This window comes from Anabrus simplex, chromosome 2, assembly GCF_040414725.1.
Source record: "Anabrus simplex isolate iqAnaSimp1 chromosome 2, ASM4041472v1, whole genome shotgun sequence".
In the NCBI taxonomy this organism is placed as follows: domain Eukaryota; kingdom Metazoa; phylum Arthropoda; class Insecta; order Orthoptera; family Tettigoniidae; genus Anabrus; species Anabrus simplex.
This window is the reverse complement of record NC_090266.1, coordinates 960,406,451-960,975,983: the sequence shown is the minus strand read 5'-3', so window position 1 is coordinate 960,975,983 and position 569,533 is coordinate 960,406,451. Positions and strand designations below refer to the sequence as shown.

General features: G+C 39.3%; 2 protein-coding genes across 2 annotated transcripts; both read left to right on the top strand.

Moving 5' to 3' along the window:
- The first annotated feature begins 131,728 nt into the window (after positions 1–131,728).
- Positions 131,729–536,764, top strand: LOC136863220 (methionine aminopeptidase 1). The gene is made up of 9 exons (XM_067139589.2): positions 131,729–131,999; positions 227,461–227,512; positions 262,625–262,681; positions 331,709–331,884; positions 361,225–361,447; positions 439,118–439,249; positions 458,174–458,317; positions 506,786–506,851; positions 536,513–536,764. The coding sequence occupies exons 1-9, from the start codon at positions 131,859–131,861 to the stop codon at positions 536,677–536,679; spliced, it is 1,158 nt and encodes a 385-aa protein (XP_066995690.1). The 5' UTR covers positions 131,729–131,858; the 3' UTR covers positions 536,680–536,764.
- On the top strand, positions 363,170–367,126 carry LOC137498404 (myb/SANT-like DNA-binding domain-containing protein 3). Its single transcript, XM_068225882.1, has 5 exons — positions 363,170–363,373; positions 365,936–366,166; positions 366,313–366,383; positions 366,535–366,684; positions 366,889–367,126. Exons 1-5 carry the CDS (start codon positions 363,190–363,192, stop codon positions 367,105–367,107), a joined length of 855 nt encoding a protein of 284 aa, XP_068081983.1. The 5' UTR covers positions 363,170–363,189; the 3' UTR covers positions 367,108–367,126.
- Positions 536,765–569,533: the final 32,769 nt, after the last annotated feature.

Below are 569,533 nucleotides of genomic sequence, written 5' to 3'. Positions count from 1 at the left end.
AAGCTAAAAAAGTCATGCATAAATGAAAGATCAAGCCATTTCACTTCTTGTTTATATGTCAATTTCAGTCTTTGAATAATAACCTTTTAAATATTTCTTCATTCATTTATCCAGAATTGCTTTAGCAACTTCGAAGTTAATATCTCAATAACACTTTCTTTCTAGACTAAAATCAAAATCAAAAATCAAAAATCAAAATCTCTTTATTTACAAATGAGGTGTCTACCTCGGTGGCAAATGGTACACTAAAATACATTATTGTCAAGCACTAAATATTAAATTAACAAGAGAATAAAATTTTCCCATAATAAAATATTATATAATTTACGCTAACAATTTTTTCTATTAAACACACAGCTCGTCCTTAATAAATTTACATTGTTTACAAAATTCTACTTATAATATCTCCTGTACTACTTACAAATATAGTCAACTGATATAGAGTATGTGCAGGGGCGTATTCTCCTTGAATGCAAAGCATTCATTACATGCGTTATGATAACACAAAGAACTGTCTGATGTACGATTTTAGGTTGTTTCAAGTCAAATATTAACGATTTCATCTCTCAGAAGTTCAAAAGGTCCGCGCAACTGTACTGGTTCTGTTGCTTGACTACGTGTGGTGCTGGTGTAGTCTCGCCGTCTACTCCACTCTAGGAAGAAAGAAACAGCGATTGGAGGAGTTAAGGATGTAAGGCATTCAATCTTAAAATTGCATTCGGTGGCAGACGTAGTTCTGAAACCCTCCGAACGATGTCGCTGCAATTGAAACTTGGTCAGAATTTGTCACCCCATACCCGTGCTACCCTCTGCCATCTGTTAGCAATTTGGAGAAAGTCGGCATCTTTACAGCGAACGGGACCAACAGATTACCCCCGCAGCGAGAACCCAACGTGACGAAACTGACCAATGCCACTGGGGTGACTTACCTCCAGTGCTTGAGTTGTAGCTAACTAGTGAGTTACGGTAATTCATTGTGTTTTCGGTGTTTTATTTTATTGTGGTATTAACGATGGATGAGTCTAAAACGGATATAATTGTAAATCAGTTTACTGACCGTTCGTTTGATGAAAAGACTCAAAAAGTTAAAGCCGGGAGACCTCTACCTAAACTCGTAAATTTCTTCTTCTTCTTTTTCTTCTTAATCTGCTTACCCTCCAGGGTTGGCTTTTCCCTCGGACTCAGCGAGGGATCCCTCCTCTACCGCCTCTAGGGCAGTGTGCGTGAGCTTCAGACTCTGGGTCGGGGGATACAACTGGGGAGGATGACCAGTACCTCGCCCAGGCTGCCTCACCTGCTATGCTGAACAGGGGCCTTGCGGGGGATGGGAAGATTGGAAGGGATAGACAAGTAAGAGGGAAGGAAGCGGCCGTGACCTGAAGTTAGGTACCATCCCGGCATTTGCCTGGAAGAGAAGTGGGAAACCACGGAAAACCACTTCGAGGATGGCTGAGGTGGGAATCGAACCCACCTCTACTCAGTTGACCTCCCGAGGCTGAGTGGACCCCGTTCCAGTCCTCGTACCACTTTTCAAATTTCGTGGCAGAGCCGGGAATCGAACCCGGGCCTCCGGGGGTGGCAGCTAATCACACAAGAAGTGTGTACGCACGTTCAATCAAGAAACTTACAGTAAAACTGTTTGGCTCGAGTTCACCTACATGTAATTAGGGTGAGTAGAATTGAAATTTACTTAATACATTGTGTTAACTGCATGGTTACTAGTTGCATGCCTCAGTTTAGATTCCAGAATACGCCACTGAGTATGTGGAATTACTTCAAATGATACTGTACAACTGGTATAAGATTAAAATTTACATTGCATTTATTTACTTTTTCTTTTCTTTACTCATTCTGGAACCTAAGTAGCATAACGACCTGCTGCGTCTTAACCAGAGCCCCTTTTGCCACCACTTTTCAGAGTTCCTGAAGGGCCTTCACAGCTAACGTAGCGGTCCCAGGGCCCTCGAAGTCCCCACTGTACTTCACCCTTACAGGCAGTCCCCTACTTTGGCTGTCCAAACTTCTTAGCGCGACCGTCGAATTGTCTCCCATTTTAGCAAAGCGAAATCCGTAAGTGTCGGGTATTATCTCTACTGTATTTGGAGTTATAAAACACCGTATAGACATGTGTATAAATATTAATAAATAAACAAATGGGAGCACTGCATTATACACAAAACAGAAAACACTGGAGGTTTGGAAAAAGAGGTGCGCATTATGGACTTGATTAACTCATGGAACGGTAACGGTATCATATGCCATACAGTTAGTAAATAATACCACGGCCGACTGAATCCCTCGCTATGCTCCTTATACCGGCCAGCATAAAGCTGTAATTGGAAAGTTTCACCGTAATGGCGCTGGAGCGCTGGCCTCCTACCTACTGACAGGAAGCTGATTACCGCAAGTTGCCGCATTAACAGTTTTATTTGTATGGTTTTGCTGTCGTAAATATTGGCAATGTGTTCGCAATGAGGTGCTTGATGGCTTGATATAGAGATCTGATAGTTATGCGCTAGTGAGTTTATTTTTTTATTATGTAGTGCGGTGATTATATTTTTAAAACTGAGTTTACAAATCTTGGAATTTGTGACATTCTTGTGCACCTTTTCGTACTACGAGCAGAAATGTTATGAAAACAAGAACAAAATGATTTCTCGCTGTAACTTCGTCCTAAACCAGAATTTTAATTTGTGCTCTAATTCGTCTTTTAATAGTGTTGTGATTTGCTTTTCGTTAACTGTGTTTGGAAATATTCGAATATGTATTGCTGTGTGCCTTTTTTATTCCGAACAGGAAAAAAAGAGCAAAGGGACACTATTATTTCACGAATTCTCTGTAGACCAGCACAACACAACGGAATGGCAAAAAGCAGTTAGCACTCTCACCTTAGTTTTCCGTTTCTATTTCGGGTATTTACCTTCGTCCTTTCTTTCTTTCTTTCTTTCTTTCTTTCTTTCTTTCTTTCTTTCTTTCTTTCTTTCTTTCTTTCTTTCTTTCTTACTCTGTTTACCCCTCCAGGGTTGGCTTTTCTCTTCGACTCAGTGAGGTATCCCACCTCTACCACCTCAAGGGAAGTGTCCTGGAGCGTGACTCTGCAGGTCGGGGGATACAACAGGGAAGGATGACCAGAACCTCGCCCAGCTGGCCGCAGCTGTTATGTTGAACAGGGGCCTTGTGTTGGGGATGGGAAGATTGGAAGGCATAGACAAGGAAGAGGGAAGGAAGCAGCCGTGGCCTTAAGTTAGATACCATCCCAGCTTTTGCTTGGAGGAGGAGTTAGAAACAATGGAAAACCACTGCGAGGATGTCTGAGGTGGGAATTGATCCACCCCCTCTACTCAGTTGACATCCCAAGGCAGAGTGGACCCCACTCCAGCCCTCGTACCACTTTTGAAATTTCGTGGCAGGGCCAGGAGTCGAATCCGGCCTTCGGGAGTGGCAGCTAATCAGGTATTTTTACCCATGTTTTTTCTTTTCATAAAATAATCCTTTATGAGGTGTTATTTTTCATATGACAGCAACACAACACATTTTTTCCAAGATAATCCGAACTTTAACATTTAAACATTGACAAGTAAGAATCACTACTGCTATGACGGTAAGGCTGACGTATGAAGTGTTATTACCTGAGCAATGGGGCCGATGACCTAGATGTTAGGCCCCTTTAGACAACAAGCATCATCATCACGAGCAGAGAACAGTTTACGCAAAATAGTTTTCTCTCACAGAAATGTATTTAAAATTATTCTTCTTCTTTTTTCGCTATTTGTTTTACGTTGCAGCGACACAGAGAGGTCTTATGACGCCGGTGGAATAGGAAAGGGCTAGCAGTGGGAAGGAACCGGCCGTGGCCTTAATAAAGGTACAGCCTGATGTGAAAATAGGAAACCACGGAAAACCATCTTCCAGGCTGAGGATAGTGGGGTTCGAACCCATTATCTCCCGCATGCAAGCTCACAACTGCACGCCGCGCGGCTAAATGTTCCGCCCTACTGCATTTCAAGTAAAAATTATTGTCTGAATTTAGCTCGGCCAACTTGCCCGGCATTTAATATTCCAGTGAAAGATATGAATGAAATGTAATCTGAAACTATATACAGTAGAACCTTGGATTGCGAGCATAATTCGTTCCGGCTACATGCTTGTAATCCAAAGCGCTCGTATATCAAACCAAGTTTTCCCATAAGAAACAATTGAAAAGCGGATGATTCGTCCACAACACAAAAATATTTATTCGCATACCATTTCTAAAACAAAATATTACGTAAAACAAATTAAAGTGCACTTTTCCTTACAATAGAATCATTGTTGGTGTGAGGGAGACGAGAGATGACATGAGAAGACTTATTGTGCAGCACGAATTTCATTAACGGAATCACTGCTATCTGTTAGCTCACTGGAATTGTTTTCTTTTCGTGCATCTTTAACGAGGAACCTGTCCAATGACTGTTGTTTTTGCCTCTTTCTGAGGATTTCACGAAAATGTGACATTGCATTGTCATTGAATTGATTCACCGCTCGCACTGCTACAGCCTTATTCGGGTGGTGTTTTTCTAAAAAATTTGCACCGTTCCCCACATTTTGCACTCCTCCCAAATCTCAGTTGAATTGAGTGATTCCATTGACTTTTCCTCCTCCTCTTCCCCGGACGAGATCTTCTTAACTTCCTCCTATTGTTCGCGATGCAGGTCCATCTGTTCGTTGCTGGTCAGTTCCTGGCTATGTTCTTCCACCAGCTCTTGAATGTCCACGTCATTCACCTCCAGCCCAGTAGTCTTCCCTAAGGACACAATTTCATCGACAGGTGGCGGCTCTTTGTCACCAACAATCCCCTCATAGTCACGTCCGAGAAAACAGTCATTCCACAGCTTTCCCCAAGCGGAAGTGAGTGTTCTCTTGGCGGCTGCATCACAGGTTTCATCGATGATCTTCAGGCAGTTCACGATGGGAAAGTAATTCCTCCCAAACTCTCGGAGGGTAAGTTTTGTATCTTCGGTCACTTCGAAGCATCGCTGAAATAGTGCTTTGGTGTATAGCTTCTTGAAGTTCGAAATGACCTGCTGATCCATAGGCTGGAGTAGTGGAGTAGTGTTGGGACGAAGGAACTTAACCTTAACGAACTTGAATTCCTCCAGTAAGTCGTCCTCAAGGCCACAAGACCTGGAGGATGAGCAGGAGCATTGTCCATAACCAACAGGACTCTAAGCGGCAGATTATATTCTGAAAGGTATTTCTTCACTACAAGACCAAAGATCTCGTTCATCCATTCCAAATACAGTAGAGACAATACGCGACACTGAGCGAGATATCGAGGGACAGCTATTGGAGCTCTCTCTAGCGACTAGACCTGAAAACTACTGATTCTGTCATAAGAGCACTTGTATTTTTGTGTGAAGTTTTTGGTGTTATTTATGCGTTTTCAGTGAATGTACATAATTAAATAGTAGCGTGTGTCATTCCTTGATATCTTCTCTCAACATGAGGTGAAAGGCATGTGCTGTGTTTGGCTGCAGTAACTATGAAGTAGAGAAGAATGCGCGGTCGTTCTTCAGGTTCCCTTGTGACAAGAAAATGTAAGTAATATTGTGTTTGCATATATATTCTTCCGGTGACAGAGATTTTTATTGTACTTCATAATCTTCTGACCTGCTCGACCCATATTTTAAGTGGCTTAAAATATAATACGCATATTTTATTGTATAGTGCAGCAGTTAACCTTCAATACCGATGTGTTGTTGTAGGTGTGATCCGTGGGATTTGAAGTGTCACAGAAGTGATTTGGATAAGGTGTGCAAGAAAGAAGGGACGTTACGCTTATATAATAATTATAAGATCTGTTCAGATCATTTCCAGGCCAGCGACTTTAAAAATCCTCGACTATACAGCCAAGGGTATGTTACATTTTTACTCTAATTGTACGGTACGTAAATATTCCTCAAAGCATCACTATCGACAACATTTTCATACTTTTCTTTCTTTTATCCCCCTTCTCAGCTTAAAGCCGGGGTTTTTATACATTATCTTTCTGTTAGTAGGCTTCATGTTAAGAGGAAAATTGTCCAGCTATTGAATGTCAATTCGCCGGGATGAGTGGCTCAGACAGTTAAGGCGCTGACCTTCTGACCCCAACTTGGCAGGTTCGATCCTGGCTCAGTCCGGTGGTATTTGAAGGTGCTCAAATACGTTAGCCTCGTGTCGGTAGATTTATTGGCACGTAAAAGAACTCCTGCGGGACTAAATTCCGGCAGCTCCGCGTCTCCGAAAACCGTAAAGGAGTAGTTAGTGGGACGTAAAACAAATATTATTATTATTATTATTATTATTATTATTATTATTATTATTATTATTATTATTATTATTATTATTATTATTATTATTATTATTATTATTAAATGTTAATTCATTGCATCATATGTGTAAGGAATATCTTTCTGTTAGTAGGCTTCATGTTAAGAGGAAAATTGTCCAGCTATTAAATGTTTAATTCATTGCATCATATGTGTAAGGAATGTGCCGATATTTTTATTGACAAGTGTCTTAATGTGATGATGCAATGTTTTTAAATGAGAAAAAAACAAATCCAACCGTAAGAGTTCAGGCAGGAAGGCTAAAGCTAAAAAAAATAATGCATAAATGAAAGATCAAGCCATGTCACAGCAGTCCATTTCACTCCTTGTTTATATGTCTAATTTCAGTCTTTGAATAATAACCTTTTAAACAATTCTTCATTCATTTATCCAGAATTGCTTTAGCAACTTCGAAGTTAATATCTCAATAACACTTTCTTTCTAGACGTAATTTATTTATCCATTTCCGTATATACATTTCCATTGATTTTTTAATTAAGCGCGATTTTTTCAGGTCAAGTCACTAGGAGCGCCACCGTCGAATTGTCTCCCATTTTAGCAAGGATAAATCCGTAAGTGTCGCGTATTATCTCTACTGTATTTGTCCATTCTACAAACGAAGAGGGGAAGGGAAAACGTAGGCACACGTGACGCTCGTATTGCGGAACCTCACACGCTTATCAAGTTACAATTTATTTAAAATGTTTGCTCGTCTTGCAAAACATTCTTAGACCAAGTTACTCGCATTCCGAGGTATCACTGTATATTGAAATTAAAATTTAAACATGTTTGAGTCAAAATATTTATGTTATGTATACAACGAATATGGAAAAGTAAGACTTTTATGTTTTGTCCAGCCCCCTTCCTGAGAGCAGCGCTCGAAAAATTTTAAAACTCAAATTGAACAGTGGATCATAATCTCAAGATTAACATCAGAAAACAAAAGTGTTGTGGTAAATTCTGCTATGTATCTAAATGCCATGATAATAAAAACGACTACAATTATTCCTCACAGATAAAGAACATGGTTGGACTACTCCATCCTCCGCAGTTTCATTTCACGACGTTATTTTGGCACATATCAATGAAAGTAGCCTTTAGGATTAATCATTTTGGCAATATTAGTCAATGAAAATACTCCTTTATTCCCTGAATTATGATACATCGGCAATCAGAGTCATATCAGAACGTTAGCTAGACTACTCCATCTCCCCGCAGTTTCATTTCACGACATCATTTTGGCAAATATCAACGAAAGTAACCTTTAGGATTAATCATTTTAACAGTATTAACCTATGTAACATTCTCCGTAACTCTAAATTACGATAAATCGACAATCAAAGTCAATATATTTTCCATAAAGAAGTATGCATTTCTACCACAAATAGTAGGTCGCCAGTGCCACGTGTCGAGCTGTGTAACTACCCCGATTACAGTGCGTGGACCCGAGTGTCAAGGTCGGTAAAGAGCTAGCTAGAGCGACGCATCAAGTCGACGGTGATAATACATAGAGGTAGTATTGGCGCCACCATCTACGAGAGAATCACTGTAGCAAGCGGAGCCTGTTGAAATCGCAGCTGTTTGGCAAAAAGCTCGCTCCGCTACCCTCACCAATGTAAATATGGGACTTTTAAAACTGTGTGGATATAGATAAGGTTTATAATTCTTACATGTAAACATTCTCAGGCACTACAATATACTTGTGATGCTTCTCTCCAGTAAAAAAGAAAGTCCTAAGAACATAAATACAGGAGAAATGCGTGATAAAAGAGGACGGTGTTCAGGTCCAGTTAAGTAACAAAAAATAAATTTACTGTTCATATTTAGTCTTCTAATAACATACGTTTAGAAGGAGGGCACATATATTTTTCGCTATATAAACAAAATATTGTCATCCCTGGTTTAGACGCTAACTTTTTGAGCCCAAGTTGGCAGATTCGAGCCTGGCTCAGTCCGGCGATACTTGAAGGTGCTCAGATCCGTCAGCCTCTTGTAGATAGATTTACCGGCACATGAATGAACTCCCATGGGAAAAAATATCCGATACCTCAGCGTCTCTAAAAACCTTGTAAGTAGTTAGTGGGACGTAATCCAATATTATTATTATGATCGATGTTTTCTAAACGCGATTACAATTGGAAATATGACACTCGGTTGTGGTTTCAGCACATTATGCAGGTTTTATTTAGCCTTTCCTGAAATGTATGATTTGCTTAAAGATGTTAACTTGTAAAATGATTTCCGTTAATGGAGAGGGAAGTGGTAAATTATATGATTGAAGAGAACTGAACAAATACAATAATTTGTAAGCTTGCTTTCGGGAAATAGTGAGTTCAAACCCCACTGTCAGCAGCCCAGAAGATGGTTTCCCGTGGTTTCTCATTTTCACACGAGGAAAATGCTGGGGATGTACCTTAATTAAGCACCCGGGCGCTTCCTACTTTACATCGCACCGACACAGATAGGCCTAGGCCTTATGGCGACGATATGATAGGAAATGCCTAGAATTAGGAAGCGCCCATGCACTTAATTAAGGTACACCCCCAGCATTTTCCTCGTGTGAAAATGAGAAACAACGGAAAACCATCTTCTGGGCTGCTGACAGTGGGGCTTGAACTCACTAATTCCCGAAAACAAGCTTACAGCTGCGTGGCCCTAACCGCACGGCCAACTTGCTCCGTCAGTAATTTATTTTGCTTGTATACAGCCGTATATGGCATTTAAGGGAATAATATTGACGAAAGTAAAAGACTCAGATGTCCACACGTTGTTGCACATCTAGTCGCTAAATTTTAAAATCTGGTAAGGTGTGACTGGGGACTGCTACACGTTTTGTACGAAGGGAAAGTAACAAACTATATAAACAGAAAATGTATTCAGTAGATTTTAATAATACAAATACACACAGAAAATGAAAAAAAGGCCGAGTTCCAGGCTATCATGCACATGATTTCTTGTTTTCCCTTTTGTACCAATTTGCTTTACGTCGCACTGACTCACATAGGTCTTAAGGTGACTATGGGACAGGAAAGAGCTGGGAGTGGGAAGGAAACGACTGTGGCCTTAATTAAGGTACAGCCCCCGAAGTTGCCTGGTGTAAAAATTGGAAACCATCTTCAGGGCTGCTGACAGCGTGGTTCAAATCCACTACCTCCTGAATGCATGCTGACAGCTACCTGACCTAAAGCATGCAGCCACTCGCTCAGTATCATGCACATGATATTTCAGGATATTCGCTTTCAAAGGCATGCCCATTCAGTGAAAGGAAAATTTCATCCCTTATATTTCCTAAAACATTAATTTCAGTCTTCAAGGAAAGATCCAAATAATATCATTCACGCCGAAAGGTGTATCAGTCGTGAAGACAGCACAAGTAGGCCAATTCACATGACAATAAGCGATACGCAAAGTATTATTTTATAAGCACGGAAATGAATTTCAAGGAAAATACCTGTGAAATGATATACCATTGCTCTTTATGAACCTCTCTCTGCAGCCATAAGCTGCACAGGAGACGGGCGTTTTCCTTCAGAGAAGTATATACTTCAATTTATCGGGAAGCTCCAGCAGTGACAGTGCTAAACAATCCACCTTTTGCCAAACAGCGCGCTCGTTCAACTTCGCACGCGACTGCAGCGCCAGTGCTACCTCTAATGTATTATTTACCATCTCTATATCGTATGCAAGGGGTAAGCTTCATAGAGAAGGTAGTAAGCAGCTTCAGTAACAAAACAAACTGAGAATGAAGAAATAGTCAGCACAAAAATAAACGATCAGGTTATATACACAAAGGGGGCCGATGACCTAGATTTTAGGCCCCTTTAAACAACAAGCAAGCTATATACACAAAGGAAGCCAGGAGCATACCAACAAAAGACAAATGAAAGAGAAATATGATATCAAATTATAAAGTGAGGTTGGAGTCATCAAGAAAAGTGGTAATTAGTGAAATTGCAGTGGGTGTCAGATTATAGAGTAAACAAGAAATACTGGTAGGCAATGACAATTAGTGCTGGACAAGGGGGCGTAAAAAAACGTCGGCGGGTTGAACGATATAAAGGACATTGGAAAAATATATGATTAGCATCTCCGTCGGCGTAACCACATTCACAAAAGGGGTGAGTTGTCAGATAAAATCGATATTTATAGAGCGGAGTAAGGACATGATTAAACCTTAGATGGATGATAGTAGTAATATGTCGTCTAGAGTACTGGCCTGTTATGAACCACGGTTGTAGGGGAATAAGATGTTGCAGTTGGCAGTACGATCTCCCTTTGTACTTGGCAGTATCATGCCATTCTGATTGTCATTCAGAGTGAGCCTTGTTTTTGACATGTATAAAATAATCAGTGGGGGAATGACTGTAGTAGAGGCCGGAAGCGGAAGACGTGCTGCTTGCTTTGCATAAGTATTGGCTAGTTCTTTTCCATAAATTCCAACATGCGCTGGCACCCAGACGAAAGTGAGGTAGACGTTTGAGTGTTCGAGGGTATAGAGTGAATGTAATGCGCTCATAGAATCAGTGTAGATGGTTGCTTTTGCATAATTGTGTTGTGTAACATAAAGGAGAGCTTGGCGTACGACAAAAAGTTCAGCAGAATAAATGGAGATGTGATTAGGTAATGTAAATTGTTGGGCAAACTGAGGTTGAACAGAAAAAAAAGGCCGCTCCAACGCCAGTCGATGACTTAGAGCCATCTGTGTATATATCGACAGTACTTGTAAAGAGGGAGACACGTAATTGTTTGTGAAGCTGTGCCTGTATACAGTGCTGATTGGCATTGTGGCAATAGTTAGAAGCAGTAGGGAGAATAATATAAGGGCGATGAATTAAACATTCATAAGAAAAAGAGTAATATGGCAGTGTAGGCATGCGCAAAAGAGCAACGCGGTATCCATGTAAATAACTACACTGACTGACAGAGCAAATGCAACACCAAGAAGGAGTGGTCAGAACTTTATGCCAATTGCAGGGTAGACTGACGTCACTGAGGTATGCTCATGATGTGAAATGCGCCGCTGTGCTGCGCACGTAGCGAACGATAAATGGGACACGGCGTTGGCGAATGGCCCAATTCGTACCGTGATTTCTCAGCCGACAGTCATTGTAGAACGTGTTGTCGTGTGCCACATGACACGTGTATAGCTAAGAATGCCAGGCCGCCGTCAACGGAGGCATTTCCAGCAGACAGACGACTTTACGAGGGGTATGGTGATCGGGCTGAGAAGGGCAGGTTGGTCGCTTCGTCAAATCGCAGCCGATACCCATAGGGATGTGTCCACGGTGCAGCGCCTGTGGCGAAGATGGTTGGCGCAGGGACATGTGGCACGTGCGAGGGGTCCAGGCGCAACCCGAGTGACGTCAGCACGCGAGGATCGGCGCATCCGCCGCCAAGCGGTGGCAGCCCCGCACGCCACGTCAATCGCCATTCTTCAGCATGTGCAAGACACCCTGGCTGTTCCAATATCGACCAGAACAATTTCCCGTCGATTGGTTGAAGGAGGCCTGCACTCCCGTCGTCCGCTTAGAAGACTACCATTGACTCCACAGCATAGACGCGCACGCCTGGCATGGTGCTGGGCTAGAGCGACTTGGATGAGGGAATGGCGGAACGTCGTGTTCTCCGATGAGTCACGCTTCTGTTCTGTCAGTGATAGTCACCGCAGACGAGTGTGGCGTCGGCGTGGAGAAAGGTCAAATCCGGCAGTAACTGTGGAGCGCCCTACCGCTAGACAACGCGGCATCATGGTTTGGGGCGCTATTGCGTGTGATTCCACGTCACCTCTAGTGCGTATTCAAGGCACGTTAAATGCCCACCGCTACGTGCAGCATGTGCTGCGGCCGGTGGCACTCCCGTACCTTCAGGGGCTGCCCAATGCTCTTTTTCAGAAGGATAATGCCCGCCCACACACTGCTCGCATCTCCCAACAGGTTCTACGAGGTGTACAGATGCTTCCGTGGCCAGCGTACTCTCCGGATCTCTCACCAATCGAACACGTGTGGGATCTCATTGGACGCCGTTTGCAAACTCTGCCCCAGCCTCGTACGGACGACCAACTGTGGCAAATGGTTGACAGAGAATGGAGAACCATCCCTCAGGACACCATCCGCACTCTTATTGACTCTGCACCTCGACGTGTTTCTGCGTGCATCGCCGCTCGCGGTGGTCCTACATCCTACTGAGTCGATGCCGTGCGCATTGTGTAACCTGCATATCGGTTTGAAATAAACATCAATTATTCGTCCGTGCCGTCTCTGTTTTTTCCCCAACTTTCATCCCTTTCGAACCACTCCTTCTTGGTGTTGCATTTGCTCTGTCAGTCAGTGTATATGCGTGAAATAGTGCCGGCATTTTTTGAAGACGGTGACGGGGAGGAGCGGAAAGTTCGAACAATAGTTGTAATTTTGGTATGAGGGGAGTAGCGATGATGGCAAATTCCTTGAAGAGGTATTTTGTTGTTAACATAAGTCGTCGTACTTTGGGAGGGGGATCGCCAGCTTCCACAAGTAATGCGTTAGTAGGCGTTGTGTGGAGAGCGCCGAGACAAATGCGGAGAGCGCTGAATTGTATCGTATTTAGAAGTGATAAAGTACAGTAGTGTTAGAAGCCATATCTTGGACATGGGTACCATAGTCCATATAGGAACGGAGGGTGGCCTTATATAAAGAAAGAGCGGTGGCCGGGTCTGCTTCCCAATTTCTGCGTGTAACTGTTCAGAGGACATTTAAATAAGAAGTAGCTTTATTACGTAAATTTTTAATATGGTGAGTCCAGGTTAGTTTATGGTCTAAATGTAGTCCAAGTTATTTGTAATGGATACAGATAGGCATAGAATACGTATCGAACAGAAGAGGGCTCCAGTCATATTTACGGCGATGGGTGAAGGTCATCGTTGAGCATTTGGATATTGCAAGCTGAAGGCCATGGGAATCCAACCACGAGGTAGCCTCACTCATAACTTGCGACATTCACTCGCGGCATGTATCTATGTTGATGTGAGACAGGTAAAGAACGATATCGTCAGCGTACGCTATTATGCGGGCGGAGCGCCTTATTAACCTGTCAAAATCGCTCATATAAAGAGCAAAAAGTGTTCCGCTGAAAATATCTCCCTGCGGTAAGCCATTTGACATGTGCCGACTAGAAATAGGATGTTGAGACGATTTTATTACAAGATTACGATATGTAAATAATTGCAGTAAAAGGGAAATAAAACCAGGAGGGAAATTCTTAGCAGAAAGACAATCCCATAACATATGTAACGGAATAGAGTCATATGCGCCTTGAATGTCAAGAAACGTAGATATGGTACTGTGGCGAAGTGCCTTGGCCAATATTAGGTCGAGCACAAAGGTGTTTATAGCATCTTGAGTGCTACGGCCCTTAAGAAACGCATTTGATTTTTGGGACCAGGTTGTAATATTCGAGCACCCAAAGAAATCTCTGGGGTAGCATTTTTAGAAATGTTTTCATCGTACACGAACTGAGAACAATCCCACGGAAACTGTGAAAATCAGATTCTATCTTATTCGGTTTAAGGATTGGCACAAGAAAGAAGCCATTCCATTGACAGGGCACTTTAAGTGCAGTATGTGTATGTTCAGTCATCAGCCCTAAGGATGGTGGGATCCTCAGCAGCTCCGCCATCAGCCGTCATAGATGGTCTAGGCATCACTGAAGAGGTGTACTAGGGAAATGAGGAGTGATGTAGTTTCCCGTTGCTTTCCTCACTGAGCCAGAAGTTGCTATTACATATCAGTCTTGCCAAGCCCACTGAAATGCATGCACCAACCGACCCTATGAGCAACATTTTCACACCATTCACAGGGCCAGGTGCTGACTGCGAGGATGTAGGGAGTACTGCTCCTAATTCATATAGTGTAATAGGTTGTAATAAAACGGAAGAATAACGACTGGAATCGGCTTGTGAAAATGATTTGGCAGGGACGACATAGTCCGGAGTAAGGGAATGAAGAAACTGCTCAAGCACATCAGTTGGGATTATCGCACTTGCGGCATGTTGAGAAACACGAGTTAGTGTTCGAACAGCATTCCAGAGTTGCGTAACACTTGTGGATGTTGTAAGTGATGAAATAAAGCTCCCCCAAGCTTCCCGGCGCTTGGCATTAAAAACTCGGCGGGAGTAAGCAATATGGTGTTTTAAAGAGAAATATTTGTGATGCGTTACGTTTTTTCGATAAAGGCGAAATAATCTTTTACGTTTTTGTATAATATTGTCGCACTCATCATACCACCAACGCAAACGACAAGGTTGCCGTGATTGAGGAGTTTGAACGACTTTAAAAGGGTGATAGCTATTTATGTAGCGAAAAACGATCTGCAAGAGTGAGTCATATGTTAGCATATGAGAAGGCATAAGAGAAAGTTGAGTCGCGATAAAATGTCGGAAGGTGTTCGCGTCAAAGTTCTTAAGTGATCGTATGGTAGGAATATGCCTGTTGTCAAACCGAGATGGGTTCGGTCTACTGAGGCCGTACGTAATAATGATGGGAAAGTAAAGGTACCCACCAAAGTATGCCAGGCTGTGAGTGGTGCCGTAGTATTACGGCATAGAGTAAGATCTACCGAGCTGGGTGGGGAGCTTCGGGGAGTCAATCTTGTAGGAGCGCCATCGTTAAGTATTGTGAGATCATGTTGATATGAAGCATCTAAGAGATGGGTACCTTTTGACGAGTCAGAGTCACTACCCCATACTGTATGGTGACAATTCATATATCCGAAGATGAAGATCTTTGAGGCATGATTAGTTCGACCATTGTTCTTCTGAAAGATAAATGTGCAGGGGCAATAGATATTGTTAATATATATATCACGATAAAGTATACCGATACTAAAGGTAGAAGGAAGTTGAGTAGTAATGTGTAATGATTAATATGACATATAATTTTGAACGTGGAGTGCCACGCCACCAAATCCTCGCCCATCATATTGTTCAATATTATAACCTGGAACAGAAAAAAATGACTCGGCATAAAACATTTTTCTTGCAAAGCTACAATCTGAGGGTGTGTTTGTTGGATAAGTAATTTTAGTTCATGTTGTTTAGTTAGGATGCTCCTAGTGTTCCATTGCGTGAGAGTGATCATAAAAAAAACATATGGCTGGTTTCACCAAGCTTCGTTTATCAATTTGACTACTGGTTAACTTTAACAATTCATTTATCATCCGTTTTTTCGCTTCTTCAATGCCTGTTCCCTTTGACGATCGTCAAACGCACCGTCAATTTTGACGCGCCGATTATCGACCTTCAAACATGACGAATCGTTTAAAATGGTGTCTGTGTGTTGTAAATACTGCAGTGTTCAGTAGTAGTTGGAAATTGCATATCTCTTTTAAAGTGTTTTGAGTGTTTTGGCATTTTACACGAAGTGTTAAAGCATTTCACAGAAAGTTATTTAGAAAATCATGAATGTGGGAGACAACTTGGGTGCTGAATTACTGTATATAGAATTATTGGAAAATCTGAGACCTGAATGTGCAATTCCTGACCGTAATGATCATTTCTTCTCAATGGATGACTTCAATTTGGTAACTAGGTACAGACTTTCCAAGAGAGTAGCACTGAAACTTTTAGAGCAAATTGAAAATAGACTGGATTATCCTTCTAACAGAAACAGTCCGTTAACACCCATACAACTATTTTTAACTCTACGTTTTTATGCTACTGGTTCTTTTCAATTGGTACTAGCAGATGTGAATAGTGTATCTAAATCAACAATTTGTCACTATATTACGAAAGTTTCTGAAGCAATTGATTCCTTGGGGCCCCTGTATGTAAGTTTTCCTGAAGGTGATGAAACTCGTTCAGTTATTCGCGATTTTTATGTGATAAGCAACATCCCTGGAGTAGTAGGTGCCATCGACTGTACACATATACATATACTGTCTCCTGAAGGACATAACGCAGAAGTTTTCCGCAACAGAAAGTCCTATTTCTGAATTAATGTACAGACTATTTGTGATGCTAATTTACCAATAAGAAATATTGTTGCTAGATGGCCTGAATCGGTTCATGACAGTTTTATTTTGATAATTCTGAAATAAGAATGAAATTTGAGACGGGAAGAATCCAAGAAGGACATTTCCTAGGGGATAATGGATATCGACTTACACATGTTCTTCTTACGCCATTCTTAAATACACGAATTCAAGGCGAGGAAAACTACAACAAAGCCCATATTAAGACAAGAAACGCTGTTGAACGACAATATAGAGTATGGAAAAGGAGATTTCCGGCCTAAACACTGGGGTTAAAAACAACAGTAACAACATCTTAGTCTGTCATAGTGGCTTTCGCTGTGCTACATAATATTGCTATGTAAACAAAGGAAGATGACCCCCCCCCCCCCGTAAGATGAAGAAATCCATCACTACCTAGAACAAAAAGACGACTTAACATGAATTATTTAGTCTTCGAGGAAATTAATGTAGGCCTACCTGGGTTAGCTGATCAAGATGGTCGTCCAGTTGTTAATCGGAACAGAATCGTTGAAAGCCATTTCCATTAAGACAGTGATTTAAAAGTGGAATAAATTTAAAACACACGAATTCTCTATCACTAATATTATATAAACAAGCATACACTTTATTGTTTTCTATGGCGCACAATAGGCAATATTTAATATGACTATGTTTGTTACTAATAGGTCAAAGGTTAATGTTACCGGTACTTAAGTTTATAGGTTAATAAATTAGCAGAAGTGTTTGCATAGCAATATTATGTAGCACAGCGGTAGCCACTATGACACTATATTGTTACTGTTTTTAACCCCAGTGATGAGGCCGGAAATCTCTTTTTCCATTCTCCATATAGTCGTTCAACAGTGTTTCTTGTCTTAATATGTGCTTTGCTGTAGTTTTCCTCGCCTTGAATTCGTGTATTTAAGAATGGCGTAAGAAGAAACTGTGTAAGTCGATATCCATTATCCACTGGGAGATGTCATATTTCAAAACGAACCTTGGGACTGCATTAAATTTAGTCTGTTGTTTCTTCAAATAAAAGGGAAGTTTTGCCTCTAGTACTGCACTTCTCAGTTTTTCATTTTCTTGCTTAATTTTTTAATATTCTTTTTTCATGTGTATTAAGGCTAGTTCTTCGTTATGCCTTAATTACAGCATGTCTACTTCTTGCTTGCGAAGATCCCTTCTTGCTTCTGACAATTCAATAACTTTTTCACGGTCTTTCAATGCTTCTGTTTTCTTTGTCTTCTTAAAAGAAGACCGGTTTCTTGATGCCCACGATATCTTGCTACCGCTAGTTGATGGTGGAAAGTCATTGATTGTATTTGAGACGGTTTATTCACTGGTAGGGACAAGGATCTCTGTACTTGGTGCTTCTTCAAACGTCACCAGTACATTGCATGGATCAATAGTGTTGCTACTGGATGCGGTTAGACCTTTGTAGACAGAATAGCTATCCAGAGGCTCTACTTGGTCCCTCATTATTTCTAGCAATTATGATGATATTTGGTCTAATGAAAGTGTTACAGCAACTCCACCTCCAGTTATAAACATATTCACATTATCCTGGCATCTTTTTTGCTTAGCCCTGCTTTTGAAGTTGTCATAAAACATTTTCTATTGTTTCACTGAATTTTTACAAACAAATTCATGAGAATTAATACAATTTGCAAGTTCTACCCATGCTTTCTCTTTATCACGCAACGTAGTGCCATCGGTTTTCTTGTTTTCGACTGCCTCTTTCCTTTCGGCAACAAGACTCACGAACAAACTCTTCTCGTCTTCAGAAAATTTGGATCCTCTCTTCTTTGACGAATTATTATTATTATTATTATTATTATTATTATTATTATTATTATTATTATTATTATTATTATTATTATTATTATTATTATTATCTTCCATTTTTGAGACCACACTTATAACAGAAAATTAAATTACAAACCAAGTCTGTTTCAACCACGACTCAGTCCTTCAACTATTAATCGAGAAATGGCAATCAGAACGAAAGATAAAACTCGATATATCGCGATATAACGTTGTTTCGAAATGCGAGATCGTGTCAAAATAAACGGAGCGTCAATTCCAGCTCACTAGTGATGATGAAATGTAAAATGTTTTGACGAAGCGTCAAAAAGAAACGGGCCGTCATTTTTGACAGGCGTCAAGCATACTAGGACGAAGCTTGGTGAAATCGGCAGATAGAGAATACACTGTCTTTTTACATGTGAAGAGCATGAGATACTTGATGATTATCATCCAGAAGTTGGATTAATTGTGAAAGATTATTGGTAATAGCATGTCGTAGATGTAGACGTTGGCGTTAGATATTGTCTACCAACGGTGGTTGTGACACGCTTCCGGACACAGGACGAGCTCCGAAAGCGGGGAGTACATATGGGGCGGTTGAATGGGAAGTGGATGGCAATGAAAGGGGTTGAGAAACTTGTGCCGGAGGAGCACGGATGAGATTTAGATAGCCATCTCGGTCATATCCTGGTACATGATGAGTAATAATTTGGGTGAATTTGCGTTTTCTTGGTTGTTCGGCAGGCAGGGGGGGGGGTGAAATAGTTGCTGATGCCGATCAGGAGAATAACTTGGGGGATGAAGCTTAGACAAGGCATCATTAAAGGAGAAATTTTCAGTGCTCATGATTTTCTTAATTTGGAGTTGGTGATGTTGTTGTTCGGGACAGGAGGCAGGTCCTTGGCAGTGAACACATTTAAAGAATGATTCTAGACAGTCTTCAGTAGAATGGGAAAGGGAACAGAGACTACATCTGGTCGTATTTGCCCTACAATTCTTGTCTCTGTGGCCATACATTTGGCGCTTGCGGCAAAGAATAGGAAAAAATAAACGGTTTAACCTCCATATAAACCCTGTATAGGGAAACATGTTGAGGTAACGCCTGACCACGAAATACTAGTTTGTGCTTAGTAGTGACATACGGTAACGGTATTGTAATTAGAATAGTCTGAACGTAGTTTAAACTTATTGTAGTGTACTGTACAATAGTATACGAGTATTTGTGCAGTATTTGTGCAGGATGGCAACCGAGTAAGAGAGCATTAGTGGTTAGTCTGAAGATTTATTGTGTTCGTATGGATATTAGTGATTCTTGGTGACTAAGTTATATGTAACAACGACCGGTGTGTGTGAAAATTGTCACGGGTGAATAAGAAATATCATTTATTTTACGTGAACTAAGTGTGAAGCAGTGTTTGAGATCGGAATTTTTGTTTGAGGTTATGTCCAAGAACAAACAAAAGAATCGCGGTAGCAAGGAGATGGCAAGCTTGGAGCAGCAACAGCCACAGCAGCGCAGTGCAGCGGATGGGAATGTGAGGACTCCACCTAACGTAAACAGTCGCTCAGAGGATCTGTCGGCCGCGGTGAATAAAATACTTCGTGAGTCAACATTTTTAGACTTAATTATGGATCGATTAGTAGACAGAGTTATTGACAGGTTGAAGGAAAGTATTGATTTCAATACTAAAGTAATTGAAGACTTAAAACTGGAAATTAATAAACGGGATGAAAGGATCAAGGAACTTCAACAGGAACTTCACAAGATGAAGGCCGATTCCCATGACGAAGTGGAGAATGTTAACCAATACCTAAGGAGAAACAATATTGAAATCCATGGCGCACCAGAACTTCCGAATGAAGACGTTTATAGTGTCGTGACAAATATTGGTAAAGCTATTGGATTTGAATTACATAAGTGTGATGTAGACATTGCTCATAGAATTCCCTCGGCAAACAAGACACTACCCAGACCCATCATTGTCAAATTTGTGAACAGATGGAAAAAACAGGAATTTATGGCAGCAAAGAAGAATGTCCGGCAGATATCATCTGTAGCAGTGGGCTTCAATGCTTCAGATCATATGATTTACATCAATGATCATCTTACACCCAGAGCAAAAGGTCTTCTTAAGAGGGCCAAGGATTTAAGAATGAAAGGTTATAAGTATGTGTGGACACGGGAAGGTAAGATTTTTGTTAGGAAGGATGATAACTCTAATGTGATAAGCATACGAAATATCGAAGATGTTCTTAATCTTGAATCAGCTTGAATTATGACATGGAAATTGTAGAGGCTCAGTTAACAAACTTAAGAAAACTTAAGACCAGAGATTGCCATCTGAGAATTTTTTATGCTAACTCGCAAAGTATCCGTAAATGGCTAAACTTAACTAGTTTAATTGTAGATGTACAGATGCCAGAAATCATTATTATAGTAGAAACATGGTTATTCCCACAAGATGAGAAATATTATAATCTGAAAGGTTATGAATGTTATTTTTGTTCCAGAACAAAAGATAGAGGGGGAGGGATTGCTATATACATTAAAGAACCCCATAAAGCTAAAATATTAGTTTCGATTAACACTCCTGGTACTCCGTACAATTTTTTATTGGTTAAAGTCAGCGGTCTGGAGAGGGATATTCTTATTTTGGGATGTTATAATCCCCATTTGTAATTTTCCAAAGAGTTTCTTAATGTACTTGAGGATATATGGAATAAATATAGTAATTATATGTGTTTTACTGTAGGAGATTTCAATATTGACAAACTTCAGCCGAGTCTACTAGCGTCTGAACTTAAGAGGTTATGTGAATGCTATAACCAAAATCCATGTAACAGCAGATTTCCCACCAGGATTACTAACAGTACAGCTAGTCTGTTAGATCATGTTTATGTCAATAAGCTGTACAGGTGCAAACTGTATAATATAATTAATGATTATAGTGATCATAATTTATTAGTCTGCGATATAAATTTGTTATCGAAAGTGAGAACAGAAATTTCATACTTGAAACCAAAAACATGTAATGTGAAGAACATGAATGCTTATATGTCTACCAATCCTCTGATCATCAGTGAAGGTGATAGTTGTGATGTGATAGTAAATAAACTTAACAATTATCTGCAGGAAGCCAATAGTAGCAGTAGGCCTATAAATCAGAATTATAAAGCAAATAATAAGACATTCAAACGTAGGCAATATTGCCCATGGATGAATGATACACTTTCCAGCCTCATTGATCAAAAGAATATACTTTACGGTAAAATAAAAAGACAACAACTTAGAGTAAAAATGGGCTGTGATTATGCATCACAGCAATTGATAAATGACTATAAACTATTATGTAATCAGGTAACAAAGCTTAAAAGACAGTTGGAAAATGCATATTTTATAAATAGATTAAGTAATGCCAAAAACAATCCTTGGAAAATTGTCAATGAAATCTTAACATCAAATTTTAACAAAAACAGGAATTTCCAACTCAAAGTTCAGGATAATATTGTGACTTGTCCAGTAGAAATATCAAAATTATTCAATGACCACTTTATTAATATAGGAAAAAAGTTAGCTACCAATACTCCTACCCACAAATCACCTAATATTGGAAATGGGCCAAGTAATTCATTGTTTTTGAAACCTACTAATGACCTTGAAGTTGCGGAAATAATAAAAAAAATTAAAAAATAGCAGCTGTAGTGATGTGTATGGTGTTAGTAATAACCTACTTAAGAGTCTAGCTGTGCATTTAATTCCATGCATTACAAAGTTAATCAACAAATCGTTAAGTGAAGGTATTGTTCCATGTGAGTTAAAAATTGCCAAGGTCATTCCTGTGTATAAAGGGTCTGATAAATTCGATCTTAATAACTACAGACCTATATCAGTCCTTCCCATTGTGTCAAAAATCCTAGAGATAGTGGTCAAAGATAGGCTCTTAAAATACCTACAATGCAATGACTATTTTTATCCATACCAGTACGGATTTTTGCCTAACTCTAGTACCTACAATGCTGTGGAAGACATTATTATTAAGTTACAGGAGTCCTTAGACTCATGTATGGTAGCATCAGGCCTTTTTATAGATCTTCAGAAAGCATTTGACACAGTTGACCATAACATTTTATTACTGAAGTTGGAAGCAGCAGGGGTTAGAGGTTTAGCACTTAACTGGTTTACAGATTATCTCAGAGACAGGGTACAGTTCGTTAGTTGTATGGGAGCAGAAAGCACGTTACAGACTATAACAACTGGTGTGCCTCAAGGTTCTGTTCTAGCACCAATATTATTTCTTGTATTTGTCAATGATATTGGTAACTTGCCGCTGTTCGGCAAGTTGTCATTATTTGCTGATGACACAAATATTTTCTACACAGGGAATTGTACATATAATCTTGAAGAAAAGATGCAACATGACATATATTTAATTCAGACCTGGCTTACTACCAACCGACTAAGAATTAATCATAATAAAACTAACTGTATCATATTTCACAAACCATTATGTACTTTTACTCTGGACATCAACTTGAGTTTCTATGACCAAGTGGTACCTCGTGTTCAATCAACCAAATTTCTAGGACTTAGCATAGATGAGTCGCTAACTTGGGAGAATCACATCACAATGCTGTGTGATAGAATAACTCCTGCTATTGGTGTACTCAGCCGATTAAAATACAAAGTTTCTCGTGGACTGTTGAAGAGTATTTATCATGCACTAATTGAAAGCCACCTGAATTATATGATTCATATCTGGGCATATTGCAGTAAAGAACAATTTGAAAAGATCAGTATCTTACAGAAAAGAGCACTGAAAATACTTTTCAACTTACCCACCTTAACACCAACCATACAGGTCTACCAGTATTGTAATGTGCTGTCACTAGATGGTCTTCGTAAAAAAGCTTCAGCTATTATGTTGTATAAATTGAAAAATGGACAAACTCATTCGAACACACTTTGCAACTTGAATTCTGACATACATTCATACAGTACAAGAGGATCTACTAAAATTCACTGTAAATCATTGAAGTCTACTAAGTATGGCACTAATTCTTTATGGCATTTTTCTGTAAAGTTTTTCAATAGCCTTCCTGAGCATATTCGAGAAGCCGCTAACTTACCCATCTTTAAAACCAAGCTTGTTAATTTTCTAAAAGTAAAAATGCCAAGAGTACTGATTTAGTATACTATATCACTGCTGTTCATATTTGGTTTCTATCACTAGGATACCTTAATATTATTTTTATTATTCTTCATTGTACAGTATATTATACTTTTGTCCTAGAAGCTGATGTTCTAAAATCTCATCTTTGTTGCCAAATGTAATTAATATTATAATTATTAATTGTACAGTATATTATATTTTTGTCCTAGAAGCTGATGTTCTCAAATCTCATCTTTGTTGCCAAATGTAATTATTTGTACTGCACCATTATGAGCCTTGGCTCAGGTGCCTCTTTTGAAATAAATAAAATAAAATAAAAAATATCTTATTAGAATTTAGTGTGCTTATTTTATTATTGTAAAATATTTGTGTAGTACCGGTATAGTGGAGGTATCCGTAGAAACTCTCTTACTAAAGTATATTTAGATAGTGCCTATCTTGCCTGCTATATTCGTGTGTTATCTTTCGTGTGTATCTATTAGAGCATAGTACTAATAATAATCTGTCTAATCATTTAGCTTTGTTGGTGATCTTTGAGTACAGTAGTTCATGCAAATTTAATTTATGTTTGTGCTTAGTAGTGACATACGGTACCGGAATTGTAATTAGGATACGTCTGAACGTAGTTTAAAAATTATTGTAGTGTGTTGTACAGTAGTATACGAGTAATATCCTATTAAAATTTAGTGTGCTTATTTTATTCCTGTAAAATATTTGTGTAGTACTGGTGTAGTAGAGGTATCCGTAGAAACTCTTACTAAAATTCTGTTGTTGTAATTAGGATAGGCTTAATTGCAGTTTGGAATTGTGTAGTTCTTGTGTTTTCCTTTCGGTATTCAGTAATTAACAACAGTTTTTATCCTGTTAGGTTTTGTAGGATAAAAATAGGGTACGACTAAGTAGTATTGTAGTGTAGTCGTATATTAATTACCTTATTGTCGTGTGAACTTTGAGTACTATCCCTGGCAACGTATCCCTCCGTTCATTTATGTTTTGCATATAAGTTTTTTATTTTTCCTATTATTTTCATTTATCCGCAAAGAATGGCTAAGGAGTGCAAGTGTGCGAACTGTGGGTGTGACGAGGCATTGATGGGTATGAGGGATTAGTTGGAGAGTTTGAGGGAGATAATTAGGATTCTCACAGAAGACGGGAAGGAAGACAGGACTCCCTTAAACAATGTACAGGTTACAGTAGGTTAACAAGAGGGAGGGAAAGGAAAGGGGGAGTTGTAGAAGATAGGTGGTCTAATGTTCTATGGTGAAGTAGATTGCAGGCTAAGGGCTCTATTCAGGATCAGAATTCAGGAGAGCTGTCTGTGCGAAAACGGTATGAGTCACTCCAGGTAGAACAACAGAGGGAAGATGAGAGACAGGGTACTCTTGCCGAGATGTGTGGAAGTAGGAGGAAGGGAAAAGATAGGAAAGGGAAATGTAGAGAAGAGGATAGGAAAAGACAGGTGGAACAGGGTCATAGGAAGGAGAAAAGGGAGGAGGAAGTAGCTTCTGTAGCTATCAGGAAAGATAGGGCTGACCAGGAGGAGAGGGGATCAAATGAGGTGGGTAGGGTTGAGTCTCTGGTCATGTGGGATTCCATCGTTAGACACGTGGGAAAAGTGTGTGGAGGAAAGGGAACCAGGGTAAAGTGTTATCCAGGAAATAGGTTGAGGCAGATGTTGAGGAAAGTAGAAGAGAGGGAGTAGGGGAAGGAGAAGGTGGTAGTGTTTCACGTTGGGACCAACAACGTAAGGCAAGCTGATATAGGTACCAACATAGTTGGAGATGTGTGGGATCTGGTAAATGCAGCAAGGTTGAAGGTTAAGTAAGCGGAGATTGTTATTAGTGGAATACTGTGTAGGAGGGATACTGATTGGAGGGTGATTGGGGATTTAAATGAGACTATGGAGTGGGTATGTGGGAAACTGGGAGTGAAATTTCTAGATTCTAAGGGGTGGGTAGGAGATATGGATCTGCGCTTAGATGGCCTTCACTTAGACCGCAGTGGTACGTATAAGTTAGGAAATTTGTTTGGAAGGGTAATAGGGAGGTACATTCAGGGAAACAGGGTGGCCTAGGGAGCGGTGGTAATGGAACAGGGAACTATAAATCAAGTAGGGATTACATAAAAATGTTAGTGTTGAACTGTAGAAGTATTGTAAAGAAAGGAATAGAATTAAATAATTTAATAGATATATATTTACCAGATATTGTAATAGGAGTTGAATCATGGCTGAGAAATGATATAATAGATGCAGAAATTTTCTCACGGAACTGGAGTGTGTATCGTAGTGATAGGGCAGGAATGGTGGGAGGGGAATTATTCATTCTGGTGAAAGACGAATTTGTAAGCTACGAAAAAGTTAAAGATGAATAACATGAAATTCTAGGTGTAAGGCTCATTTCTAAAGATAACAGGCAACGTGATATATTTGGAGTGTACAGACCGGGAAAGGGTAGCGCTAACACGGATTCAGAATTATTTGATAAGATAATCAGCTATGTGGGAAACGACATGGAAAGGAATGTGATTGTAGCGGGAGATCTGATTTTTTTCCAGATGTAAATTGGGAAGGAAATGCGAACGACAGGAAGCTTAACCAACAATGGCAAATAAGTTAATATGGGAAGGACAGCTGATTCAGAAAGTGATGGAACCAACGAGAGGGGAATATATCCTGGATGTGGTGCTAGTAAAACCAGATGAGCTCTATAGAGAAATCGAAGTAATAGATGGTATTAGTGATCACGAAGCGGTTTTTGTCGTAGTTAAAAATAAATGTGATAGAAAGGAAGGTCTTAAAATTAGGACTATTAGGCAGTACCATATGGCTGATAAAGCAGGCATGAGGCAGTTTCTAAAAAGTAACTATGATAGGTGGAAAACGGTAAAACAGAATCTGGGATGAGTTTAAAGCAATTGTTGAGGAATGTGAAAACAGGTTTGTACCTTTAAGGGTGGTAAGGAATGGTAAAGACCCACCTTATTATAATAGAGAAATAAAGAGACGAAGAAGGAGGTGCAGACTGGAAAGAAATAGAGTTAGAAATGGCTGTGGAAGTAAGGAGAAATTGAAGGAACTTACTAGAAAATTGAATCTAGCATAGAAGGCAGCTAAGGATAACATGATGGCAAGCATAATTGGCAGTCATACAAATTTTAGTGAAAAATGGAAGTGTATGTATAGGTATTTTAAGGCAGAAACAGGTTCCAAGAAGGACATACCAGGAATAATTAATGAACAAGGGGAGTGTTGTGATAGTACATATATCACACCCCCGAATTATATGTAGAAGTTAGAGATATTACTGTCAGTATTCGATTTATTATTATTATTATTATTATTATTATTATTATTATTATTATTATTATTATTATTATTATTATTATTATTATTATTATTATTATTATATTTCATTTGTATATTTTGCCATTTATATTGGTAAGCTGGAAGATATCCACATATGTAGGTATGAGTAATTTGTTTTGCATGAGTGGGAAAACATTGCTTTAATAACTCTGGTAATTTGAATGAGTCATATGGCTACCCCAGTGTCTGTTGTGATGTACTTGTGTCGGGAAATTCATGAGTCATGTATATATCCCAGCCTGATGAGATGAGCTTGTTGTTGTACCAGGGAAATTTGATGATTCATGTAAATCTCCCGAGAGTTTGTTATTGTCTTGGGAGGAAGAAGTAGTTCAGGGCTTGGGCTTGAGAAGAGGACCACCCATGATTGGCTGGCAAGCACCAATCCAGACGTATCATCTGAGAGGAGGGGGATGTTGATATCTATAAAGGTTGATCATACGGCGGCAACCAGGAGATTATGAAAAAAACATTGTGAGAGTGATTGTAAAGGAACGAGAAGGAACTACTACAACTACAAGCAGTAACACGGTATGAAGGAACGACAACTGACGCACTGTACGGGAAGGAAGTGGTGCTGATACACGGTACTGGAGTGACACGGCTGCAATGGACTGGACTTCAAACGTTCGTGGAGCGTAGTCTTGTTATGTTTGTGGAAAGTGGCTGATTGTGGAGAGTGCTTGCGCATTAAGTATTGTAGCACTTGTGGCGGCCTAGCATTATATGTTGGTGAAAGCTATCTCAGACTTTCCATAAATTTATGTTGAGGATCGACAGACGTGTGTATATATCTTTACAAGTGTTAAAATATGTGAACACAGTAGTACAAGGTACAGTATCTGTGTGATGTGATAACTGCCGATTATGAGAATCGGTAAGTCGAATTGATATAGAGACAGTGAAGGGTTTTTATCTTCATACATGTACGTTGTTCATCGGACTATCTACAAATGGTAGCTTAGTTCTCGCTTTCGTTTTCCCACGATTTTCATTATTATTGTTTTTGTTGTAAATATGGAGTCTTCCAGCAATATTTTATGTGTGTATTATATGTATAATGTTGTATGTTGATGAGGTGCTCATGCACGGAATTTGTTAGGAATATAGTTAGCTATTTTAGAATCAGTGTTATTGATGAACCTAGGTGCAGTTCCTACCTACTTAGTCGTTTTCAGGAGGTTAGGTAAGGCCTGCAGCAGATGTACCAGTACGCAGCATTATGTACACGCCCTGGGATATAAAGTTTATCATGCTCTTATCTAAATTCGAGGGATCCATTCTGGTGAACTCTGGCGCCCATACTACGGACATTTCGGTTAATTATGCTTATTAATTTTATTAAGTTTTTGAGTAATTTTATTTATATATTTTTATTCGTGATGTTATTTATTATTATCATAAAAAAGTTACAATTGGCTTCCCAACGTGTGGCTGAATGATTGGTACATCTGTTAGGCGTATAAGCGTAGGTGCACTTGTCAGGTGTGGTTGGAATTCTGCAAACTATATCAGTGAAGTGTTTTACATGTACGTGATATGTATGTTGGAGTATGAAGAAATGTTGTAGCGAGTCGAGTATTATAAAATTGAGAAGTAGAGAGGTTGTTAAAGTTGCTGGTACTAAGAATCAGGAAAAGAGAATTCAAAAGAATTCCACCACATTGAGTTTATCTAATTTAAGTGAGAATAGCGAAATGGCTGATAGTAGGAAAGATCAATTTGCAACGATCGGTGAGGAATCTAGTAACCCGTCTCAAACTCAGAATGTAGGGGTTGTTAAGGAAACGGTTCAAGGGGAGGTTTTAACTTTTAGTATGATTAAATCACTATTTAATGAAATGTCCAGTAAGATTGATAGTAAGAATGAAGAGCTGAAGGTTGAACTGTCTAGTAAAATCGATAATCAGAGTGTTGAATTAAATTCAGTGAGTGTTGAGCTGTCTAGTAAAATCGATAATCAGAGTGTTGAATTAAATTCAGTGAGTGTTGAGCTGTCCAGTAAAATAGACAATAATAATGTTGAATTGTCCAATAAGATTGATAGTCAGAGTAAAGAGTTGAAGAGTGAATTGAGTTTTTTAAGCAATGAAATATACAGTATTAATAGTGAATTAAATTCAGTTAGTACGGAACTGTCTAGTAAGATTGAGAATCAGAGTAAGGAATTAAATTCAGTGAGTGTTGATTTGTCTAGTAAAATTGATAGTTTAAGCAGTGCTGTGAATGGCAGAATAGATGAATTGAACCAGAAGTTTGACCATCAAAGCAGGGAAATTCAGGAAGTCAATAATAAGGTTGAATCTCAACGCTTGGAATTGACTGAGAAAATCGAATGCCGATTTAATGTTGTTAGGAAGGAATTTGTTGAAAACAGCAAGGAATGTGATAAGAGAATAAAAATAGTGGAAGATAAAGTCGAAGAAATAGATAGAATTAAAACCAGCCAGAGTGTTTCAGCGAAGCGAATAGATGAAAAGACTGAGAAATTGGAGAAAGACCTCAAGTCAGTAGAAGGAAATGCCAGAATGGTAGTTGAAGAAGAATTAAAGCATGCCATGTAAAGTTAAGGCAGGAGATCAGTCAAATCCAAGTAGGTAGCAGCATATGTAATAGGTACGTATCTTGTACGAAGGACTCTGAATTACCCAAGTTTAATGGTCGGCAGTTTAATCCGATGGAATTCTTGAAAACGGTGGAGAAACGGTTTTCCAAGAATCTTGACGATGGTTTGATCGAGTGGAGTATGGTTGATGAGATGTTGGATATTGCATTTGTTGGAGAAGCGAGATCCTGGTTTCAAGTTTACAGACAGGGTATTTCGAGTTTGGAGGAATTTAGGGAGAAATTTAGTTCTAAATTTTGGAGTGAAGCTATTCAGGGAAGGGAAAGAGATCGCGTGCTATTTGGCAGGTATAAACCTCAGGAAGGTGTATCTATGACGGAGTATTTCTTGGCGAATGTTCTGATCAGCCAGAATATTGAAGGTCTAGCATCGGAGAGAGATACAGTCCGCCAGATGTTGAGGCATTTTCCTGAGAAGGTCGGATTAGCTGCATGTATGCAGAATATTGTTACGATTAAGGAATTAGAGCAGCTGTTAGAGAGGTTTGATGCTTTGGAAGGGCAGGGGAGGACTAGGCAAAGTGAAGGTAGAAATTACGGGGATAATGGGAGACAAGGTAATCAGGTAGCGGGAGATAGGAATAATCAGAATTTCAGTCATTCTAGGCAAGGGAATCAGGGTGGTAATTCCGGAAGGGGAAACAGACACTCTAATCAAGGAGGTAATCACCAGGAATATTATGGCAGAAGACCTAATCAAGGGGAATCAGAAAGTAGGGGGCGTACGGATCAAAGACCTCCAGATCAAGTGCCGAGACATGATAATAGTGAACAGTCCACGTCAAGTAATTTAAACCGGAATCGGACTTCTTAGTTGGGTCAGATAGGCAGTCCGATACCGAAATTCCTATTCACGCGATGAAACAGGTAAGTTACGAGGTAGACGTGAAAGAGGAATTATTGTATGACCATGTATTTTGTGTTCAGGGAGATTTTGAGAATAGGGGGCGTGATGAAAGTAAGAAAGCTGTGTCGGATGACTTACTTTGTGTTAGTGGTGATGGTAATAGCGGTGTTGCGATCGATAATCTTGTGGAAGTTTCTGAAATTGAAAGTGAAGTTTTTTGTGAAGTTGAGGAAGGTTGTTTTGTGAGTGAAGAGTGTTCACGGAGTATACATCATGAGGATGTTTTTGTTGATTTAAGTGTAAGTGAGGAGAGTAAAGTTAGGACCATTATGTGTGAAAATGGTGACTTTGAGATTAATGAAACTTCTGATAAGAGAGTCGAAAGTAGCAGTGTTGTTGGCATGAAAGTGGTGCAAGTAGGAGCTGATATGGAAGGTGGTGAATATGGATTAATTGTTGGGTCATTAAGTAGTAATGACAGGAAGTTCAAAGTGTATTATGGTAAGAATTTCTGTGATAGAGTGAGCGTGTGTGAGAATGGAAGTGTGCGTGAGATGAAGGAAAGTCTACCCAAGCGAGTGTGTAATGTTTTATTTAAGGCTGAGAATTGTGTGAATTATTTTAATGACATGTTGTATGATATCGAGGTGGAATGTGTGAAAAAGTATGTGATCTGTTTGCTTGCATTAATTATGGTTTTGTGGAAGAGTAAACGTAGTGAGATTCCCGCGCATTTCAGAAAGAGGGATTTCTTGGTCATGATTGTTCCGAATGAAAGTTTGTATAATTCTTGTGTGACCGAATGGGATGAATGTTTGTGTGTGAGATAGAGTGGATTCTAGACGTAGTTAGATTTCATTGCGGTACGCATTCCTCGTCTATCGATGCCAATGTTAAGTTATATATAGTTTTTTCAATTGTATCAGGGTCCGTATACTGTGGACAGTAGAATAGGCAAGTGTGCTTATAGGCTCCTAACCGCTGAAAATAAGGTCCTTGGGACATTTAATATCTATAGCCTTCGCAGATATAAGAGATAGGATCTGCACCTTGGATGTATATATTATCAATTATGAGTTATGTGTACAGTAGCAAGAAGGGATTGTGTTCAATGGTATATGAAACAATCAGAGTTTTGTGTTTGGACAAATTGTATTTCGTGTGTGCGAATACAATGCAGTAGACGCAATGTATATATCATCATTACAGTAAATTATGTGTTCAGTTATGCCATTATAAGGTTATGTACGAAGTTCTGTTTTATGGTGAATCATAATATGTGATATCATCGATTCACCAAGGGGGCGTTATGTGATAGTACATATATCACACCCCCGAATTATATGTAGAAGTTAGAGATATTATTGTCAGTATTCGATTTATTATTATTATTATCATTATTATTATATTTCATTGGTATATTTTGCCATTTATATTGGTAAGCTGGAAGATATCCACATATGTAGGTATGAGTAATTTGTTTTGCATGAGTGGGAAAACATTGCGTTAATAACTCTGGTAATTTGAATGAGTCATATGGCTACCCCAGTGTCTGTTGTGATGTACATGTGTCGGGAAATTCATGAGTCATGTATATATCCCAGCCTGATGAGATGAGCTTGTTGTTGTACCAGAGAAATTTGATGATTCATGTAAAACTCCCGAGAGTTTGTTATTGTCTTGGGAGGAAGAAGTAGTTCAGGGCTTGGGCTTGAGAAGAGGACCACCCATGATTGGCTGGCAAGCACCAATCCAGACGTATCATCTGAGAGGAGGGGGATGTTGATGTCTATAAAGGTTGATCATACGGCGGCAACCAGGAGATTATGAAAAAACATTGTGAGAGTGATTGTAAAGGAACGAGAAGGAACTACTACAACTACAAGCAGTAACACGGTATGAAGGAACGACAACTGACGCACTGTACGGGAAGGAAGTGGTGCTGATACACAGTACTGGAGTGACACGGCTGCAATGGACTGGACTTCAAACGTTCGTGGAGCGTAGTCTTGTTATGTTTGTGGAAAGTGGCTGATTGTGGAGAGTGCTTGCGCATTAAGTATTGTAGCACTTGTGGCGGCCTAGCATTATATGTTGGTGAAAGCTATCTCAGACTTTCCATAAATTTATGTTGAGGATCGACAGACGTGTGTATATATCTTTACAAGTGTTAAAATATGTGAACACAGTAGTACAAGGTACAGTATCTGTGTGATGTGATAACTGCCGATTATGAGAATCGGTAAGTCGAATTGATATAGAGACAGTGAAGGGTTTTTATCTTCATACATGTACGTTGTTCATCGGACTATCTACAAATGGTAGCTTAGTTCTCGCTTTCGTTTTCCCACGATTTTCATTATTATTGTTGTTGTTGTAAATATGGAGTCTTCCAGCAATATTTTATGTGTGTATTATATGTATAATGTTGTATGTTGATGAGGTGCTCATGCACGGAATTTGTTAAGAATATAGTTAGCTATTTTAAAATCAGTGTTATTGATGAACCTAGGTGCAGTTCCTACCTACTTAGTCGTTTTCAGGAGGTTAGGTAAGGCCTGCAGCAGATGTACCAGTACGCAGCATTATGTACACGCCCTGGGATATAAAGTTTATCATGCTCTTATCTAAATTCGAGGGATCCATTCTGGTGAACTCTGGCGCCCATACTACGGACATTTCGGTTAATTATGCTTATTAATTTTATTAAGTTTTTGAGTAATTTTATTTATATATTTTTATTCGTGATGTTATTTATTATTACCATAAAAAAGTTACAGTGTGTATGTGAGGATCTTAAAAAGGCAGAAATATTCAGTCAGCAGTATGTAAAGATTGTTGGTTACAAGGATAATGTCCAGATAGAGGAGGAGACTAATGCTAAAGATGTATTGAAATTTACATATGATAACAATGACATTTACAATAAGATACAAAAGTTGAAAACTAGAAAAGCAGCTGGAAATGATAAGATTTCTGGGGATATACTAAAGACAATAGGTTGGGATATAGTACCATACCTGAAGTACTTATTTGATTATTGTTTGGTCGAAGGAGCTATACCAGATGAATGGAGAGTTGCTATAGTAACCCCTGTGTATAAAGGAAAGGGTGATAGACATAAAGCTAAAAATTACAGGCCAGTAAGTTTGACGTGCGTTGTATGTGAGCTTTGGGAAGGCATTCCTTCTGATTATATTAGACATGTCTGCGAAATTAATAACTGGTTCGATAGAAGGCAATTCGGTTTTAGGAAAGGTAATTCCACTGAAGCTCAACTTGTAGTATTCCAGCAAGATATAGCAGATTGAGTTGCACTGCATATGAAAATTCAATCTGAAGGCGACTACACCCTCTGCGAGTAATGGATTCCGCACTTAAATTATTCTCATGAAATTTTTGCCCCAAAGCCATCGGGTGCAAATGACTGATATTTTGTGGATTGGTGGATTCCACATATACAATATATGGTCCATAGTGAAAACTAGGATACGTTTCACTTACAACAGGCGGAGTAGAATCAGAGTGGGGTGGATTATTAGATCCTTCCATATTTTGAGAAGTAGAATTGGGTAATTGAACCGAACCAAGTAGTGAGTTATCATCTTTCATACGGAGTTCTATTACCCGTTCAACCTGTAGCTGTGACAGATCAGGTGATACCTCACTCCCACTATGCTCTCCCATATCACAAACACTGCACTACACTACACTCGACCGTACGTTATTCGCAACCGCACACACTATACAAGGCATCCGTTCAGGTCCGCTGCCAGGCAGCAACTCGATTTAAATGGCCTTCGCTAATAGCGGTTTACCCAGTCACTGGCCCTAGAATCTTCTAATTCTTCTTCTCTATATAATTTAATGGGATTCGCTGAAAAGGCCCTAGAATGATCACCAAATTATGAAGGAGACAAAAACACTTCTCCTCCTCCTTTTTCTTCTTCTACTTGTGGTTATAGGCTCCTATATTTCATCCAGCAAAAATCCAGATTTATAGGAAAAAACACTCGCGATGTGTTTATACAACGGACTGCACAACACGTATTAATTCTGGTAGTCACTCACGTGTAGCACTTCAATGAGTACGTGGAAATAAACAAAATTTGATACAGAATACACCAGTGGAAGCAGGAGTGTATGGCCTTAGGCAACAGTTAAGACGGTACTGTGTATTGTAAATCAAGTTTGGTACCGTCAAGAAACTTATTTAGTAAGTTTACATGAGGATTGAAATCGATTTGAGTACACTTACCGTATTGAATACGATCCCCGTTTACATGTAGTCTTTGAGTATCGTATTGAATCCGCCAGTCAACATCGACGTACCCAGACGATGCAGATTTGTAGTAAAATCGATATCACCTCTTAGAATTTAAAACACCAAATGATGTAGAAGCCCAGGAGGTAACGTTCAGTTTTGAAAGTATGTGTGGTATTCCAAATGTAATTGGTGCAATATATAGAACGCACATTCCAATTTCACACCCAACACAAGGTTATCGTGATTTTCTTAATCGCCAGGGCTGGCTGTTTTATAATATAATTGCAGTTGCTGATCATTTATACAGGTAAATATATTTACTGGCTTATTATATTTGTTATTTCGACAGAACTTTAACGATGATGGTTTTGTCAGAACGAACATGGAGTGTGTGCGCAGTCGTTTTCAAAACGATCTCATTACGATCCGCGTTTACGTGGAACTCAAGTCGAACCGAGTACGATACGATCCCAGATTTTACTGCATGGAACGTGAGACTCAATCCGAACTGAGTCCCCTTTTTCATGGCGTTTCCAATACGGAAAGTGTACTCAGATCGATCTGCTTCCTGCATGCAAACGTACTAATTGATAGCAGCAATCATATCTGGGGTAGGGTTATGTAACAAACATGAAACATGAGTTAGAAAAGGGTGTTTAACCCGCGAGTGGTCGCTAGCCAAATTGTAACACGAGTGGTCGCACGTGAGACTTTCTCTCATATTAAACTTCATTTAAAATAAATATATCTTCTTAAATGTTGCGGGGAGGAAGAAGAAACGAATTGCGGAAATGAGACGTAAAGACTGCGTTATACAGTTTAGATAAATGAAAATGATTATCCGTATATTACAGAAACAAATTACTCCTTAATGGAAATTAGTCATTATTTCAGCGACGTGTAAGTACGTAATATTCAAGAGATTGCTGGCCTGAATGGCTCAGACGGTTAAGGCTCTGGCCCTCTGAGGCCAAGTTGGCAGGTTCGATCCTGCTTGATGTTGTTTTAAGGGGCCTAACGGTTCGATCCTGTCCCAGTCCGGTGGTATTCGAAGGTGCTCAGATACGTCAGCCGTAGCTTTACAGGCATGTAAAAGAACTCCTGTGAGACAAAATTTCGGCATCTCGGCTTCGGTGAAAACCGTAAAAAGTAGTTATTGGGATGTAAATAGTAGAGCTATGGGGGTACCAAACCATGGCTTCAGCATTTTTCTGCTGAGTCAGCACCCGAGGTCGTTGACCCGGCCAAGGTTATTGACACCATGACGTCATGACCACGTGGCCGTGACATCAGGACCACGTCCTCTTATTTGTAAACAAAGTCACGTGCGTTTTACAGCTGTCAACGTGACAGTTGTCATCTTGACGGACCCTAACCTCACTTTTGAGGATAACAGGACATCGCTAACCTCAGTGCTACAATCTTGACGGAACTAAACCTCAATTGCTACCAGCTTAATCACAAAGGGGCGCGGAATTTGAAATACACTAGCTTTTTTGACAGCTGTCAAGATGGCAGCTGCAATCTTTAACCTCTTGGGCGCTGATTTTAAAATCCATGTGCTTTTTGACAGCTGTCACGCCGTAACCACGTGCACTTGTTTTACCGCGGAGTTTAAACAAGTCAACGTGGCTAACCTCAGTGCTGCCATCTTGACAGACTCTAATATCACTGCTACCATCGTAACGATATAGGGAGCGCGGAATTTAAAATCCATGTGCTTTTTAACAACTGGCAGGTCCTTTGAGCACGTGGACGCGGAATTTAAACAAATGAACGTAGCTAACCACAGAGCTATACAATCTTGACAGCGCCAAACCTCACTGCTACCATCTGAACTATGTGTGGAGCGCGGAATTTAAAAGATCTTGACGGGACTTAGCCACGCCGCGGAATTTTTTGAACGATCGTAAATCAAGGGGGCCTAACCACAGTGGATTCAGGCAAGCTGCCCTTCTCGACATGACACCATCTTGCAGGGGGCCTAAGGATTACAGATTAAGGTAAGCGGCCCTTCTCGACAAGCCCCTTTCTCTTATAGTTTTCGTGCAAATTGCCCTTCTCGTTATGGCCCTTCCCGAGCTGCCCTTCTCGACATACCACCATTTTAGACGAGATAGATTTTAGGCAAGCTGCCCTTCTCGACAAGGCCCCTTCCCGACAGCATTTTAGAGAGAGGATTTTAGTTTTAAAACAAGTCGCCCTTCCCGACACCATATTTTTCGAACCCGACTGTCGACAGTCCTGAACATGGTTCTCCGTGGTTTCTCATTTATACATTAGGCAAATGCTGGGGCTGTACCTTAATTAAGACCACGGTCACTTCTACTGTGCGGTTTAGGTTACGTAGCTGTTAGCTTGTAGCGGGTTCGAACCCCACTGTCAGCAGCCCAAAAGATAGGTTTCCGTGGTTTCTCATTTTCACACCAGTCAAATGCTGCGGCTGTACCTTCATTTAGACTACGGTCGCTTCCACTGCGCGGTTTGGATCACGTTATTTATGCTGTGTGGCTTTGCTAAATTTCTAGACACTGTCGGGAATCAAATAACTAGCGTATGCTAATATCGAATGCGGTGCAAGTCCCAGGGGTCGATTCGAATTAGCATGCATTCGGAGATAGCGGGGGTCGAACCCCACTGTCGGCAGCCCAAAGACGGGTTTTCGTGGTTTCTCATTATCACACCAGACAAATGCTGAGGCTGTACCTTAATTAAGAGCACGGTCGCTTCTACTGCGCAGTTTGGGTTACAATACAATACAATACAATAGATTTATTTTGTCTGGCAAGATTAAGGCCATTAGGCCCTCTCTTCCATCTAACCAGAAAAGACAGTTTTTAGATGTGCAAAATTGAAATAAGTACACTTACATTTGAAACATCTTGCAACTACTAAACAATACAATATTATGATTAAAAAAGGAAAAAATAGGAGAATGATGAAGATGATGATGATGATGATTATTTACACAATTATGACATGATTAGCTAATTTTTATTATCCTTGGTAATAACAGTGGGATTATATAAAGTCTCTAGTTTGAGGGAGGCTAAATCTACAATATCTCCATAGCATTACTTAGTAGGTAGCGGTGACAAAGTTGCCTAAAACTAGCAGGCGAAGCTCCTCTGACAGAGACGGGCAGTGCATTCCATTGTCGTGCCGAAGAAATAACAAATGAGTTTGTGTATCGTGCGGTGCGGTGAGGTGGAATAGATAAGAGTGTATCAGATTTTGACCGTGTTCCAAAACTGTGATTGGATGAGAGGTGGTGAAACTGACTGTACAAGTAGGGAGGTGAGCATGAGGAGAGTATTCGACGAAGAAGGCATAAAGCATGAAGATTACGGCGCTGTTTGAGTTTTAGCCAACCGAGTTCATCGTAGGCAGGTGTAACATGGTCAAAGTAACGTAGGTCACATATATAGCGAACACAGGCGTTTTGCGCGCGTTGTAGTTTGTCGTTAAGAGTAGTAGTCAGGTCGTTGTACACGGCGTCACAGTAATCGAAGTGAGGCAATACCAGAGTGCAAATAAGGCGTTCTTTTAATATTCGAGAAAATATGTTGCGGAATCTTCTAAGTGAGTTGAGTGTCGCAAATACTTTCCTGGAGATGCTGGTAACCTGCTGCTTCCAAGAAAGATGTTCGTCTATCATAACGCCGAGATCTTTGACAGATTCACTGAAATTAATGGGTGAATTTTGTAGGTAAAGTTTTGGTAAAGTGAATTTGCTTATAGTTTTTGAACAAAGCCGAGGATGTGAAATTATTATAGCTTGAGATTTTACGTTATTTCATCTAAGTCCATGCATGTCAGTCCAGTTACAGATTTCTTGTAAGTCTCTATTGACATTTTTAATTTCGTCGGTTAGTCTTTCCGGTTCACAGTGCAAGTATAATTGTATATCGTCAGCGTACATGTGGTGTCTGCAGCTGTTTACCGACGACGTAATATCATTTATATAGACAGAAAATAAAAGCGGTCCTAGGACAGTCCCCTGTGGAACACCAACCTCTACGGATCGCCAGGATGAATATTCATTGTTGTTGTTTCTTACACACTGCAGACGACCACGGAGGTATGAATTCATCCACTGAAGACTGTTTGTCGAGAACTGGAGTTTAAATAGTTTGGAAAGTAGTATGTCTATGTCAACAGAGTCGAAAGCTTTAGAGAAATCAAGAAGAGCTAGTATGGTAACTTGTCTTTTGTCCACCGCATTGCGAATGTCGTCTGTAACCTTAAGTAGTGCAGTAGTAGTGCTGTGGTTACGTCGAAAACCAGACTGGTGTTCGTCAAGAATATCGTGTATTTGCAAGTAGTTGGAGACTTGTTGGTGTACAATGAATTCTAGGGCTTTTGAAAGGACCGATAATATGCTCACAGGTCTATAGTCAGTTACGTCTTCAGGCGGTGATTTTTTAGCGAGCGGGACGACAACGGCAGATTTCCATAAGGAGGGATACGTGCCAGTCATTTGTGAGTGGTTAAATATGTGAGTTATAGTAGGTAAAATTATGTCAATTATTGTCTTAATAAGTTCTATTTCTATGTTGTCTATCCCTTTGGACTTCGATTTTATTGTAAATATGGCTTGTTTAACTTGCGAGGGTGTCACATGTGAAAAGTAGAATTTTTCTCTGTCAGGTGCAGGGGAGTTGTAATTGCTGTATAGTGTTCTATGTTTCCTTTCTCTGTCAATGGTATGTCCGGGAGTGGTAAAATATGTATTGAGGGAGTCGAGGGATACGTCAATAGGATGGTCGTCTCTTTGTTTACCTATTCCCATGTGTCTTAGTTCTTTCCAAGCCATAGCATGTCTAGTATTTTTATTTAGCAGGGTATGTGCATGTCTAATTCTAGCGTTGCGTACTGACTGCGATGTTTTATTTCGTAGCCGTTTAAATGCGTCAAAATTGTCTTGTGTCGGTTGTCGCTTAAACTTTCTATGTGCGGCATCTCGTCTTGCCATTAACTCCTTTAGCTCTAAGTTTAGCCACGGTGCTGGGGCTCGCGTTACCCGTACTGTTTTCGGCGGGGCGTGTCGATCATAGAGCGCTGTCAGATATTCGTTAAATATGTTTACTTTAACGTCAATGTCGTCAACTGTTAGTATATGGTGCCATGGAACATCTAGTGCGCCTTCAGTGAACATACTGTAGTCAATTTTAGAGAGATCTCTGAATGTAATAGTCCTTGGTTTTGTCTTTCGGGTCTTTAAGGAGTAGGATATGTCGCTTCCACTGCTCGGTTTGGGTTACGTTTTTTATTCTGTGTAGCTTTGTTAAAATTCTAGACTGTCGCGAATCGAAAAACTAGCGTATGATGTTATCGAATGCGTTGCAGGTCCCGGGGTTCGATTCGCCTGGAGTAAAAGTGTAAAACGACGGGTAGCATTATGTGGTAATGCCAATTCAACACACCTTTACCGAGCGAATTAGCCGCACGGTTAGTGATGTGTAGCTAAAAATGTGTATATTTTTCCGTTTATATCTTCAGGTGCCTTAGCCTACAAAGCGACCGCTGATTAGCGTATTAAGACAGAACAATATTGTTGGGTGCTCTAAGGTACAGTTCTAGCATTTGATTGAGATGATAAATGTAATTACTGCCTTGAGTTGGTGTTGTGGTGTGTGCGTGTCAAATGCATACGTGTGTCTGCGTCCTACTTAGCGTGCGTGACACACTGCGGTCTACAGCAGGAAACACAGTATCTACTAGTTTCTGCTGTAACAGCGTGCGACAGTCCTGCCGGTTGTTAACATTCTGTAATTTTCAGTGGATGCGAATTATAAAAAATAATCGGATATGGTTTTTAAAAATGTTGACTTCTTAGCTCTTATCTAGAGGTCTCGAAGTCGATTCCCAACTAGGATAGAGAATTTTCACCTGCATCTACATTCGTAGCATTTACTATAGGCTAGTTTGAGATCTTCGGGTTCGATTTTTCTAGAAGGCCAGCATCTAAGCCACACAGCCTAGCAGGACAAATTCTGGGGGCTATACCTTAATTGTAATTCTCTTAGCTCGGGGACTGGATATTTTTAATCTCACCCTGAAGATAGTTTTCATATTTTCACCATTATCACACCAGGCAAATGCTGGGAATGTACCTTAACTATGGCTACGGCCACTACTTTCCTAGTCTAACTCCTTTCCTATCCTTCTATAGCTAAAAATTTTCCATCGGTTACTGCGACGTTAAACTACTTTCAAAAAAGAGATTAGTTTTATTTACGGCTATACCAGTATAGAGGCTGCTTTGCATGAATGGTAAGCGCACTAGTCTGCAATTTAGAGTTGACACTGCAGTGTAGTAGTCTCCGGGTTCGATTCCTCTAGAAGGTCAGCGTCTGAGCCACACAGCCTTGCAGCGCAAATGGCTGGGGCTATACCTTAATTGTAATTCTCTTAGCTCGGGGACTGGATATTTTATCTCATCCTGAAGATAGTTGTCGTAGTTTCCCATTATCACACCTCACACCAGACAAAAGCTGGGAATGTACCTAAACTAGGGTTACGGTCGCTACCTTCCTAGTCTAACCCCTTTCCTATCCGTCCATCGCTGAAAATTTTCCATCTGTTAATGCGACGTCATTTACCAAGGTAATGCGCCAGTAAGCAAGTATCCGAGAGATGCAGCCCCCGGGATATCGATCTTTAAGTTTAAAAGCATATCCTACTAAAATCACGGATTTTGTCACGTCGGAAAAAGTAATAGTAATAATAATAATAATAATAATAATAATAATAATAATAATAATAATAATAATAATGGTTTATGTCGCATAGCCTGAACTAATGTTGCATCGACAAAGGAAGGTTTTATAATAGTAAACGCAGACATTGTGTACAAGATAGAGAAACTGTATCATTTTATTACATTAGAAATCCAAATACTAAATCGGTTAGCTGTGTGGTTATATGCGTGCACTGTAACTTTCCATCCGGGGAGATGGTATGTGGGATGTCTGCAGAAAATTAATACCTTTCTTTCTGTTGAACATTGGAGAGAGGACTAGCAGTGTGCAACCCAGGGTTATACAAAATCTTGATTCAACGCACTACTTTGTTAAGAATGAAGCCGTGTTTTCCAGTGTTGACTGTCAAGCACACAGAAAACACAATGTAAATTATAACACTATAAACATACCTGTATAAAACACACTATATACAAAGAATGACATGTTTCGTTCTACAAGAACATCCTCAGATTCTATCAAATCACTTTAAAAACAATCTTATATATGTACAGTATTGTTTATGTAGCGTAAACTTGTCAATGATAGAGAGTTCAGTGATAACATGAAACAGTAATGACAAAAATAAAAATATATACAAGTATTAATATAATGAAAACATACGTATTTATCTAGACTGCCGATGTGAAGTCCGTTGTCACCAAAAACTATTTCAGGACTGTGGTCATGGAAAATTTTTGGTGAGGCACGCTGCGCGTGGAGAGGGGAGGGCAAGAATGGGAGTGGCCTTGTAGAGCGATGTGTATCCCTCCTATTGGATGATTGAATCGAGTATACTGTACAGTGGAGAGGGGAGGGAGAAGTGGCGCGGAGCGGCTGGAGCGCTGTGGAACCTTCCATCAACATTGGAGAGGGGTGAGAGATTATTGACCTACTCCATGTTAAATGTACTTTTATGTAATATGGATGAATGCAAAATTAATAATTTAAGCGAATAATGTAAGGAACGGTATTATTATTATTATTATTATTATTATTATTATTATTATTATTATTATTATTATTATTATTAAAGCAATTTAATGAGTAGGTGTTGTCAGATATTATGTGAGTAGAGCGAATAGTTGGGAATTATTTTAATGTGTATGCTCATTCATTTAGATCAGTGTTGATGTCTGTGAAATGGTGTGAACAGTCGTATATGTGTTCCCCGAAGGCTGAATGCCGATTATATCTGATCGCGTTTTTGTGTTCTTTGTATCTTGGATGGAAATTACGTTTTGTTTGGCCTATGTATGTGGCGTTGCAGTTAGGTTCTTGGCACTTGAGTTCATATATTCCTGACTTTGAGAAAGGGTCCTTTTTGTTTAGGTTGCATCTGCTGATGTGTCTCTGTAGTGTGTTATTCGTTCGAAAAGCTACTTTTAAACCTTATTTCTTGAAAATGTTAGCTACTTTATAAGTGTTATTGTTAACATAGTTGAGAACCACGTAGTTTTCTTTGTCATGTGTGGTGCTTTCCCGGCGACTTTTCTTATGTTTATTTAACAGTTTTTCTACTGTGCCTGGAGGATGGCTGTTTTCTTTCGCGATTTGTTTAATGATTTGCATCTCTTCATTGAAATCCGTTGCGCTCATTGGTATGGAAATAGCTCTATGTATCATTGTATTCAGTCCTGCTCTTTTGTGTGTGTATGGGTGGTTCGAGTTGTTGTCAATAGTGTGCGGCGTCTGATAGGGCTTTCCGTATACTTTGTAAGATAGGTTGTCATTATTCCTGTTGATTGTGATGTCTAAATCGTTTATTTTCTTCTTAATTTCTGGCTCCATTGTTAAGCTGATGGATTTGTGTAATGAATTTAGAGTGTTTAATAACTGGTGTGCTTTAGTGATGTCATTATCATATATGCATATGACGTCATCCATTAACCTGCTCCAATGTAAGATTCCTTTTGACAGCTGGCCCGTTAAGAAGATGTTTTCGAAGTTATTCAGAAAAACGTTTGCTAATATACCTGATAACGGTGAGCCCATGGCTAATCCTTCTTTTTGGCAATAGATTTTGTCGTTGAATGCAAAGCAATTTTGGTGTAGTGTTGTTTTAAGAAGGTTAATAATTTCTTTGGTTTCTTGTAGAGAGGTGTTTTCTTTAAGAAGGTTTTCGATAATATTAATGGATTCATCTATTGGTATGTTGGTGTACATGTTAGTTATGTCAAAGGATATCATACGTGTCCTCTCTGTTATTTTAAGTTTATTTAGTTCTTTAATTAGCTCTAGGCTGTTCTTAATTGATCTGTCTTCTTTAAGTGAAATTTTCTGTTTTAGAATTAGGTTCAGTTGTTTGCTTAAATTGTAACTTGGCGCATCTTTAAAATTTACTATTGGTCTAATGGGACATGTCTCTTTGTGTATTTTGGGCAGGGCTCTTAGTGTTGGGAGTTTAGGATTTTTGATGGTGAGGCTTTCTTTTTCTTGTTTTGTGAAAATGAAATCTGTTTCCTTGATAGCTTGCTTTATTTGGCTTTGAAATTTATTTGTAGGGTCGCGTTGCAATTCTTGAATACCGTAGTTGTTGAAAAATTCTATTGTTTTTTCTATGTATTCGTCTTTCTACATTATGACTGTTGTGTTACCTTTATCCGCTTTCATGATGATAAGGTTATCGTTTTTAATTTTGTTCTTAATTGTTTTCAATGCCGAGTATTGAGTGGCATAATTCGGTTGTTTGGTGGAATTTTCTTGTGCGATTATTTTTAGGGCTTCATTGGTGGCTACGTTTTTTATTATTTCCCTTTGTGGAGATGGTATTTTTGTCGCAAGCAATTTCTACGTCAGTGATGAGCTGTTTTATGTTGTTTTCGTTATGACGGTCCTGGCAGTTGAATTTATTTCATTTTTTGAAAAGGTAGTGTCTGATCTGTTAATTAATCTAGGGTGAAAATTCGCGAGTTTGTTGTGCTTAAACAGAAACAGAAAAATACAGAAAACGCTAAGTCAGGGGATGTACTCAGGCCTCTGCTGCCAAAGTCCGAGCGATTCACGGCTAAAGAGAAAACATCGTGCTTGCTGGACAGCAGCCACGGTCTGAAAGCCTTTGCTATTTTCTTGGAAATAGAAGAGCAAAATATTTACATTGTAGAACTGAATATCACACCATGTAAGTTCGACTCCGCTACATTGGCCATCTCTTTATGTAATCAATTTCAGAGTGAAATAAAGTTAAATATTTTTGAAAAGGCGGTGGGATGGCGTCAAAAAGCCCTGCATGCACGAACCGCCACTGACCCTTAACGTGTATGTATTGGTGAGGAGGAAACCATGTTTCCCGTAGCGCGACTATGTGCGGTGTATTTAAAGCGAGAATTAAATTTAGTTCATGTTGTTTATTGAGGATGCTCCTGGAACTCCACTGTGTTATTCTGATCATGGAAAGATATAATATGATATACACTGTCACGTAGTTGACAGATTACATTAGACACCTGGGTGTTGTCACCCAATAGAAGTATGAGTTGTAAGAGGATTTGTTGAATTTTATTGTGTGAATCGTCTTACCCGGAGGCCGGGGTTCGATTCCCGGCCAGTTCAGGGATTTTTACATGGACATGAGGGCTAGTTCGAGGTCCACTCAGCCTACGTGATTAGAATTGAGGGGCTATCTGACGGTGAGATCGCGGCCCGGTCTAGAAAGCCAGGAATAACGGTCGAGAGAATTCGTCGTGCTGACCACACGATACCTCGTAATCTGCAGGTCTTCAGGCTGAGCAGCGGACACTTCGTAGTCCAAGGCCCTTCAAGGGCTGTAGTGCCATGGGGTTTGTTTGTTCATTGTGTATATGAACGCGTTGGCGTTGGGTGTTGCTAGCTGCTGGAGTAAGATGAATGCCATCGCACATAATTCGTGCTCCCGACGTTGAAGGAGGGATTGGGCAGATATAGTTGAAGGGGGCTGAGTAGAATGCGGTTGAATTGCAGGCATTTTTGGTACCCTGAGTAAGTTAACATAACCTTCTCTGTCATAACCTGGGGGAGGAGTAGGCCGTGGTCCCTGCACTACCACCTGTGTACATTTACGCTTTCGTGGGTTTTCCTTTGGTGTGTGAGACGTTTCACAAGCAAGTGGTGGAAATTTTTGAGGGTGCAGCTCGGGATGAAATTGTGGGGAATGCAGTTTAGAATTAGCGTCTTGGAACGTGACATTGTCTGTACTCAATATTTTCTTTATGAGGGTCTAGTGCTGTTGCGTCGTGCGCAGTAGCGGCGTTTAGGGTGGACGAGGGGGCAGTTGCTCCCCCCACTTTATGGAGAAAACATTATTTTTATTCCATTTTATCCCGATAAAACTAGGAGTTATTAAAAATAGGCGATTTGTAGAATCCCTTTTGTAAAATCAGCTGATTGTCTTCTTTATTTTCTTTAATTATCAACAAAATTATTAGCGGAAATACGCACAAAATGTCGTTCGTCCCGGCTAATCCATGCGTATAGCGCCACAACAAGTTGTGGATAGGGGCCGATGACCTTCGATGTTAGGCCCCTTTAAACAACAAGCATCATCATCATCATCATCAGTTGTGGATACTTTGCATGTGCTGTGAGGAAGGGTAGCAGGTATACATATTGCCAACGTCATGGGCGCCGAGGTATGATTCACCCGCTTGCCGCGCACAATAGTCAGTCTGGCAGTCACTTTAATGTCTGTTAGTTTCTTAGAGTATAGTCAAACACTAAATTATTGTAATTGTATAATCACGCCCTACTTCTATTTAATTTTAATAAATGTGCAATATTTTTCCATTGCTGAAAGTTTTATTGTATAGTAATGAATCAAAATCTTTAAAAAATATTATCACCGCACTTAAGTTGGTAGATTGTCAACCTTTACCTCTCTGTCAAATTTCACTCTGAGAGCATCAAACACCTTATCATTTTGTAGGTTTTTTCAGTTTTACTGTATATACGTTCCCCGCCCCCCCCCCAACCGCTGTATCCCACAAACCCGGGTACTGTTTGTTGTCTGTACATTTATTGCCCCCGCATAATAATTCCCAATCACCGCTACTGCGTGCAAGCCTGACAACCAGTTAAATGGGGACCGCGACAATGTACACATTGGTAGAGGTTTTCAGTGCAGTCCGCTGTCGAATGTTGCAATGAAGAGCGCCCGCACCTTGGAGCTATAGCTCGAACATTTTTATCGGTATGCCCATACTGTTGACACTTCTCACAAATGAAGGGGAAATTTTGAACGGTTGGACTTCCAAATATACTCCGAATTTTGCAATGAAGAGCGCCCGCACCTTGGAGCCGTAGCTCGACAATTTTTATCGGTATGCCCATACTGTTGACACTTCTTACAAATGAAGGGGAAATTTTGAACGGTTGGACTTCCAAATATACTCGATATGAGGGTACTTGTTGTGGTAAACTTTGCGCTCTGTAAACAAATTTTATGGAGCCCGTGGGCACATAGTCGATACGTTCTTGTTTAATGACTTAACGGATTAAGCGCTGTACTGATTTAATAGACACAGGAGATTTGATATTATTGAGAATTTCAGAGTCTGAGAAAGTCTTGTCCACACCACGAATGATACCTACTCGCAGCACGTTTGAGCTAGGTTTGAAAGCTTTAGCATGGAGGTTTTTTAAATGGGATGCCGTAAACATAGTTTGTTTGGATGGCATACTTAAATTCTACTTGTATGCGATTGCGCCCCTTCAGGACAACAGATTTAAACCCTGCAATGTTTTGTTCATAAAAAATGCGTCCCAATGCCATTGGATGAATATGACCGATGATTTGATTAGTGTTAGATTCAACATAGACGATACAGGGTCCATAATGGGCTCTGGGATACGTTTCCTGCTCGACAGAGGTTTGAGGGGGAAGACGATTGACATCAAACGAGCCACCAGGTATTTGCAACGCATAATTAGACGTTTGATTTATGTTAGAATGCACATCGTCCTCCATAGGCTCTTCTCTCAGGACTGGAAGTTGTAAAGGGTCGGGCACTTTCTCGCCCCCATTATTTGCCTCCATTCTATGGACTTCACACCACCAGTATATGTAGATAAGCACACGGACTTACGCGCACCATCCCACACACGACATGCAGATACCGAGAACACTGCGCACTATACTACGCGACCAGCTTGCACCGGTGTCAAGCAGGAACTAAGCACTGATAAGGAACATCGGCAATGGTTAAGACTCCGATCGCGATGAAACTTGGAAAACATATTGAGGTACGCGTAAAACAAAGATGTCTGCATCAATTTTGGGAGCCGACATTCATTAGGGCGTTAACTACTTGGCCTAAAATTTGCGACATTTCAAGTTCCGCGCGAACAGCGATGAATACCTGCTGGCCAATGCTAACCCGGAGTATTGTCTGCCTAGTGCCACACCTCCTCACCTCCTCCCTACCCCCTCCATCACCCCGCACCTTGTCGTCTGCTTGGCTGTTGAACGGGACCGGCGCTATACTTTGTGAAGGTACTCTATCAGCTCTCCTCATAGCTCTCCTTTGTAATTACCACATTGTATTTGGCAGTTTATTTTTTTCTGAAAGGTTTATAGAAACGTCTGTGACGATTCCTTAAGCGTAATATCGTTGAGCGTGTCAAAAATAATATTTCATTTTCAAGCAGATCACGGAAGGTGCGGTGAAGAAGGTCCGCTTAACCTTTACGAGCTGCAGTTTATAACGCGTTTGAGGGTGAGTGTTAAGCAATCTACTGTTTTAAAGCAGGTGTTAATGCTCACGGAGTGATGTCACACTGCGTAACATAGGCTGTAATAACGTAGATTGAAGCGTGGTCTTTTGCGCTCCATGTGAAAATTTAGGTTTTAGTTTTCAGTAAACTCGTGTCCTCATCCCGAGGTGGTGCAGCTTTTTTCAGGCACACCCCCAATGGAGGTGAGCTGCATGTACCATTTCAACAACAGACCAGCCCTCCTGCCATTTGTAAATTTCTGGTAGTATCGGGAATCGAACCCGTGCCCCCAAGGACGGCAGCTAACAACACTAACCGTTACGATACGGAGGCGGATACCGTCTGATATGTTGACACCGATAATTCTCTCGTTACATATTTAAAGAAACATTTGTGTTTCCCGTTATTTCTGTCAATAAGTTTACGTATATCAACATGTATTTTAATAATTTTTAAATTATTTTTCATAGCTATTTTAAAGACATGAAAAGAAGGTATGGACATGTAGCCAGGTTTTGGTATCTCGGGGTACCGAATCTCATTTCATTCATTGTGATCCTGTTTTTGGGAACGTAATTTCTTTAAATAAAAGGGTATTTAAGGTTGTTTAAAAGGTGGGTGATTTAATTTATTTAATTTCATATGTGTGTCCATTCTAAAGGACACTACTGACAGATTTAAGGTGGTTGTAGAAATAAATAATAACTTAAGCGTAGGTCAGACGCGGTACCCAATTCCACGTTTGACCACACATGATGGTGCTTAACTCGGGGTTTTATCCATGAATGTGACAACTCACTGGAATTAGCAGGAATGAAAGTATAACATTTGAATGAAATATGAGTATATTAGTTTAGGTTATTTATTGTCATTATGTGTGAATAGGAACGTTAAAGGATTTCAATAATATATTATACTACGAGAAGAAGCAAAGTATAGCGCCGGTCCCGTTCAACAGCTAAGCAGACGACGAAGCGCGGGGAGAAGGGAAACGTGCGGCGGCGAACCAGATGGAGGGGGTAAGGGATGAGGTGCAGAGGTGTGGCACTAGGCAGGCACCGTGCCGGCTTAGCATTGGCATGCGGGTATTCATCGCTGTTCGAGCGGAACTTGAAATGTCGCAAATTTAGGCCCCTTAGTTAACGCTCTAATGAATGTCGTCACCCAAAATTAATGCTGACATCTTTCTTACGTGTACCACAATGTATTTTCCAAGTTTCATCGTGATCGGTGACGTAACCATTGCCGAAGTTCCCTTGTGAGACGAGACCACAAGGGATAAAGTTAGGCAAAGCGTATAATAAATCTACCACGAATATACAACACACAGGAATTGCACAAGTACACAAGGTACTAAGCTTCACGCCAGAGCGAACGTTCTCGGCGACTTTCTACCACACGTGCAAGAATGGATCAACATATAAGGGAACTGCAAGGGGAAATGATTAAATTAAAATGTTGGTTTCTAAAGGAAGTTTGATAGATCCACCCACGTATTGGGTGTGGGATTTATTATCTAAAAATATAGTTGATTGGGTAAGGCGAATTGTTGCCTAAAAAGAGGCTGCAACCATTTTATTCTGCTAACTTCGAGCAGCGGACATTGAAACAAAATATGGTTAATTGCACCGACCGAAGTGTGACATTTAAATAGGTTAGACTCTACCATTTTCATACTATATAACTGATCGGGAGTGCACGTGTGATTGAGACGCAAACGAATAATATTTGTAATATGATGTCTAGAATAATAATTTTGTTTAACCCACGGGGATTTATGTATAATCGGGAGAAGCATAAACAAACTTCAACCCGTCCCACTCGAGGGGGTGACTCCAATCATCTTGCCATAATTGTCTGATCTACAACTGCTCCAAATATCAATAAAGGGTAATGCCAAATGGTATGCTACACCTTCTCCTTTGGCCGCAAAATTAGCCAAGGCATTGTCCTGTTCATTCCCTTTAATATTAGAATGACCAGGAATCCAAAGTAAGGTAACCATTTTTTCCTAATCGATGTATATCAAATAAAAATTTACTAAGATTTTGAATGTATCAATTTTCCTGAAACTGGGATTGTTCAAAGCTTGGAGGACACTCAGGGAATCAGATGCAATGTAGGCACTGGTGAGATGAGAATAGTTTACGCATAGTAAGGCTTGTCTTACCGCAAAAGCCTCCGTCGTAAAAATAGATGTCTCCGGCGGGAGTGTATACCGTTTTAAAATGTAGAGATCTTGTGATAAAACAGCAGCCCTTACACGTTTTTATGTTTGGATTTATTTGTATATAAGATTGGGCAAAGGTAATGAACATCCTCTGACAGTGCTACTCGTACGTACTTATTAGAACAGATTCGAAATATTTGACCAAATTATTTAGAATCACCGAATGAGAGAAGGATAATTTTGGGGACGTAGTCATTTTCTTGAAAGGCAAGAAGATAATTAGATGTAGACGGGGTACGTATGATAGAATTTCGAAGGGAAGAAAGGAAATTATATGCCCAGGCACGAGCTTCGTAGCGGCGTAGGCAAGAACCTCGTTCCTGATAGTAGCATACTAGTAGGAATAATTTTGAAGAAGGGGATGGGAAGTAACCGAGAGATTCCTGAGAATAAATTTGGAAGCAAGCAATGTTCTCCTTAAATTTAACGTGGATTCCGCAGCCTCAACCCAAGTCGCATTATTGGGGAAAGATTTCAGAGCTCCGATTCAGAGTTTAATAAATTGTACCTGAATCGAGTCCAATTTAGAAAGCTTCTTAACAGACGCCGTATCAATGAACCCCGTGCCATAATAAAAAGTCGAAGGAATGATGTTTTGATATTACAGTAGCATTGTACACGAATCGGATGCCCAAGACCGCTTCATAAAGGCAGAAAATAATGTTTTCTCCGCCAGAGAACTCCCTGCAAGTTATTGAATGTGAGAGTGCCATAATAATTTCCTATCGAAGTAAATACCTAAGTATTTATTCGGCGGGACAATCGGGATCGAAAAACCTCGAAAGGGGACAGGCGGGTGATCAGTACGACGTGACAAAGAGAAAATTACCGCTTTATATTTTTCGTAGGCCACTTCTAATCGATGATCTTGAAGCCATAGGGCAAAATCCTGGAGAGTCGTATGCAAGGATCTGTAGAGTAGTATAAGTGGGGGATTCGGGCGCCTCCTCCTCCTCCGGCTCCCAGGGGCCCGATCCACCTCCCGCGGAAAATTTGAATCGGTAAACAAAGCCACGTGCTTTTTTGACAGCTGTCATCCGCTATCTTTAATCAACAGAGCACCGTACTGCTATCTTGCGGGCAATTTCGTCAGATGTCATCCGGCATGCTTAATCTACAGAGCACCGTGCTGCCCTCTTTATAGCACGTAGTAGCGGGCAATTTGAAAAGTTCCGTTAGCTGTCATCCGCCGTCTTTTATCAAGAGAGCACCGTGCTGCACTCTTTAGTTAAAATGTGGTGGTGGACAATTTGACAAGCTGCCATTTTTAATCAAGAGAGCACCGTACTCCCCTCTTTATAGCTACATACCTTTGAGGCGGACAATTTAAAAAATCTACAGCAGCCATCTTTAATCAAGAGAGCACCGTGCTGCACTCATTAGCTAAAATGTGGTGGTGAACAATTTTACAAGTTGCTATCTTTAATCGTGCTGTCATCTTTGTAACACTACACTTTATTCTTTGACATGTGGTAGTAGGTAATGTGCTTTTTTTCGACAGCTGTTATCTGTCATCTTTAATACCTTTGGCATGTAGTAGTAGTTAATTTTACAGCGACCATCAACGATGTGTTAGCTAAATCTACATGTTTGCAACTTTACGCAGGTAATTTGTTAGGTGCTTGGACGGTCCCACATCTAACGGATCTGTTTTAGGATTCGAGTTAAAGCTAATGCTGCTTAGCATGACTTGCACCGTACATGCTTTCGTAACTTAGCAAAAAATAAATCCCGATCATCTTATGTCAGGAAGTGCAACTGGCTAAATCCCGGTCCTTTGGCGTCAGGAAGTGCATCTACCCGTAAAACAATAGTTCATGATGTGAGACACTGGATACTATGATTTAAAATCCTAAAAGGGTATCCGAGCGTAAAACAGATTCTTGCGATTTAAAATCATGCGTCAGGAGGGGCATCCAATCGTAAAACAGATTCTTGCGACTTAAAATCTTGCGTCAGGTAGGGCATCCGGCTGTAAAACAGGACTAGGAGTAGGGAGAGCAGCAGCTGGCTGCTTCTTAGTGTAGTTCATGCGTCATGCTTTGCGAGTAGGTATGTACTAGCACCGGGTTTCGAATAAGCAGACTCTGGAGTTCCTAAACAAGAAAGGATAGCGGGGATGTTTTTTTAAAGTAAGCATGAAGCAAGCCTACACATACAAGCTACATCAGGCCGGAGAGCTGCTGTTGGAATGTGATGCTTCAGCGAAGTACGAAGTTCACTGTACACGTACAGTTCGCATCAAAATTATCAGCAACAGCAGCTTGTCAGGCTGAGCTCAGAGATGTAGGCCTTCTAGTTTAATCGCGGTACAAATACGTATGCTTGCAGAACTTCTATATTTCGGCACCTCAGCGCCTCGTGTTGTTCTTACCCTAGCTCAAAGGTCGCTAACAGGTAGGGGATACCGTAGATGCGGTCTTAGCTTAATGCCCTTGAAAATCGCTTCTTAGTCTAGCGCTCTCTATCTACCTACAGGCAAGAGTCACCGTAGATGTAGACTTTTTGCTTAGCTTAGCACGCTGCTAAGTACATGTAGGGGATACCGTAGATGCGATCATAGCTCAATGCCCTTGAAGATCGCTTCTTAGTCTAGCGCTCTCTATCTACCTACAGGCAAGGGACACCGTAGATGTAGGCTTTTGCTTAGCTTAGCACGCTGCTAATTACAGGTAGGGGATACCGTAGATGCGGTCTTAGCTCAATGTCTTTGAGGATCGCTTCTTAGCCTAGCGCTCTCTACCTACTTACAGGCAAGGGACACCGTAGATGTTAGCTTTCTGCTTAGCTTAGCACGCTGCTTAGTGGAGGTAGGGGATACCGTAAATGCGGTCTTAGCTCAATGTCCTCGAGGATCGCTTCTTAGCCTAGCGCCCTCTATCTACTTACAGGCAAGGGACACCGTAGATGTAGGCTTTTTGCTTAGCTAAGCACCCTGCTAAGTACACTTAGGAGATACCGTAGATGCGGACTTAGCTCAATACTCTTGAGGATCGCTTATTAGCCTAGCGCTCTCTATCTACCTACATGCAAGGGATGCCGTAGATGTGGGCTTTTTGCTTAGCTCAGCACCTTGCTAAGTACAGGTAGAGGATACCGTAGATGTGATCTTACCTCAGTACTTTTGAAGATCGCTTCTTACCCCAGCGCCCTTGTCTACTTACAGGCGAGGGATACCGTAGATGATGGCTTTTTGCTTAGCTTAGTGCCCCGTTTAAGTTCAGAGGTCGAGAATCGCGCACTGGCCTTCCTGGGTTCAATCCGCATCAGCCTGAAGAACTCCTAAATTCCGACACCTCGGCATCTTCGAAAACAGCAGGTTCGATCCTGACTTAGTCCGATAGTGCTTAAATACGTCAGCCTGCAGAACTCAGCATCTCTTCTAAAGGCACTCGGAGAACTCTTGTTGCATAAACATTTTTTTACAACTGTAGTGCACACGTTTGCAACTTACACATCCGCATAGTAACAAGCTGCATATTTACTCGGTGCAGCCTGTGTCAAGCGTTCACAGTCCTCTGTGTGCGTTAATTGTGTGCACATCCTCTACTGTCTCACCTACTGTCTAGTAGTAAAAAAACAAAAGGTAAGTTTAATTCCTTGAATATTATTATTATTATTATTATTATTATTATTATTATTATTATTATTATTATTATTATTATTATTATTATTAACGATTATTTCTTTGTTTTTAGAAAATCACTGTCTGCTGTGAATATTATTCTTCAGGGTGCAGTCTTAAACTTAAAGTAAGCCTAAACTATTGGTTTGTGTTTGCATTTTTTGTTCGAAAGCAACTTCTACCCTAGCTTACGCTTTCATGTCCTATCATCACAAGTGCTTTTACGCTAGTAAAGGAGGCTAGGCTAGCTGACTTGCCCTTTCATATCCTATCATCACAAGTGCTTCTACACTACGTTAATATATTTTTGTTCTTTTTTTAGGTACAACAAGAATATTATCGTTCCAGTTACAGGCTTGAACGTACACATTTTATTCATCCGAGTAACAGTTTGCAGTCTGCAGCGCGTACATTTTAAGGTATGTTTCGAACTTTTTTATCGATCTTATATGTTTACATTGTTTTTAAAAAATAGCATTCTAGGATAGGAGAATTAGAAAGCATAGACATAGAAGAGGTTAATCTTGTGAATTCAAACTCACAACAATGTCTGACCTCTATAGATTGAAACTTGGTTTCTTCCGAACATTGCAACTTTAGTCTAATCTCGATTGACAAATAGTTGTTCTCTTCAATCCTCATGCTGGTTGACCGTTATTAATTGAATTTTCGTTTTTTCTTTGCGACTCGAGGGAAGGACATTGAATTACTATATTTTAACAACAAGAGTGCTTCAACTTGGTTAGGTATAGAACATTCATCTCTCTCTGTCTGCTTTTTGAATTTACGACAATGTCTGACCTCTATAGGTTGAAACTTGGTTTCTTCCGAACATTGCAACTTTAGTCTAATCTCTATTGATAAATAGTTTTCTCTTCAATCCTCATGCTGGTTGACCGTTATTAACGGAATTTTTGTTTTTCCTTTGCGACTCGAGGGAAGGACATTGAGTTACTATATATTAACAACAAGAGTGCTTCAACTTTGTTAGGTATAGAACATTCATCTCTTCTGTCTGCTTTTTAATTTTACGATAGTATCTAACATCTATAGGTTGAAACATGGTTTCTTCCGAACATTGCAACTTTATACTAATCTCTATTGATAAATGGTTGTTCTCTTTTCAGAACTTGAAGATACGATGTTCCCTGTTCGCAGTGTGACATAACATTCGGAAGACGGGATAACCTTACACGTCACTTAAAAACTAAACATCAACAGGTATCCGATACGTTACACTGCGAGCAGTGTAAGGTGACGTTTACGAGAGATAATAACCTTTCGCGCCACATAAAATAAAAACACCCTAGCATAACATCTGCATTATCTGAAGTTTGTGGGGTGTATTTCGCTAATGCGGAGCAATACCAGGCTCACTTAATAAGGTACATCAGGTATCTACTTAGAACTATAACCCTCAGGTAGTAGGAGAAAAGCGTGTAAATGCGGATGCAGCTGTAGAAAGTTGCAGTAAAAAACCAAGGAAAAATGAAGAACTTCAAACTATACACTGAGAGCACTGTAACATTGATGTACCATCTTCGCATTTTCAGGAACATTTACGGAGTAATGCGCATAAAAATAATCCCTGTAGAAGTGCTAGTAATACAAACATCGAGCAAATACTGCATTTAAAAGTAGGATTTTTAGTTGCAGAATTCGTACAAGTCAGAAGTTTCAAAGCACTGAAAACTTTTTAAATTGCGTTCAACCGGATGTACAACAGCTTCTTGACAAAACTTTGTCCAATCATAATTTATTTAAAGTTAATTTCGAACATTTTGCGTTGTATATTAAGAGCAAAGATGATTCCGAAATAACTGACATTAAATCATTTAATACGAAGAATTTTGTAGTAAGTGAGTCGACAAATTTCGGTGATGTATTCAGGGATATCTCGAACATTATTTCAACTACGGGCGAGGAATTTCAGGAAAAGGAATCAGGGTGGGTTTTAGTTGAAATTTTGTGTCTAGAAGCTAACATCAATAAGTACAATCCCATGCGAGGCTCATCGTACATCCAGCTGCCGACATGGATTCAGCGAAAAGAAGCTGTTGTAAAATCCAAAACTATGACGAGGCGTGTTTTGCATGGGCTGAGGTGTCGGCTTTAAATCCTGTGAAACGGAATGTAGCGAATAGAACATCATCGTATCTTCACTATTCAACACAACTAAGTTCAGATAGTATAGAATTTCCTAGGCAGTTAAAGGACATTAAGCGCTTTGAACAACTAAATAATATTAGCATTAACGTGTATGGTGTAGACAAAAAGTCTGTAGTAGGTCCTCTGTATTATACATGTAATAAGAAGAGTACTCATGTTAACTTACTCTATATCGAAAACAGTGAGGATAGCCACTTTCACTGGATTAAAAATTTGAATAGACTTGTGGGTAGTCAGTTGTCAAAAAAAGGTGTAAAAAGTGGTTATGTGATGGATGCTTGCAGTATTTTAGAACTGAAGATCAGTTAACGAACCATTGTAAGAATGACTGCAATCATGTATGTACAGAGATACCTACTACCGGCAATAATGTTTTAAAATTTACGAATTATGGCAAGCAGATGTGGATGCCTTTCGTGATTTACGCAGACTATGAAGCCATCCTTAAACCATGCAGCACATGTACGCCAAATCCTGACAACTCTTTCACTAATACTACACACATGCAAGTCCCGTGTAGCTTCGCGTATTACATCAAGTGTAGTTATGATAGTACGCTTAACAAGTTAGAGTTGTATCGAGGACCTGATGCTGCTAAAGTATTTTTAGAAAGACTTGAAGGAGATGCAGTAAGTTTGACAGTACGCTAAATACTAATATTCCTATGAAACCGGTCACCGAAATTTAGTTACATGAACATGAAAGTGCTACAAAATGTAGTATTTGTGATGGGGAATTTTCCGAAAATGACTCTAAAGTTTTCGATCATGATCATTTAACTGGCTTGTACAGATGTCCCGCTCATAATAGCCGTAATCTTAAGTACAGAGTTCCAAAATTTAGTCCCGTAAGTTTTCATAACTTATCTGGTTACGACTCACATTTCACCGTTTCACAATTTGGAGCTTCAGATGAAAAAGTAGATATAATCCCTCAGAACAAAGAGCGGTACATTGCATTTACAAAGTGTGTAAAAGTAGATGAGGAGCACACTATAAAACTGAGATTTCTTGACTCGTTTCGCTTTATGGCGAGTAGCCTCGATAAACGTTCTAGTAATTTGCAGTCAGAACAATTTACAAAAAATCGACGCGTTTTTCCTGAAGAAGCGCAGTTTAATTTACTTCGGCGTAAGTGTGTCGTTTGTTATGATTATCTTGACTGCTTAGAACGCCTCGAAGAACGTGCTTTACCATCAAAATAATCATTATACAGCTCGCTGAATTCAGCGGATATTAGCGGTAATGACTATTTACATGCGCAACATGTCTGGAAGTAGTTCCACATTCAAACGCTAGGTGAATACTCTGACTTATATTTAAAGACGGATGCACTTTTGTTAGCTGATGTTTTCGAAAATCTTCGCTGTGTTTGCAAGAAAACCTACAGCCTTGATCCATGTCAGTATTTTACAGTACCTGGGTTAAGTTGGGATGCCATATTAAAATACACGCAGGTGAATTTGGACCTGCTAACCGATATTGATATGGTGCACTTTAAAAAATCGTCTATTCGATGTGGTCTAAGTCAGTGTAGTGGGCGGTATTCTAAGGCAAATAATAAGTACATGCCGAGTTTTGACTCTAGTCAGGAATCTCAGTATTGTACCGGTTACGACCTGTACATGAGTATTTTTTGAGTATAAATGACATTTAATTATCACGCGTGATGTTCTGAGCACGCCTGGTTTGTTTACCGTCAGCGGGGCAAGCAAGGGAGTGAAGGACAGCTGTGAGCTGTGACTTAGCCATAGGGGCTAGCTAGACCGCCCGGCCGTCACACCACGTGTTCCCAGCCTGGACTCGTATATTCTAGATTCCACGTCACATCTTCCAGATTGTTCGACGGGGAAAATGTTGTAACTCCCGTAATAATTACGCTAGCGGCTTGAGCGATATGTCATCTTATTTGGGATCACCTGAACGTCGCAATGCTCGAGTTTGAAGTAAATCTATCGATGGATTTACGAGATATTCAGTCAAGCCGTATTGTGACATAGACGTCCCGGATCGAATAAAAGAAAGGCCCACTGTAGCCTGTTCACTCAGTTACAGCTGAGTAGTCAGCGTGGACACTCTCGCTGCTACTATCGTCGTGTAGTGACAGTCCCGACGAGGAACTCTGTAAGTTTCTGAGCATTCATAAAGTGAACTTATATTTTCTTCGAGTGTGGGAGAACGAATTCTTCCAAGTATTCTCGAGTGGACTTGCAATATTTCGAGTGTTAAAGAACATTTTCTAAGTCTTCATAATTGAACTTACAATATTTACGGGTGTTCAAGACTGGAATTTTTCCAATTGTTCATGAAATGGACTTGTACTATTTACGTGTGTTAAATTCATAAATGGACTTGTATTATTTACGTGTGTTAAAGAACGAATTCTTCATAAATTGAACCTGCAATACTTGCGAGTGTTAAGAGACTCATTCCTCTAATAAACAGTGATTTATAAACTTTGCTAGTGATGATCTCTGAATGTGCTCAAAGTTCCCGTAAGCATAAATTTGTGATTTTGCCGGTACTGGTTCAAAGATTTACAAACTTTGCCGGTGATGAACTCTAACTTCATTCAACGTCTTTAAAACATAAATTTAGGATTTCACCTGTGTTTATTCAAAGACTTATAAATTTCGCCAATGATAGACTATAAATTTATTCATGTGGATGGACTTGTGTTTTTCGCCCGTGTTCATTCAATGACTTGTACCTTCGCCAGTGATGAACTTTAAATTTGGTCATAGTTTCATGAGAAGGGACTTGTGTTTTTTTCCAATATTTATTCAGAGATGAGGTCTTTGCTAGTGATGAACTTTGAAAGGATTCATAATCCTCGTATACAGAGACATATCATTTTATGAGTGTTAAATTTTGAAAGTCTTGACGAATAATAACCAGTGACTTCACTAGTAGGTTAATCACCCAAGGTTTCTATGAACTCAGATTTATCAGTACTGCGAGTGACCTTGGAGACATAAACCCTTTCAGTCACATTGGACTGAGGTAGCAAATGATTATCTGCAACATCACCAGGATCATCAGGGTTCAACCTGGGCTTCGAAAGTTCGAGTCATCTCTACCTTCTACCAACCCAGACAGTCCAGCCGTTTCTGTACGGAGTCCCTGGAATCTTCTGGAACGTGTTCCAACCTGCTCGGCTTGGTGAACTGGAGAATCCGAGCCATATTATAGGACTATGTGGAAGACAACTTATATCTACCTGGAGGTGATGTGCAATTTCATGTCTTATATGAATAAACTCATGTTCAGTCAAAGTCAAAGTTTTCTTGTAGATAGGACCCTACCTTCTGTACCGAGCCCTAGCTACTAGTCACCCAGTTTTTGCCCTGAGAACTATATACTTGCTTACTTTAAAATATAATCTGAGAGTCGGGCTCTTTGATCGGTACAGTATATTGTTTATCTCGATGCTAACAATCAGTAACAATCAGTATGGGTGGGCGATGAGTCAGCATCTACCGGTAAGTGGTTTCCGCTGGCTAACGCAGTGTGAAATTGATGATTTACAGCTGCATGCCCTAGACGATGAAGCTAATAAAGGCTATTTCCTCGAAGTTGACTTACAGTATCCTAAAGAGTTACACACTCCTCATAATGACTTATCGTTCTGCCCTGAAAATATGAAGTCCCCGTACATCACATCAACAACAAAAATGCTAATTGCTAATTTGTGTGATAAATCTAAGTATGTCATCCATTATCGGAATTTAAAACAGTGTTTGCAGCATGGTTTGAAGTTAACCAAAATTCATCGCATACTAGAATTTAATCAGTCATCGTGGCTAATGCCATATATCGATCTCAACAATAATTTAAGAACAAATGCAGTTAACGAGATTGAGAAAGATTTCTACAATCTCATGAATAACAGTGTGTTTGGTAAGACTATGGAAAATGTTGACAAACGCGTTAATGTAAAATCGATTACAACCTGGGAAAATATTAAGCAAAGATATGGTGCAAACTATTTAATAAGAAACCGAATTTCCATAGCTGTACTATCATACATGAAAATTTAGTTATTATACAGATGAATCGTGTTAAGGTTAAGTACGACAAACCTACCTACGTCGGCTTTGCAGTTCTTGAATCAGCTAAAACACTCATGTATGAATTCCATTACGATTATATGATAAATAAGTACGCTCATTATGCGCAAATGCTCCACACAGATACCGAATCGTTTATTTACCAAATGAAAACTAATGACTATTACAATGATATAAAGCCAGACTTGGGTAGGTTTGATACTAGTAATTATCCTGAAAATAATCAATATCATCTACCGCTAGTAAACAGAAAGTTTCTAGGTAAAATGAAAAAATAATCAATATCATCTACCGCTAGTAAACAGAAAGTTTCTAGGTAAAATGAAAAATGAATGTGCTGGAAATATTTTAGATTCATTTGTAGGTACTAAATCCAAGTCATATTGCATAAAAATCTTAAGTGAACTACAAATAAAGAGATTAAAAGGTATTAAAAAGAATGTAGTTCAGAATCAGCTAAGTTTTGAAAATTAAAAGAATTGTATTAAAAGTAATCCACCTATTTTACGTAAGCAAATATCTGTTATTAGAAGCAAGAAGCATCAGTTGTTCACTCATTTAATTAGTAAGGCAGCCCTTAATAATGATGATTGTAAACGGTTTGTCATTCCAAATTCTACCAACATTCTAGCCTGGGGGCATAGTAGTATTGATAGGTACTACTTCACATAAAGCCGGTGTGTGTGTGTGAACATTATGCTAGAGGTGTGTACTTTGTAATATATACGTTAAGCTGTCTTACATCACAATTCACTGTACATATTGTATATAGTAAGAGGTACGCTGAGAGCGTAGTACATCAAATGATTCAAGTTTAAACTTGTAAGATAAAGCATGTACGTACTAGAATTGCGTAGAGAATAGGAGAAGTACGCAAACATCACTACGGTAAAATGATTCGATATAAAACTTGTACATACGAGATGTAAATAAATAATGTAGAATTAGTATATTCTTTTATTTTAGATTAGGTATTACCTTCTCCTGTTCCTCCCGCTCCTTATTTGCAAGATAGAGTTTTGTTCAATACTATTTCACTCAAGGAAGAAGAGTAAGTATGTCAAGAAGGAAGGTGTTGAGCAGATTCGTAAGTATGTTATCGTCTAGCTCAGTAAGTATGTTGAGAAGAGATTTTTTTCTAAACAGTGTTCGATTCTAGTTTTGCAATGCAGTGTTCTACTCCATCGAACTATAGTATGCGATTCTAGTTGTAATATGTTTTAAACAGCAGTGTGTGTTCAAGTCTAAACATGCATCGCTGCAGCTACGGGATATGTGCACTGCCCTATGCATAAAATCGCGTTATATGTTCGATTGAGCTATGCCTTAGCAGAGTAAGTAAAGATGAAGGAAATTATAAGAGTTGCTATCTTGCGCAAGCTATTCAGAATTCTAGTCTTAATTTTCTCTTAGAACAAAGGAATACCCTAGATATGTTTTAAACCCATCAACCGATGTTCAGATAATATGTTGTATCGAGTACAGTGTTCGATTATATTCTTAATAACTTTTTGTGGTATGATCTTCTTAGAACAAAGGTATTCCTTGACATGTTCTTTTAAATTGTCCGCTACTCCGATAAAGATAGCAGCACGGTGCTCTCGTGATTAAAGATGGCTGCTAAGCATATTACCTACTACCATATGTCAAAGAATAATGTTTAGTTTTATAAAGATGGTATCACGATGCTCTCTTGATTAAAGATAGCTGCTTGTCAAGTTGTCCACCTCAAAGGTAAGTAGCTAAAGAGGGCAGCACTGAGGTTAACGATGCGAGATGGCGGATGACAGCTGTGGCGTAGAAATTGCCCGCAAGATAGCAGCACGATGCTCTGTTGAATAAAGATGGATGCTTGTCAAAGTGTCCGCTACCGCATTTCAATTATAGAGGGCAGCACGGTGCTCCCTTGATTAAAGATGGCGGATGACAGCTGTCACGTAGAAATTGTCCGCCACCACATGTTAAAGGTGTGTAGCTAAAGAGGGTAGCATGGTGCTCTCTTGATTAAAGATGGCAGCTTGTCAAATTGTCCGTCACCATATTTTAGCTAAAGAGTGCAGCATGGTGCTCTTTTGATTAAAGATGGCGGATGACAGCTGTCACGTAGAAATTGTCCGCCTCAAAGGTATGTAGCTATAAAGAGGGCAGTACGGTGCTCTCTTGATTAAAGATGGCAGGTTGTCAAATAATCCGCCACCACATTTCAACTAAAGAGTGCAGCACGGTGCTCTCTTGATTAAAAATGGCGGATGAGAGGTAACGGAACTTTTCAAATTGCCCACTACTACGTGCTATAAAGAGGGGAGCACGGTGCTCTGTAGATTAAACATGCCGGATGACAGCTGATGAAATTGCCCGCAAGATAGCAGCACGGTGCTCTGTTGATTAAAGATGGCGGATGACAGCTGTCAAAAAAGCACGTGGCTTTGTTTACCGATTCAAATCTCGCGCTAGTAAGGTTAAGCTGGCTTCACTGAGGTTTAGGCCCGTCAAGATGGCAGCAGTGATGTTAGCGATACGTTGTTGTCTGTCAAAAAGCACGTGGCTGTCAAAACAGCACGTGAATTTGTTTACCGATTCAAATCTCGCGCTAGTGAGGTTAGGTTGGCAGCATTGAGGTTTAGGCCCGTCAAGATAGCAGCAGTGAGGTTAGCGATGCGTTGTTGTCGATGATAGCTGTCAAGAAGCACGTGGCATTGTTTACCAATTCAAATTTCCCGCGGGAGGAGGAGCGGGCCCCTGGGAAGGCCTCCCGGTAGGAGGAGGAGGAGGATGAGTGGGCCCCTGGGAAGGCCAATCGGGAGGAGGAGGAGGAGGAGCGGGCACCTGGGAGCCGGAGGAGGATCAGGCGCCCGAATCCCCCACTTATACTACTGTGTAGATTGCTTAAAGGGAAGAGAGACTATGATATATAACCAGGTAACCGGCAAATCGCAACATACGAGCCTTGCGTGTTATAACTTTTTTAAAGGGCATCGAAAATAGGGTAAGCAATATAGGACTGAGAATATCGCCGCTCGATCTGTATTATAATGCCTATCCTGTGCGTTGCCTACGAAATTTCTTCTTCTTTTCTTCTTCTTCTTGAAGTTTATGGGCTCCAATATTTCGCCCAGTAATAACTCTTGGGTTATACGAAAAATACACACGAAATGTATATACTAGTCTTCTCTACACTTGTTGATCGTGTTGGCCACTCATATAGCACCACAAACTGTGTATCGGAAAAATATATTGTTCAGAAACTACTAGTGGAAGCAGGAGTGTACCTGCATGGGAGAAGGTTATAACGGTACAACTTGTCATATCTCAAGGTTCGAATCATCAAGATACTTATTGATCACAGCAATCGTATCCGGGGTAGAATTATATAACAAACAACAAAATCGGGTAGGAAAAGGGTGTTTTAGATGTACGAGATGTTATAAAAGCTTCACACTAGAGGAATGAGTCAATGGACATTGAAAAAATAAATGATCGGTGTCTCCGTCACTCTCACCAAAGGTGCAGTTGGACAAGTTAGTAATGTGAAACCTTGATGGGGGTGTGAGGGCATGATTGAAGCGTAAAGTATGATATTAATGATATAACGGTGGGGAATAAGATCCCTTCATGAACAGGGAATTTTGTGGGATAAAAAATGAATTGGCATATGGCTTTTAGTGCCGGGAGTGTCCAAGGACAAGTTCGGCTCGTCCAGATGCAGGTCTGTTTGATTTGACTCCCGTAGGCGACCTGCGCGTCGTAATGAGGATGAAATGATGACGAAGACGACACATGCGCCCAGCCCCGTGCCAGCGAAATTAACGAATGATGATGGATAAAATTCCCGACCCTGTCGGGAATCGAACCCGGGATCCCTGTGACCAAAGGCCAGCACGCTAACCATTTAGCCATGGAGCCGGACTGTTGTGGGATACGAGGTTGTAAATTAAAATAATGTCGTCCTTTGGTTTTGGTTGTATTTTGCCACACTTCTTGCCAATCATGATATGCTGCATCTTTTACGATTGGAATATAATCCATTGGCGGATTTGCAATGAGAATGGGAGATGTAGAAATTCGAGAAGCATTCGTTGCTAAAAAGTCTGCCATTTCATTGCAGGGTATTTCATCATGCTCAGTCACCCAGACTAAGGTAAGATGAGCCTCCGATCGTTCCAACGTATAAATAAGGTGTTTAACATTACAGATGTACCAGTTTGGTGAAAGAGTCAGAGAGAGAATAGAGGCTGTAAGACACTCAGTGAGTCTGTATAAATGGTAACCTTAGAGAAAGCATTTCATTTAGCAAATAAGAAGGCTTGCCCTATGGCAAATAATTCAGCATTTAAAATGGAAAACGTATTGGGTAACCTGTATTGCTCAGTGACTTGGATGTTTGACACAAAGAATGCCGCTCCAACACCATGCTTGGTCTTGGAGCCATCCTTATATATACCTATACTGCGCTCCGTATGTATGAACCGCATTTTTTGTAACAATCGCTGTATGTTCCGTAGCACCTCTACCTCTGCTGTAATTAGTAGTGAAATGAATAATGATGTGGGGAGTGTAGGATAGTATGGCAAAAGGAAAGGTATAAGACGGTAATGTGAGACTTCTCACTGAAGCTCCAATATGAATGTAGCGAATCATACGCGAAGTATAATGCTGGCATTCGGCGGGATCTATATTGGCGTGCTAAATGGCATTCAGGAAGTAGCTGCAACTTGGGCACAAGTGTGTTCGAAGTAAGGGCTAGTATTTTAAGAAGATATTTTAAGGCCAGATTTTTCATCTTATAGCTAACGGAGGTTCTCCCGATTCTACCAACAGGGCATTTGAAGGGGTGGATTTCAGCGCTCCCATACAGATACGCAGGGCTTGATACAGTATAGCATTGAGTTGAGCCAAACTGGATACAGAAGCTGTGTCAAATTCATACGCCCCATAATCTAAGTATGAGCGAATTGTTGTTGTGTACAGTGATTTGAACACAACTAGATCCGCGCACCAGTATCAGCGAATAACGGTTTTTAATACATTGTTATATACGTCGCCTTTTTAAAGTATGTGTTGGAAATGTTTTTCCAGTTCAGTTTATTATCCAGAATTAAACCGAGATATTTATGTTGGATACAAATCGATACTTCGAAGCCATCAAATTGAATAGGAGAATTATTATAATATCTATGAAGGATAAAAATAATTACAGAGCATTTCTGGATCTAAAGTTGTAGGTCATGTGGATTTGACCACGCATATGTCTCGCTTATTATTTTTGAAAAATGTTGTCGACAGGTATCTAGGGAATCATGAGAATAATAGATAACAAAATCATCTGCGTAAACAAGTGAACAAGCTAATCGATGAATTAAATGTTCGAAATCATGCATATAGTGGGCAAATAAATCTCCACAGAGAATATAACTGTGTGGTAAACCGTGAGATGTCTGCCTACTTGATATGTGGTATCCTGTCGTTTTTACTAACAAGGTGCTATGCGAAGTAATTGATTTAGAATATTTGTAAATCCTTCGGGGAGCTGTTTTAAAGGGAGCTTTTCCCAAAGTAAATGTAGTGGGACGGAATCATACGCGCTTTTGATGTCCAGGAAAATAGCGGCGTTACTTGGTTTACGGTATTTCGCCAATAAGAAACCAATAATGAAAAACCTAAAACTTGTTTTCCAGTCATTGACCGGGTCAGGGATGGAATGAATGAAGCAGACATAGGCTATTAGTACGATGGGGACGCCACTCCCAAAGTGATTTATTAATGCCTGATAGATGCTATGAAATGAGAATGGAGAGTGTTGCTGGAATGAAAAATGACAGGGAAAACCGGAGCACCCGGAGAAAAACCTGTCCCGCCTCCGTTTTGTCCAGCACAAATCTCACATGGAAGGACCGGGATTTGAACCACGGTCTCTAGCGGTGAGGTCCCGACGCGCTGCCGTCTGAGCCACGGAGGCTCCAAGACACCAATAATAAAAATATTAAATGCGTCATGTGAGCTTCGCTCTTCAATGAACGCATATTGATGTTTAGGTACCAGATGATCAAATTCCAAACGTTGTAAAAGAAGTTCAAGAAAGGTTTTTCAAAGACAGGAGTCTAATATTATTCCACGATAGCTGTTTGGATCTCCAGGTATACTGCAGACCTTTAAAATAGGAATAAGAAAAAAGTCGTTCTACTGAGGAGGCATTTTCAAGGTTGTCAAGATACTATTGTAGTAATCTATTAGTATATTTTTGTCACGATCTGGTAAAAGCATGATCATTGGTTACGTAATATAGTCCGGTCCCGGCGCGGAATTTGTAATTAATGCTGCTTCCAATTCCTTGGTCTTAAAGTGTTGTACTAAGAAAGAAAATTGTGAATTAGAAGGTCCCTATGTAGAAGTTAAATTGGGTAGAATATAACCCGGCGTTATTAAGTTGAGAAAGATAGACAGGACTGTACGGGGTATGACTGGAGGTACTGCATGTTGAGAACTCCTAGTTAATGCCCGTATGACGTTCCAAATATCTTTGGCCGGTGTGTGGGAGATGAGGGATGTAACAATCTCCTTCCAAGCTGTCCTCATTCTTGTAATTGAATACTTGGCTGGAGTAGGCGTTATGTTTTTTGAGTCGGAAGTAATTGTGTGAAGTAAGATTCAGTCCATAAATTTGGAACAGCCGTTTTCGCTTTTGAATTAACAGGTGACATTCGCTGCCCCATCAATGTATTTTTGTGATTGGCCAGATGGAAGGAAAACGGATTCTTTAACGGAATGGTACGTGTTGAGGTAATCTTGAAGGATCATGAGTAGGGAGGGGTATGTTATTTTGTTTACGGGTATTACGCTCAGATGTGTGGTGATATAACTGCTATAAATTTGAGCATCATAGTTTCGAAGCCAACGAACCTTACTCGGACACGTCGAGGCTGTTTTAGACGAGTTAAGCCTACCCACACCAAATGTAATTATTATGGGGAAATGATCACTTAAATAAATGTCCGATAATGTATGCCAAGTAGTAAAGTGTACCATGTTTCTCCTGCAAACGGTTAGGTCTACAGCACTAAGGGGTGCAACGGGCGAAGTTGATCTGATAGGTGATCCATCATTAAGTATGATTAAAACATGATCGTTTACTGCGTTAAGGAGATGCGAGCCTTTATTCATGTAAGAACTACTTCCCCAAGTAGTATGATGGGCATTATAATCTCCTAGTATAAGTAAACACTGCTCGGAATCAAACTGGTGGAAAACAGTGACCATTGGCGTTGAGTGATAAATACGTCTGGTGGGCAATAAATATTAAAAATGAGGATTACGTTATAAGAAATAGCGATTGCAAAGAGATCAGATATCTTATTACTAAGATTTAGCGTTTTGTGCAGAATCTTGTGATGGACTAAGAAGACGACCCCTCCATGTCCTTAGCCATGTCATCTCTCCACATTAAACCCTTTGACTTTAATGTAGTGATGTGGATGAAACCGTGTTTCTTGTAAGGCTACTAAATGCGGAGTAGTTTCATTAATTAGTAAAGTTAATTCATGTTTTTTATTTATATAATACAGTCCTAGCGTTCCACTGGGTGATCCTGATTATATAAGGATAGAATATTGTAGACACTATCTCGTAATTGGTAAATTGCGTTGCATAGTTGGGTATTATCACTCAAGATTTGAATAAGGTTCACTAAGATTTGCTGGATTTTACCTTTTAGGTGAGCCCGTTGTCGTTGTATGTTACCGGCTGCTGGTGTGGATAATGAAGTCGGGGTGTAATTACAGGTATCTGCGGTGCCCTCAATAGATTGAGGTAGCCGTCCCTATCATTGCCGGAAGGAGAGACAGGTCGTGGTCCCTGCATACTAATTTGTGCGAATTTTCGTCTGTGAGGATTTTCACTTGGAGTATGGGACGTCTCCCGAACAAGTGGGGTAAATTGGTGTGGTTGCAAATCCGGGCGGAATTTAGGGGGATTCAGTTTACTGGTTGCTTCTTGATACGTCACATTATAGTACTCATGATTTTCTTGACTAGAGTTTGGTGTTGTCGTACACGGCCCTTGGCAATGCACACATTTATGATAGTTTTCGGAACACTCCGACGTTAAATGTTGCAACGAACAACGCCCAGAGCGGGGAGCTTTGGCGCGCCATTTCTTGTCTTTATGTCCATATCGTTGGCATTCTTTGCATATGATAGGGGAAATACAAATTGTTGCACATCCAAAAACACCCGACATCATGATACTTGCTGGGGTTGAGCTCGAAACTCCACCTTAATGGAACCCGTGGGCAATACTCTACACGATCTTGAAGATATACTTTTCGATTTAACCGCTGAATAGATTTGACCGGAACGGGTAGTTTAAGGTTATTGATAATTTCAGTATGCGTCAGAGACCTTTCAGCTCCTCGAATAATATCCACTCGAAGCACATGAGTTGTTACGTTTTCGGAATAGGGTGTTGCAAAAATTCATTAGCTTGCACCGCGTAATTGAACTCCACCTGGACTCTATTTCACCCCCTACGTGCAACAGATTTGTCACCGGCAATTTGCTGTTCGTAGAAGATTCGACCCAAGGCCATGGGATGGAGGTTACCAATATTTTTTAAATTATTTGATTCTATATACTTTACATAGGGCCCATAATTTGTACGGGGATATGTCTCCTGTTCAACTGGGGTATTAGTACGAGACATATTAACTTCGCATGTGTCACCAGGACGTTGAATCCCAAGATAAATCGTTAACTGTAAGTTAGCACATGCGTCTTCCCCCATTTGAACAATCTTCGCCCGTATAACGGGATGGTGTTGAGGGCCAGGCACCTTCTCGCCTCCGCTATTAGCCTGTTACCGGCTGCTGGTGCATGTGTAACACCACCGGATATAACAGGTTCTCCAGGGGGTGAAGGAGAAATATTGACAGAAGTAGATGAGTGTGGATGATGATAAGCCGGGGTGTAATTACAGGTATCTGCGGTGCCTCAATAGATTGATGTAGTCGTCCCTATCATAGCCAGAAGGCTCACAAACACTATAGTTACAGTTATAAGGATAGTTATAAGAATAGAGTAACACAATCCTTCGTATTCTACACCAATTACATGATACCGAGACACTGGTATAATTCCACGCACTAGTGAATATGACCTCTGTCAAGCAGGAACTTTCCGACGAGATATTAAAGGCAGGGAAATACAGCACACTAGACTCAGCCTCGTGTTAGTTCCGACAACCGCCACTAGAGGTCCCTTTACTGAGCTGTCTCGCCCGCTCATTACAACACGTTGGTTTACGATATACTATAAAAGTTATTTAAAACTAGTCATTTCAAAAGGCACCAAACAGATGCAAGGTAAAAAAATAGACCAAGAGGAATTGTATGACTTACTTTCTAGAACGTAGGCCTATGTCTTACACTACGCTAAGACGAAATAAGTAATTCACGAAAACTTCGTGATGAATTAAGACAAGTATATCACCAGCATTATTGTTCAAATGCTCACAAGGACCACTACATTTCATTTCATAGAATATTATCTATATTGTAAAACGTACCGATACATGAGATTAGCTTACCTGATATGCCGGTAGTTATCACAATTTAAACAATTTGTGGTTCAAGGGTTTCCTTCTGAAATTCTTGAACGCATCATCCTGATCGGAAAATTCCTTAGCTTGATGGTCCAAAGTTGGTTTTAGAAACGTTGTCAGTGTTACTTTACCAAGTCTATCCTGGTCACAACAACTAACACAGTTAAAGCGTTTCTGGACTTTTGGCACAACATACACAACCGAGCTCGATAGCTGCAGTCGCTTAAGTGCGGCCAGTATCCAGTATTCGGGAGATAGTAGGTTCGAACCCCACTGTCGGCAGCCCTGAAAAGGTTTTCCGTGGTTTCCCATTTTCACACCAGGCAAATGCTGGGGCTGTACCTTAATTCAGGCCACGGCGCTTCCTTCCCACTCCTAGCCCTTTCCTGTCCCATCGTCGCCGTAAGACCTATCTGTGTCAGTGCGACGTAAAACAACTAGCAAAAAAACAACATACACAATTGATTTCTCTACGAGACTTGTTTTTCCCAAATAACATAAAGCAGAGCACGTGAACTTCAAAATATTTCCTAGGAAATACACGAACTTTCTTGATGGATACTGTAGGGAACCCAGAACTTGCATTATTATAAAGTGTGTTAGAGGACTATCACTGGTAGCTGATGCTATTCCTTGTAGGCATGTTTCACAGTGTGTATGCTCCTCAGCCATTCTCACCAAATAGCCAGCTATCATTGCCAGGGAGAAAATTTCCATGGTAACGGACAGTTCTGAAAATGTAAGGAAACTAGCAAATACCCGCGGCTTCGCTCGCGTAGATTTCGTAATTTGATCAAAGTAATCGTTCTTCGGCATTGTACTAAGACATTATCTGAAAATTCCTAAAGTATAAAAACTCACCCAAAAATTGAGACACATTTACCCCAGAAATTCTTTGTAAACCATGCTTGTGGCATTACCTTTTGTGGCTAAGACGACCATACGACATAGAACTGTACATGTGAGAAACAGCCTTCTCACAAGTCGACGTCTTCAGTTTTGAGATATGCATAAGTATTCCCATAAAAAGAATTCAACCCCTCGATCAGTACTTCCCCCACCCTCACCCCCATCTAAGTGTGTTTTCCAAAAACAAAAATACATGTTTCTTTATCTTGAAAGGATATTCCAAATACCAATTTTCACGTCTGTAACCTCTTCAGTTTTTAAGATATATGTATCTTCATAAAAATAATTCAACTAATTTTCACTTATTTTCACATCCTGTTAAGTGCCTTCTCCGAAAACAAAAAGGTACAGGTTCCTGTATTTTTAAAGGACTTTACAAATAGCAAGTTTGTTGTCTCTAACATGTTAAGTATTTGACATATATTATAGATATCCCGGTATTCATTTTAAACATCCACCCGCTTTTCCAATTCTTTCAGACCCTTAAATGGATTTTCCGAAAACAAAAAAATATGTGTTTCATTATTTTTCAAGGACATTCCAAATACCAGTTTCCATGCCTGTACGTCTGTAACACCTTCAGTAAGAAGAATAAGAATAATTCAACTTTTCTTCTTCTTCACTTCATTCCAACACTCGCCCGCCTTAAATGGACTTTCCGAAAACAAAAAATACGTGCTTATTTATTTTGAAAGGAAATTCAAAGTACCAACTTTCACGTCTGTAACAGCTTCAGTTTGTAAGATAAAGTATCCTCGTAAACATATTTCAACTCGTTATTTACTTATTTTCAACCCCACAACCCTTACGTCCATTTTCCGAAAAAAAACGAATGCGTGTTTCTTAATTTTCAAAGGAGATTCCAAATAATAATTTTCACGTCTGTAACATCTTCCGTTTTTGAGATATAAGTGTATTCATAAACGTCATTCGACTCTTTTTCACCCAGCTTCCTACCCGTTAGGTTAATCCCCCTCCCCAAAAGTGCGTGTTTCTTTATTTTTAAGGAGATTCCAAAAACCAATTTTCACGTCTTTAACATGTTTAGTTTTTGAGATATAAGTATCCTCACACAAAAAATTCAACTAATTTTTCAATTCATTCACCCCGTTAAGTGGATTTTCCGAAGACAAAATAACACGTGTCTCTTTACTTCGAAAGAATATTCTAAATACAAACGTTCATGCCTCTAACATCTTCAGTTTTGTGATATAAGTATCCTCATAAAAATAATTAAACTCTTTTTCACCCCAGCCCGTTAAGATGATTCCCCACCACTCCAAAATGCGTGTTTCATTATTTTTAAGGTTATTTCAAATAAAAATTTTCACGTGTGCAACCTTAAACTTTTGAGATATAAGTTTCTCCATAAAAATAATAATTTTTTTTCACTTCCCTTCACCTTCCCCCTCAAGTGAATTTTCCGAAAACCAAAAATCTTGATTCTTTATTTATGAAGAAGCTTCCAAACGCCAATTATCACGACTGTAACATCTTCAGCTTCGAGATATATGTATCCTCACAAAAAGAAATTAAGCTCCCTTTTCACCGCCCCCGTCCCCAAGTTGATTTCCCCCAAATGGGTGTTTCTTTATTTTTAAAGGAGATTCCAAATCCTAATCTTCACGTCTGTAACATCTTTTGATTTTGAGATATAAGTACGTTCATACAAGGTATTCAACTAATTTTTCAATTAATTCTCCCCGCTTAAGTGGATTTTCCAAAGACAAAAATTACGTGTTTCTTTACTTCGAAAGAAAATTCCAAATACAAATTTTCATATCTGTAACATCTTCAGTTTTGAGATATAAGTATCCTCATGAAAATAATTCCAACTCCTTTTTCACTCCACCACCACCCGCTAAGTTAGTTTCCCCCATCCAAAAATGCGCGTTTTTTATTTTTAAAGGAGATTCCCATTTACCAATTTCCACGTCTGTAACCTTAAGTTTTGAGATAAAAGTTTCTCCAGAAAAATAATTCAATTTTTTACTTCCATTCACAATCCTCACTCGAGTGAATTTTCCAAAAACCAACAGTACTCTTTTATTTAAAAGAACTTCCAAATACCAATTATCATGACTGTATCATCTTCAGTTTTTGAGATATATGTATCCTCGTAAAATAAATTCATCTCCGTTTTCTTCCCCCCCCCCCCGACCAATTTGATTCCCCCACCAAATGCGTGTTTCTTTATTTTAAAACAGATTCGAAATTCCAGTTTTCATGTTTGTAACATCTTTAGATTTTTGGTATATATATATATATATGTTCATGCCTCTAACATCTTCAGTTTTTTTGATATAAGTATCCTCATCAAAATAATTAAACTCTTTTTCACCCCAGCCCGTTATATATATATATACATTCTCATAAAAATAATTCAACTAAGTTTTCATTTCTTTCACCCCCCCGCTCCGTTAAGGGTTTTTCCAGAAAATCAAAGAATATGTGTTTCCTTATTTTTAAAGGAGATTCCAAATACCAATTTTCACATCTAAAGCATGTTAAGTTTTGAGATACACAGTCTTGTAGATATACTAATTTTAAAAAGCACCCATTTTTCTGTTCTCCTTAAGTGGAATTTCCGAAAAAAGGTATTTATATTTCTTTACATTTACAGGAAATTCCAAACACCAATTTTCAAATCTGCAATATGTTACGTGTGTGAGATAATTTGCAGATGTAGTCTTTTTAAAAGTTCACCACGTATGTCACTCCTTATTCATCGGATTATCCAAAAACACACAAATACGAGTTTCTTTTTTTCAAGGGACATAACAGATACCAATTTTCATGTCTGAAACAACTTCAGTTTTTGAGATGTCTCTTCATAAAAGTTGCTCAACCACGTTTCCCCCTTTTTCACCCCCTAAATGGGATTATCCGAAAACAAAAATTACGTGTTTCTTTATTTTTAAAGGGGATTACAAATGTCAATTTTTACGCCTGGAAACTTTTGAGTTTCTGAGATATTGATATCTTCATTCCCTTTCCACCCTGAAGGATTTTCTTCCCGATTTTTAAAAGTAGGTGCCTTACGTTAGACTAGACAAGCCTCCTGAAGTTGGGAAAAATTGTTAAAAAAGTATTGTGTACACGGTTTTGAAGAAAATGGACCCCAAGATGTTGGGGGTTAGGCCTTTACTGATACTTTTTTTTCCACATTTTACTAGTTTACATTCATATACACCTTAATGATAACATTCATTTACTTTGTCTCTCTTTTACATATTTTTCTAAACACATACATTTACACACATTCTCTCTCTCTCTCTCTCTCTCTCTCTCTCTCTCTCTCTCTCTCTCTCTCGATAATACAAAAATTGACAGGCATAATGTTTGAAATATCTATGATCTAGGCTTGACATGAAACAACTTGAAACAACATTTATCCTTACATAAGCACAAATATACATCACATTTCTCACAGCGTAATTTTGTGCGCTTACAACAACTTTCTAGGCGACAAATTCTCGATGAATGGATGTCATCTACAACAGGCCAGTGGTCATATCCGTCGTATCGCTTGTCAACCCCAGGTATCGGAGAAGGTGTGTAAATCTTCTTAGGGGGTTCGGGCATACCATTTTCAACTTCTTCAATTCCTCTATTTCCATCATCCTCAGTTCTTCTTTTCCTAGCAGGGGTGGCCAACCTCGCTTCAGCTATCGACATTCTAAATTTCAGGAGAACTTTGATCTCTCTGTTGCTTCTCTTGTTAGCCAGAGCATCTTCCCGATATAGCATCCAACTATTTACCGTTGATAGATCTAGAAAGTGAAGAATTACTTTCACAGTCCATTTTCTGGTTCTGAACCATGTTCGATAACACTCCATCTGTTGGTTGCAAATATCAACCCCACCCATACACTGGTTGTATTTACAGACAACAGATGGACAATCCACTTCAACATGTCATTTTTCAGCCTTGGACCATCTTCTCACATGCAGCTCTGGATGCTTCCCAGCACACGTGGTAGCCATTACCAATTTTTGGTTGTCCATCCACTCTGTTACAACAATCTTCTCATCGCTTCTGACATATTCATTGCTTTCACCCCTATTCATCTTGTTCTGTGACACTTCTAGTAGATAGACTAGGCCGCTCTGCGGCCAAGTACCGTTATCTCATTAATATTCATAAGGCCAAGGTCGACCCCGGAAGTTCCGTTAAGGTCATTGACCATGACGTCATCGATGACGCTATTAGGTCAAAGACCTTTAATGACGTCATCAATGACGTCGTTGAGCCAACACCCTCTAGGTCATTGTGACTTAGAGGTTGTTGACACAACCCTTGGTCGGGGGAGAGGTGTTGGATGAGTCTAAGCCCTCCTCACCCCCCCTCCCCTAAGACCAGTTTGGTCGACAGTCTGCTTAGAAGCAGACTGCAACGAACTGCCCGTGCGTGCTCCTTTTATAGACTACGGATGGAGGGTGGAGAGGGAGTGAGCAGAGAAGAGGGGACGCGGTGTAGAGGGGATACGATGAGATCAGAGGGAGTGAGCAGAGAGGAGGGAATGTGGTGGAAAGGATGTGGAGAGGGGAGAGAGCGGCATTGAAATTAAAACTCTAGGAAGAGTGTGCAAAATATTTATTGTACATCGTACTAGACTTGGACATACTTTGACAGCTTACTTTACAGATTCATCATAAGACTTGGACAAACTCTGGATTACAAAGACTTGGACATACATTGACAGCTTACTTGGACATTTACAGCTTGAAAGTGTACAGACTTGAACAAACTGTAGAGGAATACAGCTTAGAAAGACTTGGTTATTAGGAATACAGCTAACTTGGACATTAAAACAAGTGTACATCAAAGATTTGGACAAACTCTGAATGAATACAGAATACAAAAACATTTCCAAAATTGCGAATACCTATTGGTAACTATAATGACCAATAGGCAGACTATGTATACCATTCCATAATCGTTTGTCATCACGCATCACCAAAGATCTTTTGTTTTGCCGAACAGTGAATACAGTATGATTTTTGGAGCGAATGCGTACCTCTGGATGCAAGCAAGAGGTGTTGGTGTATAGTACACTGCGATAGTCATTGACATTCAGAAATTGGGTGACACTTTTTAGAACACCTTTTGCTTTGCAATGACCATTGGCATTTTCCGTAGAAAAAGCGTACATTTTAGGCGACAAACCTACAAATTCTGTCATCACATCACCAGCACATTCATCCTTCATTAGACCTGTACACTTCTTGTTCATAGGAGTAATTCCAAATATGTTGTCCGAATCGTAATTAGAAGTGTCAAAATAGTTAGGATGCTTTTTCATTACAGAGTAAACATTAATCTCATGTATTAAATAGATCAAACTATCCGTGTCCATATACAAAAGTCTTACATCAGCAAAATTGAGTTTGGCAAACTCGTAGTGAAATTGGTACATAACTAATTTTGAAAAATCAAGTATAACCATTCCTAGGTAGATAGGCTTGTTGTAAAGAATCTCTGTCTTATTTAACTCGAGAGTGAGTAGATCCCCGTCAATAACCTTTGCAGAATGAAAATTGGGCATTACAATATACTTTCGGGCACCATAGCGCCCTTCCCAGCTGTTGACTAGGAGAATGCGCCGGTGTTTCCGAATATCCTCCATGGATTTACCATAACAACAATTGTTCATCAACTTGAAAAATTTTACCTCAAAGTCAGTTGTAGCACGCTGTCTGTGTTCCGTATTCAATTGCATGTATGGCTGTAGCCATGGTTTTTGATCAAATGAAATAGCGCGATGGATGTATTGGAGCTGTAAACCGTGTCGTAAACATTGCACTAAATTTTCTACGTGCAACACGTAGCGTTTCTTCGGACTTAATGTTGCCAGTAATTTTTTATTCCCTGACTGTGAATGTGGAGGCGTTAATTGTTCTACACAAAATGGAAGGTCTGAATGGTAATCGTGAATCTCCTGAGGATATACCAAATCAACCTCCAAAACGAAAGAGCGATCAACTTCAGCTGCAGCTTGTTCTAAATTAAAATTTGATATTTCATTTTGCGTCAACCAGCGAAAGTTTCTATAAGGAAGTGATTTTTCCATGGCATAGCCGTATAAGTTATTGCAGTCAAAATATGCCAAATAAGATGTGGGTCGATGCGGTTTAAATGCACTCATGTAGGGATTATTAGCCTTTGCATGTTTTTGCACGAGTGTGACAAGACCACCTCGTATACCGCGTTCGAAAAATAATAGCATGTCAATGTCAGTGAGCAATTGCAGTTCAATTTGGGTGTATAGTAACATCGCGTCCCAAGTAAGGCCAGCAGACGTGTAGTAGTGTACGGGGTCCAACCGATAGATATTTTGACACAGTTTTCGAATTTTTTCAAACGTGTCAGTAAGTAAGAGTGTGTCAATCTTTAAATAGAGGTCTGAATATTCACCTAAAGTATTTACTCCGAACGCGTTCCAGACTTGCTGAGCATGTGAGTAGTCTTCGTCAGAAATGTGACAATTTTTTAATTTATTGAAAAACATTTCTTTTGGCGGTAATGCAGTCTCATGCAAACGTGACCAGTCATGCAGATAATCGTACGGCAGGACTCCTTTCCGAATAGATAATCTAAAATGTTCACTATCTGGAAAGTGTTGACGAATAAAATGCAGATCTTGAGGAAGAAGACCCGCAACTAGTTCATCTAACGAAAATGGCATAAACCGGAATGAATCCAAAAATCGAATGCACACATTACCCCTCCATTTTGCGAAGGCAATGAACTTCTCGTGGTTTTGAGCAATTAGCGAAAATTTACATTTACCTAGTTTTGCAAATTCCTGAACCAGATAATGCGAGTCGTAGCCAGAAAGGTTGTGGAAAAAGCAGCTAATATAGTTTACGTTTTTGAAACCCAAGTTACAGGATTGATGAGCAGCACCTCGAAACTGACCTGTAAAATGATTGTGATCTCGTACCTTGATATCTGTCGGTGAAAAAACTTTTTGACAAATGTGACAGATGGTAGATGTGTTAAAATGTAGAATATCTGCATCTGACATTTGAAGTGGAACTGGCTCGATTAAAAGTTCACCTAGACGGTCGGCTAGAACGTCTAGCTCCTTTAAGAACCAAGCTGTACACTCTTCGCCACGATACGATTTAAAATAGGATAATGTGGAATTATAGGAGCATACGACATTAAATGCACAACTATACGGTATATGCCGTTGAGTTTCTTGAGTGTATGGTTTCAAGTTACTCGGCTCGCATGTGTCAATGGGAACTGTAAAACATTCAAAATCAGCGTACACAGTGAAAGGCAGAGGGTCCTGCCGATGAAAATTTCGAAATTTCATAATACTATTTTCACCTTCAGGGAAGACAATTTTTACAGCAGGTTGTGTTGAACAGTCGGTGTAATGACAATTCAATTTTGTCTGACTAGGAAAATATTGTAAGCAACGGTCACAGGTATACACCCGATGTTTATGACGACTGAGCTGTGAGCTAACTAGCCTAGACAGATCTTTGATGAAGCAGTAATGGTTGCAAGACTCACCAGAAATGTAGAGCAAGTGAATGTGATTTTGTTTCTTTACTTTAGTAATATACAGAGGTCCTACAATTTTACTGTTTTCCACGCCATATACATTTACAGAATACAGAGCATTTTGCCGTTCAAATCGTTTCAGGTTACAAAGATCAAGTGGAAAATCTATATCACTTAAATTGAGAGAGCACATCAATTCAAAAAAATTTCTCTGATAATGAGAAGGTCTAGTAACATGATGTTGAGCCGGATGGAGGGCTGCTGCTAACGCCCAGATAAAGCAGTAGTCATCATTATTTTCGACATTGATAACTGCACGACGATTCTGTATCTCTGTAGGAAGTGTTACATGCTTAGATCCAGAATTTATAGGATCGAAACGACAAACAATTACCTGTAGGTGCGAAATCATTTCAAGTGATTTCCCACTATCCCGTTCTTGAAATTCAACAAATCTCGTTAAAAGTTTTTGTACAACATTAGTTTGATACCAGTCATATAAATTGTCACTACGAGACAATGCTTGCATTTTCGTGACCAAATGTATATCGTCTGTAATTTCTTGACCTTCTTTTAAAATCACAAAAGTACAAAGTAATTCTGTATTTACCTTAAGTAATACATGTTGGTGCAAACACTGAAGAATTTTACTTTTAAAAATAGGGAAACATGACTCGAGAAATAAATCAGGATGTAGAATTTTAGAACTATTGTGAATTTTTCCAGAACATACTCTACTCTGGAAACATTGAGCGGCATATTGCCAAGAAAGATCTTGAGCCATACTTTAAAAATATACACACAATTCTCAAGACAGTAAAGTCTTAGCCAGAAAAATCACTTTCAACAAGAAAGATCGTGGACCATACAGTACTTAGACATACAATGTACAGTTTATTCTGAAGACAGTGAAGGAAAACCTTGAGTTTATTAACAATCGTTGGAACACAATTCTCAAGAGAGTAAAGTCTTACCTATGAAGATCACGTTCAACAAGAAAGATCTTGCACCATAATTAGACATACAATGCACACTTTATTCTTAAGATAGACCTTAAACCATTAATAAATACTATAGAGGGGACACAATTTTTTTCACTCAAAGTAAGTTGCCTTCGACAAACTCTACCAGGCATCGCTTGTTTGAAATGCCCATATATTTCAAGTATAATTGTCTTTCTAGCAGTGCTGAAAGTGTAGTTTCCGGTATCGCATTGAAACGATTAGGAAGGAAAACTACAAAATCTTCAAGCGTGCACAGTACTCTGGAACCATATTTTGTCTCAATTTTTTCTATGTTTGTCACTCGATAGGGAGTATTTACTGCTAAATCTTGAAGCCGTCGCGTCTCCGGACCGGCAGATAGGCCGATGCTGTTTACTGCAGAGACAGGGTCCATTGTTTAGAAATCTAGGAGTAGAAACGTAAAACAATAAATGCTGAGCAATATTTCACAAGAAATATGCTCTAGGTCAAAATATACTCACCAGAAAAGTAGATGTACACTGCAGGAATAGTAGATGCACACTGATTCCCGGTCAAATCTTTACCCCGTATTTATAGTACGACAATTGGGTGTGGTCATCTTTTACTGACCTAAATAATGCATATATAAGACGTACAAGTCAGGGTGCAAGTCAATCAGAAGCAAATCGTCATGGAACGGTGTAATCTCTTCCGAGAATGGTAAGGTAGCTATCATGGCATTACTTTTTAGAAACAAATTAAAATAAGTACTTATATAGTACTTTTGCACATAGGCTGACAGCTGAGGAGGTAGAGCAGCTGATTCGGCTCGTTGAAGGGATGCTGTGGGGTAGAGAAGACCCCCTACTCTTGTAAGTGTGCTTAAAGCTCTTTATTTTAACGTTACTAGTGTGTTGTGACTTATTGGGATCGAGTGGCTCACACGGTAGAATTACTGGTCTTCTAACCGAACATAGCGGGTTCGATCCTGTTCCAGTCCAGTAGTACAGCCTCATGTCGACAGATTTAGTAGGATGTTGCGTGAGCAAGACTTACGAATAGCACAGCCTTATTTATGTCCAACACACATCCGTCTGCTGAGTCTCAAGCAATGAAGAGTAATTTGCATATGGATGAGCTTTCTCAGCCCGCTAACTTTCGGTAGAGAAGACTCTGGCTTCGAATTCTGTGAGGCCGGGAATTTTAACTGGGTTACATATCTATTTGGCCGGCCCCGTGGTGTAGGGGTAGCGTGCCTGCCTCTCACCCGGTGGCCCCGGGTTCGATTCCCGGCCAGGTCAGGGATTTTTACCTGTACCTGAGGGCCGGTTCGAGGTCCACTCAGCTTACGTGATTAGAATTGAGGAGCTATCTGACGATGAGATAGCGTCACCGGTCCCGAAAGCCAAGAATAACGGCCGAGAGGATTCGGCGTGCTGACCACACGACACCTCGTAATCTGCAGGCCTTCGGGCTGAGCAGCGGTCGCTTGGTAGGCCAAGGCCCTTCAAGGGCTGTAGTGCCATGGGGTTTGGTTTTTTACATATCTAGTTGAAGCATGTTAGCGCGCTTCTGCTGATAGTAGGATTCGAACTTACCATCTCTCGAATGCAAGCTTGGTTTGTTGAAAGGTATTTTAGAATTGTACTGCACAGAAGATGGTAAATATACGAGAGAGAGAATGAAATAATTTGGCCAACTAATGCTCGGCTCGTAAAAACGTTATGGTCTACACTTAACTCTCGCCTGACATAATTACGCAAATTTTTTTACGAGCGGAGAACCGAACACAGTCCTAAACCTGACAGCGATAATTTATGATACCACACTTGAGCAACAATATCATCCTAATTGCACATACTCCAGGAGACATGACACATTCACCTTCTTAGTTGAATAAATCAGCGTTAAGGCTTAGGTCAGGAAACTTTTACTTAGTTTTAAGAGCTGGTCCGTGTTCCACTCAGCTTACGTAATTTAACGAGCTATTTACCTCAGAGCTTCCGTGGCTCAGGCGGACAGCGCACTCGGCTCCTTGTTGTGGGCTTCCGTGGTTGAAATCCCGGTCAGAGCCTCCGTAGCTCAGGCAGTAATGCGCATGGCCTGTTGTTACAGGGTTCCGTGGTTTAAATTCCGCTCAGCTGGACAAAGCGGAAGCGAGACAGATTTATTTTTCACCTCAACTTCGCGGTAGGAAATACTATTTACCTCCGAGCTTTCGTAACTCAGTCAGCAGGTTGCTCGACCTCTTGTCATGAGATTCCGTGGTTTCATTCCCGGACACAGCGGAGACAGAGCAGGTTTTTCTCTGCTCGTTTGTAAGGGTTCTTAAAGCTCTAGAATATGTTGCAACTTCGTATTTTATCATTGCCTGTGGACAAAGACGAGATGTGCAGAGAAGCGGCTATGTATGGGAAAGAACAAGATGTGCTCGGTACAAGTATGGTCTCTTGAAAGCATTTGAATGAAATAATTTGGCTCATAAAATATTTATGGCTCTCACTAGCATTCATAAAAAATGGTTACGACCCAGGAATCGAAACCGGTGAGCAACAATTTACGACACCAAACTTTTACTTAGACTAATATATCTTACGGATTTTTTGGGCTGGTTCAATAAACAGTTCCGAGTTCTATTTGCGGGTAGGAATGTTTTAGTCTAGAGAATCGTAGTCGCGCCCGACACCTCGTAATCTTCAGGTGTCCGAGCTGAGCAGCGGTTACCAAGGCCCTTCCGAGCTGTAGCTAAAAATAAGATAGTATTTCCTCAGATGAGACCACACCTTTTAACAGACGAAAGTGGATGTAACGAAATTCAACCAGTTACACGGACTTCGTTCAAGTCCTCTTAAATGTTATGGCTGAGATGAGAAGTGAACCCGAGACGTGTGGCGCCTGGAGTACTCTGTACCCCAGGCAGCCGAGACGACACTCTTCGCCTGGCTTCATTCATTCTATTCTTGACCCGGTCTCTCCGTGGCTCAGGTAGCCTAGGTCTCGTAGCTCAAATCTCGGACAAAGCCGAGACGGGAGAGATTTTTCCCTGAACACTCTGCGTCAGATGAGTGTAACAGGCTTCGTCAGGGATACAACTAGGGAGGAGGAGCAGGTAATTCAAATCCCAAACAAAGCGGAGGCGGGACAGGTATTTCTCCGCATACTCTGGTTTTCCTCCAACACTCTCTAGAGGAGTGCAACAGGCTTTAAGTCGGGGATACAACTGGGAAGGAGGAGCAGGTCTCTTACCTTTTGCTTCACCTGTGTGTCTAACGTTTCTATACCTATACAGCACAACAGACCACGCCAACTTTTATTTATGCTTGGGTATATACTCTCTTTGGGTTTAGCAAGAAGACATTTTGTAGCAAAATCCTTTCTGCAGATTGACCTGAGCTATCAACTCTTGAAATACAATTTGCCTCAGAGCCTCCGTGGCCCAGGCGGCAGCGTAATACTAGAATCTGTAGTTTAAATCCCGGTCACTAGACAAAGTGGAGGCGGGACAGGTTTTCTCCCCTACATAGTTGGTCAAGTACTTACGGCTTCTAGCAGCTAACCAGAGAGCTCAATGTAGCAGAGTCTGCTTAATGTTACTGTTTCTTTTTCTGGAGACGTCGAGATGGGGGCACTATCTCAACGTTTCTGAAAAAAGAAGCGGTTGTGGCCTTAAATCGAACTCAAAAAGTAGTAGCTTACTAGAGAGGCCGTTTTTTGAGCGGTCTAGATAATGTTATAGAGACATAGAGGTTCTGTAAGCTTCTTTCTCACGTTATAGTCCTACCCGAGAACTTCTACAGACGGCTCTGAATGTAACAGGTCAACAGAGAATTTAAATACTAATACTAAATTGTTTTACAGGCCAATGATGGAGGAGGAGGAAGAGGTGGTGGAGGAGGAGGAGGAGGAGGACCTTGAATGGTTGGAGGAGTTAGAAGAATTGAGATTTGTGGAAGAAATAGAGGAGGAGGAAATGAATTTTTTTTAAAAATAAGAAATTTATTTCTACATGTGTGTGTTACACCTTACAAAGCACTGTTACATTTACATTCTTCTCCTCACTGTACCCGTCACCTCCACACCTTTCGTCCTTGCATTCCACTACCACTTAAAAACAGTTTTGATTTCATTGCACCTGCCACAACCAGAGCAGCTAGTTTTTCTCCTACGGAAGCGTCTGGTGCCGTGACACGTTGCAGAGCTTTCTTCAACAGAATTTTATCAGCTATTCGGCGGAGTTCAGGATTATTATCCAGTTTACTCTGACGATAGGCGAGATCGTGCTCCTTGCAAAATGAGTCTAGTGGATTAATGCCTTTATCCCCTCGAGCTAAGCGAATGCTGAGATTGGTTCCAGGGCCGCAGAACTGATAGGCTGGAATGTGCATTTCAAAAGGTAGATTGTCAATCACTTTATCGATGAGCCCACGACCAGAGAGCATTTTCATCGTCGTCCTCTTCTTTCGTCTTGATGCTACTGCACCCTTCTTTCTTCTCGACGTCACACCCATGATAGGAAGAGAAAAAGTCCTTACACGAGCTTTTATTGCCTCTGTGGTAGAGTTTTATGAGTTGACAGGTACGACACTGTTTAACGGAAGGTATCCTTGCAATGGACACTTCGTTGTGATGCTCAAATTGACTGCACGGTTGGAGTTCCGAAAGCACGGGGTCTTGAGTCCACTCCCTGGGAACGTCTTGCCAGATTTCTTTTACCGCATTTGCCGCCACGTAGAGAAGAAACGCTTTCGGTAACGCTTTCAACTCTTCTGTCGTAAAACTATAGAGTTTCTTCTTGCAGGCGAAAAACTTGACTATAGCACGCTCAGTGGGATTAGCGTCTAGTCCTTCAATATCACTCCACTGAGATGAAACAGACATGATTACAGCACAGTATTCGCTTCCTCACTAACGTCACTTACAACAGTGTTATTTGTTTTACAGCAAACGTTCTCGACTTCCCGGCATGCATTGCAACACAGCCAATCAAACAGCTTCCAGACATGTAGAAGGCAGTTATTTTTTTCTTTCCAAGAAGAGTAGACAGTGATGGACAGCCTAACTCGTGAAGGTCTACGAGTTGGCAGCTCGGCGAGACAAATTCGCGTAACCAAACACTTTTCTCCAAGCCTTTTACGAAGATAAGATCGGCGCCTGAGAGATGTGCATTCATAACCAGTGAGAGGTAGTGGTATGGAATCTCCCCTTCTTCCCACTTCAGACCCAAATGTCGTCTTAACCATGCAGTTTGCTTCCGATCTTCCTCTACTTGCCAGTGAAGGGGATAGGGTGGTTTAAAACTAAAACTAGTTACTTTTGGCCTCCACAGTCTAGTACATTCGAGGATAGCAACGTCTTTGTAGACAAACTTGTTTCCGTCTACCTTAAAACCCTGCACGTCCACAATCAAGGTCTTCGGCATAATAGAAACAGGTTACAACACGTTCACACCGCTTTAGCGACTGATCGCTATCACGACTATGGCGAACACTTAAAGATCTTCCCCCTCCACCTCCTCCTCCTTACTTGTACGCCACTGACAAAATGAACATTTTCTGGAGCTATAGTCTTCTATTTCGAGCGGAAATTTCGGAAGTCTGTGTCCAAGCTGGCGGGCAGCGTGGTGCAGGAGAAACTCTTTAGGTAGGCAGAATAGTTCATCGTCTGTTAGTTGCCGTAGTACTCCGGTCTTGTAGAACTTGTCAATAGCCCGACCAATGATTTTGCGAGCTTGAGGAAATAAATCAGGATCTACTAGTACATCCTCTTGTTTTTTTCCATGCAGAGGGGGTAACAACATGGCTCTATAGGACCATTCCAGTCGCGGCAGGTTACAACTCGAGGTGACGAGATGAGGGGGTAATCGTTCCCATGCTGGTGCTATAGCACAGAATGCATAGTGCACTACGTATTCCGCTGGTAAACACTCCAACTGGTGATCGGATAATGCCAAGAGAGAATGATGATTCAAATAAGCATTTATAGCTTGACCAACGGCGTCTAGATAGCGGAGAAATGTATGCTGAGACATGATGCTCTCGAGATTATAGACTTAAATTACAATAAACACAACTTTTTATCATGGGCGTTGGCCCGTCAAAGTCTGTTTGATTATCACCTCTATTCTTGTAGTGGCTTTGACATTGGCGACAGGCAACAACCTCAGGTAATAGCTTTAGATGGAGTGGTAGATGCTTCCAGGTATATTCGACGTCGTGTGCTGCATATTCAGTCACATATGAAGCAGGTAAGTAGTTTAGTAATTGTCTTGGCATACTTAACAAGGAGCCATGCTTCTTGTGGCTAGCAATAGCTTTACTCACGAGATGCCTGTATAGTGTAAATAAATCGTCGACATTTTCTATACACTGTACACTTTGTTCTTCCCAAGTAGATTCCATAGCGTAGACTGATGTTCTCGATGTAACAGCACGTCTTTTTACATTCTTGTTACCATGTTTGAAAGAGGGTAATAGGTCACGTTAGACTCGTGAATTATAAGACAATAGGCGGTAGTATTTGGTGGAATATTTTCAGCCGTTTCAAATTCGAGACGAATGTCTACAGGTGAGTCTTTTACCGATTCTTCATGGTGTGAGCAGTCGATGATCACAAGAGGTGCAGTGTCCTTGAAATCTGTTGGTGTGAAGAGAGGCGATCCTTCCTTCTGATAGTACGAAGACTGGAACTTGCAGAACATCTCGTACAATGTGCTGAATTTATTTTTTGTAAAGTCCAGTTCCATGTTTTCGTACGGATACGTTATACTATTAAGATAGGCACGAAAATTTCTCAGTTGACAGTGATCGAATTTCGAAGCATCTTCAGCATGTTGAAATTTTTTATTAGTTTGGAAGCCAAAGATTATGTAGAGAGGCTTTTCAGTGAATCGTGAGGTTTTTACTGCCCAGCTGTGTCTATCTGTTGTCGGCAGTGTTGGATACTCGTGCAGCTCCCAACTGCGAAAATGGATAGGAAGTGGTGTGTCATTTTCTACAATTTTCAGTAGACGAAGTTTCATCTGATCGGAAGTTGTTACTTGAGGCACTCGCCACAGTACACGATTGAGCAAAATCTTACAATCTTCGGGCGTTACTGCCGCCTTCAGTGCATTGTAGTCGCTACGGTCGCGTACTAGAATAAGTTCTTGTTTTACGTTCGCCATAATTCTCCTGTGATCCTCGGCAAAGCCGAGAATTTTCTTTAATTTCAACATGCCTGTAAATGATCCATCCGTTTGCACCATCCAGTCGTTGTTGGAACCTGGACACCAGGCACCCGTTCTAAATGGTTTACATTCTTCACTCCCGTACGATGCATACATTTTCATGGCACTCGTAATACCAACATTCTTTGTAGAATCTACCTCAACACCGTTAACTTCATAACGCGCTTCCGAAAACAAGAAAGCGAGTGCATTATTGTTAAGTTTGGATGTGCCTGCCGATGTTCCATCTGAAACTTTTACTACTTTTCCCTCGATGTAGAGGTGACTCAAGTAAGGGAGTGTATAGACATCTTGTTGATTGATTACTAGTCGTATTTCGTCGTTGTTACCGATCCCATAGGTGAAGGGTTGGTATGAATGGTACTCAACTCTGACGACTCCCTCCTGCGTCTCCGCTGTGTCCACGATTTCTAGCATATCTTCCATGATGTAGCGTATATCCTAGTTTCTTCAGTATCTCTCTGTTAACACGTGTGAGTGTAAGCGCTTGCCGAGCACAAGTGAGACGATCGGTAGACGGTCGCATTCTTTTGTACACTACTTTCATGATGGCTTCAGATGTAGTGTGTAGGCCACGTCCGTCTGCGGGTCGAGGTTAATAAGATTGTTTGCTCTGTTTTCTAGCCGAAGTGTAATGTCGCTGACACTCGTCACACTCACTGGATGGTAGAGTACAACGTTAGGTCTCTCTCGAATAGTAAAGCCGCCGGGCTCGGTAATGATGAACTGATATAGCGTGTGACTCGGCTGATGATTAGTAAAGACGTCAGTGATGATGTTACACGAAACAGTCACGTGATGGTCTTCTAACAGTTTTATAGGCTGATCCGACTCGTGCACCGTACCGCCCTCTAGCGTTCGCTTAGAAAATCCCAGCAGAGGACCGATAGAATCTTCCTGTGTTTCGAAATCAATTTTTAAATGAAGATCGTATACTACACTTGTGAGTAACGTTGCTCGCCGTAAGATCAAAGTATCGCTTCTTAGTAACAAAATCGTCGATTTTAAATTGCCGGACCAGTACCGCTTGAATTCTGTCGTTAATATCTTCTACGGAGTAGGTTCCTGGAGGAAACGTTAACACATATTCGTCATAGTAGAATTTATTTTTTCCCTCGTAAATGTTGTAAATCTTGTTGTGTGCTTCGAATGCAATAAGGCCTAGTTCGTAGGGTTGACGTCCCAGTTGAATAGGTGGATTAAAGTATACTGTTGTTTCCGCTCCTTTTCCTCTTACCGTGAATGTTCTAGCCGCACCTGACATCCCGCGTACACTAACAGTCCTATTGTCGGCGCTGGGCTTCATATAGAAACCTAAGACAGAGACGGCCACATTCAGAGGAGTTGAAGCGTTGCAAACGATCCACGTTGTACTCTATCTTTGCACTGCTCCCAAAATAGCGGACGAGTTCAGCAGGAGGAGGCAGGTTTCCATAACTGTCAAAATAGCGCACTCTATGTCCCCGCTTAACATAGGCTACATAATGCGTTCCTGGTCCTGAACTTTTGTCCAGGTTGACGATACCACTTTCGTTTTTATGCACACGTTTCGGTAGAGCATCACGCATGAATACACCCCGAAAGAAACGTATTTTTAAACGTTTTGCAAACTTTTCCACCTCCTCGTGGCTTAGTGCCCTACGGGGCAGTGCGCTTATTAGTTTTTTGGTGTCATGTAAATACCTAAACCTTTTTTGTAGGGCGCTAGACGCATGTTCACCCCTTTACCTCTTAGTGCGATTGCTTCCATCGTCTTGTTATGCCTTTCACTTTCCTTTAATTGCTGTTTAGCCTCTTCAACGGCTTTTACTGTTCTTGCTACAGCACTCGCTCCTCCCAGTAGTGAGCCTAGAGCGGCGAGTCCGGCAAAAAGAGCGGGTAGAAATCCTCCTCGTTTTGGTACCGGAATAATTCGAGCACGTTTTCGGAAAAGTAATTTTCTCTTTGGACTTACGCGAGCTTTTGCCGCACGAAGAGCTTTTCTTAGCGCTACTTGTTGATTTTTTTCACCTTGGTAGGCGATACGTGCTGCATGCACAATATCGCGAAGTCCTCCTCTCTTCTTCTTCGTAAAGCGTTGCTTCACCATAATGCACTGTACACGTTGACTCTACACTATCAACTGATGCTACACACTCTAGCATACATCTATTTATCTAAATTGTTTCCTCCAGCGTTAGCCTACAGGAATAACCGCTGAATATTCCATCATAATGTACAAGGGAAAATCGTTAATAGTTTTTCCTTCACTTACCTCCTCCTCCGTCAGCTTAAGGAGAAATGTAAATTTATCTTCTCCTTTAACAGCTCCATCGATGAAGTTATAAAACTCTTCCCCATTCTGCCTAATTATCAGATGTTTGTCGTCCGGTTTATATGTTAAAATGCGAATAGATCCATCGTACGGCATTATAAATTCGCTAAGTCCACTTGCCAGCACATACTTTCTTGCAGTCTTATCTTCTACTTGTCTACTCATTAGTTGTACGAGAAAAATAGACGGCAAGGATTTAATGTAAAGAGATAATCTGCTATCTACAAATCGTTTCGTTGCAACGTCATGGGAATTGACAGGGTCTCCAACATTAGTCAACCTTCTTCTTTTTGTCATTTCAACTACTTCTTCCGTAATTGTACACACTTTATCGATCTCACTCGTAAGAAAATGTTTTGTGCACACATCCTGGGCATCAACCGGATCTGCTACATCCGCTAATCTTAACGCATTCATATAAAGGGCTTTGTCTCTAAGGTTCCCAATCTTGCTTATTTCTCGAGAAACAAAGTGTTTTGTGCAAGCGTCTTGATCATTCACGGGATCGGCCACGTTGATGATGCGTTTCCTTTTTATATCATATCCTTCACTATCTAACTGTGGAAGCAGCTGAAGATTTCTGTCTACATAGCTTTTATTAGCAGCATCATTACTATTCGCAGGTATTCCCACACCTTTTATGCGACGATTCTTTGCATCGTAGTGTCCATCGTTACTTTGGAATAGAGTCTTTTGTTCTACATAAGCTTTTGTACACACATCTTGTTCATCAACAGGGTTAGCCACATTGACTAGACGTTTAGATTGAGCATCATAGTTTCCCTTTATTCGTTTCAATCGGAACCAGTCAACATATTTTTTGTACACGCGTCGCTAGGTAGTTGCGGATCTTCTACATTCATTAAACGCTTTTTATTAACATTATAATGACCGTCCGAAGTACGTTGGATTGTTTGCCTATCGACATACCTCTTATTCGCCGGATCGGTTTCATTTACAGGGTCTTCAACAGTTTTCTTATAGCAATATGTTCTTCCGAAAGCGTCCATCGCGGCACTGCTCAATAGTGTGTCTATTACGTGAGTATTTAACTAGATTCATTCCTCTCCCACCGTCAGTCGTTATGAAGATTATAAAACAGAAAGATACACTTCCCGTTACGAATGTCGTCTCACAACTAGTCCCGTGTGCATCAGTGCAGCTGCATCGTCATGGTACACTATTACCATCCTCTATTCGATGTATCGTAGCGGGTCCATCTGGCTGCGGAAAGAGCAACCTCTTAATCACACTCATTACTTCACGTCAGGGATTACGCTTCCAGAATATTTACATCTTCGCGAAGTCCCTTTATCAACCACTCTATCAATATCTGAAACAGGTTATGGATGGATTAAGTGACATTGGTATACAATATTTTTCTTTCTCCGCCAACCAGGATGTAATACCTACAGATGAAGTACTACCATATTCTCTCATGATTTTCGACGATGTTATAACAGAGCAGCAAAACGTAATTCAATCCTACTTTTGCATGGGACGACATAAAAACGTTGACTGCTTTTATTTGTGTCAGACCTATTCACGTGTATCGAAGCAGCTTATCCGTGATAATAGTAACCTCATAGTGTTATTCAAAATGGATGAGTGTAATATGCGTCACGTCTACGATGATCATGTGAATACTGACATGACCTTCCAAGACTTTAAGAAGATCTGTGCTATGTGCTGGGATAACAGTCGCCACGGGTTCATTGTTATCGATAAAGATCGTCCCCGGAACGAAGGACGGTATCGTATGGGGTTTGATCACTTTATCACTATTTAATTGACTCCTTCACAGGGCGAGCGTTTACTTGTATCCCTGCCGACGTCATGAGCAGACATTTAACGCAGGAGATTATCCGGGCACGAAACAATATTCGTCAAAATTATCGAGAACTTAAACGCTATCGTGCAGATAGTGATCTACTCTTGCAAAAACATATTGCCGAACCACTTCAAGCTATACTTAGGACACCTTCAAAGAAGAGTCTCCAGTCGATTGGAACGCAGACGACACCTTTAAAGAAGAGTCTCCAGCCCGTTAGAACGCAGACCGTTGAAGAAGAAGAAGAAGAAGAAGAAAAAGAGAAAGAGAAAGATGATCAGGTGTTTACTCCAGCCAAGTCAAAAACACCTCAGTTTCTACGTACGACAGTTCTCGCAGAAACGCCAACGCGGCAGTCTGATTTGTCTGCTGTTACCTCTACACCAGAGTTCAAGAGCTACCTGAAAGAGACGTACGGTGAACTCGCAGCCAAGTATGTTAAGAGATTATTTATGGGAAGAACGGATCGAACGTATGGCGTTCGTTACGAAAATGATCGGTTCTACATTGGCAACACTGAAGTAACACTGGACAGCAAAACAATAGTTGTAAAAAGAGTTCGTTATGCAGTAAGTGAAGGTCTTCTCGAACTACTTTTTTCCTACATTCCTAATTCTGAGGTGTATACAGAGAGTGATCTTGAGAAGTATAAATCCATCCTACGAGCGACAAATGCGTACAGACGAAATTACGATTCTTCGGCGGCAGTAAATGCTAACAAGAGTTACAAGTACCGAGAAGTTATTTCTAAATTGTTCCCAACCCAGCAAAATATTCGTCACCTTTCGGCTAGTGGGTTGCGCACAAAGATGTGGATGCCTCGTGTAGACTATACCTACTGGAACGATCCTAACAAGTTAGTTGAGCGATTGCTCTTGCTCGATGCATCTCGAAGCGCAGGACATACGGGACACGAAGGTGAGATTCGTGAAATAGAAGAAGAACTACGCCGTGCTAACTTTATCGTGTAATGTCTCCGCGGAAGAAGAAAAAAACATCTTCTCATGTAAAAGAAGGGATTGCTCGTGAGTTGCACAAGACAGCCCGTCGACACTATCGTCGTAGACGAGTCATCACACGGGGAAAGGATGATCTTTGGCAAGCAGATCTCGTAGAAATGATTCCCTACGCAACCAGTAACAGCGGTATCAAATATCTCCTGACTGTCATCGATGTCTATTCCAAGTTTGCCTTTGCAGAGCCCGTACGTGCTAAAACAGCAAGCGTTGTCACAGCTGCGTTCAAGGCCATTATCAAGCGAGCGGGACGCTACCCACGTCTTCTTCAGACAGATCAAGGCAGAGAGTTTTATAATAAGGAATTTTCTACTTACCTGAATTCGCTTAACATCCATCATTATTCTACGTACAGCAACCTTAAAGCGAGTGTTGTAGAGAGGTTCAACAGAACGCTTAAGACCATCATGTGGCGTGAATTTACTGCACGTGGTTCCTATCGCTGGTTAGATATTCTTCAAAACATTGTCGACCGGTACAATAACACCGTTCATCGAACAACTGAGATGAAACCTCGCGATGTTCGTGACAACCGCCTGCTCAAGACTGTGTACAGTAGAGTAAAAATAGCAGACCCGAAACGTCATCGATTCAAAACAGATGATTTTGTACGCATTAGCAAACATAAATCGCTTTTTGATAAGGGTTACACTCCAAACTGGAGTACCGAAATCTTCCAGATTGATAAAGTGCAACTTACAAATCCAGCTACATACGTACTCCGCGATCTTGCAGGACAGCCCATCAAAGGAGGTTTCTATGCTGAAGAACTTCAAAAAACACAGTATCCCAATAGTTACCTAGTGGAAAAGGTTCTGCGTAAACGTGGAAATAAACTGTATGTGAAATGGCTAGGGTTCAATAACACGTTTAATTCTTGGATTAATAAATCAGATGTGTTGTAACTCTCAGCTCAGTGCTGCTCTCTGATCACCCGATTCTCCTCTCGGCATCGTTCCCACGCCTCTACCCGTAAAAGGAAGCACACACGTTCAGTCTGGCTATTTGCTCTTTAGACGTCCTAATGGCCGCTTCGCTGACGTATTACTGTCAAAACGGAGGCTTGCTTGTTAATGTCGTAACTGAAAATAAAATTGACATAGTTGCTGTCGGTATATTAGTAGAATTATGTAGAAGAAACAAGAACATGTATTATATGAAGAAGAAAAAATTATATTTTATGAATTATAAATCCGACTGTAATGTATTTGATACTACTTTAAATTTTCTCTCCTTGTTACGATTTATTATCAGGGAAAACAAGACTGATGATATGGACGTTTTTGTAAAATGTGAGAGGACTGAATTAAATAGTTTAGAACTTAATTATCATATATCCTATCTATTTAAATTAAGAGAACATGTGCCAGAAGTTAGCTAAACTAGCTCAAGGCAACGTCTTTCTGATTGTTCTCAGAATAAATAGTTTGCACACTCCCCTCGAGTTTTTTTATTTCACTAGCGCGCTCTCCCCTCTCCACATCGTCATCCCCTCTTCCACATCGTTCCCCACCGTATCCCTACCATCCGTAGTCTATAAAAGGAGCACGCACGGGCAGTTCGTTGCAGTCTGCTTCTAAGCAGACTGTCGACCAAACTGGTCTTAGGGGAGGGGGGTGAGGAGGGCTTAGACTCATCCAACACCTCTCCCCCGACCAAGGGTTGTGTCAACAACCTCTAAGTCACAATGACCTAGAGGGTGTTGGCTCAACGACGTCATTGATGACGTCATTAAAGGTCTTTGACCTAATAGCGTCATCGATGACGTCATGGTCAATGACCTTAACGGGACTTCCGGGGTCAATGACCTTGACCTTATGAATATTAATGAGATAACGGTACTTGGCCGCAGAGCGGCCTAGTCTATCTACTACTTCTATATCTCGAATCCTGTTTTTCATGACCGTTCCTGTTCCCTCAATCCACTTTTCTGAAAGTACCTGTAGCAGTGGAATAGTTGTAAAGTACCTGTCAAAATAGACAAAACTTCCTTGAGGTAGAGAAGAAACAAGCCTCATAATAACTGCTGGACCAAGACCAAGTTCCCTATTAACTAGAGGAGTTGACTGACTCTGATATACCTCAAAATCTAGCACTAGACCTTTGGAAGTAGTCAAAACAAAGTACTTTAGACCAACTGGGCGTGGCTTATTTTTCACATACTGCTTAAGTTTACACCTCCCTATGAAAGGAATCATTTGTTCATCAATTGAATAACTACCGTTTCCCCGAGGAAGTTGTAAGCACACATCACGCAATTTTTGAAACACAGGTTGCACTTTCCAAAGTGCATTCGAGTCAGCATCTTTGGATTTATTTACAGTATCGACTACATGTAGATGTTTACGCAGTAATAAAAACCTGTCTCGCGACATGCATTCTGAAATGAGATTCAGCAGAATACCTTTCTGCCAGTACATGGACAACCTGGGATAGCGAATGCAACCCATGAGTAAATTAATACCAAAAAATTTCTTTAATTCCTGTGGGTTTGTATTGATGGACTTCCCCGTTTTTACCACGGAATACATGTTAGTCTTCTCTGCAGCCAAACTGAAGAAGTCGTCATCAAAATAATCTTCATGGTACTGAAAAGGCGTTCTTTCACTAGGCGGATTCTAAAAATGAAGGTAGAAAATTCAGCATATAATAAAAGTGATTGTAATTGTATTTGCCTTCACCTGAGGACATTTTTATAAAATAGTCAGTCGATAATGCAAATAATCTTACGTAAATATTGGTGTAATCAATAGGCACCGGATGTGGCTTTTCCTGGAAATACTTTTTCTTCCAAAACAGCCGCCTTGGTGTAGTATCAGTCCTTGGCCCTGGGGAGGGTGTCTCTATTGCAGTACAATTTGCTTCTTCTTCTTGTACATCTGCTTCACTTTCTAAGGGTTCCACTTCTACAGGATGTTCGTAAGTACTTATCATTGGATCATCATCGTCATCATCACTAAATTGTTCCTCAATGTCGGAATTATTTAAAAATTCGAAGATCAAATCATCATTGAGAAAACCTGGAAATAATACGAGAAATGAAGAAAATGTCAAAACAACACATGGTATGTGGTTTTACAGGAGGTAAGAGAATGTGTAAACATAAATAAAAAGTTGAGTTAAAACCTAACCCCCAAAATCTTGGTGGTGCACATTAATGTGGACATGGTGAACAAGATAGCAAATATACTCGTATTACACTATTGAAATATTATTCCATATGCTTTTCTGATTGAAACTAATGTAGAAAATTTGCAGGAACAGCATTTTAAAAGAATAAAATATATATTTACCTTCGGTGTGTCCAACACGAGGTGGCAAGTCCATGTTTACAAGCTTCAGACTCCATCTGTTGGCGTAGCAGAGAAATAAAAACAGTTGAAAGAGGACGGCCGTACCCCCAAGAATGCTGCAGTCCGGTTTGACGCACTAAAATAACACTGTTTGGATACTATTAATTTTTAAAGCCAACCCCCAATATTATGGGGGTGGGTTGTTTAAGGGTTAAAAATTCACCGAACTTTTCACCCCGTTTGAGACGGAATATCCAAAAATCCTCACTTAGTAAGCGCCTATACACTAATATAAACGTATCCCCAAATTTCATTTATTTATGTCCAGTTGTTTTGGCTCGGCGATGATAAATCAGTCAGTCAGTCAGTCAGTCAGTCAGTCAGTCAGTCAGTCAGTCAGTCAGTCAGTCAGTCAGTCAGTCAGTCAGTCAGTCAGTCAGTCAGTCAGTCAGTCAGTCAGTCAGTCAGGACAAGTTAATGTATATATATAAACATAGATTACCATTCTAGGTGTATTTCGACAAACCAGTTAAAAATGATACTAACAAGAGAGGCTTACTATCCGAGGGTTCATCCAGCAGCAATAAAACTTCATTGGGGAGTGGTGTGCAGATTATTTTCCAACAACCTATTTTATTGAATGTTGCCAAAGGGAACTCAAACAATGAAACGTCTGCCTTTTCACGTTCGTAGAGCCCGAAGGGCTTATCATGCCTGCATTTACAGTAGTTTAAATTGCGTACATAGTCGATCTCACGTCCATCATATCACTGAAACCACTCCTTCGCAAGTGGCTAAAAAGAAGGGCAACATAATCGCTACCCTAGTTCCTACTAAAGATGTAGTGAAAACCAGCTGAAAACTATTACTTTATACACTGCACAGTCTACTCTGACGTAATAAATAGAGCGTCGTGTGTCTCCTGGCTGATTATATTTACTTTTTTCTCTGCTGTCTGAAAACTTTCCATGTAAGGTAGAAAAATGTTTGTAAACCATTCCAGTTTCTCGTCGTCTGATCCAGTTAACACACTTTTGTCCGTATTTTTAGACACAAAAGACTGCTTTATGTTGCATATATCGTGTACGTCGTGTCATTTTCGTATCACTTCAAGGAACTCGATAATTTTCTGAAGACCTTCCGGGTCTGAAATATATTCTGGTGCAACAGTGGGTAATGTCTTCAAACCAGCCTTAACGCTGATCGAAAATAAATTTTCGCTGCTTGCAAGTTCATTTTTTCAAGGTTTGACAGGAAGATCACTTTTCGTGTTAAACCTCGGACAAGTTTATGTGTAGACCTTTTCTGCATACCATACAACTGTTTTATATGGCTGCTGGAAATCTGTTTCTTATTGTGATAGAAGTCTTTCTGGAGGAAATGTGAACGGATGTTCTTCAGCAAGTGGCAGGAGTCAAAACTCAGAAACAAGGGTCTATTTTCTTCATTAGGGTGTACAATTTCTGGCATTAGTTTCCCACCGCACGTGTCTCCTGAAACTCGGAAATAACTTTGAGTGTTAGAGTATACAGCTGAGGACCCGTTAATTGAGGGGTGAAATAAAATGCAACAGGAAATCGGAATGGCGTTGTTAGTCCCCTGAATAAGAACGAGAGAAATCTATTAGCGAGCCTGCCCCTCCTTCCCGCTTCCTCTAATTCCGCCTCAGAGTATCCGACAAACTGTTTGAGATTACGGTCTTAAAGAACTTTGGTTTTAATCGCCTTTTCATCAATTATGAGCGATCCTAGCTTTTCCTCCGCACATCTCATGTTATGACATTCGTATTGAAGTCGCTGTTTTGTTAGTGAGATGTTATGCCCGTTTCGCCATTAGAAAATCCTATGTAATTTTTTTAGCGTTTTCAGATGCGGTAGTGTTAGGTAGTGCAAGGATCGCAGAAATCTACAGCAAGTAGGTGCCTTCGATGCCAGAGGCTGCAAAATTTTAGTCTCGTTTCACCGTATTTCACTTTTTCCTCCCCGTAAGGTTCAATTTGTTCTAACAGAAATAAAGCTCTTAAATGACCATTTATAGCATTATTTTCAAGATGGTCTACTTTTTGGTGAAGTTCAGATACCTTAAAGCATTTTTCTGTTTTCATTGCCCGTAACCTACGTCTCAATTTAAAGACAGTTTTCCTTAATCTGCTATTTGATTTTCTCATCAATATTGGACCCAAGACCTTTGTGCCCTAAGAATTTTAAGTATTAAATTTTCAATTGAAAAAAAGAAGTTCGATTTTTTATATATCTAAGGCGACACGTGGCAAAGAGGGGTGGCTTCTTTCTGTCCCATGCTCTGAGATGTGACGTCATCCGCACGTGTCTACTGGGGAAGGATAGAGAAGAAAGTATAGTTTGAATAAATGTATTTAAATGAAAGAATTAATGGTGAACGCAGTATAATGAGGACCCTGTATTTATCTATAAGACATTTGGTCTTTAGTAAGACGGATTTGAGACTGCTAAGCTATTTCTGGGGATTATTTCAGAAGGACGCGCGTGTCTAATTAACCCACGTTAAGTCGACAGAAAGTAGTGCCTGTCAAATGAAGTCATTTAACCGGTTAATATAATGAGAATAAATTTTAAATGTTCATGAACACTACTGCTAACGAGTTAACAAGTATGTGGTTACATCAAAATGGGGCTGCCTGGCCCAGGCGGTAAAGGCGTGCTCGGTTCGCACAGAAGGACGTGGGTTCGAATCTCCGTCAGGAAGTCGTAAAATTTAAGAAACGAGGTTTCCACTTCCGGAGCTGCATATGGCCCTGAGGTTCACTCCGCCTACACCAAAAATGAGTACCAGGTTAATTCCTGGGAGCAAAGGCGGCCGGGCGTAGAGCTAACCACTCTACCCCATCACATGCCGCGGTTAGCAATGGTGGAAGCCTTCACATTCCACTCCTCCAAGGACCTTCATGGCCAGTATGGAGGTGACTTTGTCTTTGTCTTTTGTGGTTACATCAAAAACTCTTTTAAATACAGTTCATTTAATTCGGAAAAGTTACGCAAGTTTTCTTGGCGGCAAAGAGAAAATGCCTGGAGAGAGTGGTAACGTCCATAATTGAGAAGGGACGCCATGGTGAAACCCCTGCATTTGTATCATCGAACGTGAAAGAGAGGGTTGAACTGTGCAAGTAAATCGCGCGTCAAAAGAAGACTAAGTACTACAAACCTAGATTCTGCCGATGTGGCTGGGTCTTGACTCCGTGTGGAGATAATGTTGTTTGAGCAGAAGTAATTTTATGAAAAGGACGGTCAAGATACCGAAGAAGTATTTATAAAGTTGTTTTGTGTTGTAAAGAAAGTAATTCTTGTGCGGGTAATAAATACAATCAGTCGAGTGCGATCAACGAAGACGCCGAGTGAAGGGCATTTTCTTTTTTTATGCTTTATTTCCAGGAAAAATGAAGATAATTCTATGTGCAGCCAGAAATGTAAAAGTGGCTAAATAAAATACAGAGGGACAGAGGTGAGCCCAAAGATGAACGCTGACGTAACCTAAGGTAGGTGACATACCATCTTACCGCCTACTATAACTTGTTTTATGATGTCAAACTTATATGTACTTGTGATGGGTATTTATGACGCAGTTGGTCACCCATATGTTTTTGTGAATGTTAGAAATGTGACGAATGGTCATTTGTTTTATTTTCTGCTTGGATATATTTTTAAAGTATTGCGAGTGCCGTGTAACGTTGTAAAAAGTTATTAGTGACGGTTTCGAAGTGATATCACGTCCGGAGTAGATCGTCATTTCCGTGAGTTTATTGCCTATATTTTGTGATGTCAAATTAAGATGTTTCATTCGACGTAAAATTTTCCTGTTGGGATCTTGACGGAATTGGAGCAAAAGATCCGTGGTTACCCATTTTCAATCGGGTGGAAGCGCTGTATGTAGTGTTGAGTAATGCAGATCGGTGAATTTGGTCACGAAGTGTAACAATATTCTATGTCCGTTTAAACTGTGCCTTTGTGACAATAAATAACAGTAGGATTTGTCAGTCATTTTGTGAAAATCCAAGTTTTAAAATACGAGATCATTTTATGCGATGTTGTTCATTATTAAAGTGTTTGTGCGTATTATGCGTCGTGGATTAAGTATTTTTATCCCAGTTCTTTTGACAGTGATAGTCGTCGAGTTTGAGGCAAGAGGTTAGATTTGCCGTATGAGTTGAGATAGGATTTGTGAATCAGGTGATTGGAAACCTGTAGTGAACCCGGGACTTGTGTGGGAGCCCGAGGAAGATTTTGTGTAATGTTTGGGATGGAAAGTATAGTGAGAGAATCCACGCAGGTATTAATTTGCGACGTGTACAATTAAGGACCGTTTTTTCAAAACTCGCTCCTTGCAAAATCAAAATTTTTCAGGAGAGAGAAAAAACTGGTTAGACAATAGAGTAAAAAAGGATCATTTGACAAAGTACATATTATACAGTTTATTTGTTAGTTACAATCTAATATAAGTATAGCCAAAAGCACAAATTTGAATAGTTTTTCGAAAAAGGTAGGGGAAAATGTCCGTTTTTTTCAAAACTCGCTCATTGCGTAATCTAATTGAGTAAAAATTTCCTCCACAGCATATATAAAACGAATTTAAAAACATAAAATGTCAAAATTTACACACATACATTATCACAATACTATAAATGAAGAATGGTAGTGGTAATAGTATATACGATACCAGTGTTTCTAAATTTAACAGACATAAAATTAATGAATCTCTGCCTTTATTGACTAGACCTCTTTATTTCTCAATCAGTTTCCCCAACTTCTGTATCCTCCATCATATGACTTACATTCAGCTTGTTCTTGGTATGTTTTCTCTTAAGAACCGCTTCATAGAACTCCTTAGCCTCCCCAGGTATTTGTATGAATTTCATTAATTTTGCCATTACTTGGCTCTTTTCCTTACTAACGTGATTTACTATTTCCATTTTTGGAGCCAGGTCCATTTCTTTGAAGGACATCTTTCCTTTATTGAGTATTTCTACAATGGTTGATTCACCACTGTATGTGTATCGAATAGCGACTTGTACCTTGAAGTTCTCATGTTTCCTGTATTAAATGATGTGGGTTTCCGTGATGTTGAAAGGTAGTTTCCTTTTCAAAATCTTTCTTGATTTTGCCTTCAGATCACAGATGTTCCAATCTTTTTGCAGTATTCTCACTTGGCCGTGATCACTGAGCAGGCTATCATACTCCATAGGCGATACAATCTCTTCTTTCTCACTGTATTTTTTTCTCTGCGTTCCCGAACACCCGATCTGGCGGCAAAAGCTATGTCCTCGAATGGGAAAATTATGTTCAACTGATGAGAAAACTTTATACTTCTCGAGGAAACGTGCCACAGATGCTAATAAAACACTATTCTTATTTTGGGATACACAAGAGTCTAAAAATAGCCTGATTGTTTTTATATCTAGCCCCTTCCTTGCGAAGATTATTTTCTAAGTGCTCAAGATAGTCTTTTACACCCGAAGCTATTTCATTCGCTCTACGACCCCCTTCTGTCTCCAACCACGTATAAAAGAAAACTTTACTTTTGTCCAGTCGCTTTTCATTTGTCATGACACAAAGATTATACAACCATGCTTGTCTCAGTAAAATGCTTCCCCTATAGGTACTTTAGGAATGGGTTGATTTTGTTGCATGTCAAATACAACATCAACATGACTATCATCCTTTCCTTTAAGTACGGCAAAAATTTATTAGCTCGTGCTTTGTGTAATTTATAATCAATTCGAGCCTTGTTCCTTACAACGTCATTTTTCGTATCTTTAATTATCAATAAAAGTTCTTTACACGTCGAACATGTATCTGAGTGTGGATTCCTAAAACTTAAATTGAATTTCGTATAGAAAATTTGCTTGTACTTTGAGATTGAACATTTTGATTTCCCTTCTAAATCTCTTTCTTTGCAGAAATGAATGTACATTTTAATGATATTAAGGTCCAGAGGCAAATACGCTCTTGTACACTTATTGCGACTATAGTGGCTTTGCCTACACTTATATTTCAATATGTGATGAATAACTGCGTCCGTAGTTTCCTTACATGTCAGTAAAATATCCAGCAGTCTAGCGACGTTTGCTGTAATAAGCGAGTTTTGGTATACCACATATCGTAGTAATGAGCGAGTTTTGGGAAAACAACCCATATTTAGCGGCTTGTTGTGATGACAATAAACAACTTTTGCTAAAACCAATTTAAGGACATGAAAGCCAAGTGACCTAACATCCACGTCCCGTATATAACTCAATTCACCCCATTTTTGCAATGGGCGAGTTTTGAGAAAACGGTCCTCAATTATTGTAGGACATTTAAAAGTAAGATCTATGTGCATATTTGTTTGGTCAGAATATCGTATTTTGTTCTATTTTGCAAAGATCATGGACTTCATTCTGAGAGGCCAGTCAGGCGTGGCGAAAGACATGTGTTTCATATTAAAGTTGACAGACAGGATGAGGGCCGTATGTTTCCAATGCTGCCAGTTCGCCGCTCGAAGGTAACGGGGTTGTGTGCTTACGACGTGTTAAAATGAAACTGCATTCTTGGCAACACAGATCATTACTTGCGAGACCTAGTTGAAATTTTCATCCTGGAATAACGTGTAGGTTATTAGATACGGTGAATTAGTTTAATTGAGGTCGTAATGTATATTAGAAACCACGAAGTTAGGGTATAATGAGCGAGGTCAGCCAATTTCAGGGTTGTCCAAAATATAGAATGATGGTAAGGATGATTGATTTGTTTGTGAAGGGCGCACGAGCTTTATGGAATGTTATGACAAGATATGTCATCGTAATCGGCTTACATTGTACGGCGAGTTACTTATGGTTTTGAATTTAATTATTAGGGTTCTCCAAGTATTAATAATGGTTAGTATTAGATTAGATTAAAGTGTGATGTCATGAAACAAGATATAATACTGGAAATAAATGATGTAATCTTTTCCAGCTGCACGATAACACCAGATGATAAACATGAGCGAATTAAAATTTAATTCCATCAAAATTTGAGTAGGGACTTGTGAAAGAAACCATTCGTCCGTGGAGACAGAGTTTGTTGTTCATAAAGAATTCATTAAATAATTTAAATATATTTAATTATTAAATTCAGTGGAAACCGTATTTATGAAATAACTGTTAACCAAGCGAATAACTTGAAGATGCATTCTGGAAATCTTAGTTTATTTTTCTGCGAATATTTAAATGTTAACGTAACGATTAAAGGGACATATCCGAAGGTAATGGATGTTACTGCCACTAAGTATTGTGAGCGTTGTTGTTGTTGTATTATTTGACTTTGATTGATTGAGCAGTAAATATACTGGGTTAGTAAAGTGGAAACTTTGGTCACCAACCGATGTAACATAATTGTGTTTAGCTTTCAGCATAGAAACTTGGATGGTAATGAGCTCATCAACCTCAGTGACTTAGATTAGGGCCATATGCCACTGTAGCATCATCTTCCTTGCGGTCATCATCCACAATTACTTTAAAGTAACTTAGAAGTTTAGAGGTCGGTCCAGGACAGAGTCGCAGGTCACATCGATTCAATTAAGGGTCCATGCCGTATAACCACTGTGTGGCACACACCGATTGGACAGCCTTAATTATACCCAGAGTCCTGAGTTCGTGTTACTAGGGCTGGACCATCAAGAATCATTATGATGGTACATGTAGTATCACATGGAAGCAGAATTTAAGGATTTCCAGACTTTCCTTTCTGTATTTAATAATTGAGACAATGGTTTCTAGTAAGGATGCCCATCAGGCAGTTAAGTCAAAGCCTCAAACCAGCGTTCGGCCCCTCTGTGTAAAATTATTGTGATGTTAAGTGGACAAGATAGAGTCCGAATTATTCATGAATTTCAAATTATTAGTTTCTTCAGTAAATTTTTCCAAAATGAAATACAAATATTTTATGAATAGACCTTTCATTTGAGTAGACAAATTAGATTACTGAACCCTGCCTTTTACCTCAGCAAGTGACGAAGAACCCGAAAGGACGCAAGAGACAGATCTCATGAAATTTGCTGATAGGTAAGGAAAGTAGGTATCCTTCATAGTGGACGAATGGGTTCAGTAAGTATTTAGATTTAATGGAGCCACTCATAGCCTTTCTCTGATATAGAAACGAGACTTGTACACCTTTTTCTTTTGTGACTGGTGTAGAACAGTTATTTCCTGAAGATATATCGTTAACTGAATCGGAAATTCTACTAAACATTGATGGCACGTCACTTCTGGGAGCTGGATACTTCCTGTGTTTGACAAATATCTGTTTATGGTCAGGATGGACACAAAAAACAGAAGGAAATTTGTTGAGAAGAATTCGTTTGATTGATGTGCCTACAATGCAATCTGATGTATTAAAGTGCAAGCTGCACACTCGGGAAGAATTGTTAAGTAACCAAAGGAATCCTACTTTATCAACTTGCCTGGAAATAGCTTACCTCCACTTCTCTCCTAAACCGAACTCCGAAAGGAAATTATGAAAAATCCCTTTGTTGCTTTTTAGCAGTATCCGAAGTACACAGGGGTACTTAACAGTACCCTCACATATTCTCACCGACAGAAAAAAATACTAACAATAAGTTGCACAAAATCAACACAGCATCAGTATTACTCCGCACTTCACGATGTTAATGTTCGCCAAGAACAGAACGGAAACCTGACATCTAGCGGGCAATACGTGAACACGGTGTGGCCGCTTTTCAGTGGCAAATTACTAGCTACGTCTCGACCTTGTATATCTTGCAGGCAACGCCCTGTGCCACGAGAATTGCGTTTACTATGGCATTACAGATGGCAGTATTTAGAGCACCCAAAACCAAGGTCTATATACACAGGTCAAGACACGAATATTACTTATGGAGCCGCCATTTTGGGGCTCAATGTGGGCGATCCCTACAGCATGTCCACGTTGCATACAGGCGAATTTCGGATTTAAAATGTATTTACGAACACAAAAGCTGTTAAAATTAGTTTACCGGGGCGAGTTGGCCGTGCGCGTAGAGGCGCGCGGCTGTGAGCTTGCATCCGGTAGATAGTAGGTTCGAATCCCACTATCGGCAGCCTTGAAGATGGTTTTCCGTGGTTTCCCATTTTCATATCAGGCAAATGCTGGGGCTGTACCTTAATTAAGGCCACGGCCGCTTCCTTCCAACTCCTAGGCCTTTCCTATCCTATCGTTGCCATAAGACCTATCTGTATCGGTGCGACGTAAAGCCGCTAGCAAAAAAATTAGTTTTAATTGCCTGGAACTGTGTGTAATTACTAGCTTTCCTATAACCTGCGAATTGCGATACAATGATATCTATTTTGCCTTATATAAGTACTCGGGTTTCAAAATTGTGAACAGTTGCAATGGAATTAAAACTATACTATATGACAAAATTATCTTAATATTTTTAGAACGAGTAGACCTAGTTTAGGGTACCTGAGCATGAACAAAGTAGTATAATGATAAAAAAGTGTGGATGGTTAAAATTAAATAATGACAAAGGTACGCGGAAGGAACCGATAGGGTTGCATGTATTTGTGCTCGGTGAAGGAAGCTATCTTACTTTGTACGATTAAGGATATGACTAACTTTCGAGCTGAGTGTTATGCATGTGGGTACAAACTACCTTAAATAGAACGCCTCTTTAGTAATGCCTAGGCTAGCTGGTGAGGATCCGAATAACCTTCGAGCTGAAGTAATTCTTATAGGATTGCATGCATTTTAGCTCAGTAAGGAAAGCTAATACGCCTCTTTAGTAATGCCTACGCTAACTTTTGAGGATCCGACTGACCTGCGAGCTGAGTGTAATGCATGCGAGCACAAACTTCTAGCTCAGTACGCTTCTTTAGTGATGCCTAGGCTAAATGTTGAGGATCCGACTAACCTTCGAGCTGAGTGTAATGCATGCGGATACAAACTTCTAGCTCTCTAAACTTCATTAGTGATGCCTAGGCTAGCTGTTGAGGATCCGACTGACCTTCGAGCTGAAGTAATGCTTATAGCGTTGCATGTATTTTTGCTCGGTGAAGAAAGCTACTACGCCTCTTTAGTAATGCCTAGGGTAGCTGTTGAGTATCTCACTAACCTTCGAGCTAAACGAATGCTTATAGTGCTTGCTTGTATTTTAGCTTCGTAAAGAAAACTACCTTTCTTTGTACGCCTAGGCTATCTCAAGCTACAGACATACATTAATATATTTTTTCTAGGTACATCAAGAATTATCGTCGTCGTCATTCATATTTACTGTCTTCTTCACCCAATTCGCAGGTTGCTGTCTACGCAAAGTATATCCACATTGAACGTGCACATCTTAAGGTATGTTTTCATCTTTTTATCAATGTCATATGTTTAATTAAAAACAGTCTAAAAATAGAATTTCGCTTTTATGTTGATAAATCGAACGGAGTAACGAGGCGGCACAGCAATCTTCTACTAAATCAGAGATTAATGTGATTTCGCTTCGAAAACTAAAAACAAAAATTTGGTGAATTATTTTGTGCGCCTGTAAGAACATTCAAGTATTTCTACCGTGTGTGCTAATCGATTTAGAAATAGAAAAACTAAATCAACGATCTGTTTGACAAATCTTCTATCATTAGTTTTGTTGGTGTGTAATTACGACTACGAATTGGGAAATTATACATACATGTTTTTCACCGCGTTTTCTAAGCGGTATTATACGAAAGTTATTGAATGTGTTAGATCCAAATTCTTTCTTAGTATCTTGCTATAATATTTTCGAAGAAAAATTCCCTTCGTGCTGACAGTACATACAGCGTTTAAACTAAACGCTAGGCTTACTCGTACCTTCAATCTTTTCAAATATAATCAGGAAATTCATGTAATATTTTACATTTCTTCTAAAATGACGAAACTCTTATGTTCAGACAATATTTCAGAATGGTTTCGCAAACACATTGTCGACACATTGCTGGCTAAATTTCAAAAGTTTGAAGAAGGAGCGAATAATACGGCACTTAAAAATGTATTTTGCATTTTCGAATTAATCTGTGCAAATTCGACCCCTTGAATTCAGGTAGACAATACATTCAACTTCCTCAAGCGATTGTAAATAAGAGAGCAGTGATCAATATTCAGAATAACGTTGACTATTGCTTTTTATGGTGCATCGCAATTGCGTTGAAACCAGCAACACGTTATCATTCAGAAACTTTTCAGTATAAGGGTTTGTTTATTCAGTTACAACAGTCATTCAATTTTGAAGGTGTTTCATTTCCTGTGGATTTAACACAAACATTTTTACGTTTGAATAAAACAATCCGAATTTTTCCTTTTCTGTGTACGGTGTCGAGGGAGACCGTGTTGTACGACCACTTTACACCGCTTATTCTCAGAAACAACACTATCTTCATCTTTTATACGTTTGCGATGAAAACACAAGCTACTACTGCCTTATAACTAGCCGTTCAAGTCTGTTAAGTTCTCAACTTTCAATATACAATGGGAGAAAGTTTATATATGTGACAGATATTTGCAGTACATTACTAAAGAAAGCTTGTTAGCTGCACGCTTATTTGATTGTGCAACACATCCTGCCGTAAAAGTTGTTCTGCCAACCGCGAAAAATGCAGAAATGAAGTTTGTATATTATTATCGACGGGAACCTGTTTCCTTCACTGTTTATGCAGATTTTGAATGTTTTACTGTACCTTTTCATCGTTGCCAACCAGACTTGAGCGAATCCTACACGGATTACGTGCAAAAGCACACTCCGTTTTCAGTAGCTTACAAAGTCGTTACAAAGTTAGAACAACGCGTTTATACGCTTATTTCACAACCAGTGCCCATTCAAATGATATTAGATGAAATGATTTTGCATGATGAAACTGATCAATGTCACATTTGTAAACAGCCGATTATTTTCCCACAGATTAAAGTTAGAGATCACTCTCACTTTACCGGGAAATATCGCGGGCCTGCATATGATTCGTGCAATATTTCATATCGTATACCTAAATTAATTCCATTCTTTTTCCGTAATTTGTCAGGCTACGACAGCCACTTGATTGTTCATGAATTTGCACAATTAAATTGTGCAAAATTCACTGTGATTGCGCAAAATCATTCAGATATCGTGTAGGCGATATTAGCATTCGCTTTGTAGATTCCTATAAATTTATGTTTTCATTTGATACACTTGTAAATGAGCTTTCTAGCGACGATTTGAAATACATTCGAGAGTATTTTCCAGATTTTGAGCATTTTAACCGTTGTATAATGTAAGGTATTCTGCCCTATGACTATCTTCAGAGCTTTCAAACATTAGAAGAAATAAAATTACCTCATCAGTCTGCATTTACAAGTGTGTTAAGTGAATGTAGCACACCGTCACTCAGCTCATCGTCATACGATAAGCATACGGTATCCATTTCTGATGAAGACTACACTACCGGTCAAAAGTTTTCTATCACCCATGCACAAAACTAGATACTTTATTTCAATGTACAAGCACATCGTAAAAACTAAATAGACCAACAAAATATATATTTTCTCTCTCTGTCATTAAGTGGAATGCAATATGGTTTATATTCTAGCCTCATCAAAGTATCCACCCTTTGCCCTCCGAACAGCTGCACAAACTCTTGGCATTCTGGAAATAAGATTTTGTAGTGTTTGTCTAGATATTGCAGTCCAACAGCTTTGTAAATTATTCCATAGCTCTTCAACATCAGTTGACCTCCGTTTCCGGACCTCCTTGTCAAGTTCATCCCATAACAGTTCAATGGGATTTAAGTCTGGTGACTGACTTGGCCAAATCATATTTTTCACTTCCCCACATTTATCTTTTCTATTGACATACACTATACACAATTTAGAAGAATGTTTGGGGTCATTGCCCTGCTGCAGAACAAACCCACGACCAATAAGCCTCTCGCCAGATGGAACTGTATTGTTGATCAGTATCCTGTGATATCCTTCCTTCTTCAATGTTCCATTAATTCGCACTAGATCACCGACTTTATCGCCCGAAAAACATCTCCACACCATAACCGACTCTCCACCATATTTCACCGTAGGTGTCACACACTGACTCTTCATACGTTCTCCACGAAGTCGACGAACAAACATTCGACGATGGCTCCCAAATACTTCAAACTTCGATTCATCCGTGAATAACACCTTGGACCATTGCTGCACGCTCCAGTTTTTATGTTGCTGTACCCATTGCATTCTTTTCACATTATGTTGTGTCCGTAATAAAGGTTTTTTGGCCGCTATCAACCCTCTAAACGTCCTTCACGGAGACGACGTTGCACTGTTGAGACAGAGATTGGAGAAGCTCGCATATTATTGACTTCCTCGCGAATTTCAGGTGCCGTACGAGTCCTCTGACGTTTACTCTGTACACATATGAACTGATCTTCCCTGTATGATATTACACGGGTCTTCCAGATCGCGAAACACTTGCATTGGCACCGGTTTGCTCGAACCGCTGCAATGTATACACCACTGTAGATTGGGCTACGTCAACTTTTGTTGCTATTGTCCTACTAGAATACCCTTCGTGATGCAGAGCTACAATTACAGCACGTTTTTCAGTTCCAATCCCCTGCTTCCATCCCATTTGGAGGTAATATGATACGCACCTCATCAGATACACCAGCATATTGATAGCTGCATACAGTGTACTGAAAACTAATGTGAACTGCTTGCTACACAGACAGCTGAATGAATGAGGCCTATTCGAGTGGACACGTCTTGGGCAAAGACACGTCAGTGTTGCTGTGGTTACTCATCAGCGACCCTCCATGCGGAGAACCGGTCAAATACAGAACAGAGTCGTTCCTTCTTTACTTGTTTATGCTTGTTTTATTATCAGAACAGGGCTAGGATGGTGGTACAGCAACAACTTGTAAGAAGGGGAAATTGCATATTCATTTAAGAAGGGAGAGGTACACCAACATTGTATTCAAGATGAAACTTGTACATACAAGAAATAGCACTATTAACTTGAGAGAATTGCATTATCAATTAAGAGGGGAGAGGTACACGAACATTTTAATATGTACATGTATGAAGCAGAAGTCGCTAACGCTCAAGTACAGCAAATGTTTCAAGGTAAAACTTGTACGTACACGATGCAATGTCAATAACTAATGTACAATTGGCATATTCTTTTATTTTAGATTATGTATCCCTTTGTCCATATGTGTATTACTTTCTCCTCCTCCTACCGTTCCCTGTTCTTCTTTGTAAGTTACAGTTTTGATCGTTTGCTTAAATACTACATCACCCGAGGAGGAGGGGGGAAAGAAGAGGCTGTTACATTTTAAAGTAAGTATATCATGAAAGAAGGTGTTAGAGTGTTTAGAAGAGCAGCTTCGTAAGTATGTCAGGGTCTCAGTGTGTTCAGCTTGATTTAAAAACTAAGAGTACAGTATGTTGAGGCGGCAATTTTTTAGTCTATCTTCTTAGGAAAAAGGGATCACTAAACATGTTCTGAACAGTGTTCTGAACATCTGTTGTTCGATTCTAGTCTTGTTCTTTTTAATCCATTTACAAAAGTATCTCTTGCAAAGCGGTAAACATGTTTTAATCACTTATTTAATGTTCTGAACACTTGTTACAGGTAACGACATCGACTATGGTATGCGATTCTAGTCTTGATATATTTTAATCACTTATTTAGTGTTCTGAACACTTGTTGTAGGTAACAACATCGATTATATTATGCGATTCTATTCTTTATAGGTTTTAATCACTTATTTACTGTTCTGAACACAGCAATCTATGTTCTTAACAGAAGCTCCTTAAGTATGTCAACAAAGTACTAGTGTTTTGAAAACAGCAGTTTAGTTTTAAAAACTACGTTCTCTAAGATAAGAGAATGTTATGAAGGGCATTTCAGTAAGTATGTTGAGAAGGGCTCCTTGCTATAAGATGGCGGTGTGTCGACAAGTAGCAGCTTGCTTGCTTGTCCCGTTAAATTCCGCGTTATAAAGTTTACTTCTGTCAAGGGTGCAACACTCAAGTAAGCCATGTGCACGTGGTTAAAGATGACGTCTAACAGATGACAAAAAAAACATGTAGAATTTTAATCACCCGCTACTGTGTGCATCAGGTAGCAACAGTCAGGTTTAGTGTCATAAATATAGCAGCACGATGCTGTCCTGTTTAAAGATGGCCGCTGTCAGCTGTCAAAAAGTACGTGGCTTTGTTTACAAACAAGAGCACGTGGCTAAGTAGTAGGTATAAAGTTTTGTGTCGTAAAGATAGCAGCACGATGCTCTCATGTTTAAAGATGGCCGCTGACAGCTGTCAAGAAACCACGTAACTTTGTTTACAAACAAGAGCACGTGGAATTTCAAATTCCGCGCGCCCGCGTGCCTAAGGTTGCACCCATGACGATTTAGCCCCGTCATGATGCCAGCACGATGCTTCCATTCTTAGAGACCGCCGCTGACACGTGTCAAAGAAGTACGTGGTTTGTTTACAAACGAGAGCACGTGACATTTCATATTTCGCGCGCCAACGTACTTAAGGAAGCACCCATAAGGATTCAGCCACGTTAAGATGCACTCTTGTTTAAAGATGGACGCTGACAGCTGTCAAAAAGCATGTGGAATTTCACATTGCCCGCTATTACGTGCCTAAGGTGGTAGCTATCAAGTTTTGTGCCGTCAAGATGGCAGCACTGAACTTAGCGATGCTGTCTTGTTTAAAGATTTTCGCTGACAGCTGTCAAAAAAGCACGTGAAATTTCAAATTTAGCGCGCCCACGTGCCTAAGGTGGCAACTATGAGGTTTAGTGCCGTAACGTTTTGAACACTGACGTTAGCGATGCTCTGTTGTTTAAAGATGGTAGCTGACAGCTGTCAAAAAATCTCGTGGAATTTCAAATTGCCCGCTACTACGCGCCTAAGGTGGTAGCCATGAGGTTTAGTGCCGTCAAGATGGCACCACTGAGTTTAGCGATGCGTTCTGGTTTATAGAAGGCAGTTGTTAGCTCTCAAAATAGCAGGTGGCTGTCAAAAAGCACGTGGCTTTGTTTACAAACAAGAGCACGTGGTCATGACGTCACGGGGTCAATGACCTTGTGTCGGGGTCAATGATCTTTGGCCGGGGTTGATGACCTCGGGTGTTGACGCAAGAGAAAAAGTGCTGACGCCAAGTGTTTAGAACCATCACAGCTCCACTACTCAGATAGTTAACATCGCTGCATAATAATATTTATAAATTTATTCGCATACACGATTGATGAAATATCAGTTCTCTCTTACTCAAATCCTTCTATAGGAGCAAAATATACAATTCATGCCCAAGGAGGGGATTCATACCCCCAACATTGAGGACAGAAGGAGCACCTCGCATGCTGCGTTACACAGATGCCTTAGCCGCCCGAAGCATGACAACGAAAGGATATTATTACCGTATTCATAATCTTGCGTCAAATGTATGGTTGTTACAAAATACGTAAGTACTGCCTTGGAAGGAAATACCTCCGTTAATACGCGCGAAATATTACGGATGCAAGCATTGTCCTTTTCATAACATATTATCATAATGTAAGCCTTCTCATTTTATGGGCCGTCTTTATTCCCTACAAGTCAATGACTGAGGCTTGGTTTCTTCAACTCTATGTTAAATGTTATTTAACAAATGTTAACTAGCAATTGCTATTAATTTAACCCTTCTTTTAAAAGTACCCTGTTTCACGAACACATTTCCAACATTTGTTACGAAACAATAGTTAAATACATATTAAGACATTTCCGTGAGGTTTCTGAACGCGCTTGGCAATGATCATCTTTTGTTTCCTTTACATAAACCGTTGCCTACGTTATAATACAAGGCCTGGAAATAGAGCCCGTAAAACGCTATGGAAGTGGTAACACTGGAGTTCAATGCCGGGCCGCTAGGATCGCTCTCTTGTCCCCGGTCCACCAGGTTCGCGCCTCTAAACGTGTTCATTAGCTTAGTTGGTTGTGAATGTATTGTGTATTCGTCTGATGTTAAGCATTCGCAGTTCCAGTCATGGTTTATTCACGAGAAATTAAAGGTAGTGGAATTTCGTTTCACAAGTTTCCAGTGAGTGTTCAATGTTCGAAACATTATACAAGGGAATTATTACGCACGAGATACGAATTCAAGCTGATCGAAGAAAGCCTCTGTTCCTAAGTTTTGATCCGAGTTACGTCATAAGAATCGGGCGATCCCAAAATTTGTCACTGGACATTTTTGTAAACAATACTACCGTGGCCGGCGATCATTTGAGAGGCATCTTCAAACTCAGAAATCTTAAATTAGGAAACCAACGAGGAAAATATTTTGCCCAACAAATTTTGCGAAAATGAATGTAGCAAGAGCTAAAAATATTTCCCCCCCTGAAACCATCTCTGGCTTGAAAAGTATGGAGGTGGTTTGCCCCGAGAGCATTAAATACAGTTTAATATAAGCCATTTGTTTTATGGAGCATTTTATGAAATTGTTCGATGCGCATGATGTCTGCAACACCTCACATGGGACATATTCCAGGAACGAGAACAAACGAGCATCATTTAATCGGGCGAGTTGGTCGTACGTTTAGGGGCGCGCGGCTGTGAGCTTGCATCCGGGAGATAGTGTGTTCGAATCCCACTGTCGGCAGCCCTGAATACTGTACCCGTAAAAATGTGTTCATATCTTAAATTCGCTTGATATTAAATTAACGAGCATGATTCTTAACTTAGGGAGTGGCTTTATCATTGGAGCTGGTACAGAGAGAGGTATAGTTATCAATTTTAGAGATTCTTTTGATAAATTGAGTTTATTGATCATCAAAAGCAAGTTCATATCACCTTCGTACAGCAGCGTGGAAGTGTCGTGGCTGGTTGGTACCTCCAAGTCCTGGGATGATGCTGGACATCGACTGGGCAGGGACCACACCTGCTCGGATGAAGAGTTCTGGAATGTCTCGAGGTTCTGGAAATGTCTCGATGTTCTGGAAGTCTCGACGTTCTGGAATGTCCCGACGTTCTGGAATGTCTCGAAGATTGGCACACGTTCCTGGGTTCGATTCGAGACGTAATTCACACTTGAATTTCCTGCACGGCACTCCACACATTCATGGCGCTGTCTAAACAATATGACCTTTTAATTATGGTTACTGCACTCTAGATATTAAATAAAAACGTTCTGGAATAATCACTCGAAGAACAAGTACTGGTAGAAATGCAAGTTCATAATGCAAGCTCACTGTAAGTCAGAATGTTCTAGAGGATGACTGTTTATTGCAGTCCTAAACGCATAGTTCTGAAGATTTAAAACACATTGGCAATGAACTGAATAAGTAGCACTCGGAAACTGTCCTGTTCCGTCAATAGGCGAAGTGAATAGCCATTAAATAAAATAATATTTGAAAGAAAAGTCTGACTTCATAAATTATGGATCATTCAAAATACTGGAAAGTTCTAGGCTTTCTGGGAACGCGATATGCGTATTCTGAATTGTCGCAGTTTTTAAGAATCAAAACATAAGTCCCTGTGCAGCACTTGAAAAGTATTGCATATTTCACAATTAGACGTAATGTTGAACGTCCCCTAAGTATCATAGTCCTTACAAGGCGTGAATTCAATGAGGCACTTGAGAAAACAAGTCATATCGTTCACACGAAAGTTTATGTTGGTAGGGCACAAGTTCATCCTACACGCTCGGAAAATTTCAATGTTCCAGAAATTGATTCAAAAAATACAAGTTCGAATAAGTTCGAAACGTAAGTTCAATGCGGTACACAACACTTGTGAAAATTCAAAGTCCTTTCAATCGTCGTCGAATAAGTAAGTCCCTATGTGGCACTTCAAAAAAATAACAAAGTTCCAATGTGTAGAAATAACAAAGTTCCGATGTGTCAAAATATTAAAGTCCCAACACGACACTCCAAGAAAATAAAGTTCCGATGACAATGTTCCAGTATGTCACCTTAAGAAAATAATAAAGTCCTACACTTGGCGAAAATAACTAAGTTCCAATGAGATGCTTCAGAAAAATGCAAAGTTCCTATATGGCACTTTAAGAAAATATCAAAGTCCAATCACGACACACGAAAAATAACAAAGTTCCAATGTGTCAATATGACAAAGTTCCAATACGATGCTCGCAGAAAATAACAAAGTCCCATTCAGGCACTTCAAGAATATGATAAATTCCCGATACAACACTTAGAGAAAATACCGAAGTTCCAATACTTGGATTTCGCAGACTGTCAACCAGAAGTTCGACACACACAATACTTCTCCTGCCACCCGTGTCACAGAGACGGCGGAGTGACAAACACTGAATTCGTAGGTCGGGCGGTCCTCCTTTTATACACGTTTATACACGTTCGCATGGAAGTGTCTAGAACTCGGGTAATATCTACCCTTATAACTTCTATAATACTCGGTGGATTTTCTTGAAATCTTGACAGATGACGTCCATTGTAAAGGTTTTTAAGATGGCAGTGTCAAAATAGCGGTAAAGTAGCTCAAAATGTACTTTTGAGGGTGAGCTGGGACATTACCATATATGGCACGAATAGCTGGCTTACGGCGGCCACGACACTCGCTGGGTACGTCACTGCGTTCGGCGGGCTGCCTACCTTCCTCCTCGCGCGAAGTTCAACAAACATACTTCGGACTTCTCTCGTAGCGGCGTTCCCGGTACAATATGGTTTTCCGTGGTTTGCCATTTTGACACCAGGCAAATGCTGGTGTTGTACATTAATTAAGGCCACGGCAGCTTCCTTCCAACTCCTAGGCTTTTCCTATCCCATCGTCGCTATAATACCTATCTGTGTCGGTGCGACGTAAAGCCACTAGCAAAAAAAGCATCTTTTAGTACTGAAGATGAACGCCTCAGTTGGTTAATTAATGATTTCCTGTCATATATTAAGAAACTTCACATTCATTCAGAGAAAGTAAAAAAAAGTTTCATGAGAGAAATGTATCAGGCATAGATCTTGACTACCCAATCCACTGTGGCCTGCGTAAAATACCTCATAAGTATACATTTGCATTATGCATTGACAAGGAACCTAACGTGCTATGACATCGAGCTCTTCTTCAGCTACCTAAGACGCCAAGCGGAATAAAATGACATTACGGTTCGTGTGGCAAAAGAAAAATCAGACTGCAAAGGCTGCTTAGAACATATCTCTTCTCCAGCTACTCAAAGTCAAACATTGTGTCTTATTCGTTTTCAAGATCGAGAACCCTCAGATACCGAAAATCATCGTCTGTGGCACTTCTGCAGTGAACGACGGAATTTGTCACTTCCACTACGACCAAGCTCGATAGCTGCAGCCGCTTAAGTGCGGCCAGTGTCCTGTATTCGGGAGATAGTAGGTTCGAACCCCACTGTCGGCATCCCTGAAAATGGTTTTCCGTGGGTTCGCATTTTCACACCAGGCAAATGCTGGGGCTCTACCTTAATTAAGGCCACGGCCTCTTCCTTCCCATTCCTAGCCCTTCCCTTTCCCATCGTCGCCATAAGACCTATCTGTGTCGGTGCGACGTAAAGCAACTAGAAAAAAAAAAAACTTCCACTACGCAGTACTTGCCCCGAAGAGAGTTACTAAAAGGTGAACGTTTATTTTTTCGAAAGCCATGTTCAACAGTGAAATTAAGTGTGGAGAGTGTAAAGGCGACAAACCAAGTCTTTTTCTACTATGAACATTTCTGAGACCTCTGTTAGACAACATTGTTTTGAGTCACTCAAGTAGAAGAGAAAAAGTTTTGAAACTTGATAAGAAGCCCCTCAAAAGGAAAGTTTTGAAACTTCAGTGACATATCCACGCCAATGCAGCACAGCTCTATAAATAAAGTACTGTAAATACTCGCAAAAACATTCATTTCTTTTTATTTAGGATATACTTTACTTATTAACATATACGGCCATGCGAATACAAGGGGGCAAGAACGCGATCCAAGCGGCTGAATGGTGAACTAGGAAGCAACCCGTTTCCACGAGTGCATTTCAAGGCCTTGTATTATAGCGTAGGCAACGACAAAACAGTACTTTGTCACACATGGTTGACATTTTAGGTATGGTTAGCGGAGGCCGCTAAGACGTAAATATGTCAACTAAGAGGCAACAAAATAGTTATTATGAATGCGAGACAAATGTTGATTATTTTTAATTTGAAAGTATGCGGGTGTACTTAAATGATGAAAGAACGCACTGTTATAACACAGCCTTCGATATAACCTGTTGTTATATGAGTGCAACCTAAGGTTCCTACATCACCGAGAAAAAGTGATAATTGGTATGTCTTGAATGATTTTCGGGCATTCTTTTATTCCGGGCCAACGAATGTAATGCCTTGTTAATGCTGCAATGGCAGTAGGAATTCTCTGCTGAATCTTGCTCACTCTTGTTTTGCACTCGTGATCATAGTCGCCTACAATTACATGAAAAGTGTCTCAAACATAATATCTAACAAGGAGAGGCTAGACCCTGCGGTCAACCGATTTCACCGAGCTTCACTGTACCTGTGGACGGACACTCAACAGTAACTCGTGTATAAAAGTTTAAAGTCAGTACGCTTTCGTTTTCGAAAACAATGAGGTCAGATGTAATTACACAGGATCTTCTTCGGACAGAGTGGATATGATAGAACACTAAAAGGCGAACAAATGTTACTAAAACATGTCAGATCCGCAAACTAATAATTTCTGAAAAATTGATGAATCCAAATATCCCCAATATAAACTTGGAGTTACATCATAGTCTAACGGAGTGGGGGCCTAGTGGTCACCGTACTGTCTGCGAACCTCGTTGACGTGAGTTTGAGTCTCGACGCAGTTATACTGTAGTTCTTGTGCAAAATCAATTAATATTTGGGGGAACGTGAAGATAAAAATTGGATCAAAAATATTACGTTATTTTTGCTATTGGTTTTACATCGCACCGACACAGATAGGTCTTATGGCGCCGATGGTATAGGAAACGACTAGGAGTGGGAAGGAAACGGCCGTGGCCTTAATTAAGGTACAGCTCCAGCATTTGCCAGGTGTGAAAATGGGAAACCACAGAAAACTATCTTCAGGGCTGCCGACAGTGGTGTTCGAACTCCCTATCTCACGGCTGCAAACTCACAGCTGTGCTCCCCTAACCACGCAGCCAACTTGCCCTGTAAAAAATTACGCAAATTGCACTACACTTTATTTTCTACCTGAAATGAATATAGGCCTAAAAGTTTTCACAATTACTGCTGGATCTCTCTCTGTATATATTACTTTGAGGTAGAAAATAAAGTTCACTGCAGTTTGATTCTTCTTCTTAAAGGAGAACACAACACAAAAATCAAGTTGCCTCAGAATCAAAGAGTGTATAGGACAGTTTTCAACTATATATTTGCTTTTGCTGTGCGCCGCTCCGTAGGCCGGTGAACTAAGGAAACACGAGTAGCTGTGACGTCACTGCGCTGTAAGCGCTGAGCGAGCCATCCAGTTGATTATTGCAGTACGCGCTCAGCCGCTCTTCCGTTTACTTGAACTGTTGTTTATTATAATAGTGCGGTGACTGTTTGTCGAAATGCCTTCCTGTAGTGTGTACGGCTGTAACAACAAAACGAGTAGAAACCGAAAGTGTAGAGAGAAAGAAATACATTTCCATAGGTTTCCAAATCGAAGTAAGTCGCCTCGAAGGTTTAGCAGTTGGGTACAATTTTGCAAGAGGAAACAATTTTCTCCCGGTAAGGGAGCTACTGTGTGCTCAGTGCATTTCAAAAATACAGACTATGATGAAACGCAACTTTTGAAAATGGTGATGCCTACGGAAAGGCTGCAAGGTCCGAAATTGAAGCCAGGGTCTGTTCCTTCAAAAAGATGTCTGGCGTCGACAGATGGAGATACTTCTCAGGCAGGAATGCTAATTCATACGGAAGCCGCTTCACAAAATACACTGTGGGAGTACTCATCAGAAACTAAAAAGAGCAGGACGGAAAGGTATGAGGCTAAAAGACGAAGGGAGTTTGTTGACACAGTATTAAACGGAAGTGATAATGATAATGATGTACACGACGTTCAGAATGATATGAGAGAAAATATTTCACCAGACAGACACGAATGTAGTGTAGAAATACAGTGTGAGTTAGGAAGTGAAATAGAGTAGTATAATTGGATGGTTCGGCCGCCACCTCCACTTCCGGCTCCCAGGGTCCACTCCACCTCCTCCTCCCGAGGGGCCTTCCCAGGGGCCCACTCCACTTCCTCCTCCCGAGGGGCCAGCTCCACCTCCTCCTCCCGGGAGGCCTTCCCAGGGGCCCGCTCCTCCTCCCGCGGAATATTTGAATTGGCAAACAAAGCCACGTGCTTTTTGAGAGACAACGCATCGCTAACCTCAGTAGTGCCATCTTGACGGGCCTAAACCTTAGTGGTGCCAACTTAACCTCACTAGCGCGAGATTTGAATCGGTAAAAAATCCACGTGCTTTTTTTGACAGCCACGTGCTTTTTGACCGCTATCATCGACAACAACGCATCGCTAACGTCAGTGTAGCTATCTTAACGGGCCTAAACCTCAATGCTACCAACTTAACCTTACTAGCGCGAGGTTTGAATCGGTAAACAAAGCACCGTGCTTTTTTGAAAGCTGTCATCCGCCATCTTTATTCAACAGAGCACCGTGCTGCACTCTTTACGGCACTGCTGGTAATTCTGTCAGCTGTCATCCGCCATCTTGCATCGCAAACCTCAGTGCTGCACTCTTTAGCTACTTACCTTTGTGGAGGGCAATTTGAAAAAATCCTTTTTGACAGCAGCCATCTTTACTCAACAGAGCACCGTGCTGCCCTCTTTAGCTACATACCTTTGAAATGTGGTGGCGGATAATTTGAAAAATGCTGTTTCACAGCAGCCATCTTTGATGAACAGAGCATCGTGCTGCACTCTTTAGATGAAATGTGGTGGCGGAAAATTCCACGTGCTCTTGTTTGAAAACAAATCCACGTGCTTTTTTGACAGCTGTTATCCGCCATCTTTAATCAACAGAGCATCGTGCTGCCCTCTTTAGCTACTTACCTTTGAGGCGGGGCAATTTTATAAAATTCTATTTGACAAGCTGCCATCTTTAATCTACAGATCACCGTGCTGCTATCTTGCGTACAGTTCCTACGTAACAGCTGTCATCTACCATCTTGCATCGCTAACCTTAGTGCTGCCCTCTTTAGCTACGTACCTTTGAGGCGGACAATTTGAAACATTCTACATGACAGCAGCTATCTTTAATCAAGAGGGCACCGTGCTGCCCTCTTTAGCTAAAATGTGTTGGCGGTCAATTTGAAAAATTATATTTGACAAGTTGTCGTCTTTAATCAACAAAGCATCGTGCTGCACTCTTTAGGTAAATACGTTTAACATGTGGTGGTGGATAATTTGAAAAATTCCGTCAGCTGTTATCCGCTATCTTGCATCGCTTACCTCAGTGCTGCTATCTTTACGGTACTAAACCTTTTCGTGTTGGTGGTGGGAAATTTAAAATCTACATGCTTTTTTGACAGCTGTCATCCGCCTTCTTTAATCATGAGAGCACCGTGCTGTTATCTTGCGCTTAATTCCGACCACTGTCATCTGCCATCTTTAATCAACAAAGCATCGTGCTGCTATTTTTAGCTACATACATTTAACATGTGGTGGCGGATAATTTGAAAAATCTTCCGTTAGCTATCATCCGCCTTCTTTAATCAACAGAACATCGTGCTGCTATCTTTAGCAACATACATTTAACATGTGGTGGCGACAATTTGAAATTCTATCTAGATGACATCTTTAATCAACAGAGCACCGTGCTGTTATCCCTTTGAATTGTGGTGACGGATAATTTGAAATTGCGTTAGCTATCATCAACTTTAATGCATTTGCGAACCTAACCTCACATCTACCATCTTGAAGGAGAGCATACAACATGATGCCCCTCCCGACGCTAATCACTACTTAGAGGTTACTACACAAGATGGCGGTGGCTGTTATGGCTACCTCCTGTACCACCTCCTCCTCGTCCTCCTCGTCCTCCTCGTCCTCCTCGTCCTCCTCCTCCTCCTCGTCCTCCTCGTCCTCCTCGTCCTCCTCGTCCTCCTCGTCCTCCTCGTCCTCCTCCTCCTCCTCCCCTACCTCCTCCTCTGTCAAGGCATAGCTTTATCGAACATGCATAGCGAAGGCAAGAGTGTGCACCGATAACATCATCGTGCATGATTAGACTTGCGGATTACAAAAGAAACATAACAAGACTAAAATCGACATCTTGTACCCGCAATCATTCTCGCTACTTCGGGAAATATCGGGTTCGAACCCCTACTGTCGGTAGCCCTAAAAATAGCATAGCTAGGCGGGGACCTGCGCGATCGTCACAACGTGTAATTACATGATCTGGCCGGATGCCCTTCCTGACGGCATAAGTTGCCAGGATTTGAATCGCGGTATCCATCATTGTGTCTGACTTGCGTGTATGCAAGGTCATGCGTATTTTTTCGCTGAGATAACATGCTACTTCCGTTCGCTAGCTATAGCAGAAACTCGCAGTACTGCATCTATTTCGTCTCACAACTTGGAAGAGACAACATGTGTAGAATTAATTTATGATTTTTCATCCCCCCATTTTTTTAAAAACATGTAAGTATGTAGTATCTCGCAACATTATTATCCGTGTGTGTGTGTGTGTTTCGAAAAAAGAGTGACGTATTGTAATGTATTTGCAGTGTGACCCAGCGAGTTTGCGACTCAGTGTTCTTTCTTGATTTTCACATGACATATGTCAGTGTATTTGCAATTACTGAGCGTCTTAGCAGTGCAGTGAACAAGTTAGCTACGCGGTATAGTTTTTTGATTTTCGCACTAGGCAAATCATTTGAATTGTTGCCGAGTTAGCTACGCGATATGTGCACAGTGTGTTTTTGATTTTTGTACTAGGCAAATCATTAAAGTTGTGTCGTTTACTAAGCGAGATAACTACGCGATATGTGCACAGTGTGTTTTTGATTTTTACACTAAGTAAATCATTGAAGTTGTACTTTTGCTCTGAAAACATCAAACAATGTTCTAATCACATGTTGTATCGAGTACAGTGTTCGATTCTAGTCTTGCTATGTTTCAATCTAATCTTCTTAGAACAAAGGTATCCCTTAACATGTTTTATCGAGTACAGTGTTCGATTCTAGTCTTAATCATTAATGTAGTGTTCTGATCACATGTTAAGGTTAACGACATCGAGAGCAGTTTTCGATTCTAGTCTTGTTATGTTTCAATCTAATTTTTTTAGAGCAAAGGTATCTCCTGACATGTTGTATCGAGTACAGTGTTCGGTTCTAGTCTTGATCACTTGTTTAGTGATCTGAACACATCAATCAATGTTCTGATCAGATGTTGAGGTTAACAACATCGAGTACAGTGTTCGATTCTAGTCTTGTTATGTTTCAATCTAATTTTCTTAGAACAAAGGTATCCCCTGACATGTTGTAGCGAGTACAGTGTTCGGTTCTAGTCTTGATCACCCTTTTAGTGATCTGAACACATCAAACAATGTCCTAATCACATGTTGAAGTTAACAACATCGGGTGCAGTGTTCGATTCTAGCCTTGTTGTGTTTTAATCTGATCTTCTTAGAACAAAAGTACCCCCTAACATGTATTATGTACAGTGCTCGATTCTAGTCTTGATCACTGATGTAATGTTATGAACACATCAAACAATGTTCTAATCACATGTTGAAGTTAACGACATCGATTCTAGTCTTGTTATGTTTTAATCTGATTTTCTTAGAACAAAGGTATCCCCTGGCATGTTCTAAACACATGTTGTATCGAGTACCGTGTTCGATTCTAGTCTTGATTATTTGTTTAGTGATCTGAACACATCAATCAATGTTCTGATCACATGTTAAAGTTTACGGCATCGATTCTTGTCTTGTTATGTTTTAATCTAATCTTCTTAGAACAAAGGTATCCCTTGATATGTTCTAAACACATGTTGTATCGAGTACCGTGTTCGATTCTAGTTAGTGTTCTCAACACATCAATCAATGTTCTAATTACATGTTGAAGTTAACAACATAGATTTTAGTCTTGTTATATTTCTTTTGTAATCCGCAAGTCTAATTATGCACGATGATGTTATCGCTGCACACTCTTGCCTTCGCTATGCATGTTCGATAAAGCCATGTCTTGACAGAGGAGGAGGTAGGGGAGGAGGAGGAGGAGGAGGAGGACGAGGAGGAGGTGGTACAGGAGGTAGCCATAACAGCCATCTTGTGTAGTAACCTCTAAGTAGTAATTAGCGTCGGGAGGGGCATCATGTTGTATGCTCTCCTTCAAGATGGTAGATGAGAGGTTACGTTTGCAAATGCATTAAAGTTGATGATAGCTAACGGAATTTCAAATTATCCGTCACCACAATTCAAAGGGATACCAGCACGGTGCTCCGTTGATTAAAGATGTCATCTAGATAGAATTTCAAATTGCCGCCACCACATGCTAAATGTATGTAGCTAAAGATATCAGCAAGATGCTCTGTTGATTAAAGATGGCGGATGATAGCTAACGGAAGATTTTTCAAATTATCCGCAAGCACATGTTAAATGTGCCTAGCTGATGATAGCAGCACGATGCTTTGTTTTTTAAAGATGGCAGATGACAGTGGTCGGAATTACCCGCAAGATAGCAGCACGGTGCTCTCATGATTAAAGATGGCGGATGACAGCTGTCAAAAAAGCATGTAGATTTTAAATTTCCCACCACCACCACGATAAGATTTGGTATAGTAAAGATAGCAGCACTGAGGTAAGCGATGCAAGATAGCGAATAACAGCTGAAGGAATTTTTCAAATTATCCACCACCACATGTTAAATGTATGTACCTAAAGAGTGCAGCACGAAACTTTGTTGATTAAAGATGACAACTTGTCAAATAAAATTTTTCAAATTGTCAGCCACCACATTTTAGGTAAAGAGGGCAGCACGGTGCTCTCTTGATTAAAGATAGCTGCAGTCAAATAGAATGTTTCAAATTGTCCGCCTCAAATGTAAGTAGCTAAAGAGGGCAGCACTAAGGTTAGCGATGCAAGATGGTAGATGACAGCTGTTACGTAGAAACTGCCCGCAAAATAGCAGCACGGCGCTCTGTAGATTAAAGATGGCAGCTTGTCAAATAGAATTTTTTTAAATTTCTCCGCCCAAAAGGTAAGTAGCTAAAGAGGGCAGCACGATGGTCTGTTAATTAAAGATGGCGGATAACAGCTGTCAAAGCAAAGCACGTAGATTTGTTTGCAAACAAGAGCACGTGGAATTTACCGTCACCACATTTCAAAGGTAAGTAGCTAAAGAGTGCAGCGCGGTGCTCTCTTGATTAAAGATGGCGGATGACAGCTGTCAAAACAATGCACGTGGATTTGTTTTCAAACAAGAGCACGTGGAATTTTCCGCCACCACATTTCAAGTAAAGAGTGCAGAACAATGCTCTGTTGATTAAAGATGGCTGCTGTCAAAAAGCATTTTTCAAATTATCCGCCACCACATTTCAAAGGTGTGTTGCTAAAGAGGGCAGCACGGTGCTCTGTTGATTAAAGATGGCTGCTGTCGAAAAGGATTTTTCAAATTGCCCTCCACGAAGGTAAGTAGCAAAAGAGTGCAGCGCTGAGGTTTGCGATGCAAGATGGTGGATGACAGCTGACGGAATTACCAGCAGTGCCGTAAAGAGTGCAGCACGGTGCTCTGTCGATTAAAGATGGCGGATGACAGCTGTTAAAAAAGGACGTGGCATTGTTTACCGATTCAAATCTCGCGCTAGTGAGGTTAAGTTGGCACCACTAAGGTTTAGGCCCGTCAAGATGGCAGTACTGAGGTTACCCTTGCGTTGTTGTCTGTCAAAATGCACGTGGCTGTCAAAAAAGCACGTGGCTTTGTTTACCAATTCAAATTTCCCGCTGGAGGAGGAGCGGGCCCCTGGGAAGGCCTCCCGGGGGGAGGAGGTGGAGCTGGCCCCTCGGGAGGAGGAGTTGGAACGGGCCCCTGGGAGCCGGAGGTGGAGGTGGCGGCCGAACAATCCAATTATACTACTAAATAGCTAGAAAAAAACTTCGACGTTGCAACTTCCGGCACAGACTTGAACAGTGACGTAATGGGAGAACAGTTGAATGACAGTTTCTATGAACCAGATGAAAGTGACAGTGAAAGTTTTATTAGTGATACTGATAACGAACACACTCAGGACGATGTACATATTACATGTTCGTATTTCTTTGTAGCGGGGACAAGTTTGCTCACACTCTTTGAAATTTGTTACATTTGTAAAAGTAAAGTGAAAAACATTTCACATTACATTAAAGGGACTATGTTTTTGCGTAAAATCACTTTGCGATTGTGGTAATAAAGTCCGTTGGTATTTTCAACCTATGGAAGGAAAGAAACCGGAAGCGAATGTCCTAATATCATCAGCATTAATGTTGTCCGGCATTCTGTTTGAACCATTTCGGTCATTCTGCATATGATGTCACGAACTGTATATGATAGAATTATTCATAGAGAAACTGGTCCGATAGTGGAGGGTGCTTGGGATCAAGAAAGGACTAATGTTATTGATTGTTTGAAAAGCAGTGCCAAACACATTTGGTTAGCCGGAGATGGCCAGTATGATTCTCCCGGCTTTTCAGCCAAATATTTAGTGTATTCACTAATGGATGTAAATACAGGCCTCATAGCTCATTCACAACTTGTTCAGAGAGTGATGGTGAAAGGTGATCTTGAAAGGGCTGCGTGTGAAATCGCGATGAAGAAGATTGTAGAGGAAGAAAATTGTAATATAAAACTCTTCCTTTCCGACAGACACAAAGGAGTGAGGTATTTACTGAGAACGCAGTATCCTGATATTGAACATGAATTTGATGTTTGGCACATATCAAAAAGTCAAATGAAAAAGATGAAAGCTCTCGGTAAAAATCATCCAGAAGTTCAAGCGTGGAGGCCAGTATAAATAATCATTTATGGTGGGCACCACAAACATGTAATGGAAACAGTTCTATGTTAATTGATAAATTTACGTCAATTTTGCACCACGCATAAGTGGTTAGAAAACGGTGAATGGAAATCCTGTGAGCACGATACATTAACGGAGGGGGAAGATAGAAAGAAAATGTGGATTGAAGGAAATTCAATTTCATATGAAGCCTTGAAGAAAATAGTTTTAGACAAATCTTTTTTAAAAGATTCAGTCAATACTGATCTGCATTTAGGGCAGTCGCCCAGGTGGCAGATTCCCTATCTGTTGCTTTCCTAGCCTTTTCCGAAATGATTTCAAAGAAATTGGAAATTTATTGAACGTCTCCCTTGGTAAGTTAATCCAATCCCTAACTCCCCTTCCTATAAATGAATATTTGCCCCAGTTTGTCCTCTTGAATTCCAACTTTATCTTCATATTGTGATCTTTCCAACTTTTATAAACGCCATTCAAACATATTCGTCTACTAATGTCATTCCACGCCATCTCTCCGCTGACAGCTCGGAACATACCACTTAGTCAAGCAGCTCTTCTTCTTTCTCTCAATTCTTCCCAACCCAAAACATTGCAACATTTTTGTAAAGCTACTCTTTTGTCGGAAATCACTCAGAAGAAATCGAGCTGCTTTTCTTTGGATTTTTTTCCAGTTCTTGAATCAGGTAATCCTGGTGAGGGTCCCATGCACTGGAACCATACTCTAGTTGGGGTCTTCCCAGAGACTTATATGCCCTCTCCTTTACATCCTTACTACAACCCCTAAACACCCTCATAACCATGTGCAGAGATCGGTACCCTTTATTTACAATCCCATTTATGTGATTACCCCAATGAAGATCTTTCCTTATATTAACACCTAGCTACTTACAATGATCGCCAAAAGGAACTTTCACCCCATCAACGCAGTAATTAAAACTGAGAGGACTTTTCCTATTTATGAAACTCACAACCTGACTTTTAACCCCGTTCATCAACATACCATTGCCTGCTGTCCATCTCACAACATTTTCGAGGTCACGTTGCAGTTGCTCACAATCTTGTAACTTATTTATCACTCTATAGAGAATAACATCATCCGCAAAAAGCCTTACCTGCGATTCCACTCCTTTACTCATAGCATTTATATATATAAGAAAACATAAAGGTCCGATAACACTGCCCTGAGGAACTCCCCTCTCAACTATTACAGGGTCAGACAAAACTTCACCTACTCCAACTCTCTGAGATCTATTTTCTAGAAATATAGCAACCCATTCAGGCACTCTTTTGTCTAGTCCAATTGCACTCATTTTTGCCAGTAGTCTCCCATGATCCACCCTATCAAATGCTTTAGACAGGTCAATCGCGATACAGTCCATTTGACCTCCAGAATCCAAGATATCTGCTATATCTTGCTGGAATCCTACAAGTTGAGCTTCAGTGGAATAATCTTTCCTAAAACCGAATTGCCTTCAATCGAACCAGTTATTAATTTCACAAACATGTCTAATATAATCAGGAAGAATGCCTTCCCAAAGCTTACATACAATGCATGTCAAACTTACTGGCCTGTAATTTTCAGCTTTATGTCTATCACCGTTTCCTTTGTACACAGGGGCTACTATAGCAACTCTCCATTCATCTGGTATAGCTCCTCCGACCAAACAATAATCAAATAAGTACTTCAGATATGGTACTATATCCCAACCCATTGTCTTTAGTATATCCCCAGAAATCTGATCAATTCCAGCTGCTTTTCTAGTTTTCAACTTTTGTATCTTATTGTAAATGTCATTGTTATCATATGTATATTTTATTACTTCTTTGGCCTTAGTCTCCTCCTCTATCTCGACATTATCCTTGAAACCAACAATCTTTACATACTGCTGACTGAATACTTCTGCCTTTTGAAGATCTTCACATACACACTCCCCTTGTTCATTAAATATTCCTGGAATGTCCTTCTTGGAACCTGTTTCTGCCTTAAAATACCCTTCCATTTTTGACTAAAATTTGTATGAATGCCAATTATGCTTGCCATCATGTTTTCCTTAGCTGCCTTCTTTGCTAGATTCAATTTTCTAGTAAGTTCCTTCAATTTCTCCTTACTTCCACAGCCATTTCTAACTCTATTTCTTTCCAGTCTGCACCTCCTTCTTAGTCTCTTTATTTCTCTATTATAATAAGGTGGGTATTTACCATTCCTTACCACCCTTAAAGGTACAAACCTGTTTTCGCATTCCTCAACAATCTCTTTAAACCCATCCCAGAGTCTGTTTACATTTTTATTTACCGTTTTCCACCGATCATAATTACTTTTTAGAAACTGCCTCATGCCTGCTTTATCAGCCATATGGTACTGCCTAACAGTCCTACTTTTAAGACCTTCCTTTCTATCACATTTATTTTTAACTACCACAAAAACAGCTTCATGATCACTAATACCATCTATTACTTCAGTTTCCCTATAGAGCTCATCTGGTTTTATCAGCACCACATCCAGGATATTTTTCCCTCTGGTTGGTTCCATCACTTTCTGAATCAGCTGTCCTTCCCATATTAACGTATTTGCCATTTGTTGGTCATGCTTCCTGTCGTTCGCATTTCCTTCCCAATTTACATCTGGCAAATTCAGATCTCCCGCTACAATCACATTTCTTTCCATGTCGTTTCCCACATAGCTGACTATCCTATCAAATAATTCCGAATCCGCGTCAGTGCTACCCTTTCCCGATCTGTACACTCCAAATATATCAAGTTGCCTATTATCTTTAGAAATGAGCCTTACACCTAGAATTTCATGTGTCTCATCTTTAACTTTTTCGTAGCTTACAAATTATTCTTTCACCAGAATGAACACTCCCCCTTCCACCATTCCTATCCTATCTCTACGATACACACTCCAGTGCCGTGAGAAAATTTCTGCATCCATTATATCATTTCTCAGCCATTATTCAACTCCTATTACAATATCTGGTAAATATATATCTATTAAACTACTTAATTCTATTCCTTTCTTTACAATACTTCTACAGTTCAACACTAACAATTTTATGTCATTCCTACTTGATTTCCATTTCCCTGTTCCCTAATCACCGCTCCCCAGGCCATCCCGTTTCCCTGAATGTACCTCCCTATTACCCTTCCAAACAAATTTCCTAACTTATATGTACCACTGCGGTTTAAATGAAGGCCATCTGAGCGCAGATCCCTATCTCCTACCCACCCATTGGGATCTAGATATTTCACTCCCAGTTTCCCACATACCCACTCCATAGTCTCATTTAAATCCCCAATCACCCTCCAGTCAGTATCCCTCCTACACAGTATTCCACTAATAACAATCTCCGCTTTCTTAAACTTCACCCGTGCTGCATTTACCAGATCCCACACATCTCCAACTATGTTGGTACTTATATCAGCTTGCCTAACGTTGTTGGTACCAACGTGAAACACTACCACCTTCTCCTTCCCCTCCTCCCTCTCTTCTACTTTCCTCAACATCTGCCTCAACCTAATTCCTAGATAACATTCTACCCTTGTTCCTTTTCCTCCACACACTTTCCCCACGTGTCTAACGATGGAATCCCCCATGACCAGAGCCTCAACCCTCCCCATCTCATCTGATCCCCTCCCATTCTGGTCAGCCCTATCTTCTCTCACTGCTGCAGAAGCTACTTCCTCCTCCCTTTTCTCCTTCCCATGACCCTGTTCCACCTGTCTTTTCCTATCCTCTATTCTACATTTCCCTTTCCTACCTTTTCCCTTCCTCCTACTTCCACGCATCTCAGCAACAGTTCCCTGTCCCTCATCTTCCCTCTGTTGTTCTACCTGGAGTGACTCGTACCGATTTCGCGCAGACACCTGTCCTGAATTCTGATCCTGAATAGAGCCCTTAGCCTGCAATCTCCTTCCCCTTGGAACATATAAAACACTACGTTCACACCGGAAGCCTACAAAGTTATCACAACCTTCGTTTGAAATACGCTAGTAAAAGAGTTCATTTCTCGTACAGACTCTTAAAGCTCAGGTCAGTGATTGCTGCATTGGACTATAATTGGAACGTCAATAAAATGAAAGCCGGTATCAAAACTCAGTACTCAAAATCATCAGGAGCCTGGGCGATAAAACGGAAATATGAGGCGTCAAGCGATGGATGGAAGAAGGCAAGAATGAACAAAATAAATCTCTTGCAAACTAACTATAGTAGAGCCTCACCTGAAGATCAAGCAATGGATCTGTCACTGCCTAAAAACATCCCTCCAATACCTCGACCTTCCAATGACGACCTGATCAAGAAGCAATTCTCACGATTTCACTCGCAGCAATAAACGAGGTACCGTACTTCATGTCAAAATAATACATTATCTATATTTATCATACAAACAAGCTTAGGAAACTCTTACATAATTCTACTGTTTTAATTTCATTTTTTCATTTACAGCTTGAAGCCCACATAGGTGCCATCGGATTCCAGAAATGTGTTCCTTATAGTGTTGACAACACATGATGATATGACAACTCTGTTCTTTTTACCAATCACAGTCCATGAATTTACCGACGAAGTGAACTGTTTGTAACAAATAAAACGCCAAGTTCTAAGTGATGGATTTAAAGCTGTCAGTAAACGTTTCCTTGCCATGTTCTTTTTTTTAAGCTCATATTATGCCTTGTCATTGTCAATACTTCACGGTCTAAAATGAGCCTTGTAAAGGAGGGATTTCTTGTTATACACATAAATTTCTCAAATTTCACTGCTTTTACATTGTCTAATTCACAACAGCATACACTTTCTTCATCCGTATCCATGACTGTACACTCATTACATTTACACCAAATTCGCGTGCCGGCACGGCCTGTAGTGTTTAGCATATCCATGTCAAGATCGCTATCTGTATGGACATCAGTAAACGCCGTTCGTTCTGGCTCATACTGATACGGACGAATGATATTTACATCCATTATAAATAAAAATAAGCCCACTAACACTGCCAACAGAAGAACACGGCAGTAACAGATGGAGTGCGGGAAAAGACTGCGCGAGTTTACTCCCAGCGTCAAGGCTGCCAGGTAGACTCTACAGCGCAGTGACGTCACGACCGGTTACTACTTCCGCACATAACTTGAGAATGGTTGGACGAGGCATCGGATTAACGGCATTGTTATTACATTCACATAATACATCTTTAACAATGAATAACGAAATATGTGTTTTTGTGTTGTGTTCTCCTTTAATATGCTTACGCGCCAGGGTTGGTTTTCCCTCGGTCTCAGCGAGGGATCCCAACTCCACCGCCTCGAGGGCAGTGTCCTGGAGCTTTATTCTCTGGGTCGGGGATACAACTGGGGAGGAGGACCAGTACCTCTTACTGTTGAGTGTCCCCCGACATGCATATTAAGCTCATTGAAATCGATTGGACGCAGCGTCCGACCGCTCCTTTTAAAATCTATAAGCAACTGCTGCACTGGAGGTAAGTTTCAATCTGTTGGAAACTCTATAACCTATTTTCAATTTAATCTAGTACCTTGTTCATTATGGCTTTGATAATCTTTTTAAAAATCATTCTTCTGACGATTCTAAAAGAAGTTTTTTCTTAGTATGGGTCGTCCTTTACCTGTCTTCATACAGCAGTAAAGCTTCAAACTTCAGTATTCTACATGTCTCCATTTTGAAATTTTAGCAGCTATTTCTTTCTTTCTTAATCTGCTTACCCTCCATGGTTGGTTTTTCCCTCGGACTAAGTGATGGATCCCACCTCTACCGCCACAAGGGCAGTGTCCTGGAGCTTTATTCTCTGGGTCGAGGATACAACTAGGGAGGAGGACCAGCGCCTCGCCCAGGCGGTCTCACCTGCTATACTGAACAGGAGCCTTGCGGGGGGATGGGAAGATTGGAAGGGATAGAAAAGGAAGAGGAAAGGAAGCGGTCGTGGCCTTAAGCTTGTTACCATCTCGGCATTTGCCTAGAGGAAAAGTGTGAAACCGCGGAAAACCACTTCCAGGATGGCTGAGGTGGGAATCGAACCCACCACTACTCAGTTGACCTCCCGAGGCTGAGTGGACGCCGTTCCAGCCACGTACCACTTTTCAAATTTCGTGGCAGAACCGGGAATCGAACCCGGGCCTCCGGGGGTGGCAGCTAATCACACTAACCACTACACCACAGAGGCGGATTTAGCAGCTATTAAGAGGTTTAACACAGGGCTGCTGCGATGTTAATTTAACACAAGTATAAACATTTTGTTAGAGTTAACAATTCTTGACCGGGCGAGTTGGCCGTGCGGTTAGAGGCGCGCGGTTGTGAGCTTGCATCCGGGAGATAGTGGGTTCGAATCCCACTCTCGGCAGCCCTGAACTTGATTTTTTGTGGTTTCCCATTTTCACACCAAGCAAATGCTGAGGCTGGACCTTAATTAAGGCCACGGCCGCTTCCTTCCAACTCCTAGGCTCTTCCTATCCCATCGTCGCCATAAGACCTATCTGTGTCGGTGCGACGTAAAGCCACTAACAAAAAAAAAAATCTTGATGAGACGACCGTTTTGTTAAATTATGTGTTAAGCCCCCATGACAGCAGTGTTAACACTTAACATTCGTTGAAGAAATCGGGCCTGAATGTAGTAATTTGACAGCACGCACCTTCGTTATCAATATCATACACACACCTGCGTGAGTAGTGCTTCACTGCATATGCTGTTTTATCTGCACGTTCGCGCTGTAGCCCGAGCCACACTTCGCCTTCGGTCACGTGACTTCTCGAGCTTGCTTCGAACAGGCTCGAAGTCCGGCTCCATGGCTAAATGGTTAGCGTGCTGGCCTTTGGTCAGAGGGGTCCCGGGTTGGATTCCCGGCAGGGTCGGGAATTTTAACCATCATTGTTTAATTTCGCTGGCACGGGGACTGAGTGTATGTGTCGTCTTCAGCATCAATTCATCCTCATCACGACGCGCAGGTTGCCTACGGGTTTGAAATCAAAGACGCGCATCTGGCGGGCCGCACTTGTCCTCGGACATTCCCGGCACTAAAAGCCATAAGCCATTTCATTTCACAGGCTCGAACCTTGGTGCGTATCGGGTCGGCTCGATCCCACTCGAAGATGGGTATCTGTTCTATCCTCTTTGATGGGTATCATTTGCTCATCACTACCTTCATGTCTACTCTTAGATTTTAGTTCGGTTGGGGAGCGCGAAGGAGCCCAGAAAAGCATGTGTTAAAACAATATTAAATTGTGTATATCATATTCGTGAAAATTGGACGTGTATTTAGCTGTGATTTGCTTGGGAAAAACCGTATTTTGAAAATGGCATCTAATAACAGGCGCAGTGGCTCGACTGTTCCTGTCCCACATTGGTGTGAAACTCCCGGTTGTTCTAATAAGGCTACGTTACAATGTCCAACTTGTATAAAATTAGGAATCCAAGGATCGTATTTCTGCTCTCAGGTATGTATGCTTGCAACATTCATAGCTGTCTTGTGTGCAAAGTGCGTGAGTTCAGAAAACTCGACAAAATCTTGAAGTGATCATCTAAACAGTACCATTTTTATTTTTGGTTATGATAGTGGCTTGAAAATTCTTTGGGTTATGGATATACGTATTAAGAGTTTGCAGTGTCGTGAATTCATTATAGTTGATTATTTGCTACATCTTTATCTTGCACCCTTATTTCTGTATCGAGCTCTTTTTCCTCTGTTGGCTCGTAAATTATATTCGTACTTCTTCCGGTTAGTTTTATCATACTTCGTATTTCAGATGGAGCTGATGTATTATTGTTCTAAGCCAAAGGTTTCGCAAACTCGTTCGATAATATTGAATTTGCTTATTGAAATCGCAATTGCACTTGATTTTCAATATTCAGTATATTTTGAAACAAGGCGTACTTTATGTTTATAAATAACTAGCCATTACCGAACGGGTGTGCGACACCTCTGGCTTAGAACAATAATACATCAACCAATGATAATACTAAACCGTGATGTTAATGGGGAGGGCCATTTGGAATACGAAGTGTGATAAAACTAACCGAAAGAAGTAAAAATATAATTTATGAGCTAACGTTATAAGTAAGTGGAGATTAATTAAATCTTCCTTGAAATGCATCTCGGAGGAGAGATGTGTTCATAGAGATGTCCAGGAGCCCACCATCCCACTCTAAGATCTACATTTACCTTTATAACCTAATGAAGAGTGGTACACATTTTCATTTCTGAAGCAGCTACTTGCATTCCTATTGGCCAGCGCAAAGGGGCACGTGATCTCATTCCCGTCAATTATGATAATCATGATCCGTTATAAATCCCAGCACAATGAAAGCGCCTCTTTGCTTGTCCCTTTATCACAGGTCTTGTCCAGATCCTATTCTAACCGTCCGCACGGCAAGAACCAGTCTAGACCAATGGTGTAACAATAATCACCACCATCACCTATTGAAGCACCACTCACTCATTAGTTCTTAAGTAGAGAGGTGGGCAGCATTGAGCACCGCATGACAACACTGTTCCCGAGAAACGACAGTCCTTATGCGCGCGTGAAAGTCTTGTTTCCAGGGCTAAAGTATTGATGTAAATTAAAGTGTTCACTGTGATAATATTCACAAAATTGGTTACATTTTTGTTGTTTAGCCTACCAGATAAGTACTTATGGTAGAAATTCAGTATGTGCAATATATGTTTTAGGCTATAGCATCATAAGGAATTTGAAATGTTACAAATCTAATGTGGAATACCTTGTAGAGGAGAGATGTGTTCGCTCAGACAGCCAGGGACCCACCCGCCGTCCTCCAGAAATACATTTACTTTTATAACCTTATATAATTTTTTCACACACCATTATTCATTGCTCAAGCGTGCTGTGGCATTTCCATTGGCTGAGATAAAATAGAATATAACGCCATTCCCAGCAATGAAGTGAAATGCATTCCGTTACTGACCCGTGCGGAATAAACACACAACTAAATGCAGTGTGTAACGAAACAATGTAGTCAGACAAATAACTTTGTCACCAGCAGGCATGATAAATTACTTCAGTATGGTTTTCCGTGGTTTCCCATTTTCACACCTGGCAAATACTGGGGCTGTAACTTAATTAAGGCCACGGCCGCTTCCTTCCCACTCCTAGCCCTTCCCTGTCCCATCGTCGCTGTAAGACCTATCTGTGTCAGTGCGACGTAAAGCAACTAGCAAAAAAAAAATTACTTCAGCTTTTTGAATGTGCTGTTCTCACCGTACGGAATGGTAGAGGACTAACGTTGCTTCGCGGCCCTAGCCTGGTGTTAAATGTTAAACAGTGGAGACCAGCCTTAAATTTAACATGTTACAGTTGACATGTATATTGTGATTGTGTCTTCCAATTGACTTTGCATGTTAACTCAAGAATGTTGAGGTTAACACTTTTAACATGTTGGCGTGTTTTCCGCTCCAAGTGGAAAACATGTCAAGTCAGTTCGTTGTTCGTGAGATGTCGGCACAGCTTCGGCAACTTCCGTGCTGTTTCCATGCCAGTAGATAGCCTAAACGACGCAAACGACGTGTTTCTCATGAAGTAGGATTACAGTTACAACACTCATTCTCTTTGTTATAAGCTACAAATACAGTATGCGCACGCATGCGTGTCATTCTCTCTGTACTATACTAAAATTTATAGTCAGAAATGGAGTAGAGCAAGGAGATTACTTTGGACTTAATTAATGATATAATAGAAAGGCCTTGTTTGTGGGATGTCTCATAAAAGGAATACAGAGATAAAGCGAAGGAAGCCGACAGTTTCCAAGAACTCAAAATTATCTATAATTGTTCCCGCGATTACATCGAAAAAACTAGTGTCCCTCCGCTGCCAGTACAGTCAAGAATTGCAGAATGTTCAGAAAAGTTGTAAGTCGGGGGCGGGAGCGGACGAAGTTTATACTTCAAAGTGGTTTGCTTTTGAAGCAGTGAGCAGGATGAGGGGAGGAAATGTGCCTAATAAAACTGCATTTCTAAATCATAACAAGAAGCAAGGCTGGCAATAACTAGGGCCAATTCCTCTTCATCTGAGTCCATTGTGCTTGTTTGAAAATACTAGACAACACCTAACTGTATTACCACAAATTGGATGAACTACCTGTATATAAACAAAGGAAGTCAAGTTTAACTTGTTTTATTAAGTGTGGACACAGTGTTAAATAAAACAGTATTTAACATTTAACATGTTGATGGTGTCACCAGTTATCATTTAACACTTTCAACATTTAACATGTTGTTCTTAAATGTTAATCAGTGGAGACTGGCTTTTAGACATAGATACCTTAAGGGCTCGATAAACCAGGCTATTGTAAGTTGCTTGTTTACGAGCCTGCAGATGTAAGGAGTCGTGGCGGATAGTAGAAGCTGTTTGCCTGGGTTTTCTGAAGATTTTATAGGGTAAAGAGGTTGGGTGTCTGAAAATGGCCAAATCTAAGAAATCTATTGTTTTATCATTTTCAGATTTAAGCGTAAATTTGATGTGAGGACAATGTTGTTAAGCAGACCCTACACGGTCAATAAAACTGTCAGTACCGAAAAATATTGACAGTAATACTGATCGCGTGTGGACTGGAATGATGGAATGAAGGCCAGTACTGAAGCAGATCCGGATTTCCTGATCTGCGAGCGTCAGTACTGTAGAGTGGTGGGGATACTGACAGTTATACTGACCGTGTGAGTGCGCTTGTCATTATTTCTGTCAGTATCAACGGAGCAGCGGTGGACGACAAATGCGTTTCTCACCAAGGCCAAGTAGAGGTGCTTGTGAAACCGTCAAGTAGGCCTATTGCAAAAGTTTATCGAGCTATATGAAACGCTGCCAGAATAAACGTACTTAACACAATACTTTACAAGTTTCCACAACTTCTGTACTGATGGAAACTGGTGACATTATAGCGGAAAACTTTAAATCTTCAAAATTTATACCAGTTATAAGATACCTCACTGTCACCACTAATCTCTCTGCCACCGATAAACAGCACCGCATGTTTGTATTTTGCCTTATTACAAAAGGCTCTACCAATCTTCAAAATTTATACCAGTTGCAAGATACCTCACTGTCACCGCTAATCTCTCTGCCACCGATAAACAGCACTGCATGTTTGTATTTTGCCTTATTACAAAAGGCTCTAACAATCTTCAAAATTTATACCAGTTGCAAGATACCTCACTGTCACCGCTAATCTCTCTACCACCGATAAACAGCACCGCATGTTTGTATTTTGCCTTATTACAAAAGGCTCTACCATTTGTAGTAATTTTGCAAAAGTACCCTTATGCATTCGGAGATAGTTCTGACAATCTTCTGCTTCGGTATATTGTTTCCCTCAACACTTCATATGAGAATACTTTTCTCTTTTCCTAAGCCAATCTTTAACCCATCGTTTACGTTTAAAACTGCGTTTCGTGCAGTACTAATATGATAGCTAAAAAATGCCCGTCTTTTACGATCCATTTTGATAGAATACCGCAATTGCATGGTTATAAATCTCATTCCGTAGTGACGGTTATTGACTTTATTTGTAAAGTGAGAATGCCGCAATGGTAAGCTAGTGCACTGGTACTGACCAAAATATTGACAGTAATAATGATGATATAAGGTCGCTACAGTATTGATGCGTACTGTCAGTATTACTGACTCGGTATTACTGATCAGTATTACTGACCGTGTAGGGTCTGCTTTAAGACCGAGAAGAGTGGAAGCAGCATCTGTTGTTTTTTCGTCCATAATTACTAAAGTATCGTCCACATATCTCGCCCAAAAGAGGATATTGGCAAAAAAATTTATTGTCAATTTTAGTGTGCTCTAAAACATCCAGCTAAGATGCCCGAGGCCGGCGAGCTCATTGCCAAACCATCTTGCTGTAGTTTTCAAAAGTAAAAAAAGAATTATTTACAACTAATTTTAAAATAGATATGAAGTCCCGTCTCCTCTCTTTCCCCGCCTCCCTTCCTATCCTCATTCACACTTCTCTCCATGTCAGTCCTTCATTGCCTGTTAAGCTCTTCATTTCGCTACACAAGGGGAGTCATATACTACTTAAGCCTTTCCTTCGGCCCCTTGTCTTTAGAAGTCCTTGAACTAATTTGGCTCTCATTAATCATCAGGTCAACTAGTTCCGCATTGAACTGTTAACTCTTACCACCTATGGCTTAAAAACCAATCTGACCTTCATGTGCAACCTTCGCCACCACAATAAACACTTCAACACCAGCTTCAACGGCATCATCGAATTTTAACTGAATCATATTCTGTGCGCAATTGCATTCCACATATTATCATAACGTTGATTGAATTCATTTCTCTTCAGCATCAAGAATAATTACCTAAAAACATTTTAATGGCTTTCAAGTGCCCCATTCTAATGTATTATACTCACGGCCAAGTTTTAACATTACTTTGACCATTCCTCACAGACAATTTAAATCTTTTTAATTGATCAGTTTAATCCACGCATGTTTTTGTTATGGCTTGTACATTGTTTTTGGACTTTTTAATGCCTTGTATAATTTGTGCTATTGGCTGATGATGACCCAGATCTGTAATCGAAACTAGTAGCATGTATAAACAACTTGTAATGTAACTCGCATTACAGAACGTTTTGTATTGAAAAGGTGGAATCAATAGAATACAATTAATTTTTGATGTAATCTCGGTTCAATGCGGACCAATCAATATGAAATTTATATCCCACTTTGATTAGTACCACTATATGAGCGACACTGTTGGTCTGCGTTGCGTGTGATTTGTATCCACTATGTGAGGAACACCACGGGATAGTCCAAGTCCCTGTGATTAGTACACCTATATGAGGTGCACCATTATGTGAGAAACACCATAGGTCTGCATTACTTGTATGATGTACATTACTTGTGAGTAGTACCATAATGTTTGGAACACTGTGAGTTTACGCTACCTTTGATTAATACCGCAACTTGAGAAATACCATGGTTCTACCTTACTAGCGATAAGTGCCATTATGAGGGACCGTTGACCTGGATATTGAACCCCTTTAGACAACAAGCATCACCGTTTCAGGATTGTGCTTTGGAAGCAGTCCCTTGGTCAGTCATATTTTCTCGGAAGTGAAGCATTTCAGGTCAGATCCACATATTGTTTTAAATTCATATTCATCCATTCGTTCATCATCATGTTTTGAATTCTGGTCAGTGGATGACTTTTGTACTTTTTAATTGTCATTGCATTTTGTCTCATTTTATACCATTAGGGGCGATGACCTAGATGTTAGGCCCTTTTAAACAACAAGCATCATCATAGTCTTGTAAAGTTTACCATTTTATCTTTTTTGAGGTATGCGAGTTTCTCTATGTCCATTGGCTGTAATAAACATATTTAACCCTGGAATGTAAACATGGGACATACAGTGCCCTAAAGAAATTTCTTTTCATATTTTCATTTTATGTTGATACTATCTGTGACCGCTACATGACATGAATTTTCTTTGAGGGAAGTCAGCATTCGAATATTACAATCTGTTAGCATGCAGATTCTTGCTTCCATGCTCTGTGATAGTTTTGGGACATTCAGTACCCTGTGTTTCTGCTTAAGTTAGTTTGTTGTTATTCCAAGTGTATTATATTTTTAGAACTGTCATTGTTTCTCTGGCAAGGAACATAATGGATTATTTTTCTATGACTCATTCCACTCTTACTGGTTAATGATATGGTTGAAAAATACTGTTTGTTTGCTGGGAAAAGTGATGACTGCATTTGAGACAAACTGATGAAGTTGGACCAAGGGCACGTTGTAGATAGAACATCACTCATTTTGGCCGAAGAGGAGGACACTGTGATTGAGGTCTACGAGGAAGAGAACTTATTTTCATGTGATGGTATAGGTGATGAACTCAAGCCAGGTGGGGTCGAAAGTGGTGATTAATTTCCGGATAATGATGCAGGTTAACCTTGCGGAAAGAGAAGTAAGACAAATGGTACAAAAACTTTTCCACAGATTCAAATTCATAGTCGTAGGTAACTCAGAATGCCTTACTCTGTGTTCCAATGACATGTTCAGTGAAAGAAAGGAACGGACATCAATGGTCATCCAAGCCTCATATAAAAGCTGGACGAACACTTATGGGGTGACATTGTGTTCAATAGACTCAGTCCTAAAGGCCATGCTAAGCTCGTGAAAACAACATCCGATGCTTTGAGGTTGTATATCACCTGCTGGTTTGTTGGACAATAGAGTTCATTTCACTGACAAAGAAATCACCGCACAGCAGACTAAACCTGAAGCCACCGATATAATGGACTATGCAGATTTTGTTTTATTATAGTTGAAAGTATCACTTTTGAGAATAATATTTTGTGTTATGTTCGTAAGTAGTACTTCATACGGATAATGGGACTAAGTGGGGGGGGGGGGAAGGGAGTGGCGGTAAGGTGTTGGAGAGGGGATATAAAATGTGGTGGTCAGGAAGAGACAAAAGGAGAAATGGTGTTGCAGTAATAGTGGCTAAAGAACGAATAGGCTAATAATAATGCTGTTTGCTTTACGTCCCACTAACTACCTTTACGGTCTTCGGAGGCTAAAGAACTGGCCAACAAAGTACTCAATGTGGACAATGTTTGCGACAGAATAATTAAATTTCAGTTAATGATGGGAGGAAATATCCTTGATGTAATCCAGGTTTATGTCCCTCAAATAGGTTGTGAAATAGATGAAAAGGAAGTGTTTATCACTAAACTGGAGGATGCTGTAACATCTAACAAGACTGTGATTATAGGAGACTTAAATTCTAGAGTTGGGAATGATAGAGGAGGATATGACACAGTTATAGGAAGCCACGGAGAAGATCACAGCAATGATGAAGGGGGGATGTTATTAGACATGTGTCTGAGAAATAAATGGATCATTGGTAATGGATGGTATAAGAAAAGAGAGAGTCACAAGTTTACCAGATACAGTTGGAACTTGCAACAGAAATCCATAATTGATTATATAATAATAACTGAAGAAATCAGAAGATGATTGACAGATGTGAAAGTGATACCAAGCATTAATCTTGACGGTGACCACAGACTATTGGTGGGGACATTGTTGAAATTCAGAAGGGGTAAATATGGGGGGGGGGGGGGGGGGAATGATGGCAGAAATCAAACGCTGGAAGCTAAAAAAACCAAGAGATATATAGGGAAAATATTAATACTCAACTTCCCAAAGATGAGAGGAAGAATGTTGAGGAAGAATGGGAAAGGTTCAAACGGGCTTTAGTCAAAGCAGCAGAAGAAGCCTGTGGAAGGACATCAACAAAAGTCAGACACAAAGAAACTCCGTGGTGGAATGAGAGAATTGCAGGTGCAGTCAAGAATAATAATACGTGGAGATAATGGTTCAGAAACGGAACAGAACATAATAGAGACAAATGGAAACGACTAAGCAGAGCAGGAAGGAAAATGATAGAATTGCCTAAAAAGATGTCCTGGGAAAATTTACAACTAGGTGATAGAAGAGAATTATAAGAATGACAAAATATTATACTGCTTATAGGTAACAGAAGGAAACAAAAAGAAAATATATCAAAAGTCATCAACAAAGATGGAAAACCTGTGTGGGAAGAAAAAATAAGTTTAGAAAGTATAGAAAGAATATTTCCAAAATGTATATGAAGGACAAAATGAAGTAAATGAACCCAAGGAAAATAGATGAAGATAAAATAAATATCACCATTACAATGGAAGGGACGAATAAACGATCAGATGAAATAGGAAGAGAAGATCTACAAATGTCGGATGTAGAAAAAGCTGTATTAGAAATGAAAAATGGCAAAGCTCCTGGAATAGACGACATCACAGTGGAAATGATTAAAGCTGCAGGACCTATTGGAATGCAGTGGCTGTATAGAGTAATGAAGATAGCATGGAATGACAGAGAGATTCCTGTTGATTGGACAAGGGCAATTATTGTACGTATTTTAAAAAAAGTAATAAGGCACTTTGTGAGAACTACAGAGGAATAGCATTACGTGTCATTGCATAAAGATTTATGAAAAAATAATCTTACAAAAAAAAACCAAGATAGATTCACAATTAAGAGAAGAACAACAAGGATTTAGACCTGGAAAATCAACTATTGATGCCATGTTTACAGCTAGACAAGTAGTAGAAATGAAATGGGAATTTGGGAAGGACATTGCAGTTGCATTCATAGATTTACAAAAGGCTTATGACACGGTTAAACGAGAAGAGACGTGACAAGTGCTGAATAGAATGGAATTGTCAAGAGAAATGCAATTCAGAGTTAGAAACATCTATAACAAATGTCTGAACTGTGTTATAATAGATGGAAAAAGATCAGAATGGTGTAGAACAGACAGAGGAGTTGGACAAGGAAGTGTACTTTCACCAGTGCTCTTTAACATAGTGATGGACAACATTATGAGGAAAGTTCGCCAAGGGTCAACAGGAAATGATCCGAAAGTCATAGCATATGCAGATGATGTAATGATATGGGAAGAAAATGAACGTAAATTGGAAGAACAACTAAATACCTGGCGGAGGGCAATTGAAGAAGCAGGCATGGAAATAAGTTTAGCTAAAAGTGCGGTAAGAAAATCAGTAGAGAAAAAAAAAAAATGAGGGATGTTAGGTGTAGTGGAAAAATTCTTAAAGAAGAGCATAGTAGGATAAAATAGTACTAATAATAATAATAATAATAATCTGTCTACGCATTTAGCATTGTTGGTAGTCTTTGAGTAGTTCTTGTGAATTTCCAACTTGCAATTTTCATTTCTGTTTGTGTTTAGTAATAACATATTGTGTAACACTCTCTTCAACAGCTCCTTGTTGAGTGACATTTATGTGACTGCACATATAGCATATAATAAAGAAAATAAGTAAGAACTGTGGCTCGCCTGCAAATTGCCACAACATAGGAATCTTAATTACCACTCTACAATGGTTTCCCACTTCTCTATGTATTAATTGGGCGCCAGCTTTACAGTTTAAAAGGAACTGTAACGCAACATTTATTTTCAATAACATAGAGACTCAGATTGAAAATCACAGGGGGTGGGATAAGAAATATTAACCATTAAGTATCTCTACAAGAAAGGAGATTAATGCAATCCCAATTTTAACTGAATTTATTAAAAGAAAAAAAAGATGAATTGGAAAAGATCCTTTTCAGCCTGAAAGAAATTAATTTGAAGTTGATGGAATTTATCGTCACTTGCATTATCTAACGTCGGCTCACCAGTTTGCTTCAGATGATGTCCTCTAGTTTCCATGGTTACTCGTTTCCCTACTCCATGGACATCCTTCCTTCCTTCGGGTAATCCATTTTGGGCCCAACACTCCCTATTTGCCTTGTCTGTAAGCTAGACATCGGCACTACTTCTATGAAATACGATCACAAATGACCTTGGTTGGAGAAAATCCAACATCATGAATTTTTCCATCTTAATTTGAATATCCACACTAACTAAACTGTTTCGCTGTAAGAATACAAAGTCGATACTGCATATAGTAGACTTGAACTAAACAAAGTTTCTTTGTCCACACAATCGTAGAATATATCACGAACCGTGAATAATATAGTATGACCGTGTTTCGGCAGTATCACAGTATCGCTGTACTGTGTACCGCTATAAACATTGAAGTTCCAAGAAATACTGCCGGTACATAGTGAAATACAATGATAAGTTCCGTTCCGACAACGTAGTAACTCACAATTAAAATATCAAGGAAGGTTCAACCTTTTCAATACAAAACGTGTTGCATAAGATGTTCACAACATAATATTTATTAAATAGTTAGAACCGGTTTCGACGCTCATTGCGTCATCATCAGCTACAAAAATCACAATGGGCAAAGTACATGTCATAAAAATTGCATTAATAACTCTTGCATGGCTGAATACAAATTGTAGGCTTCTTTTCTTAAAAGCTAGAAGAACTTGAGTAACATATGATGATGTGATGTGACACATAAAAGCATAGTAGTTTGATGGGTAAGTATTGTGCATAAAATTGAACTGGTGCTTTGAACATAAAAGTCTGAATATGATGATAAAACGATGTGGTAAAAACAAAGTAGTAAAATAGTCCACTCTTCTGATGTTCAATTCAGGCACAAAAGTCCAGGTCCGATGTTATGTAGCAATACCAACAAAAAGATTTTGTCGAGGCCGGGACATCTGATGTTGGGCAATTGAATAAGGTTGATCTTCGAATTAGTCTCAGCTCAACAGGGTGGTGAGTCTTAAAAGAAAGGAAAGAAAAACTAAGTTAGTGAAATGGAAGTCTAAATGGAGTCGCGGCCAAGGATGATAGGATATGAGACTCACCTTGTTTAGCGTGCTGAGTGTGTGGTGTAAGAAGAGTTGTAGACAAGTGAGATGGGTGAGACTGAGTAGCGAAGTTAGAGTGAGAGGGGTGGAAAGGGGGGGTGGGAAGTGGAGAGGAAAGGAGGTAGGGAGGCGGAGTTTAAGGCGGGTCAGGAGGGCGGAGTGGCAGTGATGTGGGCCGTAAAAGAGTACTGTGGAGAGCTTGAAAGATCGATTTTCCTCCCGTGGTTTTTATACCTCTAAAGACTTCTATTAGGAAGTTGAAAAGATTGTTGGATTTTTCTGAGATTTCGTTAAGATTTAAGTTAGGGTTAAAAAATTGGTCTAGGTGAATAAAACAGTTCTCCGTAACGTCAAGTAAAGGGCCTTTATTTATGTTTTTGAGAATTTCTAGGTCTTGTTCTATGGTAGTAAAATTATGCTTTAAGTCATGTATATGTTGGCCTATTGCGGAAAATCTATTATATCTGATGGTATTAACGTGTTCTAAGTATCTAACTTTGAAGCTGCGCCCGGTCTGTCTGATGTATGAGGAAAAACAGTTTTTGCATTGAAAACGGTAAACGCCTGACATTGCGTAAATGTCAGACCTGTTAACTGATTTGGAATTGTGAACTATATCTATGTTTCTATTGCTGGTTCTGTAAGAAATTTTAATATTATGCTTCTTGAAAATATTCGTTACACTGTGTATGTTTTCATTAAAGGTGAAGGTGGCGAATAGGGCAGGGTTATGTCTTTCTTTGGTTAATGTTGTCTTTAGTCTATGTTTACATTTGTTAATGATGCGTTCTATGAATGAGATGTTATAACCGTTGAATTTAGCAATGGCACGAATGGTGTTCAATTCCTTCTTTAGGTTTTCCTTGGATAACAGTATTTTTAGTGCACGGTCTACCATACTATAGTAGGTGGCGCATTTATGTGCGTGTGGATGTGTAGACTCGTTTCTGATAGTAGTCGCTGTTTGGGTTGGTTTTCTGTAGATATTGTATTCTAAAGAAGAAGGATGTCGTTTAATTGTAAGGTCTAAAAAATTGATCGAGTAATTGGACTCTGATTCTAATGTGAATTTTATATTAGAATCAATCTTGTTTATGTTATTAAGAGTGGTAGCTGCATTAACCGTTCTGTCATCTAGAATAACCAGAGTATCATCAACATATCTAGACCAGAAGTGTATATTTGAAAAAGTGTTATTGGTATTAATTGCAGTGTCTTCTAGGAAATCTATGTAAATTTCAGCCAAAATTCCTGAGGCCGGCGACCCCTAACCGGTGCTATTGGAGCTATAACAACTACTATAGGAATAATTAAATGATTCCATCAATACGACAATTCCCTCTTATTTCTAGGTTTAACTTTAATTACCTTAACTATAATTCAATGATGACGTGATATTACACGAGAAGGGACATATCAGGGCCTTCACACCTTACCAGTAAGTAAGGGATTACGATGAGGTATAATCTTATTTATTATCTCTAGCCAGTCCATCTTGTTGGTAAATGCACTTGTCAAATGCGAAATTGTTGTTATGTATTACGAGTTTTAGGACCTGCATAAAGTCTTGGATCTCTAGCCCACTATATGTTTTTAGGTTTCTTTGTATTATGGGAAGGAGTTTTTTGGTGTTTATACTGGGATACATATTATTAATATTGAATGAGTGAAGGGTGTGACATGGTAGTATTTCAAATTTATTCAGTTTTTCGATTAGTTCAGTGGTGTTTTTTACGGATTTTTTCGACTGAAATTTATAGTTTTTACTAAGAAATTTTTGTATGAATTGGGCCAATTTATATAATGGGCTAGGTCTATAGTTGATGATGGGGCTTATGGGGACGTCGGTCTTACGGATTTTGGGGAGAGCTTTAGCGGTAGGCAGGCCGGGATTCATATTAATTAATCTCGTTTTTTCTTGTTGTGTAAAAAGGAATGATGTATTTTTTAAAGTTTGTTTTAGAAGACGTTGGATTTGCTGTGTCGGATCTTTTTTGACTAAAGAGAAAGAACCAGTATTGAAAAAATCAGTTAACAGGTCTAACATTTACGCAATGTCAGGCGTTTACCGTTTTCAATGCAAAAACTGTTTTTCCTCATACATCGGACAGACCGGGCGCAGCTTCAAAGTTAGATACTTAGAACACGTTAATGCCATCAGATATAATAGATTTTCCGCAATAGGCCAACATATACATGACTTAAAGCATAATTTTACTACCATAGAACAAGACCTAGAAATTCTCAAAAACATAAATAAAGGCCCTTTACTTGACGTTACGGAGAACTGTTTTATTCACCTAGACCAATTTTTTAACCCTAACTTAAATCTTAACGAAATCTCAGAAAAATCCAACATTCTTTTCGACTTCCTAATAGAAGTCTTTAGAGGTATAAAAACCACGGGAGGAAAATCGATCTTTCAAGCTCTCCACAGTACTCTTTTACGGCCCACACCACTGCCACTCCGCCCTCCTGACCCGCCTTAAACTCCGCCTCCCTACCTCCTTTCCTCTCCACTTCCCGTCCCCCCCGTTTCCACCCCTCTCACTCTAACTTCGCTACTCAGTCACACCCATCTCACTTGTCTACAACTCTTCTTACACCACACACTCAGCACGCTAAACAAGGTGAGTCTCATATCCTATCATCCTTGGCCGCGACTCCATTTAGACTTCCATTTCACTTAGTTTTTCTTTCCTTTCTTTTAAGACTCACCACCCTGTTGAGCTGAGACTAATTCGAAGATCAACCTTATTCAATCGCCCAACATCAGGTGTCCCGGCCTCGAAAAAATCTTTTTGTTGGTATTGCTATATAACATCGGACCTGGACTTTTGTGCCTGAATTGAACATCAGAAAAGTGGACTATTTTACTACTTTGTTTTTACCACATCGTTCTATCATCATATTCAGACTTTTATGTTCAAAGCACCAGTTCAATTTTATGCACAATACTTACCCATCAAACTACTATGCTTTTATGTGTCACATCACATCATATTTTACTCAAGTTCTTCTAGCTTTTAAGAAAAGCAGCCTACCATTTGTGTTCAGCCATGCAAGAATTATTAATGCAATTTTTATGACATGTACTTTGCCCATTGTGATTTTTGTGGCTGATGATGACGCAATGAGCGTCGAAACCGGTTCTAACTATTTAATAAATATTATGTTGTGAACATCTTATGCAACACGTTTTGTATTGAAAAGGTTGAACCTTCCTTGATATTTTAATTGTGAATCTCAGTTCAATACGGGAAAATGAAGTTTTTAACTTATTATAACATAGTAACTCCGTTCTTGTTCTAGTTCTGTTGTTTTTGTTTAGTTCCTCGATGATAGCTGCGTCCGATATTTTATAGGCTCATTCCCCTTTCCGCTGGGTCTCTGCTTCTTATCTAATCTCCTTTCTTTGCTGCTTCTGAGCCTATCTCTTTTTTTCCATCCTTTCTCTTCACCAGTGCGGTAGGCATGTCCACAAGGTATACATCTCCACGTCACAAGACTCGCACAGGGTGTCCATTTAATTCAAACAAGCTCGCGGTAAACCCACTAACTCATACTAATTTCCCAGGCTTCCAAGAATAACACTTCCTTACACAAAGTATGGGGTGAAATGAAACAATTGAAGGTTTCTAGTATAGACCAAAATACAGAACATAATGAAAACTTCTTCCAAAATTATATAAATAATAAAATATGCTGTAATAATATAAATGATTTGAATATTACATAGATTTACAATTGCCTGTAATAAAATTTACAGGTGTCAATTAAATATTCCCAATGAGAGATCTTCCGATATCGTAGGATCTCACGTAATTTGGGCTATAGAAATAATTTATATATGGGTGTCAATACCTGGAAGGTTACAATTGTAATTAGGATACGTCTGAATGTAGTTTAAAATTATTGTAGTGTATTGTTGTATCTTATTATAAATTAGTGTGCTTATTCTATTATTGTAAAATATTTGTGTAGTATATAGTAGAAGTATCTGTAGAAACTCTCGTACTAGAATCCTGTTGTAATTAGAATAGGCTTAACTGCATTTTAGAATTGTGTAATTCTTGTGTATTTCTTTTGGTATTCAGTAATTAATGGCTGTTTTTATCGTGTTAGGGTGTTGTAGAATAAAAATAGAGTACAACTAAGTAGTGTTGTATTAGTATATTAATTACGTTATTGTTGTATGATCTTTGTGTACTATCCTAGACAATATTTCTTTCTTTTCATTTTTTTTTTTGTGTGCACAGATTGAGTTATTTTTCCTTTTCTTTCCATTTTTCTGTAAAGAATGGCTAAGGAGTGCAAGTGTAGCGACTGTGGGTATGGCCAGGCATTAAGGAGTTTGAGAGAGGAGTTGGAGTTGGAGAGTTTGAGGGAGATAATTAGGATTCTCTCAGAGGACAGGAAGGAAGGTAGGTCTCCCTTAAACAAAGTACAGGATACGGTAGGTGTAAAAGAGGGATGGGAAGGAAAGAGGGGAATTGTAGAAGACAGGTGGTCAAATGTTTTAAGGGGAAGGAGATTGCAGGATAAGGGCTATATTCAGCACAGGTGTCTGTGAGAAATCGAAACAAGTCAACAACAGAGGGAAGATGAGGAACAGGGAACTGTGCTGGGAAGTGTGGAAGTAGGAGGAAGGGAATAGGTAAGAAAGGGAAACGTAGAGTAGAGGATAGCAAAACACAGGTGGAACAGTTTCATGGGAGGGAGAAAACTGAGGACGAGGTAGCTTCTGCAGCTGTCGGGAAAGATATGGCTGACCAGGAGGGGTGAGGATCAAATGAGGTGGGTAGGGTTGATGCTCTGGTCATGGGGGATTCCATTGTTAGACCCACGAACCTACTGCACTGGCGTAGCACTGGGAGAGGTGATACTCCCACGTGGCGCGTCCCAGGCGGTGGATAGGGGTGTCCTAACAGGCTTGCCGGCGGACTTGGGGGAAATAAAACAACTCTCGCGGACCAAACACACTACCCCCTGTGGGTGGGGGACGCGCATGTAGAATACACCCGTGGTATCCCCTGCCTCTCGTAAGAGGCGATAAAAAGGGGTGATCTAGGTGCGGACATGGATTGCGGTTTGGTATAATGTGTTGGACCTCCTGTGGATGGGAGGTGCTGAATACATCCACAGGTAATCCCTGCCTGTCGGAGAAGGTGACTAAAAGGGTCATGTGGCCATGGTCCCCTCTTTATATTTTATTGTTTTTTTTTTAGTGTTATATGTGGGCCGGCGTAAGGTTGCACATGACAGCTGCGCACAATATTGGTCACACTGCAATGGCGCACGAAGCGATGTTGCCGCTGTAACAACAGCTGATTGCACGACACATGTGTTTTTAAAAACATGGGAGAAATGTTTTTAATGTCATCGCGATGATACACAATACTCGCCGATTATTCATCACACAAAATTATACGAGATAAATATACTACGAAGTTCTTATTGTCGCGATGTTAGAAAACACGGAAGAAATCGGCCGACAAGGATCTCACTTCATATACACCTTCACCAATAAATGTTAGAATAATATACACCGGTGCTAACACAAAATGTTTCAAGTAAATTCTATAAAATTTACGAAATTTCAGAAACCTTATTTTCATACCTGATTCACAAAGGCAGAAGCTCGATACCCTCCAGTTCACTGCCATCACTACCGTCGCCTTCGTTGTCATCATCGTCTAGGCAGATCATCAACTCCTTAGAGTCACTGATGATGCCATGTATTGCCATTGCCGAATTAATGAATGCTGCGACATGGCTAAATTTCTTCCTGCACAAAGCCGCATCCATTGGAGCAATACTCTCCCGGAACAGTCCTTCCACTTCAGTAACTGTGAAGGACGTGTTATAAGTGCGTACGTAATGTTTTACTTCACCCCATACCGTACCAACTCAATGAGGTTGAAGTGACAGTGGTACGGCGGCAACCTAATAACCTCGTGCCCTTGTTCCTTCGCTACCTCGTCGACTATTTTTTTTATTTTTTTTGCTTTACATCGCACCGACACAGATAGGTTTTATAGCGACGATGGGACAGGAAAGGCCTAGGAATGGGAAGGAAGCGGCCGTTGTCTTAATTAAGGTACACCCCCAGCATTTGCCTGGAGTGAAAATGGGAAACCACGGAAAACCATCTTCAGGGCTGTCGACAGTGGAATTCGAACCATCTATCTCCCGGATGCAAGCTCACAGCTGCGCGCCCCTAACCGCACGGCCAACTCGCCCGGTGTCGACTAATTTAGTCGTACACATATGCGCTGGGATATTTCTTTACTGCAGCCATTCCACTTACAGTTCTTTACGGGCGCTCGAAGAAGGGGTCTTGTCCATTATTACGGAGTGGTAACGTGCATTGTCCATAACAATGACAGATGGGACTTTGAGCTGTAAAAATCGTACTCGTGTCTTCGTATTGCATCAGCCTGGAAAGAATTAATTCCTATTACAGGAGATAGCTTAATTCGTTTCTTTCCCGGAGTGCTGTGAAACAAGTCCCTACTATCAGCCCCGTTTTCGCTATTGCTATGTACCCCAGTCACTTTTTCCTTCTGTTCTTGGAGGCGAACACCTGTTTGAATGACAGTACGCTTTGAAAGCCCTAATGTTTGAGATATGCGATCCACAACATGATCTACAGGAACGGAGAGACGGCTATACAAGCGTACGAATTTCGTCTCCCTCTCGTAAAACTCACGAGTTCTCCGCACTAATTCTAATGCCTGACTATTAAGGGACACTCCGCGGCTCAAAGGATTATCACTTCGCGCTTCATGACTATGTTGTCATTTCCGAGACATCGCACTGCATTCGTTAAAATAAAATTTCACAATTATCTCAAAATGAAAACAAAACTTTCATAAACGCGCGAATCACACCCGACCACGTGCTAGCGGCGACAGACAAAACGGCAACACTTCAATACAGTAGTCAAGCTACTTATAGATGGCACCACTATACTACCTATATTGCCAACAACAATCAACTGAAAACAGTTCGTATTTGTTTTGTAGCTCGTTTAAACCTTATAATATATTTTAAATGCTCATATTTGTGTAGGCAAATAAAAGATTATGAACACTATACGGAATTAAATACGAATTAACGTGAATAAAATGCACAACTCTATCTGACATAAAAAGCTGTGGATTGGTGATTCTGACTGACGGGTGACGTTCTTCATTTCACATTTGTAGTGGTGCCAACATGACTTACAACTGTCAAGTGCAACCTTGTGCCGGCCCACCTAGTTGTAAACCATTTCAAACTTTTTGATGTGCGTGCTGCTCGGAGAGGGAGCTCCTACATGTGCGACTACACTCGAAAGCTCGTGTCAGTAACCATGCAGGAAGCAGCGGGTGGGAGTCTCATGTACCCGGGCAGTAGTATCTGCCTGACAACACAGGTCCCCGCACAGCCGAATGCCAGAAGAACATATTCTTATTAATTATTTTTATTTATTTTTCCCTATGTTTAGTGCTCTGTGCATGCTATGGGGTACATGGTATTGCGGGTGACTGGAGGAAGGGAGTCTTAGTACTCATTACCTCAGTCCTCCCGTATTAGGCATCGTCCAACATCGGACCCCGGGCAGTACCTGCTATGACCAGGCGGGTACTCCCTTGGCTGCTTGGTTCGGCTACAGAGACCCCCGATCGGAGTGGGTGGCATTCGGGGAGGATGATTTCGGGCATGACGTCGAAACAACTATCGCCTGCCACCTCGGGTAGTTTGCTAACCAAGTCTTTAACTTTTGATTCCCTAAGGGGGGCAGCACCTTGGGAACAAGTGCGAATTAGTCTGGGTTCCAGCTTCCCTAGGTTCCTGGTTGTTACCAGAACCGTTGGGCAAGATTTCAAGCTGGTTAAATCGATACTTTTCAGTCGGCACATCAAAGGTGTATACAGTGAACTTGAGGATCTAAAGAAAATGCACAATGGTAGTTTGCTTCTGAAGACTAACACTGCGCTCCAAGCCGATCAGTTGCTTAAGTGCGACCACTTTGGCGACATCCCCATCAAAGTGGAAGAGCACAAAACCTCGAATCTGGTTCGTGGAGTTATTTTCCACCGTGATCTTATTCTGAACACATCTCCTACAAATGGGGCCTCATGCCCTCTGCCTGGAGAGCCTGATTCTGCGCCAGCAGGTCTTCACGTCTAGTGACGAGGTGCTGCACATGGAGAATGAATCTCCATCTTTGGATGGGGTGTGAGTGTAGGTTAGGTTAGGTAGCATTATGCTGCTCCTATCCTAAACCTCAGAAGACACACCCACAATATGGCACTGTTACAGTGGAATTGTAACGGTTATGATAGTTATCTTGCTGAGCTGTGCCAGCTCATTAGCGAGTATTCGGCGAGTATAGTCTGTATTCAGGAAACAAATTTCAGACCAGGTCATCATACGGTCTTGAGAAATTTTCGACTATAATCGACAGAACGAAATTATGCTCTCCGGACTTCCGGTGGCGTTGGCATTTTGTACGTTCCGATACCTACAGCGAAGAGGTTCCATTAAGAACCCTGCTACCGAGCGAGTTGGCCGTGTGCGTAGAGGCACGAGATCGTGGGTTCGAGCCCCACTGTCGTCAGCCCTGAAGATGGTTTCCCATTTTCACAACAGGCAAATGCTGGGGCTGTACCTTAAGGCCACGGCCGCTTCCTTCCAACTCCTAGGCCTTTCCCATCCCATCGTCGCCATAAGACCTATCTATGTCGGTGCGACGTAAAGCAAAAAAAAAAAAGCCTGAGGCTGTAGCTGTTCGCGTTCCGCTGCCTGTCATAGCAACAGTGTGTAATGTTTATTTTCTACCAGGCCAGCCTCTTAACATAAACGATGTCACTGATCTTATAGATCAGCTTCCACCTCCCTTCCTCTTACTGGCCGATTTTAACACTCATCACCCCATATGGGGCTCTGAGACGCCTTGCCCCCCCCCCCCGGGGAAGAAAGCTGGAAACATTAGTAACAGAGCTGGATTTATGTATTTTGAACACAGGAGAACCAACTCACTTCTGTGTACATTACGGCACATATTCTCGTATAGACGTAAGTCTGTGCAGCCGAACATTGGTTCCGTTGTTTCTGTGGAATACACACGATGCTCTTTGTGACAGTGACCATTTTCCCATCATTCTTACTTTGATGAAACAAAAATCCGTCGAGGCTCTCCCTCGATGGATTTTTAAACATGCTGATTGGCCAGAGTACACATCATTAGCTGTCTTTAACGACGATATCAGGCGGACCGTCGGCGAGGAAATAACTTACATCACCGAAGTTATTCTTGCTGCTGCTGAGGAGTCCATTCCGTTCTTCTCGGGGACTCCTCACCGAAAACTCGTTCCTGGGTGGAACGAAGAAATAGCAGCAGCTATCAAAGAACGCCGTTGCGCTCACAAACGTTACCAAAGACAGCCTACTACGGCCAACTCTGTAACATTTAAGAAACTCCGTGCTAAGGCGAGAGTTCTTATTCGCCAAAGTACGAAGGCTTCATGGGAGAGACATGTGTTGTTTCTGACGTCACATACTCCATCTTCTCAAGTGTGGACAAAGCTTCGACATATTTTGGGTATCCAAGGATCATCTCCTGTACCGGGAATTTCCATTGCAGGCAGTGTCGCCACTGACCCTCTCACGATTGCTAACCATCTAGCTAGTCATTTCCTTTGTGTGTTCAACGGAATCTGGATAGAGGGTGATTTTCCGTCTCAGTGGTGAGAGCGCATAGTCATTCCTGTCCTCAAGCCTGGCAAAGATCCTAAGTATGCAGGAAGTTACAGACCGATTTGTCTTACAAACTACCTGTGTAAGCTATTTGAGAGGATGGTAAATCGCCGACTCGTGTGGTGTCTGGAGAAACAAGGACTCTTGTTCAAGTACCAATGTGGTTTTTGATCCGCTCGCTCGACCACTGATCACTTGGTACGCCTGGAGAGCTCTATCCAGGATGCGTTTCTCCGCAAACAGCATTCGGTAGCTGTTTTCTTTGACTTAGAAAAGGCCTATGACACCACATGGCAATATGGTATCCTTTGTCCTGCATCAGTGGAGATTCCGAGGTCACTTGCCGGTATTTACTGCAAATTTTTTGTCCCTCCGTCTATTTTGTGTCCGAGTAGGGAGGATATATTCGCAATACCACGTTCAGGAAAATTGAGTCCCACAGGGATCGGTCCTTGGTGTGCTGCTTGTCCCCGAGCAACGCGGCCGTTTGGAATATGCTTGGATAGCAGTTACAGATTGTTTCACGTACCTTCGGTTCCTTGCCTTGTCAGGCAACCAAGTGGGGTACCTCCGTGGGTAGTACGGCGACCTGAAATATTCCTGGATCTGTACACTGGCCCGAAAGAAAACACGGCCCCTTCGATTTATCGGAGGCTCTTCCTGTCCATCATTGGCCGTTATCCAGGTTCAGTCGTCGTCTGCACGGTTGGTTCAAGGACAGAAACAAAGGTGGGCTGTGCGTTCGTTGTCGACAATGATAGGTTTTTTTTTTTGCTCTCCCAGAAACCTGTAGTGTGTACACAGTAGAGCTCTATGCTATCTGTGAATCTCTGCGGTACACACTGTCCAGTGGACGCCAACACTTCCTTCTGTGTACTGACTCCTTCAGCTCGCTACAGTCCATTGATACTTGTTTCCCTCGACACTCTCTGATGCAGCGGGTCCAGGACCTGCTGGGCGGGTGTTCGGATGCCGGCACCAGAATCACTTTCATGTGGCTCCCAAGCCACATGGGTGTAGATGGAAATGAATTAGCAGATAAGGCTGCCAAGAAGGCAGTTACACTGCCCCCATTGCCTTTCAAGGTTCCAGCAAATGATATTAGCACTAATCTGAAACATCTGGTTATGTCCCATTGGGAGATGGAGTGGCAGGCCATTCCACTTCCTAATAAGCTGAGAGCGATCAAAGGAACAACGAAGGTATGGAGGATTTCCCTTTAGCTTCGTGGAGGGAAGCCGTGGTATTATGTCGTCTTTGGTTCGGCCACGGTATCCTGACTCACTCTCATCTTTTGAAAGGAGAACCCCTTCCAGTGTGTACCTGCGGCGATCATCTTACCGTGGTACACATCCTTACGGAGTGTATGGTCCTGGTCGATGTTCGCCGTAGTCTTAACCTACCGAGCTTGATAGCTGCAGTCGCTTAAGTGCGGCCAGTATCCAGTATTTGGGAGATAGTAGGTTCGAACCTCACTGTCGGCAGCCCTGAAAATGGTTTTCCGTGGTTTCCCATTTTCACACCAGGCAAATGCTGGGGCTGTACCTTAATTAAGGCCACGGTCGCTTCCTTCCCACTCCCAGCGCTTCCCTGTCCCACCGTCGCCATAAGACCTATCTGTGTCGGCGCAACGTAAAGCAACTAGCAAAAAAAATTTAAAAAAATTCTTAACCTCTCGAGTACAATCTCCCTTATCTTGCGAGATGACGAGCAGTCAGCGGACCTCGCCATCTGCTTTATGAGGAATAGTAGTCTGTTTTATCGTGTATAATGATGTCCTTTGTCCTAGTGTATTTGTGTCGATTGCGCTTTTATCCCATTGACTTCATTTTAGTTTATGTTGTGTATTTTAATGTGTTATTTTAACGTCTAACGTAAATTATGTATGTATATATTTGTACTACCAGGCAATGCCTTATTCCTTTGTCTCCTGTATTTTCTTTTATTTTATTAAAAAATAAGGCATTGCAAATTAGATCCACTGACTGTTTTAATCTCATACTCATTTTTTCATCGCCATTTTTTTAAACTCTTGTCAGTGGATACATTTAAAATTTTTACCTATCGTATATCATGTCGTTAATCTCGTCTCATTAGGGGCCGAGACCTGCGATGTTAGGCCCTTTAAAACAGCAAGCGTCGTCATCATCATGATTAGTACCCACTGTATGAGGAACACAACAGGATAGTGGAAGTCCCTGTGGTTAGTACACGTATGTGATGAACACCGTAGGTTTGCGTTGCCTGTAAATGGCACAGCACTGTGTGAAACACTGTAGGTCTGTATTACATGTGCGAATTTCATTACGTGTGAGTAGTACCATAATGTGTGGAATACCGCGAGTCTATGCTTCTTTTAATTAGTACCACAAGATGACAAATACCATGGTTGCAACTTTTATTATAATTTGGATCCACCTTATTCAATACATAAAAACTGTTGTTTAGATGAAATTACAACATATATTTCAATCAGAACTAGTTTTGACGCCCTTTTTGCGTCATCATCAGCTGATATAGGTTCTTGGAAAAATTGGCAATTACATAAGTTTATCTACGTCAAATTGAACACATTTTAAAACCGTATTAACAACCTAAAACTGTGTTACAATTATTCTGTCTCAAAGTCCATATTTTCTAACAAGTCCGAGACTTGCGAGTCTTAAACCATAAATTGGTGAAAACATACGTAAACCGGTTTGCTCACTAATAAAATAACGTGGATTTAAAAGAACAACAACTTTAAATAAAATAGTCCTGAAGAAACATTAGCTTAATTTAACACACTTCTTAAAACGTGATGTAGAATCGTATTAAAATCTATATATATAAAATAAAGAGCTTTGTCTGTACATTGCTCAGAATTTGAAAATAATGGTATTTCTATATCGGTCACGTCCATAGTAACAAGAAAATCCACTTACTTTTCCGTAATTTCTGTCTGTCTGTCTGTATGTATGTACACGCATCACGAGAAAACGGCTGAGGAGAATTTAATGAAAATCGGTATGTGAAGTCGGGGGATGATCCTCTACAATCTAGGCTATAAATCATTTCACTCACGCTGAGTGAAATTGTAGTTTAGGGGAGGGCCTAAAATTGAATTGTCAACTATTTATGTTATTAGTGTTCGTATTTTAAAGAAAATGGGTATGCAAAGTTGGGAAATAAATTGCTACAATCTAGGCTGTCAATAATTGTATTCACGCTGAGAAAAATGGTAGTTTAGGGGAAGGCCTAAAATTTAATTCTCAAATATTATTAGTAGTCCTATCTTGATAAAAATCGGTATGCAAAGTCAGGAAATAAGTCGCTATAGTCTAGGCTGTAAATTATTTTATTCACGCTGAGTGAAATGGTAGTTTAGGGGAAGGCCTAAAATGTAATTCTCAAATATTTCTTATTAGAGGTGTAATCGATGAATGCTACATAACTAAGGTTATATAGTATTAAATTTCCTATTATTCATGTCATATACATTGTTACCGTACTGGCTATGATCACAAAGATATTCATGAATTTGGATTTTTGTTACTAAGTCCATATCAGCGCCGAGTAACGAGAAAATGGCTAAACATTATTTAATGAAAATCGGTATGTATAGTCGGAGAATAAGAAACTACCGTTTACGGCATAAAATATTTTACAAATCGCAGAGTCGTAAAAAAACTAAATGTGTAGGCCTACAATATAGAAAGCTCATTACATTGATCAACAATAACATTACATTGACCATTGTTTGTCGTGATGTGGTTTGTGTCTTCTGTTGTCCCTCATCTCCGGTAGATAGGATTACTGCTATCTCTCGGATGCAAGCTCACAGCTGCGCACCACTAACCACACGGTCAACTCGCCCAGTCGTACAGAGTGTAACAGCCTGCCTGAATATTAATGGGAAGTAGCTGGGGAGTTAGATAACTTTCTTCTTTAGCATGCCATTCCCCTGGTTTATAAATTTTCTGATACTACTGGTACGTAATACACTGGATCATCATAGCATTCGGGCTATTCAATCCCTACTCTGAGGCACTGATTGGAATGAAAATTGTGCATATTTAGCGGAATAATGGCAGATGAGTGTTCATGGCAATCTGCGGCCTGATCATCCCAGCTCTGGATCTTTGGACTATTAGATTGGCACCGCAATCTAACCGCAACACTGTTCATTAAAAGTGATAAAACGTGCGGCTTTCCATTTGATCGAGTATTTTATATGATAGCATTCCTTTTAATTGCTACATTCATACTTACGTTTTTGTGATGACCTATGTTGATTTCAGTTAGGAAAACCACAAAGTCAATCTTTCTGAGAATCCCGTAGCGAAGCACGGGTACATCAGCTAGTACTTCAATAAAATCTTCAGAGTCGCTTTAATGGAACAATCCTAGTGAGGTGGAAACGAGCAATCGGTCCTTTAAGATGTTAACAAGTACAACGTTCCCAGTTCAATGCGGACCTGAAATAATAGGAATGTAATAAACTATCACTTAACTGAAGAGGCAAAATATAAAATTACGTTTTACAACGTAAACGTTTTTACGTGACTCACCTCAAAAGATCGCTGTCCATGTGAAGCACAATGAAGCCTGGCGAGCAGTGTTGTGTTAGTAATCAAGTGTCGAAGGTTGGTCGGGACCGAAGGGGGGAAATAGGGGAAAGTGGGAGGAGCAACTGAGGAGCGGCAACTTGTTGGAGCTCTGGAGGGCGTGGTCGTAAAAAGCAACTTGTAAAGCTTTTACGCATAATATGAAACACTGTCCTATTGACCGGGATATGTACATTTTAAAAAACTCAATAAGGAAATCAAAAAGAATATTTGATTTTTCAGAAATTTCATTTAAATTAAGGTTTGGATTAAAATACTGATCCAGGTGTATATAGCAACCCTCTGTAACATCCAGCAAACTTCCTTTTCCTAAGTTCTCCAAGATCTCTATGTCCTGTTCTATAGATGTGAATTTATGCTTAAATTCCGTGGCTCTACTTTCCTAGCGATAAGTACCATAATGAGGGGTGATGACTTGGATTTTGGAGAAGTCACTAGAGTATATTTAAAGCATTTTTTTTTTCTGTGGGATTGTAAATCTATTTGGCTAATACCAGGTAAGTAGAATTGTGGCATGTTCGGATAATGCATTTCATAATATAGTTTGTGTGAAATGATGAACACATCAATTTATTAATTACGGTCCTATTTCGTCCCGTACTTACGTACAGAATTATATTGGGATGTCTAAGAAGCAAGAAAAATCTGCAAGAACTCCTCCGAAAAGGAAAGCAACGTTATGTCCTTTACAAAAATCAGGTCAAGAAATGCTTACACATTGCTGCGAGCAATTGAAATATAAAGACAAAGAGGAAGGTGTCAGTCGTAGTGATCCGGACCAAATGATAAGAGTTTCAGAATTAACTGGGGTAAGTGTTTATTTTTATCTTGTTTCTATGATAATTTTCTGACATAATGGCAATCAGTTGAAATGGGGGTGTATTTCATTCTGAACCTAACCTAACCTAAGAATGTATACCATGTCTTGTCTCGATTTTGATACGGTTTGTAGACTTAACCTTTGTGTATTCATATTGACATATGGTGTATGTGTATGTAATATTTTTCCTTGTGTGTGTTCTTACAGCGTGGTTTCAGTTTAGTCCGAGAGGTAATAGGAAATTTCAAGATTGGAGTTGAATTTTCTACCCCAGGTAAACGCCGGAAGCGTGAACATCCAGTGACTGGCATAGACAGTTCTTCTAAGGAAGCGATAGCAAGGTTTATTTATGGTAAATTACATAAAGTTAAAGTAACTTCAAAAGGAATCTATGGCAACATTACTTATTGAAATTGGCATGCAGGTGAGATAACTTCCCAGAAATGTTTTGTGCTTGTATCGACATACAGCTCTTTTGAGACCCTTGTAACTCTTTTTTCTGCCCACAGAAGAAGTTGTAACTGTAAGAAAGGTTTTCGACCATATGAAAGCAAATTATGTCACTTATTTGTACAAGGGCTCCGAAACATCATTAAGAAGAATTTTGAAGGCCCTGGGATTTGTGTGGAGTAAAGGGGATCCCTATGCGTATGTTAGAGAAAATGAAGACATTTGTTTTAAGAAAGCCTGTTTTCTGAGGGAATACATGCGAAATAAGGACAGTGAAAACCAAAACCTGTTGTTTTCTTGGTTGGGACTTGGATTTTTATGAATGGTGAATATATACATTATATTTTGTACAAAAATCATAGAATAATTTATCTTCATCAGTTTTCTTTGGTTTCAAATGTGCATTTCTAGAATCATAGAATAATTTATCTTCATCAGTTTTCTTTGGTTTCAAATGTGCATTTCTCTGTCAGGGTCACCCACATACTCCTGAAATAAACCACACAAATCTGGACATGATTTTCAAGGAGTAATTTGTCGACCTGTCTGAGGGAGGAAGATTGGTTATTGTTCATGCTGGAACGAAATATGGTTTTGTACCTGGTATGTACTTACTTTATTTTACTTTAGTGAGCTGATCTCTCTGTACATAGTTATGAGGGTATTTAGGGGTTGTAGTACGGATGTAAAGGGGAGGGCACATAAGTCTCTGGTAAGATCCCAACTTGAGTATAGTTCCCCTGTATGGGACCCTCACTTGGATTATTTGATTTAAGAACTGGAAAAGTTCAAAAGAAAGAAGCACGATTTGTTTTGGGTGATTTCTGACAAAAGAGTAGCATTACAAAAATTTTGTCGAGTTTGGGCTGGGAAGACTCGGGAGAACGGAGACAAGTTGCTGGACCAAGTTGTATGTTCCGAGCTGTAAGTGGAGAGTCGGTGTGGAATGACATTGGTAGACGAATAAGTTTCAGTGGTATTTTAAAAGTAGGTAAGATCACAGTACAATGATAATGTTAAGGATGAAAATTGGGGCAAATGTTTTTTTTAAGAAGGGAGTTAGGGATTGGAATAATTTAACAAGGGAGATGTTCAATAAATTTCCAAATTCTTTGCCATTATTGAGGAAAAAATTTAGGTAATCTACATCTGCCACCTAGGCGACTGTCCTAAGTGCAGGTCAGTGGTGACTGATTGATTGAAATTGACTGGCACTATATTGGAAGTAGCATTATAACTTACCGCTCACTGAGTTCTATATGTGGTTCTTGATTTTGACTTCTCTACAGTTAAGGGATCTCTTGGTTATTAAAAAGACCTTCAGGTATTCACTTCAGGCCAACGATTAACTTTAGAGAGGTACTTCAATCAAAACTTCTCCAGTGTATTTTCATATAACATTACTGGATATTTGTATCAGTAAATTACTTGTATTGTAGGCTTATTTATTACATTTGTTCTGTATTCGACAATCTCCACTTGAGTCAGTGAATGATACTTGACTGTTGTGAACACCTTCCAAGCTTCTTATTTCTTAGTGCCTGATGTAGGTTCACGGTTCGCAGCATACATTTGTTCTAAGGTATTAAAATTAGTGTTTATACTTATATCATTAATACAAGTGATCGTGGACTTCTAATCCAGATATAGGCCTACTAATGGAAATACATTCTTGAGAGATGTTAGGATAAAGTAGTGTAAGTAGTAATTCATTGACTTCATCAGGTGACTTTGCTACATTGTAGTTGGTTTCACTTAAAATCAGGCATCTTTTTGCATCATTCAACAGAAATCACAATTTTTGTCAATTAATAGGCCTATCCCTGAAGAGGGTGATCTCATGCTTTAAGGGAATACTTTTTTGTAGAAGAAATAACTTCATTCTAAAACTTAAAATTCTTACAGGTGCTGATTTGGTATTTGCCACAAACTTGTAGATAAATCAAGATTATCATGGTGCTATGAACAGTGAGAAATTTCAGATGTCGGTGGAAACACAATCATAGGATTAAGAAATATAGGACCCTGTGTTATTGTAATGGATGTTGCAGTATATCACTGTAAGCTTATTGAGCATCAACCAACAACGAAATGGAGTAAGGATCAGTTAGTGGTAATTATACTACATTGAACATTTCCTTCTACTGAATGATATTTAATGATGTTACAGAAATTAATTTTTATTTTTCCTTCAATTTATAGTCATGGTCATATACTTCTCAGGTTGTGATACTTCAATATATCCTACAGCTGACAGCAGAGATGTGGAAAAATGAAGTGAAACACACTGAGAAGAAGATTGTTGAGTTCTACAATAATGAGGTGAGAGGTGTTCCTGAAGTGGAGGAACTAGTCATTCATCATGGAAGCAGTGAATCTGAGGTGGAAGAAGAAGAAAGAAGAGGAGAAGCTGAGGAGTTAGCTGTACCATTGTAAGAGCCATTCCATGAGATTAAGGATTTTATAACTTTGCTGGGAAATAATACATTTCTGATTGCCCTCTCCTTTAGGATATAACGAAGTTACATTTGAAAATTGTGGGGAAATACTACCTTTTTTCTAAACATAGCTATTTTATGCTGGTACCGCAGTCTAGGTGTACTAGCAAGGGACCATCAATCAATGTTAAGAAAATTTGAAACCAATTTATACACCTTCTGAAAGAGCACACTGAAATATGTAAAACCTTTGAGTATTACATTCTATCCTGAGTGTATCTACGAGTTACAGGGCGGTATAGATGTGCAGTTGGGGGTCAGTGTCCAATTGGAGTGAAATTATCTTAAACTGCTGTGGCGCGGTGTGAGACGAAGAGGGAGAGAGAGAGAGAGAGACACAGCACTGTGATGGCAATGCACCATGTAAACATTGTACCCCTGTTAAACTACGTATGCATTCCTTTTAAATCATAACGCAGTAATCACAAAACTTGGAATTAATTTATACTTCTTTTGTCTTACATTTAACCATATATACTTGCATCTTACATGAATTTAACTTACCGGTTATAAATTCCTGGTGACAGGTCGACTTGAACCACCAATCTCGAAGACCATAGTCTTTTTAGCGTTGTTACTTAGCTAAAATGTCACTGGAGAGGTAATTGTTAAAAGTCTTATATATAGGCTGTACAGATTAGTGACGGGATATTTGATTCATTAGATCCCGCTCACGTTACTGAATCGATATAGTGAGCAAATTCACGGCTCATTAGAGTCATTTATCCTATTGCATCTGTGTAGTGTGTACTGATAAGACAGCAGCAACAACATTCAATGCTTGCTGCTGCCATCTGGTCATCATTCTATGAACTGCTTTCCTATGCATCATCTACCTTTAAGATTCAGTACTATACTTGCTTATTATATTACAAGCACAAAACTTACGTAGTTAATAATAATAATGGTAATAATAACTAGACATAACTCAAATTTTATGCACTGCCTAATGGTTTCCCACAGTTCTTTGAAAGTCACAACTCACATACATATATATGAGGACGGTTTGAAAAGTTCTCGGAATCACCGCTAGATGTCGGTGCTAGAGCAACGAGGTTCCCGCGCAATAATCACACATCCTTTGTGAGTGAACACGTGGTGCGTCAGTGCTCTAGCTGCAGAAGTGTGGTAGTGACGACTCTTTGTTGTTGTTCCCGCGTAGTGATTTGTGACAATGGAAAAAAACTGAGATTCGAGCAGTGATTAAATACTTTGTAAAGAAAGGTATGAAAGCAAAGGAAATACATGCCGACTTTCAGAACACACTGGGGGACTCTGCTCCTTCATTTTCAACTGTTGTCAAGTGGACCAGCGAGTTTAAATTTGGTCGGGAGAGCTTGGATGATGATCCGCGTCGTGGACGGCTAAAAAGTGTTATGACCCCAGAATTTATAGCAAAAATGCGTAAAATGGTCATGGAGGATGGTCGACTGAAAGTGCGGGAGATTGCTGAAGCTGTAGGTATGTCTTCTGAACAGGTATATTATATTTTAACCGAAGAATTGGGTATGAAAAAAATATCCGCAAGATGGGAGCCGCGGCTCTTGATATTGGACAATAAACGCACCAGATTGGAAATGTCCGAGCAAAGTCTGGCCCGTTTTCTGTACAACCAACAAGATTTTTTGCGCCGGTTTGTGACTACAGATGAAACTTGGGTCCACTACTATACCCCAGAGACAAAACTGCAGTCAAAGCAGTGGAAACATGCTGATTCACCACCACCAAAGAAAGCAAAGGCAGTGCGTTCGGCCGGAAAGGTAATGGCCTCAGTTTTCTGAGATGCAAAAGGCATTCTGCTGATAGATTATCTTCCTACTGGCCAAACAATTACGGGGCAATACTATGCAAACCTCCTAGGCCAACTACAGGAAAAGATACACGAAGCAAGGCCTGGTTTGGCAAGGAAAAAGGTCATCTTTCATCAGTACAACGCTCCGCCGCACACAAGTGTTATTGCCATGGCAAAACTTCATGAACTGGGGTACAAATTGTTGCCACATCCACCTTATTCACCTGATTTGGCACCATCAGACTTTCATCTATTCCCCAAGCTGAAAATTTTCCTTGGTGGACGGAGATTTTCTACAAGGGAAGAACTGACAGCCGAATTGGAGAGGTATTTTGCAGGCCTGGAAGAATCTCATTTTTGAGATGGGATCAAGGCATTGGAACATCGCTGTACCAAATGCATTAGTCTAAAGGGAGACTATGTTGAAAAATAAAAGCAGTTCCACTGAGGTAAGATACTTCATTCTAGTACATTCCGAGAAAATTTTCAAAGCACCTACGTATAGAGAGAGAGTGAATTAGATATAAAAATACCTGTGTCCACAATAAGTAGCTCACATATTAAATATAAATCAAATAAGTTGCTTTACGTCACACTGACACAGATAGGTCGTATGGCGACGAAGAGAAGAGAATAGAAGAGAGGGGAAAGGGCTAGAAGTGGGAAGGAAGTGCTGTGGCCTTAAGGTACAGCACAAGCATGTGTCTGGTGTGAAAATGGGAAACCACGGAAAGCCATCTTAACGGCTGCCAATGGTAGGATTCGAACCCACCATTCCCGGAATACAAGCTCATAGCTGTGCGAACCTAAACGCACGGCCAACTAGCTCGGTCATCTTTGAAAATGTCTTTTTCTATCAGCAGAGGATTTTTTAAATGGTTATATTTTGTATAGGCTACACGAGATGAACAGCAGCCCACTGGTTTTCTGATTAAACATCTTTTTATTTAAGCTATTGCATCAGTCTGCTTACTTACTTAGTGTCCACGTACACTGGTGACTTCATGATTCGATTATTGAAGTATTGTGCAGTGATGCGTCATACGAACTGAGAGAATGTCAAGCGGTTCTACCGAATATAAAACAGACAATTTTGAGTGGTCATGAGCATGACTCATAGTCTTAGGTTAGGCTAGATAATAATGTTATTGTCTTTATGCCCCACTAACAACTTTTGTGGTTTTTGGAGCCGCCGAGGTGCTGGAATTTAGTCCTGCAGGAGCTCTTTTTTACGTGCCAGTAAATCTACCGACACGAGGCTGAGCACCTTCAAGTACCATCGTACTGAGCCAGGATCGAACCTGCCAAGTTGCGTTCAGAAGGCCAGTTCCTCAACCGTCTGAGCCACTCAGCCAGGAATGGAGGCTAGAGAGCTGAGTTTAAGTAATTGTCGAACGTCAACTAGTTATAAAAATACTGATTGATTAAACTAATACGGTAAATAGAATAACCTAATAGCCTACCTACTTACAAGCTAGGTACTTTCGAATTGTTTTGACTACCTTTTTAACACTGCAAATAAATCCATCTATTATTTAAAACTCCATGTAAGAAGAGGACAGTGAATGCAAGTAGGTATTATTTTCAAATGAGCTGAACTCGAGAGTCCATTATAGCGTATGATTCTTTCAGTTTACCATGGCTCTGTGTATATTGCTTCAGAGGAAGTTCGGCTCCCCGCCATTGTCCAGTGTACAGATAATGAACCATGTATGTGTTGTGTCTCACTCATCCGTGACTGCGTACGATTCTTTCAGTGTGCCATGATTCACTGTGTCTCGCTTCAGCAGAAGCTCGGCTCCTCGCCAATGTCCAGTGTCATAATCTATGAGCTTCATTTCCGTATTGATTGCTACTACAACATAAAAATGAATTGGAAGCCTCCACCTTATCAATACAGTGTTTATTTATTATTGATTACAGTAAATCCAGTACCGGTTTCGACCCCTATGGGGTCATCCTCAGCTGTCATATATCAAACTAGTTTCAAAAACATCACATTACAGAGCGTTGCATATGCATGAAAACTGACCCAATTTGACAAATGATTAAAAACAAGTTAAATGTTCAAATAGTAAGAATAATAAAATGGGTCATTTCCTCTTTAACTTTAAAAGTTACATGTTGTGAGAGGCATGTCACCTCATTATTTCATTGATCTAATGAACATCAATTAAAATTTTTACATTACTTATGTATACTGATATTTGTGAAGTTATTACTATTTCATACCTGCCAACTTTCCCGATTTAGGCGGGAGACTCCCGATTTTCGACAGTTTTTCCCGCCTCCCGATTATTCTATTATTTCTCCCGATTTTAGCTTATTTTTTGGTGAACTTCAGACATTTGTTTTCAAATCTTGCTGTCTCAGCTTTTTTTACGCCAGTGGCCGGAAGTCCTTCGCTCATTGGCCGCTTTCAAACGAAATATCGACGTTTATTAATGCGCGAAATGTGCGCGAATGCGCGATGTTTATTGAAACCTGTATATCGCGACGCGTATATCGATTGTCAATCTCGTTTCGCATGCTGTTTTCGTGTTCGTTCACATCAGTCTAGACGATTCTAGAGACTAGTCGTTATATATGGAGTCTTTTTTAGTATTTTAGTGACAGAATTTCAATGATAACGACTAGTGACTTCTCTAGAGATTTTAGGAGCCATTTGGAGAAAATTCTGACTAATTTTATCTCAATATAAATAGAGAGTTTTGTCTGCACATTGCTCAGAAAAAAAAAAAAAACATCTCCGTACCGGCCGTGACCGCAGTAACAAGGGGAAATGCAAGTTTTAATTTTCCGTAATTTCTGTCTGTATGCATATATGTATGTATATACATATGTACGCCCATCACGAGAAAACGGCCGAAGAGAATTTAATGAAAATCGGTATATAAAGTCGGGGAATAGGTTGCTACAATCTAGGCCATAAATAATTTTATTCACGCCGAGTGAAATGGTAGTTTAGGGGAAGGCCTAAGATGTAATTCTCAAATACTTTTTTTTTATTGGCCCTGTTGATAAATACTATATAACTAAAGTTATATATTATTAAATTTCGTATCGTTTATGTCTTATACATTTTTACCGTACCGGCTATGATAAGAGATATTCATGAATTTGGATTTTTGTTGCTAAGCCCATATAAGCGCCGAGGTACGAGAAAATGGGAGAACAGAATTTAATGAAAATTGGTATGTTATGTTGGGGAATAAGGAACCACAGTCTATGCTATACATAATTTTATTCACCCTGTTCGAAATGGTAGTTTAGGGGAAGGTGCCAGAAATTTAATTTTTGATTACCTATCTTAGCCTATCGAAAATTACTATGTAACTAAGTAATAGAGAATACAATTTCCGATTATTTATGTCTTATTCAGTTTTAGTGTACCGACTAAAATGAAATTAAATTGTGAAGATGATTATAAGAATGAGAAAAAAGTCATGAAGGAACGATCGCTGGAATAATAACACAAGAGGGAGTCATGAAAGAAAGGAGGACTCACTTTACATTAGATGCTCTAATATCACAGAGTCAGAAGAAAACTAAATGTGAAGGCCTGCAGTATAGAAAGCTCATAAAATTGATCAACAATAACATTACATTGGCCATTGTTTGATGTGATGTGCTTTGTGTATTCTTCTGCCATTTATCTCCGATAGATGGGATTACTGCTGCGTACTGTTATTGAGTATAACAGCCTGCCTGAATATTGGCGGAAAGTAACAGGGAAGTTAGATCTCGCTGTTCTTTAGCATGCTATTCCTCTGGTTCATAAATTTTCTGATACTACTGGTATGTAACACACTGGATCAGCATAGTATTCGAGCTATTCAATCCCTACTCTGGGGCAGTGATTGGAATGAGCAGTGTGCACACTTAAACGGAATAATTACGCAGGAGTGTTCACGGCTGTCTGCGTCCTGGTCATTCTAGCTCTGGAACTTTGAACTGTTAGATCGACACCCTGTTAATTTCGTTAAAAGTAAGAAAATGTGCTGTTTTATATTTTTTCGAATATTTCATATGACAGCGTTGTTTTTAATCGCAACATTCGTACTGATGTCATTGTAATGACCTATGTTGACACTTCAGTTGGGAAAACTGTAAGGACAGTCTTTCTGAGAATTCCGTAGCAAAGCACGAGTACATCAGCTAGTTATTTGATACAGATAGTATTGCACTTCGCATAATTGCACGGAAGCTTGATGCAATATATTAATCTATGCATTTGCTAAGTAAGGACATCTAAGTGCATGACTGATTCACACGTGTGGAGCATGAATTCATGCTATTTTTGGAAATATTATCAGAGACTGATCATCTCACTCACATACTTCCTGTGAGGGAATAGAGATGTGTAATTTTTAGCATTGTAGCTTTGAAACAATAAGTGTTATAAATATATCATAGTGCTGTACTGTGCTAGACGTAGAATAAGCAGTTTTGACCAATAATGTATCTCCTGATTTCTCCTGATTTTTCCTGATTTTCATATCGAAATCTCCTGATTTTTGGTTTTGTAAAGTTGGCAGGTATGCTATTTACATTTGTGATATTGAGATATTACAATGTTTAAAAAAATTATATATACATAGAAAGTTGACCCAATATAACAGGCCGTTTAAAGAATGAATGAAGTAGTAAAAACAAAATAAAATGGGTCCTCTTTCTACTCTAACTTGTTACATGTTTGTTGTTACTACAATATTCCTGTTGGTATGGTAAGTACACAGGTATTATGGAGTGCTACTATTTAATGTTGAAATTTATAACTGTTTTTAATTCATTCCAGCGTTTTCTTCTTCTTCAGATGATTGTATAATATTGCAGGTGATATAAATATCTTGAAGATTCTAAACGTTGTTATGAAGAATTACGTCTTAATTTATAATCGGTCGGATGCATTGTCTGTGTACTATATTCTCAGTGTGTACTAAATGCCGAGTTAAAATTGCGTATAATGAGCTGAAGTTTATTTAGTTACAGCGTGCATCTTAGTATGGCATTATACTATGTCAAATGTCAAACAATATACATTTTGATGTCTTGGGTGATAGCGTGAGGGCGTCTTTTATGTTGTAGGCCGTATTGTCTGTAAATAGAAATAAATTGTGTAAAGAACGGCGTCTGATGAACTGTAAGGAGTAAAGTATGTGTGTTGTACTTACGTTGGGTGTTGACACTGTGTGCGTTGCACGGCTGCATGTCGAGATCTGTAGCATGTTAGTTTGGGACTGTTGCTCGCGTTTGTAGAGGGGAGGTTTGGAGGGATGGGAGGGACGACTGTCGAGAGAGCGGAACTAGAGTGGGAGGGATCTTTAGGCGGTTCTTTTGTATGTATAGGATGTTGTTTCTTGACTCTTTTCAAATAATGACTTTTTAGGACTGTATCAAAAAGAATGTTGGTTTTTTCCATAATTTCGTTTAGGTTGAAATTTGGGTTGACGTATTGATCTAAGTTTATGCAAAATTCTTCTAAGATACTGAGCAAGGGGCTCTTGGGGTTTGTATTCATGATTTGGATGTCATTGTTAATATTTGTAAATTTATGTTTTTGGTCTTCGATATGTTGTCCCATAGCTGAAAAATGTCTATGCTTAACTGCATTAATGTGCTCGTTGTATCGTATCTGGAAGTTCCTTCCGGTATGCCCTATGTAGCTGGCTTCACAGTCGTTACATTTTAAGCGATAGACACCTGAGTGGTTGTATTGATTTTTATTGTTGTATTGTATTATTGTATATTTCTTTCAGAAAAGTGATGTCAAATGCCTGTCAAACGACCTAACACCAAAATTTCTCAAAATATACAATAATAAACATAGGAATACCAACCAAACCCGAAATATACAGAAAAAGACAAACCGAATTTGGCTAAAAGAAGAAATTAAATTCATGTACAAGAAAAAACAACACCTCAACGCACAACTGTACGAAACGCACCTGAAAGCTTCACGTGACTTACCAGACACTTACTGGAATAATTTTCAACAAATAACCAATGAAAAAATAACAAACATAGCCATACAGAAGCAGAATACATTAAACAAGAAACTAAATGTTTTAAAACAATCACATGGCCATCACATACAGAATCACACACCCAATAGACAACACTTGACCAAACCTATTGACAATGACCAGCATGTATTCCATCCACCAATGAAAAATTTAACTAGCACAGAATTTAATGAAACAGAATCCATTATACTGAGCAAGGGACCCAAACACAATTGGGAAAATGACTCAATATTTCAAAATATCACTACCATTATTACTGAAACTGAAAATGCCATAAACAAAATACCCTATGAACAACAGGATGAAATTAAGAAAAAATTGCCACAATATATTAATAGAATCAGTAAAGGGAACAGCAAACAAGATGCTATGAACCACACAAAACTTAAAAAGCTCAAAAACAAAATTAAACAAAACAACTTACTAATAACTAAAGCTGACAAAGGTAATACAACGGTTATTATGGATAAAGACGAATACATAACTAAAACCAAAACTTGTTTCCAAGATGAAACCTTTCAAATCAAAAATAAGGACCCTACCAACAGCATTCAAAGAAACCTAAAAACCTTACTAAAAAATACCCACTTTCTTTTAAACGAACAGGAAACCACGAAACTTATTACAATGAACCCAGGACTACCTACTGCTAAAGCATACCCAAAGATCCATAAAGACAACATCCCTATGAGGCCTATAATAAACTATAAACCAAGTCCCACCTACAAATTATCACAATTTATTCAAACAATTCTCAAAAAACCTTACGTATTCTTATCCAAAAAAACAATAAGAAACTCAATAGAATTTTGTAACATCACTAAAAATATAAAAATAGAACAGCACCATAGATTAGCATCATATGACATAATAAATATGCACCCCAACATACCTACACAAAAAACCATAGAAATCATAGAATCCAATCTCAAAAATCACAGCAAACTCAGTATTTTAGAAATAGAGGAATTCATAAAATTACTACCCTTTGCCATCAACAATAATTATTTCAAATTTTTTGACACTATATATCACCAAAAAGGATTATTTATGGGTTCTCCAACATCAGGTATACTGGCTGAAATATATATAGATTACTTAGAACATCAAGAAATCCAAAAACTAGATAATATCCCCTTCTGGTGCAGATTTGTGGACGACGTATTTGTTATAATAGACAATAGGCACACCTACGAAACAAGAATCTTGGAACAACTAAATTGAATAGATCCCCATATAAAATTCATTATGGAAACTGAAAACAATAACACCATAAATTATCTAGATATATCTATAACTAGGCATAACGACCATTTAACATACAAAATATACAGAAAACCCACTCACACATCCAACACAATAAAAATAGACTCTACACATCCAAATACACACAAGAAAGCTGCATATTACAGTATGATATATAGAGCATACAACATACCACTAACAAAAAAAGATCTAAGCAAAGAATTGAATTTAATCCATGAAATAGCCAGACAGAACGGATATAAAAAAGAAATGATCAACATAAACAAAATAAAAAACCAACCCAAAACCAAGTTAACCAGAACCGAAAAAAACAAAAAAGACTACGTACTATTCACCTATAACAATAGCCACATACATCCTATAACAAATATTTTTAAAAAACAAGGCCTAAAGATAGCCTATAAAACCACACGTACCAATGTCAACATCTTACACAATGCTAAATCTGTTAACAATAAAAATCAATACAACCACTCAGGTGTCTATCGCTTAAAATGTAACGACTGCGAACCCAGCTACATAGGGCATACCGGAAGGAACTTCCAGATACAATACAACGAGCACATTAATGCAGTTAAGCATAGACATTTTTCAGCTATGGGACAACATATCGAAGACCAAAAACATAAATTTACAAATATTAACAATGACATGCAAATCCTGAATACAAACCCCAAGGGCCCCTTGCTCAGTATCTTAGAAGAATTTTACATAAACTTAGATCAATACGTCAACCCAAATTTCAACCTAAACGAAATTACGGAAAAAACCAACATTCTTTTCGATACAGTCCTAAAAAGTCATTATTTGAAAAGAGTCAAGAAACAACATCCTATACATACAAAAGAACCGCCTAAAGATCCCTCCCACTCTAGTTCCGCTCTCTCGACAGTCGTCCCTCCCATCCCTCCAAACCTCCCCTCTACAAACGCGAGCAACAGTCCCAAACTAACATGCTACAGATCTCGACGTGCAGCCCTGCAACGCACACAGTGTCAACACCCAACGTAAGTACAACACACACATACTTTACTCCTTACAGTTCATCAGACGCCGTTCTTTACACAATTTATTTCTATTTACAGACAATACGGCCTACAACATAAAAGACGCCCTCACGCTATCACCCAAGACATCAAAATGTATATTGTTTGACATTTGACATAGTATAATGCCATACTAAGATGCACGCTGTAACTAAATAAACTTCAGCTCATTATACGCAATTTTAACTCGGCATTTAGTACACACTGAGAATATAGTACACAGACAATGCATCCGACCGATTATAAATTAAGACGTAATTCTTCATAACAACGTTTAGAATCTTCAAGATATTTATATCACCTGCAATATTATACAATCATCTGAAGAAGAAGAAAACGCTGGAATGAATTAAAAACAGTTATAAATTTCAACATTAAATAGTAGCACTCCATAATATCTGTGTACTTACCATACCAACAGGAATATTGTAGTAACAACAAACATGTAACAAGTTAGAGTAGAAAGAGGACCCATTTTATTTTGTTTTTACTACTTCATTCATTCTTTAAACGGCCTGTTATATTGGGTCAACTTTCTATGTACATATAATTTTTTTAAACATTGTAATATCTCAGTATCACAAATGTAAATAGTAATAACTTCACAAATATCAGTATACATAAGTAATGTAAAAATTTTAATTGATGTTCATTAGATCAACGAAATAATGAGGTGACATGCCTCTCACAACATGTAGCTTTTAAAGTTAAAGAGGAAAGGACCCGTTTTATTATTCTTACTATTTGAACATTTAACTTGTTTTTAATCATTTGTCAAATTGGGTCAGTTTTCATGCATATGCAACGCTCTGTAATGTGATGTTTTTGAAACTAGTTTGATATACGACAGCTGAGGATGACTCCATAGGGGTCAAAACCGTTACTGGATTTACTGTAATCAGTAATAAATAAACACTGTATTGATAAGGTGGAGGCTTCCATATCATTTTTATGTTAATGTCCAGTGTGCTGATAAGGAGCCGTGTGAGTCCTGTAGCCTACTGAGCTGTGATTGTGCACGATTCTTTCTGTGTGCCATGGTTCACTGTGTCTCGCTGCATTGGAGGTTCGGCTTTCCGCCAATGTCCAGTGTGCCTCTAGTGAGCCGTGAGTGCGCCACTCAACACTGTCTGCTGCAAGTCAGCTGAATCGTGTGCCGTGGGCTCGCCGTTCCTGAGAATCGATTCACTCGGACACTTGAATGAATTGATACACTGCTTTGAATCATGCACTCAGTAGCCAGCACTAGTACAGATACATAGTACATTACCATTAAGACAGGTAGCATTGCAAAGTAATTTGTCTTTACCATGAAAGACATCGTCGTCGTACAGAACTGAATTACTATCAACATATCTTAGAGAAACTATAATGTACATGAAACCCAAGTTATGAGTTTTATTTCCACGATACATTCCTCCTATAAATAGGAGACCATGTAGCTTAACAAATGTTTAATATCTTCCCTTTCATTTTATACTTTGACCAACAAGCACATAACTTGTTTACATTCTTTTAAGCATTGTATTTTTACTTCATCCTATTAATGTCACTTATTACTAACGGTCTGTTATATGTACTACATACTTGTATATCTTCGTTCATGCAACCTGTTTCAGCTGATGATGGTGTCCATAGACACCGAAACTGGTACTGAATAAAAAATGTTGTGATTATATTAAACAACATATTATGTATTGAAAAAAGGTGGATCAATCAAATTTCCCCTTTATTGTATGTTATCTCCTTTCAATACGGACCGGATATGAAGTTTTTAATGTTGAATCTATCCCAATGGTCTTGTCACTAGCCAGACCTACCCAAACCAGCCCAATTGCCTCGTCACTAGCCAGACGTAACGAACCGCTTTGGTCTTGTTACTAGGCGGACCTAGCCAATCCAGACCAATGGTTTGGTCACTAGTTGGACGTATCTCATATGCTGTCGTGTTCTTGTCACTAGCCATGGTTATGGTCTTCTTACATCATGCTCCCTTTCACAAACCGGTTATTAAAGTTTCACCCAATCTAGCTTTAAAATTTCTCAGCTCCTTATTCATCATGATCCTTACTTTCCTATAACAGCATTTATGTTAATACTTTAACAGTCTTTCTTCATTATGATGATATGTGTACTGTCCCCTTTAAAAGTCTCAGACTGGGCAAGTTGGCCATGCGGTTAGTAGCGCGCAGCTGTGAGCTCGCATCCAGGAGATAGTAAAACAAATAGCAAAAAAAAAGTCTCAGGAGATAAAATCTGAGGCTTGGGAATCAGTTTAAACAAATTGCAAGCCATCGATAATGAAATGAAAGAGATCAGTGATATATATTGCTGTTTGTTTTTTGTCGCACTGATACAGACAACTCTTGAATCAATATGTTGCCCCCATCATGCCGGGCTCAGCTCACCGGAGAGCGAGGGTCTCACAGGTGGACCGTTCGCTATCGGCTGTGCAGAAATTTTTAAAGGCAGGGATAGATGAAGGACTAGCAACAAATGAAAGGAGACTAAAATAGGTTTACACATTTATTAAAACTGACACTCTTTTAAATAAAACAATTAAATTCACAAAATCTGGGTTCGATTCTTGAAAATATCTTCTCCTCGTGCTATCATTTATGAGGGATCTCGCTCAATTAAAGTTCAACGACTGTTCGTTTCTGTAATAATAAATATAGGAATCATTAATTTACTGTAAAATTGATTAAAAAACAAATTAATATCTGATATCATTCTCCTATAATGATAATCAAATTGTTTAAATTAAAATATTCCATCTGGATTTCGCTTATTTTTTTACAAGAAAATGATTATTTTCTCTTCCTTATTTAAATTATTAAAAATTATTTAATTCATCCATTTATGGTTAGCAAGTCTTCCTTAGACTTTCCCTTCAACAATTACTTCATTTTTATAATTATTAATTGAATAAACTTCTTGTAATAAATTTTTACTTGAACTTATATCAACCTAAATTTTACTCAATTTTATGCAGAAAACGACTGTACAATAACTAATAATTAAATCTCGTGACATCAGTCCATGGACGTTGCCTTCTCTTATTCACTTTAACTTAGTGAATTAGGCCCTAATCTACCTTAAATTACAATAAAATCTTCTAAAGATTCAACATTGATCCAATTACAGACACGCGAAATAATACAAATCGGACAAAAATTTGACACACATAGTGGAGAATATCGTCACAAAATCATACAAGAAATATTCATAAACACAGAATATGATCAAATCACACATCACACATTCACACATGGGTACACGGCATTATTATAATACTATTTACACGAACACTAACCCATTATTATTAAATTCAGGATTTACTGCAAATTAGGGAAATCATTCTCTAGATGACACTATCACACACATCCCAGGTATCAATTTAGAATGTGATAGAATTAAGGTTATCACTTATACGTAGAAATTAACTATACAACGATGTTCAAGGAATATTTTAAACAGAAATCATCCCAATTAAGCAAGTAGAATAACTCCAACACAGGTCAAAATATTAGAATACGCGCTTACGGTACATGAGTTGCGGCATTTATTTTTATTCACCTATAATGTCGTGGCTCTCGATTACTCTGCGCTGAAGTTCGAAGAAATCATGTCCAGCGACACATCTCTTCCCAAAATTGACTCTAATGGATGCATAAATTATTACTCAAAATATAATGTCCATCTGCAAGTCATACTCAAATTAATAGCGCAGAAAACATACATCTAATTCGTCATTACTCCGTCCGGAGAACTGCCATGTCCCAGGCTTACTTTACATAAAGTGAGCACACGATAATACTTTCCAAGAATAACTAACATTAAACCCATGACCTTATTAAATCATTTTAGCCCGTAATTAGGTTTAATTATTTTTACTCATTATTATTATTATTTTATTCCTGACTGTGCATAATCTCACTCGCAAAGCTGTCGTATGAAGTTACTCGGATGACTCTAAACAAACTCGAACCCACAAACATGTCGTATAATCGTAGAATGGAATTCTACACTAAGAAAAACACTAGAACACTGTCCTAATTTGTCTCAATTAATTTTCAAGTTATTTCAAAACCAATCAAAATTAACGCGGGGTTCATTTTTTTTTTTTTTTAATCTCTCCTGCCTTCTAAATTCTTAGGACAGTTGAGGTCTCTCTCGATGACATACACTCATTTCTAACTAATAGAACAAATACACACTCATTCCAGAGCACTAACTACCTCTCACCAAAGAAAGAAGAATGAAAAGTCTAACTACTGCAAAACTAACAGAAATCTAAACGAATAAGGTAAGGCTACGTTTACAAACATTTTACAAAGATAGAAAGAAATTGAATTCTTAAAGAATACTCATGTGGCTGGTGTGAACTGGATTCTGGCTGATGACCTAGCTCGTGGTCACATCACCTTCCATCGAACAAAGTCTCGCCCATGTCCGACGCCTTACATGCTTAGTGACTCATGGAGGAGCTGAAGATACACAGGAACTTGTAGTATTCTTCGCGGAACTGGATAACCATCTTGCAGGGAACTCGAACCAAGGACCTTCCTTCTTCCAAGTTCTCGTAGAAAGCTGAAACTAACAAAAGTCTTAGCAATAGCCCAGGATACACACACGATGCTTTATAATTTGGATGTAGACACTTATCTTAGGACAACCCTAAATAAAATCGTAGCTAATTTTTCCGAGTGTCTGAATTGCTGTTTATACAGTCCTCGATGCTTTCTCTAATGTAAAGTCTTCCAGTGAAGCAAACGACGTCCAGTCTCTTCCGTAGCTGCAGTCAGAGTAATGCTCAAATTTAGCGTCCCGAAGTACAAAAACCCTCTATAAAATTTTCCTCTGGAATTACCATTAATCTCCTATCGTAAGACGTAGGTGTGTCCCTTAATTACATCTAATTGGTGGATTTGTTGCATTCCTGTGAAGATTGTCATTTTTATTGGCTGCTCCAGTTTCACGTCACTTGACTTTCCATTTATTGATCGATTGAGATCAGGCTGCTTGCCGGGTCACGTGGTACGCACACATGTGTTTGAAGGCCACATAACAGGAATTTCACCCTGCTTCCTCGTTCTCTTGGTAGGTCGGGAAAAACCGGTTCGCAAGTGGCTGGCTCGCACTAGCACGGAAATACAGAATCTCACCCTCTTGGCGATAAAATAATGTTCCAACACGCTGATGAAATAAATAATTTTCCTTTTACTAAATTATTACCACTTTTGAAGGGGACATATTTCTCCCTTGGTTAAATAATGATTTGATCTGAAGATGGAATCATTATTACAGGAAATCTCCAATTAACATGTTCCCTGAAAAATTTAGGTGGTAATCATGTGTCACCTCAATTTAGGGTTCTGTTCCAGCACGAAGCCTCGCATTGTCTGCCTCAAGTGCAGCACCAAGCCGTCGAAGTTGATCCATTACCTTCTCTTGCAATTCACGGCATTCTTCACAGATCTCGTCTTGCAAGTTTACTTGGGTTGAAGCATGGCGGTAGGTTGGATCCTCATCTATATCTCGCGGCGTTTCTTCTTCTATTATGAGATTGATATGACGACCATCTATAGGTTTAGAAGAATAATAACTTTTTAAATTCTGGGCGTTATGAATACCTTCATAATTTTTATCTAGACTCTGGATTCTATAAGCGTTATTCCCATAAACTTTTATAATTTTATAAGGACCGATAAAAGGAGGTGCAAATTTGGCGTAATACTTGCTAGTTGTTTCTGACGTAGCTGGCTTTTTCAAAAGAACATACTCATTGAATCTGAGGGGTCGGTGAAACTTTTTATCCTTCACTCTGCGTTGTCTCCGCTCAGCTTGCTCGCGCAATGAAGTGGCGGCTTTCCGAATGTTTTCTTCCAGCGTAGGCTTCAGATTGCCATGGCATTGGACAATATTGTCCCAAGGTCGATGCGGTTGTCGGTCGAAGTGAAGAGTAACAGGAATCTGTGACGTAGCCTCGTGTACTGTATTGTTTAAAGATTCCATCATAATGGGTAGAACATCGATCCAAAGCCAGTGTGCATTTCCACAAAATATTCTGCAGAATTTAGATAGTTCTTGCATCACTCTCTCTGCCGGGTTACTAGATGGATGTCGGATCGAATTCAATATGTGTTTAATCCCAAGCTGTTCCATGGCTTCACGAAATTCTGCAGATGTGAACTGCGATCCGTGGTCAGTGAGAAGTGCTTTAGGCTTGCCCATATGCGGAATTAAATTACGGGTGATTCGCCTAATAACAGATTTTGAGTTGGCCTTTTGAATTGGGTATAAAGTCACATATTTTGAGAATACATCGATGGTGACGACAACATGTCGGTTACCTCTCTTTGATGTAGGAACGGGACCGAACAAATCCATTGCGTACAGCTGTTTAGGCTCAGAAGGTATGATTGGAATAGGATTATGTTGCAATAAATGGGAACTTGGCTTTACTCTCTGGCATGTGTCACAGGTTCGAACTATGTTCCTCAATATTGATCTTTGTTTGTCCCATATAAATTTCTCTTGTATGGTAGCCAGTGTTTTATCGATACCGCCATGTCCGGTAATTCGATGTGCATGCCAAATTAAAGGTTCAAATAATTTCGAAGGTACAACAATTCTCAATTTCGATTTTTCCGGATCCACAAATTTAAATAGAGTGTTATCTAAATACTGATATCGGGATGCTCTTCTTCTTATTCTACGGTATCCAGGATCTCTAGGTTTAATTTTATCCTCTAGGAAATCAATGATAGGTCTTAAGTCACTGTCTCTTTTTTGAGCTTGCCGTATGTATCTGAGTTTTCTTAAGAATTCATGATCCTCGGGAACTAGTTCAAGTTGGTTGACCTCCAGTACTTCCTCATTAGGATTACGGCTCAGACAGTCGGCCAGTAAATTACTCCTCCCAGAACAATGTTCCAATTGAATGTTGAATTGTTGCACAAACATTGTCCATCGAAATACTCGTTCTGATGCCATAGTAGCCTTTAGCATGAAGGTTAAAGCTTTATGATCTGTTCTAATAATGATCGGAAATCCGTAGATGATTTTCTGCCAATATTTCAATACATATACTATAGATAACATTTCTATCTTAGCTACGGAATAATGCTTTTCATGATTTCGTAATTTCCGACTAACGAAGGCTAGGTAAGTTTTATTTTCCGGCTTTTCTCCGTCCTCCTGGAATAACACAGCCCCAATTCCGATTCCAGATGCATCCGTTTGTAGTATAAAGGGTTTTCCGAAATCAGGATATCCTAGCTTAACGTAATTCAACAGCATCTCTTTGGTCTTGGTAAATGCCAGGTCACACTCTTCGTTCCATTTCCATCTGTTACCTTTTTTTAATAGATCTTGAAGTGGAGCTACCGTTTGGGTATAGTTGGTACAATGGCTCGCAAAGAAGTTGGCCATGCCTAGGAACTGCCGTACTTGTTTGACACGGATCGGCCTTGGAAATTTGCTAATAGCTTCAATTTTTACAGGGTTCGGCCTTATCCCTTTTCCATCAATAATATGGCCTAAAAATAATATTTCAGACTGGCAGAAGCGTGATTTCTTTAGGTTTATGTGGAACCCAGATTTTGAAAGATTGCTCAACAGCTTTTCTAGTTTAACAAGATGTTCCTCGAATGTTTCACTCGCCATAAGCAGATCATCAATATATTTAGTAGTAAAACTCTTGACTTCATCTGTAAGGCATCTATCTAAGGCACGTATAAGAGCGGCTGCGGCGTTGGAAATGCCAAAGGGCAATTTTCTAAAAACGTATGTTTGCTGGTCAAACATAAATCCAGTCAATAATCTTGACTTTTCTTCCAAAAGAATGTGGTAATACGAGGAGGTAAAATCCACTGATGTGAACAAGTTCATGCCACGGAATTTTCTAAGGACATCTTTAATTGCTGGCGCCTGGTCTCTTTCTGGTATCAGTTTGGAGTTAATATTTCGCGCGTCCAAACATATTCTCAGAGATCCATCTGGTTTATGTACCACCACTAGAGCACTTATGAATGGTGTACTGGACTTCATGATAATCCCGTCTCTCTCCATTTCTGCAATAATTTTCCCTACACGAGAATGAAATTTCTCAGGGATCGGATAAGGCTTCTTTTTAAACGGAGTCCAATCTGTGACTACTAGAGAATATTTAAAATCAGGGATCTGTCCTGGTTTATCATCAAACACTGATTTATACTTTAACAATAGCTCTCGGAGTCGGCCTCTCTCTTCTTCCGTTCCTATAGCTTGGTTAACCTTAGAGTTTATGAGGTCATACGGGTGTGTTGCATCGTCGCCCTCTTCTATGATATTATCCAGGGCCTGATTTACCTCTTCTGTGGCCTCCTGGTCTTCGGATTCCCACGATGTTGAGGCGTTATTAATGAGAAACACACTCTGATCATTTATATCGGCTGGGTTAACCATAGCCGTTTCGAATGTCTCATCCAATCGAAAAAGAATCTGGTCGGAATTTAGATCAATATTGGCATGGTAAGATGTCAAAAAATCAACTCTTAGAATGATGTTAAATTTTATATTTGACATAGCCAAGAATACGTTCTGAAATTTTGTATTTCCTATCTCAACATCCAACAGTGTCTGTAGTTTGCATGCCACAGTCGTATCCGGGATAATTCCTTTTATTTTAATGTGAGATACTGGTATAATCGGGATATTATGTCTGTCCTTTAAATCATTTAGGAAAGAAGTTGAAATGACACTAATTGTAGATCCAGTATCCACTAAGCATTTCACTCTTACGCCACATATCCTAGCCGAAATTATGGGTAGTGTTTTTAGGTAGTTTGTGTTCGACTCCAGATTTTCTTCGAGTAGGTCATCTGATCTTGTCATCCAGGAATCAATCTTGAACAATAATCCATTCTTGCGTTTCACTATTAATATAAGGGTTAGTGTCGAGACTATCTCCTACTAATTCAGGGGTTGTTTTTTTTTTTTTTGATGGCACCTTGATTGTACCCATCATCTTCCGAATGTCCCTTATCTTCCCTTTGTTTTGCTCTCTGGTACTCCAAACTCTCCGCTCCAACAATATCAGGGTTGACGTCCTGCTCATGTATAGCCCGATGCCATTTCTTACGCTCTTGACTAGACTGCTGGAGTTCACGCAAATACTTCTCTCTCTCTTCCTCTCTCCAGTTTCTCTTCCGTCTCTCAGGTCTTCTATTCTCTGGTTCTCTTCTCCATCTGTCCCTGTTGTTCTCATATGGTCTTCTTCGGACATTACGTCTGGAATAATTCCATTCTTCGTTATCTCGGCGTCCTGGTCTCGGAGATCGGTCTCTGGGTGGTCTTCCTTCGACATTTCTACCCCAATTTCTCCCTTGGTTAACAATGCCCCTTTCTTCAGGTCTGGCGACATTGGCTTGGAAAACTTGTTGTTCTTGGCCGGGATTTCGCCTCTGTGGTTCTCTAGATGTCATGTCGAGTTGTCGTAATATGGCCTCAGCTTGAATTGCGGTTTGTACATTTGAAGCGATCATAATTCGTTGCGTCTCTGCTGGAAGTTGCCTGGTAATAACCTTTATTAACTCAGCTTCCGATGGAGGTGTGTCTAGCTCTCGTAGCTTACGTAGCTGGCTGGAGAAAAATTCAGAAAATCGTGTTGGCGTGGATAGGGCATACCTCTTAGCATACAACTCTGTCTTGAGGTTATGTTGAATGTCTGTGTTCCAATATTTTTCTAGGAAAGCCCTCTTAAATCCTTCGAAATTGTCGAATGAATATCGGAACGCTGTGAACCACGTCAATACAGAATTCTCCAAATATCTTTCCGTTACTCGCAGTTGGCGCTCTTCTGGTATCTTGTTGTCCCGAAAATATTCCTGTAGTTCATTAATAAAACTCCTGGGAGTTACCCCTTTTACGTTATTAAATTTTTTTGGATGGTCTTCCTGCATTCGAATTATATTTACTATCTGCGTTTGACCTGACGTATTAAGCTGACTTACTCCTCCGCTATTATATCCTGGAGCTGGATTGGTGACATTTACACTGTTATTGACATTCATTTGGTCGTCCTGCTTCGGAGTTGAAGATAAGATTTCTCCGGATACCTTCTTCTCTAAATGACTTTGTCTCTCTAACAATGTGTTGGTTACAATATTATGACTTTCGCCTTGCAACTTAAGCAACTGTAACTCTTTAGTGAGTTCCTGAATTCCATTCTGTAGTTCTTGTTTATAAGATTCCGAATTAGCTTTGACCTCTCCTATTTCTTTATCTATTGAGGTTTTCATAGTTTGCAAACTCTGTTGTGTCTCCTCAATCGTTTCGTAAAAATATTCAAGTCGCTCTGAGTTGGTGACTTGAGCTACTTTTATTTCAGCAATAACGCCCTTTTCTACCTGCTTCACAGTTTCGAAAATTTGCGTGAATTTCCTAGACCATGCTGTTTTGGTTGCTGTTAAGTCCTGTGAATTTTCATCGATTTTCTCCTCAATCGCTTGAAATTTATCTTGCACCTCGTCCTTATACTTGCCTAATCCTTGCAATATCCCAGTTTGTACTTTAGCTAGCCTTTCACTAAATTCATTAGACATAGCTGACATGGAGTTGTCTATTCCGGCCTGGATTTCTCCCTTTAAATTTGAAAAATTTTGCTTCACAGATACCAATTCACTTTGAACTGAAGCTAACTTCCCGTTAAATAATTTAACGCCCATGTGTAACTTTTCGATATATTCCTCTGTCTTGCTTTGAATTTCCTCAATAGTACCTTTGAGTTCCCTTTTTATTAGCTCACTATTCTCGCTAAGTTTTTTCTCTAAATTTTCACTAAGTTTTTGCTCTAATGATTCGCTATTTTCACTAAGTTTTTAATATAATGATTCGCTATTTTCACTAAGTTTTTGCTCTAATGATTCGTTATTTTCACTGAGTTTTTGCTCTAATTTAGTTTGATTCTCATTCACTTCCCGTTTTAAATTATTTTGTAAGTCTGTTACTACTCCGTCTAGGAGTCTACGTAAATCCTCCATTGTTACAGTACTCATTTTCCTTTGAAATAAACGGCAATTCAGACACGGGAGGACTAGGTTTGATGGCCACGTACCAGAATCCAATTCATCAGTCACAAGTGGATTGATGTCACAGCCTTCAGAGAAGATTAACGTCGTAAAATACAATCCTATAGCCTAAGTCCAAATTATGCGGAAAATAGCCGCTACAAAAAAATTTTTGACAACTATCGTCCAGATTTTGTTTATAATTAAACAACAAGGCCCTTCCTAAACTTAACCTGAGTGTAGTTCGCCACAAAATTTTGGGCTAATAAATGTCTCAAAAATAACCTGGAAAATTTTATTTGTCGCCGCATCTTGTTTTTGTCCAAATTCTGGACTACAAGATCGAGTCCTTTTATTGGTACAGCCAATAAATCGGGCCTAACCACGTTGGCCGCCAAATCTATACCTGCCCCCATCATGCCGGGCTCAGCTCGCCGGAGAGCGAGGGTCTCAGAGGTGGACCGTTCGCTATCGACTGTGCAGAAATTTTTAAAGGCAGGGATAGATGAAGGACTAGCGACAAATGAAAGGAGACTAAATTAGGTTTACACATTTATTAAAACTGACACTCTTTTAAATAAAACAATTAAATTCACAAAATCTGGGTTTGATTCTTGAAAATATCTTCTCCTCGTGCTATCATTTATGAGGGATCTCGCTCAATTAAAGTTCAACGACTGTTCGTTTCTGTAATAATAAATATAGGAATCATTAATTTACTGTAAAATTGATTAAAAAACAAATTAATATCTGATATCATTCTCCTATAATGATAATCAAATTGTTTAAATTAAAATATTCCATCTGGATTTCGCTTATTTTTTACAAGAAAATGATTATTTTCTCTTCCTTATTTAAATTATTAAAAATTATTTAATTCATCCATTTATGGTTAGCAAGTCTTCCTTAGACTTTCCCTTCAACAATTACTTCATTTTTATAATTATTAATTGAATAAACTTCTTGTAATAAATTTTTACTTGAACTTATATCAACCTAAATTTTACTCAATTTTATGCAGAAAACGACTGTACAATAACTAATAATTAAATCTCGTGACATCAGTCCACGGACGTTGCCTTCTCTTATTCACTTTAACTTAGTGAATTAGGCCCTAATCTACCTTAAATTACAATAAAATCTTCTAAAGATTCAACATTGATCCAATTACGGACACGCGAAATAATACAAATCGGACAAAAATTTGACACACATAGTGGAGAATATCATCACAAAATCATACAAGAAATATTCATAAAACACAGAATATGATCAAATCACACATCACACATTCACACATGGGTACACGGCATTATTATAATACTATTTACACGAACACTAACCCATTATTATTAAATTCAGGATTTACTGCAAATTAGGGAAATCATTCTCTAGATGACACTATCACACACATCCCAGGTATCAATTTAGAATGTGATAGAATTAAGGTTATCACTTATACGTAGAAATTAACTATACAACGATGTTCAAGGAATATTTTAAACAGAAATCATCCCAATTAAGCAAGTAGAATAACTCCAACACAGGTCAAAATATTAGAATACGCGCTTACGGTACATGAGTTGCGGCATTTATTTTTATTCACCTATAATGTCGTGGCTCTCGATTACTCTGCGCTGAAGTTCGAAGAAATCATGTCCAGCGACACATCTCTTCCCAAAATTGACTCTAATGGATGCATAAATTATTACTCAAAATATAATGTCCATCTGCAAGTCATACTCAAATTAATAGCGCAGAAAACATACATCTAATTCGTCATTACTCCGTCCGGAGAACTGCCATGTCCCAGGCTTACTTTACATAAAGTGAGCACACGATAATACTTTCCAAGAATAACTAACATTAAACCCATGACCTTATTAAATCATTTTAGCCTGTAATTAGGTTTAATTATTTTTACTCATTATTATTATTATTATTTTATTCCTGACCGTGCATAATCTCACTCGCAAAGCTGTCGTATGAAGTTACTCGGATGACTCTAAACAAACTCGAACCCACAAACATGTCGTATAATCGTAGAATGGAATTCTACACTAAGAAAAACACTAGAACACTGTCCTAATTTGTCTCAATTAATTTTCAAGTTATTTCAAAACCAATCAAAATTAACGCGGGGTTCATTTTTATTTTTTTATCTCTCCTGCCTTCTAAATTCTTAGGACAGTTGAGGTCTCTCTCGATGACATACACTCATTTCTAACTAATAGAACAAATACACACTCATTCCAGAGCACTAACTACCTCTCACCAAAGAAAGAAGAATGAAAAGTCTAACTACTGCAAAACTAACAGAAATCTAAATGAATAAGGTAAGGCTACGTTTACAAACATTTTACAGAGATAGAAAGAAATTGAATTCTTAAAGAATACTCATGTGGCTGGTGTGAACTGGATTCTGGTTGATGACCTAGCACATGGTCACATCACCTTCCATCGAACAAAGTCTCGCCCATGTCCGACGCCTTACATGCTTAGTGACTCATGGAGGAGCTGAAGATACACAGGAACTTGTAGTATTCTTCGCGGAACTGGATAACCATCTTGCAGGGAACTCGAACCAAGGACCTTCCTTCTTCCAAGTTCTCGTAGAAAGCTGAAACTAACAAAAGTCTTAGCAATAGCCCAGGATACACACACGATGCTTTATAATTTGGATGTAGACACTTATCTTAGGACAACCCTAAATAAAATCGTAGCTAATTTTTCCGAGTGTCTGAATTGCTGTTTATACAGTCCTCGATGCTTTCTCTAATGTAAAGTCTTCCAGTGAAGCAAACGACGTCCAGTCTCTTCCGTAGCTGCAGTCAGAGTAATGCTCAAATTTAGCGTCCCGAAGTACAAAAACCCTCTATAAAATTTTCCTCTGGAATTACCATTAATCTCCTATCGTAAGACGTAGGTGTGTCCCTTAATTACATCTAATTGGTGGATTTGTTGCATTCCTGTGAAGATTGTCATTTTTATTGGCTGCTCCAGTTTCACGTCACTTGACTTTCCATTTATTGATCGATTGAGATCAGGCTGCTTGCCGGGTCACGTGGTACGCACACATGTGTTTGAAGGCCACATAACAGGAATTTCACCCTGCTTCCTCGTTCTCTTGGTAGGTCGGGAAAAACCGGTTCGCAAGTGGCTGGCTTGCACTAGCACGGAAATACAGAATCTCACCCTCTTGGCGATTAAATAATGTTCCAACACGCTGATGAAATAAATAATTTTCCTTTTACTAAATTATTACCACTTTTGAAGGGGACAATGTGAAAATGGGAAAGTGCAGAAAACCCTCTTCAGTAATGCCAATCTCGAAGTCCATAGTCTTTTTAGCGTTGTCACTCAGCTGAAATGTCACTTGAGAGGTAATTGTAAAAAGTCTTACATATAGGCTGTACAGATACTTAGTACATTACTAATTCCATCTCGATAGCTATGAGAGACACACTGCATAGCGGTTTCGCTCTATAGATAAATCACATTATAGTGAATAAATTTGTTTTCAAAAGAAACATCTGTCCGGCATGAAGGTCCAGAAGGAAAATACCGTATTTCACGGCATAATCGTCACACTTTTTATACCAAAATTTTCGAAAAAAATTGTAGGGTGCGACCATTATACGATGAATATTTAATTCCAGGATTTTCTATTACTCAAAAAATGTATTTATAACTAAATTGTATTTGATACAAATTTAAGATGCACGTAATACTCGCGTTTATACATCAAAATAATTAAAATAGTCTAAAACAAAATTCATAATTTTTCGCAACAATTCGGCAAACGTTTTTCCAACCTGAAAATAAAAATGAACGTATTAAGTTAATTTGTCATTAATTTGAGTATTAAAGTTAAAATATTACACTTGCAAAAAATTATCGCTTTGTTGTGAAATGCGGACTTACCGGTGTGCAATTTATTCCAAATCTTCGGTGTCGCTATCGCAGGTTTCGCTATCTGATGCGCCGTCCTCGCCTCTGTTAATACCAGTATCAGATTCTTCGTCTCCCTGCCACACTGCGTCATCTTCGGAACCGTCTAGTGCATTCGAAATCCCAGTCTTTTTGAAGCTCTTGGAGACTAGTTCAGGTGGTATAAGATCCCAACTCTTCTTCACCCACGAGCATAACAAGTCCAAGGGTGGACGCCTGATATTTCCGGCGGGCGTCAATTGCTGATCGCCGCTCATCATCCACTTGTTGTAAAATCGACGTAAGTGGTTTTTAAAGGGTTTATTAACACATACCGTACGTCTAGTGGCTGCAAAGCAGATGTTAGGCCACCAGGAATGACTATCTGTCGTGTCTTATTTGTAGTGAGAATTTGCTTCACTTCGTTCACGAGGTGACCTCGGAAACTATCTAAAACAAGCAGAGCTGGTTGTTTTAGTAGTGCACCAGGTCTTCTATTCCACACAGTTTTAACCCAGTCCAGCATGAGTTCTACGTCCATCCAACCCTTTGGTTGCACTCGTACATGAATTCCACGGGGAAACTGTATATTCTTAGGCATCGTTTTCCTCTTGAAAATGATGTAAGGCGGCAACTTTCTCCCGTCAGCTGTAATGGCTAGCATTGCCGTGCATCGCAACTTCTCACTACCGCTGGTTTCCATTAATACACTCCGTGATCCTTTTAGCGCAATAGTGCTGTTGCGAGGCATATCAAAAAAGATTGGAGTCCGATCGGCATTACCGATTTGAGAAAGCAAGTACGAAGTTTCCTTGCGCAAACGTATGACAAATCGGTGAAAATTTACAATCTTGTCCGTGTAATCAGCAGGCAACTTTTGGCTTAGTGTTGTTCTCCTTCGCACTGACAGATTGTGTCGTCGCATGAACCCCTTAACCCTTTCCCGCCCGCATTTTCACTCCGCTTATCCCCAGGTTTCAACCTATTATTTAGCAAAAACTGCAATTGACCGTATTGTTTCAGAAAAAGTTAAATACAGTAAAAACTATTGGTCACAATGAATTCAAATTTTCAATAACATTAGAAAATATACCATCACATCCATTTCTCTGTTTATTGAGTCATAATATGTTCCCCCCCCACTCCTCGCGATACTCGACACAGAGACAGTCTGCATTTGTCACATTCCCATGTTGTCTGAATCCCTCAAAACCAATAATCACGTGATTTTGGAAGTGGAATGATGCCCATATATATAAGATTTTATTTCATCTTGGCAAGGGTCTTCCTATTCTGTTTTTATCTTACCGGAATGCGACTGTTTGAAGGCTGCATTGTTATATGCGCAATAGGCTATGTCACTGAATAGTTTTTCTCCTCCTAACATACGTAAAAGCAATCTCTTTCCCCTAATACTCTTTCCGAATTGTGCGCAGGTTCAACATCATCCATTTAATCATTCGGAGCAACGAAACGTAATATTTGTGTTACCTGAATTGCCGTGGCATCGCCATCAGGTCCGATTTATCGATATTAGTTTTCATTCATATCACCGTTATCAATAAATTATCTTCGTTGTTACATTATTCACTCATTAAAAATTCACCTGCTCCCCTACTCAAGGATTCTGTGTCACTTTTTTCGCCCATATTCAGCTTCAGTTTCAATATACGCGATATTCAATCCCGCCATGTTTACGGACGAAACAGCTGACCCGCGCTCGCGGAAGTTCAAGACCGTTGCCTAGGCAACGTCAAGACAGATTATCTCTCTTCCTTTATTCCCTAAGACTTGTAGATTGCACTGCGTGTTCATAAATGCCTTATAAACACTTCACTAAGAAGAAAAATAAAAAAAACTATCGCACAGATCGCATACGAATGCAGATAATGCAGCCGGGCGCTTTCGGGCGCTAAGGACCGGAAGGCTAAATGAACTGTAGGGCGCTTTCGGGCGCTAAGGGCCGGAAAGGGTTAATCCACCCACGAGTCGCCTTAAACTGAGTTACCGGTATGTTGTGTTTGCGCGCTACCCCCTGTCCCTTAATTTGTAACATTTCATATGATACACTGCAGCCATTGTTACGTATTTCACTGACGTACCTAAACACTTCTTCGTCAATTATAGGAAACTTCCCTGTTTTAGGACCTCTAAACGCGCGTCTAGAAGGGTTTGTGCTTTTTAGATTGTTTTTTTACTTTCCGCCAGTCACGCACCAACTTTTCACTCACAGAAAATTTTCTTTCTGCAGCTCTGTTCTCGTGCTGTTCAGCGAAGGCAATTACGCTTAGCTTGAAGCCCGCAGAATAGTTTCTATATTTACCCATAATCGCTTATAAATGCTTCACACGTTAATGTTTTGCGATATAAATGACTTTCCGTAATTGTTCACTATTAAAACAAATTATTTCTGCAAACACCCAAAACACAAATTAAAAACTTAAATTCTCACGCACACATGTCTACAGTAATCACGTAAATCTGAAACAAATAAATGCATCTGTGATCTGTCCATTCCAGAGCAGCCAATACTGTTAGGCAGCAAGGAAGCATGCAACAATTTATCAGTTTAGCTCGTTGGTTGCGACACACTACTGCGCTTGCGCAAAGCTCGCAAACCGGAGCTCTAGCTAGCGCGGTGTAAATCTACTGTATAGTTGACTGTATTCCGAGACGTCAGTAACAAACATTCAGTTTTCTCAATTTCTTTTAAACATACGGTAATTAGGTTAATATTTCTTCCCAGTTATTGATGATTTTACATTACATTACTGACGAGTTTATAAAATAAAACTTTAATAGCATTGGATAATAATTATCTTGACTGCTTGGATAAACGTTTTCATCCCATGCCCGGACACTTATGACGTAGTAGTAAGATAAGAGTCTAGCGATGACAACTGAGACATCGTAAATAATTCGGCTGAATAATTCCGTGGAAATCTGCGTTATCGTCTTGGATTTCACTTCGTGCGCAATAACACAGGAGCCGGCCCCATGGTGTAGGGGTAGCGTGCTTGCCTCTTACACGGAGGCCTCGGGTTCAATTCACGGCCGGGTCAGGGAATTTTACCTGTATCTGAGGGCTGGTTCGAGGTCCATTCAACCTACCTAGCCGGTATTTCCTGGCGACGTTGCTGATAAGCGATAACTTACAGCCTTACGTATTTCAAATGGGAACTCATAATATGTAGGTGGTGAATAAATAGTACACTGTCTCGCGACCACGTTGTCAAACTGCCGATAGTCTACCGGTAAGCCATGCGTCATACATATACCGGTATTATTTATTTATACGTTGTGCAACATGTCGCAAACGTGACTGTGTTGCCAAATTGCCCATAAACCATACACGTATTTAAATTGCGCATTCATGTCAAACTTACGTTGCAGTTCCATTTACACCAGATTAGTGAACAAAATTTGGACGTGCGACGATTATGTAATTAAAGGTTTAAAGTCCGATTTTTGTATTGAAAATAAAGGATGCGACGATTACGCGGTGGCGACGATTATGCCGTGAAATACGGTACTTTCATTGGCATTCTTATTTGTGTGTTCACCACCCTAGTAGGCTTAACATGAGTTACAGGGGTTTAACGTAATTTGGAAAAATGTTTTGCGTATGATAAATGAGTACCAGGTTAATTACTGGGGGGCAAAGGCGGTCGTGCGTAGAGCTAACCACTCTATCCCACCAAGTGCCAACGTTATGGATAGTGGAAGCCTTTACCTTTCACCCTTCCAATGGCCTTCATGGTTTGTACATAGATGACTTTGCTTTTCAAGTACTAGTATTCATGTTTATTATGTTTGTTTATTCATACTCCTGCTTTGTAATTCAGTGACCATGGAATGGCTCTTGATGTTGTAAATTATATTTGTATTTAGTTGTATTTATTTCCTTATTGCACACTTTTGTTGTTATTGTTATTATTACTACTACTACATATCCCTTAACATGTAAATAAACTAATATTTAATACAGTAAATTATGCTTATCTCTTTGGATTCATTTATTTCATTGCATATTGCTTTTGCGATGACAACATGACTTCTTTATGATGTAAATAAATATAAAATAAAAGTATTTCTTCCCAAATATATTTGTTATATGTGCACCAATCAGACAATCAACTAGGGAAGTATCTTTTATTAAGATGCATAATGTACATGTATAATTGAAGAACTGAAGATCCATATACAGGTAAGTGGGTCGCCCATGTGGTAGGCCTATTACACGTTATAAGAATCTGAGTGAACTGGCTGTGCAGTTTGATCACATTGCTGTGAGTTTGCTTTCAGGTGATGGTGTATTCGAATCCCACAGTCGGCAGGTCTGAAGTCGTCCCCCCCCCCCCCTCATTTTCATTTCAGGCTTGTGCTGTGGCTGTACCTTTATTAAGGCAACGGCCGCTTACTTTCATTTTAAGTCCTAGCCCTCTTTCCTATCCCATGCTTGCTTTACAACCTGTCATCATGTGATTTAAGCCAATATATATGTAAAAATCTGGTAATGTTATTTGACTCATTAATGTCCCTGTACATTTCCTGGGTGTCCCTAATGTTGTAAGTTTGAGATACACCAACTTGCAAGCTGAAAATATGTTTAAAATGCCCCCCATCCTCTACTGCTTATTGAAGAAAGAAGACAGCATCCAAGAAAAAGGAAGGACACTGGGCTGAGCGGCTCAGACGGCTGAGGCGCTGGCCTTCTGACCTCAACTTGGCAGGTTCGATCCTGCCTCGGACCGGTGGTATTTGAAGGTACTCGTGTCCGTAGATTTATTGGCACGTAAGAGAACTCTTGCAGGACAAAATTCAGTCATCTTGGCGTTTCTGAAAACCATAAAAGTACTTAGTGGGATGTAAAGCTAATAGCATTATTATTATTAAAAGGAAGGACAGATATGTCCTATGTGGTAAGTCCTTGAACTTTTAGAATTTGCAATGAATTATACAATCTGTATTCTCTCTTCCTCACCCCCTCCCTTTAGGAATACAGTTGTAGTAATGTGCACATCAGAATGAAGGCAGGAAATGTTTAAAATTAATTTAAGCGAGTGAAGGAGAGAATGTATGACTGGCTCAGGTTGGCGGGTTTGAGTCCGGTGGTATTTGAAAGTGCTCAAATACGCCAGTCTCATGTCTAGATCTACCAATACATAAAAGAACTCTTGCGGGACGAAATTCTGGCACCTCGGCGTATATGAAAACCATAGAGAAGTAGTTAGTAGAACTAGTAACATTATTATTCTCAATTCCGCAGTGAGCTTGAAAGCTGACCTAATTTCCGTTCACATAGCTTGGCACATTAGTGCTCCTATATGTTTCCTGGATAACCAGCCTGCAAGCTGAAAATATGCCTAATAATCTCTCTCCTTTACTGGCTATTGTAGAGAGAAGGGAACATCTACGCAAAAGAAAGGAAAGGCATTATAGTAATGTCTGGAACTTTCGAAAGTCACAATGCATCGTTTAACACGCCCCCCTCTTTTCAATAATATGGTTATAGTACGCCTACTGTACATCACCATAAAGACAGAAATATGTAATATTAATTTGAGTGAGGAAGTGTGTTTATTTCCTTAATTCCTCATTGAGCGTGGAATCCGACTTAGTTATGAATATCTTGATTTATTTCATTTCAACTTTTGTCATTTACTAAGGGAGGGGAATATTCATTATCTATGTTTACATTGAAGTTACTTTGTTATGGTTATGTCTGGTGATTTTAATATGTAACTGGGCAGGTTGGCAGCAGTGATCAGCCATTACAAAAATTAGAAAAAAAGTGAATCGGGTGGCAATATTTACTTTCTAGTGTATGGCCTTATGTGGTGATTACTACAGCATGTGGGGAGTTGTTTCAGGTGTACACGATGAAATAACTATTCCTTTTCTGTCAGTGGGTCATGCAAAATTTTCTTGGTCTGATGAAAAAGAAGTACCGCGTGACACATACTTCTTCTTTGACAGATGTTGTCTTGGTCATTGAAGATTGCACTCCTCAGTCAAAACATAAAAGAAAACTGTCATCATCAGAAAAGAAACTGTCGAGTTGTTAGTAAATATGTACGACTGGCAATATTTATGTTCCCTGCTCATAGTAGGTAAAAAGTTCCTCGGATCACATCTTTCAGTCATTTTATTGTGTAAAAGGATATGCCCGGGGTCATTATGTGTAAAAAAAAAAAAAAAAAAAAAAAAAAAAAAAAGGATGGTCCAATTGTAATTGTGAAGATTTGCGAGACAATGTCCCTCAGAATCCTACCTAAGAAACTGGAAGTAAAAGGCATGACTGCATGAAGGATGAAATATCTGTTTGACAACATTCAAGAGTACTGCCTAGCAGAAACAAGGGATTTGTGGTGCCCACGGTCGGGCAACATTAATGTCACTGAACTTGGGCCAAGTAGCGAGATGGATTGTATGCACAAAAGGAAAAGACATACGTAATTAAGAACGTTCCTGAAAAATGAGCAATAATTCAGTTTTGCTGCTACACGACCTTAAAATATCCAACATTGTTGTTATTAGAGCTTGGATGTTTAAAACCTAAAAATAGCCCAAATAAGCAAGCAAATGTGACCTCAAAATATGACGTAAAAATTACAAAGTTTGACCCGAAAATGATTCATCTAAATATGGCCATTTTAAAATTAAATTTTAAATCGAAATGGCAATTCCTTTCATACATATTTGTTAGTTCAGTTCTTCATTCTTATTTTCATATTTTCTGAACATACAGTACATGTTTAACAGTTATTTGCAACCTATTATCCTTGATTCGCTTATCAAACATTTGTAAATACATACCTATAAAGTACTAAGTTCAGTAAGACTATCAGACCACACAACATTTTAAAAGTCAAAACATGTTTGCACCCTGCATTGATGGTTTGAAATACAAGAAAACTAGAAATCAATGTATTTTAAAAAAAATATTTTGGAACGTTTAATCCCGGATTTCATTAATATTATTCAAATGCATTAAAGTTTAAATTGAGCACCACGAAGCAAATTAAGTAGATGTCTTTCAATACATTATGGTAGGGCGGCAGGGCCTATAGCGCCAACTCGCATACCTTTTACATTCTTCCCCGCGGGTGGAATTGAAGTGTATGACGAGATTCATCTTCAAAGCATCAGGCGCGTAAAGACCTCCGACTATCACCTAACACATTCTTGTAAGAAGAGGAGCTCTGTTCTACGTCACAAGATGTTACTGATGTGCATATTTAAATAATGTTAAATCAGTGCTGTCGAGTATGCACTCATCTTGAAGATTACTGGTACCTTCTCCTCTAAGAACATTTATCTTGCACACACGGCGAAAACCATAATTTTGATTAAGCAAGTTTTGAAGATTCAGTTTTACACTGTTGCCAACTATTCTGTGTGATTGTTGTACTGATCACAGTTTCTATACTTGAATTAATTTCTAAGCTAGCTGCTCCTAAACAAGTAATTGCACTCAATATAATTCCAGACTTCCTGACAAAATGTTGGAAAACAATTCCTGCACAATCTTGATAGAAGAGGCATCTTTATTGAAGCCGTTAACAATGATTTTGGTAGTGGAGTAGTTTTCGCAATAATACACGGCAGCCATGTCCCGCACCTAGTAAGATCTGGCTGGGGAGGGAGTGGTGTCGGAGCTAACTCCTTGAAAATCTCAACCTACAGTGGGGCTTTCAAAAAAAAAAATTGACAGATATTAATTTATCGACTTCAGGAAAATTCCACTAATTTCTTCTGCCACCCTATGCGGAGCATGCACAAGGCAAGTGAGGTGAGTCATTCTTGGATAAATCATCTTGAGGCCCCCAGCAGTTTTCACCATGCATGGGGCAGCATCATTAACAAAGAGAAGAGTGTTTTCCTGCTTAATTTCATCCTTAAACAAATTTTTTAGTGGATTAGCAAAAAGAATTGCAATTGTTGAATGATTTGCTCTCTCTAATACTTCTGAAGTTAGTAGGAAAATATCCCCAGGGCGATCAGCACGGAGTGTTCCAATAATTACATTCCCTATACATCTACCTGCAGTGTCTGTCACCTTATAAATAGATATACAGATCTTATTGTTTGCGACACTGTGTCATATTCTATTTAGAGTATCTTCGTTGCAAAACGATAAATAGTTTTTTCGCAGTGTTAATTCTGTATGAACAGATTTCTTTGTGTATTTCTTCAGGAAATTCTTGAAATGGGGATTGTTCACCTTGTTTAGAGGAATGTTTGCAGACACCATCATCTCACAAAATTCCTTTGCAAAATCTGTTTTAAGTACTGCTAGAGATAAGCAAAATGTTAACTCCGAACGCGCACATAGCGTGTAACTGTTTTTTATCTACACAAAGAAATAACACCTCTCACGCAGAACGTGCAGTTCACTGAAAATACTTCTGGCGAATGGGGCCGCTTCCCCCACCAGGGGCGCTGAAATAGACTAGCAGTCCTTTTGTTACATGAAGTGATTCCCCGACTGACAGAGACGATGGCTTGTTAACGGCTCTCCCTCAGCCCAACGACTTTACGATCAAATGAGTTTTAATACCAGAGCGCTCAAGTAGCTATTATTTTCACACAGAAGTGAATGGTAAATCTACTTCCAAGTGTTCATTAATTCGGACCTGTGGAATTTTAGCTTGGTGGCGAATATTTCTATATAAATTCAGAGATCCCAGTCCTGCGAAGATAAAGCTGGTCAACCTGAATTAGTTATCTCTGGGTTCCCGGTGTTCAAATATTACCTCCCTCTAGCGTGTATCGGGTGAATTTGAAAGGTGGAGTGGGTTTGGCATGCCTAGATACCAAGCCAACGGCTCGATTTCAATTTGAAAAGTTCGCTGCTTGATGGAAAATACTGGGTGTGCCTCGCCTACATCAGCATTCAACGGACTCCCTGAATTAATTCCCAGCTCCTTGCATATGCATAAAATATATGTTTCCACAGTGTTATAATTTATTAATTGAGGCATCTAAGAGATGGCTACAATGTTCGTTAGTATATTTTCATGGCACTTTTACCAATCCACAATACCTTAGTCTGGATGAATAAAGTTTAATTGTCTGTGCATTGGTTATTTCGACAGAGTGAAGCATTTTATACACATTTAGATTGTTACGTAACAACTGGGACGAACATTAAAAGTAGGGTTTGCCTGATTGTTTGTTACCTCAGCGTGTGAAAACGGCTGATCCAGTTTATATAGAATTTTGTATTTATGCTCCTGCAGGTTTCATATTGTTAGTCGAAACAATAGGTGCAGTTCAGACGAAGGTCAGAGTATTATAGGTGACCTTAAGCAGGGCGTTTTAGTGACGGATGTGAGGAATAAAAATATACCGAGCAATTTGGCTGCGCAGTTTCAGTCACGTAGCTCTGAGCTTGCATTCAGGAAGCAGTGGTTACGAATCTCTCGGTCGGCAACCCTGAGGATGCTTTTCTGTGGTTTCCCATTTTCACAACAGGCAAATACTGGGACTGTACCTTGATTAAGGCAACGGTCGCTTCATTCCCATTCCTCGCCCTGTTCTATCCCATCATCACCGTAAGCTGTCGGTGCGACGTAACACAAATAACAAAAATCTCTCACGAGAAACTTATCCCACTTTGAGAACGGGGAACCACAATGTTGTTGATATCATGCTAAATGCCACACCCCTAGTTTGCATTTGCAACATTAACTGCTAATAGAATAATATAATTTTGTATTTGTTTTTATGTCTCACTAACTACTTTTATGGATTTCGGAGAAGCTGAGGTGGCGGAATTTATTTCCGCGGGAGTTCCTTTATGTGCCAGTAAATCTTCCGACATGAGGCTGACGTATTTGAGCACCTTCAAATACCACCGGCCTGAGCCAGGATCGAACCTGCAAAGTTGGGGTCAGAAGGCCAGCGTCTCAACAGTCTTGAGCCACTCAGCCCGACAATGCTAATAGAAATGGAATGTTTACACTTGGTGGCACAAACAGCATCTTCCTCTCTATAGAAAGATGATCCATAAGAGATCGACTTCAGAAAATTTTTACAGCACGCTTAACTTTCACTTTGAGAAGCGAATGAAGAATGAGTCACAGCACTGATAACAATAGTAAACACCATTTGAATGAAAGCAAATTTGTAGTGTGGTACCCCACACTTGAGGATTAGAGTATAAACGCCATTGACGAACTTGCGTGATTAGTGCCGAGACTCATTCTTCATTCACTGCTCAAGGAGATGTGTTGATGGTTTCTGAAGACAGCAGCTGATGTTAGGCCTGTGAACTAGACATCAAGGTGGGGTAAGTTCCTCGTCAGGTCCTTACGACCACGAAAACCGTGGTTTAAGACTCTAGGACGAACTACAATACACAGAGCCTGTGGCATGTTAGCACAGTACCAACGATAGTTTCGTGCACCATTCCCAAGAAGTTTAAGGAAACACATATTGTGAGATACTATGTAAGGGGGTTACAGACTGGAGGGTATTGGTGATTTAAATGAAACTATGGAATGGGTATGTGGAAAATTGGGAGTGAGATTTGTAGATCCTAATGGGTGGGTAGGAGATAGGGACCTACTTTAAGTTGGCCTTCACTTGAACTGCAATGGTACATTTAAGTAAGTGTGCTTCTTTAGAATAGCTATAGAGAGCTACATTCAGGAAAACGGGGTGGACTAGGAAGTGATGATGACAGTGTAGGAAGCATGAACTCAGATAAGGGTGACAGAATTGCTAGTGTTGAACTGTAGAATTAAAGAAAGGAATAGAATTAAGTAATTTGATGGATAGACTACATATTTACCAGATGTTGTAATAGGAGTTGAATCATGGCTGAGAAGTGATATTATGGATGTGGAAATTTTCTCACAGAACTGGAGTTTTTATAGTAGAGATATGTTAGGAACGATAGGGGAAATATTCATACTGGTGAAAAAAAAAAAAGTATTTGTAAGCTATGAAAAAGTTAAGGATGAAGAACATGAAATCCTAGGTGTAAGACTTATCTGTAAAGATAACAGACAACTTGGTGTTTTTGGCGTGTCAAGGCTGGCGCTGACGCTGATGCGGAATTATTTTATAATATAATAAGCTATGTGGGAAATGACACAGGAAGGAACGTTACTTACCATGTGTTAACCGGGAAGGGAATGAGAACGACAGAAAACATGACTAAGAAATGATGAATAAGTTAATATGGGAAGACAGCTGTATCAGAAAGTGATGGAACCAGATGGAGGGGAAAATATTCTAGACGTGGTGCTGATAAAACCAGTTGAGCTCTGTAGAGAAACTGAACTGATGTATGGTATAAGTGGTCATGAAGCTGTTTTTTAGTTTAAAAAAGTGTGATAGAAAGGAATTTCATAAAAGTAGGACCATATGGTTGATAAGAGGGGAATGGGGACATTAAAAAAAAAGCAATTATAATCAATGGAAAAGGGTAAATAAAAATGTAAACAGCCTACGGGATGGATTTAAAGCAATTGTCGAGAAGTGTGAAGACTTCTTTTTTTTTTACGATTTGTTTTGCGTCACACCGGCACAGATAGGTCTTATGGTGACGACGGGATAGGAAAGGCGTAGGAGTGGGAAGGAAGCGGCCGTGGCCTTAATTAAGGTACAGCCCCAGCATTCGCCTGGTGTGAAAATGGGAAATCACGGAAAACCATCTTCAGGGCTCCCGACAGTGGGGCTCAAACCCACTATCTCCTGGATGCAAGCTCACTGCCGTGCACCCCTAACTGCACGGCCAACTCGCCCGGTGAATGTGAAAACATTTGTACCTTTCAAAGAGGTAAGAATGGTAAGGGCCCCTTTTATTACAACAGGGAAATAAAGATATTAAAAGGAATTGTCGAATAGAAAGAAATAGAGTTATAGAGTTAGGAATGAACGGTTGCGGGAGTAAGGAGAGATATCTGGGGATAAACGAGTTTCAGGATAAATCAAGATAATTATTATTCTAAGGGTACAGTGTTTGTAGTGTAAATATGTAAATTTAAAATTGTCTACATAAGTTTGTATGTAAATATTCAGTAGAGTTTATGTACACATGTGGAGATGGAGTCACTTCCGTGTATGTGGGGCTTGCCCTTTCTCCATCTACCACCCCTAAATTGTATATGTACAATTTAAGGAAAATAAATAATAATAATAATAATAATAATAATAATAATAATAATAATAATAATAATAATAATAAAGGCTATAGATTGGGATATAGTGTCATATCTGAAATACTTACTTGATTACTGTTTGCATGAAGAAGCTATACCAAATGAATGGGGAGTTGCAATAGCAGCCCTACTGTACAAGGGAAAGGGCGACAAACATAAAGCGTATAATTACAGGCAGTCAGCTTGACATGGGTTTTTTGTAAGCTCTGGGAATGCATTCTTTCTGATTATTTTAGATACGTTTGCAAAATTACTAACTGGTTTTGATAGAAGGCAGTTCATGTTTGGGAAAGGTTACTCCAGTGAAGCTCAACTTGTAGGATTTCAGCAAGGTATAGCAGATATTTTATATTCAGGAGGTCATGTGGACTGTATTGCTACTGAACTATCCGAGGCTTTTGATAGGGTAGATCATGGGTGAATACCGACGAAAATGAGAGCGATTGGACTAGACAAAAGAGTGGTTGAATGGGTGGCTAAATTTCTAGAAAATACAACTCAGAAATGTATAGTAGGTAAAGTGTTATCTGATCCTTTAATGATTACGAGGGATCTCGCAGGGCAGTATTATTGGACCTTTATGTTTTCTTATATATAAAAATCATGTGAATAAAGAACTTAAGTGGCAGATAAGGCTATTTGCGAATGATGTTATACTGTATAGAGTAGTAAAAGAGTTGCAGGTTTGTGAGCGACTGCATGAAACCTAGACAATGTAGTGAGGTGGACAGCTGATAATGGTATGAAAATTCAAGTTGTATGTTTCACCGAGACGAATAGTTCTCCCAGATTTACTTAATATATTGATGGGGATGATAGTACCTCATGGGGAACACTTGTTACCTAGGTTTTAATACAAGGAATGATCTTCATTGGCGTGATCATATTAACAAGTTTATGAGAGTATTAAAGAGTCGTAGTAAGGATGTAAAGGAGAGGGCGTATAAGTCTCTTGTAAGACCCCAATCTGAGTATGGTTCCAATGTATGGGACCTCAACATGAGTAATTGAAGTGTGAAATGGAAAAGATGCAAAGAAAAGCAGCACAATTTGTTCTGGTTTATTTCTGATAATGGAGTAGTGTTACGAAAATGTTGCAGGCTTGGGCTGGGAAGACTTGGAAGTAAGGAGAAGAGCTTCTCGACTAAGTAGTAGGGTTAAAGAATAATACTAGATTATAAATTCCACCTATTCAATACAGAAGAGTTTTTTATTTACATTTAAGAAATATATCTTAACATATTAGATACAGGGACATGTTTTGCCTATGAGGGCATCATCAGCCTAAAGATCTCCTACCTGAAAGAATGAATAATCAGAATCCTAATTTTTATTATTCATAGTTTTTAACGAAAGTCTAAAATATAAATAAGAGCATACTGTTGTAGGTACAGATGTCTTAAAGAAAAAACTAGCAAGTGGAAGACTAGTTAAAAGTACTCTTATGACAAAGTCTTATAATCAATCCTTAGTATAGAATTTTTACGAATGTCTTGTTTTTAAATGTGGTAATAAGCAGCGAGTTAAAAGTTCAAAATGAATACGTAAATTGCTGCGTTGAAATGAAAACTGGTAAAATGTATGTATGTATGTATGTATGTTGGGTATTCAGCCCAAAGGCTGGTTGGATCCTCAACAGCTCTGCCATCAGCTGTCATAGATGGCCTAGGCATCACTGAAGAGACGTACTAGGGAAATGAGGAGTGAGGTAGTTTCCCTTTGCTTTTCTCACTGAGCCGGAAGTTGCCATTACATATCAGTCTGCCAAGCCCACTGAAATGCATGCACCAACCAACCCAATGAGAGACATTTTCACACCATTCATAGCAGGGACTGGCTGCATAAGGAATGGCATTACTATTATCGCTTATACCTCAGTCACTTCCATATTGTCAAAGCCAAGGATAAGACTGAGACAGATCAATGAAAGTAACAAAAGTGCTCTAGCCCAAGCGATTCCAACTGAGGTGCTCCCACGGCCCCGGCAGCAGCCCCGGTGCTGTGCTATAGCACCGTTGAGGTGGAGGGGGAAGTGGCAGAGCCAGAACCACAGGTCGCAAAGTCAGCGCGCAGCTTATGAAAACAATATTATTTATAACAGTTCTGTGAACAAACAAACACACAATTTATTCTGTATATACTTTGCACTTGCCTTAATCTACATTTAGCGTTTAAGTCGATTGCTGACATCGTTTTGCTGCAACAAATTTACCAATAATGGGTACAATCGATTTGGCAGTAGAAATTCTAAGTCCGCATCAGACAGAGAAGTCCTAGTTCTCCACTTATTTAAATTCAGAATTGAAAACATCTGGTTTGTTTTTTGCAATTGTCAGAGCAAGAATAGCCCATAACTTGCTCAAACTGCACCTTCTAAAGTGTTGGGTTCAAGTATCTATGGGACAGGGAGATAAAATAATTAAAATAATTATCTTTGTGGGTTCTTTTTTGCAATGGCCTTATGGCAATGGTGGGATAGGAAAAGGCTAGAAATGGGAAGGAAGCGGCCGTGGCCTTAATTAAGGAACAGCCCCAGGATTTTCTTGGTTTGAAAATGGGAAACCACGGAAAACCATCTTCAGCGCTGCCGACAGTGGGGTTCGAACCCACTATCTCCCGGGTGCAAGCTCACAGCTGAGCGCCCCTAACCGCATCACCAACTCGTCTGGTGTGTTTTCTTAGCAGCACATCTAAGTCTAATTCTAAACAGTTCTTAATAATACAAAACCAAAAATGAAAACAAATCTCCTAAATTGCATGTAAAACAATAAATTCCTAATGAGTAAGTTATTACGTATCTCTGAAGAACTGAGCAATTCCGATTTTAACTTAGCAATTTGTTCGGTTCTTGCTGCGCCAACGTCATCATAGGTGGAAACATGTTTATTGTGGTAGTGTCGTCGCACGGTTGAAGACCTTACGCTTAAAATGACATGGCAAATTAAACACTGAGCTTTCCCTTCGGTATTGAGAACAAAATATGAATCCACCCATGAAGGATTAAACGACATTTTTAACGAAGGTGAAACCAACTGCTCCACTGTCTGTTCTGTCGAATAGATTCTACTGAGAATGACACACACACACACACAGAATGAGAATGAATATACTCTCTCTTACGTACACATGCACCGACCACTGCGTGGGTTAGGTGGGGAAGAAGGGGAACGGTGCTGCTGAGTGCAGCTCTGGTGCGCCCCAGCACTAAGTGCTCGAGTTGGAAAGGCCTGCTCTAGCCCATACCAGCAGGCATAGTGCACTGTAAACACTAGGTCCTGCCAGCAAAGGCATATTGGTAAAATATGGTGCCTCATTCTGGAGATGGCGTATAGAGCTTATAATAGCTTAATATTTAAGATAAAAGTCACTCTTAGTAATGATTAAATTAAAATCCAAAGGTTTTTGTCTGTTGAAGTTGTTAAACTTATGTGAAAAGATAAGACGGCAAACTTCTTAAAGCATTTAGGAGCAAGGACAAGTACTCATCAGAAATGTAGCTATATTTATATTAGTAGGTAGATGTGGTTGTAGCTTCTTATATTAAGTCATCCGACTCGTGTGAATGGTCAGCATACTGTCCTTCGGTTCAGAGGGTCTCGGGTTCGAATCCCGGCCGGGTCGGGGATTTTAACCTTCCTTGGTTAATTCCAGTGGCTTGGGGGCTGGGTGTTTGTGCTGTCCCCAACATCCCTGCAACTCACACACCACACATAACACTATCCTCCACCACAATAACACGCAGTTACCTACAAATGGCAGATGCCACCCACCCTCGTCGGAGGGTCTGCCTTACAAGGGCTGCACCCGGCTAGAAATAGCCACACGAAATTTTTTAAAAAAATATTAAAAGTCGAAAGGAAAATGTACGAGGTTGAGGAGAGCTGTGGTGTTATGTCTGAAACAAGAAGAGAGTGTAATGTTAAGGAATAAAATTAAAGGAGAAGGAGAGAACGAAGAAAAAACGGTGTGTGTGAAATTACTTACCCCTTCGACAGTTGTGATGTTAATTTGGTTAAAGACTAGGCGAGTTGAAGAAAATATGTTGTGTGTAATTGCATTTATCTTTTTGACTCTTGTAATGTTAATTAGTTGGCATGGTGGTAGTGTTTGAATGACTGCCATTTGTGCTTCTAGTGTTATATCGATGTGAGATTGGCGGGGAAGGGGGCGGGTTGGGCGGGGCGTTAAGTTTATGTGCTACTGGATGTGGTTGGCTAGTGGGGGTGGATGGGGAGGGAGTTGTTTCTTAAATTGGGAGGGGTCCTGGAATATGATAATTTTAGATTGTTTATTATGTTTATGGTTTAGTGATTGCAACAATTTTAGTAAAATCTCGTATAATGGGTTTTTGACATCAATAATATCGTTAAGGTTTAAATTTTTGTTGTAATATTCATCTAAAGATGTTTTCTAATTCATTCATTAATTTCCCTTTACCTACTTTGTTGGGAGAAGTGAGGTCTTGATCAGTAGTAGTGAAATTATAACCTGCTTCTTTAATGTGAGAGCTCATAGTTGAAAATTTGTTGTGTTTGGAGGCATTATAATTTTCTAAGTATCTAGTGTGAAAGCTGCGGCCAGTTTGCCTGATGTACGAGATGTCACATTGGGTGCAAGTGAGACTGCAAATGCCTGAACATGAGTAAATGTCATTACTGAATTGATTGTGTTGTGATTGAAAAATAATTTTTGGTTGGTGTTATTTGTTGTAAAGGCTATGCAAGTGTTTTGGTTTTTAGAAGGTTCGAAACTTTGTAAATGTCTGGATTGTTGTAAGTGAAAGTAATAAAATTGGATTTTTTGGGTCTGTCAGGGATGAGGTTTGTTGTTAATTTGAGTTTTATCTTGTTGATTAAATGGTTAATTGTTCCTGGTTTATACCCATTAATTTTTGTCAAATCTTTTATGTAATGGAGTTCATCTTTTAGGTTCTTAGGTGATAGAGGGATTTTTAAGGCTCTGTCCATGGAGAAATGGCGTGAAATGATGTTTGTATACGAATAAGCTTGAGTGGAGCTTTTAAAAGTAGGAAGGATTGTAATGTGAAGATAAAGTTGGATTTCAAGAGGACAAATTTGGGAAAATATTCATTTATAATATGAGGAATAAAGGACTGGAATAATTTATCAAGGGAAATGTTCGATGAATTTCCAAGTTTTTTGAAAACATAAATCTCGCATGTAGCTTAGTTGAGTTATGTTTTGTTTTGCTTTCCTTATCGCCTTGATTGCTTGTTTACATAATGCAGACATTCTTAAAACTAAAACTAAATTTTCAGCGTCTTTAGGGAGAACTGTCAGAAACCATGACATATATAAACAACCACAGGACATCCTATACGATAATATACCACAAGAAAACATACGAATTTATTTCAATTCTGCGCAAGCCGTGTAAATACTGTACATAGAAACACCAGTCAGCTGCAAGTTTTTTTTCAATTCTTCCAGAGTCCATAGCGGATTCTGATCTCGTTGGCTACTGTAAACGTTCAGAACAATTTGTTTAGACTTCCTGCTTAATTTCCCCTCATTTTCATTAGCTTTAAAGTATTTGACTGGTGACCCACATGTTGCTCACAGCTGAATACTGAGCATGCTATTGCAGCCAGTATTGCCAACATTTTTATCGGATCCATCTTCAACGTCATAAAAATTCTGCAAACGAAACAGCAAAGTAATGAAGCTTAGTAAGTACACAAGGCAATAAGATATCAATCTCATGTTAAACAATTATATATTTTGCTACAAAATTATATATTTTGCTACAAATACCACCGAGAACAATAACTATTCACGGCCATCTGTGTATGATAGGTAAGCGTTGGTAACGAACCCGAATAACATACTACTTGTGAAATATTTTTCCATATTTTTACAGGGCAAAATTTTTTAATTGTTTAAGTCAGTTCACCAGAATATCTAACCATACTGAGGGAAGCTCCTGACAAACAAGAACAAACCTAGAAACTATTTACCGCTGCAGAAGCCTCTTCACCGACCAGAAGTCTGGCTAACATCAAAGGGACCGCTTAGGCCTCGAGTTGACTCTCAATATAGATATCCATTGCCTTGGCAACGATAACAAGTAAGAGAAGATATTTTGCATTGAATAGCATCTGTAGTGGTAGTCGATATGGCAGAAGGCATACGAGCAGAGATACGTGGTGGAGTGTTATTGTAGTATAGGAAATTAGTATTGCCACCTTTTCCCTGAATAACTCAACCGGTGAGTGATGAGATCCCAAGGGGGAACGTTCGTTCACTGGCTGACCTTTTATTTGAGGCATTTATAAGGACTGTGATTGACGACCATGGAAAAGAACAAATTTAAACATCATTTCTGGCATTTATTACACAAGCACTCATAAAGAAAATTTTACAAAATACTCTTGCTGTTTATACAATAAAAACTTTCACGGCATTGAATTTTCTTCATCTAGACAGTACAAAAGAATAGATTTATCTTCATCTGCTTAGGCAAAAGATTACATCCTGAAAAAACAACAAACGAAAATTTAGGCCGCCATTGGCTTTAAAAATTGAAATTAAATAATTGTGAGCCTATCCTAACTCGTTCTATCATTTACAGAGTCATTGGCATAAAACCTGCTCCTTCTTTCTAAAAAAAAATAATAATAAAAAATCAAACTTCCACTGAACCACATGGTAACCCAACTTATTGATACCTCAGTGAACAATTATTTAACATTATTTCAAAATAAGTGCTGTCAAATTCTCCAATTAACAAAAGTATTTCTTTCAATTGGGTGTCCTACTTTAATGATACAATTAATTAAATATTTAAACTTTACTGGTCATTGAGCATTTAATCTTCAATTGCTTTAAAATCTTTGCCTTTGAACTACATGATCTTCATCTGAATCAAATCCAAAAGAAAATCTAAATCTGCTCATTAAGTAAATAATATTGCAAGAAATTCGTTATTAAACACTTCCTCATTTACTACAAATCGACTAACAGCAACGCAGAAATAACCTGGATCATCATGATATCACATGACCTGATTAAAACACAATATTCACAATTAATATCAAAGTATATATCACTAACTACTACACTCACACATCATTCACACATGGTTACACGTAAATTTATACACATTATTTACATTTGAATCCTGGTATTATTATTATTATTATTATTATTATTATTATTATTATTATTATTATTATTATTATTATTATCATCATCTGATTTTTACTCATAGTCATGTCAGTGGAATCAAATGGGTGAGCCTAGCTTCGTTAGAACAAGTTTGACTAAACATGTGGTGTATGATTGAATTATAGTGATCACTTTCACAGGATGAACTATTTACATACGACGACGATTAATTGTATTTAAAAAAATATTATCCGAAGATCTGACAGAAAACAATAATCGCTACCATCGGGTTAGTTATCTCAAGTCGCTAACACGTGGTCGGTAAGCTTCACTAAGTTTATTATTATCACACACGATAAAATGTGCCTAAAATGTGCTCAAATGTACACCAACACGCTGTGTTCCCAAGACACAAGCTGCAAATTATTATAATTCTATACCTCAGGGTTACCAATATTCCAGGCAAATTCATTTATAAAGTAGAGCACTCTAAATCTCATCTCCAAGACTAATTCAATACTATTTATTGCTTATGACCTTTAAATTGATGTTTAACCCGTCTCGTTATTTGAAATTATTATTATTATTATTATTATTATTATTATTATTATTATTATTATTATTATTATTATTATTCTATCAACAATCTTGGAATTAATTTTAAAGTCAGATGACACAATCCTAATTAATCATCGGACGATGCATAGACGAAGCTCATTCCAGCACTAATCAAATGGAACCATGTCCAACTTCATCTCGCATTATTTCAGAATGTCACACTATTAAATCAAATTCCATTTTAAATGTTTGGTCAATTATGTTTAAATGTCACTCTAAACATAAGCATGAGATTGATATCATTCAGAAGATGACTACATAAAACTATTCTAATAGAGTTCAAATCTCAATCACACATGTAACTGTCTGCACTGCCACCATTAAGAAGAATGGAAGTGTGAAATACGACTAAATATTCCAAATAATGGAACGGCTTCGTCATGTTTACCTTCCCGACGCTAGAATTGCCTTACATGTTTAGCAATTCATAATGGCACAGCAGTTGACGTCCCACGATGAAAATGGTGTTCCCCTTGATGTGGTAGGATGCATCTTGAAGTAAACGAGATCCAGTGAGTAAGTAGTCTTTCCACGTGGGTTGAAAATTAGCTGTAACTAACACAACAAGTATTAGGAAAAGCACGAACCAGACAAAACTTCACTGTAATGTTGGATTCTACACTTAACTTGGGTTCGATGCTTGAATTAAATTACACCGCAGTGTTATGTTATCGTAAGCAATTAAGTTGAATAACAAAATAAGCTGATGTCCATTGTAAGTCAGGCGTAGTCCAGGCTGCAATTAGCTGTCAAACAACGAAGTAATAAGAGAGTGATTTAGTGTGAATTTGAGGCCTTATAACCTCTGGCTCGGAGGTGTGTCGCTGTTGACGAAGATTATTGGTTCGCATGATCACACTTTATTGGTTGGGTGCTCGTGCATGCACAAGTACTGAGGATAATAATAATAATAATAATAATGTTATTTGCTTTACGTCTCACTAACTACTTTTACGGTGGGAGACGCATACTGAGGATACCTTGAGAAGCCAGTCGATCACGTGACTCTCCCCTACTGCTGTGGTCGCTTGCGGGCTAGCAGATCAACACTTTGCATTTTCAAAAACTTGTCAATCCAGTTCCTATACACGAACTCACTCCCCAGTGACAAAATTTATCCCTCGACTTGTAATAAAATTCTCGAGGTTGGCTCATAATATTCAATACCTATAATTCACCAAATTTGACAGGGACAGTATAATTATTTAAATGATCAAGCTGAGCTATCTGTTATAAATGGGCAGTAGTAGCTGGAGGGGCAAATGGGTTGGTGGAAAGTGGGTGTGCCATAAAATCAAACAATTGATATTATTTCTAAGAGATGGTGTGAAAATCCCAGGACTTCAGGAAATATAGTAATAGAATCCAAGTAATCAAGTATTGATTCACCATGTCATTGATACTGACAAATAAACTGTTGACTTAAATGATATTGCATTTCATAGGGAAGAAAGTGACTGCAAATCGCAGAAAGGAAGTGAGATCATTCGCTACATTTGTACATATAATTTTGCCGTAATTAGTCTCTAGTTTTTGGATAAAGAAGGGACAATAGTTGTTGAAATAGAGCAAGTTTAATTTTAAAAAAGTTTTGATTAGTAAACAGTCAAAAGACCTAAGCTTTTACGATTTGTATAAGTGACTTGAGGTATTTGATACAAACATTCTTTTGGGATATGAAAATTGATAGCGTGATTAGACACAAAATTAGAAGAAATATTGGTTGATTCATATAAGAAATTAGGAGAAGGGGTTGGTGGAAGTGTAGAAGAGAGCATGCTATCAGAAGAATGTTATAGTTACCTGGTGGAGGGGCAAGCAGTGGATTTTGTTTAGATTCCAATGCCACATGATGGAAGGTGGACAAAGATGAATCATCTTTAGTTGGAGGTAGGGACAAAGAAATGTCTGAACTGATGAAAATTAGGTTAGAGGGTTCATTCGGCGTAGAAATATTATGAGGAGTAAGCCCAAGTTCCTCAGATGAAGCAAATGATGGAATATTGTCAGAAAAACTAGCCATAATGTGTTCATATGATATTTTGTGATACATGTGCTACGTGTCAGTATTTCTCCCCTCAACATTGTCACATAACGGTATTTCAAGGTGCAACGACTATATATTAAAAGAGGAAACGAAGGAGAAAAATATTTATATCTCCTCTGGAAATCAAAAAGTGTAACAACGTGAATAATTTTTTAGTTCTACTAGCATTTAACGTATCAGCTCTATTTGATACTGATTCTGCTATATACGAATGTCGGATCTTGTCCTCAGACATACGCAGACTTGTGACGGGCCCAAACAAAAAATATACAGTTAGCAAGAATAAACACTAAACGTGAGTAAGCAGTGCTATCAAGAAACCAAGAGGAGTTTTACAAAATGAAGGGGGGAGGAGAGAGAGAGAGAGGCAACAGGACTGATTGAGAGCTGTGCTAGAGATATCAGCAAACAGTTGAATAACATACATCATGTTAAATTTTCATAGCCACGGAGGTAATCAACAAAACGTTCAACATGCTTACAGTACTAATCACAATCCGAGATAAGTGACAACCAGCGTAATAACAAAGCCACGGCACTTCAAGAGGCCGCAATAACAAAGGGGGGGGGGAAGGACTTAACTTTAAAAAAAAAAGAGAGCCTGACTAGAATGGTTAAAGTTACTTGCACATCAGTGTTTACTGGTATAGAACAGCGAGAAGTGAGGGGAACATAAGATCTCACAAATAACTTAACAGCTAGAAATAACAATTTTACTATCTTTGATGACTGCATCCTAGTCACTTTCACATTCAGAAAGAATATTATTGATTTTAAAATATGCTTAGCAAGCCCAGAAAGAGAACAAATTCCGCTGGCCTTCTGACCCCAACTTGGCAGGTTCGATCTTGGGTCAGTCCAGTGGTATTTGAAGGGGATCATACACATCAGCCTCGTGTAGGTAGATTTACTGGCACATAAAGAACTCCTGTGGGACTAAATTCTGGCACCTCGATATCTCCGAAAACCTTCAACAGTAGTTAGTGGGGTGCAAAGCTATTATTATTATTATTATTATTATTATTATTATTATTATTATTATTATTATAGAGAGCAAATTAGAAAATTCTCATGGCTCATTTTGGAATTCTATTATTGTTGACTCAATTGAGTAGTTTGAGCCAGGTATCAGAGTCCATTACATAGGTTATAATAACGTAAAGAATACACATTCAGTTTAATTTTTGTTGACAAAAGAAAATCTATGCAAAAGACTTGTCCGGAAGAATATCAGAGTTTGCACATTGACATCAACATTGCACTAGTGTCCCAAAGGATCACAATTCATGGCTAGAGTTGGGAAAACTGACAGAATTTTGCAATGAAGAAGAAAAGGTAATGGCTAGCCATATAAACTGAAATGAAACCTTACAAAGTTTCTTAATGTAAACACCCGCATGAACCAAATGAAGCTTTCACCTTGGCATAGTTTTGGTGTCCAAGTTTTGTTTGTCAGATAGAAAGTACTAGAATGTTCTAAATGATGATTGGCCTATCTTAGCAGTTTTTAGGTTAACGGAACAGACAGGGTAAAAGGCGAGTCCAAGGCAGTGAATGGATTTTTATTGAAAGTAACCCTCAATTTACAGGGCTACGGGAGAGCGTGATGTAAGTATGTCCACCAATCACTGCACTGTTAAATATCTAGAGGGAAGTAAGGAGCACACTGAATATGACATCAAAGTCACCTGATGAGAGACCTTCATTGCAAAGCAACGTGATGGACAGAAGGTTTGCTCGCTTGCAGTATAGTAAGAACTAATATGTTGTGCATTTTGAGCGTAAACATGCCAGTGGAGTCACACTCTGGGAGGTGAGATGAGGTGAAATTTAGATCCATTCCGAGCAAACCTGGTAGCAAGGTAACTTAAGCAGTTGTAACATATGTTAAGTGTAAGAGAGGACCATGAATCTTAACTTGGCCATTTCAGATAAATGAGACATGTTTTAAAACCGGGCGAGTTGGCCGTGCGGTTGGGGGCGCACAGCTGTGAACTTGCATCTGGGGCTGTACCTTAATTAAGGCCATGGCCGCTTCCCTCCCATTCCTAGGCCTGTCCTATCCCATCGTCGCCATAAGACCTACCTGTGTAGGTGCGACGTAAAACAAATAGCAAAAAAAAAATTTTTTTTAAATGAACTACAATGGCTTTGTTACGTTGGATGCAAGTGTAATAATGACTTTCATGAGGATTTGTTATTTTCCAATACTTCAGCAAGTTGCCCAACCAGAAAACATATTCTTTAATGTTCTCACTGCATACATGCAGGAGAAAGATATTGATTGGAAAAGTTGTATTTGGATGTTGCTCAAGTGCTCAACTGTAGGCAAAGTGATGTTTTCCGGGTGAGTTGGACATGTGGTTAGGAGCGCGCAGCTGGGAGCTCGCATCCGGGAGATAGAGGGTTCGAGCCCCACTGTCGGCAGACCTGAAGATAGTTTTCCGTAGTTTCCCATTTTCACACCAGGCAAATGCTGGGGCTGTAGCTTAATTAAGACCACAGCTGCTTCCTTCCCATTGCTAGGCCTGTCCTATCCCATCGTCGTCGTAAGACTTATCTGTGTCGGTACAACGTAAAAGCAAATAGCAAAGTGGTGTTGTAGCTTGAAGTCTGAGAGTTCGCTCCCGATGTTACTTGACTTGCTGTTTTATTTACAGGGAAGCCGTGGCAGCCAAAGGTAAGCCTGTGTCATCTAATTTGAAAGCCTTGTTAGAAAGCAGCGTTAAAATTGTAACTTTTTGAAGACAAAGCTTCTGAAAAGCAAATTGAAGACATGGATGGAAGAAGGGCGTAACTCAAAAAACACTCTTTTGAGATAAATGAGTTTACAGAATTACAACATCAAACACTTTTCTCAGAAATACAGAATTTTGGAATAATATACTTAACTACATTCTTGATTATTTCATAATATGTACATCAAAAATATTTATAAATTTTGTGGTTTGTTGTCAATTTTGTATTTTGGAGTTACGCCCTTATTCCATTTTCAAGAAACATTTTCATTGAAAATTAATGTTATTTACATTGTTGGAAGCATGTAGACAAGTTTTACCGATTAGAACATTTGACAGGTCACAACATATTATTAGGGGGCTCACTATATCGAGAATTTCCTACTCCCACAGATTCAGCTCCCCGGAAAATATTTTCAAACCATGCACGTGCAGCTGCGCATAGAAAGCTTACTAAATCCTTAACATATTTTAATTTCCCGGGTTCAATACCTACATGAGGGACTGGAAAGCTACCCAAAGTATCTACAGACCTCATATCCTTCAATAACTGAAACTTATCATGAAAACGTAATATTATAAGTCTGCCTTCCTCATACAGTTCCTTCAGGAGAGTGACATAATATGACATACTCTGGAATAGAAAACTTAAGTCCTTTAGTTTGTGGTGTTGCAAATGACACTGGGCTGAGAACGGCAGAACATTCGGATAGTAAGGATTTAGTATCCGAATCATCTGAGGTTTCACTTGGTATATATTCACTGTCATCTGCTGAAATATCAGATGTTTCTTCTCCTGACATTACTCCTGCGTCAGCCGTTTCGCATCCGATGAGTGATGATTGCTGGCTCGCCGTAAGTCAGCATTGGAGTGTATTTTAAGTCGGGCGCGAGCAATATTTGGAAGAACGGCGCAACTCAATATAGCACATCACACGCCATCTATTGACACTACCGAGAAGCCATTTAGGTAGAATCTAGAACAGCCTCCAAGGAACGTATATATGCAATTTACCGAATAACGCCACAAACTGACTTAAACCCTTCTTCCATCCATGTCTTCAATTGTTTTCAATAATTTGTGATGATATGGGCAACAGCACAAGTGGATTCTGTTACATTATGAACTTTCCTGACTCTCACGGGGTAATGTAATTGCACGACTCTTTGAATTAAGGAAGTTCTATTATTTGTTAACAAAATCAACTAAGATTATGTATAATTCCTTTGTTGAAGAGTTGTGGCTAAGTTCAGGTAACGGTAACGTAAATTTATTGCTCTGTGACTGGGATGTCGGGAGACCAAATTGTCTGCAATCCATTGTTAGGTTCACTGGTAAGCCACAGCAGTGCGGGTGGACGTTCAGTTTCATAACATTAGGCCTAAATTATTAGCTTGAGATTTAATAACGAACACTGTTGAAAACTAATGTACATCTCTCAGCTCATCAAAACAGGTGTTGAAAATTAAGTCTAATCTTGGCATATACATTGCATCAGCGTAAACATTTCCAAAACCCTCCCATCTCCGCCCCTGAAATGTCATGTATCTGTAGTCCGATTGCATTCTCCAGGGCTTCAAGAATGCTTGAATTCTAGAAGGTATTGCAGCATCATGGAAACAATGCAGTAATTGTCTGTCTATGATTTCTTCTTTAGGAGAAAAGTCTCGATTAATATTGTCCAATACTGTATGTCAACATACTGTTAGCTAACACAAGTAATGTTCAACAAGTGTAGAAATGCAACGTTAATTACTCTAATGATGTGCGCTTAACAAGAACTACTCTCCTGAGCTAACCATTCATTCCGTCACTTCCAGCTAACCATGCTCACTGCACTGCCTGACCGCACATTCCAACCCTATCACTCGGGGAAAAAAAGGAAGGTATTTCCCCAGTCCACCTGCATGGCAGCACCAGCTTAAGTGCCAGTAATTTTTTCTGCCTTCCCTCTAATTAGCATACTTACTTACTTACTTACTGGTCGGCGCTACAGTCCTTGTAGGTCCTTGGCCTCCTTTATCACCTGCCTCCATTCATCTCGGTCCTCAGCTTTTCTTCTTCAACGTTTAACTCCTAACTTTCTAAGGTCATCCTCAACATCATCAATCCATCTTTTCCTGGGTCTTCCTCTCCTCCTCCTTCCATCAAGTTTCCCTATAAACACCTTTTTTACGGTGCAGGTTTCTGCCATTCTCTGAACATGACCGGCCCACCTAATTCTTCCCTGCTTAATTTTAGCAACAATATCTGGCTGGCCAAACAGTCCTTGCAGCTCTACATTTGTCCTCAATCCCCACCCATCCTGCTCTCTTACTGCACCGAATATCTTTCTCAATATCTTCCTTTCCCACCGTAACAGCCACTGTTCTTCTCTGGCGGTCATCACCCAGCATTCTGAGCCATACATTACTATTGGTCTTAGTACTGTTGTGTATATTTTAATTTTTGTATTCCTGCTGACATTCCTGGATTTAAACATATTTTGCAAGGCGTAAAAGCATCGGTTTCCACTTGTTATCCTCTCCTGTATTTCCACGGAGGTTTTATTGTCCTCTGTTATTATAGAGCCTAGATATTTGAAAGATGTGACTCTTTGATATTCCTTCCCATTTAATCTTACTGGGGTCCTTCCTCTTACTCCCTCTGTATCTCCCATCTTCATATATTTTGTTTTGTTTATATTCACTTCTAGTCCTAGGTCCCGTGCTTTCCCTTCTAATACTGAGTAGCTCTCTTCAAGAGCTCTTTCATTTCTTGCAATTATTGCTACATCATCAGCATATGCTATCACTTGTACTAATCTGTTCAAAATGGTTCCCCCTGGGTTGATGGGCAATTCACGGATTACTTTTTCCAATGCTAGGTTAAAAAGCAGTGTGGAAAGTACATCTCCCTGTCTTAGTCCTCTCTCCACTAAAAACTCCTCTGACAGATCTTGCTCCACTCTCACCTTGCATACCGTTGTTTTCAAAGTCATTTCTGTTAATCTAATCAATTTCCTTGGGATTCCAAATTCTTTCATAATCTTGTAAATTTTACCCCTATCTAGACTGTCATATGCCTGTTTAAAATCAACATACAGCTGATGTAGCTGTTTGTCATATTCCTAAAATTTCTCTAGCACTTGTCGTAATATAAATATCTGATCCAGAGTAGAGCGATGTTTTCTAAAACCTGCTTGGTAATCCCCTAATATTCTTTCCATCCATAATTCCAATCTTAAGGCTAGTACCTTACCAAAAACCTTGTACGTTCCATCCAGCAAGGTGATCCCTCGATAATTTCCACATACTGCCTTATCTCCCTTTTTATGTAATGGGTAAAGTATACCCAATGTCCAATCCTTGGGTATTTCCTCCTTTGTCCAAACCTCCTTAATCAATTCATAAACAGCCATTTCTATTCCTTCTCCCCCATATCTCAACAGCTCTGACTCCATTCCATCTTCACCTGGCTCTATTATTCTTTAATGCATTAATTGCAGCTTTGACCTCTTCCAAGTCTGGCTCTTTTACTGATTCCTCTTCCAATTCTCTTTCTTCCCCATCAACATTTATATTTTCCTCCTCTCTATCATCTTCATTATTTCCATTGAGTAACTCGTAAAAATACTCCTGCCATCTTCCAAGCACTTTGCTTTTATCACCCAGAAGGTTTCCATCTTTATCCTTGAAGAAAACAGCTCTTGGTTGAAACCCTCTCTTAATGTCTTTTGTTCTTTCATAGAACTTTCGTACCTCGTTTCTATCCTTCATTTCATCCAGTTCTTCGATTCTCTTTCTTTCAAAAGCTCTTTTCTTATATCTACATATCTTATCTGCTCTTCTTCGTTTCTCTCTATACTCTTCTACTGTTTGTCTTGTTCTCCTTTGAAGCATTCTGTTCCTAGCATCATTCCTCTCTTGGATTAATGTTGAACATTCCTCATCAAACCATTCTGCCCTCTTTACCAATTTCTTCTTTCCCAGGGTACTATCTGCAACTTCACTGATAGTTGTTTTCAGTATCTCCCATTTATCTTCCACTTCTCCTTTCTCCCATAATTCCCTTTTTATTGCCAAAGATTCAGCTATTTTCTTTTTGTATTTCTCTTGCAATTCCTCATTTTTTAGTCCTTCAATATTGTGCTTTGCCTTTCTTGTTACTTTTTCCGTTCTTGCCAAATCTATTTTTTGTCTGTACTTGACTCTAACAAGATAGTGGTCTGTATCTGCATCAGCACCTCTGCAGCTTCTAACATCCATAATATCTGATGCATGTCGCCTGTCTATGATAACATGGTCTATTTGATTTCTTGTCACACCATCTGGTGAAATCCAGGTCTCCTTGTGAATGTTTTTCCTAGGATGCCAAGTACTTTTAATTATCATCTGCTTTCCACTCACAAAATCAATCAATCTCAATCCGTTATCATTACTTACTTCATGCAGGCTTTCTTTCCCTACTAAGTGTTTGTACACTTCTTCTCTTCCAATTTTTGCATTTAAATCTCCAAGGATAATTTTCACATCATGCCTTTGAACTTTATTAATTTCTTCCTCCAATTTGGTATAAAATGCATCTTTCTTCTCATCTTCTGCCTCCTCAGTAGGGGCGTACACACAAAACACAGTTACGTTGAAGAATTTTGCCCTAATTCTCACAGAGCACATCCTATCATTGATTGGAGTAAAGTTGATCACGCTTTGCTTTACTGACTTATGTATGAGGAATCCTGTGCCATTACTGCCTGCTTTTTCTCCACTGTACATCAAAATATGTTGTCCAGACATCATCATCCCTTGCCCTTTCCATCTTAGTTCCTGTAGAGCTGCTATTTTCACTCCATACTTATCCATTTCATTCCTTAATTCTTTCAACTTGCCAGGTCTCTTCAATGTCTTAACATTCCACGTTGCTAATACAATATCCTTTTTCCTTCTCTTTAGCCATTTTTCTCGCCGGTTCGTCACCAAGTTTTCCAGTCCTGCATTATTCATTCTTAAGGTATCCGTAACAGTTGGTTTTTTACGAGGTAGGGGAGTTAACCCTACGCTCAACCCCCAACCTGGAGGACCAGGGTATCACTCTTAGTCTGGATCATCACCTTAGACCTGTCCGGCTTGGGTGGCCCTACCAGGAGCAGATGCTCCCGCCGGTATAGCTCTAAGGATCATTTGACCACGCAAGCTTCCAATAAACACCCGGCAAAATATATTTTGCCTTCGTCAAGGTGGTGATACCTTCGGGAGGCTCTAATTAGCATATCTTTTAGAAATCTCCTCAAAGCTAAATGAATTAAATTTGTCTTCTAAGTAATTCTTTATAATCATTACTCACTAAAAACTAGGGGTTTGTATGGAAACTTAGTTTGCGGGTCAGTCATGTAAAACAGAGGAAATTTTCACAGTCTCCAACTTCAGTCGTTTTTAGTGGAAGATGTTTTTGGCTTTAAAAACGAATTGTGTGATGACTCTGCCTGTGCAGGCAAGACCTAATGTTTACAGTGCAGTATGTCTTCTTGTATGGGCTGGAATGAATTTGTTACTTTCATTGACTTGTTATGAATGGTGTGAAAATGTTGCTCATACGGTTGGTGTGTGCATTTCAGTGGGCTTGGCAGACTTTCATGTAATAGAAAGTTCTGGATTGGTGAGGAAGGCAATGGGAAACTACTTCACTCTTCATTTTCCTTCTTCGCCTCTTCAGTGATGCCTGGGCCATATGTGACAGCTAATGGCGGAGCTGTTGAGTTTCCAACCAGCCTTCGTGCCGAGTACTTGACATGACATAGGTACTTGCATTCTCATCTCAAAACTTTGAAGTCGCGATTAAAACATTATTTTTCAACTTGTGTATACAATGACTTTTCGTGGATTCATGATGCGTTCCACTGTGACATTGGAAATATCTAACTTTAATTGAATGAAAGCTATAACAGTTAGCTGGACATCATCACCAGTGAAAAGTTGATAGCCTACAGTGAGCTGTCCAAAGGTGCTTTAAGAGATAAAATTCAGTTTCCTTTTGTGTATCGGTGTGAGAAAGAGCGTTTCATTACTAACTTAAGTGAAAACGAAGTACAGAAATGTACTTGATGTACATGCTGATCACAGACTTAAGCTCATCAGCATAAATCCAAATAGCCAGGCTGAGTGGCTCAGATGGTTGAGGCGCTGGGCCTTCTGACCCCAACTTGGCAGGTTTGATCCTGGCTCAGTCCAGCGGTATTTGAAGGTGCTTAAATACATCAGCATCGTGTCGGTAGATTGACTGGCACGTAAAAGAACTCCTGCAGGAATAAATTATGTATGTATATATGTTAGTGTTGAGATCATTCTATCTTAAAAATAAATTTATAGGCTTCAATGTAACTTAAAAGCTATTCAGTCCATCAAACACATTAGTTAAAACAAAACACTAAAACATACCTGTTAAAAAATACATACTAGTAAACAAAGAATGACATGTTTCGTTCTCCATGAATGTCTTCAGATTCTATCAAATCACTTTTAAATCATGTGTGTATAATGTATATGTACAATGTTGTTTATGTTGCATAAACTAGTCATTGATTATGAATTGGTGAAGTTATGAACAAATTTGAACAAATAATGAGTGTATTAGTCCTCTACTATCACTTTAGAAAATTATGGAAAATTTTCTGTTCTTATCATAGCTGCTATTCTCCATTAACTTCAGCAACTGTGTTTGGACTGATGCCAGTTCTTTGTTTCTGGTCTTGCTACCTAAGTTGGGGTAATGTGGAGAAATTTTGTAGGTAATAACTCTGTTTCATGGAGAGGGGAGAGGAAGTACCGGTTGGTGGGGTGATTGGAATGCGTGTGTATGTGTGTTCGCATTAACTCTGTACACTGGAGAGGGGACGGTGAGTGCTGCTTCTTTGTCTCATAATTTTTTTTGTTTTTGTTTTGTTTTTTTGAGGGCATCACCAAAGTGTCTCCATCTGGTACCTGTTGACAGCCAACCTCTTTACCTCACTCCAGGTCTTGCCTTCTTCCACTGCTTCAGTGCACACAGATCTTTGCCATGTTTGTTTGGATCTCCCTTTCTTCCTTTTACCCTACGGGTTCCAAACCAGTGCCTCTCTCACAATGGCTTCATTTCCCTTCCTCAGCATATGACCAATCCATTTCGACCACTTTATCTGTATGGCCACTTTGGTTTCTCCTAAGTTCATGGTTAGAGATTATTTCCGGCCAGTAGATGTTGAGAATCCTTTGTCAACAGAGGTTGACTCAGGTTTGCAACTTGGAGGTAATTACTTCAGTCACTTTCCAAGTCTCAGACTCATATGATAGAATTGACTTGACATTACTTCGAAAAATGCAGAGTTTTGTCCTGATAGTTTTTCTCTTGTTCTTCCACACCGGATAAAGCCGGACATACACACCATTAGCTTTTAAAATACACTGCAAGACATTCTGTATACCTATATCTTTTGCAACTACACTGCCCAAGTAAGTGAACTTACCCACATCCTCGATAGATTCACCATTGAAGACAAGTGGGTCTAATTTGTTGGTGTTAATCTTTAGGGCCTTGGTCTTCTTTGAGTTGATCATTAGTCTCATCCTTTTCCCTTTCTCTACCAAGTCTTCAAACCTTGCTCGCATTTCTCTGAGTGCCTCAGACAGGAGATATAAATCGTCAGCAAATTCAGCCTGTTGGCTAATCGATACCACGTTTCGCATTTTGAGTCGCGTTCCGCATTACTGCGTCGATCACAACGAGGAACATGGTTGGCGACAGGATACAACCATAACATACTCCTGAATGTACAGATACATGCTCTGATACAAGACAGTCATGAATTACTCTACGTATATAATCCTGGTATCGCTGTTGGGAAGAAACTTGACATGTGTAAAATACGAAATTTTACAGGAGAGGCATAAAAGTCTTTCGGTTTTAAGAGATGTAATTTATGACCAAGATTATGAACAATTCTTGCTTATAATTATCCATTAGCTTCCATTTGATGTTTAAAGATCTGCAGAATGTTGACATTCACTAAAAAATTAACAACAATGTTTTACATGTTGCACATAGATTTCTTTTTTTGCAAAACGACACACAGGAGATTTGTTTCATTAGTATCCAGTAATCGAGAGATAGTGGGTTTGAACCCCACTGTCGGCACCCTGAAGATGGTTTTCCGTGGTTTCCCATTTTCACACCAGGCAAATGCTGGGGCTGTACCTTAATTAAGGCCACAGCCGATTCCTTCCCAATTCCTAGGCCTTTCCTATCCCATTGTTGCCATAAGACATATCTGTGTCGGTGCGACGTGAAGCAAATAGCAAAAAAAAAAAAGTTTCATTAGCTTATGTAGTTTATTATTTTAAAATGTTAACCAAATTAATAGTTCAAATTGCAATAACTGTAAGAATAATGGTACAGTACATAAATACATTTTACATTCATGCACTCACACAAAAGCGCACTTGCTTATATGTTCATAGGTGTACATTCACATTCTCATCCAGCATGTTACTTGCACAATACAATGTTTTGCTTCTTTTATGTTATCGTGAATTAAAGTAACAATCTGTCAGGTTTCACAGGCAAACTGTCATAAAATTCATGATCTCTCTTAATCAATGGTTTCAAGCCTTGCAAATTATTAACTTTGGATTCAGAAATTGGCAACAGCCTTTCATACAATTATTTGAGATCCTGAAATAGAGCACTCATTCTTTTCCTGCAAGGAAGCGTCCTCCATTCTCTGGTGTGATGAACCTTGTACTTAATGACCCCGTCTGATAAGTACTGCAGTTGGCAAATATCAGTAACAACAGGATTTCCAGTTTTCTTCCCTGGCCTTATAGATAATTAGTTGGACTTTTGATCTTTGTAATTCTTAAAGAAAGTAAAGTCAAGATTCTTAATCTTGTATGGATGTTTTGGTCTTGCTTGTCGTATTCGCGCTATATAATCCATTCGGGAATTCGTGGGTAGTGTGAAATAGTGTTCCAGACTGGAATGAATGCTATCACATTCCATCATAGTACGATCGTTGCCATAAGACCTTTCTGTGTTGGTGCGACGTAAAGCAAATAGCATCATTGTATGGTCCTTCTCCAGGAATAACTGCTCAACTAAGAGTGTATGATCATGGAAAAAAATTGGTTGTTCTATTAGAGGAGAGGCACTATTTTGTAAATTTAAATTCGATCAGGTTGCCACGTTTTAATAAAAGGGTGAACTTTATATGATATCATTTTGAAGTACTAATTATCGCTTAAATTTATGCCAACCTCTGTCTCAGTTGTAGAGCCATTTCAATTTTTTTTCCACGGCTGAACATGATCGCCAAATTGATATGTACATACAAATAAAAGCACTTTCACCTTAAATGTGCATCGTAATTCCCTTAAAGCCACACAGAAACACTAATAATGCATGTACACTACACATGTAATGAAAACTGTGATACAATAACTGACTGTTAATGCTCTAAAGCAACAATTTAGAATCAGAAACCCCACTTTCTGATATCCCATGTAAAGAATTACTGTGGTGTCTTTTACTGCCTAAAACAACAATATTGTACTTTATGAATATACGTACCTGTTATAGTTACTTAACCTTTTCACTGTTTGCTCATTCCAATAAACATATAACTATTAGAAGTTTATAAACGCTTCTGTATCCCCTAGTTTTTAGTTTGTTTTGTTATTCATTCATTTCCCATGTCAATTTCACTCGCTACATATCTTTCGTGGTAAATTTCTGCAAGTTTATTCGATACAATGCACTTAAGTGCATTTTAATAGACTGCCAAATACACCCAATATCTCCTGTGCAAATAGCAAGAACAAGTAGGAGCTTTTGTACTTGCAATTTTAATGAGTTGCAGTTGTGGTAAAGCTCCTATGGTATGCTGCAATGCACGTAGGAGATTTTGCCAGCATTCCAAAGGCAGTGTCACATAGGAGGTCAAATATTTTCTAGAATAGCAGCTATAATTTCAAAATGTCACATAGGATGTTTGGTCAGATTGTAGAGCATGGTCTGGGCTTTCCAGTAGGAGAAAAAATTTGATTTTCACCCATTACTGCACATATGAGGTTTTGTTCCAGCAGCGACGGTATGTTTCTTGTATGAGATTAATAATTTTTGGCGGCTGTCCACAACGCTTCGCTCCCTTCCACATGGCTTCTGTGCTGATCATATCAAAAGCTTTCTCGAAATGAACAAACACTGCATAGAGGCAAGATGACCATTCGGCACACTGCTCCAGAATTACCCTCAAGGTATTTATTTGGTCGACGCATGAGCGATTTGGATGAAAGGCTCCTGTCAGAGCCTCAGGTTGACATACTTTTCAATTCTGTCAACAGAACCCTGGTGAAGACTTTGGCAGGGATTGAGAAATTTTGTTGTTTTTGTTGTTATTGTTGCTGTTATATCTGAAGCCATCTCTTTTCACTTTCAACTCGTTTAATTTTTAATTGTTCGGTTCTTCAGTCTACCAAAACTACAGTATTACTGGATATTTGAAACAACTTACCGTATGTGGTTTTTTTTTTCAGTTATTTTATAAATTTATTTTTGGCAGACCAAAAAAAAAAGAGAGAGAGAGAAAAACAAAGAAATAGTATTGAGAGAAGCGCAGTCCCCCTCCAGTTGTTAGTTTGATGTATCCCCCTTCTTTGGCAGCTTCACCAACAACCCACATGTCCAGTTTGTTGGCATTTCTCCATTAACCCATAATTTCTCAAATAGAGGCTCCAACATATTGGCAGTGGTCTCCGTATTATGACTTCCGATGGAATGTTGTCGGCTCCTGCTGCCCTACCAATATGCAACTCCCTCATTGCCTGCTTGGTTTCCTCCACTGTTCAAATGCAGATTTTAATCCTTGGGTCAGGCTGAATCTCTTCTTCTTCCCTGACATGTGATTGAACTACCCGTTAGCTATTTAGAACTGCAGAAAACTATTCCTGCTATTGCTTCAGTTGATTCTCAGGGTTAGTTAAGAGAGTTCCATCATTATTTCTGACTGGACAGTTTCTCTGAATCTACTTTCTTGTCAGAATCTGATGATAGTATAGAGTTCTTTGAGATTTCCCTTGTCTGCCTCCTATGCCTGTTGAGATAGGTCCATTCATCTGGTACCTGTGATTCCTCCTTACACTTCTCTTAACTTCCCTAACCTTTACAGCATATTTTGGTTACAGTTCTGCCTTTCATGCTTCTGTCTTACATGCATTCATTGCCTCCTTTATCTCTTTCATTTCTCCAATGTTTTTCCATGTCTGTTTGGTTATCCAGTCTTCTTTCCTCCTATCCTTACAACCCACGTAATTTTCACTTGCTTTGGTAAAGACAGATCTAATCTTCACCCATTTTTCCTCAATAGTTTCATCCTTCACTTCAGTGAGTGCTTGGAATTGATTCTTTAATTCTCTCTTAAAGACTTTCTTTACATTTCTGTCATCCTTTAACTTTCCAAAATCCACCTTCGTCCCATTGCCACATGATCTATCTGAGTCTCAGTCCAATGATCTGGTGATACCCAGGCCACGTTGTGGTAATCTTTATGCGAAAATATATTACCACCAGTAACCTGATTGTGGCTGCACAGAAGTTCACAAAGAGCTGTCCATTCTCATTTCATTCTCCTAGGTCATGCCTTCCCATGATTTGCTCTAGTCTTTAATTGTCCTGACTCACTTTTGCATTCGAACCTCCTCCAGCTATGATGATATACTTCCTCTTCTGTTTCTTGATCATGCTATTGAGGTGCACATAAAACGCCCTTTTGGCTTCTTCCTTCACTGTCTTGGTGGATGCATAGCACACTATCATCACGATGTTTCTGATATTGGTCTTGAAACGTGCCACAATTATCGTCACCGAAAGTTGGATACCACTCCACAAGGCTCCTCTTGGCCTCCTTGTCCATCAATATACCCACACCTTTACAACTCAATCCCGCTCTCAGACTATCCCGGTCAGAGTATATAAAAGTAGCTCCATCATGGGTGGCCAATTCTCCAAACTCACTCCATCTCAACTCGCTTAATCCTAGGATATTCAGGCATGGCTCTTAGTACATGCAACTGCCTGTTGTCTTCCACTTTCCCGTGGAGTTCTCACATTCCATAAACCTTTTCAAGCCAAATGTCGTCCGTTATCTTTGAATTGGTCCGGTTTCTATTTAGTGTTTCTTTAATGGATTGATTTAAGGTTGTGTGAGTTATTAGTCCACAGCACCTGAGCTTGGTGGTGGGGCTGCTGACTAAAGCCTCCCAGCCTGTTGTTCTCTGTTGGGGTTGTCTTCCTTAGCCTGTGAAGATCCCTCTTCACTGCAAGGCAGTGGTTTCCCTCTCTTCATTTAATCCCAAATGGGAAGATTGCCTGCTCCGCCAACTTTGCCGAGTCTATTAATATTGTACTTTGGCAAGATTTGATTCTAATGGCTAGAGCCTAGATTTTCATGCAAATGCATGTTTTTAAATAAGCTACTTACACTTCTCAAACTTTGCAAATATTCGTTTTATGACTTGCTGATTCCAAATAACCGTTACGTTTCCCTGCATGTTTGCATGTTTTGGCCTTTTTTAGGAGAAAATTCATGCATAATGCATATTTTAAAGATTTTGGATTAAATCGCCAATATTTGGACGTTTATATTGCATAATATGACTTTTCTTCAGACTTTGGCGCATATATAATATTAACTTGCATGATAGTGCCTTTTATGAATGTTGGTTTGCAGAATTTGGGATCATACGTCCACGTTACACAGTACATCTGTTATTGAGAGATGGATAGAATGTCTCCTATCTGACAGTTAAAGTTAGTACATACGGTAGAGATCCTATAAACCAATTAACCAAGCAATTTCTTATCTGTTGCTTGAGTAAAGATTGACGTAAGCCGGAAGGCCCCACATTGATCTCTGTAATTCTTAGGAATAAGGTGTCCCAGTTATAAATTGTTATAAATTGAACCATAAATTGTGCATTACCAAATGACAGCTTTTTTTCTTCTATGTCAGACATACAAAACAAAACTTGTATCACACTTCTGTGAGGCTGCGTTACTGAGATAGCAGCTTACAGACCTTGGTTTTGCACTGAACCTTCCGTTGTTATCCTGGAATTTCCTACCCGGAACTCTTACTCGTCACATGTCTTTGTTATTGCAGCTTGAATCTTTAGCAATTATTGAAGATATCATCATCTGCAATCATTGTTCAGAGAAGTAGCTGTGGCAGCTGGAGATAAGCTGAACAGTACGTTCTGTTCAAATCCTCAGTTTGACTTCGTTAAGCTTATAAAAGAAGTATTGTGGGGAAAATGCAAAAGACATACAATTTGACCTCTTTTTGTCCCAAATGTATTTTTTTAAGTATGCATCTGTCACTTTTCGTGACGTAGAAAGGTCATTTTCTGCGCTTAATAATGTGCTGACAGATTAACTTATGAGCTGTTACGAGCTCAACTTCGCTTACCTTATGCATACTTCTCCGCTCCGATTCAGTGCACATTATATTGCGCTGCTTCACGAACTGTCAGCTTACAAGTCTGTCTCACCACTGCTTGGACTGTTCCCCCTCCACGCGCAATCACCATGACGTCACCCGGTTCCAGTATTTTCTCGAGCTTGCTTCGCTTCCGTATATATACTCGCCGCTTTCTCTTGTCCAGCGGTCAGGTGTGATTGATATGTTGTAATCGGCAGTGGGAACTTGAGCAGTGTACACGGCTGGACTGTGTGCATTTCAATTTTTACTTCATTCTTCTCTACGTACTGGGTGAGCAGACTTTTATTATCATCATCCATTCAATTTTGCCCTCTCTCTCTCTCTCTACATGGGCTTTGCTATTGCTTGGATTTCGAACTCTAGTCCCTTCAGGACTCTGCGAAATTACGCTGTGCCAAACTATTGACTTTAAACTTGTGGTGGAAATGTGAAGGAAGAAGTGTTCTGAACTAGCGATATTATGGTGACCTTCAACTTCTAAAGTGTTGTGCATGAACTTTGCCTTCCCTCGTTTTGAAGTGGGACTTGACAGCCTGATCATTACTCAATTTCCCTTTCCCTGCGTTTTGTTTCTTGGTTTTCTTTTCCTGCTCCTCTTTCCACTCTCCTTTTCGTCTCCCATTCGTAATTTCTCATAATTTACTAATGAAATTTGGTAATATTGTGGTCTGCCAATTTCGCACTGCGTCTGCTATTTACATTTTGAATGTTCTAGTATCTTCCTGTCTCAAACAAGTGTGTGTTAGATTGTGGGGGATATGATGTCGTTTTATTGCGTACTCTTTTCGGTACTGGAAAGTTCCCTTTAACTTGTATAATTTTTACTTGTTCATTTTCAAAATTTATTGCTGTTTTCGCACGGCATTCATGTAAACGTCATGTTGGAACTTGAATGTAATGAGAATATTAATTTATTCCTATAGCCCTTATCTCGTACCTGAGTATACCAAAGATTTATTGTAATATGTGTGGTTACCCTTTTTTTTTCTTTAGTGTCTGTATGAACCAAAATAAGACCTATCAATAACTTGTATGATTCCCTTTTTCTATGGTGTATCAAATGGTCCATTTTACTCTCTGTTGTGAAAACATTTGTTATCTCTTTTGAAGTTGTTTCAATATATCTGTTCATTTTTCTAAACCTGTGCTTTTGGGAGTTCTCTTTTCTGTGTTCCCTTTCGTTTTGCTTAGTATGTACCTACCGCGGAAATTCCCCTTGGGAAAAGGTCCATAATTGTAATCGGCACACGGCTTGGGATGTTATCTGCACTGATTGTGGTTACTTGAAGCATGACATTTGAATAGTGCCATTACCCCGTACTTCATGTTTCCCTGCGCTCTGCTTGCTAAGTTCTCTGTGCGGCATACCAGCACATATTTTTGAGAGTCCTTCGCTTCCTTCATATCGAACTTTCGTTGATATTTGTCAAGCGATTGCTGCAAGTACTTGGAAATACATACTCATATTTGATTATACCAATGTGCCGCAACAGAGCTTAAATTAAGACAATTTGGAGAAATTAGTTTTTGTACAAGGTTTCAAGAGGAACTGAATTTTGATAATGCATATTTTCCAGTTTATTGTGCATGTTTTGTTATATATTATAGTGCATGTATGCATGCATATTTTGAGATATGATTGTGCATAGAAATCAGGGCTCTAGTAACGATCTATGTCAAATTCACTTTAATATTTACCCATCTGTACTTGTTACAGAATCATGGAAAAATGGATGTGTGTATTTAAACTTGGTAATCTGTTTAGAATATGATTGAGTTGTAGCTCTAAGTTGTTCAAAAATTTTCAGCAGTAGAAGGTGCTACAGAAGGGGCCTAAGGTATACAACTCGATGTATCTCTCTTATGGTTGGTTTTACACTGAAATAGCTCATGCGATTTTTCGTTCTATAACTTTTTCCAATACAAACAAAAATAAGGGAATTGTCAGTGGCAGTCATGTGTAAGTTTAAGACCTAGAGCTGGTAAAAAACCCTATAGACTGTAAAGGGAATTGCTGCAAAGATTGTTCCAGCAACGTTTTAAAGGCATTGTGCATCAGTCAGTAGTTTTTTAATATTAACCTGATTCATGGCTTTCTTTTATATCGGAAGGAGGAGATCATATCAAGATCAGCAATAAGGCAAAAGACTATGAAAGTGCAAAGGGACACAGAGAGCAAGAAACTGTATACGTTGCAAGCTGCTGACAGGTGGAGGACTGCCTGTTTATATGTCAAAAAATAAATAAAATAAATGAGGGAACAATATGAGGGTTGGACAAACATGTAATCTTGTACATGCTAAGTGATGTCCCGTTGGTAATAGGTAATACAGCTAGTATGTACTAAAGTAGGGGTAAATGAGTTGAAGGAAGTAATTTTATGTTTCTGCTGTTTAAGAAGCATTTACACTATTTTCATACCGTGGAAAACAAATTATTCTACTACAGTTCTGCATTTCTTAGGTGATCTGTTTTTGGTGTCATTCTGTGTATATGGAGAATATACCCAATTGATGTTGAAATCAGATGCAATTTTTTGTGTATTGTTTTAATTTAGTCACTTAACATACAATACCGATTACGGAACATAGTAATATAGGAAGAGTATCTTCCTCCTTCTCATTGTCATCAGTTTGTCGATAGTTTCTCACCTAGATGGCCGTGGTTCAGATCTGAGGCAGTTCAAGTGAAATTTTAGAAATTCAAGTGAAGTGTAACGATTCAAATTCACCATATAACCTCTTGTATTTTGGCTCATGACTTGAGATGAGTCATGTAAAAGTCCAAGCTTGTTTTTTTTTTTTTACCTCTTATCATTAAAATGTGCATTTGCTTTCTCCAGTCATACTTTGGCTGCTATATATACATCTCTAATTATTCCCTAGATGTTGACACTGACTTTTATGGTTTCATATTATTTCTTTGAGGAGCTATATTTGGGTATTTATAGTGGTGAGAATGTAGTAATTCTGTTAAATTTAGAAATAATCATAATGTTTCTTATATCAATTGAAATTTTATAAATACATGTCCAAAATATGCAAATTAATAGTGTTCCATACAAGAAAAAGCTTAAGAACGTGTAAATGGCCTCACCTTTAAGAATGTGTATAATCACTAAGGTATTTTTTCTTTCTCTTTACAGGAATGTTTCAGAGGAAGTTGGAACCTCCACAGGAAGCTGCATGTCACCCCACGTGAGTAGTGTGTTATGAACCCCTGTATTATAGATTAGATGAATCACTCAGACTCATTTGTTCATTTCATTCATATTTCTTTTAGCTTAGGCTTATCAACATTTTAATCTGGAAACATCACTGATAACTCTTATAGTCTAGTCATTTTAGGAAAATTACCTTAAACTGTTAGAAGCATGAGAAGGTGGTTCACCAACCCCCTGCAATTTTGTGTAAAGCATCTCGCCGGTTTTAACATAATGCTGAAATACATTGGTTCCTCTCCCTAAACCGGGGTAATATAACAAGATGTGTAGTTATGGGCTAGAAGACGGGAAGAATCATGAGTGCCACTATTAATTCACTGTAAGTACCTTGAATGAACCCGTAAAACAAGCACAGATTTGAAGATCATATACCTTACAATGGGAGGTGCACACACAGAGCAGGAGCAGGTATTGTATAGTCCGGAAACTGCTCTGCATGTCAAGTCTCGCAATAGCTCACTTGGCAGGGTAGCGGTGGGAGTTGTGATAGTGGACGGTAATCAAAGGTTTGAATCCTATTCAAGTATTTTATTTTTATTTAGCCACCCTTTACCTGGGATGTCATAAAGTTGCATACTTACTAGCTTCCACAGACTGATTTGTTTATTTGGCTATGTAATGGGCCGTATGTATTGTGGCATAGGGTATTGAGCTGGGTTGGACGAGGATGAGGAAGTGATGGTCTGCGGCTAGGTCACAGACAACTAATTAACTACGTCGTACATGTTCCAAGCTTCATAGACTGCAGGTAGGGAAAAGTGTACTCCATTGGAACAATAACAATATCTGGTGACAGGTAAGTATGTAGCTGCGCAAACTCCCCTCCTTTGAGGCAAGCCACAACAGAACAAAAAGCTTATTCACTGCCTCATAATTTATTCCAGTGACGAGTATGTGGATATGTTACTCATCTATGAAGAAACTAGACAGAATGCATACCAGGCATAATACCTGTACATACCTGCCAACTTTTACGGTTTATCTGTAAAATTTATGGAAATTGCAGCATTTTACTGTTTTACGGATGGACGGTGTCATTTTACAACTTCGCGGACAAAAATTTGAAACATTAACGTTCGATAATCACTCCACTTCTGTACAATCGATTGTTTGCGTGGGTCGAAGGCAAGTGCACGACAGTCGATAACTCATTCTTTGATATAATTGGTATTTTTAACCATGTGATGTTTGTGTCATTATTGGAATTGAATTTAAAGGCGGGATAACAGTTCTTCCCTGTGAATCTTAGATTTTGACAGGCTCTGCTCTGCAAATTCTTTGTTCCGCTCCGTTCGCTTGTTGTTATTTAACCCATATTCTTTGACCACGTGAGTGTTGTTCTTTGTTCATGAGGTTGGCGTTCCTTCAATGTTTTGGCCTATTGAGGTTATTACATATTTTAATGAAGTGTTTGAGTTTTTTTGTTATAACTTCATGTTTTGCAGTTTCCTGTATTCGTTGTCTAATTGCATTCATTCCAGTGACTGTGTATACTGCTATTAGCAAAGTCCATTAAATTATAAAGATGAGAATTACATTCGTTCCGTGTGTGTGTACGTTTTTTACCATGTGCAGATTCCTTGTTCACGAGGTTGGCGTCGTGTTCGTTTAATGGTTTAAGACTTTGTGTGCTTTTACATGCTTTAATGGAGTGTTTGACTGCCTTGAGTTTTTGTTATAATGTTATGTGACGTTCAGTGGTCCAGGTTCCTTTCGATGTTTCAGTTTGTTCTCTGGCATTTTCATATGCTGTATTCCTATTGCAGATTATCATGTACAAATCCAATAAGAAACAGTACTTCCAGAGATTTAAAGAATCATATTCTGTTGATTTTCCATGCATACTAAAAAGAAGAAAGGGAGAAAAATTTGCCTCTTGCACGGTATGTGGGTGTGATATTAATATTGCACATGGTGGAAGATACGATTCAATTGATGATGAGTTAGTTATTGGCATTCAGACTTCCAACATAGTGAATGATCTCTAGGATACAGATAAATCTCTTTTCTTTTCATCAGTGAGAAACTACGTTTTTACTGCCTGTGACTACATCAACAAGTTCCCACTCAAGGATGGTGTGTTAAAGCATGCTCAAGTTGCTAGGTTAGACAAAATTTAAGATGGAGCCGATGGCCTTCGATGTTGGGCCCCTTAAAACAACAAGCATTATCAGCAACAAGCAAGCAAGCAAAATTTAAGATGCACAGTTTTCTTCCATTCGTTTTTTCTTGGAAAGTTTTCCTATCATGTTATGCAAGGAAGAGAATGAAACTACAGGTAGGTGGTGAATGAGCATCAGAGGCAGTTCACAGCTCTTCATTTAGATGACGCTTTGGCTGTAAATCACGATACTGCAAGTGATTCCAGTTGGCACAAATATAAAAAATTCGTGGAGCCGATGGACTTTTCAAGTATAACCAAATTTCTAGAGTAATGCTTTCTATTCTCACCATACCCCATGGCAATGCAGAATGTGAACCTGATTTCAGCCTTGTGAAGAAAAATGGAACAGAGTTCAGATCATCCATGTCCAATGAATCTCTGGAGTCTATTTCTATTTTGAAGACCAGGAGTTCTGATCCCTGTTATGACAAAACATTTTCTCAAGACTTTTTGCAGGAAGCTATAAAGGCCACAACTATGACTTTAAAGTCGAACTAGCAGTGTGTATTATATTATTTCTTGCCTGTGTTATGTTAAACAAGTTTTATTGTGTAAAGCCTTTTTCAATTATCGCATATCTGCTTAATTTATCAAGGAAGTCCTGTTATGTATGCTCCAAACTAATATTCACCATGCCTGCTGCTGTTTAACATGGCTTCCTTGTGGATTGTTATGTACATCTACAAATCATTGGCCTATGATGTAAGTAGATATGATTTAATTGAAGTATCCTGTTTAAAGCATGAATTAGCCCAGAAGAATTATTATTTTTGTCAAGCTGGGGTACGTCGAAAATCAATATTTACTGTCGCGCGTGAGTTTTACTGATAGCCCTTTTCAAAAGTTGGCAGGTATGCCTGTATCAAGAACGCTGTCTGGATGTACGACAACCGACAGGCATGACATTTCGGAGTGTGGAAAGATGTCTGCAGTCTACTGTGTCTCTGGGAAGGACATGGCCTGTTCGAGATTATCCTGTGACGTCTGCTCACAATGAAGAGGTGGTTTTGGATGCTGTCCGGCATAAACCTCACACTAGCACATGGGCCATTGAACAGGAGACCAGTATCAATATTGTTATGTATATCGGTTGCTAGCTGCTGAATGGGAATGGAGAATTTTGAAATAATGGGTGAAACCTAAAGTGAGATGCATCCAGCTAACTTGACAGGTGTAGGTGAATAATATGTTTCTTAAGTGTATTTACCAAACTGGAGTGGTGCATACTTGATGCAAGTGCAAGGAACTGGTATAACTTGGAAACATTTCCCCAACCCATGGGTAAATAATGAAAATATCGAACTTGATTATTATTATTATTATTATTATTATTATTATTATTATTATTATTATTATTTACGTAAAGTAATCGCCACGTAACGAAATACCCCAGAAAGTAAATATCGCCGCCCGATGCTCTTCTTTTCTCTTTTTTGTAATGGCTGATCACTGCTGCCAACCTGCCTGGTTACATATTAAAATCACCAGACATAACCAAACAAACTAACCTCAATGTAAACACCGATAATAAATGTTTCCCTACCCTAGTAAATGATAAAAGTTAAGATGAAATAAATCAAGATATTCATAATTAAGTCGGTTTCCACGCTCAATGAGAAATTTAGGAAATAAACACCCTTTTTCACTCAAATTAATGTTACATATATCTGTCTTTATTTTGATATGCAGTAGGCATACTATAACCATATTCTTGAAAATAGGGGCATGTTAAACGATGCAATTTGTTTAATAAGTCTTTGCAGTGTGATTTTCGAAAGTCCAATGACTTCCCTTTCTTTTGCGCGAACATTTCCTTCTCTCTTCAATACCGGTAACCCGTAGCCTAAGGAGAGAGATTGGGCATATTTTCAGCCTGCAGGCTGGTTATATCTTCACGGTTATCAGGAAACATATAGGAATACTAATGTGCCAAGCTACGTGAACGGAAATTAGGTCAGCTTCAAGCTCACTGCAGAATTGAATATTAGTTCTACTATCTACTTCTATCGTTTTCACATACACCGAGGTGCCAGTATTTCGTCCCGCAAGAGTTCTTTATGTACCAGTAGATCTAGACATGAGGCTGGAGTATTTGAGCACTTTCAAATACCGCCGAACTCGAATCCGCCAACCTGAGCTAGTCATACATTCTCTCCTTCACTCGCTTAAAATAATGTTAAACATTTCCTGCCTTTATTCTGATTCTGATGTATGCATTACTATAACTGCATTCTTAAAGAAAGGGGGGAGGGAATATAGATTGAATAATTCATTGCGATTTCTGCAAGTTCAAGGACTTACCACATAAGACATATGTCCTTCCTTTTAATAATAATGCTAACAGCTTTACATCCCACTAAGAACTTTTACGGTTTTCGGCATTTGGCATTTTAAACATATTTTCAGCTTACAAGTTGGTGTATCTCAAGCTTTCAACATTACGGAAACCAATGTACAGGAGCACTATGAGTCAAACAACATTACCAGATTTTTACATATATATTGGCTTAAATCACATGAAGACAGGTTGTGATGCAAGAATTGGATAGGAAAGAGGGCTAGGATTTAAGATGTAAATAAGCGTACAGACACAGCACTAGCCTGAAATGAAAATGACGGGCAAAAAAAAACTTCAGACCTGCCAACTGTGGGGTTCGAATACATCACCATCTCCTGAAACCAAGCTAACAGCAATGTGATCAAACTGCACAGCCAGTTCACTCAGTTTCCTATGACGCGTAATAGGCCTACCACATGGGCGACCCACTTACCTGTATATGGATCTTCAATTCTTCAATTATACATGTATGCAAAAACATTATGCACCTTAGTAAGAGGTACTTCCCTAGTTGGTTCTCTGATTGGTGCACGTATAACAAATATGTTTGGGAAGAAATACTTTTATTTTATATTTATTTATATCATAAAGAAGTCATGTTGTCATAGCAAAACGAATACGCAACGAAGAAATGAATCCGAAGAGATAAGCATTATTTACTGCATTAAATATTAGTTTATTTACATGTTAAGCGATATGTAGTAGTAATAACAATAACAACAAACGTGTGCAATAAGGAAAAAGGAAATAAATACAAGTAAATATAAATATAATTTACAACATTTAGAGCCATTCCATGGTCACTGAATTACAAAGCAGGGGTATGAATAAACAAACATAATAAACATGAATACTAATATTTAAAAAGCAAAAAGCAAAGTCATCTCCGTACAAACCATGAAAGCCATTGGAAAGGGGGAAGGTGAAGGCTTCCACTATCCATGACGTTGGCACTTGGTGGGGTGGGGTGGAGTGGTTAGCTCAATGCATGACCGCCTTTGCCCCCAATAGTTAACTGGTACTCATTTATCATACGCAAAACATTCCTTCCAAATTACGTTAAACCTCTGTCACTCATTATTATTATTATTATTATTATTATTATTATTATTATTATTATTAATAAATTGCAAATGGGAAATACCCCGGTGGCAACGGTCACTTACAGTAATGTGATAATAAAGTTAACATAATTACCCAACTACAACAAACAAACAAACAAACAAACAAACAAACAAACAAACAAACAAACAAACAACAAGAGTACAAGAAGCAGATATATGGAAGGAAAATATAACAAGAATTACTGCTAGTTTAATATTCTAAATCGAGCAACATCATATACAAATTCACACACAACTTAAGTATTTACAGTGCTTAACAATTTGGCTTACAATATTATAGGTTGACCTTACTACTAGCTTAACATTATAAGTGATAATAAAGTGAAGTTAAACCGTAATTACCCTACAACAACAACAACATTACAACAAGCAAGAAATACTACTAATTAAACTTTCTAAATCCAGTGTCATTATATACATATTCACACACAACTTAAGTATTTCCAGTACTTAACACTACAAATTACAATACTATAGATTGAACTTACTACTAGCTTAACACTACAAGTGATAATAAAGTTAAATCATACTACCCAACAACTACAACAACTCAAGTACAAAAAGGAATTCCATGGAAAAAAATATTACAAGAAATACTACTAGTCATTCTAAATCCAGCATCATGTACAGTTTCATACACAATTTAATTATTTCCAATACTTGCTACTATGGCTTACAAAACTATAGATTGAGCTTACTACTAGCTTAACGTTACAAGTGATGATAAAATAAAGTTAAAAACATTGTTAATTAACCAAGAACAACAACAATTACAAAAACATGAGTACAGCAAGCACTTCCCTGGAAAGAGAAAACCACAAGAAAAAGCCTCCCAGTTTCACAATCGAAACCAAGCAGAAAATCACAAATTCAGTGCCCGTAATTTACAACTTTTACTTTTCATTTTACACAAATGGTCTTCTTAAATGACTTGATACCAGAAGGGAATCTATCAAAGACTGCCGCAGGTAATTTATTCCAATCCCTTATGGTCCTGTTGACGAAGGAAAACTTGCCCACATCCGTATGCTGGTTTCTGGCCCTAATTTTATGCTTATGATAATTTCTCGATAAGTATGAGGGAGGTTAGATAGATAGATAGATAAAGAATGGGTGAACCCTGCCTTCGCAGGGCTCCACACGTAGGTCTGTGAAGACCCTTTGTGTCCCTTAAAAGGGTTTGCCTAGTCCAGACCTAGTGCTCCTATAAAGGATACCAGTGCCCGGATGTTGGCATTCCTGATGTCTTCCAGGCTCACGAAATGTGAGCCAAGGTATCGATGTCTAGTGCTTGCAAGAGCCTCACACTGACATAACACATGCGCGGAGGTCTCCTCCTCCCTACCGCATCTTCTACACATCGGATCCTGACTGATTTTCATGATGTGTAGGTGTCTCTGTAAGGTATTGTGGCCTGTCAACAGTCCAACTACCATTCGCATTCTGGTCCTATTCAAATTTATCAGGACCTTTTTATAACTTTGGCTAGGCCCTTTGATAAGTTCACGTGCCTGCCTTGCTATAGTTAACCTCTTCCAAATGTCTTAAGTGAGACTGGTTTGTCCACTGGGATATTACCAGTTTCACGCTTCGGAGTGACACTCCCAGGAAGGGCTCTGGTCCTATAAAAGGACCTTTTGAGCCTTGTTTCGCTAGTTTGTCAGCTTTTTCATTTCCACTGATACCTGTGTGCCCAGGGACCCGTAATAGGGTAACTGAGCTAAATTCACACAGCTGATCTAACATCCTTTGGCATTCCCATACCATTTTTGATGTTGTTTTAACTGCACATAGTGCTTTTAACGCTTCCTGGCTATCGCTGCAAATAGTGATACAATGAGGGAGGTTATAACCTATTCCTAATACAACTCCAAGCAGCCCTTCCCGTATAGCTCTTATAAAGACCACACAGGCGAGCTCTAGTTCTTCTAGATTCAAGACTTTCCCAATTAATGGTATTCCTTCTATTCCCAGTTACGAAACGCATCGCTCTTCTTTGAACTTTCTCTAGGGAATTTATTAAACCAACATGCAGATCCATATTCGAGAATGGGTCTTACAACGTATTTATAAGGTTTATTTAAACCTACTAGGGTGGTGAGCACATAAATAAGAATTCAATGAAAGTATTTTCCTTCTGGACCTTCATGCCAGACAGATTTTTTTTTTTAAACAAATTTTTTTTTCACTATAATATGATTTATCTATAGAGCAAAACCGCTATGCAGTGTGCGTATCATAGCAATCGAGATGGAATTGGTAATGTACTATGTATCTGTAGAGCCTATATACGACTTTTTACAATTACTTCTAAAGTGAATTTCAGCTGTGTGACAACGCTGAAAAGACTATGGACTTAGAGATTGGCATTCCTGAAGAGGGTTTTCTACACTTTCCCATTTTCACACATTGATTCAAGAGTCTGTATTGACTTGTGACAAAACCACTGTATTCTTCCGAAAACCACCGATAGGGACAGGTTTGGTTGTGATCCACCGAAAACAAATTATAATGACCGGTTAGGTAGTGATCCATCGAAAACCACTGATTGTCGCAGGGTTAGGTTAGGTTTGACAGGATTTGTAATTGAGCGACTGTTGTCATTGAAAAAACTGTCGTGACGACTGAAGGCAATAAACATAAAACTGAATCCATTGGTCTACAAAGTTTTCATTCAGTAGATACGCTAGGAACTGGCGAACCAAAACCGTACATACAAAGTTTTCAGGAATCAACAAAACAGGATATTAATTCGTGGTACTCATTGTTCTTTAAAGAGAAGAAATATCCTGTCAACAATAGCTGCAGTGAACATGCTTTTTCACTATTATTGTCTGGCCCCATGGCTAAATGGTTAGCGTGCTGGCCTTTGGTCACAGGGTGTGGGTTTGATTCTCGACAGGGTGGGGAATTTGAACCACCGTTGGTTAATTTCTCTGGCACGGGGGCTGGGTGTATGTCGTCTTCATCAACATTTCACTATTATTGTGTAAAATAGAAACTTACTAGTTTTGACAAGTACAGTATGTTCAACAGCGACTCCTGAATGATGACGGGCAGGATGTCCAACCTCACTAATCTATGTTCCAGACTATTTCTACTTAAAAAATTGTATTTGTCCTTTAATGTGATTTTGCAATTTTTGCTGAATATTTATGTGGCTGAAATGAAGGTGGATAAGCTACATGGTCTCCTTTATATAGGAAGAATGTATCGTGGAAATTAACTCAATTTCGGTTTCATGTACATTACAGTTTCTCTAAGATATATTGATAGTAATTCAGTCATGTACGACGACGATGTATTTCATGGTAAAGACAGCTGCCTCTGTGGATCAGTGGTAGAGTGACGGCTTCCGAATCCCAATATAGCGGGTTCAAACCCGGCAGAGGTAGTGGGATTTTTGAAGGGCAGAAAAAAGTCCATTCGACACTTCATGTCGTACGATGTCGGCATGTAAAAGATCTCTGGTGACACATTTGGTGTTTACCCGACAAAATTCATTAAATCTCAGCCACAGACGCCCAAGAGAGTTTCGGTTTACTCGGTCTGCCATCTAGTGGGCCTAGAGTATAACGGAACGTCAAAATTGACGAGCAGACAGCCAGATGGCGTCAACTTGAAATGTCTGCACATGGTAGCTGAGGCCATACGATTATTATTATTATTATTATTATTATTATTATTATTATTATTGTTATTATGGTAAAGACAAATTACTTTGCAATGCTATCTATCTTAATGGTAATGTACTATGTACCTCTACTAGTGTAGGCTACTGAGTGCTTGATTCGAAGCAGTGTATCGATTCATTCAGTGTCCGAGTGAATCGATTCACAGGAACGGCAAGCTCACGGCACACAAATCATGCACAATCACGGCTCAGTGAGCCACACGACACACACGGCTCCTTATAGGCACACTGGACACTGGCGGGGAGTCGAGCTTTCGCTGCAGCGAGCCACAGTGAATCATGGCACACTGAAAGAATCGTACGCAGTCATGGATCAGTGAGACACAACACACACATGGTTCATTATCGGTACACTGGACATTGGCGGGGAGCCGAACTTCCTCTGAAGCAATACATACAGAGTCATGGTACACTGAAAAAATCGTATGCTATAATGGACTCTCGAGCTCAGCTCATTTGAAAATAATACCTATTCGCATCCACTGGCCTCTTCTTACAGGGAGTTTTAAACAATACATGGATTTATTTGCAGTGTTAAAAAGATAGAACACAATTCCAAAGTACCTAGGTTGTAAGTAGGTAGTCAATTAGGTTATTCTAATTACTGTATTAGTTTAATCAATCAGTATCTTTATAACTAGTTGACGTTCGACAATTACTTAAACTCAGCTCTCTAGCCTCCACACCTGGCTGAGTGGCTCAAACGGTCGAGGCGCTGGCCTTCTGAACCCAACTTGGCAGGGCCGAGCTCAGTGCGGTGGTATTTGAAGGTGCTCAGCCTCATGTCAGTAGATTTACTGACACATAAAAGAGCTCCTGCAGGACTAAATTCCAGCACCTCGACGTCTCAAAAAAAACCTAAAAGTTGATAGTGGGACATAAAGCCAATAACATTATTATTTAGCCTACCCTATGACTATGAGTCATGCTCATGACCACTCGAAATTGTCTGTTTTATATTTGGAAGAACCACTCGGTATTCTCTTAGTTTGTATGTCGCATCATTGCACAATACTTCAATAATCGAATCACGAGGTTACCGATGTACGTGGACAGTGAGTATGTAAGTAGACTGATGCAATAGATTAAATAAATGATGTTTAATCAGAAAACCAGTGGGCTACTGTACATCTCCTGTAGCCTATACAAAATATGACGATTTTAAAAAAGCCTCTGCTGATAGAAAAAGACATTTTCAAAGATGACCGAGTTAGCTGGCCGTGCGTTTAGGGTCGCGTAGCTATGAGCTTGCATTCGGGGAATGGTGGGTTCAAATCCTACCGTCGGCAGCCGTTAAAATGGTTTTCGGTGGTTTCCCATTTTCACACCAGACACATGCTTGTGCTGTACCTTAATTAAGACCACGGCCGCTTCCTTCCCACTTCTAGCCCTTTCCTATCTCTTCTATCCTCTGTCGCCATAAGACCTATCTGTGTTGGTGCGACGTAAAGCAAATTGATTTATATTTAATATGTGGGCTACTTATTGTGTACACAGGTATTTTTATATGTAATTCTCTCTATATATATACAGTATACGTGAGTTGTGACTTTCAGAGAACTGTGGAAAACCATTAGATAGTGTATAAAATTTAAGTTATGTCAGTATTTTAACAGGCGTACAATGTTTACATCGTGTATTGGTGACAGAGTGCTGTCTCCCTCTCTCTCTCCCCCCCTTGCCCGCTCCTCATCACATTGCGCCACAGCAGTTCTAGATAATTCCACTCCGATTGGACACTGATCCCCACCTGCACATCTATACCGCCCTGTAACTTGTAGATACACAATTCCCACAATTTTGAAATGTAACTTCGTTATATCAGAAAGGACGGGGCAATCAGAAATGTATTATTTCCCAGCAAAGTTATAACATTCTTAATCTCATGGAATGGCTCTTACAATGGTACAGCTAACTCCTCGGCTTCTCTTCTTTCTTCTTCTTCTTCTTCATCTTCTTCATCTTCCTCCTCCGATTCACTGCTTCCATGATGAATGACTAGTTCCTCCACTTCAGGAAGACCTCTCACCTCATTATTGTAGAACTCGACAATCTTCTTCTCAGTGTGTTTTACTTTTTTTCTCCACATCTCTGCTGTCACCTATAAGATATATTGAAGTATCACAACCTGACAAGTATATTATAAACTCCACTTGCATATATCCAATAAATAACATTTCCACTTGGCCTACCTGATCAAGAGATTCTTTCCACACAGCTGTAGCTCTGTCCAATCCGTGACCAGGTCTTGAAGCCACTGTTTTGTTATAATACTGTTTTGCCACAGACCATACAAATTCGATGGCATTGAAAAATGAGTGGTATGGAGGAAGTCGTAAGACAGTATGGCCTTCACTGTGCAGCATCTCGTCAACAATGTACCTGGTTTTAAAGAAACAGAGAAATATTGTTATGCATACATGAAAGTCAAATACACGAGTGTAAACAACATTATCTAAACTTATGTTTACGTGCTTCTGTACCTCTTTAAGTGACTTCGATTCATATTACACAACCTTTGCAGCTCATCTTTTGTGGCATTTTCTGGTGGAGAAACTCCATTCTGCCTTAACCATGACTGTAAATTAAAGGAAAAATAAAAATTAATTTCTGTAACATCATTAAACATCATTCAGTAGAAGGAAATATTCAATTAAGTATAATTACCACTAATTGATCCTTCCTCCATTTCGTTGTTGGTTGATGCTCAACAAGCTTACAGTGATATGGTGCATTATCCATTACAATAACACAGGGTCCTATATTTCTTAATCCTACGATTAATTGCGTCTTCACCCACATCTGAAATTTCTCGCTGTTCATAGCACCATGGTAATCCTGATTTCTCTTCAAGTTTGTAGCAAATATCAAATCGGCACCTGTAAGAATTTTAAGTTTTAGTATGAAGTTATTTGTTCTAAAAAAAGTATAGGCCTATTAATAAAAAATGTGATTTCTGTTGAATGATACAAAAAGCTGTCTGATTTTAAGTAAAACCAACTACTGTGTAGCAAAGTCACCTGATGATGAAGTCAATTAATTACTACTTACACTACTTTATCGTAACATCTCTCATGAATGTATCTCCATTAGTAGGCCTATATCTGGATTAGAAGTCCACGATCACTTGCATAAAAGATATAAGTATAAACACCCATTTCAATACCTTAGAACAAATGTAATTGCTGCGAACACTGAACCTATATCAGGCAGTAAGAAATAAGAAGCTTGGAAGGTGTTCAACAGTCAGGTATCAAGCACTGATTCAGGTGGAGATTGTCGAATGCAGAATAAACATAATAAATAGGCCTACAATACAAGTAATTTACTGATACAAATATCCAGTAATATTATATGAAAATACACTGAGTAAGTTTTGATTGAAATACCTCTCTAAGGTTAATCATTGGCCTAAAGTGAATACCTGCAAGTCTTTTTAATAACAGTGGAGAAGTCAAAATCAAAAACCACGTACAGAGCTCAATGAGCGGTAAGTTATAATGCCACTTCCGACCTAGTGCCAGTCAATTTCAATCAATCAGTCACCACTGATCTGCACTTAGGACAGAAGATGTAGTTTCAGGGATAGGCCTAGTATTTTCTTCAATAATTGCAAAGAATTTGGAAATTTATTGAACATCTCCCTTGGTAAATTATTCCAATCCCTAACTCCCTTCTTAAAAAAAAACAAATATTTGCCCCACTTTTTATCAACTTTATCACTGTACTGTGATCTTACCTACTTTTAAAATACCACTGAAACGTATTCGTCTACCAATGTCATTCCACACCACCTATCCACCGACAGCTCGGAATATACCACTTAGTCCAGCAACTTGTCTCCTTTCACCCAAGTCTTCCCAGCCCAAACCCGACAAAATTTTTGTAACGCTACTCTTTTGTCAGAAATCACCCACAACAAATCGTGCTTCTGTCTTTTGAACTTTTCCAATTCTCAAACCAAGTAATCCCAGTGAGGGTCTCATACACAGGAACTGTACTTAAGTTGGGGTCTTATCAGAGACTTATGTGCCCCCCCCTGCATCCGTACTACAAACCCTAAATACCCTCATAACTATGTAAAGAGAGATCACCTCACTACAATAAAATGAAGTAAAATAAATTAAGAACATACCAGGTACAAAGCCATCCTTCGTTCCAGCATGAACAATAACCAGTCTTCCTCCCTCAGACACAGGTCGACGAATTACTCCTTGAACATCATGTCCAGATTTGTGTGGTTTATTCCAGGAGTATGTGGGTGACCCTGAAAGACAAATGCACAATTGAAACCAAAGACACCTGATGAAGATAAATTATTCCAAGATTTTTTAAATATAAAATGTAATATATAACATATATATTCACCATTCATAAAAATCCAAGTCTCATCCAAGAAAACAACAGGTTTTGGTTTCTCACTGTCCTTATTACGCATGTATTCCCTCAGAAAACAGGATCTCTTAAAACAAATGTCTTCATTTTCTCTAACATACGCATAGGGATCACCTTTACTCCACACAAACCCCATGGCCTTCAAAATTCTTCTTAATGATGTTTCGGAGCCCTTGTACAAATAAGTGTCATAATTTGCTTTCATGTGGTCGAAAACCTTTCTTACAGTTACGACTTCTCCTGTGGGAAGAAAAAAGAGAGTTACAAGGGACTCAAAAGAGCTGTATGACAATACATGCACAAAACATTTCTGGGAGCTTATCTCACCTGCGTGCCAATTTCTATAAATAATGTTGCAATAGATTCCTTATGAAGTCACCTTACCTTTATGTAATTTATCATAAATAAACCTTGCTATCGCTTCCTTAGAAAAACTGTCTATGCCGGTCACTGGATGTTCACGCTTTCGGCGTTTACCTGGTGTAGAAAATTCAACTCCCTTCTTGAAATTTCCTATTACTTTTCGGATTAAACCGAAACTACACTGTAAGAATACACACACAGAAATATATTACATACACATATACCATAAGTCAACATGAATACACAAAGGTTAAGTCTACGAACCGTATCGAAGTCGACACAAGACATGGTACCGGTATAGGCCTAGGCCTACATGATCAGGTTAGGTTAGGTTAGGTTCAGAATGAAATACTGCTCCTTTTCAACTGATTGTCATTATGCCAGAAACTTATCATAGAAACAAGATAAAAACGAACACTTACCCCAGTTAATAATGAAACTCTTGCCATTAGCTTCGTATCACTACGACTGATACCTTCTTCGTCGTCTTCCTGTTTCAATTGCTCGTAGCAATGTACAAGCATTTCTTGACCTGAAGCTTGTAAAGTACGTAACCTTGGTTTCCTTTTCGGAGGAGTTTTTGCAGATTTTTCTTCCTTCTTAGACATCCCAATCGAATTCTGTTCGTATAAGTATGGGACGAAATAGGAACGTAATTAATAAAATGATGTGCTCATCATTTCACACAAACTATGTTATTAAATGCATTATCCGAACATGCCACAATTCTACTTACCTGGTATTAGCCAAATAGATTTACAATCCCACAGAAAAAGAAAATATGCTTTAAATATTCTCGCAAATGTATCGCTAGTGACTTTAGAGGCAATGCGGTGGCAACACACAATTCACGCTAGAACAGTGACTGAACGTTGCCAACGTGCCAGATTAACGGTAACAGTAAGACGTCGTATCGGCAAGTAGGGTCCCTAAACTGTATGGTTACCGACACTGAAAAAGACCCAACAGCAAGAAAAGTCACTATAAATCAATACCTTAATATTACAGGGGAGAAAGGGTAAGGTTGCACCCTTAGTGTACGTCCTTACACGGAGAGGACTTTAGTTATGTACGGACTTTATTTGGTATAAATCGTGGTCATAACAAAACGTGAGGTTATGTCATAACACGTCTGCTGTATGTATATTAATATGAGTTTATTTAATGTAAGAACACATAATTAATAGTATATAATTTATTATTACCTGTAAATATGATGTACCGTATAAATCCTGTGTAATGCTGTGCAACACACGTAATACTCCAGAACAACGCATCTTGTCACTAGAGTTGTATAGGAAATTCCATTCATTTGTAAATAGGTTATTGGACACTCTAGAAATTATGAGAAAACATGTTGTGTTATACTTTTCTAGAAGCCTGGCCAGGCAATGTATATAAGGAGGCAGTCTTAGGAGTTGGAATAGAGTTGTTAGTGAGAGTTGCTAGTGAAACTCGCATACTCATGTTCTGATTCTGTTGTGTTGGCAATCGGTTGACATGCTACTGTAGCAGTCAAATATTTGTCAAGGTGGCGGTTCATTAATGTGTGTATAATGTGTATACAATTGACAGCATCTTGTGTGTGGATCTTTGTGGTAACAACATACTCTTAGCAAGCAAATCCTTTGACATGAAGGTCAGGTGCAGAATTTTTGAAATATGAAAGTTCTATTTAATGTTATTTATTTTACCCATGTATCCAGGGCATAATGCACCACATTGTTTGATGCCAAATGTACCATATCAATGGCCCACATCAACGACACTGTGCATATGTAACCTTGTTAACAAGCATGGATGAGATTATCTTGATCAGAGGTGCTCACGCTGGGCATTCCGTCCCATGGACGGGCTGGCATGCAGTGTCACAGGCCATGAAGGTTGGGTGAAGTTCTTCTAGTCACTCTCGATCACTGCTGCGATACCCGAGTTTTAAATGGAGGCAGAAAATAATGAAAGAAAGAGTGCAGAAATCCACGTCATTTTCAATTTACATTGTAAGAAATAAGTTATTTATGTTCATTGCAGTTTATGTATTTTGACAGGATACAATACAGAGTTAGGCCTACAACCTCAAATATTTTTGTTATGTACATAATGCATTACAATTTTCACTATTACATTTTAAGAGGTGCTTTAAAAACAGTTCTAATATAATATGGAGATGTGGATTAGCTGTGGCTTGTGGTTGTTTGGGTTTAAATTATCTGATAAACTCACCAGCAATCCAGTCATGCTTACCAGGAATAAAATCAATGAGGTTATTTATTTGAAGGCATACTGTACATCTATCTGGTAGATACATTTACGTTGTTGTTGTTGTTGTTGTTGTACTTTAATCTCGGGTAGTAAATATCAATGTACCAAAGTACAACTTTGAAAAACCGTTTTGAGACCCAGATAATAAAAAATGATGACTGGGATATCAGCAAATGGAATGCTGAAAAAGAAGACATAGTGTGGTGGACTGATGGCTCAAAGACTGGGGATGACACAGGAGAAGGGATCAGCGGGGGAAGACCTGAGAGATCAATCCAGATGAGCCTGGGCAAACACACTACAGTCTCTCAAGCGGAAGTGATAGCTATCACAACATGTCTTGAAGAAAATCTGAAAATGAACTATAGGAATAAGAACATTTTCATTTTTATAGACAGCCAAGTCACTAGAAGCAGTCCGGATAATATCCAGCCAGAATTGTCTGGTATTGCCATTCACTTCTCCTGCAGCTCTCAAAGTACAACATTGTCAAAATAATATGTGTACCAGGGCATGCAGGGATAGAAGGAAGTGAAAAGGCAGATAAACTGGCCAGGAAAGGGGCAGAAACACATTTTTAGGCCCAGAACCTGTATGCGGGATTTCCTATGGACAAGCCCAACACTACATAGGAAAATGGGTACAAAAGAAACAAATGGAGAACTGGAAAAATACTCCAGGATGCAGGCTTGCAAAGGAACTGATAAAAGGACCAAACAAGAAGCATACTAAAGAACTGTTTAAACTCAGCAGAGAAAATATAAGATGGGTAGTAGGACTGTTGGCAGGACACTGCCATCTGAATAAACACCTACATAGAATTGGAGTAATAAGAGACAATGTATGTAGGAAATGCAATGAAGCAGAGGAATCAGCTGAACACATACTTTTCGAATGTAAGGCTCTGGGTAGAATCAGACTCCACTCTAGGACTACCAGGTGAAGAGAGAGAGAAAATCCAAGACGACCCAATAAGAACAGCCTGCAGCTTTGTGAAGGGAGCAGGTAAATCTAGGTGGGAATGAAGGAAAAACATGGTAGCAAAAGATCTTAGAGGTTGACGCTAATTAGGAACTAATATTTAGAGGCCCCATGAAGAAAATATAATAATAATAATAATAATAATAATAATAATAATAATAATAATAATAATAATTATTATTATTATTATTTCCTCACTCGTGATGAAACTCCCTCTCACCATTTAGAGGCTAGCTATTATCACTGGACGCCTGTTAAATTTTAAATACTATTTTCAGAAATTCAGTGAACTGGGAAAGTCACACAACACTACAACACTGTGCAAAATTAGTGTTGCGTTATGTAATTATATTACTTTTTGCTTAATGAATAACAGGAATTTTACTTTAAAAATATGTAAATACTGTCATTCCCATGCAAAGAATTGTAAATCGTAGCTTGTATGCCTAAACCCTGTACCTTTGTAGATCGTAACACAAAATTTATAATATGTCAGTTTTCTTTGAATGAATAAAAATAAGGAAAAGACTGACTTTTTATATCGAGTGCAGTATAAATCAAACTGAAATATCTTGAAAAGGTCAGGTTTTTTGTTGCGATTATAAAGTTTTGTTTTAAATAATGCATCCCAATCAGCATTTCGCTGAGTAGTGAAGGAGAGCTTCATAATCACAACCGAACGTCAATGCTCCCTCGCTTTCCTGCAAATTGTGTTCGCTCTTTCGCTTTGCTGTGATGTATGTTTTCTACGCAGGCTGCCCGCATTTACGTCATGCCAGCCTGGCCACACTGGGCTAGCCTCAACGGGCGCCCAGCCGAGCACCTCTGTTTTGATGGACGACCCGAGCCAACAACCACGGGCTTCGAATCACCATCCTCCTACATCCTAGTTGGGGTCTGGCCTAGCTTGAGCAAAAATGGGGCTGAACTGTTTGGTAAATGTCAACAAGAAATATAAATGGAGTCTTATCTATTGCAAAAGTAGGATTTGGTTCAACGGTCTGCTTTGTAGTGCTCAGTTATATTAGAACTGACAAGAATTATGTAATGGGGTCACAAATATAAATTTATTCACTGAACTGTGACATGGAAAGCAACTCTATAAAACAACAAAGTCTCAACACCAGGAAAAAAACACACACAAAAAAAAACACATGCAAATGTTGACATGCCTGAAGGGCTCTTGGTGATATTAGTTCACCACAGACTTTATTTAGCAGTACTTATAATTGAAGTCTGGCAATTACATTCCTATAATCTTTCTCTAATAATGGTCTTTTCGGTCGATCACCTTCGTTATATCACTCAATTAGGTGTCTGCCTACATAATACAGTTCTACCTTAGCACGTAAACAACTGGTTACCTACGCTACATAATCACACACGAGAAAAATATTTACATAAATGACACACAGCACTGAGCAAAATACTCTGGACTGACCTTGCCCTGACACTAAGCCAACACAGCGATAAACATTGGCCGTGTTTGGGCTGAAAAGAAATAAAACCCTTATCACAGTCTTATGCACACTCTATGTTCAAGTGGGGCTATTCCCGGAAGAAAAACATGGACATACACTTCTGCCCTGGGTGAAAGCTTAGCACAAGCTCTTGCATGCAGGCTCAACCCAGCCATCGTCCAGATTTGAACTGGGCTCTGAGATACACACATCTGAAATCTGTAACTAGCTATCTGTCTCCTTGTAATTCTGTACAGGGGGGGCATCCCTTGACTACCATCTGTTATCAGTTATGACTACCATGTTATTGTTTAACACAAGTGTTCTTAAACAGAGCTATTGAATGAAAACAATGTGGAATTGCAGGGGTCCCTGGCTTTAACCTTAGTACACTACAAATCTTTCTGCGTGAAGGGAACTGAGCAAACATAAAAAAGGTTTCCCTTTGTTGCGTTAGAACAGTCACTTGCCCCCTTTCCCCATTCACTTACTGTCACATGTTGCCTGTCTAATTTCAGCTGCTAATTATCTTCCTAGGATACCCTTCTTATTGCCCAATCTTATTTATTTCTCCCACTTATTTCACATCATCGTAGACATCCCAAGAAATATAATTCAGTTATCCATTATTTACTTCCTTTACATCATCGTAGACTTCCCAAGGAATATAATTCATTTATCCATTATTTACTCACTTTTTACGTATATTCCCTTGGGGCATTATAACGCTTTTTGTATCTCTTTGCAGGTCATTTTGGGCGCTCAACATTCTCATTACTTCTCATATCACGTATTGTAATTCCTAGGGCATATGGGCTATCACTATTCTGTTTCTCAGTTCTTATATTTTCGCTTTACTTGCCATGAATTTTTATCACTCTCTCAAGTTCCCAGCACCCGCTACAAATTCATGCTGTTTCGCTCAAAAATCAAAGAAACACTCCACATGGGAGTGTAGTAAAAACTCATCAAAATCAAGGGAAATTTTATATATCGTCCCTTACACTATCTCTAAATATCACAATATCTCTTTATCTCAGTCAGAACTCTTCATTCTTGAATATTTCATGCCTAAACCACTACTGTATGTACCGAGCTCGATAGTTGCAGTCGCTTAAGTGCGGCCAGTATCCAGTATTCGGGAGATAGTAGGTTCGAACCCCACTATCGGCAGCCCTGAAAATGGTTTTCAGTGGTTTCCCATTTTCACACCAGGCAAATGCTGGGGCTGTATCTTAATTAAGGCCACGGCCGCTTCCTTCCCACTCCTAGCCCTTCCCTGTCCCATCGTCGCCATAAGACCTATCTGTGTCAGTGCGACGTAAAGCAACTAGCAATAAAAAAACTACTGTATGTGTCAGCTAACCATGCACCATGTGATTGAAACCAGTAGAGCATCTAGCTGTGCTATTTCTCCACAACAACCACATTGAACAGTAATAGCAAACTCTCGGACATGATAAATCTCATCCATCACTCCCTACTCTTTTCCATCCCGCCTGGGGATCATTGTCTCCCATACACACTACATGTTACAAAATTGTTAATAAAATGAAAATAACCCCATCCTGGCTCAGTCCAGTGGTATTTGAAGGTGCTCAAGTATGCCAGCCTAGTGTTTGTAGCTTTCTGGCTTGTAAAAGAAAATTTGATTTTTTCTAGAAAATTTAGACTAGCTCTTATGACTTTGTTACCATCAGAAAAATTAATCAGTATCATGGCATGTGTTATTTACAACATTTGTATATTTAAAAAAGTCCTACATAATTGTACCTTTTTTTTTTCATGTTAAGAAAAATAAAATGGACATCTGCTCATTTTTTGGTGATACTCTTTCCTTCCACGGGTTCATAATCATGGAATATACATGGTCATCTTCTTGGCACTGTAAACAGAAGCATGAGCCTTCAATTCTCACCTGTGCCAATCCATGCTATCTCGGATCATCCAGCTGTTTCAAGTCTTGAAGTAATCCAGTGAACATCAGTTCCAACACTCGTCACAATATATTGTCCTTAGATTTTTCAGCATGCACACACGCACACACCAAAGAAACGAATGGTGTGTGTGTGTGTTATAAAACAAAACTGTTGGGGTGAGTGGCTCAGACAGTTGAGGCGCTGACCTTCCCGCTCCAGTTTGGCAGGTTCAACCCTGTCTCAGTTCAGTGGTATTTGAAAGTGCTCGAGTACGTTAGCATCGTGACGATAGATTTTCTGGCATGTAAAAGACCTCCTTCGGGACAAAATTCTGGCACCTCGAAGTCTCCGAAAACTGTCACCTTTGTACAGAGTCCATGCATGTCATCATCACCACCTTGATTAACGTAAGAGTAAACTTTAATATATTCCAGTCTTGGTAGTTCTGAATCTGTTGAATTAGGCTTAAACAATCGCTCACTTGAAAATACCTCTTTCATTGCAGCGCTAAGTTTTATGTTATAATTATTCTTTGTACAGAATACATGTTTATATAGAATAGAGTGGATTACTTTTGTAAATTCTAAAATATCACTTAGTTGTGTTTATTAAAATGCAAAATTTTTACGTGCAGGCTCCTACAAACTGCTGGCAGCTGCTGCCTCTGAGTTCTGTGGTGATCTTGGGTAGATTTATTGATACATAAAAGAACTTCTGAAAGACAATATTCTGGTACATATGCATCATCATTAACCTTAAATTTAGTTAGGTGAATGTAAAACCAATGCTAAACACAGTGAGCTAATGAAGACTATGCGGATCAAGCGAAAAATGAACAAATGCCAAAATGTAAAGTGAGGTCTATTGTGGTCCCTAGTTGGCCGATTAGCGAAGTTGAATGAAAATGTTGTTCTTATTTTCATTCATTTTCATCCCGGAAAGTCCCAAAAGTCTTGATGGCTGCTCTGAAGGGATTTCGGTCTTGTGCATTTTCTGCTTGTAGGCCCAGTTCTTTAAGATCTTTCTTGACATTAACGTACCATGGCATTGCCGTTTTTGGTTTTGAGTTAAATATACTGAAGATACGTTTCGTCCATCGAGAGTCGATCATCCGTCGTATATGACCGTAGAAGCGAACTCTGCCTATACGCATTGTGTCCTTGATCTTCTCTATCTTAGAGTGTACTTCTTGCCTGGATTTTCTATTGTAGATGCCATTTTTGTAGTTTGGGCCAAGTATGATGTGAAGGATCTTTCTTTCCTTTCTAAATACGCAAGCAAACATTTCTCGGACAGGATAAGGCATTCAGATGCATACAGCAATACTGGTTTGATGACAGTGTTGTAGTGACGAATTTTTGTGTTCAGGGAAAAGCACTTTTTGTAGTATATGTTGTGTTGCCGGGCTGAGTGGCTCGGACGGTTAAGGTGCTGGCCTTCTAACCCCAACTTGGCAGGTTCGATCCTGGCTCAGTCCGGTGGTATTTGAAGGTGCTCAAATATGACAGCCTCATGTCGGTAGATTTACTGGCACGTAAAAGAACTCCTGCGGGACTAAATTCCAGCACCGAGGCATCTCCGAAGACCGTAAAAGTAGTTGGTGGGATGTAAAGCAAATAACATTATTAATTATTATTATTGTATATGTTGCGGGTGGTTTGAAAAGCGACTTCCATTTTCTTGATTCTTGCTGCTATGGCCTCTTTGTCAAGTCCATTTTGCTGAATCCATTCCCAAGGTATTTGAATTTACTAACACGGTTTATTGTTCCATATTTGGTGTTTAGTTGTGCCGTATCATCTTTGATATTCGACATTACTTCTGTCTTTTGAAAGGAAATTTGTAAACCTGTTTGTTTACTTCCTTCAACACAATTGATCTGTTCTGTTGCATTTTCAAAATTTTCTGTCATCAGGGCGAACGCTAAGCAATCTATTTCCACTCCGTTTTTCTTTGTCCCAATCCTTATGGGTTTGTAAAGGTTTCTTTCTTTTAACGTCTTTCGCCACTCCTGTATTACCTACTCAAGTACGCAGTTGAACAAAAGAGGTGACAGTCCATCTCCCTGTCGAACGCCTGTCTTGATCTCAAAGGGTTCGGAGAGCCACCCTTGGAATTTTACTTTGGATTTGGTATTAGTGTTGCCCTTATTATCACCAGCAGTTCCTCATCGACCCCCATTTCTGCAAGGATGTTAAGCAACGCATCACGGTCGATGGAGTCGTATACTTTCCTGAAGTCTACAAATGTAGATACATAGGTTCGACCTCTCAGCATATAGTATCTTATTATGGTTTTTAGGTTAAGTATTTGTTCTGCACTTGATTGGCCTTTCCGAAAACCTGCTTGGTATTCCCCGAGTTTGTGTTCAACTTGCTGTTCTAGTCTTTCAAGGATGGATAATGACAGTATCTTGTAGGCTACTGACAGAAGAGAAATTCCACGGTAATTGTTCACATCTCTTTAGATTTCCTTTTTTTGTGTAAAGGATGGATCAAAACTAGCTTCCAGTCCTCTGGTAGTTGTTTTTTTCCCCATATATTTACAACGGTTTGGTGTAGGATTTCAGTTGCTTCTTTCCATAGTTCCGCAATCATGGAGTCTTCACCAGGAGCCTTATTATTTTCAGTCTCTCTCTGTGGCGTTTGATTTCATCACGATATGTTGGAGAAGATGGCAGGTTTTGGCTGACTGGTTTGTTTGTTTTGATGGGGTTGGCTGGTTTTTCACAGTTTAGAAGGTCGTTAAAATACTTACCTAAGATTTTGCAGTTTTCTTCATTTGATGTTGCAAGAGTTCCATCTTTCCTTAGAAAGCAAAGGGAAGGTACCTTGTATCCTTGTACCTTCTTTTTAAAATTTCTGAAGTATTCACGGGTCTCACCTCTATGAAAGTCTTGTTCAATCTTGTCCAGTAGTTCCTTTTCATACTTGCGTTTCTCACTGCGTATTATTTTTGCTGTTTGTGCTTGTGTTTTGTTCATCTTCCAGTCTTCTTCTTTTTTCAAGGTGTAATACTTTTTCCAGGCATTCAGATGATCTCCTAAGATCTTCTCGCTGTTATCGTTCCACCACGTGTGCTTCCTCCTCTTCTTGATTTTGGCCACTCCTTTTGCAGCTTGTATCATCTGCTTTCTCGTGCTGTTGAAGTCTTTTTCCACTGGTTGAGCATGTTCTTTGAATTCATTCTCTCTTTCTCTGAGCTTTTTGGTGTCGAAGCGAATTATAGTAGGTTCATTCTTATTTTTGTTGAGAGGGATTGGCCGAAACTTGATCACTGATACGTAGTGATCTGAGTCTATGTTTATTCCTTTTTTTACGGTAATGTTTATGATTTCCGAACTGTATCTTCAAGATATAGCAACAGGGTCTATTTGGAATTCTATTGTTTTGTTTGGGCATCTCCATGTCGTCTGTTTCCTTGGTAAGTGACGAAAGTGTGTTGACATCATTTGGAAATTACGGTTATCACATAGGTCAATGAGGCGTTCTCCATTCTTGTTGGTCCTTTTGTGTGCTGGGTAGAGCCCAACAACTTTCCTGTGTTTCCGTTCACGTCCTACCTGTGCATTAAAATCACCTATTAGGATCTTGATGTGGTGTTTCGGGATTTTCGCTAATCTGGCATCCAGGACGTTCCAAAATCTATCTGTGTCTTCCACGTCTTTTTTGTTTTGTTCATTAGTTGGAGTATGTGCATTTTATTTGCACAATGCAGGGATAGTAGGCATAATTCATATAATTCATATTCTTTATTATTTTTCTCCAGATCTGTTGACCTGCTAAATGAGAAAAATAATAATAACCAGCCTATACGCCAGGACAAGTTACAGTGGAATGAACAACTGTTACTGATATGTGGCCCTTGACCAGCCCCTTCTCGGAGGTCCAGTGGCCATGGCATTGCGGCAAACGTCATATGCGATGAACAATGACAAACAGACAAAATTACATTCGCAAATAAAATGGCAGTATTAATAAGGCAAATTAAAATGAAATACTCATGCTCAGAATTTAAGGATAATGATACATGGTGAAACAATGCTATGGCGGGCGGTTTGCAGTTTTAAATCACCTCGGGGTATGAGCATGTGGTGCATTTGACCTGCGTTCGTCGCACGGTAGCACTGGCAGCAGTCCAAATACGCAGAGGTGTGTTGGTGCATGTCAGAGTACGGTGCAGCGAGTAAGTGTGCAGATGTTTTCAAATGTGCTAATGGTGACTGTGTGGTGAAAAAGGCTCAACGAACACACATTGATGACGTTATGAGGGGTAGGATAATAGGGCGACTGGAGGCTGGTTAAACACAGCAGGTCGTAGCACGGGCTCTCTGTGTTCCACAAAGTGTGATCTCAAGATTATAGCAACTATTCCAGCAGACAGGAAATGTGTCCAGGCGCTACAGTACGGGACGTCCGCAGTGTACAACACCACAAGAAGACGATGTCTCACCATCAGTGCCCGCAGACGGCCACTGAGTGCTGCAGGTAGCCTTGCTTGGGACCTTGCCACAGCTACTGGAACACTTGTCTCCAGACACACAGTCTACAGACGACTGAACAGACATGGTTTATTCACCCGGAGACCTGCAAGGTGCATTCCACTGACCCCTATTCACAGGAGAGCCTGTAAAGCCTGGTGTCAAGAACACAGTACATGGTCATTAGAACAGTGGTCCCAGGTTATATTCACGGACGAGTCCAGGTATAGTCTGAACAGTGATTCTCGCCGGGTTCTCATCTGGTGTGAACCAGGAACCCGATACCAATCCCGTAATGTCCTGGTAGTGGTTTGATGGTGTGGGGTGGGATTATGATTGGTGCACGTACACACTTGCATGTCTTTGACAGAGGAACTGTAACAGGTCAGGTGTATTGGGACGTCATTTTGCACCAGTATGTCTGCCTTTTCAGGGGTGCAGTGGGTCCCACCTTTCTCCTGATGGATGATAACGCACGGCCCCACCGAGCTGCCACCGTGGAGGAGTACCGTGAAACAGAAGATATCCGGCGAATGGAGTGGCCTGCCTGTTCTCCAGACCTAAACCCCATCGAGCACGTCTGGGATGCTCTCGATCGACGTATCGCTGCACGTCTTCAAACCCCTAGGACACTTCAGGAGCTCAGACAGGCAATGGTGCAAGAATGGGAGGCTATACCCCAGCAGCTGCTCGACCACCTGATCCAGAATATGCCAACCAGTTGTGCGGCCTGTGTACGTGTGCATGGTGATCATATCCCATATTGATGTCGGGGTACATGCGCCGGGAAACAGTGGCGTTTTGTAGCACATGTGTTTTGGGACGGTTTTCTCAACTTATCACCAATACCGTGGACTTACAGATATGTTTCGTTTGTGTTCACTATGTGGTTATGCTATTAGCGTCAGTTTTGTGTAGTGCCACGTTGTGTGGCACCACAATATGCAATTATCCTTAATTTATGAGCATGAGTAGAAACTAAAATAATAATACAAATGAACAAATGGCCCATGGTCAGCTCACTTCCGGAGAGCTGTTAGCTCTTGCAAAAGACAAGCACATAATTAGAAATAAAGTTATAATATAACATCGGCCGTATGGCACATGCAGCTATTGAAAGATCTACACCTCCCATCTTGACTGGCCTCGCCAACTCGGCACATTCCGTCTCAGCTATTGTCATATCTGCTGACCTAGTTACTCTGCTGATCCAGCCCCCATGTTCCAACACTTGAACTACTTCCTCGTCAAAACAATGCCGTCCTTCTTCGCCAACCAAACCATTAGTTTTGCTTAACAAACACGCACGAACCTAAAATGGCCATCCAACTTTCCAACCTCATGCCACCAAGTCCATCTTTTATACATCGTACATCAACTCATCAATCAGTTATAATTATCCACTTAAATCAGACTCATATCCCTCAACTAATTACTCTTCCAAATTACCTTAAAATACCAAGCCATACTCCATATTCAAATTACCATACTTCACACTTTTAAATCCAATAAACAACACATCTGACATATACCAACTATCATTACACCAAATATTCACTTTTCTCAACCTTATATCACCATATACCATCTCCACATTAAATTTTGCCATTACCACTCATTAAAAAAACATCAGCACACTTCTTATAAACAAACAATTCTCCTCCCTCTCATTTCTTGAATTCTGCCATTCTGTATTCCACCACTTCTCCATCTCCACACTTAAACTTTCAACAGGTTCCCTCCATACAGATAATATTATATCACTAATACTCTTTCTGCATACATTTACCGACTCAATAATATAAACCTCCAGCTCCACCTCATCCTCGCCCTCTCTCTCACAGTGAACACACCTACTTTCACCATAAACCACCGTTCACTTACATACCAAATACAGCTTCATTTTTGTACTATATTGTACCGGTAAAAGAGCCTGTCTCTCAGATTATATTTTAAAGTAAGCAAGTATATAGTTCTCAGGGCAAAAACTGGGTGACTAGTAGCTAGGGCTCGGTACAGGAGGTAGGGTCCTATCTACAAGAAAACTTTGACATTGACTGAACATGAGTTTATTCATATAAGACATGAAATTGCACATCACCTCCAGGTAGATATAAGCTGTCTTCCACATAGTCCTATAATATGGCTCGGATTCTCCAGTTCACCAAGCCGAGCAGGTTGGAACACGTTCCAGAAGATTCCAGGGACTCCGTACAGAAGCAGCTGGACTGTCTGGGTTGGTAGAAGGTAGAGATGCCTCGAACTTTTGAGGCCCAGGTTGAACCCCGATGATCCAGGTGATGTTGCAGATGTTCATTTATTACCTCAGTCCAACATGACTGAGAGGGTTGTTGTCTTCAAGGTCACTCACAGTACTGATAAATCTGAGTTCATGAAAACCTTGGGTGATTAACCTATTAGCAAAGTCACTGGTTATTATTCATCAAGACTTTCAAAATTTAACACTCGTAAAATGATATGTCTCTGTATACGAGGATTGTGAGTACTTTCAAAGTTCACCACTAGCAAAGTCCTCATCTCTGAATAAATACTGGCAAAAATAACACAAGTCCCTTCTCATGAAACTATGACCAAATTTAAAGTTCATCACTGGCGAAGGTACAAGTCTTTGAATGAACACGGACGAAAAACACAAGTCCATCCACATGAATAAATTTACAGTCTATCACTGGCGAAATTTATAAGTCTTTGAATCAACACTGGCGAATGTACAAGTCTTTGAATGAATATGTACGAAAAACACAAGTTTATCCACATGAATAAATTTACAGTCTATCACTGGCGAAATTTATAAGTCTTTGAATCAACACTGGCGAATGTACAAGTCTTTGAATGAACATGTACGAAAAACACAAGTCCATCCACATGAATAAATTTACAGTCTATCACTGGCGAAATTTATAAGTCTTTGAATAAACACAGGTGAAATCCTAAATTTATGTTTAAAAGACGTTGAATGAAGTTAGAGTTCATCACCGGCAAAGTTTATAAGTCTTTGAACCAGTACCGGCAAAATCACAAATTCATGCTTACGGGAACTTAAAGCACATTCAGAGATCATCACTAGCAAAGTTTATAAATCACTGTTTATTAGAGGAATGAGTCTCTTAACACTCGCAAATATTGCAGGTTCAATTTATGAAGAATTCGTTCTTTAACACACGTAAATAATACAAGTCCAATTATGAATTTAGCATACGTAAATAATACAAGTCTATTTCATGAATAATTGGAAAAGTTCCAGTCTCGAACACCCGTAAATATTGTAAGTTCAATTATGAAGACTTAGAAAATGTTCTTTAACACTCGAAATATTGCAAGTCCACTTGAGAATACTTGGAAGAATTCGTTCTCCCTCACTCGAAGAAAAATACAACTTCACTTTATGAATACTTAGAAAATTACAGAGTTCCCCGTCGGGACTGTCACTACACGATGATAGTAGCAGTGAGAGTATCCACGCTGACTACTCAGCTGTAACTGAGTGAACAGGCTACAGTGGGCCCTCCTTTTATTCGATCCGGGACGTCTACGTCACAATACGGCTTGACTGAATATCTCCTGAATCCCTCGATGGATTTACTTCAAACTCGAGCATTGCGACCTGATCCCAAACAAGATGACATATCGCTCAAGCCGCTAGCATAATTATTACGGGAGTTACAAAATTTTCTCCGTCGAACAATCCAGAAGATGTGACGTGGAGTCTAGAATATACGAGTCCAGGCTGGGAACACGTGTGTGACCGGCGGGTGGTCTAACTAGCCCCTGTGGCTACGTCACAGCTCACAGCTGTCCTTCACTCGTTTGCTTGCCCCGCTGACGGTAAACAAACCAGGCGTGCTCAGAACATCACGCGTGATAATTAAATGTCATTTATACTCAAAAAATACTCATGTACAGGTCGTAACCGGTACAATATACACAAGACACTAGACATTTCAAATACAATTACCTTTTACCAGACAAATCACGCTCAATATCTCGCTAAGCACGTATACAGTCACACTCTTATTTTCGCTACACTAATCATTTCAAAGGCAATCCATATTACTTACTACTGCCACTTGTCTTTTTGTTTCTCGTAATTACTCCTTCGTTAGTTTTGCCCGTTTTACCCCATAGCTCCTTCAAACTCAGCTTCTCTCTTTAGCCAAGGCACCCCTTACTTCTGCTCCTTCCCACCAACCATTATTTTCGATTCGTTTATGCCCACTCACACTTTCCTGTGCCTCTTCTTCCATCACCCCTTCATGCCTCCTCCTTTCTTCTCTCGCGCAGACCTCCATCACTAGTTCATTTATTACTTTCCTGACTTCTTCCATCCTCCTACCATTTACTTGTTCATCGATTCTCTTCAAGATTGCTTTGAAGGAATCACTTCTACACGGTGCTCCTCTTTTGGTGATTTCCCACCTGCACTCCCTCATCTACGCTCGTTTTGTCCTTACGTAAATCATCCTCCAGGGATAAAAGTTTCTCTACTCCCCACTTCTGAAACCATTTTCCATTTGACACCACCAGCACTTGGCCTCTAACATAAGCTCTCAACCCTTGCAGTCTTGCCCTAATCACATGCTTTCTCAGGATTTTGAAATTTCTATTCATATCTCTACCCCAGTCTCTCTTAAACCACATCCCCCCCCCCCTGTAGGTTTCCAGCATTTCTGATTACTATGTCCTCCATCAGTGAGGATATCAATGTGACCTTTATAGGTCTGCATCCCCTCAGCCTTCCTATCTGCTTCACGGCATCTATATCTACCTCACTGAAGTTGATTTGCATTTTTTGTTGTATTACATCTACCACCTTGTATATAATGTTCACTTTCGACTCATTCTTTTCTTCTTGTACTCCATAAATAAAGATAGCGTTCTTCATGCTTTCAAATCTGTGGGCTTCAACTTCTTTCTTCAGTGTCTCCACCTCCTCTTCCATGTTTTTTATTCTCTCCTTTAGAAGGACTACCTCTCTCACTGCTTTCCATTTTGCCTTTTACTTCATTAGTGCTTTCCTGGATCCACCGTCTCGTCTTTTCATGCTCCTTGCCTTGTTCTCGTATCATCTGTTTTAACTGCTCAAACGGGCAGAGTTCTTCTATAACATCCTTAACCACTTTCCTTATTACTTCCATGTCCTCCCAATTCATGTTGCCACTGCCCTGTGGGCCTGAGTTTACTTCAACACCCCCAGTATATTGCTCGACGCTAATCATCTTTCTTATATCACTCAGCTCGTCCTGCCCGCGCGTCGCTCCCACTCCGCTCACCTGGCACACTTCACACTGCATGTCCGTACTCCTCACTCGCCCTGGTTAGACTGGTAGTAGGCATAACCTATCATTAACAGCTTCAAAATTTGAGACTGACCTAAGGATTCTGGTGTTGACAGCAAAAGCTGTACCGAAGATAGGGGTGTTTTTCATTACTCTCTTATGGGATTTGCTCGTGAAGAACCGATACCTTTCAGACGCAAACGTATCTTCGTCAGTGAAGCGAGTTTCTTGCAGAGCCATTACTGTGATTTTATTTTCGTGGAGGGCATTAGTCAGCTGTTTCATCTTACCAGTTTTTATTAGACTGTTTATGTTGAACGTTGCCAAGAAAGTCTTGAGGTATGGGTTTCAGCTTTCGTGACTATTCAGTATTTCCAAGACACTCCGACTCATCTTTAGCATGATGCAGAGATGCCAACTATTACGATTCAATCGTAATAATTATGAATTACCCATCACAATTACGCCTTTACAAATCACACACCACAAATTACGATTTTTTTGTTGATTTTTAAATCTAAGTGTAATAAGTGTTCAAAAGGATACACAAGGAATGCCATTACAGCTTGAATTCTCAGAATATTATTTTCAGATTTCTCAGTAATAATTTATACCCTTTTCCTGTCCCTCGTTTAAAAATATTTAGTGTTTTTACACGCCGAACGCAGTGTGTGCTTCCAGTACCGGAAAAATAGGCACCTGTGAAGCGGTATATCTTGCGGAGTTGTTGTCTTTGTTAATCCATGACCAGACTTCCATGCAAGTATGCGAGTTCTTTTGTCATTGTTTTGGCGGCAAAGTTGCGACAAACTCTGTTTCATTGTGGATACTGTGTGTATGACTGTTGAAAAAGTATTTATTGCGATTTTTGTTGCCAAATTTACATATATTGCTCTTCTAGGATATATGCTAATAGTGTGTTACAAAATGCAAAAGTTTGAAATAAAGAAGCTATTTCTTGTGCAGGAACATACACGTGGTGATGTTACCATGCTTAGTGACGCTAGTAATAAACCAAAAATAGTTCAAAAATTTAGGGAGGAATACTCAAAAGAATGACCCTGTTTACTGCATTTCTCAGAATCTCATTCACACAGGTTTTGTAGTGTGTGTAGCCGTGATCTTTCAGTTGCGCATGATGAGGAAGAACAAGACAGTTCCGTGCTAATGTGAACACCGAACTGTTAAGTGCTATTAGTGCAGAGGATACACATGATATCAAATGGAAAAGCATGTCACCAGTGAATGTTTACCAAACAGCAACTACAAGTTGCTAAGGGAGTAACTACAGTACTCAGCAAAAGAAATGATCCTTCAACCTCCACTCAGATATGTACTGCAGATCACCTGTTACTTTAGCACGTAAGAATCATACACTCTTTATATGCCAGTCTTTGAATATCTGGTTGAATTGTATGTTGTTCATTGATTTTCTAATGATATGTAAGTTAGTAAGATCTCGGACCTCCCCCATTTCCTTGTGCCCGAACGGCTGCATTACGAATTGCCTTTCTTGAAAGTTGGCATCTCTGATGATGTTGCATCCCACCCCAGAATCCGAACGGGATGCATGCGTCGCTTATCGGCGACGGTGGATTTCTTTGAAAAGTTGCCACCTGGGGTATTAACTTCATGTTTTTGTTTTACCATCATGCTTGAGAAGCTATAGCTTAACGTGGAGCAAATTGCTCATTCTGAATGCAACCAAGGTTGTTAGCCCTGGAGGGCCTCAAGATGTTCTCTGGCTGCTGGCAGGCATTTCCTCCTTATCCGAATAGTTATGGTTTTCCCGCCAATACTCGGGTGGCTGATTGCAGTGGTTTCCCACTGGGCGATGGGTTCACCACATCCCTACGCCTATTATTATTATTATTATTATTATTATTATTATTATTATTATTGAAACTGTGTACTTTCCCATCCTGTTTTTGGAAGACATTTTGTTTCGAATTGCGTGATGGCACTTGTCTTTCACTGTGTATCCATTATGATCCATTCGCTGATGTTGACACAAAACATTTAAACTTGAAAATGTAAGAGCAAATATCACACGAAATTTGTCCTAAAGGATAATGACAGTTCCAGCATATTCAGATAGTGTCTTGGTGAGAGTTGTACGAGGATTCATGTTGTCAGCTTAAGGTGTGCTAGTGAAATTAAGATTGTTCTGAACCCCATATCCCTTTTCTTGCAAAATACTACACTTATGTTCATAAAAAAACAGATCACCTTGAAAGACTAGGGATAGGAAGTTCATATTCACAGGACATGTTCATTAGTATGTTCTGCATAAACGAGTAGCATTTCCGTCACCTAGGTTCGGCATGTGTCCTGTTGCCTAGTAGGCACTGGGTCCTCCATGGGCAGTGATAACTTGTTCCATGCTTGATGGCATCGACGCATATAAGGCACGAATGGCGTCCTGGGGTATAGCCATTCATGCTGCATTCACCTGGTTCCACTGTTCATCTTTGGTGATTGGCATTGGGTCACAGCACCGTACCCGTAATTTCACCATATCCCACACATTTTAGATTGGTGACAAGTCCAGTGATCAAGCAGGCCAGGGTAAGAGTATGACATCCTGTGACAACAAGAAGGCACGTGTTCTTGCAGCAACATGTGGTCGCGCATTGTTGTGCTGAAGTAGGGCATCTGGGGATGGTGTCGTGCAGAAAGGGTATGGCTGTGGGTCGCAGGATGTAATTCACGTAGGTCAAACGCCACAGTGCACTGGACACGCACCAACTGTGATTTGTCGTAGTACCCAATAACACCCCACACCGTAAGGCCTAGAGTTGGCGCTGTATGTCTTTTGTGAATGCAGTCAGTGTGATGCCTCTCCCTCTGTCTGCGGCGAACCAAAATGCGGCCATCATTTTCAAACAAACAGAACCTGGATTTGTCCAAAAACATTATCTACTGCCATTCCTGTCGCCAGTGACATCGCTCCATACACCATTGCAGCATAGCATGTTTATGCACACTACTCAAAGGTAGGCAGAGAAGTGGACAACGTGCTGGTAACCCTGACCATAATAAACGGTGACAGACTGTCATCTTGATAGTGTATGATGTGTTACACTGTTCCACTGTTGAGCCAGAGCCGAGGAAGACTCAGATCTGTCCTGCATTGCCATTTGGATGAGGTGTCGATCTTTTTGGGGGTTAGTCTGGGTGGTGCGACCAGACCCATCTCGTCATGTTCTGCAGCCTTCTGCAAACCATGCTGTACACACCCGTTGCACTGCAGACACACTTCGTCCCATACGAGCAGCAATTTCCCAGATGGATGCATCACGTTCTCTCATGCCAAGAATGTGCCCTCTTTCAAACTCACTCATTTGACGGTACGGTTCTCGCATACATCTGCAGGTATCGTGCACGTCTGCTCAAGTCACACCGATCCATTACCTTCAGTTTATAGCGTCAGCGAGAGCCATAGGCACGTTTTACCAGTCGGTGGTGGTGCACTGAGATATTGATGTGGACATTGAACCTGAAGGCTGACATGGTTCAAATGCTAATCATTTCTTCAGAACATACTAATGCACATATCCTATGAAAATGAACATTCTATCTCTAGTCTTTCAAGGTGTTCTGGTTTTTATGAACATGAGTGTATTTTGCAAGAAAGATTGTATTGGTTGGCCACCATTAATTTTATTGCAGTAGTTTTCCTTCATATCTTGTATCAGAAGAGAAATGCAGCACTGAATCATTTAGCATAAGAAATTTCATCTTTTATTTTATCCGTATTGAACCGAGGTCACAAGTACTTATCAAGTTTTTGGAGGTTCCACCTATTCAATACGCCTAAACTAGTACTGCTAAATAAAGTTAATATGTTGTAATACATTCAGGCAACATTGTTTTGTATTGAATAGGTGGAACCTCTAAAAACTTTCTAAATATTTGTACACTGAATCATGTTAGAATGTCTCATATTGTCCTAAAGTTGTAAGGTGGAAAAGATTAAATTAAAGGACACTGAGAATTTATATAGTACGTAATTTACATGTATTAATAAGACATTTGTGCATTAAGGTAAAATTTTATCAAAACTTTTGTCATTTGTTTTTATAGTGGGAAGAAGATTTAATGTAAGGGCAACTTAATAGGATGCACACACTGCTATTTAAAGTAGTTTCCAGATCCTTTTTGTTTGTCACATTTAGCAGAGCACAATGAAATGAAAATAATAACATTTTACATTCGTTATTCAACAGCGATAAGAAATTGAGACTTATTCCAGATCATCTTTTACGGGATTCATCATGTAGGTGTATAAGAACAGAAAGTGTATAATAGTGTAGGAATTAATTTCTGAAAAAGTTGTGACTTAGAATTTATGTATTGTTTTCATAGCTATTAACGTATTATCATTATTAACTAAGTAAATGTGTAAGTAATTGTGTATATATGATATAAATTTGTTCTCTTCAGTACATATCTGTATAATCTATTGAGTGAGTTAGTAAAGAATTAATGTTGATAGAACCATTGCTGTGGGCCAAGAATATCACCTGCATTTAGTGACTAGTTCCTTAATTTGTGTAGTTTGAAGTGGCTCTGTAGGTCTAATACTTTGGTTTCTTTTGAATTTCAGAAGCAGATAAAGATCAATCAAACTTTTATAATCCATGGCCAAACTACCGATTCACTGGTATGTAAACATTTCTTTGTTTAGTTATTATCTGGTGCATTTTTACATAGGCTACTGAGTGGAAGATACTTTCTGTTCTTTCAGTGAATGAAATTCAAACTATTGTTTCCAGAATTTGGTTTTTGTTTGGGTCTTGATGCAGCTTTTTCCATTGACCTTTCCATCTCAACATACAGTAGAACTCCTTTATAACAGATCTCAAGGTGATTTGATATTTCTTATTTAACATGGGATAACTTAAAAGGAGGTTCATTTACTACAAGAAATAATAACAACAACTTGTGTCGTATGTAATGACCATATTGCAAAAATATAATAAATGAACATGTTAATAAATACAAAAAAAAAAAAAATCAAGTTAATACAAAAAGAACAAAATATCTACAAAACAGCAGAAGAAATTAATTCCTTAGGTGACCACTCGGAGCACCACCTGCAGTAAGAATAGCAGAAGTGGATATCACTGACGTGGAATTGTAACTGAAAGGAACATTGGCCTAATATGTTTTTAAATAGGTTTTCTGAAAAATAGGCCATGAGAACCATGGAAATAAGCATACTAACCTTCTCTTCCTGAAATAGTCTCTCTTGCCCGGTGGATAGTACCCAGTCCCTCCGTTGGTGCCCCAAAAGCTGGTTCTGCGGAGTCCTCTTCTTCTCCTCTGCTTCTTCTCCTCTGTCTTCTTCTTCTTCTTCTTCTTCATCATCATCATCATCTTCTGCTTCTTCTTCTTCTTCTTCTTCTTCTTCTTCTTCTTCTTCAGTACTTTGTTTCTTTGCATCGTAACAAAAGTCTGTGATGCCAAGTTTAGGATATTGTAATCGAAAGTAACGAATTGTTGGAATGTTGTGGCACTCGTTTGCTTTGATACAATTCCCAGTGTGGTCAGTAGTGTCTTATTCATTAAGAACTTTGAAACAGCACCAAAATCTGTATGGCCAAGGCATTTTCTAATTGTGTCCATTGTGACTAGTATAGTTGCCATGTTGCTACAAACATGTATGACTGGCAGTGTGTTCAATTTCATATCCTCATTTCCTTCAAGAAAAGAAATAGCTCTTTGAATCAGGGCCTTTCTGTACTTCACTTTCACTGAATGAATAATGTCAAGGTCCAAAGGCTGCAGGTGACTGGTGTAGTTAGGATGAAAGAAGACCACTTTGATATTTTGCAGGAAAGATGTATTGTATCTGAAGAATGAGCTGGACACCTAGGCCTATCACTAACACTATCCTCCTCCCTGCTAATCCGATCTTAGCATACAAGTATTGGTGAGGGTAATTTTTCACTCCCGTAGCTGTTAAAACATTATGCTATCAGTCTTTCTTTACTTTGTTTTTGTTTTAGTAGCATTTTTCTCCGCAAGCAGCATGTGTTCTTAGAGGGGAGCAAATTGTAAAATGCTTCCCGTTTCGCTGGTATTTAAAATATCTGTAGTATCTTATTGTTGAAACGAGGCTACGTATTCTTCTAGCACACAGCTCTATCATCGTGAACTTGTGCACTCTCGCCACACATGTTTTGGAACAAAATATTGTGCCATTTTTTGAAACTATCAAACCAGCAATTAGAAGCAGAGAAATAGACCAGAGTTAGTGCAAGTGCGATTTCTCAAGCTTTTTGTTTTAGGATGTTCCTGTCAATTTGAGTGTGCTCACTCCTTTTCCCTCAAAGCAATTTCATTAAAATGTTTTTTAGTTATTCATGCAGCAAAGAATGAACATTCTTCCGTATTTTTGCCGCAGAACCACACTCCACTTCCATGGTCTGAATAGCATCCTTCTGTTTTATGATGCCAAACAGCGTAGAGGGTGCTAATCCATAAATTTTTGTTGTCTCTGTCAAAGGAACTTTACTATTCTTTTCAATATCACTAATGATGTCTATCATTTATTGAAGAGTCAGCTTTGTACTTTTATTAGCCATATCAAAAGTAGTCCACCATAACTTGCAGCACAACTTGTAATACAGGAGCAAAACAAAGAGTGACTGGGGCTGGAGGTATCCTGCACCCTCTGCTCGATTCCTAAGATGCAATTAGAACCGTGCGGCAAAACACCTAGCCAGTGTAACAGTGCTGCAGCTATGGGCTAAGGCAGCTGCTCTCACTGGAGAATGGGCAAATGAACACGGGTAAGAATATACAGTATTTGACTGTTGCTTGCTGGTATCCGTGATTTCCAGAGGCACACATTCCCTTGTTTCGTAGGTTAACGTAGTTTCTAGTTTCAATTATTATTTTAAATTAACACCTGTTTCACTGAATTTTGTCGTAATAAGTTGTTTTTTGCTCTGCATATTGATGTAAATATTGTATATTTGTGCTAATTTTGTTTGCCGTCTAGGCTCTCTTTTGTTTGTTTTTTCATTTGCTCTTTCATTATGTTTTTTAGCATTTTTTCAACTTACATTATGTAAATTATTCCAACCCCCCAAATTTTTTCACTGAAGATGGCTCAAGCGAGCCGCAACATGTTTGAATTTGTTTGCTCCGTCTAATGACGGAATATATGATGTATTGAATAGGAGGATACTCTCATTTTTCGCCATTATATCTGTCAATTGCATAGATTACATTATTTTGGTTTACTATCTGGTTCAAAATGTAAGAACCTTCTAGCACCTTCAAAGGTATTAGTATACTGTACCTGTCGGCTGTGGCATTCAGTTTGTTGATCAGTGTCTGTTCTGGAGGTAGATGTGCTCTCCTGGTGAGATGCAGTGTTCTTTTAATGGTTGATTTTTTGGTAGTTTTACATTGCCTTCACTTGATATTCTTCGCAAATTATTTTGAAGAATGGAAGAAATTGATTCCCTGGAAGTATTTGCTGTTTCTTTCATAGACTCAATACACTCTTTCGCTTTGATTCATCCCCAGTTAGCAGTATGGGAATGACCTGAAGGTCCCTTTATGATTCTAGTCACATCATGCGTCACTGTTAGCAATGAATTACACTCGCTACATAAATCGCAACACCACACTATCCCAGTTTTGGCAGTTCAGTGCTTGGTATACATGAAACCATCACTTACAAGCTTGTGTCATCCTTTTTCAGATTGTGTGTATCTGATGTCATTCATGATTTTAAAATAGGAAGGAAGAAATAATGGAACTTCAGATTTGGAAAGTTGTAGAAACTATAGAAACACAATACATTGTTGTGGGAAGTAAGTAGTTAAATATTAGTATGTCCTATAGAAACAAAATTGAAGTAAATACTGACCAGTGCACAGTTCCAGCTCTTACAAATTATAATTCTGTCACCAATTGTAAGTGTGACAAATTAAAATTCTGTGACCAATTGTAACTGTATCAAATTCATTGTGATGAATTCTCCAGATCCTGCGCTGTTCCCTCATACAGCTAAGCTTCTCGGAAGAATTATGGATTCAGAGGATTGAAAAGTATTAGGAATGTGGAAAGGACATGGTAAATACTTTTCTAGTTGTAGAAAAGGCATATGACTGTCCTTAGGCATTTAGTATGGAAAAAATTGATTGAGGTACAGGTTGGGAATGAAACAATGCAGGTGGTATTTTTATAGCATTATATAAAAACTGTGGAAGCTGTATCAAAACCGAAGTAGATCAAAATGTATGGTTCTGAGTTGAGACAGGCTGAAGACAGGGAAGTGTCTTGATCCCTTACTCTTCATTATCATCATGGATTGAATTCTACATAATGCCAAAGAGAGGATGATGAGAGCAAGTGAAATTGATGCTATTTGCTGACAACATTGTAATTTGGGGACATAATGAAGAGGAAGAAGAGACACAAGTTGATTTATGGAATGAGGAGATAAATTTTGGATTGAAAGTTAATGTTGTGAAAAGTAAGACTTCGGTTATGACGAGAGTTAGCAGAACAGATTTTAAATATTTGGGCAGCATAATGTCACAGGATGGAACTTTGGAATGAGAAATTAATTTAAGAATTCAGCAATCTGCAAGTTTGTACCAGTGTGTGAGACATTGTATGGAACAAGAATGAACCAATGAAGTGCAAGAAGGTTTTTACTTATCTTATTTTAGACTTATATTGACCTATGCTTCAGCAGCTTGGACCCTGACTAAGCAAAACCAAAGAAAGATCCAAGCAGCCAAAATGAGGTTTTCGAGGAGCATACAGCGAAGAGAGAAGGCAAGATAGAATATGAAATGAGGAAATAAGGAGAAGAGTGGGAGTTTGTAAACTTCAAGATAAGATAGGCAATGCAAAGCTAACATGTTTTGGACATGGGGTAAGAATGCCAGGGGAGAGAATTCGAACGACAACATTCATGGATACAGGATTATGAAGAGGCTTAGGGGATAGTAGGGGATAGCCTAGAATGAGATTGAGAAGCTCTCTAATGGACTGCATTGAAACGAGAAGAGTCCAGAGCAATATACTGCAGTGCTAGAAGAGGAGTGGTGGAAAGATCGAGCAAGATGGAGGGCTTTGGTATACTACTCTACCCAGAGTGAATCTGGAAAGGGGAATGGAAGTAGTAGTATGAGTTCAGTTTTTTTTTTTTTTTTTTGGAGGATTTATAAAAAGATTAAAGAATAAAAGAAAATGCCATCTCAGTAGATTCCTTTTATAAAATATGTTTTGTTTGTTACGTGTATGCTGCATTATAAATAAACTTGCTAATCTCCGTAAATATTTCTCTACGTATGTTACTTGGTGCATTTCTTCTTTTTTTTAATCTTCTTGACAATTGACTTTTAATAGTGTTAATTTCCAAACTTCTGTTGTGTACAAAACGATGGACCATCTTGCTGATCATCAACATGTTTACTGAAAGTCTGTAGTCAGCCAATCATTGGAAAAACATTAGAAGTGCAACTGCAAAGCATTCAGTATGGGGCTTGGGTGGCAATGTGGTGCCACTTTCCAGTTCATTTTGTGCTCATGTTTGTACAATAATGAGTATGGGATGGGGTCACATTGAGCTACAGTACATTGCTGAATTTTTCTAAGTATAGAGTCAATAAGGCCATAGATCATTGTTGTATCACAGCCCCTGCTTGCTGCACTTCAAGTTTCAATTGTTCCACTGTATGGGGTGGGTCAGGAGAGTTGGTCCTACAATTTCTGGAAAAGTTCCTTTCCCGTATTTTGCAGTTAAGAACAGCTGTTCAGTTCGTACTTATGTCTTAGTCCTGTAGAGCATTCTGTAATTTGTAATGGACAACATATTGTCACTAATATACAGAGCTCCCCAAATCCTCCTCTTTTTTGTTGTGGTGTTCTTCGATGTTATATTTCTTTCTCCATATATATCAGTACTGGTTTCAGATGAATCCAAAGGTAACTTACTTGCTGAAGATTCTGTCTTTTCACTAATAATATTACATTAATTCAATTGTTCAACCACAGGTACATGTTCTACTTGTCTGATCAGTTTTCTTTACTAGCGAGAGAGGGCACTGACGTTTGTTGACGTGTGTTGCAAGGTGGGAAGCATGTACGCTCAATTAAGAGCACTATTAAGAAACGTTAGAAAGCTGGGAATGCAGAATGCAGATCACATACTATTACTATAATATACTGAATATTATAATCTCAGAGGTGCCAACTCCGCTGATATAAGCGGGAGAGACTCAATATTTTGTCCTTCCTCTTGCTCTCCTGATCACAAAGACTTACCTCCCGATTTTCAGAGTACATTTAGTATTCCTGTGTTGTTTGTCAATTCCATGTTTTTACTTGTTCCTTAACCCTTTATAGGTTGCTGGTAAATTTACCACTACCGGGCGAGTTGGCCGTGCGCGTAGAGGCGCGCGGCTGTGAGCTTGCATCCGGGAGATAGTAGGTTCGAATCCCACTATCGGCAGCCCTGAAAATGGTTTTCCGTGGTTTCCCATTTTCACACCAGGCAAATGCTGGGGCTGTACCTTAATTAAGGCCACGGCCGCTTCCTTCCAACTCCTAGGCCTTTCCTATCCCATCGTCGCCATAAGACCTATCTGTGTCGGTGCGACGTAAAGCCCGTAGCAAAAAAAAAAAAAAAATTACCACTTGGGTTGCCATAGAAACTGTTCAGATGGCAATACCCTAAGTGACCGAAACTGTCTGCTTTCTAGTCTAGTAATGCTCTCTGGTAAGAATATTTACCACTTTTTCGTAACTCGCGCTTCACGGCTATTTGAATCGTTCGACTTCTGGAAGTGGTACACATGTTTACCAGAGCTCCACTTGAACTTCACTCGTGCAAGCATAGTGTTGACGGTAAAATACAACTCATTTTAAGCGATATACTGGATTTTTTTAATTTATATAAAGTAACAATATATATTTTTTAGTATTTTAATTATTTTTTGAACATAGATTACATATTTTGTGGTTAACTTTGAAAGATTTTATCAAAATTATCATTGGTCTACACATGAAGTACCAATAAAAGTGAAATAGTGTGCTCGTTTTGCATATTGATAACGTACTCATTTTCAATGCAGTCACTAACATAAATATAGGAAAATAGACTTCAGAGCTTCTAGTTACATGTTTTACATATACCTTTTCATACAGTATTGTGGCTAACATGTTATATTCACTAATATGAAAACATGCAGCAAGACTGTAAGGTCACGGACGAACGTTTTATCAGTCACAGATGTATTAGTTTCCCAGATTATAAAAAATGGATTTATATCCAAACCTGTGTATTGTGGAAAAACATAAATTTAGTCAATGTGTATGATATTCAGTTTATCTGAGTTCAGGGGCGTATACAGAAAATAATAATAATAATAATAATAATAATAATAATAATAATAATAATAATAATAATAATAACAATAATAATAATAATAATAATAATAAAATTTTCAGGGAAATTATGGATGTAAGAATAGAGTGCCACATGTAGTGGCTAACACCAGGGCTTCCCATACGGGAGGAGGTGACAAATCAGACATTAATTGGGGGGATATATCTGAAAATTCCCCCCACTCCCCTAGGCACTTGCCTGCCAGAATGCATATTTATGCTATTTTGTAAGATATTCTTATATAATCTTAGAAATTAATTTTAGACGATGGCTTGTTTTGAATCGTTTTGTTTGTAAGGAGAACTATGAGCCTTAGTTCTATTAAAAATAATAAATAGAAGATGTAAAACATAGATGTAGCCTGTGTTCTTAGGTCACTCTTTTCTACCCATGACCCCATGATTCCAGTGCAATTTTCGGAGCCAGTGTGACGTTTATAATTATATATACTTCTTGTTCCATGCTTTCCATCTGCATTTTGCATCTATTATTTGCAAAACACTCTGGAAAGTTGTCATGTAAGCAAAGTGGTAAATATATTTACCAGTGCACACTCCGTAGAAAAGAAATCCTAAATGCTCTCTGGTAAAAATACTTACCACCCCATATCGCATAATCAAACAATGTATTGACTCAGATTTTGGTCAAAACCTAAACAGTAGACCCCAATGACATGGTATTTAACCAAATAAGTAATATGTTTTATTCCCCAGGGTTTCGCCCTATAAAGTACTGGAACCGCTAGAGTTGGCCATGCGGTTAGGGGCGTGCAGCTGTGAGCTTGCATACGGGAGATAGTGGGTTCGAACCCCACTGTCAGCAGTCCTGAAGATGGTTTTCCGTGGTTTCCCATTTTTGCACCGGCAAATGCCGGGGCTGTACCTTAATTAAGGCCACGGCCGCTTCCTCCCCATTCCTATGCCTTTCCTATCCCATCGTTGCCATAAGACCTATCTGTGTTGGTGCGAAGTAAATTTAAAAAAAAAAATCCCACTGTCGACAAGCCTAAAAATTGTTTTCTGTGGTTTCCCATTTTCACACCAGGCAAATTCAGAGGCTGTACCTTAATTAAGGCCACAAGGACTACCATTCCAATCCTATCACTTCCCCATCCTTTCATCTGCAAAAACCTTTGACGTGTTAGTGTGACATTAAAATAACTAGCAGAAAAAGAGTACCTGGAGAGAATTTGTGTTCTGCGGGCACTGACAGGGCAGATACAATCAGCTGGTGGTGATCATAAACATGATACAATAACTAACATAAGGCTTTTTATTTTATCATTTCCGAATAACAGTGCTGACAGACTATTTTTTAGCATATTTACAAGGTCAAATACGCAGTTCAGACCAGTGCTTCCCAAAAAAGAACTTTTAACATTGAAATCTGGTCAGTATGAAAGTGCTTTGAACATAAATTTATTTCAGAATTTCCGATTATGCGGCCTTACGCAGTTACGATTAAGAGTCATGTTCGAAAGCTCAGATCTATGCAGTATTTTAGTATTTATAATATAAAATAAGAGAAATTATGTAATGAAATAGTATACTGTAATATGTTTAATATTCTTCAATTGATGCAAGTTATGTAATCAGTGATGTGTGGTAACGTGATGTGATAAGCTGTAAAAATGTAAAAATGTCTCCTGATTTCTGACTTTTGAAAGTTGGCATATCTGTAATCTATTTAAATATGTAAATTCATGCCGACACATGGTTTAGTGATCCATTAACATACAGCATCTGAAGGAGAATATCAGTTGTTAAAGCTTTCATTCTCCATATCTGTTGACTTGTCTGCTGCATCTGTCAGAACTACAATCAAAGTCTCTGGCTGCCACTCGCACAATGTTAAATTTCCTCACCTTTTTCGACCAAAGTACCGCTAACATTCTTAAGAATTTCGGCTCGCAACATCTCAGAGCCCTTCATGTCTGTCATATAAATGACCAAAGCTTATTAGCTGCCAATGGAATGGACAAGCGTTCAGAAATATTCAGCCCAGTTGTTTTCTATGTACTACTAGTGTCTGAGTCATAGTTAACAGATAAGAGCCCGTCTTCTTGTGTCAACTTGAAGGCTACTCGTTTCTGAGAAATGACTGCACCCACAAGCGAGGGGAAGGGGTATGTGGCTATTTCTTAACCAGCCTCAAACCCAAGATGTTCGGTCATTCAACAGGCAGGTATGAGAGGAAACCAGAATACACGTTCGTAGAAATAATAGCAAACAGGATTAAAGCCCTTGTAGGAGTAGTTTACAAACCTTCGAATATAGGCCACTTACAAGATTTTGAAGCTGATTTAACTGAACTGCTGCCAGACTACCCCTCACACAATAATTATGGGAGACTTTAATACGGACTTAATTGACGTAACTTCTTCTGAAACCACGAGACTTAAAATATTGTTTCAAGCCTATAATATGGACATCTTGCCTCTCTCTCCTACTCACCACACATCTCATTCATGAAAACTCTTAGATCTTATAGTTACCAGCAATTCAGACAGAGTTCTGAATGTTAGTCAAACCTCTGTACCTGGTATTTCTGCACATGACGCTATATACATCACGTATAACCTTGGCCACTGAAACCCTCCCAAAAATTTATTACCTATCGACCATTGAAAAATATAAATAAAGATAGACTCTTCGAGCACGCAGGCAAAATACCCTGGCATAGCATAACGACCTGTAACAAACTAGACGCAAAACCCCTTCTTTAACAGCAAAGTAACGGAACTATTTGACAAGTATGCCCCAAAGCGGCGAGCGGGAATATCCCAAGGACCCTCTCCGTGGTTAATTGACGACATTAGACAACTAATGAAACAAAGAGACAGCACTCACAGAAAATACAAAAATGACCGTACTGTACAAAAGTTTGACGAATATAGGAAGGTACGAAACAAGACAACACAACAAATACGAAATGCTAAACTACGGCACGCTTACAGTTTAATTACGCCCAACGGTAGAACAGCGACAACATTGTGAAAATCTATTAATAACCTTGGACTTACAAAGAACGAAAACAGAGACAAAATTACAGTACCTCTCGAGACTCTTAATGAGTACTTTATTGCTAGTTCCTCCGCCCGCTGTCGGCAGCCCTGAAAATGGTTTTCGTGGTTTCCCATTTTCACATCAGGCAAATAGTGGGGCTGTACCTTAATTAAGGCCACATCTGCTTCCTTCCCAGTCCTAGCCTTTTCCTGTCCCATCGTTGCCATAAGACATTTCTGTGTCAGTGCGACGTAAAGCCAGTAGCGAAACAAAACAAAAAAGGTTCTTCCGCTGTACGACCTGTCGACAAACAGAAACTTATGAACCATTATGACACACACCCCACCCTTGACAGAGATAAATACATTTCAGTCACGTGACACCCCTCCAAGTCAGAAAAGCAGTCCTTACGATAAGCACATAAGTGAAAGGAATTGATGACATTAGGCCTGACATGGTCAAACTAATTCTTGATTTTATATTACCAACCTTAACCCATATAATCAATTTCTCTCTTCTATACTCCACATCTCCAACTCTCTGGAAGAAGGCTATTTTGCTACCTCTTCCGAAAAAACAAACTCCTTCAAACGAGGTAGACTATCGTCCAATCTGTATTTTATCAGCTTTATCTAAACTCTTAGAATATATAGTCCATACACAAATGTAAATTCCTATCTTCACAGACGTCAACAATGTGTGAAAGGTAATAATGGAATAGTTTCCTCATGGCACCACGTGAATACAGGAGTACTTCAAGGCTCTGTACCTGGACCTCTTCTTTTCACACTCTTTGTGAATGACATATTATCGAATTTAAGACATTGCAATTACTACATGTACGCTGATGACCTTCATCTCCACACAGACTCTACAGCACGAGACTTTCAGGAAAATACAGCCTTACTAAACATTGACTTACAGGCTATTAGTAAATGGTCTGCTGCCCATGGCCTGCAATTGAACCCTTCAAAGTCACAAGTAATCCTTCTTGGCCATCAAAATCAAATGACAGGTATTAGTAAACATCCATTGCACAGAGTAATCCTTCGGAATGTTCCAATTCCTTTTGTACCATAAGCGAAGAAGCTCGGCGTTATCATGGACGAACGCATGACTTGGCCTGGACATACCTTACATTTCTGCCAAAAGGTTTTCTCTGCTCTTCATTCTTATATAAATACATATTTCCAATAAAATTCGAACAGAAATTAATCGAAGCTCTTGTGACGCCACATTTTGATTATTGCGATGTTGTATTCAGTGATGTGAGGTCAGTGTTGTCCGTAAGGCTACAACACGCTCAAAATGCATGTGTGATGTATATGTGCAATCTAAGAAAATATGACCACGTGTCATCATCTTTCCTAGAACTAGAGTGGTCGTGACTCCATGTTTGTGGTAATCATCATACTCTGTCTCTCCTTCACCGAGTCCTTACTACTACATTTTTTCCATCTTACCTTTCTTCGCATTTCCATTGTTTCTCAAATGTGCATAACAGAGATACAAGAGCTCAAACATCAAACCTGCTCGTCGTTCCTCACCATCGAACTGCCACATATAATAACTCATTTTCTGTGTTTGCCGCCCGAGAATGGAATCGTTTACCGGATGAGTGGTTGTGGTTGAGTGTAAGAGAGGGCCTGGTGCCCTAACTTCATCACATGAAAGAAGCCATAATAAAAAAGAAAAAAGAAAAAAAATGATGTCAGAGGAATACCAACCACAGGGTCATTTAAGAGCATTAAGAGGTACAGCAGGATACGAATGAACTGTGCATTTCCAGTCTTTCACTGATCGTGCTAGTACATTATTACCACTAGCTATTATTGTTATTGTTGCTGTTGTTGTTGTTGTTATATCCCACTGGGGTGGAATTTTATCTCTGTTATAAGATATTTCAATTGTGTTTAACTGTGCTGTTCTTAGTATTAATTATGGTAGTGTTAACTTTGATTCTACAGTATGTAGAATAATTGGTTTACTGTAAGAGAAGGCCTAACGGCTTTAACTGCGCCAATAAATACGTTTATTTATCTATCTACTATTTTTCAAACCAACTTCTGTCGCAAACCTGTACATTTCTTGCTCTGTTAATGTCTTGTAGGGGTAGTTTTTTTGCTGTTCGTTTATGTTGCACCGTCTCAGACTGGTCTTATGGTATAGGAGAGGTCTAGGATTGGGAAGGAAGTGATGGTGGCCTTGAGGAAGGTTCGGTTCCAACATTTGCGTGGTGCAAAAATATGAAAACACAGAAAACCATTTTCAGGGCTGCTGCATCTGCTGAACGCAAAGTCACAGCTATGCGACTCGAACCGTGCAGCCAGCTCTCTTGGTCATGGGGCTATAGTAGTCCTTCTGTGTGTTTTCAATGTGGGTGCACAATTTCATCCTGTCGTCTGGACACTGCACTTGTGCAGCGATTGATATTTTGTTTCATCGCTGAGAGTGAAAGATGGCTGAAATTGCTGCAGTAGTTTTCTGCATCACCAAATTTCATAGGATTTAGGTCTCGGTGATATGGAGAGAGTTCTAGAACAGAAAATCAATTTTCTTTTAAAAATCCTATCCACCATGTTTACAGACCGAAGTTGGTTTCCTTTTCAAGTCTTACCAAACCTCTTCTGATCGTGCTGTCTGTAATAATATTGTTTATTTAATATTTTAATATTATAAAAATGTAGTTAGTGTGTTCATAAACCTGTATTGTATTAAATGAAGACGCTGCATAAAGGGGCTTTTCAGCCTCGGTGGCATGTAAATCATCAATAAATTCAAATTCAAACAAATTCAAAGCTGTATTTGACACTGACAGCTGCACTGGGTGTACCACTGCTACCTCGAAGAGTAGTTTTTTTCTCTTTTTCATTCAGTCCCATGATTTTCTTTCAATCCGTCGAGTAATTTCTTTCTTTTCTGTTTTAGATATCCCCCTATTGATGCCCTTATGGACAGATAGACTTACTTTCATAACAATGGGATATCCTCAATTTACTGTAACAAAAGAAGATTGTTCCTTCAGTGATACGGCATTGACAGGCACATCAACAATTGATTTATTTTCATCAATACTGTGATATTTTCTTATAATGCATATTTTACTATGATCCATGGTGAGACTACTAATAGACACCATGAACCTACTACGCGGGCGTAGCAGGGAGAGAGGTGATACTGCCACGTGGCACGTCCCAGGTGGCGGATAGGTGGGGGGGTCCTAACCGGATAACCGGCGGACTTGAGCAAAATAAAATAGCTCTCGCGGACCAAACACACATCCCGCTGTGGGTGGGGGACGCACGCGAAGAATACACCCACGGGGTCCCCTGCCTGTCGTCATAAGAGGTGACTAAAAGGGGCGACCAACGGATGATTGAATTAGAACCATGAGACTACTTGTAATTAGTACCATCATGCAGGGAACACCATGGGTTGCTTTTACTTGCGCGTAGTACCACTTAGTAACAGTGTGTGAAGCAGTGTGTGTTTTACAGTACCTGTGATCAGTACCACTCTATGAGCGACACCATGGGTCTGCCTTGCCTATGATTAGTATCCACTATGTGAGGAACACCATGGGAGAGTATGAGTTCCTGTGATTAGTACACCTATGTGAGGAACACCATAGGTCTTTGTTACATGTGCACATTACATTACCTGTGAGTAGTACCATTATGTATGGAGTACCGCGTGCCTACGCTACTTTTGGTTAGTACCGCAACATGACAGATACCGTGGTTCTACTTTCCTAGCGATAAGTACCATTATTAGGGTCTGATGACCTGGATTTTGGACCCCTTTGGACTACAAGCATCCTCGATTCAGACAAACATCTCTTCTGTTTCACGCTCGCCATTTCTGTTTACCTCGTCTGCTGGACAGAGATTGTGTATGTAAAATAGAGAAGATAAGGCATATTTTAGGCCAGAGACTTCATGAATGCAGCTGAAAACCCTCCCGCCATCTGTTGAGAATGCAGGAAAATGTTTTACAAAGAGATTACAGTACTCGAGAAATTATTGGGCGATCGTGAAATGCTTAGTATATCCATAGTACCCCCTGTTGCATTCGGAATAACCTACACCGGGTTCTTGCTTGGCATGCAATTTTCTTTTACATTCTCGTGATTGGCATTCTGCGAGTCATGCTCTGAGTTATTGCTATGATCCATCATTAAATTATCACTATTATTCTCATTATCAAACCTTACCATATCCCCATTTGCTTCACTTGCCATATGGCTAGGAACTCTTCAGTTCTGTTATGTAGCTTTAAACTTCCAGATTTGCTACAACTATTATACATAATAAATAAGAAATACAATTCTCATTCAAAGTTGTTTAACCCCATATACTTTTTTTGTTCGAATACATAGATCAAATTATACTCTTCACTTTCAACGTTGCTTGAACACACATGTACATCACAATACACTCTTCACTTTCAGCATTGTCTGAACACATGCATCAAAATACACTCTTCACTTTCAGTGTTGTTTGAAGACAAAAATCAAAATGCATTCTTCACTTTCAGCATTGCTTGAAGAGACTCAGATAGACCAATCTTATATTCTACCATATATCGTATGAAGGTGTGCATACAAACAGGTCCATCGACAGATTACCAGTTCCTGTTTGGTGCGTCAATTGTAATATAAATATGCCCTACTATTGGGTGTCAATTTTAATACACCTTTAACCATTGGGTGGCAATTGTAATCTACTAAAATACTATGCCTCACTTTTGGGCATTAATTGAAACTTTAAAACTATTATATTAATAAAAATATTAATACCATAAATGTATGTAATTAACACTCGATTTCCTTTGAAATGAAATTTAAAATAAGTGAATAAATAAATAAATTACAATAATTTATAATTTGCCAAAATGCAGGTAACTGGTCACCAGAGGTCACCATAGGATCCCTCAATTTAGAATAATAATAATAATAATAATAATAATAATAATAATAATAATAATAATAATAATAATAATAATAATAATAATAATAATAATAATAAATGGTAGAGCATAAAAGATTCTACTAAGGTCATGTTCATAGAGCTGCTTAAACTCGGATAGGTACTCTGTTGACTGGGCCTTACCTACTACCCCTCTGCAAATGTTAGAAAATGGTAGGAGCAAGCTTAAATGGCTACCATATATACATTTGTTTAACTGGTTGACTCTGATATAACTATATATTAAAAAAGAAACAAGATCATGTGAAATTTTACAAATTAATTTTTACAACTTTCTGTAAAAATCGGAATAACTCTAATCCAACATATTATTCTCCTCTTTCTTACCACTATCAGAATAGATGGTTTCTCACTCCCATAGCTTCCTGCTTCCATGCCTGGAATTGAAGCATCATGTTCCGGAACTCTAGAACAGTTCTCAGTTCGACCTTCCTGTGAAGATCCGTTTCCAAACTCGCGCCGTATTATCCTCTGTTGTGCAGGATACTCCTAGTCATTGCTGATATAATGTGCAACCCAACTTGATGCTGGTTGTAAAATTTATCAAGCTACTCCCAGATAGCCCAATAGTCTTGATGATAGTTCGTTGATGACCAAATTGAGGCAGTCCACAGTCTATCCCTCACTATACAACACTGGCACACAAATACTCTCTCAAACTTCATAAATATCGGGTTGGCAGCACAATATACTTGACGACTGTCACAATCCACAGGCAATAATTACGAACTGATAGTCACCACGGATCAAATATACACCGAACATGAGTGACATCATTTAAACCTAGGAATTTCATTTTTGTCCGTATTGAACTGAGAAAGGATGATAGGAAAACTTAAAACGGTCCACCTTTTCAATACAAAAATGTTATAGTTTATTTATAACATGTATTTGTACTTGGAACTAGTTTCAACGCTGATTTGCGTCATCATCAGCCAAAATGTGGGAATAGGCAAGCATGTAGGCATTTATATTACACAAGGCGTTACATTAAACAATACACATCTTACAAGGAGATAAAAACAGGGACGAGTATAGAAACAAATGAATCGTTGAGAAAACAAAAGTTATACATATTAAAAATAACCTTAACCACACATCTTGCAGTGCGAAAGTGTTCTTCTTGAATGATTCCTGAATATAAAACACACGTGCACACATTTCTGAAGAGCCAGCAGGCAGGACAAAGTAAAGTGAAACCTTAAGAGTTCTCATTTTTCTATGTTCTGACTAACTAATGAAGTCTCCCTTGAGTTCCTGATAAACATACACAACAGGAAATTAAACAATACACATCTTACAAGGAGATGAAAACAGGGAAAGTTATACATATTAAAAATAACCTTAACCACACATCTTGTAGTGCGAAAATATTCGTCTTGAATGATTCCTGAATACAAAACACGCGCACACATTTCGGAAGGGCCAGCAGGCAGGAAAAAGTAAAGTGAAACCTTAAGAGTTCTTCTGAGACGAGTTCATCATTTTTTCTATGTTCCGACTAACTAATGAAGTCTCCCTTGAGTTCCTGATAAACATACACAACAGGAAATTCTCCTTCACTCTCAACAATAGCTATAAAGACCAACGGTAAATTTCATTTTAAATATTGTGCAGAGACGTGAAAGCATGATCTTGAATATAATATAACTCCTTCATTTAACCCAATTTTTTACACAAGGTGTTACATTAAACAATACACATCTTACGAGGAGATAAAAACAGGGACGAATGTAGAAACAAATGCATCGTTGAGAAAGCAAAAATTATACATATTAAAAATAAGCTTAACCACACAACTTGCAGTGCGAAAATATTTGCCTTGAGTGATTCCTGAATACAAGACGCACGCGCACACATTTCTAAAGAGCCAGCAGGCAGGAAAAAGTAAGGTGAAACCTTAAGAGTTCTTCTGAGAAGAGTTCATCATTCTTTCTATGTTCCGACTAACTAGTGAAGTCTCCCTTGAGTTCCTGATAAACATACACAACAGGAAATTCTCCTTAACTCTCAACAATAGCTATAAAAGACCAACGGTAAATTGTATTTTAAATACTGTGCAGAGATGTGAAAGCATGATCTTGAACATGATATAACTTCTTCATTTAACCACCTTTGAAAGTCTCTCTCTATATTACATAGCTTCATTAACACACCATTCAGTAGATGCACAAAATAATCTTGTAATCTTCACAGGTCCAGTATTCAGCTCAACAAGAATATAAAATAGGTATTAAGGAATACGTTGTTGAGAGTTTGGAGGATGACTGTGCCAGTATTTGTGGTGTATTGTTGCAGCGTTACGTGTAGGGTGGGGGCAGGTTTCTATGATGTTTATTGCGGGACATGAGGCGGTAAAGCTATGACGCGGGATGAAGAGGAACAGAGCGTGTTGGATAGTTTAGGTCTGGGGAGCGGCCGTTGTTGGATTAGGAGGGGAGATGGGAGGAGTGGTAGGGGAGGAGGAGTGGAAGGAGGGGAAGTATGGAGGGTGATGTGGTGAAAGTGTGTGGCGTGACAAAGTATTATGCATAATCTGAAAGACAGATCTGTTTTTCGGGATATTCATGTTTTTGAAAAATTCAATGAGAAAGTCGAATAGGATCTTTGGTTTCTCTGAGATATCATTTAAGTTTAGGTATAGATGTTCATTGTGCTCAAAATCAACAGTCCACAATCCTCTGAATTCAAATAAGCAATTCCTCGAGACTAGCATTTCCCCTATGTATATACTCCTCGCTCTCCACCTTTTCTACTTCACTGAAAATGGAAACTTTTCCATTCCATCACTCCACATTTTCATGATCGTGTGCTTGGATAAACCCAGCCTGCCAAATTTTCCATGCTGTAGTCATCATACACACGTGACTGTGTTTACCTGGGTATAGATGTTCATGGTTTTACCCATGATTACACATGTAGGCTAAGTTGAAATGTCCCAGAAAATGCTGTCTGATTCTTACCACTAAAATATATAATTTTAACAAATAAATACTCAAAACACCTAACTGTATTATAACTCAGATATGTACATTACATTATTAGAAATTAATTTTGGCATAGTAATAACTTGATTGCCTCCATATTTACTTACATAATAAATTTTTACACATTAATAATAATATACAACAGCTTAGTTAGCTGTGTGTGTACCATGATACATGTTACAACATGATTCTAAATCTCAGCCAGTAATCATCAGAATCTGCAACTAAATGAAGTGTGCTCATTGTATCCTTGGCTTTATACCCTTGGTGCTACACCTTGGGCGCACTGGGGCTTGGAAGCTGCCAAACACTCTATGTGATGTATATCGATTACTAAAATGTAACGATTACAATTTTATTTCAAAAAGTAACTTACGAGTAAAAATTACAATTTGTAAAAATGTAACTATAGCAAGTAAAACTAAATAAAAGAAGGTAATTGTTAAAATTAATTCGATTAAATTTATTCAGTTACTTCTCAACTCTCCCAATAATGCTACCAAGCTAATGGCCATCTTGTTTCCTGCCAGTTACATCGGCATTTGACAAGAAAGTGTGGAAAAGTGTGGATAGTGCACCAGACTGACAAAAATGAGCCAGTAAATATTTATAATTACAGTATTAGAATTGAACTATGCAAAATGAATCATGTTTTGGTATACGAGTATTTATTACTGGAACAGTGTAATGGTTTGAACTGGTATGGAAATTACTTTCTGTGCTGCTTGAAGTGACAAACACAAGTATTTTTGGACATACTAAATTTCATACGCTGGGCATTCACAAATTGAAACTTTGTCAATTGTGGATACAATCTTTTAACATGTTCATTGCATATTAGCAGAGCCGTGACATACTCACCAACCTGAGCAAAATATTTGTGTGGGACTCTTTATAACTTGTAATTATCGAAGTTTTGTACGTTGGTAGGACGAGTTCTATCAAATTCGTGGACTTATCCCACTCATGCGCTTGGTGCATGACCCGCACAGTGGTTGAAATAGAGAAGTAATACTGGTCACCAGACGGATCACGCGCCACGTGCGTTGGTAGATTACTTTGCATTATTTACCGTGGATTGCAAACAAATGCATAAAGTATGTTACAGACATAAATATATTCATATTTACACCTCTCTATTACAGAATTTCACAAACAAAAATGAAACACTTTGGCTAATTGGGTGAGTCTCGTGATGTTGAAGGAACCACATTGTCGGCCATCTGAAAAAATATATAAATAAAATGATAACATAAGCATCACGATGCAGTCAAAAATGATTACTGCACATTCTTTCAAGTTACTTATAAATATGATGCAGGAATAAATGGCAATTAGAAGGTATTTCGTGTTATACACATATATGATGCAAGAATAAATGACAGTTCAGTTCTTTTATTGAATATATTGCAGTAGTGGAATTTATTTATTTCAAAAGTGGAATCACTCGTAATTCTCTTGAAGTAATAATAAACAGAAAATGCAGTGTCTTACCTCCCGTTGAAGTGGTCTTGCTCCTCAAAGATCCCATAAATGAATGATGACGTATGACAAGAACTCTGGAGAGGAAATACATGGGAAATGGAACATGCATGCGCAAATATGGCTATGGATGAATCTGCTAGTAGACTGGACTTACATGATGTGCGGGATGACAATCAGAGCCTTTCTTACCATGCGGGAAACCTGTGATTCACATTTCCTAGCACCCATCCCATGACGTGCTAGGCGCATGCCCTGCACGTGCTTATAAAGTAGCGTCATGCGCCCATCGCATGATCCGCACTGAACATGTTAACAGATCGGGAGGCCATTCTGAACATTCTAGACAGCTTCGAAAATGATGAGCTCTTTTCAGAGACAGGTAAAATATAATTGGTGCTTACGGGAGCTGTTGATGGTACATCGATCAAGATGATGTGCTTGACGATGATGTTGATGATGGTGATTATGATGATGATGTGCTACAGTCTGGTATGTAGGGAAGGATGTTACTGAGGCAGGAAATCGACAAGAGAAGCAAGGTTTATTTATATTTCGTAATGCAATTTGTGCGAGGTACATGGGGACTTACAACGAAAAGTATGACGACATAAGTATACGATTCCACTCTCATACGACGACTGTCAGTGGCAGTTTCTCACAGTTCAACAAGCTGAAAACCCACCTGTGAGTGGGAGTGCAACATACAGTGTTTCCAGCAATGTAGTAAATATTGTCTAGTCATTCGGGAGGTAAAAACAAACTCATGATCTCCTCATGACAACATTTCTGCAGGAAGAGGACAGTTACAAATATAAAGTAGCGTACAAATTATTTTTTAATTATTATTATTTCGAGTATGCCAATGATCCTATACCTATTATGTGTTAAGGTCCTTTCTGCTTTACTTATGGCGAGTGCATAGATCGAACTGAGCTGACACATAGGCATATTGATGAACAGCCAAACAAACAAACAAACAAACAAACAAACATACATACATACATTTTCTGTCACATAAATCAGGCATGTAGCTTAGTTGAGTTACGTTTTGTTTTACTAACCTTATCGCCTTGATTGCTTGTTTACATAATTCAGACACTTTCATAGGCCTATAACTAAAACTAAATTTTCAGCGACTTTAGGGAGACGTTGCAAGAGACAAGAGACAATTCTCATGATTGGTCCGTATTGAAGCTGACTATAAGCAAATTATCACAAAAATTATTTATTTTATCACCACCACCTATTCAATACAAGCCACGTGCTACATGGGTTCTACTTAGCACTACCTTGATAAATAATATCCCTCTCAAAGGCTAATAATCACATCTACAAGTAAGAATATTCACACACGACTGTTCGTAACGTCAAGAACACAATTCAGCAATTAAGCAGCAGCCTAGACTTGGAATTGTGACACCGCTTTACGCTACAGAAAACATACGATCACATTTTAAAATTTACAACATTTTAATCACAACACTCAACTTATCTAATTTATTCTTAAACATACAACTGTAGTTTATAACTAATGGACATTGTTTTTATCAAGTTCAGATACAGAAAATTTGGGATCGATGTACCCAAAGAAGATTACAATCTTTACTCAAGACTGTTACTGTCCCAAGGATCTGCAAATTCTTAATTTTCATTTAAAATTTTTTTAGTTTTCATTTTTCATTTTCACGAGTATAGACAATATCAAATCTCAATACTCTTAGTGTGTAAAGTGGCATTTTTATATTATAATTGTAACATGTTAACTTAAGATTTTTTTAAGGTGTAATTTTATTTTTCAGTGTAATCTTTGTATGAATAGATAATGTTTCAGACGTTTAGCCTTAAGGTTACCTACAGGCTGATGATGCCCTTAACGAGGGGCGAAACATGTCCCTGAGAAGTGTATATAGTATTATGTAGATTTCACCCTTGTAGCATGTGGCTTGTATTGCATAGGTGGTGATAATAGAATAAATTATTTTTGTGATCATTTGCTTTAGGGAGACGTGTTTGTCAGAAACACTCACGACATATGTAAACAACCACAGGACAGCATATACGATATGGTACCATAAAAAACATACACAAATTCCTTTAAATTCCACGCGAGCCGTGTAAACACTGTACGTAGAAACACCAGTCAGCTGCACGGTTCTTTCATCACTTCTTCCAGAGTCTATAGCGGATTCTCATCTCGTTGGCTACTGTAAACGTTCAGAACAATTTGTTTAGACTTCCTACTTAATTTCCCCTCACTTTTATTAGCTTTAAAGTATTTGACTGGTGAGTCAAGCATAACATCATCACCCTCATGTTGCTTACAGGTGAATACTGAGCATGCCATTGCAGCCAGTATTGCCAACAGTTATATCGGTTCCATCTTCAACGCCATAAAAATTTTACTAACTAAACATCAATGGAATGAACTCGAACAAAGCTTAGTAAGTACACAAGGCAATAAATTATCAAACTCATGTTAAATAAATATATATTTTGCTACAAATACCATCGAGAACAATGACTATTCACAGCCATCTGCGTATGAAAACTAAGAGTTGGTAACAAACCCAAAATAACATACAAATATTTTCCATATTTTTACAGGACAAAAATTTGTAATTGGTCAACTCAATTCACCAGAATATCTAACCAAACTCCGGGAAGCTCCTCAGAAACAAGCAACAAACCTACGAACTATTTACTGCTGCGGAAGCCTCATCACTGACCATAAGTCTGGCTAACATCAAAGGGACCACTTAGGTTTTGAGTTAACTCTCAGTATAGTATTGAGTGTTCTCATGATTACATCTTCAGATACTTTGGTATTCTGCTTTAATCTGTTTACATTTCTGTCGCACACAGATGTATGTTTTGGGAAACCCTTGCTGATTGACATAATGATCTTGTTACTTCTGCAATGACAAGGAACAAATTTGAATAATTGACGAAAATTAATGGAAAATGGCAGTACAACAGGTTGAAAGAGAACAAGAAATGATGTAGGCTAGAAATATGAGGGATCAGTGAGAATGACAGAAACAGAATTTTTGAAACATTTTGGAGTCTACAAGATTTCGTTCTACAAAATGCTTTTATAAGTGGTTGTGTCAAAGTGAGTAATGTAAACAAACATTATGATATAGATAAACTAAACAGCAAAAGTCATTTTTTCGATAATATTTTGTTTGTGTTTAGGGTTGTGATAGGGAAATTTCATTTCTTTACTGGGAGTAAGTAATAGTAGAATGAGTCATCATGTTTCCTCAAGACAGGTTGGAAGGAACTCCCAAACATAGTGGTAGGGGAAAACACAGCAGTTGGCATAATAAAACTCCTGAAAACCAACAAAAATATGTACAGGAACATATTGAGGCCATCCCTAAACGTGTAACTCATTATTCAGTGAATGTGATTCCTCACAGGAAATATAGAGTGGTTAAACGTATCTAGACTTCACTTGTAATATGTTGAATGGCTGAAAACTGAATGTAAGAACAAACCTGTTGTGCATGAATATATATATATATAGACATATTTTCAATACCAAATTTAACCCTTTGCAGTCCAATTTCCTGTCACATGTTCCAACAGTCTGGTCCAAATTAATTTTGCACATTTTTACCTAGTCAGATTAAACTCAGAACTTTTATTAGTACCTATAATTATATTATTATTGTGATTATAATCTATAAACACAAGTCTAGTGAGTTACTTACAGCTTCATAGGTAATAAATTTCATATTAATCCGTATTGAAGAGCAGTATAGTGTAAAACAAAAGCTAAAGGTTTCCACCTATTCAATACTGTTTGTTGTGACCTTAAAAATGGTACATATATTTCTTGAAACTAGTTTTGGTCTTACCAGAGACCATCATCAGTCAAAATCAAAGTAAAGGCAAGACATGAATAAAAAGGAAAAACAAATATATCTATATATATATATAAAATAAGAGTTTTGTCTGTACATAGCTCAGAATTCGAAAAGAATGGTATTTCTGTATCGGTCATGACCACAGTAACAAGAAAATGCACTTTTTACTTTTCTGTAATTTCTGTCCGTCTGTCTGTCTGTCTGTATGTATGTACACGCATCACGAGAAAACGGCTGAAGGGAATTTAATGAAAATCGGTATGTGAAGTCAGGGGATGAGCCGCTGCAATCTAGGATATAAATCATTTTATTCACGCTGAGTGAAATGGTAGTTTAGGGGAAGGCCTAAAATTTAACTTTCAAATATTTATATTATTAGTGGTCCTATCGATAAATATTGCACAACTCAAGTTATACAGAATTAAATTTCCGATCATTTCTCTCATACATTGTTACCGTACCCGCTATGATAACAGATATTAATGAATTTGTATTTTTGTTGCTAAGTCCATATCAACACCGAGCCATGAGAAAATGGGTTAACAGAATTTAATGAAAATCGGTATATAGAGTCGGGGAATAAGATACTACAGTCTAATTTATAAAAAATTTTATTCACTCTGGATGAAATTGTAGTTTAGGGGAAGGCGCCTAAAATTTAATTTTTAAGTACCGATTTTATTGGTCCCATCAAAAAGTACTAAATAACAAATGTTATAGAGAATGCAATTTCCGATCATTTATGTTTTATTCATTTTTACCGTACCGACTATGATAAAAGTGGTATTTCAAAGTCGGAAGAAAACTAAATGTGAAGACCTACAATATCGAAAGCGCACAGCAGTGATCAACAATAACATTACACTGACCATTGTTTGTTGTGATGTTCTTTGTTTCTTATGCTGCCGCTCAACTCCGATAGATGGGATTACTGCTGTGTACCGAGTTTAACAGCCTGACTGAATAATGGCAGGAAATAGCTGGGGAGTTAAAAAACGTTCTTCTTTAGCATGACATTGCTCTGGTTCGTACATTTTCTGATACTGCTGGTACGTAACACACTGGTTCATCGTAGTAGTAGTAGTAGTAGTAGTAGTAGTAGTAGTAGTAGTATGACCTGGTCTAGAATTACAATTTAAGCCTATTCCAAATTATAAAACCACAATTAACTAAATAACTCAAAATTCAACACTGAAAGAGCCGTTTCTTAAGAAGAGCTTCCTCCTCTTCACTTTTATTAAATTTTACATTCATTTTAGTTCAAATTAGCAGTGCAAAGGTGCCAGCTATTACGGATTGTCCGTAATTATTACGGATTTCACCTCACGATTACGGAGTTATGGTCAAAGGGGACATTATTACGGAAAAGCTGACATTATCACAAAAAATAATTTTCGATGGAAACAAAAGAAAAGGAAAAATGTTAAGTCCTTTCGAAGCTTTCTCCTAAATCGTCTTTATTTCAATGCTTATGAGTTGGCAACGATACTTATTCGATCGTGACTCCGTTTTGCTACCCATAAGCGTTGTTAAATTCATTGTGAATGAAGGAGCTCAGGCGCTGCTCTTCTCCACTACAAATGTTGTATTTGCTGTGTTACGTGTACCTGACAGTTGACAGAAAGATTGAGACAGAAGTGAGGCGTACATCTGCACTGGTATCGCTTATGGTTCAGAAAACAAAAATGTCATCACAGTCGGAAGGATGCTTTAAGAAAAAGTACACTGAAAAGCAGCTGCTTCGTGAGAAACAAGCTACAAGGAATGTTTTATCACAGAACCAACAGGTGTAGGATGTTAAAAGGTTTGTTTTTTTCACCTATTCAATACATATAAATTTTATAAATTAGGAATTTATTGTAGATTCCACTTGAGACATGTTTCGCCCTTCATTGAGGGCATCATCAGTCAAAATATCACCTCAAGGTAAAAAATCAGGTAACTGGTTAGTAGTAGACATGTACAAATTAATACATATTATTAACAACATATAAAAATTAAGTATGGAAAAAATTTGCATAAAAGTGATGGTTGAACATGTAGGTTTAGATGAAAAGTCAGCACCAATGCCTAAAAATAACAAAGTAGAGTTCTGCAGTGGTGCTCTGGAGAAACAGTTGATGCAATCATATGAAAATAATAAGTTTAAAAAATATTTACAATAAAACAATTAAGGGAGAAAAGGTGTAGTGTTTGGCATCAATGTTAGTAACCAAAAATTGATGTCAAAGGTTGGTAACTATACAGTATTTACATAGTTCAATTGAACAGTTGAGATAATTTATAAAATTTATATGTATTGAATAGGTGAAAAAAACAAACCTTTTAACAGCCTACATTCTGTATCTTCAATACGGATAACAATGATTTTTATCACTTGCAACGTCAAAGCCAACGAACCAACAGGTTGCGTGCAAATGTTATTGTGTAATATGATATACTTTCGGATAGATTGCTAGAGGGAAGGGCAAAAGGCGTGCCATTATCGAGAAGGAAGGAACATGCTTTGGACTTAACTCGAAATTTTTCTCGGGGGCGGAGGGCGATTACTGATAATCCACTTCAAAGTTGGCACCTCTGGCATTGAAGAGGGCGTTTCTCCTCTAGCTTGGAGGAAAAATTTGCCTCCAAGTCAGATTAGATTTTTCCGCCGCCAGTGTAGTGAGTTGAGAATTTCCGACTCATCGGGTACTCCTAGGAAACAGATTAGTAAAAGGGCATAGTTACCCTGGGACTCTCCACTATTCGACCCCCCTCCCCCGAAAAAAAACTAAGAGTGTTCTCGGATCACGGCTATCTGCAGCCTGGTCATTCCAGCTCTGGAACTTTGGACTGTTAGATCGGCAGCGTAGTACTGTTCGTTATAAGTGAGAAAATAGTTGGTTTTTAATTTGATCGCGTAGGTAGTTCATATGAGAGCATTGCTTTTACTCGCACCATTCCTACTGACGTCATTGTAATGACCTATGTTCGTTTCAGTTGGGAAAAAGACTAAGACAGTGTTTCTGAGGATTTAAACAGGCAGGTGGAGAGTGAGTGTCTGCCATTATAATGAACTTCCCCAACCTGATTGTGACTGATGGTAGGCAAGTGGGCCTACCATTACAATGAAAATTCCCTAACTCAGTCTTCATATGAGAAAAGACGTTTGGTGATTTCTCCGTCGCGTGTATAGGGCAACGTTAAGAGCTATACAGTCTTGCTCACAACGTATACACTACCTAACCTAGAATTCTGTATACAATGTAGAATCCCGTAGCGAAGCACGGGTACATCAGCTAGTATGATATAAGCATGCATTTCAAGACAAGTCAAGATTTTGTGATTGTGATGAGTGTTTTAAAATCTTTACTAGTTTTAACAAATACCGGTATATATAACTTTTTTAAAGTTACAACAAACAGCAATAGGTGGAAACCTTTAGCTTTTGTTTTACACTATACTTATAGCTTTACACGAAAGTCATCAGTGCAGGAGTGAAAAATAACATAAAAAACTGAAGCGGAGTGATGCAGCTAGGAGGAACCTGTGGTCCTCTAGTTTCCTGACCTGAACTTAAGTCTAGGAGGCTCACTATCATGAAATGTTACAGTCTTGGAGACACTATTGTCGTTTGCATTGCCATTCGTATGTGCGGAAGTATTTTCAGCATCACTGTTACTCATTTATCAACACTGACCTGAGAAGCGCCATCATTGTCGTGTGCCGTATCCCCTCCTGCACCCCGAACTTCCTCTTCTGTCTCTTCAGAAACAGCACATGATGGTCCGGGATCATTTTGTGCTTTTTTTACGCACAGGTCCAGTCGCTGAACTTACACTTGCAATGCTGGAGTTCACTACACCTTCATCTTCACTTGACAGTTCTCTAAGCTCTTCGTCTAATTCAAATAAATAATCATCATCACTGCTGTCTAAATAAACGTGGATACGTATTTCTTCATCATTCATATTTGCCGCTTTTATATCGCAAATTCAGTTGAGACAGTTCGCATTCACAGATAAACACACCTAGTACTACGTGTGCAGCACTACTCAGTGTAAACAAAACACAGCTGACAGGCCGCGGGTAACCATGATGATACACGGCTCCAAATATCTCATATTATTTCCATGAAGATAACAGAACGGCTTCCTTTGTGCACAAAAATTTACTCTAGAAACTTCAGGGATATCGATCGACCTCAATCAGGTCAAAGAACTTCAATGAATAACTTCTTAAATGGAATGAAACATAATGTCGAGGTGACATTGACATTGGACCAGTTACAATAAACCGTGATGTTAAGGTCACCTCGACGTTGGGCTGGAAAAGGTTAATCTTTCTTTCCAAACGCCTGCAACTGACACTTGTAAAACATGTGATGTGTTAAATGCTCAGCTAGAGTGTGCTGACGAGGAGGAAGGTAGAATGACATTAAAAGCAGATTTAGAACTGCACAAAAGAAAGGCTGCTCAGGCCTATGAAAATCTTAAGGATGATATTAAAAAGTCAAAAGAAGGCAATGACATTAAGGTTATTACATTTGATATGCAACAAGTACTGCCAATCCCTCATCTTCACACTAATGAAGTGTTTTATAAGCACCAGTTATAGATATAAATACCTTTTGTATATATGACTGCACAAGTAATGAAGTTTATATGTATGTTTGACCAGAAAATTATGCAGGAAGGGGTTCAAATGAGATAATTACTTGTTTCAGCCAATTTTGTGATAAACACCTGCAGGGTATTAAAACTTCAGTTGCTTATTCAGACAGCTGCTCTGGTCAGAACAAGAACATTACTTCTGTTGCATTCTGGCTACATGTTATTCACAAACATTTGGTTGAAACTGTGGAGCAGAAATATCTTGTCTCTGGCCACAGCAGCAGAGACTTCGGTCTTACTGAAAAGAAGGAAAAAAAAGGTACATAAATATGTATTTTCTCCTTCAGAATGGGTTAGTACAATCTTGCAATCAAGGTAAAAAAATCAAACAGCTTGACCTTGCTTTACCACAACCACTAGTGGATGAAATGTGTAATAGAATGTTTTCTGAACAAGATAAATCTGCAGTTAATTTTAGTAAAATTTCATGTTTGAAATTCACTAAGGCTCACCCATGGAAATACGTTTTTAAACATTCACAATTACAATTAGAGGTACTGGACAAGTTGGCCGTGCGGTTAAGGGCGCGCGGCTGTGCGCTTGCATCCGGGAGATACTGGGTTAGAATCCCACTGTCGGCAGCCCTGAAGATGGTTTTCCGTGGTTTCCCATTTTCACACCAGGCAAATGCTGGGGCTGTACCTTAATAAGGCCACGGCCGCTTCCTTCCAACTCCTATGCCTCTTCTATCCCATCGTCGCCATAAGATCTATCTGTGTCGGTGCGACGTAAAGCCACTAGCAAAAAAAGGGGCAACTAGAGGTTACAGTTCTGTAAGTGTAAAAGGAGAAAATGTTGAGAGAAATACACTTTTGATCATGCTACCATTAAGCTCCCTGTAAAGCACAAAACTCCAAGGCCAATCAAAGCGAGTAAATTGAAAGATACCAAAGAACTGTTAAAATATATGCCACCCATACATATATCATGCATTCAGTGGTCTCACTTCTTATGCTAACATGATCGTGAAGATGATGGCTTTGATATACCTGATTGTTTCAGTAATCACAATGTTTTCTTCTTTGAAACGTATTTCTCAAATATTCTGACACGGCCATGAATATGATAGCTTTTATATATCTGATTATGAATAATCACAATATTTTCTTTTTGTAAATCCTATTTTTCAGATGGTCTGACATGGCCATGAAGAAAATGGTATATCTGATTTTTTATAATCACAATGTTTTCTTTTAAAAAAATCTTATTTCTCAGATAGCCTTGACACAGCCATGAAGATGGTGCCATTTATACACCTGGCTATGTTTCATCACATTTAAAAAAAAATAATACCATTTCTAAAATTTCATATTACATGTTATGATATTTTGAAGTACCTGTAATACAAGAGTAGTTAATAAAAGTACATTTCTGAAAGGTTCAAGTATTTTTAATGTTTTGTTCTGAAGTAGAAAATGTTTATCTGACATCCATTATTATAGTTCTGTGCAACAGTGGTCTAACCCATACCATGATGTGTCAAGTACCAACGTTTAATAAATTTTAGCCTTTTCATTTCACCTTAAGACAGTTTATTTAATGTATACAAGATTATCAAGGTTCAGACAAGTACTGATGGAAATTAAATTCATATAGCAATAAAATATGAAAAATTGGTTTATGTTAACGTTGCAGTACACTATATCAATTAAAAAAACAGGGATGGACCACTGTTGCAATCAGCCTTTCAATTGTTCTACAGATATATCCACCATTATAAAGTAGACCTAACAAAATGTTTTCAGATACAGAGAAATCATTTAATTCAACTTCCGTATTTTCAAAATGTGAAATTTCTGTAGGCTGTGTGTTTAGCAGAGCATGCATTATGATTGCAGCAGTGTGAAAGCTGCTGAGGCATGATTGGTTCTGAGTAATGGCATTCAGAGCACGATTAGTGTGTCTGGATATTACGAAAGGTGCTACAAATAGGACTGGGTCGTGCTGCAATACCACGTTCTGGCCCAATGAGGAAAGCAATGGAAATGTGCCTCACTTCTCATCGTGTCTAATACACTTCATTACAGCTCCAATCTCGTGTTTTTGCTGTTCTCCTGTAACAATCTTCGGTTGTGCTGTTTAAGGATTCAACCAGCTTCCGGACTGGAGATTTAACAGACAGATCTCTTGCTCCAAATACACATTCAAAAGAACAAATGGCAGCCCTGCCTCTCTTCTTTCTGGATAGCTGTTTCTTTTTCTTAGCCCTCGATTCTCATTTATTAAGTATAACTTTTGTGCAGACTGTAGATGACAATTTTTTTCTCGATAATAGATCCTGATCATCTTCACAATCTGCCTGGTTCCTTGACTGAATGGTCAGCATACTGGTCTTCTGATTCAGAGGGCCCAAATGTCGATTCTTGGCCAGGTAGGGGAATGGAGATTATAACTGCCTGTGGTTCATCTGGCTTGGGTTTTCTTTTGCTATTGGTTTAACGTCGCACTAACACATCAAAGGTTTTGTGATGCAACAATGGGAATGTGATAGGATTGGGATGGTAGCGGCTTTGGCCTTAACTAAGGTACAGCATCAGCATTTGCCTGTTGTGAAAATGGGAAACCACGGAAAGTCATCTTCCGGGCTCCCGATGGTGGGATTCGAACCTATCATCACCAGATTGCTGGCTCACAGCCACGCAACCCAAACCGCGGACCAACTCGCTCTTTGTGAATGTTTGTGTTTGCCTTAATACACTGTTCATTAGCGCTGAACACATTAAACTACCAACCACCACAGAAACACTATGAAGGGCTAAGACCCATTTTTATTTCCGAACCAAGTTAGCAGAAATATTAGACTGTTTTCACCTATGTTTGCTGGCGGCTTGTCACTTTGTAACTTGATTTGACACTTGTTTGCACCTTTCCCATACTTGCTTTTGCAATCAGGTGCACATGACGTGGGCATAATTCACAATGTTCACACACATTTATATTGTTCAACACCATCGATAGCCTCATTTGGGGTGAGATTCAGCACAGCCTGGTAGTCACTGGTGTGAAGTAAAGTGGCCGCCACTTGTGTAATGTGGTATCTAGGGTGGAGGCTTGTCTATCTAGTTTGCTTTGGGTGAGGAGAGGTCCCCTAGTGGGACAGTTGTATCCCGACCCAATTCAAGAAAATGCTGCTTTTGGATGGTACAGCTACTCACACCTCGCTATTATCTAGCATTGAATTAGCAGGTGATCTGCTGCACCCATCTGTCCACTTTTACCATCCGAGCTAGCCAGCGGCGACCCCTGGAATGAACATCTTATACACCATGGGAGTTGAACCTGGCGGCGGTGGTTTTCCCCCCAAATCCATGTACTTACGGTGCCAACTTGACACGGTTGCCAGTGGAAAGCGCAGTGCCTGAACGACTTCAGAGATGGAATGACTCATACATTGGGAGCCGAAAATCTGGCTGCCATCAAATGTGCTGAGAGCTCGTGTCTTACCCATCCTGTGCTCAACTGTTGTTCGCACGGTGAGCATGAGGTCCGGCGACATCACAGTCATTTGTCATGCTGTACTATTACATTCATTAGGTCGAATAGAGTGCCATTCTGTCAAAAACCACAGCTATCTCTAATTCAACTGCTTATGAGTGTATATCGTCCCCACTGTGGCATACTAGCGAAAATGACAAACTAGGGAATTTGTAGTTCTGAAATTTTGGTCTAGATTTTATTATATATATCATGTCTACTCTCTGACAAAGTCTCACATTTGCAGCTCATTGTGTATGACTGACACATAAAACCAGTCATTAAATATAAAAATGTATTTCACATGAGTAATCACAACTTCTTTCAGCTCTCCTAATTTTTTTGACAATTTGCAGACTCGTTAGTTTGCAAGAGGGGGGGATTGAGTTGAGTTGGATTGAGTTTAGCTGTTAGTTCTCAGCTGTATATATATACACAGTGGAACCTTGGATTGCGAGCATAATTCATTCCGGCTACATGCTTGTAATCCAAAGCGCTCGTATACCAAAGCAAGTTTTCCCATAAGAAACAATTGAAACGCGGATGATTTGTCCACAACACAAAAATATTTATTCGTATACCATTTCTAAAACAAAATATAACATAAAACAAATTAAAGTGCACTTTTCCTTACAATAGAATCATTGTTAGTGTAAGGGAGATGAGGGGTGACGTGAGAAGGGTTACTGTGTAGCACAAATTTCACTAACGGAATCACTGCTGTCTGTTGGCTCACTGGAATTGTTTCCTTTTCATGCAACTTTAATGAGGAACATGGCCAATCACTGTTGCTTTTGCCTCTTTATGAGGGTTCCCTCGAAAATGTGACATTGCGTTGTCACTGAACTGATTCATCGCTCGCACTGCTACAGCCTTATTCTTGTGGTGTTTTTCTACAAAATTTTGCACCGTTTCCCACATTTTGCACTTCTACTGAATCTCAGTTCTACCGGGCGAGTTGGCCGTGCGCATAGAGGCATGCGGCTGTGAGCTTGCATCCGGGAGGTCGTGGGTTCGAGCCCCACTGTCGGCAGCCCTGAAGATGGTTTTCTGTGGTTTCCCATTTTCACACCAGGCAAATGCTGGGGCTGTACCTTAATTAAGGCCACGGCCGCTTCCTTCCAACTCCTAGGCCTTTCCCATCCCATTGTCGCCGTAAGACCTACAGTATCTGTGTCGGTGCGACGTGAAGCAACTAGCAAAAAAAAAAAGAACCTCAGTTGAAGTGAGAGATTCCATTGACTTTTCCTCCTCCTCTTCCCTGGATGAGATCTCCATAACCTCTTCCTATTGTTCGCGATGCAGGTCCATCAGTACGTTGGTGGTCAGATGCTGGCTATGTTCTTTCACCAGCTCTTGAATGTCCACGTCATTCACCTCCAGCCCCATAGTCTTCCCTAAGGACACAATTTCATCGACAATCGGCAGCTGATTGTCACAAACAATCCACTAAAAGACACGTCCAAGAACGCAGTCAGGCCACAGCTTACCCCAAGCGGAAGTGAGAGTTCTCTTGGTGACTCCTTCCCAGGCTTTATCGATGATCTTCAGGCAGTTCACGATGGGGAAATGATTTCTCCCAAACTCTTGGAGGGTAAGGTTTGTTCCTTCGGTCACTTCGAAGCATCGCTGAAATAGTCATTTGGTATATAGCTTCTTGAAGTTCAAAATGACTTGCTGATCCATAGGCTGGAGTAGTGGAGTAGTGTTGGGAGGAAGGACTTTAACCTTAAAGAACTTGAATTCCTCCACTAAGTCGTCCTCGAGGCCTCAAGGCCTGGAGGAGGAGCAGGAGCATTGTCCATAACAACAAGACTTTGAGCAGCAGATTATTTTCTGAAAGGTATTTCTTCACTACAGAACCAACGATCTTGTTCATTCAACAAATGAACAGGGGAGGGGAAAAACGTAGACACACGTGATGCTCGTATTGCGGAACCTCACTCGCTTATCAAGTTACAATTTATTTAAAATGTTTGCTCGTCTTGCAGAACAATCGTAGACCAAGTTACTCGCATTCCGAGGTTTCACTGTGTATATATATATATATATATATATATATATATATATAGAGAGAGAGAGAGAGAGAGATATTTGAAACAAAATGCTGAGATTATTAACGGCGTGTGCTACCTCATGGAAATCTTTTCTCAAGATACAACGGAATGTCTGACATTTAAGAACTTTTAAAAATCAAATTCAGGATCATTTTTCAAAATTTAATTAATTTAGAAAACAGTTCTTGAGAATATATTCACTAGGTGGTGTATTATACACTCACATTTGTAACAGTCTGAGGGTAGATTCTCATTTGTAGTATGAATAAAAGAGAGTAAGTAGCCTTACGTTCTCTGATTGACAACCTACGAGGGCGAATCAAAAAGTAAGTTACATTTCCAAGTTATGTCCATTTATGAAACCACCTACACATACGCAACATGGCTATGACAACATACAATGTAGGTTCACTTTTCCACGTAGTCCGCAAGAGACTGTAAACATTTCTCGGAATGGTCAACCAACTTTTCGATTCCGGATGCATAGAAATCATCTCCAGCGCTATTTAAGCACCTGGAGACAGCTGCTTTCACCTCCTCATAGTTTCGGAATCGTCATCCACCGAGATCCTTTTTCAGCTAACCGAACACATAATCGTATGGTGCTAACTCTGGATTGTATGAAGGATGTTGCTATACTTCCACTTAAATCCCTTCAGCAGTTCAGATGTTTGGCGGGCCGTGTGAGGTGTTGTGTTATCGTGCAACCAAATCACACTGGCGCTTAATTTTCCTCACCGCATTTGTTTAATTGCCTTACGCAACCGGTTCATTGTTTGACAATATGAAGCAGAATTGGTTGTCATGCCTTTTGGCATAAATTGCACATGCACACCCTCTCTGTCAAAGAACACTGTCGCTATTACCTTTCCTGCTGAAAGTTGGACCGTGGCCTCCTTTCATGGTAGTGATGTGGTTTGCACCCATTCCAATAATGTTCTCTTTGGGGGGGGGGGGGGGGAGGGGGAGGCGGCGAAATGGTGGACCAACCTTTCATCCCCTGTGATGATTCACCGCATAAACTCATTGCCCTCCACTGAGTACCCAAAAATGCCAGGGACATTTGGAAATGTTTTCCCTTGTGAACATAGGTGAGCAGATGTGGGACCCATCTTTGACAGTTTACGGAATCCAAGGTACTGGTGAACAATGGAAAACACACTGCCATACGAATTGTTCAGCATGCGGGCAATTTCCTGCAGTGTTATGTGCCTATTCTCTCTAATGATCCCATCCACACGGTCAACATTTGCAATGGTACTGGGCGTTGCGGGCCTGCCTTCATAATATTCGTCCATGAGATCCGTGCGTCCGGCATCAATTTGCATACACCTCTTTCCGATACCGGGGTGAGAAATTGCATGCTCATCATATACAGCAGTGATTTCACGATGAATGTCTGCGCAGTTGAGCTGTTTGGCCTGTAGAAATCTCCAATATGCACCTCCAATTTGGAGTGAACATTCAGTTGACGTGCCATTGAGCCTAGCACGCTCTGTACAAACAACACGACGGAATATCACACCAGCCTTCCTATTGGACGTGTCAGCAGTTATTGTAGCTTGCACGGCATTGGCGACGGTCATGAAACACAGTGTGCTCTTGCGGCGAGCTAGTGTAACTTACTTTTCGATTTGCACATGCATATGTTACCCGTAGACCGCGGTTGTTGGTGTGTTGTTATAGTTACTGATCGTTTCGCCGATTCAGACTCTCTGTGACCCCATAGATCAAAGTGCGCCATTTCTCTCTGTCCTGCACTACTTCTGGAAGACTTTCCAAACTGACATTTGTGACGTTTTGGATGCCATCAATCCACCTCATCCGGTGTCATCCTAGTCTTTTACCATAAGTCTTCTCCAGCATTAAGGTCTTTTCCTCTGAATTATGTCATCTTGGTCATATTATGAGAAGACTGTAGTACAAGCATAAAAATGGCTATGCTTTGCAAAAAAAAAAAAAAAAAAAAAAAAAAAAAAAAAGTAGCTTTTCACCATAATTTTCAAATGAAATTTTTTACATCAGAAAGGATAATTGGAATACCCTTATTCTCATGTAGTGGCTCTTACAATGCTACAGCTAACCTCTGTGCTTCTTTCTTCCAGTTCTTCCTCTTCTTCCTCCGTTATTTCTCGTCTTCCATGATACATGACAAGTTCTTCCACTTCAGAAACACCTCTCACCTCCTTATTTAAGAACTTCACAATCTTCTCCTCGGCATGTTTAACTTCATTTCATTTCTGCATATTTCTGCTGTTACCTGTAGGATTTGTTTAAGTATCACCACCTGCGAGTGGGGGACGCACATGTAGAATACACCCGCGGTATCCCCTGCCTGTCGTAAGGGGCGACTAAAAGGGGCAACCTAGGCGCGGACATGGATTGCGGTTTAATATAATATGTTGGACCTCCTGTGGATGGGAGGGGCTGAATACAGTCACAGATAATCCCTGCCTGTCGTAGGAGGCGACTTAAAGGGTCATGTGGCCATGGTCCCCTCTTTATTTTTTATTGTTTTTTTTTTAGGGTCATTTGTAGACCATTTCAAAATTTTTGATGTGCGTGCTGCTCGGCGATCAGCTCCTACGTGTGCGACTACGCTCGAAAGCCCATGTAAGTAATCACCCAGGAAGCGGCGGGTGGGAGTGTCATGTACCCGGGCACTAGTATCTGCCTGACAACACAGGCCCCCCCACAGCCGAATGCCAGAAGAATATATCCTTATTAATTATTTTTTATTCATTTTTATCTATATTTAGTGCTCTGTACACACTATTGGTTACATGCTATTGTGGGTGACTGGAGGAAGGGAGTCCTAGTACTCATTGCCTCGGGTATTGCCTTGGCTGCTTGGTTCGGCTACAGAGACCCCCGATCGGAGTGGGTGGCATTCGGGGAGGATGATTTCGGGCATGGCGTCGAAACAACTTCCGCCTGCCACCTCGGGTAGTTCGCTACCCAAGTCTTTAACTTTTGATTCTCTAAGGGGGGCAACCCCTTGGGAACAAGCACAGCTTATTAGTCTGGGTTCCAGCTTCCATAGGTTCCTGGTTGCTACCAGAACCGATGGACAAGATTTCAAGCTGGTTAAATCGATACTTTTCAGTCAACACATCGAAGGTGTATACGGTGAACTTGAGGATCTAAAGAAAATGTGCAGTGGTGGTTTACTTCTGAAGACGAGCACTGCACGCCAAGCCGATCAGTTGCTTAAGTGCGACCACTTTGGCGACATCCCCGTCAAAGTGGAAGAGCACAAAACCTTGAATCTGGTTCGTGCAGTTATTTTCCACCGTGATCTCGTTCTGAACACTGACGATGAATTGATGGAAGACATGAAGCACCGTGGCGTGACACACGTCCTCCGGTGCATTACGCGCAAAGTCAACGGTGAAGACGTTGCCACGGGTGCGTTCATAGTCTCCTTCAAATTGTCAGTGTTGCCAGAGAAAGTCAAGGTAACAACCTTTGCGATGTGAGGCCGTACATCCCGCCTCCTATTCAGTGCTGTCAATACTAGAGATTCGGACACATGGTATCTCGTTGTTCGAATTAGTTTGTGTGTGGTACATGTGGGGAAAGTAGCTCACGGCGCAGAGGAGTGCACACCTCCGTACAAGTGCACCAACTGCTCTGGTCTTCATTCTCCTCAGGATCGGAACTGTCGGACCTATCTGAGTGAGAAGAAGATCCAGGAGATCAAGACCCTGGATGGTCTTTCCTACCAGGAAGCGCGCTGTAAGTTTAATTCTCTGAATGCACCGGCCAAGGCACTAGACTTCAGCATGATAGCACAGTTTCTCCCAGGTTCCTCATATTCAACTGGAACACCTATCCAGAAGATTGCTGTGCCCAAGGCGGCAGTTGCTCCTGTAAGCAACGCCGCAAAGAGAACGAGCTCGAAGGCGGTTCCATCCCGGCCTTCGACCACCAATAAGCCTGTGCTGGCTAAGAAACCTACGCTGGCACAGAAGGGGAAGAAGACAATGGCTCCCCCTCGATGGATTTTAAAACATGCTGATTGGCCAAAATTCACATCCCTAGTTGTCTTTAACGCCGATACCACGCGGACCGTAGACGGCAAAATAACTTATATAACACAAGTTATCCTTGCTGCTGCTGAGGGGTCCATTCCTTCCTTCTCCAGGCTTCCTTGCCGAAAACTCGTTCCTTGGTGGAACGAAGAAATTGCAGCATGTATCAAAGAATGCCGTCGAGTCCATAAACATTATCGTAGGCAGCCTACTGTGGCCAACTTGTGGTAACATTTAAGAAACTCCGCGCTAAGGCACGAGTTCTTATTCGCCAAGGTAAGAAAGCTTCGTGGGAGAGATGTGTCGCCTATGAGGTCACATACTCCATCATCTCAAGTGTGGACAAAACTTCAACGTATTTCCGGGTATCCAAGGATCATCTTTCTGTACCGGGAATTTCCATTGCAATATCGTCACTGAGCCACTCTGGCTCCGGGAATTACCATTGTGATATCCTCGCTCTGAAGCTTGAGGCAGAACGTCATCACCTTAATTTTGCCACTCCAGCTTCAGAGGACTACAACGTGGCCTTTATGGAGTGGGAACTCCGCAGCACCTTGGCGCTTTGCAAGGACACGTCTCCTGGACCAGACAACATCTGTAACCAGATGTTGGAACACCTTAGTGATGATAGTCTACTGTATCTCCTTCGTGTGTTCAACCAAATCTGGATAGAGGATGATTTTCTGTCTCAATGGCGAGAGGGCATAGTCATTCCTGTCCTCAAGCCTGACAAAGATCCTAAGTATGCAGGAAGTTACAGACCTATATGTCTTACATACTGCCTGTGTAAGCTATTTGAGAGGATGTTAAATTGCTGACTCTTGTAGTGTCTGGAGAAACAAGGACTCTTGTCTGAGTACCAGCGTGGTTTTCGAGCCGCTCGATCGACCGCTGACCACTTGGTATGCCTGGAGAGTTCTATCCAGGATGCATTTCTCCGCAAACAGCATTTGGTAGCTATTTTCTTTTACTTAGAGAAGGCATACGACACCACATGGCGATATGGTATCCTTTCAGTCCTGCATCTATGGAAATTCCGAGGTAACTTGCTGGTATTTATTGCGAATTTTTTGTCCCTCCGTCTATTCCGTGTCCGAGTAGGGAGTACATATTCGCAATACCATGTTCAGGAAAATGGAGTCCCACAGGGATCATTTCTTAGTGTCACTCTGTTCGTGATTGCCATAAACGGTATTGTCGCTGCTGCTGGTTAAGCAGTAATACAGTCTCTATATGTTGACGATTTTGCTCTGTACTATAGTTCACATAATATGGCAGTCACAGAGTGACAATTACGGCAAGCTATTAGGAGAATGGAGCAGTGGACCTTCGAACATGGCTTTCGGTTTTCCACCGCAAAGACCTCTGTTGTCCACTTTTGTTGTCAACGTACTCTTCACCCACCTTCTGAACTTTATCTAGGAAATGTCACTCTTCCCGTAGTTGTCACTTACCGATTTCTTGGGCTCCTTTTTGATAGTAATTTATCGTGGGAGCCACACGTGCGGCAGTTAAAAGTGCAATGCACTAGGAAGCTGAATATCATGAAGTTTCTTAGCAGCACTAATTGGGGTGCTGACCACACGGTGCTCCTCTGATTCTATAGGGCACATATTTTATCCCGGTTAGACTATGGCTGTGCAGCATATGGCTCAGCAAGACCATGCATCCTTGCGAAGCTGAACAGCATCCACCACAGCGGGGTTAGGTTGGCGACGAGAGCTTTTCGTACAAGCCCGTTTGCTAGCCTGCTCGCTGAGTCTGGTGTGCCGCCATTACACCTGAGGCGCCAGCAAATGCTCCTTTCGTATGCTGCAAATTTGCGACAGATGCCACTTCATCCAAGCTATCCTCGCGTATTCAACAATGGCAACAGTTTGTTATACGCCGCTTGTCCTCGAGCAACGCGGCCGGTTGGAATACGCTTGGATAGCAGTCACAGAGTGTTTCACGTACCTTCGGTTCCTTGCCTTGTCAGACAACCAAGTGGGGTGCCTCTGTGGGTAGTACGATGTCCTGAAATAATTCTGGATCTGCACACTGGCCCAAAGGAAGACACGGACCCGTCGATTTATCAGAGGCTCTTTCTGTCCGTTGTTGGCCGGTATCCAGGTTCAGTTGTCGTTTACATGGATGGCTCGAGAACAGACACTAAAGTGGGCTGTGCGTTCGTTGTCGACACTGATAGATTTCTTTTTGCTCTCCCGGAAACCTGTAGTGTGTACACAGCAGAGCACTTATGCTATCTGTGAAGCTCTGCAGTACGCACTGTCCGATGAGCGCTGACACTTTTTTTAATTTCGTATGGCTATTTCTAGCCGAGTGCAGCCCTTCTAAGGCAGACCCTCCGACGAGGGTGGGCGGCATCCGCCATGTGTAGGTAACTGCATGTAATTGTGGTGGAGGATAGTGTTATGTGTGGTGTGTGAGTTGCAGGGATGTTGGGGACAGCACAAACACCCAGCCCCCGGGCCATTGGAATTAACCAATGAAGGTTAAAATCCCCGACCCGGCCGGGAATCGAACCCGGGACCCTCTGAACCGGAGGCCAGTACGCTGACCATTCAGCCAACGAGTCGGACAGCGCTGACACTTTCTTGTGTGTACTGAATCCTTGAGTTCACTACAGTCTATTGATACCTAGTTTCTCTTAGCATCCTCTGGTGCAGCGGATCCAGGACCTGCTGGCCGGGTGTTCGGATGCCGGCACCAGAATCACGTTTCTGTGGCTCCCAAGCCACATGGGTGTAGAGAGAAACGAGTTAGCAGATAAGGCTGCCAAGGAGGCATCAACACTGCCCCCGTTGCCTTTCAAAGTTCCAGCAAGTGATATTCGCTCTCAGCTGAGACATCTGGTTATGTCCCATTGGGAGATGGAGTGGCAGGCCACTCCTCTTCCAAATAAGCTGAGAGCGGTTAAAGGTACTACAGAGGTACCTTCGGGCCTCTCGAAGGGAAGCTGTGGTATTATGTCGTCTTTGGATCGGCTATGGTATCCTGACTCACTCCTATCTATTGAAAGGAGAACCCCCTCCAGTGTGTATTTGAGGCGATCATCTTACCGTGGTACACATCCTTACGGAGTGTATGGACCTGGTTGATCTGTGCCATAGTCTTAACCTCCCGAGTACAATCTCCCTTATCTTGCGAGATGACGAGCAGTCTGCAACCCTCGTCATCCGCTTTATGAGGGAGAGTGGTCTGTTTTATCGTATGTAATGATGCCCTTTGTCCTAGTGTTTTTTGTGTCAATTGTGTTTTTCCCCATTGACTTCATTTTAGTTTGTGTTGCGTATTTTAATGTGTTATTTTAACATCTAACGTAAATTATGTATATATATCTGTACTACCAGGCAATGCCTTATTCCTTCGTCCTTCTCGTTCCATTAGGGGCCAATAACCTTCGATGTTAGGCCCCTTAAAACAACAAGTATCATCATCATCATTATTATTTAAGTAGCACAACCTGGCAAGTATATGACAATGTCCACTTGCCTATATCCAATAACATTTCCACTTGCCTTTCTGATCAAGAGATTCTTTCCACACAGCTCTGTCCAATCCATGGCCTGGCCTGGAAGCCACTATTTGTTTTAATACTGCTTTGTCACAGACCGTGCTAATTCAATAGCATTGAGAAAATGAGTGATATGGAGGAAGTTGCAATATAATATGATCTACGTTGCACAGCATATCATTAGCAACATACCGGGTTTAAAAAAAGGCATGTTGTTATGCATTCATGCAGGTAAACCATATGAGCCCAAGTCACGATTAAATGCTACTATACCTCTTTAAGTGACTTTGATCTGACTCAGTCATGACCATAAATTGAAGGAAAAACTAAAATTAAAATCTGTAACATCATTAAATATTATTCAGTAGAAGAAAATATTCTATCTAGAATAATTACCACAAATTGATCTTTCCTCCATTTTGTTGTTTGTTGCTGCTCCACAAGTATACAGTGATATACTGCATTATCCATCACAATATCACAGGGTCCAATACTTCTTAATCTTACGATTGTGTTTCCACCCACGTATGACATTTTTCACTATTCATAGAACCATCGTAATCCTGATAACTCTTCAAATTTGTTGCAAATATTAAATCAGCACATGTAAGAATTTTGAGTTTTGTATGAAGTTATTTGTTCTAAAAATATATTCCTTGGAAATAAGAGATCACCTTCTTCAGGGATATTAATAGACAGAAATTGTGATTTGTATTGAATGGCTGAAAAAGCTGTCTGATTTTAATTAACAACTTACATGCAGCGAAGCTACCTGACAAAATCACATAATTACTAACCTACCCTAAAATTTGTTATGAATGTACTAATTCAATTAATACATGGGTTGATTTTTTTAACAGTGGCAACTATGCTGTAACATTGCCATGAAACGTAGCCAGGCAATATAATGTATACCTGAGGTAGCTTAGTTACCCACCCTCCCCCAGCCTAATTGAACTCTCCCTCCACACGCCATGCACGTGTGCAGCGACAACAAGAACGCAGTTTTGAGTGCGCGCTCGTGGAGTACAGCTGTAATGATTTTGAAGCAAGATCAGAGGAGCTGGTTGAATGTTGAATGCACTAGAGGTTGCAATGCAAGACAGTGTTACTAAGGATTGCAAGAGGCTTGCAGTGAAAGTGCATTACCTTACTGTACTGTAGTACGGTGGGTCAAGGCCTTCAAAGACGGATGACAAAATGTGACAGACATGCCGCGGCCTTGTCATCTGGCAGTAAGTGATGACGATGTGCAGAATGTGTAGGCATTAGTGCTGGCGGATTAGAACACCACAATTCGTGAATTGGCCAGCGATAGAGGGCTGGCACCTTCGACTGTTCTGCAAATCCTGAAGAAGTGGCTGGGAATGCAGAAAATCTCCTCCAAATTGGTTCCACATGATTTGACCGAACATCAAAAATGGCTGTGATGTGATGCAGCTCGTATGCACTTGGAGCGCTATGAACGTGAAGGTGAGGCCTTCTTACAGTGGATAATCACTATTGACGAGACCTGGGCCAGAGCTTATGAACCACACCTGAAATGCCAATCAAACGAGTGGCGTCATCCCGGGTCACCGTGAAAAGTAACGGTTCGGACGACCGGAACCAATGTGAAGGCCATGCTGATCGTTGCCTGCTACTGGGATGGTGTTACCTTAACCCATTAGTGCCTAGCGTCCAAAAAAATGGATACCTTAATAAAATAAAATTGTGTGATATTTATGCATCGTTTTAAGCCCGTGATACTTTCTTGTGCTTCATAATGTCTGTAGCTAACAAGAACCAAGAGTACATCATTCTTTATCCTTACCATTCATTGTTGAATAACACTTATTGTGAGCATGGCAGCAAGATAATACAGAGTTTTGTGCAACAGTCAAGATTTTTAATTATGAATTAACAAATATTTGTAATAATTGTGAACTTTGGTATGGACCATATTGTTGACACTCCTATGAATCTTCCAACACACAAAGATGTCAATTATGTCTTATTGGCATGACAGAGGCTTGTAAATATAGCTGTCCTGAAAATCGGACGCTATGCACAGGGAGTCCTGCTGTCTCAAATATTTGTATTCCCTTAATAGTTTTATGGTGCGTGAAATATTGGATGTTTTGGAGGAAGAACCGACAGTTGGAGAGGAGCAGCACATCAAACCTCCTGATAAAGGACGTGAAACAGTCGATAATAATGACGGATGAGTATGAGTGTAATCTATATAACCTAGGCAGAAATGTACTTCTGAGTAAATGTGAAGGGCAAATTCCTTCAACAAAATATGAAAAAGAGAAGGCTAGGTCCAGTGGTAGCCAAAATATTACTGAAAGTCTACAGATGGAACTGAAAAATCAGAAAACCTTGTCCCTCACAATTCTTTGTAATGATGTTAATGACCCTTCGTACAAATAAGTATCATAATTTGCATTCATGTGCTTTAAAACCTTTCCTGAAGTTGTCTTATCCTGTGGGGAGAGAGGTCAGTGTTAAAACTGGGGATCAGAAGTTCATGCATTTGCATATATTTTTCCCACCATTGTATGAATTTGCTTTTAAATTATTTATGCAAATCACTATTATCTGAACAGAATATGACCACTTTTATCATGCATAAAAATGCATATTTTGTATTTTGTTAAATAGACTCATCATATCGTTGAGTTTTATGCCCTAAAATAGGATATTAAAAGGATATTATCATGTTTATAATGCTTGTGAGTTATTGTTTAGATACAAGAAATTGAAAATTCAGTACTGTTTGTATAGGGAATGAGCCACATTTTGAAGACCTTTAGCTACAAAAAATTGATTTATCATTGTTGGTATGGGAATTTAGCTATATTTTCATGGGCTGAGCAGTCCTCTTTCAGCAAGTTGACAATACAGTCAGGAATCACAGCGTGAGGGCTTCATGTGGCAAATCAGTCTTTGACAATGGTAGTGGTGCAGCTTTGGTAGTGGCTGATTGCATATTTTGTTTAGCCCAGTCGTCTTAACAGTGCTGAGTGCATTACATGTGAATTATGGAATGTAACTAAGTGTTAAGTTTGTGTATAATAATTTATAAAATATTCGCATAGTGTAACAAGCTAACAAGATGATATTCCTTCTGAATTTATTTGTACAGATTCTAAAATACTGTATTGTAAGGCATGCGAGAAGAAGGTAGCTAGTGAAAAACGGTATCAAGTATTGAAGCATATTAACACATCCAAATGTAAGGGAGTTCGTCGCTATAAAACGTAATATGAATTCTGCTATGCAAAAAAGAGCTTGTGGAGTGTTTTTCTTTTAAGAAATCAATACATGTGGGTTAGTGTTGATGAAACAATGGACTCTGAGGGTTGTTTCTTAACAAATAAAGTACCCCATATCTTCTTAATGTAGGACAGCTAGAGGTCACTAACAGTACAACAGGAACTCGGTTTGTCATTTATTCAATGAAATTGTTGTGACCCGATTGTATTAGATACAACAATGTACTCCTGATGGTAATGGACATTGCTAGTTACGTTATTAAATCGGGGACAACGTTAAAATGTAATCCCTAATTTAATTCACTTAACACGTCTCACACTTGGACTCAATTGCATAGCAGAGACTATTCATTCGTGCTATCCATTATTGGACGACTTAGTGTCGTATTAAGAAAATATTTGTAAAAGCTCCATCACAGCTTCAGATATTCAAAACAATAGCACCCGATACTCCCTTACCACCACAACCTATTATAACGCACTGCGGATCATGGCTTGAAGCTGCGCTTTATTCTGAACATTTACCGACTATTAGAGAAGTTGTAAAACCGTTAGATCCTAATGAGGCAGCATCTATTGAGCTTGCTCAGCAAACATTGTCAAGCAAAGAATTAGAATGTAACCTTGTGTTTCTAACGGCTGATTTTCATTGGATTCCTAAAGCTATTATGTCTTTGGAAGAAGTTGAGATTTCCTGTACAGCAGTCATTTGCAAAATTTGACAAAAGCATGTCCACTTTAAAAACAGTTTCAGGGGTTGTGGGAGAAACGGTAAAACAGAAGTAACAAACATTCTCTCCAAAAATCCTGGTAGGGGCCGATGACATTAGATGTTAGGCTCCTTTAAACAACAACAATCATCATCATCATCATCATCATCATCATCATCATCATGAAAAATCCTTTTGCCGGGCTGAGTGGCTCAGACGGTTAAGGCGCTGGCCTTCTAACCCCAACTTGGCAGGTTCGATCCTGGCTCAGTCCGGTGGTATTTGAAGGTGCTCAAATATGACAGCCCCGTGTCGGTAGACTTACTGGCACGTAAGAGAACTCCTGCGGGACTAAATTCTGGCACCTCAGCGTCTCCGAAGACCTTAAAAAGTAGTTAGTGGGACGTAAAACAAATAACATTAAAAATTATTATTAAAAATCCTGGTTATAATGTGTACTGCTTGAAATTGTAGATTTTCTAGAAGGCAAAGGACACACAACACCGACAGAGCAGTCATTATGTACAGAGCAGTTAGTAGAATTTGCAAATGCCTGTGTCATTTTGTGGGATGTAGAACGGAGTTTTTTTATGCTACAAAACTTTGCAGTGGTACAACTAATTGTTAATTGCAATTGTGAAGAATTCACCAATGATGAAGCTGTCACTTCAAAATCCATGGTATAATGATGTAAGTTACATATTTTTAAAAATGGAAATAAGCTCAAATTGATGACTTGTATTTTGTTGCATATTTAGGTACTTTTTAGGGCATAAATGCACATGTATTTATACAGCTTTTAGGGCATGGACTTCCGATCTGTAGTGATAACGGGCTTAAAAAAGCTTTATATCGACACATGCACAGATTTTTTTTATGGGGGGGGGGGGGGCTTTATGTAATTTATCATAAACCGTGCTGTCGCTTCCTAAGAACAACGGTATTTGCCAGTCACAAGATGCTCACGCCTCCGGTGTTTGCCTGATGTAATTAATTCAACTCCGTTCTTAAAATTTATTACTTTTTGCACTGAAGTGAAATCATGCTGTAATAATACACACAAGGAAATATGTTACATACACATATGCCGTATGTCAATAAGAATACAGAAAGGCTAAGTCTCCGAAGAGTACCACCAATAAGACAAAACTAGGTTAGGTTAGGCTAGGTTAATCATGAAATTCCATTTCAATTCTCATTATGTCAGAAACTTATCATAAAAACAAGATTAAAATCAATTCTCCCCCCCCCCCCCCCCCATAATGTTGCAATTCTTGTAACAGTTGCTGTATTACTGCAGAAGATACCTTCTGCTAAGTCTTCCTTTTTCAATTCCTCGTAGCTACTTATGATAGCATTCTGAAGTGATCTTTGTGAGGTGACGTTGCTTTTCTTTTCAGAGGAGTTCTTGAAGAATTTTATTGCTTCATAGACATGGTAATTAAATTCTGCATAGGAATTGGACAAAATAAGACATAGGATATAAATTTCATGATTTTTGATCTGTATTGAATTGTGATCACAATAATAACTAAACTTTTGTTGTAATGGTCCACCTTTTCAGTACTATATTATGCAATGTTTACATTACATTTTAATGATTACATGCAAAACAAAGAATGAAAGGAATTTCTGTAACAACACCCATAAACATGCACTTCTAATCTAGGAACTAGTTTTGGCCTTGGCTGGCCATCACCAGCCTTAATGCAAAACTGTTCCACACATCTACCAGCTGCAGTGTAAGAACGTGCCAGTTATTTAATCATATCTTTGTGTGCCGTCCTTGTTTCAACCATTGAACGTGTCCAACAGAGGAACTTTTCAGCATTTTCATGATATTTTAACAAGCACTAATGGAACATTTTAACATGATGCAACACATGCAAGAATTTTAGAGCCTGATTTTAATTTCATCATATTTTACGTGTTGTGCACATAGTTCATTCCAGATGTTTCTAACACTTTTTAATGTAATTTGTGTGTGTTTGTACATTTGTTTTGGTTATTAGATGTGTTTGTACAGTTTTACATTAAGGTTGATGATGGCCAGCCAAAGCCGAAACTAGTTCCTAGATTAGAAGTGCACGTTTATGGGTGTTGTTACAGAAATTCCTTTCATTCTTTGTTTTGCATGTAATCATTAAAAATCATACATGCCTTAATACGGTAGAACATATCACATGCCCCAACCAGTCGAAGAAATCGTTAGGTTGTTTCATTAAAAAAGTATACTCTAATTTCTTTGTTTTATATTTTTGACAGTCAGTGTGTTTTTGATTTTAGTGATACAGTTATTTGTGAGGTGAATGATCTTTGCTGAATTGACTGCCAGCCTGTCTCTGTCATCTAAATGATAGGATTGTCTTCACAGGGCATTGTCTTTCTGTGTATGGACCTATGTCTGATCTATGAGAACTCAAGCCTTCATCAGTTGACTGGGTATCTACTCCTTCACTGACATTGCACTTGGCTGTCTTTTGGTATATTTTATGTTGTGTTACCCCTATTTCAAATACACCGAGGTATGAAGGTCTCACTCAACATGGCATATCTGGTCAGCAACAACCTCGTACAAGCTCATGGTATTGTTAAATAACAGAGTGTACCACTTAAACTTTTCCTTTTTCGTACGTGTGTTTCATCGATTGTTTAATCATTTCGTACCTTTTCTACAGGAATGTTTTAGGCCAAGTTTCATATATTGTTTCGGTGTAACACATCTTTCCATGTCTGCTTATAAAGAAAGTGGTGCTATATCTGTATTTTGGTTTAAACATTAAAGGCCTAAAGTTAAACATATGGGAGAAACTACATACCACTTAAAACCAGGAAAAAAACTCTTTGCAGTGCCAAAATAGATTTCAGTCATTGCAACTAGTCCCAGAAGAAGACACATCAAGTTTTCCAAATAATCTTCAACCCAGTGGAGGTAACCCACAGAACAAGAAACCTACGGAAATTCAAGATTGCCAAAAATTCATCTCTACGCAGACAGTAAAGGGATGGGTATGGCAGAAGGCATCAAGGAAGAGCTGCAGAATCTAGAAATTGAGGTTTTAGGACTAGTAAAACAAGTGCCAAAACAGGAGACGCCCTTTCAAGTTGTGATCCTTTGTTAGTGAAGGACAATTATGTGGTGATTGTGAGTGGTACAAATGACATAGCTGCAAATGAAGGTGAGGAATTAATTACGACCGTCAGAGGTAAGATCTCCAAACTACCTGACTCAAAAGTAGTTGTAGTAAATGTTCCACTCAGGTATGACCTTTTAGAGGACTCAGGTGTGAACAAAGCTGTACGTGATGTAAATATAAAAATCAAGAGATTATGTAAAAGTTTTAGAAATGTCTATGTAGTAGATACTTTAGGTCTTGGCAGGCAAATGTTCACTAGGCATGGGTTACATCTGATTGGTAATGGAAAAGCAACTCTGTAGACAAATTGCTACAATTATCAACAGAGATTTGCAAACTAATTTGCACTTAGGAAAACTTATACCACTAAACTGGCACATACAGGGAAACCTGCCAGGAAACCCAGATCCTTAAATCAGGATCTGTGTACAAGGATCTGGCTCTCAACTCATGAGTCAAATGTAACACTAGGAAATTGTATGAATACCAGACAACATCTTTCAGTGGACCAACCTATACCAATCAAGGTTTCAAGAGAACATTATGTAAATTCAGACCTTATTGTTTTTCATATCAATCTTCAATCCATTAGAAGTAAGCTAGGTGAACTTGAAATATTCTTGAACTCATTTCCAGTTGATATTTTATTTATTAATGAACATTGGCTTATAAAGGATGAGGTTGGTTTTTATATTCCAGCAGGATATGAGATAGTTACATATTTTTGTAGAAGTAGGACTTCAAATGGGGGAGTTGCAATATATGGGAAAATAAACTCTAATAATACACTGGAGCCTCCATGGCTCAGAACGGCAGCGCGTTGGCCTCTCACCGCTGGATACCGTGGTTCAAATCCCGGTCATTCCATGTGAGATTTGTGCTGGACAAAGCAGAGGCGGGACAGGTTTTTCTCCGGGTACTCCGGTTTTCCCTGTCATCTTTCATTCCAGCAACACTCTCCATTCTCATTTTGTAGCATCTATCATTCATTAATATATCACTTTGGGAGTGGCGACCCCATCGTAATAACAGCCTGTATATGATTCATTCATTACATCCCTGACCCGGTCACTGACTGGAAAACAGGTTGTAGGTTTTCATTTTCATGAAATACACTGTTTTAGATTTAGGGGAGTACTGTATAGAAAAGTTATGTGATGTGGCAGGGGTGATATTTACAAATACTAAATTGATAATTATTTCCCTGTACCAAACACCAGATTCTGATAGTCATGCCATTCTGAATGTGTGGGATCATTTTGCAGAGTACTTAGCGAGGTATCGGAATTACAAAATCTATTGCATAGGTGATTTTTAGTTGAATCATCCATCAGAAACAATTTTGTGATATTCTCTGGTCTCATGATTTTTGTCTTGCCAATGATCAACCCACCAGGAAAAATTCTCCAACATAGTCACTAATGTTCTAAATAGTGACTTCACATTGGTGTTACAGAGCATATATCGTCTGACCACAGTGGTCTCTGGCTAAAATTAAAAACTGTTTGGAAAAGCAACGAAATAGGCAATTTAAACATTTCAGGAGGTTGGGAGAAAATAATATTTTAAAGCTAAGAAATGAATTAATTCTCATCAATTTTGAAAACATTATACTAAACTCTAATAATGCCTCGGAAGCAACTGAATATTTTATACAATTACTAGGTTACTGTGTGGAAGAGTGCTGTCCTAGAACTACAAAGGTAATTAAAAGATCAGGTAAACTCAAAGGGAAGCATAAAGGGAAATGGTACACTTCCTGCCTCGCAACTATCAGGAATTCAATGATGATCTATTACAATAAAGCAAAGCAAGGAAAACAAACAGATAAAGAAAATTATACCCTCATTAAAAGAATCTACCGTAAGGAAATTCAACTGGCAAAACAACAAGCTAATGATTATTTTATTAATAACTCTAAAAGTAAATGTAAGGCAGCCTGGTCCATCATAAACGATGAAATTGAGAGGGCAAGGAGGGAGAATTCTGTGCCAATAGAACTGAATGTACTTAATGAATACTTTATAAACAGTGCCAAACATACGAATATCAGTAACATCCCTGGAGACAATGAAACTGCATACAACAATCTACTAAAGAATAGTGTGTACGTATGTTTAGTCCACAGCCCTAAGGCTGGTTGGATCCTCAACAGCTCCATCATCAGCTGTCATAAATGGCCTAGGCATCACTGAAGAGGCGTACTGGGGAAATGAGGAGTGAGGTAGTTTTCTGTTGCTTTCCTCACTGAGCCAGGAGTTGCAATTACATATCAGTCTGCCAAGCCCACTGAAATTCATGCACCAACTGACCCTATGAGCAACATTTTCACACCATTTATAGCAGGGACTGGCTGCATAAGGAAAGGCATTACTACCATCGCTCATACTCGGTCACTTTCATATTGTCAAAGCCAAGGATAAGACAGAGACAGATCAATGAAAGAAACAAAATTGCTCTAGCCTATACCAGAAGATGCAGTGCACTGTAAACACTAGGTCCTGCCAGCAAAGGCAACTCCTGAAAATAATAAACCCTAAGAAAGTCTGCAAAATAGTTTCAAAACTAAATTCTTCAAACTGTGAAGACTGCTATGGCATAAGTAATTTTATTCTAAAACAAATTATTCACATAATAATAATCCTCTAACTCGCCTCATTAATTGGATACCAGCTGCCTCTGTGGATCAGCGGTAGAGTGTCGGCCTCCGGATCCCAAGATAGCGGGTTCACACCTGGCAGAGGTAGTCGGATATTTGAAGGGCGGAAAAAAGTCCATTCGACACTCCATGTCGTACAATGTCGGCATGTAAAAGATCTCTGATGACACATTTGGTGTTTACCCGACAAAATTCATTAAATCTCAGCCATAGACGCCCAAGAGAGTTTCGGTTTACTCGGTCTGCCATCTAGTGGGGGCCTAGAATAAAACGGAACGTCGAAATTGACACGAGCAGCCAGCCAGATGGCGTCAAATTGAAATGTCTGCACACGGTAGCTGAGGCCATACGATTATTATTATTATTATTATTATTATTATTATTATTGTATACTGGCTGAGGGGATTTTCCCAGACTGTCTAAAAATTACAATTACAATTCCTGTGTTTAAGAATGGAGATGTCATGGATCCAGGCAGTTATCGACCCATTTCAATTGTTCCAATCATATCTAAGATAATAAAATATTGTATAAAGGAACAGCTATCTGTATATTTTGAAAAATATAATTTACTAAATGCAACACAGTTTGGGTTCAGAACAAATAAATCCACCATTAAAGCCTTAGTAGCTGTTGTGACTGAAGTAATTCAAGGCTTTGAGTCTGACCACATCACAAGTGCTACACTGTTAGACCTCAGCAAAGCTTTTGATTCAGTACCGCACAATATACTAGTAAGTAAGCTTAGCTACTATGGCGTGAAAGATTTAAAGTTATTATTAATTACATCCTACCTCAATGACAGGTATCAAATTGTACTGGTAGAAAATCAACGATCTGCGGCTCTCAAAGTAAAAACAGGGGTGGTTCAGGGTTCAGTTATAGGAACCTTCCTCTTCCTTGTGTATATAAATGATATTGTTAGTAATTTACCTTGTAGGTCAGTGTTCTATGCAGATGATATTACTATCATAACAAGCAATAGAGACTTAAATTATGTTGAGGAGGAAAGTATAGAAATGCTACACAAATCATCCTCTTGGTTGCAGGCAAATAAACTTATCCTAAATAATAACAAGACAGAAGTGATCTACTTCCATTTAATTAATTCAGGTCTGGGTAATATTCATCAAAATTCTGTCAAATTATTGGGATTGTATCTGGATTTAAATTAACCTGGAACACACACACGAAAGAGTTATGTACAAAACTGGCTAGAGTGATATTTTTGCTTTGCAGACTTAATGGATCAGTTCGTAGTAGTCAGATGATGAGTGCATATTATGCCTACTTTCATTCACACTTATCATATTTTACCACGTTAAGGGGTAACTCAACAGGCGCTGAAGATGTGTTCAAGTGGCAAAAGAAGGCAACAAGATGTATTAAAGGTTAGGCCACAAGGGAGTCTTGTAGACCTATGTTCCAAGACCTTGCAATTATGAATCTTCCCTCATTATACATTTATCATAGTATACTCAATACTAAAGAAAATCTCATCGACCTAACAACTCGCGGCAATGTACACTCATATAGCACAAGATATAGGAACGATTTAGATTTACCATATGTTAAGCTGAGAAAAATACAAGAAAAGTATAGGTATAATGGCATTAAATTATTCAACGAACTACCTGCCCAAGTAAAGGATATGCCCCTATGTAACTTCAAAAGAACCCTTAAAAATTGGTTGACATCCAATAGCTTCTACTCAGTATCTGAATTTGAAGAAAAAATAACACTGTTTCAAGGCGGATAATAAAGGCCAACGCCATTCTAACACGTTGGTAAATTAGTAGTTATCACTCTCTTGGACGAATAGTGTAACGTTTATTTTAACTTTTGTGTATATAGTTGTATTTATTTTCTCTGCTTAATGAGATACTTGTAATATTTTGTAACTTTGCACCTATGACTCTGTCCATCGCAACTGCCAGTTGCCAAACGACAATAAAAATTATTCTATTCTGTTCTATTCTATTCTATTCTATTCTATTCTCCATAAAATTTACCCATGATATTCTGCCACAGTTTTAATATTTTACTTGGTTAGGGAGTATTAATATTCTTTTTATTTAAAATTGGTTAAAAATCTATACTCGGAGCCATTTATTACAGTACCACAATGAAAGGTCATCATTTAATGACTTGTTTTATCAGAATTATATTGGCATACCTTAGAATATAATGTAAAACAAAGGCTAAAGGTTTCCACCTATTCAGTACTATTTATTGTTACCTTAAAAATGTTAAATATATTTGATGAAACTAGTTTCGGTCTTGCTAGGGACCACTATCAATCAGAATCAATAAAAGTTAGGCAAGACATGAATTATACATAAATTCAATCACATTCATTCAGTCACTACTGATCTGCATTTAGGGCAGTTGCCCAGGTGGCAGATTTCCTATCTGTGGTTTTCCTAGCCTTTTCTTAAATGAATGCAAGGAAATTGGAAATTTATTAAGGTCTCCCTTGGTAAGTTATTCCAATCCCTAACTCCCCTTCCTATAAACAAATTTTTTGCCCCAATTTGTCCTCTTGAATTCCTTATTGTGATCTTTCCTACTTTTAAAGACACCACCCAAAACTTATTCGTCTACTGATGTCATTCCACTCCATCTCCCCACTGAGAGCTCGGAACATACCACTTAATACCAATATAAATTGTCCGTTATTGGACATTATAATTTTTCCAGCTGAATCATACCTGGTTGCCAGCGTTTTGCTCCCCGTGTGCTAAATTGGGCCCATCAGTTTGTACATAGCACACCCACCAAGACACATGGCTAGTGCATACCGTGGAGGCCACTGCGTAGGCTACTCGGAGCCACCGGCAGTGGCAATGCACTGTGAGAGACTTTCTCTCAGTACCAAAAATTGATGCCTGCTTGGTCACCAGATGATCTTTCCCGCTAATGTGTAGCCATCAAGGCATCTTGGAAGTATACATTCATCTCTTGTTGACGAAGAAATAGAATGTTTCCTCATAAATAGTGATTCTGGAGAGCTTTAATTTGATAATGAAGATGTAGAATATCCAAGTGGTGATATTGAATTACAAGAAAGTGCGAGACAAAGTAGGAATGATGAATTTCATGCAGAATTGTCGCCCCTTCCTCAGATAAATTATTTTTTCCCCAAATGTAAATGATTTTGATAATACCAGTTCTTGGATCAACAATTTTATATTATACTAGCAAGATACCCGTGCTTCGCTACGGTATTATAATGAAATTTATAATTGAATGGTTAACGTTTTATATATAATCCGCCGAAATTCGCGATGTGACTCGTTTTCTGAGAGAATCCGCCAAAATTCGTGATCTGATTCATTTTCTGAGAGATTACGGCAAAGTTCCACCCATTTTTCAATCTTTCTTTCCAGCAATCGATTTCGTTCTTCCCGGGCTAACTCCAGGTATTCCACTCGGTCAGTTGGGTCCCTAAATCTTTGCCATCTTTTCCTATAAACATTTTTAATATGGTTCAAATCCTTGAGGAGATCCGGCGTGGTGTCGTCTTCGGTGCCTTGACGGTACTGAACCCGTGGCCGGACTGCATTCGTAGTCTCTACCCGGCCAGTACCCGTTTCTAGCGTGGTCCGCACATTTGGACGACGGTCCAGAACATTATTATTATTATTATTATTATTATTATTATTATTATTATTATTATTATTATTCATGTTCTGGACCCCACAGCAAGATGCAAGACCGCTACTTGGCGGTAAATTACATCTGCTGCCATTGTCATTGCTGAAAATGTGACCAGCACCATCGTCGCGCGTAGGTAAGTGCGCGAGATTTCTGGCGACACGAATGATATACTTCCGTGCATTATTGACCTTATTATAGAGGTGAACAGTTGCACGGTCAATTTCATTTTTATCGTTTATTTCAAATGTGTTTAAATTTTTATTTATATGCCAGGAGAATCCACTGTAAGCTAACTTCATGCTCTCCAAAGGAAAAGATGGCTCTTGAAAACGAACCCAGGAAAGATTTAAAATGATCAGTTAATGATCAGAATAAATACATTATGAACAGTAAAATCAATTGGTCTCAACGCATTTTTCACCCCACCGCCGTTAAGTTGATTTACCCCCCCCCCCCTTCCCCGCCCCAAAGAGGTGCGTTTCTTTTTATTTAAAGGAGATTCCAAATACCAGTGTTCACGTCTGTTACTTTCAATTTTGAGATATAAGTATCCCCATAAACATACTTACCTTTTTTTCACTTCCTTTAACACTACCCCCCTTAAGTGAAGTTTCCAGCAAAAATACTTGTTTCTTTAATAGTAAAGGATATTCTAAATACCAAATATCACGACTCTAACATGTTCAGTTTTTGAGATATGTGTCTTCATAAAAGGAGTTTAACTCCTTTCCACTCCCGCCCCTCAAGATGATTCTCCCCCCCCCCCCCAGCACCACCACCAAAAAAGCGTTTTTCTTTGTTTTTATAGAGATCCAAATTTTAATTTTCACGTCTGTAACAACTTGAGTTTTTATTAAATGTATGTATTCTCATACAATTAAGTCAATTAAATTTTCAATGCGGCTGTGAGCTTGCATCCGGGAGATAGTAGGTTCGAATCCCACTATCGGCAGCCCTGAAAATGGTTTTCCGTGGTTTCCCATTTTCACACCAGGCAAATGCTGGGGCTGTACCTTAATTAAGGCCACGGCCGCTTCCTTCCAACTCCTAGGCCTTTCCTGTCCCATCGTCGCCATAAGACCTATCTGTGTCGGTGCGACGTAAAGCCCATAGCAAAAAAAAAAAAAAAAAAAAAAAAAAAAATTTCAATTCTTTCACACCCCCCTCCCCGAGTTCATTGGATTTTCCGAGAATACGTGTTTCTTTACTTTTTAAGCAGATTCCAAATATCAAATTTCACGCCTTTAACATCTTAATTTTTGAGATATCTGTAGCTTAATTAAAAGAAATCAACACCATTTTCAGTCACTTTTACACCCCCTTCCTCCACCCAAGTGGTATTTCCGAAAACTAAAAATACACGTTTCTTTATTTTTAATAGAGATAAAAATACCATTTTTCACTTCTGTAACATGTTAAGTTTTTTAGATATACTGTAGAAATTCTCATTTTAAAACTTCACCCCTTTTTATTTCCCCTTAAGTGGAGTTTCCAAAAACAAATCACCTATGTTTCTTTACACTTACAGGAGATTCCACCTACCCACATTTTACGTCTGTAACATTTTACGTTTCTCAGATATTCTGTAGATATAGTCTTTCAAAAAATTCACCCCATTTTTCACTCCTGTTTAACCGCCATTAATTGGATTTTGCAAAAACAAAAAAATACGTGTTTCTTTATATTTAAAGGAGATCCCATATACAAATTTTCAGTTCTGTAAAATCTTCAGTTTCTGAGATATATGTATCCTCATTAAAGGCATTCAACCCATTATTCACTCTTTTACACCCCTCTCGTTGGAATTTACAGAATACAAAGAAATACGTGTTCCTTTATTTTTAAAGGAGATTCTAAATACCAATTTTTACATCTGTAACTTATAAAGTTTTAATATGCAGGCACACATTTTAAAAATTCACCCCATTTTCACCCCCCATTATTTGGATTTTCCAAAAAAAAGAAAAAAACACCTGTTTCTTTATTTTTAAAGTAGATCCCAAATACCAATTTTCAGGTCTGTAATATCTTCAGGTTCTGAAATATAAGTAACCACATTAAAGGCATTCCACCTCTTTTTCACCCTTTTCCACCCTTCCTATTGGGATTTTCCGAAAACAAAAAATACGTGTTTCTTTATATTTAAAGGAGATTCTAAATACTAATTTTTACATCTATAAACTTTAAAAGTTTTGAAATATAGATACACTCATTTTAAAAATTCGCCCCCTTTTCACCCCCCATTAATTGGATTTTCCAAAAACAAAAAAATACGTGTTTCTTTATTTTCAAAGGAGATCCCAAACACCAATTTTCAGTTCCGTAATATCTTCAGGTTCTGAAATATAAGTAGCCACATTAAAGGCATTCAACCACTTTTTCACCCATTTCCACCCTTCCTCTTGGGATTTTCCGAAAACAAAAAAATACGTGTTTCTTTATTTTAAAGGAGATTATAAATACCAATTTCTTACATCAGTAAACTTTAAAAGATTTGAGATATAGATGTACTCATTTTAAAAATTCACCCCCCTTTTTACCCTCCAATTGATTGGGTTTTCTAAAAACAAAAAAATATGTGTTTCTTTATTTTTAAAAGCGGTCAAAAGTACCAATTTTCAGGTCTGTAATATCTTCAGTTTCTGAGATATAAGTACCGGTACCGGTATCCTGATAAGAGGCATTCAACCCCTTTTTCGCCCTTTTTCACCCCTCCTATTGGGATTTTCTGAAAAATAAAATAAAATATGTTTCCTTATTTTTAAAGAAGATTCTAAATACCAATTTTCACATCTATAAACGTTTACAGTTTTGAGATATAGATAGACTCATTTTAAAATTTCACCCCCCTTTTCACCCCCTTACCGAAGGAATATCCAAAAATCCTCTCTTAGCGAGCACCTACATCATAATATGAATATATCTCCAAAATTTCATTTCTTTATGTCCAGTAGTTTTGGCTCGGCGATGATGAATCAGTCAGTCAGTCAGGACAAGCTATTTTATATATATAGATTTCAGTAATAGTATTAACATGCTACGGCTATGGAGCCAAGCTCTGCACTCAGAAGGCGAGTGGGTTCAAACCCACCGTCAGTTGTCCTGTGATTTTTTTTATTTTTTTTTATTTTTATTTTTTTTGTTTCCCTTTTGTACTCCCAAGGAAATGTCGGGACAGTTCCTGTTCATAAACCGCAGCTGATTCCTTCCACTTCCTTACCCAGTTTCATTCACCATCATTTATTTCATATTCATTGTCTTCTCAACTGAGGTTTGAATCAGGAAGGGCACCTGGCCGTAAAAATATGGTGTAAAATATAATCCTACTTCATCCCCGACCCCGTATTGGGCTGTTGGGCAAGGGGACGATACACATTCCATTAATAGTATCAGTAAATATGTATCTGTAAAAGTGATTCTTCCTTAAAAAAAATCTGGCCCAGAGGGAAATATCAGACAGGTAAACATTAATTCAAAATTTAATTTTTTTTAGTGTTATTATCAGCAACAAGACTTAACAGATTATTTTGAACTTCTAGTGTTCCACTGCTTGTTTATAATCATGTACCATTTGGGCTTAGAACTCTTGTTGAGTCGGGTTTGTGACGTCATGCAGAATGGTGTGTTCGCATGCAATTCTGTGCTATTGCAGACACCGCTTGTGCAGGACACAACGTGATAGTCAAGCTAAACATTTAAACTCTGATGTAATTAGTGCAGTTCTTCTGACAGTAATGATATATCATTTAAATAAACAGTTGTACAGTATTTACATTTTACTTTGGACCACTCAGTAAATCAAATATGTATTAATATTATGTAACTAGCACCCTATCTATGTTATGTTAGCCGAGCAGTCCGTAAAAACGGCAGGGCGGTGCGCCCATTAACAAGGTCCTAGGGAGAACACTCACCCCAATGAAGATCTTTCCTTATATTAACACCTAGGTACTTACAATGATCCCCAAAAGGAACTTTCACCCCATCAAGACAGTAATTGAAACTGAGAGGACTGTTCCTATTTGTGAAACTCACAACCTGTCTTTTAACCCCGTTTATCATCATACCATTGCTTACTGTCCATTTCAAAACATTATCAAGGTCATTTTGCAGTTGCTCGCAATCTTGTAACTTATTTTTTACTCTGTACAAAATAACATCATCTGCAAATAGCCTTATCTCAGATTCCACTTCTTTACACAAATCATTGGTATATATAAGAAAATACGAAGGTCCAGTTATACTGCCTTGAGGAATTCCCCTCTTAATTGTTACAGGGTCAGATAAAGCCTCGCCTACTCTAATTCTCTGAGATATATTGTCTGGAAATATAGCCTCCCATTCAGTCACTCTTTTGTCTAGTCCAATTGCATGAATTTTTGGTAGTAGTCTCCCATGATTCACCCTACCAAATGCTTTAGACAGGTCAGTCGCAGTACAGTCCATTTGACCTACTGAATCCAAGATATAGCACATATCTTGCTGGAATCCTACAAGCTGAGCTTCAGTGGAATAACCTATCCTAAACCCGAACTGCCTTCTATCAAACCAGTTATTAATTTTGCAACAATGTGTAATATAATCGGAAAGAATACCTTTCTAGAGCTTACATGCAATGCATGTCAAACTTAACCGGCCTGTAATTTTCAGCTTTATGTCTTATCACCCTTTCCTTTATCCCTTTCCACCCTGAGATTTTTCTTCGAAATTTGAATTCTTTTCTTACTTCAGTGCACATAATTTTGAGCCTAGATTTCAGGAAAAATAGTAAAAAAATTATTTTCTCCTCCGTTCATGTGGAAAACCACCTGCATGATCGTGCTAGTTAGGGTTTAATTGAGCACATTTCTTTGCTGAATGACACATGTTGAAAATATGAAATTCTGTAATTGGATGATTTTATTAACAGTAAATCAAATATATGAAGTAAAATAGGTTATAAAACATCAATATAGGACTTATATAAACAGAATATTCTTTGAAAAGTAGTCTTCGGTTCGATGCCGGTTGGGAACTCGGTAATTGACGTGTAGGTAAATGATTAGAGAATGATTATCTCCTGCTTGTTCTTCCTCTTCATCAATATCGCCACTGTGATGAGAATCATCAGAATCATTGCCTACGTGTGAAGATATAGGATCAGGTACCCACTCATCATCACCATCATCTTCACTGAGTAAGTCCTCACAATCAGATGCACAAGTTAAATTCACTATTTCTTCATCTGATATCCCTGAAATTCATATAAATACATGTATTTTGTATTCACATAAGTATACTAATGCTTAATTAGAGAAATCAACCCAGAATACTAATGATCACTTTTGAGGTTAGAAATGCACCATTACCTCAAATTAAACCCTAACCTGCAACATCGTGCTAGTTACAGATTGACAGTTTATTATAACTGCTAGGTTCAAAAAGTAGCATTGTTAAGGATATGTATACCTTCTATGATGATTCTAGGATGTTTTAAAAAGATTCACAATGAAATCAATATGTAAAAGATAATAAAAAGGGACAATTTAACTTGAGGCTGCATGGTATGTTTTGTTTACAAAAGTTTAAACACATATGCTGCCTCCTTGTGCCCAACTATCGAAATAAAAAACAACTGCAATACGAAGCGTGGAACCCACACGATCATTGCAGCCCCATGTGACGCAGGGAAACGGGCTAGTTTTCTTTTAATAAAATAAAAACCCAACCCACACGATCGTGTGGGCTCGGGTGGAAAGGGTTATACACAGGGGCTACTATAGCAACTCTCCATTCATTTGGTATAGCTCCCTCATGCAACCAATAATCAGATAAGTACTTCAGGTATGGTACTATATCCCAACCCATTGTCTTTAGTATATCCCAGATATCAATTCCAGCCGATTTTCTAGTTTTCAACTTTTGTATCTCATTGTAAATGTCATTGTTATCATTTTAATACTTCTTTAGGATTAGTCACCTCCTCTATCTGGACATTATCCTTGTAACCAACTATCTTTACGTACTGCTGACTGAATACTTCTGCCTTTTGAAGATCCTCACATACTGTAACGGTTCAAATCCCGTTACAAGATGATATCTGTATTTTTATTATTGTATGATTTTATCTGGATTTTATTATTATTATTATTATTATTATTATTATTATGTCAGTATTATTATTATGTTATCTGTGATATTGTACTATTATTGTAATTATCCGTTTTATTCAATTTTGCAATTGCCTGTTGCTTGCAAGATTGCACTTAGATGTATACATATATACGTATGTGTAGTATAACACTCAATACCTGTACAGTGAGAATTGTTGTATATATCAGAGATTGGAAGTGACGTTGTTATATTGCGACACCAGTGGCGATTCTGCCAAGTCATCGCCAAGCCATGGCTACGTCATTGTATTTATTTAGAATATGCGCGCACGGACTCGTCGCCGCGGGGCTATTTCACCACTGGATGTAATATTTGTCGCGTAGGTGGGAGTATGTCATTGTTATTTTTGGAGATTACGTAGCTGTGTCAACCAAAGTCTATATAAGGTGGGTGCACATTGTAGCGTCAGTCATTACTTATACGGATGCAGTACAGTGAAGTAGTCTACTAGATCAAGAGGCCTTGGTTGGCCAGTCAACCAGTGTGAACGAGAGATGGAGAAGACTCAGTGAGCCATTATTGGTCATTGAGAGAGTGAGACCAAATGGTTGGTCCGTCACTTAGTGGAAGACGCGGACGCAAGGCTTACCAAGGAGTCAGAGAGGGCAACCCTGGACCTACCAAGAGGTCATACCATATTGACTTACAAAGAAGTCAGATGATATGGAGAAGAAGCAGTCGCAAGGATGTATCACCACGTTAGGCGTGACACATCTACAGTAAACACCAGAGCAATGGATTACGTCGTAATTACACTCAAAGTGTTGAAGGTACAGTCAAGTGAATCAGTGAGGGAAATATTTCGTATAAATTGTTAAATGTTCGGTCAAGAAGAATTCAAAATCATGCCTAGTTTCTGTCAGTTGCAATGTCATAATTTCATATTCTCATCTGTTTTATCGCAACAAGACTCACTATTTTTTTGATATATTATTTAAAGAATATATATATTGTTCTATCAAACGAATTCATAGTTTCATTTCATTGACGGTAAAATATCTTAACCTCAAAATTAATGGGGAAACCGAACGCCAATCTCCTTTTCCCAGAACTTGTATGGTATGTTGTCAAAAGTAAGCTCATTACCCCACACCCTAGAGATGGTCAAGAGTCTCATTGTATTATTGCTGTACTGAGTGACAGCTGGCGCCCTTCAAATAACGTATGTGTAAGTAAGCAGGTAACAAGTAAGTGTGAGTACAGGGTTCGACGAGTGTGTATTTTATTTAATGAATGTTAATTTTCATAATTTCCATTATAAATGCAGATATTCAGATTTTCAATTAAATGCAGAGTTTGATATAAGTTTCAAAATTCAGTCAGACAGTAAGGAAGTTCTCAATACACACTTCCCTTGTTCATTACTTGGAACTTCTGTCTTAAAGTACCTATACATACCCTTCCATTTTTCACTAAAATTTTGTGACTACCAGTTATGCTTGCTGTCATGTTATCTTCAGCTGACTTCTTTGCTAGATTCAATTTCCTAGTAAGTTCCTTCAATTTCTCCTTACTTCCACAGCCAATTCTAGCTCTTATTTCTTTCCAATCTGCACCTCTTTCTTAGTCTCTTTATTTCTCTATTATAAGAAGGTAGGTCTCTAATATTCCTTACCACCTTTAAAGATACAAACCTATTTTTACATTCCTCAACATTTGCTTTAAACCCATCCCAGAGGCTTTTAACATTTTTATTTACTGTTTTCCACTGGTCATAGTTACTTTTTTAAAATTCCCTCATCATGCCTGCTGTATCAGCCATATGGTACTGCCTAATAGTCCTTCTTTTAAGGCGTTCCTTTCTATCACATTTATTTTTAACTACGACAAAAACAGCTTCATGATCACTAATACCATCTATTACTTTGGTTTCTCTATAGAGCTCATCTGGTTTTATCAGTACCACGTCCAGGATAATTTTCCCTCTAGTTGGTTCCATCACTTTCTGAATCAGCTGTCCTTCCCATATTAGCTTATTTGCCATTTGTTGGTCATGTTTCCTGTCGTTCGCATTACCTTCCCAATTGACATTTGGTAAATTCAGATCTCCCGCTAGAATAACATTCCTTTCCATGTCGTTTCCCACATAGCTGATTATCTTATCAAATAATTCTGAATCAGCATCAGCGCTACCCTTTCTCTGTCTGTACACTCCAAAGACATCAAGTTGCCTGTTATCTTTAGAAATGAGCCTTACACCTAGAATTTCATGTATGTCATCTTTAACTTTTTTGTAGCTTACAAATTTTCTTTCACCAGAATGAATACTCCCCCTCACACCATTCCTATCCTGTATCTATGATACCCACTCCAGTTCCGTGAGAACATTTCTGCATCCATTATATCATTTCTCAGCCATGATTCAACAATACCGGGGCCGATGACCTTCGATGTTAGGCCCCTTAAAACAACAAGCATCATCATCATCATTCAACAATACCTGGTGGGTATATATCTATTAAATTACTTAATTCTATTCCTTTCTTTACAATACTTCTACAGTTCAACACTAACATTTTTAGGTCATCCCTACTTGACATCCAGATCCTATCACCGCTCCCTAGACCAACCCGTTTCCCTGAATGTACTTCGTAATTACCCTTCCAAACAAATTTCGTAATTTATATGTACCACTGCAGTTTAAGTGAAGGCCATCTGAGCGCAGATCCCTATCTCCTACCCACCCATTAGGATCTAGAAATCTCACTCCCAGTTTCCCACATACCCATTCCATAGTCTAATTTAAATCCCCAACGACCCTCCAGTCAGTATTCCTCCTATACAGTATTCCGGTGATAACAATCTCTGCTTCCTTAAACTCCACCCGTACTGCATTTACCAGATCCCACACATCCCCACCTATGTTGGTACTTATACCAGCTTGCCTTACATAGTTGACAATGTGAAACACTACCACCTACTCCTTCCCCTCCTCATTCTCTTTTACTTTCCTTAACATCTGCCTCAACCTAATTCCTGGATAACACTCTACCCTAGTTCCCTTTCCTCCACACACTTTCCTCACATGTCTAACAGTGAAATCCCCCATGACCAGAGCCTCAACCCTACCCACTTCATTTGATCCCCTCCACTCCCAATCAGCCCTATCTTTCCTGACAGCTGCAGAAGCTACTTCCTCCTCCCTTTTCTCCCTCCCATGACCCTGTTACACCTGTCTTTTCCTATCCTCTACTCTACATTTCCCTTTCCTACCTTTTCCTTTCTTCCTATTTCCACACATCTCAGCAACAGTTCCCTGTTCCTCATGTTCCCTCTGTTCTACCTGCAGTGACGCGTACTGATTTCTCACAGATACCTGTCCTGAATTCTCATCCTGAATAGAGCCCTTAGGCTGCAATCTCCTTCCCCTTAGAATATTAGACCACCTGTCTTCTACAATTCCCCCCTTTCCTCCCCATCTCTCTTTTACACCTACTGTATCCTGTACATTTTTTGAGTGAGGCTTGCCTCCCTTCCCGTCTTCTGAGAGAATCCTGATTATCTCCCTCAAACTCCAACTCCTCCCGCATACTCCTCAATGCCTCGCTACACCCACAGTTCCTACACTTGCACTCCTTAGTCATTCTTTACAGAATAATGAAAAGAAAAGGAAAAATAAAATAACTTATTGTGTGCAAAAAAAAAAAAAAAAAAAAAAAAGGAAAGGAATATAGTCTAGGATAGTACACAAAGATCACACGACAATAACGTAAGTAATATCCTACTACACTACAATACTACTTAGTCGTACACTATTTTTATCCTAGAACACCACAACAGGATAAAAACTGCCGTTAATTACTGAATACTAAAAGAAATACACTTGAATTACACAATTCTGAACTGCAGTTAAGCCTATCCTAAATTACAACTACAGAATTCTAGTAAGAGAATTTCTATGGATACCCCTACTATACTACACAAATATTTTACAATAATAGAATAAGCACACTAATTTCTAATAAGATATTACTTGTATACTACTGTGCAGTACACTACAATAATTTTAAACTACGTTCAGACGTATCCTAATTACAGTAATGTATGTTACCACTAAGCACAAACAGAAATGAAAATTGCAAGTTGGAAATTTGCAAGAACTACTCAAAGATTACCAACAAAGCTAAATGCTTAGACAGGTTATTATTAGTACTATGCTCTAATATATACACACGAAAGATACACACACAAGATACATGCGAATATAGCAGGCAAGATACGGTACTATCTAAATATATCATATCTACACTACAATTCTCAACTAAAATGTGGTTATATGATTTTTACCACTGGTGGATTATTATTATTTTCCCCACTACGCGGGACAGAGAATCTCTGAGTTCTATTTTCTACAAATATAGCCACGCCTTCAGTCGCTCTCTTTGTTAGTCCATTTGCACTCATTTTTGCCAGTAGTCTCCGATGATCTACCCTATCAAATGCCTTAGATGGGTCAATCGCGATACAGTCCATTTGACCTCCTGAATCCAGCATACCTGCTATATCTTGCTGGAATCCAAGTTGAGCTTCGGTGGAATAACCTTTCCTAAACCCAAAGTGGCTTCTATCAAACCAGTTATTAATTTTGCAAACCTGTCTAATATAATCCGTTTATGGCGCAAGCGTGTGTTCTTGAAATTCAGTGCAAGACAGGTAAAGATTTGGATGTGAAACACTCATCACAGTCACATGTCTTGTGTAAGTTCTCAGTATTTTAATGGCCGGTTTCTGGTACACCACAGTTACCTGAGAGTTACCTAAAAGCGTTTGTAACTTTAACTGTGCTGTTAACTTAAATGAGTTCCTGGAATCTTAAATCCAGATTTATAAGCCCTGGTAATAAACAGTACTGTTATCGTCATGTTTAGTACCTCTCGTCCTCCGATAGATGTCTCTACGCAAATGTTTTTAGGGTTATTTTGGTAATATCTAGTTACTTTTACTAACAGAAGTTTTCTACAATGAAAAATGGTTGGCAAATACGTACACAGTCATGTCAATCAGTCTGATTCAGCATGTAATAATCTCTCATAATATGAAAATACGTACGATCTAATGATGCAAAAATTAGGTATATATATATATTACTTCCTCTTATTTCTTATTGACAGTATGCAGACATCGTATTAAATTTCACCTTGAACGTTGTCGTCAATCAGACTGAGAACTTCAATCGAACGTAGCGAGCTAACCCTGACTCAGGGTGTGAAGTGTGTTGAAACAGACAAGAAGATGACAAACTACAGCTCTCTGCAAGACTTTTAATTAAAGAAGTCCAGATGTTTTATGTTTATTAGGAGTCCGTGAGACCTCACGTCACCGGTTAAAGGATATAATAGCATTAAAAAAGCAATGAAAAATCAATATTTATTATTCAGCAGGTTAATATTAAATGCATACCGGTACCTAAGATATTTATTATTTGGTACAAATGTAAATATTATTGGTAAATCCTCCATAATTTCAGATTGTGTTCACTACGGTAACTGTTGGTGGGACTCATGATTCAAAGCATGACGAAAGAGATCTTAACATTATAGCTGCGCTGAAAGGTCAATTAGAGCCTGATGAAAATCTGTTCGACTCGAGTTCTATTTTATTTGACGATTTCATTTCCCGTATTGGAAGATGTATCTACAGTAGAGGCGCCATGCTCCGAGGAGATTATAACCTAAACAGCTGGGACAGATGACATCATACAAGTGTAATCAGCGACTAAAGACAGTGATAACATGGAAGTAAACGTACTAACCGAAATATTGTCGAGTCCAGCACACCCAAGCACGTTAAAACTACAATGAATGGCTGTAAATATATTATAACCACTTCATTATCACTTTCTAATGTTTACGAAAGTAATATAACACCATGTACGAAACGGTATGGAGTGGCACCTCATAGCGGTATTTGTTAGAATCAGGTCTAACATAGAGGTAACTACAGCACTAGCTGCAGTTACCAGTCTTTGCGGAGATAACTGTGAAGAAGCCGATAACTGTTATTTCGGAAACTCGTTTTAAACATATCGCCATGTTAAGTCACTGGTAACTACCCATCTACAGATAACTGTCATTTCAGAAACCGGCCATAAGTGTTTCACCTGGTCTTCTGTAAAGTGCATTCTTCAAATTGGAAGAAAATTGAGAACTTACACAAGACATTAGATTGTGATGAGTGTTTAACATCTTAATCTTTACTTGTCTTGCACTGAATTTCAACAACACATACTTACTTGATAAATTGTATCAATAAATCAGGTCTTGCCTTAACTTTTATTGATTTTGACTGATAATCGTCTCTAGCAAGGCCAAAACTAGTTTCATCAAATATACGTGACTTTTTAAAGGTTACAATAAATAGTATTGAATAGGTGGAAACCTTTAGCTTTTGTGTTGCATTATATTGCTCTTCAAGACGGAGTAATATGAAATTTATTATCTATGATACCTTAGAATAAGCTGACTTGAGCAAGTCCGTGGTCTGGCTGGCCTTTGAGCCCAAGTTGACAGGTTCGATTCTGGCTCAGTCTGGTGGTATTTGAAGCTGCTCAAATATGCTTGCCTCATGTTGTTAGATTTACCAGCACATAAAAAGAACTCTATGGGACAAGATTCCGGCACCTTGGCATCTCCGAAAGCCGGAAACGTAGGCATATCCATTTTAAGGCGACTGGTGGAATTGATTGTAAGTGGGATACAGTTGTTACGATTAGTCACACCCCTTGTTCAACATTGTTGCAGGTATGAATGCAATTTCTCAGGAATGAAAAGAGCCATATAGACTTTTTTCTGTTAGATGTGGATAATTTTATCTTGTTAATGAGGCTAAACTTAAAGCTTTTTCATCAGAGTAGTGTCACATATGAGCTTCTTGTTCTGTATTGATGATATGTACGAATATAGCACTGGTGGGTGTTCCTCCTAATCAGTACAAGTCAAGTTGGTACTCAGTTACATTATTATATATATAAGCTCAAACTGTTATTCACATTGAGTATTTCTTATCTGCATTCATATAACTCTAACAAGAGTGTTAGCCAATGCATGTTTTTTATTTAATTTTTTTTTTGCTATTTGCTTTACGTCGCACCGACACAGATATGTCTTACGGCAACGATGGGATAGGAAAGGCCTAGGAATTTGAAGGAAGCGGCCGTGGCCTTAAGGTACAGCCCCGGCATTTGCCTGGTGCGAAAATGGGAAACCACGGAAAACCATCTTCAGGGCTGCCGACAGTGGGGCTCGAACCCACTATCTCCCGATTACTGGATACTGGCCGCACTTAAGCGACTGCAGCTATCGAGCTCGGTGCATGTAGATTAAAAAAAAAAGAATCAGCCATCTGGGATTCATATTCCCCGTAAGAATGGAGGTCTCAAAACTGTGATTATGATATCAGCAGACATGTAAAACTACTAGTCAGTTTGCCTGCTTGTTTCCTTCCCAGCCTTGGTACTTCCTAATTACAACTACATTTTAGTAACACTGCAGTAACACAGATTATCAGACAATTCACACACTGTAAGTACATTTGGCCATGTAGTCTCGAGTCGGTAAAATGAATGACAGCTTGAGGATTAATTCACTGGTAAATGTGTCATCAGCTTTGTATTCGTGCCACATAAGTTGTGCATGCATTTCTTCCATTCGTTCATCTGAAATTCAAAAGTACTTTCTAAACTTTTTTCGATCTAAGAAATTGAATATTTTTAGCTGCTCCTTTCTGTCTTTCAACTCTTTACTCTTTCTGCATCATCTATTTTGTTAAAAATAACTTAGATGTTTGTAAAGAAAAAATGTTAATTTCTCTCTCTAAAATTTTCTGCTGTAGAATTTTAATATACCTGTTTTGACTGAATTAATTCATGAGTTTTAAAAAGAAATGGATGTTGTTTGAAGTTCTTGTTAACAAATCACGAGGACAAGATGATTATGGGAATAAGAACACCTGGTTGTTGATGAGTTCGCTCTGTCAATATTTGTAATAACCTTTGTTAATTGAATCAGTCATCGATCTCACATGTTTTGAGAATCTCCTTATTATCTAAGACACTTTATCAATGTTACACTTACAACATTAATTGCTATGAATCTGTATCTTAACACTTAAACTTTTTCGATGTTCACTTAAAGTTGCTGTGTCTGTTTTTGCCTTAATGCTGAAAACTCACTTTAAAAGTTTTTATAAATTGGCACCATTATGAAATGAATGAAGTAAAATGTAGAAAACTTGTTAAAATCTATGGTCTTGATTGCTCAAGTTACTGAAAAACTTGTAGTCCAGCTATGATGATAAAACAACAGTTTTATTCATAAATTAGTTTTGACAGACTGAAGAATCTAACAGTTATAAATGGGATATTGAATAAGTTTCTGACCACAAGCTTGAGAGGGCAGACACATCAACAACCCAGTGTTCTTATTTCCATGAGCTTAGTCAGTGTGGACCAATATAAGGCCAAGATTGGTAAAATTTGTGGACAAGATGATTAGTATGTTACTTATTAAACAATGTCTGCTTTGTGTGGTCTTAATTTTAATTTATGAATTTAAAGCAAATGTACATAATTATTATACTTCACTTGTTTTACCGATAGCTCTTCTGTCATTTTGCAGGCACGCTGAGACCATATCCTCAGGCTGCGCGTCGAGTTGTCCCACCTCATATTGGGCGTCCGGATTATGCTGACCACCCAGAAGGAATTCCTGTCTCTGAGCAGGCTGTTCGAGGGTCATCTCAAGTAGTTGTTCTGAATGATGAAGAAGTTGAGAGCATGCGTGTTTCTTGCAGGGTATAAACATTTTATTATAAAATTTAAATTTTTTTATGCCCTAAAATCCTGAAGTACTTTAATAGTTGTGCAGTAGATTGCACAATGTGTTCGTGAGTCATATGATTGTATACTGGGGTAGAATTAATCAGAAAGCCTTGAAAAGCATTAAATTACCCTAATTTAGTTTTTCTCGAGTGTTCTGGCTTTTGGTTTTCTCTTCAGAAGAGTAGAAAAATGGTGGTGGTGTCATTGTTATTAATTCCGTACCTGAGAAGCAAAAGGGCTTATGTCCATTTTGTTAATTTTACAGTATAAGCTAAAAACAGTAACTGGCTGCACATTTATGCCAATTGCTCGTTATACAAATGCAGTAGAATTGTAAATGTGTTATATATTTTTATTCTGCATATCATATAGTTATGTAGATGTGAAATAAATTCATATTCATATATTCCAATCTAAATTTTCTTGGGAAAACAGTGAAAATGGACATACACCCTTTTTTCTTCTTAATTCCTTATTACACTTCTGGATGCTGTAAAAGTAAGTTAAAACGCAAATAACTGTGTGTAATGTCAATTTATACCTGTTCTGTAGCTAAATGAACAAGAGAAACATAATATAGCACACACAAAATGTTATAATTATCACATTAAGACAACTTTCACAACTTTTTTTCACATTCATTTTGTCACTGAAGTTCTGCGTAAGATAATAATTGTAAATTACTTCCTCCCGAATGAAATGTTCTCCAGAGAATTTCAATTTATATCTGTACAAGTATCACTCATCGGTTGGATATTCGTCTTCTTCTCCATAAGGGAGGTCACTGTAAGATGCACTGTACTGCCATGGAATCCACTGAGTTAATGTTTGCAGGTCCGTGTATTTTGCTGAACTAATGGGTTTGGGTCTGCTTTGTACGGTTGGAATTTTCGTTCATAACAAGAGAGCATTTCTACGATGTCTTCTGATATCAATTTCTTGAAAACGGGTGTCATTTAAGGATGTCTTGTAGGCAATAATTCCAGGTTTGTCGGCTGAAATTTTAAGCCATACAACTTTTGTGATTAGGAACATTTCACCAGTAGTAGATTTCTTGCGATTTGTGAAAGGGGATCGAGATGTTTCAGTTAAAGATGTGAAATTTTTGAAATCGCTACATTGCATTTCATGGACTACTAGTGGCTTCTTTACCTGGCATGTTCTGATGAACTGAGCCCAATCACATGGTACATTGATCTCGAAATTGGTGAGTTTCGACTTTTTCCTTTCAGTGGTTGAATGAATACTGTCCACTTCCATGTGTGTGTGACATTTACAGTGTGTAGTTTTGTCATCTTTCTTCTCTCTGTAGAACTACCCATTTCTTTACGAGTTCTGTGTTTATTTTTTGGAACTTCCTTCACCAAGGTTCTTATCACCTACATTTCTGGTCTCAAGAACTAGACTCCTTCCAAAAGGCCTCAGGTATGTTTTTCCGTTCCTCTTCAGTTAATTTCTTGGTTTATTTCATTCTACACTTATATGGAGGCTTGAGTGTACGTGCTGGGACTTCCTTCCAACCCTTCACTGATTTATAAGGTGCCCCAATCAACCTGTTTCTTTTAGCACAATTTCTTTTTCAACTTGAGACGTCTCGGATCCTTTTTCTCCCACGACATACTACTCCTTCTTTTACTTTTCCATTAGTTGCAGGTAACTCGCATGTCTGAGTTATTTTGACATTCTGAAACTGAGAGAAACTGTATAATAATAATAATAATAATAATAATAATAATAATAATTATAATTATAATTGGCATAATGTTACGGGTACAAAAAATCAAACGTACTGTCTACAGAAAGCCCACTACTTTCACTGCCTTCAGGTTCGTAATTTGGGTCCAAGTCGTCTGATGCAATGTCATCCTGCAAGTCTTCTATATGCTCTTCATCCACAGGTTTCTCATGTGAACGCTTGCCGTCCAGTGTCTCTTCACTTGAGAATATTATTTTCTTACGTTAGCAATATGCAATATTTTTAGTGGAAGTTTAGGAGTTAAATTTAATGTTAATAAATAGCACTAAAACAGTAATAATAATAATGATAACTCATTCCTGGTTGCCAGCGTTTTGCCAAGCAGGCATCAATTTTTGGTAAGGAGACTATGTTGGCATGTACATGTAATGCACTGTTTATTTATTTTTTAACGAACTGTTCATACTACTAAGTTACATTATCACTGTTTTTCCTTCATCTCATTTTCTCCAATAGAAATGAAATGGCGTATGGCTTTTAGTGCCAGGAATGTCCGAGGTCATGTTCGGCTCGCCAGGTGCAGGTTGTTTGATTTTACGCCCATAGGCACCCTGTGCTTTGTGATGAGAATAAAATTATGATGAAGACAACACATACACCCAGCCCCGGTGCCAGCAGAATTGACCAATGATGGTTAAAATTTCCGACAATGCTGAGAATCGTATCCGGGATCCCTGTGACCAAAGGCCAGCATGCTAACCGTTCAGCCGTTCTCCAATAGAGACATGATTGAACTGTTGAGGAGTGTGTTTGAAGTTCATATTACAATTACTCAGCATTGAATTAATGTATTACATTTTGAACAAACAACATTATTAATATCTTCTTTCCTGCTTTAATTTATGCTAAAGATAATGGGGGTTTACATTTAAAAATATGTAACTTTGTGTTGAAAATTATTCTTCCTTACATTTTAATTAATTGTATCCAGTAATTTCAAGAGCCGCTCTCCTTCCGTGAAAGTTGTTTTTCAAAACGCCTTGTTATTTAAGAAATATTGCCGGTAGTAATGTTAGGCGACTCGCCCTGTATAGGTGAGAATGGCTTGTACGATAGATAGAGTTGAGGTTTGGATATATTTTCTTTGTATAGTATATTTGGAATTTTGATATAGCCATACATATTATTTCTCTAATTTTCATCTTCAGTAATGCATTTTTCAATAAGATTCTCCCGATAAGGTCGTAAAGACGCACAAAAAATAAAAATTCAAAGAAAATTACAGCGGGATTGCATATTAGCTACTATACTTTACCGTAGGTGTTCACCGTTTGACTTCTAGTGATGGCTGAAGGCTCTCTTTTCTGAGAAAATATAATTTCTGTTCATTATCTTCATATATCTTGCTATTTGCCCACCTAGCATATTTTTTAAATATCTGTTTTGGAACTGCTCCTATGCGATGAATATCTCTTTTGGAGTGCTATAGAAATGTGTAGTGTTATATTGTAGCAGATAGTAGTTGTAAAGACAGGTAGGCGTTATACCCTGAGTGGCCAAAAGTCATGGGAAGGGGTGTCCCATTAGAAAATGTGCCGTGTATGACCCCTGAGCATTGCGGCTAGCTACGGTGTAGCTGAGCAGTCTGTCGCAGACACCAGTGTTGTGAAGATGGCAACACGTTGAGAGTTAACAGACTTTGAACGTGGGATGAATATTGTGCATGGGTCATAGCATTGCCGAGATTACACGCGAATTTGGGTTTCCGAGGTGAATAGTGTTGAGGGTGGATCTTCAATATCGCAGAGAAATTGTCACCAGCGTAAACCGCCACACGGATAGACCACAGGTGTTTAACGAACAGACATCACGTCACCTTTGCAGAACCATACTGGATGCTCGACGGGCTACTATGAATCAGAACACCACCCGGTTGAATGTTGGGAGCCAGGAACCCTTTCTACCAGGACTGTCTAATGAGGCAACTGCACCGCATAGGCTTCACCAGCCGATGACCAACTCATGTCCTTTTGCTGACACCTTGGCAAAGAGCCCAACGACGTGCATGGGCTCACAAACATTGGCAATGGACCATGGAACAGTGGCAGCCTGTGGTATTGTGACCTTATATTGGGGGATGGAAATGTATGACCGTTCATGGATGGTTCTGACTAAAAGGTTCGAATAAAAATATGGGTATGCCACGGCTGGTGTCATCGGAGATCCATGAAAATCCACATGCGGATTTGTAAGTTCGTTGAATACCGGTCACATGTTACAACGTTTACCATAAGGCTCTTATCGACATCAGAGGAATACATATCTTATAACTATTTGAAACTATCCTAATTCTTAATCTATAAATAAGAACATCTAGAATGTATTTTGTTTAGAAGGATATTCCGATTTAATTAAACCATCTTCTAATGAAACATAATTAACAATAATAATTGAAAGTAACAATATGATCGGATAATAAATAAAATTGAATATGACAATCAACACATTTGAATAAATATCTGTATGCTTTCGTTGGTTGTTATGTCCTTCGCACATAAGGCATTATAATATCGTACAAATAAAGAAACATGTTGATCAATTTAACAGTAAAATATCTCAATTCATCAAATCCACCATGATAATCTGCTGAAGGCTTAGAATATATGATTATTAATTTTTTACCTTATTCGTTTCCATCCGCCGATAAGAATAAGATAGGAAAACATTTATATCTGTTGTACCGGCAATTTGACCAGTAGCTCTTTGAAAAGGAGCAGAGGGCCTTAGGAGCTGGACAGAAAGGCACGATAAGACAATAATGCCTGAAATTTATTTCATTAAAGGGACTACTTGCTTTACTTCGTTAACAATATGCCTTAAGAACCATGAATGATACAAGCGTTTGCAGAGTAGTACAATCAACTAAGTTCTCACACATACTTAACCCATTAACATAGTAATACATAACAGAGGTGCCCAGCCCCCATAAAATAAGATTTCATCATTTTACAGTATTCAACTCCTCAATAACAAGTTAGAACCTGCTAATTCTAGAAAAATCTGGCATTAACAATCTAGTTAAAAACACTTCATTTAACAAAAGGTAAGGAAAGCCCAGGGCTAAACACACCAAAGGCAATAAGAAAAACCTAAGGCTTTCCAAGATGCACTAGCACCTTTCACACTTTGAGAGAGTAAACATATGAGAAGCATATACTCTTTTACCAACGTTAATTACAAGCCTTCGAACGTTAATATGTAATTGTACAGTTTAAGGTCAGTTTAACCACATTTACATTTATTTGTCCTCCAATTCCATAAGGATGAAAACCTAAAGAAAATATAAGTCAAATTTGACTGAAATACGCCTTTAAAGCGCTTAACTTAACGGGGGCTTCACTTGTACAAATTATGTGTACATGTGGTCAATAAAATAATTTTCGACTACCTCAGGCCCTTCCCAATGTCTAAATTGTACAGGAAAACCTAAAGATCTCGCATTCTTACCTCCATGCCGGAGATTGCCCAGTTAAAGCCGCTGTGGGACCAGCCTGCAACATGCAGCGTTCAGCTCAACACCCAGAATGACCATGAGCACAGTCAATGTCATCCTGCCCGAGACTGGCCAAGGTCACGTGCTAAAGTGACTCACCTCTCATTGGACGGCCAAGAGGGGCGAGGAACTCTGCCGTAGTGCATGGAGGGGAGGGACACCAAAATGGAGGGGGCAAATACTCCAGAGCGGGAAGAAATTCCCAATTACCCGGAGCCATAAGGGACAAGGGCAAAAATCACTTTATTATAGGTAGGAAAGAATAGAAGCCAGTAAAACATACAGTACATTCAAACACATACAAATTGAGATAAACAGTTCACAAACACTGTTTGCAAGCGTAATACAAGAACGGCCAGCACATATAAACGATGAAGAGGGGGGAGGGGAAAGTTTTTCACGGTACAGACCTACCCACCTTAAATGGAAATTCTAAGTTCCCAAGGAGGGAATTAGATATTTTTCCACCAATAGAGCATGTCAAAGAACAGATCAGACTAGCTGATGTACTCTTGCTTCGCTACGGAATTCTACATTGTATACAGAATTCTAGGTTAGGTAGTGTACACCTTGTGAGCAAGATTGCATGAAATTGCATAGCTCTTAACATTACCCTAGAAAGTTACGGGGAAGTCACCAAACATTTTTTCTCATATGAAGACTGAGTTAGGGAATTTTCACTGTAATGGTAGACCTGCTTCCATACCATCAGTCACAATCAGGTTGGGGAGCTTTCATTATAATGGTAAACACTCATTCTACACCTGCCTTTTTACATCCTCAGAAAGACTCTTAATGGTTTTCCCAACTGAAATGAACATATATTACAATGACGTCAGTAGGAATGGCGCGATTAAATGCAATGCTTGCATATGAAAGACTCAATCAAATGAAAAACCACATATTTTCTCACTTTTAATGAACAGGACTAAGCTGCCGATCTATCAGTCCAAAGTTCCAGAGCTAGAATAACCAAGCCGCAGACGGCCATGAGCCGTGAACACTGTTCGTCCCTCTTCGGCGGAGAGGGGGTGGAATAATGACGACTCCAAGGGAAAAACTATGCCCTTTTACTAATCTGTTTCCTAGGAGTGCCCGATGAGTCGGAAAGTATCAATTCACTACACTGATGGCGGAAAAATATAATCTGATTTGGAGACAAAATTTCCTCCAAGCCAGAGGAGAAACCCCCTCTTCACTGCTAATTTGGAATAAAATGAATGTAGAATTTAATAAAAAAATGAAGAGGAAGAAGCTTTTCTTAAGAAACGGCTCTTTTCAGGGTTGAATTTGAGTTATTTAGTGAATTGTGGTGCTATAATTTGGAATAGGCCTAAATTGTTATTCTAGAACAGGTCATACTACTACTCTACTAAGTGAGCCTAAGTATGCCCACTGCTCATTCAAAACAGCGCATCAGAGTAGGGATCGAATAGCTGGGATACTATGATGAACCAGTGTGTTACGTACCAGCTGTATCAGAAAATGTATGAACCAGAGGAATGGCATGCTAAAGAAGAAAGTTTTCTAACTCCCTGGCTATTTCCTACCATATTCAGTCAGGCTATTATACTCTGTACGCAGCAGTAATCACATCTATCGGAATAGAGAGGCAGCATATGAGACAAAGAACATCACAACAAACAATGGTCATTGTAATGTTATTGTTGATCAATGTTATGCGCTTTCAATATTGTAGGCTTTCATATTTAGTTTTCTTCCAACTCTGAAATACCACTCTTATCATAGTCGGTGCGGTAAAACTGAATAAAACGTAAATGACCGGAAATTTTATTCTCTATAACTTTTATGTAGTACTTTCGACAGGACGAATAACATATGTATTTAAAAATTGCATTTCATCCAGTGTGAATAAAATTGTTTATAGCTTAGACTGAAGCTTCTTATTCCCTGACTCTATGTACCGTTTTTCATTAAATTCTGTTAACCCATTTTCTCGTGGCGTTGATATGGACTTAGCAACAAAAATACAAATTCACGAATATCTGTGTTATCATAGCGGTATGATAAAAATGAATAAGACATAAATGGTCAGAAATTTAATTTTATATAACTTTGGTTATGTAGTATTTATCAATACGACCACTAATAATATAATTATTTGAGAATTACATTTTAGGCCTTCTTCTAAACTACCATTTCACTCATCGTGAATTAAATTATTTATAGCTTAGATTGTAGTGGCTCCTTCTCTGACTTTGCATACCAATTTTCAATTAGATAGGACCACTAATAATATAAATATTGAAGAATTAAGTTTTGGGCCTTCCCCTAAACGACCATTTTGCTCAGTGTGAATAAAATTATTTATAGCCTAGATTGTAGAGATTTAGTCCTCGACTTTGCATACCAATTTTTATTAAGATACTGCTACTAATAATAATTACAAATATTTGAAAATGAAGTTTTAGGCCTTCCCCTAAACTACCATTTCAATCAGTGTGAATAAAATTTATGGCCTAGATTGTAGCGACTTATTCCCCGACTTTGAATACTGATTTTCATTAAATTCTCTTTACCCGTTTTCTAGTGATGCATGTACATACAGACAGACAGAAATTACGGAGAAGTAAAAAGTGCATTTCCTTGTCACTGTGGACATGACTGATACAGAAATACCATTCTTTTAAAATTCTGAGCATTGTACAGACAAAACTCTTATTTTATATATAGAGATGTAAAGCTTTTCAGGCGTTTGCTCTATTAACCAGCGTTTCGTCTTAGGTCTGACACTAGACTCATCAGAGTGGGATGTGTCAGACCCTACCCACTGACGCTGGGGTGTATGCAGGTGAACTTAACAGAAGCCCTATATAAGAGGCACAGTTTGATAACTGCATTCGGGAGATAAAACTCCACAATGGAATTATTGCCCGCCTAGCAATTCCGAATGGAAATTCTAAGTTCCCAAGGAGGGAATTGGATATTTTTCCACCAATAGAGCATGTCAAAAAACAGATCAGATGTAAAGCTTTTCAGGTGTTTGCTCTATTAACCAGCGTCAGTGGGTAGGGTCTGACACATCCCACTCTGATGAGTCTAGTGTCGGACCTAAGACGAAACATCTGATCTGTTTTTTCCCCGCCTTAAAGACGAAGTCGGGTTAGAAGTTCCGATGAAAGCTTCGATATTTAACACAGGTTCAGTCATTCTTAAAATCTCATGAGCAACAATTTTAAGCAAGCACATGAATCTGCACACAATCCAATGCGAACAACCCGCCCGCAAGCAAGGGATTGCTTTCCAAACGTAAGTTCATCCAATGATACAGCGAAGATCTGGCAGCAGAACAGGTGGATGTAAATTCGGCACAGCAGGCCAAAAGGTTTGGGCGAAGTAATACCCACGTGGTCCACAGAATCAGCCACCGTGCGGCAAGACAGGTAGTCATCAAGGCGAGTTAACCACGATGAAATCGCCAAGAACACTTAGCAGGAAAAAGGCTCCGGATGCATCGTAATCGTCCATAACAAGCCGAAAAACTCGGCCTTCAGAGATGTAGTAGGCACCAACAAGCTCCCTCCGAGGGGCCCTCGCAGAGAGCTCGGGCGAAATGAATCCTCCAAACAGCTGGAACTATAAACGCAGAGCCGACAATATCTTTCAAATATTTAAAGATTCGAGGATGGACCTGGGGAAAACCAGAACACAATGCCAAAAAAGTAACCGGGCACAAGCGTGAGGTAGAAGAAGCACAACATACAATAAAACAATCAAACAAGATATATTGCCCCACAATAATCAAAGGGTAATATAACCACCCCTCCAAAAGAAAACCCCGCACAGAAACCCTCCTCGATAAAATCGAAGTAAGGCAATAAGGGGTCCCAAAATGGAGCGGATCAAGGAAACTTAGGCCGGTTTGTCCTGGACCCTAAAAATTCTTTTTGCCACCAGGTCCCTAAGAAGTAAGATAACAGGAGTAAGAAACTCCAACACAGTACAGGGTGCCCAAAAACAAAGAGCTAGCTTTCCACATGGGACAAAATTCTGAACAAACACACTATCGCTGACGGCCAGGCCGGCAGGTCTACTACGTCCCTGATTGTAGCGTTCCTGTTTCTTTAAGTTAGAGACCTTAAGATTTTCCATGGCACGCTTCCACATGGCCCTAACTTTAAGGGGGTTAATGTTCTCGGGCAATCATTTATTTATGCTCCACAAGTTGGATAATCACAGGAAAACACAAGAGAGAAAGGTGACATCTTATGGGCCTCATGAATGGTAGAGTTAAAAGCAAAAACTAACTAGGGCATGGACATATCCCACTTCAGAACATCCTTGTGATGAAAAGCTATGAGGGCAGAACGTAAATTACGGGTCACCCTCTCTGGGTACAACGGCTGGGGATAGTACGTGGAGGTAGTAACATGGGAGATGGATAGGCTAAAGCAAAACTTCCTAAACAGATTAGATGTAAAAGCCCGATCGGTATCGGAACCAAAAACCTCGCAGGGGCCAAAGGTAGAAAACATTATCTTCAAACATCTTACCGTGGTGTCCATGGGAGCAAGCTTAGTAGGAAGCAGCCACATAAAACAAGTAAACCCGTCGGCACAAACCAAAACAAATCTATTCCCGTCCCCTTTCGATTTGGAGAGAGGCCCGACGTAATCGATAAAAATACGCTCCATCGGGCGGGTGGCTTGGGTAGACGACAAAAACCTAACCTTGGTATTAACCACCGGCTTAGTAATCATACAGACCTTAGAGGCCTTACAGGTTATTGCAATCGGTCCTTTAAGATGTTAACAAGTGCAATGTTCCCAGCTCGCTAGGCTTCATTGTGCTTCGCATGGACAACGATCTTTTGAGATCCGCATAGAACTGGGAACGTTGTACTTGTTAACATCTTAAAGGACCGATTGCTCGTTTCCACCTCACTAGGATTGCTCCATTAAAGCAACTCTGAAGATTTTATTGAAGTATTTTACTATGATTCTACGTCACGTTTTAAGAAGTGTGATAAATTAAGCTAAAGTTTCTTCAAGACTATTTTATTTTTAAGTTGTTGTTCTTTTAAATCCATGTTATTTTATAAGTGAGCAAACCGGTTTGCATATGTTTTCATTAATTTATGGTTTAAGACTCGCAAGTCTCGGACTTGTAGAAAATATGGACTTTGAGACAGTATAATCGTAATACAGTTTTAAGTTGTTAATATGGTTTTAAATTGTGTTCAATTTGACGTAGATAAACTTATGTGATTGCCAATTTTTCCAAGAACCTATATCAGCTGATGATGACGCAGAGGGGCGTCGAAACTAGTTCAGATTGAAATATATGTTGTAATTTCATCTAAACAACAGTTTTTATGTATTGAATAAGATGGATCCAGATTGTAATGAAAGTTGTAATCTTGGTTCAATACGGACAAACAATGAAATTTATTAATTTAACCAACAAAAATGATACGCGAATGTCGAATATTTCTACCGAAATGATGGGCAGTCCTCTTTTTAATTTGATTCCGGCGGGTTGACGATCTTCAAGTAATTCCTCGGTTTCATATTCCCACAATTCAGTGTTAGCTATAATCCAATCATGTTGTCCACTATTTATTTCTACTCCATAAAACTTATCTTCTAATGGTCCCAAAACAAAGTTTTTTCACCCCGTTTATATCTTCGGTATTGTTATTAAATGATGTAGCTGCAGGACCAAGTATTTTGTCAGCACTGTCTGTGCTCTGCTGCTGTTGGAATTGTAAGCTCATCACTCCAACACAATCAGCGTTTATGTCCTGACTTTGGGTTGCCTTTTCCCATTGCTTTTCTTCCTGTCATTTTCTCAACTCTTCAATGTACCTTTTCTTTCCTCGATCTACTTCTTTTTCTTGCTTTAAATCTTGATGTCTTTGGTTTCCCTGATATCTATTTCTTTGATACGGCCATCTACCTCTATATCTGTTCCACCTTTAATTCCTCTTATATCTAGGGTACCTTCTATTCTTGCCTTGAAATGCTGGCCAACTCTGATACTGTTGGTTCTCCTTCCTATCTCTGTCCCTTTCTTCTCAATGATCTCTGACCATTGATTGTCTTTCTCCTTGGACATAATGGCCTTGATTTTTACCTTTATCTACCTCTTCTGAGCCTACTGGTGTTACCACATTTACAGCCGGATCAACTTGTCTAATGATTCGATTACTGGTATGCGAAGTTGTTCCATCAATTTGTCCAAGTATGGACTCGGCACGAATTGCGGATTGTACATTGCCTGCAGTCAGTAGTTGTTGGATATCCGGAGGAAATTGCTTAATAATGGCTCCAACCATCTCTAACTCCGTAGGTGGTGAATCTAGCTCTTTTAGACGATGAAATTGCATCGTAAAGTAATCTGAGAATCGGCTTGGTCCACTTAAAGAATATTTCTTACAGTATAATTCCAACCTGATACTCTGTTGAATGTCAATACCCCAAAATTTTTCTAAGAACGCCTGTTTAAATCCTGCATAGTCCTCGAATATATATTGGAATTCTTTGTACCATATCAATGGTGCTCTGTCTAAATGTCGCTCTACTGTTTTAAGTTGTTGTTCTGGAGAGATTTTAGCTTCACGGAAGTATTCCTCAATTTCACGAATGAATCCACAAGGAGTTATTCCGGTCTGTCCTCACGTGTACGGATAATGTTTATTATCTGTGTGCCGTTTGCTACATGAGTCTCACCATTCTTGCTAATGTCAATGTTGAACTGTGGCATTTCAAATTGACTATCCGTTTCAGTTTTTCTTCCATCTTTGACTGACGTCTGACGATCAACGAAAGATGACATGAAATTTTTAGTTGCTTCATTTTCAGTCTTTAGGTGTTGCATGTCCTTCTTTGTTATATTTAAATTGTCATTCAACTTCTTCATTTGTTGGTCCATTAGAGTTTTATTTTCGTCTGATGTCTCAGCTATCAGACTGAATTTATTTTTAATTTGTTCTCTTGCCAACGTAATATCTTTTTGAAAGGTCTGGTTAGCACTTTCCATTTCTTCTGCTGTTTTTTTTTTTAATTTTTCTTCCCAGTTAACATTTGATTCCATTATTTTTCCTTGTACTGAATCCACTTCTTCCCTAAGTTCTTTAACCTGGGTTTGGAGTTCATTAATATTTAACTTGAATGTGGCCTTTAATTCAAGGAATTTCTTGTGAACATTCTTCTTGCTTTCGTTAATGGCCATAGTCATTACCTCCCTTAAGCTTTGCACATCTCCTTGCACCTCAGACATTCTTGACCCTAGCGATACAACTTCATCTTGCATTACTTTTAAGTTTTGTTGGACTACCTCATTAATCCCACACAAATTCTCTTATATCTCAGCCTTGATTCCTTCCTGCATCTCTCTTCTAAGCAAAGCTTGAGTTTCTTGGAGTCTGTTCTGAATGACTTCTTGCATCTCCTGAATTTCCTTTCTAGTAGCTTCTTGTGTTTTCTCTTGTGCTTCACGAATCTCATTTCTCATGACTTCTTGTGTTTCTTGGGATTTTTCTTGAGCTTCATGAACCTCTTGGATTCTCTTTTCAGTGATCTCTTGTGCCTCTTGCATTTTTGTCATTTTTCTGGCCCGTTCTTCTAACTACCTTAACTTGAGCTATCAAAGCCATGCCTATTGTTGTTTATCCATTGGTTATATGCACGAATAATAATATAAAAAATGTGTATACGAATTATACGTCGCAATAATTCCTCAAATGTCATTACCTGATACTCTCGCACAATCACCTCTACCAGCTTAACCAAGTATAACTATGCAATCCACTGAATTCTAAGCGTTTGGATCCCTTTGGGCCTGGAATATATGTTGATGTGAACAACGACCAGAATGACAGATATGAACGAATGAATTTTCTTTGCGGACATTCCAATACCAAGAAATTATCTATTCTCAACCAGCAAAGTTCTCAACTATCGGTTTATCCTTCCAACATCTTGTATAAAATTTTGAATTAAGCCTCAATATTTAAATATCAGATACACCCTTCTTGTACCCTCGCATGGGTTTCAGAAAATGTACTTGAGCCTTCACGTTGTATGTTTAAATAATGTATTGAAGCATTCACGTTGGGCGTCAATAAAATGTGACCTTACATTAGGCGGCGGAAATGTATGACTGTTCATGGATGGTTCTGACTAAAAGGTTTGAATAATATTATGGGTATGCCACAGGTGGTGTCAACGGAGATCAATGAAAATCCACTCGCGGGTGTGTAAGTTCGTTGAATACCAGTCACATGTTACAACCTTTACCATCAGGCTCTTATCGACATCACAGGAAACCTAAATCCATAAACCAAAACAAAACTAGAGAAACTTTCACCCCCTCATGGAAAAACACTCCAACCACCATCAATTTATCTAACACCACATTTTCGGATAATGAAATCAATTTCTTTGACCAAGGCCTAAAATATAATTGGCCTAGTCCAAATAAAGCCGAGGATATAATTACCACAATAGCCGAAGTTGAATCCAATATAAATAAACAAATTCCCTTCGACAGACAAAATGACGTGAGATATGAGATAAAAAAGAAATTACCCACCCTTATAAAAGAAGTTTCCGACATCAATAATTTCACCGTTCTCAAACAAACCCACGAATTAAGAAAAAAGGTAGACACCAATAATGTTATAGTAACGAAAGCCGACAAAGGCAATGCCGTAGTCCTAATGAATAAACACGACTACGTCAAAAAAACGGAGGATTTCTTTTCCGATAATTCTTACTCAATAATTTCAAAAGATCCTATCTTAAAAACTCAGCGTAATTTAAAAACAATCCTAAAAAATTCACCTTTCTTATTTAATGAACACGAACATCAGAAACTCATCAATATGAATCCCAAATTACCCACCGTCAGATCACTGCCAAAAATACATAAAAATGATGTTCCCATTCGACCCATCATAAATAGCCGAAATAGCCCAACGTACAAAACTTCTCAGTTCCTCCAAAAATTCCTTAAGAAACACTTCACATTTCACAATAAACACCCTATTAAAAACTCAATAGAATTATGCGAAACTTTAAATAAATTTAATTTGCAGCCTAACCACATAATGTGCTCATTTGACATTACCAATATGTTCTCGAACATTCCCGCTAAAAAAACTATCGAAATCATACGAACTAATCTTTCTAAACACAGCACCTTAAGTCAGTTAGAAATAGAAGAATGCTTACAATTACTAACTTTCGTCCTTCATAACAATTATTTTACGTTCAATAATAAGATATACAAACAAGAAGGTCTAGCCATGGGTGATCCCATTTCGGGAATACTCGCCGAAATTTATATGGACAACCTCGAAAATAGTAAAATAACAAACAGCATTAACGGTTTGTGTCTTTGGCTACGCTATGTCGATGACACACTAGCAATAATAGACAAAAGCTGCAATAATAGTGAAGACATACTAACTTACTTAAACAGCCTTGACAATTGCATCAAGTTTACTAAAGAAGATGAGGATAATAATATCATCAATTTTTTAGACATTACAATCACCAGGACCTTAAACAATTTCGATTTCCAGATTCACAGAAAACCTTCATTCACTCCCACAACCATAAAACAAAATTCTCTTCACCCACAATCGCACAAACAAGCCTCATTTTACAGTTTAGTGTACAGAGCGTTAAAAATTCCCATGTCAACCGTCAATTTAAAAAAAGAAATAAGTACCATAAAAGAAATAGCTGTTTTCAATGGATACAATCCCTCAATCATACAGAAAATAATCAATAAAGTGAAATTGAAATTGGCCACAAACCTCTCCCCAATAAAAATTAATAAGCCTAAATATGCATCATTCACCTACATTAACCCCATTATACATCAAATCGCTACCCCTTTAAAAAAACATGATATTAGGGTAGCCTATAAGACCCATAATTCTAATCAAAAGCTATTTTTCAACCACAATAAGATAAACTCGGACAACAATAAATTTTCGGGCTCTGGCATTTATAGACTGAAATGTGCTGAATGTAACAGTTCATATATCGGTCAAACTGGTAGGAGCTTTGCAATTAGATATGCAGAACATTTCAATGCCCAAAAGCACAATAAACACTCAGCCATGAGCATCCATATGAAAGACACCGGACATAGCTTTACCACAATCGAACAGGATCTCCAAATTTTAAAAAGACTAGATAAAGGCAGGCTCATGACCGAGTTCGAAAATTTATACATTTTTTTGGACCAAAAATATAATAAGAATAAGAATTTAAATGATCCAATAGACAACCGAAGCCCTCTTTACGAACAATTAATATTTTCGCTCAATAGTTTAAATCTGAAAGACAAAAGACTTGTTAACATCCTCAAAACAAGCTCTCCAAGCACCCCCACTAAACCGCTCAACTCATCACGCCCCTATTCTCCCTCCAATACACACAACTCCTCCCCAAGCGCCAATCACATACCCACAGCGCCGCCTTCTCAAATCCACTCCCCTCCTCTAAGACGTCACACGTACAACACGAGGAGCAGGACATTAGCGACAGCCAGTGCTCCACAAACCTCCTAACAATTAGGCAACAGCTCAACAGCTTTCAAGGTAAATTTTTAACTTTCACATTTTTCATTTCTCAATGATTTTCCCGTTTTTTTCTTTTTCCGTCATTTCACTTAACTAATTAAGACAAATCCTCCATTTTCAGATTTCCCTCACATGTAGGACAGCTCAAACACCGATTGCACTGCACAACATTTTCGACCGTTGCCCATTCAACCAACAACTGACTTTCCCACACTTCAACAACAAAATATACGCAAATTTTTAGTCAACTAAGAAGAACCTAATGATGTTTTTAACTATCTTCATTTGAAGCTGGTGTTGTTTTAACTCTGTCTTAGCACAGCCTCAGTTTATAATCAACAAAAGCTGTTCACTTGCACTGTGCACTCCATTCAAATAGAGAGTGACCAACGGAGTTTGACTACCTCATGAATCCTAGGGCGAATTATTTTGGTTGGAGCCAAATTACAAATAGTCAAATTGGAATGTTTTACCTCATCATTTTTAACAATTAGAAATAAGTGTACAGTAATTATAAATTGTGTTTTATTTTGCCAACATTTGTATATACTACGCAGAACTACCATCGAACTCAATATCATACGGACTTTGATTACTTCCATTTTTATACTGTGCATATGATAACCTCATTTTAATATTAAGAAACCACTAGCGTATTTTACTATGTGTACCTAACTAGTCTGTTGTTATTTCGTTTTGGATAGGACTTTGTACGTGTTTTTAATGTATTCTTTCTTACAAATATTGCTCATAATTTCCAACCAGACGTCTGGTTTAATTTTGAGGTGCTTTGATATGACTGATGATGCCCCACATGGAGGGCGAAACATGTCTCCATTTTAACGATGTTTAACTAAAAATGTTAACATCCAGTAATGTATTGAATAGGTTGGAGTCCAATAAATTCTTTTATATTATTATTATCACAGGAATACGTATCTTATAACTATTTGAGATTATCCTAATTCTTAATCTATAAATAAGAACATCAAGAATTTATTTTGTTTAGAAGGATATTCTGATTTAATTATACCATCTTCTAATGAAACATAATTAATAATAATTGAAAGTAACAACATGATCGGATAATAAAGAAAATCGAATATGACAATCAACACATTTGAATAAATATCTGTATGCTTTCATTGGTTGTTATGTTCTTCACACATAAGGCATTATAATATTGTACAGCTACAGCTGGATAAAGGGAAATGATGATGATGATGACAAATAAAGAAACATGTTGATGATCAATTTAACGTTACATTAATATTTCAAATAATTCATCAAGTCCAACATGATGATCTGCTGAAGGCTTAGAATATCTGATTATTAATTTAATTATTTACCTTATTCGTTTCCGTTCGCCAGCAAGAATAAGATAGGAAAACATTTATTCGTTTATATCTGTCGTTTGTTGGCCAAAATCTTGTCCTCCGGTATTCTATTAATATATCATAAAAATCATCGCACAAATTAGTGAAAACCTAATTAACAACTTGAGTGTTCGTCAGTAACCTGCATTCAACGTCGTGAAACCTAATAACGATCATGTACATCAAAATGAAACTCGCAGCTCATCTTCATTATAATAACCCAAATTGCAGAACAGGAACAGCATACTCATGGAATCCTAAAAATTGCTGCACCTAAATGAATCAAACATCTAGCTACACAACATCATCAAGGATAATCATGATTTGGAGTTATCATGGTCCCACAGGATTTGGAATAGACCATAAATTTTCCTGTAAAGATTTGAAGTTCTAATACTGACTACAAGACGTGTAATACATCAACAAATACTCAATAGGAAGTACTAAGTTATGCATTACATCATACGACACTAATATTATTTCCAGTTATACAATATTTCGCATTTCTCATTGGTATTACTTGGTGTTGAAGATCTTCCGACCGCAATTATCTACACAAATGCATGAAATTTGCTTCATCACTGTATCATGGGTTAATGTTCTGATGACCATTCACACATTCAGTATGCCAGTATCCTTCGGGAAATATAACTGTCATCGTTTAAATACTTGTCCATTTATCAATATCAATCAGTATATTCACATGATGAAGACCTATTTTATTTCCCTCAACATTAACCTCATTGGGATTCTCGAAGACTACATTACATTGCTCGTAATGCTTATTTCCCAAGGAACTATTATACCATAATCATCGCGCATATTATCATTTCAGTATATCGACGACCCTATCATTCAATACTTCCTATCATTTCACATATACATCATGCTTACTCTTAATCCTTCATTCAAATCATACAAGCACATTATCACCGAAGAAGACTATCTCATTCCCAAATACGTGTGAAACTCGCCATTATGTCATCGCGGTCCAATTCAAATATTTCTCTTACTAAGATTTAAATGCATAACATAAGCATTACTTTGTAGAAAGATTTCCAATCTCGACACATATCAATTGCTTTATGATTGCTCCATTAAGAATTATCTATGCAATAACTGGCACGTTAAAAAAAATTAGTTATGAAGACGGTACTTCACGAAACATAATTGACAAATTGTTAGTAAAATCCCTGTATAAATCTTTATAGTTGCTTGCTCAAAATCAGCTGAATAGTGCATGGAAAACTATGACTCCAATTACACCATTATTTAGAAGATTAACGACACTCCACGGATGTCGTGAAATACGTAGCGACGATCATATCATATCACTCACGCTGTATCATATGAACACGTCACATTCTAATAACGTGAAAGAAAATCTACACTACTGTAATGCATCTACGTAATAAAATAAAGGAAAGGACAATCTTTTGGTTACTTATCGCATTGACGGATTCTTGCAGATACAGCTCCATCATTTCGGCTGTTGTAACATCATGGTTTTAATCATCTCAACATATTTCCAGACCCGCCAGTGTTCCACCCTGGCTTAGGCCTCCATTCATGCTGGTTGTTGGCTCACGATAACAATCCTTCATATAGGTATGCATCATGATACCTGAAACTTTTACAACAGGATTAGTATGATATTACACACCAAAAATAAATATATTGGCGTTTCTTTGCGACACTCGCCTTCTTATCTTTATATTAAACGCCATATCTTGTAATTTTATAATTTACTTCTCGTATTATTATACGACAACTATTCAGATTCCTACAACTTATGACTAGCTTCCATCTTGTCGTGCATAATTGTCTTATGTGATGTTCAATCTCCTTCTTTTCAATTACATTGTTCTTCTAAAACAAAGCCCTATTCTATTATATCAGTAATATCTTGGCTTGAGTTTTTATAAATTCATAATAAATCATTGGCATATATCTTCTTTTCCATATGTTTTTGACATTTGAGGAATAGTCTCCCTGACATAAGACACTCTCATAATTGGGAGTTCAGATAAAGGAACACGCTTAACAATCCGTGTCGTCTTCTTCAACTATGTACCAATCGATTGCTTCATAACCGACTACCAACTGATGAGCCCAACTTAGCACACTTGGGCGAAACGCTGGCAACCAGAAATGAGTTGGCTGGAAAATTTATAATGTCCAGTAACGGACCATTTATATTGGTGTTATAAATTTACTCATTGGGGACAAATATTTCAGGTTTCCTATGGGAATCAACGTCTGTATCATCTGATGGCCAGGCAGGCATCAGTTTTTGGTAATGAGACTAAGTCTCTCATAGTGCATTGGCACTACCGGTGGCTCCAAGTAGCCTACGCAGTGGCCTCCATGGTATGCACTAGCCATGCGTCTTGGTGGGTGTGCTATTTACCAACTGATGAGCCCAACTTAGCACACTGGGGCAAAAATCTGGCAACCAGGAATGAGACCTGGAAAATTTATAATGTCCAGTAACGGACCATTTATATTGGTATTACTCGAAAATATCCGTAACGGCTATATAATGCATAACCAGCGCAGATGAAATCACACTTGACATTTATCATTCAGTCCATTCCATGGTCTCCGTCGTATATATCGTTATTGGAACTAAACGTCACACACAGAGAATTATTTTATTCTTCCATAGAAATATAATATTTTCATTTAACAGTATTTGCTTGTACTCAAATATTATATTCCTAGACACAAATTATTTGAATACCAGTGGGTTCTGAGCTTATGAATTTTATATACATCCAGTTTCCGTTAAACTTATTCAGTTGAGCGAGTTATCTCGAATTATTAATGTGTTTGGATGTAAAACAACTGGACGTATACCTTCATATGATATCCATTAGTTTCTTTATTATCATAAACTTCAATGATTCCTTTTGATTCGGAATCCATTGGGAGGGTACAGTATGGTCCATGGAATCCCAGTTCCAGTTGTATTGAGCTGATGGGCGCATGAGAGCAATGGATCCTGCGTGTCAACAAAATTGTGTCCAGGCAGGAGGTGGCTCAGTTCTGGTCTGGGCGACGTTCTCATGGTTGCAATTAGGCCCCATTGTCCGGCTGCAGGGAGGGCTGACAGGTGCACGTCAGTATTCTCCCTAGAACCTTTTTAATGGGCAGACCGCCCTGCCGTTTTTACAGACCGCCCGGCTAACATAACCTAGATATGTGCTAGATCCATAATATTAATATATATTTGAGTCGTTGGGTGTTCCAAACTTAAACTGTAAAACTGTTTATTTAAATGACAAATCTTCATTATTGTCAGAATAATTGCAAAATTACATTGGAGTTGAAATATTTAGCTTCACTACCACATAGTGTCATGCTCGGGCGGTGCCTGGATTAACATGGAATCGCGCGCAATTCTGCATGACGTTACAAACCTGTATGGCACTCCACAGCAACAACATGGTAAGCCCCCGTGTTACGTGATTATGAACGAACAGAACACTAGAACAATATACTCTGTTATGTCTAATTTGTGATAACACTAAAATAGTTCAGTTTCGTAGTTATTGTGTACCTGTCCGGTATTATTAATGCCCTGAGGTGAAAAAACTCAAATTTCATCATATCCCTTTCTTACGCCTTATTTCCTGCCTGGCTACTCATTCCTGACACCCGGATGACGAAAATTTCTGGGGGGGAACACTGCATGTTACGTGGACATTCTTTCAGACCATCTTCATTCGTTTCTGGCCGTAGATTTCCCTGATGGAGATGCCATGTTTCAGCAGGACAATGTGCTATGTCACTGCGCTGTGGTGGCACACAGGTGGTTGGAGGAGCACTCCGGTGAAGTTAGGACCATGGATTAGCCCTGCAGATCTACCAATCTTAATCCAGACGAGCATTTATGGGATGCTGTCGATGCTGTTGTACACTCTGTGAAGCCCGCACCAACTACAAAAGATTAATTGTGGGTAGCAGTGCAAGATGCGAGAGTCCAGATCCCTCCAGAATGATTCCAGCACCTTATATAGAGTCGATGCCTCGTCGTATTGCTGTCGTTTTGAGGGCTCGCAGAGGAGCAACACGTTATTAACATCGCATTCAGTGTCTTCCGATGACTTTCGGCCATTCATTGTATTAAGATGTCGTTTGGATCATCAGTTCATAGACTGGTTTGATGCAGCCTTCCATGCCACCCTGTCCTGTGCTTACGTTTTCATTTCTATGCATGTACTGCATCCTACATCTACTCTAATCTCTTTGTCATATTCATACCTTGGTCTGCCCCCTACTATTCTTACCACCTACACTTACCGCAAGAACCAACTGAAAAAGTCCTGGGTGTCTTGGCATGTGTCCTATCAATCTGTCTCTTTTTCTGCTCATATTTTGCCACATCGATCTCCTCTCGCCAACTTGATTCAATTTCTCTTCATTCGTGATTCGATCTACCCAGCGTCAGCATTCTTGTGAAACACCACATGACTAGATATAGCCAAAGGCCATTGCAAGGTAAGAGTGTTGTATTTTGTGTTTTGAGCCATGAAAATATTAATTGGTTATTAGCAATTTTAATGTAAAAAGAAATATTCATCTGAGACAATTTTATGTTAGGGGACAGTTTCATGTTAGGAGCAATGGAAAGGAGCAGACAAGTGTCAAATTAAGTCCTATATCTTTCTTCATGTTTAAAGCTTTTAACTTGGAATGATTTTGCCATAACATTCTTTTAAAACAATCCTGAAAGGAATGCTTTGTGCAAGAGACCTACCTATGGAAATTGTAGTTGAAGAACAGTGATTTGTTCGGTACTGAACACCATAGATTTTGTTTTTAGACATTGTGACCTAAATGCCGTACCTGCTGTAATACGAGGGCTGATCAATTAAGGCTGAGACCGATTTTTTTCACAGATGTTTATTACTCCATTTCAATGTTTACATGAATTTTTTCAAAGTAGTCCCCTCGTACTTCAGTGCACTTTTTATAGCGTCTCTGCCAGTCCTTGAACACATGCTGCAGACCATTCTTTCTCAGGTCTTTGAGAGTCGCCTCACTTTTCTTGAGCACTGCTTCAGAGTTCTCAAATCGAATATCCCTAAGCTGTGCCTTTAGTGATGGGAATAAAAAACAATCGTAAGGTGCAAGATCAGGGCTATGAGGTGGATGTGGTACACAAGTAATGTTGAATCAAGCCAGAAACTGCATGACTTGATTTGCGACGTGAGGCCGTGCATTGTCATGATGAAGTCGCCACCCAGTCCAAGAAAGCTCTGGTTGTTTCTTTGCAGTGTGCTTCCTCAGTGTAGCCAATACTGATGTGTAGTAGCAGTAGTATGAGGGGGAACTGCATGCTGGTAAATTATTCTATTACAGTAAAAAAATATGATCACCATCACTTTCCCTGCGGATGGAACAACTTTTGCCTTCTTTTTTTTGTGATTTGCACACTGTGTTGGCTTGTTTTCTTTCAGGATCATACTGATGCTTCAGCTTTTTGTAAGTTTCAGTGGCTGTATGGTTTAAATGAAAACAGAATTCGATTGCGCTGTACTGCTCCTCTCGCGTCACCTCCATTGTCTGATGTGCAAAATGCACGTAGCGTCTACAAAATAGAGCATTACTACCAACCTATTGATACAAGAGTGCTGCCGCCTACGGACATTATACGTAAAAACCCGCTCTTCCTCAAATGTTTATGTTACAGATAGGAAACTGTCACGGAAGCTGCAGGAAAAAATCAGTCTCATTCTTTGTTGATCAGCCTTCATACACTTCAGTGAACCTACTGGTGGATATTTGTAGAATTTTATCTTTGTTAATTATAAATATTTTTAGGGAAATATCCATTTTTCATCCCACATGGAACCTTACAGATTTGTTTACTTTCACAAGATTCTGCCTGTGAGGATGTATTTGGTTCTTTTCCACACAAGGCTGAAAATGATCCCTGAAAAATAATTTAAAACATGTGTTAAAGACCTGAATGTTTGATGTGAACCAAGAAATTTTGGAACACATCATATACACAGTCAAATCGCATTATTATGATCACTTGCTAGTATTCAGAGTACTCGCTGTTTGCAGCTCAGACAGATGTTAGCTTTGTTGGCAGTGACTCTGTTAAGTGCTGATAGATTTCCACGGGTATCTAGAGCCATGCTTTCTCTAGTTAGTTTCACAACTGTCGAAGGGTGTGTGGTGGAGGAGACAAGCAATGAATACTGTGATCGAGGTGGTCCAACAGTTGTTCCATTGGATTGAGATTGGGGCTGTTTGGGGGCCAGGGAAGAACTTTAAAGTCTTGATCATGCTCTTCCAGCCACGTGCAGACAATTCTAGTACTAAGGCAAGGCACTTTATCATACTGGAAGACCCCATCCTCCCGAGGAAAGACAATCATCATGTACAGGTGGGCGTGGTCGCCGAGGATGGATTCATAACCAAATTCGTTAAGAGTACTTTCCACACGGATGATGGGACCTAGAAAATACCACAAGATCATTCCCCACACCATTACACTGCCCCCACCACATTGTGTTCGTCTAGCAGTGGTTGCAGGATGTTGGTTGTAAGAAATAAATCGACCTTTTCAATACAATATGTGTAAATAATATTGCATCGGTCTTGGGACTAGTTTCAGCCACTTAGTAGCTGTCTTCAGACAAAATAAAAATTAATCACGTTATGTGATAACTAAAACATATGTATACAAGACAAAGACAATGTTGCAGGAATAATTATAACATTAAAAGACATATAATAACAAAAATTATGGTTGTGATCTTCTTGTCATAATATGATGTTTTAAAGTTGAGTTAGGACCTCAGGCAATGAAATAAATCTGGAAATGATAGCAAGAATTCGCAATGAATAAACAAACAGAAAATAAATTAAAAAGGAGAAAAATTATTTATGAGACTCGCCTCTGTAGTGAAATGTACAGTATAGTGGAACCTCGATATCTCGAATTACCTTGGGAGCTAAATTTTATTTCGAGTTATCAAAATGTTGAAATATAGAGAATACCGTTTTTGATCAGGTATAGCACATAATTGAGTCATATGTCTACGGGCTTATACTGAATACATTATTTTTAACAGTATTTAAAAATATACAAACTCTATTTTACGGTATCACTTGAATTACAACCCGTACTACAGAAACTTTCTAGAAGACAGGATACAGTACATACAGCAGTGAAACAGGAAACATACCTCCATTACATTAACTCCGTTGGAAACATCTGTTAGACTCTTATGTTTTTTTGTTTTTGTTTTTTTTTTCCCACTGTCAACCTTGTTTTCTTCCACATATTTTTCAACAACATTTATCGTTGTGAAAACACTATCACATACCTGCCAACTTTCCCGATTTAGGCGGGAGACTTCCGATTTTCGACATTTTTTCCCGCCTCCTGATCATTCTATTATTTCTCCCAATTTTAGCTTATTTTTTGGTGAACTTCAAACATTTGTTTTCAAATCCTGCCATTTCAGCTTTGTATGCAAGTGGCCGGAAGTCCTTCGCTCATTGGCCGCTTTCAAATGAAATGTCAATGTTTATTAATGAGAAATACACGCGAATGTACGATGTTTATTGAAACCAGTATATCGGGATGCGTATATCGATTGTCAATCTCCCGTTCTCGCATGCTGTGTGTTCGTTCACATCAGTCTAGTTGATTCTAGAGACTAGTCGCCAGATTTCGAGTCTTTTTGAGTAATTTATTGACAGAAAGTCGAAGATAGGGACTAGTGACTTTTCTAGAGATATTATGAGACATTTGGAGACAATTCTGGCAAATTTTAATTTATTACTTGAAAAAAAAAAATAACATTGCGCTCTGCATAATCGTGCGGGCACGTGATGCAATATATTAATCTATGCATTTGCTAAGTAATGGCATCTAAGTGCATGACTAATTTACTCGTGTGGAGCATGAGTTTATACTATTTTCGGAAGATTTATCAGAGACCAATCATCTCTCTCACATACTTCCTGTGAGGGAATAGAGATTGTAATTTTTAGCCTTGTAGCCTCGTATAGCAACAGTTGGGTTTTGAGACAAGTGTTATAATATACCATAGAAATCCAGCATTGCGCAAGACATGTAGAGTAAGCTCTTATTACCAATATTGTATCTCCTGACTCCTCCCGATTTTTCCTGATTTTCATATCTAAATCTCCCGGTTTTTGGTTTTGTAAAGTTGGCAGGTATGCTATCATTTACGTTCTGTATGTACGATCGAAGAATAGCCACTGCAGCTCCTACCTGTTTCACTGACATAACTGAAACGTATGTATACAAGACAAAGACAATGTTGCAGGAATAATTATATTAAAATACATATAATAACAAAAATTATGGTTACGATCTTCTTGTCATAATATAATATCTTTATGTGGAGTTAGGGCCTCGGTCAAAGTTAGGAGCTTCCATACAAGATACTTAGAGCATATTAACGCCCTGAAATATAACGGATTTTCAGCCACGGGACAGCACTAACCATAAGTTCACTAACATCAGCCAAGATATGAAAATTCTCAGTTAAGGAAAAAGGCCCCTTCCTCAATATTATGGAAAATTGTTTTATCGATTTGGAACAGTTTTGCAATCTTCTTTCTCAGTGAAATTTCAGAGAAATTAAACATTTTATTTGACCTTTTCATTCCTATCTTTAGTAATCATGTCTCAGATAAAAAGAATTATTTTATAATCTCTTCAAATTCCCCTCTCAGCAGCAGTCTCTTTCTTCCTGCATCCTTCAAACCGACCTTGGACACCCCTTCTCTCCCCCTTCCCTCCCCCTCCCCCCCTCTCCCTATCTGCTCACTTGTTTCCATTGCCTGCTTGCTACAACATGTCAGTGCTTGTTCCCTACCCACCCCTTTGTTTCCATGGCCTGCCTGCTTGTTTGTTTTTTCTACATCAGACATTACATATACTGTACATTTCACTATAGAGGTGAGTTTCATAAATCATTTTTCTCCTTTTTAATTTCTTTCTTTTTGTTTATTCATTCCTAATTTCCAGATTTATTTCATTGCCTGTGGTCATAACTCATGTTACACTCATCATATTATGACAAGAAGATCCAAACCATAATTTTTGTTATTACAGTAGAGTCTTGCTCAACCGACCTTCGCTTATCCGACAATTCGTGTTATCTGACATTGGTAGACATAATTTGAACTTTTGATGGAGACTAAATTTTGGGGACACCCGGTGTGGAGAGTGTGACCGTGGGACAAGCACTGACCTGACTGCTGGCGGTGGGACCAGCTTTTTTCCTCAAGGACAGGTGCGGCGAGTCTTCAGTCATTGTTCAGTGTAGTATTGGTTGGGTGCGGATGTTATAGTTTTCATATCCTTTATGGCGCGTAAATGGAAGAAAGTGATTGTTTCTATGGAAGACAAGTTGAGTGCGTTAAAGAGATGGGACAAAGGGAAAACTCTTCAAAAAGTGCCTTCAGATTATGGTGTTGGACGTGTTACAGTGAGAGACTGGAAAAAAAAAAAGAAGAAATTGAAAAGTGATGCTCTACCAGAGCAACAAGTGATGCACTGAAAATTAGAAAAACAGTGAAAAAAAGTGAGTACAAAAAAGTAAGTGGAGCACTATTTATTTGGTTCACTCAAAACCGGGAAATGGGCCAGCCAATATCTGGCCCCATTCTGCAAGAAAAGGCGGTGTATTTCCAGAAGGAGTTTAATGAAGGGGACGCTAATTTTACTGCCAGTGCTGGGTGATTTGATTGGTGGAAAAAATGGTATGGCATTAGGCAGCTTAATATCTGTAGAGAAAAACTGTCAGCTAAATCCAAAGAGGTTGTGAAATTTGAAAAGGAATTTCAAGAAATAACTCTTGCTGAAGGATTAACCGGTGATCAGATTTTTAATTGTGATGAGACTGGGCTAAATTTCAAGATGCTGCCATCAAAATCTCTCGCAGCTCAAGCAGAGACGTCTGTACCTGGCTACAAGCATAGTAAGGAAAGAGTTACTGTTCTTGCCTGTAGTAATACTACTGAGAACTTAAAAGCAAAATTGTTTATGATCAGTAAAGCATAGAAGCCTAGAACATGTAGAAACATTTCTGTTAATGCTCTTCCATTCATTACACGAATCAGAAGGCTGTCTGGATGTCTGCTGACATCTTTAAGGACTGATTTTTTACACAGTTTGTTCCAGATGTAGAAAAAATTCTAGCTTCAAACAATCTCCCTAGAAAAGCTCTTCTTCTACTAGACAATGCTCCATCACACTCAAATGAAGAGCAACTTAGAAGTGGTGACATCAAAGTCATGTTCCTCCCTCCTATTGTGACATCATTATGCCAACCAATGGACCAAGGTGTGCTGGAAACATTGAAGAGGAAATATCGGTGGAAACTCCTTTCATCCCTGATAGAGGAAATGGACAATAGCAACGACATGATAGAAAAGTTAAAACGAATCAACATGAAAGACATGGCATACTGGATAGCACAGTCTTGAGAAGAAGTTGAAACGACGGCATTAGCAAAGTCTTGGAACTTATTGTTGAGTGAGGTTGAACATCGAGAGGAGGTGGTACAAGAAAACATGGAAAATATTGTTCCCCTACTGAATTGCATTCCTGGCTGTGAGGGTGCTACGATTCAAGATGTAAGTAGTGTGTACAAAATCAGCTGTTTGAACTAACTGACCCTGATATTATTGATTTTGTGGATGCTAACGAAAATGAGAAAGATGAAGAAGAAGGAGGCATTGCAGAAAAAAAAGGAGAAAACGATGACTCACAGTGAAGGATTAAGTGCATTAGAAATGGCATTAACTTACGTTGAACAATAGCCGGAAGCAAGCGCAATGGTGGTGTTCATTTTTTGTCGATGGCAGGATCTCGCAGCAAGAAAACATGAATCGGCAGACAAGCAGACATTGTTGAAAAGTTTCGTTTCGTAAGACATTTGGAATGTTTTTGTTCATTACTGCATGTACTGTACAATTGAATTGATAATTCAGTAAATAAGACTACCGTAAAACATGTCATTGTATTAGTAATACAGTATGGCCTTCCTGTTTGTTTTAGTTAATTTTCAAAGTTATTCTGTATTATTGGACATTTTGGGTGATCCGACATACTCCAGGTCCTGTTTAGGTTGGATAATAGAGACTCTACTGTATATAATTATTCCTGCAACATTGTCTTTGTCTTGTATACATATGTTTTAGTTATCACATAATGTGTTTAATTTTTATTTTCGTTGAAGATTAGCAAGCACTAAGTGGCTGAAACTAGTCCCAAGACTGATGTAATATTATTTACTTGATATTTTGTATTGAAAAGGCAGACACTCTTGTCACTTTATTTCTTGTAATTGCACTTCAATACGAAAAAAAATGAAATTTATAGGTTATAAGGATGTTGGTTCTCTGAAGTTTCTCACCGGACATGCCGACATCCATCTGTTCTATGCAGCTGAATGTGCAAGTCTGAGAAGGCTACTCGTCGCCAGATAGCAGCAGTCCAGTCGCCATACTGTTGAGCAAATTTCATCGATGTACCTGTGTTAGCATGGTTGCAGTTAACCTCCATCTACTCAAGGCCTCATTCGCAGAAGGGTGCGTTGGACTGTTGCTGTAGAAATGTTTCTGGATGCCCCCTGGTTCCTTTGGACGGTGAGCTGTTCCACTGTAGCCTGTCAGTTGGTGTTCATGCACAGTTGTATTCGCTGTTCACCTTGGATAGCAGTGGTGCATTGAATTCTGTGGTTTCGACTTTATTCCCAATGGTGCCATGTGTCTACTTATGATACACCTTTAACACAGAGGCATGTGAACAGTTCATGAACGGTACTGTTTCTGAAATTTTTCTCCACCTGCCCCCTAGCCTGAAAACTAATGATCATCCATTTTTGTAACTCGGTTAAATTGCTTTCCTTACCCATGATAGTATGAAGTGCAATGGGTACAGCCAGGCTGTCGGTCACATTATACACCAGGTTCACCAGCCTACGTCACAAGGCATACGTCATGGGGTCTGCATTGCAGATGTTACTTCTAGCAGGTGATCATAATAATGTGATTTGACTATGTGTATAGACCAGTATGTTCTGGAAATAATTTGAACAAAGATTCTTTCTTTCTTTAGTTGGGGCGAGAAGTCCTGGATGAAGCCGCAAAAGTGATTGGTATTGGGGTCACCACTGATGAAATTGATAGAGTAGTGCATGAAGCTTGCATCGAAAGGGAGTGTTATCCATCGCCTCTCAATTACTACCAGTTTCCTCGTTCGTGTTGTACATCTGTGAATGAGGTTATCTGTCATGGTATACCAGATCAACGGCCCTTGGCTGATGGAGATATCTGTAACGGTAAGTGTAAATAAGTTACTTGTATTTTCTTAATTACTCAGGTTCCGTAAAGAAAATATATTTCCTTCCTCTTTTGAAAAGTTTGTGTCAGTCACAAAAATTTAGATGTTGTTTGAAAAGACTTCTCTTTAATGATAGTTTCCTTTTTTAATTTTAATGTAAACTGATATCAATGGAATATAGAATAATATGCTTTGCACTAGAGGTCATGATTTCTTGAATGTACCGTAGATTGGGGTTAACACCGATATAGATAGGTAACACCGATCGTTTGTGTTATTTTTCAAAAATGGAATTCTACTGAACACCCCTAGTTTTTGTCTGGCCCAAGCTTAGGAATTCTACAAAGGTAAAGTACTCGCCGACAACAATGAATATAATACCAATATAAATGGTCTGTTATTGGACATTATAAATTTTCCAGCTAACTCATTCCTGGTTGCCAGCGTTTCACCCCAGTGTGCTAAGTTGGGCTCATCAGTTGGTAAATAGCACACCCACCAAGACACATGGCTAGTGCACATTGTGGAGGCCACTGCGTAGGCTACTTGTAGCCACTGGCAGTGCCAATGCACTATGAGAGACTTTGTCTCATTACCAAAAATTGATGCTTGCCTGGCCATTAGATGATAATTATAGATGTTGATTCCCATAGAGAAGCTGAAATATTTGTCCCGAATGAGTAAATTTGTAATACCAATATAAATGGTCCGTTATTGGACATTATAAATTTTCCAGCTAACACATTCCTGGTGGCCCAACTTAGCACACGGGGGCGAAACGCTGGCAACCAGGAATGAGTTAGCTGGAAATTTTATAATGTCCAATAACGGACCATTTATGTTGGTATTATAAATTTACTCATCCAGGACAAATATTTCAGCTTCCCTATGGGAATCAACATCTATATCAACAATGAATATACCGACCGCTGCATTCATAATTATTTAATGAAAATAAGAAATCCAATAATGAAAAACAGAAATCTGTGTTAGTAAAGTTACCAGAATAACTTCATTTGCACAGCAAGACTTTTTGCATTCGGAAGGTAAGTGATGTTAAAAATGTGATTTAGGATCACTCATGACGTGTAAAATCAATTTAGTTGTGGTTTTCAGTTAATATAAACATTGAATATTTACATAACTATAACATTTTGTAATATTATAGGGTAACACCGCTCATGGGAAGAGTTTGTATGAAGTTGACTGGGCAATAAATGCTTATATTTGCTGGTGATTTTGTAATAGTTAGATTTCCATTTCAAAAGGCAGTTCGATATTTAATAGGAAAAATTGAAGGAGGTCTCAGAGGATTAGAGTATGAAGTCAGTTTTATGAGGAAAGTATTAAAGAATGGTATGATAACTTTTGTTTCTCCAGACAATCCTGATATTGCAGAAGTGGAAAAGGACAAATGGTGAGGAAAGTGACTAATGCCCGAGTGCACCAAGCTCGGTATTTATCAGCCTTTACGAAACCATGGTAAAACTTTTACCGTGGTATTGCTGTAAAAGCAGTGCACCATTACTATCGCCCGGTTTCGTTACCGCGGTTTCTTGACGCTCGATTTTCTCGCTATTATTCCCCTCGGAAGACATTCAAAGTAGTATTCAGGAAGCAGTGATCATTTCGATAGTCACTTGTCTTTAGTTTATCCAGCCGGCAGTGATCGTTTCGACAGTCACTTGTCCATCGTGTTTACATTTTGTGACAGCGCAATCAAGTTATCAGCTCCTTAAAATGGAAAATAAAGTAATGAAACGCCCTAGAAATCCTAATTTCAGTCCTCACGAAAATTTCGTCCTGTTGGATTTGGCTGAAAAATATAAGGCAGTCATTGAAAATAAAAAGACGGATGGCGTGACGTTAAAAGAAAAGGATAAAACTTGGTTAAGGATCAGTCAAGAATTTAGTTGTGTGCCAGGTAAGTAAATATAAAAAGCAATTTAATAGACTTTATCTGCCCCTGGGAGGGAAAGTACACTATGCCGCTAGAGAAATATTTGTGAGGAGAGTTTCTTTAGTAGTTGCGTTTTTGCATTGAAGTTCTATTGCAATTATTTTGTGGGTAGCTAGGTTTGTGTACATTTGCCAGTGTGAAAATTTAATGCCATAGTATTTTTTTAAATTCCTGAAAATGAGCGGAAGTGGATTTATAATGTTCTATACCTCTGAAAAAGTAACTTAGAAGTGACTTGATGAGTATTACTTTCAAAAATAAAGCTTTCATTCATATCTGTTAGCTCCATCTTCATTTTCGTTGTTACCCCTTTTTCAGCCTAATGGCGATGGTAGTAATAATAATATATGTAGGCATTAAAATTAACTTAGCAAGAATGTGAATTTTATCTGTATAAGAAATACAGAGTGTAGTGAGATACACGACTTTACATACTCTTGCTACCGTTTTATTCAGTATAAGTTTGCATGTCAGAGAACTGGCTTTTGATTTAAACTACCTGCTCCTAGAATGTGAAATCTGTGGGCGAACGAATAAAATGCATTTCGGTATCATTACTTTTTATGTTGGGCATACCAGTAATATGAACAGAATATTTCCTACCTTTCTGTTCCCTTATTTTTTTATGGTAATGCATCCTGCAGAATCATGGTGATTTCATTGCTCTGTACTTTACATTCTGACCCATTTTATCTGTGTAAGATTTCCTGGCTACATAGCTTGCATTGGGCTTGTTACTTACCCACTGACTTGGATTCAGGACACGTTTCCTTCCGTGCTGACTGATTGCTGTTGTGATTGTATGTAATCTTTCCAGGTGTGGCTTCATTGCCTGCTGTACTATTCACAACCTAACGGGATTACCCAAAATACTGTCAGCAGTGCGACTGGTCTGTGTAGGGACCAGTATCTGACTCCATTCTGGAACTCTTCGTAAAGAAAAGCCTCATAATTTTTATCATTTTCAGTCATGAGGTTCACTGCAGCTTAATAGTAAATAATCATTCAATATCTTGCTCTCTGAAGTGGAACACAAAGGCTGCTTTGATATTGCATGCTACTGTGGTGTAATGAAGCACAAGATTGGTTAGTGTTATAATCTACTGAAGTAATTTTGCTTCGTATGTCAGTATGCTCAGATGTGGTTATGGGTGATGTATGTGTAACTCCAACAAATGGTAAGCTCTGTATGAGTACTTGTTCTGCTATAATAAATTTACAAAAACTAATGGGGATCTGCTGATCACACAAATGGAGAAATTTATACTGTAAATTCTTATAGATTTCACCATGGTAAGATTGCATTGACCTCATGCCAGTTTGACCTTATTGCTTACCTGGACAAGTGTTATGATTTCTATTGTCAAAAATATCCTTAATAACTTTTTTCCTCCAGAGAGCACATCCTCATCATTTCAGTTTCTCCAAAGAATTCAATAACTTCATGCTATTAGAACACTGCAGCAAACTGCTGAACAGTCCGAAAGACTCTGCATAACAGCTGTCACACGGTGCTCAATGAGCCATCAACGATGCAGGTTATGTGGGAACCATAAAGCATTTTTAGGACTACATGCCACTAGAAAGGGCAGAATGTGTAGGTTAGCAGCATATGTAGTCACGCAGAAAAAGAATGAATGCATAGTACTGTATTCTTTGTAAATTATGAGTTTCATGTTCTGTATTGATGGTATGTATATTGTATAGGCCTAAATATAATATTGAAGGATGTTCCTCCTAATAAATACAATTTCAGATTAGTACACATTTTATTACATGGTTCTAGTTTCAGCCCTACATTTTGGGCCATCTTCAGCCATATAACTGTAAGATATCCTAAAAACTAATTAGCTTATGCATAGAATTATTTCTGAAAGTAATATACACTTAAAATCTTGTCACTTTGTTACACTAGTGCATGATGAAAAGAGTCTGTACTTATGTTGTTAACATTAAAATGGCATATAGCCTACTTCAGTATTTTTTGTCAGTTTGTTACATTGATGAATCTGTGCTTATATTGATAACATTAAAATAGTTTGCACATGCTTCAATTCTTCCAATGCAGGTCACTTATGGTGTTGAGCTCGATGTTGATATTGTGTAATTCATGTTGTTGATATGTTAGACAGAAACTGTTAACTAAAATGAACTTGTATTGATTAGGAGGATCATCCTGCAATGTTATATTTATGGCATTCTGTGTTTGTTGAAATTATATTTTATTAAAGTAATTTTAAATTGTTATTAAAGTATAATTCAGCTCCCAAATAGATACAAATACTCTGGATACCCATAACAAATATTATACTTATAGGTTCACTTGTTTCTGAGAAAAGTGTACCCATGAGGATCTTATACAGTACTATGTGCTCAGTATTTTACTGAACAACAACTGTACAGACCTGAAGATTGTAATTGCACATACAGTAGTGTACTTTGCCTCTGGGGTTCAGGCATTTGTATATATGTTTTATTATCCTGTTGCAACATGTTCTATTATATTTTTCTGTACATATTATTCAGGTACCACACCTAGGTCACATACTAACTTAAAAGGTGTGTATGAAAACCTTAAAAGAAGGGCTATAAGAGCCTCTGCCGATGAAAAGGTAGAAATGTACAAGACAGGGGGTGGACCTAGCGTACCGTCGAAAGTGCAGGATATTGACAAAAGGGTGCTTGGGATTATTGAGGAAAGCAGTGTGTGTATTCCAAGCACCCATGACTCGGATGCGGGTTATGCAGAAAACAAAGGTAGGCCTAAATAGGATACTTATATGGTAGTAAACTCGTGTATATATATATATATATATATATATATATATCTTGCTTGTAAATTTAATTTAACAATAGCATATAGTAGATCATTTTAAAATAATAAACTGTAATATAACTTCCAGAACCTGATGACAGTCTGAAAAGACATCCCAGTACTTCCAACCCTCTGGACACACTACGAGATATTGCTAATGTGAGTACGGTATGTTAATATGTTCACCATATATCACAATGCACAAAACTACACACAAGTAACTGCAGACCACAGAAGTACAGACTGTGTTTATGTAATAATATATGAGCCATATATATATATATATATAGATATAATTATTCTGTTTTAGGGGGACTTTGGTGTTGACAATGGTGGTGGTGATGATGATGATGATGATGATGATGATGATGAGGGTGACAACTTAGGCCAGTGTTCTCATGATTATGGGCAAACTCCACTACATACACCAACAAGACCTTCAAGTGGTATAGGCCTAAAGGTGAAATATTTTCTGTTTTAATTTAGTTTTAGAAAAACTTCACTGCACTGCACTGGAGGTAGAGTTTAGATAGTGAAAATAAATTTAAAAATCACCAATATTTATAACACCGAGGCCAAACAATTAAATATTCTTTTTCAATTTACATGGCACTGTATTTTTTCTCTCTTCACTAAAAGAATGGGTGTATATTTTTCTTTGCAGCACCAATCGAGGAAGACACACGGAGGTACAAAAAAGAGGAAGCTGACAGCAACGGAGTCCATATCAAGTGCTGCAGAAGTGCAGCAAGAGGCACTTCTGTTGGACATGGCGCTGAAGAAAGAAAAACATAAGGAGGAATTAGAAATTTTTAAATTAAAAAAAGGAATTATTAAAAGAAAAAATTGCCTACTGGAAAGGAAAAATGCTGAACCATTGTAAAAGAAATGTTTTAAAATAAAATCTCACCTTCAGTTTGTTTGAATTTAAGTAAAATGTCTGTTAATTACAGCACGTCTGGTAACTTGTCCTGGATTATCATCATTCCTGAGATGCAGATGCACAGCAGGTATTGGTAAATTGCCTTCTTCTTCTTCTTGATCAAGTAATTGAAGATTAATTTCAGGGTCATTGGGAAGATCTATTTCTCGAGCTGCAATGGCAATGTTGCGCAGCACAGCCATGGCAACAATAATGTTCGACATGTTTTTAATGTTGCATTGAAGTCCTAAAGACATGGAAGGGAACCACCTTTTCCACACACCATATTGTCTCTCGACAACATTCTGCCCCCGTTTTGCCGGGCAGCCCAGCCGGTAAGCAGAAGTCCCAGAGGCGGAACGTTCGCTTACAGGCAACGCTAAATTATAGAGGACAGGGACAACCTAAGGACTGACGACAAATGAAAACACTAAAAAGAAATGGGTTTTAACATTTATTAAAAGGAAATTATTAACACTTTCCAAATTCCATTAATATTTTCAAAATCTTGAAATAAAAATATTTAGCTCTTCCCTGCTGGAATTCACCCACAGTTCTTCATTAAATTGCGTTCTGCAAAGATACGAAACTGAGTCTTAATAAATCGTATTAGGAAATTAATTAACTTATTATCTGAGAAAATCCTATCTCAAAATATCAAAAATCTGATTTTTAAAAATTATTATTTAAATTAACAATACTCTGCGATTTATCTTGCCGTGAGTCAAATTTTTACCTCACATGGAAAATCAAATAATCATTTCTATTAATTAAATATTATTCTAATTAATTACTTATGCTTGAAATTATTTAATTAAATTATTTTGAAGTCCAATATTCAACTCATTAGATTTTTACTCTTATGTCAATTGACCTAGTGTTGTGCACAACTCACAATAAAGACTTAAAATTCTCGCATTGTAAAGTTAAACATTTTACATTTTGTGAGCTTAGTTCATTGACACGATCCTTGCTTAAGTATTTTCCCTCGAAACAAAGATCCTAATCTATCTTATTCCGTCATAAAATTACTTAAAGGTTTATAATTGAGCCAAATATGCTCGCCATAAAACAACAACAACAAAAAAAATCGAAAACTTTACGCGCTCAGCGTACACATATCATGACGAAATATAACCATGAAAATCACATTTACAAACAAAATCAGTCATTCATCCATCTCACATTCAAGCTTTGGTCCACGCTTATATTATCAAATAGATTTATCGAACCCTATCTCTTGATTTTTAATTTTAAATTTTATTTGAAATATGAGAGTTTCTCCCGATGACAATATCAGACAAGGGCTACCATTACGATCGACTGAAGTGTGATTGTAACAGGATTATCACTTTTTCAATGAAATAGATTCCACAACGATGTTCCAGGATAATTTTACAGTAGAAATCATCACTAAAAATTCCATAGAATTGCCTACATTCATAGATAAACAAGCATTCGCGCATACGGTCTATGAGTCACGACTACGTTATTTTTAATCTCCTATTATCTCAAATTATCGATCAATATGTGTTGCATAAGAAGAAATTATGTTCAAAGACACACACTCTTCCTTAACTGACTCACGTAATGGACACACAAATAAAATCCTATCTTAAGATCCATTTACGAGTCTCAAAAATACCAATAACAGTAAATGCAAAATTTGTGGACATTCAAGCCACGACCAATATTCCAGGCCAACATCTACTTCAATATAGCACACATTAATCATTTATAAGCACAGTAATAATTACACTCATGACCTTTAAACATTCTATTAAACCGTAATAATGTCAATTATTATTATTATTATTATTATTATTATTATTATTATTATTATACGCGGGCGGTCGCGTCATCGTAGGCTATGGTTTAATGAAATCATAGATGACTCTATCCTATCTCGAATCTATGATAAACCACAAAACATCAAGGAAAAATCCTAAATTCACAGAACACGTCGATATTCTGTCCCAAATAATTAAAAAATTATTCCATCATTATTTTATAAATTAATAAATGTTATCGCGTGGGTCAAATATTTTTAACACTTTCCTCGACTTATCATGGGACAGTGAGAACATGTCACGAAGCACTCACTCAAATAGAACAAATTATAGGTCCCAAATACACTCTCACACACATATCAAATCTACCAGCACCAGTGAAAGTAATAATAATAATAATGCTATTTGCTTTACGTCCCACTAACTACTTTTTAAGGTTTTCGGAGACGCCGAGGTGCCGGAATTTAGTCCCGCAGGAGTTCTTTTACGTGCCAGTAAATCTACCGACACGGGGCTGTCGTATTTGAGCACCTTCAAATACCACCGGACTGAGCCAGGATCGAACCTGCCAAGTTGGACCAGTGAAAGAAGAGTGAAATTCCTAACTACAAAGACGATTAGAAATGATCTCAGATATTCAAGCAAGGACTACGTCTACATAATTATTACAACAGAAAATAGAGAAAAGTATAATTTAAAATCTTAGCTGTAGTAGACTTGGCTTCTGGACTCGGTTGATGATCAGTGAATATTTAACCAAACTCCATCTCCGATATTATTCTCCCCTGGGCTGAATTATGCCTCACATTTTAGTTACACATGGCTGCAGCAGGCGAGGACTTAGGACAATTACAAACTCCGTCGTGATGCTGAAGTTCCATTCTTCCGAAATAGTTCAGGACTGCTAGGGATCTTCCGTCTTCTGGTGAAAGCTGAAACTAAAAGGTCTGTTTTAGAAGTAGTTCCCAACACACACTCGATTCTCCAAGCTGGCACAGTTTTTACATACTTTAAATTTTCCCTCAGATTTATAAAATTAAGGAAATCTGAACTGCTGCGTTTCCAATATTTCCGTATCTCAAAATTTCCTCAGAAGCAGAAAAAAATATCGTCTTTCATCAAATGAATGCTTGTAATGTTCGTCGGATACGCCGTCTCCAATAACACATGTGCTCAAAGCAATTATTCCCGTAGACAACTGAAGACACTCAAAAGAGCAAAAGCAAAAGAGGAAGATTCCCCCAGATACATGGGTATTTATTTCTTCAAGACGTAGGTGTGTTTGTTAATTGAATTTTATTGGCTGAGATTTAGCGATCGGGCTAACCTTGCGATCCAATTGGTTAAATATCATGATGTCAAAATCTCAAAGTATTGATCGCTTTTAGTCTGGTAGAGTTAATGTCCACGTGCTACTCATCTGGTGTCTTCAACAAGGCACAAAAAAAAACCCCAGGCTCGCTTACACGGCAGGGGGAAAACCTGTTTCACTGCGGGCTAGCAGACAGTGCAGAGTTGAAATCTCCTTCCTGGATGATAATTTTATGCATTGTTCCACCCCAGTAATAAAATATTCTTTCCATACAAACCAATAACCAATTTTCAAGGGTGCAATTCCTTGTGGCAATATGGGCTCTGTTATATCGTTGTTCTGCTGGGGAGGTGGGATTCTGAACAGGTTTAAGGAGGAAGGACTTACATGGGTAACCTCCATCACCCAAAAGATAGCCATTAGCTATTTCTCTCGTCTCGAGACGCGCTCTCAGCCGAGAATTGTGAAATATTGTGCTGTCATGAGTCGACCCTGGCCATCTTGCTACAATATCTCGTATCATGAGGTTCGAATCGCTCACAGTTTGCACGTTTAGCGAGAAATAACCTTTCCTATTTCTAAATACCTCCCCATTTTCACCTCCGGGAGACTCTATTCGCACATGAGTGCAGTCCAGCGCACCCAACACACCAGGGAATCCAGCTATTGTATGAAACCCTTCCATAACCTCCCTTTGTTCCCGCTGCGTAAGTGGAAGTTGAATGAACTGTGGCGTTAACGACGCAAGTAGATCAGAAACCTTGTGTATTATGCAGCATACAGTTGTTCTGTCAACATCACAGACGTCACCGATCACTCCTTGAAATGTTCCAGTTGCATAGAACCGCAGCGCTAATAAAAGGCGATTTCTAGGCGATATAGGACAGTTTCTCCCAGTCGGTAATTCCAATTGTTCACCAATTAAATCTAAAATATAATTCACAGTTTCCTTACGCAATCTAAATCTTCTCTGGAACGAAACATCGCTTAATTCTTCAAATAAATCGCGTCTCTCTTCTATAATTCTCCCTTCATTTCTTTCAAACTGATTAAGATACTGGAGATATAACCTATAGTTGTTAAGCTCCATCTTGGAATCTTTAACCACAGAGCACAAATACAACTTTACCGCGGTTTTCTTAGTTAACCGCTCGCTCACGGACGGTAAACATTATACCGCGGTAAAATGTCGGTAAACTCGAAACCGAGCTTGGTGCAACAGAAATACGACTTCACCCTGGTAAAATTGTGCAGTTTACCGCGGTATTCTCTTTACCGAGGTTGGTGCACTCGGGCATAAGATATCTTGCTCTTGTGGAAGGTTTCCTTCACAAATACAAAAAGAAATCAGCTTGAATAGTGAGCATCTCAATAGCAATTGTCAATTATTTATATCCAGAATTCGAAAACTTGTTTAATTTATGTAATGTTATTCCTATAGATGTAAGGAGATTATGATTGTAATCCGTTGATTTATTATGGTTATTAGTTATGTTTTCTCTATTAGACTGTCATTATGTTCTTAATTAATTAAATTTTTCTACTGCATCCCATCTGGAGCCATCAGTAATACTTTCAAAAATTAAAATATCGATCGGTATAACCCCAATGATGGTGTTATACTGTTCAGAATGCAAAACAGGTATATACTGTTCAGAATGCAAAACAGGTATATGATCAGTATTATCCCATACCATGGGGTATACCCCATACCATGGGGTACCACCCATCATAAAACATACTTTTCATCTATTTTATGGAAAGCTGAAAGAAATTCATTGCCAAAATAATGGCAAGTTATATTTAAACATAATTTAATTTTTGCAGTTCAATATTACAATACCTGGGAAAGTAAAAACCCAAGTAAATTGATCAGTATTTTACCACATTACGGTACCATACGGTACATTTTCACTTGTAGTGCCCAATATAACTCAATGTATCAGAAGGCCAAAGTGAAATATGAGAAGAATTGTGAACCAGCTGTTAATTTTTACAAACTTATTGGGCCTACTGCTTCACAATTCTATTTCAGAAGTTGAGTATGTAAGACACAGGAGCTGTTGGAACACAATGGCTATTATGCCTGAGAAACATTTTGTTGGAAGTTGAATTTTTTGTGCTTCCTAGTAAGCTTCTTGAACATTAACTTTTTCCTTTCACTTTAACCACTTACGTTGATACCCTTATGAGGTGTTTCTACTGAGAGAAGGTGAAAGAGAGGTATAAAGGACTGTGTTTAGATTGGCTGCAGAGAGACCATTATTCATAAGCCATGAGAGGATAAGCTAAATAATGTTCAAGCAGTGGTCCGTCCTAGATTTCTGTTGTAACTTCCTACAACTTTAAATTTAATAGGTCCATTGTTAAATGCCATTTTTAACTTGGCTACAGTAGCCTGAAAAATATAATTTTGCTGGGCTGTACACAGACATTATTTCCCCCTTTACTATAACATAAACTTATTAAAGAAAAACCAAAATGTGAAATTTGAGATTGGGTGCTATTGTAATGCAATTGCAGAAATTAATAAACAAATAATCAATTTTGTATTAGTGATGGGACATTTGATTCATTTTACTGAATCGATTCATTTGATTCCGTTCACGTTACTGAATTGATACAGTGATCCGATTCATGGCTCATTGGTCACCGCTCCTACTGCATCTGTGTAGTATGTGCTGGTAAGACAGCAGCAACAGCATTCAGTGCTCGCAGCTGCCATCTGGTCTTCATACTATGAACTCCTTTCTTAGAAAAAATGCTAGTTGCTCTAATACATCGAAGGTTTCCGCCGACGCAGGGTGGGAAAGGTTAGGATTAGGAAGGTAGCAGCCATGACCTGAATTAAGGTACAGTCCCAGCATTTCCTGGTGTGAAAATGGGGAAACTACGGAAAAACCATCTTAACGGCTACCGACGGTGGGATTCGAACCCACCATCCCCCGAATGCAAGCACATAGCCACGCGATATTAACCGCACGACAACTCGCTCAGTCATTAAAAAAAAAAGTATTTTTCTATCAGCTGAGGATTTTTTTAATAGTCATATTTTGTATAGGCTACCCGAGATGTACAGTAGCCCACTGGTTTTCTGATTCAACATACTGTTATTGCGTCTGTCCACATATGATTGAAGTCTTGTGCAACGATGTGACATATGAACTGAGAGAAAACTGAGCCGTTCTTCCCAATATAAAACAGGTACTTTTGAGTGGTCATGAGCATGACTCATAGTCATAGGGCAGGCTAGAGTCGAGTTTAATTGTCAAATGTCAACTAAGTTATAATACTAAGATTCATTAAACTAATAAATAGTATAACCTAATAGCCTACCTACTTACTAGCTACTTCAGAATTATGTTGTGACTACCTTTTTAACACTGCAAATAAATCCATCTATTATTTAAACCTCCCTGTAAGAAGAGGACAGTGAATGCAAATGGGTATTATTTTCAAATGAGCTGAGCTCGAGAGTCCATTATGGCATACGTTTCTTTCAGTATAGCATGGCTCACTGTATGTCTCGCTGCAGTGAGCCGATAAGGAGCCGTGTGTATCTTGTGTCTCACTGAGCCGCGCTCGTTCACGATTCTTTCGATGTGCCATGATTCACTGTCTCGCTGCAGCGGAAGCTCGGCTCCCCGTCAATGTCCAGCGAGTGCGCCACTCAGCACTGTCCGCTGGGAGTAAGCTGAATCGTGCCGTGAGCTCGCCGTTCCTGTGAATCGATTCACTCGGACACTTGAATGAATCGATACACTGCTTCGAATCATACATTCAGTAGCCAACACTACTTTGTATCAGATTCATTAAACTAATAAATAGTATAACCTAATAGCCTACCTACTTACTAGCTACTTCAGAATTATGTTGTGACTACCTTTTTAACACTGCAAATAAATCTTCCCCCAAGGTGATGATCATGTGCTGGCGAGAATCCAAATTTGTTTTCCACTCTTACCAGACAGACACCTGTTAACTCTCAGAAAATAAATCTAGGTAGCATGCCAAAAGAAGATATTACTATTAGCTTAAATATGAATTTAATAGCAATGAATACAAATATTAATTTACAAACTCCACAATTACACATATATTACAACATTTCTTCTTCACAACTTCCATCAGTATCCTATGAAATAGTGTTGGCTACTGAGTGTATGATTCGATGCAGTGTATCCATTCATTCAAGTGTCCGAGTGAATCGATTCACAGGAACGGCGAGCTCATGGCACACGATTCAGCTGACTCATAGCAGACAGTGCTGAGTGGTGCAATCACGGATCAGTGAGACACAACACACACGGTTCATTATCGGTACATGGGACATTGGCAGGGAGCTGAACTTGCGCTGCAGCGAGACAAACAGATCCATGGCACACTGAAAGAATCGTACGCTATAACAGACCCCCGTTCCCAGCTCATTTCAAAATAATACCCACTTGCATTCACTGTCCTCTTCTTATAGGGAGATTTAAATAATAGATGGACTTATTTGCATTGTTAAAAAGGTAGTCAGAACATTATTCCAAAGTACCTAGCTAGTATATAGGCAGGCTGTTTGGTTATTCTATTTATTAGTTTAATGAATCAGTATTTTAAATTAGTTGACATTCGACAATTAATTCAACTCTATTTTCAAAGATGACCGAGCAAGTTGGCGATACGGTTAGGGTTGCATAGCTATGAGTTTGCATTCAGGGGATGGTGGGTTCGAATCCTACCGGCAGCAGCCGTTACAATGGTTTTCTGTGGTTTCTCATTTTCACACCAGGTAAATGTTGGAGCTGTACTTCAATTAAGGCCGCAGCCGCTTCCTTTCCTCTCCTATCCCATCGCTGCCATAAGATCTGTCTGTGTCGGTGCGATGTAAAACAACTTACTTGATTTATATTTCATATGTAGGCTACTTATTGTGAACAGAGTTATTTGAGTTATGTCAGTTATTATTATTATTATTATTATTATTATTATTATTATTATTATTATTATTATTATTATTAACTACGTAAGTCTTGTACTGTAATATAACAAGAAGGTATAGTATTGGACAAGTACCTATTTTTTCCTGCATTTCATTTTTTAACTTATTTTTTGTATTATGTACTTACCGTGAATACAGTGAAATGTCCATGTTGTTTGAAATCATTGAAGACTAAGCAAACAATTGATAGGGAGTCATCTGGGCGACAGCTCTAAATGTAGAACATTCATGATTGTGTGTACAGATATTACTTCATCTGATTCTATATACTTATTTAATGGAGTTGTCACTGTGGGGGAAAGGCTTTGTAACATCAAAACTTGATGTGAAAAGGTGGATGCAGCTGAAAGGTAGATGACGCATAGGCAAGCAGTTCATAGAATGAAGACTAGATGGTAGCAGCAAGCATTGAATGTTGTTGCTGCTCTCTTTTCAGTACACACAACACAGATGCAATAGAAACGGTGACTCTAATGTGCCGTGAATCGGATCACTGTATCGATTCAGTAACGTGAACGGAATCAAATGAAATGATTCAGTAAAACGAATTGGATATCCTGTCACTACTATGAAAATAACCATCACATATTCAGACGCTATATACATAAGTAAACTCGCATCCTTCTGATTGAGATATATAGTATATACCTCTAATTACATTCCTTATGGCACTCTCACATCACACATATTAATACACTTGAAATCTAGCTTATGTGGACTAGGTACCACCACCTGCCTCAATGTCTGATAACACCAATTTACTTGGTATGATCCCTAACCTTAAATTGTCATACGTATTCTTCCCTCTTGCATCCAGTATCCCATAGCTCACCACCAGCATCTATTGAAGTTGATCAGTTGATTGCTCCCAGCTGCCAAATATCAGAATTCACATTTCGTTGGGCTGTACTAACCCACATGGCCACACTGCACAGCCGAAGTTGTAGCTTTCAATCTGGTAACCAACTTCTCATAATATCAGAATAAATGTCTCTGAATTGTAACTTTAGAATAACCTCTTCCGATTGAGTTCACCTAACAAGGAAACTGTACTGTCATATTGAAAACGACAATGACATTTCGCGGAGACCATGAGGAGACCCATAAAATAGGGATGACATAAATTTAACTGACATTTCGAACTGGAATGTTTAGAAATCTTAATACAAAATCTGTGTGATAATGCAGCTTACTGGACAACCCTTGCTTCTTGCTGGCTCGTGCGGCGCACAGTGGAGTAGAGTTGCAGTTCAATCAATCAATCAATCCTGATCTGCATTTAGGGCAGTTGCGTAGGTGATAGATTCCCTGTCTGTTGTTTTCCTAGCCTTTTCTTAAATGATTTCAAAGAAATTGGAAATTTATTGAACATCTCCCTTGGTAAGTTATTCCAATTCCTAACTCCCCTCCCTATAAATGAATATTTGCCCCAATTTGTCCTCTTGAATTCCAACTTTATCTTCATATTGTGATCTTTCCTACTTTTAAAGACACCACTCAAACTTATTCGTCTACTGATATCATTCCATGCCATCTTTCTGCTAACAGCTCAGAACATACCACTTATGATATAGATGTTGATTCCCATAGGAACCTGAAATATTTGTCCCGAATGAGTAAATTCATAATACGAATATAAATGGTCCGTTATTGGACATTACAAATTTTCCATTTAAATCATTCCTGGTTGCCAGCGTTTCGCCCCCGTGTGCTAAGTTGGGCTCATCAGTTGGTACTTAGCACACCTACCAAGACGCATGCCTAGTGCATTCCGTGGACAAATATTTCAGGTTCCCTATGGGAATCAACATCTATATCATCTGATGGCCAAGCAGGCATTAATTTTTGGTCATCATCATCATCCTAAACCATCTCCAGTTTCCCGGGTGTGGTATATGAGCCTCCTCCATCTCATCCTGTCCTTGTACCATTCTTCCTCCACCAACTTGTCCCAATCATGACCTCTCAGCATTACATCGCTCTTAACTAAATCTATCCATTTCCTTCGTGGCCTTCCCACGGGTCGTCTTCCTTCTACCTTTCTGTCAAATTCCTTCCTTGCAGTTCTGTTTACTGGCATCCTCTTCATGTGACCAAACCACTTCAGTCTTGATATCTGAATCTTATTTAGGAGAGAATTGTCTATTCCTACTTCTTCTCTAATTTTCTCATTCCTAATCTTGTCTTTCCTGGTTTTCTGGATCATAGTGCGTAGGAATTTCATTTCAGCTGCCTGAAGTTTGGAATTATCTCTATTGGTCAGTGTTGTGGTTTCGAGACTGTATGTAAGAATTGGTGTATAATAGGACTTGTACAATGTCATTTTTGTTTTCATGGGTATTAGCTCATCCCACAGCAGGTGTCTTACCTGGTGGTAGAATTGTGTTGCCTTATTGATTCGATTGTTCACCTCATGTTTTGCTAGGTTGTCATTTGATATAACGCTACCAAAGTATTTGAAAACTGGAACGCTGCCCAGTTGAGCTTCATTTAACATGACTATTGGTTCTGCTCCTTCCCCATACACTATCATCACCACCGTCTTGGTCTTGCTGATGTTTAAACCATATTTCTTAAACTCCTCATTCCAGCTTTGTATTCTCTCTCCCAATTCATCTTCTGAGTCACTCCAGATCGCAACATCATCTGCAAATGTGAAGGCTTTGATATCTCCATGTTCTTTCCTTTTAATAGATTTCAATACTACATCCATTACAATAATAAATAGAAGTGGTGACAATGAGCTGCCCTGCTTTTTGGTAATGAGACAAAATCTCTCATAGTGCATTAGCATTGCCGGTGGCTCCAAGTAGCCTACACAGTGGCCTCCACGGTATGCACTAGCCATGCATCTTGGTGGGTGTGCTAAGTACCAACTGATGAGCCCAACTTAGCACACGGAGGCAAAACGCTGGCAACCAGGAATGAATTAGCTGGATGTTCATTAATGGACCATTTATATTGGTATTACATAGCACTTATTCGAGCAGCTCGTCTTCTTTCTCCCAATTCTTCCCAGCCCAAACTTTGCAACATTTTTGTAATGCTACTCTTTTGTCGGAAATCAGCAATAACAAATCGAGCTGCTTTTCTTTGGATTTTTTCCAGTTCTTGAATCAGGTAATCCTAGTGAGGGTGCCATACACTGGAACCATACTCTAGTTGGGTTCTTACCAGAGACTTGTATGCCCTCTCCTTTACATCCTTACTACAACCCCTAAATACCCTCATAACTATGTGCAGAGATGTGTAACCTTTATTTACAATCCCATTTATGTGATTACCCCAATGAAGATCTTTCCTTATATTAACACTTAGATACTTACAATGATCCCCAATAGGAACTTTCACCCCATCAACGCAGTAATAAAAACTGAGTGGACTTTTCCTATTTGTGAAACTCACAACCTGACTTTTAACCCCGTTTATCAACATAAACGCTGTCCATCTCACAACATTATTGAGGTCACGTTGCAGTTGCTCACAATCTTGTAACTTATTTATTACTCTATAAAGAATAACATCATCTGCACTCTGATTCCACTTCTTTACTCATATCAATTATATATATTCTCCATTCATTTGGTATAGCTCCTTCAACCGAACAATAATCAAATACTTAAGATATGGTACTATATCCCAACTCATTGTCTTTAGTATATCCCCAGAAAGCTTATCAATTCTGGCCACTTTTCTAGTTTTCAACTTTTGTATCTTATTGTAAATGTCATTGTTATCATATATATCATATCATATATCTTATCAAGGTCCAATAATACTGTCTTGAGGAATTCCGCTCTTAATTATTACAGGGTCAGATAAAGCTTTGCGTACTCTAATTCTCTGAGATCTGTTTTCTAGAAATATAGCAACCCATTCAGTCACTCTTTTGTCTAGTCCAATTGCACGAATTTTTGCCATTAGTCTCCCATGATCCACCCTATCAAATGCTTTAGACAGGTCAATCACGATACAGTCCATTTGACCTCCTGAATCCAGGATATCAGCTATATCTTGCTGGAACCCTACAAGTTGAGCTTCAGTGGAATAACCTTTCCTAAAACCGAACTGCCTCTTATCGAACCAGTTATTAATTTCGCAAATATGTCTAACATAATGAGAAAGAATGCCTTCCCAAAGGTTACATGCATTGCATGTCAAACTTAACTGGCCTCTAATTTTCAGCTTTATCTCTATCACCCTTTCCTTTATACACAGGAGCTATTATAGCAACTCTCCATTCATTTAGTATAGCTCCTTCAACTGAACAATAATCAAATACTTCAGATATGGTACTATATCCCAACCCATTGTCTTTAGTATATCCCCAGAAATCTTATCAATTCTGGCCACTTTTTTACTTTTCAACTGTTGTATCTTATTGTAAATGTCATTGTTATCATATGTAAATTTTATAACCTCTTTAGCATTAGTCACCACCTCTATCTGGACATTATCCTTGTTACCAACAATCTTTACATACTGCTGACTGAATACTTCTGCCTTTTGAAGATCCTCACATATGCACTTCCCTTGTTCATTAATTATTCCTGGAATGTCCTTCTTGGAACCTGTTTCTGCCTTAAAGTACCTATACATATGGAAATGAAACTCATAAATCAAAATACTACTTAATCGTACTCTATTTTTATTCTACAACACCCTAACAGGATAAAAACTGCTGTTAATTACTGAATACCGTAAGAAATACACAAGACTTACACAATTCTAAACTGCAATTAAGCCTATCCTAATTACAACAACAGAATTTTAGTAAGAGAGTTTCTATGGATACCTCTACTATACTACAAAAATATTTTACAATAATAAAATAAGCATGCTAAATTCTAATAAGATATTACTCTTATACTACTCTACAGTACACTACAATAATTTTAAACTACGTTCAGACGTATCCTAATTACAATACCGGTACCGTATGTCACTACTAAGCACAAACAGAAATGAAAATTGCAAGTTTGAAATTTGCAAGATTACCAACAAAGCTAAATGCTTAGACAGATTATTATTACTAATATGCTCTAATAGCTATACATGAAAGATACACATGAATATAGCAGGCAAGAATCGGTACTATCTAAATATACCATATCTACACTACAATTTTCAGCTGAAATGTGGTTATATGAATTTTTACCCCTGGTGGATATTACTATTATTTTCCCTACTACATGGGACGGAGAATATAAGTGTCCTTAAATGCTGAAAAATAAGAGGTTGTCTACAATAATTTCTGTCAAAACTACGCCGGGGGCTTGAACTGCAGTGTTATTGGGATGTAAGAATTTGATTATTAACTTTTACTCGATGAATAAACGAAGGTGGAAAGTACAAAGTATGCAGGGAACTTAGACTACAAATTATCGGAATAAAGTAATCCGCTGATTTTGTTTTGAAGAGAGAGAGAGAGAGAGAGAGAGAGAGCGCAATTGTATTAGACATTTCCATATCGATTTCAGGAGTTTACAGATCAAAATGACAGCTGAATTTTTGTACATTGCTTTCTTATGGACCCCTCATCCTGTCTACCAAATTTGATTGTAGATTTCGATATGACTGTATGGACAGTTCCCTTGTAAAAATGGTCTCATAATTAGCTTCTCATAATAGCAATCTAAAGAAACTACACTGGTCAGCCAGAATACCTACCTAATAGGCGGTATGTCCACATTTGGCACTGATAACAGTGGCGACGTGTCTTGGCATGGAAGCAGTGAGGCTTGATAGGTCGCTGGAGGGAGTTGGCACCACATCTGTACACACAGGTCACCTAATTACCGTAAATCCCGTGAAGGGGGGCGATGAGCTCTGACGCCACGTTCAATCGCATCCCAGATGTGTTTGATAGGGTTAAGATCTGTGGGGTCAGCACATCAGTTGCAACTCGCCACTGTGTTCCTCAAACCACTTCATCACACTCCTGGCCTTGTGACATGGTGCATTATCTTGTTGAAAAATGCCACTGCTGTTGGGAAACATGATCGTCAAGAAGGGATGTACGTGGTCGTCTGCAACCAGTTTACAATATTTCTTGGCCGTCATGGTGCCTTGCACGAGCTTCACTGGACCCATGGTTGCCCACGTGAATGTTCCCCAGAGCATATTTGAGCCGCAGCCAGCTTGTCTCCGTCCCGCAGTACAGGTGTCGAGCTATTCCCCTGGAAGACAATGGATTCGCACCCTCCCATCGGCGTGATGAAACCCCCCCCCCCCCAATGGCGCAACAGCCCCGAAGGCCTGCGGATTATGAGGTGTCGTGTGGTCAGCGTGGTGAATCCTCATGGCCGTCATTCTTGGCTCTCGAGACCGGGGCTGCTATCTCACCATCAGGTAGCTCCTCAATTGTAATTACGTAGGCTGAGTGAACCTTGAACCAGCCCTCAGATCCAGGTAAAAATCCCTGAACTGGCTGGGAATCGAACCCAGGGCCTCTGGGTAAGAGACAGCCACGCTACCCCTACATCATGGGGCCGGCATCGTCATGATGAAGGTATCGGGATTCATCAGACCATGCAACGCTCTGCCACTGCGCCAACGTCTAGTGACGATGGTCACGTGCCCATTTCTGTTGTAGTTGCCGATGCCATGGTTTTCACATTGGCACATGCGTGGGTTCATCCTTTGGAGTGTTCGGTGCACTGTGTGTTCAGACACACTTGTACTCTGCCCAGCATTAAAGTCTGATGTTGGTTCCGCCACAGCCTGTCCTGTTTTACCAGTTTGCCCAGCCTACGATGTCCGACATCTGTAATAAGGGGTGGCTGTCCAACCCGTGGTTTCAGCTTGGTTTCGCAACTTGTTGAAGACACTTACCACAGCATTCCTTGAACAAGTTGTGCAGTTTCCGAAATGCTCGTTCCGAGCCTCCGGGCTATCACAATCTGCCCTCGGTCACTCAGATTGCGCGCCTTCCCCATTCTACATACGGACAGCACACTCACTGATACTACATGCACTGTGCGTGTGACTGGCAGTCATTCCTGCTATTGCCTGGATGGGTTTATATCGATAGTAGATAGGTGGTCATAATATTCTGGCTGATCAGTTATATCTGAATTTGAATCTTAGAATGATCACTTCACAGATGAACAGTGTCAGAATCACGATCTTGGAATAAACACAGATTCAGAATAAGTCTTCACATAGCTACAGTCACAGAATATGTCTTACAAGTCAAAAGCAGAATCAAGAATGAGAGTATATATGAACATCTCTTGCTCGTGCAAGCTTATATATGCACACAATAACTGCATGGTGGTGTCATTCACAAAAGCCAACTGCTAGACATGCTTTCCACGGCTTATTTACTGGCATCTACCAATCAGTGAGATCTTGTTCGAAATATGAATATTCTTCGTATTCTTATTGGTCATTGTGAAGCCAATACCAATGCGCTTAGCGCTGTTCTCATGTTTCACACTACGTGATGCAATATTTTCAGGTATTTCCATCCGACTTCAACAGTCTCTCTCAATTTAACCACAGCTATCGCTAGTTTCACAATCTTGAGCAATATTCACTACTATTCCACACATACGGACTTCTAGGAGAGTTAATAAATTATGCAAAATAACATAATTTACATTCTCCCTTATTTCTTAATTATAAAACATGCTTATAGTTCTATATTCTAACATATTAACTTAATTAACCCATTAGTGCATAAAGTTATTTTTTGTGTTTTATTTCAATTTATCTATACATTTCTACTCTTAATAATTGCAAAAACACATTTCAACTATCAGAACATTCCTACAACTGATAGTTTCATTTACACAGGCCGTCTGATATATTGGACCCTATGCACTTAGGTCAGTACAACACTAGTTATTCAGCATTACGTTGTACAATAATGTTGCAAGCTAGGCAGTGTTAACTTATCCAATTTACACTGTAAAGTGGACTTATAATTTCTACTACTGATGTATCACAATACTGTATATGCTATTCACGTTTATGTATCCACAGAAGCATTTCGGGTGAAGTCCAAGCTGGTCAAGCTAAACCACTCTTTGGATGCCACTATAGGAGTTGAACAGCTTTCATTGCAGTACATACACTTTGCATAACTTTTTTATGCTGGACCACCTTGATGCACGGCTTTATCTCCATTTGTTCGTAGTTTGTACCAGCATTGACAACACTGTTGTCATTCCAGTGCACCAGCGATGCACAACCAAAACTCATGTAGTCATATCACCCCCTTCATCTTTTTCATGTCCACCCTTCTTTGAAGGGGGCACTTCTCTGTCTGGTTTTCTTGAAATGTCTCTGTTGCAATCATTTCCTTTGAAGCCAGATGTCTTACCAACTTCAGGGATGTAAAGTAGTTGTAAAGAATATTGTATGCCCCTGTTTGATTCAGTTCCACCTGCATCAGTGGGAAGAAGGACTAGACTACACATCCACAAAGTCCAAATTCTTTCAGCCTTTCATTTTATATTGCTGTATACATTTGGAAAGCTATCTTATAGCCTCTGGCAGGAAAGAAGTCTAGCGGAATTTCACAATTTTGCGCATCATCTGATGTGTGTGTGGGGGGGGGGGGAGGAGGAGACAGGAATACAGTCAGTCACTACATGAGATGTAGATTGTGACCTTGTGCACGTCCACTTTGGGGTTGCTTCTCTTGTGTTGCAATTTGAGCTACTAAGGCTTTTGAATTTTCTATCAGGGATATCTGAAAAAGTGGTACTGGTCCTGTCTTATGTCTCTCTTTGAGTCGAACTCTTCGTAAGGGTGTAGTGGCATCACGCGACAAGCCTTTTGGTGATCTGCCTCCAGGAGTGTCTGCTTTGGCCATGGTGACTTGTTTGCTGTAAGCTTATCCTGATCAAGCTCTTGATCTGGTCTATGCATCGTAATGGTGCACGTTCTCTATGTCTTATGTATGATTATTTTCGCATGACAGCTTCCTTTTGCACGGTTTTCTGGTTTTTCAGTTCCAACTGTAGAACTTTCAGTAATAATTTGATTACCAGAGGACCTAGCCTTCCATTTCTCATATTCTGTCGAAGCAATTTGCCCTTCATATTTACTCTACCAAGGTAATTTAGATTACTCTCATACTCATCTGGCATTATCATCAACCATTTAACATCTGTTATTAGGAGGTTTGATGTGCTGCTCCTTTCCAGATGTCGGTTCCTCCTCCAAAATTTCCAATATTTCACTCACCACCAAACTACTAACGGAATACAAATGTTTTAGACAATAGGACTCCCTGTGCATACCATCCGATTTTCAAGACGGCTATATTTACAAGCCTCTGTCACATCAATAATAAGATATAATTGACATCTTTGTGTCTTGGTAGATTCATAGGAGTGTCAACAATATGATCCGTCCGTAAGTTACGTTACGTATTTTGTTTCTTCTATTTTAAGTTACAGTACATTCCGATTCTGTAGGGAACCTCTGCTTAAGGAAAACTTATACACATCAGATAGTTAAGCTTTCCATTTGATATTTTCATCATCAACTCAAATAATCTCTGTTATATCGTATTTACTCGTGTATTAGACCCCCCTTGGCTTTTTGAGAAGAAGAAAATGAAAAAATAAATCTTGCATACAAGACCCTCCAACGTAATTTGTCAGAGAAGAACGACGATTCCGCTTCGAAGCGGGTAAAAGCCTTATGCAGCTCTGATGACATCACACAGATTTGTGAATAGTTTTGTCGGTATGACCCACGCAATCAAAGCACATAAAAGTCATGCGGTCCATCTGAGTTTCGTAGTTAAGAAATATCCACCTCCGTAGTGTAAGCTTACTGTAGCTCTAATGATGTCGCACAAATAGATGAATAGTTTCGTGTCCGACCCGTGCATTGCAAACACGCATCGGTCATATATATGTATCTGTGTTTTTTAGTTAAGAATGTCCGCCAGCGTAATGAATAGCACAATTAGCTGCCGTTCTCAGGAGCCTGAGTTTGATTCCTGGTACCGTTTTGCCAGAGATTTACGAATGGCAGGAAGGTTGATATGCAGTAAAAATGGTACAGGCAACTCCCTTCCACTGGGGGCCTTTCCAAAAAAGATCTGCACCACCTCGGAATGAAGAAACTAGTTTACGTTAGTTAAGAAATATTCACAGTTGTTGCTAGGCCTAAAGGCAAGATCATTAATGAAGTGTTAGTTTAATATCTCGTAACTCGGACCAATATAGGTTTTTTTTTTTTTGGGAGAGAAGTAGGTTTAAAATGTGATTAAAACTATCCAATCACAATTGTTTTACTTGCCAGTGTACCTAACAAATAATAATATTTATTTTTTATGTCCACACTTACTTTCAACAATTTTCAGAGACGCTAAATAAAACTTGTAGGGTACCGGTATGTGTTAGTAAAAAATGGGAGACAACGAATGTACAAAATTTAACATTATGTTAATAATCGCATTACCGCCACACCTGTAGCTATTCATTATGCGGCAAACTTTCCTGTTATTCATTTTTATTCTTTCCGTCATGGAACTTTTGGCACTATCTGGGTGAAACAACGTGATCTCTCTTATCTCATTTACAGATGTTTAGGTAAATCCTGATGTGATAAATGAAGAGAACAAGCATGAAATATACTTAGAAATAAGGGTCTGGCTTTCAACAGCCGCAGTTATCAAAAGAATGCTTCCTGTCACTATGTATTACATTCGGAAATACAACTCGTAACGCTAGTTATCTGCTGGTGGTTTGGCACGCTTTCATTAACACGGCTTTGTTCAGGAGGAGTGGCTTCTGCTACATGTACACCAGCTGGGAATATCAGAGACCATTCCCAGAAACCATTTGCGAATAGCTTCACACAGTTTGGACTCTATAGTCGGGAACAAAATTATTTTTAAATGGTTCATAAAGACGGGCCCTCGAATGCTCTCGGTCTCAATTGCTGTGCATGGCTGACAAGATGGCAGTGAAGATGACGATACGCTGGTAGCGGGGGAAGTTAGCAGTCGAGTATGAAGTGAGACGAATCTTCATAGCGAGTTTTTACGATCGAATGCCCTTCCTGACGTCGACCTCATCAGAGGAATTGAGATGAAACAAATGACGTGATATTGATTCAAGTGTAATAGACTGATATAACTTGAAAACAATTTTTTTTTAAACCCCTGGGTAAATAATAGTTTAGTATAATAGTATAGTTTGTAAAATACTGGAGAGTTTAATATCGAAGTACATCAGAGGGATATGTGATGATAAAAATTGGTTCATGAGGAGCCAGTATGGATTTAGAAAGAAATTTTCTTGTGAGGCACAACTGGTGGGATTTCAGCAGGACATATCAGATCAATTGGATTCAGGAGGTCAGTTAGATTGCATAGCCATAGATCTTTCCAAAGCCTTTGATAGAGTGGAACATGGAATATTATTAAAGAAATTGGAGGGAATAGGATTGGATGTAAGGGTTACACGTTGGTTAAAAACATTTCTAAATTCAAGGGTTCAGAAAGTCAAAGTAGCAAATAATGTATCTCAGGAAGAGAAAGTTTGGAAGGGAATTGACAGGGTAGTATAATCGGTCCGTTACTTTTCTTAATATACGCAAATGATTTAGGGAACAATATAACATCAAAAATAAGATTGTATGCAGATAACATAATTGTTTATAGGGAAATAAACAACATTGAGGATTGTTCAGAATTACAAAGGGACCTTGAAAGTATCCAACAATGGGTTGAAGAAAATAATATGAAGGTTAATGGAGGCAAATCAACTGTTACAACTTTTACAAACAGGAGCTTTAAAACTGAATTTGAATATACTTTGGATGAGGTAGTTATCCCAAAAGACAGCAAATGCAAATACTTAGGTGTGAGATTTGAAAGTAATTTGCACTGGAAGGGTCATGTTGATGATATTGTTGGGAAAGCATACAGATCCTTACATGTCATAATGAGGCTACTTAAAGGATGCAATAAAGAATTAAAAGAAAAAAGTTACTTAAGTATGGTTCGTCCATTATTGGAATATGCAAACAGTGTTTGGGATCCTCACCAAGAATACCTAATAAAAGAAATAGATAGTGTGCAGAGGAAAGCAGCAAGATTTGTAACAGGGGATTTCAGAAGAAAGGGTAGTGTATCAGAAATGTTAAAGGAACTTGGGTGGGAAACTTTAAGTAAGAGAAGGGAGAAAACTAGACTTACAGGATTATATAGAGCCTATACAAGAGAAGCAGCATGGGGAGATATCCGTGAGAGGCTTCAGTTGGAAAATAATTACATCGGCAGGACTGACCACAAACATAAAATTAGAAGGAATTTTAGCAGAAGCGATTGGGGTAAATTTTCATTCATTGGGAAGGGTGTGAAGGAGTGGAACAGTTTACCAGGGGTAGTGTTTGATCCTTCTCCAAAATCTGTACAGATATTCAAGAAGAGAATAAACAGCAACAGAGAAAATATATGAAGTGTTAGAGGGCATTCGACCAGTGCAGGTTATTGTAAATTTAAAAAAAATGTGTGTGAATAAATTAATTCGATCCCCTGGTCTAAGGAGTTTGGACAGCCAAAGTAGGGGACTGCCTGTAGGGGTGAAGTACAGTGGGGACTTCGAGGGCCCTGGGATTGCTACGGTAGCTGTGAAGGCCCTTCAGGAACTCTGAAAAGTGGTGGCAAAAGGGGGCTCTGGTTAAGATGCAGCAGGTCGTTATGCTACTTAGGTTCCAGAACGGGTTAAAAAAAAAAAAAAAAAAGTAAATAAATAAATGCAATGTAAATATTAATCTTATACCAGTTGTATAGTATCATTTGAAGTAATTCTACATACTGTATATCAGTTGACTATATTTGTAAGTAGTACAGGAGATATTATAAGTAGAATTTTGTAAACAATATAAATTTATTAAGGATGAGCTGTGTGTTTAATAGAAAAAATTGTTAGCGTAAATGGTATAATATTGTATTATAGGAAAATTTTCTTCTCTTGTTAATTTAATATTTAGTGCTTGACAATAATGTATTTTAGTGTACCATTTGCCACTGAGGTAGACACCTCATTTGCAAATAAAGAGATTTTGATTTGATAATGCCAATATCGAGCTTGAATTATTATTATTATTATTATTATTATTATTATTATTATTATTATTATTATTATTATTATTATTATGATTATTATGATTATTATTATTATTGTACCGGGCGGTACACCTCCACGCCGCTAATTCAAAATGTGCGCCAGTTGAAACTCCTCTGTTGGAGGAAGTCTGAACTTTATTGACGGTATTTTTCTACTTTCTCAGAAGATGTCACTACCTGGAAATTTTGGAGTTTTAGAACTGTGTCATTTTTGATGTGTTTTTGTTTTGCTTGAAGTAAGAAGTGTGAACTTTCTCTTCTAGAGGACACTACTGAAGATCGACAATAGTGCACCCTGGTGGGAAGTGAAAGAACTGTTTTTTTTTTGAGAAAATGTAATTTCAAAAGTTTGTTCTTTGCTAAATTTCTTTCAGTCATTAGTTAAGTTGGCAATATTAACCCTTTCTTTCCCCTTGTTTTAAATCTAGCCAATCCCGAATTTCTTAACTTAATTTTCCACCAATAATGTGTTTCTTCTTCATCTTGTGTAGGGGTTTCTCTTTTTTTCTCCAATAAAGTGATTGTGGGCGGGTGTTCTCATTCCCCTAACGCCTAGAACCTTCCGCGAGAGTATATAAACTGCTGATTTTTGGGTCTCTGCGCCACTTCTGTTCCATCTTTCAGTGTGTAAAGTACATAGCAGGGGGCGGGAAGCGCCTCTTTCTTCGGCGACAGTCAACAACCAGGTAATGGCCGATTAATTACTTCTTTTCTTGCTTGCTCAGCAGTTTAACTCTCGGGGCGGGTCCGAAGTTTTTCCATTATGTAACCTTCCTTAAAATGTAAAGAAACTTGTATCTATTCCATCTTTTAAACTGCATATCGGGATAGAGAGTGCTTAACCCTCTCGAGCTCCCAATCATATTGTTTTGAGGTGAACTTATTTTTCTTAACCTATTCTTCGTTAATGTAATGTAAATTGGTCTTCTCTAATTCACCTCTGTAGTATGGGATTAGCCCTTGCTTTAACGGTCTAGCGCCAAGTAGGTTTTAAATAAAGTGTATTAGGAGTGCGGAGAGCCTCCTTTCAAGTTGGTATTTTAGAGGCCATGTAATTTTCCTTTTTTAATTAATAGGCCTCAGTAGATTGGGTATTTTACCCCTGTGTTTATGTCCGTTCAGGACAGCTTGAAGGTGGAGTTTGGTGTGGCCTGGGAGAGGCTTACAGTTGAGAGCGAGTGGCTCTTTTTTTTGAAAACTGAGTGTTGTATGCCTCGAGGAGGCTTTACTGTGTAATTTGGAGCAAGTGCTCCAGGGTTTGATTGGGGTCTTCTGCCCCGTTGTTGAAATTTGTATATCGTAAAGTTGGGCTAGTTGCTCAAGAATTGTGTTTTCAGGGCTCGAAGCCCAAATCCTGTAAATACTGTAATTGTACCTTGTGGTCTTGCTACTCCGTACCTGCCATTCTTGTTATTTCTGAATTTTGGAAAGAAAATATAACCTTATTAAATTTTACATTAACTTTGATTCCGTAGTTTGAGACCCGTTCACGCCCGCACCTTCTTTCACCTCTACCTACCACTAAAACTCGGTAACAATTATTATTATGATTATTATTATTATTATTATTATTATTATTATTATTATTATTATTATTATTATTATCATTATTATTTATTGTTGTTGTTGTTGTTATTATTATTATTATTATTATTATTATTATTATTATTATTATTATTATTATTATTATTATTATTATTATTACTACTACTTGTGAGGTATGGCTAGCAAGTGTTCTGTGTTTGTACATGTATATATTATAAATAATCTAATGTAACTAGTTAAATGTCCTTGTTACTTCCTCCTAGGCTGATGATGGCAAATAAAATTGCCAAAACCGGTACCAAAAATGACAATAAAAATGTGACGTTTTAATTATTTCACATTTTCTAATAGTATTGAACAGGTGGAAAACCCTACCCTTATTATTGATTGTAATTCCAACTTAACGGATCAAATTTCGAAAGTAAATGACAAAATTTCAGACATCAATTTTGGCCTAACAGAACAGATTGCAGACCAAATTCCGAAAGTATGTGACAAAATTTCAGACGAAATATCTCAAGCTAATACTGTTTTAAATGGACAAATAGCAAAGTGTACACACATGTTTACAAAGAATAATAGAGCCTAGAATTGAAAATTTCAACTGTAGATGACGAAATTGAATCCCAAATTAGCTACGTCACCAATCTATTAACGCAGCAGATATCAGACATCAGGTCAAAACTGAGACAGGTTGAATAAATCGATAGTAGGGTAAGCCAGCTGGAAGGGGACATCTCTGACCTCAAGGAAGCGGTGGAAATCCAGGTTTCCGGCATAGAGCAACACGTTGAGGGGAGAATTTCTACCGTCTAGGGAAATTTTGAAAGCCGTATTTCTGCCGTTGAGGGAATCTTTGGGAGCTGTATTTCTGCTGTTGAAGGTAGGTCAGAAAACTGGTTTTTGACCATCAAGGGAGATGTGCAAAATATAGGAGAAAGCATCCTTCATGTGGTAGAAGATAGATTAACTTGAACAGGCCCTAGCACCACACCTTCAATCCCCTCAAATGGTGAAGAGCTCCGTGAAAAGGAAGCTACCGACTGAGGCACAACCCTCTTGCATGAGAGCTAGCGCCTTCATCTTACAGAAGTACCAGCTCTTCAAGCACCTGCATCCGGAAGGAAGCAAGAAAGAGATCTTAACAAACATCACAGACCTGCTCCACGATAAGATTCGACCCCTAGTGAAAGTATCACAACCGAGATCCTCTGATGATCTACGTAGAATCATCGCCCAGTTGGAGGAGGAACACAAGGGCTAAGCTACGGAAGAGACAAACTCGGTTAGGAAGTGCTACCAGTGTGGAAGAACGGGACACCTGAAGAACAAGTGCCCAACCTTTACGTCGGAAAACTAGGTGCGGCCCATTTTGGATTGAGGTGCTGATGGGAACGGGAATGCACCTCAAGACACGACAGACAAGCAACTCTGGTCATGTCGGAGAGGGATTGGTCAGATTGGGAGCAGAACAGGCCAACCTCGCCCAGCTATCATCTTAAGGATAGGCAACTAGAATTTTTCAGCTATACTCGACAGTCAAGCAAGCCATTCATTTGTCAACGGGACTGTTACCAGATTACTATCGCCTATGAAGCTTCACCATTTCGGAAGGGTAGTGGGAACAACGGATGGGGTAACCTATTCCATCCAAGGATAGACTAACCTAACCGCTAAGTGCATGGACCTGCCTATTGTAATCGACGTTGTGGTGATTCAGAACCTAATACCTGATATATTAGGTCATGACTTTCTGGTGGAATACAAGGTGATCCTAGACTATGCAGCTCATGAAGTCTTTTCGGGAAAAGACAGACGTCTTAGGGTCGCCTTGTACGATGGAAATCTCCGGACTCAGAAGGATGCGGAAGTCGACGTAGACTTGGGAGATATCCAGTTAATGCATCTTCAACCAAGTGAAGAAGAGGAGCTGAGATGCGCCTTAAAGGACTTGCTGGAAGTCATCACCAATAAAATAGGATGGACTACCACTGTAACGCACACCATTCAGTGCAGTACTTCCTCACTCATCAAGCAATCTCCATACCCAATCAACCCGAATATGCGCAACTTCGTCATTCAGAATATTAAAGAGGCGGAAGGGCAAGGTCTCATAGAACCCTCTACATCCTGTTGCGCTTCGCCTATTGTCCTACCGGAAAAGGAGAATGGTGAGTATCGACTGTTTGTGCACTTCCGCAAGTTAAACAAGAAGACCGTGAGTGATGCCTACCCCATGCCTAACATGAAAGACTCGCTGAAACCAGTAAGTGGGTCTGTGATTTTCAGCACGCTGGATCTGAACTCCGGATACTGGCAAGTGGAGGTCGAGAAAAGTTCTAGACCACTGACCGCCTTCATGACACCGAGAGGATTGTACCAGTTTACAGTAATGTCTTTTGGATTGAAGAATGCCCCTGCGACCTTCATGTGACTGATGGATAAGGTATTGTCAGGATATGTGGGAGACTTCTGCCAAGTGTATCTCAACGACATTTTAATTCACAGTAAGAATTTTCAAGAACACCTTGTACATCTGAGGAAAGTGCTGGAATGACTGAAGATTCATGGATTGACTTGCCAACTGGAGAAGTGCCACTTTGCTCAGTCCCATGCAGAATATCTTGGCCGTGTACCAACATCTGAAGGCTGAGAAAGGCAACCAGAGAAGAAGCAAGCTATCGAAGAAGCTGAAGGCCCACGGACCAAGCAACAAGTACGTCAGTTCCTTGGCTTGTGTGGATGTTATAGCAGCTTCGTGCCACACTTAGAAGAGAAGGCAATACCACTCGCTGATCTACTCCATAACAACCGCCCGATCCGATGGACCAGCAAGGAAGAGGCAGCATTCCAAGGCATTAAGGCTGCGATATGCGACGCTCCCAGTCTAGTTCATCCCGACTCTCGACGGAAGGTGTGCCTGCAGACGGACACCACCGACTCCGCCCTAGGAGCAGTGTTATTCCAGGAGAGGAGTGACGGTGGAAGGGACATCGAGTATGCCAGCAGAAAGCTATCTCCCACCGAACAACGCTACTGCACTGTCGAGAAGGAAGCCTTAGCCGTGGTATGGGCCATGGGCAAACTCAGAGGCTACTTGGAGGGAAGGAACTTACAGCTCTACACCGATAACGCCACTCCCAAATGTTTGAACTCTGTCTCTGGCTCAAAGTCTAAATTGATGCGATGGGCTCTGTTAATCGCAGAATTTGATTTTGATGTGTGTCGCGCCCCAGGATCGATGAACGTAGGAGCAGACAGTTTATCTAGGCACCTGACGATGGAACCTGAAGCTAGGAGCACCATTGTCGAGAAGGAGTTCCCACGAAAACACCAGAGTGAGCTCAAGGAACCTGTCATTATGACCATCAAGAAGGAACTTGATCTAGAAGTAATTAAACAATGGCAAGAACAAGAGAAGCCCTGTTGGACCATGACTTGTCCTGAGGGAATTCAAGATGTGCTACAAGAACTTCCGGGTTGACGGAGGACTTTTGATGTACAGATATCGCCTCTCCATCACGCCTGCTGTAGTGGTGATCCCAAGGCAGCACGTGACGGACATCCTCAAGAAGTTCCACAACAGCACTGAAGCCGGACATCTAGGAAGTGAAGAGAGATATCAGTTTGTCAGACGAAGATTCTTCTGGGTCAACATGCGGAAAGACATCCTGGACTACATGAAGGGGTGCTTCATCTGTGCCTGCACCAAGGCGAGCAACGGGAAGGCAGATTCCAGTCAGCGAGGAAGACGGCCGCAATGCCCTGGGAGGTCGTAGCCCTGGATTTGATGGGTCCTTATCCTAGAACTCCACGAGGTAAAACAGGATTCCTAGTAATCACTGACCTCTTCACAAGATGGATTGAGGCCTTTCCAATACCAGAAGCTACGGCGGGATGCATCACCAGCCTTCTACAAGATGAGGTATTCAGCCGCTACGGTTGTCCATGGTGCATTCTGTCAGACAACAGGAGTCAGTTCACATCAAGGAAGTGGCAGCAAATGATGACAATGTGGTGTGGAGCACTGGACCAGCCCTATCTACAACCCAAGGGCCAATCCAACGGAATGACTGAACCAGGAGCTAAAAAGGATGCTGTAGGTCCACCTAGTAGACAAGGAACATCGACTGTGGCACCGTCAGATACCGCAGTCACTCTTTGCTCCTACAACGACTCATCAACCGTGTCACTGGCTTTTCCCCAGTGGAGCTGTTCGTTGATCGACAGCTATATGGCACCGGGGATTGGGAGATTCGTCCACCACCCACTTCTGGTCAAGATGATGCAGCTGTTCCACTAGCAGACTGGCAGCAGCTGGACATCAAGGAGAAGCAAACTTTGGCTGAGAAGAAATCCCTTGCCCAGGCTAAGGCTCAAGATGTCGAAGAGACCCAGATCTTCCTACCAGGCCAACAGTACTGCAACGTAACCACCCAGTCAGTAATAAGATTGGAGGGTTTCACGCAGATCTCACACCAAAGTGGGTTGGTCCCGTCAAAGTGGATAAACAGCTGGGCCATGGGGTCTACTTACTAAAGAAGGACCCTCCTGTCAAGTAGGGATGGGCACTATGTCCCTGTTTCGGCACAAGGTGCCGGTGCTCAGTTATGTTCCGCTGTTCCAGAACACCGAGTGTCAATTGTTCCGAAACATTCTCAAGCGAGCCGGAGACAATGACTCGCTGTCCCATCAGAAGCGCCACTATGCACTGCCCTTCGCCTACTAGCTGAACTGTGCAGCGGGCGCACGGGACGCGGGACTGTAACTGCGCAGTGTAGAGAGAACTTCGAGAGGCAGCATTACATGATCCGCGCCAGTGGGAACTGGGAGTGTACCTGTACGGAACGTGCTGTGTGGTGTGTGCCTGTGTGTAGTTATGGCCATGTCCAGCATAAAGCTGCAGGGAACGTGAACGAACAGTCGGAACAATGAAATTCGCGCCCAATAATCACGTTAAAGGCTGCTTTTAGGTTAAGATATTTCCGGCCAATATAAAATACACATAGCACGGTTACAATGGCAGTGCAGGTGTTTAAAAGTAACCAATTCGAGAATATTTTTACCAGTTGAATGTATTGGCATGTATTGTGAGTAATTAGTGAGTAATTAATATCTCGAAAATATCCCTCAACACTTTCTCGGGGATTGACGTTAAACATTAATTTGGACTTTAAGGAAACTTTTAAGCCCAAGAAAAATATGGGTCGTCGCTTTGGAATTGAAAATATAACTGGATGAATACATTGTACTTTCGTGCTGTTAGGCCGGGCGCACATTGAGAAGCAGTTGGCCGCAGAGCAGGGAAGAGCAGAGCAGAACAGCGCAGAGCTTACGAAATTGCAAAGTGGATGTGAGCGCACATTGCCACGCAGGGTCTCGTCGGTTTTCAGAAATAACCTGTTTTCTTTAGACTCTGTGATACCGGGGCATCCAGTATAAAGAGGCTCTTTTTTTCTTTTTCTTCAAGCATTCGCGATTTTTCTCATTTTGTTAGTCATCTTCACAATTTCCCTTGTGCTCATGGCAACGCGGTTATTCAGCTTAAGACAATCGCAATAAAAACAACCACCTTCGCCAGTTTACAAGACTGAACAATATTTCTATGTTACCGATGCTCGGCGTTCATATGGACTAAGCAAAGAATTTAATTCATGATTATTTTTTATATTTTTTACGTCGCACCGACACAGATAGGTCTTATGGCAACGATGGAATAGGAATGGGAAGGAAGCGACCGAGGCCTTAATTAAGGTACAACCCCCCCCCCCCCAGCATTAGCCTGGTGTGAAAATGGGAAACCACGGAAAACTATCTTCACGGTTGCCGACAGTGGTGTTCGAACCCCCTATCTCCTGAATGCAAGCTCATAGCAAGGCGATCCTAACCGCACGACCAACTTGCATGGTAAATTCATAATAGGATTACAGTGGGGGAGAGGGAAAAATATGTATTTACAAATGTACTGCTAGATTTTCATCTAGTTGTCACAAGACACAAGATACTAAAATCAATCGACATTGACAATCTGTTGTGAACGCGTTTGCATTTATATTTGACAAGACATGATAAATTATTTTCCGTATTTATCTCTTCACATAAATGTGATGATGGATGACGGCGACGGAGATGATGCTCTCCATAATCAGCATTAGATCTTTGTCTTAAATTCTATATGTTGCGAGAACTTGGGTCACGGATTGTTTCATAGATATATGAGGATTACATTCTTTTGTTTGCTGTTTGTTTAACGTCGCACTAACATATCGAAGGTTTTCGGCGACGGAAGAAGGGTGGAAGATTGGGAAGGTAGCGGGCGTGGCCTTAATTAAGGTACAGCCCCAGCATTTGCCTAGTGTGAAAATAGGAAACCACGGAAAACCATCTTCAGGGCTGCCGACAGTGGGGTTCGAACCCACTATCTCCCGAATGCAAGCTCACAGAGGCGCGACCCTAACCGCACGGCCACTTGCTCGGTGGATTACATTTTAGACCTCTCTCTAAACTACCTTGTTACGCAGCGTGAATAAAATTATTTATAGCCTAGACTGCAGTGCCTTATTCCCCGAATTTACATACCGATTTTCATTAAATTCTGTTCAGCCATTTTCTCACGAACATACGTACATACATACATACATACATACATACATACATACATACATACATACATATATACATACTGCATTGCAGTCCACATGATTCACATAGTACCTACAAAACATGGTGAGACTGAATGGCTGTGGTAATTTTCTCCTCCATTTCTTAACTAACTGCGTGACACGTGCGCAGGAAACTGATTTCGAAGACTGCGCGTGGTAGGCGGAAGTAGGTGCAGAACCGGCCTGCTCTGCTCTGTCCTGCCCTGTCTGTCAACTTGCGATGGTGCAATGATTTGTGTGGATTACAAAAATCTGCTCTGCGCTGCACTGCTTTAGCTGCTTCGCTCTCTGCTCTCTGCACTTCGAATTCCTTCCCTCTCAACTTCCATTTACTTTCTTCAATATCTCGAAAATTTCCCTCAACACTTTCTCGGGGATTGATGTTAAAAATTAATTTGGACTTTAAGGAAACTTTTAAGCCCAAGAAAAACACGGGTCATCGCTTTGGAATTAAAGATATAACTGGATGAAAAAATGTTGACACTCCAACACAGGGCGGCACACAGCCGGTATCGACAGGCAGACAGCCAAGGCCAACTAATCTATCTAGTGAGGCCTTGGCACAGCACGTTCGGTTCAGGCACATTCCAGCTGAAGCGGAGCATGTCCTGTTGCCTCTCGAAGTTCTCTCTAGGACGCAGTTACAGTCCTGTGTCCTGTGTCCCGTGTCTCGGCACTCTGTACCGAAACACTCCGCCTCAAGTTCCTAATGTTGCGGAACAAGTGAATGTTCCGGTCTGCCCAACCCTACTGTCAAGGTCCACGCATCAGAGTTGCGGCGAATCACCCAACCGCTGCGCATACAGAGTAAGCCTGGTACTGCCACGGGTCCACCTGGAGGGGAGGCTACTAATGATACAGCACATTCTGGTCATGAGGAGAATGCATCGGCTATCATCGAGGAAGAGGCTGGCAGCGAGGCAACCCCGACCCCGGACACTGTACGATCCGGTCAAGAGGAGGAGAGCACATCCAGCGATGTTGAGGAAAAGAAAAGATATATTCTACGACGAAGGCAAAGTCGAAGAGTGTGATAGAGTCTTGAAATTGTTTCAAGTTATCCCTTTCAGACCGTGTACGCACAATTGTGTGGGTTCTTATTTTATATATGTCTGAGCTTATTTGACGTTTTCTTGGGGCCAGACCGGACTGCGGTGCTTGTGCGGGACACATAGCATGTACTTCAGTTGTTTTTATTTAGCGCTCGACCACCAGGGGGCAGGAAGAAGAGTTTAAAAATACAGTTCATCGGCAAGATGGCGGGAAGCAGTATTGCCTAAAATAGGTATTTAATTATTGCATTCATATTAATCTACAAGGTCTACTGAATATCAGAAAATAATCAATGAAGTGTGTAAATATTGTTTAGCAAACGTAAATTGTGAACTTACAACATTGTACGTAATACCATGAGGTTTTGAATGCTGATACGCACAAGTGTGCGGGTTAGGTTTCCCTACAGGCAATGCATGCAAGAGTGCTGGGGTCTGCCACCAAAAGGACTGTGAAAGCAGAACTCGTACTCTACGTGAGAATTGTAATGTAAAAGATTTTAATTGTTTAAAGTACATTGTTCCACACTGTAAAATAGAACATTTGATCATGTACATGTGTATATTCACATGTACTGAGCTGAATTTTTTATTTTTTGTAAGTAGTGAATTAAGTCCTGACAAGCACAATTGTGTGGGTTCTCTTTCTTAGCCGAAAGTTCTCATTTTGTAAAATAAACTGTAAAAACATGTATTTGGGAGCATTTTGGTAAGTTTTTGACGTACAAACAAAAATTCACACCTCCAGTTTTCTTTCAGATCCGATGACCAGATGCTGCTGCCAAAAAGGCAATAAAACCAAAACTCGTACTCAGTGTAGAAAATGTAACATTTGCTTGTGTTTGAACGAAGATTTAATTGTTTTAAATTATTCCCCACTGTAAAATAGAACATTTGATCATGTACATGTGTATATTCACATGCATTGAGGTAATTTTTCTTTTTTGTAAGTAGTAATTAAGTCCTGACACACACAATTGTGTGGGTGCTTTTTCTCAGATGTTAATTTTTAATTTGTAGAATAAACCATATATATATATTTAAGAGCATTTTAGTCAGTTTTTGATGTACAAACAAAAATTCACACTGCCAGTTTCCTTTCAGGTCTGAAAAGGCTATAGGGGGGGATATTGAGGCAAGTGTAATGGACTGATATAACTTGAAAACAATATTCTTTAACCCATGGGTAATTAATGCCAATATTGAGCTTGTATTATTATTATTATTATTATTATTATTATTATTATGACTTGTGAGGTATGGCTATGAAGTATTTACATCTACTTATTAGTATTGTTATTATTTACGTAGTGGGACGATCATATTATTTGTGTGGTTATGTCGTTAAACGTGTGCTGTATATATATTAATATGAGTTTAGTTAATGTAAGAATACGTAATTAATAGTATATAACTGTAGAGTTGTAGTGCTAAGTGATCTAAGTGCCAAAAAGAAGTTTCTGAGTAAAAGGATAAAAACAGTATACTAGTGAAGGAATATGCATGTTTAAATTTATTTAGCAGCGAAGTCATTGCAAAACATGTACATCAGTATCACCCAAAGCATTATAGGTGCAATTCAACAAACAAATGAGAAAAAGAAATTACAAAACGTAAAAAATGGAAATTATCTACTGTAAGTCGTCTTCTTCTTCTTCTTCTTCTTCTTCTTCTCTCCCTTTGTGCTGTTAGGCGTCGGGACATTTCAGCCATTTGCTAAAGTTTCTTCTATCGTGCGCCATTCTCTGAACCTCACCCAGGGTCTTCCCTCGCTTCCTGATCAGTCCCAAGATGTACTCCTCCCATTCAATCCGTGGCCTCCCTCGCGTTCTTCTTCCTGTTGGTCTGGCTCGCCACACCTGCTTCGCTTTCCTTTCATCTTCCATTGTTTCTAGATTACCAATCCAGCCCAATCCTCTCCTCTCAATGACATCCATTATTGGCTCCTGCTGAAGCTCATCTCTTACTGTGGTGTTTCTAATATGGTGTCTTCGAGTTTTCCCGGCAACTTTACGTAAATATGTCATCTCAGCGGCAACCAGATGGCTCTCCAGTTTTTTATGCACTGTCCAACTCTGCATCATACAGGAGGGTTGGCAGGTACACAGCATGATATACCTGCATTTTTGTGTTTCTAATAATTTCTTTCTTCCATATGATTGTGTTGTTTATACCATAATAAACTTGATTAGCTTTTCTAATTTGTTGTTTATTTCTGCCCCTAATTTTCTGTCCTCTCTAAAAATTGTGCCCAGATACTCAGTTTGTTTTACTTGCTCAATATCCTTATTGTTCCACTTGATCTGAAGCTGTACGTTTTCTCCTTTAGTGAACTGTATGACCTTGGTTTTGCTCGCATTCACTTTCATCCCAGGGTCCTGGAAGGCATAAGCCCATTCAGTAAGAGCTTGTTGGAGATCCTCCTCTTTCCCAGCCAAAATCAGAATGTTTGTCTGCATAGACCAGGGATTGGACATATATTGGTCTCATGTTCCAGTTGCCAACCTTAATTCTTTTAGTTCTTCTTTTACACTGCTTAATGACTTGGTTCATGAATATCACAAAGAGAAGAGGACTCAAGCTGTCACCCAGCTTTACTCCTTTGCCATTTCAAATTCCCTAGAGCATTCACCAGCTATTCTCACCACTCCTTGGACTCTATTGTACATGCTACTAATGCAGCATAAGAGAGTCTTGGTTACCTTTTCGTCTTCAAGTGCTACCCAAAGCTGTTCCCTCGGGACCGAGTCAAATGCGGCCTTTAGGTCGACAAATGCAGCTAGAACATTCCTTCCCTCGACTAAGTCGTTTCTCTATAACAGTTCTTAGTGTGTATATATGGTCGTGTGTTTGTCGACTTGACCTGAAAGCACACTGTTCTTCTTCCAACTTTTCCTCTACTTTTTGTCTCAGCCTCCTCTCCAGTATACGAGAGTATATCTTTCCTGCCACACTGGAAAGACAAATTGCAGTTTGCACAGTCCAGAGTGCTGCCCTTCTTATGGATAGGAACAATAATGTTCTTCTCCCAATCCTTTGGAATCTTCTGAATGCTCCATGCTTGTTGGCATATCCTTGTCATCCATTTCACCACAGCCTCTCCTCCATACTTCATCAATTCTGGTGAAATTCCATCCCAACCAGCTGCCTTGCCCATCTTCATTTCAGTGATAGCCTCTCTTACTTCACTCTGCATAATTGTCTCCCCTTCTTCTAGTTCTTCTGCCCCGTTTCCGGCGTTGTCTTGTAAATTCTGGTCGGCGCGGAACACATCCTCATAGTATGTGCTCCATGTATCAAGGATGTCCCGTGGCCTCGTTTGGATCTTCTGGTTCCTGTCTTTAATGTTCCTGATTCTCTTTCCAGTTTTGCCTTGGAGGGATCTTGGCATCTTCCAAAACTTCTTCTGATTATTTCTGTATTCTGATTCTATTTCCTCACCAAATTCCTGCCAGTTCCTTTCTTTTGCATCTTGTACTTGCCGCTTTGCTTCATTATGTGCTTCAACATAGTTCCTCCAATCCTCTACCCTTCTTGTTCTCATGTACTCCTTCCAAGCTACCTTTTTCCTCCTTACAACTTCTTGACTTCCTCAGTCCACCACTTTGTTCATTTCCTTCGTGTGTTTACTGTAGTTTTCCCACAGACCTCTTCTGCTACTTTGATAATATTTGTCTTAAATTCCCTCCATCTCTCTTCTAAGTTCCAACCTCTCTCAGGTTCTTCTCTTTCTGTTTGCTGAAGTATCTCCCCCAACTTCTGAACATAATTCTGCCTTACCTCTTCCTCTCTAAATGCAAAAATTCTTATTTTCTCAAATCGAAGATGAGAGGGTGTGGGTGTAGCCTTGAACCTTGTTTTCATAACCAGAAGCATATGTTCTGTACTCATTTCTGCACTGTGGAAGACCCTTACATCTAGTGCTGCATAAGTCATGTTCTTAGTGTAACAAAAATAGTCAATGCAACTCTTTGCTCCTCGGCCTACTGCCTCAAAAGTTATTTTATGGATGCTTTTATGGAGGAAGAAGGTGTTGCCAATCCTTAGCTCATTATCAATACAGAATTCCAGCATTCTTTTACCATTGGTATTGATGGTTCGTTCTGCTCCATGTTGGCCCATACATCCATGTCCTCGACACAACCTATTTCCGATCCTAGTATTCCAGTCCCCCATCACAATAACATGTCTACTTCTTTCCCTGGCTTTGTCTATAGCTTTTTGCATTTGAACATGAAATTGCTCCTTATCTACTTCGTGCATATCTTCAGTGGGGGCATAGATCTGCACTAGCATAATACTTTCTTCTAATTCCACATCCACTGTGATAAGTCTGGAGTTAATAGGTTCCCATCCTGTCACTTTGTTTTCCACTGCTTCGGACATAATGATGGCCACACCTTCTTTTGCCCATTTATTCCTGCTGACTCCTGAATATCTCATTACATATCCCTTATCCAAATTTATTTGGCCATTACCTTTTTTCTTGGTTTCACTGACTCCAAGTATGGCAAGCTTGTACTTTTCCATTTCTTCGACTATTTCTCCCTCCTTCCCTGACAGCAAGGTCACGTTTCAAGTACCAATTCTCACCTTTTCGCGCCAGTTTGTTCCCTTGTTATCCGTCTAGCTACTCTCATGTTTCTCTGAATAGTTAATTTCGCTCCACGTGGGTTATTAGCCCTACGGAATCTAGCATGATGAGGGGGCTGCCCTCTTAGCTGTCATGCCAGTCCGTTTTCTGTCAGGGTGTCTTCCTTTGGGGTCCACTCCCTATCTGCAAGGCAGCAGTTTTTGGTTCGCAGTTCCTCTGCCTACTCCGCCGTTGAGGTGTTTACAAGGTTCCTTCTTCCGCCTTCGTAGCCATTGACTGCCAACTTCTGATGAATTTATGTGCCATTTCCTGCACAAAGGCTTCATCTGGTCTCCAAAAGGGGAACTCCTCCTCCCGTAGCCGTTGGTCCCCCTTCTGGTTGTCAGGCTTGGTAATGGCCGCCTGACCCTCGGCCAGACAGTCGCAGGTTGTACCGTCTACTGTCACGTACGGTAGAAGGATATTCCTGACCTGACCAAACTGTAAGTCTGTCCAGTTATTTCCTGCTAACTGAACTAAGGGCAGGGGGCGCTGAACATTAAACACGCAAAATATCATTGTAGAACTCCCTGTTTTCCTCATCGATGAACTCAAGCATATTGCGAATGTCTTTCATCTTGTTGTCAGGCAATGGTTGCACTTTAGGTAAGGCAGTTAGTTGACCTGACAGAACATCATTGACAGTGATTCCTCTTCTTAACACACGGCATTTCTCCCATTCCACTATGTCACTGAAGGTGTTCTTGTACATAACAAAATAGGGATTATCTTTGGTCACTCGCAGGTAGGACATTTGAGTAATACCTAACTTTGCTGTGCCAGTATACATAGTTGATGCTTTGTTGAAACCGAAAAACTTTTCACTCATATCTAATACCCGATATGGTGTGGTAGGTCTTGCTGTAGTTATCACCTTCTTAATATCATTAAGGGCCGATTGTATAAACCGTTTAATCTTAGATCAGAGACGAAATTTATCTCAGTTCACGCTAAACTTGATTTTTTTGGTTGTTTGAACGTTAATCTGAGATCTGCTTGCACTGAACTAGGATTAACTTTGACTGGAGAAATTTCTTTGATCAAACTCGTTGATCCCAGTTCAAGGAGTTGTTTTCTATCCGAGATACAAGAACAGTCGATTGTGAACATAATATTACCTGTGTTGTTACGATAAATCATAAGAAAATACACAAAAGACTCACCTAATACATTTTTAGCTATAGTTGTTGTCTGTATATAAGCAATATTATGCTTCTAATAATGCAGTGAAACATAATTCTACAACATACCCTCTATGAAACATGAGCTGCCGGGCTGAGTGGCTCAGACGGTTGAGGCGCTGGCCTTCTGACCCCAGCATGGCAGGTTCGATCCTAGCTCAGTCCAGTGGTATTTGAAGGTGCTCAAGTATGTCAGCCCTGTGTTGGTAGATATACGGGCACATAAAAGAACTCCTGCAGGACAAAATTCCGGTACCTCAGCGTCTCCAAAAACCGAAAAAGTAGTTAGTGGGACGTAAAGCCAATAACATTAAACATGAGCTAGCCATTGACATGCAGATTTGCTTCACCTTCTTTTCCTGAAAGCTACGTATTCTCCTCTGCTGTGCTCATAAAAGGACTATGACCAAATTTATGATGCAAAACCTCTTTAATATCACCGTAGGTAACAGGTACCATAAAGGAAAAACGGACATGCGACGGGCTGTATGTGACATATTCATCCTGACATGATATTATACAACACAAGACCGAATGAGCCTAGTGCAACTGGGCAATTCCCCTTCCTAACACTAATCGATTCTTCAAAAAATTAAGAGATAGAATGGCCATGAAGGTCGTGAGAATGAAAAGACTCACAAAAGACTCACTAGGCTTCGTAAACCTAATATTGTGGGGGGGGGGGGAACCAACAACAAGAAGGGTTGACTGTCTGTCTTTGTCTCTTACCATTCCCTGTCTTTACCTGGTTTTCTCTTATCCTACACTTCCCACGTCAACACTCGTGATGAATGTGGAAAGCAGAATCAAGCTTGCGGTGGGCTAAGAATATTGGATGTAGAAAGGAGCAAGCTTGTCTATCTGAAGCTGTGGAGATTCTCCTAGTCTCCTCTTTTTGTTGTTCCCAGTGTTTATTCTCCCGGTCTAGAAAGCCAAGAATAATGGCCGAGAGGATTCGTCGTGCTGACCACACGACACCTCATAATCTGCAGGCCTTCGGGCTGAGCAGTGGTTGCTTGGTAGGTCAAGGCCCTTCAAGGGCTGTAGTGCCATGGGGTTAGGTTAGTGTTTATTCTATTAATGTTTTTATCTTTCTATGCATACGTGGTGGGCGGAAATAACGTGAACCGAGTATATGAGCATTAGAGCATTGGTCATACTGATAAGCAATTTGAAAAAAAATTAGATCAATATCTCTCCCTGTTGTCATTTTATCAGCTGCTGAAGTTAGCCAATCAGATCACTTCGTGGACGACTTCGGATGGGCTTTGCGAGCCAGTGTTGCTAAATCTGGATGTGGCTTATGAGCGGCTTCCGAGCACCAATAGAAGAAAATAAATTTTTCCAGGGGAGGGACTTGAACAAGGACCTCCCTGCTGATGGGCTCAGCTCTCCCCTGTGAGTGGGGGCAGTAGTATAACACCCGCGGTATCCTCTGCCTGTCGCAAGAGGTGGTTAAAAAGGGTCCCCAGGGGCTCTAAACTTAGGGAGCGTGGGTTGGCGACCACGGGACCCTTAGCTGAGTCCTGGCATTGCATCCACTTGTGTCAGGCTCCTCACTTTCATCTATTCTATGCATCCTCCCTTGGTCAACTCTTGTTCTTTTCTGGCTGGGCTGAGTGGCTCAGGCGGTTAAGGCGCTGGCCTTCTAACCCCAACCTGGCAGGTTTGATCCTGGCTCAGTCCGGTGGTATTTGAAGGTGCTCAAATACAACAGCCTCGTGTCGGTAGATTTATTGGCACATAAAAGAACTCCTCCTGGACTGAATTCCGGCACCTCGGCGTCTCCGAAGACTGTAAAAGTAGTTATTATTATAGTTCTTTTCTGACCCCGATGGTATTAGGGTTGCGAATCCTAGGCAGTCTTTCATTTTCACGCCCTTTATGGCCCTTTTTTTTTTGGCCGACATCTTCATTTTTTGAAGTGCAGCATCCCTTCCATTTTTTCCTCTCTGATTAGTGTTATTTATATAGAGGATGGTTGCCTAGTTGTACTTCCTCTTAAAACAATAATCGCCACCACTCAGCCCATAGTAAGCATGCTACGGTACTATAGTGGCATTGGCTAAAACCCACGGTGTGTTAAGGTTTGTCGCTCATTTTTCGGCATGGCTCTCAAGCCTGACCAAGCCACGTGCAGATTTAGCAACACCGCCTCGTATAGCCCATTTGAATTTGCCCGTTTAGCGATCTGATTGGCTAACTTGAGCAGCAGATAAAATTACAATGGCACGAGATATCAACATCATTTTTTCAGTTTACTGATCAGTATGACCAACCCTCGAATGCTCATATACTTGGTTCACGTTGTTTCTGACCTGAACATATCTTGATTTGTTGCTTGTTCATTCTAGCAGTTCATTACAAAATGTAATTTGATTCACCAGGCAGGTACAAGGTCAAAAGAAGTATGAAATAACTGCTGCTGGTTTTGAGATATATTTATACTTAATATGTGGGTACATTACACTTTGTTACAAAACAATTCAACATCAAAATGTAAACTACCGAGCTCGATAGCTGCAGTCGCTTAAGTGCGGCCAGTATCCAGTATTCGGGAGATAGTAGGTTCGAATCCCACTGTCGGCAGCCCTGAATATGGTTTTCCGTGGTTTCCCATTTTCACACCAGGCAAATGCCGGGGCTGTACCTTAATTAAGGCCACGGCCGCTTCCTTCCCACTCCTAGCCCTTTCCTGTCCCATCGTCGCCATAAGACCTGTCTGTGTCGGTGCGACGTAAAGCAACTAGCAAAAAAATGTAAACTTATCATTACATTCACATAAACCAATCATCTAGAGCACACAACATGCACAGCTAGACTATTGCACACAGAACACACATTACATCAATGTTTTTTATGTCACCAAGAAACAAACAGAGCTTTCGTTTGATGAAGGAAACACTGCATGTTTTTGTCACTGATTGTAATATTTAGAATGTGAGTCATGGAGGAAGGATTGTTTGAATCAGCACATTCATAAGCAAATAACTTGTGGGGCAGAGATTTTGAGTGAAGGACTACAACATAAATTGATTTATTTGTAGATCAGTCTTTTGACTATTCCCCACCCCAATCAAGTATAGCATGTCAGCAATGTTTTCCTCCCTAAATAATTGAACTTCAAATGCTTACAGACTGTGCGTTTACTTCTTTAAACATCGTAACAGTATCTGGTAAAAAAATACTACACTCCCTACATCTTATGGAAGCTTGTTAGAGTTTTTAGTTGTTATAGTTATCTTATAGAGCCTCCGTGGCTCAGGCGGCAGTGCGCCAGCCTCTCGCCGCTGGGTTCTGTGGTTCAAATCCCGGTCACTCCATGTGAGATTTGTGCTGGACAAAGCGGAGGCGGGACAGGTTTTTCTCTGGGTATTTCGGTTTTTCCTGTCATCTTTCATTCCAGCAACACTCTCCAATATCATTTCATTTCATTAACCATTCATTAATCATTGCCCCAGAAGAGTGCGACAGACTTCCTCAGGCGGCACAATTCCCATCCTCGCTGCTAGAAGGGGGCTTCATTCATTTCATTCCTGACCCGGTCAAATGACTGGAAACAGGCTGTGGATTTTCATAGTTATCTTATAGTACTGCTGGCAGGACCTAGTGTTTACAGTGAACTATGTCTTCTGGTGTGGGCTAGAGCAATTTTGTTACTTTCAGTGACCTGTCTCATCTTATCCTTGGCTTTGACAATATGAAAGTGACTGAGATATGAGCGATGCTAGTAATGCCATTCCTTCTGCAGCCAGTACCTGCTATGAATGGTGTGAAAATGTTGCTCATAGGTTCGGTTGGTGCATGCATTTCAGTGGGCTTGGCAGACTGATATGTAATAGCAACTTCTGGCACAGTGAGGAAAGCAACAGGAAACTACCTCACTCCTCATTTCCCTAGTACACCTCTTCAGTGATGCCTGGGCCATGTATGACAGCTGATGACAGAGCTGTTGAGGATCCAACCAGCCTTAGGGCTGAAGACTGAACATACATACATAGTGCCTAAATCCTTATTTTCAATTTTCCTTTTTTTACAATTCAAAAAATATTCTTCATCAGTGAACATTGTCATCATAACATACAGCATCTATATGATACATAGAAAATTACTATACACCACTCGTCAAGCTATGAGAGCACTAGCACAAAGAGGTTTAGCACACAAGGCATGTTAGAAATGTATTGTCATTCCTTAGTATAAGAAGGGTTGGGTACTGACAGTAAGACGGGTCCATTGAGCAATACAGGACTGAGAATGACAGTTTGGTTCTCCTCTTTCACCCTCTTATTTCTCTCCTCACATCCAGTGAGAAGTGGCAGTATGGAATGAAAGGACTAAGGTAGTGAATTATTATTAAATAATAATAATGCTATGAACAGACAGTCTTGTTGGTATGATCGCATAGCACTCTTGTATGATATTTTCACATTGAAATAATTTGTAATACTGTAAATTAGTGCAATTAAACAAATTTTATAGCATATTTCAAAACATGATAGTTGCAGTCGCCTAAGTGCAGCCAGTATGCAGTATTTGGGGGATAGTGGGTTCGAACCCCACTGTCGGCAGCCCTGAAGATGGTTTTCCGTGATTTCCCATTTTTCCCAACCTTAATTAAGGCCACGGACGCTTCCTTCCCACTCCTATCCCTTTCCTATCCCGTCGTCGCCGTGAGACCTATCTGTGTCGGTGCGACGTAAAGCAGCTTGGTAGGCTCTCAACGGTTTAACCGTTCAGTGTTCTCTCCAGAAATTTTCGTCAGCCGGGTAGCAAGAGTGAGTAGCAGACGGGTAATACTACTTAAAAAGCGAATACAGTAAAATTGAATTTTTTTCCCGTAGATCATTAATATCAGACACGTAAACATTAACTACAAAATTGAACTATTATACTGTTATCACGAACAAGACATAAGAGTATTTTGAACTTCGTGTTCTACTGCTCGTTCATAACCATTTAACTCCGGTGCTTACCACTCGGTTGCTGTGGAGTACCATACAGGTTTGTGATGTCATGTGGAATAGAGTGTTCGCATGTGATTCCACACTAATCCAAACGCAGTTATGCTGACAATAATGATTTATCATTTAAATAAACAGGTTTACAGTATTTATGTTTTAATTTGGAGCGCAAATGACTTAAAATGTATTAATGTTATGTAACTAGCACATAATATCTACGTTAGGTTAGTATTTCTTAATACATAAAACAACAGGTTGTCCAGCAGTTTATAGACATAGTAGATACTTTATACTTGTCGAGGGTGCAAGGATTAAGGTGTGTCAATCACATTCTCATGCTACAAGGGCAACACTTAATTCTTACTTTAGTTAGAAACATGGAATATACAGGATTGAGTGTTATTTACATATTATCTCTAATATATTCCGTACAATTGTTCAGATTTTGTACATTGATAACACTCGTTAATACTAGTGACATAAAACTCTGTTTCTACGTATGGACATGTTTAACAAACCATTCCTAATTGTTCCAGTATAGTTTGATACTGAGTTGAGAAGGACTTCAACTGTGCCACAAAAGGTAATGTTTATAGGAGAATCAGTGCTTCTCCCATATAAAATATGCATTTACATGCGATGAAGTCAATAATTATTAAAATATAGTACTCCTGTGTATCGTACTTGATATTCAGTCATTTACACAGTGGTTAAAAATAAAATTGAGTTAGTTACTTACGGAATGTAACTTACTTTCTCAGACAGGCTTATTTTGTCTCATATACTGCTAACCACTTTTTCTTTCATTATCCTTCCACTGATGTGTATTACAAGGACATTTATTTTTGTTTGCTTCAACCTAATGAATTACTGCCTCTCTTAAGCCCAACCCCTTATCCACGTTGTGGGAGGTGGGCGATGGCATGAAGTAGGGGATTGCCTGTAGGGGTGATGTACAGGGGGATCTGTGTGTGCCCCGTGACCACTATGGTAGCTGTGAAGGCCCTGCAGGAACTCTGAAAAGTGAAGGCTAACGGGGCTCTGGTGAAGTCCTCAATGGCAGATGCGGCAGAAAAGGACACCTTTGGAATGGCAAAGCTGGAAGATCAGGCAACCCTCTTCCTGTGGGGTTTAAAGAAACAAGGGAACCTCTGCATTTTGATGAAGAGGGATCTTCAGAGGCTAAGGGAGACAACCCCTACAGAAAACAGCAAGCTTTGAGGCTTAGGTAGCAGCCCCACCACCAAGCTAGGGTTGCGGGCTAATAACTCGCACAGCCTTAAATATAAATTATTAAAGAAACCAAAGTGAAACGCAACCAGGAAGTTACCTCCAAGATGTATGAATATATCTGCTAAAGCTATTTGTTCTCAGTTACATCAAACCATTTTTCCATCCTGGGAATTGGAGAAACTAGCTATCCAAACTCCCAAAAAGAAGAAAAAAAGAGAGAGGGCTGACTGAGGCACTGGGTAGAATCAGACTCTCCTACCAGGTGAAGAGAGAGAAAAAAAAAATCCAAGAAGACCCAATAAGAACAACCTGCAGCTTTGTGAAGGGAGCGGGTATATCTAGGTGCGAATGAAGGAGAAACATGATAGCAAAAGATCATAGAGGTCGACGCTAATTAGGAACTAATATTTAGAGGCCCCATGAAGAAAAGAAGCAGAAGAGGGAAGCCGGATATCAGTTTTTCCTTCACTTGTGTTCGCTGCAAGAAAAGCATATAAAGAAATTCCAGTACATGCTGCAAACGACGTTCATGAAAGAGAGAACAATGCTATGAGAATAGCAGTTATTAATAATGTAATATTTTTATACAGTTGGGCTATTGTGAAAAGTGCATAATACAGTTGTACGACTAACGTAATAATTGCAATAGTGTATCTACAACAACAAAAAAGTTAATTTAAATACAAAAGCTTAAAAAATATTTATTTTACAATACTTGCCCCTACTAATGTCACTGTATTATTTAAACTCAGTCTTCCTTCTTGTCCAGGCCTAATTTTCTTTTTTTTTTTATCTAAAATTTCTAACTCTTTGATTTCTTTATCGAGGTTTAAGGTCTTCATTTTCACCCTATGTTCAGCTTGTAAACATTCCATTTTCATCTTATGCTCACTTTCTAAACATTTTAATCTTCTTTTATAAAACACTCTCTACGTGTCAAGTACACTGTCCTCAGTCTTCTTTCTCTTCGGCTACCTTGACGTTGTGACTTCATTGGGTGTTTTTGAGGTGGAAGCAAGAGCAGTGTGCAGATCATCTTGTAGGCCTATTAATTGGGAATCAGGAACCTGAAATAGAAGAAACAAAGATGTGTAGGCCTACTGCTTGCCGACAAATTTAACTTATGTAAAAGGGACTAATGTAAGATTTCTTCACTTACTTCTTCAATACAGATACTTTCTACAACCTCAGTATGGGCTGGTACATCTTCCAGCAGTATGAAATGTTCCCTCTCCTGCGCTGCAATAGCTTGTGACTCATCAGAGGTAGTGACGGAAATAAAGTCATAGCCGCCGTGCAACTCTGAAACAAAACAGCAAAGGACTATATGCACACACCTCATCAAGAGGAACTTTCTTTGAAGTGTTACAGCAAAATTATTTTGGTTTAAAAGGCAGGCGATACAATTGTTTAGGTCTCTAAGATAGCATCTTACACAGTAAAATGCAGCTCACCTGACGTAACCTCAGGATGAAAATTGGCGTCATCGTCATATGGATTGGGTAGGGGAAAAAATTGGGCCTGCAGGGCAGCAATCAATTTCTGTCCTGTCTCATCCACGGTTGGTTTATTAAAATTACCACCTCCTGTCTTGTTCAGTTGCATCTTAAAAAAAATGCATTAGGTTAATATTTGCATTGTTTTTGATAACGAAATAATATTTCCATAATATATTTTATGACCTACCTTATTATGGGCGAATGCTTTCTTCGTTCTCTTTTTTATATTCTCGTAGTACAACTTGAATGTTTGCCAAGACTGGTTAGGCCAATGTATGTTACAAGAATTGAAATCTGTAGCAACATTCTTCCACGCATCCTTCTTTTGCGCGGATGTTATCACATCCGTCATTTTTTACTCTATATCTTTATATTTCCCCAAAACTATTTCAACTAGGAAATCCTTATCCTCCTTGGAAAATTTAGGAGAACGTTCCTTTTTCTGCTTAATTTCAGTCATTATTTTTCTCTTTCCACCACAGCACACGTGAATACGAAGGAAAAGTCTCAAAATGCACACGGTGACCAGCGATACTCAGCTGTTTCTGCACTCTTGCCAAGTGCTCACATATGAACTGGGATCAAAATTGAACTTAGATTAGTTGATCGTAGATCAGTGTTATACAGCACGGCACCAGTCTGATCTTAGATCATTTTCTGAACTTAGATTAAAACTGATCTCCAGTCAGTGATATTTATACAATCGGCCCTTAGTGTCTGCATTTTCAAACGTTTTGCACGTTCTTCAATGAGAGCAAAATCTCAGTCTGACAATGAAAGCTGTGGCCAAATAAGAGGAATTTGTGTTGAACGGTGTCAAAAATCCCTGAAGCTACCAGAAAAATGTATAAAAAATGGAAGCATCCTATTTTTTATCTGTCCTGTACAGTTGTCACTCCATACACACAAATTCCTTTTGTAAGTTGTGAGTAGTCCCTAGTTTATGGCTTACAGCAGACAGGATGCCATCTGATTTCCTCCACGGCAGGACTGTCCCTCATCCTATACGCACATAATTCCATCTAGAGTATCGGCAATGTGAATTCTGAAGTTGTAGCACGATAATTGGCGACTGTAATACATGCTAGTGTGTGTTAGTTTCAGGGAGTAAAAAACCTCCTGCAAATCCATTGTTATGGTGCATGTGGTGCTGTCTGGTAGTGTGCTGAGTGTAGCATTATCTTTCATTGCCTTAAATGCCCTCTCTGACTTCCTGTGGTGTATTTCTAAGTCAACTTTATCTGACTTTGCTACAGATGGGTCTCTACTCCTTGTTTTCATGTGAAGTGAATCACATGTTTTACAAGTGTCCACCAGTGGCGGCTCGTGAAAAAATCGTCCTACGTGCTACAAAAAACAAGCTAAATACGCTGTTTTAAATCTGCATATTGCCATGATGAACAACGCATACTTCAAACTTGGTACTACTACTACTACTACTAATAATAATAATAATAATAATAATAATAATAATAATAATAATACAACTTTTCTCACAATTTATAACTCAGAACAAACAAAAACAACATTAATTTGGAAGCAGATGAATTCTTCGACAACTGTCTACGAGATAAATAATTCATTCGAGAAATATTGTTTTTACTAACCTAATGGCGCAACTTACATCAGTGCAAATAGAATCGTGGGAATATAGATCCGCACTAAGAACACTAATTTAATTTCACTTTATATACACTGCAGGTGGTTAGCGCGCTGGCCTTTGGTCACAGGGATCCCGGGTTCGATTCCCGGCAGGGTCTGGAATTTTAACCATCATTGGGTGTACGTGTTGTCGTCATCATCATTTCATCCTCATCACGACTCGCAGGTCGCCTACGGGCGTCAAATCAAAAGATCTGCATCTGGCGAGTCGAACATGTCCTCGGATACTTCCGGCACTAAAAGCCATACGCTATTTCATTTCACCAGAGTAAATTACATTGTAATGCGGGATAACATTTAGGGTCAGTCAAAGATTCTTTGACTCACCTACGAATTCCTTATTTTTGACACAAAAGGAAGATGGATATTTTAATAAGCATGTGTGAGATAGATTGCCTCCACTTACGCTTTACTTTCGAACCCAGACGATGCTACTCTCTAGTGGCAGATTCGCTTACCACGTTCAACATAAGCACGGCCGTCTGGATCCCTCGCTGCGTTCCGGGTAGCAGGAGACATCGAGTAATTCTACCCCCTTGCGGGAGAGGAAGTAACTATAAACGGGATCAGTGAAAGTTGATCACGGTTTACGGTATACTCCGCCGGCTAGGGGGAGTGTTGCAAGCTTGGCTGCGCCTGCGTATTGCTTCCTTCAGGCTACAGGCAAGGGCTCACTTCACATGAGCACGAGCCTTGTTCTCCGGGAGAACGGCGCTAGGTGTTCGACAGATCTCGTCCTGATTTGCACAAAACACAAATTCATATCGTACTCAAAACGAAAAGGCACCAGGATAATTGTACTGTACATAAATAATATTCCTTACAGTTCCAAGCTACGTGCTGGAGCCCGGTAGCACGTACTGACCGGCCGCCACTGGTGTCCACTCGAGGTCTTCTGAAAGACAGATTATGGAAATCTTTCAGAATGACCTTTCGATAAAACCTGTTCGACACGACACTTTCAGGATACTTAATTTGGAAGGTTGTGAAGAATCTATTTACGTTCAGTTCTGGATTCAAGTACACTGTGTGCGATTGTAGTGGCTCTCTTCTTGTGGGAAGCTGTTAATATGGTTTCTTACCATTTGTCTGTCAAGATTAGAATATTTAACTAACTTATTAGAACTCCCACGTTTATCCTTGAAAGTAATCTCACCTCCTTTAATTCTCTTAACAAGTGTTGTAATCTTTTGTGGAGATTGCAAATATTTCTGTGGAAGTGTTCTTACATACCCTCTTTAAATTTCCACATCTGTCTGGAACTGTGTAACTTATTGTGGATTGCCTCCTGCTTTCTGAAGGCTCTGAATAATTACAATTATGCTGTCTCTGCACAGGAGGAACTTGGATGAGCCTCAAAAGGTAGCTTCCTTGCTCATTAAGGCTCAAAAAGCTTGATGTTCGTATGCATTATCTCCTGACAGCTGTACTTGCATTTACATATTTTCATCTGGAACAAAATTGAATCCTGCGGCATGTAATATAATTCAACAAAAAATGAGTACTTTAGAAATCCTAACCAAACTTACAAAGTACTAACCTGGTTTGAAGGCGCTCTTTTTGCTGGTTTCTCTATTTTGTTCCTTTGTGTACTGTAAGGTTTCCCACTAAGTCTAGCTTCATGCTGCAACAGTTCTATGCGATTTGGACATTCTTCTCTTATCACTAAAACACTCGATTCAACATCGTCATCCATTGCAAACGGCAAAACAATAACCCATCTTACTGTGGCGGCAATGTAACTCGCTACTGTCACGCCACTACTGGCACTTTGATCAAGCAGCACAACAGAAGCTCTGGACATACAGGTTCGGCCATCTGTTGATGCTTATAACAACTACCAGGAAAGGAATTTGAACTTAGATCATATAGCACTGCTTTGGTGCTGCCGCATAGATCACTTCAAGGAGAAAAACTAACAACACAACATTTTGGCACTTAGATCACTTAGTACTACAACTCTACAATTTATTACTACCTGTATATGTGATGTGTAATCTGCTACAGTATTGTGCAACACACTGTAATATCCAGAATCATGCTAGGTACAATGAGAACTATGTAGAACCTTCCTTACATTATAAGTATGTATTAGGCACTCTAGAATTTACAAGAAAAGGTGTTGTGTAACATCCTTCTAGAAGCCCAACCAGGCATCTTGTATATAAGAGGCAGTCTTGATGGAATTGAGTTATTGTTTAACAGGAGTTGTTTTGATGAGACATGTGTAGAAATCGTATTTGAAGTATGTGAATTGGTTCTGTTGAGTTGGTAGTTGACATGCCTTTGGTGCAGTCTCCTTCTTATGCTTCGTGATAGGCAGTTGTTCAAAATGGTGGTTTATTGATGTGTGTTTAATGTGCAACTAAGTTGTTCATAAATGAGTGTACGCAAGTGACAGCATTTTGTTTGCGTCTTTGTGGATACATCAATATGAGTAACTAAAACGGATTTAGTTTATATGTAGGCCTAAAAGTCATGTTCACCATTTATTGACTTTTTACATTTAGAAATACTGCATTCCAACGAAAATAGCCAGTATAACTCAAATACATTCATAAGTTTGTTAAAGAACAGTGTAGAATGTTTGCATGTACAATTTATAGCTATTTATAGCCTAGAAGTCGTGTTCACTGCACAAAATTTGAGGTTATCACATATTGGACCCCTCGTTTACTTTTTTTGGCTGTAATGGTGGAGAAGAAAGGGGTCCAATACACGAGTAAATACGGTATGTAATGAATAAGATCTGTGTGGAAATGTCTCATTTTCCCGCTTTGTTCTGCCCTCGTTACACAGTGTTCCGACTACTGAAGTACTATATTCAAGACGTGCTGGTCGCTAGTTCAGCTTTCTACAAAGATGGCACCGTGATAGCCACTCTATGTATTGTATTCCAGCTCGTTGGTGTGTGCAAGTGGAAGGAAGAGAGCCAAGGCAGGGGGGGTGGGGGTGGGGGGGAGGTCCATATTTATGCCTAAGATGGAGCTGATGGGTGTAACGGAGTGGGAGGTTTCAGGGGGGAGGGGAAGGTAAACAAATCATTATGTTGATGAGGACTACGATTTCTATTTACTCTGTATTAATTGTATCTGTGGATAATAATATCGAACAATATATTATATATCTTGGAGATTTCTTTCTTTGCCTTTGTTATGTTCACACATTTAGAAGTGGTAGCCAGTGGAGCAGTAGAAAATGTGTGTGTTTCTGGGACTTGTAATGTTGATAAAGATAGTCTTCTTGTCATTCTGAGTTTGCTTGGGAGTTGAAACAGGACATTCTCGGGGGTCTTGCTTTAATGGCAATTGGGGAATTTTCGTTGCTGCAAAGAAAAAATACGGAAAAGAAAATACACCATGCATTATACCCTATCTCAAATTACCTGGGATATAAGAATAACAAGTCCGGTCACGTGCACGTTGTAGTACTAGTTGCATAAAAACTTCAGTCAAGAAATCACAAGATCGTTAACTGGTTAAAATAATCTGTAACTAACATGTTATAAGAAGAATACAACATTTATACAATCACCAGAATGAATCAAGATGATATTCAATACAATTCTGAAGGTTAATGTACTCACCAATGTTGTCTGCAGAAGAAAGATAGGTTACTCAATTCCACTCCATATTGTCGCTGTCATCACTGTCAGGGTCGTTCAATTATCACTATTCGTTCAATGGCATCGCCTACTTACTGGTCTATATCCCACATTCATTTTTCTTCCATCTCGACGTGTTCATTTCCCAACGTTGAGGGGTCACTAGTTCAATCCCTTCCAGCAGCAGTTTTCTTACTTTTGCAAGGGTGAAAGTTTTGTAGTTCCTAGCCACATGGACTTTAACTTGCATCCACACACTTTCAATTGGATTTAAAGAACAATGGTATTGAGGTCATCTTAAAACTTGACTTCCCGATTGCAATGCGATATCATCTACTCGATATGCGCCACACGAGTCCTTAATATGCTGTGGGATAACATTATGAAGTAGCGGCTACTAACCTCATCACATTTTCGAGAGTGCTACCAGGATTTGCGCCACTAAACTTCTTAAGAACTTTGAGAAAGCACACTTTTTCTCCTCTTCTCAATGCTTTTCCCTTCTTATACGTGAGAATGGCTGGGCTCACCCATCTTCTCTTCACATGGAACTTTAACAAAGGTTATATAAATGTAAATTAAAATGATTAACTAGATCCTAAACACCAAGAAAAAGACTGCCTACCAGTTTAAATAATAATGATATATTCCTAAATATTAGCACAAAAGAAACTCGTATTAATATGCAAAGTCACTAGCACACCAATAACACCCGGAACACAGTAGAGAACAGAAAGCACATGGGCCGTATGTTCGCTAAATTAACCGCTACTGCATACTGCAATGGCTGTTGCGCTGTTGACACATTGCCCCTCTCAAAAGGCACTTTAATGCACGAGTATCAGTTATAAATTGAAACCAAAAAACTTTTTAAAAGTCAAAAGTGAAGATAAAACGGATTTATATGACATACATAACTTTTACGCAGAAATAACATTACTCAACACACGTTAAGTATTTTTAACTCCTTATTGTTACAATTCTTGTTTTTATTTTCCACCTAATTCAATACATAAAAATGTTCATTGTCTCTAGAAGGACATTTTATTACAATATAACACGAGCAGGGACATGTTTCGCTCATTATATCGAGCATCTTCAGCCTCATTTGAACAAAATCTCAAAGGTTAAGTCTTTATATTGAAACTTCTTATAATTAATTTGTTTGTTAAAGTTGTTTTACACCATTAAAATATTACCACTAGTTAACACATAATTAAAAAAGAATTAACAAATTGAAATATAGCTGTGATGGACTAGATATTGATCACAATTTACTGATGTCAAAGTCATAGTAATGTTCTAAACATCTGTAAGATTTGGCTAAAAATCTCATTAATTTCTGGTTTTTGCTAACACTATTTAGTGCTAAGTTATTTTTCTAAGTTTAAATGTCCTGTTTGGAATTAATGATGTTAGAGGGTTAAACTTGCGATGTTTATCTCCTTCATTGTACTTTCAGTTTAGTCGAGAAACCACTACATTATTAAAAGATTGTGCATTGAAGGTTGTGGTCTGCTGGAAACATTGTACTAGTAGTCCTCACCGATCCTCACCTGTTTTGAGTCAGCCTATTTTTACACTGATCTGTTTATTATTGAAGCGTAGTTAAAAGGGACACCAATAAATGATACTTAGTTACTGGTATATTGTTTTACTGCAACATTTGTGGATGAATGTGTCTATAACAAAAGAATATTATGAGTGTGTTGTTTGTAGTTGTTATGAGAAATTCTTATGGTTGGAATTTCATTACCCACTAAGGCAGAGAAGCAAAACAATAGTTGTAGTAAATAAAACGACTACATAAAAAAAAAACAAAAAAAAACGAGTTTTTCTTGGATAAGTCCCATACTGTGGTGAACAAAGATCCGATTCCCAGAATCCAAGGCAGCTTAAAATCTATCCTTAAACATTTTAATTTTTTTATTTAAAGAACAACAGAAACTGATAAACATTAACCTGAAAATATCTAAGGTAAAGGCTCTGCCCAGAATACATAAAAACAACAAACCCATCCGACCAATCATAAATAGCAGGAATAGCCCCACTTACAACACATCAAAATTTGTACACCAGTTTCTGAAAAAAATAAATTACAAGTTTAATAATACTTCTCCAGTAAAAAAATTGATAGGATTCTGTGGACAATTAAAAAAGTTCAACCTGCAGCCTTATCACAAAATAATCTTGTTTGATATCACTAACATGTATTCCAACATACCTACTAATGAAACAGTTGAAATAATTAAATCCAATTTATCCAAATATAGCAATTTAAGTAAACTAGAAATAGAAGAATTTATTAAATTACTCAAATTGTATTGAACAACTACTACTCCTCTTTCAATAATAAAATTTATCACCAATTAAGCTTGGCTATGGGAGACCCCAGCTCAGGGACACTGGCCGATGTATATATGGATGACACATTGGTAATAATAGACTACGGAAAAAATAATAGCATAAAAATTCTAGAATTTTTAAATAGGGTAGACAGTTGTATAAAATTTACCAAGGACCGAGCTCGATAGCTGCATTCACTTAAGTGCGGCCAGTATCCAGTAATCGGGAGATAGTGGGTTCGAGCCCCACTGTCGGCAGCCCTGAAGATGGTTTTCCGTGTTTTCCCATTTTCACACCAGGCAAATACTGAGGCTGTACCTTAATTGAGGCCACGGCTGCTTCCTTCCACTTCCTAAGGCCTTTCCTATTCCATCGTCGCCATAAGACCTATCTGTGTCAGTGCGACGTAAAGCAAAAAAAAGAAATTACCAAGGAAGACGAAAACAATGGTTCATTAAATTTTCTAGATGCGAGTGTCACGCGTACAGATTTAGGATTTGATTTTCTGATATACAGAAAACCGACACATACCCCAGTTACAATAAAAAATTATTCCCTTCATCTGAAATCCCATAAACGGGCATCCTTTTTCAGCTTGGTCTATAGAGCCTTAAAAATACCTTTATCACTTGTTAACTTATGGAAAGAACTTAGATTTGTAAAAGAACTAGCTCTGACTAAAGGTTACAAAACAGAGACGTTGAATCGAATCATTAACAAAGTAAAACTTAAGTTGTCCACTAATCTTACTCCAGAAAAGACTAAAAAATCAAAATACCCAACTTTCACCTACACCAATCCTGTGATTCACCAAATTACAAAGTCCTTGGAAAGAAACAAGATTTACAAGTAGGCTTCAAGACCCATGAAACTAATAAAAACACTTTTTCAACCATAATACAGTTAATTTAAATAACGATGAATATCAGGGATCTGGAATACGTAGGTTGAAATGCACACAGTGTAATTTCTCATACGTTGGCCAAACTGGACGCAGCTTTATTACAAGATACATGGAACACTATAACGCATTAAAACATAATAAGTATTCCGCAATGGGCAATCACATGAAAAAGACCGGCCGTCAATTTAGTACATTAGACAGGAAATTCAAAATAATAAAAAGGATCAAGAAAGGGAAGTTAATGACCAAGTATGAAAACATTTATATTCATTTGGATCAGTGTTTGAATAAGGAAAAAACCTAAATGATGCAATGAAAATAAAAAGCCTGTTAATAGAGCAATTGCCAAAATTGCTACAAGTTCTCAAATCAGAAAATAGTAAAATCTTCAGAAAATTCTATTATAAACCTTCTAACATGTTAAGAAACACACCCCACCTCAAAAACACTTAGAGACCCCCTATCACAAGCTAAGTCAGTATCCATCATCCTGCGCCCAGTTCCTTTCCTCTACGCCCCCCACTCGTTACACCTGTGCCTAATGCTCTGCCCACAGTTCCTTCCCGTACGCCTCCTACTCGCCCTCCACCACACCCGCCCCATGAATATAACACAGCAAGGCACTAAAGCATGAATAAAGGGGTAAGTGGAATTCCAACCATAAGAATTTCTCATAACAACTACAAACAACACTCTCATGATATTCTTTTGTTACAGACACATTCATCCACAAATGTTGCAGTAAAACAATACACCAGTAGCTAAGAATCATTTATTGGTGTCCCTTTTAACCACACTTCAAAAACAAACAGATAAGTGTAAAAATAGGCTGATTCAAACCAGGTGAGGATCGGTGAGACTACTAGTACAATGTTTCCAGCAGACCACAAACCTTCAATGCACAATCTTTTAATAATGTAGTGGTTTCTCTACTAAACTGAAAGTACAACGAAGGATATAAACATTGCAAGTTTAGTCCTCTAACATCATTAATTCCAAACAGGACATTTAAACATAGAAAAAATAACTTAGCACTAAATAATATTAGTAAAAACCAGAAATTGAGATTTTAAGCCAAATCTTGCCAATGTTTAGAAAATTACTGTGACTTGGACATAAGTAAATTGTAATCATTATCAAGACCATCACTGCTATATTTTAATTTATTAATTATTTTTAATTATGTGTTAACTAGTGGTAATATTTTTAATGGTGTAAAACAATTTTAATGAACAAATTAATCTTAAGACGAGTTGGCCGTGCGGTTAGGAGCTCGCATCCGGGAGATAGTGGGTTCGAATCCCACTGTCGGCAGCCCTGACGATGGTTTTCCGTGGTTTCCCATTTTCACACCAGGCAAATGCTGGGGCTGTACCTTGATTAAGGCCACGGCCGCTTCCTTCCCACTCCTAGGCCTTTCCCATCCCATCGTCGCCATAAGACCTATCTGTGTCGGAGCGACGTAAAGCAACTAGCAAAGAAAAAAAATAGAATCACAGTTCCGTAATGATAATGAAAGTTAACACTGTTCAGTAAATGAAATAATCACTGACGAACTTGAAATGATAGGCAACACAAAATCGCAAAATCTGAGGTTCAACTGTATGCAACTTCACTTAATCTCAGTTCAAAGAAAAGAAATAAATAGAGTCCCTCGGACACAGTCTTTCGTACTGTTTGTAGCGAATACGGTGAAGTGAATGCAATGCTCTAGCACACACAAACTTTGAAATACATTAAAGTTTCTATGAAGGCAGCTTTAATTCCCCTCAGTGCAGTCTCGCGACTTGAAACCAAGTTTTCGTAAAGGAACAGTTTATGAATTGTAACACGTAGTCTTGTGGGGAAAAAAAAAAAAAAAAAAAAAGTTCCAGTAAGACAGTCTTTACGGAGTAACTTAACACAGTCTCTCGAAAGAAATGGAGGCACGGTCTTGTACGAAGTGAATAAACACAGTCTTTCGAGAAGAAATGTAGGCACAGTCTTTCATGAAGTAAATTAACACAGAAATTAATTTTCCACTGAGGCACAGTTTTTACAAGTAACTTAACACAGTCTCTCGAAAAGAAATGTAGACACAGTCTTTTACGAAGTAAATTAACACAGTTTCTCAAAAAGAAATTGATTTTCACTAAGGCACAGTCTTTATGCACCAAGTTAATCACACGCTTTATAAAAGCAATGTCTACGTTACAGCAATTAATGTACAGTCTCTGAGAGACGAAATTCACAAGTCAAAAGAATGTTAATCAGCTAAGCCAATTCTATCACTTGCACTACCATTGAACAAGTCTTCTGAGGCAACTTATTTCCTTCACACGAAGTTAAAGTCCTACGAGTATACTTTTGACACTTAGACACTTCGTAATCTATAATACACTTGAACCGTATCGCGTATCATCTACCATCGGCCCTTAGTCGGACAGAATAACAGACTATACTCCCTCAGCTGGCCCGTACGGCGTGGCAGCTGGGACACGACGAAACACACTTTTTTCTACGGGGGGGGGGGGGGGGCGTAGCCCGCTCCCCCGCCGTGGCAATCGACTCAATCTACATTGCCTCCAACATGCTATTAATTTCTAAGTAGAAAATAGATAGCAGGGAAGAGTGGGAAGTGATACAAGGAGTATCTGCCGGTTTCCGAGTTAGACTCGCTACCACGGCAAAGTTTGTGTTGGTAGGGTAGTGTTAAGGTGTGGTATTGAAGAGACAGGGAAAAACCACATAGGCAGAAAAAAGAAAGAGACTATGTGTAAAACCTGACATCTTTTGATAGCACATGCAGGGATGTGGGCTGGAAAAGTCCAGAGGTTGTGTTAGTTAGGAAAATGTGTCATGCAATCATAACCATTTCCTTGCCATTGTCTGTTATTATGGGGATCAGTCCTTCTTGTCACTGCCGGGTCGGCTCGGGTCCACTAGCATCTGGGCTATGGGCCACAGGTTCGTCCCTTTGCCCAGCAGTCAGTGGTCCCTGGTGCCAAGTCTCTGTTTGGAGAGGGGGATTAAGAGCCAAGCCTTACTTGGTGCAAGGGGCTGTCTTCTTCTTCCGCCTGGCGATGTCCCTCTGTGCGGTGTTGTTGGAACACTTGTCACTGCAGATCTGCAATTATACTAGGGTTATTAGTAACAGTAAATATATATATATATATATATATGTGCTCGTTGGAGTGCCGGCTTGCTTGCCTGCTCTCATGTCCAATGTTCTACCTAAATAATAGTGAAATAACACAAACAAGTAAATATATTAGTACTGCTGTCTTCGTTATAAGGGCGCTGGCTGGTGTTCCGCTCCCGTGTCTCTTTCGGGGGGCAGAGGTGTATTGATTCGTTCTTGGCCGTCTGGCTGCGTTGCCGTCATCTTCTCGTGTTGTGTTTCTTACCAATCTTTCCTCGCCTGGTCCCGGGGATAAAGACAGCTGTAATCAAAGGAGCATGTTTACATATTTACATAGGTACATGTTGTCTGCAGTGTGTGGGTTTATGTGTTGTCTAGGTGTCAGCTTGGGGAGGGGTCCGGTCCCCCGTCCCCCCAACCCTGTGGCTGAACGGAATGTGTTTCGGTGTGGGGTACTTGGTGTAAAGATCGACGTCGTAGCGTCCGATCCCGATTACTTAGCGGGTTGATCTTATTACCCCATGACTTTGTGTACATTCTTAGTGTTTGTGTACGTATCGAGCCTTATCGAGCTGACTTTCGCAATATCGCGTAGTTGGCGTAGTGGTTTGTCGAAAGGGATTCTGGCAGCTGCTCTAATGCATTTATTTTGTATTCGTTCTAGCTTATCCAGGTTCGTCTTTGCAGTGAACCCCCAAGCTGGGGCTGCGTACATGATTATTGGCCTGATTAAGGCCTTATACAAGTTTATGGCTACGTTTGTGTTTATAATGGACTTTTTGTTCAGTATAGGGTATAGCTGAATGAGTCTAATGTGAGCTTTCCTTTGGATATCTTTGATGTGGTGTAGCATGGTGAGCTTTTGGTCTAGGACTACTCCTAGGTATTTGGCTTTGTCATGCCATGTTATATCTTGATTGAAAAGCTTTAGCGGTTTTATGTTGACTGCTCTGCGTGTGTGTCTGTTCTTCCTACTGAACAGCACGGCTTGGCACTTGTCAACATTGACCTTGATGCGCCATTTCATTAGCCATAGCTCGAGAGTTCGTAGCGCTACTTGTAGCCTTTTCCGAGTGCACGCTAGTTGTGGGTTTAGGACTGTGATAGCAGTGTCATCAGCGTAGAGGTGTGTGGTACTAAGTTCCGTAGAGGGCATGTCGTTTGTATATAGGACGAAGAGGATTGGGCCAATAAGGGACCCTTGGGCTACGCCTGCTCTAATCCTTCGCGTGCTTGTACGTCAACTTGGAACTCTCGGCCCTCCAGATAGGATTTGATTAGCCTTATATAGCCTGGGTGGAATTCGAGGTCTATTAGTTTCGCTAGTAGGCCTTCGTGCCAGACTTTGTCAAATGCTTTCTGGATATCAAGGAAAACCAAACCCGTGTCTCTTCGTTTATTGAAACTTATGGTAGCTTGTTCTATGAATCGCGTGAGTAGTTGTGGGGCAGAATGCCCGTTCCTGAAGCCAAATTGCTCGTTGCGAATCATTCCTTTTTCCTTGATATGCCCTATTAACCTTTTCAGTAGTATTTTCTCGAATACTTTACTGAGGGCGTCCAGGAGGCTAATAGGCCTGTAATTGTTAAGGTCTGACTTGTCTTTGCCTGGTTTTCCAAATACGAGTATCCTAGCCCTTTTCCATTGTTCAGGGTAGTATTGGAGTCTGAACATTGCTTTGAATATGCTGGTAAGCAGTGTTAAGGCTTTGTGTGTTAATTTCTTAATTATAATATTCTGAATCTCGTCTGGGCCAGGCGCCTTCTTGGGGTTAAGGTGACCTATAATCCACTTAATTTCGTGTATATTTGTCCTCTTAACCTCCGGCTTAGGTGCGTTTTTGGGGAACTCGGATACCTTTGCCTCGGTTTGCCTGGTGAAGGCGGGGTCAGATGGTATTTCGTTCGGAGTGAATGCCGCGTCGATCGAGTCCGCTATGACTTCCACTTTATCACGGTTCTCATATACCGGGCCGTTAGGTCCCTTAATAGTAGGGATGCTGTGTGTTTCACGAGTGAAGTGTCTCGCTAAGTTCCACACAGGCCTGGTGTTTGTGTCGAATAGACGGAGTTTGTTGTTCCATTCTCGTGACCTGCATTCCTGTAGTTTTGTTTGTATTTCTGTGTTAAGTTCATTTTTCACAATGCGGTCGTAGACTCTATGGTGTTGTGCCCAGTTGCGTCTGTGGCTGTTGCACTTGCGTATTCCTTAATGTGGGCTGGAATTTCGAAATGAGGGTATTCTTTGTGTTTGTTTTCTGGTATGCTCGCTGCTGCGGCTACCTGAATTGCTTCTACTAGGAACTAGGGTTTTGACTGCATCGTCAGTTTGGGCTGTGCTGTCTAATAGCATACCCTCGCTTCCCTGTAGGAGTGTGTCTATTTTGTGTTCGAATTTGCCCCATTTGGCTGCTTTATAGTTGAGCCTATGCTTGGGGTTGTTTTCATATTCCTCTGGGTTCGCATTTAGTGTAAATATCACTGGTTGGTGCCTCGACCCAAGGTCGTTCACTACCATTATGCTATGCCCTTGAGGAATATGTCGCAGTAGGGCTATGTCTAGTATATTGGAGACCTGATCGTTTGGCGCTAGGAACGTGGGTTTGCTGGGGGCTGTTACCACATAGTCCTGGGATAGCATGTGGTTGTAAGGCTTGTGCCTTCTGAGTTAGGTCTCCTCCTAGGATCGTGTTTCGATTTAGCCTTAGTACTGCTTCTATGTCTTGTGTGTTTAGGCTTTTTGGTCTGGAGTATGCTGTTATGACATTTATGAGTGTTCCTCGGACTGGCATGGCAATTCCGCAAGCCTCCAGTTCGACCAGCTCTGGTATGTCCACCTCCATGTTTGATGTCTTTTCTTACCAGAACTGCCACCCCTCCAACTCCGTTGGCCTTATCGCTTCTGTGTATTTTGTGGCCTCTTATGTTGAACTTCTTCCCCGGTGGGAGGAACGTTTCTGTTAGGAGAGTGGTACATGAATAGTGTTCGCGACCAGGATGGGTTCGAGTTCGTATTTTCTGGACCTGACGCCCTGGCAATTCCATTTTAGTACTCGAAGCCCTTGTGTGTTGTTGGTGTTGTTGCTGTCGTAATTATTGTTATTATCCTAGTTGGGTTGTTCAGCCATCTTGGGTTAGAAGGTCGGAGATTGCGTTCGTCAGGTCCCCTAGCCATGGGGATTGATAGGGTCATGGCCAGCAGTTTGGCTGTCATAACTCCAGTGGTTATGATTTCGTTTAGGTTCAGGCTCGGGAAGACGTTTTTCAGAATTTTGAATACCTTTCCCCTAAACACCCCTCCTGCCATGTTCCCTTCTGGCTGCTGCACCTGTGTTAGTGTTTCAGGTGTAGGTGGTGAGATGGTAGAGGCTGGTATGGTGCTGGGGGCGGGCGTTCGGGGCGGTGGTGCGGGTGCCTTTTTACTAGTGGCAGGTTCTCTGCGGGGATTGGAGCTAGCCTTGGGCGGGCCCTGTGGCATCTCTGTGGGAGCTTGCGTTGACTTAACCTGCCTTTGGTTCATTGCATGCGGCTGGGCCTTCTTTCTATTTTGGTTGGAGGCCTTGGTTTGGACGGAGGTAGGGGCTGGTTGGGCTGAGGGCCCGGGGTTGTGTTCACCCTCCGTCCGAGTAGGTTTAAAGTTCAATAGACCTCTGCCTGATGGGCGCTGATTGCCTGAAGGGCCTTGTTTTTGGCCCTTTGTGCCTGAAGGGCCTGCAGGACCTGAAGGGTCCCTTTTGCCTGAAGGGCCTGATTTCCTCGTGTGTGAAGCGCCTGTGCCTGAAGGGCCTGCCTGGGCTTTAGGGTCGCCACGCTTGTTACCCTTTGGGACAGTCCTTAAAGTTAGTCGCGTGTTTCCCCCGCAGTTAGCGCAATTAGAGTACGCGGGGTCACTGCGTGGGGGCAGTCGCGGGACAAGTGGGAAGCGGCGCATCTGCGGCACCTGGGCTCCAGTCACACGCCGCCTCTGGATGGCCATGGCTCTGACACATTCCACATTGGGGGCCAGTGGCTAAGGGGTGGTACGGCTCGACCGACACCAGCATGTTCGCGAACATCCGCATTTTCCGCAGGTTGTCCGCTCCTGGGGAGTCCGCCACGGCAACCAAGAATAGGTTGCCTTTGGCTGGCCTATTCCTTGTTCGCATCTGCACTGCGGAGAATGCGGGGATATCCTGCGCTTTCTGAGCTAGCTGGATTTCGTCCGCATTACTTCCGTTTATGGGGGTCCTCACTACAAACTGCTACATAGTGCTGTTGGGCAATAGTTTTACAAAATTAATATTCAGTCCTTTTAGCACCTCGATAGCGATTTCATAGCTCTCAAAGCTTGGCAGGTGTAGCCGGATCACTTCATGTGCGTCTACTCTCGGCCTGGAGAAGTAATATTTTCTCTGTTCATGCGGCAGCTTTTTGAGGAGCTCCATTTCAAGTGTATTCGTGTCCTTGGTGTATACCGTAAGGGTGATTGGTTTTTTTAATATTTGCTTTACGTCGTACCGACACAGATAGGTCTTAAGGCGACGATGGGACAGGGAAGAGCTAGGAGTGGGAAGGAAGCGGCCGTGGCCTTAATTAAGGTACAGCCCCAGCATTTGCCTAGTGTGAAAATGGGAAACCACGGAAAACCATCTTCAGGGCTGCCGATAGTGGGGTTCGAACCCACTATCTCCCGAATACTGGATACTGGCCGCACTTAACCGACTGCAGCTATCGAGCTCGGTATTGGTTTTGTTGTTTGTGGTGGTTGAGGTGGGCTCTGACGAGTCTGCCTCTTGTGTGTGGTGTGCTGTTGTTTGGTGGATGGTGGCTGGGTTGACCCGATATATGTTTCTGTGCTGCTATCGGCTCGGGTACTCGGGTTACTTACCCCTCCTTTCTGAGCTTTACGGCTCAGGGGCTGGGATTCTTTGCCTTTCCCCTTCTCCCTTTTCTTCCTTTTAGCCTCCCGGTAACCGTCACCGTGATTGGGTGGCTGGGTCCAAGGTTTCGGTCTCTCCGCGCTCACACAGGTCTTCTCCCTCCGAGCTTTCGGAGTCGGCCTCCTGGGATGTACTTGATAAGTCCATCACCAGCCTGGCCTCGTCCGAGTCAGAGTCCGATTTGCCGGCTTGCACAGAGGGGTGTTGGACTTTAGGTGGCGCCATCCGCCGAGTGTGGTTCTTATTACCCTCGTTCCTTCCACGGGGGGCCGCCTCTTCGCTCGGGTTGTTGGTGGGACACGGTCCCGCTTTCCCCGTCCGGCTGGTCAACCGCCAGGTTGGGTAGGAGGGGGTGGGTTGCGTTGGGGGGAGAGGTGCTCTCCGTATTGGGTTTGGCCTCTTGCGCCACCGGGCCGGACGGCTCTTCGACCCCAGTCTTCGCCACGCCAGCCGCCGGTTCAGCTATCCAGCGTTCAGCATGGGCTGGACCATAAGGTGCGAGCCTAGACTCCGGTTCGCTTTAGAGGTCGTGTGTGATTTTGTGTTTGTGTCTAACATGTGTAATATATAGCGTTTCGTGAGTGTAACACCATCTGTCACATTAATTCCCTGCTGTACGGGGTCAGTGTCCAGAGCGAGGGTCGTCTGTGACTTGTTGGGGCCGCGCGTGGCAGGGCCACTTGAGTCAGCCTTAAGGAAGGCTGGCTCAGTGCGCCTCCTAGCGACCATTGCTGTTGCCCTGCCCTTAAACCCTGTCCTCGGATATGTGGTATTAAGTTTGCAGCGCTGTGAAAACAGCGTCGCCACAGTCGAGTGGAGGGGTGAGGGGATCTCATTCTCCGACGTAAAATTGGCGACCGCCGGTTGGTCAGAGCGCTGTGACAAAAGTGGCTCTTCCCTCTTTAACATTTCAATTTCGATGCTACTCATTTGGACATCCTATCTCATGCATTCTTTCGATGACGGAAGAAACTTTCTTTATGTACACGTCAACACGATTTTGCCTAGCAGACTAATCGAACATCCTATAGGTGTTATGTTTGAGCTATTTTGTACATTATTACAAAATGAAGAAATGAAGTCCGGGGTGTTTCTGCATAAGGCGGCAGTTCTTCCAAAAATCCATGATAATAAAATCGCACTGTGGGAGAACATTCAACGCAAGCAGTTCGACAAAATCACTAGGCGTGTCACGTGCCGGTTTGGTTGCTTGCTGTTCCTAGTGACGGGGATGTGTTTAGACGGGTTCCCGCTCCCTACATGAAACCGGACTAGAGGTATGAGCTCCCTGCCTGACATTCACCTGATTAACAGCTGTCACAGAGGCGAATTATCATCCGTACTAGTCGTACGCGCGTTACGTAGTAGTAGTAGTAGTAGTAGTATTTGAATAATGCCAGCGTATGAAAACCACGAATACCATGATATGCTGCTAGTGTATCGTGAGGCAGAACCGAATACGGGTCGCCCTCCGCGAATCTATCGGGAAAGGTTTCCCAAAAGACGGGTGCCAAATCCAGCAACGATACTTGCTGTAGTGCATCATGTTAGCGATAGAGGTTGTGTTACATCACGCTATGAAAAGCAAGGGCCTGAACGGCCACGTGTAATCCTAGATGCGGAAGAAGACATCCTGACAATGGCTAACGATGATCCCAAGTGCCATATGCGTAGTATAACACGTGCCGTTGGTGTGCCAACTTGGACCATATGTAGGACACTGCATGAAGAGCGAATGAATCATGACCTCATTCAACGGGTGCAGTGTCTTTCGCCAGCTGATTGCCATTTTATTACAAGTTGATGTACGTCGCTACGACACAGATAGGTCTTACGGCAACAACGGGACAGAAAAGGGCTAGGATCGGGAAGAAGCAACCGTCGTCTTAACTAAGGTACAGCCCCAGCATTTGCCTGTGTGAAAATGGAAAACCATCTTTAGGGCTGCAGACAGACGGGTTCGAACCTACTATATCCCGAATACTGGATACTGGCTGAACTTCAGCGACTGCTGCTATCAAACTCGGTGATGATTTAAGAGTGGATTTCTGCCGCTGGTAAATTGATCAAGCACGCAGTGCCTGAGTGTCTGAGGACGTGTTCGGCTCGCCAGGTGCGGGTCGTTTTATGTGACTCCCGTAGACGACCTGCGCGTCGTGATGAGGATAAAATGATGATGAAGACGACATATACACCCAGCCCCCGTGCCAGCAAAATTAACAAATGATGGTTCAAATTCCCGACCCTTCTGGGAATCGAATGCGGGCCCCTGTGACCAAAGGCCAGCACGCTAACAATTCAGCCATGGAGCCGGACACCGATAACAAAAATTATAAATCGAGAGTTTCAGTGCGGGAGTGCCTTCTACGTGACGAAAGCTGAACACAACATACGGAAGACGTTCATGTTAAAACGCTAGTCACTGACCTTGAACGCAGTTCGGCAGTTCCTCAGTCCTACCCTGAACATCGTTTGGGTTCATTACGTGTGTTCGAGCAGTTTATATTTTGTTTCTTATTCACTATGAGTTAAAACGGAAGATGCTGTACGTTTTAAGGGCCGATTACCTTAAAACAGCAATCATCATCATCATCCGTCGTCATTATCACATTTAAAGCAGTTCAATAAAAAGCGTGTTCTATATTCATCACTACTGAAATAGGAACTATAAGTTATCGTTTAACTTAAGAAGGTTACCTAGAGCATTTTTTTTTATTTACAAAAGACAATTTAAAATTTCTGTTAATGTAAGGCAGTCTGTATGTTTTTGTTTTCTAAGCTGTTGTGCTGAAATGTTTAACATAAGTTTTTTTCATGTACACAGGCTTTTTTGTGTACGTTCGTAAATCCGTGTTTTTCTATTTGAGATAGTCTTGTTACCGTCCACCTGGAATTACGGAGCCCCTACTGTACGTTACACAAGAACCTCGTTTATCGGGATTAAGTGGGACCGGAACTGATCCGATCGAAAATCCGGATAATCCGAAAAACTAAAAAACAAATATAGTAAATGTTATATAATTATATAATACTAAGCTGTACAGTAATACCTTGTTTCAATTGCACAAAAAAATATAAAAACACTTCTTACATTTACGACTGTTTTATGCACTAAAATAATGTGTGAGTTTTTTCTGTTTTGCATTTGTATAGCGTTTGCATGCAGCACGATCATGAAGACGTTTTACTAACAACAGTACTGCCGGCGTGGTTTCAGTCAAGGTTTCTAAATAGGCCATCAGTTTGTCCAGCTGTATTGTTGCCTCTGCATGAGCATTGTTTTTTCTGATGGAGTGCCGGTTTCATTTTCGAATTCACCAATAGTGAATTAGTAGTGCGTTGCATTCAGAAGAGCGTGGATTTGAATCCCACCTTGGCCGTCTTGGGAATGGTTTTCCACGGTTTTCTATTCTCAATTCCAGGCGAACGCCGGGACGGTACCTTTGTTAGACCGTGGCCGACTTACTTCCAATTCCAGTCCTTAACTATCCTTGGCGGAAAAGACATTCAAGAAGAGTCGATGCCGTGAAAGAAATACTTTACAAGTAAAAATACATTTTTATTTTTCGATCCGGATAAACCGGAGATTTCGATTAATGAGGGCCGGATAAGCGAGGTTCTTGTGTAGTTCATGCTTTTCTACAACAGTGTGTTACTATTATGACTTTAGTTCCTACGACCATGCCACTCTTATGTCTTTGTCCCTAATGTGAGCCTTGTTCGGATATGTCCTGCTTGGCTGTGTGGTTCCCGTTACTCTCTTCTTCTTCCTCTTCTGGAGCCATCCAGGTGTATTCTACCGGCATTGTCTTAACACACAGTACCGTAATCTGCTGCGAGTTGTTATTAGCACCATCATAGTAAAATGTAGGGTGTATTTGTGGCGGAATCCTTGTAGATACGTTAGACATCTGTGAATTGTGTTTAATTTTATAACTCATATGGTACTCATGAAAGCGACCGTCAGCCTGGCATCAGGTTAATAGCTACATTTCTCTCACGTGTAACCTTGTTTATGTTTGTCAGATTTGTTGATGTGTATGTTTGATGTTTATACACAAAACCTGTTTGTCACTTTTCGTCCTCTCGTGCTAACCACAATACGAGGTTACAGCTGACTCATCCCCAAGGGCTTCGCCTGGTTCTGGTCTTATGCATAGTAATCTGTAGTAAACTACTGCGATCGACGTTGCCTCGTGCGACGTACATTTCATCTTGCTTCCTCCTAAACCACGCATATTTTACTATTTTCTTCCATGACTTTCTGCTCTTAATGACCTGAGAATAATAATGGTAATCATAATTATGATAATGTTATTTGATTTACGCCCCACTAACCACTTTTACGGTTTTCGGAGGCGCTGAGGTGCCGGAATTTAGTCCCGCATGAGTTCTTTTCACGTGCCATTAAATCTACCGACACGAGATTGACGTATTTGAGCACCTTCAAATACCACCGGACTGGGCCATGTTCGAAGCTGCGAAGTTGGAGTCAAAGGGCCAGCATCTCAATCGTCTGAGCCACTCATCCCGGCATGAAGCACGAAATGTAGGTATGTTTAATTTATTTAGTTGTATAATATATCCTTTATTCGTTTGAAACAGGTTCGAATCCCACTGTCGGCAGCCCTGAAGATGGTTTTCTGTGGTTTCCTATTTTCACACCAGGCAAATGCTGGGGTTGTACCTTAATTAAGGTCACGGCTGCTTCCTTCCCACTCCTAGTCCTTTCCTATCCTATCGTCGCCATAAGACCTATCTGTGTTGGTGCGATGTAAAGCAAATAGCGTTTGAAACAAAACGTTCTATGTGCATCGATCATTAAATTCCGATACTACTCATTTGGATATTCGATCCCATGTATGCTTTCGTTGACGTAAAGGACTTTGTTTACATACCCGTCAACATGATTTTGCCTTCTTTTTTCTAACTTTACACAATACACAATGCGGATCGTATCGTATTTCACGTTACAGCACGCCTATCTCAACCTTATGCTCCAATATCACACGCTCGTTCAGATCCTGCACCGACACAGGTTTACAGGTCATTTCCATACTCAATGGACCATGGAGCTCATGACCACAAATATCTCAATCCCCTAAAGGACGTAACAGCAAAAGAACCAGTATTAACGCTGACAATTCGATACGTCCCTGGTCAAACAACGGAAACAAAATACTAATAACCACACCCACAAAACCAGTCTGGCGAGAATGTTACATAACATGGCATACCCTAGAAGCAGCCTTCAGCTGTTATCGTAGTTCAGTTGCTCTTAAACGTAAACCCAGTTTGGCAAGTATGTTACATAACATCTTGTGACATTGTATCGGTAACATACAGCTGTTACAGTAGTACATTTGGTCTTAAACATAAACAGAAACTAGTTTGGCACGGATGGCGCGTAACTTGCCTGTTACAGAAGGAAAGCTATTCATTCACAAGAACAAGGCATATTACCTATTCCAAAAACATCGTATCCATATGCTCTGGGAAATAACCTCTGACGATTACTAAAAGTTTGATAAATAGTGGTTCTTCACATCGTTCTCTATTGCTACAAGAAATATCTGCACGTATACCCCTGACACCCTGGACATATTGCCCGAAGGAAGATGAGAGATGGACGAAGCTAGTGTTAGAATGGAGTCCTAGAGATCATCAAAGGCCTAGAGGAAGACCGCCAGACAGATGGGACAAGGACATCAAGAGAATAGCTGGTACTACCCGGCAGAGAACTGGTCGAGACAGTTCTACCTGGAGAATTCTGCTAAAGACTTACCTGAGTTCACGACTTAAAGAGGCCACATCTTGTAATGATAGAATTGGCTGATGATGATAATATATAAAATTTATATATTTATATAAATTTACTCATTCGGAACAAATATTTCAGGTTCGGTATGGGAATCAACATCTATATCATCTGATGGCCAGGCAGGCATCAATTTTTGGTAATGAGACAAAGTGTCTCATAGTGCATTGGCACTGCCGTTGGCTCCAACTAGCTTACGCAGTGGCCCACGGTATGCACTAGCCATGCGTCTTGGTGGGTGTACTATTTACCAACTGACGAGCCCAACTTAGCACACTGGGGCGAAACGCTGGTAACCAGAAATGCGTTATCTGGAAAATTTATAATGTCCAATAACGGACCATTTTTGGTATGGAGTATTACACTAAGAATAACCAGGCGAGTTGGCCGTGCAGTTAGGGCCACGCAGCTGTGAGCTTGCATCCGGGAGATAGTGGATACCTGAATTAAGGCCACGGCCACTTCCTTACAACTCCTAGACCTTTCCTATCCCATCGTCGCCATAAGATCTATCTTTATCTGTGTCAGTGCAACGTAAAGCAGCTTTGCAAGTGATAAAAATCATTGTTATCCGTATTGAAGATACTGAATGTAGGATGCTAAAAGGTTTGTTTTTTCCACCTATTCAATTCATATAAATTTTATAAATTAGGAATTTATTATTGATTCCACTTGAGACATGTTTCGCCCTTCATTGAGGGCATCATCAGTCAAAATATCACCTCAAGGTAAAAAATCAGGTAACTGGTTAGTAGTTGACATGTACAAATTAATACATATTATTAATACAATTACAAAAATTAAGTATGGGAAATAGTTGTACAAAAGTGATGGTTGAACATACAGGTTTATAGATGAAAAGTCAGCATCAATGCCTAAAATTAACATAGTAGAGTTCGGCAGTGGTGCTCTGGAGAAACAGTTGACGCAATCATAGGAAAAAAAAAAAAAAAGTTTAAAAATATTTACATTATAACAATTAAGGGAGAACAATGTAAATACTGTATAGTTACCAACCTTTGACAATAATTTTTGGTTACAAACATTGACGCCGAACACTACACCTTTTCTCCCTTAATTGTTATAATGTAAATATTTTTAAACTTTTTTTTTTTCCTATGATTGCGTCAACTGTTTCTCCAGAGCACCACTGCCGAACTCTACAATGTTAATTTTAGGCATTGATGCTGACTTTTCATCTATAAACCTATATGTTCAACCATCACTTTTGTACAACTATTTCCCATACTTAATTTTTGTAATTGTATTAATAATATGTATTAATTTGTACATGTCAGCTACTAACCAGTTACCTGATTTTTTTACCTTGAGGTGATATTTTGACTGATGATGCCCTCAATGAAGGGCGAAACATGTCTCAAGTGGAATCAATAATAAATTCCTAATTTATAAAATTTATATGTATTGAATAGGTGGAAAAAACAAACCTTTTAGCATCCTACACGTAAAGCAGCTTGCAAAAAAAAAAAAAAAAATAATAAAAAAATAAATAAATAAATAAATAAATAATAATTCATAGAGAAGAAGCCTCAAACCCGGATGATGTTTACTACAACCATAAATAAAAGAAATAATTAATGAATTTCGAAAACAATTTGTCTTATACACTCTAATGCAGAGTTGAAAATGAAAATCCACAGCCTGTTTAGAGTCATTTAACCGGGTCAGGAATGGAATGAATGAAGCCCCCATCTAGCGGCGAGGATAAGAATTGTGCCGGTTGCCGAAGCCTGTCACACTCCTGGGGCACAGCCACTTCCCAATCGTAACACTAACTCTAATAAACATACCTGCGAAGACATCACACATACACTCTGTCTCTCAATGGATGAGGCTCTTGATAACATTATCCCTAGTGTCTGATATGAAACCACCACAGTAGTATTATAGAGGATATAATCTCCCATCCAATTTCAATTCTCGAGTCGGTGTGTGTATGTTTTTTCTTTCTTTTAATATTTTTTTTTATCTCCCTTCGCCTCCCTTTGCATAAAATGAAATTCCTTATAGTACAACCTGTCTACCATCTGATACATACTTGTATGATACTGGTGTTAATTAGGATAAATAAATACAGGGTGAGTTAGAGTTACGTTACCACTGAAATGGTTGGAGTTTACCATTACCATTCATGAAAATGATGTGTAATTTACATGCGTATCTCAACCTGTTCACCACCATTCTCAATACATTGAAACCAGCGATTCACAGTAGCATTTACAACCTGCACACCCGTTTTCCTGGGGGAATGGATATCACATCCCCTATCCAGTCCTTTAGTTCATTGATGTCGCACACTTTCCTTCTATACATGCTCCTTGACCACACCGTATAACCAGAAATCACAGTTTGTGAAGTTGGGGAAGTGTGGAGGCCAATGAACTAGTCCACCACGACCAGACCATTGACCAAGGAATGTATGGTCGAGATAAGCACGGACAAGGTGTAGTTGGAAACACCCTTCAATTATGATTTGTCGTGTAGGTCATTAAGGGAGTACTGTTGCAACATCATTAAGTACACATCTGAATTTACTGTTGGGATATCAAAGAAGCAGAGTCCAGTTACCCCAGCGGTGGTCACAGCGCACCAAACATTCACCTTTGGGGAGACACGTTTCATTCTCCCAGATGACAAGAATTTTCACTGCCGCAGAAAAAAGTTGTGTTATGTCGTTTGACAGTCCACTATTGTGAAGCGTGGCTTCATACAATAGATGGAAATTTGATTGATCCACCTTTTTTCAATACATAATACGTTGTTAATATAATCGCAACATTTTTTATTCAGTACCGGTTTCGGTGTCAATAGACACCATCATCAGCTGAAACAGGTTGTATGAACAAGGACATACAAATATGCAGTACATATAATAGACCCTTAGTAATACGTGACATTAATAGGATGAAGTAAAAATACAATGCTTAAAAGAATATAAACAAGTTATGTGCTTGTTAGTCAAGATATTAACAATTGTTTAAAGACTTGATCAATTTCGAATGGATAAAAAGTCTCAAGCATAGCACTGCTAAACACTAGATGAAAATAAAACATGGACATCCAAAAACTGACATAGGATGCAGTCCTTCCACTGAGTATTGATAATAAAGTAACATAAGTAAGTTTGATGGTGGCTTGTAGCATCAACTTATAAAAAGAAGCCGTCATTTATGAGGTACGCAAAGAAGTGGATCATATTGCAGACAAAGAGAAAGTCGATATATAGCCGGAAAGTTCTCGATCCAATTCGGAACCTGAAGTATGAAAAGAAAGTTAAGAGTTAAAATGAGATATTGGAAATAGGGCAAAACACTATAATGTTAAGTAGGAGACTCACCTCAAACGGCCTGATGTATGCGTTGAGAGTGGCAATGAGCAAGTGCTAGAGTTTGCTAGAAGCATAGAACATCGTTAAGGGAGGGAAAGGGGTGGGTCAGGAAGGGGGAGAGGAGGGGTGATGGAGGAAGCAGAGTCAGGTGGGTGTGGTAGGGAAGGATAACGTGATAACGTGTGACGTATAATCTGAAAAAACAAGCTATTTTTAGGAAGTTTAACACTGTTAAGAACTGAAATAAGAGAATCAAAATTCTGGGCTTTTCAGAACAGGCTTCCGTGATATCTAGTAGGGGGCCTTTGCTCAACATGTCGGAGATTGTTAAATCTTGATCTAATCCATTAAATTTGTGTTTATAATCTTGTATGTGCTGACCAACTGCGGAAAACCTATTGTATTTAATTGCATTGAGATGTTTGGTATGTCTAATCTTGAAGCTCCTGCCAGTTTGCCCTATATGTGAACTGTTACAGTCACTGCACTGAAACCTGTAAACTCCTGACTTAGTAAATGGGTCCGATTTGTTGACCAGGTTGGAATTGTGGAGAATATCCATATTTCTGTTGGTGCTGAAAGCAATATTGACTTTATGTTTCTTGAATAGGTTGGTAATGCTGTAGATATTTTGATTGAATGTAAAAGTTGAGAAAAACTTAGGCCTCGGATTATCTTTTATTAAGTTAGATTTAGAGCGATGTTTGAATTTGTTGATAATACATTCGATGAACCGTTTATTATAACCATTAAACCTGCCTCTCGTACGTATAGTATTAAGTTCTTTATTTAGGTCTGCTTTCGACATTGTAATTTTGAACGCGCGATTAACTAAGTTATTGTAAGTAACACATTTGTGGGAATAGGGATGCATGGAATCTTGTTTTATTGTTGAGGCTGCATGGGTAGGTTTTCTGTATATTTTATAAGAGAATGAAGAAGGGAGACTGGTGATCGTTATATCTAAAAAGTTGATGGAAGCATTAGTTTCTGAATGCAGTGTGAATTTGATATCAGGGTCTTTGTTGTTGAGGTTTGAGAGGGTATTCGGTGCATCGACAGAACGCTCATAGATGATGACAAACGTGTCATCTACAAATCTGGCCCAGAACTTAATATTGCTAAACTTATCATTCCTTTCAATGGCATTGTGTTCCGGAAAGTCTAAGTATATTTCTGCTAAGATGCCAGAGGCCGGTGATCCCATAGCCAGGCCGTTTTGCTTATGAATAACCTTGTCAAATGTAAAATAATTATTATCCAGTAATAATTTTAAAAGAGGCATAAAATCAGAGATTTCAAGTTTACTCAATTGAGGATTAGAATTCAGATTATTCTCAATGATGGAAAATGGTTTGCTCATTTTTATGCTTTGATACGTGTTAATGATATTAACAGCATATTATGTATTGAAAAAAGGTGGATCAATCAAATTTCCATCTATTGTATGTTATCTCCTTTCAATACGGATCACATATTAAGTGTTTAATGTTGAAAGCATGGCTTCATCGCTGGACACCATGACATTGAAAGTATCTTCCTGCATATCCGTCATTCCTCATAAAATCTCACAGCATTCCACTCTTGGGGGTTTTGCATGTGGTATGGTCGTATCCTAAGGTGTAAGGTGTATCCTAAAGATACACCACGCTGTTTTTTGGGGGGAGTTCCTGTTTCAGAACTGCACTGTCTGCTTGACTTTGACTTTCTAGGACTGCAATAGGGCTTGTTGCACAACAACAGCATTGGTTTCACCTCTTCCTGATCTTGGATGTACTGAATTTTTTCTATAGTTGTTCGCTAATGATCCTGTTTTCTCAGACTTTTGGTAAGTGTGGTGAACCGTTAAATGGCTTGGGGGGAGTTTGTGGAAATCGCTGCCGAAACTTTCGATGGACTGCAGTCGGCGAACCATGAGCTTCCATCAGTCTTGCTGCAATCCCTCTTTTCTCTAGTATTAATTGATCAGCTTTCTTGTAACCTTATAACAGTAGTACACACATGGTGAGTCAAGTTCAAGATGTGAACAATAGAAACAATAATAACAATAATAGCCTGGATAATGATGAACAATAGAAACAATAATAACAATAATAGCCTGGATAATGATGAACAGTAGCAGCTAATTAATACAGTAGACATTTGGTGTCCTATTCATAACATGACATATGTATACCATTTGCGTGGTAACTTAATTTTGCCTAGCCCTGGATATCACATGAAGAACCTTACATAATTCATGCTGCTAGTAATTATACATTTTGGTTTACTGCTTTTTATTTTTAGTTGATGTCACCGTATACCACCGTGGGTACCATGGGGACCTTAATGAAACCTTTCTGATTGGCCGCTGCAGTGATCGAGCAAAGAAATTGGTGCAGGTTACGTCTGAGTGTTTGAGTAAGGCCATAAACATTGGTAAGTAAAAGATTGACATATGCACTTTTCATGTTATAGGATATAAATTTTCTAGTAGGGAGAGATGATTTTTTTTTTTCAGTGAAGAAAATAATTTTTCTCACACATTATTCAGCAGTGAATCTGTCTGTGTCCTCTTTCTTTTAATGATCCTTATTTAGCATTAATGCTCTAATTAAGATATATTTTAATTCCTACTTCCTTGTAGCCGTGTTATTAAATTTACTCTGTAATCGGATTGTGAAGTTTCACCATTTGGAGATGTTTCACATCCTAGGGTTGACTGCAATAATCCTGAATATGCACACCCTCCACACTCACTCCAGGCAAATGATGGAGTGCTTTTTGTTTATTTTATACTGTAATCTACTGTATATTTTGACTCTAATTGCAATACATTCTACGGTAATTAATAATACAAAGCCTACCTCCCCACCCCCTCTCCCTCCCTGTCCCTCTCTGCGGGTCTGTGCATGTTTGCATTAATTGCAAAATATAAAGTCAATAAGAAAGTCTACCTTACATATCTTCAGATCCATTAGAGATATTTACATTCTGTTTTAATGTTCTTAAATAGTATAGAGGACATGTTAAATATTGTGCTCTCCCTTTCCATGGGATTATTAGTAACATAAATCAACTTAACTTTTCAGGTGGAACTAAACTGGTTTAATCAGCCAACACAACAGTATTTAGACAATTCAGTGGCATAGTTCTTCTCAATATATGATCATTTCTTTGGGAGCAAACCGGTATTCAAAACTATAACTCTGTCAAATATGGTGCATATTTTGGATGTTGCTCATAAGTAGGAGGTAGTAGAAGATACATGTGATACATGGAATGTTCATAAGCGCATGGTGTGTCATGCCCAGTTCGGCCGACTGTTAGATAGAAGTGTCACACCTCCTCTTCTTCCTGGCCTTATCCCAATTACTTGAGGTCAGCACTGTGGTTTAAACCTACTTTTACAGCCGGATGGCTTTCCCGATGGCAACCGTGTGTCTAGGAATGTATTCACGATAGCTTGTTTTTGTGGTGGTTGGCAGTGTGATGTGTTTTGTGTAGATGAAGATGTATAGTAAGACAAACACAAACACCTGCTCCCTGAGCTAGATGAATTAACCACCAATCGACCCGGTTGGAAATCGAATTTGGGGCGCACTGAACGAAAAGTCACTGCACTGACCATTCAACCAATGAGCTAGACTGGTACATACTTTACCCCATTTGACATTAATACAGTTCGATGTATTCCTGGGGGTTGTAATTTTTGGTAACAGGGATATGCGTGAAATTTTTCATATCTCCTTCCTCGCCAGTATATGACCTAGATACTTCAAGTACTGTCGTGTTCTTCTTATTTATTCTTCTTCTTCATTTCACATTTCCAGTCTTCTGGGCTGGGTTATAAATCAAGAACCTCCACAGTTTTCTATATTTCGCAGTTTTCCCAGAACAAGAATACCAGGAACTGCATGTCGCTTTTGACAATTTCTGAGGCCTCGACTCACTCTGTCATTTTATAGGCTATTAGTACAATGGGCTCGCCACACCCATGGGCATTTTATACCTACTGCCAGTAGTCTTTCAGGCCGCTACTTCCATGGGGAAACAGAATAAGAAATAAAATTACTTTCTTATAATTGCACTTCAATACTGAACAAAAATGAAATTTATCGCTTATAATAATGAAGAAACAGACTTGTTCTTTCAGATGCCCCTAACACGGAGTGCAGAAGCTGCTAGATGGACTTCTGTGGTATTACCTCCACCAAGGGCCCATCAGTTCTCCTAAAGTGCCTCACTGTCTGAAGTCATTTTCCTCTTTAGATTGTACTCGTATTTATCCACGAGTCCAGGGCTGCCTCTTCCGCCATCTCCAGCGTACCGAATTTCACCTTCTCCGCCATAAATGCTGCTGAATTCTTCACTCGTAACCCTGTGCTGGGACCCTTTCCAGATGTTACACATTGGGTCAGTGCGCTCTGGGACTCACATAGCCAGGGATGCCACTCCCTGGCTAGGGCAGCCTTTAAAGAGGGTCCCCTACCTGCTACCTATAACCTCAACATTATTGCCATTATTCTGATGAATAAAAAAGAAGGCAGTTTTCAAACCTCTGTCTGCACTATAATGAAAAACCAAGAAATGAATAGCCCAAGTTGGTACCGCTGCCTGATAACGTATAACCCGTAATATATTTTTGGCTCTTTACTAAGTAAAGGTTAACATTTTTTAGAGTTTTATTATATCAATTATTGTAATTTTAAAAATTGTATGTATTTAACAACATGAATTAAAGAGGGTCCCCTACCTGCTACCTATAACCTCAACATTATTGCCATTATTCTGATGAATAAAAAAGAAGGCAGTTTTCAAACCTCTGTCTGCACTATAATGAAAAACCAAGAAATGAATAGCCCAAGTTGGGCTATTTTTTTTCTATTAAACAAACAGATCATCCTTAATAAATTTATATTGTTTACAAAATTCTACTTATAATATCTCCTATACTTACAAATCCTTGGTTTCAATTCCCACGAATTTCAACTTTTGGATTTACCCTTCAATACTTCATAGACTAATACTCACAGTTTAAGAGATAAATTTAGTCATATTTTGCCTGGTACATGCCTTGACCCATTGTAGTCATCATCAATCAAATCAAAATCTCTTTATTTGCGAATGAGGTGTCTACCTCGGTGGCAAATGGTACACTAAAATACATTATTGTCAAGCACTAAATTTTAAATTAACAAGAGAAGAATTTTTTTTTTTCTAGAACACTATAATATACAATTTATGCTAACAATTTTTTTTCTATTAAACAAACAGATCATCCTTAATAAATTTATATTGTTTACAAAATTCTACTTATAATATCTCCTATACTTACAAACATAGTCAACTCATATACAGTATGTACAATTACTTCAAATAATACTATGCAACTGGTATAAGATTAAAATATACATTGCATTTATTTACTTTTTTTTTTTTTTTTTACCCATTTTGGAACCTAAGTAGCATAACGACCTGCTGCGTCTTAACCAGAGCCCCCTTTTGCCACCACTTTTCAGAGTTCCTGAAGGGCCTTCACAGCTACCGTAGCGGTCCCAGGGCCCTCGAAGTCCCCACTGTACTTCACCCCTACAGGCAGTCCCCTACTTTGGCTGTCCAAACTCCATGGATCAGGGGATGGAATTAATTTTTTTTTAACACACATTTTTAAAATTTACAATAGCCTGCACTGGTCGAATGCCCTTTAACATTTCATTTATTTTCCCTGTTGCTGTTTATTCTCTTCTTGAATACCTATACAGATTTTGGAAAAGGATCAAACACTACCCGTGGTAAACTGTTCCACTCCTTCACGCCCTTCCCAATGAATGAAAATTTACCCCAGTCGCTTCTGCTAAAATTCCTTCTAATTTTATACTTGTGGTCAGTTCTGCCAATATAATTATTTTCCAACTGAAGCCTCTCACGGATTTCTCCCCATGCTTCTTCTCCTGTTTAGGCTCTATATAATCCTATAAGTCTAGTTTTCTCCCTTCTCTTACTTAAAGTTTCCCACCCAAGTTCCTCTAACATTTCTGTTTCTCCTGAAATCCTCTGTTACAAATCTTGCTGCTTTCCTCTGCACACTATCTATTTCTTTTATTAGGTATTCTTGGTGAGGATCCCAAACACTGTTTGCATATTCCAATAATGGACGAACCATACTAAAGTAACTTTTTTCTTTTAATTCTTTGTTGCATCCTTTAAGTAGCCTCATTATGACATGTAACGATCTGTATGCTTTCCCAACAATGTCATCAACATCAGTCAAAAACATTGGAATAACATCCCAAAATTCATGTTTGAACATGAAAATGATGAGTATCATGAGTGGGTGAAAACATTATTCAGAAACAAGCAGCAAGATGTTCCTTTCTTCTTTCTGATTAGCATACCACTCATTTTCTCTAGATTTTTCCATTCAACACAGAATGAAATTGTGAACACCATTTCAACACACTGATATGTCTGCGTTGACATTCATTAATCAGACACTGTCTATACAATTTCAAAGTCAAGGAATATGAGAAGTTTTCCCAAAGACAACATGTTAATCCTTTAAAATCAACAAGGGGACTTTCAACAATGAAATTGTGAATTTTAAAAGGACAGAAGCAAGATAATTTTATGACAGACACTTTACTGAGTGTTTTCATATGATGCTTGTTATTTCAATGTTTTGTGAATTGTATATGGATATGACAACAATAGGTCGAAACATGTACTAAAGAAAATTGTGAGTATTGAAAGGTGGACCCAAAAATCAAAATTTGCAAGAATAGAAACCAAGAGAATGTTCTTGTAACCCCAGATTGAAACACTACTTAAAGGGAATCACGTTTCAAGTATCTAACACAAGAATGAGATCAGGATATAGAAGTCAAAACCAGAATCAGTATTGCAAGAAGAGTTTCTGAAATTGAACAACTTGTGTGCAATTGATTTGAAACTTGTTAGCGTGCCGTGAAGTGTTGTGTGTTTGCTGCTTTATGATGTGGAAGGATTGATGCACCAACTCCAGGGCTTTGAAATGTGGATGTTTTGCATAATGTTGAAGATCCCATGTGTAAGATACTCAATTGTACAGTGAAATCATGTGTCTTAACCTTTGCAAAACACAGAAAAGCAGCCTATTTTGATTAAGTCTTCTTAAATGACCAATACTGCTTGATTAAACTAATCATAGAAGACAAGAAAAAGAAAAATGTAGGCAGAGAAGATTATCCGGGGTGCGACCTCGTACAATGATTTGACATCCATGACATGGTAATCCTGATACAGGAAGCAAAAAATAAGAAAAAAATTACTCTACGTTCCATGAGGCGATGGCACCCGAAGAATGTATTTAACAGGTAAGTTAATTATTTTCTTTATATGCCGATCTGCCAGAATTCAGAGCTGAAAGGAGGTCTTTATGGTAGTAGCATACATAACATACCAAGTCAAACTGCATGGCGCAACAGCCCCCGAAGGCCAGTGGATTACGAGGTATCATATGGTCGGCATGACTAATCCTTTTGGCCGTTATTCTTGGGTTTCTACACTGGGGCCGCTACCTCACCGTCAGATAGCTCCTCAATTGTAATCACGTTGGTTTAGTGGACCTTGAACCTGCCCTCAGATCTAGGTATAAATTCTTCACCTGGCCGGGAATCAAATCCAGGACGTCCTGGTAAGATGCAAGCACTCTACTCCTACACCACGGGGCCTGTCAAATTCAAACAGTTGTAAATATTACAGGCTATATCAGCCGGGCTGAGTGACTCAGACGGTTGAGGCACTGGCCTTCTGACCTCAACATGGTAGGTTCGGTCCTGGCTCAGTCCGGTGGTATTTGAAAGTGCTCAAATATGTGGGCCTCGTGTCGGTAGATTTACTGGCACTTAAAAGTAGTTAGTGAAACATAAATCAAATAACATTAGACTATATCAGGATTTGATCAAAGAACTGTTGTAGTTGAGGAGGCGAATTGCCTAACCAGCAGCATCACGCTAGATCTTTAAACTGGAAATTTTCAAGAGAAGTTGAACAATTCCTAACAAGTGAGGATAATTAAAAATAGGAGAGGATTTCCACCAATCAATACTTATTTATTGCATACATTAAACTACAGGACCGGTTTCGACCTCATGTTCAAGGTCATCTTCAGCTGAACCATATATACATATTAATATAATGAAGCTTTGATTAAGATTGTGGTGTTGAAGGAATGCCATATGATGATGATGTACATTTAGTTACATACAAATGGGGCACGTCTTAGCGTGAGCTGGCGTATATGTCATTCTGTGCAATATTGCAACTGTATGTCTAAAATGTTGAAGGTCTTAAAACTAGTGTATAAAACACGTCTTTTCCTAAACTAACTTATATATATGTACAAGATAAAAACATTACATAAAAACACTTCATGTACATGAACATTCGTTCTTGCTTGGTGGTCAATACATCGACTAACTTCCGTATTTAAGTCTTATTCACAGTTGTACACTTCAGCTGCTATTCTTAGAGTTTGTAAAATTGCATGGATAAAAGTTTTGTCTTCCTGTGCGTATGTGAGATAAAACACTTTCAATTTAAAAAGGGTGCCAAATGTATGGATGAAATTCAAGTAAAATATGTTCAGCTCTGCTGTGTGTGTTGCCCTTTTATAAGAACCAATTCATGTTTTCTTATTGGCGTCCGTAAATTTGGGTGACATTGGTTTCAAAGTAGTGGCTCCTTTCCCATTTGTAGCTGTGCAATGATGTTATGTTAATCTGTGGAAGATAAGATTGAGTTATAAGTGATATTGTGCGGAGGAATGTCTAAGGGTTATGTGTGTGAATTGGAATATGTACTTACTGTTGTTGGTGTAGCTGAGTTGTGTTTGACATGCGAGCTTGTAATGTACTACTTCGTGTTCTTCTTGCACAGAATGACATATACGCCAGCTCACGCTAAGACGTGCCCCATTTGTATGTAACTAAATGTACATCATCATCATATGGCATTCCTTCAACACCACAATCTTAATCAAAGCTTCATTATATTAATATGTATATATGGTTCAGCTGAAGATGACCTTGAATATGAGGTCGAAACCGGTCCTGTAGTTTAATGTATGCAATAAATAAGTATTGATTGGTGGAAATCCTCTCCTATTTTTAATTGTGCAATTATCAATACGGAAATGAAGATTATAGATTACGAAGTGAGGATAAAACAACATGAATAGGAACTACAATATTTTTAGGTGTGCAAACCTTTTAACATCCCAGCATATCCAGCAGACAGTTTGAGTCTACTTCAAGTTATCTTAGCAAAATGAACTCTTGAAATGTCACAAAATCTGATTTAAAAAAAAATTGCACAAATAACCACAAAATATTCCCCATCTTTTATGAAAAATGCAAAATATGATCTTAAATACTTTCCATAAGGGCTGATTGCAGAAACAGTGACTAGTTTTAAGCCTTACACAATGTCTACCTAAACAACAACTAAGTAATGCACTATTTTCCATTGCATAAACAATGTTGCATTGGTGTTTAGCAAGACATCATTTAAGTTTCATTGTATGTTGAGTATTCAGCCTGAAGGCTGGTTTGATCCTCAACAGTTCTGCCATCAGCTGACATATATAGCCCAGGAATCATTGAAGCGGCATACAAGGAAAATGAGGAGTGAGGTAGTTTTCTGTTGCTTTCCTCATCGAGGCAGCCGTTGGTTATACATATCAGTCTGCTGAGCCCACTGAAATGCATACGACGACTGACCCTATGAGGTATATTTTCACACCATTCATAACAGGACTGGCTACATCGCTTGTGCACATATTGTCAAAGCCAATTATGACACTTAGACAGGTCCATGAGAATAAAAAGTTTGCTCTAGCCTATACCAGAAAGAAATAGTGCACTGTAAACACTTTGTCTCGCCAACAAGGGCGCTGAGTTTCAATATTGGTTTCAGCATGGAAATAGAAGTCTTTCATACTACCCCATGCCTGTAGCAACGAATGAAATTCGTCGGTGTGCACACCAAATGTTAGTCGGCTGTTGTCTGTCTTACATATTACACAATGTGGCTATGCTTGAGCATAACTTGTCCACAGAGGACAACATTGCTTTCCCCCTCTGTTCTGCTGTAAAGCTTTTCCACCCTGATTTCCTTCCTGTTGTCCTCATTTCTTACTCTTTCCTTTCTTTCCTATCACACTAAAAAAAAAAATCATTTTGCTGGCCTGGATTTTATTCTACTCTCTTCTTGTCAGTGTCCAGGTCTCTGCTGCGTATGTCAGTATTGGGCAGTGGGACATCATATACATCACCTCTTTATTCTTTATTTGTAGTTCCTTTTTCCACACCAGGTTTCTCTCACTCTGGTAGAATGCATTTCCCTCTTAAATCATTTTACAGATCTCCATGTCCAGCCCTGAATCCTGCATCCTGAATTCTGCTGCCCTAGTACTTGAAGCTCTCCACAATTGCAAGGCTTTGTCCCTTTATTTTTATAATTCCTTTCCCCTCTATAGTCAGCAACATTGTCTTACTTTTTTCCATGCTGATTTTCATTCCACAATTTTCAATAATCTCACTCAAAATGTCTAGTTGCCATTGTACTTCCTGTCTGTTCACTCCTCACACCACAATATCATGTTGAACCAGCACTACCTTCAGCTCCTTCTTTCCATAACTTACCTTTGTCTCCTTCTTTCATCCATAACTATTATGAATAACAGTGGTGACAGCACACTTCCTTGTTGTAGTCCAGTTTCATTCCAAAACCACTCTGTCCTCCCCACATGTGTGTGGACACTGCTGCAACTGTTATGATTTGTTTTCCAAATCCTTTATACCTTCGGTCATGGTACACTATCGTAGGCCTAAGCCTTTTCTAAATCATGGAATGTCATCACCATATCTCTTCCATATTCCCAATGTTTTTCCATTAACTGCCTCATACTTGAAGAGCCTAGTGTTGATCTTCCATTTCAAAAGCCATATTGCTCTTCTTGTAATTGTCCTTCCACCTTTCTTCTCATTCTCTTTTCTTGTACCCTTTCACATATTTTTGTTACCTGATATATGAGTGTAATTCCTCTATAATGATCACATATCTTCTTAAAATATAGGTGTTATTACTCCTTTACTCCAGTCATTTGGTACCAATTTTTGTTTCAAAATAATCTAAATAGCCTGTACAGCCAATGTACAACAGGTTCTGCTGTTTTTATTATATCCACACAATTCATTCAATCCTACTGCTTTTCCCACTTTCATTGGGCAGCCGTTTCCACTCTTTCCATTATGAGTTCACTCTCGGTTACTGTCTCCTCACACTCTGCCTCTATCATCTCATCTGCACTCCTTGTCACATTCAGTTCATCTAAGTAATCCTTCCATCTTTTCCTCATCACCTCTGGTTGTGTTATCTCTCCTTCCTTTCCTGTCACCTTCTTTATGTAGACTGTTTATTTTCTCTTCCTTGCAACATCCTTTTACTGCTGTATATAGCCTTTTCCAACTCTCGCACAAATCCTTCCCAGCTTTTAAAAATGTGTTGTTTTTTTTACTACTACTTTCTTGCACCTTCTTTCCATTTCCTGACACTTTCTTCCATTTTATCCCTGTTCTATACTTGCCATGCTTTCTTCTTATATTTCACTGCTTCCTTTACACTTTCATTCCATCAATATTTTACTCTTTCAGGTATTCTGCCACATGCACTTTCTACACAGCTTACAGATGCCTTCTTCAACATGTCCCATTCCACTTCCACACACTCCACCTCAGTTCTTGGTATGTGTTGTTTCTGTTTATATTGGAGTTTTTATTTTAATTCCCTATCTTTTACATTCCATACTTATATTTTTTCTCTCATTTCTTTCATTTTCATTATTTTTCTTGCTTTCATTTTTGCTTCTACTACTGTTGGGTCTCCATCAAAGGCTACGTCTGGCAAGTCTGTTACATCTAACAACTATGTACAGTTTTCTCTTTCCCATCCATATCTTGTATTATTTCTAACATTCTTCTTCCTGAACCAGTATTGCCAACACTTACGGCCCTCTTCACACGGAGCTACTCAAAGGAAACTGGAGTAGCGTGGACACTAAGAGACCGAGTAACTAGGCTACCCAGGTTGCCCGTTCTCTACACACGATCCACGCAGTTTTGAGTAGCGGACATGTGATATAGTCATGAATGGATGGGAAGCATGTCAGAACAGAACAAATACGCGGTAGGAGATCAAGTAACTTCAGGTATAAATGTACTACTCCATAGTGTTATTGGCTTTAGTGATCCTGCTGGTTTACTCAGTGTTATCTAAACTGTATATGCTGGCAGGAACAGTGATGGAGGGATATTTTGTGCCTCAGCTATGAAGCACTGGATTACCAATCAAGGACTGAACATACCATTGCCTTTGCCATTACCAGATCAATGACTGACTTACCTTACTACTTCGTCAGAGATGAAGCCTTTCCATTGTCACCATATTTACTGTGACCATACCCCCAAAGAACTCGTGATAATGTTGAAAGAATTTTTAACTACGGACTGAGCAGAGAAAGAAAAACTGTGGAATGTGCTTTCGGAATGATGGCTGAAAAATTTGAAGTGCTGAATACTGCTATTCACTGCCTAATTCGGAAACTCCGTTTGCATTCTTCACAACTTTGTATAAAATAGATCTGCCATATACTCCACAACCATTGGACAGTTCTGAAACTCACACCATCACCACCAAAATACAGCAGAGGGAGCGTGAACGACATGCTAGGGCTACTCAAATGAGAAATTATTTAGCCACCTATTTTCTCACTCCTCCAGCTTCCCTTTCATGGCAGTGGAAATGTTGTACATAAACTTACTTTAGTTTCATCGTACTGATTTGCTTTTATGTAATTCATTACGTTTACACTTCATTTATTAGGAATGGCTGTGGAATAAAGCATTGAACTAAAACTGACACTACCGAGCTCGATAGCTGCAGTCGCTTAAGTGCAGCCAGTATCCAGTATTCGGGAGATAGTATGTTCGAACCCCACTGTCGGCAGCCCTGAAAATGGTTTTCCGAGGTTTCCCATTTTCACACCAGGCAAATGCTGGGGCTGTACCTTAATTAAGGCCACGGCTGCTTCCTTCCCACTCCTAGCCCTTCCCTGTCCCATTGTCGCCATAAGCCCCATCTGTGTCGGTGCGACGTAAAGCAACTAGCAAAAAAAAAATTGACACTATAGTTTCAGTTTCTGTTTGTTTCCTGTTTACACTTGTTTTTAATAAAGAAACTATCGTGTGCTTACCTGTGAGTTGAACTACATTTGCCACCTCACTCCAAGCTCTGTTAGGGACATCTCGTCTTGAGTACCATTTAATTTTGTAATTATAGTGCACAGGATGCTTTTCAACTTCGCTCACGAATTTCAAGTCGAAAACTTGCTCTCCCATTTTGTCTGAATCACGCTACTCAAGAAACTGGAGTAGTGAGTAGTTCGGTCTTCCAGTCTCTCTGACTCCAGTTGCGCCATGTGAGTGCTGCCATTGAAGTACACAAGCGGCGTTGCATGGTCGCCCAGTTTCTTGGTATCCAAGCTACTCCAGTTTCTTTTGAGTTGCTCCATGTGAAGAGGGCCTAACCCATTTCTTACACAAAAATCCACAACTTCTCTGCCCCTTAATTCCTCTTTCCATATCAAAAAGGCCCAGTTACTTCTTCCATTCCTTTTCTGTTGCATCCCACCATTGCATTAAACTCCCCCTTGACAGCCACTTCCATGTCGTTTATTTCTCTCTCTAGTGTTTCCGGGAATTTGTCCATATCATCTTCTTTGGATCGAGTCTCGGGTACATACACTTGGATGAAATCCTTCCATTCTCTTTCTTTATCTTGATTGTTCTATCAATTATGTAGTCCACTGTATCTACATACTCATCCAGGGTCTAGTTGGTTATTATCTGCACTCCATTCTTTGCCTTATGTCCTCCACTGCAGTAGAGAATGTATCCCTTCCTTAATTTCTTCTTTCTTTTGCTTCCCCACTTAACCTCACACAATCCCATTGTAGCTATATTCTCCTTCTCCATATCATCATTCACCTCTTCTGACTTTCTAGTCTGTAACATGAGGTTTCATATCGTTATCTATTGGTGGCCCACTTATCACAGCTCCCCCAGCATAAGAACGGTGCTTCGCTTCGTAGCCATTTCCGAGGTTGATTTAAAAGTGCCATTTCATTTTAGGCAGTTGTTACGATGGGGCTGACACCCCCAAAGGCATTTTAGAGCTACTGCCAGCAGGTGATCAGGTTGCTTCCTGCATGGATTTCAGATGCCTTCTGCTGCCTCCCCTAACTAGGGGTCAGGCGCTACATGATGGGTTCCAACTTCATTTCCTACACTGAGGAGACCATCACCCCTTCTGAGGAAACCCGTCTGCCCGAAGCTGTTGATCACCTCATAATATCATCGAGAGTTATGCTACTTGCCACAGTATAATGAAGTGTAGCTTGGCTTATAGTGTTGTCGTTACGGTGTGTTTTCTGTAAATATAAGCAGCCTAGGGAAGAAGAAACTACAGTACTGTGTAACTGAGCAAGTTGGCTGCGAATTACGAGCAAAGTAGATACAGGCTTATATTGTGGAGATTATGGTTTTGAGCCCCACCATCAACAGCCCTGAAGGTGATTAATCTGCAGTTTGCCTATTTTCATGCCAGGCAAATACTGGGGCTGTTATTAAGTCCACGGCCGCTTCTTTCCCAATCCTTGCCTTTTCCTATCTCATTGTTGCTGAAAACACATCCCAAATATGAAGGAAAAAAAAAAATAAAATAAAAAAAAAACTAATTCTGTCCTTTTCAATACAAAAATCTATCTATTCTTTTTTTTCACACAATATTTTGTTTTATTTTGTTTCACCAGTTCATTCCTTCTTTTTTTCCCATTGCAGATGATGCACACTTATTATCCCTTATTGACAGTCTCACTACGTCGAGCAACACAGATTTCCACTTTAAAAAAGTATAAGCAAGTTTTATGTTAACTAGAAGAGTTTTAGACGAGAGGATTTTTCTACCTCAACATTTACACTGTTTTAAATATGTTAATCATGCATTATCTTTTAATTCTGCATGTTTTTCAGGGTTTTTATTTGTTTACACAAGGTAACATGTAACATTTTAGCTTCTACTGAAGATGGCCTTTAGATAGGCTGAAACGTGTTTAGACTTTATCCCATCCAGTATACAGTAGATGGATTTTTGTATTGAAAAGGAGAACAGTATAAGACTTTATTTGTAAAGTGATAGCCGTCAATACTGAATGAGATTTATAGCATGCAATATAATGCCCTATGATCGATTGGTTACAGGTTACAGACTTTGCAACTTTGTAGAGGAAGTGTTGGTAATAGTCTTACCTAGCACGTCCCATGTTGAGTATCTGTTGCCATGTTGGTGTGCCAGCGGGGATACTATATTCTAATACAAGAAGTCCTCAAAATACCTCCATGTGCCTGAATGCACGTCTGAACACACTACCTCGTTGATTGTTTGACATGTTTGAACAGCTTATTCCATACACTGGCAACGTACTGTGCTGTCCGTAATGGCATGCCTGACTCCAAATTTAACCTTAAGTATGAACTCTCCCCCATTTTAGCTAGTAACTAAAACAGGCGTAGCTCGTAAATGATTGACCATGGGTCACATTAATAATTAAACTTATGTTTTTATGGTCCAATTTTCAATACTATATCATGCAATTTTTACATTACATTCTTAATCTTGGTTGGAATTAGTTTCAGCCTTGACTAGGCCATCATCTGCCATACCATAAAATTGTACAAATACATCAAATGACTGAAACAAATGCACAAACACAAATGACATTAAAAGGTAATAAAATTGAACTATGTGCACAACACGTAAAATGAAATTAAAATAAGACTCTAAATTCCTTGGATGCGTTGCATCATGTTAAAATGTTAGTGTTTCTAGTTAAAATATTCTTGAAAATGTTGATGGAGGTTGTAAAAAATGGCACACGAAGATATGATTAATTGGCAGTTCATAGAATGCAGTTGGTGGAAATTCGCAATTCAATGTGGTGTCCATGAAGTTGACCTACATAAATGGGAGAGAGAGTGCTAATCAAATGGCATAAGTTATATGAGACTTACCGTACGCTACGACATGTGGTGCGTGGCCTGCTGTGTGCCTTACTAACAGGGAGGAGTTGAGATTGGATCATGAGGTTCAAAGGGAACACTGAAAGGCAAAGGGTGGGACAAGGAGAGAGGAGAGGGTGGGGTAAGGAAGGGTTTTAAGGCGAGGCTGAAGGATGTGGGAAAACAGGTGGCTGCTGGGGGAAGGTGTTGTGAATAGAATGAAAAATTGAATTATGACTTTTTGGTTTGATGTTTCTAAAAATAGGAATTAGAAGGTCAAACAGAATGTTTGGCTTTTCAGAAATGTCATTTTGATTTTAATTCGGCTTAAAATATTGATCTGTATGTATGAAGCAGCTTTCTGTAATATTAAGGAGGGGTATTTTTTTCATGACTTTGAGAATTTCCATATCATTTCGTATGTCTGTGAATTGGTGATTATAGTCGTGCGTATGCTGTCCTATGGCTAAAAATCTGTTGTATTTCAGGGCATTAACATGTTCTGAGTATCTTCTTTAAAGCTCCTCCCATTCTGTCCAACGTAAGAAAAATAACAACTGTTGCATTTAATCCTGTACACCCCTGACTTTGATGAAAAACTATTGAACTTGTTTATGGATGTGGCATTATGCAAGATTTCTGCATTCCTATTATTGGTTTTGTAAACTACTTTTACATCATTCTTTTTAAAAATGTTGGTGACTTTAAATTTCGTTGTTGAACGTGGAGGTAGAAAAAGGGGAATTGTTTAGTTTATCTTTTTTCAAAGTAGTTAAGGGGTGATATTTATATTTATTGATTATTCTTTCAATAAAGAACTGTTGTATCCATTAGATAATCTTGCAAATAGTGCTCAATTTGTTTTTGAGGTCTCTTTTTGACATTGGAACATTGAAGGCTTAGTACACCATGCTGTTGTATTCTGCTCGTTTGTGAATTTGAGGGTGTGAAGAGCTGCTACCACTCATTAATCTAAATAACATTGATCCGCATTTAAAATTCACACTTGAATCCGAAATTGGACAAAAGATTAATTTTTTAGACTTAACTATTTTCAGGCACTCAGGCTCCTTAATATATAAGGGGTGTACAGGATTAAATGTATGTTGTATGTTTAGTCATCAGCCCGAAGGCTGGTTGGATCCCCAACAGTTCCGCCATGAGCTGTCATAGATGGCCTAGGCATCACTGAAGAGGCGTACTAGGGAAATGAGGAGTGAGGTAGTTTCCCGTTGCTTTCCTCACCGAGCCAGAAGTTGCTATTACATATCAGTCTGCCAAGCCCACTGAAATGCATGCACCAACAGACCCTATGAGCAATATTTTCACACCATTCATAGCAGGGACTGGCTGCGTAAGGAATGGCATTACTAGCATCGCTCATACCTCAGTCACTTTCATTTTGTCAAAGCCAAGGATAAGACAGAGACAGATCAATGAAAGTAACAAAATTGCTCTAGCCCATACCAGAAGACTTAGTGCACTGTAAACACTAGGTCCCGCCAGCAAAGGCATGGATTAAATGTAACAGTTGTAATTTTTCTTACGTTGGACATATTGGCAGGAGCTTTAATATAAGATACTCGGAACACGTAAATCCCCTGAAATACAATAGATTTTCGACCGTAGGACAGAATACACATGACTATAATCACAAATTCACAGACATAAAACAAGATATGGAAATTCTCAAAGTCATGAGCAAAGGACCCCTCCTTAATATTACAGAGAGCTGCTTCATACATATAGATCAATATTATAAGCCAAATGAACGATCTTAAGGACATTTCTGAAAAGCCAAATATCCTGTTTGACCTTCTAATTCCTATTTTTAGAAACGTCAAACCAAAAAGTCATAATTCAATTTTTCATTCTATTCACAGCACCTTACCTCAGCAGCCACCTGTTTTCCCACATCCTTCGGCCCCGCCTTAAATCCCTTCCTTCCCCCATCCCTTCCTTTCCCCGCTCTCTCCTCTCTGCTTGCCCCACTCTTTCCCTTTCCGTATTCCCTTTGAACCTCATGACCCAATCTCAACTCCTCCCCGTTAGTAAGGCACACAGCAGGCCACGCACCACATGTCATAGCATATGGTGAGTCTCGTATAACTTATGCCATTTGATTAGCACTATCTCGCCTTTTAGTTCATTAATTTTGATTATCATTTATTTAGGTCAGCTTCATGGACACCACATTGAATTGCGAATTTCCACCAACTGCATTCTATGAAATGCCAATTAATCATATCTTCGTGTGCCATTTTTTACAATGTCCATCAACATTTTCAAGAATATTTTAATTAGAAACACTGTGATGCTTGGGACATCACTGCATGTTTTCAATTATTGAACTATATAATTAATTGATAAGATGTATATATTTAATCACTGATAGGTCATGTTTAAATTAATATATATATATATATAGGGTTTTTATCATCCATTTCAATCATCATTTCATTTCTTTGTATCATGGCTATAACGTATTCTGAACGAACAAATTATTGGGTAAAGTATTTCAACATCATTCATATTAATAACTTGCAGTAAATTTTCCAATAGCCGTTGTGAGGTGTCCAGAGTCAGCAGGCTAATTTCAGCCCATTTCCAGGAAAAGTACGTCATCTAGGTTATGAGAGACCTTACCCTCTCTACCTCATGAAGAGACAGTTGATACATTATAAACGCGCACTTTTCGAACTTCGCTACCTGACGCTTTATTTCAGTGGGAAAGTTCAGCCTATATGAAAGGACGTAATGAAGCAACGTGATGGATTCACAGCAATACATAGGAGAAGGGATGAGACCTCGAATCTTACTGGACCATGTGATATGGCTGATGGAAGGAGACTTTTGAACGGATATACTTCGGAGACAAGAGCTGGAGAGGACATTCTGATTCTCACTCCTGGAAGACACTCTTACTACGATTCTACGTCCGCACATTGGAGAAGATTTTAACTTAGTTCACTTCGCATCTGAGTAGTACTGTAGGATACTACTCAAAAGTTACTCTCATTGGGACTTGTTATCTCAGTGACGAGAGGTAGTCAATGGGAGACCGGTTTTGACTAGTATAGGGAAGGAGAGCTTTTATTATGAATTTAGCTACACTACTGTTCCATAATACGGAAGAATACAAGTGTATTCTCTCCATGAACATAACCCATGGTGGTTTTGCATTTAAAATTAGGGCTCATTACGTCTTGATGTAAGGAGTGAAGTAGGAAGTGTTAAAGGCAGGAAAAGCATAAGTAGGACTGGAATCCAACAACAGATGAGGCAGCCGGTACAAGAGATCCACCCATCATCAGCTTCAAGATAACAGAGTCTACATATGGTAAGCTAAAGGCATAAGTTACTGCAAGTCTTCGCGCAACAGTTCATTTTCTTAGAGTTAATTTCATTCAGTTTTTCTTTTGCTTCCGTAAGTTCAGATTCGTTAATACCCCGTTACGTCACGTTTTTCATCCTAATAAATTGCTGTTTTAATTTGTATGTTCTGAAATTATTATTAATGATCCTTAAATTCCAAGTTAGTGTACTTAATGATTTGTCTCCCATCACCCTACCCCTGGGAGTTTTTTGAGTCTCATTACGTATTATTATTATTATTATTATTATTATTATTATTATCAACTTTCGTTTTCAAGCCATAAGCTTGAAAGCTGACGCTCATGGTATACTGTTTATTGAGAAACAATGAAATATCATTTATTTATTTTAATATTAAAGTGACCCGCCACGTCATATTTTGTCAAACATCTGTGGGCCGAGTGGGTACGTCACAACACTAACATTTTAACATGATGCAACGCATCCAAGGAATTTAGAGTCTTATTTTAATTTCATTTTACGTGTTGTGCACATAGTTCAGTTTTATTACCTTTTAATGTCATTTGTGTTTGTGCATTTGTTTCAGTCATTTGATGTATTTGTACAATTTTATGTTATGGCAGATGATGATCTAGTCAAGGCCGAAATTAATTCCAACCAAGATTAAGAATGTAATGTAAAAATTGCATGATATAGTATTGAAAATTGGACCATAAAAACATAAGTTTAATTATTATTGTGATCACAATTCAGTATGGATCAAATACCATGAAATTTATATCCTGTGATCATGGGTCATATGTATATTGGGACTTCTTTTGTTGTTTTCGTGTGTGGGTGGAGTAGTGATGATTGTTAGACTGACAGTATACAGTGTACCGGGTAAGTTGTCTGTGCGGTTAGGAGCGCGGAGCTGTGAGCTCGCATCCAGGAAATAGTGGGTTCGAACCCCACTGTCGGCAGCCCTAAAGATGGTTTTCTATAGTTTCCCATTTCCACACCAGAAAAATGTTGGGGCTGTACGTTAATTAAGGCTACAGCCGCTTCCTTCCCATTCGTAGGCCGTTCCTGTCCCATCGTCGCCATAAGACCTGTCTGTGTCGGTGTGACGTAAAGCAAAAAAAGGAAAAAGATATACAGTGTGTTCCCAAACATGTTGGAGGGGGAAGTGGATATATGAATACTGCAAATAGTCTTTTTGATTATTCTCTCTTTTGTTTATTGTTGTATTTTTCCTGTCTGTTCTTATTTCTTCTGATGTTGTTAGTAGTATTCCTTATTATTATCATCCCAGACAGATTTAATGTTTATAATTAGTCATCTTGTGGATATATTAATACCCCCCCCCCCACACACACACACACACCCCGATTACTTACAACATATTTGGGGACACTCTGTATACTGTCAGTTTAACAATAGTCACTACTCCACCAAGTTATGAATTAATCCTTGGAATGCTCTTGCTCTCCATAGGTTCAAGATGTGGAGACATTTACCTCCCTTCAGACAGTGTTGTGTGTCACATGGTCAATATGATGTGTTGGTGGTGTATTTCGTTGTTGTTGTTGTTGTTGTTCCTTTATTTTGTATATAACCCTGTTCCAGAACCCTCATGCAAAGGATGAAACCCATGATTTGAATCATGGTCCATGAAAGATCATTTTTGTATAGTTTTTAATTTAGACAATATTTACTAGGACCTTGCATATGACCCTTTTGAATCATGTTTTTTTTGTGTATGTGTGTTTTTTTTTTCAATTATTCTCTGTAAGATGAAAGTGTTAATGGTTTTATTTCAACAAAGGAAAAGCCATAGTAATTTTGTTTTGACTTAATCGTGAAGTAGGGAATTTTTCTTATGTTCTAGTTAAACCTGGCGAGAGATACAGAGAAATTGGCACAGTCATCCAGCGGCATGCACAGCAACAAGGATTCTCAGTGGTACGCAGTTACTGTGGCCATGGTATCCATAGGCTGTTCCACACTGCACCAAGTATTCCACATTATGCCAGTACGTTATGGTTAACGCAAATAGTCTTTTTGATTGTTCTATTGTTTGTTTTTTGTTATATTTTTCCTGTCCTTATTTCTTCTGGTGTTGTCAGTACTATTCCGTATTATTATCCTAGAGAGATCTAATGTTAATATTTTCAGTAATCCTGTTTAAAACAATAATTTTATATGAATATTTTTACCTCTCTTCAAGTGGTAATGACGAAGCTCCAATGCTTGTCCCTGCAGCAGCCATTGCAATTTCACCTCTGCTTCTAACCATGTCTACTAAACGTGGATAAACAGATGTTTTCCCACAGCCTCATGGAGCACCTACAGAAATATACCGTATTTACTTGCGTATTTGACCCCTTTTTCTTCCACTTTTACAGCCAAAAAAATTGGGGGGGGGGGTCCAGTGCGCAGTAACCTCAAATTTTGTGCAGTGAACACATGGCTTCTAGGCTATAAGTAGCAATAAATTATACATGTGAATATTCTACACTATTCTTTAACAAACTTATGAATGTATTCGAGTTACATTGGCTATTTTTGTTGGAAGGCAGTATTTCTAAATGTAAAAAGACAATAGATGGTGAACATGACTTTTAGGCCTACATATAAAGTAAATATAACCAGTTTTAGTTACTCATATCACTTAATTCATTTCATCTCATTAATTCCTCTGATTAGGTTGGTGTCAGGAAGGGGATATGATCATAAAAACTCGCTACGAAAATTCATCTCACTTCATACTCCACCTCGTAGAGAAAAGGGATAAGCGTATTGTATTATCATGTGCAATATTGATAGAGAAGAACTTAATGGCCAGCCATTTGTCTCTGTCATTTGAGCAGTAGGCCTTCCACACAGTAAACCTGAGTAAATCTAATGCTTTCAATTGAATTATCGTCTTGTGGATGATAGGAAAACTTAAAACGGTCCACCTTTTCAACTTCCCTGCTACCGGCATGTCGTCATTCCAAATGACGTTATCTTCACTGCCATCTCGTCAGCCATGCATCGAGAAAATTCGAGGTCCCGTCTTCTTGAAAATTTAAAAAATAGTTTTGTTCCAGACTGTAGAGTCCAAACAGTGAAAATCTATTCCAAAATGGTTTCTGGAGTTTTTGTATGTGTAGCAGAAGCCACTCCTTCTGAATAAAGACGTGCTGCAGAAAGCGTGCCAAACTACCAGCTGATAACTAGCGTATGTTGTGAGTTGTACTTCCGAATGCAATACATAGTGACTGGAAGTGTTCTTTGCATAACTGCGACTATTGAAAGCCAAACCCTTATTTTTAATTATATTTCATGCTTGTTTTCCACATTTATCACAACAGGATTTACCTAAACAGCTGTAAATGAGATAAGAGAGATCGCATTGTTTAGGTGAGATATGCTATCAAGTGCCCCCATAGTGTCAGAAGTTCCACGATGGGAAGATTAAAAGTAAATAACAGGAAAGTTTACCGCATGTATGGATATCTGCAAGTGTGGCGGTAATGCGTTTTATTATCATAATGTTTAATTTTCTGCGATTGTTGTCTCCATTTTTTATTAACGCATAGTATGTTTTGTTTGGTGTGTCCAAAAATCGTTAAGTGGGGATATAAAATTATTATTATTTGTGGGGCACGTTAGCGAGTGAAACAATAGTTATCATTGGATTGTTTTTATCACGTTTTAAACCTGCTTCTAACAAAAAAATCCCTTTATTGGCCCGAGTTACGTGATATTAAATGTTCACTTTGTTAATGATCCTGCATGCTATATTCATAGCAACAACCGTGAGTATTTCTTAACTAAAATAAACTCGTTTCCTCATCTCGAGGTGGTGAAGCTATTTTCAGACAGGCCTCCAATGGAAGGGAGTTGCATGTACCATTTTGACTGCATTTCACCTCCTGTTCGTAAATCTTTGGCTATGCGGTACTGGAAATCAAACTCAGGCTCGTGAGAACAGCAGGTAATTGTGCTAACCATTACGCTGGTGAACATTCTTAACTACAAAACACATAGACAGACATGAATGATGTGTGCTTGCAATGCCCTGACACAAAACTACTCGCCTATTTGTGCGACGCCAGCAGAGTTGCAGTAGGCCTACGCTTCAGAGGCGGACATATCTTAAATACGAAACACAGATGTACCACGTGATTTCGAGTGTTTTCATTGCGTGGGTCGTACGGACGAAACTATTCACAAATTTATGCAATGTCATCAGAGCTGCAGTAAGGCTTGTACCCGCTTCAAAGCAGAATCGTTGTTCTTCTCTGACGGATTACGTTGGGGAGGGGAGGGTCTTGTATGCAAGATTTTTTTTATCATTTTCTTTGTCTCGAAAATCCAGGGGGTGTCTAATATATGAGTAAATATGGTATTTATTCTGATTGACAGATGTAGAAATTGCATGTAATGTTTCATCAAGAGCTGTGTGCTCCGAGTTGAGTTGGATGTAGGTTTTTACACATCCCTGAGCATTCGAAGCAGGCAGTGCTGATGTATTTGGCCTTGAAAGAAAGTAACTGTTTGCAGTGGCAAACCAAGCTCTTTGCATGAAAACCTGTTGGAATTGAAAATTATTTCAATTTCATTTAATGCCATTTGTTCGGAGCATGTACAGTCATTGGTCTCAGCAATGTTTTTGAATAAGTATTTGTTGAGGCATTCCATAAAGCTAAAAATGAGGCTGATTCACAGTCACAATATATTTAAGCATATACTGTATTTACACGAGCCCGACTCGTTGGCTGCATGGTCAGCGTACTGGCCTTCGGTTCAGAGTGTTCCGGGTTCGATTCCCGGCCGGGTCGGGGATTTTAATCGCTTCTGATTAATTCTTCTGGCTTGGGGACTGGGTGTTTATGTCCGTCCCAACACACTCCTCATCATATTCAGACAACATACCACACTACCGACCACCACAGAAACACGCAATAGTGATTACATCCCTCCATGTAGGATTATTGTCAGGAAGGGCATCCGGCCGCAAAACAGGGCCAAATCCACATGTGTGACACAGTTCGCACCCGCGACCCCACAGGTGTGCGGAAAAAGCAGCAGGAAAAGAAGAAGATACTGTATTTACACGAACAATCCTCGCTGTCGAACAATCTACACACCCTAATTTCAGGAAGGATAATTTTGAAAAAATGAAATGAACTAAAATTCCTTCCAGCAAAAGAGTAACATAGGCATAAAGAAACATTTCATATCACTCCTTGAATTCTACGTGGTCTTCACCCAAATATGAACATGACGGATATAGCTGCTTTGCCTGAACATAATATGAGATGATAAAAATACATTATCACTGCTATAAAATATATTTGCCATGAAAATTAGCAAGTAGGCCTTCTTACGTGACAGGTATTTCATTAATCTGACTGCCAATAGGCTCGATTTGCTGTAGATCGGATGATTCTTTGTCTCTTGCATCACTAGAATCCTCTCCTAAATTACTTACAAATTCATCACACTCCACGTCTAAAACACTTCTCACACGCAATCTCTTTTTACTCAGAGAGCAACATGGCCCGTGGTGGATAATTCTTTTTGTGCAATGTAAAAACTTGAAACAGACACACCTGCGAACTTGTTTCTTAGTTTGTTAGTTTGTTTAGTTAGTTAGTTTGTTTGTTAATTCAATGTCGTAGGGATGCAAAAATGTGACATTGAATTACGTGATTTTGAATTAACCGCCAACTCGTAATTCAGAAATGCCAACCCTTGCCGCGTCACAAAATGTTATATAACCCGTTACTGCATGCAGTTAACATTGATTCACAGTTTAAACCTTTCAAATGCCACGGAAATAAAAACTATTTCCAAAATGTATCCAACAAGGTGCATTTACTGTATTCAAATAATGCACTTGGATAACTCACTGGCAAACATAACCTCATGCAACGAAAGAAAAAAGAGAGATTCAAAGCCGAAGAGAAATCTATGCTGGCTCCCCTGTGCCAGTGCTTTATTCATTGGATTACTGTACTGTGTGCATTTTAGATGGCTTGTATTTCATTTTAGATGGCTTGCATTTGCACGGAAAGTAGCTGATGCCCTTAAAACACTGTGACTTATCAAACATTCCTGGCCAGAACAGGTAACTGGGAGTGGAAAAGGGATAGGGAGAGAGGGAGGTGCTTAAGGCGGATCAGGGGGGCAATATGGTTGGGGCTTGTAGCGTGATAGGGTATTGTGCATAGCGTGAAATATCGAACGCCTGTTTGAAAATTTGATGTTTCTGGATAACTTAACCATATTGCTTCCCTGATCCGCCTTAAGCACCTCCCTCTCCCGCTATCCCTCCCCTTCCCTCCCCACTCTCAGTTACCTGCTCTTGCCAGGCCTACACACTTCAGTTTGCATCTCCTCTCTACATGGTAAACTACTCAGCACTCTGAGCAAGGTGAGCCTCTATATTTATCCACAAAGGTCATTCTTTTGCCTTGGCCCATTAAGCCTTTATATTTAAAATAGGTTTTTTCTTTTATTCATCAGGCTTCACAATTCCATATTGAACTGAGAAACCTTAGCCTACATTAAACAGCATACCACCTTATTATGTACCTGTAACAAAAGTATTGGAAGATGTTGCTGAGTACAACAGCAGCACTGCTATTTGGTTCTTAAGTAACACCACACAAAGGAGTAGATTATGTGTCCAACAGGTTTTTAAAGTGTACACCAAGTATTTATCACATCCTCAACCTAGCACTTGAAAGTGCTTTATCCAAAGAAGACTATTACATGATTCACATGTTGTAAAAATACATAGCCACACTCAAATGTACAACATTCACACAAGACTTTTACATGTGCATACACGTTGCAAAAGCATGCTAAATATTTTATAAAACCCTCAATTTTAAAATGTGAAACGGTTGTCAGAAATTTTTTTTTGTGTGTCACTATGTTTATACATTGTTATCATAATCTATTATGTATCTTGTTAGTTTTGTAATTTAGGCTGATGATAACGCTTTAGAAATGTGTCGAAACCGGTCCCTTGAATAAAAACGTGTTGTAAACACTGTCCTGTTCAACATACACTTTGTATTGAAAAGGTAGAAACTTCACTGAAATTTCAACTTTTGTGATCTCAGTTCAATACGGAACCATAATAAGGTTTATAACTTTAAACCCTACTATATTTTCAAAAATTTTGGAAAACAATTGTGACAATTATGTAGTGAAGTAGAGTATCTCTCATGAACATGGAAATACTTAATGTTTTTAATCCTGGAACATATTTCAACATTTATATGAATGCTATACTGCACCATGAAATATCTGTTAAATGTCTGTAAAGCATTGGTTACTTTGTTGGGCAGATTGGCCAGAATTTTTCAAAACTTGTAGCGATGGCCTGTGAATGAGGTGCTGGGGTCTGTTCATGGCCACTTTTGTTCCCCTACAACTAGAATTCTCTTGCTGCAGGAGAAGCAGTACCTTCCTCCTTAAGCATCCTTCACCATAAACAGGTCCCTTGGTGGACCAACAAATTTTGCAGCAGCCATGCATGGTCACTGACTTGCCTTTAAGCATTATCGTTGGAATCCTATGGTGGCAAACCATATAACATTTAAGTGCCTACGTGCTAAATCCCATTTTTTGACTTGAGAGTGTAAGAAAGCTATTTTGTAAAAGTAGGAGTCTCTTTTATTACATGTTATGAGTCTCATTATGATAGCCGTATTGAAGTACAGAATGTAAAAGTTTCAAACAAATTTATTTAAAAAAAAAAAAACACCATTCCAATACTTTACAGTCTGTAAGTTTAAGATACAAATATTACATATATGTTAAAATGGGACATGTTTCTCTTAGGCTTTGTAAGCATCTTCAGCCATACTTAATCTAAAGCTAAGTGAGGGCCCTGAACTGGGTTCCTCATTAAAGTATAATACATGCTTTAATACAAGATAAAACACTTATAAAAATCTAGTCTGTGGAGAAAGCGATGCTTAAATGCAACTAAAATTCAATAATGAACTTGTCATAGTATTATATGTACATGGAATGAATACTAGTGTTTGTTTAAAAAAGTACTAGTTGGTTATTTGTAGAACAAGACATAGTCATAATGATCTGACATACATTTGGATTGTACAGATTATTTGATATTAATGAAGCGTGGATTAATTAAAATATCGAAAAATAAATCTTCGAACGTTGTTGATTGAGAATCAGGGACGTAGAATTACAGTAGAGTTGTTAACTTCAAGTGGATGCGTGATAAGGTCAAAAGGCGCTTGAAGCATCAATATAGAAGTGTTGTGTCTCCTAGAATAATCTTTGTAATAGATTGTAGTCGTGAGCTATGTAGCGAAGATTCAACAAATAGGGTGTTCAATAAAGCCTTAGATGTGGGTGAATTCGCAATGTAGCGCGTGTAGAAAACTTAAATGTGTAAGAAAATAAATGTAAGTTTTGAAACATAGAGAACATTCTATTAATGAGTGGAAGTTTAAAAACGCTTACCCCTAGTGTTGACAGAGAGGTGACTAGCCTTGTTGGTTGTTTAAGACGATTTGGCAGTTGTTATTCTACTGCTACGTGTATGTAGGGGGTGTGTCTGTGAAGGCAGAGAATGAGTCAGAATAACTTAATAACTTAAGAATAACTTAAGTAAATTCAAAATAGAACAATTCATCAATCTACTGAAATTTGTTCTAAACAATAACTTTTTCACTTTTAACGACAGAATCTACCATCAGAAGGGCCTCGCAATGGGCGACCCAATTTCGGGTATTCTTGCCAATATTTTCATGGACAACCTAGAAACGACTAAGATAATTAACAGAATCAATGGTCTTCAATTGTGGCTGAGATTTGTAGACGACACATTTGTTATCATCGACAAACATCAGAATAACAGTGATAATATATTGAAGTACCTCAATGACCTTGACAGTAATATCAAATTCACTAAAGAAGACGAATCCAATAATTCTTTGAATTTCTTGAATTTAAATTCAACAAGGGCTAAGGATAAATTTATATTCCAAATTTACAGGAAACCTTCGTCCGCTCTGTTGACTATAAAGAATGATTCTTTGCATCCACATTCTCATAAGCAGGCGACTTTTTACAGTTTTATTTCACAGGGCTCTAAAAATCCCACTTTCTAATGCTAACAGAAAGAAAGAATTTGGTTACATTAAAAATTTAGCTGAACTCAACGGCTACAAACCAGATATGGTCAATAAAATTATAGGTAAAATCAAACTAAAGGCCGCTTCAGAATTAACTCCCGAAAAACCCAAAAAACAAGTTTTGCTGCTTTTACCTTTACTAACCCGGCTATGTACCATATAACCAATCCGCTAAAGAAATACGACGTCAAAATCACATATAAAACTTGTGACACGAATTGTAATATATTTTTTAACTCCAATACCATAAATTCAATACACAATAAATTTTCGAATTCCAGAATTTATAGACTCAAATGCACCCAGTGTAACTTTACGTACATAGGACAAACCGGACGCAGTTTCAAAACTAGATATTTGGAACATTACAATGCCTCAAAACATAGAAAATATTCCGCTATGAGCAATCATATGAAGGGTACTGGCCATAACTTTACCACGATTGAACAAGACCTTCATATTATAAAACTCGTCAACAAGAGTAAACTGATGACTGAGTTTGAAAACGCTTACATTTTTCTAGACCAGCATTATAACATTAATAGTAATCTAAACGATGTTCTTGACACAAATAGCCCATTAATTGAACAAATCCCTGAATTACTCACAGCCTTCAACATAAATACAAATAATTTCATGAAAATATTTAATTATAAACATGTCAACATTTTCCCTAATGCAATAGTAGCCACTCCCAAGTTACCGATTCACGCCACACCCCCTCCGCCTACTCCCAATGTCCTCAATGCTCTGCCTACCTACCCTCTCCTGACTCATTCTCTGCCTTCACAAACACACCCCTACAATACACGTACCAGTAGAATAACAACTGCCAGATCGTCTCAAACAACCAACAAGGCTAGTCACTTCTCTGTCAACACTAGGGGTAAGCGTTGTTAAACTTCCACTCATTAATAGAATGTTTCCTATGTTTCAAAACTTACATTTATTTTCTTACACATTTCAGTTTTCAACACGCGCTACATTGCTAGAGTCGAGGAATGGTATTAATACTCATGGTAGTCTATATAGGTTAGGTTCTCTTAAAACTCATGGTAGTCTATATAGGTTAGGTTCTTTTAAAACTGTATTGGTGAATAGTGTTAATGTGCAAGGTACACAGACTAGATTAGATTCTTATCAGATCACTAAAATCAATGAACCTGTAGAAACAAAAATATCTATTAGTAGGTCTATTGGGGAAAATGACATCCAAGATACTAAGAAAGCACCATGGTTAGTTGAACACTTTAGAGGATACTATCAAAATGTAAATTGACTTCGAAGCAAACTAACTGAACTTAAAATTTCTTCATGTTTAGCTGACTATGACTTCATGGTATTAACCGAAACAAACTTAAATGATGAAATTAGTGAAGTGAAACTCAGACTCGAAACGTATTCAATTTTCAGATGTGATAAGTCTTCATTAACGAGTACGAAAGCATCCCATGGGGGGGGGGGGGGTAATGATCTGTATTAACAAGAGGTTTAAACCTACTCTGATACCATGCATTAACACAGTTGAACAGTTGTTTGTGTCCCTGACTTTTAACACCACGAAATTAATCATTGGTGCTGTATACATCCCACCCAGTCTCCTGTCCAAAAATATTTCGAACGTTGCAGTGCTGTTGAAAAAATTGTGTCAAATCTTGACAACCATTTATTGCTCATTGTTGGTGACTACAATCTACCACATCTTAATTGGATAGTAAATGAAGAAACATCTTCTGGCCTTATGTCAGTAGGTAACCACACTATGCAGTCCAGTTTAGTTACAGACACTTTTTCTTATCTCTGCTTAAATGAGATTAATGCTGTCCCAAATTTTCTGAATCACTTTCTTGATTTGGTTTTCAGTAACTCCAGTTCCATTGAAGTAAAATCTAGTAATGAAATCATTGTCCCCCTCGATAGACACCACCCAGCATTAGAGATTTCTTTACCTATAAATGAGCTATACAATTCCTTGCCTGCTGATAGTTTTTATTTTGACTTTTTAAATGGTGATTATAATGGACTAAATTATTATCTGTCACAGTCCAGCTGGAAGGAGATGTTTCAAAATGTATCTATTGATAAAGCAGTAGAAATCTTCTAGTCAGTACTACATTATGGCATGGAACTTTACATCCCTAAACGGAATTTTAAGACTCCCAAATTCCCAAAGTGGTTTAATCATAAATTGAAGTCCCTGATTATTGAAAAGAAGAAAGCACACAAGCGATACAAAATATCAGGTCTCAATAGTGATTATCAGCATTTCTCGAAATTAAGAAATGAATGTAAGTCTAAATCTAAATCTTGCTATACAATGTATGTCTCCAACTGTGAATGAAGTATTACTTCCAATCCACAGAAATTCTGGCAATATCTAAGTTCTAAAAGGTCATGTAATAATATTCCTTCAACAATGCATCTTAATGAAGTTACAGCAGATACTGGAGAAAATATTGTCAGTCTTTTTGCTAACCACTTTTCATCCGTTTATTCTTCTTATCAGAATAGTAGTAGTATGTCATATGATTATCCTTTCTCTGTCAATCTATCAGTTATAAACATTAGTAAGGCAGAAATTTACAACAAACTGATATCTCTAGAATTAAAGAAAACTGTCGGACCTGATGGTGTTTCAACATACCTGCTCAAGTACTGCTCATCTATTTTATGTGAAGCACTCTTTTATCTGTTCAACTTATCATTAAACCAAAGCGTTTTTCCAGTGGAATGGAAGAAAGGATTTGTTAGTCCAGTTTTCAAAAATGGTGATAAAACTGACATAAAACAATATAGACCAGTTATAATTTCTTCTCATATTTCCAAAATTTTTGACTCAATAATTCTTGACAAAATCACACCTCTCTTTAGAAACATCATCATTGATGAGCAACATGGATTCTTTTCAGGATGGTCAACCTGTAGCAATCTTCTTTTATTCTTTCAGTTCTTCTTGGATGCAATAGAGAACCACTCCCAAGTGTGCTGCATTTATACAGACTTCTCAAAAGCTTTTGACACTGTCGACCACGATATCTTGCTGCAAAAACTAACAGGCTACGGAATTAATGGGCCTCTCCTCTCATGGTTTGAATCGTATCTTAAAAATCGCCTGCAGATTGTTAAAATAAGGAATCATTTTTCTGCACCTATTATTGTTACCAGTGGAGTTCCTCAAGGGTCTCACCTTGCACCCTTACTTTTTACTCTCTACATAAATGACATTAAAAATATACTTAAGAATTTTGAATTGCTTTTGTTTGCTGACGATGCAAAACATTTTACGCAAATTAATTGTCCACTTGATTGTTTAAAACTTAAGAAGATTTACATCACCTGGAAAAGTATTGCATTCAAAATGGGTTGAAATTTAATCATGAGAAATGTAAAATAATATTGTTTTTTAAAAACAAGAAGAAAATATCATTTCAGTACAAATTTAGTAAAAACAACATTCTAACTCCTGTTTCACAAGTTAATGACCTTGGTGTTTTATTCAGTTATAACCTATCGTTTAATGAACATATTGAAAATATTTGTAAGAAAGCATTTCAAAGATTGGGTTGCATTACTAGATATTCTAAAGAATTTTCAAACTTAGCTACCTATCGATTGCTGTATGTGTCTATGGTATGCCCTATACTAGAATACTGTACACCTATTTGGAACCCTTCTAATCAGACCTCTATCCATAGATTAGATTCAGTACAACATACATTTCTTCGTTTGTATTGATTTAGATCAGGATTCTCATATGATAATGTTGATTATACATCCTTACAACAGTCCTTAAATATGCATAGCCTGTCACAACGCCGTGAATTATTGGATACATTCTTCATTTTTAAATTGCTTCATTCCTTGGTGAATTGTCCACAACTCCTTGCAAAAATTAACGTACATGTACCAGACAGACGCACAAGGTTCAAGAATACATTGTCTACAAATTGGCATAGAACTAACTGCACATTCAGTGGGCCAATTGAACGAATGTCAAGATCTGTAAACAAACTGGATATTGATATATTTAACTGCTCATTGTCAAAATTGAGAAATCACTTACATAATCTCCAGAATTGACTATTACTTTCCTATGATTACTTGTAATATAACCTGTGTATATATCTGTACATATTTTTCTACTTATACTCCATTGAACTTTCTTTTTAAAGTGTTTTGTTTTGTTTATTCTTCTCTACTGTTATGTAAAATGGTATTACCGTTAATAAAGTATTATTATTATTATTATTATTATTATTATTATTATTATTATTATTACGAATTCTCCCACATCTAAGGCTTTATTGAACACCCTATTTGTTGAATCTATGCTAGACAGCTCACAACTACAATCTATTACAAAGATTATTCTAGAAGGAGACACAACACTTCTATACTGATGCTTCAAGCGCCTTTTGACCTTATCACACATCCACTTGGAGTTAACAACTCTACTGTAATTCTACGTCCCTGATTCTCAATCAACAACGTTCGAAGATTTATTTTTCGATATTTTAACTAATCCACGCTTCATTAATATCAAATAATCTGTACAGTCCAAATGTATGTCAGATCATTATGACTATGTCTCGTTCTACAAATAACCAACTTGTACTTTTTTAAACAAACACTAGTATTCATTCCATATACATATAATACTATGACAAGTTCATTATTGAATTTTAGTTGCATTTAAGCATCGCTTTCTCCACAGACTAGATTTTTATAAGTGTTTTATCTTGTATTAAAGCATGTATTATACTTTAATGAGGAACCCAGTTCAGGGCCCTCACTTAGCTTTAGATTAAGTATGGCTGAAGATGCTTACAAAGCCTAAGCGAAACATGTCCCATTTTAACATATATGTAATATTTGTATCTTAAACTTAAAGATTGTAAAGTATTGGAATGGTGGTTTTTTAATAAATTTGTTTGAAACTTTTACAAGTAGGAGTCTTCCGAGATTGCTTGTATTCTATCATCGCAAGTGTGGACTAAACTCTGCCAAATCATGAGAGTATATAACTTGCCGACGATACCTGGAATCTCTACTGAAGATATAGTTATGATTCCTTCAGTCATTGCAGATCAGATCTCATAGCATCACATTTTGTAGATACATCCTGCTCAGGGAAATATGACCTTGCATTTGTACGTATCAAGTGTGAGGCACATGATCAGTACCTAACATTTGCCTCTAATGCTTCACATTGCTATAATATGCCTTTTACGGTGTGCAGGGACACAGCTCCTGGGCCTATCAAATCAAACTCTCTTTCACTGTCACTAAAATCAACATAACTTCCGTACAGAAATCTTGTTATTGCTTTCTCATAATCTTTGACAGACTCCATGTTTCTAGACAAGAGATATTTACAAACATTCAGGACCAGAGATAACTCTCCACAGGCTTTGTTACCAAAGAGAAAGTAACCTTTGAATCATTCCAGAGAGTCTTCAAGAGGAACATACAGTGGTGCCAGTTTGGGTGGGTAACAATGGATTTATTACCGAAAGTATTTCTGGTCTATGTCCCCCGACACAGGATGTATGCAAGAAAATTCCAATGTAGGGGCTACCCCACCATGTCAGTGCTAAGGGTTAAGTATTTTAATCTTTGAGCCTCAACTTAGGTATACTGATCGACTAAATACAGTAAAATCTGGTTAAAATGTCTTTCTCTGGCATTTCCGTGGTCATTGTGCTATTATTCCAAAGTCCTAATCTATCTGCTATTGGATGCATGCTAAAGAAACCTGAATAGCACATTTGTCACTCAGTAGTACGTTCGTAACTCCGGCCATATGGAATTTAAATTAGCGTTCCTGGCCATGTTGCAACGCACCAGCGATAACTGGCCTGGTTAAGGATTTGTTAGAGAACTTCTTTTCACGGCTCCAGAATACGTAGTGCGGTAGGGTGTTGGCCAAGCCACTCTTTGCTGTGATTGGATTGCGGAACAGTAGCTTATCTGATGGTGCGTAATTTTATGTTCATAATGAATAGCATAACAACGTACGTAAATTAGGCCTACTGTACTTACGTATACAGTCAACGTGTTGGTGTATAATTTTATGTTCATAAGTGAATTGTATAACAATGTACAGAAATTAGGCCTAGTGATTTGCAGGACATACATTTATGAAGAAGAAGAAGAAGAAGGAAGCTAGACCAAAATGAAATGTATTCGTAAAAGCTAGTTTCCAGATTTAGATCATCTGGCAAAATGGTTTAAACAAGCTCGGGCTTCAAATATTCCTCTTGATGGAACAGTGATTCTGGCCAAGGCATCACATTTATCTGCCAAAATGGGATTATGTAATTTCAGAGCATCTAATGGGTAGCTTGAAGGTTTTAAAGAAAGGAATAAACTTTCATACAAATCCGTAGCAAATAGGGATCCTCTTCGGAGGCATTCCTACCCAGGGAGTGGCGCCCCTGCCTACGTGAATCCCAGAGCACACTGACCCAGTGCGTAACATATGTTAAGAGCCCAGCTCAGGGTTACGAAGGAAGACTTCAACTGCATCTCCTGCGGAGAAGGTAGACTTTGGTATGGTGGAGATGGCAGGAGAGACAGCCCTGGATACTGGGATAAATAAGAGTACAATATAAAGAGGCCAATGGCTTCTGGCAGGTGAGGCTTGTTAGGAGGGCTGATTGTCCCTTGGTGTTGGTAATACCACAACAGTCCATCTAGCAGCATCTGCATGTTAGCGATGGCTTGAAAGAGTCCTGGCAGTAGATATAAAATGCCGTTGGTTGTGTCGAGCCCATTTTACTAATAGCCTGTTAAATGTTTGAGACTGAGTTGAGGCCCCCAGAAGCGACGGGCAGTTCCTGATGTTCTCGTCCTCGGAGAATTGTGAAAAGTGGGCAACCAGCAACTAAGATTGCAACCATAAATGTCTTGACCCTTAATGGCATGACAGAAGAACTAATAGAATACATAGAAAAGAGATAGATCAACTTTTTAATTATTGCATTAAGGATTGTGATGGAGAAAAGATGGGAGTCGAAATTGGTTGTAATACATTGAGTACAGAATTTTCTTGCATTTCTCTGGGACGTCCCGTTTCACACACTACCTCTCACGCATTGGTAAAACCCACTGGCTTGTTGCATTCTTTTTTCCAATTTCCTTGTTTATTTTCCCATTTTCTGCAGGTATACTCCCCAAATATTTGAAGCTTCTCACAACTTCTAATGTTCTTCCATTTACATCAATATTCCCTTCCCTCTTCCTTCTTGTTACTTCTCTTCATCGCTATACCATCTTACTCTTCTCCACACTTATTTTCATTCCATATTCCGATTCCGTACATTCTATACGTTTCATCTTCTCCTTATGTTACTCTGTCTTCTCCAAAGAGTAAGCCCTTTGTCTCTTTGCATCTCATGTTTGTTTATACTCTTGTGGATTTCATCCATGACTGTGATGAAGAGTAGAGGGGATAATACACTTCCGTGTCAGCGTCCTGTTTCTACATTAAATCAGTTTGTTTATTCTATGTTAGTCTTCACACTATTTATAAACTTTCCTTACATGGCCTTGATCATTCGTACTTCTGCTCTGCCTACATTATTTTTTATCAGTGCATCCCAAACCAGTTACCATGGTACACTGTCATGTGCCTTCTAAATGCAAAAATTAGATGAAAAGTTGATGCATCTCTTCTAATCCATATTCCTCTTCCTCCATTTTCTTTTCTACTTTCTTCCTCCGTCTTCCCTCTAATATCCTTTAAAAGATCCTTGCTATGTGTGAAATGAGGGTGATTCCCCTATAGTTGCTACATTTGTTCTTATCACCCTTCTTGAATACTGGGATTATCAGACCCTTCCTCCAATCTTCTGGTACTTCTTTGTTTCCTCCTATATCACTTGAAATAATCTATATATCCAATGTAAACCTACTGATCCTGCTGCCGTTACTATCTCCATAGCCACTTCATCCACACCTGATACCTTGCCACTTTTCATCTTCATTGTTATATCTTCATTTTCTTTTTTTCTTTTCTTTTTTTTCTTTTCTTTTTCACCATTTCTTCTTCATGTCCCTCCTCTTCCTCCAGTTCTTTGAATTTGATATTTAGTAGTTTAGCAAAATACACCTCCTGTTGCTGGAGAATATTCTCTCTTTGTGTCAAAATTTGTCCTGTATCTGTCCTTACAAATTTTGTATCTTCTCTCTTATTTACATTGCTTTTTAACCAATTCATACAACACTTTCTTACTTCCTCTTGCAAGGTTTCTGTGAAGTTATCCCAGCACTTCTGTTTCTCTTCCTGTGCATTCTTCTGACATGATTTCTTTGCTTAATGATAATTTTGCCTACTCTCCAGTTTCCGCCTCCTATCCAGCTCCTCCATGCTTTTTTGTTTTTCTTTCCCTGCATCCCTTACTTTATTATTCCACCAGGGTGTCTCCTGTTCCTTCTTTCTCCCTGATATTCTACCACACATACATATCTTCTGCATGTTGCACATTTCACCATTCCTTGTTTGATTTTAACCCATTCCTTTTCAACACTGCCAACCTCTCCTTTAGGAATTTTTCTCAGTAATTTTTGGGACCTCTCTTATGCTCCCTTTTCCTTTTAATTTCCGTACCTTGATTTTTCTTTCTCCTGTCTCTTTTAATTTCACTATTTTACCACGTCTTAATTTAGCTCCTACAATTTTAAGGACTCCTTCAAAATCTTTTCTTGGCATAGCTGTCAAATCTTACACTTGTCTGAGTTTCTCTTTCTTAACTGAAATCAGATCAATCATTGTCTTTGTTCTCTTTTATCTCCATTATCTAGTTACTTTTTGGTTATTCTTCTTTCTGAACCATGTGGGCATTTATGTCTCCCATTATCAACGCTTTTTTATCTTTGATGCACCTCTCCATTTCCTCTCATAACTTCTGTAGACTCTCTTGAAGATTATCTGTTTTAGGTGCATATACTTGGATTAAATCTTGCACTCCACTCTCCAAGCCAAGTTTAATTTTCATGATCATATCATTTACATGGTAGACTTTTTCTATGTACTGTACCAGGTCTTCCCTCGCAATAAAACTTATTTCATTATTGCAGTTCGCACAACCACTCCAAAACAATTGAAACCGTTTCCTCAGTCTCTTCTCTCCCTTTCCTTTCCACTTCGTTTCACTCAATTCCAACAATGCAATGTCCTTCTTTTCCATTTATTCTATTAGTTCTTCTGTCTTGCCATTAAGGGTCAAGACATTTATGGTTGCAATCTTTGTCACTGGTTGCCCACTTTTCATAGTTCCCCCAAGATTAGAACACCGGGAACTGCGTGTCACTTTTGGAAGATGGCCTAACCATTTCCCAAGGCCTCAACTCCCTCTCAAACATTTTATAGTCTATTAGCATGATGGGCCCACCACATACAAAGGCATTTTATATCTAATACCAGGATTCTTTCAGGCTGCCCCTAACATGGGGAAACAAGGCGCCTTTTGCAGCTGCCCCTAATGTGGAGTGTAGACGTTCCAAGATGGACTTTTATGGTATTACCTCCTCCAAAGGACCATCAGCCCTCCTAAAGAGCCTCATCTGCCCAAAGAGATTGGCCCCGTTAGATTGTATTCATATTTATCCCTGAGTCCAGGGCTGTCTCTTCTGCCATCTCCACTGTAAAAAATTCCACCTTCTCCACAATAGATACCGTTGAGGGTCTTCACTCGTAACCCTGAGCTGGGATCCGTAGCAGATGTTACACACCGAGTCTGTGTGCTCTGGGACTTGCACAGGCAGGGGCACCACTCCCTGGGTAGGGCTGCCTACGAAGAGGGTCCCTACGTGCTAGCTGTAAAATATCTGTTTTAGGGAAATAAGGGACTTAATGAAAAAGTAATGTTTTTGTAACACTCCTGAGACAATCAATCAATCAATCAATCAATCAATCAATCAATCAATCAATATTGATCTGCATTTAGGGCAGTCGCCCAGGTGGCAGATTCCCTATCTGTTGCTTTCCTAGCCTTTTCCTAAATGATTTCAAAGAAATTGGAAATTTATTGAATGTCTCCCTTGGCAAGTTATTCCAATCCCTAACTCCCCTTCCTATAAATGAATATTTGCCCCAGTTTAACCTCTTGAATTCCAACTTTATCTTCATATTGTGATCTTTCCTACTTTTATAAATGCCACTCAAACTTATTCGTCTACTAATGTTATTCCAGGCCATCTCTCCGCTGACAGCTCGAAACATACCACTTATCAGATAAAAAATTAGATGTATGGCTTTTCAGGCGTTTGCTCTATTCAGCATTTCTTCTTAGGTGTGACACTAGACTCGTCGGAGTGGGATGTGTCAGACCCTACCCACTGATGCTGGGGTGTATGCAGGTGAACTTATCAGAAGCCTATTTTTGAGGCACAGTCTGATAACTGCATACGGGAGATAAAACTCCACAATGGAATTAATGCCCGCCTAGCAATTCCAAATGGAAATTCTAAATTCCCATGGAGGGAATTTAGAATTTCCACATACCACTTAGTCGAGCAGCTTTTCTTCTTTCTCTCAATTCTTCCCAACCCAAACTTTGCAACATTTTTGTAACGCTACTCTTTTGTCGGAAATCACCCAGAACAAATCGAGCTGCTTTTCTTTGGATTTTTTCCAGTTCTTGAATCAGATAATCCTGGTGAGGGTCCCATACACTGGAACCATACTCTAGTTGGGGTCTTACCAGAGACTTATATGCCCTCTCCTTTACATCCTTACTACATCCCCTAAACACCCTCATAACCATGTGCAGAGATCTGTACCCATTATTTACAATCCCATTTATGTGATTACCCCAATGAAGATATTAACACCTAGATACTTACAATGATCCCCAGAAGGAACTTTCACCCCATCAACGCAGTAATTAAAACTGAGAGGACTTTTCCTATTTGTGAAACTCACAACCTGACTTTTAACCCCATTTATCAACATACCATTGCCTGCTGTCCATCTCACAACATTTTCGAGGTCACGTTGCAGTTGCTCACAATCTTGTAACTTATTTATCACTCTATAGAGAATAACATCATCCGCAAAAAGCCTTACCTCCGATTCCACTCCTTTACTCATATCATTTATATATATAAGAAAACATAAAGGTCCGATAATACTGCCTTGAGGAATTCCCCTCTTAATTATTACAGGGTCCGATAAAGCTTCACCTACTCTAATTCTCTGAGATCTGTTTTCTAGAAATATAGCAACACATTCAGTCACTCTTTTGTCTAGTCCAGTTGCACTCATTTTTGCCAGTAGTCTCCCATAATCCACCCTATCAAATGCTTTAGACAGGTCAATTGTGATACAGTCCATTTGACCTCCAGAATCCAAGATATCTGCTATATCTTGCTGAAATCCTACAAGTTGAGCTTCAGTGGAATAACCTTTCCTAAAACCGAATTGCCTTCTATCGAACCAGTTATTAATTTCACAAACATGTCTAATATAATCAGAAAGAATGCCTTCCCAAAGCTTACATACAATGCATGTCAAACTTACTGGCCTGTAATTTTCAGCTTTATGTCTATCACAGGGGCTACAATAGCAACTCTCCATTCATCTGGTATAGCTCCTCCGACCAAACAATAATCAAATAAGTACTTGTCTTTAGTATATCTCCAGAAATCCGATCAATTCCAGCCGCTTTTCAGAAACCTTTCTCGTGATGATTACTACATAGAGGTTAGTATCTCTCTTTTTTTTCTCTCCAATTTTTCAATACATGAACAAATTATATATTGAACCCTCGAACATACCGTTCCAACGTTGGTCGTCTGCCTTGGCTGCTACTGATGCAACGCCATTATAGGAGCACCTTCTGGCTAGTAAGAATTATGCCAAAACATGGCCTGAATAGTACCCGCTAATATCTTTCACATTCGTATCCACTACGGCAAACACTAACATCGTTCATGTCGATTTGCAAAAATACCTAATCTATGACTCGACTATGTACAGGCGACATCCTAATCTTGTTGTTAACCCTATGTTACTGTCTACTCATCCTTAAGTTGTATAATACACACGGCATCCTAAATCTATCGTTGAGCCAATGTTATGGTATCTACACATCATTCATACTGCCAGGCGAAATCAAAACTTTAATACAATGTCCGGTAATTAAATCTGATCCTCGTTGAAACTCTTACACATAAAGTTAAATTCGCTACCAAAAAAAATAAAATAAATAAAAAATGGAAATATTACTGTGTCCATTTTTTACAATAAAGCGTGAAATCGAAGTTAAACAACATGTCTGAATAGTTTAATCTATTCCTCAATACAATCTCAACACGTGCAGTGAAGTTCGCTAAGTAAGAATAAACTCAACTCTCGTTTAATATTACTTGATATCATTGAAAACAGTAATCACTACCATCACAATGTTCATGGCATAACTCAAGTGTGAGGCTCCAACTTGACCTTCCATGTTAACATTCCAAACAGGCACCACCTTAAACTCTCCAGTGAAGTAACTTTCCATCAATCTACTCAAGCTAAACTATCCTAATAAAATTCATTTTTCACACCCGCTATGTTTGTACACTGATAGGCAACTCAAGACATAAGTGGTCCCTTTGATGTTAGCCAGACTTCCGGTCAGTGGAGAGGTTTCCGCAGAGGTAAATAGTTCCTATGTTTGTTGCTTGTTGCTGCAGTCAGGAGATATTCTGGTGAACTGACTTGATCAATTTAAAATTTTTGCGCTATAAAAATATGGAAAATATTTCACAAGTTGTATGTTATTCGGGTTCGTTACCAACTCATATTTCATACATAGATGGCTGTGAATAGTTATTGTTCTCAGTAGTGTATGTAACAAAATAAATAACTATTTAACATGAGTTTGACATCTTATTGCGTTGTGTACTTTTAAGCTTTATTCGAGTTCATTGCATTGCTGTGTAGTTCGCATAATGTTTATGGCGTTGAGGATGGATCCAGGAAAACTGTTGGCAGTACTGGCTGCAATAGCATGCTCAATATTCATAATGGCTGCCAGCCGTGAGCAACACGTGGGTGATACTTTTACCGGTCCAAACATTATTTCATTGATTTTTGTTGCAATATTTAACTTCACATTTACATTATTTTAAGAAATTTAAACACATTTTAAAGTCTCGCACGCTGACATAAATAATAGACAGTTTGCCTCCACACTAGAATAACGACAAGACACTTCCTCATCATCACAATATACTTGATTACACACGCCACTTATACAATGTTCATTCACCATTTACCACTTGGTAAAATATTCATGCCTCAAGCCGAATGGCTTTAGAGATCCTACAAGTCTATTTCGCCCACTTTAAGTCGTCTTCTTAAGGTTGCCTGACGTAGGTTCACACTCTCGGAAAATACAATTACGACTGATGCTCTAGCCTGAGGAGGGGGTATTTAAGCATTTTCTAGGGACAGATGATGTACTGTGGTGCAGTCATTCCAATTGAAGACCACTGGACCAATTTCTTCAAGACTTACTCCAGAATTGATTATTTTCACCAGAGATTCCACTTATTTTTCCAGTCATGATGGTGTGTTTGCTGATTTTCCCGGTTACTTTAACGGCGTAATTAATTTCGTGCGTTAGGGTTGCTACGCATTTTTACTGTACGTCCTTAATATGTATTTCCCTTATGGCCAACATAGATGCCTTTTTTTTTTTTTTTTTTTTTTTTTTTTTTTTTTGCTATGGGCTTTACATCGCACCAACACAGATAGGTCTTACGGCGACAGATGCCAAATTCTCTCCAGGCCTAATTAAATACATTTCCACCCTGTGGACTCTAGCTTCATCAAATATTTCCTAAAATTCTTAATTACTTACTTCTTTGTTAATGACAGTGCCGAAACCTCTCGCAAAGAGGGTTATTATCCAGAATTTCATAATTAAGTACCCGAGGTCTTCCGAAAGTTTCCGACCTTGATCGAATTGGTCCCCACCGTGAGTTACCATGCCACGGAGCGCGAGAGGAGCTTGCAATAAAAAAAATATGGTTGCACTCCATCTGGTAGTTGCAAATTTTTTTAGCAAGGTAGAATTATGGGTTCAATATATACCACTTTTTCCACACCTGTGGGGTCGCGGGTGCGAACCGTGTCACACATTTGGATTTGGCCCTGTTTTATGGCCGGATGCCCTTCCTGATGCCATTCCTATATGCAGGGATGTAATCAGTATTGCGTATTACTGTAGTGGTTGTTAGTGTGGTTTGTTTTCTGAATATGAAGAGGAGAATGTTAGGAAAAACACAAACGTCCAGTCCCTGTGCGAGAAGAATTAATCAGGCGAGATTAAAATCCCCGACCCGGCTGGGAATTGAACCTGGGACCCTCTGAATCAAAGGCCTCAACGCTGACCATTCAGCCAATGTGTCGAACATATATATATACCAGGTGGTACAGCTGTCCCTATTCACTCGGTTATGCAACCCATAGATTATAGCCTAACCTAAAAATATTGACCTTGACTTTTCTCAACAATATCTGGTCTTACTACACTTTGTATAATTTGTTTATTCATGTCAACCAAATCAGCATTAATGATAAAATACCGAGTGATGGTAAAGAATCGTGAAAATTCTGTATCACAGATATATCCTGTACAGAGAATATGATGGCAAATTGACTAGTAGTAGTATTGACACGTCAGCGGTAAATGGCAATTCATGATACCAAAGCAAGGTAAAAGTTAGAGGGGGAAACCCATGCTCGTTAGTCGGAGTTTCGAGTCCAGTGTGGGACAAATATTTTTTATTTCTTGTTAATATTCATGTGAGTCACGTTGTTGAAAAAATCTATATCACAATTAGTTCTCACATTGCAGGTACTCTGCTATGTTTGTTTTTAAGTAGCTCTTAAAAGAGCTATTTGCAGTAAAGTAAACTCTTACTGACAGAGGTGTAATGGGCTTGTGTATAGCCATTCGATTAATGAAGCAAATGTTGAAAAATGACCACCTCCTTTGTTAATGCAAGTCTGAGCACAGTAGAGGAGAGACATTCTTGCTTGCTGCGACATATGTGGTGGAACTTGCCTGCAGGGTTCAGTGATGGGCTGCCTTATATGATTAGGGCTCTCTGGTTTGTGTTCATAGACTCTTTCCTTTAAAGAACCCCATATGAAAAAATCTAGTGGAGTAAGGTCAGGTGGTCTAGCTGGTCATGGTGACAGGATCCCCTCGTCCAATCCATTGTCCAGGATATGTTGTATGCTAGTAGTTCTGTACTGCCAACGACCAGTGTGGAGGAGCTCCATCCTGCTGGAACTATACCCTTAACCGTGTCATAAGGGGCACATCCTCCATTAAGAGCAGGAGGTATTAATGAAGAAACTGTAGATAGCGTCGTCCATGAGGTTTCCTTCGAAGAAATACAGTCCAGTTATCGCGTCGCCTATAATCTCGCACCACTCGTTGACACACCATGGCACCTGAAATCGAGCTCCCCTTATCCAGTGAGAATTTTCAACTCTCCAGTAATGGAAGTTGTGACAATTAACAGTTCTGTTGTTGTGAAACCTGTAATTATCACTAAAGATAATATCCATTAAGAATACGGCATCAGCTTTAACTCTTTGCAATATCCATTACTAAAATTCTATCCTTTCATGAAAGTCGTCTCCGTGAAGTTCCTGGTGTAGTTGTTGATGGTAGGGGTATAATTTATGGCAGTGCAATATGCACAGTATAGATCATGACTGATGTTCAGTTCATTTCCAATGGCCCATGAGCTTGTATGCAGGTTGTACGCAGTTGCATTTTGAACAGCTTTTTCGTTATTTCCAGACATCACTGGAGCATCCCAAACGGGGGATAATGTATGTAATGATCCCGTTGCATGCAACAGTCTTTCAGCACTTCGAAATGTAATCCATTACGCAGCCATTGTCCATAAAATCGTTCTTGATACGAGCATCTGGTTTCCCGTCAATTCTGTGTTGCTTCCCCATAAAGTAGTACCGTATTTACATAATCATCCTGTGAATACATAATGTTTGCTTTTGTGCTAACCGTACAGCAGGTGTTCGCACTTTGTTGCAAAGATTACAGTGTGCTGTTTCATGTGCCCTACGTATGAAGTACAGACCGCTGTTAGTCTTTCTTCAAGTTGAACGTGCACAGTTGCTTGGTTGAATGGGTGTGTCATAATGTTCACAATAACTGCAGTGCGCTTCATTTGTTGTAGCCGTTTGCCATATGAAATTGGCATGTTATTATTCCTTCAGAATGCTTCCTTTGTAAACGTGAAAAATTACTTTTGTGACTTAAGGAAGTTAAACCTTCGTTACGAATGCCTTTACGAGTATAATACAAGAGAGGTTGATGGCTGTATTCACTTAAGTGTGGCCAGTGTCCAGTATTCGGGAGGTAGTAGGTTCAAACACCACTGTCAGCAGCCCTGAAGATGGTTTTCTGTGGTTTTCCATTTTTACACCAAGCAAAATGCTGGGCCTGTACCTTAATTAAGGCCATGGCCATTTCCTTCCCACCCTTTGCCCTTTGTGTCCCATCGTCACCATAAGACCTATCTGTGTCAGTGCAACGTAAAGCAACATGTTAAAAAGAAGTATAATATTGAAAAGCTCTCATTTACATTCGGATCTGAATTCCTGTAAAAGATCATGTCATGGCTGCAATTATTACATGTAGGCAATCCGGGTGACAAAGAGTAGATCTGGTAACTTTGTACTAACGGATCAGTGGTAGAGTGTTGGCCTCCGGATCTCAAGATAGTCGGGTTTTTGAAGGGTGGAAAAAAGTCCATTCGACATTCCATGTCGTACAATGTCGGCATGTAAATGATCTCTGGTGACACATTTGGTCTTCACCCGACAAAATTAATTAAATCTCAGCCATAGACGCCCAAGAGAGCTTCGGTTTACTTGTCCGCCATCTAGTAGGCCTAGAGTAAAACGGAACATCAAAATTGACGAGCAGACAGCCAAATTGAAATATCTGCACACAGTAGCTGAGGCCATGTGATTATTATTATTATTGTTATTATTAGTGGAATAATCTAGGCCTTCACTTCAAAACTGATCGTGTATGTTACAAGTTCTGAACTCGAATGTGCAGACAGGTTTACCTTGCTGCAGATACCACAGTGTGCTAAAGAACCATGTCTCTCTTAAGTCCAGATAGTTACAACAATTTCCTATGTGTAAAGTATGTACAGCATAATGTTTCAGGTGGTGTTCACAATGCATTTGTCCGTAGTCGGTGCTTACATTGCAATATTTATTATAACTTCCTTAGGAGAATGTCCGAGACTTCAGGAAAATGTTTAGTTTGCGTATAGGATGCCTAGGTGAATACGAAATTGAAATTAAAAAAGGCATTTTAAGACAAAAGGTCAAGTGGATTTCACGTGTATTATTATTATTTATTTAGTGTTTCGCTGTACATATCAACATTAGTCAAAAATAAAATACATACTTACAATATTTACAGTTTGACTTTCAAGTTGTTAAAGTCTATTACAGCTGGACCTGCTTACACAAAGTCACTGAAGTTGCCACTGTAGGAATGCGTCGGGCAGTCATTCATTATGTGCCGTATGGTCTGTCTGGGAGCACCACAACTGCATTCTGGCGAAGGTATATGTCCCTACTTGTAGAGAAGATCTGCACATCTGCCATGGTTGTTCTAATTCTGTTCAGCGTCGACCACGTTTTCCGGGGTAGGTGAAAGCCACTTGGCGGTGTTGTGGTGCTTGTGATGTCTTGCAGCTGACATGGAATGTTTTTTACCAATTCTTCCTTCCAGGTTTGCAGGAGGTTGAAATTATTGTTCACCAGGCGTCTCGCTGTCCGGATGGAGGGGTTCCGCGAACGTAAACGTCTGACATCAGCAGCAGTGATGTCCTGGTGTATTGGTAGCTGGTCGTTTTCATTTATCTTCTTACACACCCCGAGTAAGGCGTGTTCGTGCTTGAGTTCCGTTGGGAAAATGTGACTCAGTGCTCGTAACCAGAATGTAGGTGTTGATTTTACTGTGCCAGATACAATTCTCATTGCCTGATTCAATTGGGCATTGACAAGTTTGGTATAGCTGCTATTGAGCCACACTGGAGAACATTACTCAGCTGTTGAGTAGACCAAACTGAGGGTGGTGGTGCGTAAAGTGTCGGCTGACGAACTCCATGTAGTGGCACACAGTTTCTGAAGTATGTTGTTTCTAGACTTCAGTTTTTCAGCCGTTTTCTTCAGGTGTTCCTTGAAGGAGAAGGTCCTGTCTAATGTGATTCCCATATAGTTTGATTCATTGGTGTGGGTGAAGCAATTTTTACCCATGAACACTTCTAGTTCACGATTAGCTAGCTTATTGCATTAGTAGAAACATGTCACTCTAGTTTTGAGTTTGGCTTCAGCTTCCATTTTCGGAAGTATTCTTCAAGAATGCGTAAATCAGTAGTTAGGGTATGTTCTGTATTTTCGATCTATTTGTCCTGAATAGCAATTGCCCAGTCATCTCCATAGCCAAACTTTCTTGAAATGGTTGCAGGCATGTCAGAGATATAGAAGCTGAAGAGAAGTGGGGCCATGACAGAGCCTTGAGACAGCCCATTGTCAAGTTTGTTCTTATTAGCGATGGTGTTTTCCAAAATTACTTGGAATCTGCGATTCGTTAACATGTTATCCTTAAATCTGGCTATTCTTCTACAAGGTATTGTGCGTGTAACTTGCCTTTACAAATAAGATGTCATATGCTCCAAGACTCAGGCTCATAATTTTTTAAGCCTTTTTCCACGATTAGGACAAGATGTTCTTAACATTGTGTGTATCTACGAAACCTGTACTTTCTGAGTCTTGAATTGTGAAGAACATGGCTGAAGATGTTTTCAAAAGGAAACAGGCCAATGACCTAGATGTTCGGGCCCCTTTAAACAACAAACAAGTATCAAAGGAAAATGAAACATTTACCATTTTTAAATAGATTACTGTTCTTTTAATGAACGAATAGACCAAGATTATTAAAGTGGTGGAAGGTGGAATTTTTAACTTGTTTGTTGAGATTTTTTTACACAACTTTTACCACGGACCAGTATTAAGTTTATAACATGCAATAGCAATTCTCCTTTGCCATACACCAAGCAGTAATCGCCTTTAATCACTTACTGCACCATCATCTTTGCAAAAACATGTCTCATATGTGACTGTCATACAGTTACGTAAAAGGTATGTGCCAATTATACGCTTTCAGTTGGGTCTGAAATGAATGCTAAAAGCGATGGCATACTGATAGAAAATGTGTGTGCATTTATGAAGCGGAAGTAGTAGTCCATCTAATAGGTTTTCTAGTAAGCTACTCGCTGGAGTCGCCGTGGTGTCGTAGGTTAAGTGAGGTGCTGCTACTACAACTGTGTTTGGAAGGTAGGCTCGAATCTCACTTGCGCCTGATCATTTTATTCACAATTTATACATCTAGAATCATCCACAAAGCCAATATGTATTTGAATGCCCTCATGTTGTGGGTTATTAATTAATTAATTAATCAATTTACCCTCCAGGGTTGTTTTTTCCCCTCAGACCCTGTGAGGGTCCCACCTCTACCGCCACAAGGGCAGTGTCCTGGAGCGCAAGACTTCGATTTGGGGGTACAACTGGGAAGGAGGACCAGTACCTCGCCTGCTATGCTGAACAGGGGCCTTGTGGGAGGATGGGAATATCAGAAGGGATGGAGAAGGAAGTGGGAAGGAAGCAGCCATGGCCTTAATTTAGGTACCATCTCAGCATTTGCCTGGAGGAGAAGTGGGGAAAACCTCCCGCTACTCACTTGACCTCTTTTCAGATTTTGTGGTAGAGCCGGGAATCGAACCCATTCCTCTGGGGGTTGGCAGCTAAGCACACTAACCGCTACACCACAGAGGTGGTGGAGATATATATATACAGAGGTGCCAACTATTACGGATTGTCCGTAATAATTACGGATTTCACCTCACGATTACGGAATTACGGTCAATGGGGAAATTATTACAGAAAAGCAGACATCACGAAAAAATAATTTTGAACGGTAAAAATAAAAGGAAAAATTTTCAATCTTTTCGAGCCTTTCTCCTAAATCGTCCTCGTTTCAATGCTTGTGAGTTGGCAACGATACTTATTCGATCGTGACTTCCTTTGCTACCCACAAGCGCTGTAAAATTCATTGTGAATGAAGGAGCTCAGGCGCTGCCCTTCTCCACTATAAATCCTTCAGTAATGTCGTATTTGCTGTGTTAAGTGTACCTGGAAAGAAGTAAGGCCTACATTAAGCATATCAGCACTGGAATCGCTTATGGTTCAGAGGACGAAAATACCATCACAGTGGGAAGGATGCTTAAAGAAAAACTACGCTGAAAAGCAGCTGCTGCGTGAGAAACAAGTTATCACAGAACTGACAGATTGTGTGCACATGTTATTGTGTAATATGGTATACTTTCGAATAGATTTGCTAGAGGGAAGGACAAAGGGGGTGTCATTATCGACAAGGAAGGAGCATGCTTTGGACTCGAATCAAAATTCTTCTCGGGGGCGGAGGGCGATTACTGATAATCCACTTCAAAGGTTGGCACCTCTGTATATATATATATATATATATATATTTTTTTTTGGCACTGTTTTAGGCCATCAGGGCTGCTTATGTGGATGTTTTATAAGCAGGGCTGGACAAGGACAGAATGGTTGGAGGTATGAATCATCTCGACTGAGCAACAGCCTGTTAGTGCAGTAAATGTTCGAATAGATGGCCCTCTGCAGTAATGCACGTTTCAGCACGCCATTGAACTGATATTCGGGCTTGTTGTAGCATAGTAATTGTTATGGATTCCGCAGGCTTCTGTAATAAGGTTTCGAAGGCTTTCAGGATTTTCCAGCTCTCAGCGTACACTACATCCTTCAAATAACCCCATAGTAAGAAGTCCAGAGGCGTCAGATTGGGCAGTCTTAGCAGGTCAGGTGACAGGTCCTCCTCTTCCTTTCCATCGACCGGGAGTTGCGAACATCTGCTGACGTGAGGGGGAGCTCTGTCGTGTTTATACTACTTGGTTACATGCTTACCTAGGGCTACATCCTCTAGCAGCAATGGTAGTTGGTCTTGAAGAAACTATAGGTAAAGGTCCCACAAGAAGAGCCTGCCAAAGAAAGCTGCGCAGAACTTCGGCAGTGTTCGGGTGGGCTCGGTAGTAGCACTGCACGCCCCCCTCACTTCGCTAAATCGCCTTACTGCCAGCAGTTCTTAATGAACCATCTGCGCTGGCGGTCTGGCAAGCTGAACGGTGAGCAGCGTTCGAGTGAAATCTCAGCACGTGTATGTAATGCCTTATTGTAGTTATAACCAGAGCCAGGACACATTTCCGTATAGCATAATGATATTGTTGGATGTGCAGAATCAGAAACATTGAATGAAATAACAATAACAAACGAAAGAGATTAAGAATTATGTGATCGTAAAATAGCACTTAATTTACCTAATGGCTTGTTCCAGTCTGACCGGGCGAGTTGGCCATGCGGTTAGAGGCGCACGGCTGTGAGCTTGCATCCGGGAGATAGTGGGTTCGAATCCCACTGTCTGCAGCCCTGAAGATGGTTTTCCATGGTTTCCCATTTTCACACCAGGCAAATGCTGGGGCTCTACCTTAATTAAGATCATGGCCGCTTCTTTCCCACTCCTAGGCCTTTCCTATCCCATCGTCGCCGTAGGACCTATTTGTGTCGGCGCGACGTAAAGTCACTAGCAAATGTTCTAGTCCGCATCTTCTGAAAGAGGTTGAAAGCTGCTCATATCGCCTTCACTGTCATCCGCGCTGTTACTAACGCTCTCTCCGTCACTGTCACTATCATCCTCCACATTAATGATTATGCTGTCTGATACTTCATCCATTATGTGATCGCTCGCATTGTACTTATTCTCACTGTCGATTACGTGCCTGCATCTTCTTTAGCCCCAATTGACGCAATTCCTTTCATCAGCATTATTGAGTCTGAAAGTAACATTCTTTTGTGCTACATAATCTTTAACTTGAGCCCAAATCATTTCGATTGGGTTCAAGTCTGGATGGTATGGCGGTAGACGCAAAATCGTATGCCCATATGTAGCAAGTAGTCTGTCGATTTGATACGTCTTTAAGAGTGATTTATGGGATTTAATCAAAGCGTATAGTTGGGGTTTTATCATCTCTGTAGAAAACGGAATACTCTTATCAGTCAGCGAATCCTGCATAACTCTTTTTCAGGATGATGATGTGGGTGCACACTCACATTGGACATTATGGTATGAGGCATTATCAATCACCACTACAGAGTTGGGTGGCAAATTAGGAATTCATTTCTCTGTCAGATATTCCTTGTAGTTTCTATAGTTCATCTCATCGTGATAATCCCCTGTTGTTTGGTTGGATTTGAAAACGAACAAAGCATTTGGAACGAAACTTGTATCTGAACCGGCATGTACCACTATTAATCGTTGCCCTTTCGAGATAGGTGACTTCAGTCCATGAAGAGTAGTGTCACTCCAAGCACTTGATTTGGTGTGCGAACTATGCAAATATGTCTCATCAGTGTAAACAATAGGCCTACCCTCTTGTCGGTACCACTTTATGCTTTGTATGTACTGCACACGTAGGAGCCTATGTCAGGCTTCTCCATAAGTATTCTGTGCATGTCTTGTGTCTTCCTCCGTCGAAAACCTGGGCCTCGAACTATCTTGCTTAGTATTCTTATGCAACCTTTAAACTGTATATCCTCAGCCAATTTCTTACAGATCTTTTCAAGCGTTGGTCTTTCGCCTTCAGTGTTGTGAAAATTGTGAATCGTGCGTCTGACCGCGCATTTCTCAAAATCGTCTAATTCACACTTCTTGACAGACTTTGGTCTTCTCTTTCCAGGCATCTAAAATGAATCCATTTCACCCCTTTCGATCTTCTTTGCGTCTCGTTTTACATTCCGCACGGACCTTTCCGACACACCGGGTGCTTCGGCCACTTTCTTTTGAATAGCACATAAGTTTCCAGTGGGGTGTGTTTTGTTTTTCATGAATTTATATACATTATAAATAACTTCTCTAGTTTGACTGTGTAAAGTTTTAGCACTCCCTAATTTAGAACGAAACGGGGGCATTGGTACGTCATAGTACAACAAATTCACTTTCAGCTACGAAATACAAATAAAATGTTAATAATACACGCATACGCTTCTTGCTTCTTTTCAATACATGCGTGATAAAGAGCTGTATACTGTGCCTCTCACTGAGCGGTTGCATAACAATGAGCCCGGTAATCAGCATTCCGGCGACACGCAGGAGCCCCGCAACAAGCTTAAACTTCGCCCACAGATATTGGTCTCTGCACACGTTTGAGTTTTGGCAAGCTCTTCTTGCGGGGCCTATACTGGGCCCCTGTCAAATGATCCTGAAAGAAATGTGGTCCTATTAGGTGATCACCCAGTATATCACAGCAGGCATTTACTCCCCATCATGCCTGAAATGCTGCCTGCCTTACCCAGTGGGGATTTTTAACACTCCAGTAGTGCATAATTTGATTATTCACAGAGCCGTTATTATGAACATGACTTGTCCAAAAATAAAATGTGAGATGCAAATGAGGGATCATTTGCCACTTGCATCAGTATCCACTCTCAGAAATCAATGTGAGTTTCGAAATCGCCTGTGGAGCTCTTGATGTAGCTGCAGGTGATATGGACAAAACAAACTGGAATGCAAAATCCATACAACAGACAACTGGCTGATGTTGCCCTGTTGTGCTACTGCTCGGGTACTCGTGTGAGGGTTCTCCCGGACCATCTCAGCAGTTTCACCAGATGTAACTAGTGCCTCTCCAAGAGAGACTGTTCGGGAAAGTGACAAAGTTATACGCAAACTCACTCCACCCTTCTAAACGTATTTGTGATCGGTTGTCGTCTGTGTGGAAATCTTTTGTGATACATGTGCTGTGCTTCCCATGAGTTCCGAAGAAATTACCAGCATTGCTAGGCTACACCAGGTGTCGTGCCAGTACACATTAAACATTCATGCTATTGGTTGAATGTGCCACGAATGGCCCCTTGTATGTAGTGATGGCAAAACTTTTCAGAATATCGATATATTGGTATTAAAATATCGATGTCATTGATATATCGGTCTTCAAAATATCGATATATTGCCGATATATCAATTTTTAAAATATTGGTGCTATTATCCATTATTGTAAGTCTAGTTTTACATTCAACACAATGCTTAAAGGATTCATTATTAGGTTTAATCTTGACACAGATCAGAAAACAAGCTTAAAACAATGACCAAGTACCATGACTTGGTCACTACAATGACACATTATAAAACATTTACAACCGATAGATGTTATGATAAGTAGAAAAACAGTATATGCAAGGTGTCTAGAAACAAGCTAATAACTTAAACCGTAAAACCATATGCAAAAACTACAAACGTATTAATTTGTGTACGAAATACACCTAATAATAATCAGAGCTCAATAAAATACACTGAGCGGCACGAAAAACACAACACCCAATAAATGATGTGTAATTATCAGTGAAACTCTGTTAAGAAGTTTTTCAAGGGACTGCAAAAAAAAAACTTCTTAAGCAGGAAACTTCTTAAAAGGGGTAATGCCCAAAAACTTATTCTGTACTTTGAAATACATGTGAAACACACAGCCAACAGATTTCCTTGTTTGTGAACAATACCGAAATAGGCCGATATATAAGAGCTGCTTACAGAAAGCCACAATATAAAAATTTGATTATCATGACAATATTTTTAGAGATAAAGTAAAATAATTGAACATACCATATTATAAATATATTTGATAAGAGAAGGGAACATATTAAGTTATATAAAAACGTTGCAAGGTTTGATTATTTTAGCAGGCAGAACCATGTCCTTCCACACTTCCCTTCCCTGCGAACTTACACTCTCTGCTTCGCAACAAATTGTTTTGTAAGCGAAAACCAAAAACCCCATGGCACTACAGCCCTTGAAGGGCCTTGGCCTACCAAGCGACCGCTGCTCAGCCCGAAGGCCTGCAGATTACGAGGTGCCGTGTGGTCAGCACGACGAATCCTCTCGGACGTTATTCTTGGCTTTCTAGACCGGGGCCGATATCTCACCGTCAGATAGTTTCTCAATTCTAATCACGTAGGCTGAGTGGACCTCGAACCAGGTCCAGGTTAAAATCCCAGTCCTGGCCGGGAATCGAACCCGGGGCCTCCGTGTAAGAGGCAGGCACGCTACCCCTACACCACGGGGCCGGCTTTGTAAACGATGCCGGCTCGATTTTTAAAGCGTTCCAGCCACCCGCTCGACGCGGTAAAAGGTACCCTTAATTTGCATGAGGCTTTCTCCTGCACAATAGTCCCACACTGAAAGGTATGTTTAAACTTCGCTGCTGTTTAAACCATATTAGCAGAACTTGTTCTATTTCATCGTACATTTCAGATTTAACTTCCTTACAATTTGCTGAAGTATTCCCTGCAGAAGCAGAGATCTCTTCTTTCTTCGCTATGATATCGTTCAAAGTAGACGGCGGCATCCCCAGCTCCTTTGCCAAAGCAACACGAGAAAGTGTAGATGACGCCACTTTCCTTATAATCTCCACTTTGTCTTTTATTGTTAGTGTCTTTCGCTTGATCTCTTTCCTCTGAGTTGCGCTCATTTTCACTTTTTAAAAAAAGCTTGTACGTTGATATTACAAGTACAAGTAACTTCACCTACTCCTATTCATACTAATTACGACGCTACACTGCTTGGCAATCCGTAGCTTAGGCTTACAAGAAGCAAAGACAAGACGTGTACTAGTTTGTTAGCATGTGCTTTCTATCTTCCTCACACCCCTGACACCTGCTTCAAGGATAACGGCAGCAAATGGGAAATCTAGCAACTTACTCTTAAGAGATTCTTAGAACCTAGGCCTAAATCGCCCCTGCATTCCTACTGGTTGTCACGGCAACGGGCGTAGTTTCTGGCTGTTTCACAAGTACCGCATGGCCAAGCCAGTATTGAGTTTATTTTCCCGCTTCAATCCTCTTCATGCTGTAGGTAATGAAGAAAAGAAACACAGGTTCGAATTTGGTAGAAATTAGTGCATGGAAATGTATCCGGGGTATTACGTGGGAGAGATAAAGGTGCAGTAGCAACGCTAGCACATCTAAACGTAAACAGTTTCTTTCCCCGCGAGAATTTTATTTGATGTCTCCTCATCCTTGTGCTACGTTCTAATAATGCGATGTAATAATTACGAGAGACACGATAATACAATGTTTAGCTCGTATAAAGGTAAAATTAAAAATAACTTTCAATTTTATGCCAACACGTGGTATTGCAATGCCTATGTGTGCCTCCCTCAACACCCAGTTGGCTATCAACATTCGTTCAACTTCGTAAACGATCGGGATCTTTCGGTCGGCTGTTTGGCGGCATGTGTATCAATCAGCTGGCTGCTGGCAAATGGGCTGTTTCCTGCATAGAGTCGCGAAGTTGTTTTTATTCACCTCACTAATAATAGACACGGAAAATCTTATCAGTTTAGTTCAAAAACGTAATTTCCTCTACGGCAAGGCCCACAAGTATTATTGCAACAACGTAAGACAGAATGCCTGGAAGGAAATAAGCAAGGGAATGAAAAATCAGACAGGTTAGAGTATTCAGTTTTGTGGTAGGTTAACAGTAATGTTGTGGGCAAATGCACTTTACGGTTTTTAATTAATGTTTAGGCCACCTCGATTAATGACTTCACCCTGTCGCGGCCCGCAAATTACTGCATTAAAGTTTTATCAAATCATTCATTGCGTACTTTGTTTCTTACGTAGAATCCCGTTCGATTTTATTCCGCTAGATGGAACGGTGGAGTGGAAATTTTGACTGATGGGTTCGATTCGATTCCACAAGTCGAGAGTGATCATCTGCTGTCCGTGTTGTCATAGCGTGACGTCATATGGCCGTGGCAGGCCCGCACATGTTCCGTGACACCAGACACACACCGCGAGCGCGCGCACGGTCTAACACAGGGTGCAACTTGCGCGGAGACTGGAGAGTTCTAACCACGGGCTGCTTTGAGCGGACGTTTTCTATCTCAAGGGGCTCTAAAATCTGAACTGTTTAAGCGGGAAATATATTTACAACAGAACACTTTAAACGGGAAAAATATACATATGTCTTAATGCAACTGATCAAGGGACCAAGAATATCACACTTCTTAGGCGGGAAAACTTCTTATGCGGGAACTTCTTAACCGAGTTTCACTGTATTTAATCGAAGTGAAGCACTTCAACCATTGTTTTTAGACGGGGTATGCTATTGGCGTTGCTTTGCGAGCAAACAATGAAGTGTTAAATGTTTATTGCACTAGCCTCAATTGTTTTTTCCCCGCGCAAGCTGGAAAACACATCGCTGGATGTGAGCCAATAATGTTCCGTGCTCTTGTAGCGCTTATTGTTGTACCTTTAATTGTTCCCCTTTCAATCACACGTGTTTGTAGGATCTTTCTGTGATTCTCTTAATCAACTTTCTGGAGTAAACATGCCGTTAAGCCCTGAACAAGCTGCGAAAGCTGTTGCTTTGTTGGAAGATGGTCGCAGCATGCATTACGTTGAAGTGTTGAGTACTACACCTTCTACAATTTCCAGAACCGTACGAAGGTACAGGAAAACCGGAGGCTTTGCAAGGAGACTAGGATCAGGCCCGAGAAGAGCAACATCGGAGAAAGATGACCGCTTCTTACAACTTCAAGTTCTCCGCAACCGTCACACCACCGCTATTGAAGCACGAAATCGACTCCACCAAGTTCGAGGGGTAAATGTTAGTGAGAGAACCGTTCGAAGAAGACTGGAAGAAGCCAATCTTCAGTCCAGAAGACCTGCTACAGGACCGGAACTCACCAGAGAGCATAGCACAGCTTGACTGCGTTTCGCAAGGGAACATCTTGGCTAGACAGTACAACAATGGGATCAAGTATTGTTCACCGACAAGTCGCGATTTGGCCTCCGATCACCTGACGGAAGAGAGAGGGTCTGGAGAAGGCCAGGGGAAAGGTATTCCCCTTGCACATTCTCATCCAGGGCGCCTTTTCACGGTGATTCTGTGATGGTGTGGGCAGGAATCAATACAGCTGCAAGGACGGATTTAGTCTTCGTGGAGCATGGGAGCCTTACCGCACATCGGTATGTGGAGGAAATCCTTCTGGAGCATGTTGTGCCTTTCGCTCCGTTTATTGGTGATGGTTTTACACTAACGCACGGCAATGCACGCCCACATGTTGCGAGAATTGTGCAGCAGTTCTTGGATGAAACAGAGATTCATGCTATGGTTTGGTCTGATCGAAGCCCCAATTTGAATCCCATTGAGCATGTTTGGAAGCAGCTGAGGAGAAGAGTCCGTCAGCGCTATCCAGAGACCCTACAGGACCTACGGAACGCCCTCCTGGAAGAATGAGAGATGATTCCTCAGCAGAACATTACCGCATTAATCAGGAGCATGCCTGAAAGGTTGAATGCCGTCATTGCTGCAAGAGGTGGCAATACACGCTTTTGAAGATGCGAACAGAGATCCCCGAGATAGTCTCCGAGGTCTGTGAAGTGAAAGTGTGAAGTGTGTAACATTAAAACAGAGTGCATTTACCTTTATGAGCTTACTCAAAATTTCCTTGAAATGTGCATCTCTTGCTTAATTTGTTCAATTTGTTTATAATCGTCTTTTCTTTTCATTGTTAGACCGTTAGATGGGACCGTACCACAATATTCCATCATAAGATGGTGGATTAGTGTCATAAAAGTGTCATAAATTTAGAATAATTTTCAGTTTTTGAAAGAAATTGAAGTGTTGCGTTTTTCATGCCGCTCAGTATAATACAACATTTTCTTCCAACTTCTTTCTCAGCACAGCAATTCCATTTGTTCATGAAAAAACAAGAAAAACATGATGATGATCTTAGGTCTATTTCCGATACTTTTTTAGGCAAGCCATTTAGAAAAAGCAGTTTGGATAACAGTTTGCCACTTAATCAGTTTCTCTTTTCCGTGATGGTGTTACCGGCCTTTGAAAACAGTCTCTCTGCTGGGACAGAGGTTGCTACAATGCTCAAGTATTGCCTAGCTAACGTGTAAAGCTTAGGATAAACTGGTTTCAGGTCTTCCCACAACTCGAGTGGATTCGCCCTGTGGTTTACTGCCACAGGCGTTGACAAGTACAGACTTATCTCCGACTGTAACTCCAATGAGGATTCCGGTGTTGCCATTTTTCTTCTTGATTTAAGTGCTAAAGATTTATGGTGAGCCCATATGTCTATCACATCTACATCTGATTCCATCTCAGCCTCGGATTCTGAAGATGATGGTTGCGGTGCTTCTTCTGACAAAATAGCGAAAAGTTTCTTAATGTGATTTAGGGCTCTTGAGGCTGCCATTGGGTCCATGAAGTGGATATTTTTAAATCTAGGGTCCAAAAACATAGGTAGAGCTAGTAAATGTGCCTGCTCTCGATCTTTAAACCTAGTATCAAATTCTTTGAGAATGCTAGTTTTCAAGCTGTTTCCAATGAGTTGTTTCGGTGATGAAGAGGGGATTGACTGGAACAAGCAATTCAACAGTGGAATAGTCATACTGGCTGTCACATAGGTCTCTCCTGAAATTTCCCTTGTTAAACGTTCCAAGTAAGACAACATGATTTTTACTTCTCTGGCATTTTCTAATTCTACTGCAGACAGCATTGGTGGAGAATCTGGTCGACTTACTAGAACGCTGCTTACAATGTTGGACAGAAGTAGAAATCCTTCACCAGGCGAGTTGGCCGTGCGCGTAGAGGCGCGCGGCTGTGAGCTTGCATCCGGGAGATGATAGGTTCGAATCCCACTATCGGCAGCCCTGAAGATGGTTTTCCGTGGTTTCCCATTGTCACACCAGGCAAATGCTGGGGCTGTACCTTAATTAAGGCCACGGCTGCTTCCTTCCAACTCCTAGGCCTTTCCCATCCCACCGTCGCCATAAGACCCATCTGTGTCGGTGCGACGTAAAGCCCCTAGCAAAAAAAATTTTTAAAAAAAGAAATCGTTCAATCATGCAATATGTAGAATTCTAGCATGTCCTAATGTCAAGAACTAATTTAAGCACTTCTCCTTCAGAAATTCCTCTTACTCTTTGCTCTTCTCGGAATTGATCGCTAACATTCACTGACCGCTTAAGATTTCTCTTATCTTTTGTATTATATCATGTAGCCCCTCAGTGTTCTGGATAGCAGATTCTGCTAATAAATTTATGAAATGAGCCAAACATCTCGTGTGCTTATTTCTCCCAAATAGATCACCCACTGCATTCACCATTGCTGATTCATTGTCTGTAACAACACACAACACCTTATCTATGGGGATGTCCCACTCATTTAATGCAGATAAAATTTGGCTGCTCAAGTAAACAGCAGTATGGGATTGCTGTAACTGAAACACGCCGAGTGCGATTGATTCGACTGACGACTCTACAATGAAATGAACGGTTAAGCCAAGAAAGCTGGTGGTTGTCATCATCTCAGACCAAACATCCGTTGTGATTGTAAAGTATTCCACGTGTTTGGTCATCTTCTTAAAAGTAGAGCTTAGCAAATCATATTTCTTGTTAATCAGGCTCTTCACAGCGTTTCTGGTGGGCACTTTATAGAGAGGAGTTGCTTCCTTCATAAGACGCTGGAATCCTTCTCCTTCAACCACCGACAAGGGCATACCATCTTTGCAAATAAAGTATAAAAGTCCTTCAGTGATGTTACAGTGCTGCAAACCACCCTCTGTAACAAAACTAGAAAAGTATTGCTACAGAGAACAGAAGGGTGGATTTAAAATAGGCAATTAACGGCTCTTTAAAGAAACAGGCCTACTTTCTGCTTAATAGGTCTAAAAAGTACTGTACATTAATTATTTATAAAACACGGTAATCTCGTAAATGGTTAAAAATGAAATCCCGGCTGTGTAGCTACAATAAAGGGTCAAAATGTTTAGTAAAACTAACCTGAAAATTTCTTAATATCTCCTAATGATTGCCGGATAGATGGCTGGACAGCTGTAGACGTACTCGGTGACGACAGCTCAGCGTTGGTCAGCGATGTAGTGGATGTAGTAAATTTCCCAGTACCGGTAGCAGTTCCCGGTGATGATACAGACGCAGACGCTGCTAAGGATGTTGTAGGAGGGGCTTCAACCTCACCAGATTTAATGAGCGATTTACTGTACCCTGCCACTGAATTAAGCATTCCTTTTGTGCTTGAAGTTCCCTTAACAGGCGACGAATATAGTATTTCATGTTGTGACGTACCCACTTTGCCCACAGATGTATGACAAATTTATAACGTGGCGGGTCACTTTATTATTAAAATAAATAAATGATATGTCGTTGTTTCTCCAGAAACCGTATCCCAAGGGCGCCAGTCTTCAAGCTTATGGCTTGAAAACAAAAGTAGATAATTAATAATAATAATAATAATAAATAAAAATATGTAATGAGACTCAAAAAACTCCCAGGGGTGGGGTGAACGGAACACAAATCATTAAGTACACTAACTTGGAATTTAAGGATCATTAATAATCATTTCATGAAATACAAATTAAAATAGCTATTTATTGAGATGAAAAACGTGACGTAACGGCGTATTAACGAAATCTGAACTTACGGAAGCAAACGAAAATTGAATGAAATTAATTTTAAAAATGAACTGTTGCGCGAAGACTTGCAGTAACTTATGCCATAAGCTCACCAAATGTAGACTCTGTTGTCTTGAAGCTGAAGATGGGTGGATCTCTCGTACAGGCTGCCTCATCTGTTGTTGGATTCCAGTCCTACATCCACATTTCCTGTCTTTAACACTTCCTGTTGTACTCCTTACATAAAGTCGTAATGAGTCCTAATTTTAAGTGCAAAACCTCCATGGGTTATGTTCATGGAGAGAATACATTCGTATTCTTCCGGATTACGGAACAGTAGCGTAGCTAAATTCATAATAAAAGCTCTCCTCCCCTATACCAGTCAGAACCGGTCTCCCGTTGACTACCTCTCGTCATTGAGATAACAAGTCCCAATGAGAGTAACTTTTGAGTAGAATATACTCAAATGCGAAGTGAACTAAGTTAAAATCTTCTCCGATGTGTAGACGTAGAATCGTAGTAAGAGTATCTTCCAAGCGTGAGAATCAGAATCAGAATGTCCGAATCTCCGAATCTGAATGTGAGTCTGAATGAGAATGTTAGTGTCCTCTCCAGCCCTTGTCGGTGGTATATCTCGGTTCACAAGTCTCCTTCCATCAGCCATATCACATGGTCCAGTAAGATTCGAGGTCTCATCCCTTCTCCCTTGTATAGCTGTGCATCCATCACGTTGCTTCATTACGTTCATTCACATAGGCTGAACTTTCCCGCTGAAATAAAGCGTCTCGAAGCTGAGTTTGAAAAGTGGGTGTTAATAATGTATCAACTGTCTTTTCATGAGGTGGAGAGGGTAATATCTCTCTTAACCTCGATGACGTACTTTTTCTGGAACTGGGCTGAAATTAGCCTGCTGACTCTGGTCACCTCACAACGGCTATTGGAAAATTTACTGCAAGTTATAAATATGCGTGATGTTGAAATACTTTACCCAATAATTTGTTCGTTCAGAATACGTTATAGCCGCGATACAAAGAAATGAAATGATGATTGAAATGGATGATAAAAGCCCTATATATATATATATATACATATTAATTTAAAATGACCTATCAGTGATTAAATATATACATATTATCAATTAAATATATAGTTCAATAATTAAAAACATTCAGTGATGTCCCAAACATCACAATGTTTTAATGTATGTATTTTCAAATGAGCCTTCATATTTGTGGTATTGCCGGAACTTTTCAGAATTTTGGCACGTATTACACTTCACTTCAGTTTTATTGATTTTTGTGAGGTATCTCCACACATCACTTTTATTTGGAGCCATTTATGAAACTACTTGTTGAAAACTATATATCGCTCAAATATGTAAACGTATGCATCACTTAAAGCAACACTGTGAAGTATGAACAGCACTAGCTGCCAAGAATATGCCACAACTTTCCCGTACCTCACCGACAACAATGACAACATAGTTAACCACTGGGCTTTCTGTGGGTGGCCTGTGTTGGCTGGCGGCTTTATTGAATTACAAAGAATGCACGATGAATGAGTTGATATTATCACTGTATTATTACCGAAGTGAATTGAGAAATAAACATTGAAATCCCGTAACTGTAGCATGCAGATATTGAAAGGGCCTGAAAGAGAATCAAATAGCAGGAAAAAGTATTACATTAGGCAGAAATATCGATATATTAGGCACAAAATATCGATATCGACAATATATCGGACCTCAAAATATCGATGTCGATATATCGATATTTCCATCTCAAAATATCGATATTTGTTTGCCATCTCTACTTGTATGTGATCCTCAAAGCACAAAATATGAATAAAAATATTTAGCGCTCATGGGATTCAAACCCACTTACCAGCAGCATATGTGAGCATGTCTGTGCAATTCCGGTCCGTATGGGCTGCATTGTTAATAAATCTCATGTAAACTAAGCAAAGATAAGACTTAAGAAGATGAAACGGGCATGTGCGTAATCAAAATATAAGAAGATAAACATGGCCGCCACACGGGCAGGAAAAATCCAAGTAAAAGACCTGGCCAAAAATAAATAATGTTGTACCGCGAACAAATATAAGGTACAGAACAAGGATAAAAGGAAAATAAAACTGATCGAATGTGTCATCTTTTCACTTCGCCCAATCACCAATACTCATTCTAACATTCACACTATGTGAATTAGGCGAGCGGCTGCTCGAGTTGAAAGTCGAACACCAATTCAAATAAAATGACTCACCTTGTCACACAGTTAGGTCTCACATATATCAAGTAGTAGCGTGCACACTGCTCAAACATTTCACACCGGAAAATCAGAGAGAATTACTTGCCAAAATCTCATCAGGTCCGCGCTTCGAACGACCCAAATGGAAGCTTCTAGTCGACTCGAAGAGCATACAATCATTGATGGCGGAGTGCAATAAACGTAGTGCACAAAATATGTAATCAGTTGGAGACCAAAGTTACCAAGATATGATCATAATAGCGACCCTACACACTCACACAGATCGTTTCATGCAGCAAAGCAGAAAGAAGCACATCGATCAGTTATCGATGACCGTGAAAAATGTATTACAAACATTCCTAAAATCAAAGTTAAAAACTAAGACCAACATACCTGTAATATTCATAGTTATCTTACCAAAAGAATGCAGTAAGAACTTGTTTTAAAAATATCAAATATCCATTTGAAACATAGGAATGCAATTCCGGTCCATATGGGCTGCATTGTTAATATGTCTCATGTAAACAAACCAAAGATTAGACTCTAAGAAGATGAAACTAGTTGTCTCGTAAAAGAAACGATCTTTAGTACATATTACGAACAGTGCTGCGCTCTCTAGTGCAGCCATTGAAGTAGATAAGTCATTTAAATAGAGGTAGACAGAACTCACTTGCATATCAAACCATTGCATTAGCAACACAAATCATTTGAATTAAAGAAACATGCTAAGGAAGCATGGTTCAGTACTGATATTAGTATCCTCTTACTTGCTGGTCGGTTACAGATATTCTTTAGTTATTCGAAGTGCTTTGTATTAGGATTACTGGTGGTAATAAATACAGTAGGGTAGTTCCCCGGAACAGTTACACATGGTCTTCCCACCTCGCATCTTGAGTTTCACTGGACAATGAGTGAGTGGATGTATTATATCCGATACGATTTATGTGGACAAAAACTCAATTACAGGAAAACGGTTTCTTATAAACACGTTTAAATATGTTACATAATAATAATGATAATAATAATAATAATAATAATAATATAATAATAATAATATAATAATAATAATAATAATAATAATAATAATAATAATAATAATTTTAAAGAAATTAAAAATTATATCGGTTCATATAGTTCTAATAATGTACATGGTACTCGAATATCAGGCTCTGAAAAGCTATCGCAAGTCCCATCACGTGAATCTGCGCACCCTGAAATTTTTGTCATCGACTGCAACCTGTGAGGCAGTGCAGCAAAAGCTTCTATCATAATTTTTACCAGTACAAAAAAGGAGTGATATACAGAAAAATAAATTAAAAAATAAAAGACATTGGCCAAACGGCTTACACTGTTGTTTACCACATATCCATAACCTTCTGTATATGACAAAAGACTATTTTGGAGCCTTTTATACTGGATTTACAGAGCGAGTTGGCTACACGGTTTGTGTTACGTAGCTGTTAGCTTGTATTCGGGAGATGGTGGATTCAAACTCCATTGCCGGCAGTCCTCGAGATGGTATTCGGTGGTTTCCCATTTTCACACCAAGCAAATGCTGGTACTGTTCCTCAGTTAAGGCCATGGTTGCTTCCGTCCTAGTCCTGTCCTATCCTATCCCCCTCATCACTGTAAGTTCAGTATTTCGTCGTTGCCAGTACAAAACCTCGTATGTGATAATATTTTAACTTAGAACTTTAGCCGGTAAGGTTCTGTCATCTAAGGTTCAATATTGCGTGAATGTTGTCAAGGCATTCTAGCTCTTCATAATGTATGTGCTGCGGGTCAGTATATCTCCAACAAATATTATCACATAGGAGGTTTTGTCCCGGCAACGACGATTTGTTGGTGCAACGTAAAAAAAAAATAACAAGAAAAGTACTGGATTAAACTCTGCTTACGTCTTGCCTGGTAGGGCTATATCCTCATGACCCACTCCGGCGGCATTTGAAGTGAGTATGACAGTCGTTCATCAACATATTTTATAATACCTGGCCCTAATGTCTGTTGAACTAGGTCCTTGGACATCTACGAATGCACATAGCAGCCATGGCGCTTTTTATACATGAAATTTTCGAAGTATTGGTTCTCGGAATGTAACTGGGTCATTGCAAATAGTTTTCTAGGAATAGTTAAGAATGTGAGTGACGAGCTGGCGAAAGGGGCAGTGGGAGAGAAGAAAGCGAGATGAAGATATAGTATAGCTATTTATAAGTGCTTACTAAGGTGCGGTTTGGGGCTACAAGTGACAACAGGTGTAACGAACGTCCTTTCCAAACGTTGACCTGCAACTTGTATTATGTTACTTTTATATCCTAATACTCCAACCTAATACTACAGTGTAACGGATACACAGGAACATGACACTGAAAGTAACCATTTGTCCCATTCCTAGTGAAAACCTGTTGCATACATGTTTTTGTAAAAGTCTGCTTTGATGACCCAGTAAGTGCTTTAAAGGTAACTGTAGCATGGTATACGACAAAGGAGAATCAATCATCGGATCACTGACGTTTGTTGGGGGTGCCTAACAACAGAAAAAGTTAGGCGCAGCAGACACACACTCTCTCTCTCTCTCTCTCTCTCTCTCTCTCTCTCTCTGAGTGTGTTTGTTTTTTTTAAATGTAAAGAAATAGGTTTACAGAAGTATAGACAAAGGTAGAGAAATAAAAGTATGAAACTTAATTTAAAGGAATATGTCTCATGAACATAAAGATAATTTGGATTATTTATGCATTGTTTCAAAGTTGTATGGTCATCAAAACCATGCCTAAGTTTCTTATCCAGACAAGGACAGTTGGTGTCAAATGGAAATCTTTGAGGTTCCCAGGATAGGATCATAAGCTGCAACTCTTCACAATGTGTCAAATGCCCTGTTTTTGTACTCATGATCGCATTAGAATGAGGGAGTTTTGTCCTATTTATGTAGGCTGTTTGCACAGATCCTATGTCCTGTTCATATCATGGTGAAAGTCCTCCATATACCTCGTGGCAGTTTCATACAAACAGGTTTCTTGGCAGGATTGATGAAGTTCCAACGTTCATCGGAGACTATTTCATTCCACAGCTCTGACCACTTGCTATTTTTGTTCATGTTGAAATTACTTAATTGCAGCAATTTTGCTATTGGGTTGGATGGTTTTCGGGGTTTTAAGGAGTTCTTCTTTAGTTTAGGTACATTGGAATGGATGGGAGGCTCAGTATTGCATATTAACGTTTTGTATTCCCTGTGAAGAGCAGTTTGTGTGCGTAGATCAGGTGGTGTAATGTGATTATGAGATGGAAGCTAGAGGAGTAATCTTGATGCTGCCTATTGTTATCCGAGTAGTGGAATTCAGCTGGACATCGATCTTCCTTACTTGTGGACTATTACGCCATACCAGAGCACAGTATTCAGCCGGCCCTGCGGTGTGGGTATAGCATGTCTGCCTCCCACCTGGACCTGAGGGTTGTTTCGAGGTCTACTCTGCCTGCGTGATTACAATTGAGGAGCTATCTGACACTGAGATGGTGACCCTGATCTAGGAAAGCAAGAGTAACGGCTGAGCGGATCTTTTGCGCTGTCCATGCATGGCATTGTAAACTGCAGCCCTTCGGGCTGAACAGCGGTCACATGGTAGGCCAAGGCCTGTCAGGGCTGTAGTGCCTTGGGGTTGGTATGTAGAGACAGTATTCAGCAGTAGAATAGATTAAATGAAATGTCGTATGGCTTTTAGTGCTGGGATATCCCAGGACGGGTTCAGCTTGCCAGATGCAGGTTTTTCTATTTGACTCTCGTAGGCGACCTGCGTATCGTGATGAGGATGGAATGATGATGAAGACAACACACACACCCAGTTCCCGTGCCATTGCAATTAACCAATTAAGGTTAAAACCCCCGACCCGGCCGGAATCGAACCCGGGACGCTCTGAACCGAAGGCCAGTACGCTGACCGTTCAGCCAACGAGTCGGACAGTAGAATAGATGAACCCTAGGGAAGAACATCGTAATATTATTGCTTCAGTTCCCCATGCGAATCCTGGCAGTTTCTGTAAGATGTCATTGCTTGACCTCAGTTCTGGTGCGTTATCTAAATGCTGCTTGAAAGACAGAGTCTTATCCCGAGTAATGCCGACATATTCTCCCCATGGTGCAACAGCTGTGGCGTACGAAACGACTGCTGCTCAGCCCGAAGGCCTGCACACTACGAGGTGCCGTGTGGATGACCACATATTTTGGGAAACTTGCATGATGGCTGCCTTTCTCATTAAAGTTGACATTTAGCTTTGCATTGGCCATTCTGTTGTTCATTTGGAGATAGCTACTTCAGTATTGTTCAGATTTAGTGTCATTCTCCATTTCTTGAAGTACTCGCTCACTATTATATTGTCAGAAGAAAGGATCTGTACTTGCTCACAATGATATGGTTAGAAGAAAGAATCTCTTCACTCTTGGACTTTACTATTGCATTGCCAAAGGTAGATCATCTGCCTAGATGGATAAATTGTGTTGCAGGCACGTCAGGTGTGGAAAGTTAAGGAGAACTGGAACCAGAACTGAACTCTGAGGAAGTCCATTGTTTGACTTCTTTTGCCTGCTTTTTCTGTTCCTAAGGACCACTTGGAATCATCTCTCAGACAACATATTGTTTATAAACTTGATTATGGTTTAATATGGTATAACACACACAAGTTTATAGAGCAATTCTGTTTTTCACAACGTGTTATAGGCAGCTGTAAGGTCAACAAAAGCAACAGATGTTTGAAGTTGCTGACTGTAAGACTGAGAACTTTATCTGTGCAGTTTCTGTTGGACTGAATCCTACGTATTCAATGTGTGTTACTTCATGGATGTTCAGACCAGTTTTGTTGAGGATATATATACATATATTTTTTAAAGATATTTGTTCGGGGCGTTGACCCATGTGGATCTTTTGCCCCTACTCGCACCATATTTTATGAACCTGCGTGTAAATTGCAATGGCAGTAGTGTGGAATGTTGTGTGTGAGGAAAGGAAGATTAAGGACGTCACAAACATCCAGTCCCCAGGCCAGGGATATTAATCATTACAATTAAAAACCCTGGACCCGGCCAGGAATTGAACCCAGGGCTGCCGGGTGATAGGTGGACGCGTTGCCCCCTACACCGCGGGGCCGGACTTGTTGAGGATAAGTTTTCCAGAAGCTTGTAGCAGTAGCTTGAAAGGGTAATTGGACGATAGCCTTCTGCTCTTGTTTGCCAGCTTACCAGGTTTCAGTACTGTTACAATTTTTGTTTCCTTTTTGCCAGCGACCATAATGTTGGTAAAGGCATTAACGAGTCTTATTTCCGCAGTTACTAGAAATGCTGCACAAATTCCATTGAACCCTGGTGCCTTGCCTGGTTTTGTACTTCCTTGAGTGCTGCTTTGATCACAGCCAATTTGATATCTCCAGAGTACTCTGATCTGATGACTGCATTCTGCTTGAAGTTAGTTAGCTCGTTAACAAACAAGTAGTTGCGCAGTTTGGGTCACGTAACTATCGGCTTGCATTTGGGAGACAGTGGGTTTAATTCCCACTGTCGGCAGCTCTGAAGATGGTTTTCCATTTTCACAACAGGCAAATGTTGGAGCTGTACCGTAATTAAGACCACCGTTGCTTTCTTCCTGCTCTTAGTCCTTTCCTCTTCCTTTGTCATCATCGTAAGACCTATCTGTGCCAGTGTGACATAAAGCAAACTGAAAAAAAAAAAATATATATACTTCTTATCCTTTCTTGTTTGCTGCTTATGTGATTGTGCTTTAGATAGTGAATTTAGCCTTTGCATGTTGGTGAGCCACTTCGTCTGAGTTTCCTCAAGAAACTCCATGCTTCTTGCTTGACTTTAAAATCCAAGCTATGTGGTTTTTTGTGCCTGTATTTTCTTTGAGCAGTATCCATGTTCTGTAGGAGTTCAGCAGCAGTTTTGCAGTAATTGGACCTTAGATAAGACTTGTACAGCTGTTGGCCCAACCTAAAACATATATACCATATTTACGCAAATAATCTCCGCAATTTTTTTTAAATTGAGGCACGAGATTTGGGTGCAGGTTTTATTTGCGTCAAGGTTGGCAGCACGCTCCTAGCTCATTTAGTTTTCGATATTGGGTGTACAGTTACACTTTGTGTAACTGCAGATGGAAGAAAACTGCCCCCATATATCATATTTAAACGGAAAACAATTCATGACTTTTAATTTAAAACTGCGTTTATATTTTTTTTAAATAGTACTTTACAGAGTAATTTAAATTCAAAATTTATCCGTGCCAAGATAGGGCCAGAACTTGCAGGGGTAGCTTTCCGCACTTTCAACTCACCGGTCTGTACAGTGTGTTTCATAGTTGCTAAGTTCGAGTGAAATAGTAATTCTTTTGCATTCAGCGTTTTAAGGAATGCCACAATATCATGAAACAGCTCATGTCCAGAGAAGCAGAATACTCGAACACTGGCGATGCCGACGGCAAAAAAGCGTGGCTCATAATTATTATTAGGATAGCAATGGCAAAGAGAGCCTTCCAAGATAAAAAGCGTCTGCTGGCCAACAAACATATAGATACTCAAACTCAGAAGACCTTTGCAAAAACTTTTGCATGGAGCGTGCTTCTGTTTGGTTGGGAAGGCTGGACATTAGGAATGCAAGAAAAGAAAAAAAAACTAGAGGCAATTGAAATGTGGATCTAGAGAAGAATGCAGTGGGTAAGTTGGACTGAAATGAAGAGCAATACCAAAGTCCTTAGAGAGATAGGAGAAGAACGGAATCTGATAACTGAAATTGAAAAACGGAAAATAAAATTTATTCGTCACATTTTGTAGCATGAGTAGTTCCTTTGTAACATCATTGGAGGAAGAATTGCTGGAAAAAAGAGGAAAAGAATGGCCCAGAGTGTCTTATTTCAAGAACCTGCTTCTGAGGATGAATTGCAAGACCTACGCTGAGTTGAAAAGACTGGCTCAAGATAGACATCTATAGCTGCAGTGACAACTGCATTTTTTTTATGCCTAGACCAAACTGACTTTTTTAAATGAGATAACCGGGCGAGTTGACTGTGCAGTTAGGGGTGCACGGCTGTGAGCTTGCATCCGGGAGATAGTGGGTTCGATTCCCACTGTCGGCAGCCCTGAAATGGTTTTCTGTGGTTTCCCATTTTCACACCAGGTACCTTGATTAAGGCCATGGACGCTTCCTTCCAACTTCTAGCCTTTTCCTATCCCATTGTCATCGTGAGACTTATATTTGTTGGTGTGACGTAAAACAACTTGATAAAAAAAGTGTGAACTTGCTGTAAGATTTAATTTCATAATCTGATATCTGCTTTATATGGCATTACTTAACTAAATTCCATTATTGTACTCTTCTTATCAGTGTGTATTACCCTTGTCATCCTGCATCTTGACATATTCATTTCTTTACTTCTACTTGTAACGTGTCTTGTCATTTTCCAGAAAATAAAGCTGTTGGTATTATGAAGCCGGGTAACTGTTTTACCATTGAACCTATGATATCGGAAGGTAAGACATTATTTTATCTTATAATATATAATTCATATAATTAATTGTAAACAATACTTAAATTATTCTATTAACTAACATTTCGGACAGTTTTTTTAAGATATGTCTTGTGTTCAGAACTTAAAATTATGAATCATTTTCTGAGTTGTACATCTTTACTCATGTACCTTGAGTGGATTTGTAACCCTAGGTTGATTGGGTGTAAAAAGAAAATTCTAAACATTTACTGCAAAGATTCCCGTTAACTAAATTAATCCGAGCAACTGTGATTCCATTGGATGATGAGCATTTTCCAACTGATTCTTGTAGACGTTATGGTATAAACTTTATATTAATGGTTGTATAAATGGAACAGTGGCCACTAATAATCTTGCTGCAACACAGTGAAAATTTTTGGAGATCTGGCAGGACAAAAATACATTTTCGACTAACCTATTACCTTTATAAAGAGCATTATTTTATTTTCTAGACTATGCAGATAATACCTGACTGCATAGCTTTTAAAGCTGTGTGTGGTATATTGTATCTCTACAGTTGTGGAAACATTGCATCCCATACTGATACTTGTGTCTCGCACTGTCAGTTGTCTGCAGCGTGTTCAGATGAATCTCTTAACTAGTGATTGTATTAAGATATTTTTAATGAGAAAAATGGATCTTGCAGAGAAAGGTACATACTTTTAAAATATATACAACTAGATTGTTATTACGGTAAAACCTCGTTAATTGAAAGTTGTTCGGACTCAAAAATCGGACTTCAAATGACATGATTTCGAATTAACCGCCAATTCGTAATTCAGAAGTGCCAAGCCTTGCCGCGTTACAAAATATTATAAGGCCCGTTACTGCATGCAGTTAACCTTGATTCACAGTTTAAACCTTCCAAATGCCATGGAAAAAGAAAGAAAGAAAGAAGGAAAGAAAGAAAGAAAAAAAAGCACGATTGAAAGAGGAGGAGAAATCGATGCTGGCTCCCATGTGCAAGTGCTTTATTCAGTGGATAACTGTACTGTATGCATTTTAGATGCCCTGTACTTGCGCAGAATGTACCCGATGCCCTTAAAACATCGTGGCTAATCAAACTTTCCTATGACGAGGGGAGAAAGTCTCTCGCTTCCTTCTGCATGAAAACACCATACAGTTACTCTATCTTTGCACGATTTCCCACCATGGCACTTCTCTCGTACTTCAGAAATGTAAACGCTTGCCACGTCACAAAGTATTCTAAGACCCATTAATGCATGCAACCACCTTGAATCACAGTTTAAACCTTTCAAATGCCATGGAAAAAACTATTTCCGAAATGTATCCAACAAGGTGCAAAACAGTGTTCAAATAATGCACTTGGATAAATCGCTGACAAACATAACTTCACACAACAAAAGAAAAAAATCACACGATTCAAAGAGGAGGATAAACTATGCTGGTTCCCCTGAGCAAATGCATTATATTTTTGGATTACTCTACCATTTGCATTTTTAGATGCGTTGTACTTTCACGGAAAGTGCCCGACGCCCTTTTAAAACATTGTGGCTTATCGAACTTTCCTATGATGAGGGAAGGAATTCTCTCGCTTCTGTGTGCATTGCAACACAGTACAATGACCCCCATCCCCACACCCTTGTACGATGTCCCGGCAGACACTTTCTCCTTTAAAACTATAAGACCATTTGGGCTCAGCATTAAAAGAAAACAATGCAGTTTCATTGGCAATGACAATATTGTTCAGTCCCTATGAATTGATTATATGAGCCACGCTTTTTGATCAACTGTCAGCATCGCCAGTGTTTGCGGATTCTGTTTCTCTGCACCTTGCCTGCTGCGTGATATTACGGCATTCCTTAAAACGTTGTATACAAAAGAATTCCGATTTCACTCAAACTTAGCAATTATGAAGCACACTGTAGACACACTGAAGTGTGTGAAAGTGCAGAAAGCTACCCCTGCACGCAACCCTGTATGTTCCGGAAGACGTGTTCCATCACGACGCAGATAAATTTTGAATTTAAATTGCTCTGTAACATACTATTGTTTTAAAATGTAAAGGCAGTTTCGAATTAAAAGTCTGCATTTCAGAAATGGGGCCGACATTGTACTCCGAATTACGAATTATCCATATTTTGAATTAAACAAGTTAAATAATGTGCAAAACCGTATCTCATGTTTCTGGGAACGAGAGCTTCTTCGAATTAGGCAGGATTTTGAATTAACCGATTTTGAACTATCTAGATTCTACTGTAATTATTAATTTTGGTTCTTCCTCGCGCATTCTGCAGTCTAAAATTTTGTTTAAATATGGCCTTTTTTCCTTTTTAACAAGGGCTATAAAAAACAGTCTTTCCCCATTTTGAGTTTTATGTATGTATTAGGTGTGCATCCGTACTACACCTATGCAAAATATTATGATTCATGAAATTTTAAAATTATCCATCAGAAGCTGATCCATTGATTTCATTATCCAGTCCATCAATTTCAAGATGAGATCTCGTTGTTGTTTGGAAAAATTCCACCATTCTTTCATGTATATTTACTGTAACTTAAAAATGAAATTATGCTCTTTTCATGACTCACCTGAATAAGGGCCCTCTAAATTAATAAAACACAATTATTTAAACTCCTTTTATTGCCATTAATATATAAACCATGCAGAAAATAGATATCTTGCATAACTTCAAAGCAGACAATGTCGTTCATTACAACACTCTAGTTCATGTAGTTTAAAACTAGAAATATGAAAATCAGTCACACTTCATTACTGTTTGAACACTGACGTTTAGTCTCTTTCACAGTGGTGCCAACTATTACGGATTGTCCGTAATTATTACGGATTTCACCTCACGATTACGGAATTACGGTCAAAGGGGAAATTATTACGGAAAAGATGACGTAATTAGGAGAAATAGTTTTCAACGGAAAAAAGAAAAGAAGGAAAAAGCCTCGAAAGGATTGAACATTTCTCCTAAATCGTCCTCATTTCACTGCTTGTGAGTTGACAATGATACTTATTCGATCGTGATTTCCTTTTGCTACCCATAAGCGTTGTAAAATTCAGTGTGAATGAAGGAGCTCAAACGCTGCTCTTCTCCACTATAAATCCTTCAAAAATGTTGTATTTGCCGCATTAAGTGCACTGACAGTTGTCAGAAAGATTGAGAAAGAAGTGGTGCCTACATTAAGCACATCTGCACTGACGCTTATGGTTCAGAAGTCGAAAATGTCATCAGAGTGGAAGGGATGCTTCAAGAAAACCTACACTGAAAACCTGCTGCTGCGTGAGAAACACGCTACAAGGAATGTTTTATCATATAACTAACAGGTTGTGTGCAATTGCTATTGTTTAATATGATATACTTTCGAATAGATTGCTAGGGGGAAGGGCAACAGGGGTGTTATTATCAAGAAGGGAGGAGCATGCTTTGGATTTGACTCGAAATTTTTATCATGGGCGGAGGGCGATTACAGATAATCCACTTCAAAGGTTGGCACCTCTGCTTTTAGTCACTATCGGTTTTCTTGTTGAGGCATTCTTCACACACGGTACTGAAATGGTCTTGGCACATGTACTTTTCACACAGCACACAAGAGTTTCCTCTTTTCCTGTTCCGACTTCTAGGACATAAAGCACATCGTCTGGATGATCCGGGTGTTTTTCTCTTCAAGGGTGGAGTCAGAGAGGGCTGGGAAATTTCTTCCTTACCATTTGAACTTATTTTCAAAGCTTTCACTTTGATACTGCGAGGTAAATTTGTTTGTGCTGCTCTAACAGCTATCCTAGGTTTCACCACTTCCATTGCAATTGAGGATTCATCAATAAAAAAATTAAACATTGTCATTGGATCCGTAACGCCACGTGTTTTCATCCTAGAGCCAGGCAAGTACGATGAAACTTTGTTGTGAGCATGAGTACGAATGTTTTTAAGAGGCACTATGGTGCTCCATTTAGTCGCACCAAGTCCATATATGTAGTTTTGGCAGGGCCTGTTTGAAGCGTCGTCATTTTCACTCCCTGATGTATTGCCACAGTCCTCTTCAGGTAAGTCGCTAACATCCTGTTCTGAGAGTGAATCATGCTCCGAATTTCTATGTTGTCCTCTTCACCGTCGTCTTCTGAATCCACTAATTCTTCGTTAGATAATTCAGAAAGGAGTTGACGAATTCGTTCCTGGTCCTTCCTAATGTTCCTGGCTATATCACGACTCATATTTACTGTCTACACTAAAGTAACTAGTCGTTCTCACAATAAACAAACACACAAGAATGAAAATTCACAAAGCATGAGTCTGCCAATTTACTTCCGCCAGTGCTCGCATGGGGCAATATGTTACCCCAGTCAGCTTTGTGTCACTGCCGGAAACGTACTGACGCACAAAGATTTATGATAGACAGCTCAGGAGGCACACACAGTGTCCTTCAAAGGTACACATCAGCCCAGTGTACAGTATGTGACAGAAGAAATCGGCAGCTGTTTTCCAAAGGTTGGGGTAATTTATTACCCCGCGCGAGTACTGGAGGGTTAAAACGCTGAATACAAAAGAATTACGATTTTTAACTCCCCAAGCAGGTTCCAGAAGACGCATTCTAAATGATGCAGATTAATTTTGAATTTAAAATACTCTGAAAAATATTAACTTTTCTAAAATGTAAAGGCAGTTATGAATTAAAAGTCTGAATTTTAGTAATAGGGACCGACATTGTTCTTCGAATTACGAATTATCCGTATTTCGAATTAAACAATTTAAATAACATGCAAAACCGTACCTCATGCTTCCGGGAATGAGAGCTGCTTCGAATTAGGTGGGATTTTGAATTAACCGATTTTGAATTATCGAGGTTCTACTGTAGTCGTTTGGTGAAAGTGCAAGATGACGTTTTAACTGCCACTTTTCCAACATTGAATGATGCTTCATTTACACTTGTAAGTAAATGGGGATGTGATGGTAGTGCAGGACAAAGTCAATATAAGCAGCCCTTCCAGGATGAAACCTGCAGAAATGAATATTTATTTATCATATCCGTTGTCCCAGTATGATTGATATCTAATTCTGAGGACAGAAAAATAGTATACAATTAAAAATAGGAAAGAATTTCCACCAATCAATACTTGTTTTTTATTGCTTATATTAAGCTACAGGACCGGTTTCGACCCCATATACAAGGTCATCTTCAGCTGAACCATGAATACATATTTATATGGTGAAGCTTTGATTAAATTGCATTGTCAAAGGAATGTTATATGATGATGCCCCATTTGTATGTGACTAAATGCACATCATCATATAACATTCCTTTGACAATGCAATTTAATCAAAGCTTCATCATATAAATATGTATTCATGATTCAGCTGAAGATGACCTTGTATATGGGGTCGAAACCGGTCCTGTAGCTTAATATAAGCAATAAAAAACAAGTATTGATTGGTGGAAATTCTTTCCTATTTTTAATTGTGTAATTCGTCAATACGGAAATGAAGATTATAGATTACGAAAAATAGTATGGCAAAATCCTAAAACATCATCACCCAGACTCTGCCACCCTATTAAATTTTTATTTGCCAAAGAATCAACTGCTGTAATAAACAAAGAGATCAAAAGGATTGAGAACCAGATCACATGTTTGCAGCCATCTGTAATAAATATTGGCACTGAAGAACTCTTACTCATTCACTTTTGAGTACAATGATTGATGGAAAAGTATGCAGTGCTTAACAGGCAATGCAGCACAGAAATGCTATCTGTGTGGAGCAAGTCCCAAAGAAATGAATTCAATAAGCTGCCGAATTGGAAACGTAGATATGGAAATGTATTCCTTTGGAATATCTTCCCTACATGCGTGGATTCGTTTAACTTAGAGTGCTTGCTCCATATCAGTTACCGTTTAAATGTTAAAAAAGTGGCATATTAGAGGGGCTGAAGGAAAAGCTGTTGTCAAAGAAAGGAAAAATGAAATCCAAAAGGAATTTCAGAGAAAGATGGGACTTGACGTTTTGGGACAATAAGTGATGGGAACGCAGTCAATTCTTCCGGGATGCAGAAGTAAGTGCAGAAATAACTGGAATTGAAGTAAACCTGATCCACAGGTTTCACATTATATGCAAACCATTTCTTGTGGGTTCGAAATTAATTTAAAGGCATTCAAGGAATATCTGAATACTACATAGAAGCTACAGGGTCTCACTTATAAACCCAGGCCATCCAGCAGCGATTTTACTTACTGAGACCTAAGCAGCTCTATGCATAGTTCTTGACTTTGTAAGGAGTGTGGACGTGTTCAGCCTAACATCAGTAGTCAGTCTGAATCTCAGCTTTTAATATGGTGAGACAGTTATCTTTGCAACACAGTATTTTCGTGTGTAAAAGTTATTTTAAGTATGAGTCGGTTCGACGGGTGCGCGATGCATGCGTTCAGCAATTTCCTAGTGAAGTGCCACCTTCATGAGCACAGATTCACTTAAATTTAAATAAATTTGAAACTACTGGCTCAGTACTTAATAAAAACATGCGTGCACACGAACTGTTAAATCACTCACAAAATTAGCACAAGTAGGGGTTTCAGTTTCATCTGCATACAGAACTACAAAGCTGTTGCACTTCAAACCGTACAGGTTTACCTGGGCCCATTGTTCAGAAGAGTGGGATATTGTGAGTGGTACCTTGCATCATTGAATGATCATTTATTCAACCCACAGCTTGTGTTGTTTATTGATGAGGCCTGGTTTCATCTTAATGGTCATGTGAACAGTCATAACTCTTGCCATTGGTGTGCAGAAAATCCTAATGGTGTTTATGAAGTCCCTCATTATGAAGGATGGCACTTCCAGCATCTTTCATAAGGTAAGGCTTCATATAAAATTGTATACATTCTTAAAGCAGGGCGGCCACGCGCAACATAAGTTGGGCTGAGGTAGCTACTGTAGCGCAGAGTGCAAATACTGTGCACTCGGTCTGGGTTTATAAGAGAGATCCTGTATATATTGAACTGTATCCATGGTTCTGTATGTCAGCCAAGCGTCCACAAAATTTAGTACACGGTTCTGAAATAATAAGTTCCATGTTGCTAATAGGTCAGTTATCTGAGGAGGCCTAGAAAGAAGGATTTCAGAAGTGATCAATTAGGTTATATTAGAAAGATGTCCCGAGTACTAATAAATAAGGATATTCTTTCAAGATTATTGGTAACTTCTGATGCCTTAATTTCTAGCCTCAGGAAACCTGCTCATAAAGGAGTAATTGCACTGCAACAGGAAACAGTCGGCTTGCTTTCCTGTCCTCCACCAGAATCCCGTACTGATTCTGACAGTCAGATTTACAAAGTTAATTTGTAGGAATGTAATTCACTCTTCGTGATTGGTTTTCTTACTCTGTTCATTCTCTGTTACAATATTGATATTATTCTTATTATTATGCTCATTGTTAGGGATACTTGAATTTCTTGAATGAAATTGTGCTGAATTCTTGAGTAGGAAACAAAAATTCTTGAGCAGAAAAGACAAATTCTTTGATAATGTGGATCTTATGGAAATAAAAATGCAGGCAGTGTTTTCAAATATGTTTATTGTAACTGCAAAATTACCACTAAAAAAGTCAGAAATTGCAAACATTAAAGACAAGAAGGATATTTACAAACTTCACCTCCCTGCTACCTTCATGCTTGACGTTTATAGTTGTAGGATGACAGCAATTCCAAATTTGTCATTGTGAGATTAGTTGGCAAATCAGTCAACACACAAGAAATGTTTGAAAGGAATTTTTCACAATTTACGTTTGACACTGGAAACACAGTGCCCTTAGTGCACCATCAACAAAGGGTTGATGATCCTCAACGCATTGCCTGAAAAGCAACCTCCACCGATATTTCCGCATTCTTCTTCAGAATATCCTGAAGATCTCTTTACGGGAGCGCTTCTTCGTCATTGGGAATACCCTTCTGTGATGATATTTTGCTGAATAGAACCTTCGGTTTGTCTCCTGCTGCAGATTGTGACAACACATTCTGCCTGTAGAAGAGCTCAGACACTGGCTCGAAAAATGTACAGGCTGGGTCCCCCAATATCAGGTTGTCCAACTTTGTATGCACATGGCCTGCCGTCTTACTTTATTTCCTCCATCGCTCTGCCCCAAAGATTACCTTTTAGGGCATCCTGCTCTTGCTGGACTCTGCTGCTGAAAATTACTACTTCAACCACTCATAAACGCTTCTTCAAATTCTGGAGTTTGGGATGCACTTCTGCAGCAATTGGTTTGGAATTTTTCTGCAGTCTGAGCAGGGTTTCATCACCGATGCTATAGATGTAACGAAAAGAGGTCGCTCCGATTCCATTATACAGGGTCTTTCATCAAGAATGAACCGATTTCGAAGGCTTATTGCACCGTACTCAAGCCATGCAGCGGAACGAGTCGCGTATTGTTACAAAGGGCGTGGCCTCACATTTCTATTAGTAGTCAGTAGAGTGCTCCGTTCCTTCCTTCTCCCCCGCCCCTCCCCCCAACTCCATTAAACCTGTACAGCTGTGAGTTCACTCAATTGCAACGTGAGTCTAACAATGGCAACGCCTCAGCACAAAGCGTTCTGTGTTGTTGCGCTCACACAGACCGGGTCTGTGGTCACGGTGCAACGCGAGTTCCATAGGAGATTTAACGGCGACGCATACAGGCCCTCGAAACAGGATGTTTGTGTAAAGGAAAAAGCCCTGGTCAACCGCGAACTGCACGGTTAGAAGAAAATGATTGAAATAATAACAATGAGTTATTTTATTAATTTGACCACCTAATCAATACAATAAATCTTGTCTTTGTTGAATTACATTGACTTGTTAATTAAAATGGTACCTGTTTCGTCTAACATATAGGCATCATCAGCCATGGGTTTAACCTTGAAAAAAATCAGGCACCTGATTTACATATAAATAAAATAAAACTAATGTATAAAAAGACCTGAAAGAAAATTAACATATGGTAAAAGACTAGTACAATGTTGGTTTTAAAGACTATGCTATGAGTGAGAAGTTTACATTTGGTGAAAGTATTTGCAATAGTGACATTGGAAGACTACTATTATTAGTAAAATAAATAATGCAACAGTTTGTTATAGACAGGTGGTAAAATTGCTATAAAATGGTGGTCCCTGCTGCTGGTTGTGTTCATATTGAACACTTGTAAGACTAAACTTGATCATCAGTCAAAGATGTGTGTCTTAGTTTTAATCTTGTGCTACTGACTGTTGGGGAAATATAGCTTGATAAAATCAGTTCATTCTGTATGAAAGACCCTGTATTCTGGAGATGTGAAGATGTGGTGGTGAATGATTCTTTCCCATCATTGAATTGGAGAAATTTAAAAAGAATGGCCCAGTTATATGCCAGCCACTCAACTGTTTCCAGCCAGGAATTCCACCTTGTGGCAACAGGAATTGGAAATATCCCAGCCCCCGATTCTTTGAACTACAGGAACTGTCAGAAGGCATGCATTTCTTTCTGGCACGGGGAAATGTTTGCTTAATGGAAACAACTAATTTGTTCAGGAATGACAGACATTCTTTCACCACACCACCAACTAGCTTGACCTTATGTACCCAGCATTGATGCGTTGAATGTGAGGAGAGTCATCTGGCAAAAGGAGTGACAATCCAGCAAAATTTACAAATTTCGTTAGATAGGTCTGTATTGATACAGCTTAATTAAGAACTAATATTTGGTTTAATGATCCACCCAATCCATACACTTCACTTTACACTTTACAAGTGAGAATATACTTAATCTTAAAATATTTTATGCATTCTTTTATTGAAGACTTCATAGAATAATTTTCTAATTAATGTTGCTTGAGGTCAGAGCATATCAGAGCTAGGCGCGGATGGGAGCTGGCCGGCCGTATGGAAGAACATCTATTCGAGGACCTTGTCTCTTGAATTTTATTATGTTGAAAGCTTCAGTATTCTCCCGTTGACGAATTAAGAAATAAGGTCCTATTCTCCCATTTCCGAGGCCATAGTCTAACTTCCACCTCATTCAGTACACTGAAGCTATGTCAAACCTCCAGCAACATTAGAGGATAATGCTATGAATTTTTTTTTTAACATGTTAAAAAAAATTTTTATGAAAGTTTTGTACAGTATTATAAGAAAACAGAGTGTATTGATTTTAGTGTGTTTTTAAATGTTTTAGAAAGGACATGGGTTCATCAATTTTTAATTACTGGACAGTAATATTTCTGTATTTTAAATCGTAAATTTTGAGATGCTATGGCTGAAGAAGTCTGAAATAAAAGACGAAGCATGTACCAAAGAATGCATAAAATATTTTGAGATTAAATGTATTTTCACTTGTAAAGTGAAGCGTATTGATTGGGTGGATCATTAAACCAAAAAGTAGTTCTTAATCCACCAAAACACGAGGTCACGTATTTGGCTGAGGCAGTTACTAAGGCCACAACTTGGTCAAAGTTCACTTTTGTGTCCCACGGTGCCTTTGTAATTGTTCGAGCACACGTCCGCCCATTCACTGCCTCGAACTAAGTGACTGCTGCCTCATACTGGTCTTGTGATGTGGAAGGCTCCACTGTAGAGAGCAGAACAACAAAAATTGTCCTGCCCCTTCTGTCAGTTGTTTCATCAGATGACAGCAACTTGTTTGCTCTCTACGGCTATGACAAACTCTCCCTTCTTCGATTTTGCCAAGAGAGGCAAGTATATCCTACGAAGAACATATTTTCTGGAAGGTCTCCTCTGCCTACAATATTTTTCTTCACCCATTCCTTGAAAGCTGGGTGATCTGCCTTCTCCAAGGGAATGTTAGCTGATATCATCACCTCTACGGTCAAAGAGACAAAATCCAGTTTGGCAACCTAATAAAGACAGAAAAAATGCCAATAATTAATCTGTGCAATTAAATGATTACTATTTATATATCACAACCAACCACCACAGATACACGCAATAGTGAATACATCTTGCCTCAGAAGAGGTTGGCGGCAGAAAGGGCATCCACCCTTAAAGCAGGGGACAAATCCACGTGCGCGACACAGTTCGCACCTGCGATCCCATAGGTGTGGGGAAAAAGAGGAGGAAGATTGAATGCTAAGGATTAATAACCACTGCTTACAGCTTAAGTGGGAGGTTATATTACAAAATCGTTGCCAACATTTCCGGGCTATATCGAGTCGCTTCAAAACAAATAACATTAATTGTTGTACTTTTGAGAATTACTAGAGTTATGCTGCTTCCACTTCACCCATTTTTCATTCATTTCTGATAGAATGCACATTTTAAGAACATCTTCATGGGAAAAACATCTACAGTGAATTTGCTCCATATGTCACTGCTTTAAAGCAACTGTATTGTACACTGCACATGCATCTCTCAAATGAAGTTTTAACACATAAGTGACGAATCTCTGTTATATGATACTTGGTCAGAATGCAACAAAACAAACACACAATGAGGTGCCGATATTGCATTCATTATACACCCAGTACCGATTATCAGGCCACCCAGTGCATAAATAGGACATCACTTTCTACCTGCAACTTCTCTTTCAGACTTTCTTCCTTAGCTATCCTGCACTTTGTATCGACTCTGCCAGTTTAATCATATAGTTGTAAGCACCGGCTGATAAACGGAGTGCATGAGTGACCTTAAGGGTGCTCAGTACAGAATTGACATGTATCAATAATAAATATGTGGATCCAAGGAGATCGGCAGGATTCAGTAAACGAGAACCATCAAAGTAAAATCCATCCTGGCAAACTATGATGATCAGAAAATCATCACTATCTTAACATTTAAACTTTGTATTCTTGAAGTACATCCAAAAATTAAACAAGTGGGATGGTACAATACAAATTAATCCCTAAATATTTTGGCAAATATGAAGTTAAAATAATTTTTAATTTCGTACAAGTTTAAAGTTTTGTTTACTAGGCAAGTTGGTTGTGCGGTTAGAGGCGCGCAGCTGCAAGCTCGCATCCGGGAGATAGTGGGTTCGAACCCCACTGTCGGCAGCCCTGAAGATGGTTTTCTGTGGTTTCCCATTTTCACACCAGGCAAATGCTTGGGCTGTACCTTAAGGCCACGGCCGTTTCCTTCCCATTCCTAGGCCTTTCCTGTCCCATCGTTGCCATAAGACCTATCTGTATCGGTGCGACCTAAATCAAATAGCAAGAAAATACCAAAAGTTTTGTTAAGTAAACTATGAGAAAGGCTCCTCGGAATTCTAATTATTCCGGTGAAATCTGGAAATTTTTTGTTGTTGTAAATTTACAGTTAATCCAGGTTGTTTTAACAGACAAGTTTTAAATGAACTGTGCCGCCAACATTGGCTTGAACAATACAATAAATTATGCTCAATGCATGCAACTCATAGTTAGCTCCACACTGAGTAAATATTTGCTCAAAGTCAGTCGTGATCTCCAGAAGCCTAAACAACATTTTTTTTTTCCCGCCACTTCACTGACGTACGTGTGAATGCGTATGAGCTAGCATAGTGGTCAGAAAGATCAACGCCCACCATGTATTGATTATAAGTACATTCGGCAGTAGGTTTCTCTACAATTTCCTCAGCACCTTGACGTCTTATTCTTTGCACAGGCTGTGTGAAATTGTCATAAAAAGTGGACAGCATAGCAGTAATCTGCTTGTCCTTCCATACAATGCATGAAGTGTTATCTTTTCGGAGTGCAATAATGTCATGTTGTTTCATTCTCTTTGTTGCGGCTTTTCTCACTTGTAATGGCAGATCTCTCCTATTTACCATTACAGTGCTCATAATATGGACCCTTAGTTTCAGTAGCTCAACTGCAAGGTTGTAACTAATATAGAACTGGTCCGTAAAGACACGAAACCCAGTTTCGTTGGTGGTCTGCGAAACTTTTGTAACCAAATGCACAACTATCCTGCAAGTGAAGAGTAAATTGGGCTTAATAGGTGATGTGTGGAATATGGTTCAATCGCACATACGTATTCAGTACTCGAGTCTGACAGTACTTAATTGGTTTCTGCTTATTGTAACACCTCAACATGACATGTCCCTTGAAGCCTACAGTGCTTTCATCAACACTCAGATTCTTTCCTGGAATGAAGTGTTCCCTGAATTTCATGTCCAGGTACGGCACTATATTTCTGACCTTCGAACCTCTAGATTGTGTGCCTGCCTTATCAGCATCAGGGGAAGAAAGATGGAGATTCTAGAATATCTGTAGAAATCTTTGTAGAGCACCTGCTTATCCGACCAGTCTTCACTAAAATAATCCTGCATTTCTGCCTTACTGTTCATCCCCAGGTTGATAATTACACCAATAAATGCCTTCATCTCTTCTAAAGTCACAGCTTTCCAAGAAAACTGGATTGATCTCTTCTGAAGTGGAGTATTTTGCTGTACTGTGTTTTCATTTTGGCAAATTTGTTTTTCTCATGGACAATAGAGGTTAGCAACTGATCAGTAAAAAATAGCTGCCAGTACTCTAATTCTATTTTAGGTTTATTACCACAACTTACGAATCCACTGACTAACTTGTAAGGAAATTTGCATCACCCGTTCTCCAAGGTATGTCAGCACTGTATGACTGGGACTGCGATGATTCATAATATTATTGCCTCCTCCATGATTTCTTGCGATGCTGATATCAGTATTGTCATTTGAATCACTCATGGATATATCATTTTCATCGCCAGGTTCAAAATTTTCATCACTTTCATGGCCACTATCATTAAAATCAGCTGAAGCAGACGCAAGATTCTCAGTTTCAGTCAGACTGTGTGCTGCCATGTTGCTTCACCTCTACTGCTTTCCATTGTAAGGGAAACGGAGCAGTTTTGCAGAGCAAAGGGAATTTAAAACACTCCTATTTGATTTCTTTCGGTTTCTGGAAGGGACCAGCACGTATCAAATGAAGTACAAAAGCCCTGGCAAAATAACCTAGCAATGAGCGGCAAAACGTAACGCTAAGTGACAGCTGTACATGAGTCGAGTTGAAAGGGTTAATAAGGAACCACGTTCATTCTCATTGAACCAAATCCAATTAAGAAAATTAATGTATGAAGAACATTAACATTGCATTCTGATATACACTAATTATGTCCATCGAATATCATAGTTTAACAGAAGATTAGTAAAATCTCTCATATTTCTCGTAAGAAGCTGTCAACTTGCGTAGCGTGGTCAGTTATTACTTATGAAGGGTCCACGAAAATATCCATCAACAAGGATATATCTCATGACAACACCGTGTAATACTATACGGCATGTGCTAGGGTATTCAACCTTTTGAAGACTCATCCCAAATACACAATTAGCATGATTATTCCCCAATGAAAATGTCTCGGTGCATGTCCACATGCATGAGAGAATGAATATCATAATTACAAACATCCGTCAAATAAGATGCATAATCTATACATATAAAATAACTTGTCCTGACTGACTGACTGACTGACTGATTCATCATCGCCGAGCCAAAACTACTGGACATGAAGAAATGAAATTTTGGGGATACATTCATATTACAATGTAGATGCTCACTAAGGGAGGGGATTTGTATATTCCATCTCTAAGGGGGTGAAAAGGTGGGGGGGGGGGGTGAATATTTAAAATGAGTGTATCTATATCTCGAAAACTGAACAGTTTAAAGACGTGATAATTGGTATTTGGAATCTCCTTTAAAAATAAAGAAACACATATTTGTTTTGTTTTTGGAAAATCCTGTTAAGGGGGTGAAAAAGGGGTTGACTACCTGTTATGTGGATACTTATATCTCAAAAACTGAAGATGTTACAGTCATGATAATTGGCATTTGGAATCTCCTTTAAAAATAAAGAAACACTTATTTTTTTGTTTTTGGAAAATCTACTTACGGGGTGGTGAACAGGAGTGACAAAGTGGGTGAATTTTTAAAATGAGTATATCTAGAGTACATCTCAAAAACGTGACATGATAAAGACGTGAAAACTGGTATTCAGAACCTCCTGTAAACCCAAAGGAACAAGCATAATTTTTCTGAAAATCCTCTTAAGGAGAAGTATTAAAGGGGGTGAATTTTTAAAATGAGCATTTATGCAGTATACATTAAAAACTTACCATGTTATAGACATGAAAATTGGTATTTTAAATCTCTTTTAGAAATAAAAGTAACATGTATTTCTTTGTTTTCGAAGAAAAAAAAACACTTCAATGGGGGAAGGGGGTGTAAAAAGGACTGAAAAAGGGGATGAATTATTTTTATGCTGATACTTATATCTCAAAAACTGAAGATGTTACAAACATGAAAATTTGTATTTGGAATCTTCTTTAAGGATAAAGAAATGTGTATTCTTTTGTTTTTGGAAAATCCAATTAAGGATGTGTAAATGAATTGAAAAATCAGTTTAATTCTTTGTATGAGGATTCTTATGTCTGAAAAACGAAGGATGTTACGGACGTGAACATTGTTGTTTGGAATCTCCTTTAAAAATAAAGAAACACATATTTTTTGTTGGGGGGAGGGAATCAACTTAAGGGGGGGGTTATAAAAGGTGCTTAATTCTCTTTATGAGGATACAAATAAGAAGAGGACTTAAAACAATACACCCCTAAGGGGTTTTGACTGGGGGATGAGGAATGATGACAAAAATATATGTTTATATGAAACCGTTTCAGTTACGAAGTTAAAATGTCAAATGATATCCTAGGTGTTTAACAACAGAAGGTTTGAAACAAATTTAACCACTCAGGCCCGGTTTCATCAACGTGGGTTAAATATACTCTAACCCTGGGTTTGTTAACTTAGGGTTAATATTTTAACTCATTCTTACAAGTCACGCGTTTCACCAAGCTATTTCGGCAGAGGCGAGGTTTAACACCGTGTTAAACCTCGCAGGAAACAGCTGCCCTAATAATCAAGGAGGCAGTGAATAAAAATCAGAAATCATGAACACACTTCTTGCGTGGTTCTTTTGTTCATTTCTTGCGCGGTATTTCGTTTTCTTCCTCAGGTCCGTGGTAGATATTACTCTTTCGTGATCTTGAACGAAAAATGGAAGAAGTGCAGAAGAGAAATAGTGGCACGAATTTTTCTGCTTTAGAAAATTCATGACTTATTGAATTAGCCACCGAGTACCGAAGATTTACAGAATGCAAGGAGATTGACGGTATAAAATTAAATGAAAAGGAGGATACATGGGAAAGAATAACAGGGGAATTTAATAATATTGCCCACGTTACAGTGCGATCTATGAAACAACTAAAACAGTTCCTTAAAAATTTTAGCTTCTCTGTGCCAAGAGTTGTGTTTTGAAAGTTGGCACACCTTCACAGCAATAACACACACGAAAGCAAAATATATACAGTTTAATTTCAAAGTGCATTTCTGTATAACCACTACGTAATACACAGTATAATGTTCATACGTGTTGTACTATTGAAGTGGTGTTGTGCACTTGCATTCCTATATGCCACTGTAGTGCTGTCGTTATCAATGTGAAGAATGATGCCATTCTCAATTCCAACATTCCTATTCCTTCTCCTTCCTGTGAGATACTGATGCAGAGTCAAGTCCTGTGGAGGAAGTTCATCTCGGTTCTCCACAGCAATATTGTGTAATACCGCTGTTGCTACTATTACGGTCAATGTAGTTTCTAGTTTAGTTCGCAAGCCCAAGTTTGTTTCTATCAGCTGTGTATTCTAACCTCTCGCAAACATCATCGACGAATTTACTGACGACGGCTTTTGAAGTCTATATCTTCAGAAATTGTCCCTCAGATAGATTTTCAAAGTCTTTCCTTCTTATTATAGGCCTATTTTTGTTAGGAACACCGTTTAACAAATCTAAATAAAGCAACTCTGCATCAAATGCATGATTTACGGTGGCCATTTTGCTTTTAACCTCGAATAAACAGTTTAACCCAGGTGAAAGGAGGGGTTAACTTAACTCCGGTCTTAACCTAGAGTTAAAAATAACCCTCTTTGATGAAACGGAATGAACAGTCAAACTCAGAGTTAAAACTGTGTAACTCGGGGTTAAGGTTTAACCCACGTTGATGAAACCGGCCCTCAGAGAGTTAAATGGGGGTTAAGATCCGAAAACAAATATATTCCTTCCTCCGAAATGATTTAAGGTACGAAGACAAAATTCCAAATAGCGGTATATATTTTAAATCCCAGGTGTGAAATAGGAAATATTTTTTAACTTTCCACCGCTAAAGTGTTAAATGAGGTTAACTCCGTAAACTAAATTGTTCATCCCTCCATAACCGTTTGGTGTACAAAGTTGTAATTTTATGAGAAGGGTCTTCTTTTATGTCCTAGGTTTAAAATACTGTATTCTTCAATATATTTCTCCCCTAAGGGTTTTAGATGTTAGTTGACTCTCAAAAACACAACACGCCTATCCATTCTTCCGAAACCGCTTCAGGTACGAACATAACTTTTTTTATGAAGGTTGATCTTCTATATCCTAGATACTAATAAATATTCCAGAACATTCACCCCTTAAAAGAAGTAATCATTCCTCCACTACTCTTCGACGTACAAAATCAAAATTTCACAGGTTGGTCGCTTTTAGTCCTAGATGTTAAATAAGATATGGTTTAAAACATTCGAATTCTTCCGTATGGGGTTCAAGTGAGTGATAGATTATAAAATAAATAATCATTCCCTCAAAACCGTTTGACATACGAACTGAGGACATATTTTACAGGCTCAGCTGACAGTGGACTCTCCAAAATGTAAAACTTTGAATAATAACTTTCATTTTAAAGCCGTGGCAAAGTACAGGTACCATGCTAGTCTATATATATCAAATAATTTGTCCTGACTGACTGACTGACTGACTGACTGATTCATCATCACTGAGCTAAAACGACTGGACATAAAGAAATGAACTTTTGGGGATACATTCATACTATAATACAGGTGCTCACTAAGGGAGGATTTATGGATATTCCATCGCTAAGGGGATGAAAACAGAGGCGAATTTTTAAAATGAATGTATCTCAAAAGGGGAACATGTTACAGATATAAAAATGGGTATTTTTAATCTTTTAAAAATAAAGTAACATACTTTTTCAGTTAGTTTTTTTTTTTTTCGGGTTGAACCATGTTGTTGTTTTTTGTACGTAACGTACAGTTTGCCGGTGTTTCGAATAAATCGCAGTATTCTTTGTCAAGTCGACTGAAACACCCCTTCTCTCTCTGAGGTAATCAATCTTCCATGGGAGAATACAGCGATGTATCGAAACTCCGGCAAACTGTACGTAATGTACAGAAAACAACACCACGGTTCAATCCGGAAAAAGAACTGAGTAATCCGACACACCGTGGAAGCTTCACTTCTAAGATACATACTTTCTTGTTTTCGAAAAAATCACTTGGTGGTGGAGGGAGGGTAAAAAGGACTAAAAGAGGGGTTGAATTCTTTTTTATTAGGATGCTGGTATCCCAAGATACCAGATATTGAAGATATTGCAGATGTTCAAATTTCTATTTGGAATTTTCTTTAAAAATAAAGAAACACATTTTGTTTTTGTTTTTGTAAAATCCACTTAAAGGAGGTGTAAAAAAAACTGAAAAGGGGTTAAATTATTTTTATGAGTATACTTATATCTCAAAAACTGAAAATGTTGCAGACATGAAAATTTGTATTCGGAATCTTCTTTAAAAAGAATCATGCATTTTCTTTCTTTTCGGAAAATCCAAGTAAGGGCGGGTAAATGAATTGAAAAGTGAGTTTAATTCTTTGTATGAGGATACTTACATTACAAAAACGAAGGATGTTACGGACGTGAAAATTGGTATTTAGAATATCCTTTGAAAATAATCAACTTAAGGGGGTGTAAAAGGAGTTTAATTCTTTTTATGAGGATATAGATAAGAAGTGGACTTAAAACAATACACCCTGCAGGGGTTTTGCCTGAGGGATGAGGAATTATGACAAAAATATACACTTCTATTATACAGTTTGAATTTCAAGGTTGAAATGTCAAATGTTTTGAAATGTTGTTAAATAACAGAAGATTTGAAACAAATTTAATCCCTCAGATAGTTAAATGGGGGTTAAGATCCGAAAACAAACATATTCCTTCCTCCAAAACGGTTTAACGTACAAGGAAAAAATTCCAAATAGCGGTGTATATTTTAAATCCTAGGTGTGAAATAGGAAATATTTTTAAACATTCCACCGCTAAAGTGTTAAATGAGGTTAGCTCGTTAACTAAATTATTCATCTCTCCAAAACCGTTTGGCGTACAAAGTTGTAATTTTACGAGAAGTGTCTTCTGTTATGTCCTAGGCGTAAAATACCGTATACTTCAAAACATTTCTCCCCTAAGAGGTTTAGATGGTAGTTGACTCTCAAAAACACAATATCCATTCTTCCAAAACCGTTTCACGCACGAACATAACTTGTTTTATGAAGGGTGGTCTTCTATATCCTGGGTGTTAATACGTATTTCAAAACATTCGCCCCTTAAAAAAAAAAAAAAAGGTACTCATTCCTCCATTACTGTTCGGCGTACAAAATCAAAATTTCGCAGGTCGGTCGCTTTTATGTCCTAGATGTTATTGGATATGGTTTAAAAGATTCAAATTCTTCCATGCGGGGTTCAAGTGAGTGGCTGATTATAAAATAAATAATCATGCCTCAAAACCGTTTGAACTGAAGATGTATTTTACAGGCTCAGCTGACAGTGGACTCCCCGAAATGTAAAACTTTGAATAATAACTTTCATTTTAAAGCTGTAGCGAAGCAGGGGTATCTTGCTAATGACCAGTACAATTTAAGGAAAATAAATAATAATAAATAATAATAATAAATGCTTTAAATTACATGCAGATTTGAACTTCAAAATGATATCCTGCCGTACTTATTGAAATGTTATTAGAAGAAATCTGTTCATATCACAAGTGCAGCATTTACTTATTAGATGAACCTTCAGAAAAAATGGCAAACACTTTTGGTAAAATATATGAGAAATTCAGTTATGAAGAAAAAGTATTAAGGTGAAATGTACCTGAATATTTTAACTATCAAATGGATAATTAGTATCATCTTAATCTCTGCAGATGGCTAAAATAAGAATTGGATTCATATACGATGGTAAGCCCTTATTATCACTGCACAGTCGGTGATCTGGAAGTTTCGACACCCATGTCGCAAAATATAACTCTAGCATACCAGGTGTATACATAAGTCTTTCCTGGTTTCACTAAGAGATTGCGCCAGCGAACAGTACGTAGCATATGAATTTGACATGTATGTCAGTTTGTTCATCTGACATTAACCTACCATCACACACAAGTTGAGTCTGCCAAACACTAGCGTTTGTGTTGTATCGTTCAGTGATTATGTTGACGTTTGTGCCTGGAGAAGAACATTTGTGGCTTGCATTGCTTTTCTTATTTAATCAAAAGAAAAAGACTGTTCAGTGTCATCGTTTGCTGGTAGAAACATCGATTAGAACCTGTGAGACATGGTTTCGACAATTTAAACGTTGTGATTTCGATGTGAAAGACGGTGCACGCTCTGGATGATGACCCTACTCAAACTCAACAGCAATTAGCACAAGCATTGAATGTGTCACAAGAAACACTCAGCAGATGTTTATGAGCAATGGGGATGATCAGCAAACTCGGTAAATGGGTCCCACATGATTTGAAGGAACGGCAAATGGAAAATCGCAAAGTCGCTTGTGAAATGCTGCTTCACTGCCACGAAAGAAAATAATTTCTGTACCAAATTGTGACGGGTGACAAAACCGTTAATTTCCTAACATGTGCTCTTTATGACTTTAATTTATATCAGATAGTTACCAAAACAAATTTATATAATTGACTGTTACTGAAATTTCGCACCATTTATTTGTTTACATAATTAATTTAACACACACAAATTTGTTGTTGTGTCTGGTGGGACCTTAGCGGTATTGCGTATTATGAACTCTTGAAACCCAGCGAAACCGTTAATGCACAATGCTGTCGCCAACAAATGATTAATTCAAGTCACGAATTGATCGAAAGATGACCGGAATGGGCCAGAAGACATGGCAAAGTGGTTTTGTTACACGACAGTGCGCCGTCTCACACAGCAAAACCAGTGAAAGACACCTTGAAATCGCTTGGAAGGGTCATTTTTCCATACCCGCTGTACTCCCCCAACCTGGCATCTATCACCTCTTTGCATCATTGGGGCACACGCTCGCGGACCAACACTCCAGCAATTTCAAGGAAGTTGGAAAATGGCTCTACGAATGGTTTGCCGCCAAAGACATGCAGTTTTCCTGGTATGGTATTCATAACTTACCTGAAAGATGGGTGAAGTGTGTAGAAGCTGATGGCCAATCTTTTGAATCATCAGAAAATGAATTGCCCTTGAAAATTACATGTTTTCTTTACCTCAAAAACCGGCAAAAACTTCTGCATACACCTGGTATATTCTAAGTTCAACGGTGATGTAGAAATTAAGAAAAGACACGGTAAAGATATCCTTTACATGTCGACGTAACTGTGGTTGCTGGTTTTAAGGGCAGCGGGATTAATCACCCAGGACTGCTGTCCATGATGACTTTAGGGCTGGTTTCCTGACATTATGAGACTGCTAGCGTCTGTTCCATTATTTAGAACTGCATGGTACTGTTGAATGTCTCCACGTTGAAGTGAGAATGTCCCTCGTTGATCATGTTGTACAGGCCTTGAACTCTTGTACTCAGATGTAAAATTCTCTGTAACTTGTAATACATAAGATTACCACAATGTCTTTTGAGAAAGACTGATGAAATAACATGAAATGATACGTACAATTGCACTATGAACGCTTAACACGATGGACGCCTGTCAGTAGTCTTCACTTTGTATTGCTTTGCCGCTAGGCAGGGAGAGTATCTCCTTTGACAAGTGCGAACACGACAACACCTGTGGCGTTTCGTAAGTTTGCTGCTCGCCAAGTGAACCGGGCCAGGTGTAGATCGTAAGTGGGGTGAATAGCTTTGGTTGTGAAGCGAGCTAAGCTCTCCTTGCTTTGAGTAGAATAAACTTGATCAAGTAACCTACTGAATTCTTAACTATTTAATGTCCTAACATATGCTCTTCATGACTTTATATCAGACTAGCAAGATACCCGTGCTTCGCTACGACTGTAAACTGAAAATTATTATTCAAAGTTTTACATTTTGGAGAGTCCACTGTCAGCTAAGCCTGTAAAATACGCGCTTAGTTCGTGCGTCAAACGTTTTGGGTTTATTTTCTGATCTAACACTCATTTGAACTCCATACAGAAGAATTTGAATGTTTTAAACCCTATCTTATTTAAAATCTGGTATGTAAAAGCGACAACCTGTGAAATGTTGATTTTGTACGTCGAACAGTAATGGATGAATGAATACTTTTTTAAGAGGTGAATGTTTTAAAATATTTATTGACATCTAGAGTACAGAAGACCAACTTTCATAAAAAAATATAAGTTAGTGCCTGAAATGGTTTCGGTGGGTCCACCACCATCGAAACCCCTTAGGGGAGAAATATTTTGAAGTATACAATATTTTCCACCAAGGACATAAAAGAACACCCTTCTCGTAAAATTACAACTTTATACATCAAACAGCTTTGGAGGGATGAATAATTTTGTTTACGAGCTAACCTCGTGTAACACTTTAGGGTTGGAATGTAAAAAGCCATTTCCTATTTCAACCTAGGATTTGGACTTGGAATTTTGTCTTCGTACGTTAAACCGTTTTGGAGGAAGGAATGAACATATTTGTTTTTGGATCTTAACCCCCATTTAACACTCTGAGTGGTTAAATTTGTTTCAAACCTTCTGTTACTTAACACCTAGTATATCATTTGGAATTTTAACTTCATAATTCAAACGGTTTCATATGAATGCATATTTTTGTCGTCATTCCTCACCCCCAGACAAAACCCCCATATTGTTTTAGGTCCACTTCTTATTATTTGTAACCTCATAAAAATAATTCAAGTCCTTTAAGCCCCCTTAAGTTGATACCACAGACATGAAAATTTGTACCGGTATTTGGAATCTTCTTTAAAAGTAAAGAAACATGTATTCTTTTGTCTTTGGAAAATCAACGTAAGGGGGTGCATTGGGTGAAAAGAACTGAAGAAAGGGTTGAATTATTTTTATGAGGGTACTTATATATCAAATACAGAAGATGTTACTGACTTGAAAATTGGTATTTGGATCTCCTGTAAAAGTAAAGGAACACGCATAATTTTTTTCTGAAAATCCACTTAATGGGAAGTGTTAAAGGGGGTATACAATGTACAGTACACAAAAATACAAAATACAGGTGTCCTTATTTTAAAGGAGATTCCAAATACCTATTTTCACATCCATAACATCTTTCGTTTTTGAGATGTAAGTATCAACAAATAAAGAATTCAACTCAGTTTTCAATTAATTTATCTCCCCCCTTAATTGGATTTTCCTGAAACAAAAGAATACATGTTTCTTTTTTAAAAGGAGATTCCAAGTACAAATTTTCATGCCTGTGTCATCTTCAGTAATTGAGATACAAGTATCCTTATAAAAAGAAACCGTCCCGTTTTACAGTCCTTTTTACAACCCCCACCCCTTAAGTGGTTTTTCCGAAGCAAAAAATACGTGTTACTTTATTTTTAAAAGAGATTAAAAATGCCAATTTTCATATCTGTAATATGTGGTAAGTTTTCTTGATAAACTGTAGATATGCTCATTTTAAAAATTCACCCCCTTTAACACTTGCCATTAAGTGAATTTTCCGAAAACAAAAGTATGTGTTTTTTATTTTAAGAGGAGATTCCAAATACCAATTTTCACATCTGTAATATTTCAGTTTTGGAGATACCAGTATCATAATAAAAATAATTCAACCCCCTTTTTCAGTCACATTAACCCTCCTTAAATGTTTTCCCTGAAAACAAAAAATACACGTTTATTTTTAAAGGAGATTCCAAAAACCATTTTTCACATCTGTAATATCTTCAGTTTTGGAGATACCACCATCCTAATAAAAATAATTCTTAAGTTTAAAAAACAAAAAAACAAAATATACACAATACTTTATTCTTAGGTTCGGATCCCACTGTCGGCAGCCCTGAAAATGGTTTTCCGTGGTTTCCCATTTTCACACCAGGCAAATGCTGGGGCTGTACCTTAAGGCCACGGCCGCTTCCCTCCCACTCCTAACCCCTTCCTGTCCCATCGTCGCCATAAGACATATCTGTGTTGGTGCGACGTAAAGCAACTTGCAAAAAAAAAAAAAAAAAAAAAAAAAAAAAACTTTATTCTTAAAAGAGATTGAAAATACCAATTTTCATGTCTGTAATATGTGGTAAGTTTTTTTAAATATACTGTAGGTATGCTCGTTTTAAAAATTCACCCCCTTTAACACTTCCCCTTAAGTGGATTTTCAGAGGACAAATTATGTGTGTTGCTTTACTTACAGGAGATCCAAATACCAATTTTTCACTTCTGTAACATCTTCAGTATTTGATTATGTAAGTATCCTCATAAAAAAAATTCAACACTTTCTTCAGTTCTTTTCACCCACCCCAACCACTTAAGTGAATTTTCGGGAAACAAAAGAATACGTGTTTCTTTATTTTTAAAGGGGATTCCAAATACCAATTTTTACGTCTGTAATTTCTTCAGTTTTGGAGATACCAGTATCCTAATAAAAATAATTTAACCACCTTTTCAGTCATTTTAACCCCCCTTTAGTGTTTTTTTCCGAAAACAGAAATGTGTGTTCCTTTATTTTTAAAGGAGATTCCCAATACCGATTTTTACGTCTGTAATATCTTCAGTTTTGGAGTTACCAGTATCTTAATAAAAATAATTCAACCCTTTTTCAGTCATTTTAACCCCCCCCCCCGTGTTTTTCCAAAAACAAAAAATACTCATCATGTTACTTTTAGAAGAGATTCCAAATACCAATTTTCACATCTGTAACATGTTACGTTTTTGAGATATATCATAGATATACTCATTTTCAAAATTCAACCCATTTGTGACTCCTGTTTACCCCCTCTTAAGAAGATTTTCCAAAAACAAAATATATATATTTCTTTATTTTTAAAGATGATTTCAAATACCAATTTTTAAGACTGTAACATCTTCAGTTTTTGAGATATAAGTATCCTCATATAAAAGGTGCTCAACCAATTTTTCACCTTTTTTCACACCCCTTAAAAGGATTTTCCAAAAACAAAAAAATACTTGTTTCCTTAATTTTAAAGGAGATTCCAGATACCAGTTTTCACATCTTTAAACTGTTAAGTTTTTGAGATTTAGGTACACTCATTTTAAAAATTCACCCCCCCCCCTCCCCTTTTCACCCCCTTAGTGATGGAATATCCAAAAAGCCTCCCTTAGTGAGAACCTATGATGTAATATCAATATATCCTCAAAATTTTGTTACTTTATGTTCAGTAGTTTTGGCTCGGCGATGATGAATCAGTCAGTCAGTCAGTCAGGACATGTTATTTTATATATATAGATAATTACCCAGACAAATTTATACAGTTGACTGTTACTCAAATCTCACACCATTTATTCATTTACATAATTAATTCAACACTCCTATAAATTTGTTGTGCTTGTAATAACTCGGTGGTAGCAAGCGCTGATGTTCACAGTTCTCAGTATGCGGAAGGTTTCGTATTCCTTATACACCGTTAGTTCTCATGTTTCCAATGTCAATAAGTATTGATAATTTTCTTGTGCTGTGGCTACAGCCAGCTGTATCTTCTTAAATAGGTTACAAAAGAAATTACACAGAATAAAACCTACAGTCTCTTGCCCGCTGCTGTTCATACACGCGCTGTATTGACTTTGCCTGTGTCACAAATGAAACATTGACAAATGCCGAAGGTCATAACTGTCACACTACTCCATTCTTAAATCATCTGTATTCTTTCCTGCCCTCCTGATTTTCTGCATTCTTGTACGTAGGTGGATCAAAAGGTTAGTTGCACTAACGCGCCGCAGCAGCGCGCTGTGTGTCGCAAACGTGGGCACAGCGGAGAATGGGACAGACACTGCCCACACGTCTGTTAGGCAGGTCGCTATGGTGTCTCATAAGCTGTGTCAAAGATGGGTCCCACGTCTTCTCACCGAAGAGCACAAGGGACAATGTTTCCAATCCTCCCTGACATTTTTGAAATGCTATGCCGCAGTCGGCAATGGGTTTCTGCAGCGAATCGTCACACGCGACGAAACGTGGGTCCACCACTTCACCCCCGAAACGAAGCGAAGATCAATGGAATGGGTGCACCCCTCATCACCACAACGAAAAAAGGCCAAGGTTCAACCTTCAGCCAGTAAGGTTATGGCGACAGTGTTCTTTGACATGGAGGGTTTGCTGCACGTGGAGTTCATGCCGAAGCACCAGGGGAAATTGAGCGCCGGTATGATTTTGTTGCACAATAACACATCACCTCACAAGGTCCGCCAAGCGAGAGAACTGCTGCAGCGTTTCAAGTGGGAGGTCTGGCAACATCCACCCTACAGTCCCGACCTAGCGCCATGTGACTTTCATCTGTTCGGTAAGCTCAAAATGGAGCTCGGTGGTCGAAGTTTCCAGACCGATGAGGAGGTGAAGATGATGTAGATGTTGATTCCCATAGGGAACCTAAAATATTTGTCCTGAATGAGTAAATTTATAATACCAATATAACGGACCATTATATTGGAGGAGGTGAAGGCCGCTGTCTCCAAGTGGTTGCAGAACGCTGGAGGAAATTTCTATGCATCTGGCATCGACAAGTTGGTTGTGCGTTCGCAGAAATGTTTGGAGTCTCTTGGAAAATATGTGGAAAAGTGACGTTACAGTGTATGTTGTTATAGTCGTGTTGCTGTTGTATAGGTGGTGTAATAAATGGCCATAACTGGGAAGTGCAACTTATTTTCTGATCTGCCCTCGTATTTTCTTCATTCTTCAGTCAGTTCTAGTATCTCCTGAGTTATCCATTGAGTTTTAGTTGAGTTTTCTTCCTAACCTTTCTTCAGCAGCAATACAGACCTCATTCATCATGACTCTCTGTTCTTCCACTATTGTTGTTTCCTTAAGCCTTTTAATTTAGTCAATGTGCAACATGTTCTTTGAAACAATCCCTCACACACTATTCTTTCAGCATGTCTAGATCCCATCTCCTTGCATTCCTTCCTTTCCTAAACTTCAGATAGTATTTCGTGACCTACAAGTTGTGGTCAGAGTCCACATCTGCTCCTGGGAAAGCCTTGCAATCCAGCACCTGGTTTCTGAATCTCTGCCTACTTGTAATGAAGTCTCTCTGACTGGGGCTATGTTACCTCCGGAATATTTTACCCGAGAGGAAACCATCATTAGTATATCATTCATACAGAGAGAGCTATATGTCCTGTGGAATTAGTTACAGCTGTAGTTTCCCATTGTTTTCAGCTGTGTAGCAGTATCAATATTACTAAGATCAAGGCCATATCAGCAAACTTCCAAAAGGCTGCTACCTCCCTGTGGATGAACCGCTCGTTTTTCTCAATAGATACCCATCCGATATGGTTGCACCTACGGCTTGACTATCGGCTTCATTGGGATGTACAAGCCTCCTCACTGCACCATGGGCGTATGGTTCTCAGGGGAAGAATGACTGTCCACGCCAAGTGAAATGTAAAAACAAGAAAGATGTGGTTGCAAGATGCTCATCTTTCTTAATACAGAAAATTAAAATCAACAGCCTGTTTACAGTCATTCGACCAGGTCAGGAATGGAATGAATGAAGCCCCTATCTAGCGGCTAGAATAGGGATTGTGCCGGCTGCCGCACTCTCAATGATTTATGACTGACAGACGAAATTATATTGGAGTGTGATGCTGGATTGAAAGATGACACGGAAAACCGGAGTACCTGGAGTAAACCTGTCCCACCTCTGCTTTGTGCAGCACAAATCTCTCATAGTGTGACTGGGATTTGAACCACAGAACCCAGTGATGAGAGGCCGGTGTGCTGCCGCCGCCTGAGCCACGGAGGCTCTCTTAATACAGAAAGTGACAATAATTGTGTTATACAGGCTGAATGTTATTACACACTTTTCTTCCTGTTTTCTTTTTTTTAAATTGGCTTTACGTCGCACCGACACTGATAGGTCTTATGGCGACGATGGTATAAGAAAGGCCTAGGAGTGGGAAGGAAGCGAGCGTGGCTTTAATTAAGGTACAGCCCCAGCATTTGCGTTTTGTGAAAATGGAAAACCATCTTCAGGGCTGCCGACAGTGGGGTTCGAACCCACTATCTCCCAGATGCAAGTTCACAGCTATGTGCCCCTAACCACACAGCCAACTCGCCTTTAAAAAAAATCATAACCTTCATTTATCTGCAGCAGACCAGCACCTTTGAAGGTTGGCATCTGTGATTTAATGAGCCTGCTGTTTACCCATAGGCCCTGGATTCAGTGCCAGGCTATGGACTTTCACACGGATCCGAGGGCTGGTTCGAGGTCCACTCAGCCTATATGAGAATAATTGAGGAGCTGTCCATAGTGAGATAGTGTCTCCGGTCTGGCAAATCAAGAATAATGTCTGAGAGGTTTCATCTCACCACACAACCTCATAATCTGCCAGCCTTTGAGCTGGGCAGTGGTGACTTGGTGTGCCATGGTCATCAGGGCTGTAGTGCCACAGGGTTTGGTTTGGTTTCATTTGGTTTGTTTGGTTTATTGTAGTGTTTCACCATCTCTTTTGCAGTTGTGTGTGGTAGATCTGTGACAGTGTTGATACTTGTAACCTCTTTATTTGTAATGGGCATATTTGGACAAAATGCTGTTCAGGAAATGCTAGAACAGTACTTAAGCTACAGTTCTAGAGCAGCACTGAAAACTAGCGATGTCAGCAGATTCTCATATATTCCATGCAGACAGTGAATCGTATACCAATGTTTCAATAGAACCGTTGTTGATGAATCCAATGGGAATAACAGGACTCTTATCGATGAATTATATATATAGATTGTTATGCATTTATCATGGCTAACCTGAACCCACATGATTAATGATGTTATTTTTTAATTAAATTAAAAACCATTGTTTATAAGGTTCACTTTTTTCCTTTATTTACCAGTCAGTCTGAGTGTAGACATATTCTTAAATTTTCATGTGGTACAAAATCCTTCATGATTTATAACTGACTTGGGAATTTAGTTCTCATACGTTTTTCTTAAAGTGAGGTACATCATTATGACAAAGGTTCTGAATTATAATGTGCCAGCTTACAGGTTATACTGGAGGAGGGTGAAAAGTGTGCCTTGTCTGATAGTAAGGACCAAATAGAAAAAGTGAGGATTACCAGTATTTATTGTTCACAGTATTTAGCCTAAGGGTTGGTCTTCTCTTCAGGAGGCTTATTGAGCAGAAGTTTGTGATGTAGGGTGATCACTTCCTGTTTTTCTCTATCTTGATTAGGATTTTGAGATCAATTCATGTCTCTTGTATGATTTGGAATCGTACCTATGAAATTGGGGAAAGGTCACAGTGTTATCTGCTAGTCAATTAAGGGTTGATGTGAGTTGTCATAACTGGGCTCAACATTAATTTTGTCAAGTGTTGTGAATATGCATACTTCTAATGAATTGGAGGTAAAAAATATTTTGTTGTGAATATGCATACTTCTAATGAATTGGAGGTAAAAAATATTTTGTTGTGTGTATTGTGATTTCTTACTACTATTCTTTTTGTAGGTACTTGGCGAGATGAGATGTGGCCAGATAAGTGGACTGCTGTAACAATGGATGGTTTGTTGTCAGCCCAGTTTGAACAAACCCTGCTCGTTACAAATGAGGGATGTGAAATTTTGACCCAACGTCGTGCTAACAATGGCCTGCCCTACTTTATGGACAATATGTAATAAGCAAATATGTGGCATGAATTTTCTTAATTTAGTCCACAAATTTTCCTGTATTTTCCTGGAAGAAAGAAAAGAGAGTCTTAAACAATAGTTTTTTTCAGTAGACCTTGATTTTTAAAAATATTCTGAGAAAGTAAATTTTTTGTAGACTCATTTCCAGTATCATGAAGAGTATATTCTACAGATACATTTTAAAGAAAATCTTAAAATCAAGAAGCTGTAAACCACACTTCTACAAAGTCCTTAAGAACTTCCCATAGCAAACATGCTCGTAGTCTCTGTGTAACGAAGCAGGAGACAGTGTCCAATGACTTGCTGGAAACAAAACTCTTTTTCATTTCGTGAGAGCTTTTTCAGTTCTCTCTTCCTTCAGTGTGTGAATTATGCCAAAAGTGTCAACTTCTATGTTGTCTTTTTAATTAAACAGTGGTTACAGGAGATAGTGGGTTTGAAACCCACTGTTGGCAGCCCTGAAGATGGTTTACCGTGGTGTCCCATTTTCACACCAGGCAAATGCTGGGGCTGTACCTTAATTAAGGCAACGGCTGCTTCCTTCCCACTCTTAACCTTTTCCTATCCCATTGTCATCATAAGACCTAAAATTTAAGCTGCCTGAAATATATTTTAGAACCTATTTTTTCATATTTGAGACCCTATTTTAGGCACCTAAGAATCCGAGGTTTGTTTATCATTAGATTTACTGAGATATTGAGGAACCATTTTCAGGGCCTGGCACCCTGCTTTATTAGATACCATTTACCTTTGAAAGAGAAGCTTAAAGTTCATTAACCTCAAGTGTTCATTGCAAGTCATGTGAACATCTTGGAATTATTTCTTCCTTCTGGAAATTCATTTTTATTATTTATTTATTTATTTATTTATTTTTATTTATTTTGGGTACTGCGTGTGCATGCGCACGTGCACACACACATTTTTAGAAACAACTACCTATGTAATGCATTTTATTTCTGTTTTTGTTACAGTAATGACATTTCACCATTGTTCCAGGAATTTCACTTGAAATAATGCTCTTTGTAGACTGGACATTATTTTAATCTTTTACACTTTGGAGGCATTGATTATATACAAATGAGAAAGTCTAAAGCTAGATTTCAAACGGACTTAAGCAGTTTCTGTTGTAGTTAAATGTCATTACAAATAAGACACTGTCTGTTTTATTGATCAAATTTATTTCAGGATGACCCATTTAGCACACTCACATACACACACATGCCCACACTACAATTATATTTTCCACTAATTGCTACGGTACGGTATCTATTTACAACAAAGTCTCTGCCTGTCCTCACTGTAGGTGGTTCGGCTCGCTGGTATTATCTGAGACAAGGCAATAAGTCTGATTAACAGGTAGCCTTACTTTTGCTTTCCCTTGCAAATCCATGCACCTCACACAGCAGCTGCAGGTGGACAGGTAGGAACACCACAACACACGACTGCTTCCTGGCTCGATTTGAGAGAAAGTCCACCACTCTCACTTTTAACACAGTGAATTACTCAACTCTGACAATTAAACAGTGGTCGCACAACAGCAGCAACTCAACACTGGCAACAGACAGCACTGCTGTCATCCCAGTCCAACTACTCGCTGAACACTCCAACACAACAACAATGCCTCATTTGCAGCAGACCTCTATTTATATCTCGGGTGATTACATGGCTAGAGAGGGAAGTTAGTTACCCATTCCAGAAAGCACACGAGGAACTGGCCCTCTGATTCACGCTAATTACATTGATGTCACTCATGAGGTCGATCCCACTTCTGGTACCACTTTTGTTACAAATAAAACACTATTTTATCGATCTAGTTTATTTCAGGATGACCCGATTAGAGTGTGCATGTGCATTCGTACACACAATTATATTCAGCCATGGATGACTTCTCTCCACCAATTGCTGTCTGTTTACAAAGTCTCTGTCCGTCCTTACGGAGGGTAGTCTGGCTCGCTGGTATTACCTGAGACAGGCAATAATCCTGATTGACAGCTTGCCTCAATTCAGTCACCCCACACAGCAGCTGCAGGTGGACAGATATAAACAGCCAGTTCATTACTGACATGCTGGAGAATGGTGTTGCTACTTCTATTAGATCAATAATTGAAGACAATCATTTTGAATTTAAAGAGAGCACTGCCTCCATTCTAGTCCACAGTGTAGCTTCTCACAGATGGAGTACTAGCATGGTACATCATCATTGTAGCTGCGAATACCGCTGTGTGAAAATATTACTACTTAGAACTTTGGCTAGTAAGGATCTGCCATATAAGGTTCAATATTGTGCAATGTTACTAAAAGAATTCTTATTCTTAATGACATTTTTGCTGCGGGTCAGTATTTCTCCAACACATAGCGGTTTTTGTAGGCACAATGACAAAATACCCTTCATGTTTGGTGAAAGTAGGTCTACTTACAAACATTGGAACAAGCAGCTCAGAAGCTTGTGCTCTTGCTGCATTTAAGTCCGAAAAGTTACTTCTTATAGAAATTTGTGTGAAACCTCCCTCAATTATTTAACACCAGTTTTTTTTTTTTTTTTTTTTTTTTTTCGTATTAGCAGAAGGCACAGTTTTATCCACTCCCTGTTTATCTTATGCTTGTACACATATACAGTAAAACCTCATTAATTCAAAGTCATTGGGACACAAAAATCGGACTTTGAATTACGTGATTTCGAATTAACTGCCAACACTTCGGAAATGCCAACCCTTGTGGCGTAACAATATATTCTAAGACCTGTTACTGCATGCAATTAACCTTGAATCACAGTTTAAAGCTCTCAAAAACCATGGAAAATTACTATTTCCAAAATGAATCCAACAAGGTGCATTCACAGTATTCAAATAATGCACTTGGATAACTCACCGGCAAACATAACCTCACGCAATGAAATCAAAAGAAAGAAAACGTGATTCAAGAAATCTATACTGGCTCCCCTGTGCAAATGCCTTATTCATTGGAATACTGTACTATATGTATTTCAGATGCCTTGTGCTTGCACGGAAAGTACCCGATGCCTTTAAAACATCGCGGCTTATCTAATTTTCCTGTGATGAGGGGAGAAAGTATCTCGCTTCCGTCCACATTACAACAGTGCAGTGACTATACTTGTACGATTTCCCACCATGGCACTTCTAATACCCATTAATGCATGCAATCACTTTGTTTCTCAGTTTAAACTTTTCAGATGACATGGAAAATACTGTTTCAGAATTTATCCAACAAGGTGCATTTATATTATTCAAATAATGCACTTGTATAAAACAATGGCAAACATAACCTCACGCAACAAAAGGGAGAACAACACGATTCAAAGACGAGGAAATATTATGCTGGCTCCCCTGTAAAAATGCTTTATCTTTTGGATTGCTGTACTGTCTGCATTTTTAGATGTCTTGTACTGGTGTGGCATGGAAAGTGCCTGACGCCCTTAAAACATCGTGGCTTTTCAAACATTCCTATAACAGGGGAAGGAAGTTCTTGCTTCCGTATGCACTGCATAGCAACACAGTACATTTCCCAGCTGGCAATTCTCTCCTTTAAAACCATACGTCGGTTTGCCCTCAGCATTTAAAAAAATAAAACAATGCAGTTTCATCGGCATTGACAATACTGTTTGGTGCATACGAATTGATTATAGGCTATAAGTCATGCTTTTTCGCCAACTGTCAGCATTGCCAGTGTTCGCGGATTCTACCTCTTCGCACACTTCCTGCTAGGCCTACGTGGTATTGTGGCGTTCCTTAAAACGCCGAATACAAAATAATTATGATTACGCTCAAACATAGCAGATGTGAAGCACATTGTAGACACGCCAAAGTAGGTAAAAGTGTGCAAAGTTACCCCTGCATATTCCGGAACATGCATTCTTTCATGACGCGGATAAATTTTGAATTTAAATTACTCTGTAAACTATTTTTTTTAAATGTAAAAGGCAGTTTCGAATTAAAAGTCTGAATTTCGGTAACGGGACAGACATTGTTCTTCAAATTACGAATTATCTGTATTTCGAATTAAACGATTTAAATAACATGCAAAACTGTACCTCGTGTTTCCGGCAACAAGAGCTGATTCGAATTAGGCGAGATTTTGAATTAACCGATTTCGAATTATCGAGGTTCTATTGTATTTTTTTAATGCTTATTTCACATTCTTTTGCTATAGTTGTCAGAGAAGACAATTTTTTTCATTTCATGCTTTTCTTGTTCAGCGAATTCTTACATGTACTAGAAATTTTAGATTGTTTATTTGTAGTATAATTTTTTTTTTTCAGTAGAATTGTTGTAAAGAACTGGCATTCATTCATCTTTCACTTGCAATCAGGCAATTAAGTGGTTCTCAGTAGCTGTCTGGAAGTAGCAAGGTTAGTATATAACAGGTTGCCCAGAACAAGGGTTTCTGCTTTCAGAGGGCTTCGGCTACGCTTTGTTATGATGTCAGCGAGTTAACCACCGCCAAAGTTAGTAAACTTGACTGCCAGTCTCGCTAAAAGTCTGTGCAGTAATACAGTACATGTGTAGTGTGCAAGTTTCTTTTATATGTGCTAGTGAGTTTGTTTTGATTTTATAGTTTCATGGTGCTTTCTATGACTAGTCCTTGTGGTGAATAGCTGCTTTCTTATGCGAGTGTTATTTTGTGTTTGACTTGAATTGATTTGTCTCGGGTTGCATATAAACATGCCTGGTACAAGGTGTACGGTTGCTGTGTGCAATAACAGCTGGGTGAAAATCAGGAAAGATCCCTCCAAAAGTCATATCAAATACTTCAGTTTCCCAAAAATGAGGAACTAACAAAGAAATGGATCCAGAGATGTAGGCGTGCTGTAAAGTTTTAGGCAGATGCGTGCCGGGTGTGTTCCGAACATTTTTCTGATAACGATTTTGAAAGGGGTCTAAAGGGTAAGTCCACCACCTTCTTCAGCCACTCCACCTACCCAGGTTCGTAATAATACTACGGCCCTGATTGAAGAAGTTGAAAGATTGAAAAAACAGTTAGATGAAGAAAGAAAAACTAACAATGTCCTTAAACTGAAATTAGAGACAGCAGAAAGAAAATTACATCAAAGCTGCGTATCTATAAGTAATTTGCATAAGGAGGTAATTAAATGTAGGAGGTTAAAAAATTCTGTTCAGAGCATCCATACAAAACTCGCAAATGGTTTGAAAGTAACTTTTACTGAAAATCAAATAAAGATACACACAAACCAGCAAAAACGCGTTAATTGGACTAATGAAGACATATCATCAGCTTTCACTTCAAGGTATCTTGGGAAGAAAACCTACATTTATATGAGACAAAAACTGCATTACCCTCTGCCTGGACTTTCAACGCTGGAAAATGGGCTTGAAAAATTGACATGCAAAGCAGAAGTGGAATCCTGGAAGATATTCTGCTTATTATGAAGATTGCTGATGTCTCATATAAAGACCACAAAAAAACTGTAGTCCTCCAGTTTGACGAAATGCGCATGAAAAGTGTTTTTGAATATAACCCCCTGAAGGATGAAATTATAGGCCCCAGTTCACAATTGTAAGCTGTGATGGTGAATGGACTGTTCAAGAATTGGAAGCAAGTAATTTACGCCAATTTCGATAAGAAGATGACAAAAGACATACTAGACAATTTGGTTTCTCGTCTTTCGGAAATAAGGTACAAAGTAATGGCATGTATCTGTGACGTGAGCACAGCAAATCAAGGCATGTGGAAAGGATATGGAATCAATGAAAGAAAAACATGGTTTTTGAACCCCATGGACATCAGAAAAAGTGTACTTCTTTGGAGATACCCCTCGTCTGTTGAAACTAACTAGGAACTGGTTTCTCGACACTGGCTTAGAATTTTCTGATGGTAAAGTTGCCTCGAAGGAACCTGTGGAAGCTCTGGTTAAGAATGACAACCACGAAATTAAAACATGCCACAAAATCGATGTCTGTCATCTAAACTGTAGGGGCACAGAAAGGATGAATGTAAGAAAAGCTGCAGAATTAATGTCACATAGTGTAGCTAGAGCGTTACATCATTTCAAATTAGGAGACGATGCAACTGTTGCTGAAAGCATGTTTGTAATTCATTGAAACTGTTAATAATTGGTACGATCTCATGAACTCCTACAGACCGGCAATTTCTTAAGTCTCTAGTAAAAATGCGTATAGTCTTCAGTTAAAACAAGACAAAGGGAAAAAAGTTAAACAAGTGTTCCAGAAAGCTTTCCTTGTGACTATCTCCTCCTTGAAATATCTGATCTCAGAAGTTCAGAATCTAAGAATGAAATTCATTTTATCACACCGACTGAACCAAGATTCACTCGAGAATTAGTTTTCCCAGATTCGTTCTTGAGGAGGATTATATGATCACCACACCGCTGAATGCTCTTTATCGTCTTCGGATGATTATTCTCGGAAATAATGCCGGTAAAATAGAGAAACATAAGAACACACGAACAGAAAGCCCTGATGAATATCCGTAATCACAAATGCTGAGGAAATGCGGAATAACGTGTCATGAGTTAGAATATTCTCCTGCTGAAAGCTGTTTTGAAGAAGGCAAGTATGACACTGTTCCAACATTTGCCGATGAAACTGACAGTGAAATGGAGGTCGAAGGTTTGAATTACATTGCACTTTGTATGGCTAAAAAACACAAAAGCACTCATCCACACTTTGTTTACCAAACAGACATAGGAGGAACATACGACAGTACGTATTGTTTGGGGTCCTGGGTTCAAAGTCTGTCATACGGTGGTCTTGGAGAGCCAAGAGCTGAGTGGTCACAAACTGTACGAGATAGATAGAAATATTTCTTTTCTTATCACGGACTTACAGTCCGAAGAGGGTTGGGAGTAATGCAGAGCTTAGTTTCTTTAATATGTGCAAGTGATCCTAATTTTAGTAGTGATCTGGTAGCCACATTAGTGAAAATGAGGACATATGCTTGTATAAAATTTTTAAACAAACGTGAGGGAAAAGTGGAAGCAAACGTGTCAACGTTATGGAGGTGAAAGTCAAGAAGATGAAGAAAATGAAGAAACTTACCAGTTAAGGTAAGATTCACTTTATCGTAATAGAACTGTTTGTTCATTCTTTTGTTCACTTGCTTGTTTATTGGTCATATTTAATGCTCAGTTTTGTTTAACACAGAATACTTTATTGGATTTCCGTAGCGTAGTGTGACTAGTAAAATCCTATTGGGAATAACCACGGTCTTGTGACACAATTAGCTCTTGTATTTGTACATGATTGTGTTCGTTATCTGCTATTTATAAAGTCAGTTTGAGCAGGTATAGGGGACACACGAGCTAATAATTGTTTGGTTAAAACGTATTGCAATCACTAAATTCCTTTGGAAAGCGCTCCCACAATCAGAGAGCTGGTATCTGTGTGACGTCATGCTCAAATAGCCAATGACTGCAAGCCAGCCGTTGTGGGTAACCTGTTATATACTAACCTTGTTGAAGTGGTTTCAGTAGAGCAATACAAAATGACAGCAATTCAGTTTACAGATTTTTAGTTCAATTTAGTTCAGAAGTATCATTGCTGCTTCATTAGTGTATATTGAAGTATCTGTTTTGTAGCAGTAATTAAATTATTGGGTTGTCTCATAACTTCATTAGCTTCTTTGGCATTTTTCAATCACTAAGAACTCCTTTCACACCACAGGTACAACAGAGCAGTTGCTGAACACCCTCGGGTGTGGGATATTGACGCTGCAAAACAAGGTTATCCACACCAGAGAAAGGACGTGTACAGACAATAGAATAATACATTTTCGTAAAGAAACTTAATATCCCACAGTATGCCCCATTGATCAGCAATATATTGCCATTTTTCTGGAAACATATTCTCTGCACATCTGCCATCATAGGTCATTCTGTGTGTGGTTTGTCTTTTAGGAAGAAAAATCCAGATCAGAATTGCCAAAGCCACTTTTGATATGCTCGATTCATCACTGCATCTTCTCCAAACTTTGCAGAAATTCTCATTCAGGTTTGTGAGGCAGTTTTATCCGTATGGTAATAAAACAATGCAAGATGCCGAAAAGGTTCCTTTTTATCGTCCTTTCTCATACACACAGAAGTCCATACTAATGAGGCTAAGAATGGTCAAAAACACAAACTGTCATATCCCATAGGGGGTCTAGTTGTTGACCCTGTGGCACAGGAGTGTTTCACAATGGCCATACTGTAGCTGTACAATGGGTATAGTATAGTCGGGGGTTTTGTAATTGAACTTACAATACCAGCTAACAAACTTTTGTGCCCACCCAATAAATACAAAGGAATTTTTATTTATTTCATTTTAAACATTATAAATTATGGTTTGCTCTGTATGCTACTGTATATTTATTGTAGATACTCCTCTCAGCTTACTGCAAACTATATTATCTTTTCACAGAAAGATCATTTACTGATAGAGTAGAAATTATGGTAATGTTATTAAAGTAATGTATGGAAGAATCTATTCATGTAGACAAAGAATCTATATGGTCTGTGTTTCCTGTGCTAATGTTTAGATTGCTTTGAAAATGTCACTTAGAAAATTTATAATTCAGATAGATAGTAGCAAGCCTTAAACCACAAGTCGTCTGATCTTCAGTACATTATATTGTGCAGAGACTTAAACAAGCAGCATATCAAGCAACATGAATAAAAATTGCTTATATGTGGTTCACTTTCTAAAAGAGAAGATAATGAGGGGGAGGAGGAGAGAGTGAAAGTTAGGCATGTAACTGGGGCTGTGAAAACTAAGTTGGACTCTTCTTTCCTGTTCGAGGAGAGTGCAGGAAATACATATGACACAAAATTTTCAAATTCCAGGGCATATTTGTTTTATATAATTCTTGAAACCTGTGTAAATATTAAAATGAATTGGAAAATTGTATATAATGATTTAAAGGTTTCAGATATACCTGTTTAAATAAATAAATAAATTCTTGAAATGCTGTCGTTGATGTGTTTCCATGTGTGTGCATGGAATATTGTGAGAGTTTGACATTGTTAGATACCGCAGGTGATCTCCACGAATTTTAACTTCTAAGATTGTCGGTAACTGTCATGGTAAACTTCTGATAGTTGTGTGAGCAGTAAACCCTGTGGTAGTAATGGAACTTTTTGTATGGTCATTGGGTAAGCGTGTTTGAATGTAAGGTATTTGTTAATGAATGTTAGTTTACTGTTAAAGTGAGATTTGCTGGGAACAATAACTACTGTATTTACTCGCGTATCAGACCCCCCCCCTTTCCCCCCCCCCCCCACTTTTACAGCCAAAAAGAGTAAGGCGGGGGTGTCTAATATGCGATAACCTCAAATTTTGTGCAGTGAACATAATGGCTTCTAGGATTCTAAAGAGCTATAAATTGTACATGTAAGTATTCTACACTATTCTTTAACAAGCTTATGAATGTATGTCAGTTGTACTGGCTATTTTAATTGGAAATCAGTATTTCTACATGTAAAAAGGCAGTAAAGGGTGAACACGACTTTTAGGCCTACATGTAAATTAAATATAGTCAGCTTTAGTTATTCATATCACGTCATTCATTTCATCTTATTAATTCCTCTGATGAGGTTGACATGAGGAAGGGCATACGGTCGTAAAAACTCGCTACGAAGATTCATCTCACGTCATACTCGATCCCGTAGAGAGAAGGGATAAGGGTATCGTATTATCATATTATGCAATATTGATACAAAATAACTTAATGGCCAGTCATTTGTCTCTGTCAGTTGAATAGTAGGCCTACCACACTCTAAACCTGAGTAAACGTGATCACTGCTTTCATTTGAATAATCGTCTTGTGCCGCCAGCTTCCCTGCTACCGGTGTGTTATCATTCCAAATGACATCATCATCACTGCCATCTCGTCAGCCATGCATTGCAATAGAGAGCATTTGAGGTCCCGTCTGTTTGAAACTTTTAAAAATAGTTTTGTTCCCAACTATAGAGTCCAAACAGTGAGAATCTATTCCCAAGTGGTTTCTGGAGATGGTCTCTGATATTCCCAGTTGATGTACATGTAACGGAAGTCACTCCTTGTGAATAAAGGCATGGTGTAGAAAGCGTGCTAAACCACCAGCTGATAACTAGCGTATGTTATGAGTTGTACTTCCGCGTGTAATATGTAGTGACTGGACGCATTCCTTGGATAACTGCAGCTGTTGAAAGCCAGACCCGTATTTTTAAGTATATTTCATGCTTGTTCTCTACATTTATCACATCAGGATTTACCTAAACAGCTGTAAATGAGATATGAGAGACCTCATTGTTTACATTAGGTATGCTATCAAGTGCCCAAATAGTGCCAATAGTTCCACAACGGAAAGAATAAAAATAAATAACAGGAAATCTTGGCACATTTATGGATATCTACAGGTGTGGCAGTAATGCATTTTATTATCAGAATGTTTAATTTCATATGTTTGTTGTCCCCATTTTTTTTATTAACGCATAGTATGTTTGGTATGGCGTCTCTGAAAATCGTTAAAAGTAAGCGGGGATGTAAAATCATCGATATTATTAGTATTATTATTGTTGTTGTTGTTGTTATTATTATTATTATTATTATTATTATTATTATTATTATTATTATTATTATTATTATTATTATTATTATTATTATTATTTGTTAAGTACGTTGGTGAGTAAAACAATCTTTATGATTGGATTGTTTTTATCACGTTTTAAATTTGTCTCTGGCCCAAGGTACGAGATATTAAATTATCACGTTATTAATGATCTTGCCTACTATATTAATAGCAACAACTGTGAGTATTTCTTAACTTAAGTAAACTTGTTTCCTCGTACTGAGGTGGTGCAGCTCTTTTTAGACACAAGCCCAGTGGAGGGGAGTTGCATATACTATTTTTGCCGCATATCAACCTTCCTGCCATTCGTAAATCTCTGGCAGTGTGGTACCGGGAATCAAACTCAGGCTCCCGAGAATGGCAGTTAATTGTGCTAACCTTTATGCTGGCGGACATTCTTAACTACAAAATACAGACTTATAGAATGACTGATGCGTGTTTGCAATGCCCGGGTCTGACACAAAACTATTCACCTATTTGTGCTGATATCATCAGAGCTGCAGTAAGCCTACGCTACAGAGCCATACACTTCTCAACTACGAAACACAGATTTACCGCATGACTTCAACGCATTTTCATTGCGTGCAACGTACGGACAATGCTATTCACAAATCTGTGTGATGTCATCAGAGCTGCAGTAAGCATTGTACCCGCTTTGAAGCAGAACCGTCGTTCTTCTCTAACGAATTACGTTGGGTGGTCTTGTATGCGAGATTAAGTTTTTCATTTTCTTCATCTCGAAAAGCCAGGGGGGTCTAATACACGAGTAAATACGGTAATTGCACATCACCACTTATTTCTTAAAGAAAATATACGTGTCGGCACCTTGCTGAGACTTCAAGACGAAAATCTCCTTGTTTGAGGTTCAAAGTGCTGTGTGCACTTGGTACCATTCGAAAGGGTTATCGGTGGTAATGTGTACAGCAAAACATATACTGCTAATGGCCTAACTTGTCCGCAGGAGAACAGTGGAAAGTTTACACTTCAGTGGTACAGATGATATATCTCTTTCTGAACAGAAATACCTGCTGTTGGAGGTGGGAAATATAAGGGTTGCCCTAATAAAACTGAGACATTTGTTGGTTTCTGTAATGGTTTATTGTTTGGAATACATGAACATACAGGAGGTAAAGTAAAAAAAAGAGATGTATGCAAGGGGGAATCCCCAAATGTTCCAATGAAAGGACGAAAAATTTAATGAAATTTTAACATTTAAAAAAATAAGAAAGTGATATAATATACAAGTAACCAGCGTGAATTACTATGAATTTACATAGCAACAGGACACACATTGTGGCATTACAGAATGAAATGATGATAGGCCTATGGCCTGTTCAGCATACCGTATTTCACCTCAAAATCGTCGCATCTTATATTTTCAATACAAAAATCTGATTTTAAAATTCCATTGCATAATTGCCGCATGTTCAAATTTTGTTTATCAAGCTGCTTAAAATGAAAACGGAACTGCAGTGTAAATTGCATATGAATGTGCAGTTTAAATACGTATATGGCGTATGGGCAGTTTAGCAACACACTTTTGCAGGATATGGCACAATGTTTAAATAAATAACACCGGTATACATACAGTGCATGGTTTATTGGTAGTTTGACTACGTGGTCATGGGACAATGTACATTTTGTTCACCAGTAACATGAGTTCTCATTTGAAGTACTTGAGGCTGAAGGTTATCATTTGTCGGCTATGTCTCTGGGAAGTACAGACACCACACACACTTGTTTTCTAGTATGGCTTTGAAAACCTTGCATCCAGAGGTACACTGGTATCAGAACGCACAGACAGATGGCTACAAAATGAGTCACTGAGAAACTAATTCAGAAAAGAAAGGAAAGAAAAAATAAGAAAAGGGTAATATTTGTTCTTATCTATGGTAAACATCAAAATGTACACGTTCGTTTTTCATAACATTGTAATATAACCAGCCGCCTGTGGCCATGGGCTACATTCCTATTGTGTGCTGTAATAAATAATCAAATGTTCCAGTATTGAAAAATTTACGAATAGGTACCCCCCTGCTTGCAACCCTTGTACTTCACCTCAAGTGGGCCTCTCCATATCTCGGGGAAATATTTTCCTGTTTTCTCATTTCATGTTTATTAGATTGATGTATCAACTGTTCTGGAATGTACAGATCTATATGTTTGTTTGTTTGTTTGTTTGTTTGTTTGTTTGTTTGTTTGTTTGTTTGTTTGTGAGTAACATAATTACTGTAGATGTATGTGTGAATTTATTTTATTATCAGATTCGAGAAATGTTTGCCAAGCTGTTGTAAATAAATTACGAGTTTTGATTTGGATTACTTTAACTATTTTGATGTATATATGCGAGTATTACGGCACCTTAAATTTGTATCAAATACAATGTAGTTATAAATTAATTTTTTGTAATGCAAATATTGATATTAAAAAATTATTTGCGTAATGGTCACAGCGCTGTTACTTTTATTGAAAATTCTATATAAGAACTGCGGTGATTATGCTGTGAAATACGGTAAAGGGCAAGAGTTACCCTCTTCTTTTACGAGTACTGACAACTTCACCTTGCGGGGGAGGCAAGAAAGAGAGAGAGAAAGAAGACTTCCAAACCCCATCCACTTGCAGGAAAGCGTGGTGAATGACTGAAGAAAAACTACCCAGCCTAAGAGATGAAGTGAGCTAGCATCATAATAATCTGTGATTCTGGTTCTTCTGTTTTGGAGAAAATACATAAACTGAGGGGGGTGTGCGTGTGTGTGTGTGTGTGTCTGTTTTTTTAGTTTTTATGTTATTCATTGGCACATTGCAGCTTATAAAATGGTAAGTATAAAGTGCAAATTGTCTATATTAATACAGCAGAATGCATCATTTTCTAAGCCAATGTTTTTTCCTACTCTTTATTGGCATTTCTCTTTTTGCTTGTGGGTTTTGCATAAGTATAAACATATATAAATTAAAAGTCCACTTGAAGATATTGTATTTTTCCAGTAGCCTATCTATTGTAGAAGGTTACAAGCAGATGGGTGAACAATGACATGTTTTTATGCTGGGGCTGTTAAATTGGTTTGAAGCAAAGCAAGCACTGTGACTGATGGAGGATCAAGCAACTAACACTAACCACAACCACTACACCAGAAGGTGGTCACTTAGTACATAAACCAGTGTCAGTTTAATTTTGTGATCATGGAGTAAACTTGTGTTTTAGAAAATTCTGTTGCGGGGCTCTCTGAATTACTAAACAGATTTTCAAAACACTGCCTCTTTCATAACATAAGATACTACATAAGAGGGACTACCCGCGATACCCCATAGTTTGTGTGATCTCCCTGCTCATCCTTCCCTTGTGACGTCCATACTGTATTTTATGTTTCCATGGAGGGACAGCTGTCATCTTACCTAAGTGACCACAGTTTGTAGTGCATGAAAGATTATTTTTGCTACATGATTAACGTTACACTAACAACTGCAGTTTTTGTCAAAGATGGGAAAGAAGAGAGCCAGTACTGGGAACGTAGTGACCATGTCCTTAATCAAGGTACATGGTGTGAAAATGAGAAGCAATGGAAAACCATTTTTTAAGGGTGCTGATGTGAGCTTTAAACCCACCTTCTCCTGAAAGCAGAAGCACATGAGATTATTACATGGATAATCGCATCTCTTTAGTTCAGATTCCACATAAAATAATTGGTCCCGTGACATGATCACAAGATTTATGCCCGGTTTCTGGAATGTGAGATATCGAACCTATAGCGGTATCGAATGGTTAACTTGTGTTTTGGTGTTGCATGAACGTAAGATACAATTATCGGTTCGATAAATCGCTTGCTAAGAGGGCCCTAAGCAGGAGATATCTATTTGTTAACTTGGTGGGCGCGTGCGCAGTACTTCAGTATCACCAGCTAACCTTGTGTTTATTAAAATTTTCTATGGCTTTCTCATCTTCTTCCGACGAAGAAATTGTAGAAATGGTCAGCATTCTAGAACGACCATGATTATATCATCGACGGCCTAATATTCTAATGAAGTATACAGTAGTGAAGACTAATTCAAAGACAGATTGAGGCTAAATAAATATACTGTCATAGGTTTGGTAGAGGTTTCAGGCGACAATTTGCGTCCTGTGACGAATAATTTTCCATTGTCCCCTGTTGATCAATTATTAATTAGGATACCCTTTAAGATTCAGTACTACTGAGTCTTATCATATTTGTATAGGTGACTGCATTCGTGCTCATAAAAGCACTGGTACCAGTAACTGAGTGTAACAGATAATTACACATTTATCGTAGTAGGCCTACTGCAGGCCTACTTGCATTGGCAGTGAGCATATACTGTTATCTTGGGATTGTTTTTTATCAACGATATTACATTATATGGAACTAACAAGTTATATAATTATGTTAAATTTTTTTTGCTAGGGGCTTTACGTCGCACCGACACAGATAGTTCTTATGGCGACGATGGGATAGGAAAGGCCTAGAAGTTGGAAGGAAGCGGCCGTGACCTTAATTAAGGTACAGCCCCAGCATTTGCCTGGAGTGAAAATAGGAAACCACGGAAAACTATCTTCAGGGCTGCCGACAGTGGGATTCGAACCTACTATCTCCCGGATGCAAGCTCACAGCCGCGTGCCTCTACGCGCACAATTATGTTAATTACCCGATATATATCATTATACTGTGATCAAACGATGTTCATATTTTGTAATAACAGGGAAGAGATACGGTATACGTATAAGGCTCAGTGCAAACTGGATTGTGCGTGACATGTGCCACTCGTGTGCATATTTCATTAGAAATCCTCAAACAATGTCAAATTATTCTGACAGCCCTTAAACACCACGAAACTGACACTCACATCTGCAAGAACTAGTCAAATACCCATTTCTTGCTGCGTGGCAAAGAGGGGATTATAGGAGCTGCACAGAAAGCTCAAATGCGATGCATTACTTGTGCACATCTGCCTGACAATCTAGGGAACACACCTAATGCACAAAAACAAAGCAGTACGAGGGGTGGCATTTAGTGTGTATTTATGAAACTTGATCAACGAGCCAATAGTTGACAGTTCGATAAGTTAGCTGCTGTTTCGCTGTGCTACGCAGCGAAGATTTATCAAGTCGACAGCTGTAACAAAGCAATAGCTATCGGAAAGATATCTCACCATTCCAGAAACCGGGCATTAGAATTACATAAAACTGCAAGCTTGTTTGCCTTTATTATTTGTTTCCATTATGATTTTTTAATATTTTCTTATGCTTGGGACACCACAGCAAATGGCTAATACTGCTCATGATTTAGTATGGAATACTGATCAAAATTCAAATACTGTATGTCTGTTTTGTGCAAATGCAAAAGATTTAAGGAGTCTGTCAGAACATGTTTATACATTTTTGAAAGAATTCAATACATTTTCACAGGTTTTCATATTGGAAGGAAAGTCAACCTTATTCTTGTTTTGTAGGTTTAAAGCTTAAGATTCACTAACAGTAATAATTCCGCTTAATAATACTGAAGGACGTCAAAAGAGGCAGACTATGTATCGCCTAAGTAAGGTGTTAATTATATTATGATGTATGAATTTTTCAAATTTTACTATTTATTTTCATTACACTCTGGTGGCCCCTTCATGTCTAAAACAGACATCACCCTTTAATGCTGGTCCTGGATTCAAAGCTGGTGACTGCATGTAAAATTTTTACTGGACAAAGTGGAGGGTGTACAGGCTTTCAGTGGGATCTCCGGTTTCCCTGTGTACATTATATTCTAGTATTGCTCCATTGAGCTCCATTTATTCCTCTTGGAGGTGCTTGACAAACCTCCCAAGCCGGCACGTTCCTTTTCCTGATAGTTGAGACTTCCTCACTCAACCTGATACTTCACTGGGTAAGTGGTAGAGTGTCTGCCATTGGATCCTAAGATTGCAGGTTCAGAAGTGGTAGAGGTGGTCAATTTCCCTTCTTCATTTTATTCTCCCTGGTATGCTTCCCATCTTTTATGGGCTCTGCCTTCTAGTATTTCGCCTTCCATTTTGTCTGGTCTTCAGCATCCGCAGGGTGAACACCTGCAGCTCACACGTCCTCCCTCAGACAGTCCACCCACTGCTTTTCAGGTCAACCTCAAGGCCATTGTCCACCTGGCTGAGTGTAGGTGCTCGCTTCGTGATAGTTTCTGTGTCAGCTCTGGCCACGTGACCATACCACCTCAATTTTGCCTCTCTCATTTTGTCAGGAATCAGGGCAACTTGACCTCATAGTTCTTAGTGTGGTCTAGTTCATCTAAGCATGCGCATCTCCGTTAAGTGCCCGATCTATTAGTGTATCTTTGTCACCGGCATTTCACGCCGTACGGTATCACTGGGCAAACATCTGTCTGTTAGATCTTCGATTTGAGGCACAGCAGGACCTTGCAGTTGCCCATGATCTGGCGCTACTTAAACCAGGCATTGTTAACTCATGTTTGAGCATCTACAAGTGTCACTGTCAGTTGTCACACGGGAGCCAAAGTAACAGAACACAGATGTCTTTGGTAGTGGAATGTTGTCAATCTATAATGTCCCATTTGTCTCGATTCTGCACCCGAGGTATTTTTTTGTGAGGTTTAGACGCACTCTAAATGCTTCCAGCCTTGTTTTCCACTGGGTAACCAATCCTATTCATTAAGCCAGTTTGATGAGTTACTAGCCAGCATAAAGTCATCTACATACAGCAGGATCCGTTGGTGATGTGTTTGCAGGTCTGTGGTTACTGTGTCCATGCACAGGATGAACAGGAATAGTGACAGGGCAGATCTTTGATGAACTCCCACTCAAATTTCAAATGGTGTTGTGACACCAGCGGGACAGCGAAGAGCGCTTGTAGAGTTGTGGTAAAGGAGCTGAACTCAAAGGACAAACTTCTCTGGGACACGATGGGCACGGAGCGAATATCAGATGACTTCATGGGGGACCTGGTCAAATTTTCTAAATCTAGAAAGGTCATGTGGATCATTTTTCTCTTCTCTCTGTGTCCCTCTGCCAGCAGCCGGACAGGATGGATAGCATCTGTTGTTCTGCAGCTTTTAGCAGAGCCACATTGGTTTGATGGACCCTTTCCTCCTTCTAGCCACGTACCAATCACTTGTTTGAAGATTTTTATAGTGTGGCAGAGAAGGCAAACTGGGCGGTAGTTTGTGCAGATAGTAACACCGCCCTTACCTTTCCAGATTGGCACGATAATACTGGTCTTCCAGGTGGTTGGTATGTCATTGTCTTCAGTGCATTTGTTGAAGAATTTTGCTAGAAATTCAGTTCCACATTGCCCCATCTCTTTCCAACCTTCAACAGGCATGTAATCAGGTCCTGTTTCTTTGCTGTTTTTTATTGCACGGATCGCAGCTGCAACTTCGGCAGGCGTGATGGGTGGAACTGCACTCTGCACAGGATTGGCTTTGGAATAATTGGATGTTGATAACATGACATTAAAGTTTATGCCATGGTCAAAATATATTCGCTGGGTATCGAAAGAGCTGTCCATGTTCGTCCTTAATGTTGATGACTTGACCAATATCTTCAGTGGCACGATGACGAGATCTTGTGATCTTACAGGTAGCATTGGCTCCTCCGGGTCGATGTGATTGTTCCTAGAAGTCACGAAAATAATTGCCTTCGGCTATTGATACTGTTCGACCAAGCAAGTGGCTGTGCAGTTTGGGTCACATAGCTATCAACTTACATTCATGAGGTAACGGGTTCGAACCCCACTGTCGGCAGCCCTGAGATGGTTTTCCATGATTTCACGACATGAAGGTTGAAATGATGAGTTTGGTGGCGATTAGGGTGCCGGACAACATAAATCAGTGCAGCTTTTTGCCCACTGCCATAGGGCATTTCTTAGTTGGTATACCGAAACAAAATCATTCTCGCCAATTTATACATCAAAATTAGTAGCCAATATGAATGGAACAAATGGTATACTGCCTACTTGGGCTGGGAAGCGGCTGCGCAAAATGAATGAGAAGCTTGTGCATTCGCAGAGAGCATTATCTTAGTCTCCCATTTCCCCTCTCTTCCCTCTCTGAAGCACAGCAGCGGACAGCGATTTGCGCTCTGGCATAACATATATGGTGAGTTTGTCAATTTGAATCGCGTGCCCGGAATTGACAAAGTAGCCTAATTTTTTTTTGAAACAGAAAATTCTCTCTGCCAATCCGATTGCGCCGTTGCTCTTTACATAACACGAAGAGCATTCCTGATTTTCTTCGTTGATATAATATAGGTACACCCTGTATAAGAAATAATTATCATCTTCATCATCTTTAGATTCTGTGTTGTCAGGCGAAAACTGTTAGATGTTTTGGTTGCTATACCAATGCCATGAGTGTTTAGGGTTTCAAAAAATCACCTTAGTGAAACTGAATTTCAGATGAGGTACAGGTTCAGAAAACAGACAGTTATGAGGTTAAAACATCGAATTGGTCACAATGTTAGACCTGAAACACACCAAAACTAATGTGGAAGATAATTTTTTTTTACAATTTTTCTTTACAGATAGGTCGACAATGGGTTAGGGCTAGGAGTGGGAATGAAGTGGCCATGACATTAATTAAGGTACAGCCCGAATGCAAGCTCACTACTGCGCGGCCCTAACTGTATGGCCATCTCGCTCGGACCTTAAGATTTCTGTCAACAGGAGCTTTCCAAATTTTACTAGGTGAGAACATGAAACTACTTAACTCTATGACATGTCGCATATTGCAGAGGGTGCTCCCTCAAATTCCCACTCCACTCAAAAATTTAAAACGCCAAGAAACCCAAAATTGCAGAAATGGACCCACATGGAGATTCAGTCTCTGGGTGGTGGGATTTTTTCAAGGAGAATTCTCAAACAGTTTCTTGCTTGCAATAAATTATAACTTGACTTAATTCCTTTCACTCCAGTGTGGAGCATAGGGCACATGTTAGAGCTCTCCATCTGACCTTGTTCGTTGCCATCTTCTTGATGTTAGTCCAGGAGCACCCAATGGCTGTCACCTCCGCTTCAATGGTCCTGCGCCAGGTTGTCCTCGGTCTGCCCCTCCGCCTTGCTCCTTGAGGGTTCCTTTCCAGCGCCTGCTTCAGAATATGTTGTGGTCCTCTTCTCAAGTGTGTCCGATCCATCTCAGTTTCCTTTCTTTTATGACTACCTCAGCTTTCCGTTGTTGGGTGCACTGCCAAAGTTCTTCATTGGAGATAACTTCCGGCCAGCGTACTCCCACTATAGTCTTCAAGCATTTATTGATGTAGGTTTGGACTCTTCTTGTAATCTCTACTCTGTCAACTTCCACGTCTCACACCCATAAAATAGAACTGATTTCACGTTAGCGTCAAAGATCCTAAGCTTTGTCTTCAGTATACTTCACAAGATCTCCACACTGGTCGCAGCTGAGTGAAGGATCCTTTTGCTTTTTTGATCCTATTTACAAAATCCTCTGTCACCCCTCCATTCTTGGAAACAGTACTTCCCAGGTAGCAAAAGCTTTCCACCTGCTCAATCTCTTCTTCTTTCATGGCCAATACATTCTTGTTTTGCTGTTCAGTCTAAGCTCTTTAGTCTTGGCTGTGCTAATTTTTAATCCTACTTTGAGCTTCTGTTTCCAATTCCTTCAGCTTCTCACTCATATCCTTAAAAGTGTGGGTCAGAAGGCAGATGTCATCCGCAAAATCTAAATCCTCCAGGCGGCCAGTTAGATTGTATACTGCCTGTTAGTGTTGAGTCACCTTCCTCATGGCCCCATCTAACGTCTGGAAAAACAACAGTGATGAGTGCAGACATCCCTACTTTACTCCAGAATGGTTCTGAGAGGTTGCCATCATGTTTCACTAGGTAAGTATATTCTCTGTACATCATCATCACAATACTGATTATCTTTGAAGGTACTCCATAGCTCTGCATTGTTTACCAGATGGCTTTTCACTGCACTCTGTCAAAAGCTCTTTCAATGTCAACAAAAGCCAGATACAGTGGAGACCAGTATTCCATGGATTGATCAATAATAATCCTCGAGGTCTTGATTTGATCCATGCATGATCTGCTTTCTCTGAAACCAGCCTGTTCCCTCCTAAGCTTACTGTCTATTGGCCCTCTAAGACGGTTGAGAACAACTCTTGAGAATACTTTACTAGGTACTGACAAAAGTGTGATGCCACACCAATTACTGCATTTCATCAGGTCTCCTTTCTTGGGCAACTTGATAAGGATTTCCTTCCTCCAATCTTCCGGGATGGTTTCTGTGTTCCAAATTTCGTGGAACAATGGTAGTAGCATTTCTGCCTTTATTTCATAGTCTGTGTTGGAACACGACTGGGCAGCCGGACGGAACCACACCCCGGCTATCGGCAGGGGAGCGAGAGTGTGAAAAGGCACAGCACAATGCGACCCTCCAGTTTTAGTTTGTTTTCTTTTCTAAGCTGAGGCACTGCCTTTTTTTGCTGTCTCTGCTTTAAATGAATACTGTTGGACTTGTCTCGGCAACATGGGTCGAGGGTAGATTCCACTTGAGCTATTATGTTTCACGTGTAGCAGTTAGCTATGGTCGCGACGCGCTGTTGTATGTCTGAAGTGTTTGATGTAAATATGTTTAATAAATTATTATTAATTGTCCTCCGTATATGTGTTTCAAAATGAGCTACCAGATAGATGTTGTTTCACCAGCAAACAAACATTTTTTATTTTTTTGGTCCTCCGGGCCGGATCTTGTGAATAGTTTTCCGCTGCATGTTACGAATACCTACTAACTTTTGAACTACCGGGCGAGTTGGCCGTGCGCGTAGAGGCGCGCGGCTGTGAGCTTGCATCCGGGAGATAGTAGGTTCGAATCCCACTATCGGCAGCCCTGAAGATGGTTTTCCGTGGTTTCCCATTTTCACACCAGGCAAATGCTGGGGCCTTAAGACCACGGCCGCTTCCAACTCCTAGGCCTTTCCTATCCCATCGTCGCCATAAGACCTATCTGTGTCGGTGCGACGTAAAGCCCCTAGCAAAAAAAAAAAAAAAAAACTTTGAACTTTCGTGCACGGGTCTTTCAGCTCGTATCGTATGTTACGCTACTTTGCGTACGGTAGCCAGTGTCGTGTTGTGTGCTCATCTGCTGACGAAGCGCTAATTGACAGACTATCGTGCGGGCTCCCGTTCAAATACAACCCGGCTTGCTGTTGAAGAATTCCACTGGAGACCTGAGTAACCTACTGGACCTGGCGGCACGCCCGAGTTCGACCCCCGGCCGAAGCATATCTACCAGGCAGACGTAAGTACCTAGACTGGCAACAACCAATCCTTTCTTACCTAATATTGTTAGTCATGTTATCCTTGCCCGTTTATTGACCCAGTGTTCCTAATTATTGTTCTTGTGCATTCCTCTTCTACGGTCCTTATCTGTCAGCATGGATGAGACTAGCACGAAGAAATTAGTCACTACTCGTGCAGTAGCGAAAGCCAGCCTCACGCGTCTCGCGAAATTCGTACAAGAATTTCAAACGGATTCAAATAATCATGCCATCGTAGTTCGTTTGGAGGAACTGCCTATTATTCGTGACAAATTTGAAACTGCTCAATCTCAGCTAGAAATATTTGAGGATTTCCAACAGCATGCAGAAGACAGAGATCACTTTGAAACCATGTATTTCGACACAGAAGCAAAAATGAATAGCTTAATCGCATCGATTACCGAAGCTGCTGGCCCCAGTAATTCTCGTTCTAGTGACAGTCAGTCTTGTTTAAGTGAAACTAAGAAGGCAATTAAGCTCCCTACCATAAAACTGCCAACCTTCAGTGGTGATGTAACTGGATTTAGACATTTTTATGACACGTTCATGAGTCTTATAGTTAACAATGCATCGCTGGACAACATTCAAAGATTTCATTACTTACTGAGTTCTCTAACTGGCGAAGCGCACGTACTAATAGCAAACCTCCCAGTCACTAGCTCCAACTTTAACGTGGCTTTCGATACGATTTGCAATCGCTATAATAATCCGAGGTTAATTGCATCCACACATCTTAAGGATCTATTGAACTTACCTACTATGAATAAGCCATCAGCGAATGAACTCCGTGCTCTACTCAATCAAGCTTTGAGTAATATGAATGCTCTCAAGGCCTTAGAGCTAAATGTACCTTTAGATGATTTGATTGTTTCACAACCAATTCTTGAAAAAACGGAAGCGTCAATTCGTAGACAGTACGAAACTACTTTGAGTCCCAAGACATTTCCTACTCTTAGAGATACTTGCGACTTCTTGGAATCGAAATGCAAGTCCATTGAGATTGTGAGTTCTACTTTGCCTGTAAAACCAACCCTTTTGAACACCGGAACGAATTACCCATCCAGTCGTAAGTAGCTTCAAACCCAGAAGTCATATGTGATGACCACTCCGCAGTGCACGTACAGCAACGAGTAACCTACTGGGAACTAAGTAAGTGTCGTAACTTTGCATGTATGTCTGTCAATGAGCGTAGAGACTTTGTAAGAAGCAACAATCTGTGCTTCAACTGTTTACGGGGAGATCACAAGGTACAGGCTTGTAAATCTGGTACCTGCCGCACTTGTGGTAAATGATGACATACTCTAGTACATGCAGACACTACATCTCAGCACTTTACTCAACAACATGGTCTGTCACGCAACACCGAGAAAGCGAGTACTTCAGCACAATCAGAGTCACGTATCAATAGCTATTATTCACAAAACGTGGAACCAAATAAACACATCCTTTTATCCACTGCACGCATCAGAATTAAGGATAGGAATGGAAAGTGGCAGACATGTAGAGCTTTACTAGATTCAGGCTCCCAATCATGTTTTATGTCCGAGTCCTGTGTCCAGCGATTAAGGTTGCATAGAGAGCCTAACAGAACACCTGCCCAGGGAATAGGTGATACCATTTCAGAAAGCAAGTACAGTGTTTCAATAGATCTTGGCTCATGCACTAGTGACTTTACAACTTCAGCAAATTGTTTTGTGCTTCCTAAGATAACAGATGACTTACCGGGTGACAGGATTGATTCTGCTACATGGAACATTCTCCAGCACATTGTTTTAGCTGATCCCGAGTTTTATAAGCCCTCTAAGATCGACATCCTTCTAGGAGCTGAGGTCGTTCCGTACATTCAGCAGACAGGCAAGCTCACCAAAGATGCTAATCACCCCATTTTTCAAGAAACCAAGCTGGAATGGGTTTTAACCGGAAGATACACAATTAGTGAAGGTCCTTCAGGTGTCTCGTGGCGGCCGGTACTGTCATGTTTTGCTAAGACAGATGTTGAAGTCCAACAGCAGCTTCGAAGATTTTGGGAGATCGAAGAGTTGCATCAAACTCCGCGTACGAAGGAAGAAGAGCAATGAGAAGCACACTTCGTGCAACATGCCAAGAAGGATTCTACAGGAAGATTTGTTGTTCGTCTACCGTTCAGAGAAGACCCGAAAAAACTGGGTGACTCATTTCAAATGGCAGCCAGGCGATTCTATCGTCTAGAGAGAAGATTACGCAAACAACCCAACATGAAGCGAGAATTCGTGAAATTCAGGACGGAATATGAAGAGTTAGGGCACATGGAACTGACACTCCCTTCTGCGATTCCTGCATATTATGTACCTCATCACGCGGTTATCAAGGAATCCAGTTCTACCACAAAGCTACGTGTTGTATTTGACTGTTCTGCTAGTTCCAGCAGTGGAATTTCCTTGAACGATTTACTTTATTTTGGGCCAACAGTCCAGCAAGATTTGTGTTCTATAATCACCAGGTTCCGGACCCACGAGATCGCGTTCACTGCTGACATAGAGAAAATGTACAGGCAGGTACAGGTAGATGAAGGAGATTGCACTCACCAGCGTATTCTCTGGAGAAATGACGAATCGCAGCCCTTGCAGGAATATCAGCTCAAGACCGTTACATATGGTATGGCAAGCGCCCCGTTCCTTGCGACACGATGTCCATATCAGATTGCAATGGAAGCCGCTCATGAACTTCCTAGAGCATCTGAAACGCTATTAGATGACCTTTATATTGATGACTGTGTGTCTGGATCACAAACTGTAAATGAAGCTCTACTCGTGCAGCAGGACTTGATACATTTGTTAAGAAAGAGTGGATTTTCACTGCGTAAATGGTGCAGTAATCATCCAGCTATTTTTGAGAATGTTCCTCCAGAGTATCGAGAGACTCAACTTCCCCTACAGCTTGACAATGATGAGAATGTAAAGACGTTAGGTTTGTTATGGCATCCAGCATCTGACAATTTTCAGATAGTTAATAATGTTCGACGAAGGTCCTGTCAACAGCAAACGGAAGTCAGAAACTTCGCAGAACAAGAAGGAATAACATGGATCTTCATCCCTCCTGGAGCACCACACGTTGGCGGATTATGGGAGGCTGGCGTGAAGTCCTTCAAGTACCACCTTCGCTGCGTCATGGGACCTGTGTGTCTCACTTATGAAGAGCTGACCACCCTCACTTGCCAAATAGAAGCCTGCCTGAACTCCAGGCCTCTTATTCCCTTGTCTTGCAACCCTGATGACCCTGAAGCCCTAACTCCAGGTCACCACCTGAATGGCACAGCTCTCACTACCATTCCCCAGCCAGATCTAGGTAATACTAAGCTTAACCTACTGACTAGATGGGAAATACTACAGCAGCAAATGCAGAGGTTCTGGCACCGCTGGTCGAACGACTATCTGCATCACCTTCAGCAGCGATCAAAATGGACACACTCCAGTCCAAATGTGCAACCTGGAGCACTGGTGGTGTTAAAGGAGGATAATCTTCCGCCATTAATGTGGAAACTGGCAGTGATCACGTACGTTCACCCAGGATCAGATGGACTAGTGCGTGTGGCTACTGTCCGCACCTCTCGTGGGATGTTGAAGAGGCCTATCAATAAACTGCCCTCTTCCAAACGACGAAGAGTGATTTATGTGTGTTGTAGATATATGGAGTGCTGTATTGTGAACTTCTCTAGTGTGATTTTATCTGAATTTGTGATTTCAACTTTATTATGTGTACCTTTCCAGTTGTATATTTTAAGAAATTGACATTTCTTGGCGGCCGGAATGTTGGAACACTACTGGGCAGCCGAGCGGTACCACACCCCGTCTATCGGCAGGGGAGCGAGAGTGTGAAAAGGCACAGCACAATGCGACCCTCCAGTTTTAGTCTGTTTTCTTTTCTAAGCTGAGGCACTGCCTTTTTTGCTGTCTCTGCTTGAAATGAATACTGTTGGACTTGTCTCGGCAACATGGGTCGAGGGTAGATTCCACTTGAGCTATTATGTTTCACGTGCAGCAGTTAGCAATGGTCGCGACGCGCTGTTGTATGTCTGAAGTGTTTGATGTAAATATGTTTAATAAATTATTATTAATTGTCCTCCGTATATGTGTTTCAAAATGAGCTACCAAAGAGATGTTGTTTCACCAGCAAACAAACAGTCTGCCTTTAGCATTTCTGCCACTACGTTATCCACACTAGGTGCTTTGTTGGTCTTATAGCATTGAAGAGCCTTGATAATTTCACTCTTGCTTGGAGGGTGAGTATTGATTTTCAATACACACATTTCCTGTTGGTCAAATTCCTCCTGCTCTTGTTCCTGTTGTTGCACCAAGGTCCTGGTGAATACTTCACTGAAATATTCCCTCCATCGCTTCAACTGTTCCCCACTGTTAGTCAACTGCTCGCCCTCTTTCGACTTGCTTATGTTCATTAAAACGTTGCCGGGACAGCTGTTTGGTAATACCGTACCATACTTTCGACTCATCACTTTCTGCTGTCTTTTGAGCCCTTTCTGCAAGCTGTTCCACCTGATTTTTTTCTATCAGCTCTTGTGCATCTCTTCACTTGCTGATGAAGTTCGTTATACATTTCCCTAAAGCGCTGTTTCTCTTCTTCGTCTCTGCATTGACTTTTTTTCTTTGCCAGTTGGTTTACGTCGCACCGACACAGATGGCGACGTTGGGACAGAGAAGGTCTAGGAATGGGAAGGAATCGGCCATGGCCTTAATTAAGGTACAGCCCCAGCATTTGCCTGGTGTGAAATGGGAAACCACGGAAAACCACCTTCAGGGCTGCCGACAGTGGGGTTCGAGCCATCAAACACTAAAGAATGGCAAAGCTCCAGGACTAGATAATGTCATACCTGAAGCTCTAAAACAGATCCAGAGGTATCTGCAGATTTACTGCTTCCACTTATTTCTGCTATCTGGGAAAAAGAGACTTTCTGAGAAGAATGGAACAAAGGGCTGCTTATCAAACTTCCGAAGAGAGGGTTTGCGACAAGTGGCGTGGTATCACACTGGTTTCTGTGTCCAGCAAGGTTCTTTCACGAGTCGTTCTCGACAGGATCAAAGTGTATGTGGACAGTAAACTGAGGAAAGAGCAGTCTGGGTTCCGAGAAGGTCACTCCTATGCTGATGAAATCAATACCTTACGGATAATTCCAGAGCAATCAACAGAATACCAGTCATCTTTGTATTTGCTCTTTATTGACGTTGAGAAGGCTTTCGGCAGCATTTTTAGGGCTAAGATGTGGAGAGCAATGAAGATCTTTGGGATTCCCAAGAAGATCATCGGTCCGATTAAGTGCATATATGATAACTATTGTACCATAAACACTGGTCCTGCATTGGTGATGAAGTATTTCAAACTTTAAAATACACGCCGCGTGCCAAACGAGCAGGTGGCTACAGCAAGCTAGTGGCGAGTGACGTAGGAGCCAGCTCCAACTCGCCAAGTCTTAAGTTACGTCATTCAGAGAAGTTTCCATACCTTCTACCCTGAATAATTCGTATATGAATTATGCTACGAATATGAGAATAACATCACAGTACACACCATTTTAATACCTCCATACCACCAAGTTTCATGAAAATCCACCTCGGGTTAAGACAGTTATTGAGAGGAATGAAACAGCCATACTTAGGTATAAAAGAGACGCGAGAATTTGACACATCACAGCCGTGTCCCACAGTCCAACCAGGGCGGTTGGCTGATGGAAGTTGGTGCTACGATGTAATATTGCAGAATCAAAGTCTACGGTTTCAACTCTATTAAATTCCGGTGAGAATAACTTTGAAACATTTCAATAGTCACTGCGAACTCAGTCGAGAAGTGCGATACATCAAATATCTCAAGGTGATAGCAAGCTGATAGCAAACTAAGAATCTTAAACAGTGCAATTAGGACTTGTATTTCCTCAAGTGGAACTTGAATGTTAGGAAAACCTTAAAACTTCACGTGTGAATCAGTCTGTGATTTCACGGTATCTTTAAAGGAATGGTGGTTTATGGAGATAGAGGCTGATATTGAGAGAATAGGCATTAATAAATCAGTCAGTACTGATCTGCATTTAGGGCAGATGCCCAGGTGACAGATTCTCTATCTGTTGTTTTCCTAACTTTTTCTTAAATGATCGTAAAGAAATTGGAAATTTAGTGAACATCTCCCCTACCTATAAATAAATATTTGCCCCAATTTGTCCTCTTGAATCCCAGCTTTATCTTCACATTCTGATCTTTCCTACTTTTAAAGACATCACTCAAACTTGGATTTTTTCCAGTTCTTGAATCAAGTAAGCCTGGTGAGAGTCCCATACACTAGAACCATACTCTAGTTGTGGTCCTACCAGAGACTTATAAACCATCTCCTTTACATCCTTACTACAACCCCTAAATACCCTCATAACCATATGCAGAAATCTGTACCCTTTATTAACAATCATATTTATGTGATCACCTCAATGAAGACCTTTCCTTGTATTAACACCTAGGTACTTACAATGATGTGAGAAAAGCAGCGGGAAACTACCTCACTCCTCATTTTCCCTAGTACACCCCTTCAGTGATGCCTAGGCCATCTGTGACAGCTGATGACAGAGCTGTTGAGGATCCCACCAGCGGAATCGCTGACGGACTGAACATACATACATACATACATACTTACAATGATCCCCAAAATAAACTTTCACCACATCAACGCAGTAATTAAAACAGAGGAATTTACCTATTTGTGCAACTCACAACCCCGTTTATCATCATCTACTGTCCATCTCACAACATTATCAAGGTCATTTTGCAGTTGCTCAGAATCTTGTAACTTATTTATTACTCTGTAGAGAATAACATCATCTGCAAACAGCCTTATCTTTGATTCCACTTCTTTACACATATCATAGATATACAGGGTGAAGCGTAATTCGAGCACTCGGGCGTCGCAGCGCTACTCCTCACATGCCAGCAATAAAAAAATGTCTCTTACAAAATTTCATCTTGCGAGTATATCCGGCAGAAAAACGACGTTGAAGATTAGCAATCTGGCAACACTGTAACCACATGTAGGGTAACTACCTCTGTCAGCAGACATTACTCGTATTGTACAGTTGGTGCAATGGATAGAGTTTTGGGTTAGCATGCAGGAGGCACAGACTCCTGCAGCCAGACCCACCGCACAGCACTTCGAACCCACGGGCTCCGGCAGCCCAGCCCGTGCAGTGCCTTTCTCTTTCTGACGCGGCAGCGTACTGGCCCACAGCACTGGGCTCATACGGCCCACCGCAGTCCACCGCACTGGGCGGGCTCCAGGGAATAACATTGAGTAGTTCTCCACAATAACATGTGCGCTGTGCACAACGAAATGTTCACGTCACGCTACTATGCGGATCATTCACTGTACGAATTCCGTACGCTACTAACATATTGCAAAGTAGGCTAATCGCATTTTGAAATTAAACGGTAGATATTTCTCCTGCACTATAATAATAATAATTGAAAACAAACAGAAACTTTATTTTAAACAAATATTCATCTGCAATTGAAAACAAGTTAACTGAAAATGAATCTAAATAACATGAAGCATGGGGCCTCATTTGCGTGTAACTTATACTACAATCCAAACTGAAATGACGTGCAATATGCCAACGACAAAAACAAACCTGAACATTATCTTTAATTAGTGTGAGTAGTTTATTGGTCACTGATAATTGGTGGCGGAATTGCTGTGAATGAAAAGGAGGGCATCAACATTGTCGGGGTGTAGATGAGACCGTCGTGCGTTGAGAATGAAGCAGCGATCTGGTGAAGTTTCGGATAGTTTTGTCCATTTGTTCTCCAGTAGGATGCTATATCTTCTTCCATTCCACAATTTTGCCTTAAATATCTTTCCAGCTCATCTGTTGGAGTAGGACCATCATCAACGTCAGCCCACGAAGCAAACTTCATTACTTTGGCAGGTTGTGGCATAGTCGTGGAGTTTGATGACCCCGGAAGATTAGAATGGTCGTCATTCATGAACGTCTCGTCCATTGTAATAAGTTGATGAGTACTAATAAATAAAATCATGAATATAATATATAAATAAAATTACTCAAAGACTTAATAAAATTAATAAGCATAATTAACCGAAATGTCCGTAGTATGGGCGCCAGAGTTCACCAGAATGGATCCCTCGAATTTAGATAAGAGCATGATAAACTGTATATCCCAGGGCGTGTACATAATGCTGCGTACTGGTACATCTGCTGCAGGCCTTACCTAACCTCCTGAAAACGACTAATTAGGTAGGAACTGCACCTAGGTTCATCAATAACACTGATTCTAAAATAGCTAACTACATTCTTAACAAATTCCGTGCATGAGCACCTCATCAACATACAACATTATACATATAATACACACATAAAATATTGCTGGAAGACTCCATATTTACAACAACAACAAAAATAATGAAAATCGTGGGAAAACGAAAGCGAGAACTAAGCTAGGCTACCATTTGTAGATAGTCCGATGAACAATGCACATGTATGAAGATAAATACCCTTCACTGTCTCTATATCAGTTCGACTTGCCGATTCTCATAATCACATCACACAGATACTGTACCTTGTACTACTGTGTTCACATATTTTAACACTTGTTGTAAAGATATATACACACGTCTGTCGATCCTCAACATAAATTAATGGAAAGTCTGAGATAGCTTTCGCCAACATATAATGCTAGGCCGCCACAAGTGCTACAATACTTAATGCGCAAGCACTCTCCACAATCAGCCACTTTCCACGAACATAACAAGACTACGCTCCACGAACGTTTGAAGTCCAGTCCATTGCTGCCGTGTCACTCCAGTACCGTGTATCAGCACTACTTCCTTCTCGTACAGTGTGTCAGTTGTCGTTCCTTCATACAGTGTTACTGCTTGTAGTTGTAGTAGTTGTCTTCCTTCTCGTTCCTTTACAATCACCTCTACAATCACCCTTACAATGTCCTTTACAATGTTCTTGGTTGCCGCCGTATCATCAACCTTTATAGACATCAACATCCCCCTCCTCTCAGATGATACGTCTGGATTGGTGCTTGCCAGCCAATCATGGGTGGTCCTCTTCTCAAGCCCAAGCCCTGAACTACTTCTTCCTCCCAAGACAATAACAAACTCTGGGGTATATTCCATGAATCACCAAACTTTCCTAATACAACAACAAGCTCATCTCATCAGGCTGGGATATACATGACTCATGAATTTCCCGACACAAGTACATCACAACAAACACTGGGGCAGCCATATGACTCATTCAAATTACCAGAGTTATTGAAGCAATGTTTTCCCACTCATGCAAAACAAATTACTCATACCTACATATGTGGATATCTTCCAGCTTATAAATATAAATGACAAAACAAACAAATGAAATACCGATAATAATAATAATAATAATAATAAATCGAATACTGACAATCTCTAACTTCTACATATAATTCGGGGGTGTGATATATGTACTATCACACCATCATAAGGAAGAGAAAAATCAAATACGTCGCTATATAAGTCGGCATCTCGTTTTGTATTTACCATTTGCTTTACGTCGCACCGACACAGATAGGTCTTATGGTGACGATGGGATAGGAAAGGCCTAGGAATCGGAAGGAAGCGGGCGTGGCCTTAATTAAGGTACATTTGCCTGGTGTGATAATGGGAAACCACGGAAAACCATCTTCAGGGCTGCCGACAGTGGGACTCGAACCCTCTATCTCCCGATTACTGGATACTGGCCGCACTTAAGCGACTGCAGCTATCGAGCTCGGTAAGTCGGCATCAGAGGGCGTTGTATGAGGTAAAAATATTACGCAAACAGTGGCTGCTAGTAGGTGAGAAGGTGTAGGAATTGGTACGTATTGTATCAACTCTTACGCTATTTGCACGCAAGAAATGTGGAATTAGTTAGAATCAAAGAAAGTACTTATACATCTGATTTTTGAACAAACTACTATCCTGAAGAACACATAGGTTAATATTCAGATTAGTGCATCACGTGCCTTACCTCCGCTGTTACATCACACCTTTCATTGGCAGGCATCATTTTCAGATGGCGAAATGGTGCCCACAGAAACGTTGCTACCTTATGGTACTTGTGAATGATGAACTTCTCTTCCATATACAATTTGATGTGGTTCCGCAAAAGTTCTATTTCAGAAGCCTCCCCGGTATTAGGTTCCTGAGTCAGATGCTGTAGAAGCGTCATTTTCCATGGTAAGACAAGGTGCAGTGTGGGTGACTTCTCGCATTCCAATTCTTTTGATGCTTCCTTGAAGGGCTGTAAAATAGGCTTACATAAGATGTGTAATAAATTCACCAAATGGAAAAAATTTAAACTGCCCGGTATTACTAATGGCAAATCAAAAGAATGTAGAAGGCTACATAACAAAATACACACCTGAAGGAGTGCGATCACGTCGTTCAACAGCTTGATATCGATTCCATCCATATGATTTGTCTGTCCTTTTTCAGCTAGTTTTTCCCACAAAGCCGAATACTGACATTGCACAGATTCTAGCATAGTTAAACGAGTGTTCCAGCGAGTGTCGTTGGATTGTTGCAATGATTTTTCAAGAGCTTTCAATAGGCCACTTTGTTTTACGTATGTAACAAGTCCTTTCGTCGCAGACATAAGGGTATCAATGTGAGGGCAACGAACTGATATAAACTGAGGATTAAACGCATTTCGTAGCACCGTGTTGAGCATATGACAGGCGCAATTCAGCCTCGTATAATCACGCAGTGCGGCAATTATGTTGGCACCCTGATCAGTTGTAAAAGGCACGTCTTTAAGTACGGTCTCGGTGACACCTAGGACCCTAAATCGTCTCACCAATTCTCTTTTAATATTATCACCTGTTTTAGGCTCGTCTGGAAACCTGGTCGTGAACAAGACACGAGACTTGAGTTCCCATTGAACAAAATAAGAAATCGTGCACGTTAAGTAATGGT

Bases quoted from the DNA above. Each gene is read 5' to 3' on its own strand.
- LOC136863220 (XM_067139589.2), top strand. From the start codon at position 131,859: ATGGCATCTAATAACAGGCGCAGTGGCTCGACTGTTCCTGTCCCACAT. The intron at 262,682-331,708 runs GTATGTAAACAT...GTCATTTTGCAG, and splicing joins GCCAAACTACCGATTCACTG to GCACGCTGAGACCATATCCT. The intron at 439,250-458,173 runs GTAAGTAAAAGA...CTTATGTTCTAG, and splicing joins GAGTAAGGCCATAAACATTG to TTAAACCTGGCGAGAGATAC.
- LOC137498404 (XM_068225882.1), top strand. From the start codon at position 363,190: ATGGAAAATAAAGTAATGAAACGCCCTAGAAATCCTAATTTCAGTCCT. The intron at 366,384-366,534 runs GTGAGTACGGTA...ATTCTGTTTTAG, and splicing joins CACTACGAGATATTGCTAAT to GGGGACTTTGGTGTTGACAA. The intron at 366,685-366,888 runs GTGAAATATTTT...TTTTCTTTGCAG, and splicing joins CAAGTGGTATAGGCCTAAAG to CACCAATCGAGGAAGACACA.